Source organism: Pan paniscus, chromosome 5, assembly GCF_029289425.2.
Source record: "Pan paniscus chromosome 5, NHGRI_mPanPan1-v2.0_pri, whole genome shotgun sequence".
NCBI lineage: Eukaryota > Metazoa > Chordata > Mammalia > Primates > Hominidae > Pan > Pan paniscus.
In genome coordinates, this window is record NC_073254.2 from 106,631,957 (window position 1) to 107,208,672 (window position 576,716).

General features: G+C 38.6%; 3 protein-coding genes and 2 pseudogenes across 7 annotated transcripts; 2 read left to right on the forward strand and 3 right to left on the reverse strand.

The window, feature by feature from the left end:
* Positions 1-149,427: 149,427 nt before the first annotated feature.
* LOC129398107 (uncharacterized) lies at positions 149,428-384,271 on the reverse strand. The gene is made up of 6 exons (XM_063605096.1): positions 384,082-384,271; positions 383,663-383,877; positions 284,697-284,800; positions 231,651-231,779; positions 159,941-159,993; positions 149,428-150,994 (listed from the first exon to the last, which is right to left on the reverse strand). The coding sequence occupies exons 1-6, from the start codon at positions 384,269-384,271 to the stop codon at positions 150,837-150,839; spliced, it is 849 nt and encodes a 282-aa protein (XP_063461166.1). The 3' UTR covers positions 149,428-150,836.
* On the forward strand, positions 382,403-465,208 carry HTR1E (5-hydroxytryptamine receptor 1E). 2 transcript variants are annotated; one of them, XM_034962487.3, is made up of 2 exons: positions 382,403-384,086; positions 459,430-465,208. In XM_034962487.3, the coding sequence occupies exon 2, from the start codon at positions 459,615-459,617 to the stop codon at positions 460,710-460,712; it is 1,098 nt and encodes a 365-aa protein (XP_034818378.1). In that variant the 5' UTR covers positions 382,403-384,086; positions 459,430-459,614; the 3' UTR covers positions 460,713-465,208. The 2 variants fall into 2 exon arrangements, with proteins under 2 accessions (XP_034818378.1, XP_014200903.2); XM_014345417.4 differs by having other exon boundaries at positions 382,403-384,025.
* On the forward strand, positions 416,490-418,690 carry LOC103786833 (large ribosomal subunit protein uL30-like; annotated as a pseudogene).
* Positions 465,209-532,990: 67,782 nt separating the features above from the next.
* On the reverse strand, positions 532,991-545,665 carry CGA (glycoprotein hormones, alpha polypeptide). Of its 4 annotated transcripts, none has more exons than XM_003822848.5 (4): positions 545,145-545,665; positions 538,222-538,316; positions 536,359-536,543; positions 532,991-535,939 (listed from the first exon to the last, which is right to left on the reverse strand). In XM_003822848.5, exons 2-4 carry the CDS (start codon positions 538,307-538,309, stop codon positions 535,862-535,864), a joined length of 351 nt encoding a protein of 116 aa, XP_003822896.1. In that variant the 5' UTR covers positions 538,310-538,316; positions 545,145-545,665; the 3' UTR covers positions 532,991-535,861. The 4 variants fall into 4 exon arrangements, with proteins under 4 accessions (XP_003822896.1, XP_034818381.1, XP_063461479.1 ...); XM_034962490.3 differs by lacking the exon at positions 545,145-545,665 and adding an exon at positions 541,940-543,564; XM_063605409.1 differs by lacking the exon at positions 545,145-545,665 and adding an exon at positions 536,626-536,718 and having other exon boundaries at positions 538,222-538,534.
* Positions 545,666-572,080: 26,415 nt separating this feature from the next.
* On the reverse strand, positions 572,081-573,112 carry LOC100988495 (reticulocalbin-1-like; annotated as a pseudogene).
* Positions 573,113-576,716: the final 3,604 nt, after the last annotated feature.

The following is a 576,716-nucleotide window of genomic DNA, read 5'->3' on the forward strand; positions in this document are numbered from 1 at the left end:
GGAGGATATCTTGGTTGTTTCCCGTTTGGGTGATTATGAATAAAGTTTCTAAACATTCATGTAAATATTTTATAAATTTTATTTTTAGAGATGAAGTCTTGTCCAGGCTAAAATGCAGCAGCTATTCACAGGCACAATCATGGCGCACTACAGCATTGAACTCCTGGCCTCAAGCTCCCCGCCTGTCTTAGCCTCCAGAGTAGCTGGGACTACAGGTGTGTGACACCACCCCTGGCCCACGCATATCGTTTTTGCTTGTTGTTTGCTCTGTTTGTTTTGTATATGCTAGTTTTCAATTCACTTGGGTAAATACCCACAAGTGGGATTACTGGGTCTTATGTTAAGTGTATACAGTGTATTTTTAACTCTGTAAGAAATTGCTAAACCATCTTTCAAGGTGCTTGTACTATTTTGCACTTCCAATAGCAATGAATAAGAATTCTTCTAAAAACTTTATAGTTTTACTCTTTACATTTAAATCTCTGACTCATTTTTGCGTGAACTTTTGTATAAAGTGTTAGGTTTAAATTGTTTTGTTTCTTTTGTTTTGTTTTGTTTTGATATGAAGGACCAATTGTTCTGATATCATTTGTTGAAAATATTATCTTTTTCCACTAAGTTGCTTTCAAAACTTTTTAAAAGATCAAATATCCATATTTGCTTGGGTCTATATCTGGACTTTCTATTATATCCTATTGGTCTATGTGTGTCTACATTGACACAAATTCCATACTACCTTGACTATTGTAGCTTGATAATAAATCTTTGTTTGTTTGTTTGTTTGTTTTTGAGATGGAGTCTTGCACTGTTGCCCAGGCTGGAGTACAATGGCATGATCTCGGCTCACTGCAAGCTCTGCCTCCTGGGTTCACACCATTCTCCTGCCTCAGCCTCCCAAGTAGCTGGGGCTACAGGCGCCCGCCACCACGCCCGGCTAATTTTTTGTACTTTTAGTAGAGATGGGGTTTCATCATATTAGTCAGGATGGTCTCGATCTCCTGACCTCGTGATCCACCCACCTCGGCCTCGCAAGGTGCTGGGATTATAGGCGTGAGCCACTGCGCCTGGCCAAATCTTAAAATTCAGTAGAATGATTTATCTAACTTTGATCTTCTGTTTCAAAATTGTTTTAGCTATTCTAGTTCCTTAGCCCTCCTGCACACATTTTAGAATAATCCAAATTATTCTAGAAAAGTCCAAAAATTCTAATTGGTATTTTGATTGTTATTATGTTAAATCTAGATATCACCTTGGAAAAAACTGATGTTTTTAATAGATTGAGTCTTCCAGTCATGAACATGATATATCTCTTCGCTTATTTAGTTCGTTAATTCTGTCATCAGAGTTCTACACTTTGTAGCTTACAAATTCTAGTCCTGTACTTGTTTTGTTAGATCTATACCTAAGTATTTCATTTTTGGAGGAATGGTTGCAAATTGTATTTGAGGTTTTCAAAATTTTGATTTCCATTTGTTTATTGCTTATATAGAGAAATACAACTTTTTGTGTATATTGTCTTTGTATCGTGCAGCTCTGATAAGCTCACTTATTACTTTTAGAAGATTTTTTTTTGGTAGATTCTTTGGAATTTTCTATATAAACCATCATGTTATCTCTCAATGGGATAAATTTTATTTCTTCCTATATAATCTTCATTCCTTTTCTCTCTTCTTCTTTTTTTGTTTTCTTCCTTATTGCACTAGCCAAGACTTCCAGTACCAGTTGAATAGGAATTAAAGAGTCTACATCTTGCTTTGTGCCTAATCTCATGGGGAAACTTTCAGTCTCTCACCATTGAATGGGATGTTAACTGTAGGATGTTTTTTTAAGTCAGAATGAAGAATCTCCTTCTAGTACTATGATGAATTTCTTTTTAAAAATTATTCATCCTGGGCCAGGAGTGGTGGCTTGCACCTATAATCCCAACACTTTGGTAGGCCAAGGTGGGTGAATTGCTTGAGCCCAGGAGTTTGAGATCAGCCTAGGAAAATAGTGAAACCCTATCTCTACAAAAAATACGAAAATTAGCGGGGTGTGGTGGCACACAACTATAGTCCCAGCCACTTGGGGGGCTGAGGTGGGGGGAATTGCTTGAGCTTTGGAAGGCAAGGCTGTGGTGAGCTGTAATCACGTCACTGCACTCCAATCTAGGTGACAAAGCAAGATCTTGTTGCCAAAAAAAATAGAGTATAATCCAAGAGGGAGGAGGACCAGTTGAGGCTGGGTGTTTGAGATAAACCTAGGCAACATGGTGAGACCCCATCTCTATAAACATTTTAACCAATCAGCTAGGTATGGTGGCATGTACCTGTAGTCCTAGCAACCCTGGAGGCTGAGGCAGGAGAATCGCTTGAGCCCAGGACTTTGAAGTTATGGGGAGCTGTGATTGCGCCTTTGTACTCTAACCTGGGCAACAGAGAGAGTCCCTATCTCCAATTTGTTTTTTTGGGTTTTTTTTGACATTTATATTAGATTTTGTCTCCTTACCTTGTCAAGACATCTGGAAAGTGTTTGGGTCCCTGCTTCCTGTGCAGCAGCCTGAAAACTTTCCAGGTGCTAAGCTGGGGCATCATAAAGCTCACTTCGTTTGTTTCCTTTCTCCAAAGGATTACATATTTTGTTCTGTTTTCTAGTCTATTGAGACAGGAGGGTACATTCGATCCCTGATACCCCATCTTGGATGGAAATGGTGTAAGAGTTAAAGAAAGAGGAAAGAAACACAAGATACAGCTGACAGTGAAAGACAGGTTTTCTTTAGATAAAACCTGAGAGGTGCTTCTGGCCGATTTCGGTCAGGAACACTTTCTCTTACACACTAAGAGTATATATTGGTTTTAGGATGAGGGGGCTTATCACAAGCTTGGAATGTTTATATGTATGGAGAAGTTTATGGTGGGGTGGGAAACTCTCTGGAAGGAGAGGAGGTTATCTTGGGGCAGACATATTTCTGGCCCAGAGAGGGGTTATCTCGAGGCTAGCATGTCTCTGGTCAGGGAGGAGTTTGGAATGTTTCTGGTTGGAGGAGTTATTTGTGGTTTATGGTTATTCTGACCTTAGCCGTTAGGCTGATGCCCTTTGGATTTAGGTGGTTTTTATTAAGGTGAACTTTAGAATGAGTGGCTTGTCCAGGATGGCAATGCTCCTGCTCTGTCAGATGGTAGTCATTATCTTGTTTTAATTTTCAATTTGTTTCTAATAAGTTTGCATCTTTCCACTTTGTTAATATTTGTCATTTATCCTTTGTGAATTGTATATTATGAATAATATGCCCATTTATCTATAAAATATTTATCTTTTTGTATAAATTTTTATGACACATTATGAAAGGAAAAGCTTCTTAAAAATAAGAAAGGGGCCAGGCATGGTGGCTCATGCCTGTAATCCCAGCACTTTGGAGGCCGAGGCAGGCAGATCATGAGGTCAGGAGTTTGAGACCAGCCTGACCAACATGGTGAAACCCCATCTCTACTAAAAATACAAAAACATTAGCCAGGCATGCTGGCACATGCCTGTAGTCCCAGCTACTAGGGAGGCTGAGGCAGGAGAATCACTTGAACCTAGGAGGCGGAGGTTGCAGTGAGCCGAGATCACACTACTGCACTCCAGCCTGGGCGACACAGCAAAACTCCGTCTCAAGAAAAAAACAATAAAAGTATTAAAGGAGTCAGTATTCTCTCTTAAAACTTTTCTATTCCCTTACCACACTTTACCTACCTTCTTAGATGTCACTTTTAATATTTATTTGGTTTTCTCTCTTCATATTGGGAATGTTGTGCTGTTGATAAACATTTGTGTCTGCCTCTGCTCACTTCCTTGAAGGGACTGCCCCTTCCCCATTCATTGCCATTCTTATGAGTCTGTCAGACAAAGACCCTGACTCCCTCCTACAAAGTTGTGCATCTAGGCCACTTGAGCCAGTTAGAGACTTTTTCCCCTAGACATACACCTGTTATATTACTCAAGAAAACTCAATCAGAGTTCTTGCAGAATAGGTTTATGTATACCCTTTAAGAGTGAGGTTTTCTCTGTGTTTTGTTTTTTGTTTTTTGTTTTGATATTAGGACGAATGAGAATAATGGATCCTAAAGCTTCTAGGTTTTATCTTTTTATCTCCATAAAGAAAGTATACATGAGATTGAAAACAACATTGAGGAAAGCAGAGAAATGATAAAGAAAGAAACATAATTTTAAAGACATTATTTGAACCCTTGGCTATAACAATGCCTAAAACCCATCTTCTCATCAGTGAGGAATAAACTCTGATTTTTTTATCTCGCCCAAATTTCTATCTAAAGGGTCTGGGGAGTCATGTCCTACAAATCATAAATTCTCATTAGATGGGTTTTATTTAACGCTATGTATCATGACTTACTTTCCAACCTGACTGTGGCATAACATTGCAAGACAAGGAAGAAAATCCAAATATTTTACCCCAAAACATGTTTTTTTGCCATATCTTGAAATGGCCCTGCAAAGCTATCCTTTGTAGGGGAAAATTTCCATCTATAAAAAATTTCTATTATGTATCTAGATCTTTTTCTTCCAGGCCCTCCCAATCCTAAAGAGATTAACACAAAGTCTAGGACCTTTTAAAGGTCTGAATAGGAAGCATTTGTCCTCTTTTGTCCCTAAGGACAACAACTGTAAGACTTCAAAAGAAGCTTGGTCTCCATTTGCTTGGTAGATCTTCCCCCCATCCCTTTATTTTGAGCCTATGTGTGTCTCTGCAGGCGAGATGGGTTTCCTGAATACAGCAGACTGATGGGTCTTGACTCTTTATCCAATTTGCCAGTCTGTGTCTTTCAATTGGAGCATTTAGCCCATTTACATTTAAAGTTAATATTGTTGTGTGTGAATTTGATCCTGTCATTATGATGTTAGCTAGTTATTTTGCTCGTTAGTTGATGCAGTTTCTTCCTAGCATTGACAGTCTTTTCAATTTAGCATGTTTTTGCAGTGGCTGGTACTGGTTGTTCCTTTCCATGTTTAGTGCTTCCTTCAGGAGCTCTTTTAGGGCAGGCCTGGTGGTGACAAAATGTCTCAGCATTTGCTTGTCTGTAAAGGATTTTATTTCTCCTTCACTTATGAAGCTTAGTTTGGCTGGATATGAAATTTTGGGTTGAAAATTCTTTTCTTTAAGAATGTTGAATATTGGCCCCCAGTCTCTTCTGGCTTGTAGAGTTTCTGCCGAGAGATCGGCTGTTAGTCTGATGAGCTTCCCTTTGTGGGTAGCCCAACCTTTCTTTCTTGCTGCCCTTAACATTTTTTTCCTTCATTTCAACTTTGGTGAATCTGACAATTATATGTCTTGGAGTTGCCCTTCTTGAGGGGTATCTTTGTGGCATTCTCTGTTTTTCCTGAATCTGAATGTTGGCCTGGCTTGCTAGGTTGGGGAAGTTCTCCTGGACAATATCCTGCAGAGTGTTTTCCAACTTGGTTCCATTCTCCCCCTCACTTTCAGGTACACCAATCAGATGTAGATTTGGTCGTTTCACATAGTCCCATATCTCCTGGAGGCTTTGTTCATTTCTTTGTATTCCTTTTTCTCTAAACTTCCCTTCTCCCTTCATTTCATTCATTTGATCTTCAATCACTGATACCCTTTCTTCCAGTTGATCTAATCAGCTACTGAACCTTGTGCATTTGTCACGTAGTTCTCATGCCATGGTTTTCAGCTCCATCAGGTCATTTAAGGACTTCTCTACGTTGGTTATTCTAGTTAGCCATTCATCTAATCTTTTTTCAAGGTTTTTAACTTCCTTGCAATGGGTTCAAACTTCCTCCTTTAACTCGGAGAAGTTTGATCGTCTGAATTCTTCTTCTCTCAACTCGTCAAAGTCATTCTCCATTCAGCTTTGTTCTGTTGCTGGTGAGGAGCTGCATTTCTTTGGAGGAGGAAAGGTGCTCTGATTTTTAGAATTTTCAGTTTTTCTGCTCTGTTTTTTCCCCATCTTTGTAGTTTCATCTACCTTTGGTCTTTGATGATGGTGACATACAGATGGGGTTTTGGTATGGATGTCCTTTCTCTTTGTTAGTTTTCCTTCTAACAGTCAGGACCCTCAGCTGCAGGTCTGTTGGAGTTTGCTGGAGGTCCACTCCAGACCCTGTTTGCCTGGATATCAGACCTAAAACCATAAAAACCCTAGAAGAAAACCTAGGCAATACCATTCAGGACATAGGCATGGGCAAGGACTTCATGTCTAAAACAACAAAAGCAATGGCAACAAAAGCCAAAATTGACAAATGGGATCTAATTAAACTAAAGCGCTACTGCACAACAAAGGAAACTACCATCAGACTGAACAGGAAACCTACAGAATGGGAGAAGATTTCTGCAACCTACTAATCTGACAAAGGGCTAATATCCAGAATCTACAATGAACTCAAACAAATTTATAAGAAAAAAAACAACCCCATCAACAAGTGGGCGAAGGATATGAACAGACGCTTCTCAAAAGAAGACATTTATGCAGCCAATAGACACATGAAAAAATGCTCATGATCACTGGCCATCAGAGAAATGCAAATCAAAACCACAATGAGATACCATCTCACACCTGTTAGAATGGCGATCATAGAAAAGTCAGGAAACAATAGGTGCTGGAGAGGATGTGGAGAAATAGGAACGCTTTTGCACTGTTGGTGGGACTGTAAACTAGTTCAACCATTGTGGAAGACAGTGTGGCAATTCCTCAAGGATCTAGAACCAGAAATACCATTTGACCCAGCCATCCCATTACTGGGTTTATACCCAAATGATTGTAAATCATGCTGCTGTAAAGACACATGCACACGTATGTTTATTGTGGCACTATTCACAATAGCAAAGACTTGGAACCAACCCAAATGTCCATCAGTGATATACTGGATTAAGAAAATGTGGCACATATACACCATGGAATACTATGCAGCCATAAAAAATGATGAGTTCATGTCCTTTGTAGGGACATGGATGAAGCTGGAAACCATCATTCTCAGCAAACTATCGCAAGGACAAAAAACCAAACACCACATGTTCTCACTCATAGGTGGTAATTGAACAATGAGAACACTTGGACACAGGAAGAGGAACATCACACACCAGGGCCTGTTGTGGGGTTGGGGGAGGTGGGAGGCATAGCATTAGGAGGTATACCTAATGTAAATGACGAGCTAATGGGTACAGCACACCAACATGGCACATGTATACATATGTAACAAACGTGCACATTGTGCACATGTACCAAAAAAGAAACAAACAAACAAACCTTGGTCTCTACAATCTTTTATCTTAACTTGAACATTTCCTTTCTTTGATCCCAGGTCTTTAGATAAACTCAGTCAATTGTCAACCAGAAAATGTTTACATTTACCTATAGCCTGGAAGCTCTCCCCAGCACCGTACCCCCACTGGATTTTGAGTTGTCCCACCTTTCTTCACCAAACCAATGTATTTCTTAATTGTATTTGATTGAGGTCTCATGCCTCCCTAAAATGTATCAAACCAGGCTGTGCCCTGACCACCTTGGGCACATGTTCTCAGGACCAGGAGTAGATAGGGCGTCATTTCTAACTTACAGAATAGAATAAAAAACACAGTCAGATGGAATTTTTTTTTTTTTTTTTTTTTAGATGGAATCTCGCTCTGTCACCAGGCTGGAGTGCAGTGGCACCATTTCAGCTCACTGTAACCTCCGCCTCCCGAGTTCAACCGATTCTTCTGCCTCAGCCTCCCAAGTAGCTGGAAATACAGCCATGTGCCACCATGCCCAGCTAATTTTTGTATTTTTAGTAGAAACGGAGTTTCACCATGTTGGCCAGGATGGTCTCAATCTCTTGACCTCGAGATCTGCCCGCTTAGGCCTCCCAATCAAATGGATTTTTATATATGGTCTGTTGCTTTATTTAGTGACTTAGTTGTCACATATGTTAAAATCTGGAATGCCGTGTACATTATTTTAAAGAAAGAAAATTATTTTATTGATTTTGCCTGTGCTCACCAGTTCTCACCCAACAACCCTTTCAGTTTGCCGATGCTACATGTCTAGTCAATAATTCTGATTTCTGTTTGTTGAGAATCATTATCATGGCTTCTTAAATTTATACATTTTAAGATGCTTTTTAAAAATCAGCACTTCCATGCATGTTATTCCCAATATCAAGGGAGAAGGGCATATGTGCCTGTATTACTCAATCTATATAAACAAAATTCTTGTAAACATTTACAGCACATATACAACTGTCACACTGTTGGATTCAGTTAAAAAAAAGTGCTAGTATGACTTAATTCTTCATATTATTGATTTTTCTAGTTCTCAAATAGCCTAAGTTTATAAATAATGGGTCTTTTCTTTGCCTGAAATAAAAATAAGCCACGTCCAGTCACGGGAAGACCTGTAAGAGAAAAATCAGACCCCTGCCATTCTTGCTTTCTGTCCAATACATGCTTTTATGGCTTTTGTAACAGGAAGTCTTCTAGCCTCCTATATCTCTACATTGTCAAGTTTTCCCTTAAAGAAAAGATTTTTCTGATGACCTCTTTCTCCAAAAGGTGTCATATCAGATTTAAGAAAATTTTGGATAGAAGTAGGATTTTTTTCTCTTTAACATTGAGTTGTGTAAGCTCCCCACCACTCCAAAAAAGCATTCTACTCTGAGCTGGTTGCACAGATGGCAATCAACAGAGTGAAGAAAAACACACATCCACACGCACACACACACACTTAAATGTACTTCCTTTACTATTTAAATCATTTGAATTAAGAATAAAGCAGACTTCTAAAATCTGAGTTGTAAACCAGACTGGGGCACAAAAAATGATGAAAGATGGGATTTTGAGGTGACAGAGAAAATGAAAGAAACATGGATATGTGAAAGAGTAAGCACCTGGTTTATCATAGAGATTGATGGTATCTAGTTTGGAATCCTAATCTGGGCTGGCTTCACAGGTGTGTGACCTCTGTAGTCCCACAGAGCTTCATGCCCAGAGGGGTCCTGTGCTTTGTTTAATGCTCTGCTGTCACCATTTTGAAATTCTTAATAACCGTTGTACAAGGGGCCCTGTATTTTCTCATTGTACTGAGCCCTCCAATCATGTAGCTAGTCCTGATCCCACTCAATACTCCCTTGATTTCTTAGCTATCTTGTTTCTTGTTTCTCATTCCCCAATTCTCATTTTCTAGCACCAACAAAAGAGTAAAATTGTCTTTAGTAAAATTCTATTTGCAAATTAGATACTGTAGTAATTTCTACTTCATTGTTTTCTGCTTATATGTTCATTTAAAATAAATGGAAATCTACCTTTACTCTGAGTACAAAAGGACATGCCCTTGAAAGGTGTTATTCAAAACTTTTGATTCTGCTTTTAAGAAATGAGCTCTGAGGACATTGTTGAGACCCATGTGCACAAGGCATTGAGCTCAGCACTACGGTGATACAGAGAAGAACAAGTCTATCTGTTCTCAGAGGAGTTCACAAACTAGAGATGACGGTAGATCTGACACAAATAAGGGCGTGATTGAAATTTGGAGAGCTGAGAAAGGGGACTGGTGGGCAGATGGAGAAATAGTTACTGTAGGTTGAGTCTGGAAGGATCCAAAATCCACAGTGAGAACAGTGATATCACGGTTTCGGAGAGAGGTTTCCAAACTGTCTCAAAGATAAAGGAATAAGTATTCCTTTGCTACAAAATAAGCAACCTATTTCACAAGGCAAACTTTAAATACAGTAGATAATGCTTGAAAAATGCCTGGCCCAATGCCTCAGTATATGGTAGGTACTTGATAAAAAATATTTTTCTCATTAATTATCATCTTTATAAAAGTGACTGTTGCATCTTCATGAAATGAAAAAAGTACTGAGACCCCATAACTCTGACCAGGCCATCCTAGCATCCAGACCAGGCCATCCCAGCATCTAGACCAGCCATCCCAGCATCTAGACCAGGCCATCCCAGCATCTAGATACAACCTGGTATCTAGGTCATAGGCCTGGCCTATGACTAGGCCATCCCAGCATCTAGAGCAATGCTTAGCACTGATTAAATGCAACCAGTTCTGGGTTCAAATCCTTAGTTCTACCATTACCTTGGTGCATAATCTTGGACACCCTGTCATACCCCTCTAAAATTCTGGCATCTCATCTGACATATGAGATATCTAGATTAAATTATTCCTTAAGCTTGTTCTAACTCTAAACTTTAATTCTAATAAGGTAACTTTTTTCTTTTATTGGTATTAAATAATTGTTATTTAAAAAGATCAATCAACCCAGCTCTTCAGAGGTAACCGTTGTTATAAATTGCTAAGTCTATTAATTTTTTCTAAAATGTAAGTTGTAGAATTTCATATATGTCATGATCTCATTTCATAAAATTATGTATATCATTCTAAAACTATGTAATTTCACATACACACACTTTTACATAATTATATATATTATTATAAAATGGTATACAAACACACAGTTTTATGAAATGAGATCATGGTGTCTGTGTGTGTGTATATATATATGTATATCATATATATATGATACTGCAATTTACATTTATTTTCTTTATACATTTCCACATCTAATCTATTATTTTTAATGACTGCATAACATTCAATTATATGGTGCTTGCTCTCATGCACATATGCACTCTCTCTCTTTTTTTCTCTCTCTCTCTGTCTCTCAACCCCCATATAGATGGAAAATTAGGTTATTTCCAACTTATTGCTATTAGAATGCTGTAGTGAACATCTTCATACACACATTTTTGCATATATTGTTTTAGGTGGTGAAATTTCTAGATATTAAATTGGTTGGTAAAGTGCTTATAAACACTTAAAAAATTTACTAGATATTGTCACATTTTCCTCCATAAAGGTTGTATCCATTTGTATTCCCATCAACATGTAATTGACCAGAAGTCCGTTTCTCCACATCCTCAGGAACTTTCAGGAACTTAATGTATTGAAAGTACTTACTTTCCAATACATTAATTGAAAGTACTTACTTTCCAATACATTAATTGAAAGTACTTACTTTCAATACATTCATATTTTGATTATCTTGTTGTTTAAATTGGCAATTTTAGTTATTAGTGAAGTGGAATGGAAATTTTTGTATCTTTATTAGTTTTTTGTATTTCTTCTTTAGCAAACTTTTAATTTACATATTTGATCATTATTTTCCATTGGGATATATCCTTTTTCTTATTAGTTAGTACAACCTTAAAACTATGTTATGTTTTATGTATATTACAAATATTTTCTCTTGGTTTGTCACTTGTCTTTCAATTTTGTTTACAGTATCTTTTGCCATCAAAATAATTTCAATATGTTCACAGCCACATATGTTAAACATTTTGTATCTGGTTCTGAATTTTGTATATTGCTTAGGAAGGCCTTCCCCAACCCAGGATTATAAAAATATTTTGTATGTTGTTATTTATTACTTAATCATTTTGTTTTGACAATTATTCCACCTGGAATTTATTTGTCTGTATAATTTGAGCTTTAAATGTGACTTTATTTTTTTTCCAAATGAAGACCCAATCATATTCTAAATAACCGGATATTACACCTTGCTTTGTAACCTGAAAGTTACCAATGTCCCTGAGCTAGTCTGGGAAAATGCTCTTGAATGAATTTTCATACTTCATCTGTATTTCTAAAATGCAATAACATGCCATAAGGGATATTAACAAATTTTAGCAGTGGGCCTCTAACAACAAGAAAGAATTGTTCATAGTATGTTTCTGGTAGCAAATGGCCTGGCACAGTATCCATCACCCAGCTCAGGGTGGAGGTTGAGCTGATGAGAGAGACTCAGGGAGGTTTGCCTCTCCATATCTGAGATCTGAAACATCAACTAGCACAGGTTCCGCCTTCCCATTTTCTCCTGTCACCTCAAGCCCCTAAAAAGACCTGAATTTTTCTTGAGGGATTACCTACCTTTCTTTTTAATATCATTCTACAGTTTCTTCGTCTTCCTTTGGTCCTCACTCTTTGTTTTTCAGGTTGTTAGACAGAGTTTGCTTTTTCCTAAACTTGTTTTCAGATTGTGTTCCACCATACACTTGCCTCTGTGTCTTCCTTTTGGTTTGCATGTCTACATAGCTAAACATATATGTCATGACTCAGTTACTCCACAGAATCAGTGGGTACAACACACATGGGTAATTCACTACCCTGACATCTCCATATGTCAACAGTAGAAAACATATTTCTCTGGGGGTTCAGGACATGCATCTGGTTGGCATCATAGGACAGTGCTCTGTCTGCTTAAATGTTACCTATGCCAAAATTGTAATGGAACTTGTAATGGGACTTAGTTTTTGTGTTTATTTTCTTGAGTCTTCATTGATATAACACAGTAAGTAATATTTTTCCTATTCCCCTTAGTCATCTAACTCTGCATTTTTGTAAGCTTGATGGTCTTCTAAGTGAATTATTTATTATACATAGAGTCTATGGTAACATGATCTGAGGTAGAAGAACTGAGACTGAGACTCTAAAGGATTCCAGCTTTCTAGAGGAAAAGGTCAGTTTTTTCTTTTTCTCAATTTACAGTCATAATCTAACAAATGGCTGAAAAGCATGTATGAGACTAACTGAATGCTTCCTAAAGACCCAGGGAGATAATTATTTTACATCAAGTGACTTGCACTAACTGTCATTCACCAGGTACATTTCAGGAAGTTCTGTTTTTTGGTTTCAAGTAATTTTCTGTGATTGTCACAAGGAATCTACTTGTCAACATTTTGAACTGGAAGTGGGACAGATAAAAAAAAAAAGCAAATGGAAAACACCTGTCTTGGGCCTGTGTCATCATTACACAAGATTTAAATACTGCAGCCAGGCCCTCTGGTGTCCTCACACTGTCTCTGTGCTGTCCCTAGCAAGCACTATCCCCATTTCCAACTTCAACCTTTGTCCATCAGAAATATATCTAAATTGTACTGTTCTTCAGGGCCTTTCTGTCCTCCCTGATGTTTTTTCCAGTGTGATCTTCCATATGCTTTATTGTCTTTACATTTTGGAACTTATTTCTCTCCATCTGTCTAATTAAATAGCTAACAGTTATTGAGTACTAACTATGTGGCCAGCACTATCCTAATTTTAGCTTGTTTGATTTCCACAGTCACCCTAGAAAGTAGAAAATATTACTACCTAATTTTGTACATATAAAAAAATTGAGAAATAGAGAGGTTAGGATTCTAGCCTAGCATTCTAGTGCCAGTCTGGTGACAAAGTCAATGTTTTTTAACAACAATGCCATACTGTTTCTCTAAGAATTACCTCCTAAAAGTATTCACTTCTACTTTCCACCTTACCTTTGCAAGTCAAGATCTATAGGTTGATGATACATTGGAAGCATAGTATTTGAAATGCTGATAAGTACCACCAGGTGAGAAATGCTGTAATACGCCATGAGAATGCCAGTCATCATCAACTACAAAAAAATTTCCCTAGGAAATACTATAGAATCTCAGACACTGTATCAATTATGTTGTTTTTTTAAATAAAGATGGGATTCTGCAATAAGTAAAGAAATAATATTTTTAAATAAAATATCTATTATATTTTTATCACAGATTTAAATAAAAACCAAGTTCACTGTAGTAAGTCACCAACCCTTACACAGTGTTTGGTATGCACTAAGCATCCAATAAATATTTGTTAAATGAATGCCAAAAAACCGAGAAAGCAAATTTTTTTAAAAATGCAACCGTTTAGCCACAATTTAAATACTTTTTTCTCATTAGATTAAAAAGCAGGGACATTTTCTTCTTCTATTTCTTTGATTATGTCATTCCATCTACTGTCACTTAGGAATCCTATTTCTAAGACTTTTTGTTCTAGATCATGGAAGATTTTCTTCAACCTGTCGTCCATATTACTAGATCACGATTTACCAGATCAGCAATGAAATGTGTGAATTTAATAAATTTAATTTAATAATTTATTCAATCCAATAATTATTTTAAAATAGTGGTGTGCTTTTATGAATATAACAGTCTTTTGAATTTTGCAGGGAATAGGTTTTTTTAAAAGTTCACTTCTCGTACCTGACTTTTACCTTGTTTGTTCACCTCAGGGCTCATTTTTCACGCTACTGATTTCTCTTAAAGGTCTGGAGATCCTTGGTGATTAAATCATGTTGAATAAAGAACTATGTTCCTTAGTATGAATGGCTAGAAAGAGTTTTCTAAGACACTGGTAAATCCATCTTCTTAATGAGTCCTTCTTTTGACTAAGTAGGCTTGCTAAAGGCTTTGTGTGATTGGATAGAGCATTTTCATGGGCAGGTTTTCCTCAAGGCAAAATAATGAGTGACAGAAAGGCAGTATGGGGATCCTCACCACTGCCACAGTAGGAAGAATCTCACTCCAGAAGTGGAGTACTTACTTATTATTTTAGTCTTGGGTGGAGTTGCTTATTTCTTTTCATCCCCCCTCTCTTTTTCCCCTTTTATCTTTCTCCCTCTGTTTCAAAGTCTGGAATTAATCAGACACTGCTATGCTTTTTTTTTTCTCTTGCCCACAAAACTTCTGATGTCATATGCTATAATTTTCTCTACTCTGATTTCTCCATCAATCCAATGACAGCTGAAATGTATCAAAATGTCTAGTCCATTGATGGCAACTTCTTCTGTTTTAGTGTTATTATGGATTTATTCTTCCACCATTTTGATGGAGTTTTGGGAGAGAGAATGGCAGGTGGGCAAGCATGATCAACTCTTGTCCTCAAAGTGATATTTTAAACAGGAAGTCTAGGGTTCACTTAGAAGTGTCTATCATTTTGTGTTAAAGTAAATGGATTAAGTTCAAATATATCTTTTGTTCCCGCCAAGATGAGGACTTCCTCAAAATTCCACTTTCCCTCCATAGCCCAAAAATAAAGATTATCTTAACAAATGAAATCAATACCTTATGCATTTTCAACAACTATTTTAAGAATTGACATTCAAATATTGGAAGGCAAATTAAAAGTAATAAATATGATAAAAGTTTTCACATTACAATACTCTTACTCTTCTAATAGGCTTTATTTGGAATCTCTAGGTTTAAAATATAGTGGTACCTTCCAAAGAAAAGTCATATTTTCTACACAAACTGAAATGCAAAGAAAAACCTCTTTTCTGTGTGTCAATACAATCAGCACTGTTTATTAGGATATTAATAACTTCCGTATTAGGTCACCACACCTGAAATTTCTTGTATCTTGTTTCCCTGCACAAGAGGGAATGCTCACTCTTACAAAGTTTCTGTTACTTCATTAATTCCAATAATTAGCTTTGTGTATCATTTCTCCATTGAGAAAATGAATTAACCCTAGTCTTGTGAGTGAAGGACCCAATCTCCCTCAGAGTTTTGCATTTTTTTGTGTGTATGATTGCTTTCTCCCTTCCAAGTGTTTTAAATGCAGAATACCATGAAAGTCACAACTTCAATAAACCTGTGAAACAAGGAGAACAATGTAATAAATGTCAGCTATAGGCTCTGAAAGAAAGGATAAGTTTAGGCTAGATGGGAATGAGAATTACACAGAAGACTGCATCCTTGATGGAAGCTTCTATAGTTGATCACATCCAATAAAGCAGTGATAGTTATTTCCCACCACTGATGAAAGATCTTTGTGTAAGAGGGTAACAACCAGTAAAGGAAGAGGGAACTACTTGTTCCCTATCCATACTGGGCATTCACAGGAGCATCAGCAATGTGTGTGTGTGTGTTTGTGTGTGTGTGTGTGTGTGTGTGAGAGAGAGAGAGAGAGAGAGAGAAGTAGTTCAGCAGTCTCATCTTCCTGCCAAGGAAATTGGGCCAAGGGAAACCTATTCCTGGGATCTTAGTGAGTGACCAGGCAGAAGCTACTAAGCCAGGCCTTTGGTGACCTAGGCTGCAAATTAGAATATATCCCTAGTTCCAGTCCTTTTTATGAATTACCCTTATGAAAGGAACAATCTCTGCTGATGAAAGCAATCAAGATTTAGCAATTACTTCCTTACTAAAATGTTTCTTTTCCCCGATAACCACTGAAAACAATGAAAAAGCTCCAGAGACAGAGTTGTTACAGTAGAGAGAACAAATGCAAGTGAGCAAAGAAGACCTCTCTCCTATTCTATGGTGTTCATCCCAATGTACTGGGGTTTCAGAGTTAAACCATCATTTATAGAAAGAAGAAAACAGGATTTCCACTAAATCTAATCCAATGAGACTCATGACTCCAGGTGCCTTAAAATTTTTAGATTACAAAGGACGTATTTGTTAATAGCTTGAAACTTGAACTGGTAAATCCGTCATTATCTTCATGTGAAATAACAACAATGACAAAAACTAGGTCCATTTATAGAGGTCAAATACTTGTTAACAACTATGCTATGTTTGCAAACATTACTTCTTTTCATCTTTATTACCAATCCTATGAGAAAGCATTGTATCTACTTTTTTTTTTTTTTTTTTGAGACTGAGTCTCGCTCTGTCACCCAGGCTGGAGAGTGCACTGGTGTGATCTTGGCTTACTGCAACCTCCGCCTCCTGGGTTCAAGCAATTTTCCTGGCTCAGCCTCCTGAGTAGCTGGGATTACAGGCACCTGTCACCATGCATGGCCAATTTTTGTATTTTTAGTAGAGACAGGGTTTTGCCAAGTTGGCCAGGCTGGTCTCGAACTCCCAGCCTCAGGTGATCTGCCCACCTCGGCCTTCCAAAGTGCTGGGATTATAGATGTGAGCTACTGCACCCAACCTGCATCTACTTTTTAAAATGAAGACACTGAAACTAAAGGAGATTACATTGCCAAGGTAACCCAAGTCCACCTGACTCCATATTCATGAACATCTATCATCCTCTCATGAGTGAACACCACACAGAAAGGTTATTTATTCAAATATGCTATAGACTCAGACTTTTGGAACTTGAGGGGACCTTAGAGATGGCCCCATCCAACCTCTTCATTTTATAGACAAGGAAACGAAAGCTCAGGGTAGTGAGTGATTGACCAAGATGGTGGCAAGAGCTGAAGTGCACTCAGGAATACACAGCCCAGGAGAGTACCTTTTCCAGGATAAATGGTGCCAGCACTATTTATTGAATGAGGTGTATCAGCAAACATTTAACTGAGATGACCCTGAGTAAATTTACCAGGAACTTGAAGACATTTTTTATACATATATCTATATGTACACACACACACACACACACACACACACACACAAAACATATCATATATATGTTATTAATAGCTTTGGAGTACAAGCGATTTTTGCTTTCATGGATTAATTGTATGGTGTGAAGTCTGAAATTTTATTGCACCCATCACCTAAATAGTGTACATTGTATCCAATATGTAGTTTTTTTATCCCTCACTTCCCTCCCATCCTGACCCCCTCTGAATCTCCAATGTCCATTATACCATTCTGTATGCCTTGGTGTACCCACAGCTTAGCTCCCAATTATAGGTGAGAACATACAGTATTTGATTTTCCATTCCTTATTTACATCACTTAGAATAATTGCCTCCAGCTCCAACAAAGTTGCTGCAAAAGACATTATTGCAGTCTTTTTATGGCTTAGTAGTACTCCATGGTGAATATATATACCACATTTTATTTATCCACTCATTTGTTGACGGGCATTTAGCTTGGTTTCATATTTTTGCAAACGTAAATTGTGCTTCCATAAACATTTGTGTGCAGGTGTCTTTTTAATATAATTACTCATTTTCCTTTGGGTAGATACCCAGTAGTGGGATTGCTGGATAGAACGGTAGATCTACTTTTGGTTCTCTGAGAGAACCTGAAGTCCATACTGTTTTCCGTACAGGTTGTACTAATTTACATTCCCACCAGTAGTGTATAAGTGTTCCCTTTTCACCACATTCCTAACAACATCTGTTGTTTTTTGACTTTTTAATAATGATTATTCTGACTAGGGTAAGGTAGTATCTTATTGTGGTTTAATTTGCATTTCACTGGAGATTAGTAATTTTGAGCATTTTTTTCATAAGTTTGTTGGCCATTTGTATATCTTCTTTTGAGAATTGTCTATTCATATCATTTTCCCACTTTTTGATGGATTATTTTTCTTGCTAATTTGTTTGATTTTCTTATAGATTCTGGATATCAGGCTTTTGCCAAATGCATAATTTGCAAATATTTTCTCCCAATCTGTAGGTTGTTTGTTTACTGTGATGATTATTTCTTTTGTTGTACTGAAGATATTTTTAAATTAGGTCCCATTTATTTATTTTTGTTTTTGTTGCATTTGCATTTGGGGTCTTAGTCATAAATTCTTTGCCTGGACCAATGTCCAGAAGAATTTTTCCTATGTTTTATTCTAGAATTTTTATGGTTTCAGGTCTTATTTAAGTCTTTAGTCCATCTGGAGTTAATTTTTGTATATGGTGAGAAATAGGGATCCAGTTTCATTCTTTTATGTATGGCTATCCAGTTTTGCCCGCACTATTTATTGAATGAGGTGTCATTTCCCCAGCTTATGTTTTTGTACAATTTGTCAAAAATCAGTTGGTTGTGAGTATTTGGCTTCATTTCTAGATTCTCCATTCTGTTCCACTGATCTATCTCTCTATTTTTATACCAGTACTATGAGGCCTCTAGCTTTATGGTTTTTTTGTAGTTGTTGTTTATTTTGTTTTTGTTTTTGCTTTTTCCTTAGGACTGCTGTGACTATTTAGGCTCTTTTTTGGTTTCATATGAATTTTAGGACTGTGTTTTCTAATTCTGTAAAAAATGACTTTGGGATCATTGTCAGAATTGCATTTAATCTGTAGATTGCTTTGGGCAGTATGGTCATGTTAGTAATATTGATTCTTCCATTCATGAACGTGGGATATATTTCCATTTTTGTGTGTTATCTGTGATTTCTTTCAGCAGTGTTTTGTAATTCTTCTTGTAGCAGTCTTTCACCTCCTTGGTTAAGTATATTCTTAGGTATTTTATTTTATTTTGCAGCTATAGTAAAAAAGATTGATTTCTTGATTTGATTCTCAACTTGGTAGTTGCTGGTGTATAGCAGTGCTACTGATTTATATACATAGATACTGTAACCTGAGGCTTTACTGAATTCATTTATCAAATCTAGGAGTCTTCTGGAGGAGCTTTTAGGTTTTTCTAGGTACACAATGATATCATTGGCAAACAGAAATAGTTTGACTTCCTCTTCTACAATTTGAATTCCCTTTATTTCTTTGTCTTTCCCAATTGCTCTGGCTAGGACTTCCAGTGCTGTGATGAATAGAAATGGTGAAAGTGGGCATCCTTGTCTTGGTCCAGTTCTTGGAGGAATGCTCCCAAGTTTTCCTCATTCAGTATGATGTTGGCTGTAGGTTTGTCATATATGGCTTTTATTATTTTGAGGTATGTTTCTTCTATACCTAGTTTGTTGAGGGTTGTTATCGTAAAGGCATGCTAGATTTTGTTGAATTCCTTTTCTGCATCTATTGAGATGATTATGTGGTTTTTGTTTCTAATTCTGTTTATTAAGGGAATCATGTTTATTGATTTGCATATGTTGAACCATCCCTGAATCCCTAGGATGAAACCCACTTGGTCATGGTTAATTATCTTTTTGATGTGCTATTATATTAGGTTTTGCTAATATTTTGTTGAGAATTTTTGCATCTATGTTAGTCAAGGATATTGATCTGTAGTGGAGTTTTTTTTTGGTTTTTGGTATTTTGTTGTTGTTGTTGTTGTTACTTGCTTTCCTGGCTTTGATATCAGGGCAATACAAGTTTTATAGAATGAGTTAGGGAGGATCCTCTCTTTCTCAATCTTTTGGAATAGTTTCAGTACGAGCAGTGGCAATTCTTCTTTGAATGTCTGGTAGAATGTGGCTGTGAATTCATCTGGCCCTGAGCTTTTCTTTGTTGGCATGTTTTTATTACTAATTTAACCTCACTGCTTGTTATTGGCTTATTCAGGATTTCTATTTCTTCTTGATTTAAGCTAGGAGGTTGTATGTTTCCAGGAATTTATCTATTACCTCTAGATTTTCTAGGTTGTGTGCATAAAGGTATCCATAATACTCTCAAATGATCTTTTGTATTTCTATGGTGTTGGTTGTAATGCCTCCATTTTCATTTCTAAGTGAGCTTATTTGCATCTTTTCTTATCTTTTCTTGCTTAATCTAACTAATGATCTACCACTTTTGTTTATCTTTTCAAAGAACCTACTTTTTATTTCATTGATCTTCTGTAATTTCTCATTTCAATTTCATTTAGTTTTGCTCTGATCTTTGTTATTTATTTTCTTCGGCTAGCTTCAGGTTTGGTTTGTTCTTGTTTCTCTAATTCCTTGAGGAGTGATGTTAGACTGTCAATTTGTGACCTTTCAGACTCTTTCATGTAGGTATTTAACACTATAAACTTCCCTCTTAGCACTGCTTTTGCCATATCCCAGAGGTCTTGATAACTTGTGTCACTATTATCATTTGTTTTAAAGAATTTTTAAATTTCTATCTTGATTTCATTGTTAACCCCAAAATCATTCAGGAGCAGGTTGGAGAAATGATAGATTCTAGGACTGAGACAGAAAATATGCAAGATAATTCTGGAACATCTTGCAGTCCCAAAAGAAAAACGTGCTTTAAATAAATGAAAATAAATAAACAGACCTACTAGCATCACCAACAAAAAGATTCCATAATGGTGGGGAATATTTCAAAGCAACACGGAAACCAACTGAAAGATCTTCTAATATAAATAAATAACATGGCATTAGATTGTTACCCAAACATAAAATTAATATCCATGGGTCCGTACTGATATAAGTAAATGATTGATTAAATAAATAAAAGGGGAGAATTGCAGTGCTGAAAATTTTTGAATAATTTGTGCAGATACTCTGCCCTCAAGGAAGTGGAACATAACTCCTCACTCTTTTAAATGTGCTCTGTAGCTCATGACTTTCTTCTAAAGAGTCTAATATGTGTAGGGGCAGAGGAGAATAGTTTCACAGTGGAGAAACCTGACAAACAGTACCTCAGCCACCTGACCAAAGTTCACCTCCACAGTAAGAAGTCATATGGGTAAAATGTATCCTTAATTTGATGTGATAAGAATGGCACTAAACCTCTATGGTCTTCCTCTCAAAACTCATAACACCTGTCTAGTCATAAGAAAAATATCAGACAAATCCCAATTAAGGGAATTCTATAAAATAGAATCACTCTATAAAATATCTGACCAGTATTCCTCAAAAATGTGAGGGTTATCAAATGCAAGGGAAATCTGTGACACTGTCACAGCCAAGAGGAGCCTAAGGAGACATGATGATGAAACATAATATGGTATCCTGGATGGGATCCTGGAACAGAGAAAGAATATTAGATAAAACTAAGAAAATCTGAATAAAATATGGACTTTAGTTCACAATAATACATTCATTATGGTTCACTAATAGTGGCTCATTAGTCGTGACCAATGTACCATACTAGTAAAGATATTAATAAGAGGTGAAACTGGATATGGGGTATAGGGGAACTCTCTACTCTCAGGCAATTTTTATATAAATTTAAGTCTATTCTAAAATTTACAAAGAACCAAATTATTTTTTAGTTCTTTATATAATCCAACTAGTAGTAAATAGCTGTATCTCTCCCATTCCTAACCTAAAAACCAACAGGTCTTATTAAAATTCTTTTATACATTCCCTTTGATGTATTTTTTAAATGTTTTTTAATGTTTATAATTTTTTAAATGTTTAATCATAATATTCTCTTACATACTAATGTAGGAATTCTCTACTTAATGTTGGTAAGGACATTTTAATTTTAATTTCTTACTTCAAAAGTCATCCACAAAAAGGCAGTAAAAATGGGGAAAAAGATCTATCTTCATTCAAATGAATGTAATCTTAATATTTTACAAGTGGAGCTCAATTTGAAAGCAAACCTGCTTGTCTCTTTGCTGCTCAATTATCAGGCCAAATTCTTCCCTGCCCCCTTGGATAAGAATGAAAATGAACCCATGGCTCTTCTAGTCATTCTCAGAGAATTAGAAGTGTCTGATAACTTTAGGAAAGTGTAAAAACAACTAATAATTTCTCCACCTCAAAGTATTGAAAGCTCATCTTCATCCAAAGTTAAATTTTCTCCCTCTAGCAAACTCAAGCCAGCTGCAGGCAGGCATCTGTAGTGGTAAAGGGTAGGCATCGCTCCTTTCTATCTCTGCCTTGGCTTTTTCCCTCTTTCCTCTTCTTTCCATGTCTTCTGCCTCTAAGGGTCAGAGTAAAGATGACAGAAAATAAATGGTTAGGAAAGATATTACTGGATCAGTATTGTCTGGTGCAGCTACTCTCTGGTCCTGGCAAGCATCTAAAACCAACTCTTAATCCCAAAGGGAACTTTCAGGAATCCAATTTTTAGTTACATTTCTGAAGGTCTTTTATCTATTACCTCCTTGATCAAACAAATGTATCTTGACTCCAGTTGTTAATGTCTCTCCTAGGCACTGTCTACCCTGTGGTATCCTTCCAGCTCTTGCCACTAAGATCTCCTCACCTCATAGACAGCTGTCTTGAACTAGGTCTAAGAAAAGCTATCCTTGCCATCTCTCATTTATGGACTGCATCTGGCCCATGGAGACACTCAGACATCACAGCTCCAATAAACTCTGGCAGCTTATGCTGTGCCATTGCAATTCTGTCATTCATTTGCCCTGCTCTCAGTGCACCCTGCCAGAATCCCTCACCCTTCAGATGTCATAAGATATGAGTCAGACACCAGTCCCCTGGTTGCTCAAAGTGCAGAGAATGTGAGAGGGCCTGCTGACTGCCCTTTCCCTAGGCTTGCAGAGCGATAGGTCCTCCCTTCTCATACTTATTGGGAGGAGTGGGGGCAAAACTCAGACTCACAGCACACTTACAATTCCCTCCACAAATTCTCTCCTATCCGTTATGCATTTTTTAATTGCTCTTTCTAAGTTTTTTAAAGGCTGACGTGGGTGGTTAGCTAAAAGTTGAAAAGTATTGGCTTTTGACAACCACCTTGTTTGTGAGTCCTCCTAGTGATTATGTACATCATGTAGTAGTGTTTATCATTTGTCTTAGGGTCTGGATGAGAACAGAAACTCAAATAGTTCCTTTTTGTGCACACTTTTATATAAAGTAGACAAACATAACCACAAAGTACCAAGCACACCTGCCAAACCCTATGGAATCTGGAACATAATAAAAAAGTTAAGAACTAACATTCAGAGAGGGAATAGAATTTCCTAATTCTAAGTGGCACAATCCTAAAGAAGCCTAACCAATTGTCCTTTCATCAGAACAAGTTCTAAAGGTGTGAGTTATCCAAGAAGAAAGGTGAATGTCTACGGAGAGATCCAGATTTACGCAAAAGAAAACAGCAGAGGAAGAGAAACTGAAAAATGAATTAGACTATCAAACCATTTTAACTGTCCACAACCCAGCCTCCACATGAAGTCTTTTGTATTTTAATGAGCAACATAGAAGAAGCAACCCAAACACTAAAAATGATTATAATAATTATGTCTAACACTTACAGCATTTTTATTATGTGCCTGACATTTTTCTAATTGAATTTACATGTATTAACTCTATTAATCCTCACATCAATCCAATGATGTGGGCATTGTTGTCTCACACCTCCCTCCATTTGACAGCTGAGAAACTGAGTCACACAGATAGTCAGTTGCACAAGGTTATGCAACAAGCAATTGTTGGAGCTAAGATTTTAAATCAGGCAAGCAGTCCTGAAAACCATTCTTAATTAAGAGTTTCTGGTAGGCAGCCAAGATGGCCGAATAGGAACAGCTCCAGACTACAGCTCCCAGCATGAGCGACGCAGAAGACAGGTGATTTCTGCATTTCCATCTGAGGTACCAGGTTTATCTCATTAGGGAGTGCCAGACAGTGGGCGCAGGACAGTGGGTGCAGTGCATAGTGCGTGAGCCAAAGTAGGGCAAGGCATTGCCTCACTCTGGAAGTGCAAGGGATCAGGGAGTTCCCTTTTCTAGTCAAAGAAAGGGGTGACAGACAGCACCTGGAAAATCAGGTCACTCCCACCCTAATACTGTGCTTTTCCAATGGGCTTAAAAAATGGCTCACCAGGAGATTATATCCTGCACCTGACTCAGAGGGTCCTACACCCATGGAGTCTCGCTGATTGCTAGCACAGCAGTCTGAGATCAAACTGCAAGATGGCAGTGAGGCTGGGGGGAGGGGGACCCGCCATTGCCCAGGCTTGCTTACGTAAACAAAGCAGCCTGGAAGCTTGAACTGGGTGGAGCCCACCACAGCTAAACGAGTCCTGCCTGCCTCTGTAGCCTCCACCTCTGGGGGCAGGGCACAGACAAACAAAAAGACAGCAGTAACCTCTGCAGACTTAAATGTCCCTGTCTGAAAGCTTTGAAGAGAACAGTGGTTCTCCCAGCATGCAGCTGGAGATCTGAGAATGGGCAGACTGCCTCCTCAAGTGGGTCCCTGACCCCTGACCCCCAAGCAGCCTAACTGGGAGGCACCCCCCAGTAGGGGCAGACTGACACCTCACATGGCCGGGTACTCCTCTGAGACAAAACTTCCAGAGGAACGATCAGACAGCAGCATTCGCGGTTCACAAAAATCCGCTGTTCTGCAGCCATCACTGTGGATACCCAGGCAAACAGGGTCTGGAGTGGACCTCGAGCAAACTCCAACAGACCTGCAGCTGAGGATCCTGTCTGTTAGAAGGAAAACTAACAAACAGAAAGGACAACCACACCAAAAACCCATCTGTACATCACCATCATCAAAGACCAAATGAAGATAAAACCATAAAGATGGGGAAAAATCAGAACAGAAAAACTGGAAACTCTAAAAAGCAGAGCACATCTTCTCCAAAGGAATGCAGTTCTGCACCAGCAATGGAACAAAGCTGGGTGCAGAATGACTTTGACGAGTTGAGAGAAGAAGGCTTCAGACAATCAAACTACTCTGAGCTACAGGAGGAAATTCAAAGCACAGGCAAAGAAGTTAAAAACTTTGAAAAAAATTTAGATGAATGTATAACTAGAATAACCAATACAGAGAAGTGCTTAAAGGAGATGATGGAGCTCAAAGACAAGGCTTGAGAACTACATGAAGAATGCAGAAGCCTCAGGAGCTGATGTCATCAACTGGAAGAAAGGGTATCAGTGATGGAAGATGAAATGAAGTGAGAATGGAAGTTTAGAGAAGAAAGAATAAAAAGAAATGAACAAAGCCTCCAAGAAATATGGGACTATGTGAAAAGACCAAATCTACGTCTGATTGGTGTACCTGAAACTGACAGGGAGAATGGAACCAAGTTGGAAAACACTCTGCAAGATATTATCCAGGAGAACTTCCCCAATCTAGCAAGGCAGGCCAACATTCAGATTCAGGAAATACAGAGAATGCCACAAAGATACTCCTCAAGAAGAGCAACTCCAAGACACATAATTGTCAGATTCACCAAAGTTGAAATGAAGGAAAAAATGTTAAGGGCAGCCATAGAGAAAGGTCAGCTTACCCACAAAGGGAAGCCCATCAGACTAACAGCGGATCTCTCAGCAGAAACTCTACAAGCTAGAAGAGAGTGGGGGCCACTATTCAACATTCTTAAAGAAAAGAATTTTCAACCCAGAATTTCATATCCAGCCAAACTAAGCATCATAAGTGAAGGAGAAATAAAATACTCTACAGACAAGCAAATGCTGAGAGATTTTGTCACCACCAGGCCTGCCCTGAAAGAGATCCTGAAGGAAGGACTAAACATGGAAAGGAACAACCGGTACCAGCCACTGCAAAATCATGCCAAAATGTAAAGACCATCAAGGTTAGGAAGAAACTGCATCAATTAATGAGCAAAATAATCAGCTAACATCCTAACGGCAGGATCAAATTCACACATAACAATATTAACCTTAAATGTAAATGGACTAAATGTTCCAATTAAAAGACACAGATTCGCAAATTGGATAAAGAGTCAAGACCCATCAGTGTGCTGTATTCAGGAAACCCATCTCACATGCAGAGACACACATAGGCTCAAAAGGATGGAGGAAGATCTGCCAAGCAAATGGAAAACAAAAAAAGGCAGGGGTTGCAATCCTAGTCTCTGATAAAACAGACTTTAAGCAAACAAAGATCAAAAGAGACAAAGAAGGCCATTACATAATGGTAAAGGGATAAATTCAACAAGAAGAGCTAACTCTCCTAAATATCTATGCACCCAATACAGGAGCACCCACATTCATAAAGCAAGTCCAGAGTGACCTACAAAGAGATGTAGACTCCCACACAATAATAATGGGAGACTTTACCACCCCACTGTCAACATTAGACAGATCAACAAGGCAGAAAGTTAACAAGGATACCCAAGAATTGAACTCAGCTCTGCACCAAGCGGACCAAATAGACATCTACAGACCTCTCCACCCCAAATCAACAGAATATACATTCTTTTCAGCACCACACCACACCTATTCCAAAATTGACCACATACTTGGAAGTAAAGCTCTCCTCAGCAAATGTAAAAGAACAGAAATTACAACAAACTGTCTCTCAGACCACAGTGCAATCAAACTAGAATTCAGGATTAAGAAACTCACTCAAAACCACTCAACTACATGGAAACTGAACAACCTGCTCCTGAATGAATCCTGGGCACATAACGAAATGAAGGCAGAAATAAAGATGTTCTTTGAAACCAACGAGAACAAAAACACAATATACCAGAATCTCTGGGACACATTTAAAGCAGTATGTAGAGGGAAATTTATAGCACTAAATGCCCACAAGAGAAAGCAGGAAAGATCCAAAATTGACACCCTGACATCACAATTAAAAGAACTAGAAAAGCAAGAGCAAACACATTCAAAAGCTAGCAGAAGGCAAGAAATAACTAAAATCAGAGCAGAACTGAAGGAAATAGAGACACAAAAACCCCTTCAAAAAATTAATGAATCCAGGAGCTGGTTTTTTGAAAGGATCAACAAAATTGATAGACCGCTAGCAAGACTAATAAAGAAGAAAAGAGAGAAGAATCAAATAGACGCAATAAAAAATGATAAAGGGGATATCACCACCGATCCCACAGAAATACAAACTACCATCAGAGAACACGACAAACACCTCTACACAAATAAACTAGAAAATCTAGAAGAAATGGATAAATTCCTCGACACATACACCCTCCCAAGACTAAATCAGGAACAAGTTGAATCTCTGAATAGACCAATAACAGGCTCTGAAATTGTGGCAATAATCAATAGCTTACCAACCAAAAAGAGTCCAGGACCAGATGGATTCACAGCCGAATTCTACCAGAGGTACAAGGAGGAACTGGTACCATTCCTTCTGAAACTATTCCAATCAATAGAAAAAGAGGGAATCCTATGAGGCCAGCATCACCCTCATACCAAAGCCAGGCAGAGACACAACAAAAAAAGAGAATTTTAGACCAATATCCTTGGTGAACATTGATGCAAAAATCCTCAATAAAATACTGGCAAACTAAATCCAGCAGCACATCAAAAAGCTTATCCAACATGATCAAGTGGGCTTCATCCCTGGCATGCAAGGCTGGTTCAATATACGCAAATCAATAAATGTAATCCAGAATATAAACAGAACCAAAGACAAAAAACACATTATTATCTCAATAAATGCAGGAAAGGCCTTTGACAAAATTCAACAACCCTTCATACTAAAAACTCTCAATTAATTAGATATTGATGGGGTGTATCTCAAAATAATAAGAGCTATGTATGACAAACCCACAGCCAATATCATACTGAATGGGCAAAACCAGGAAGCATTCCCTTTGAAAACTGGCACAAGACAGGGATGCCCTCTCTCACCACTCCTATTCAACACAGTGTTGGAAGTTCTGGCCAGGGCAATCAGGCAGGAAAAGGAAATAAAGGGTATTCAATTAGGAAAAGAGGCAGTCAAATTGTCCCTGTTTGCAGATGACATGATTGCATATCTAGAAAACCCCATCGTCTCAGCCCAAAATCTCCTTAAGCTGATAAGCAACTTTAGCAAAGTCTCAGGATACAAAATCAATGTACAAAAATCACAAGCATTCTTATACACCAATAACAGACAAACAGAGAGCCAAATCATGAGTGAACTCCCATTCACAATTGTTTAAAAGATAATAAAATACCAAGGAATCCAACTTACAAGGGCAGTGAAGGACCTCTTCAAGAAGAACTACAAACCACTGCTCAATGAAATAGAAGAGGATACAAACAAATGGAAGAACATTCCATGCTCATGGATAGGAAGACTCAATATCGTGTAAATGGCCATACTGTCCAAGGTAATTTATAGATTCAATGCCATCCCCATCAAGCTACCAAGGACTTTCTTCACAGAATTGGAAAAAACTACTTTAAAGTTCATATGGAACCAAAAAAGAGCCCACATTACCAAGTCAATCCTAAGCCAAAAGAACAAAGCTGGAGGCATCACGCTGCCTGACTTCAAACTATACTACAAGGTTGCAGTAACCAAAACAGCATGGTACTGGTACCAAAACAGAGATATAGATCAATGGAACAGAACAGAGCCCTCAGAAATAATGCCACATATCTACAGCTATCTGATCTCTGACAAACCTGAGAAAAACAAGCAATGGGGAAAGGATTCCCTATTTAATAAATGGTGCTGGGAAAACTGGCTAGCCATATGTAGAAAGCTGAAACTGGAGCCCTTCCTTACACCTTATACAAAAATTAATTCAAGATGGATTAAAGACTTAAACTTTAGACCAAAAACCATAAAAACCCTAGAAGAACACCTAGGCATTACCATTCAGGACATAGGCATGGGCAAGGACTTCATGTCTAAAACACAGAAAGCAATGGCAACAAAAGCCAAAATTGACAAATGGGATCTAATTAAACTAAAGAGCTTCTGCACAGCAAAAGAAACTACCATCAGAGTGAACAGGCAACCTACAAAATGGGAGAAAATTTTCACAACCTACTCATCTGACAAAGGGCTAATATCCACAATCTACAACGAACTCAAACAAATTTACAAGAAAAAAATAAACAACCCCATCAAAAAGTGGGCAAAGAATATGAACAGACACTTCTCAAAAGAAGATATTTATACAGCCAAAAGACACATGAAAAAATGCTCACCATCACTGGCCATCAGAGAAATACAAATCAAAACCACAATGAGATAACATCTCACACCAGTTAGAATGGCAATCATTAAAAAGTCAGGAAACAACAGGTGCTGGAGAGGATGTGGAGAAATAGGAAGACTTTTACACTGTTGGTGAGACTGTAAACTAGTTCAACCATTGTGGAAGTCAGTGTGGTGATTCCTCAGGGATCTAGAACTAGAAATACCATTTGACCCAGCCATCCCATTACTGGGTATATACCCAAAGGACTATAAATCATGCTGCTATAAGACACATGCACACGTATGTTTATTGTGGCACTATTCACAATAGCAAAGACTTGGAACCAACCCAAATGTCCAACAATGATAGACTGGATTAAGTGAATGTGACACATATACACCATGGAATACTATGCAGCCATAAAAAATGATGAGTTCATGTCCTTTGTAGGGACATGGATGAAATTGGAAATCATCATTCTCAGTAAACTATCACAAGAACAAAAAACCAAACACTGCATATTCTCACTCATAGGTGGGAATTGAACAATGAGAACACAGGGACACAGGAAGGGGAACATCACACTCTGGGGACTGTTGTGGGGTGAGGGGAGGGGGGAAGGATAGCATTGGGAGATATACCTAATGCTAAATGACGAGTTAATGGGTGCAGCACACCAGCATGGCACATGTATACATATGTAACTAAACTGCACATTGTGCACATGTACCCTAAAACTTAAAGTTTAGTAATAATAAAATAAAAGAAAAAAGAAAAAAAAGACTTTGTAATGTTATGCTTCTTTGAAATTGGAATAACTTGATTTCATTTGCATTTTAATTTTTGTAGTCTGTATCATTAAAAAGTTAAGTAAACAAAATCTCCCAGTTTCAGGGAGTAGTTGTGGATGTTATGTCATAACTATGTACTCCTCAGAAGTCAAAGATGGGTAAATATAGCCTCTATTCTCACAGAGCTTAAGTGTTCAGTTGGGGAGCAGAAATGGATATTTCAAAAGGACAGATGAGGCCAGGCACAGTGGCCCTTCCCAGTATTCCCAGCACTTTGGGTTGTTGTTTTTTTGTTTGTTTGTTTGTTTGTTTGTTTATTATTATCTCAATAGGTTTTTGAGGAAGAGATGGTGTTTGGTTACATGAATATGTTCTTTAGTACTGATTTCTGAGATTTTGGTGCACCCATCACCCAAACGGTATACAATGTACCCTATTTGTAGGCTTTTATTCCTCACCCCAATCCCACCCTTTCTCCCAAGTCCCCAAAGTCCATTGTATCGTTCTTAAGCACTTGTATCCTCATAGCTTAGCTCTCTGTTATGAGTGAGACATACAATGTTTGCTTTTCCATTCCTGAGTTACTTCACTTAGAATAATGGTCTCTAATGCCATCCAGGTTGCTGCAAATGCCATTATTTCATTCCTTTTTGTGACTGAGTAGTATTCCATGGTATATATACCACAATTTTTTTCATTATACTTTAAGTTCTAGGATACATGTGCACAATGTGCAGGTTTGTTACATATGTATACATGGGCCATGTTGGTGTGCTGCACTCATTAACTCGTCATTTACATTTGGTATATCTCCTAATGCTATCCCTGCCCCCTTCCCCTTTCCTACTACAGGCCCCGGTGTGTGATGTTCCCCACCCTGTGTCCAAGTGTTCTCATTGTTCAATTCCCACCTATGAGAGAGAGCATGCGGTGTTTGGTTTTCTGTCCTTGCAATAGTTTGCTCAAAATGATGGTTTCCAGCTTCATCTATGTCCCTACAGAGGACATGAACTCATCATTTTTTATGGCTGCATAGTATTCCATGGTGTATATGTGCCACATTTTCTTAATCCAGTCTATCATTGTTGGACATTTGGGTTGGTTCCAAGTCTTTGCTATTGTGAATAGTGCTGCAATAAACATACATGTGCATGTGTCTTTATAGCAGCATGATTTATAGTCCTTTGGGTATATACCCAGAAATGGGATGGCTGGGTCAAATGGTATTTCTAGTTCTAGATCCCTGAGGAATCACCACACTGACTTCCACAATGATTGAACTAGTTTACAGTCCCACCAACAGTGTAAAAGTGTTCCTATTTCTCCACATCCTCTCCAGCACCTGTTGTTTCCTGACTTTTTAATGATTGCCATTCTAACTGGTGTGAGATGGTATCTCATTGTGGTTCTGATTTGCATTTCTCTGATGGCCAGTGATGATGAGCATTTTTTCATGTGTCTTTTGGCTGCATAAATGTCTTCTTTTGAGAAGTGTCTGTTCATATCCTTTGCGCACTTTTTAATGGGGTTGTTTGATTTTTTTCCTGTAAATTTATTTAAGTTCTTTGTAGATTCTGGATATTAGCCCTTTGTCAGATGGGTAGATTGTAAAAATTTTCTCCCATTTTGTAGGTTGCCTGTTCACCTCATGGTAGTTTCTTTTGCTGTGCAGAAGCTCTTCAGTTTAATGAGATCCCATTTGTCAATATTGGCTTTGTTGCCATTGCTTTTTGTGTTTTAGACATGAAGTCCTTGCCCATGCCTATGTCCTGAATGGTATTGCATTGGTTTTCTTCTAGGGTTTTTATGGTTTTAGGTCTAACGTTTAAGCCTTTAATCCATCTTGAATTAATTTTTGTATAAGGTGTGAGGAAGGGATCCAGTTTCAGCTTTCTACATACGGCTAGCCAGTTTTCCCAGCACCATTTATCAAATAGGGAATCATTTCCCCATTTCTTGTTTTTGTCAGGTTTGTCAAAGATCAGATGGTTGTAGATTTGTGGTATTATTTCTGAGGGCTCTGTTCTGTTCCATTGGTGTATATCTCTGTTTTGGTACCAGTACCATGCTGTTTTGGTTGCTGTAGCCTTGTAGTATAGTTGAAGTCAGGTAACGTGATGCCTCCAGCTTTGTTCTTTTGGTTTAGGATTGACTTGGCAATGTGGGCTCTTTTTTGGTTCCACATGAACTTTAAAGTAGTTTTTTCCAGTTTTGTGAAGAAAGTCATTTGTAGCTTGATGGAGAGGGATGGCATTGAATCTATAAATTACCTTGGACAGTATGGCCATTTTCATGATATTGATTCTTCCTACCCATGAGCATGGAATGTTCTTCCATTTGTTTGTATCCTCTTTTATTTCATTGGGCAGTGGTTTGTAGTTCTCCTTGAAGAGGTCCTACACATCCCTTGTAAGTTGGATTCCTAGGTATTTTATTATCTTTGAAGCAATTGTGAATGGGAATTCACTCATGATTTGGCTCTCTGTTTGTTTGTTATTGGTGTACCACAATTTCTTTATCCACTCTGATTGATGAGCATTAGGGCTTGTTCCATATTTTTGCAATTGCTCATTTCAGTGTTATAAAAATGAGTGTGCAAGTATCTTTTTCATATAATGAATTCTTTTCCTCTGGGTAGATACCCAGTAGTGGGATTGCCAGATCAAACGGTAGATCTACTTTCAGTTCTTTAAGAAATCTCCACGCTGTTTTCCATAGTGGTTGTATTAGTTTACATTCCCACCAGCAGTGCAAAAGTGTTCCCTTTCACTACATCCACACCAACATCTATTTTTTGTAATTTTTTTTATTATGACCATTCTTGCTAGAGTAAGGTGGCATTGCATTGTGGTGTCGATTTGCATTTTTGTGATCATTAGTGATGTTAAGCCTTTTTTTCATGTTTTTTGACCATTTGTATATCTTCTTTTGTGAATTGTCTATTCATGTCCTTAGCATACTTTTTGATGGGATTATATTTTTTTTGGCTGGCTGATTAGTTTGAGTTCCTTGTAGATTCTAGATATTAGTCATTTGTCAGATATATAGATTGTGAAGATTTTCTCCCACTCTATCTGTTGTCTGTTTACTCTCCTGATTATTTCTTTTGCTGTGCAGAAGCTTTTTAGTTTAATTAAGTCTTATCTATTTATCATTGTTTTGTTGCATTTGCTGTGCAGAAGCTTTTTAGTTTAGTTAAGTCCCATCTATTTATCTTTGTTTTTGTTGCATTTGCTTCTGGGTTCTTGGTCACAAAGTCTTTGCCTAAGCCGATGTCTAGAAGGATTTTTCCAATGTTATCTTCTATAATTTTTCAGGTCTTAGATTTAAGTCCTTGATCCATCTTGAGTTGATTTTTGTATAAAGTGAGAGATGAGGATCCAGTTATATTCTTCTACATGTGGCTTGCCAATTACCCCAGCACCATTTATTGAATAGGGTGTCCTTTCCCCACTTTATGTTTTTGTTGAATGTCACTTGGCTGTAAGTATTTGGGTTTATTTCTGGGTTCTGTATTCTGTTTCATTGGTCTATGTGCCTACTTTTATGCCAGTACCATGCTGTTGGGTGACTGTAGCCTTATAGTATAGTTTGAAGTCAGGTAATGTGATGCCTCCAGATTTGTTGTTTTTGCTTAGTCTTGCTTTGGCTATGCAGGCTCTTTTTTGGTTCCATATGAATTTTTAGGAATTTTTGTCTAGTCCTGTGAAGAATGATAGTGGTATTTTGGTGAGAATTGCATTGAATCTATAAAGTGCTTTTGGCAGTATGGTCATTTTCACAATATTGATTCTACCCATCCATGAGCATGAGATGTGTTTCTATTTGTTTGTGTCATCTATGACTTCTTTCAGCAGTATTTTATAGTTTTCCTTGTAGAGGTTTTTCACATCCTTGGTTAGGTTTATTCCTAAATATGTAATTTATTTTATGTTTATTTTATTTTATTAGCAGCTATTGTAAAAGGGGTTTACTTCTTGATTTGGTTCTCAGTTTGGTCACTGTTGTTGTATAGAAGAGATACTGATTTGTGTACATTAATTTTGTATCCTGAAATTTTGTTGAATTCATTTATCAGTTTTAGGAGTTTTTTGGATGAATCTTTAGGGTTTTCTAGGTATGCAATCAAATCATCAGCAAAGAGCAACAGTTTGACTTCTTCTTTACTGATTTAGATGCCCTTTATTTATTTCTCTTGTCTGATTGCTCTGGCTAGGATTTCTAGTACTCTGTTCAATAAAAGTGGCAAAAGTGGGCATCCTTGTCTTGTTCCAGTTCTCAGGGGGAATGCTTTCAACTTTTCTCCATTCAGTATTATGTTGGCTGTGGGTTTGTCATAAATGAGTTGTATTACCTTAAGGTATGTCCCTTCAGTGCTGATTTTGCCGAGGGTTTTAATCATAAATGGATGTTGGATTTTGTTAAATGCTCTTCTGCATCTATTGAGATAATCATGTGATTTTTAAAAAATTCTGTTTATGTGGTGTATCACACTTATTAACTTGAGTACTTTAAACTGTCCCTGCATCCCTGGTATGAAACCCACTTGATCATGGTGGATTATCTTTTTGATATGCTGCTGGATTCAATTTGCTAGTATTTTGTTGAGGACTTTTGCGTCTATGTTTATCAGGGATATTCGTCTATAGTTTTTGTTGTTGTTGTTATGTCTTTTCCTGGTTTGGGTATTATGGTGACATCGACTTCATAGAATGATTTAGGGAGGAGTCCCTCTTTCTCTATCTTTTGGAATAGTGTCAATAGGATTGGTACAAATTTTTCTTTGAATGTCTGATAAAATTAAACTGTGGCTCCATCTGGTTCTGGACTTTTTTTTTTGGCAATTTTAAAATTACAACTTCAATCTTGCTGTTTGTTATTAGTCTGTTCAGAGCTTCTATTTCTTCCTGGTTTAATCTAGGGGAGTTGCATGTTTTCAGGAATTTATCCATCTCCTCTAGATTTTCTAGTTTATGCATGTAAAGGTGTTCATAGTATCCTTGAATTATCTTTTGTATTTCTGTGATATCAGTTGTAATATCTCCTGTTTTGTTTTTAATTGAGCTTATTTGGATCTTTTCTCTTATCTTGGTTAATCTCACTAATGGTCTATCAATTTTATTTATCTTTTCAAAGAACCAACTTTATGTTTCATTCATGTCTTGTCTTATTTATTTATATATTTATTTATTATTGCTTTCAATTTCATTTAGTTCTGCTCTGATCTTTCTTATTTCTTTTCTTCTGTTGGGCGTGGGTTTCATTTGTTCTTGTTTTGCAGTTCCTTGAGATTTGACCTTAGATTGCTAATTTTGCTCTTTCATACTTTTTGATGTAGGCATTTAAGGCTATTAACTTTCCTCTTAGCACAGTCTTTGTGTATTCCAGGAGTTTTGATAGGTTGTGTCACTATTATCGTTCAATTCAAAGAATTATTTAATTGCCATCTTAATTTCATTGTTCACCCAACAATCATTCAGTAGCAGGTTATTTAATTTCCATGAATTTTCAGACTTTTTGATATACACATTTAAGGCTATGAACACTTTCCTCTTAACACAGTCTTTGCTGTATCCCAGAGGCTTTGATAGGTTGTGTCACTATTATCATTCAGTTCAAATAATTATTTAATTTCCATCTTAATTTCATTGTTCACCCAACAATCATTCAGGAGCAGGTTATTTAATTTCCACGTATTTTCATGGTTTTCAGGGTTCCTTTTGGAGTTGATTTCCAATTTTATTCCACCGTAGTCTGAGAGAGTACTTGAAATAATTTTCATTTTCTTAAATTTGAGATGTTTTGTGGCCTATCATATGGTCTATCTTGGAGACTGTTCCATGTGCTGATGAATAGAATGTACCTTCTGCAGGTATTAGGCAGAATATTATGTAAATATCCATTAAATCCATTTGTTCTAGAGTATAGTTTAAATCAATTGTGTCTTTGTTGACTTTCTGTCTTGATGACCTATCTAGTGCTGTCAGTGGAGTATTGAATTCCACCTCCCACTAGTATTGTGTTCTTGTCTATCTTATTTCTTAGGTCTATGTTATAAACAAAGTTTTGGTGCCACAAAAGAAGTAGCACTGGAATATAACATTTTCTTTTTAATCCTCAGCAAGGCAATGTAATTCTATAGAAGGGTGCTTGCTTACAGATGGAGCAATGGTGAGCGCACACCTGGACAAAGGAGGGGAAAGCATTCTTATCCTTGATGCACGTGGCCTCTGCTGCTGTGTCATTCCCCTATTGGCTAGGGTTAGACAGCACAGGCTAAACTAATTCCGCTTGGCTAACTTAAAGAGAATGACAGGGTGAGTGGTTTGGCAGGAAAAGTGGTTATGGCAGAGCAGGAAATCAGAATGAGTCAGGGTGGAGAATGAGCAGGTAATAGGAATGAGTCAGAGTGGAGCTGATAATCGGAATGAGTCAGGGTGGAGCAGGTAATCAGAAAAGGTTGCTTTACAAGGAAGTTAAGTTTAAAAGTAGAAGGTAAAGCATTGAACATGCTGACATATCGATTCTTTGAAGAGAAATCTAGAACTCATATCTAATATCTAGTAGTGATTATTTTATACATTTAGGAGCTCCAGTGTTAGGTGCATATTTTTTTAGGATTGTGACATTCTCCTGTTTGACAAGTTCTTTTATAATTATATAATGTCCCTCTTTGTCTTTTTTAACTACTGTTGTTTTAAAGTTTATTTTGTCTGATATAAGAATAGATACTCCTGCTTGTTCTTTGTGTCTATTAGCAAGGAATATCTTTCTCCACCCCTTTAGCTTAGGTTTATGTGAGTCCTTATGTGTTAGGTGAGTCTTTTGAAAACAGCAGATACTTCGTTGGTGAATTCTTGTCCATTCTGCTATTCTGTATGTTTTAACTGGAGCATTTAGGCCATTTATATTCAACGTTAGTATTCAGATGTGAGGTACTATTCTATTCATCTTGCTATTTGTTGCCTGAATACTTTGGTTTTTTAATTGTATTTTTGTTTTGTATGTACTGTATAATTTATGCTTTAAGGAGGTTCTATTTTGGTTTATTTCTAGGATTTGTTTCAAGATTTAGAGCTCCTTTTATCAGTTCTTGTAGTGCTGGCTTGGTAGTGGCAAATTCTCTCAGCATTTCATCTGAAAAAGACTGCATCTGCTGGGCACGGTGGCTCACACCTGTATTTCCAGCAATTTGGGAGGCCAACGTGGGTGGATCACTAGGTCAGGGGCTTTAGACCAACCTGACCAACATGGTGAAACCCCGTCTCCACTAAAAATACAAAAATTAGCTGGATGTGGTGGCATGTGCCTGTAGTCCCAGCTACTCAGGAGGCTGAGGTAGGAGAGTCGCTTGAACCCAGTAGGTGGAGGTTGCAGTGAGCTGAGATCACGCCACTGCACTCCAGCCTGGTGACAGAGTGAGACTCCATCTCAAAAAAAAAAAGAAAAAGACTGCATCCTTCCTTCATTTATGAAGCTTAGTTTTGCTGGATACAAAATTCTTGGCTGATAATTGTTTTGTTTAAGGATGTTAAAGATAGGAACCCACTTCCTTCTAGTTTGTAGCATTTTTGCTGAGAGATCTGCTGCTAATTTGATAGGTTTTCCTTTATTGGTTACCTGATTCTCTTAAGATTCTTTCCTTCCTCTTGACCTTAGATAACCTAATGACTATGTGCTTAGGTGATAATCTTTTCATGACAAATTTCCCAGGTGTTATTTGAGCTTTTTGTGTTTAGATGTCTGGATCTGTAGCAAGGGTTGGAGAGTTTTCCTCGATTATTCCCTCAAATAAGTTTTCTAAACTTTTAGATTTCTCTTCTTCCTCAGGAATGCTAATTATTGTTAGGTTTGATCATTTAACATAGTCCCAGACTTCTTGGAGGCTTTGTTCATTTTTTGAAATTCTTTTTTCTTTGTCTTTGTTGGATTAGGTTAATTCAAAAACCTTGTCTTTGAGCTCTGAAGTTTTTTCTTCTGCTTGTTTGATTCTATTGCTAAGACTTTCTAATGTATTTTGCATTTCTCTAAATATGTATTTTATTTCCAGAAGTTGTGATTATTTTTATTTATGTTATCTATTTCACCAAAGATTTTTCTTTTCATTCTTGTATAATTGTTTTTATTTCCTTAAGTTGGACTTCACTTTTCTCTGGTGCCTCCTTGATTAGCTTAATAATTAACCTTCTGAATTCTTTTACTTGAAATTCAGGGATTTCCTCTTGGTTTGGATACAGTGTTTGGGAGCTAGTGTAATCTTTTGTGGGTGTTAAAGAACCTTGTTTTGTCATATTACCACAATTATTTTTCTGGTTTCCTCTCATTTGGGTAGACAATGTCAGAGGAAAGACCTGGGGCTCAAGGTTGCTGTTCAGTTTTTTTGTTTGTTTGTTTGTTTGTTTTTGTCCCATGGGCACTCCCTTGATGCAGAGCTCTTCTCTTTCTCCTAGAGATGGGGCTTCCTGAGATCCAAACTGCAGTGATTGTTATTTCTTTTCTGGATCTAGCCACCCAGTGGAGCTACCAAGCTCTGAGCTGGTACTGGAGGGTATCTGCACAGAGTCCTATGATATGATCCGTCTTCAGGTCTGTCAACCATGGATAACAGCACCTGCTCCAGTGGAGGTGGCAGGGGAGTGAAATGGACTCTGTGAGTTTCCTTAGTTGTAGTTTTGTTTATTGCACTAGTTTTGTGTTGGTTGGCCTCCGCTGGGGAGTGGTGCTTTCAGGAAAGCATCAGCTGCAATAGTACAGAAAGGATCAGGTAGTGGGTGGAGCCCTAGAGCTCCCAAAAGATTATGTTCTTTGTCTTTCCTATTACGGCAGGTAGAGAAAGACCATCAGATAGGGGCAGGGCTAGGTGTGTCTGAGCTCAGACTCTTCTTGGGCGGGGCTTGCTGTGGCTGCTGTGCAGGATCAAGGTGTGGTTCCCAGGTCAATTGACTTATGTTCCCCAGAGAATTATGGCTGCCTCTGCTGTGTCATGCATGTTGCCAAGGAAGTGGGGGAAAACAGGCAGTTACAGGCCTTACCCAGCTCTCACGCAGCCCAGAAGGCCAGTCTCATTCCTACTGTGGCCTCCCAAGAGAACCAAGTTTATTTCTAGGCAGCAGATGTGCAGGGCTGAGAACTTGCCCCAGGCTACCAGCCTCCCAGCTGAGAAACCAAGCAGGGCTTTCAGGTTTTGTGCCTCCCCACCTGCTGTGCCTTCTGTGTTGTGTCTACCCTCCCAATTCACCCCTTCCCCAAGCTCTCTCCAGGAAACTTTGTGTTTGGTTGAAATTGTTACAAAGTTCAGCTAGGAGTTTCCTTCTCCCTGTGGTCTTTTCCCAGTTCCTCTGGTAGCCTTCCCCAAGCACCTGTGTGAGACAGTCAGAAGTGGCTTCCCTGGGGACTGAGAGAGCCCACAGGGCTCTTCCCACTGCTTCTCCTACCTCTGTATTTCACTTGGCTCTCTAAATTTGTCTAGGCTCTAGGTAAGTTTAAATCCCTCTCCCATGCTCTGGACCTTCATGTTACTCAGTAAGGGTGTGTGTTTGGGGACAGACAATCCCCCTTTCACACTTTCATACTTGGGGCACTCACAGTTTTTTTGGCTGTCTTCCAGGGCCTTCAGGAGCAATCCACTTCCTTTAAAGGGTGTATGTATTCTCTGGGCTTTCCTGGTATGTTTCTGCAATAGTTCTTAGAGCAAAAGTTCACTATGTGAGTATCCACATGCTGCTCTGTATATCCAAGTGGGAGCTTCAATTTAGTCCTGCCTCCCATCTGCCATTTTCCTCAAGTATCTAATCTCAGCACTTTGGAAGGCCAAGGTGGGTGGATCGCGTGAGCTCAGGATTTCAAGACTAACCTGCGCAACATGGCAAAACCCCATCTCTATTAAAAAAAAATACAAAAATTAGCTGGGTGTGGTGCTGTGCACCTGTAGTCCCAGCTACTTGGGAGTCTGAGGTAGGGGGATGGCTTGAGCTCAGGAGGTGGAGGTTCCAGTGAACTGAGATCACACCACTGCACTCTAGCCTGGGCAACAGAGCAATACTGTCTCGAAAAAATAAAATAAATAAATAAAGACAGATGTACCTTATCCTCATTATAGCACAAGATTTTATAAGTACCATAAGAAGAATCAACAGAGTGTTATAACAAGGTGAGATGAATACCTCTTGTTAGCTCAGTACTTATACATAGTAGGTACTTAATTGATATCCATTTCCTGAATAAATGAGTGAATGAAAGTTCAATGAACCACAGTCAGTTGGAGATATTTAAGAAAGGCATTAGGGAACTTAGTAAAAAAGGTTATTGATTGATAAGCACCTTACTATGTGGCAACTATATATATATATATATATATATACACATTATAAAGGAATATGTTTATATATATCTTTAATCTTCATAATGCTACAAGTAAGCCATATAATCTTCATTTTTAAGAGAATATTGAAATGCAGATTGCTCAATAACTCTTCCAACTTTACATGAGTTTTAAGGAAGCAGAAAAATTCACTCTGCATCTGTGCGATGCCAAATTTGTTTTTCTATTGTGCTTCCCTGTGGGTAGGTGTGAGATCATCTTAGGGAAAGGAAAGCAAGAGAAAAGCAAAAGAGCCAGTGAAGGGCTCAGCAGACTTGGGGGGCAGCTGAGGTTGAGCATGCATTGAGAACAGGGAGAGGGAGATGAGGTCAACAGGCAGGGGGTGCCTGAAAGGAGGTACACCACAGCAGCCATGCTGAGGGCGTGTCATGCTAGACTATGGGGAGCCACTGATAGGGTACGGACAGAAAGCAATGGGCAGCCAGAGGATGTCAGCAGAATAAGGTGAGGAGCAGATTGGAGAGAGGAGAAATAGGAGACACAGAGGCTACTCCAACAGTCTAGTTCTCATAATGAACACCAGTAATTTAAAAAGAGCATCTCAGTAATACGTAAGTTGTGCAATGACTAAAGACAAATAATTATAAAGATGTAGCTTTTAACGGAGACATCTCCAGTGCTAAATCAGAAGGTGCAGAATAATAAACACTTGCTGAGTTTCTAAGGCAGGTCTGCATGATTGTGCAAACATATCTTTAAGAATTATATGCCAGGCACAGTGGCTCACCCCTGTAATCCCAGCACTTTGGGAGGCCAAGGCGGGTGGAGCACAAGGTCAGGAGTTTGAGACCAGCCTGGCCAACATGGTGAAACCCCATCTCTACTAAAAATACAAAAATTAGCTGGGCATGATGGCACAAACCTATAATCCCAGCTACTTGGGAGGCTGAGGCAGCAGAATAGCTTGAACCCGGGAGGTGGAGGTTGTAGTGAGCTGAGATCACGCCACTGCACTCCAGCCTGGGACAGAGCGAGGTTCCATCTCAGAAAAAAAAAAAAAAGAAAGAATTATAGCCCTACTTTGCTATTAACAAATGGGAGGGAGAGAACACAATAATTACAACTTTCCATAATTATCTAGAAACAGTAACATGGCAGCAGCAATTTTCTCCTCATTCTTTTTTGTATATGGGTCAGCACGTAAGGTCCAACTGTTCAATAATGTGAAGGAAAAGATTGCAATTCTGATGGCAGCGGCCAAGAGATAGCCCTCTCACCCTTGATTATATACAGCACAGTTGGTCAACAAGGCTGTGTGTATTTTCTACCCAGCCAGAGAGTCTTGGGTCCTCAAGGACAGAGCCTGAACCCTGCATTTCCTTGTGTCCTCCGTAGAGCCAACACAGAGCAAGGGTGTAAAAAATACTCTTTAAAGGAGAAAATAAACCACACAGACAAAAAGAACTTACAATGAAAAGGACAGTATGACATTTTAGAGCCTGAGTAACATTTACATAAAAGGAGTCTAACTACCTTCTTGCCAGAAAAGTGCCCAAAGACTGTCACTTACATATGAGCAAGATAGTCAGAGTAAGAACATTTAATTGCTTTGACACGTGAGAGAAATGCAAACCACTTGAAACCCCTTTCTCAGAGGTGCACCTGGAGGATAGGATGGGTTAGGGAAGAGAATGGAGAAGACAGCAGAAAAGAGTAAGACTTATTTTCTTTATTTGCAGGTGCCCACATTGATTGAGGCAGAGAGAAACAGGCATTCTCAACCTCATTCCAGATGCACACACCTTTTTTTTTTTTTTTTGAGTTGGAGTCTTGCTCTGTCACCAGGCTGGAGTTCAGTGGCATGATCTCAGCTCACTGTAACCTCCGCCTCCCAGGTTCAAGCAATTCCCCTGCCTCAGGCTCCCAAGTAGCTGGGACTACAGGCATGTGCCACCATGCCTGGTTAATTTTTTAATCTTTAATTTTTATTTATTTATTTTTTTTAGTAGAGACGGGGCTTCACCATGTTGGCCAGGATGGTCTCGATCTCCTGACCTCGTGATCTGCCCGCCTCAGCCTCCCAAATAGGCACACACCTTTTAACCAGTTGTCTCTCATCAGAGCAAAGAAACATCCTTTACACAGGTGGGAATATATGATCCAGATTTTTATAAAGAGAGACTCATCACATAGATCTGGAGTTTTTCCAATGCCATATAAACTATTATAGTCCTTCTAAATATCCCTACATATCATCTGTATTTCAGTTGGACATTATCTTTCATAAATTTTGTTGCCAATAGGTAGATTTTCATATAAATTTACAGAAACATTTTCTGAAAGTAACTGATATCTTTGAATATTCATTCAATTTAGCAAATATTCTTGGAGTGCCTACTTTCTGCTAAGGCCTGTGCCAGGGGTTGAGAAACAAAAATATTTAAGACTCAGTCCCTACCTTCAAGTAACTCATAGCCCAATGCAGGGGACTAGCACACATTAAATAATTGTTCAGTAGTGTGGCAAACTCATACATTGTGATTTTCACAGATCAGGAGAAAAGCCTAATCTGATCTGGGTGAATTGAATGAGGGGAAGACAGGGACGTTTCCTACAGCTTGTGATACCTGAATAGATTTCTACAATGGCAAAATCCTAACAAAAAGAGGTAAATGAAAGGAAAGGATGAGAGTGGAATTGTATTACTAATAGAAAGAAGATCGTAAGAAAAGAATCGCATGGAGGTAAGAAACAGTATGGCATTTATGCCAAAATACAAATGTTTCAGGGTTTCTGGGACCATGACTCTTCAGCAGGAGGCAGAAGGAGCAGGAGTGAGAGTCAAACCACACACAGAAGGTCCTGTGAACCATGCTCAGGAGCTTGGCATTTATCCTATTAGGGATGGATGAGGAGTTAGTGAAGACTTTCAAACAGGTTAATGATATGATCAGATTTGTGTTTTAAATAAGCATCTCTGGGAGTTATCAGTGTGGGAAGTTTGAAGGGACAAGAATGAAAGCAGTGAGATTAGCCTGTAGGTAGCAGTTGAGGCTAAACCTAATAAGTAAAGGGATAGGCAAGAAGATATTAGAGAAAACTTGAAGAAGAGAAAGCAATATAAATTGGTGATTAAACTTGATATTTGAGTAAGGAAGAGGGAAAAGTCAAGACTTCAAGGGGGGTGCTAAAGCCAAGACTGTAAGAGGTAAAGGTAGGAAGGGAGCCGTAGAGTTCAACATCTGACATGTGTTTGGGGTACTTTTGGAACATCTGAGTGGAAATACCTAGCAGACATTTGGATAAATGAATGTGAAGCTTGAGGTAGCTTCTGGGCTGGAGGTATAATTTGGAAGTCAGTTAACTGCTTTTGTTTGTGACTCACTTAAAATATCCCACTGGCAGATGTTATGCAAATTCCATATCCTTAGTTGAAAAATGGCACAAGACTGTGGCTCAGGATGGCATTAATTGGTCTTTTAGGGCTTTGTGAGACTGTGACACTTTAAAATAACTTTTGAAAGAAACATCCATTGACAAAGTTAATAATGTACTCATGTACTCGTGGAGAGAAGAGAGCTAAGGAAGTCATTACTGTGGAACTGTCTCTGACTTAATGTCTGATGGGGCCAATAATGCCTTTACTGACTACTTTCATGGATGTTGATAGACTCAAGTGAGATAACACAATTTGAAAAAATAAAAAGGCTTTTGCTGTTTACAGACTTAAAAAATACCGAGAAATTTTATGTTATGCTTTGGCTTGGGCATCTTGCTAAATATTATATTAAAGAAACTGAAATGAGGAAAAGAATCAAATCTGTAGTAGCTTTATTTTTATGTATACAGAGACCCATCATTCATTAGATGGTGACTGTGTCCTTGGAGAATCTTCATTAAGTAATCAGTTACACTGAATCCAGAGCTCCAAATAGATCCTGGTTTTCATAACATCAGAGTGTTGAACTAATTTAATTATAAGAGCAAAATGCCAGGAGCCAAAAGGATTCAAAGGAGAGGAAAAATAATAATTAGATAAGCTGCCAGACATAAAATATGAACAACCATTATCACCAAGAATATGAAGAACATAATCCTACAAACAACAACAAAAAAACACCTCCCTGTGTTATTGGAAATCTGATAACATTGCTATTTATTGTTAAAGCCACATGAAATGAAGTTAGTATCCCTTGGCTCTACTCAATCTCATCATGACTTAATTTGCCACTCTACAAAATGTTCTCTATCAACTTCCATGGAGTTGAGTTTGTATTTGTTTACTTAGTTGGTACACTTGTTTAATACATCCAGTCATTAGTGTGCCCTCTACGTTTTCATGCATTTCTTTTGTGTTGGTTTCCATTTTAAATTACCCTTAGAGTGTCTTGCAAAAAGAATGTTGCAGAAGGTTCTCTTTTTTTGGAGTGAGGATGTCAGAGACATGATGCGGTCAAATAATAATGAGAAATACTGTTATGATGGTTAATGTTATGTGTCAGTTTGACTGGGTTAACAAATACCCAGATAGCCGGTAAAACATTTCTAAGTGTCTCTGTGAGGGTGTTTCCAGAAGAGATTAGCATTCAAATTAGTAGATTGGGTGAAAAAGAACCACCCTCACCAGCATGAGCAGGCACCGTCCAACCCATTGAAGACCCAGCTATAACAGCAGGTGAAGGAAGGGCAAATTCACTCTTTGCTCTTGAGCTGGAACATCCATCTTCTACTGCTCTCAGACATCAGAGATCCTGCTTCGTGAGCCTTTCAACTCTAGGACTTACACCATAGGGCCTTCCCAACCAGTCCCAGTTCTTAGGCCTTTAGCCTTGAGCTGAGAATGACACCATTTGCTTTTCCGGTTCTCTGGCCTTCAGAAAGACTGAATTACAGCACCAACTTTCCTGGTTCTCCAGCTTGCAAACTGCAGCATATTATGGGACTTCTCAGCCTCCATAACCCTAAGTCAATTCCCATAATCTCCTCATGTATAGCTATATATATCCTATTGGTTCTGTTTCTTTGGAGAACCCTGACTAATACAACTATGTTCTGCAACTTTTTCTGAGATTCAAAATGAACATTAGCATACTGAAGGCTCTAGAGAAATAAAAACTGCTTAACCTTTTACATCCAGCCTTAAGCTAATTTGATCACAGATTCTTTCTCCTGGAACAATGATTAAGAACCTGAGAAACCAGTGTCCAGTGGATCTACTCTGAGAAATAGCACCAGAGGTTGGAGGGAGGATGGAAGCCTCACAATATATATTAATAAATAGGAACTTGATAAACAGTTTAATATGATTCCATCTGTTCTAGCTTTTATATCCAGATAACAGAGGAATAATAGTCAGGAAACTTGAGTTTCAGCCCTGAATGTGTAGTTTTGAGCAAGTTATTTTACTTCTCTTTTCCTCCTCATGTCTAAGAGAGGGGTAATGTTATGACTATAATGAGTCAGTACGCATTCAAGTCCTTTGGAAAATAACATATGCTATTTATCAGGTGTTTACTCTGTGCCACCATTGTGCTAAACACTTTGAAACATCACCTTTTAAATTCTTATGACAACCCATGAAGCAGGTACCACTCTTCAAGTAAATTCACAAAATTTCAAGCTGAGGTTTAGAAAAGTTAAGTAACAAACTCAAAGTCAAACAGCTAAAAAAGGCACCAGGAGTTTAAACCCAGTCTGTTTTGCTCCAGAACACAAGCTCCTAGCCACTAATGATATTCAGCCTTAGCAACTCAGGTAAAAAGACAACAGAATTATTTAGATATCACACATATTTTGGTGTGAATTCCCTCCATGAGATAACTTATCCCAAAAGCTGTTTTACCTCACCAAGGGAGAAGAATGTAAAGTTTTGTCTTCCCAGCCTCACTCATGTCTGTTTTTCCCTGTGCCATGAGTGGACAGTGCCAAGTGGGAGGGGTGTGGGAGGGAGGCAATGGAGTTAGCAGTGCCGAGTGGGAGGGGTGGTGGAGGGTGCCAATGGAGTTAGCAGTGGCAAGTATGCTGCAGGCCTAAGTTGCTGCCACATCCCAAATTTACATTAGTAGCATGTCAATACTTCTTCTAAAATTTGTGAGAAAAATACATTGTTTAAAAGGCCTAATAAAATACAAGCATTTTATTACTGAGCGGAAAGTGTTTTTCATTATTCCAGGAACCTTAAAAGATTATTCAATCCATCTCATCTCTTAACGTCACAACAAAGCCATAGTTGTGAGGGCAGATGCCAAATGGAGGTTAGTTATAGCAGTAAGAGTGGAGTTACAAAGGATGAGGGTCATTATTTTTTCATTCATTCAAATAGTTTCTACCAAATGCCTACTATTTTAGATCTTAGGGATACTGCAGAAGAACTAAGTGATAGAGTTTATATTTCTTGATAGATTGGATTATTGTTTCTAACAATAGGATTATTTCACCTAATGAGAACCCTAGTTACCGTCATTTGACTCCTGTTAAAGAATTATACAGTCTTTGACTTAACAATGGTTTGAATTTATGATGGTGTGAAAGTGATGCACATTCAGTAGAAACATACTTCAAGTAGCCCTACAGCCATTCTGTTTTTCACTTTCAGTACAGTACTCACTAAATTACATGTGAGATTTAACAGTTTATTATAAAATAGGCTTTGAGTTAGATGACTTTGCCCAAATATAGGCTAATGTAAAAATGTTCTGATCATGTTTAAGGTTAAGCTAGGTTCAGCTATGATGTTTGGTAGATTAAGTGTATTAAATGCACTTTTGACTTAAAATATTTTCAACTTGCAATGGATTTATCAAGACATAAACCCATTGTAAGTCAAGGAGCATCTGTATATTCTATTTGACTCTTTGACTTTGCACTTGAGCACATGACATGCTTTGGCCAGTGGAACTTGAGAAGATGTGACTGTCACAACTGATCATAATTCTTAAATGAGATTTCCTGGTTTGGCTCTGTCACCCTTGTATTCCTCCCCTTTCCTGTATGAACAGTTTCTTCTAGTGAAGCAATGCTTTTTCTTCTTCAGTCCTGAAATGGAAGCAAGCCTAGCTGAGCCTAGCTGTACACAGTAGAACCAAGAAAAGCTGCAGCCTACCCACAGCCTTCACATGAAACAAGGAAAGACATGTTTGTTGCCACAAGCTACTGGAATATTGGCGTTGTTTTTGTGGCAGCAAAACTGTTTTACACACACACTATTTCAGGATACAATGACATATAAATAAAAAATATGTTGGGTATTAAAAGTTCTATTCCAAAAATTTAACCAGGAGAAAGTGAAAAGAATGACAGTTAGGGAATCAAATATGCCGTTTTATTAAGGTAGTAGGAGAGGGTTTCTCTGCCAGAGTTGCATGTGATCACAGACCTGAAGAAAGAGAGGCTAAGAAATGTGCAGATAATTGTCAGAAAAGCATTCTAGGCAGAGGGAACATCAAGGCAAAAGCTCTACGAGGTGAGGAATACAGGAGATGAGTATAAATTGAATACTTGTTGGATGCCAACGGGTATCCAATTGTGGATCATAGTATTGGCAGATGTGAAGTTGTGTGGGAATTCAGAATTGGGAGACATTATAGTATTGTAGGATTTTATTTCTGGACAGATCTTGGAGGTCATCATCTAATATATCATTGTGTAGAAAAAGAAACAAATCCACAGAAGTAAAGAGATTTTCTCAAAATGACAAGACCAGGCAGAGTTTGGATGAGAACCCACATTTCCTGGTTTAAAGTCTAAGAGCATGAGCGTGTAATGAAAACACATAGCTTGGCAATTGACTTATGAAGAGATACAACATTCAGGAATTGGGAGGAAAGAAGTGGTGCTCCTTATATTGTTATCTGAATTGATGAATACCAAATGTAAATTCTCCAAGGCAAAGCTGGATTGGACACCACTTGTTGTCACCACTGACCCAATCAGAGCTATTTCTGAAGTATCTGCACTTTTTAAATGATTGAACAGTTCCCAAATATTTGGTTAGCTAGATCCCTACCTCTGCCATCAAAATATATTTCTGGAGAATCAATATATCAACTTAAATAACAAAAGCACTAGAAAAATGTTGTTGATATAAAAGAAATCTTGCAAGGGAAAAGCCTTTTAAATATTATATAAAACCATAAATTACAAAAGAGGGACTGATAAACTTGATGTAGAAATTTTAAACTTCTGAATCAAAAGAAGTTATAGTAAAAGTAGTAAAAACTATGGAGAGGAACATTTGCAACTCATTTGACAGAAAAAAAAGCTGATTTCCTTAACTAAAGAAAACTTTAAATTAGGATTAAAAAATTAACAAATCAATAATAAAAGGGACAGGGATATGAACAGGTAATTCACAGGAAAAGAAATACAGGGCCCAAAAGCAGATGAAAAATGTTCATCCTCTCACATAATTGAACAACAAGAATGTCAAAACATAGAAATAGCAGTTTTTAATATTTCAATGGTAAAAATTTAAAGCATGAAGAAAGTCATTGCTGGTGAGAGTGTAGCTGCCCAGACATCTTCACATATTTTTTGTGGGAGGATCAAGTTGCAGAATCATTTTAAAGCAATCTTTGGCAACATCCACAAAAACATAAAATACACACTCTTGTGACTCAGCAACTGCACACATAAAAATATAAATTTGAATATTTGTTCTTTCAGCAAATATTTATTGAGTACCTACTATGTGCTAGGAGCTAGATTCTGTGCTAGGAGCTGGGCACAATTGAGCACAGAAGCAGGCTACATGCAAGGAAATTGTCAGGGCTTGTCTAATAATGGAATAGAACATAATTTGAGGTAGGAATTAGGAAAGCTGAACTATAGTTTTGGTTTGTGGCCAAATTAATGTTGTAATCTGGTAACTCTGTTTTTCTTTCATTTAAAACAAGAGGGTTTTAGTAGAATTTTATGACAAAAATCCCATCTCTCTGAGTTTTAAGGCAGAACCCATATTTAGTGAGAAAGGAAATGGATATTCCAGGTCTTGCTCCAACCCCAGACTTTTCAGAATCAAGGGGGGCACTGCTTAAAAATGGAGCACTCTGGGCTGAGCAGGGTGGCTCATGCCTGTAATCCCAGCACTTTGGGAGGCCCAAGTGGGCAGGTCACTTGAGTCCAGATGTTCAGGACCAGCCTGGCCAACGTGGTGAAACTCCGTCTCTACTAAAACTACAAAAATTAGTGGTGGTGTGCACCTGTGGTCCCAGCTACTTGGGCGGCTGAGGCAGAAGAATTGCTTGAACCCCAGAGGTGGAGGTTGCAGTGTGCTGTGATCACACCCCTGCACTCCAGCCTGAGCAACAGAGCAAGACTCTGTCTCAAAAAACAAAACAAAAACACTTTCTCAATCTTCTTAGAACATAACCCCAACTTGATGGCAAGTAATTTAAGACATTTATAGTAAAATAAACATAGATAAGTTATGTTAGAACATAACCCCAACTTGATGGCAAGTAATTTAAGACATTTATAGTAAAACAAACATAGATAAGTTATGAATAAGACAAAAATGACATCCATTTTTAAAATAATACTCTATAGAGAGAGAGAGAGAAAGGAGGAGGGGCAGAGAGAGAGAGAGAAAAACAGAAAATTTCTCTCGCTTTTGAGGCCTGTTTCATCCACCTTTGCAATTTCCAAAAATGAGTTAGGCCTCTCCTCTGGGGTGAGGGTATTTTGGTGGAATGTCCCAGAGAGCTGTTGTAATCACATTTTTGCTAGCTACTGGTCCTAGAGTTTTATGTCAGCTTTTTAAAGCCTTGTTTTTAAAGTTGATTCCAGCTAATTTTGCCCCTGAATTTTAGTTTCTTAAAAAGAGACTTACAGCATCTGTTCACAACATAACCTTTTTTACAAACAGTTCCCAGCCATGGAACAAAGTATATCTTGCCATTTGGCCAGCAGATGGTCACAGCGTTTAGGAATCAACGTTTTTCCACATCGGCTTGTTTCCTTCATCATTACAGTCCTGATATTCTTCTTGACAGGCAAAAAGCCCAGATTTTAGACCCTCATCACAGGCCAGGATCCTGCAAGTTCTGCAAGGGCTCCATGTGAGTGGTGGTTGTTCTTGTTTTTGTGTAGATTTTATTTATTTTTCTCTCCTTTTTTAATATGTATTTTCACCTTTCCTCTAAGGTGAAAATATGTATTCTTTTACATTTCTTCTTTCACTAAGCCACATCTCCAGTGATTCCTCCCTCCTAAGCAAAACTCACTCTCTCACTAAAAGTCGTCCTAACTTTTACCATAATTAGTTCTTTGGTTTTCTTTACAGGATAATAAATGTATTAAGAAGACACAGGCATGGAAGAATTACAGAGAGAGAGGATTTTTAGTTGCTAACTTTGCTCACCAAATTAAAAAAAAAAATCACCAGATAGTTTAAAGAAAAGACCCCAAATTACTAAAGTTTCTAAGTTTATAGTCTCTTCCTGGTAGAAAGCAGCTATTTTCTTATAGGAACATATATTAGTATTTTAAGTCAGAGGTATCATTCTATCAAGGAGTTAGTCATTTACAGAAAATGGCTCACTAGACAGAGTGATCTTGTTGGATTTTTGTTTGATTTTATTTTTGCAGGGGAGGGCAGAGTGGGAATTTCAGGATGCAAAGCATTTTCTTCTCCTTGAGTTGGGACATGATGTGCACATTATTTTACTAATAATAAAAGTAAGGTTCATGTCTTCATGTCAGTTTTTCTTTCACAGTCCCTCCTTTTGGTCATATTCCACCCTTAGAATATGGATTTAAACAAATATTTTGTTTTTTGTGTTGTCTTGTTTTGTTTGGACTCAATTTTATTAATTTGATGTTTTATTTGGCCAATTCCATTTACATAGTTGCAACAAGAGGTATTAATATACAAGGAACTTCTTATTGTATGTTTTACAAAACTAGAGCCATATGGTACCAAAACTGGAGGGTTAACCCCTGTGTGGGAGTTTGGTAAAGCCCCTAGGGTCATCCTTTTTATTACTTTCATGTGGCAGACAAATTTGCATGGTTCTCATCAACTCAATTTGCTTACTTCAAATCTGGGAGCCCCTGATTTCCAATTCTCTTCTATACAGATTCTGTGTGCACCTCCTAAAACTGTAGTGGTATCATTAACTTTGTAAATATCCCTGTGTCAGGAAATGACACTGTTGTCACCTGTAAAACTAAGACTGTAAGCAAAGTAGCAGGTTGCCAGCTGGGTTCTTTGAAGGAAATTGTGTGTACCATTACCACATAAAATGTTTATTATTTGTTCTTTAATAGTTGAGTTTCAAACCTAATCAAACGGAATTTGTCTTTAAACATGACATTTCTGGCAAGGTCATGTTGCAATTTTGAATTTACCTAAATTTTTGTACCTCTGCAAATAACTGCGTGGTTGTGAAAAGTAAAGGAATTCAGTAAAGGCACTTTAAAAATATTTAACCGTTATTCTGAATAATGTTGTATACAAGGGGAATTATCATATATTATTCTTTATATAATAATTTTACCTGATGCTTTATTGGCTTGAGAATACATATTATACATCTTTTTTCCCCGTAAATTTTGAGGAGTCAGTGGGAAGAAGATAGCATTTTAAAAGCATATTATTCCAGTTTGTACAAGTCTAGCCTGTTAAAGTAAGGTTAGTGATAAGTGAAAAAGAAAAAAAGAAGGGGGAGATTTTCTTATACAGTATGTCTAATTAAAAAAGATGGAATGTTAACTACAATTACATGAGGTTAATGCAGTTGTAGGTAACTAATCTTGTTTTGCTGGCCTGGAACTGAGCAGCTCATGTTCACAAAGTCTTCTACTTCTAGAATAGAAGTGTTCTGGAAATTCTGTCTGAGAGGCTTTTACTCGTGGTAACAATGCCAGGTTATTCTGGGATGCCTGCACCTTTGAATCCATACCCTTTTGGATCAATAGCCAGAAGTACCCGAAAGTCTTTTACTGAGCTGCTCTTGATGTTTCTTTCAGAAAACTCAGTTTCTGCCATGAGACTTGTAACTGGGGACTTGAGGCAAGTGTGAATGAAAGGAAAAGATGCCCTGTTATCAGTAAGGCAGAATGGCTTATTGTTAAGTTACTGCAATAACCATCAATATCAGAATGCAGGACAGTGAAATCCTCTACTGAGATATACGTAGTTATTTCTAGGGATTTAGTCACTAACTATCCTGAAAATAAAATGTATTGTAGAGAGTGAGGGCACTGTAAGTTTCTGGGGTTTTCTAATTTATCCCCCAAGAATGTGCTATGAGTGCAGGTTCTGACTGTCACCAACTGACAAGGGTATTTTAAACCTAGAGAAAAAAAGTCATTTAAAAAAATAATAATTTTTCTTGCTACTATTATTTTCACTTGTGTCTGTGTGAAGAGACCACCAAACAGCCTTTGGGTGAGCAACAAGGCTATTTATTTCACCTGGTGCAGGCGGGCTGAGTCTGAAAAGAGACAGCGAAGGGAGATAGGGGTGGGGCTGTTTTATAAGATTTGGGTAGGTAAAGGAAAATTACAGTCAAAGGGGGGTTGTTCTCTGGTGGGCAGGAGTGGGGGTCACAGGTGCTCAGTAGGGGAGCTTTTGAGCCAGGAGAAGGAATTTCACAAGACAATGTCATCAGTTAAGGTAGGAACGGCCATTTTCACTTCTTTTGTGGTGGAATGTCATCAGTTAAGGCAGGAACCGGCCATCTGGATGTGTGCGCGCAGGTCACAGGGGGATATGATGGCTTAGCTTGGGCTCAGAGGCCTGACATTCCTGTCTTCTTATATTAATAAGAAAAATAAAATAGTGGTAAAGTGTTGGGATGGTGAAAATTTTGGGGGGTGGTATGGAGAAATAATGGGCGATGTTTCTTGGGGCTGCTTTGAGGGGGATTAGGGGTGGCGTGGGAACCTACAGTGGGAGAGATTAAGCTGAAGGAAGATTTTCTGGTAAGGGGTGATATTGTGGGGTTGTTAGAAGAAACATTTCTCTTGTAGAATTATTGGTGGTGGCCTGGATACACTTTTGCATGAATTGAAAAACTAAATGGAATAAAAGAAGGAGAAAAACAGGTATTAAAGGACTAAGAATTGGGAGGACCTAGGACATCTAATTAAGAGAATGCCTAAGGAGGTTCAGCATAGCCTTGCCAGCAAAGATTATTTATTTACTTTAAGAGTTAAGAGTGGTGGTTCGGGGATAGCACCAGGAGAAATCAGCTGTGATGGCTTAGAGAAACAGTGTAAACCAGCAGTGTAAACAAGAGCAGGGCGTGTATGAGTAGTTGAGAACAGTGAATAGGAGGATGACTAGACAGAAGATAATAGGGATGACAAGTTTTTTGGGGCACAGTCTAAGTTGGTCTGGTGTCTGGAATGAGACTGGGGCCTAATAAAAAGGAGTGTCTATAGACGAGCTTAAATGGGCTGTACCTTGTAGCATTCTGAGGACAGGCCTGAATTCTCAGAAGGGCAAGTGGTAAAAGTATTGTCCAGTCATTTTTAAGTTGGTGGCTGAGCTTGGTGTGGTGTGTTTTTCAAAGACTATTAGTTCACTGAATACTAAGAGCCTGAGAAACTGCTTGGGTGATTTGACTAATAAAGGCCAGTCTGTTATAGGACTGTATAGATGTGGGAAGGCCAAACTGAGGAATTATGTCTGACAGAAGGGAAGAAATGACTGTGATGGCCTTCTTAGACCCTGTGGGAAAGGTCTCTACCAATCCAATGAAAGTGTCTACCTAGACGAAGAGGTATTTTAGTTTCCTGACTCAGGGCATGTTGAGTAAAGTCAATTTGCCAGTCCTGGGCAGGGGCAAATCCCCAAGTTTAATGCGTAGTGAAGGGAGGGGGCCTGAAGAATCCCTGAGAAGTAGTAGAATAGCAGATGGAACACTGAGAAGTTCTTTCCTTGAGGATAGATTTCCACGACAGAAAGGAAATGAGAGGTTCTAAGAGGCGGGCTAGTGGCTTGTACTATAGCATAGCCTGCCTTTGCTGGTGTGTGGCAATTAGGCCTGGTGGAACTGCCATCAATAAACCAAGTGTGATCGGGGTGAGGAACAGGAAAGAAGGAAATATGGGGAAATGGGGAGAATGTCAGGTGGATCAGAGAGATACAGTCATGAGGGTCAGGTGTGGTATCAGGAATAATGTGGGAGGCCGGATTGAAGTCCGGGCCAGGAATAATGGTAATTGTGGGAGATTCAACAAAGAGTGAGTACAGCTGAAGGAGCTGGAGAGCAGAAATTATATGTGTCAGGTGTGACACAGAAAATAGATTTTGGAAGTTATGAGAACTGTAGAGAGTGAGTTGAGCATAGTTTGTGATTTTAAGGGCCTCTAAAAGTATTAGGGCAGTGGCGGCCACCGCACACTGACTTGAGAGCTAGGCAAAACAGTAAGGTCAAGTTGTTTGGATAAAAAGGCTACAGGGCACAGTCCTGGTTCTTGTGTAAGAATTCCAATTGCACAGCCCTGCACTTTGGCTGTGGGTAATGAAAAGGGTTGGGATGAGTCAGGGAGAGCTAGGATGGTGGCAGTCTCTAAAGCTGTCTTCAAGGAATGGAAAGAGGATGGGGAAAGGATTTAGGATCTATGGGGTCAGCCGGGTTCCTTTTGTGAGTTTATATAATGGTTTTGTTAGGATGGCAAAACCAGGTATCTAAAGTCAAAAGTATCCAACCATGCCTAGGAAGGAAATAAGGAGTTGTTTTGTAGAAGGTGCTGGAGTTTGAGAGATCAGTTGGACATGCTCGGCAGGGAGAGCATATGTGTTTTTTATGAGAATTATGCTGAGATAGGTAACAGATGAGGAAGAAATTTGGGCTTGACTAAAGTAATGGGCACTGTCTGTGAAGCTTTGCAGCAGTACAGCCCAGGTAATTTGATGAGCCTGATGGGTGTCAGGGTCAGTCCAAGTGAAAGCAAAGAGAGGCTGGGATGAAGGGTGCAAAGGAATGGTAAAGAAAGCATGTTTGAGATCCAGAATAGAATAATGGGTTGTGGAGTGAGGTATTGAGGATAGGAGAGTATATGGGTTTGGCACCATGGGGTGGATAGGCAAAACAATTTGGTTGATAAGGCGCAGATCCTGAACTAACCTGTAAGACTTGTCTGGTTTTAGGACAGGTAAAATGGGGGAATTGTAAGGGGAGTTTATAGGCTTTAGAAGGCCATGCTGTAGCAGGTGAGTGATAACAGACTTTAATCCTTTTAAAGCATGCTGTGGGATGGGATATTGGCATTGAGCGGGGTAAGGGTGATTAGGTTTTAATGGCATGGTAAGGGGTGCATGATCGGTCGCTAAGGAGGGAGTAGAGGTGTCCTATACTTGTGGGTTAAGGTGGGGAGATACAAGGGGAGGATGTGAAAGAGGCTTTGAACTGGGGGAAAAGGCGGCAGTGAGGTGTGGCTATAGCCCAGGAATAGTCAGGGAAGCAGATAATTTAGTTAAAGTGTCTCAGCCTAATAAGGCAAATGGGTAGGTGGGGATAACTAAAAAGGAGTGCTTAAAAGAGTATTGTCTAATCTGGTACCAGAGTTGGGCAGTTTTAAGAGGTTTAGAAGCCTGGCTGTCAATACCCACAACAGTTATGGAGGCAAGGGAAACAGGTCCTTGAAAAGCAGGTAATGTGGAGTGGGTAGCCTCTGTATTGACTAAGAAGGGGATGGACTTACCCTCCACTGTGAGAGTTACCCAGAGCATCTGTGATGGTCCTGTAGGCTTCTGAGGCGATACGGCAGTGTCAGTCTTCAGCTGCCAAGCCGAGAAGATCTGGGAAGGAGTCAGTCAGAGAGCCTTGGGCCAGAGTTCCAGGCACTCTGGGAGTGGCTGCTGGGTGAGTTGGACAGTCCTATTTCCAGTGGGGTCCCGCACAGATGGGACATGGCTTAGGAGGAATCCCAGGCTGCAGGCATTCCTTGGCCTGGTGGCCAGATTTCTGGCACTTGTAGCAAGCTCCTGGTGTTCTGGAGGAATGCTTGGCCACTGTGGTTCAGGCTTTTGGAAGTTCTTGTGTGCTGGAGATGTGGCTGGGGTTTGTCTCACAGTGAAGGCAAGGAATTGCAACTTTTTTCTATTATTGTACACATTGAAGGCGAGGTTAATTAAGTCCTGTTGTGGGGTTTGAGGGCTGGAATTTAATTTTTGGAGTTTTATTTAATGTCGGGAGCAGATTGGGTAATAAAATGTATATTGAGAATAAGATGACCTTTTCTCCTTTTGAGGTTTTGGGGTCTAGCGCTGTAAAGCATCCCAGGGTTGCTGCCAAACAAGCCATGAACCGGGCTGGGTTTTTATACTTGACGAAAAAGAGCCTAAACGCTATCTGATTTGGGATAAAGAAAAAGGAGCATTAACCTTGACTGTGCCTTAACTCCAGCCACCTTTTTAAGAGGAAATTGCTGGGCAGGTGGGGGAGGGCTAGTCACAGAAGGAAACTGTAAGCCGGACCGGGTGTGAGGAGGGGAGGTGATAAAAGGATTATAGGGTGGAGGAGCAGAGGCTGAGGAAGAATTGGGACCTAGCTTGGCCTGGTGAGGAGGGGAGAGGTCAGATGGGTCTGTAGAAAAGGAAGATTAGAAAGACTCAGTGATGCTTGGGGGTGGGACTGAGGGGACAGGTGGGAGGGAAAAAAGGAAGATTTGGGATGAGTTGCATTGGGAACAGACTAGGGAGGGACTGATGTGTAAAAGAATGCCTGGACATCAGGCACCTCCAACCATTTGCCCATTTTACGACAAGAATTATTCAGATCTTGTAGGAAAAATTGAAAGTGCCATTTTCTGGCTATTTGGAACCACTGTTGAGTTTGTATTGGGGTCAAGCGGCATTGCAGAAGAAAATAAGGCATTTAGGTTTTAGGTCAGGTGTGAGTTGAAGAGGTTTTAGGTTTTTAAGAACACAGGCTAAGGGAGAAGAAGGGGGAATGGAGGGCAGAAGCTTGCCCATAGTGAACGAGGCAAGCCCACAGAAGAGAGAGAGTAGAGACATGGAGAGAAGGGGTGGGGGGTTCTTGCCCCCCAGAAAAGCAGAGAAAGGGTAGAGACACGGAGAGAAGGGACCGGGGGATTCTTGCCCCCCAGAAAAGTGGTACTTGCCACTAAGGGTGAAGGAGAAGGGGTTGGGGGTTCTTGCCCCCGAGAAAAGCAGTACTTGCTGCTAAGGGTGAAGGACCAAGGCAGGCGTACCCGTGTGGTCAGACACCTCTGAAATGTAGGTGAATAATCAGGCAGGCATCCCCATGTGATTAAACACCAAGGGAAGACTGTCTTCATGAGTACATGACTGGCGCCAGAGTTTTGGGTCCACGGATAAAATGCGTCTCCTTCATCTCTACCAGAAAAAGAAAGGAACTGAAATTAAGAGAAGGGAGAGATTGAAGTGTGGTGCCAAGATTGAAAGGAGAAAGAGGTTGAGGGATAGTGAGAGACATTGGAGAAGAGAGTAAAAAGAGGCTGCTTACCGGATTTAAAATTGGTGAGATGTTCCTTGGGCTGGTTGGTCTGAGGACCAGAGGTCGTAGGTGGATCTTTCTCATGGAACAAAGAGCAGGAGGACAGGGGATCGATCTCCCAACGGAGTTCCCCCAATCTGAGTCACAGCACCAAATTTCACTAACATCCATGTGAAGAGACCATCAAACAGGCTTTGTGTGAGCAACAAGGCTGTTTATTTCACCTGGGTGCAGGTGGGCTGAGTCTGAAAAGAGAGTCAGCAACGGGAGATGGGGGTGGGTCTGTTTTATAAGATTTGGATGGGTAAAGGAAAATTACACTCAAAGGGAGGTTGTTCTCTGGTGGGCAGGAGTGGGGGTCACAGGTGCTCAGTAGGGGAGCTTTTGAGCCAGGATGAGCCAGGAGAAGGAATTTCACAAGATAATGTCATCAGTTAAGGCAGGAACAGGCCATTTTCACTTTTGTGGTGGAATATCATCAGTTAAGGCAGGAACCGGCCATCTGGTTGTGTACATGCAGGTCACAGGGGATATGATGGCTTAGCTTGGGCTCAGAGGCCTGACAATTATATTTTCACAGCCTTTGTAAATATCCTTGGTTGTCTTTTATTCATCTGAAAACAATTTTGGTGGTAAGATGAATTTTTACAGGGGCAGATGCATATATGACCAGAATGATTTATACTACTTAAGAACATCCTGTATACTCAAAAATTAAGTTCTTACTTTAACATAATAAAAACTAAATTCCACTTTTACTTTCTATATTCCCCACATATGATTTTCTGTTAAAAAAAATTCATACATTTTTATCTATCAAGACTGAGTCAAATTTGTCAACATTTTAAAACCTTTATTTCTTTCAAACACATGCTTTAGAATTAGTATAAATGAAGGAAAATAAAGTATTATTTCCCCATAGACCTTCTAAACTTACTGTGCACTCTTGTTACTATCTTCTTTCTCATTCTGGCACAAGCAGACAATTTTATTTCAGGATAAAAGTATCCTTTACTTCTTGGTACCATTTAAGTGTATGTCTCTAAACAAGATAGCTTGGTTTAACTAATTTTGGAACTTACACAAATGCAGTTACACATATATACTCTCTTGTCTCTGGATCCTTTTACTAACATTATGTTTGTAAGATTCATGCATGTTTTTATACACGGCTGAAGTTCATTCATTTTTATTATAATCATTGTGTGATTATACCCAAATTTTCTCCATTCTATTATTGATGGACACTTAGGAAATTTTTAGTTTTTGGCATTTAGGAGCAATGTTCCTATAAACATTCTTGAAAAATGTATCCTAGTGCATATGTGCCCATGTTTCTCCAGTTTATGTAGAAGTGGAATTGCTGAGCCATAGATATGTGCATCTTCAACTTTACTAGGTCAGGCCAAACTGTTTTGCAAAGTGCTTTGCGATATTAAGCCCTGCTAGCAGTGTATGACAAGCATTGTAAGACTTCAATTTGAATTTTAAAAGGCAATTGTACTGGTTATAACTACTGTGATTAGTCCAGTTCTAGAGAGCAGCAGGGATGTGTGACACTTACCCCTAAGATTGCTCAGCCTTTGCTGGAAAACTCACACTCTTCCTTCCCTCTGCCTTAACTCCTCTGTAACCTTGAGACTTGCTCTCCTAATCCTACCTCCTCCTTCTCTTCACCCCTTTCCTTACCTCTTTCCCCCGAATGACTATTTCTACAATCTTCTCTTTGTTGAGCCTTCTTTTTCATTTCCTTTGCCCGACTTTATCCTTTTTAGCAGCTACTATTTGTTGTACTAATTATAGCCTTTGTTTTCTTCTAATTTCAAGAGGCAGGTAAATAGAACCCATTTCCTGTCTCAAAAATATCTCTGTCTTATACATTGTATCAATCATGTTCACTGTCATTCTAAGGAGAACTGCCTCTCCCAGTCCATTAGGCTACTGTTTATTTTGAATTATGTGACGTATGAGTCCTCCTCTAGTTCTAGATAATTAAACCAAGTGTGGTAATTGGCCCAGCCTGTCAATTCATGAATGGGCCAACAACCAGAACATGGCTCTGTAAAAACAATATGAACCAGGCTGGGTGTGGTGGCTCACACCTGTAATCCCAGCACTCTGGGAGGCCAAGGTGGGTGGATTACCTGAGGTCAGGATATTGTGACCAACCTGGCCACCATGGTGAAACCCCATCTCTACTAAAAAATACAAAAAATTGGCCAGGTGTGGTGGCTCATGCCTGTAATCCCAGCACTTTGGGAGGCCGAGGCGGGTGGATCACGAGGTCAGGAGGTCGAGACCATCCTGGCTAACACGGTGAAACCCCGTCTCTACTAAAAATACAAAAAAAAATTAGCCGGGCGTGGTAGCGGGTGCCTGTAGTCCCAGCTACTAGGGAGGCTGAGGCAGGAGAATGGCCTGAACCTGGGAGGCGGAGCTTGCAGTGAGCCAAGACAGTGCCACTGCAGTCCAGCCTGGGCGAAAGAGCGAGACTCCGTCTCAAAATAAAAATAAAAAATAAAAAATACAAAAAATTAGCTGGGCATGGTGGCAGGTGCCTGTAATTCCAGCTACTCAGGAGGCTGAGGCAGGAGAATCGCTTGAACCTGGCAGGCAGAGATTGCAGTGAGCCGAGATCGCACCACTGCACTCCAGCCTGGGTGACAGAGCCAGACTCCAAGTCAAAAATGATAATAATAATAAAAATATAAAAAAAAGATGAACCAGCCAATGCAAACATCAACTCAAAATGAATTAAAGACTTAAAACATTAGACCAGAAACTGTAAAACTACTAGAAGAAAACACGAGGGGAAAGCTCTGTGAATTGGTCTGGGCAATAATTTTTCTGGGTATGACCCCAAAAGCATAGGCAATAAAAGCAAAAACAGGCAAATGGAATTACATCAAAAGGATTTTGCATGGCAAAGGAAACAATCAGTGAGTAAGCAGACAACTTGTGGAATGGGAGAAAATATTTGCAAACCTACAACTGGTAAGTGGTTAATATTCAAAATATATAAGGAACTCAAACAATTAAATAGCAAGAAAACAAATGACTCAATTTAAAAATGGGCAAAGGACTTGAATAGGCATTTCTCAAAAGAGGACATACAAATGGCCAACAGATATATGAAAAAATGCTCAGCATCACCAATCATCAGGGAAATGAAAATAAAAACCACAGTGAGAAAACACCTCACACCTATTAGAATAGCTATTATAAAAGAAGATGAAAGATAAGTGCTGGTAAGGATGTGGAGAAAGGGGAACGTTTATATGCTGTTGGTGCTGTTGGAGGAAATGTAAATTAATACAGCCATTATGGAAAATGGTATAGAGGTTTCTCAAAAAATTAAAAATAGAAATACTGAGTATATATCCAAAGGAAATGAAATCATATGTCAAAAAGACATCTGTACCCCCATGTTTATCGCAGCAGTATTCACAATAGCCAAGATATGTAATAAACCTAAGTGCTCATCAATGAAAAGATGGATAGAGAAAATGTGGTATATATACTCACAATGGAATATTATTCAGACTTTAAAGAAGGAAATTCTCTCATTTGCTACAACATGGATGAATCTGGAGGATATTATGTTAAGTGAAATAAGACAGGCACAGAAAAACAAATACTGTATGATCTCACTTATATGTGAATGTAAAAAAAAGTCGAACTCATAGAAGCAGAGAGAAGAATGGTGGTTACAAGGGCCTGGAGGGGCTAGGTGAATGGGCAGATATTGGTCTAAGGATACAAATTTCAGTGAGATAGGAGGAATAACTTAAAGAGATGTATTTTACAACATGGTGACTATAGTTAATAATAATGTATTGTCTTTTTGAAAATTGTGAAGGATGTTTTTGCACCATCAAAAATGATAAGTATGTGAGGTAATTCATGTGTTAATTACCTTGATTTAGCTACTCCACAATGTATGTATATTTTAAAACATTATGTTTTACACAATAAATATACAAAATTTTAACTAGTCAATTAAAAAATAATTAGTTAATTTTTTAAAAGGTGAATTATGCCATGCCCGTGATTATATTCCTGGATGCCTGTGAGAAACGTCTCTTGATTTCTGCCCTGTCTATAGTTATCTGTTAAACATTTTAATTACTTGAGGCAAGGAAGAATTTCCTCTCTACGTTGCAAGCAGAGAACAGGTCTAGAAAAACTCTAAATTAGTTATACTTCTTCACAGGAGGGACCTTTAATCAATGTTTTCCCTCTGGAGGTCCCTGGCCTTCAATGGAGGCTGATCTTGAACTACACCCACACACAGGTCCCCCAGCTCTTAAAATTTACATTTGTCTTTTATCACAGAAAGGTTGTTATGTTCAGTTTCCTAAGATGATACCGGCTGTTAGGTTTTTACATTTTTATCCATAATGTTTATCAAGAGAAACTATTTTTACAGAAAACACTACTAAGAAGGATGTAGCACCGCATGTTCCCAAATGGGAGTATTTGTGTCTTCACACATGCTGGTGAAGGGCATCACTGAAGCCAAAGAATAAAAATAAAAAAGCAGATATAAGACATGGTAAAAATACAATCTTACAATATGTGTTCTTGAGGGAATAATAAGGATGGCTTATTTTAGACTAACATTAAACTAGACACTAAATAATGGCTTTAGATGTAAAACTCCATCCTTTCCCTGCTTTTATTGCAAAATAGATGTTCTCTATGATGGTTTACTAGGATCTTTTCCAAGTATCTTCATCTCAACTTTGCGTTTTCACTAGTAACCCTGATGTTACAAATTTATTAACCACTTAATTTAAGTAATTCTTATGGGTGAAAGCTCTTCAGGAAGAGATGAGATCAGCCAACAAAACAGTGTTATAGAATTACAGAAGTTACAAATGAGAAATGACCAAATGAGGAGACAGTATTGGAGAGTGAAACCGACTTACTTGGGGTTGCATGTCACATAGCTTCAGAGGAGCCAGGACCCAAACTTAGATATGTCTCCCCTTTCTCTAGTACCCTGCCCATTTGTTTATAACTTTTTCCAAAAAAATTATCAACTTTGCCAAATCTTTGTCCTGTCATTTTGAAGCACAAGGTATATAAGCTTTGTGGTGTGTTATCCTGACATCAGTGTCCTCTTGTGATTCAGTGCAAATATAACTCTAGGTCTTACCAGGGGCATGTGAGCTGATGAGAGAATAGGAAAGATTCAAATCTAAGATGGTGTTCAGACTTGGAGTGCAAGAGGCAGAGAAGCATGAATGGGAGAAAAAATGCCATCAGGGAAGATGAGGGTGTTGCAAACAAAATTTGGCCTACTTGCTAATTTTTCTTAGGCCTTCCATTGGCTAAAATGAAATCAGTCTGATTTTCACTATATGCTGATAGAAAAAGAAATAAAAAATAGATGGCATTATTTTGGAGGCACGTGAATTTTATAAGATGTGGATGATGAAATCAGGAGAGCCAAAATAACTTCTAAGTTTTGTTTTGCAGAAGATATAAAAGGAAATGGAAAAACACTGTTAATATAGAAGACCAAAAAGAGGATAAAGGAAAGCAGTTTGCTTTTATTGCAAGGAGAAGTTTTTCCCTAATTTTTAAAATGTTTATTTATATGAAAATAATAGAAATTGTGGCAATTTGGGAAGATGAGCAGGACGCTTACCTTGAATAAGAAAGGAAAGCTTCAATTCTCACATAGCTACACAAAGTAATCTTTTCAAAATGCAAATCTGACCGCATCTCTGTCATTCTCCATTGTTGTTAAAAGACCAAAATTCTTAACACACATACAAGGCTTTGCCTCACCTTGTCCCTGTGTACTTCTCTCCCCTCCTAATCATATTCCATCAATTTCCTCCATCCACTGAAGTTTGCCCCCAACCTGCTGGTCATCCTGGCCATCTTTCAAGCACTAGCCATCTTGGCCATCTTTCAATCTGTCAGTCACCATGTTCTTTCTTGCCCAAGGTCTTTTTAAGTGCTCTTTCCTCTGCCTTAATACTCCTCCTTCTACCTGAACTCCCACCTGCACCTACTCAGTTCTTACTCATCCACCATATCTCAGCCAATATGTCAATTTCTCAAAGACTTTTCTGATCCTCTTGGCCCAATTTAAATTGAGTCACATTCTTACAGGCCACGTATGTTTCTTTTATGCTAATTATGTATGTTTCTGTTATACCATTAATTGTATGGTCATATGTAGTGTGTGATTGTTTAAAGAGGTCTATTTCTCCCATCAAACTATGAGTTCTGGAAGGCAGTCCTCACTCTATTGCTCACCAATGTTGTCCTGAGTGGCCATCACAATGTCTGCTGCATATTTGTTGTGCTAATAAATACTTTTTCAATTAGTGTTAAATGTTATGGACTGTAGCAGGACAAGCCGCAGACAAAACCCCTCAGACATGGAGATAGTGAAGGGAATGGCTTTAATCAGCTGGAAGCATCAGCAGACTAGCCTCTTAAAATCCAAGCTTGTCGGGTGCACAATTTCTGTCCCTTTTAAGGGCTCACAACACTAAGGTTTTCACATGAAAGGGTCGTAATTGATTGAGCAAGCCAAGGGGTATGTGACAGGGGCTGCATGCACCGGTGGTCAGAGTGAAACAGGACAGACCGGGAAGTTTCACAATGTCTTTCCTTACAACGTCTGGAATCTATAGATAACATCAGTTGCTAGGTCAGGGGTCGAATTTTAACAGACTTAGGTCAGGCAGGCCCAGGCCTGGTTTCAGGTCTGGTTCCTTGGTTTTGGGTCTGTTCGTAGGCACCAGGCTACCTGCCTTTAGTTTTGCTTCTCTTTCTTTTTCTGAGTGTAGAACAATATAAAACAATATGAGAGGGTCTGTCTCTCTTCTCTCAGACCACTTAAAAATAATCTAATAAAGGGACATGTTAGAATCCGGAAGCCATCAGTCTCAGCAAACTAACAGGAACAGAAAACCAAGCACTGCATGTTCTCACTCATAAGTGGGAATTGAACAATGAGAACACATGGACACAGGGAGGGGAACATCACACACTGGGGTGGGGGGCTAGGGGAGGGATAGTATTAGGAGAAATACCGAATGTAGATGATGGGTTGATGGGTGCAGCAAACCACCATGGCACATGTATACCTATGTAACAAACCCGCACATTCTGCACATGTATCCCACAACTTAACATAAAAAAAAAAAACAGAACAAAACAAAATGGAACCAAAAAGATATAAGCTTTGAAATCTGTATTAGGAATGGGACATAAAGTGAGTCTTCAGTCTTTTAACCTGGTGTCATATAAATTATTCTAGAGGTGCAACCAATCAGGTGAGGTTTGAGGGATTTGTACTTGAAAAATCATAGGAGATACCTCTCTTGTGGAATTTAGTGTGAAGATTAAATGAATTAGTAAATTAAGTATAAAGATAAGTATTTAAGTTTAATAAGTAAATGAATTACTAAATATAGTACATACGAAATATATAAAATAGTACCTGGGCCCATAGTAAAAATTAAATATATTATTGTTCTCATTATTGTTTTTAAAATCCGAAGAAAATTTAATTGCCTATTTTGGTGCCTAGAGTCTCATGTAATGGGGCTGGGGGATGGGGTAGGAATACATTAAGACTTTTAAATAAACCATAAGAAAAGCCACCTCAAAGCCTAAATAGCTCAGGCCTAGGAGTCAGTCTTGTCTGAAGCCCATCACTAATGACCTATCACAAAGGCCTTTAACCCGTCTGAATCCTAGTCGCTTCAGGCTTGGCTTACCATTTTTGCTATGTGAGCTTCCTAAGTCACTTGTCTTTTCTGAGACTGACTTTCTTTGCTTAAAACAGCATTTGTTATTTTGTATCCTGCACAATTTTTGTCATTTCCTTGTGCCACTTATACCATTTAAAAATATTTTTTTCTTTAATTGGCTCACTTTTTATTTAAATAAATCTATGTAAAAAGGAAACTTTACATATTGCCATAAATGGAAAATTAATAACATAGTAGTTCCCCAAAATAGGAAGGGTGACAATAAAGTTTATAATAATACTTAAAAACAATGTAATAAACTTTGTCTGGATATTATTGCCTGACAAAAGTTCTAAGGCTTAAAGTCTGTTCTGTTTTTATGAAAATGGAGATGTGTTCTAAAGGTTTTATAGAAATATCAGCACCAAACTGAAATTTTCTCCTTACACAAAGTCCTGAAAGAGAATTGTAAATAAGATATCTCCTTTGTCACGTAGTTCCTCATTGAATGTCATGTAAGGTCGCCACCTAAAGTCATGCCAAGATCATCTGCAAGGCACACCTCACATTTGAATAACATGGATCTAAAAATTGGAGATCATGATAAAAATACGCAGCCCTGTGGGGTTTTTGAGAATAAAATGAGATGTAGTATTTGAAACTGCTGGCCAGGCGCGGTGGCTCACACCTGTAATCCCAGCACTTTGGGAGGCCGAGGCGGGCGGATCACGAGGTTAGAAGATCGAGACCATCCTGGCTAACACGGTGAAACCCCATCTCTACTAAAAATACAAAAAATGAGCAGGGCGCAGTGGCGTGTCCCTGTAGTCCCAGCTACTCCGGAGGCTGAGGCAGGAGAATGGTGTGAACCCGGGAGGCAGAGCTTACAGTGAGCCGAGATCGTGCGCCTGGGTGACAGAGCGAGGATTCGGTCTCAAAAAAAAAAAAAAAAAAAAAAAAAAACTGCTCTGTAAATTTTAAAAATCTATGTAGTCGTGCATATTTTTAAAATGAGATAGCATTTACGTGCTAATTTTGTTTTTTATGTTACAAGGGACAGAAACAACTTGGAAAAGCTTAAGAGAGATAGGTTTTTTTTTTAATGGAACAGTAATTACATTTTAGCACTATCTGTTCTGATACCTCCCTCTTTCTCTCTAGTGTGTGTGTGTGTGTTTGCACTTCTACTGCTGTCATATTCTCATCTTCAGTCTCCTCTAAGCAGCCAAGAGTTAAGTAGTAGTTTGATTAAGCATCACCTAATACGGAGTGCTCCTACCGGACAATTTTGGCTCAGTTCTTGCTCCCTGGGTTATTCCAACACAGTGAGGGTGACTGGGTTAATTTTCAGGCAAGTACATGGTTCTTTTCTTCAAAGGGGCATTAAAAAGCCGAGTTACTATAAGACATAGTGAGGTTTTGTGTCCTGCCCAGCACAGTAAGCCAAAGGGCTTTGGAAGTTAAAAGTACATATCCTTGTTATATAAACTGCTAGAAATCTGAATGAAAATCGTGGTAGGAGGCCAAGCAGCAGTGGAAACACTGATGAAAACCAGCAAATGAGTTGCTGAGGATCTGCACTTATACCGTAAAGGTGGATGGTCAGCTGTTGTTACTTCCTCCAACCTTGCCCTCCCTCTATGCAAGCCCATCTCCCACTCCCAATTCACACACAAATACACACACACACACACACACACACACACACACCCCTGTAGTATTGAAGAGACTACGTTTCTATTCCAAAGCAAACTCCAAAGTACTAGTCCCCAAAGATACATTTAAGTAGTTATTCAGTGGTTAATCTCCCCCTAAGATTTTCTTTAGTCTCTGACATAGACAGCTGAGATATCTAAAATAGTAGGTATCCTTGTCTGATCTCAGACAAGAGATAGGAGCTAAGGATCACATAAATGCTAAACGTCATACTCAGCCACATTTGTTCAAGATAGGGTGCACCCTGAGGACCTTGCCAGTAATACTTTTATTCTTAATGTACAGCAGGGCAGCTGGAAGTAAAGGGGAAAAAATTTCTTTGGTGGAGAGAAATGTTAAGAAGTCTGAGAACAGGATAAAACAAAATATCTCTGGAGATGGGATAAATGAAGGGCACACAAAGCCTATAATCTTTAAAAAAAGAAAAAAAGAAAGAAAGAAAAAGAAAAGACTGCTGTGACCTTCCAGAGACAAATGAGAAATCAGGGAAGTAGAGTAAGATATCAACTCAGGTGAAATGAGTCTGCAAAAGAAAGGGCAAAAAAGCCTCCACCTCTATTCAGATTGTTTCACACAGAATCAAGTGAAAGGATTTCTTACAAGTGTGGTGCTCAAGTTTTAACGTGTACCAGAATCATCTGGAGGTCTTTTAAATACACAGATTGCAAGGTCCTACACCGAGAGTTTCTGCTTCAGTTGGTCTTGGTTGGGGGGGGTGGGGGCAAAAAAATGTGCATTTTTAACAAGTTCCCAGATGTTGCTGGCACTGCAAGTTCAAGGGCCACACTTTGAGAACCATATTGCAGGAAAAGACTAGCACGGGGAGCAGGATGACTTAATTATGTGTATTATATAGACATATGAATAAGCACTGCCTCAAAACTCCTGAATGGGTCATCTATGGGACTCTGTATCAAATCTCCCTGTGTTTTATGGGGCTCACAGACACTATTTTAGTGTCACTCAATGACATCTAACAAACCTATTTCTCTCACTGTGAGACACGAATGAGATTACACATGTGAAAAATTCTTCATGAACACTTTGGAGTTAGCTGAACAAGATAAACTAAGGCCCAGAGAGAATAAATGATCCATCCAAAGTTAAATGGTGGGTAAACAAAAAACCAAGATCTAGTGCCAGATCATTGTCGATTAAAGCTTGTATTCATTTCATTAAGCTACTTTATTAGGAGAAAGCATAATTAATCTTAGCTTTAACTAAAAAAGAACTAGCATATACATGACCATAATGTGATGTAAACCTCTTTGCATCATGTATAATTATATCCAGCTAATTCCTCCAACCACTTATTATAAAGTATTAATAAAAACAAGATAATTTCAGTAATAAGTCAACCACATTGCATTAAACAAATGCAAAGTCCTTTCATTCACATACTTGCTTCATTCTCTTCTTCGCCTTCTTCTAATTGTTTCCTAACTAGAAAAAAAAAATTCACTAGATAATAACACAATTTGATAATTTTTAGTTCTTTGTCCACTGAGGGTCACTTTCTTTTTAGAGAAGGCAATTACAAGTTTGCTTTATAAGGAGCACTGTTTTACAATCAATTTTCAGGCTTAGTTTGTTGGTTTGCAGTTCACAGGATGCTGTCACATAGATCACGATTTCAGGTTGAGTGTGCCACAGGCTGAAAGCATCTGCCAGGAGTTGCCTCTTACTTTTCTACACCCAAACATCTGATGCTATTATATAGGGTTCAATAAAGTCTTGGAGCAAGAAGGGACCTTGGAGATCAGAAAAATTCAGAATCTCTCAATTTACAGGTAAGAAAACTGAAGCCCAAGATCGTTTAAGAGACTTAATTAAGGCAGAGCCAGGGATAGAGCATGGGTCTCCTAAATTCCAGCCCAGTGCTTTACCAAAGCGATTTGTCCTGATCATTAAATTAAAACAAACAAACAAACAAACAAAGAAAATTCTTTATTGAATACCTGTAAAATTTACAGGATGTCAGATTTTAAAGAGCTTTATAATCTAAAATATTTTATCTATTTAAAACTTTGCTTTTTCTATTTTAAATTGCATTTAAATGTATTTTATGGTGATTTTTTAAAATTTATAGATATATATGGGCTTCTTTAAAAGATGTTAATACAGGAATATACCTAATAAAAATTATTTCTGTATCTCTCCCATTTAAGTCAACCTACCATAGCAGAGATAACCACTCAACTGTTACATTTCCAACCAGAAGCTTTGTGATACGTTAACATATATGTGTATTTATGTGTGTGTTATCTTTAAAAGGGATTCATAGTTCTGTGATTTATGCATTTTACTTAACATTATCTCAAAGACTATATTAAATGTCAAGAATATGGCTACAATATTTGATATAGTGACATATAAGTATCCTTTTAGGGATACGCCATTTTTTAAAAAAACAATTTTCCTTCTGTGACCTTTTATATTGTATTATATTCTTTCTTTAAGAAACAATGTTGGAAGAAGTTCTAATACGGGTATTGTGGCATAAGCCCCTTATAGCTCATCTTTCCTACTGATAACAACTATGAACAATAAAATGCAGAAAAAAACAAACAACTACCTGAGGACTCTGAACTGTAAACAAAAGCTAGCAAATTGTGAAGGGGAGATAAACCTTGAAGAAGTGACCTACAGGGAGGTGACTTCCTCCTTGACTTTCTCCTTTCTCTAGTGGATTTGACTAGGCCTTATCAGGGAGTGAAGCAGCCTGCAGGATGCAGCTAAAAATATAATAGAAATCCTGCTGTCTCATCAGCAGACAGAGTTACCTTCGAAAGGAGCTCAGGAAGGTCAGACAGTGAAGTAGAAATCACAGAAGAAAGAAAGCTGAAGAATCCCTATTTAAGTGTGAGAACCCATACAAACCTCAGCCTAATCCTTAATCCACATGTGTAGGACCAACTCAAACCAGCAAAGTAAAGACTTGGGAAATTGAATTGAGAATTGAAATACTTGCATAAATCTTAACCTAACCCCTCAACCATGCCTGGATGAAACAGATCCAAACCAGTTAGCAAAGGCTTTAAAAACTGAAGTGAGAGTTGAAAGACTGCCCACAGAAAGCAAGACAGAATTTACACTCTGAACCTAATCATGTGTATTGCGTCCTAAAGAAAAGCATTAACTTTCAGCAGGTGATTGCAATGATACAGTTTCTACACAATTTAACATTCAAGATGCTGAGAAGGCAATTCAAAATCACACATGTGAATAACCAAGAAAATATTCTTTTTTTTTTTTTTTTTTTTTGAGACAGAGTCTTGTTCTGTCACCCAGGCTAGAGTGCAGTGGAGCTGTCTCCACTCCCGGGTGCAAGCTCCGCCTCCCGGGTTCCAGCAATTCTCCTGCCTAAGCCTCCTGAGTAGCTGGGACTACAGGCGCCCGCCAACACTCCCAGCTCATTTTTTGTATTTTTAGTAGAGATGGGGTTTCACTGTGTTAGCCAGGATGGTCTCGATCTCCTGACCTCGTAATCCGCCCGCCTCGACCTCCCAAAGTGCTGGGATTACAGGCTTGAGCCACCGCACCCAGCCGAAAATATTCTTAAGGGAAAATATAATTAACACATAACAATTCTTAAATGACCCAGATACTGGAATTAACAGACAAAACTTGAAAGCACCTATATAATTAAGCTCTGTGATGTAAAAGAAAGAAAATAATTGAAATGAATTCAAAGATGAGAAATTTCAGGTAAGCAATAGAAACTATTAAAAAATGAAATTTTAGAAGTAAAATACATAATATTTGAAACAAAAAATTCACTGGTTGAGCACCCCAAAAGTGTCAGTGAAGTTGAAAATAGTTCAATAGACTTTATTCCATTTAAGGAATACAGAGGAAAAAATATTAAAATAAAAAGAACAAGGTTTCCAACACTTGTCAAAAAATTCCAAGGGTTAGGCATACATGTAGTTGGTGTCTCAGAAAAAGAGGAAAAAAAAATTAGAGTCAAATATATATATAGTGCAAAAACTTCCCAAATTGATTAAATATGTAAATTTACAAATTCAAGAATTTCAATGAATACCAAACAGGTTACATTCAAAGAAAATCTGTCCTAGACACATAATCACAATCCAAAGCTAAGAAAGTCTTGAAAGCAGCTAGATAAAAAAGCAACATTGCACTCAGGAGAACAAGATCCATGTGGTAATGGATTTCTCATCAGAAACTATGAACACCAAAAAGCAATACCTTAAAATGCTTAAGGAAAGCGCTGTGACCAAGAATTTGACATCCATTAAATATTTTTCAGGAATGAAGGTAAAATAAAAACTTTTCAGATAAAGCCAACCTAATAGTATTTGTTGCCAGGCGATGTACAAGAAATTGGAAAGAAAGTACTTTAAGCTGAAGGGAAATGATACCAGAGGGAAAACTGGATCTTCAAGAATGAAGGAAGATCATCACATATGCTAACTATATGGATAAATATAAAAAGAACTTTAAGGTCTTTAAAATATGTATGACTGTTTAAAGCAAACATTGTAGATGACTCTGATGTGGTTTTTAATATCCATAGATGTAATGTGTATAACATTAAAACTAAAAAAAAAAAAGCAGTAAAGGGCCTGTATGATGGAAAGATTTCAAAGTTTTCAATGAAGTGTAGTATAATATCAACTCTATTCCTTCCAGAAAAATTATATATATATATATGGAGAGAGAGAGAGAGAGAGAGAGTAATATCTAGAGCAACCCCTGAAAAAGTAACAATACAACAAGTAAACCAATTGAAAAATGGAAATGGAATATTAACATTTTAAAATAATCCCCAAAAAGGCAGGAAAGTGGGAACAAAAAAACAAAAATCAGGGGAAACAAATAAAAAGCAAATAATGAATATGCAGATATGAATGCAACTGTCAATAATTATATTAAAGGTCAGTGTTCTAAATACCTCAGGAAAGAACAGATATTGGAAGAATAGGTTTTTAAAAATCAAAGCTAACTATATACCTAAAAGAGATATACTTTGAATATAAATACAGACTGTTGAAAGTATATGGACAAAAAAGATACTATATGCAAATAGCATAAAAAGAATAGAGTGGCTCTATTAATACCTGATAAAATAGACTATAAGAGAAAGTATTACTAATAATAGAGAGGAGCATATCCTAATGATAATGGCATCTATCAGGAAGACATAAAACTTCCAAATTTGTGTGAACCCAATGAAAGAATCTCAAAATACAGGAATAAAAAGAATTGAATATTGAAAAGTAGGCAATTTCAAAATTATAGTACAATACTTAAATACCTCTCTTTGCAATTTCCAAAACAACCAGATCAAATAAAAAATTTAGAAGAGACATAAATCTGAATAACACTGTCTACCACTCTGATCTACTTGACGTTTATAGAATACAACATCCAACGACTGCATAGTGAACATTTTTTTCAAGTGCAAATAGTACTATCATGAAGCTAGACTGTATTCTGGGCCAGAAAATAAGTTATCAATATGTTTTTTTAAATTTAACTATTTTGTGGTAAAAGAACATACTCTGTATTATTTCAATCAAAATAAAAATATTATCAAGTTAGAAATAGTAGAGAACATCAAACTGATACATTAATAACAAAACAATATCTAGGAAAATCCAAAATATCTGGAAAGAAAAAACACAGTTCTAAATAATTCAAGGATCAATGACAAAAATCACAAAAAATTGGAAAATATTTAGAAATAAATAATAACATAAACAACATACCAAATTTTGAAATCCAGCTAAAGCACTTATTAGATAAAAATTTGCAGCTTTAAATGCTTATATTAGAAAGGGAAAAAATAAAATGAACCCAAAGTTCTACCTTCAGAAGCTAAACATAAGAAAAATAAAGTAAATCAAAAGTAATTCAAAGAAATAAAATAAGAAAGATAAGAGAATAAATCAATTAAAGAAAAAGCAGACAATTGAGAAAATTAGTAAGATAAAATATAGTTCTTTGAAAACTTTTTTTAATTGAAAACCTCTAGCTACATTGGTTAAGAGAATAGAGAAAACACTAATCACCAACATCTGTTGGGAAATGAAAACTGTTAGGAATGAACTGTTAGGAATGAAAAACTGTTAGGAATGAACTTTTAGGAATGAAAAACTGTTAGAAATGAAAAGGGATGATCATCCCAGATCCTATACACATTACATAGATATAGGAGGATATTAAGAATAACTTTATTCCAACAAATTCAATAATTTAGGTAAAATGGAAATTTTTTTTTAAAATGCAAGTAATTAAAATTGACAAAAGAAAAAAAGAGAAAATCTGAGTTGCCCTGGAAAGCCGGGCACAGTGGCTTATGCCTGTATTCCCAGCACTTTGGGAGGCAGGGGCGGGTGGGTCATGAGGTCAGGAGTTCAAGACCAGCCTGGCCAAGATGGTGAAACACTGTCTCTACTAAAAATACAAAAATTAGCTGGGCATGATATGCGCACCTGTAGTCCCAGCTACTCGGGAGGCTGAGGCAGAAAATTGCTTGAACCTGGGAGGTGGAGGTTGCAGTGAGCCAAGATCATGCCACTGCACTCCAGCCTGGGCAACAGAGTAAGACTCTGTCTCAAAAAAGCAAAAAACAAACAAACAAAAACCTGTGGAGAACTTCAGGGACAGATGTTTTCACTAGTGTATTATATCAAACATTCAAGAAAAAAAATTACAACTATTTTACAGAAACATTCTTAGAAAACAGAGAATAGTGAACAACTGATTTTAAGAGAACAGCTTGACTCTATGCTAAAACCTGTCAAACATATTACAGAAAAAGCCATTTAACTATGTTTTATTTATTTATTTATTTATTTTTGTAGAGATGGTCTTGCTATGTTGCTCAGGCTGGAGTGCAGTGGTATGATCATAGCTCACTAAAGCTTCAAACTCCTGTACTCATGCAATCCTCCTGCCTCAGCCTCCTGAGTAGTTGGGAATACAGGCACATACCAGTACACCTGGCTATTTTTTTTTTTTTTCACTTTTTGTAGAGATGAGGTCTCACAATGTTGCCCAGGCTGGTCTCAAACTCCTGGTCTCAAGTGATCTTCCTACCCCAGCAGGTATGAGCCACTGTGCCCAGCATAACTAACTTTTAAAAACATTATTAAATCAAATCCAAAAACACACTAAAAAGGAAAGTACAATATGAGTAAGTAGAATTTATCCTAAAAATGTAAAAATGTATCATTTAAAAATCAATTTGTATACTTCACCATATTAATGGAATAAAGGAGAAAAATTATATACTCTTCTTAATAGTTGCAGAAAAATATTTGTTAAGTTTCAGTACTTACATTCATGACTTTTAAAACAGGAATCTAGGAGTAATAGAGAACAACTTCAATTTGAAGGACATCTATACAAACCTCCAGTCGCTGTTATACTGAATAGATATAAACAGATTTCCCTCAGAAAAAATCAATCCCTGCTAAAAATTAGAAATTAGAAAAGTTTTTACAGCAGCACACAAAAATTTAAACATCCCCTCCCACCACCACCACACACATACACACTGATAAGATAATGCTCCATGAAGGAAAATCAGCAGACACACAAATATGTTTAGAGTCTGAAAATCTTAGAATATTTGAACAATAATCTGAAAGAAAATATAGAATTGTGGTTTAAAAAAAAAGATCAAATGCTGTGAAGAAAGGCAATTTTGAACAAGAAACACTTAGAGTTAAAAATAATCTATCAGAAGATAGAGTAACAGATTAGACAAAGCTGAAGAGAAAATTAGTGAACTGAAAGATAAATCTGAAAAAATAATCCAAAGAACAGTACAGAGATAAAAAGATTAAAAATATACAATGGAAACAAGAAATATGAAGGATAGAATAAGAATATTCAACAGATAACTAACAGTTCAAGAAAAAGAAGGAATGCATAAGTGACAGTATTTGTAGATATAATTTTGATATTTTTCAGAATGGAAATCACAAATCCTTTCTACTTATTTATGACTATACACTGCCTTTTACTCCTAAATAATGTATTTGTGCTTTATTTCTTTTTTCTTGGTAACTATTATCCTGAGGCTAGTCTTTTTAATAACCTGTTCAAATAATCAGCTTTTGGGTTAATTAGAGAGTCAACAATATTTTTAATAAAATAATAGAAAATATCTTAGGCTTCATGGACCACAGTCTCTGTTGTATATTTCCCTTTGTTTGTGTTTTGTTTTCCTTTTATTTTTAGTTGATACGTACATGTATATTGGACACAGAGTGATGCTTTGATACATGTATACAATGTGTAATGATCAAGGGAATTAGCATATACATTACTGAAAACATTTATAATTTATTTGTGCTGGAAACACTAAAATCCTCACTTCTAATATTTGGCAAATATGCCATAAATTATTGCTATATATATTCATCTGACTATAGAACACTAAGACTTGTTTCTTCTATCTAGCTGTAATTTTGACTCCATTAACCAATCTCTCCCCATCCCTCCCTCCCCCTACCCTTCTTAACCTCTAATACAATTCTACTCTCTACTTTAATGAATTCAACATTTTTTAGCTCTCACATTTGAATTGAGAACATGCAGTATTTATCTTTTTGTGCCTGACTTATTTTACTTAACATAATGTTCTCCAGGCTCATCCATGTTGCTGCAGTGACAAAATTCCATTCTTTTTTATATGGCTGAATAGTATTCCAATGTGTATGCTTACTAAATTTTCATTATTTATCTGTTGATGAACTTTTATGTTGTTTCCATATCTTGACTTTGTGAAAAGTGCTGCAATAAACATGGGGACGCAGATATCTTTTCAACATACTAATATCATTTCCTTTGGATATATGCTTCAGTATATAAGAGTTCCCTTTTCTCCACATCCTCTCCAGCATTTGTTATTTTTCGTCTTTTTAATAATAGCCATTCTGACAGGTGTGAGATGATATCTCACTGTGGTTGTCAATTGGTTTTCCTGATGATGAGTGATGGTGAACTATTTTTAAATATTAATATTTGATGGCCACTTATATGTCTTCTTTTGAAATGTGTGTTCAGATACTTTAACCAGTTTTTAATCAGATTATTTAGGTATTTTCATTTTTCTGCTGTTGAGTTGAATTACTTATATATTCTGGATATTAGTACCTTGCCAGGTGAACAGTTTACAAGTATTATCTCTCATTCCACATGTTGGCTCTTCACTCTGTTGATTATTTCCTTTGCCATGTAGAAGCTGTTTGGTTTGATATAGTCTCGTTTGTCTATTTTTGGTTTTGTTGCCTGTGCTTTTGAAGTCTTACTCATAAAAGATTTGCCAAGAACAATGTCCTGAAGAATGCCCCCAATGTTTTCTTCTAATAGTTTTATAGTTTGGGGCCTCACATGTAAGTCTTTAATCCATGTTGAATTGTTTTATATGAGGTGAGAGACAGAAGCCTAGTTTTATTCTTCCGCATATGGATATGCAGTTTTCCCAGCACCATTTATTGAAGACACTGTTCTTTCCTTCATGTATGTCATCGACTCATTTTGTCAAATATTAGTAAATACATGGATTTATTTCTAGGTTCTCTATTCTATTCCTTTGGTCTGTGTTTGTCTTTATGTCAATACCAAGTGTTTTTGTTGTTCTTACTATGGCTTTGAAGTCAGGTAGTGTGATGTCTTCAGATTTGCTCTTTATGCTCAGTATTGCTTTGGATATTGGGGTCTTTGTGGTTCCATATCCAGTTTAGGACTATTTTGTTTTTATTTCTGTGAAGAATGTCATTTGTATTTTAATAGGGATTGCATTGAATCTGTAAACTCCTTTGGATAGTATGGTCATTTTCATAATATTAATTCTTCCAATATATAAGCATGGGGTGTCTTTCCATTGTGTGTGTGTATCCTCTACTATTTATTTTATTACTGTTGTGTAGTTCTCACTGAAGATATCCTTCATCTTCTTGGTTAAATTTATTTCTAGGTGTTTTCTTCTTTATTGTAGCTATTGTAAATACAATTTCTCTCTTGATTTTTTCAGCTTTCTTATTGATGTGTAGAAATGTTACTGATTTTGTAATCTGCAACTTTACTGAATTTATTTGTAAGTTCTAGGAATATTTTTGTGGAATTTTTTTACATATATAATATGTCACCGGCAAAGGGGAACAATTAGACTTCCTCCTCAAATTTGGAGGTCCTTTCTTTCTAATTGCTTTGCTGGGAGTTCCAGTACTATGTTGAATATGAATGGTGAAAGTGGGCATCCTTATATTGTTTCAGTTCTTAGTGGAAAAGCTTTCAGCTTTTCCCTGTTCTATATGATATTAGCTGTGAGTTTGGCATGTATAGTCTTTATTGTGTTGAGGTATGTTCCTTCTATACCAAATTTGTAGGGAGGTTTTATCATAAAGGAATGTTACATTTTATCATATGCTTTTCCCACACCTATTGATATGACCCTTTGGTTTTTGTTCTTCATTCTGTTAATGTGTTGTCCTTGCATCCCTGGAATAAATCACACTTGATTGTGGGGTATTATCTTTTTGATGTGCTGCTAGTATTTTGTTGAATATTTTTATGTCTATGTTCATCAGGGATGCTTTTTGTTGTTGCTGTGTCCTTGTCTGGTTCTGATAGCATAATGTTGACCTCATAGAGTGAGTTTGGAAATGCTCCCTCTGTAGTGGAAAGGTGGATTGCTGGGAGTCTCCAGCTTACTTCTTCTCTGCATCAAGGAGTCCCTCTTTGCTCCTAACTGATCCTGGCTGCCTGCTTCACTTTCCTCTCTATGCTACCATCTTGAGTTTCTGTGTCTCATAGCGTCTTTGTCACTTCCTTGCTGAATTCCTTTGTTCACTTTTAGATGCTTTATTTAATATGTAGTTATCTATTTGTTGTTTTGGTCCTTTATGGAAGAGGGAAGTGCTGGATGCCTCTAGTCAGCCATCTTGCTCTGTTTTGTTTTTCATTTAACATTTACAAACGTAAAAATCATTCTTCCCTCCTGGGCTATACAGATACAGAAGACAGATTCAATTTGGTCCATGGGTCATGGTTTTCTAACCTCTGGTTTTGTTGATGGTCTCTATTTTTCTTTGTTTTATATTTAATTAATTTTTGTTCTCTTTATTATTTCTATTTTCTAATATATACTCATTTGTTCATTTCCTTTCTCATTTTTGTTTGAAATCTGATTTTACCCTCATTCTTGAATGGTAATTTCACTAGATAATTATATGTTGAAAATTGTTTTACCTCAGTCCTTTAAAGAAATTATTCCATTTTCCTCTGACCTTTGCTGTTACCAGCCTGCTATTTCTCTGAGTATTTCTCCTTGTTAAGTAATTTGTATATGGATAGACTATTCATACTGGAAGAATTATAAGTATTCTTAAAATTTTTAATCCATATCATGTGGGTAGTTATGTTCCTTTTCCCATTTCTAATATTTATTATTCGTGTTTTATGTATATTTTTCCTTAACTAAGCCTTCCAGAATTTTATTTCTATTTCATTGATTTAAAAAAAAAAAAGCTTTTGCTTTCACGATTTGTCTCCTGTTTTGCCTCAATTTAATTTCTATTTTTTTAAATAAATATTTTCCCTTTTTAAAAAAATCTTAATTTTGTTAGGCTTTTTCCAGTTTCTGGAACTGAATTATTAGCATTTTTTTAAATTTTCTACTAAAAAATTTAGAGTCCCTCATCATCCACAAAGTCTTCAGTGTGTTTACTCTCTCATTTGTTCCTAAATTTTTTATGGTTATAATTTATAATCTTTTTCTTATTCAGTAAAGTTTTTATTTTAAAATAGCTTTAGATTTACAGAAAAGTTGCAAAGACAGCAGTTTCCATAACCCACACCATTTTCTCCTATTACTAGTATCTCAGTTTAGTGTGGTGTATTTGTCACAACTAATAAATATTGTTACACTATAATTACCTCAAGTTTGTACTTTACTCAGCTTTCCTTAGTTTTTACTTTATGTCCCTTTTCTGTTCCAGAATTACATTCAGGAAACCACATTATCTTTAGTCCTCATATCTCCTTAGGTTCCTCTAGACGGATAATTTCTCAAAGTTTCCTTGGTTTTTGATGATGTTGACATTGTTGAGGAGTTTTGCAGTGTGTCCTTCAGTTAGGATTTGTCTAATTTCTTATAATTAGACCAAGTTATGGATTTTGGGGATGGAGGCAACATAACAGTGAGGATATTTCAGAGGAACAGAGGAGCCAACTGAAACAGCTCCCAATGCTCAAAGCTGGAACAATTTGGGCAACAAAATGCATAATATAGTATTAAATTGTAACCCAAAATATAAAATAAATATCCACAAGTCCACACTAATACAAAGAAATTATTGACTGAATTAGTAAGCAAATGGGAAGAAGGGAGAATAGACAAATCTTCCATATGGAAGAATTCAAATAATTCATGCAGATACTCTCTCTTCAAGGAGGTGAAGCATAATTCCTTACTCCCTAACTGTAGGCTGCACATAGTGACTTCCTTCTAAAGAGTAAAGTATGAAAAGGGAAAATGAAAAAGTAACTGATATATTTGTTGCTACCTGTCTCAGTCCTTTTGGCCTACTATGACAAAATTTCTTAGACTGGGTAATTTATAAACAAAATTTATTGCTTATGGTTCTGGAGGCTGGGAAGTCCAAGGTCAAGCTGTCATCAGGTTCAATGTCTTATGAGGGCTTGCTCTCTGTTTCAAAGATAACGCCTTCTCACTGTGTCTTTTGAAGGATGAAAGGACTCCCTCAAACCTCTTTTGTAAGGGCACTGATCCCATTTATGAGGGCAGATCCCTCATGAAATAATCACCTCTCAAAGGCACAACCTCTTAATACCTTGGGGATTAGATTTTACCATATAAATATTGGAGGGGCATAAACATTCAGACCATAGCTCTGCCCATTCAGGTTCTACTGGTCTTAGGTGCTCTGGGTCACATAAATATGTGTCCTGCAATTTGTAGTTTTTCTTTCTCTTCAATTTTCCCTAAATTTGTAGTTTTTGAATTGTGTGTGTTTGTTTTTGTTTGTGTTTCTCTGTATGGTTTGCTAAAGAAGAAGAAGGATGATTCAGAGCTAAGGTGCTGCCATGATCCTACTGGAAGATGCTCCTGAAAATTATGATTGAGATGACAATTAATCATCTTCCCTTTAGGTCAGTTTGTGCTCTGTGTCAGGAGGAATAGTTAAGACACTCCCTCCTCCCACATATCTCTTCCCCTCATCAGTTTCAATAGAATCTTTTAGTAATAATAATAGTTTAAATACTTATTATTTAATAATAAATATAATAATATAATAAAATAAGTATTATAATTTCACCTTATAACTTGTCATTTTAGGGAAATTTATAATTTCTTAGTTCAATATGTAAAGAGTTGAATCCACCATTATTAATAAGTGATTTTAAAGTGTAAGCTCCAATATAAAAGCAGGATGGCCTTTTATTGTATTAATAGTTATGTAATCTTTTTTTAATTGTATTTAGTCAGGACATCCCTATTTTTCTTAACAAGTCTTTAAACAGCAGGAGCTAGTACAATATTCCAGAAAGTATATTGAAGGTGATTTTATATCATGTGTAACCATAAAAATCTAAGTTATATGACCTTAAGGAATACATGAACTACTTTATGACCAATTTTATTTTATTATCACTTCAGCTGTTACATTCTAAGCAGATATAGAAAAGGAAATGCCTGAATTGCACAAGGCTGCAAAATAACATTAGGAATTAGGTAGACTCTAGTGGAACATATAATTTGAAGGCCCAGGAAAAGAAGAAAGTGTTTTACAATGCTATGGGCTGGCTGCTTCTTTGTATAGTCACTATGAAGGGATTCACAAGAATATATTTGCCTGCCACACTGAGAAGAAAATTGATCAGAGGGTATTTAACCATAAAGTAGTAAAGAGGAATGGTTGTATTCATTTTTAGTGATTAAAATTGAACTTTCCTCTGCTTAATGTATTCTGTAAATTTTCAAAAAGCTTCAAAATAAACCTGGAAAAAATTAGTCATCACATAGCTTGTGATTAAATTTAATTCCTATCAAAAGACTGGCAGGTACTTCAAAATAACTGTAGTGATAGAATAATGACTGACTTTTTCCCATGAGACAAAACTAATTGATACTCCACTGAAACCTAAAGTATTCACATAGTATGATGTCAGTCTTATGCCTTCAAGTTTTCTCCAGAGTGTGACTTCAATTTTAGATAGCTGTTCTTTGATAATGCACTTTTTACAATGTTCTTTGCTTGGAGACAAGTGATACTTCCCTGCCATTGGATTCTTACACTTTACGTTCACATTTCTGAGTGGAATTAGCTGCCCCTGCCTGGTCTGTTTCTCTCTCCTGAGCCATCATGACTACCTTGGATTCTAGGAAGAAACACCTAGATTAATGCCACTTGGATTTTCTTTAAAATGAGTCAGACTCTGCCTTCATTGTCTGTGTACAAAGACCACTGGCATGTATCTGGAGCTTTTTGTTTCTTTGCAGGAACTACAGGGAAAATGAGGAATAGAGGAAGAAAGCTTAGAAGGGGTATTGTTTATCCCATCCCATTCTTCCACCAATACAAGCAATAAATACCCTTAGAAAACTTCAGAGGGACTGCATGCCTATCACAAAACAAGAAAGGAGGGAGAACATTTGAAAATAAAGGGTCTGTTTAATAAATGAAAATACAAAAAAAAAAGAGTAGAGAAGAGGACAACTACTAGAAAATAAAACTAACAGAGAATTTTAGTTGGGATGCAGCTACACGAGATAGATGAGAATGAAAATGGTGATCCGGAAGTCAAGGTAGGTTTATTTAAAATGTATTTACCAACTTCCCCTTGTTGCCATATTCTCACACATAAATTTGTCTTCTTGGATCCCTGTCTTCCATGAGAACCATCCTTAAGATCCAGATGGGAAGTGCCAGGTTTTCTGTAATGAAGGAGTGGGTCACACAGTTTAATTCAGATCATTAAAACCCAAGAATATTGCCCAGAAATAATTAGCCTCCTAGCCTCACCTATTCCTTACATTCATTTGCATCAGTTTCCCAATCTGGCTTGTTCTTTGATTCAGCTCTTTGTCTCTCTTGTTGATCAGTCTCCCTTCCTCTAGCAGCTGCTCTCCCAGCTATGGTTTTGGTTTATTGGGCACTGATTCCCAGCCAGAGAGCTACTTGCCTTCTTGATTTCAATATTTTGCTCTCTAAGGACAGCTTATTGAAAAGCCATCCTGTCTTCAGCTTGGCCTGTGAATTTTATCTGGACAACCCTTATCACCAATCCCTAGTAGAAGTCTTTTTATCAACACTTCATTCAGCTTAGCAATCACTTACCTGCCTAACCAGCCTATGCTTCTAGCTAAGGTTTCAGGAACTGAGTTGTTTTTTTTTTTGGTGAGGAGGGAGGTGTTGTTTTTGTTTTTGCTTTTTAGTGGATTCCCAAGTCCTTTGCCTTGCACTGTCTCCCTTCTGTCCCCTGCTCTGGCCTCCTTGCAGTGCTTCTGTTGTTCAGCCTTAATCCCCCTTTGCCCATCAGCTAATCAGAGATGCTAAAGACCTGGAGCTAAGAAAATTTTCACTTTTTCATCCAGAGAAGATGGGATAGTATGACTAGATGGAAACTATGTGGCTAGAATCCCAAATTAGAGGCCTGACTATCTTTTCCCATGGAAACATTATTAGAGGTGTTTTCATAAAATTACAAGTCACATATATTCTAGTAGCTTTTCATAAGTTATCATGGAGCACCCAAGCGATGAGTACAACATTATTTCTACTGGAAAATATGTTCCATGTTCCCAGAAACTGACTTACAGATGAACGTTTGGTAAATACTCTAGTCATAATTTGGGGACTTCAGAAAATACATAAACATAGTTTTGTAACCTATTAACTCTTGAATTAATCCACATTTATCATTAAAAAGTTCAATTAAGTTTTTCATTTGAAAGAAAAATCTAGTTGTTTCTGTTTCATCAAAATGAAGAACATAATTATTTATACAGTACCTGTTTAATAACATCCCTATCATTTATTCATTGCAAATTGCTCAGGTTGTATATCACCTTCCAAGGAGTTCTCATTGCTTAAGTAGATGCATGTTCTTTATTTCTGGCTTAATTTTTCTGTCTGCTTCATTTTTCTCTGTTCTAAACCTAGTTTTATCAAATCATCATAAGGATCTACACAAATATTTAAGGTTAAACAGAGGCCAAGTTTTAAAGTAGCCCTAAGCCAATTTTGTTTTTCAAAGTTTTTTGTTTTCTTAAAAGGGGATGAAAAGACTACAGAATCATTTATATATAAGAATAACTTGTAGTTTTGGAAATCATCACAAACTCATTTATTTTTATTGGGTCAAGTGTTGTGTAATTAATTGAAAGAAAAACTATATTTATAATGTAAATATACTCTGGGAAAATCAGCACCATGGACATCTGTTGTTTTTACCTGCCCAGCAGTCTTCCTTTTTTTGTTTGACAACAGCATCCTGCTTTTGTTTGTGGATGGAGCCATCCCTCCATCTGGCCCTGAGTGCTCACTGTCATAGTGTCTCATCTGTACCCTCTGACAAAGAAGAGGTCAACTGACCCAGATGGTCCCATCAGAGTATTCACGCCCCTCCTCACAGTGAGCCAAATTGGATAAAACAATGTTTTTCACAATATTTTCCCCTTGGTGCTAGGAAAGACAGAGGCTTCTTTCAATAAGATTTTAAACTACAAAAATAATAAAAGCCACAAATATTTTCCACTTTCTTCCAAAGCCACATTGAGGAAGATAACTGCAGTAGAAAAGATGAGGCCAAAATCTAAATAGAAGCAGAGCTGAGGAAAAAGAAAGGCAGAGGGGTAAAGAACACAGATGACATTGAACATTTGAATCTAGCTGGGCTTGAAGCCAGACCTGCCAAAGACTTTCTAGTGATTTGGACTAATAAATTCCCACCTTAAGCTCATGAGACTTCCATCTTAATCCTGTAACCCATTTGTGTCCTAATAGACCAGGGTATAAAGAAGAAAAGTGGGATGTCCATTTATTTCAGTGTCTTTTCTCCATTTGAATGTATACTCAACTGAGGAAATTAATCTTCCCCAATTAGCACTTCACAAGATCCCTAGATCCTTCTTCTTGTTCAAAAAGGAGAAAAGTGCATGACTAGAGGGCCTTAAGACACAACAGTGGACAGAGTGGGCACCTCTGTCACTTCCTCTTTCTGTGACTGTGGACAAGTTACTTATTTTTCTAGACCTCAGTTTCCTTGTGTTTACATAGGCATCATATTACCAAGTTCATACCCTGTAAGAATTAAACGGCATATTGAATGTAAAGTACAAGATATAAAATACATTAAATAAATAAAATATATTCAATAAATCTTAGCTGTTATTATAACAGATAGATACAAGGCAATGTGTTACATGATATCATCAAGGTGTGAGCAAAGCACTGGAACCACACAGAGCCCATTCTGTGTTCTTCCTCTCTTTGCATTGCTCCTCTAAGGCTTGTAAAGCCACTTTCCTCATCATAAATATATGGAGTTTCATGTGCACACTAATCGACTTAATCCAGAAATCTTGCCTTGAGGCATGCAAAAGCCTGTGATGGGAAAGCTTTAGCCCAGTGAACAGGTTGAATGCTTACTGACAAAGACATTAACTGAGTGATATTAAGGAGTTAGAAGCATCCCTGAGAAGCAGTTGTGTCTCAGTTAAAAGCTTTGAAAGTTGATAGATCTGAATTCCATCTCTGCCCTATGTTAACCATAGGATTTTGGACAACTTACATAAGGTCATCCAGCCTTACTTTCTGTATTTATGAATATGCATAATGATAATTATCTTAAAATCATTATGAGCCTAAATAAGATAATGCATACAAAATAGTTAGCATAGGCCCTGTCCAAGCCAGCCTGTTCATGGTGCTTATAGGGATAATGGTGTCCTGAGGTCACTGATTGGGTCACAGAAGGTAGAACACTATTAGCAAGGCAGTATTAAGTTAGTAGGCTGGATTGTAAAAGGATATTCAGGAAATGGTAGATCCCGAGGCACAGCCCATTGTCTGAGGGCTGCAGATAAGATTGAGGATATTCGGTCCTAGGTATCTGGGGAATTCTTTGACTACAGGGTAGCAGGACAAATTGTGAAAGACTTTGAAAAGAAAAGACTATATCAGTTGTTACCATGTCTAACTCCACTAGTGGGTTATTCCTGCTTTTCATTGTCTTTGAGCTATTATACAACTCTATAAGTTGTAGAAAACTGGTGATAATACAAACGATTCTTGTCCAGGAAAAATGTGTGCTGGTGGAATGCAATTGATTCTATCCCTTTGGATAGAGTCATTTGGCATGATTGTAAATTCATCTAAAAATTGCTTGCTTGTTCTCTATGTATGTATGGTTCTTGGAATTCTCCTTTGAACTGATTATAACATCATATTTGTTCCCTTACTGATTAATAGGTTAACTAAAATGTTTGACAGATGTTCACTCTGTATTCATATGAGAGTAATGACTTTATCTTTTTTTAATAAGAGATTTATCCTTACAATGGGGTTCTCTCAATAGCACAGGAAACATCAATTTTTTTTTTTCTGATTTTGCAGCTAAGCTCACTCCTACTGAGTAATCTCTTTAAATTTAAAGGGACGTTGCTAGTCTCTGATCTTGCTGCCTCATTGTAAGTATCTTCTGCCAGGAGCATCTGGAAGCTTCAGAAGGGAACTGAGTACTCAGGGATTCAAATCTTAGTCCCCTGCTGCTACCTCATCTCTATTAACACTCCCTAAGGGAAGGCCCTGCTAATAGAGACCCAGATTCATTTCCACATTAATTCTTGAAGATGGTCACCTTGGTTAAAGCTATAGCTAAACTATTTTGATTAAATCATTTTACAATTTAACAACCATATTTCATTCTGAAAAGCACTGTCATGGGCCTCCAGTAATTTTGAATAGCAAGCCACATCCTTATTCAAAATTATTTTTGATTGATAGACAATTAATAAATAAATCTTAGATGTGAATAAATGAGCTGTCATGCTGTCATAGGTTTTCAAAAGACTGATGTGGAATCTGAAACAGTTTCTATTAGTGAAAGATAACAGGTGAGGATGATCTCACAAAAAAAATTTTTTTATTTTATTTTATTTAAAAACTTGTTCAGGGGTAAAAATGCAGGTTTGTTACTTAGATAAACTTGTGTCATGGGGGTTTGTTGTACAGATTATATCATCACCCAGGTATTAAGCCTAGAACCCATTAGTTATTTTTCCTGATCCTCTCCTTCTCCCACCCTCCACCCTCTGAAAGGCCCCAGGGTGTGTTGTACCCCTATATGAGTCCATATGTTCTCATCATTTAGATCCCACTTATAAATGAAAACATGCAGTGTTTGGTTTCCTGTTTCTGTGTTAGTTTGCTAAAGATAATGGCCTCTGGCTCTATCTATAGCGCTGTAAACAGTATGATCTTGTTCTTTTTTATGACTGCATCATAGTATTCTATGCTGTATATATACCACACTTTCTTTATCCAGTCTATCATTGATGGGCAGTTAGGTTGTTTCCCTGTCTTTGCTATTGTGAATAGAGCTACAATGAACATACATGTGCATGTGTCTTTATAATAGAATGATTTATATTCTTATGGGTATACACCCAGTAATGGGATTGCTGGGTCATATGGTATTTCCAGTTCTAGATACTTGAGAAATCGCCACACTATCTTCCACAATGGCTGAACTAATTTACACTCCCAGCAGTGTAGAAGTGTTCCTTTTTCTAAACAGCCCTGCCAGCATCTGTGGTTTTTTGACTTTTTAGTAATAGCCATTCCGACTTGTGTGAGGTCATATCTCATTGTGGTTTTGATTTGCATTTCTCTTACGATCGGTGATGTTGAGATTCTTTTCATATGATTGTTGGCCATATGAATGTCTTCTTTTGAGAAGTCTATTTAAGTCCTTTGCCCACTTTTTTATAGGGTTGTTTTATTCTTATAAATTTAAGTTCCTTATAGATACTGAATATTAGACCTTTGTTGGATGCATACTTTGCAAAAATTTTCTCCCATTCTGTAGGTTGTCTGTTTACTCTGTTGATAGTTTCTACTATTGTGCAGAAGCTTTTCAGTTTAATTGGATCCCATTTGTCATCATTTAGCTCTTTGCTGGGAATCTGCTCCTCCATTCCCTAGTCATCTCAGATTTACCAGTACCTGGAGATATCACCAGTGAAGGCTAAGAAACAGCAAAGATAGCTGCCTGCCACTTCCTCTGGGACCTCCATCCCAAGGAGACACAGACCTGTTGCCAGCCTGAACTCACCTGTAGGAGGTGGCTGGTGACCCTGCATGGGAGGTCTTCTCCAGTCAGTAGGAATGAGATCAGGAACTCGCTTAAAAAAGTAGCTTGGCCACATTTATGTAGAGCAGCTGTGCTATGCTGAGGGTCCACTTTAGCCCCTGGTAACCTCGGACACTGAAGCCCGAAGGCTAGAATGGCTAAGTCACCCAAACAGCAAAGATGGAGGCCTTCCTGTCCACCTGGGAGCTCTATCCAGGGAGGCCTGAAACCTCTGTCAGCTGGAGACTGGTTATTGTAGTCGGAGACCCTGGTAGGAATGCTTCACCCAATGATGAGGAACAGGGTCAGGGACCCACTTTAAAAAGCAGTCTGGCCACATTTTCATGGGGCTGCTGTGCTGTTCTAGAGTACCACTTCCACCCTCTGTTGGCTTGCACTCTTCACAGCCCAAAGGCGGGAATTGTTAAGATGCCCAAACAGCAAAGATGGTGGTCTGCCCCTCCCTCTGGGATTTCTGTCCCAGCGAGTTTCCAAATTTCTGTAGGCCAGAGAAAACCAGTGGGAGTGGCTGTAGGCCCTGGTTGGAAGTTTCTACCCAGTGAAGAGGAACGGGTTCAGGAACCTGCTTAAAGAAAAGTGTGCCATGCTTTCATAGAGCAGCTGTGCTGTGCTGGGGTACTGCTTCCACCCCCAGTTAGCTTGAGCTCTCCAGAGCTTGGAGGCTGGAACAGCTAAGTCGCCCAAACAGCCAAGATAGTGGCTCACCCCTCCCTCTGGGAGCTCTGTCTCCAGGACTTTTCAAATCTCTGTTGGCCAGAGAACACCATGAGGGGTGGCTGGAGGCCTCAGATGGGAGGCCACACCCATTGAGGAGAAATGGAATCAGAGACCTGGTTAAAGAAGTAGCCTGGCTATGCTTTAATAGAGTACCTGTGCTGTGCTGGGGTATTGCTTCTGCCTCCAAAGGCTTGGGCTCTCCAAAGCCTTCAAGCAGGAACAGCTAGGTTACCCAAACAGCTAAGTTACCCAAACAGTCAAGCTGGCAGCCCACTCCTCCCTCTGGGAGCTCTGACCCCTGGACTTTATAAATCTCTGTTGGCCAGAGAATGCCTCCAGCAGGGGTGGCTGGAGGCCTTGGTTGAAAGGTCTGTCCCAGTGAGGAGGAACACATTGAGAACCTGCTTAAAGAAGCAGCCTGGCCACGTTTTGGTGGAGCAGCTGTATTGTGCTAGGAGATCCCTTCCACCCCTGGTTAAACACTCCAAAGCCTGCAAGCTGGAACAGGTAAGTTGCCCAAACAGCAAAGATGGTGGCCCACCCCTCCTGCCCAGGAGCTCCATCCCAGGGAGGCACAACACTACTACAAGTGACTGGCTGGAATGCCAAGCCAGTGGGTCTTATCCTGTGAGGCATCATGGAAATGGGGCCTGCAGACCATTGCTGTTCAGTTCCCTGGATTTAGCCTCCTTCCTAGGGGTAAATATGGGGGTCTAACTTCCCGCTTTGCTGGAGTTGCAGTTACTTTTGCCTGGACGCCCAGAAAGTCAGAGTATCTAAAGCTCCCAGGTCTCTATGTGTGCCTGAGAGGCTGCTCTGCTAACACCCCACGTAGCTCTGTGTGTCAGACTGAAGACTCTAGTGGAATGGGTTCACAAGGGGATCTTCTGACCTGAAGGTTGCAAAGATCTGTGGGAGAAGCGTGGTTTCCCAGGGTTACACATTCACTCACTGCTTGCCCAAGTTGGGGAGGTTCCCTTGGCTCTGTGTCACTCCCAGCTGGGCCATCACCCTGCCTTGCTTTTCTTGGTTCTCCATGGGTTGAGTTCTTTCCTTGATTAGTCCCAATGCAAATACCTGGATGTTTCTGTTGAAGGTGCTGAATTTCTTGCCCTTCTGTCCCTCTTCCTGAGAGCTACACATCTAAGCTGCTTCTAGTTGGCCATCTTGGCCACTCCCCACAAAATACTTTTTAAAAGCAAATAGAAACAAAAATAAAAAGTAATGTGTTATTGAGTTTATACTCCAATGTATACATTTCACAAGTAGTGTCCTATTAATAGTAAAAATACTGGTGAATCACCTTCTAAATCCATGAACAGTATTTTAAGAATCCTTAAACTTAATACACATTTGGAGTCAGCTATTGTCTGACTTAAGGAGGACTGCTTGCTCTACCACAAGAAATAGGCAACGGGATGCTGCCTCACACAGGAAAAGAAAGATTGACTCTGCCTGATATGGTTTGGCTCTGTACCCACACAAATCTCATGTCAATTTGTAATCCCCATGTGTCAGGGGAGGGGCCTGGTGGGAGGTGATTGGATCATGGGGGTAGTCTTCCTCCTTGCTGTTCTCATGATAGTGAATGAGTTCTCATGAGATCTGGTTGTTTAAAAGTGTGTGGCACTTCCCCCTTTGCTCTCTCTCTCTCCTGCTCTGCCATGTGAATATGTACTTGTTTCCCCTTCGCCCTTCTGCCATGATTGTAAGTTTCCTGAGGCTTCACAGCCATGCTTCCTGTGCAGCCTGAGGGACTGTGAATCAATTAAACCTCTTTTCTTCATAAATTACCCAGTCTCAGATAGTTCTTTATAGCAGTGTGAGAATGGACTAATATACAGCCTCTAAGTCTTTGGCCTGCTTTTTTCCTTGACAGGAAAACAAAAACAAACAAAAATTACTGAACAAGGCATTTAATGAGCACTGTACATTCTTACCCAATCTGATAGCAGGATTTTGTGTTTAGACCCCATCATATAGTCAAGCTAAGGTGAAGATAATCTAAGTTTGAGGAAGTCAACCAAATAGTTATGTCCTGATGGTCACGTGAGAGCCAGAGTTGAACTGAGGAGAGACCGTGGAATGTTTGAAACATCAGCAGCTAAGGAGACCATAAAGTAAAATTAGAGTCTTTTGCAATTTTTTCTAGTTTTGACTCATTGTCTTTGGGACATGAGGTCTACCTTTGTGTTTTATAGTTCACTTACATTTTCCTGGTAGCCCCAGGGCTGATTTCAGGCAATTCTAGTGATTAGCAATTTCTTTCTTTCACCTTTGACCTATCTTTCTCCTTCCTGTTAAATAATAGAAAATACAATCTACCTACTACTAGATGATGCTAAGTCTCCCTGCACATAAGTCTAATTTATTTCATTGGAAACAATTTCTTTTTCTGACAAGTGTTCTGGACTATGAAATAAGTTGCATATTATTATACTTGCTAAACTTCATGCTAATTTTTCTGCATCAGGACTTTTCCATAAATGGTCAAGTCCTGATAAAGTGGGGGTATTTTGGCTTATCTCTGCAAAATTTGCCTTACAATTTACTGGCAAGTGGCACCTCTACTACTCATTATCTTAATTTTAATACTGAAGACTCTATTTGTCCTCTATTTGTCTTATGCAGTTTTCAGTCCAGCTGAAATGCCCTCTGAAATTCAAACACTTCGCTATGCATTTTTATTAGAGTCATTTTGCAGGTTGAGGCTTTGAATTAGTTATGTCCAATGCTCTTTTTTCTTAGCACTGAGTCAGTTAATAAAACTGGTCAAGATTTTGACCTTTGCTATGGATCTTCATTCTCTGATTGAAACCATTTCCTATATTAGATATATCCATATTCAATTTTATGATAGAAACAAACTGCCAAATTGAATAGACTGTAAAAAAAAGATGAAACCAAAATAGTGGCTCATTGTGGGACTCTGTAGACAATAACCAGAACTAAACTTAATGAAGTAGATTAATTATCAAGAGAAAGAATAGACTACATTGTGGAAGATCATTCATTGTCCTCCTGGACATGCCATCACTGAGACTGAGATGAAGAGTCAGAGCACTTGAGAAAGGTGGGGATCTGGGGCAGGGATCTTCCTGTGAATGATGAGTGAAGAATGATGGATCAGACACATAAATGGTGAGTGAAGGAGGAAAGGTTTAATGAGTTTTTATTTCACCATTATTCTAGTCATTACAACTCCTCTCTAGACCTACCAAGAGGTCTGCTATGAATTGACAATGAGGGTGGAAGGAGTTTCCTAAAAGTGATGGGCTGGGGAGAAGACAGGCATACAGGAAAGGGAAAGCCCATGTGGCAGAACTCAAGGAAAGAGGTTTCAATCTGGGCTGAGAAGGTCTCTCCTACATAAGAAATGTATGTCAGTGGAGAGATCTAAAAATAATCTTAATTTTTATGACATACTATTTTGAATTATCCATTAGTGCCTTTCCAATAATAAAAGGCTGATTGCAAAATTCAAGATAGGGAGTTTTTAAAATATTTAAATGCACTGAATGGCAGGATTTATATAAATCTGGGTTCTTACATTGCAGAATATAACTTAAAAGACAACTTGTTGTTTAAAATGTGTGACTAAGTAAATACCGTATGTGAAGTTTTCTTTTTTAATCAAGTTACTTAACATGTTAGAATACTTTTTTGTTCTTCTTTTTAAACTCACCTTTTAATATAGCTGGGTCCTAGTAGATCTTGCAAACCATTAGACAGCTGACCTCACACTGTCTTGGAACAGGAGGAAGCACAGAGGTTTTGAGTGCTAACCTTTAACATTATTAGTCAGGGATGATTTGAGCAGAGACAAAGTGTTACATCTGAAATCCTGCTCACAATTCTGCTATGGGCAAGAATGAAGGTGACATGGGAAATGGTCTTGTGTCAGCCACACATTTTGAAGTTCTACTGACATACCCTATTAAAAAGGAAAAGGAGTTTATTTTTTAACACTGAAATTTGTCAGATTTTGCAGTATTTTTGATTGAAGACTTTAGCATCTAACAAAAACTATACTTTTCAATTACCTATGAGAAATGAAATGTAACAATTTCCCCCTGAAGAAGTGAATTTAACCAGACTTATGAACATTTTCCACACCTAAGTATCAGAGATGCAGGGATTGATTTTTTTTAAATAATAACTTTAATTTTTATTATGGTAGCCCCAGCTCTTATGTCTCAATTCTAAACAAGTTGCAGATCAATTCTTTTCTAACTGTAAATTGAAAGTTATCCTCTCTTTCCCTCCCCAAATTAATAACAAATATTAATAAGAAGTTAATTTTGGTTGGGCGCAATGGCTCATGCCTGTAATCCCAGAACTCTGGGGTGCCAAGGTGGGATGATCACTTGAGACCAGGAGTTTAAGAACAGTCTGAGCAAAATATAGAAACCCAGACTCTATAAAATATAAAAAATTAGTCAGACATGGTGGCACACACCTGTAGTCCCAGCTACCCAGAAGGCTAAGGCAGGAAGATCACCTGAGCCAGCGAGGCAGAGGCTGCAGTGAACCATGATCATACCACTGCATTCCAGCCTAGGTGACACAGCAAGACCCCATCTTAATGAGAAAATAAGTTAATTTCCTTAAATATTAATATACTTTTGATATTTTTGCCTCCAAATCTCATGTTGAGCTGTGATCCCCAAGGTTTGAGGTGAGGCCAAGTGGGTGTTTGGATCATGGGGGTAGATTCCTCATGAATGGCTTGGGGCCTTTCCCACAGCAATGAGTACACACAATATCTGGTTGTTCAAGAGTCTGTGACCTCCCTGCTCTCTCTCTTGCTCCCTGTCTCACCATGTGACACACCTGTTCCTCCTTCAACTTCCACCATGAGTAAAAGCTTCCTGAACACTCACCAGAAGCTGAGAAGATGGTGCCATGCTTGTACAGCCTGCAGAACCATGAGCCAATTAAACCCCTTTTCTTTATAAATTACCCAATCTAAGGTATTCCTTTATAGCAATGCAAAATGGACTAATACAAATTTCTTGTATGCAGGAATGTTATAGAAGAATCTTAAAATCATCTTTTTAGAAAAATTCCTTAAAGTACTTTACACAAATTATCAACTTTGATTTGTGAGTTGAAGGAAACTTTAGGTATTGGCTGTGTTCAATCTTTGTATCTTAACATGATAAAACCAAGATTCAGAAACAGAGTCAGAACACTAACCCTTTCTCTTGGCTTTTACACAAGTATTTCTTCAATTGTATTATGCCTCCCATGGAAATATTGCTCAATTGCATTCTAAGTTATAGGTTTTTGAGTTGTAGCAGTTTTATCACAATGTAGCTAGATGGATCATGGAAAGAGTAAATCTTTCAGCTTGCCTAGTACATGTGAATAGAAGTGATCATTGAAGCCCAAGAATAAAAGTGAGTATTAAAGATAGAAAGTAACTCTAGAAGGAAAAGCCTTGGACAGATCCTAGGGGGATACTTATATTAAGGGGCAGAAGAAACAAAAGAGCCTGTGAACGAGATAAGGAAGATGCCTTTAGAGCTTAGGAAAAGAACCAGTGACACAATGGAGGTTGGAAGTCAGATTGAAAAGTGGGGGCCATTAGAGAAGAGAAGAGAGAAAAGCAAGTATTGAAGATAATTTAGAAGAGAAAAGAAGGGGAGAAAGGGAAAGACGCAAGAGTAGCTCAAGTAGTAGCGTTAAGAAAACATTTAAAGATACAGGGAACTCGAATATTTGTGTATGTGTGAAAAATAGATGGCAAATGCAAAATAACAATAAAGAAAAGAGATTACTGATGACACGACGTCCTAGAGGAGGAAGCAGGAAATGCAATCAACACCCTGGAGTAGGAATCCTTTTCTCTCTGGGACAAGAAAGAAGGAGAAGAAGGAGGAGAGAGAAGATGGAATATGATGAGCTCTCACCAAAAAGCCTGGGTCTCAGTGTTCTGCTAGATAAGAACATCTGCCAAAAGGGAGAAGGGTAAGGGAGAATGGCAAACATTTGAAATAATCATCACCAGGTTTTTGAGAGCAGTTGTTCCTGCTTGAGTCAGACAGTGTAGAGTTGAGATTCACACATATTTGATCCATAGACCTAAGGAAGAGGGCAGAGGGAACTAAGGAGATAGATGTCTGCACAAATAAAGCCAAGGACAGGAGATGCAGACTGTGTTCCCAGAACTTTATACACAGAGTTATTGGAGTCAGAGTGTGCAAAATGATTTTGATAAAAGTATGTTGATCTGGGGACCCGTAAGAAGCGCCCTTCCTCTTTGTTAAACTCATTATTTCTTGTGGCAAAGAGGGCTATCTGTCCACCAGCAATCCGTTCACTGCTTCTACAGTACAGAGTGATTCCTGAGAAGTGGCTGCCCAACCAAGGATTACATTTCCCAGTTGCCTTTGTTTCTAGACAGAGAAACATGACTAGTCCTCACCTCTGTATACACTTGTGCACTCCTTCCTCCTCAAGGATATCATGTCATCAGTAATCTCTTTTCTTTGTTGTTATATTGCATTTGCAATCTATTTTTCACACATACACAAATATTTGAGTCCCCTGTATCTTTAAATGTTTTCTTAACACTGCTACTTGAGCTACTCTTGCGTCTTTCCCTTTCTCCTCTCCTTTTTTCCCCTTCTTTTCTCTTCAAACTTCTCTTCAATACTTGCATTTCTGTCTTCTCTTCTCTAACTGCCCCCACTTTGCAACCTGACTTCCAACCTCCATTGTGTCACTGGTAAACTCTAAAGGCATCTTCCTTATCTCTTTCACAGGCTCTTTTGTTTCTTCTGCCCCTTAATATAAGTATCCCCCTAGGATCTATCTAAGGCTTTTCCTTCTAGAGATACTTTCTATCTTTAATACTCACTTTTATCCTTGGGCTTCAGTGATCACTTCTATACACATGGACTAGACAAGCAGGAAGATCTGTGGAAGTGCAATGAAAGAAATGAGTGTAAGCAAGGAGAAAGATGACGAGATGCCTCCACTCCAGACACCATGCTCCCACTACCTAGGTGCTTTCTCACCATGTCTCCGTAAACCAGGGTCTTCCCAGTCAGAACATGTGTGCTGGGAAGGTGGAGGGATGACTTTTGAAGGCCAGAGTGGATGCAAATTAGGAACTGCTAAACCAAGAAACATTTTCTAGATTTAGATATTTTTAAACAACAGTCTGTCATAGAACCAAGCACTGAGTCATTTGACAATGTATTACAGTTTGATAAAAAGGTTAAGTTCTTAAAATATTGTCTGGAAGGAAAAAGAGCATGAGGTGCTTTTTAAAAAAATCTTGAATGTTTGAGGAGGTTGTGCCAAGTTAGCATTTGAATATATTTCTAAAATGCAGTCCTTAAACAAACTGTGTTAAATATACATCCTGAGACATCACCAGCCTTGGGTTGTTAAAATTCTTTACAGAACACAACCTCAGAGATGGCAAATATTTGTATGTGTCACCTGAAGTGTTTTAGCCCCATCTAATTTCCCTCTACTGAAAAAAATGTGTAGCTGGGGGACTTTACTAGTATACTTGGCAACAATAAACATAAATTTTGACTTTCTGTTAAATTAAAAGGGAAAATTTTGACCAGAATGATTTCAACTAGGTTGGGTGCCTGCTAAAGCAGAAGGAGACATGTTTCAATCTGAGAGATGCACCTGAAGTCTCCACCATGCAAAGAGGTTTTGGAGAGAAATAGAAACGTGCTGTGAGAATATGGAAACATTAGGAGCTTTCAAGCATTGGATCTTCATTTTAAAAGTCACATGAAAAGTCTCTTGTTTTTTTTCTCTGCACCCTAAGCTTCCTACAGATAAAGTTCTTTCTGTAGAGAAGAATTCCACATTGCCTCTGGAATCTTGCATGTGCATAAGTGCCTGTGTATGAACACAATGTGGCCTCAGGTTGCTTACCTTCCTCCTCTTACCTCGTACCCTTTTGTCCCGTATCCCCTTTTCCTGCCTCATTAAACTCACTCTTCCTTGTTGCAGAGAAAGCTAACTGTCCACCAACAATCTGTTCCCTGCTTTCACAGTACAAAGTGGTTTCTGATAAGTGGCTGCCCAAACCAGGATTATATTTCCCAGTTTCCCTTGTTTCTAGACTAGTCCTCACCCCCAGACTAGTGCTGTGTGTCATTTATGTTCAAGGAAATTAAGTTGTTATGCCAGATGAGGGGGTTTTCTTTCTCCATCTTGTTTTTCTCACTCATTAGCTGCATGTGAACCCTCTGAGGCCCTAGGTGATGGTACAGCCACAAGATGTGAGGAACACAGGACACTAAATTGCCATGTGGAAGAAAGCCACTAGCCAACAAAGAACATCCACACTGGGCATTTACATGAGTGAGAAACAAACTTGTATTGTGTTGCAGCACTGAATCTTTGAAACTTTTCTGTTATAACAGCATTACCTCAACTAATATACATTAGCAGCTCACTTCTCTTGCCTCTGTTAATGGGTGTTTCTTCTGCTAGGAATGCTATTGCCCTTTTTCTGTGTGCCAGATAATGTTTTGAGACACAAAGGTGAGCAAAATAGATGCCTATTTTCATGGAGTATGCAATATGATAAACTACAATTTATCCTTCAAGGGACAGCTTAATGCTACTTGCCTCTATAATTGTCCCTGATCCTCCCCTCTTCCTGTACCCCTTAAGCAAAGCTAAGTGTTCACTTATTTGTGTTCTTGTAGAAATCAGAACCAAGAATAAGTTGGTACAACTCCAGGTGATAATCTTGGCAAAAAATCATAGAGGAGACTAAGTCTAGAAACACGAACTTAAAATCATTTTGTTTGTACATTTCATCTTCCAGATTATGGGCTCCTACATGTCAGGGACTATGCCTTTTTGGTCTTTGTAATATAGTGCCAGGCTTGATAGAGGCTAAATAAGTGCAGAATTGAAAAGACCTACTTTTCACCCACTATTCTTTTTCCCAGCTCACTGTAACCTTGACCTGCTGGGCTCAAGTGATGCTCCCACCTTGGCCTCCCAAGTAGCTAGTACTACAGGTATACAGGTACACACCAGCATGCATGGCTAATTTTTCTTTCTTTCTTTTTTTTTTTTTTTTTTTTGGTAGAGACGGGGTTTCACCATGTTGTCCAGCCTGGTCTCAAACTCCCAGGCTCAAGCTATTTGCCTGCCTTGGCCTCCCAAAGCACTGGGATTACAAGCACGAGTCACCAAACCAGGCCAAGAAGGGTTTTATAAAGTGACATTCGTTTCTCTTTACTGGTTCTGAGGTACAAATATTGCTGTTACAAAAGCAGCAGGTTGAAATTGTGCTGAATGTAGTTCCATTGTTGGAATGCTGCTGAACACACAAACGTTCCGCCCTCTTACATTTCCCAAAGCATAATGACATTTTCCAAACTGGATATTAGTCAGAAACTCTTCATCAGATCCTAATAACGGTATTTTTTTCTGCTTTGCAAAGTTTTTTCTGTTTTCAGAAGATTTCCTCATGGTTACTATTCACAGACAATCACTTCTCAAGTCACCCAAAAAAAGATCAAGTAAAACTGTTGTTCCATAACAGATTTGTGTATTATCTCAAGATATAATCAGTTTCTAGACTCTCATAACCCCCTAGACATGAACAACAGGTATAGCAAAAGCATAGCAAAGGGGCTAGTGAGGACATGGGAGGGAGCTGAGAATAGGAAAACTGGGGTTAGGAAGAACCCAGGGGTTCTGGACTGAGCTGAGTCCAGAAGCAGTGAGCTTGGTTCCAAGCCAGTGGCAGTCTCCAAGGATCTGGTCTGACCGTTGGAACAGAATAGTTAGAACCTCCAGCTGATGGTGACACATGTAGCTCAATATTTAGACAACATGGTCCCAGGAGCACTGGCCATTGGTGTCAGGATGGACTAGAATGTCCAGCAGAACTGGAATCCAAACAAGAGCTGGGGACAATATTGCTGGTCCTGTGCCCTCACAGATCCCCACTCCCTGCCAGTATTTCTTATTCCTCTCCCGTGTTAACCCTGAATAGTAAGACTAGACTTCTACTTACCTCCCTGCTATGCAATTTTGTCCAGTATGACATGAAGAAATTTTCTTACCTTGTTTTCTTTTTTCCTTTTTATATGACCAAATATTTAGATTGGTAAGTTCTTTCTGCGTTTTCATAGTTGTTTTAAATCTGTCTTGCCATGATCTTCAACTGCTTTCTTTTTTCCTTCCACTTTGTGCTATGTTCTTTCTGCCTTTGGCATTGCAGCTTCACTACCATTGTCTCTATCACCATGATCAACAATAAGAAGAAAGAAAGAAAGAAAGAAAGAAAGAAAGAAAGAAAGAAAGAAAGAAAGAAAGAAAGAAAGAAAGAAAGAAAGAAAGAAAGAAAGAAAGAAAGAAAGAAAGAGAAAGACAGTGAGAGACAGAGAAAGAAGAAAGAAAGAAAGAGAAAGACAGTGAGAGACTGAAAGAAAGAAAAGAAAGAAAGAAAGGAAAGGAAAGAAAGAAAGAAAGTTGTCTATTTAAAGCCATTTTTCATCCTTCTTATAGAGGAAAACACTGGTTTTGGAACATTCTTTAATTTAAAAGGTTCTTGGTGGAGGAAGAGATTATTAAAATTACCAAGAGAACCTAACATTATTGAAGGAAAACAGAAGAGAAAAAAATGATCAGCAAGTAACTAAAGCAATAATGCAGCTACAATATACTGCATGCATACAAAGTTCTGGGCACTGTGCATTAGTACTCTTTCATTTGTTCATTCACTTATTCCAAAAACAGCTGAGTCCTAACTTTGTGCCAGCCACTGTAATCACCCATCTCCAGATCTGTTAGCTTTTTTCTCACATTCCGCCTTGACCTTAGCCAGCTCAGCAGTTCTATGAAGTTTTAGAAAAGTCAAGACCATTTGCTTTAAAAGAAAAAGGGAAAGGAAACATGGTTAATAACCTGCAGATATGGACCATTCACCTGACTGCCACCTGGGATTGCACGCTGTCCACCTCTCAGTCTCCATGCAGCTAAAACTGAGGGTAAGGCAGCCACTCTATTGCCAAAGGCAATGATGTGTTTACACTTAGTTCTGCAACATAGGATTAGTAAAACAATGAGTGCCCTGTTTATAAATAGATTTTTAACACCTCCCTGGCCTCACCGCATTTATGTAGGTTTTAAGGAAACAGAGGCTGAATGTACACAAATTCAGCAAGTTCTCTCCTTTATGGGAGCAGCAGTCATTATGTACCAAAGGAAGAATCAATAGAACTTAAGATTTAAAACACCATCCATTTACCTTGTGTTTAGACCTTGGCTTTATAAACAGTGTGTTTAAAAGAATGTTCCTGCCTTTCTTGCTGTGCTTGCCTCAACTCCTATTCTCTCCCCAGGTCACAGATTCTGTGAAAGGACCCCAGCCAGAATCTGGGGGTCTGCTTACGAAAAATGTGCCATAAAAATAAATCCCGGTAGCTTCTCCAGTATGTCATTTGACACTTCACCTTGCCTTTGGATGTCTTTTGACTTCCTGGCTCTGCCCTCCTGTCCAGTGCCATTGACGTTGTTAATCACTTCATCCTATCTGAAACCATTTCTGGTCTGCTTACTACCACCAGTATTGTTTTTTCCCCAGGCTTTTGTGGAGAATGCTTTTCCTCTGTTCTTTTCTCAGATGTTGCTGCTGTAGATTTCTGTCTTTGCCTGTTCCTCCCTCTCTCTCTGGAGGATCTCATTTATTCTCATAGTTTTAGTTTACTTTTATTCTTTGTGCTGATGTAAGGGAACTTCCTAGAGGAGAGCAACACGGGGGTATTGCACAGGAATTTGGAGTTTGCCAGGTAGAGTAGGATGGGGTGGGTTCCAGGCAATGGGAACATGTCAGCAGCATTGTGTGCAAAGACAGGGAAGCTTGAGATTGTCTCCTATCCCTGGTAGAAAGCATGTGCTTTCCTACTCAATTTTTCCAGCCCTAATAAAAAGAAACAAATAAATAAAGCTACATTGGTCTTAATCTCTTTGCTTACTAATTTTTATAAAGATAAAATTGAGTTAATATTGGCTTAGAGTTCTTATTTGTGCCAGTTATTGAGCCACATACATATGCACACACATACACACACACACACACACACAAACGCACTTTAAACACATTTTATTTCATTTTCAAAACAAAAACTAAGAAATGCTTCATAATATACATTCTATAGAACAGTAAGCTAAGATCAGAAAGGTACCATGGATTATCTAACGTCATGCAGGCCGAGAGTGACAGCCTGGATTCAATCTGAGGTTTAGACCTCAGAACCCAGACTCTGTGTTTGTTTCCCTGCACCAGGTAGCCTGCACATTAACACAAGGCCAGCTGAGGGGAAGCAATAATTTTTCAGGAAAAGAATATCAAAATAAGATTCCGAGGCAGTTTGAAGAAGTTAATGTGACCCTGAATTACCGTTAGTGACTCTTTTCTGGTGCTTTCTCTACTTTACATAATAGTAAGTGGCAAGTTTGGCTCAAAAGGGCAAAATTTGGGGTTCTTATCTCCATTTTCTGTGACCTAGGGGTATGTCAGTTCTAAATACTAGACCTGATGTTATAGAATATCTAATATCTGCCTTGAGCTTACACATAAATTATCTGATATAATTTCTGCCACTATGCTCTAAAGTTAGCAGAGTGGGCATTAATTTTGCTATTATCACCAGTTTACATATAGGGAACCTGGAGCCCAGGGATACTATGTGTTTTGCTCAAGTCACACAGTGCAGTCAACACATGGAAATGCCAGAACAGAACCCAGAGCAGGCTACCACCTGTCATAAAACAGGACAAATTAATGTCATTACTAAGAAGTCAAAATTTAGGCTTCCAGTTTGCTGGCAGGGCAGGGTAATTGTGAAAAAGGGAAAAAAGCATAGCAGCCTCTCTCTAGATCCTGAACATTCATAGTTGCTAATATGGTTTGGCTATGTCCCCACCAAAATCTCATCTGGAATTGTAGCTCCCACAATCCCCATGAGTCATAGGAAGGACCTAGTGGGAGGTAATTGAACCATGGAGGCAGGTTTTGTTTTTCCATGCTGTTCTCGTGAGAGTGAATAAGTGTCACAAGATCTGATGGCTTTGTAAAAGCACAGTTCCCCTGCACAGGCTCTCTTGCCTGCCACCATGAAAGATGTGACTGCTCTTCCTTTGCCTTCCTTCATGATTGTGAGGCCTCCCCAGCCACATGGAACTGTGAGTCCATTAAACATCTTTTTTTAAAATAATGTACCCAGTCTTGGGTATGTCTTTATTAGCAGCAGCATGAGAACAGACTAATACGGTTGGAGAGAACCTCAGTCCACATCACATGGAGTCAGCTTCTGTGACAACCAGACAACTGTGGGCATAGAGGCCAGGGTGAGATACACAACCTGTAACACCTCTTCAGGCACATGGGAGCCCACAGGCCTGTTGAGGGTACTGGCCCAGAACTGATGAGGATGAAACTTATAGTGTGTTTAAGAAAACTCTCTCCCACTAGGCTAGAGAATTGCACATGGATGTAAATCACTGTTTTAGGCTGGATGTGAGATGGGCTGGACATGCATATGTAACACCACTCTTACTTCCTCTCCCAGAGGAAACAAACAACTCAGATTTGTCTCTAAACATAAGAACTCCTTTCTCTGACTTCCAGTTACCTTTAATCAGAAGATGACAAGAATTATTTGCAATTTAAAAAGAGACTTTAGATATAAGGGCAGACATCAAGATTGCCTGTATTTTGTCTATATCCATGAATATAGAGAGTCAAATAGAAGTTTGTCAGAGATTCACAGAAAACCTTAAGTAGGAAATAAAATCCACCCCCTGGGAACCAGAATCATATTTGTGTGTGTGGGCATGGATGAATGTGTGAGAAACATGGAGTATTCTGACAGAATATATTTTTTAGTATAGATTGTCCATTGTTGCTTTGTTTATGGGTATGGGGCCCCTATGATATATCGCTTTTTTAAATTAAACTTTTTATTTTAACATAATTGTAGATTTGTATGCAGTTATAAGAAATAGTACAGAGAGCTCTGTTCTGTTCCATTGATCTATATCTCTGTTTCAGTACCAGTACCATGCTGTTTTGGTTACTGTAGCCTTGTAGTATAGTTTGAAGTCAGGTAGGGTGAGGCCTCCAGCTTTGTTCTTTTGGCTTAGGATTGACTTGGCAATGCAGGCTCTTTTTTGGTTCCATATGAACTTTAAAGTAGTTTTTTCCAATTCTGTGAAGAAAGTCGTTGGTAGCTTGATGGGGATGGCATTGAATCTGTAAATTACCTTGGGCAGTATGGCCATTTTCACGATATTGATTCTTCCTACCCATGAGCATGGAATGTTCTTCCATTTGTTTGTATCCTCTTTTATTTCCTTGAGCAGTCATTTCTAGTTCTCCTTGAAGAGGTCCTTCACATCCCTTGTAAGTTGGATTCCCAGGTATTTTATTCTCTTTGAAGCAATTGTGAATGGGAGTTCACTCATGATTTGGCTCTCTGTTTGTCTGTTACTGGTGTATAAGAATGCTTGTGATTTTTGTACACTGATTTTGTATCCTGAGACTTTGCTGAAGTTGCTTATCAGTTTAAGGAGATTTTGGGCTGAGACAATGGGGTTTTCTAGATATACAATCATGTCATCTGCAAACAGGGACAATTTGACTTCCTCTTTTCCTAATTGAATACCCTTTATTTCCTTCTCCTGCCTAATTGCTCTGGCCAGAACTTCCAACACTATGTTGAATAGGAGTGGTGAGAGAGGGCATCCCTGTGTTGTGCCAGTTTTCAAAGGGAATGCTTCCAGTTTTTGCCCATTCAGTATGATATTGGCTGTGGGTTTGTCATAGATAGCTCTTATTATTTTGAAATACATCCCGTCAATACCTAAAATATTCTCACTCATAGGTGGGAATTGAACAATGTGAACACATGGACACAGGAAGCGGAACATCACACTCTGGGGACTGTTGTGGGGTGGGGGGTGGGGGGAGGGGGGAGGGATAGCATTGGGAGATATACCTAATGCTAGATGATGAGTTAGTGGGTGCAGCGCACCAGCATGGCACATGTATACATATGTAACTAACCTGCACATTGTGCACATGTACCCTAAAACTTAAAGTATAATAATAATAAATAAATAAATAAAAAGAAAAAAGAAATAGTACAGAGAGATCCCAAGTATCCTTTATCCTGTTTCCCCCAGTGGTAACATCTTGCAAACTATAGCATAATAGTATAACCAGGATATTGCCTTTGAAACAGTCAAGATATAGAATGTTTCCATCAACACAATGATCCCTCATGTTGCCCTTTTGTAACCACATCTACTTCCCTCCCATCCTCATCCCCTTCTTAACCCTCAGCAACCACTAATCCGTTTTCCATCTCTAAAATTTTATCATTTTAAGAAGGTTATATAAATGGAATTATATAGTAAGTAACCATTTATAATTGGCTTTTCCCACTCAGCATAACTCTCTGAAATTCATCCAAGTTGTTGCATGGATCAACATTGATTGCTAAATAGTATTCCATGGGATGGATGTACCAAAGTTTGTTTAACCATATTGTTGAAGCATATCTGGGTTGTTTCTGGTGTTTGTCTATTACAAACAAACATTCATATACAGATAAGTGTTCATTTCTCTCAGAAAAATGCCAATAAGGACAATGTCAGGTCACATGGTAGTTGCATATTTAGTTTTTTAAGAAACAGCCAATCTGTTTTCCAGAGTACCCGTACCACTTTACATTTCCACCAGCAATGTATAAGACATGCAGTTCCTCCATGTTCTCACCAACATTTGGTATTATCACTACTTCTTATTTTAGCAAAGCTGACAGGTGTATAGTCATATCATATACTCATTAACATTTTCTCAATAGCTGTGGTTGTTGAATACCTTATTATGTGCTTATTTGCCATCTATATATACTCCCGGGAAATATACCTTCATGACTTCTGCCCATTTTCTAAATGAAATGCTTGCTTTTTTGCTGTTGAATCCTGAGAGCTCCTTATCTAGTCTAGATACTAGTCCTTTGTCAGATAATTTCAAAACATGTTCTCCTACACTGTAACTTGTCTTTTCATCCTCTTCACAATCTTTCACAGCACAAAAGTCTAATTTTTATAAAGGCCAGTTTGTCGACTTTTCCTTTTTTAAGCCATGTCAAATCTAAGAACTCTTTGGCCAGTCTTAGATCCTGCAGATTTATTTTTTTCAACGTTGTATAGTTTTACATTTTACATTGAAGTCCATGATTCATTTTGAGTTATTTATTGTATAAGTAACTTAATTCATGTGACTTCTTTTTTCTTTGGCTTATGGATGTTGAATTGCTTCCGTACTCCAGTACCATTTATTGAAAAGACTATCTTTTCTTCATGAAATTGCTTTAGCATCTTTGTCAGAAATCATTTGCATAATAATAATAATAGTAGTAGTAAAATGTCAGTTGAGCATATTTGTGTGGGTTTATTTCTAAGTTCTTTATTCTATTCTATTCTATTCTATTCTATTCTATTCTATTCTATTCTATTCTATTATCTATGTCTCTGTCTTTCCACAAATACCACACAGTCATGACTATAGTAGCTATAGAAAAAGTTGAAAATCAGGTAGACTTATTCTTCCTACTTTAATCTTTTGTTTTATAACTGTTATGAATTACTATTCTTTGTATTTTCATATAAATTGTATAATAATATTGTCAATATTTACCAAAAAACTTGCTGGGATGTAGATAGGAATTGTGTTAAATCTGTATATAAATTTGGGGTAAATTGACGTATTTTGAGTTATCCAATCAATGATCAAGGTAAAAATCTCCATTTATTTAAATCCTTTGTTATTTCTTTCATCAACATTGAGTAGTTTTCAGAATCAATCATAAATTACAAGGTTAAACTATGTTTAACATAGCCAACCACCTTCCCTGAAAAGATACACCTATGAGGTCTGGTACCCCAAGACCCTAGAGTTTACTTCCCAGTGGGCCCAGGAAAGGCCAGACCTTTCTTTGGCTAAAGTTAGTTATTTCCTAGACAGACACCAATGCTAAGATGGCAGAGATGTTAGAATTAACTGACAAAAATTTTAGTGCAATCATCATAAAAATAGTTAAATGAACCATTATGGACATGCTTAAAACAAATAAAGAAAATAGAAAATTTCAGCAAAGAAATAGAAGAAATTAAGAAGAATCATATGGAAATTTTAAAACCAAAGATTATAATAACTGCAATAAAAAGCCAATGGCTGAGTTAAACCGTAGAATGAAGGGGACAGAAAAAAGAATCCATAAACTGGAAATTAGAACAACAGAAATTACTCAAACTGAATATCACAGAGAAAATAGGCCAAAAAAGAAATAAACAGACTTTCAGGGACCTGTGGGGTTATAACAAAATATTTAACACTGTGTCATCAGAGTCATAGGAAGCAGAGAGAAAGAGGGCAGGCTGAAAAACACAGTCATAGTCAAATTCTGAAAACTAAACACACACAAAAATTCTGAAAGTATTGAAAGATAAATGATGTCTTTCCTATAGTAAAAAAGATAAATGACATCTTTCCTATAGTAAAAAAAAAAATCCAAATCTTTCCTATAGAAAAAAAATCCAAATAACAGCAGATTTTTTTCCAGAAATCATGAAGAACCAATAAATTTTGTGTGCTTAAAGACAAAAAAAACTTTATTTCTAATCCTAGCCCCATGAAAATACCCTTCAGGAATGAAGGAGAAACTAAGACCTCCTCAGAAGATTTTCATAAGTAGAGCTACCAGAAAAGAATGGTTACTGAGAATTCTCTAAACAGAGAAAAAAATTAGAAGAAAGAACCTTGAAACATGAGGATAGGAAAATGAACACAGTAAGTAAAAATAAGGATAAATAATACAATAGACTTTTTTTCTCCTCTTGAGATGTCCAAATTATGTTTGATTATTGAAACAAAAATTATAACATTGATGTGGTTTTAAATGTATGTTGAGGAAATACTATAAATGGGGGAGAACAAAGGAATATGAAGGGTGGTAAGGTTTCTACAATTTATTTTACCTGATTAAAATGAGTTAAGTAGACTGTCATAAGTTATGTATATATTATGTAATATCTATAGCAACTACTTTAAAAAGCTACATAAAGAAAACACAATAGAGAAATTCAAGTGGAATTCTAAAAATGTTCAAGAATACCACAGAAGGCAAATAAAATGAAACTAATAAACAGAATAGAGAAATCAGAAGATAGACTCACACCAATATGCCCAAATGATTAAGTGATTTTTGACAAAGGTACAAAAGCAATTCAGTGGAGAAAAGACAGCCTTTTCAACAAATAGTGCTGGCAATTGGACATCCAAGAGCAAGGAAAAAAAGAATCTGAACTGTATACAAAAATTAATACAAATAGATCATGGAGACTAAAATGGAAACATAAAAGCATACAACTTTTATTTAAAAACATAAGAGAAAATTTTAAAGATGTAGGGCTAGGCAAAGAGCTTTTAAACATCAAAAGCATGATCCATAAAAGAAAATGATGGATAAATAGGACTTTAGTGAAATTAAGCATCTTTGCTCACTAATGAAATGTTAAAAGGTTAAAAAGACAAGTTAGAATATGAGCAAAAATATTTGCAAAACATAATCTGACAAAAGACTAGTACCTAGAATATACAAAGAGTTTTCAAACATAAGTGGTAAAACAAACAAAAAACAAAAAAATCCAATTAGAAAATGGGCAAAAGACATAAAGAGACATTTTACTGAAGAAGATACACACAAGTATACAAAAAATATAATTAGAGACAAACTAATTCACAATCAGAATCACTACACATCTGTCAAAAATGCTAACAAATTTTTAAAGTGACAACACAGATAGATAACACACATCTTGTTGGTGGGAATGTAAAATGGTACCGCCACTCTATAAAACAGTTTGATAGTTCCTTAAAAGTTAAACATGTAATGAACATATCACCCAGCTTTGCCCTTCTGCACATTCATCCTAAAGAAACGAAGACTTATGGCTCATACAAAAGCCTGTACATGATCATTATAGCAGCTTTACTTGTAATAGTCCCAAACTGGAAAGAAACCAGATGTCTTTTAACAAGTGAATGGTTAAACAAACCATGGTACTCCATATAATGGAGTACCCCTCAGGAATAAACAGGGTTAAACAGCTGATACACACATCAACCTGGAGACATAATCTCCTGAGACACATACTGAATGAAAAAGCCAATCCCCAAGACCAAAATGTTGTGTACTGTGTACATAATATTTGTGAAATGACAAAATTTAGAAGTGAAAAACAGATTAGTACCCCGCATGGGCATGGATGGTGGTGGGGGATGAGAGGGAAGTGGGTATGACTATAAAATAGCAGTATGAGGGATTCTTGCTTTAATAGAAATGTTCTGTGTCTCATCAGTTTCAACATCAACACCCTGGTTGTAATAATTGTACTATACTCTTGTGAGATGCTATGATTAAGGGAAAATGAGTAAAGAATACACAAGATCTCTCTGTAGTTTTTTTCTTACAACTGCATATGAATCTATAATATTCTGAAAATTAAAAGGTTAATTTTAAAAATGTAATTGACTCATGAAAATGTAAAATTTTTGATAGACTAGATATTGGAGAATAAAAGGCAGAATTGGTTTACTTGGCAAAATTAGTATTTATGAGATCTTCACTGATAACTGAGCTTAGAGTCCTTTTTTGATACGCCAGAAACTCATATGACCATAAGTGAGATTTCAGTGAAACAAAACTTACAATAAGCTTTAAAAATTACATTTTAAATTTCTTGAAGTAGATTGGCAATGCTGCTCCCAACCAAAATCAATAGCTTCACCAAGAAAAGGTTTGTAACAGCTAAACTGCATTCACTTCTATGAACTTTGAAGTGTCGTGCCACCATCTCAAATTGAAAACAAAATGAAATAATTGAATCAATGGCGACATTACACAAGTACTTATACAACCTCACTTAGTAACAAATTATGCCAAGTACTTCTAAATATAGTATTTTATTCATAGTTAGCAGAATAATGCATTCTAAGAATGAAAATAAACGTTTAAACTTTGTTGACCACTTCAAGTGTTACTGGAAATATTAATATTGTTATTTTAAAGGTGTATTGGATAAAATAATAGTTATATTTATATTATTCACATACAAGTCTCAAGCATAAGAGAACAGGAAGTGTAATGATAGATACAAAGAAGTTACATAGAAATGATGAAATACTAGTACTAAATTAGAAATGTCTCTACAAACTCAAGCTTTTTGGAAAATACTGTATATATTTATTGGGTGAAATACAGCAATGATACCCATGGAACTCAACATGCTATGCACTCATAACACTTTAATTTTGGTTTCTAATACTAGTTTCTGCTAAAAAAAAAAAAGTGGGCTCTCTGGATAATTCAATGATACTCTGTCTGGAGTATCAGGGTACAAGATGAGTCTGGAATAACTTTTTGTTCCAGAAAGCAAAGGACTTTAAAAAATTAAATGTCCAACAATTATAGACTGGATTAAGAAAATGCGGCACATATACACCGTGGAGTACTATGCAGCCATAAAAAATGATGAGTTCATGTCCTTCATAGGGACATAGATGAAGCTGGAAACCATCATTCTCAGCAAACTATCGCAAGGACAAAAACCCAAACACTGCATGTTCTCACTCATAGGTGGGAATTGAACAATGAGAACACATGGACACAGGAAGGGGAACATCACACACCAGGGCCTGTTGTGGGGTTGGGGGAGGGGGGAGGGATAGCATTAGGAGATATACCTAATGTTAAATGAAGAGTTAATGGGTGCAGCACACCAACATGGCACATGTATACATATGTAACAAACCTGCACATTGTGCACACGTACCCTAAAACTTAAAGTATAATAAAAAATAAAAAATAAAAAATTAATGAGGTAATGTCAAAAGGACTCAGAAACAAGCCAAAGTTGTAACAATTTGAGCATCATACTGGGAAGAGTAAAATGCAATTAATTCACTTTATAACCCATGACTTCATAATGATAATCAAAAGTGAAAAAAGGTACAAATCACCTAAAATGTATTTTTCTCAAAATGTTTAACTTTAACCTTAAAATGTCTGTAGACTTGACCTCTGACAGGGGAAATGAGAACAACCTAAGTGACATTATTTATAAAGCAATCACACGAGTCCAAAAGTTGATATTTCATTCAAAAACAAAAACTAAAATCAGTATCTTGAAGAGAAAACTGCACTCCTATGTTCAAGGTAGCATTATTCCCAACAGCCAAGATATGGAAACAACCTAAGGGTCTGTTGACAGATGAATGGGTAAAGAAATGTGATTTATTTTAGATAGAATGTGTGTGTATTCATTTCATTCATATATAAAACAATATAATTCAGCCACAAAAAAAGAAAGAAATCTTGCCTTTGTGATGACATGGATTAATCTGGAAGGTATTATGGTTAAGTGACAGACGGCAAAAGATAAACACCGTATGATCTCACTTGGAATCTTAAAGTGTCAAATGCATGGCAACAGAGAGTATAATGGTGTTTGCTAGAGGTTGAGGTGTGAAGGAAATGGAGAGTTGTTGGTCAAAGAGTATGAACTTCCAGTTATAAGATGAATAAGTTCTGGAGATTTAATGTACAATGTGGTGACTATAGTTAATAATACTATACTGTATACTTGAAATTTTCTGAGAGTAGATCTTAAGTGTCCTCAGCACACACACACACATACACAAAGATAATATGTGAGACAATGGATATGTTAATTAACTTAATTGTATTAATCATTTCACAGTGCATAGGTATATATAATAATCACATTGTACAACTTAAATACATACAATTTTATTTGTCAATTACCTCAAGAAAATACTAGAAAAAAGAGATTCTACCAGATAAATGGCATGAAAAGAGTGAAAGCACAAAACATATTAGTAAACATTGAAAGAAATATAAGATACGTGAAAACGAGATACAAAGTGCAACACTGGATTGATCTGGATTTTAACAAATCAGCTTCAAGAGAAATTAAGAAAGAAAAATTGGAAAAATATGAATATGGAATGGGTATGAGTACTTATAAAAGACATTAATTTTATTCAATGTAATGCTGTTATTTTGGCCATGTAAAATGACAATCTTATTTTTTAGAGAAGCACACAAAAATAGTTAGGAATATAAATTTATACTGTTTGTAATTTGCTTTTTATTTTAATATTTATTTTTTATTGCATAGGTTTTTGGGGAACAGGTGGTGGTTGGTTACATGAATAAGTTCTTTAGTAGTACTTTCTAAGATTTTGGTGCACCCATCACCCAAGCAGGGTACACTGTACCCTATGTTTTGTCTTTTATCTCTCATCCCCTTCCTACCCTTTCCCCCAAGTCCCCAAAGCCCATTGTGTCATTCTTATGCCTTTACATCCTCATAGCTTAGCTCCCATTTATGAATGAGAACATACAATGTTTGGTTTTCCATTCCTGAGTTACTTCACTTAGAATAATCATCTCCAATTCCATCCAGGTTGCTGCAAATGCCATTATTTCATTCCTTTTTACAGCTGAGTAGTATTCTATGGTATATATTCCACAATTTTCTTATCCACTCATTGACTGATTGGCATTTGGGCTGCTTCCATATTTTTGTAATTCCAAATTGTGCTGCTATAAACAGGCTTGTGCAAGAATCTTTTTCACATAATGACTTCTTTTCCTCTGGGGAGATCCCCAGTAGTGAAATTGCTGGACCAAACGGTAGATCTACTTTTAATTCTTCAAGGAATCTCCACATTGTTTTCCATAGGGGTTGTACTAGTTTACATTCCCGCCAGCAGTATAAAAGTGTTCCCCTTTGACCACATTCACTCCAACAGCTCTTATTTTTTTATTTTTTGATTATGGCCATTCTTGCAGGAGTAAGGTGGTATCACATTGTGGTTTTGATTTGCATTTTCCTGATAATTGATGTTCAGCATTTTTTCATATGTTTGTTGGCCATTTGTGTATCTTCTCTAAAGAATTGTCTATTCATGCCCTTAGCCCACTTTTTGATGCGATTTTTTGCTTTTTTCTTGCTGATTTGTTTGAAGAGAAAACTGAGTTCCTTGTAGATTCTGGATATTAGTCCTTTGTTGGATGCATAGTTTGTGAAGATTTTGTTCCACTCTGTGAGTTCTGTTTACTCCGCTGATTTTTTTTTTTCTCTGTAAAAGCTTTTTAGTTTAATTAAGTCCTATTTATCTTAGTTTTTGTTTCATTTGCTTTTGCATTCTTGGTCATGAAGTCTTTGCCTAAGCCAATTTCAGAAAGGTTTTTCTAATGTTATCTTCTAGAACTTTTATTGTTTCAGGTCTTAGATTTAAGTCTTTGATCCATCTTGAGTTGATTTTCTAAGGTGAGAAATAAGGATCCAGTTTTATTCTTCTACATGTGGCTTGCTGATTATCACAGCACCATTTGTTGAATAGGGTGTCCTTTCCCCACTTTATGTTTTTGTATGCTTTGTCAAAGATCAGTTGGCTGTAAATATTTGGCTTTATTTCTGGGTTCTCCATTCTGTTCCATTGGCCTATATTCCAATTTTTATACCACCACCATGCTGTTTGGTTACTGTGGCCTTATGGTATAGTTTGAAGTCAGGTAATGTGATGCCTCCAGATTTGTTCTTTTTGCCTAGCCTTGCTTTGGCTATGTGGGTTCTTTATTGGTTCCATATGAATTTTAGAGTTGTTTTTTCTAGTTCTATGAAGAATGATCGTGATATTTTGATGGAAATTGCATTGAATTTGTAGATTCCTTTAGGCAGCATGGTCATTTTCACAATATTGATTCTATCCATCCATGAGCTTGGGTTGTGTTTCCATTTGTTTGCATGGACTATGATTTCTTTCAGCAGTGTTTTATAGTTTTCCTTGTAGAGGTCTTTCACCTCCTTGCTTACGTATATTCCTAAGTATTTTTTTTTTCTGCAGCTATTGTAAAAGAGGTTGAGTATTTATTTGATTCTCAGCTTGGTTGCTGTTGGTGTATAGCAGTGCTATCGATTTGTGTACATTAATTTTGTATCCTAAAACTTTATTGAAGAGGTCTTTCACCTCTTTGTTAGGTAGATACCTAAGAATTTTGTTTTCTGCAGCTATTGTAAAAAAGGTTGAGTTCTTGATTTGATTCTCAGCTTGGTCGCTTTTGGTGTATAGCAGTGCTACTGATTTGTGTACATTAATTTTGTATCCTGAAACTTTATTGAATTCATATATCAGTTCTAGGAGCTTTTTTGGATGAGTCTTTAAGGTTTTTTAGGTATGCAATCATATCATCAGTAAACAGCAACAGTTTGATTTCCTCTTTACCAATTTGGATGTCCTTTATTTCTCTCTCTTGCCTGATTGCTCTGTTTAGGACTTCCAGTACTATGTTGAATAGAAGTGGTAAAAGTGGGCATTCTTGTCTTGTTCCAGCTCTCATGGGGAATGTTTTCAACTTCCCCCATTCACTATAATATTAGCTGTGGGTTTGTCATATACGGCTTTTATTACCATAAAGCATGTCTCTTCTATGCCAGTTTGGCTGAGGGTTTTAATCATAAAGGATGCTAGATTTTGTCAAATACTTTTTCTGTGTCTATTGAGATGATCATCTGATTTTTGTTTTTAATTCTGTTAACTTGGTGTATTCGACTTACTGTTAAACTGTCCCTGCATCCCTGGTATGAAACCCACTTGATCATGGTGGATTACCTTTTTGATATGTTGTTGGAGTCAGTTAGCTAGTATTTTGTTGAGGAGGATTTTTACATGTATGTTCATCATGGATTTTGGTCTATAGTTTTCTTTTTTGTTATGTCCTTTCCTGGTTTAGGTATTAGGGTGATACTGGTTTTACAGAATGATTTAGAAAGGAGTCCCTCTGTCTCTATCTTTTAGAATAGTGTCAACAGGATTGGTACAAATTCTTCTTCAAATGTCTGATAGAATTAAGCTGTGAATCCACCTGGTCCTGGACTTTTTTCCTGGCATTTTTTTTACTACCATTTCAATCTTGCTGCTTTTTATTGGTCTGTTCAGAGTTTCTATTTCTTCCTGGTTTAATCTAGGAGGGTTGTATATTTCCAGGAATTTATGAATCGCCTCTAGGTTTTCTAGTTTGTGTGTGTAAAGGTGTTCATAACAGTCTTGAATAATCTTTGGTGTTTCTGTGGTGTCAGTTGTAATATCTTCTGTTTCATTTCCAATTGAACTTATTTGGATCCTCTCTATTCTTTTCTTGGTTAATCTTGCTAATGGTCTATCAATTTTATATATCTTTTCAAAGAACCAACTTTTTGTTTCATTTATCATTTGTATTTTTTTGTTTCACTTTCATTTAGTTCTGCTCTGATCTTTATTATTTCTTTTTCTTCTGCGGAGTTTGGGTTTGGTTTGTTCTTATTTCTCTAGTTCCTTTAGGCATGACCTTAGATTGTCTATTTGTGTTCTTTCCGACCTTTGATGTAGGCATTCAATGCTATGAGCTTTTCTCTTAGCACCATTTTGCTGTATCCCAGAGATTTTGATAGGTTGCATCATTATTATCATTCAGTTCAAAGAACTTTTTAATTTCCATCTTGATTTCATTATTGACCCAGTGATCATTCGGGAGCAGCTTATTTAATTTCTATGTATTTGCATGATTTTGTGATTCCTTTTGGAGTTGATTTCCAATTTTATTCCACTGTGGTCTGAGAGTACTTGATATGATTTCAAATATCTTAAATTTATTGAGCCTTGTTTTGTGGTTTATCATATGGTCTATCATGGAGAATGTTCAATGTGTACATACTGCAGTTGTTGGGTAGAATGTTCTGTAAATATATTTTAAGTCCATTTTTTCTAGAGTGTAGTTTAAGTCCATTATTTCTTTGTGGACTTTCTGTCTTGATGACCCGTCTAGTACTGTCAGTGGAATATTGAAGTCCCCCACTATTATTGTGTTGCTGTCTATCTGATTTCTTAGGTCTATTAGTAATTGTTTTATAAATTTGGAAGCTTCAGTGTTAGGTGCCTATATATTTAGGATGGTGATATTTTCCTATTGGACTAGTTCTTTTATCATTATATCATGTCCCTCTTTGTCTCTTTTAACTGCTGTTGCTTTAAAGTTTGTTTTGTCTGATGGAAGAATAGCTACTCCTTCTTGCTTTTGTGTCCTGTTGCATGGAGTATCTTTTTCCACCCCTTTACCGTAAGTTTATGTGCGTCCTTATGTGTTAGGTGAGTCTCTTGAAGGTGGCAGGTACTTGGTTGGTGATTAAGAGGTGAAGCCTGCTGGGCTTCCGGGTCAGGTGGGGACTTGGAGAACGTTTCTGTCTAGCTAAAGGATTGTAAACACACCAATCAGTGCCTTGTGTCTAGCTAAAGGTTTGTAAACACACCAATCAGCACTCTGTAAAAATGCACTAATCAGTGCTCTGTGTCTAGCTAAAGGTTTGTAAACGCACCAATCAGCACTCTGTAAAAATGGACCTATCAGCACTTTGTAAAATGGACCAATCAGGAGGATATGGGTGGGGCCAAATAAGGGAATAAAAGCTGGCCACCCAAGCCAGCAGTGGTAACCCACTTGAGTCCCCTTCCAAGCTGTGGAAGGTTTGTTCTCTTGCTCTTCACAATAAATCTTGCTGCTGCTCACTCTTTGGGTCCACACTACCTTTATGAGCTGTAACACTCACCGTAAAGGTCTGCAGCTTCACTCCTGAATTCAGCAAGACCACGAACCCACCAAGAGGAAGAAACAACTCCAGACGTGCCATCTTTAAGAGCTGTAACACTCACTGCAAAGGTCTGTGGCTTCACTCCTGAAGTCAGCGAGACCACACACCCACCAGGAGGAACAAACAACCCTGGACACGCCACCTTTAAGAGCTGTAACACTCACTGAGAAAGCCTGCAGCTTCATTCCTGAAGTCAGCAAGACCACAAACCCACCAGAAGGAAAAAACTCTGGACACATCTGAACATCTGAAGGAACAAACTCTGGACACTCCATCTTTAAGAACTGTAACACTCACTGTGAGCATCTGCAGCTTCATTCTTGAAGTCAGCAAGACCAAGAACCCACTGAAAGAAACCAATTCCAGACACAATTTCTTATTCTGCCATCCTGTATCTTTTAAGTGCAGCATTCAGGCCATTTACATTCAACGTTAGTATTGAGCTGTGAGGTACTATTCTATTCATCATGCTATTTGTTGCCTCAATACTTTGGTGGGTTTTTTTAAATTCTATCATTGTTTTACAGTTCCTGTGAAATGTATTCTTTAAGGAGGTTCTATTTCTGTGTATTTTAAGCCTTTATTTCAAGACTTAGAGCTCCTTTTATCAGTTCTTGTAGTGCTAGCTTGGTAGTGGCAAATTCTCTCAGCATTTGTTTGTCTGAAAAAGGCTGTATCTTTCCTTCCTTTATGATGCTGGTTTCATTAGATACAAAATTCTTGGCTAATAATGGTTTTGTTTAAGGAGGTTAAAAATAGGATCCCAATCCCTTTTAGCTTGTTAGGGTTTCTGCTGATAAATCTGCTGTTAATCTGCTAGGTTTTCTTTTATAGGTTGCCTGATGCTTTTTCCTCACAGCTCTTAAGATTCTTTCATTTATCTTGATTTTAGATAATCTGATGAATATGTGCCTAGGCAAAGATGTTTTTTGCAATGAATTTCCGAGGTGTTCTTTGAGCTTCTTGTATTTGAATGTCTAGATCTCTAGCAAGGCCAGGGAAGTTTTTCTCAATTATTCCCTCAAATATGTTTTCCAAACTTTCAGATTTCTCTTATTCCTCCAGAATACCAATTATTCTTAGGTTTTTTTTTATTATTATACTTTTAGTTTTAGGGTACATGTGCACATAGTGCTGGTTAGTTACATATGTATACATGTGCCATGCTGGTGCGCTGCACCCACTAACTCGTCATCTAGTATTAGGTATATCTCCCGATGCTATCCCTCCCCCCTTCCCCCACCCCACAACAGTCCCCAGAGTGTGATATTCCCCTTCCTGTGTCCATGTGATCTCATTGTTCAATTCCCACCTATGAGTGAGAATATGCGGTGTTTAGTTTTTTGTTCTTGCGATAGTTTACTGAGAATGATGATTTCCAATTTCATCCATGTCCCTACAAAGGACATGAACTCATCATTTCTTATGGCTGCATAGTATTCCATGGTGTATATGTGCCACATTTTCTTAATCCAGTCTATCACTGTTGGACATTTGGGTTGGTTCCAAGTCTTTGCTATTGTGAATAATGCCACAATAAACATACATGTGCATGTGTCTTTATAGCAGTATGATTTATAGTCCTTTGGGTATATACCCAGTAATGGGATGGCTGGGTCAAATGGTATTTCCAGCTCTAGGTCCCTGAGGAATCGCCACACTGACTTTCACAATGGCTGAACTAGTTTACAGTCCCACCAACAGTGTAAAAGTGTTCCTATTTCTCCACATCCTCTCCAGCACCTGTTGTTTCCTGACTTTTTAATGATTGCCATTCTAACTGGTGTGAGATGGTATCTCATTGTGGTTTTGATTTGCATTTCTCTGATGGCCAGTGATGATGAGCATTTTTTCATGTGTTTTTTGGCTGCATAAATGTCTTCTTTTGAGAAGTGTCTGTTCATGTCCTTTGCCCATATTTTGATGGGGTTGTTTGTTTTTTTCTTGTAAACTTGTTTGAGTTCATTGTAGATTCTGGATATTAGCCCTTTGTCAGATGAGTAGGTTGTGAAAATTTTCTCCCATTTTGTAGGTTGCCTGTTCACTCTGATGGTAGTTTCTTTTGCTGTGCGGAAGCTCTTTAGTTTAATGAGATCCCATTTGTCAATTTTGGCTTTTGTTGCCATTGCTTTTGGTGTTTTAGACATGAAGTCCTTGCCCATGCGTATGTCCTGAATGGTAATGCCTAGGTTTTCTTCTAGGGTTTTTATGGTTTTAGGTCTAACGTTTCAGTCTTTAATCCATCTTGAATTGATTTTTGTATAAGGTGTAAGGAAGGGATCCAGTTTCAGCTTTCTACATATGGCTAGCCAGTTTTCCCAGCACCATTTATTAAATAGGGAATCCTTTCCACATTGCTTGTTTTTCTCAGGTTTGTCAAACATCAGATAATTGTAGATATGTGGCGTTATTTCTGAGGGCTGTGTTCTGTTCCATTGATCTATATCTCTGTTTTGGTACCAGTACCATGCTGTTTTGGTTACTGTAGCCTTGTAGTATAGTTTTAAGTCAGGTAGCGTGATACCTCCAGCTTTGTTCTTTTGGCTTAGGATTGCCTTGGCGATGCAGGCTCTTTTTTGGTTCCATATGAACTTTAAAGTAGTTTTTTCCAATTCTGTGAAGAAAGGCATTGGTAGCTTGATGGGGATGGCATTGAATCTGTAAATTACCTTGGGCAGTATAGCCATTTTCACGATACTGATTCTTCCTACCCATGAGCGTGGAACGTTCTTCCATTTGTTTGTATCCTCTTTTATTTCCTTGAGCAGTGGTTTGTAGTTCTCCTTGAAGAGGTCCTTCACATCCCTTGTAAGTTGGATTCCTAGGTATTTTATTCTCTTTGAAGCAATTGTGAATGGGAGTTCACTCATGATTTGGCTCTCTGTTTGTCTGTTGTTGGTGTATAAGAATGCTTGTGATTTTTGTACATTGATTTTGTATCCTGAGATTTTGCTGAAGTTGCTTATCAGCTTAAGGAGATTTTGGGTTGGGACAATGGGGTTTTCTAGATATACAATCATGTTGTCTGCAAACAGGGACAATTTGACTTCCTCTTTTCCTAATTGAATACCCTTTATTTCCTTCTCCTGCCTGATTGCCCTGGCCAGAACTTCCAACACTATGTTGAATAGGAGTGTTCAGAGAGGGCATCCCTGTCTTGTGCCAGTTTTCAAAGGCAATGCTTCCAGTTTTTGCCCATTCAGTGTGATATTGGCTAGGGGTTTTTCATAGATAGCTCTTATTATTTTGAAATATGTCCCATCAATACCTAATTTATTGAGAGTTTTTAGCATGAAGCATTGTTGAATTTTGTCAAAGGCTTTTTCTGCATCTATTGAGATAATCATGTGGTTTTTGTTTTGGTTCTGTTTATATGCTGGATTACATTTATTGATTTGCGTATATTGAACCAGCCTTGCATTCCAGGGATGAAGCCCACTTGATCATGGTGGATAAGCTTTTTGATGTGCTGCTGGATTCATTTTGCCTGTATTTTATTGAGGATTTTTGCATCAATGTTCATCAAGGATATTCATCTAAAATTCTCTTTTTTGGTTGTGTCTCTGCCTGGCTTTGGTATCAGAATGATGCTGGCCTCATAAAATGAGTTAGGGAGGATTCCCTCTTTTTCTATTGATTGGAATAGTTTCAGAATGAATGGTACCAGTTCCTCCTTGTACCTCTGGTAGAATTCGGCTGCGAATCCATCTGGTCCTGGACTCTTTTTTGTTGGTAAGCTATTGACTATTGCCACAATTTCAGATCCTGTTATTGGTGTATTCAGAGATTCAACTTCTTCCTGGTTTAGTCTTGGGAGAGTGTATGTGTCGAGGAATTTATCCATTTTTTCTAGATTTTCTAGTTTATTTGCGTAGAGGTGTTTGTAGTATTCTCTGATGGTAGTTTGTATTTCTGTGGGATTGGTGGTGATATCCCCTTTATCATTTTTTATTGAGTCTATTTGATTCTTCTCTTTTTTTCTTTATTAGTCTCGCTAGTGGTCTATCAATTTTGTTGATCCTTTCAAAAAACCAGCTCCTGGATTCATTAATTTTTTGAAGGGTTTTTTGTGTCTCTATTTCCTTCAGTTCTGCTCTGATTTTAGTTATTTCTTGCCTTCTGCTAGCTTTTGAATGTGTTTGCTCTTGCTTTTCTAGTTCTTTTAATTGTGATGTTAGGGTGTCCATCTTGGATCTTTCCTGCTTTCTGTTGTGGGCATTTAGTGCTATAAATTTCCCTCTACACACTGCTTTGAATGTGTCCCAGAGATTCTGGTACGTTGTGTCTTTCTTCTCATTGGTTTCAAAGAACATATTTATTTCTGCCTTCATTTCGTGGTGTACCCAGTAGTCATTCAGGAGCAGGTTGTTCAGTTTCCATGTAGTCAAGCGGTTTTGAGTGAGATTCTTAATCCTGAGTTCTAGTTTGATTGCACTGTGGTCTGAGAGATAGTTTGTTATAATTTCTGTTCTTTTACATTTGCTGAGGAGAGCTTTACTTCCAAGTATGTGGTCAGTTTTGGAACAGGTGTGGTGTGGTGCTGAAAAAAATGTATATTCTGTTGATTTGGGGTAGAGAGTTCTGTAGATGTCTATTAGGTCTGCTTGGTGCAGAGCTGAGTTCAATTCCTGGGTATCCTTGTTGACTCTGTCTCGTTGATCTGTCTAATGTTGACATTGAGGTGTTAAAGTCTCCCATTATTAATGTGTGGGAATCTAAGTCTCTTTGTAGGTCACTCAGGACTTGCTTTATGAATCTTGGTGCTCCTGTATTGGGTGCATATATATTTAGGATAGTTAGCTCTTCTTGATGAATTGATCCCTTTACCATTATGTAATGGCCTTCTTTGTCTCTTTGGATCTTTGTTGCTTTAAACTCTGTTTTATCAGAGACTAGGATTGCAACCCCTGCCTTTTTTTGTTTTCCATTGGCTTGGTAGATCTTCCTCCATCCTTTCATTTTGAGCCTATGTGTGTCTCTGCAGGTGAGATGGGTTTCCTGAATACAGCACACTGATGGGTCTTGAGTCTTTATCCAATTTGCCAGTCTGTGTCTTTTAATTGGAGCATTTAGTCCATTTACATTTAAAGTTAATAGTGTTATGTGTGAATTTGATCCTGTCATTATGATGTTAGCTGGTTATTTTGCTCGTTAGTTGATGCAGTTTCTTCCTAGTCTCGATGGTCTTTACATTTTGGCATGATTTTGCAGCGGCTGGTACCGGTTGTTCCTTTCCATGTTTAGTGCTTCCTTCAGGAGCTCTTGTAAGGCAGGCCTGGTGGTGACAAAATCTCTCAGCATTTGCTTGTCTGTAAAGTATCTTATTTCTCCTTCACTTATGAAGCTTAGTTTGGCTGGATATGAAATTCTGGGTTGAAAATTCTTTTCTTCAAGAATGTTGAATATTGGCCCCCACTCTCTTCGGGCTTGTAGGGTTTCTGCCGAGAGATCTGCTGTTAGTCTGATGGGCTTCCCTTTGAGGGTAACCCGACCTTTCTCTCTGGCTGCCCTTAACATTTTTTCCTTCATTTCAACTTTGGTGAATCTGACAATTATGTGTCTTGGAGTTGCTGTTCTTGAGGAGTATCTGTGGTGTTCTCTGTATTTCCTGAATCTGAATGTTGGCCTGCCTTGCTAGATTGGGGAAGTTCTCCTGGATAATATCCTGCAGAGTGTTTTCCAACTTGGTTCCATTCTCCCCATCACTTTCAGGTACACCAATCAGATGTAGATTTGGTCTTTTCACATAGTCCCATATTTTTTGGAGGCTTAGCTCATTTCTTTTTATTCTTTTTTCTCTAAACTTCCCTTCTCACTTCATTTCATTCATTTCATCTTCCATTGCTGATACCCTTTCTTCCAGTTGATTGCATCAGCTCCTGAGGCTTCTGCATTCTTCACGTAGTTCTTGAGGCTTGGTTTTCAGCTCCATCAGCTCCTTTAAGCACTTCTCTGTATTGGTTATTCTAGTTATACATTCTTCTAAATATTTTTCAAAGTTTTCAACTTCTTTGCCTTTGGTTTGAATGTCCTCCCGTAGCTCAGAGTAATTTGATCATCTGAAGCCTTCTTCTCTCAGCTCGTCAAAGTCATTCTCCATCCAGCTTTGTTCAGTTGCTGGTGAGGAACTGCGTTCCTTTGGAGGAGGAGAGGTGCTCTGCTTTTTAGAGTTTCCAGTTTTTCTGTTTTGTTTTTTCCCCATCTTTGTGGTTTTATCTACTTTTGGTCTTTGATGATGGTGATGTACAGATGGGTTTTTGGTGTGGATGTCCTTTCTGTTTGTTAGTTTTCCTTCTAACAGAGAGGACCCTCAGCTGCCGTTCTGTTGGAGTACCTTGCCATGTGAGGTGTCAGTGTGCCCCTGCTGGGGGATGCCTCCCAGTTAGGCTGCTTAGGGGTCAGGGTCAGAGACCCACTTGAGGAGGCAGTCTGCCCGTTCTCAGATCTCCAGCTGTGTGCTGGGAGAACCACTGCTCTCTTCAAGGCTGTCAGACAGCGACATTTAAGTCTGCAGAGGTTACTGCTGTCTTTTTGTTTGTCTGTGCCCTGCCCCCAGAGGTGGAGCCTACAGAGGCAGGCAGGCCTCCTTGAGCTGTGGTGGGCTCCACCCAGTTCGAGCATCCAGGCTGCTTTGTTTACCTAATCAAGCCTGGGCAATGGCGGGCGCCCCTCCCCCAGCCTCGCTGCCACCTTGCAGTTTGATCTCAGACTGCTGTGCTAGCAATCAGCGAGACTCCGTGGGCATAGGACCCTCCGAGCCAGGTGCGGGATATAATCTTGTGGTGCGCCATTTTTAAAGCCCGTCGGAAAAGTGCAGTATTCGGGTGGGAGTGACCCGATTTTCCAGGTGCCATCCGTCACCCCTTTCTTTGACTCAGAAAGGGAACTCCCTGACCCCTTGTACTTCCCAAGTGAGGCAATGCCTCGCCCTGCTTTGGCTCGCACATGGTGCGCGCACCCACTGACCTGCGCCCACTGTCTGGCACTCCCTAGTGAGATGAACCCGGTACCTCAGATGGAAATGCAGAAATCAGCTGTCTTCTGCATCGCTCATGCTGGGAGCTGTAGACAGGAGCTGTTCCTATTCGGCCATCTTGGCTCCTCCCCCTATTCTTAGGTTTTGTTGTTTAACATAATCCCAAAATTTTGAGGCTTTGCTCATTTTTTTTAAATTTTTTAATTGTTTCTCTTTGTCAGCATTAATTCAAAAGCTTGTCTTCTAGCTCTGAAGTTCTTTCTTCTACTTGTTTGATTCTATTGCTAAGACTTTCCAGTGTATTTTGCATTTCTCTAAGTGTGTCCTTCATTTTTAGAAGTTGTGATTGTTTTTTATTTATGATATCTATTTCTCTGGAGATTTTTCCATCTGTATTCTGTGTCTTCTTTTTTTTTAATTTCTTTAAGTTGTTATTTGTCTTTCTCTGGTGCCTCCTTGAGTAGCTTAATAATCAACCTTTTGCATTCTTTTTCTGGCAATTCAGAGAATTCTTCTTGGTTTGGATCTATTACTGGTGAGCTACTGTGATTTTGGGGGAGTGGTAAAGAGTCATGTTTTGTCATATTGTGTCTGGAATTGGTTCTTTCTGGTGGGTTCTTTGTCTCACCGACTTCAAGAATGAAGCCACAGACCCTTGCAATGAGTGTTACAGTTCTTAAAGATGTTGTATCCAGAGTTTATTCCTTCAGATGTTCAGATTTGTCCAGAGTTTCTTTCTTCTCGTGGGTTCATGGTCTTGCTGACTTTAGGAGTGAAGCTGCAGACCTTTGCAGTGAGTGTTACAGCTCTTAAAGATGGCACATCCAGAGTTGTTTATTCCTCCCGGTGGGTTCATGGTCTCACTGACTTCAGGAGTGGAGCCACAGACCTTCGCAGTGAGTGTTACAGCTCTTAAAGTTGGCGCATCTGGAGTTGTTTGTTCCTCTTGGTGGGTTTGTGGTCTTGGTGACTTCAGGAGTGAAGCTGCAGACCTTTGCGGTGAGTGTTACAGGTCATAAAGGTAGTGTGGACCCAAAGAGTGAGCAGCAGCAAGATTTATTGCAAAGAGCAAGAGAACAAACCTTCCACAGCTTGGAAGGGGACCCAAGTGGGTTGCCGCTGCTGGCTTGGGTGGCCAGCTTTTATTCCCTTATTTGGCCCTCCCCACATCCTGCTGATTGGTCCATTTTACAAAGTGCTGATTGGTCCGTTTTTACATAGTGCTAGTTGGTGCATTTACAAACCTTTAGCTAGACACAGAGTGCTGATTGGTGCGTTTTTACAGCATGCTGATTGGTGCGTTTACAAACCTTTAGCTGGACACAGAGCACTGATTGGTGTGTATACAATCCTTTAGCTAGACAGAAACGTTCTCCAAGTCCCCACCTCACCCAGAAGCCCAGCCAGCTTCATCTCTTAATCTCCCCTCTAAACAGGACACCCCAAATGCTGTTGGGAATTGGGCGATGACCACTCTAGCTACTTCCTGCTGGATAGAGGCAAAGAAAGGGCCCTGCAGTTGTAGTGTCCTCAAGAGGGGAACTCTTTAGGCCAGTGAAAGGGCCAGCTGGTTAGTCCAGAGGTCCTCAGTAGAAGTTGTTAGTTGAGCTCATTTGGGTTTCCATTTGTAAGACCATCTGTAGCTTGACGGCCTTGATCCTAGAGGAAACAAATTTGACAAGGAGGTTAAAAATGGCCTGAAGGTAAGTAATAACAAAATGGCTGCCACGGGACCTAGAAAGGGAAGAAGTCATGTTGCCCAACTCTAGATGTTGGTATAAGAGTTTGAAAGTCATTGTCTGATTTCAGAAGCCTTTTCCTGTAAACACCAGGCAGCATCTCATACTATCCCTGACTGGTTAGTGTAAAAACAACACTTTCCCCTAAGAAGGTGCAGAGTCCTCCTTTCTCAGCAGTGAGGAGGTCTAGGCCTCAGTGGTTTTGGAGAGTCGCTGCTGCCAAAGAGTCTATTTGGGATTGTAGAGTAAGGATAGCTTTCGTTATTTCTTGCAAACTGTCTGAGAAATACTTTGAGTGTGTGTGGTAGTAGGATAATGAAGTAGATAAACTGGCTATTCCAGTTCCTGTAGCAGTAGCCATTCTTAACCCTATAAGTAGGGGTATTCGTTGTATGGCTCTGCACTGACAGACTTGGGCTTTGAGGGGTACTGATAGGGTCTGATTTCCTGGGGGCAATGTTAATGTTGGGACTTAGAAAGACTAAGGTGCAGGTGCCTGTCCAGTTAGTGGGAAGGCAGATATACATCGATGATCCAAATAAGAAGAATATACTTATCTGGGTAGACAGAACTGGTTGTTTTTGTTAAAAAGATGTGTGAGTTTGTTGTTTTCATTTTCCCATACTCCTAGAGTACTTGCAAAGGTAGCTCCAGTGAATGGCTGGAAAGGGGTGCTGGGAGCAAACTGAGTGGCTACCTATGTTCTATTTTCCTATTGGAGAAAAAACCATTTCATACCTACTAGGAACCATTCGAGAGTGTGATTGAAAGAGGGGATGAGAAGGCATTCACTAGTGGTGGGGGCGCTTCTGTAGGAGGTCCGGGGTGAATGGTCATACAGGGAGTATGTTTGCCATTACAAAACCTGGACTGTTTGTTAAGCAGGGAGGAGTTGATGATTTTGGGGGGCCCTGAGAAGCAGACAAGCCATCTGAATGGAATTGTTTGGATGACTCGGAAGTTACTATGATCAGTTGGGACTTGAAGTTGTAGGGTGATATTACACTGATGGGGTAGTAGGTGCCCCAGGGGCAGGCCTGATAATAGGTTGTGTTGGATGCATAAAGGGGTTTGGAAAATTAGGATGGTATTCATAGTTATAGGGCCATGTATGGGCTTTTCATTGCTTGTGTAATAGGTGAGGTTGGAAATGTAAGAACATAAAAGTTGGAATGCACGTCCTGTTAGGGTATTCTTGGTCCTATCAGAGATGGGGAAGTCAGCTAATGATTGCATATTTAGAAGTCAGAAAGGGTCTTTTCCTTCATAATGAGGGTGGTAGGTTAAGTTGGTAAAAACCCAATTTTTTTGCGGGAATGGGAGTGGCAACATAAGCAGAAGTTGATAGAGAGATACAAAGCCAAAAGTAATTTGCCAGGGAAGGATTGGACTGGTTTAACAGAGAGTGGGTTAAGTTGAGAGTCTTGTAGAGGTAATTAGGAGCTAGTGGAAGGGGAGGGGTGATTGTATGAGATATCCAAGGAAGCAGCAGGGATAGATAGGCAAAGAGTAAATAGGAAGGTAAAGAGGGTGCTCTGGAAGATGAGATCATCTTATCCAGTCTGAGTTAAAGGTAGAAGTAAATCGCTGTCAGAAGGAAGGAATATAGAAAGAAGGTTGATGTGATTTGGATTCTCATCCCAGCAGGAGCTACTTACTGTATATAGTCCTATTGCAAAGGGTATGGTTAGTATGCTACTTAACAATATGATGAAATAGTAAAAGAATTCCATTAAAGGGGCAAGGAGAGGTGTTAAAGATAAAGATTATATAGGTTTTCACTTATCTTTTTTAATGAGGAAGGAGTTTTTCTTCAGGATCAGTGGTAGGAGCCTTTTTAGTCTGGGATTTTTCCTTCTGAAATAGGAGATGCAAGTCCTCCAACAGTTCACAGGTGTATCGAGGCTGGTCTAGCTGATCTTGGGACTCCTGAGCTGACAGTCCCACAGGTTCCTCAGGGGGTGTCCAAAATTTAACTCGGATGTGGTAAATCCAAGATTCCACTCCTGCCACCTTAACTGCAGTGGGAGTAGAGAGGATTACCGAGTATGGTCCTTCCCACAAAGAGTCCATAGATGGGGAGGTAGAAGGGAGAGATTTGACCAACACTAGATCTCCTGGTTGAAACAACTCTGTTCCCTTTTCTCTATGACATCCTTCAGGTAGGTTTTTAAGGTTTTGTTGATATTTTGCCAAAGAAGTTATATCTTTGACCAAGTTGGCCATTTCCTGATCAAGTAGGAGGTCATTTGTGAGAAAAGGTCGTTCATACAGCATTTCATATGGACTGGGCCCTATTTTGTGAGGAGAATTTCAGATTCTTAATAAGGCCATAGGCAAGAGAGTAGGCCATGGGAGATGAGTTTCTTGTGTTAGTTTCCTTAGGTGCCTCTTGAGTGTTTCATTTGCCTTCTTGACATTCCCTGAGGATTGTGGCCTCCAGGCGCAGTGAAGATGATATTGTATCCCTAATGCCCTGGAAATTCCCTGAGTTATTGTGGCTTTAAAAGCTGGACCATTGTCACTCTATAAGCTTTGGAGAAGCCCAAATCTAGGAATTATTTCATGAATTAGGACTTAGTCAGTTCCTGAGCCTTCTCTGTCTTGCAGGGGAAAGCTTCTATCCAATTTGCAAAGGTACAAACAAAGACCAACAAATATTGAAATCCCTTTGACTTAGGCATAGGTCCTCTCCAGGATAGTGACCTATTCTTTGTTCCCCCAAAGGGGCCTTATGATGGACCAAGCGATTATTCCTTTGGCACACCTCACAGGCTTTGACTACCTGTCAGATGGTCTGGAGGACATTTGGCCCTGTAAATAGGGATTTGGCCATATGATGAGTGTTTTCAATACCCATATGAAAAGTTTGGTAGAGGGTTTTAAGTATTTTCCACTGGCTGGTTTTGGCTATAAGTACCTTTCCTTCTTCTGTCCTTAACCACCCCAAGGGGAGAAAACTATGCCCCTGTGAAACTCCCTATTCTGTTTCAGTCAGGGAATACTGGGGCTTAATCTCTTGGAGGGGGTTGTTCCATACCAACAGTCCTTCTGCAGGTATTTCTAATGGGAGATTCTGCCTGGCAGCAATTTCGGCCTCAGCATCTGCCTGACAGATTCCTTCTGCATTTTCTCCTTCACCTTTCTGATGGCTTTGTCAGGGTAAGACTGCCACCTCCTTGGGTTTTTGCACTGTGTGCAATAACTCCATAATTTCCTGTGGTATCTAATGGGGGTTACCCCAGAGGTTAGGAACTCCCTTTCTTTCCATATTGCAGCATGGCATGTAGGATTAGATAAGCCTATTGCTATCTGTATACACATTTATTCTTTTTCCCTTTCCCATTTAATCTTTTTCTCTTTCACAGTTCTAAGGCTCGGGTAAGTGCCCCTAGTTCTGCTAACTGGGCACTGGTCCCTGGGGGAAGAGGCTTACTTTCACGTACGGTTACATCACTAACTATGGCATAACCTGCCCTTCATATCCAATTCTCCACAAATGAACTTCCATTGGTATATAAGTTAAGGTCTGGATTAGCTAAGGGGACTTCTAAAAGATCATCTCAGGCAGTATAAGTCTGGACTATAATTTGTTGGCAGTCATGCTCGATTGATTCCCCATCCTCTGAAAGAAAAGTGGCAGGGTGGATGGCCATGCATGTATGTATTTAAGCAACAGTCTCTCAAGGAGTAGTGCCTGGTATCTAAGTAGGTGGTTGTCTGATAGCCATAAACTTCCTTTGGCACCTAATATGCCATTTACATCATGAGTAGTCCAGACAGTGAGATCCTTTCCTTGTATTATTTTGATAGCCTCTGACACTAAGAAGGCCACAACCAAAACTACCCTTAAACAGTGAGGCCAGCCTTTTGCTACTACATCATTTTCCTTATTTAGGTATGCCACTGGTTGTGGGGTTGTCCCATGAGTCTGGGTAAGGACTCCAAGAGCTATCCCTGCTCTCTCTGTAATGTATAAAGAGAAGTTTTGTCCTGTTGGGAGGCTTAAAGCTGGAGCCTGTACTAGGGCCTGCTTTAAGGTTTTGAAGGCTGTTCCCAACCCTGGTTCCCATTCTACTAGATGAGTATTTGCCCTCTGGGTCTCCTTGATTAGAGTATAGAGGGGCCTGCCTATCGCACTGTATCCAGGGATCCATAGTCGGCAAAAGCCGGTGATTCCAAGGAATGCCCGCAACTGTTTTAATGTCTTAGGGTGAGGATAAGCCAGGATAGGCTGTATTCATTCCTTGCTGAGGGCCCTGGTCCCTCTGGCTAAGATTAGGCCTAGATATTTGACCTGCTGTAGGCAAAGCTGGGCCTTCAACTTAGACACCTTGTACTCTTGATTAGCTATAAAGTTCAAGAGATCCAGAGTAGCCTGCTGGCATGAGGCTTCCAAACTGGTAGCCAAAAGTAAATCATCCACATACTGAAGGACCAGAGTACCTGGACTTGAGAAGTGGCCTAGATCTTGGGCCAGTGCCTGACCAAACAGATGAGGGCTATCCCTAAACCCTTGGGGCAAGACCATCCATGTAAGTTGGGACATGTGGTCTGTGGGATCCTCAAAGGCAAAGAGAAACTGGGAGTCAGAGTGCAGGGGGATATAGAAGAAGGCATCCTTGAGGCCCAGAACAGTGAACCATTCTGCTTCCTCTGGTATTTGAGAGAGCAGGGTATAGGGGTTGGGTACAACTAGATATAGAGGAATTACTGCCTCATTGATGAGTCTAAGATCCTGCACTAGTCTCCACTGACCGCTCGGTTTTGGACTCCTAGAATTGGGGTGTTGCAGGGACTCCTGCATTTCCTTACTAAGCTTTGAGCTTTTAAATGTTTAACAATATCTTGTAATCCTTTATGAGCTTCAGGCCTTAAGGGATATTGCCTTTGATAAGGAAAAGTGGTGGGATCTTTTAGCGTGATTTGGACTGGCTGGGCAGTTTTTTCCCTTCCAAATTGTCCTTCCAATGCCCAGACTTCAGTGTTGATTCCCTCAAGTAGGGGACAACAAATGGGTAACTTGTTCCCCATATTCGTGTAAATAATAGCTCCACCTTTGGCTAATATATCCCTCCCTAATAAGGGTGTGGGACTTTCAGGCATAACAAGAAAGGCATGTGAAAAGAGCAAAGTCTCCCAATTACAACTGAGGAGGTGGGAGAAATACCTGGTTACAGGCTGTCCCAGCATTCCTCGGATGGTAACGGACCTTGATGACAGTCGTCCAGGACAGGAGATTAACACTGAGAAGGCTGCACCAGTGTCCAGGAGGAAGTCAATTTCCTGGCCCTCAATGGTTAAGCATAGCCAGGGCTCAGTGAGGGTGATGACATGAGCTGGCGCTTGCCCTGGACACCCTCAGTCCTGTTGTTGGATCATCTCATTGGGGGCTTCCAGCCCAGAGAACCATTGAACTCTGGGGCAGTGTGCCTTCCAGTGATTGCCTTGGTATAGCAGACATGGACAAGTGGGCAGCTTGTTTCTCATTGGACAATCTTTTTTAAAGTGTCCTTGTAAATCACACTGATAACAAGCCCTACCAGGTGATTGGCCTGCTCCATTTTCTGTCCTCTCTGAACTACCCAGGTTTGTTTGTCTGAGGCCATGACTAAGGCTGCAGCCTTTCTCTGATCTTGCTTTTCATTTTGGGCCTGTTCCTCTTGGTCCCTATTATAGAATACTGAGGTTGCCAGGTTTAATAATGCCTCCAGATTTTGTTCAGGGCCCAGGGCTCACTTTTGGGGCTTTCTCCTGATATCTGTGGCTGATTGGGTAATAAACTTATCTTTTAGGATCAACTGACCCTCTAGTGAGTCAGGTGACAGGAGAGTATATTTTCTTAAGGCCTCCCGTACCTGCTCGAGGAAGGCAGAAGTATTTTCTTCCTTTCCCTGAGTTATGGTGGACATCATTGAATAATTCATGGGCTTTTCCTAATTATCCTTAGTCCTTCTAGAACACAGGTCAACAGATGTTTATGACTCTAGTCCCCATGATCTGAGTCAAGGTCCCAGTGGGGATCCATACTGGTGATGGCTTGCTGATCGTTAGGGAATTTGTCCCTTTCTTCAGCTGTCATTCTATCATTTACTTGACTAAGATACCAGGTATCTCCAAACTCTCAGGCTGCAGCTAAAGCCACATTCTTCTCATTAAAGGTCAGGGTTTGATCTAACAATAGCATGACATCTCTCCAAGTGAGATTGAAGGTTTGCCCTAGACCCTGTAGAACATCTATGTACCTATCAGGATCATCTGAAAACTTCCCCAGGTCTGCCTTGATCTGCTTTAAATCAGAGAGGGAGAAGGGGTCATGTACCTGGGTTGGGCCAAATTCCCCTCCCCCTACAGCTTGAAGGGGACATAAAAGATAGCCTGTGGGTTTTTGTGGTCCTTTGGAGATTTCTTTGCTTGTTTCCTTCTGGGCAGGGGAGATTAGAGGAGGCTTATCATTAATAGGAAGGAGAGCTATAGGGAGGCTAGGATATGGGGGTAAGCTGAGAGGTCCTCCTGTGGGATGTAAATTGTAAGCTTTGCATAGTTGTGGATTCTCCCTCAATGAAAAGAAAGCTTGGACTTAAGGTATTTCACTCCATTTGCCTTCCCCCTTACAGAAAAGGTGAAGCTGCAGGATAGTATTGTAATTTATACTTCTCTCAGGTGGCCATTTTTCCCCATCAGAGAGAGAATATTGGGCCAAGCCATAGCGCAGAAAAAAATGAACTGCCTCTTTTTCAGGGTTTGCAGGTCAAATTGGTTGCAGTGGCTTAGGATGCATTTCAAGGGTGAGTCTGTTGATGCCTGAGTGTTTCCTATCTGAAAGATAAAACTGCCCACAGTTTTGGTTTGTTTGTTTCTCCCCCTGCCCAAGAACCTGTAATGGTCCCTGGACCCTGCTGGTCAGAATAGTTGTGCTCACTGATGCAGCAGCAGAAACACCTCTTGCCCAAGAACCCACAACAGTCCCTGGGCCCTACTGATCAGAATAGTTGCGCTTATCAATGCAGCAGCAGAAAAACTAATTTTGCTCCTAGACCACAAGGAGGACCGAGGAATGTCAGATTAGTAGCCCTTATTGATGCATTCTCAAATACCTGTTAGAGTCCTAAGCATTGTCCTGTTAGCACTGGGACTTTACCACTGTCCTATAAAGATGTTATGCCCCAAAAATGAAGTGGAGGACCATACTCTGAGGGAGGGAAGGGATCTCCAGAGTTGGAAGAGTGATGCCTTTTGTCCTCACTTATGTGGAGGATATCATTTCTGAGGCTCTCCATATCCTAGTTTCAGGAATAGCTTTTGTTAGTCCTGCTTGTCTGAGGAGGGATCCTAAAATTCCAGATAGTCCCCCACCCCAATGGGGCTTTGGGCAAAAATTATGTCTTTCTGATTGGTGAGCCCAGGTGCCTAAAGAAGGTAACAGAGTCCTGAAGTTTATACTAGAAATCATTCTTACAGGATAAACTAGAAAAGCACCAGAGACAGGGAGTGGTTTTTAGAAGCAGGACTAGCCTCGGAGAAGAGAGGCGAGAGGAAGTTTGTCTGACAGGCATTAGAACCCAGGAGGCAAGGGTCAGGATAGATAGGATAGATGGGCAAGTCTCGCTTGGGCAACCTGATTTTGAGAGTTCCACTCATGGCTGCAGGATCAACCAACTTGTTGTCGGGACCCCAGAGCTGAATGGCTTTCCTCTCTGTCAATGCTTGGTTCACCCAGAAGTACAGGAAAACTGGAAGCTGGTTCCAGGCAAACCAACACTCCTAACTCTGTAAAGTCGGGGGTTGTTAGAGAGCCCTTTCCCAGGAAGCCTGACACCCAACGGCCGCACTAGTCACTTTACACTGGCCAACAGGTTCCTGGTATTTAGCCCCCGAATTCTAAGGAAAAATAGGACAGAATAGCAAGCAAAAGGGGTCCGATGGTACTCACCACTTGGTGATTGTCCCATCTGGGTTGCCAAAATGTGTCCAGAATTGGTTCCTTCTGGTGGGTTCTTGGTCTTGCTGACTTCAAGAATGAAGCCTCAGACCCTCACAGTGAGTATTACAGTTCTTAAAGATGGTGTGTCCAGAGTTCCTTCCTTCAAATGTTCAGATGTCTCCAGAGTTTCTTGCTCCTAGTGGGTTCATGGTCTCACTGACTTCTGGAGTGAGGCCGCAGACCTTTGCAGTGAGTGTTACAGCTCTTAAAGGTAGCGCATCCAGAGTTTTTCATTCCTCCCAATGGGTTTGTGATCTCACTGACTTCAGGAGTGAAGCTGCAGACCTTCACAGTGAGTGTTACAGCTCATAAAGGTAGTGAGGACCTAAAGAGTGAGCAGCAGCAAGATTTATTGTGAAGAGCAAAAGAACAAAGCTTCCACAGCATGGAAGGGGACCCGAGAGGGTTGCTGCTGCTGGCTCAGGTGGCCAGCTTTTATTCCCTTATTAGGCCCCACCCACATCCTGCTGATTGGTCCATTTTACAGAGCACTGATTGGTCCATTTTACAGAGTGCTGATTGGTGCATTTACAAATCTTTAGCTAGACACAGAGTGCTGATTGGTGCATTTTTACAGAGTGCTGATTGGTGTGTTTACAAACTTTTAGCTAGACACAGAGTGCCAACTGGTGTGTTTACAATCCTTTAGCTAGACAGAAAAGTTCTCCAAGTCTCCACCCAACCCAGAAGCCCAGCTGGCTTCATCTCTATATTACCAAAATTGTTTTTCTGGTTTCTTCTCATTTGGGTAGACTATGTCAGAGGGAAGATTTGGGGCTCAAGGGCTGTTGTTCAGATTCTTTTATCCCATAGGGTGCTCCTTTGATGTAGTGCTCTTCACCTTCCCCTAGGTATGGGGCTTCCTGAGAGATAGACTGCAGTGATTGATATTTCTGTTCTGGGTCTAGCCACCCAGTGGAGTTACCAGGCTCCAGGATGGTACTGGGGAGTGTCTTCAGAGAGTCCTGTGATATGATCCATCTTCAGGTCTCTCAGCCATGAATACCAGCACCTGCTCTGATGGAGGTAGCAGGGGAGTGGACTCTGTGAGGGTCTTTGGTTGTAGTTTTGTTTAGTGCACTGGTTTTTTGTTGGTTGGCCTCTAGCCAGTAGGTGGCACTTTCAAAAGAACATCAGCTGTGGTAGTATAGGGAGGATACAAGCTTATCCTAGGGTTGCCTGGATAAGTATTTGGGTTTCTCAAGGAGTGAGCAGGAATGTAGAACTCCCAAGAGATATGTCCTTTGTCTTTAGCTACCAAGGTGGGTAGAGAAAGACTATCGGGTGAGGCAGGGTTAAGCATGTCTGAGCTCAGATTCTCCCTGGGCGAGGCTTGCTGCAGCTGCTGTGGGAGATGGGGGTGTGATTCTCAGGCTGATGGAGTTATGTTCTTTATTTCTGTTCTTTATAAATTATCCAGTCTGTGTTATTTTGTTATCATGGCACAAATGAACTCAGATCAGAGGCATCATACCGGTCACCAGGGAAGTGGGGGAAAGCCAGCAGTGACAGGTCTCACCCAGCTCCCAGGTAGCCTGAAAGGCCAGTCTCACTCCCACCATGTCCCCGCAACAGCACCAAGTTTATTTCCAGGCAGTAGATGAGCAGGGCTGAGAACTTGCCCCAGGCTACAAGCCTCACCACTGAGAAAGCAAGCAGGGCTTTCAGAGTTTGTGCCTCCCCACCTGCTGTGGTTTCTGTGCCAATATCTGCACTCTCTGTTCGCTCCTCCCCCAGATTCTGTCCAGGATACTTAGCATGTGGTGGAAATTGTTACCAAGTTCAGCTGTAAGTTCCATTCTCCCTGTGGTCTTTCCCTGGTTCCACTGGCAGCCTTCCCCACAGACCCCTGCAAAACAAAGTTAGGAATGGCTTTCCTGAGGACAGAAGAGTGCTCACAGGGCTCTTCCTGCCGCTTCCTCTATCTCTATATTTTGGTCAGCTCTCTAAAGTTGTCTCAGCTCCACATAAGCTCAGATTCTTCTCCCATGATCTGGGCTTTCAGTTTCCCCAGTGAGGATGTGTGTTTGGAGGCAACGGTTTCCCCTCTCACACTTCAGGCACTCAGTTTTTTGGCTGTCTCACTGAAAAGCAAGCTGCTTCCCTTCAAAGGGTCTCTGTGTTCTTTTGGCTTTCCTGGTATGTTCTTCCATAGTTCTTGGAGCAAAAGTTCATGATGTGGGCCTCCACATACTCCTCTGTGTGTCTGAGTGGAAGCTGCAAGTTAGCTCTGCCTCCTATCCACCTTTTTTTTGTAATTTGCTTTTAAATATTCAGTTTAGACAATGTGATTTATGTGTTTATCAGTTGGTTTTAACTTGCATCATAGAGGTGTTTAGTTGCCCCAGTTAGACATATTCTCTGAGAATGTTACTGACAAGTCTATTCACCCAAAAGATGGGTTCTTTTCTGTTCTTTGCCACAACGCTGATAAGCAAAACTGAAAGTGAGTGTCAAGCAGTACAGGCTTTTATTTGATGACCATAGAATTGAGAAGTGGGAGTGTGGCTCACAAATCAACCATTCAACTTGTAAGAGCTTGGAAGCCACAGATATAGGGCATATTTAAGAAAAGAATTGGGCATTGAAAGCAAGGGGAGGAATATTCATATCTTTTCTTGGAATGAATGGAGAACTTCTCAGAACTGGTGTGCCACCTTCCTTTTTGTCCCTTTATGGTTTCTTCCAATCATTGTCATGGTGATTGTTAACTGTCATGGCACTGCTGAGAGTGTCATTTAACATGGAAATTAGATTATAATTAATTTTGAAGTTCTTCAAAGGTCAAATGAGCTGCCATCTTGGATTCCCCCATGAGCTTCAGCTGGTTTAATTATGAGGGGTATCTTCTGATGGCAGGCCTCCTGTTTCTTAAAGATAAGCAGAGAAGCAGAGTTAAGGCAGGGCAGAAATTCAGCTAAGTCATGAAGGCATTACACTGGGTAACAAAGGGAGGTCAGCTAACATATATTGAAAAGGCCACATACCAGAGGCAGCTACTTCAAGTATTTTATCTAATTTTTAAAACTCTGATTAAAAATATGTTTTGTCAATTAGTACAATAGATGTTAGCCATTTTTTATTATATTGATGAAATTAGTGCTGTTAAGATCTGTTGTTTGACTAAAATTACTGTAAAGAAATGTCCTGCCTTTATATGAATATGATATGAATAGCAAATTCAATAATCTGAATCCTAGGGCCTTATGCTTGGCCCCAAAATAATAGTGGACTAGAAAGTTAATTGTTCTAATTTAATGTTCCATTAATTCATGCTTGATGGACAATGCTTCTCTGAAACTCAGATTCAACACGTTACAATCTTACATTGATCCAGAATTATCCCCAATCAATTTTCATTTCTTAACTACAGATACAGTTCATGTCTCTTGAAATAAAATTGATGTTTTAAAATTTGTCATCTGTTATGCTAAAGTTTGTTTCAAATAATAGAGATTTTCATCATATGAAGCAAAATATTTTATGGGAAGTGAATAACTGGGTGATTAATTATTTTGTAATCATTTCTTTTCTTTAGATCTGTGTTCCTTTGTTCTGTATGTCTCAGCTGATTTGAATTTATCTGCTTAGAAATTATTTTGTGAAATTTAATATTTTGCACAGAAAATTCTTTCATTAAGTTACTTTTATTTCTCACTATTCAAAAACAAATATTATAAACTCACATGAAATGACTGTTTCTATTTGATGGCTTTCTTTATACAGACTTTTAGTGAAATGAAAAATTAGCTTAATAATGGCTTAACACTTATTAATGATAATATAATTATATCAGACTTATCATGACAATTGTTTTCTTCTATGCCTAGATGGAAAGATGATTCAATTAGGCATAAAACTGCTGCCTCCTAATTGGAATTATTTGTGTCTAAAGATTTAAAAATTAATGGGAACATCAAGTTGATGCAATTCAATCCAGGGAATTAGTTTCTATCATACCTTTAATAAACTTTGGATATGCAGGGTGCTATGGTTTGAATATTTGTGTCTTTTTCAAAATTTATGTTGAAACTTCATCTCTAATGTAAAAGTATTAAGAGGTGGGGCCTTCAGAAGATGATTAGGCCATAAGGGCTCCACCCTCATGGATGGGATTAGTGCCTCATGAAAGGACTGTAGGGAAATAACTAGGCTCTTTTTATCCTTCCACTTTCTACCATGAGAGGATGCAGCAAGAAGGGTCTCACCAGACACAGAATGCCAGTGCCTTGACCTTGAACTTGTCAGCCTTTAGAACTGTGAGAAATAAATTTCTGTTTTTTATAAATTACCCAGTCTGTGTTATGTTGTTATTACAGCACAAATGTTGTTATTACAGCACAAATGAACTGAGATCAGTGGCTTTAAGCCTTTTGAAGTATGCAGGTCCCTTTGATAAATTACAGTAGTCCCACTTATCGATGGTCTCATTTCACTTACCCGTTGTGAACCATGGTCCAAAAATATTTTATAGAAAATTCTGGAAATAATTTATAAGTTTTAAATTGCATGTTATTCTGAATAGCATGATAAAATCTTGTGCTGTTCTGACTCATTCTGCCTAGGACATGAATTATCTCTTTGTCTAGCATGTCCACTCTGCACATGCTACCTACCCATTAGTCACTTTACAGCCATCTCAGTTATCAGATCGACTACTGTGATATCACAGTGCTTGTGTTCAAGTCACTCTTATTTTACTTAATAATGGCTCCAAAGCACAAGGGTAATGATGCTGGCATATTGTTATAATTGTCTTATTTTATTAGTTGTTAATCTCTTACTGTGCTTAATGTGTAAATTAAACTTTATCATAAGTATGTATGTCTAGGAAAAAATATGGTATATATAGGGTTCAGTACTATCTGTGGTTTTAGGCATCCACTGGGGGTCTTGAAACATATCCCCTGTGGATAAGGGGGATAAAAACTACCAGCACTCTTCAGAGAAAACATGCATACATACACTCAAAACTTAGCAGCCAAAATAAAGAGACTCTCAGACTGTCTAAAGCTTATCCACATAACTGGGAAAAAGAAGTCATACAGCAGAAGCATATAGAAAAACAACAAAATTTAAAGACACAATGCAACTGCTCCTTTTGTCCAAGATTGTATGAATGCCAATAATAATAATACCCTAGAAATACAAGCATGTGCATTTCCTTTTTTTTTCCTTCTGTTAATGAGTTTAATGGAGATTAATAGAAACTTACTGGTATAAATACCTGATAAGACCATCTGCCTTCATCTCTTTATTTTACAAGTGAGGAAAATGAGACCTAGAAGATAAGTGATTTCTCCAAGATGGCATCATTAGCTAAATGGCAAAGATAGATCTCAAGATTCATAGGCCAGAGCTCATAGGCCATGCTTTCTGCTCATGAAAAAGACCAGATTCTCAGCCACCTGAGTCTTGCAATGGCTCCTCTCCAATGTTAGTGCTTGTGAGTATAGGATCACAAAGTTGTAAGGGTTAGAAACAATTGATGTTTCTCTTTTGATATTTACTCTTTTACATCCTTCTTGGAAATATCTTACTCAAGAGTTACATATTTGGGGGCTAAGGTTAGTAGCATCAAAATGTAGCTGGCCAGTATATAAATTAGCACCAAAATAGAACAGCTAGATCCTCTAGCAATGCAGAGAAGGTAACTGCTTGCTGGACGAGGCTGGCAAGCTGGTTCTGAGAGACTGCATTTGTTGGTATATATAAACTTGATGAATTTACTATGATTCAGGCATAGTGCATGGAGCTTTAGGTTAATAGGTTTGTAAGGGGAATCTGTCAGCATTCCTAATGTAATACTGTCCCTCAGGGGCTGCCACACATTAACCAAGTTCTCTGAGATCAAAGCATAGAACCAGAAAGCCAATTTGTTAAATTACAATGAGAAATATGCTGTCACAGAGTCTGCCCTCAGGGCAGATCTACAGAGGAGACCAAATCCTAATCAGAAAGTTGCTTCTGAACCTGGAGTCCAAATAAAGTGTGTTATATGAACTTAAGGCAGCAGACTAATGCAGTCCAAATTATCCGCCTCACCGTAGGGATGATGTTTCCTATGGAAACCAGAATACTTAAATTTCATTCTCTCTCTAGGGGCTTTATAATTTAAGGCTAAAGTTTTTATTCTCTTACTTTAGGTGAATTCCAAGTAAGTCCGGGGACTTCTCTTTGACCTTAAAATTGAGCAAGAAGGTTTTGGGCATAATATGCCCAAAGTAAGCCCTGTCTGTGTACAGCCTTGTCTGTGGAGGGAAGGAATCTCCTGAACCCAGTACCTGGAGTGCTTATTCCACAGGTTCTCATGACAACCTTGCCCTCACTTTCACCCAGCCCAGGGGTGAGGGGCTGAAGATCAAAACTAACTAGTTCAAGTGAGACTCAATTTGATTACTACATACCAAGAAGGTTGAGATTTTTCAATTTACTATATGACTGATCATTGAGTCAATCACTTTACCTTACAGATGATGAAATGGAGACCCGGAGATATTAAATGACTTATCCAAAGGCATACAGCTTGTCAGGAGTGAAGTAGGACTAAAACCTAGGATCTGTTCTACCCATAGATGTAGGCAAATACCTCAGGTGGTCTCCACTCTTTGGAGTGCCTTCTTCAAAATGTTTGAAGTCTCCTCTAGTGCCTGGGACTGATCAATTATGCCCCCCAGAAAGGGTATATAACCCTGGACTGGCAACCACCTGGGCTCCATCATTCTTTCTCTTTTCCAAGACTCTAACCTATACATGGGGTTAGGCAGAAGCCCTGAGGAGCTCTGGGACTTGAGACTGTGGTGTTGTAAGGGGCCCACATTAGGTTCCAGTGGGGAAGTCTGTTAAGAGATTGCTCTCATTGGCCAGCATGCTTCTTCTTTTGTAGGATAATGGGAAAGCAAGCAGATAGAATGATATTGGCATAAGGATTTGTGTAACTTTCACTCACACTGGACACAGAATGAGTTCAGGTCTTTGGCCCATAAAAAGTCCACTACTAACCCTGAGATTGAGCCACATGTGTGGACCCATGTGTTGGCTATTGCTTGTTCATGTTCCAACAGCAGTGCTACCTCTTGTCTACAGTACCTGAGGGTGGCAAGAGGCAGCAGGCATTCTTTATACGCTGTACCTACTGCCACCTGAGGCAATCACCCAATTCCCTCTACAGACTTGAGGTAGGGGTCAGTCAATTCTTGGGAGCAACTCCTCCTATCTTCCCTGAGGGCTTAAACACCATTGCTCTGCAAATCCTACTGACCTTTCTGATTGATGTCAGCTCCCCTGTCAGAGCCATACAATAAAACAACTAAAAGAGGTTTAATTAAGATCTAGACTCTTAAAACATAATTCCCCAACAGTACGGGTTTCAATAAAAAAAAACTCAGTCGTCATATCAGAACAAAGAAGACTTCAAATTAAATTTAAAAAGACAACCAATAGATGCCAACATTGTGATAAAGAGATGTTAAAATTATCTGACAAAGACTTTACAGTAGCCATGATAAAAGTGCTTCAAGGAGCAATTATAAACACAAATGAAACAATGTTTTTAAAAATAGAAAGCTTACACAAGGATACAGAAAGTCTTAGTAAAGAAAGAAGACACCAAGAAGAGTCAAATGGAAATCTTAGCATTTAAAGTACAATAACTAAAATTTAAAATGCAGTGAATGCAGCAGATGGGCTCAATGGCAGATACCCTTTGAAGAGTACAGAGAAGAATACTAATGAATTAGAAATTAGAACAACAGAGTTATTCAATTCGAACTACAGAGAAAAATAGACTGAAAAAAGGAACATAGCGTTAGGCATCTAAGATAGCCTTAGGCATATAACAAAAGATATAATATTTGTGATTCTAGAGACCCATAACAAGAGAAGAAAGAGGAGGGAACTACAAAAATATTGGAAAAAATAATTGCTAAATTTTAGAAAATTTGACAACAAATACAGACCTACAAATTCAAGAAGCTGAGGAAATATCAATAGGTTAAACAAATAAATCACTTTCAAAAACTATCATAATTAAACTGCTGAAAACTGAAGACAAAAAAAATATTGAAAGTAACCAGAGGAAAACAACACCTTAACTATACAAAAAGGGCAATTTGAGCATCAAATAGATTTCTTACCAAAAACTATGAAAGCTACAGGACAGTCCTCAGATGGCCTTGACTAACCCAGCCTTCCTTTTCTTGCCCATGGTTCTCAGAATAACTGTAGAATGCACTGAGAATGCAACATTTTGAGATAGGAAAGGAATGCCTGAAATATTCTGGGCCTTGCTCCCTCCCCCAACCACCCCAGAGGAGGATGTCCCATAACACTTTAGCCCAGTGATTCCCATGACAGAAACATACCTGTTTATTTTCTTTCTTAGTTTTTCGGAGCAAATGTTAACAGTATTGTATTTTCAATATCAGTGCCTAGATTTTCATTGCTAGTATATAGAAATGCTATTAATATTTGCATATTGATCTCTATCCTACAGCCTTGCTGAACCTATCTATTAATTCTAGGAAGTTTTGTCTAGATTCCTTGAGATTGTCTTTCTTTCTTTTCCCCCCGTTTACATTTTCTTTTTTTTTTTATTATACTTTAAGTTTTAGGGTACATGTACACAATGTGCAGGTTAGTTACATATGTACACATGTGCCATGTTGGTGTGCTGCACCCATTAACTCGTCCTTTAACATTAGGTATGTCTCCTAATGCTATCCCTCCCCCCTCCCCCCTCCCCCAACCCCATGACAGGCCCCGGTGTGTGATGTTCCCCTTCCTGTGTCCATGTGTTCTCATTGTTCAATTCCCATCTATGAGTGAGAACATGTGGTGTTTGGTTTTTTGTCCTTGTGATAGTTTGCTAAGAATGATGGTTTCCAGCTTCATCTATGTCCCTACAAAGGACATGAACTCATCATATTTTATGGCTGCATAGTATTCCATGGTGTATATGTGCCATATTTTCTTAATCCTGTCTATCATTGTTGGACATTTGGCTTGGTTCCAAGTCTTTGCTATTGTAAATAGTGCCACAATAAAAATACATGTGCATGCGTCTTTATAGCAGCATGATTTATAATCCTTTGGGTATATACCCAGTAACGGGATGGCTGGGTCAAATGGCATTTCTAGGTCTAGATCCTTGAGGAATCACCACACTGACTTCCACAATGGTTGAACTAGTTTACAGTCCCACCAGCAGTGTAAAAGTGTTCCCATTTTCCACATCCTCTCCAGCACCTGTTGTTTCCTGACTTTTTAATGATTGCCATTCTAACTGGTGTGAGATGGTATTTCATTGTGGTTTTGATTTCCATTTCTCTGATGGCCAGTGATGATGAGCATTTTTTCATGTGTTTTTTGGCTGCATAAATGTCTTCTTTTGAGTAGTGTCTGTTCATATCCTTTGCCCACTTTTTGATGGGGTTGTTTGTTTATTTCGTGTAAATTTGTTTGGGTTCATTGTAGATTCTGGATATTAGCCCTTTGTCAGATGACCAGATTGCAAAAATTTTCTCCCATTCTGTAGGTTGCCTGTTCACTCTGATGGTAGACTCTTTCACTGTGCAGAAGCTGTTTAGTTTAATTAGATCCCATTTGTCAATTTTGTCTTTTGTTGCCATTGCTTTTGGTGTTTTAGACATGAAGTCCTTGCCCATGCCTATGTTTTCTTCTAGGGTTTTTATGGTTTTAGGTATAACATTTAAGTCTTTAATCCATCTTGAATGAATATTTGTATAAGGCGTAAGGAAGGAATCCAATTTCAGCTCTCTACATATGGCTAGCCAGTTTTCCCAGCACCATTTATTAAATAGGGAATCCTTTCCCCGTTGCTTGTTTTTCTCAGGTTTGTCAAAGATCAGATGGTGGTAGATATGCAGCATTATTTCTGAGGGCTCTGCTCTGTTCCATTGGTCTATATCGCTGTTTTGGTACCAGTACCATACTGTTTTGGTTACTGTACCTTGTAGTATAGTTTGAAGTCAGGTAGCGTGATGCCTCCAGCTTTGTTCTTTTGGCTTAGGATTGACTTGGTGATGTGGGCTCTTTTTTGGTTCCATATGAACTTGGAAGTAGTTTTTTCCAATTCTGTGAAGAAAGGCATTGGTAGCTTGATGGGGATTGCATTGAATCTATAAATTACCTTGGGCAGTATGGCCATTTTCACAATATTGATTCTTCCTACCCATGAGCATGGAATGTTCTTCCATTTGTTTGTATCCTTTTTTATTTCCTTGAGCAGTGGTTTGCAGTTCTCCTTGAAGAGGTCCTTCACATCCCTTGTAAGTTGGATTCCTAGGTATTTTATTCTCTTTGAAGCAATTGTGAATGGGAGTTCACTCAGGATTTGGCTCTCTGTTTGTTTGTTATTGGTGTATAAGAATGCTTGTGATTTTTGTATATTGATTTTGTATCCTGCGACTTTGCTGAAGTTGCTTATCAGCTTAAGGAGATTTTGGGCAGAGATGATGGGGTTTTCTAGATATACAATCGTGTCATCTGCAAACAAGGACAATTTGACTTTTTTTCCTAATTGAATACCCTTTATTTCCTTCTCCTGCCTGATTGCCCTGGCCAAAACTTCCAACACTATGTTGAATAGGAGTAGTGAGAGAGGGCATCCCTGTCTTGTGCCAGTTTTCAAAGGGAATGTTTCCAGTTTTTGCCCATTCAGTATGATATTGGCTGTGGGTTTGTCATAGATAGCTCTTATTATTTTGAGATACATCCCATCAATACCTAATTTATTGAGAGTTTTTAGCATGAAGCATTGTTGAATTTTGTCAAAGGCCTTTTCTGCATCTATTGAGATAATCATATGGTTTTTGTCATTGGTTCTGTTTATATGCTGGATTACATTTATTGATTTGCGTATGTTGAACCAGCCTTGCATTCCAGGGATGAAGCCCACTTGATCATGGTGGATAAGCTTTTTGATGTGCTGCTGGATTCGGTTTGCCAGTATCTCATTGAGGATTTTTGCATCAATATTCATCAGGGATATGGGTCTAAAATTATCTTTTTTTGTGTCTCTGCCAGTCTTTGGTATCAGGATGATGCCAGCCTCATAAAATGAGTTAGGGAGGATTCCCTCTTTTTCTATTGATTGGAATAGTTTCAGAAGGAATGGTACCAGCTCCTCCTTGTACCTCTGGTAGAATTCAGCTGTGAATCCATCTGGTCCTGGACTTTTTTTGGTTGGTAAGCTATTAATTATTGCCTCAATTTCAAAGCCTGTTATTGGTCTATTCAGAGATTCAACTTCTTCCTGGTTTAGTCTTGGGAGGGTGTATGTTTTGAGGAATTTATCCATTTCTTCTAGACTTTCTGGTTTATTTGCATAGAGGTGTTTGCACTGTTCTCTGATGGTAGTTTGTATTTCTGTGGGATCGGTGGTGATATCCCCTTTATCATTTTTTATTCCATCTATTTGATTCTTCTCTCTTTTCTTCTTTATTTGTCGTGCTAGTGGTCTATCAATTTTGTTGATCTTTTCAAAAAAACACCTCCTGGATTCACTGATTTTGAAGGGTTTTTTGTGTCTCTATTTCCTTCAGTTCTGCTCTGATCTTAGTTATTTCTTGCCTTCTGCTAGCTTTTGAATGTGTTTGCTCTTGCTTTTCTAGTTCTTTTAATTGTGATGTTAGGGTGTCAATTTTAGATCTTGCCTGCTTTCTCTCGTGGGCATTTAGTGCTATAAATTTCCCTCCACACACTGCTTTGAATGTGTCCCAGAGATTCTGGTATGTTGTATCTTTGTTCTCATTGGTTTCAAAGAACATCTTTATTTCTGCCTTCATTTTGTAATGTACACAGTAGTCATTCAGGAGCAGGTTGTTCAGTTTCCATGTAGTTGAGTGGTTTTGAGTGAGTTTCTTAATCCTGAGTTCTAGTTTGATTGCACTGTGATCTGAGAGACAGTTTGTTATAATTTCTATTCTTTTACATTTCCTGGGGAGTGCTTTACTCCCAACTATGTGGTCAATTTTCGAATAAGTGCAATTTGGTGCTGAGAAGAATGTAAATTCTGTTGATTTGGGGTGCAGAGTTCTCTAGATGTCTATTAGGTCTGCTTGGTGCAGAGCTGAGTTCAATTCCTGGATATCCTTGCTAACTTTCTGTCTCGTTGATTTGTCTAATGTTGACAGTGGGGTGTTAAACTCTCCCATTATTATTGTGTGGGAGTCTAAGTCTCTTTGTAAGTGTCTAAGGACTTGCTTTATGAATCTGGGTGCTCCTGTATTGGGTGCATATATATTACAGATAGTTAGCTCTTCTTGTTGAATTGATCCCTTTACCATTATGTAATGGCCTCCTTTGTGTCTTTTGATCTTTGTTGGTTTAAAGTCTGTTTTATCAGAGACTAGGATTGCAACTCCTGCCTTTTTTTGTTTTCCATTTGCTTGACAGATCTTCCTCCATCCCTTTATTTTGAGCCTATGTGTGTCTCTGCACATGAGATGGGTTTCCTGAATACAGCACACTGATGGATCTTGACTCTTTATCCAATTTGCCAGTCTGCATATTTTAATTGGAGCATTTAGCCCATTTACATTTAAGGTTAATATTGTTATGTGTGAATTTGATCCTGTCATTATGATGTTAGCTAGTTATTTTGCTCATTAGTTGATGCAGTTTCTTCCTAGCCTTGATGGTCTTTACAATTTGGCATGTTTTTGCAGTGGCTGGTACTGGTTGTTCCTTTCCATGTTTAGTGCTTCTTTCAGGAGCTCTTCTAGGGCAGGCCTGGTGGTGACAAAATCTCTCAGCATTTGCTTGTCTCTAAAGAATTTTATTTCTCCTTCACTTATCAAGCTTAGTTTGGCTGGATATGAAATTCTGGGTTGAAAATTCTTCTCTTTAAGAATGTTGAATATTGGCCCCCACTCTCTTCTGGCTTGTACATTTTCTGCTGAGAGACCAGCAGTTAATCTGATGGGCTTCCCTTTGTGGGCAACCCAAGCTTTCTCTCTGGCTGCCCTTAACATTTTTTCTTTCATTTCAACTTTGGTGAATCTGACAATTATGTGTCTTGGAGTTGCTCTTCTCAAGGAGTATCTTTGTGGCGTTCTCTGTATTTCCTGAATTTGAATGTTGGCCTGCCTTGCTAGATTGGGGAAGTTCTCCTGGATAATATCCTGCAGCATGTTTTCCAACTTGGTTCCTTTCTCCCCGTCACTTTCAGGTACACCAATCAGATGTAGATTTGGTCTTTTCACGTAGTCCCATATTTCTTGGAGGTTTTGTTTCTTTTTATTCTTTTTTCTCTAAACTTTTCTTCTCACTTCATTTCATTCATTTCATCTTCCATCACTGATACCCTTTCTTCCAGTTGATCATATCAGCTACTGAGGCTTGTGCATTCATCACATAGTTCTTGTGCCTTGGTTTTCAGCTCTATCAGGTCCTTTAAGGACTTCTCTGCATTGGTTATTCTAGTTAGCCATTAGTCTAATATTTTTTCATGGTTTTTAACTTCTTTGCCATGGGTTCGAACTTCCTTCTTTAGCTCAGAGTAGTTTGTCTGAAGCCTTCTTCCCTCAACTCATCAAAGTCATTCTCCATCCAGCTTTGTTCCATTGCTGGTGAGGAGCTGTGTTCCTTTGGAGGAGGAGAGGTGCCCTGATTTTTAGAGTTTCCAGTTTTTTTGCTCTGCTTTTTCCCCATCTTTGTGGTTTTATCTACCTTTGGTCTTTGATGATATTGACGTACAGATGGGGTTTTTGGTGTGGATGTCCTTCCTCTTTGATAGTTTTGCTTCTAACAGTCAGGACCCTCAGCTGCAGGTCTGTTGAAGTTTGCTGGAGGTCCACTCCAGACCCTGTTTGCCTGGGTATCAGCAGCGGATGCTGCAGAACAGCGGATATTGGTAAGCAGCAAATGTTGCTGCCTGATTATTCCCCTGGAAGTTTTGTCTCAGTGGAGTACCCAGCCGTGTGAGTTGTCAGTCTGCCCCTACTTGGGGGTGCCTCCCAGTTAGGGTACTCGGGGGTCAGGGATCCACTTAAGGAGACAGTCTGTCCATTCTCAGATCTCCAGCTATGTGCTGGGAGAACCACTACTCTCTTCAAAGCTGTCAGACAGGGACATTTAAGTCTGCAGAGGTTTCTGCTGCCTTTTGTTTGGCTATGCCCTGCCCCCAGAGGTAGAGTCTACAGAGGCAGGCAGGCCTCTTTGAGCTGTGGTGGGCTTCACCCAGTTTGAGCCTCACAGGCTTCTTTGTTTACCTACTCAAGCCTTGGCAATGGCGGGCACCCCTCCCCCAGCCTCGCTGCCACCGTGCAGTTTGATCTCAGACTGCTGTGCTAGCAATGAACAAGGCTCCATGGGTGTAGGACCCTCTGAGCTAGACACGGGATATAATCTCCTGTTGTGCAGTTTGCTAAGACCATTGGAAAAGTGCAGTATTAGGGTGGGAGTGACCTAATTTTCCAGGTGCCATCTGTCACCCCTTTCTTTGATTAGGAAAGGGAATTCCCTTACCGCTTGTGCTTCCCAGGTGAGGTGATGCCTCGCCCTGCTTTGGCTCATGCTCAGTGCGCTGCACCCACTGTCCTACACCCACTTTCTGACACACCCCAGTGAGATGAATCTGGTACCTCAGTTGGTAATGCAGAAATCACCCATCTTCTTTGTTGCTCACGCTGGGAGCTGTAGACTGGAGCTGTTCCTATTTAGCCATCTTGACCCCACCCCGAGATTTTCTATAGAAAAAAAATTTCATCTATAAGTAGAGATACTTTTATTTATTTCTTTCTTTAGTAAAAGTAACAAAATTAGAGAAATGGAGAACAAATTTCTGGTTGCCAGCATTAAGGAGGGAAGCAGATGTGGCTATAAAAAGGTGATATCAAGAATCTGATTGTTATGGAACTATGTTACATCTTTAATGTATCAATGTCAATATCCGGGTGGAGATATGGTGCTATGTTTTTGTAAGATGTTACTATTGAGGAAAATTTAGTATGCAGCATATCTCTTTACTATTTCTTTCAACCACATGTGGATCTATAATTATCTCAAAATAAAAATTTTAATTAAAAATGTCAATGAAATTTGTTCATTTAATTGAATCCAATCTAATAAAAGAAATACTATTTAGCCATTTTCCTAAGGCCACAACACATGACACTTGCACATTTATGCCAATATCATGAAATGTATGTTACACTGCATTTCTGATCAATTTATATCACCTGAGGAAAATCATTGTATCTCATATAGGCATATATGTTTAAAACTCTAACTTCATATACCCAGAGCCTAGGAGTTATAAATACGTTACATAATGGCTTAAAAATAAATTGATTAGACTCTATGTCTTCTTTCTATTTCTGTTCCTGATTTTTACCTTTATATCTTTGGAAACTCTGAGTATGTTTGCTGTAAGCAGAGACTTCTGATATATGCTCAACTTGACAAAATGCATAATAGTAGAAGATGGAATGCCTAGGAAAATAAATAACATGGGAATTTATTCCCATGTTCCCACTCTAGAAAAGTTGTACTGACAACAATAAAGAATAATATTGCTTTCAGTAAATTGATGATATTCAGAAATTTTATTAATAATATAAAGTTTTAACCTAGAAATATTGAAATTAAAGTTCTCATCCCTGGTCCTCATAATTTAAACCCACTCATGATTTTTTTTAAACCCACAAAATAAGAAATAAAATGTTTAGGGTAGGGTGGCTAGTTTTCATTATACATCCAAATCTAAACACTCTTCCTTTTATACTTTGTCTTTTAAAACTATAAAGTACAACGTACTAATTTAACTTTGAGACAGAGTATAAATCTGAGATGAGAAAACAAATTAAAAAATCTTCAATGGTATTTCATTAATTCATTCAATATTTAATGGGCATGAACTATGTTATAATAGGTAGTTAAGATATATTCATAAACAGGACAGACTGTTTTCATGGGATTTATATTCCAGTGGTAATCAATCTAGATCATGTCCTTTGCAAGAACACGGACAGAGCTGTAGGCCACTATCCTTAGCAAACTAACACAGGAACAGAAAACCAAATACCACATGTTCTCACTCATAAGTGGGAGCGAAATAATGGGAATACATGGACACATAGAAGAGAAGAACATACCCTGAGGCCTTTCAGAGCATGGAGGGTGGGAGAAGGAAGACCATCAGGAAAAATAACTAAGGGATGCTAGGCTTAATACCTGGGTGACAAAACAATCTGTACGACAAACCCCCATGACACAAGCTTACCTATGTAACAAACCTGAACATGTACCCCTGAACTTAAAAGTTAAATTTAAGAAATAATTCTAGAGTAATTACTTCTATTATATATATGTACCCATTTTATATTATTAATATTTCTATTAGCATAGGAAGGTTGAGTTACTGTTGCTTTGAAAGCCATAATTTCTCTAAATCTTTTCTATCCATCGTTCACAATTGCTCAAAACTTTTCATCAACAGGTGAATGAATAAACAAATTGTGATATGTTTATATTATGGACAATTATCCCACAACAAAAAGAAAATGAACTGTTGATATAGGCAACATGGATGACTCTCAAAAACATTATGCTGCGCAAAAGATGCCAGACACAAAAGAATACAAACTATATAACTCCATTATATGAAACTCTAGAAAAGATAAATCCACTCTGTGGTGACAAAAACTAGATCAGTGATTGTTTGGGGCTAAGGCCAAGGGAAATTGACAGGGAAGATAAGTTTGGAAAATGTTCTACATTTGTATCTTAATTGTTTTGTGGATTATACAAGTGTACAAATTTTGCATAATTTATTAAAATGTACATTTAAAATGAGTGCATTTTATCATGTGTAAATTATTCTTCAATAAAGTATTTAAAAATCAACATAATTTATGTTATAGGCTCAAAGAGAAATTAATAAAAAATTATTAGAATTAACAGAATAAAAGAGAAAATCATATAATCATCAAATTAGATGCAGAAAAAGCATTTGACAAAACTCACTCATTTAAGAAAAGAAACTATTAGCCAAGAGAAATAGAAGCCTAAAAAATAAACCAAAGCCAACAAAATCCCCTTCAATAAATGTTAAAATGTTGAAAGCTCATCTCCTGAGATTTAGTATGAGATAATGTCTATTATCACCACTTCTTTTCAGTATTGTACTGGAAGTCCTAGCCAGTGCAATGAGGTCAGAAAAAAATGAAATAATAAGGATTATAAAAGAAGAAATAAAACTGTTATTACTCACACATGACATTATGCTTATAGTGAAAATTCAAAGGAATCTATGGATAAACAAAATTTAGCAATATCTTTAGATAAATATATAAAAATCAATTGCATGCCTGAATGTTTAGAATGAATGTTTGGAAATGAGATTTTTTTAAATATATTTTTTACAAGTATCAAAAAAGTAAATACTTAGGTTTAAATCTAATTAAGAATGTGTAAGATATCTACATAGGAAACTAAAAATATATTACTAAACAAAATTAAACACCTAAATAAAAGGAGTGATATATCATGTTCATGAACTGGAAGATTCACTGTTGTAAAAAATTAATTCCTCCAAATGGATCTATAGTAATAGTAAAATGTAAATCAGAATCCAAGCAGATTTTGTGGGGTTTTTTTGTTTTAGAAATTTGACAAGTTGATTCTAAAATAAGATACAATTCCAAAGGACCAAGAATAACCAAAGTATCTTGAGATATGTTGGAAGACTTATACTATCAGATATCAATATTTATAACAAAATGACAGCAATTACAGCCAAGTGACATTTGTGTATGAATAGATAAGTAAAGAAATATTACAAAACAGACTCAAGAAACAAATCTATGCATATATGGTCACTTGGTAACAACATTGCCAGTGCATTGCAATGGTTAAGAAGGAAGACTTTTCCAATAAGTAGCACTGGATCAATTGATTAACCATATGAAAAAACTGGTTATGCAGTACTTCCTCATACTATACACAAAAAAATTAATTACAGATGGATTATATACTTAAATGTTAAAGCAATAAATTTCTAGATGTTAATATAAGATATTGTGTTGATATCCTATATTATGGACCTATATGACCTATCTGACTTGGGTTGGTAAAGATTTCTTAAACACAAGAATCACTGAGTTTAAACAAAAAGATTAATTCATTGATTGCATTAATATCAAGAAATTATGTTTGTGTCATTGGCAGCATCATTAAAACACATTATTAGTGGAATGAAAAGCAAATTACAGCATAAGATATTTCCAATTCTTATATTTAAAAATCATTACATATTTTAGAAACTCCTATAAATCAGTAAAAATAAAAACAAAAAAACAATTCAGTAAATATAAAAACAGTAAAAATAAAAATAATACACCCTTCACAGAAAACATTATCCAAAAGTAATAAATGCATATGAAAGTGCTAGTGTTCATTAGTCATCAGAAAAATATAAATCAAAATACTGGTACTAATCAGGTACCAGTACACAAGCTTCACATGCTAAAGTGAAAATATTTGGTAGTACCAAGAGCTGACAAAACATGAAACTATCATATATTACTGGTGGAGGTATAAATCGATGTAACTTATTTGGGGAAATGGTACTAAAGCTGAACTTATGTTCATCCTAGAATTCAGTAATTCCAAATGTATGTATATACCCAACAGAAATGAGTACATATGTATACCAAAAGAACAAACAAAAATATCAATAACAGAATTATTCTTTGTAGGCAGAACCTGGGGAGGAAAGGATGACATTTTAAACTTATGGAATGTGCCTAAAGAACTATACATAGCTTTAAATTCTTATATTACAAAGAAGAGAGGTTGAAAATTTTAAGTCTTCAACTCAAAAAAAAAAAAAGACAAAAATCAAAACACAACAAAGGTAATTCTAAGAAGGAGAAAGAAATACAAATGAGAAAATAATATAATAAAAACAATAATATAATAGAAAAGATTAATAAAGTCAAAAGTGGTTCTTTGAAAAGCATTTAAATGGAAAAAGCTCTGGCAAGACTGGTTAAGAAAGAAAAGACATGGTACAAAGAAACGCTGTTTGGAATCTTTTTAAAAATAGTAAATATAAATGACATGATAAAAATCCTATGAACAACTCCATACTAATACATTTGGAAACAAATACAAAGTGAACAATTGTTAGATAAATTATCAAAACTGTCTTTTAATGGCAGTATTATACTTAAAGGCCCAGGAGTTATTAACAGGATGACTGTGTACCTCCTGGTTGACACCTGTTTTCCCAGCATAATTATCGCATTTTCTTTCACTCTTAATTGCTCCCGTTTGCCAATAATTTATGTGGTTGCCTATAAATAAGGGAATATTGGGGATTTAGTGGGAGTTCATGTAGAAGGAGGCCCTGACTATCATCCCTACATAGGCTGCTGTCCACAATTATAAATAAGTTGAATGTGATGAGATACATGTTGGAAAAAAAACGAGTACGTGTTTGCCTCTGTCTTGGCACACTGATAGCATCACCTGGCTTCATACCCATAAGGAGCTTTATAAAGAACGGTGGTGCTGACAGAGAAGGGATTCTCAAGTTCCTCAGAGCTTCTTGGTCCTCAATCATTTGCTCCAATTCTCTAAAGCTGCTCTGCCTATACAATTTTATCAGCTTGCAGGAGAGTCAGACTAAGATAAGGTTTGCTCCAACTACTGAATATTTCTTCTAGAAACTCACCATACCCTATGCACCCCCATCCTTAAGGCTAATTTTAACCATTTGCTTGTTTACAGTTATGGTGGATCCTTGACCATTTGAGTGGAACTGATTGACAGAATTGCCACTGTAACAAGAAATTTTAAAATACACTGTTTGCCTGTGATCATCTTTATATTTATGCTACTTTCATATTTTGCACTAAAATTTAATGTTAGCCCTTTTATAAGGATAGGCTGGAATATACTTTGGTAATAAACAACACCCAAAATATCAGTGTTTAACAAAGGTACATTTCTTTTTCATACTACATGTCTACAGTAGGTCAGAAGTGTACTGTTCATCTTTAGCACTCGAAAACCCAGGCTGACAGAGTAGCCATCATCTCAGACCTACTGGTTGCTCATTATAGAACTGACATAGGTCATTGTCAGTCAGAACTCACTGGCCAGAAATAGTTAAAAGGGTCCACCCCAAAATGACACCACGCTCACCCACACCGCTCTGTCTTCAATTTTTATGGTCTTTGGAGCCTATAAGGACTTTGTAGAAAGTATCATTCTGCTTTAAAATAGTTTTTTGAAAATGTTTTTTAATTTTATTTTAAGTTACAGTGTATATGTGCAGAATGGGCAGGTTTGTTGCATAGTTAAACTTGTGCCATGGTGGTTTCCTGCATCTATCAACCCATCACCTAAGTATTAAGCCCAGCATGTATTCATTATTTTGCCTGGTGCTCTCCCTCTCCCAGCCTCCCCAACAGGCTCTAGCATGTGCTGTTTTTCTCCCTGTGTTCATATGTTCTCATTGTTCATCTCCCGCTTATAAGTGAGAACATGCAGTGTTTGGTTTTCTGTTCCTGTGTTAGTTTGCTGAGGACAATGACTTCCTGCTCCAACCATGTTGCTGCAAAGGATATGATCTCGTTCCTTTTTATGGCTACATAGTATTCCATGGTGTTTATGTACCACATTTTCTTTATACAGTCTATCATTGATGGGCATTTGGGTTGATTCCATGTCTTTGCTATTGTGAATCGTGCTGCAGTGAACATATGCTTGCATGTATCTTTGTAACAAAAATGATTTATATATTTTTAAGATATGCCCAGTAATGAAATTGCTGGATCAAATGGTGTTTCTGCCTCTAGGTCTTTGAGGAATTGCCACACTGTCTTCCACAATGGGTGAGCTAATTTACATTCCCCCCAACAGTGTAAAAGTGTTCCTATTTCTTCATAGCCTTGCAGCATCTGTTGTTTCTTGACTTTTTAATAATTGCCATTCTGACTGGCATGAGATGGTATTTCATTGTGGTTTTGATTTGCATTTTTCGAGTGATCAGTGATGTTGAGCTTTCTTTCATATGTTTGTTGCCACATAAATGGCTTCTTTTGAGAAGTGTCTATTCATGTCCTTTACTCATTTTAATGGGATTGTTTGTTTTTTTTCTTGTAACTTTAATTTCCTTGTAAACACTGGATATTAGACATTTGTCAGATGGATAGATTGCAAAAATTTTCTCCCTTTCTCTAGGTTGTCTGTTCTCTCTGATGATAGTTTCTTTTGCCATGCAGAAACTCTTTAGTTTAATTAGGTCACATTTGTCAATTTTCGCTTTTGTTACAATTGTTTTTAACATTTTCATCATGAAATTTTTGTCCATGCCTATGTCCTGAATGGTACTGCTTAGATTTTCTTCTAGGGTTTTTATTGTTTGGGGCTTTACATTGAAGTCTTTAATCCATCTTGAATTAACTTTTCTATAAGCTATAAGGAAGGGGCCCAGGTTCAATTTTCTGCATATGGCTAGCCAGTTCTCCCAGCACCATTTATTACATAGCAAATCCTTTCCCCATTGCTTGTTTTTGTCAGGTTTGTCAAAATCAGATGGTTGTAGATATATGGTCTTATTTCTGAGTTCTCTATTCTGTTCCATTGGTTTATGTGTCTGTTTTTGTACCAGGACCATGCTGTTTTTCTTACTGTATACAGTATAGTTTGAAGTTGGGTAGCATGATGCCTTTGGCTTTATTCTTTTTGCTTAGGATTGTCATGGCTATATGAGCTCTTTTTTGATTTCATATGAATTTTAAAATTGTTTCGTGTAATTCTGTGAAGAATGTCAATGGTAGTTTAGTGGGAATAGCATTGGTTCTATAAATTACTTTAGGAAGTATGGTCATTTTCACAATATTGATTCTTTTTATCAGTGAGCATGGAATGTTTTTCTATTTGTTTGTGTCTTCTCTGGTTCTTTTGAGCGGTGGTTCATAATTCTCCTTGAAGAGGTCTTTCACTTTCCTTGTTAGCTGTATTCTTAGATATTTTATTCTGTTTGTAGCAATTGTGAATGGGATTTCATTCATGATTTGGCTCTCTGCTTGTCTGTTGTTGGTGAGTAGGGATGCTTGGAATTTTTGCATGTTGATTTTGTATTCTGAGACTTTGCTGAAGTTGTTTATCAGCTTAAGAAGCTTTTGGGCTGAGACGATGGTGTTTTCTAGATATAGGATCATGTCATCTGCAAACAAAGACAATTTGACTTACTCTCTTCCTATTTGAATACTTTTTATTTCTTTCTCTTTTCTGATTGCCATAGCCAGAACTTCCAGTACTATGTCGAATAAGAATGAAGAGAGAGGTCATCCTGGTGCCTGTATTCAAGAGGAATGCTTCCAGCTTTTGCCCACTCAGTATGATGTTGGCTGTGGGTTTGTCATATAAGACTCTTATTTTTTTTTTTTTGAGATATGTTCCTTCAATGCCTAAAACTGTTTATCGACAGTTTTTAACATCAAGGGATGTTGAATTTTATTGAAGGCCTTTTCTTCATCTATTGAGATAATCATGTGGTTTTTGTCTTTAGTTCTGATTATGTGATGAATTACATTTATTGATTTGTGTATGTTGAACCAGACTTGCATGCCAGGGCTGAAGCCAACTTGATCATGGTGGATAAGTTTTTTGATGTGCTGCTGGAATCAGTTTGCCAGTATTTTATTGAGGATTTTTGCATCAGTGTTCATCAGGGATATTGGCCTGAAGTTTTTTGTTGTTGTTGTTGTATCTCTACCAGGTTTTGGTAAGAGGATGACACTGGCCTCATCAAATTAATTAGGGAGAAGTCCCTCCTTTCCAACTGTTTGGAATAGTTTCAGTGAAATGGCACCAGCTCCACTTTGTACCTCTGGCAGAATTCAGCTGTAAATCCATCTGGTCCTGGGCTTTTTTTTGTTTGGTAGGCTATTCCTGTGTCCAGGAACTTATCCATTTCTTCTAGATTTTCTGTTTATTTGCATAGAAGTGTTCATAATATTCTCTGATGGTTATTTGTATTTTTGTGGGGCCAGTGATGTTATCCCCTTTATAATTTTTTATTGTGTCTATTTTATTTTTCTCTCTTTTCTTGTCAGTCTAGCTAGAGGTCTATTTATTAATTTTTTCAAAAAAAAAAACAGCTTCTGGATTCATTGATTTTTTTTGCAGGGCTTTTCATGTCTCTATCTTCTTCAGTTCCATTCTGATCTTGGTTATTTCTTGCCTACTGCTAGCTTTGGGGTTTGTTTGCTCTTGGCCGTCTAAGTTCTTTTAGTTGTGATGTTAGGATGTTGATTTGAGATCTTTCTTGCTTTTTGATGTGGGCATTTTAGTGCTATAAATTTCCCGCTTAACACTGCTTTAGTTGCATCCCAGAGATTCTGGTACATCATTTGTTCTCATTAGTTTCAAAAAAACTTCTTGTTTTCTGCCTTAATTTCATTACTTATCCAGGAGTCATTCAGGAGCAGGTTGTTCAATTTCCATGTAGTTGTGTGATTTTGAGTGAGTTTCTTAATCTTGAGTTCTAATTGGATTGCACTGTAGTCTGAGAGACTGTTATGATTTCAGTTCTTTTTGCATTTGCTCAGGATTGTTTTACTTTCAACCGTGTGATTGATTTTGGAGTAAGTCCCATGTGGCACCAAGAAGAATGTATATTCTGTTGCTTTTGGGTGGAGAGTTCTGTAGATATCTATCAGTTTCATTTGATCCAGAGCTGAGTTCAGGTCCTCAATATCTTTGATAATTTTATGTCTTGATGATCGGTCTAGTATTGACAGTGGGGTGTTAAAGTCTCTCACTTTTATTGTGTGGGAGGCTAGCCTCTTTGTAGATCTCTAAGAACTTGCTTTATGAATCTGGGTGCTCCTGTATTGGGTGCATGTATATTTAGGATAGTTAGCTCTTCTTGTTGAATTGAACACTTTACCATTATGTAATTCCCTTCTTTGTCTTTTTTGATCTTTGTTGGTTTAAAATCTGTTTTGTCAGAAACTAGGATTGCTACCCCCTGTGTTTTCTGCTTTCCATTTGCTTGGTAAATTTTCCTCCATCCCTTTGTGTCTTTGCACGTGAGATGGATCTCTTGAATACAGCACACCATTGGGTCTTGATTCTATCCAGCTTGCCATTCTGTGTCTTTTAATTGGGGCATTTATCCCTTTTACAATTAAGGTTAATATTGTTAAGTGTAAATTTGATCCCATCATCATAATACTAGCTTGTTATTTTGTAGACACGTTATTGTAGTTGCTTCATAGTGTCAGTGGTCTTTGTACTTCAGTATGTTTTTGTAGTGGCTGGTAATAGTTTTTCCTTTCTGTATTTAATACTTCCTTCAGGAGCTCTTGCAAGACAGACCTGTTGGTAATGAATTCCCTCAGCATTTGCTTGTCTGAAAAGGATTTTATTTCTCTTTCACTTATGAAGTTTAGTTTGGCCAGATACAAAATTCTCGGTTATAAATTCTTTCCTTTAAGATTGCTGAATATTGGTCCCCATTCTCTTCTGGCTTGTAGGGTTACCACTGAGAGGTCCACTGTTAGTCTGATGGGCTTCCCTTTGTATTAGGTCAGTGCAAAATAACTGCAGTTTTTGCTATTTAAAAGTAATGTCATTACTTTAAAATGGCAAATTTTAAAATGTCGCTACTTTTAAATGGGAAAAAATGCAGTTTCTTTTGCACCAACCTAATAGATGACCTGGCTTTTCTCTCTGGCTGCACTTAACATTTTTTATTTCATTTTTACCTTGGAGAATCTGATGATTATGTGTCTTGGGTTGATCTTCTCATGGAGTATCTTACTGAGTTTCTCTGGATTTCCTGAATTTGAATGTTGGCCTGTCTTGCTAGGTTGGGGAAGTCCTCCTGGAAGATATCCTGAAGTATGTTTTCCAACCTGGTTTCATTCTCCCCATCTCTTTCAGGTACCTCAATCAGTCGTAGGTTTGGTCTTTTTACATGATCCCATAGCTTTTCGAGTTTTTTTCTTTCTTTTTCATTCTTTTTTCTCTAATCTTGTCTGCCTGTCTTATTTCAGCAAGATAGTCTTCAAGCTCTGAAATTCTTTTCTCCACTTAGTATATTGATACTTGTGATGGCATTTTGAAGTTCTCATGTTGTGTTTTTCAGCTCCACCAGGTCATTTATGTTCCTCTCTAAACTGGTTATTCTGGTTAACACCTTCTGTAATGTTTTGTCATGGTTATTAGCTTCTTTGTATTACATTAGAACATACCCCTTTAGATCAGCCAAGTTCATTATTACCCACCTTCTGAAGCCTTCTTCTGTGATCAATTCATCCATCTCAGCCTCAACCCAGTTCTGTGCCCTTGCTGCAGATGTGTTGCTATCATTTGGAGGAGAAGAGGCAGTCTGGCTGATTGAGTTTTCAGTGTTTTTGCATTGAATCTTTCTCATCTTTGTGGATTTATCTACCTTTGATCTTTGACACTGCTGACCTTTGGATGCAGTTTTTGTAGGCTCTTTTTTGTTGATGTTGTTGTTGTTGCTTTCTGTTTGTTTGTTTCTTTTTCTGTTAACAGTCAGGCCCCTCTTCTGTAGGGCTGCTGCAGTTTGCTGGGGTCCACTCCAGACCCTATTCCCCTGGGTCCCACCCCCCCAACCTGTAGGTGTCACCAGTGGAGCCTGAAGAACAGCAAAAATAGCTGCCTGCTCTTTCCTCTGGGAGCTCCATCCCAGAGGGGCACTGACCTGATTCCCACCAAAATGCTCCTGTATATGGTGTCTGGCATACCCTGTTGTGAGGTCTTACCCAGTGAGGAGGCACAGGATCAGTGATCCACTTAAAAAATCAGTCTGGCTGCCCCCTGGTGGAGCAGGTGCGCTGCACTGTGGGGAATACCCCTCATCTTGGCTGCCCGGACTCTTCAAAGCCAGCAGGCAGGAAAGACTAAGTCCATTGAACTGCGGAGACTGCAGCCACCCCTCTTCCCAGGAGCTCCATCCCAGGGAGATCAGAGTTCTGTCCCTAAACCCCTGGCTGGAGTGCTGAAATTCCTATACGGAGGTCCCACGTGGTGAGGAGGGATGGATCCAGGTCCCACCTAAAGAAGCAGTCTGGCCACAATCTGCACAGCTGCTGTGCTGCGCTGTGGGGAATTCCTACTGATCCAAATCACCCAGTCTCCGGGGGCAGGGGACAATGGCTGACCGAAGCAACAGTGATGGCAGTCCCCATTCCTCTCAGAACTCCATCATCTTGGGCAGTCTCCAGCCTGCTGCTGCTGGTCACAACCGGAGCAGCCACCAAGAGTCTGCACAGCTCTGTAACTGGGACCCAAGGCCCTGGTGACAGGGACTTATGAGGGGATCTCTTGATCCACAGATTGCACAGATCCACGGAAAAAGTGTGTGGTTTCCCGGGTGGGGTAGCAAAATTACTCACCACCTCACTTGGCTGGGGTGGAAGGGCCCCTTGCCCCGTGTGGCTCCTGGATGGGCCGTTGCTCCACCCTGCTTTTCCTTGCTCTCCATGGGTCATGCCAACTGCCTAGTCTGTCCCAGTGAGGGAACCTGGATGCCTCAGTTGAAGGTGAAGGATTCATTCACCGTTTTCATTCTACTTGGTGGGAGCTGCCAATCACAGTTGCCTCTAATTGACCTTCTCGGCCCTATTTCCCTTCTTTTAAAAATTAACTTAAATTTTGTTTTATTGTGATAAGAACATTTGACACAAAATCTACCCTCTTAATAAATTGAGTGTACCATACATTGGTGTTGACTTTAGGTACAATGTTGTACAGTAGATCTCTAGAGCTTATTCATCTTGCTTGACTGAAACTTTAAATTTTGTAATTTATGTAAATTTATTAAATTGTGTGCTATACATTCTTTGTATCAGTTAAATGTATAATAAATTTATGCAGGGAGATATGCACATCAGGACCTGGAGTAGAGTAAGAAAAGCAAGGCACCTAAGGCACAAAATTCAGGAGGCACTCACACTGAGGTTCCTCACACTAGTCCCTGCCCTGTGTACTTTCAGTCTCCCACCCCACTTTAAGGCTGCTTGTTAAATATTTACCAACACACCATCACCTTCAAATAAATACTACTTTCATTTGTTACATGAACATAGACCATGTCATGAAAGTGTCATTAAAAATTTCCCTGGCTTGTAATTGAATATTAGCTTGTCCTGTTTTTCATCCAATTCTGCACTATGAAGTCTTTTACTAAATACAATATGAGATTCTTGATCACGGTGAATTTCAGACTGGGCATCTGTCTAAATAGAAGGATCCAGTATGTCTACTCAAATGGGGAGACAAAAACAACTTTGAAAAAATGAGGGACATGAGAAAGTCCAGCAGATTCTGAAACAAAGTCCCCAGAGATAAGAAAAAGTAGAACTCAGAGAGATTGTAGCAGGCTGGACAAAAGATATATATCGTAAGAGAATACTGTGAATCCAGTTCAAAAAGAAAACAAAAGCTTTAAGCAGGAAAAGTAGAAATGCTACTATTGATTCATTGAGAGAATGAAATGAAGGAACATCTGAGCCCTCAAAAATTAAAGCAAAAAAAATCTCATTGAGGAATAGTGATCTTTCTCATTGAAGGAGGGTACAAATGTAGTTCCCATTCTTTGTCCATTTGCAACTAATTCATTTGCCTAGCACTTACTTTCTTACTATCATCATTTATGTTACGGTTGATCACTGTTCTTAACCAAACCTTCTTCTATGTAAATATTCATATGCAGTGTGCTTCTTGGCATTATTTACATTTTGATAAGTCAAGAAAAAGTTTTGGATCTTAATATTAATTGTGAATATACTTGAACTTATTTTTCACCTACATTCACCTCTTGCAATAAATACCTCTCAGCCTAGACTCTCCTTCAAACACCAATCGAGAGAAAAACCACATTATGATTAGACATGCTTTCATGGGTGCTCTTTCGATCATAAAAATCCAAAATTAAAGGGTAGGTTATTAATTGAATTTCTATGTTTTGTTTTTAGCTACAAAATGACAAATGCATAGTTACGAAAATCATGTTTGAAGAAATTCTGACAAATGCATAGTTATGAAAATCACATTTGAAGAAATTATTTTCATTTTTTCTATTTTAGGACAAGAGTAAAGGTTACTGCTACAGGAACTGTCATCAGTAGTACTTTCTCACATCTCCCTTGCTCTTGCTTTGTCAAATGGGATTGAGTGTAGAAAAGCTATTTTGCAACAAATGGGGAGTTGGTTGTTCAGTTGCATTCTTCTTTGCCCTGGTGGCTACTTACCATCTGGCAGGTACTCCCGTTGGTGTTGGCCAGGCTCATCTTCCTCAGAGTGGCTGGAAATGTACAACCTGTTACTCAGTGACTGCCAGTAAATAAGGAACTTCTCTAATTTCCCATTCTGCTTTGGTTGCCAAATGAATACATTACTTTAATATCTAAAAGCCTTTACCAGCTGCTGGGTTCTGTTATTTCCCATTGTGATTACCTGAACTTCCCAGCTCCCATATTGTTCTGCCATTTTCACAGTGGGGTCCCCAGAGACACTGCACAAAAATCTCAGAACTATTGCCTCTGAAACTTTATGAAGCCAAAGCAGTCCAATTTTCCATAGTCCACAAACTACAACATCCTGGCAAACTGGCCTCTCATCCAAAGGTTTTTCTTCCCAGTAAGTTTGTAACACTCCCTAATGCTCTTCTTGTTGATTTTTAATTTGACAAATAACACTGTATGTATTTATCATGTACAACATGATGTTTCAAGGTATATGTGCATCCTGGAATGCTTAACTCTTGCTAATTAACAAATACATTACCTCACACAGTTACCATTTTTGCGGTGAGAACATTCAACATTCACTCTCTTTGCCTTTTTCAAGAATACAATTTATCATCATTAACTTTGGTTACCCTGCTGTACAGTAGATATCTTGAATGTATTCCTCCTATCTACCTGTAATTATGTATACTTGGACTAACCCCCCTCCTCACCACCAGCCTCTCATAACCCACTACTGTACTCTCTACTTCTATGAGATTGACTTTTTTAGATTCCACTCATGAATGAGATCATGCAGTGTTTATCTTTCTGTGCCTGGCTTATTTCACTTAATATAATGTCATTTAGATACATCCATCTTGTCACAAATGACAGAATTTCATTTTTTAATGGCTGAATATGGTATTCATTGTGTATATGCCACATTTTCTTAATCCATTCATCCACTGATGGACATTTAGGTTGATTTCATATCTTGGCTTTTGTAAACAAAGCTGCAATAAACATGGCAGTGCAGATAACTCTTTGACATACTGATTGCACATCTTTTGCATATATACCCATTAGTGGAATTGCTGGATCATATGGTAGTTCTATTTTTAGTTTTGTGAGGAACCTCGATACTGTTTTCCTTAATGGCTATACTAATCTAATGCTTCTGTTTTCTTTACTTCACAATTCAGGTCTTTGGATAAGGATATTCTTCAATTTACACAGATGATTAGTTACATAAGGTGTGGAAATCAGGTTTTTTAAAATTGACATATATGTTGACTCTACTAGGGACAGTTATTGTGTAAAAGAACATTGTTAGAATTCTTTGATAAGCCAATTCTTTTGCGTATCAAATGACCACACCTAATTTACATATGTGAAAAACAAAATGCTCATGTATCACATGTGCTTAAATACTAAGTACACCATAAAAGATGTTTACATTACAACGTCTCATTTCACAGCATAGTCACTATTAATTTCTATTGTTTGGAAGTCCTTTTGCTTATTTTCTTTTTACTTGTTTTTGAAGTAAGACATCAATAAACCACAGGCATAGATTTCTTTTTCCAGAAATATCAGTGATGAACAGCAGCGTTAATATGTGGGGAATGTGCTACAAGAGTGGTATCCATCCTGATTGGTCAGTGCTAATCAAATTTAATGACTCTATCAATCATTAGATTTTTTGCTATCATCCCTTCTCATCAAAAAAGTTGCTTTCAAATAAGAAATGGAGGACGTGAGTATCTTAAATTAATCACCTAATAAATTATTCCCCAAACTGAGGCCCAAGAAATACTAGCCCTTTAAAATTTCCCATCAGTTTACCCATACATTTTGGGCATACTATTCCTTCTTACTAACCACCACATACATACAGGACTATTATTACTTATATTAATATTGAGATTATTGAATCTAATTTTACAATATAGATTTCCTTCAGAGTATTAAATAGTCTTTAAAAACAAATGGTATGATATGACATATATGTCAATTATAAACACCCTAAGATTATAAAATTATTTAAATTTTTTCTTGGAAGTATATTTCTGTCCTTTTTTTAAAGGGAGACAGCATTCATAATGAGAAAAAAAAAGTCTCTTTTCAACACTATTATTACATTGCCAATTACTTTTTTAAAGGATGGGGATTATCTGATCAAGCAAGTATAATAAATTTTGCCATCTATAGTCTTTTGAAAATTGCCTGCACATATCAGGGCCTTTAGGACTCTAAGACAATTTGCAACAAATTGACAGATTTAAACTAAATTGAGTATTTTCTAAATGAATATATTCATGGACATTTTTTCTGGGGTGTGACTAATAAAACCTTGAGAAATATAGAACAAATACTGGCTACCCTGAGATCATTTGGTAATTCACCAAAAATGATTGACTATTAAAATCTAGCATTAAAAATATCAATTTTTGGTGTAAATTGAAGAGTACAAGTACAGCTTTTTTTAACATGGTATATTGCATAGAGGTGAAGTCTAGGCTTTTAGTGTAACCATCAGTGGAATAATGTACACTGTAACCACTAAATAATGCCTCATCCCTCACCCCCTCCCATCTACCCATCCTTTTGAGTCTCCAGTGTCTATTATTTCACAATCTATGTCCATGGGTGCACATTATTTGCTCTCACTTATAAGTGAGAACATGTGGTATTTGACTTTCCTTTTCTAAGTTGTTTCTCAAATGTTTTATATAGTGTCCAAACATTTGCAACATTATTAAATAATAGAATTTCAACACAGAAAGTGTGCTTTTATTTTCTGTATGTTATAGACCCCACTGCATGATATGGAAGAAATGTTGCTGGCACTTTTAGTAATTCTTATATGATAGTCCTGGCCTAGGGACTCAGGAACACATTCAGTCTGCTCCAGTCTACCTCTAGCAACGAGAATGAATGAGACACTGCAGACCTGACTCTCTCAGGAAAAAGTGAAGAGGCCAGTGTGGCTGGAACAGAGAGACTGAGGCAAGTCATAGGCAAAGAGGTCGGGGGAGAACTGAGGGCAGGTGAGACCTGAAGAGCCTGTGGGCCATGGGGAAGACTTTGGCTTTTACTCTGAGTGAGATGGGGGGACATTGGAGGGTTTTTAGCAGACAAGTATTCTGATGTAACTTACATTTTTAAAGGATCATACTCTCTGCAGTGATGAAAGTAAATTATAGAGGGCTGGGAAGACAAGCAGAAAGACCTTTTGGGACAAGAACCATAATCCAGGCAAGATATCACAACAGCCTGAGTATGGGCAGTAATATGAATAGGGTGAGATGGTGTGAGGGTGAGATAAAAAGACAAGTCATGGATAACTCCAAGGCCTGAGAAACTCGAAGATGAAGTTGCCATCAACTGAGATGGGAAAATTGTGGGTGGAACACACAATTGAGGCAGATAGATTAGGAGTTCAGTTTTGAACATATAAAGTCTGAGATGTCTCTTAGACATGGAAGTGGATATGTGAGTAGGAAGTTGGATATAGTATATATCTGGAGCTTAGCAGAGAAGAGGCTAAAAATTCATTTTCATTTCTGTTCTAATTCTCTTCTCAAAACTAACCAAAAAAACTCAGAAAATTGGCACATTTCTGATACAATAACTGAGTAAGATGGCAAATTCTGCTAGAATCCATGAAGATAGATTCTGATTCTGGATTCTAACTAAAAACATACCCCAGAACATTATTTGACTTGATTTTTATTTGATTCTCTCACCTTGACATTATGGGCAGTGAGTTAAATTTTTCTAGATGGTAATGGCTTTCTGCCCATAAAAACCACTTATTCATTCTTTCTGATACAAACATTTACTCAGCTCCCACAATATGTGAGGCACCTATTATTCCCCATAGTTCATTATCTTTCTTGAATAGCAAAACTAGCCCAAGGGTCAGGGGTAAAGCTGAATTTGAAAGGAAATAGCTTGCCCCAAAATGTTGAAAGGACAGCCTGATAAACTCTTGATTTTAAGAGAGCTAACACTGAGAACATCTGATGTGAGAACAAAATTTTGGAAAATACAAGTACAGCAAACAGAAGCATTGTCTGGGGCTATGGGGCTTTCTACTGCCCAGAAGGATGATTGAAGAAATAATTTACTTGAAAAGTATTATGGTAGTTAGCATAGTCTGCTATGGTTCAGGAAAAGTGAAAATCTTTCCCACATATTCAGGGATTAGTTTTCGTTTTGTTTTGTTTTGTTTTTAATGGAGACAGCGAAAAGTGAAATCAAAAAACTAATCTAAAAGAATTATATCCCAACATTTTAAAATTTGCTTTTTACTTTAAATTTTACATGACACAGTATTAAAAGGGTAAAATTTCCTTGGAGAATGCAGTAGATAGATACTATGAAAAGTGCATTAAAATAGAAATTTAATTCAACAAATGTGTATTTAGTGTTTCCATGTACAAATACAGGTTGAAACTATGAAGAGTAATGAGAAACAGTCTCTCTCTGGAATTCATGTCATGAGAGGGTAGAGAAATTTACATATGCACATAAATGGCACTAATACTAGGCAGACTATCCTAACTACAATAATAGATGGCATGTGAGCACAAAGAAGAAAGAGATTAATTATGGGAGTGGGATGACTAAGCTTCTTAGAGGAGGATGGACTTAGGTTTAAAAAACTTACTAATGATGAGAATCAGAAACCAGGGTGGAGATGAATTTCCAGACAGAGAGATTTTGAGCTGGATCTAGAGATAGGAATGCAAGTCATTTATGGAACAATTAATGGCCATTACAGAAAGTGTGATAATGAGTAAGAAGGAGATGAGAAAGGTTCAGGAATAGTGAAAATTACTAATTACAGATGGACACAGCTAGTGCACAATTTTCAGGCTGCATGCTATCTTAGGGATAGACTTGTGGCTTTTGGAATTATTCTTAGTAGCTTTATTAAGGTATAATTGGCATAAAATAAATTGCACATATGTAAAGTGTATGATATGTTAAGATTTGACATATGTTTGCACCTACAAGACCATCACCACAATTAAGGTAGTGAACATATCCTTCACCCCCCAAAATTTTCTCACGTGCCTTCATAATTCTTCCCTCTCTCTCCTCCTCCTAATCCCCAGGCAACCAATGTTTTATATAATTTCAACTTTTATTTCAGATTGAAGGGATGGATGTGCAGGTTTGTTGCCTGGGCATATTGTGTGATGCTGATGTTTGGGGTATGGATGATCCTGTCATACTGAGCATAGTACCCAACACTTAGTTCTTCGACCCTGGCTCCCTGCCTTCCCTCGCTTGTCTAATAGTCCTGGTGTTTATTGTTGCCATATTTATGTCCATGAGTATCCAATGTTTGGCTCCCACTTATAAGTGAGAACAGGTAGTATTTGGTTTTCTGTTTCTGTGTTAATTCACCTAGGATAATGGCCTCCAGCTGCATCTATGTTGTTCCAAAGGACATGATTTTGTTCTTTTTTATGGCTGCATAATATAATGATCTGCTTTCTGTCACCATAAATTAGTTTACATTTCCTAGAATTCTACATAAATGGAATGCTAAACTATGTTCTCTTTGTTGTCTGAGTCTGCTCACTCAACAAAAATGTTTTGAGAGTCAGCCATGTTGTAGTGTGTTTCAATAGTGCATTGCTTTTTATTGCTAGGTACAATTGCTTCGTGTAGATATAGTAGTTTGTTTCTATTCACCAACTGACAGACTTGCAGATTGTTTCCAGTTTGGGACTATTTCACATAAAGCTGCCAGGAACATTCATGTGCAACTGTTTTTTTTTTTTTTTTTAACTTTAAGTTCTGGGATACATGTGTAGAACATGTAGGTTTGTTACATAGGTGTGCGTGTGCCATGGTGGTTTGCTGCACCTATTGACACGTCCTCCACATTCTCTTACCTCATGTACAAGTCTTTGTGTAGACATGAACTCTCACTTGTCTTGAGTAAATACCTAGGCATGGAATGGTGGGATCACAGTTGTACCATTTTACATTCCCACCAGTGCTGTGTGAGAGTTCCAATTCCTCCACACCTTGCCAAATTCAGTATGTATGATCAGTCCTTTTAGAAATTTATTCTCTCTCTCCACACAGTCACATACAAATAGCCCTTCTGTAGTGATGAGATAAATGTAATAGACAATGTTTTTAATAAATTAAAATATAGCAGAATATCCATTCATATTCAGAAAAATAGAGATAAATACCAGGGAAAATAGTCAAGAGTTAAGGGGATTAAATTTTAGAAAGTGGGCTGAGAAATGATAAGAAAAGGGCAGGATACAGTAGTAGGTATTTATTACATTTTTAAGAATATTTAACATTTTAAGACATTCCATGGGTTACTTTAAAAGAAAACAAAGATACTTTTAAATGAATAAACCAAAGAAGCCTGAGAGTTCTTTTCAAAAGAGCATGTAAGGGCCTCATTACCTATGTTTAATTTAGATTTATTTAATACAACATAAAATCCTTATTAATTGCTTTGTATTTTGAAAATACACTTTGGAATAATTATCACAATTAATGTATTTTGTAGCCATTAAACCAGATGAAGAATTGTTGTGGGTGACCTACTGATGATAGAGTGTTCAAGAATCTCTAAGTATGGAGGTTCCCCAAAAAGGTAAAAATAGAACTACCATATGAACCAGCAATCTCACTACTGGTTTTATATCCAAAGGAAAGAAAATGACTATGTTAAAGAAATAACTGAACTTCCATATTTATTGCAGCACTATTCACAATATCCAAAATATGGAACCAACCTAAGTATCTGTCAACAGATGAGTGGATATTTTTTACTGTGTATACACACAATGGAATGCTATTCGGCCATTTAAAAACAACAGAATGCTGCCATTCTCAGCATCATTTAGAGCAACATGGATGAGCCTCGAGGATTATGTTAAGTGAAATAAGCAGACACAAAAAGTTAAATGCTGCATGTTCTTACTCATATGTAAAGTTGATCTCATAGAAGAAGAGAGTAGAATAGTGGTTACTAGAGGCTGGGAATGGTAAGAGGGAAAGGGGTATAGGGAGAGGTGGGTTAACAAACACAAAGTTACAACTAGACAAAAAGAACAAGTTCTAGTGTTCTGTAGCACTGTGGGGTGACTATAGTTAACAATAATTTATTGTATAACTCCAAATAGCTAGAAGAGAGGATTCTGAATGTTCCCAACATGAAATGATAAAGTTTGAGATTATGGATATGCCAATTAACCTGATTTGATAATCACACATTGTATACATTTATTAAACTATCACTCTGTACCCCATAAACATATACAATTATGTGTCCATTAAAAATAATTTTTAAAAATAAATTTAAAAGAGCAAAAAAGAATCACTGTTTATCCTAAGCAGAGTTCACACTTAAAATAATATATAAACATTATGAAAACAAATACTCTTTATAGTCATCAGCCACACTTCATTAAATGTTTAGTTTGGGCAAGGTACTTGAATAGATTAAGTTTAAATAACTGGCAAATGTTAGAATCATTTACAAGTAAGAACACACTACATTAATTCATGTGCATTGAATGATGTGGAGTCTAGTTATTGCCCTGATTACCAAATGAATAAAACCTTGAGAGGCAGGGTGAAATAAAGTACATGGCCTTTGGCTACAAAGAGCCTGGGTTTGTATCTTGACATCGCCATTTATGAGCTATGTGATATGAGTATAAGGTAACATTATAAAACTTCAGTTTCTTCATCTTTAAAAATAGCATTAAAATGATACTACTTCTTAAGATTGTTTTGAGGAGTATATGATATAAATTCTAAGTACAGTGCCAGGTACAAAAGTGCTCAATAAAGTTAAGCTATTATTATTACCTGGGTATTCATTACCATTACCATAAAAAGCTCTAAGAACTAAAAATTAAGTATTATATGAAATTTTAATTTTGAAAAATACTTTGATTTTATTAATATCTCAGGACAATTAAAGCAGTTAATTATTAAAATCCAAAAAGAATTCAAATTATTTTACAATAAAGAGATGTAGAAACCAACTTACAGTTGCCATATTTGTTAACTAGCATATAATGGCCACACTAAGTTTCTTTTGATCACTATTGTTATCTTTACAAATGAATTACAAGGCACATTCTCAAGTTAAAGCAGTGACTTAAACCTGGGAGGCGGAGGTTAGAGTGAGCCAAGATTGCACCACTGCATTCCAGCCTCCTTGACAGAGTGAAACCGTCTCAAAAAAAAAAAAAAAAAAAGTTAAAGCAGTGGAGCTAATATTTGTTCCAAAAAGATTTTTGAGTCATGGCTTAGAAATGTAAACTCCTAATACATTCTGTGAGCCAGCAGGTACACACAACACTGGTCTTTCTACTGATTTATCTTTGAATTAACTAACTTTTATGTCATCTCCATTTCACTGTTAAGCCTATCCAAGTAATTTTTATTCTGAAAGTATATATTTCAGTTTTGGAATTTTTATTTGGTTCTTTCTTAAAACTTTTCTCTGCTGAAAATCTCTATTTCTTCAAACATTTCAAGCATATGTTCCATTATGTCATTGAGGATGGTTATAATAGCCACTTTAAAATCCTTGTTTGTTATTTTCAATATCAGAGTCAGTTTCCATTGATTATCATCTTTTGAGAATGGGTCACAGTTTTTTTTTTTTTTTTTTTTTTTTTTGGTCTTTGTCAAGAACTTTCAAATTGCAGCCTGACATGAGTATTAAATTGTAGAGGTTCTGAATTCTGTTATAGTCCTATGATGAGTGTTTTTTTTTTTTGAAGTTCAATTAACTTGGCCGAATGAAAACTGTAAATTCTGTCACTTAAGAAGGAGCTCAAACCTTAATTCAATTTTTTAATCCTTAAATGAGCTGTCTGCAGTTTACCATGCACATGTGTAATTCAGGGGTTAGCCAGAGATTTGGGTAGAGTTTATACACAGAATTTGTGCTTCCTTTCTCTGCTTCTCTCCTTTCTGCAATTCTACGCTCACTTTCAAATGGCTTTGGTTGTCCTGAAATTCATCTTCTGGGCAACAGGACTGCAAGTTTTCTATAAGTTTCATTCATCTCATGCAGCACTGGCTGGAGTCTGCCCCCAATCTAAAATTCATAAAATACAGGAAACTCTCATTGTATCATTAACTTTGCTCATATGCTAACTTCCCTCGAAAATCTGTCTTCGTTTCATCTCCAGTGCCTTCATGTAGTTGATCTTTGTATTTTTTCCAGAGTTTACAGTTGTTTTCTATGGGACGGTCAGTCTGGTAGGAGCTTAGTTGACCATACAGACTACTGATTATACTTTAGTATAATTCTACTTGATGGCCCTTCACAGGACTTCAGTAGGATTTGTGATAAAGTATGCAAGGATATCTGAACCACATTCAACTTCTCCAAGAGGAAAGAACTCTAATCCAATGGGGTCAAATTTCGGAACACTGATTGGACTGTGTTTACTAGTGAGCAGGTCATTATGTGTTCAAAAGCCACCCTGTCTATTTAAACTGAGTTAATGCCAAACTCCCCAAATAGAAAACCCAATCCACTTTGCTGTCACTCTTTTCTCCTTTTCTCAGGAGCACTTAGGTACTTTCATTGTTTCATATTCAAGTACATAGTTGGACCTAGACCTGAGATTTAGGTTTAAGTGAAGAAAAAGACTCAGATTTAAGTGATGTAACCTGTCCAGGAAACCTAAAAACACTACATAAGGGTTTGGGAAATAAGCATCTTTGATAATTTTTAAAGTAGCTTCCTTTTATAATTTTCCTTTGAGAAATTCATAGGAAAAAGAGGTATTCAGACAGCAGAATTGGACATCCTAGGTCCCCAGCCAAAAGGCTATTAAGCCCTCAAAAACTTCTCATTAAGGCTCTAAGTAGTGAGATTCAGATGGCATGACAAAAAGTGAGGGGTATGGGGTAAGGAATGAAGAAGAACATAGTAGAGAAAATTCTGTTGGAGACTGGTCTCAAATGTCATATAAACTAAACAAAATTTTTTAAATCCTTAGATCTTATGTAATCAAATTATACCCAAGATCTCACAATAAATTGCAGAGAAGGTGCTAGAATCCAAATGTGCTCACTCCAGCCCAGTAAGTTTTCTACAATACCACACAACTACAAGCTTTCTGTAAGTCTAGACTCCCCATGTCAAAAAAATGTGTTGCTGGAAGGATTATAAGCCTCATTACTTGTATTATTCCATTCTCATACTGCTATTAAGAAATATCAAAGACTGGGTAGTTTATAGAGAAAAGAGGCTTCATTGATTCACAGTTTCTAATGGCTGGGGAGGCCTCAGGAAACTTACAATCATGGCAGAAGGCACCTCTTCAAAGGGCAGCAGGAGAGAGAATGAGTGCCAAAAGAAGGGAGAAGCTGCTTATAAAACTATCAGATCTCATGAGAACTAACTTACTATCACGAGAATAGCATGGGGGAAACTGCTCCCATGATTCAATTATCTCCACCTGGTCCCACCCTCGACACATAGGCATTATTACAATTCAAGGTGAGATTTAGGTGGGAACACAGAGCTAAACCGTATCATTCCACCCCTGGTCACTCCCAAATCTCACGTCCTCATATTTCAAAACACAGTCATTCCCTCTCAACAGTCCCCCAAAGTCTTAACTCATTCCAGCATTAACCCAAAAGTCCAAGTCCAAAGTCTCATCTAAGACAAGGCAAGTTCCTTCCACTATGAGCCTGTAAAATCAAAAGCAAGTTAGTTACTTCCTAGATACAATGGGGGTACAGGTATTGGGTAAATATACCCATTCCAAATGGGAGAAATTGGCCAAAACAAAGGGGCTACAGGCCCCATGCAAGTAGGAAATCCAACAGGGCAGTCATTAAATCTTAGAGTTCCAAAATGATATCCTTTGACTCCATGTCTCACATCCAGGTAACATTGATGCAAGAGGTGGCTTCCCATGGTCTTGAGCAGCTCTACCTCTGTGGCTTTGCAGGGTACAGCCTCCCTCACAGGTGCTTTCACAGGCTGGTGCTGAGTGTCTGTGGCTTCTCCAGGCACATGGTGAACGCTGTTAGTGAATCTACCATTCTGGGACCTGGAGGACAGTGGTCCTTTCCTCAAAGCTCCACTAGGCAGTGCCCCAGCAGGGACTCTGTGTGGGGACTCAAACCTCACATTTCCCTGCACTCTGCCCTATCAGATGTTTGCCATGAAGGCTCCACCCCTGCATTAAATTTCTGCCTGGACATCCATGCATTTCCATACATCCTCTGACATCTAGGTGGAGGTTCCTAAAGCTCAGTTTTTGGCTTCTGTACACCCACAGGCCCAACACGATATGTAAGCCACCAAGGCTTGGGGCTCACACCCTCTGAAGCAATGGTCTGAGCTGTATGCTGGCCCCTTTTAGCCACAGCTGGGATGCAGGGCACCAAGTCCTGAGACTGCACAAAGCAGCAAGGTGCTGGGCCCAGCCCAGGAAACCATTTCTTCCTCCTACGCCTCTGGGCCAGTGATGGTAGGGGCTGCCATGAAGACCTCCGACATGCCCCAGAGACATTTTCCCCACTGCCTTGGCAATTAACATTTGGCTCCTTGTTACTTATGCAAATTTCTGCAGCTGGCTTGAATTTCTCCTCACAAAATGGGTTTTTCTTTACTATCACATCATCAGGGTGCAAATTTTCCAAATTTTTATGCTCTGCTTCCCTTTTAAACACAACTTCCAATTCCACATAGTCTCTTTGTCAATGCATAAAATTGAATGCTTTTAAGAGGACCCAAGCCACATCTGAAAAGCTTTGCTGCTTAGAAATTTCTCCCATCAGATACCCTAAATCATCTCTTTCAAGTTCAAAGTTTCATAGATCTTTAGGGCAGGGGAAAAATGCCACCAGTCTCTCTGCTAAAGCATAACAAAAGTCACCTTTTTTCCAGTTCCCAACAAGTTTCTCATCTCCATCTGAGACCACCTCATCCTGCACTTCATGGTCCATATCACTATCAGCATTTTGGTCAAAACCATTCAACAAGTCTCTAGGAAATTCCAAACTTTCCCACATCTTCCTGTCTCTTCTGAGCCCTCTAAACTCTTCCAACCTTTGCCTGTTACCCAGTTCCAAAGTCGCTTCCATATTTTTGGATATCTGAATAGCAGCATCCCACTCTCTGCTATACCAATTTACTGTATTAGTCCATTCTCATGCTGCTATAAAGAAATACCTGAGACTGGGTAATTTATAAAGAAAAGACATTTAATTGACTCACAGTCCTGCATAATTGATGAGGCCTCAGGAAACTTACAATCATGGAGGTAGGCACCTCTTCACAGGGCAGCAGGAGCAAGGATGAGTACTGAGTGAAGGGGGAAGCCCCTTGTAACGCCATCGGCTCTTGTGAGCACTAACTCAGTCTCATGGGAACTTAAGCATGGGGGAATCCACCCCCATAATTCAATTACCTCCACCTGGTCCCACTCTTGACGCATGGAGATTACTACAATTCAAGGTGAGATCTGGGTGGGAACAAAAAGGCAAACTATATCATTACTAAACTTCGGTTCCCCACTGGAAAATCTCTGAAGTACTGCAGGGTAAAGAATATCATGGCATCTGTAGAAGCAGACAATGACTGGTAAGACATGATTGGACCAGAAAAAGTATTATCCCTCACTATCACTTTCCTGGACATAAAGAGGCCCCTTTATGTAATAAAATTCTCCCCAGTTGCATACACTGTGGCTTGTTTGCCTTTGGTACCTCACACTATCTCAGGGACATGAATTACATTGCACTGCATTGTATTATTGTATGCAGCAGAAAATGTGCTTTGTTCACATTTCCAGAAAATATGCTATATATGTCAAGGTGAGAAAGTGCGTGCCAATATGGTTAAAAATATCTTCTAGATGAATCAGCGCTTAATTTTTTTTAATAACATGAATGCAAAACAGATTTTAAAAGAAAAGTTCACCTATCCCAGGCCAAGATACTAAACAAGTGCTCAAAAAAATGCATTTCCTTCAAAGTGCTAAGGCCACATTTGTTGCCAGAAATGTCTCCTTCTGCCCTCCTTTCTCTTATTATTATTTTATTCTACCAATTTAAAAAAGAAAATTATCCTGTGCTACTCCCACCCTGCCACCCCAACAAAGGAATTAATTCAGAATTACTTACAGCCCATAATTTTAATAGTGAGATCTTTTTGGTGGACTTTTGTTCCATTAGAACCTTTCCCAATATAATTCTGAGATATTTCTTGCAATAAATAAGTTCCTTATACAGTTTCATAGCTTAAAAATCTTACTGAGATATAACTTATACTGTTTGATTAATATTTCAGCCTTTGTTAATATATTTCCCTATTCACCACAGCTTCATATGCTCCCATTATAACAGATGAATTATGTTTTAGTGCATATTTTCTTCTCTACTAAAAATATTACAAATAGATGTGAATATTTTATGATAAATGTTTTCCCCTTCGGCCTTGAACTTTTTACAAGTAAAAAATAATAATAATCGGAGCCAGGCATGGTGGCTTACGCCTATAATCCCAGCATTTTGGGAGGCCAAGGCAGGAGGATCGCTTGAGCCTGGAAGTTCAATACCAGCCTGGGCAACACAGAGAGATTCTGTGTCTACAATAAACAAATATTAGCCTGGCATTGTGGCACTCTGGTTGGGGGTGGGGGAACGGGGGCCCTGAGAGGGGAGGATCACTTGAGCCTAGGAAGTTGAGGCTGCAGTGAGCAGTGATGGGGCCACTGCACTCCAGCCTGGGTGACAGAGCCAAACTCTGTCTCAAGAAAAAAAAAAAAAAAAAGGAAAAAGAAAAAAAATCACTACCTAATCATATAAATGACATCTTATAATACATGTTCTGTGCAAACTATTAGGACTTAATAAAATGAATATTGTATCTTTCTCATTATCTGAAAATAGGTCGGCTTTTATTGCCAACTTATAATACTATAAACCCATATTAAAACTTGGCTGATTGTTACAGAGTAATAAAGTTATTTTGTAACTATCTAAGCCTGGAAATACTGAAAAGCTATTCAACCACCTGGATTTATTTAAGAGCAAATAGTTCTATACATGTTTCACAAGTTACTACACTTCCCCTTAAAAATGCTAAGTGGATTTTTCCCCTTAAAAATGCTAAGTGGAGCAAACCAAACACAAAAACCAATTGCTCCAAGATCTGTTTGTCAAAAGCAGCTCTCTAGGGGCCACCACACTACCTTCGACTTTTGACTTACTCATGTTCTCTGATGCTACCAGCCCCACATCTAGAACCCTCTGTGTAAGGAAACATGCATGCTGTTCAGCCCACAGTTGGGAGTTACACAAAGTATGTTGTGACCCAGAAGTGTTCAGAACAACTTCTTAAATCCTGTAAATCTTTTAGTTCCCATTTATAAACCCACATTTTTCTCTTAGAAATGACCACATTTTATACATTTGTTACCATAAATAATCCACTTATGTAAAACTGCAGTGATTTTTTTAAGTGTCTTAGTCTCTCCTTCTCCCACATCCAATTCATCTAAGTATTTATTTTCCACCCTCTCTTCTTGTACTCAGCAAAACAAGCCACCAAGCTGTAGCTCTTTGACTCTGAACCTATGCCTAATATGTCATTTATTTATAACTAGCAAAACCTTATAAAGAAAGCCAGTGTGTCACAATAAGTGAGGTAATTATTTCTTTATGCCAGTTGGCTTTTCAATCAGCTGTGGTGTCTTTGTTTATTAAGGATGTAATCATCCACTATTTACACAGAAATGCAAAGTCATATTAAGTGCAAAGTGTAGAAGTCTTAAGTGGGTTTTGAGAATGGCAGCATGTGGTAATTGTTGAAGCTGGATGGTGAGTTCATGGTGGCTCATTACAATATTCTAATTGTATGTTTGAAAATTTCCACACTGAAATTCAGATTTTCAATTTTCAATTTTCAATTTTCAAATTTTCAAAAAATAGAGGGTTCTTTGAGTAAGATAGTCACTCTAAACTCTACCATTTCAGTGGGACCTACAGAAAACACTCTTTAAAGCACACATTTTAGGGTTGCTAAACTGTATGCAGATTAACCTCCTATATCCAGGTATCTATGATCTGGAACTCTGTAGAAAGTGGAAATATCAAAAAATAAATAGAACCAAGATTCCTTTTCTAGCCATACTGACTGGTGTGGACAGAGCCCTCATGCCCCCATGGGTGTACTCTTCGCCCTTGATTTAACATTAAGCTGCTGCAGAGATGACGTACACCTTAGCCCCTTTACTGCACTCTGTTTTGTCATCAACTTTGATCCTCCCAGACTTATCACCAAAAATGTCACTGCCACTTAAAAAGACTTGAATCTACTTTATTTAATTATGGAGATCCCGATCCCCAATCCTCTGGTCCGGACTCATCATAACCTAAGAATTCCAGATTTACGAAGAAAACATACTAAGATTTCTAGAATTAAAATGTTACATTTGATCAATTTCTGAATAGCAAATCATGAACCTTTAAAGATAATCATTCATTCTTTTAAAGACCTGCAGAAAAAGATTCTTTGGTATTTAATGCCAGGGTTTTATTAATTGAACATTTTTTTACTAACAGGAAATTCTCTCTCCCTTATTCCTTAGGAATAAATTCTTCTTATTAGGATTTAGACTTACAGGTCCCTAACTTGATCATTTTCATGGGGAATTATTTACTCAATTATTTAACTGAGTACTGAAAACATGCCATGCATTCTTTTAAGCACTGGGGATATGATGATAAATAAAACAAACAAAGAGTTATAAAGGAGCTTATATTTAACAAGAGAAACAGGCAATTAAAACAAATAAGTCGTGTGCCAGATGCTAAGTGTTCTGGAGTTAAATAAAGCGGTGAAAGAGAGCCACTAGGGAAGGAATTGGTGATAAAGTGTGGCCCAGAGGTACCTCATTGATAAGGTGATATGCAAATCCATACAGCCATGACATGAGAAGTGTATAATAAAAGTACCTGAAGGAAGAGACGAGTGTCACAGACAAAAGGAACAGCAAAGCCCCTAAAGCAGCAACATACTTGGTGGTTTAAGGAACAGCAGGAGGTAAGTAGAACTAGGTAATGGGGTGCAGGTCATGGAGGCCTTGGGGGCCACTAAAGAAAATTAACTTTTATCCTGAGTCAAATGGGAAGCCATCGCAGAGCTTCAAGCAGAGGAGTGATACGAGATGACTTATCTTTTACAAGGATCCTCTGGCTACTGTCTTAATAGACTGTAAAGGAGCAAGGTTAGAAGCAGAGAGACCAGTAAAGAGGCTAACAATGCACAACGCAGGCAAGAGATCAAGGCAACCTGGCCCTGGGTAATAGTGGTGAAATCAGTGAGTGGTGATTACATTCCAGACATATTTTTAAGATAGATTGTCTATGGGGTATGAGAAATGTCAAGAATGACTCCCAGGTTTTTTTATCTGAAAATCTGGAAGAAAATAATTGGCATTTGCTGAGAAAGAAAATATCGTGGGAGGGCTCAGCAGCATTTAGACCATTTTCTAAGGCCTGAGTCTGTTGCTACCTCACTCCTTTTCTCCCAAATTACAAAAGTTGCATAAAGCTTATGTGTTTGAGAGCCACAAGATGATGAGGGCTTATTACTACTGCCTCAACAAACACAGGAATGAGTTTCTGAGGGCACCTTCTTCCCATTCTGCATTCCATCCCCTCCCAGAACCCAGAAACAAAACGTGAGTTTGGAAAATTGGCTTTCACTCTGAAAAATTATGGACTTAAAATTTTAATCATATTTAAAATATTCGGGACTCTTTCTCCCATGTCAAGTAAACACAGGTCTTTTCATGTCTTCCTCCCCTTTTAGTTTGCCATTCCCAGTGCTCTTTCTGAGGTGTGCCCTTTGGAGAAAACAGAAAGAAGCTCTTGTTTCAGGTATGAGTTCATGTAAGTGACCATGTGGGTGGCAGCACCTTTCCTGAGTTGGCTCTCCTTTTGTTTTTTAGGCACAGATTCTTGAAGGTAGTTACCCATTTCTGGCTCAAAAGCCAGAAATTCCCACCTACAGACTCTTCTATCATAGGTTTGACTCCCTCCAAGAAATGGAGAGCCAGAGAAGCAAATCAGTTTTTAAACAGAGATCATAAATAATAAACCAGCATATCCATCAGTCATCACTACATTGCTATTTTTCTTCAAAAAAAAAAAAGTCCAGTGATTCTTACCTCTAAAGTACTGGTTTTTCAATCTTTATTCCCAGCATGTGTTTTTCTCACTTGCCTTCCTACAAGTTGAAAGATGTTTCCTCATCCTGCCTGGACCATGCTCTGCCCCACACAGCTGGGATGGGGCATGGGCCCACCTGGGGATACAGCCGTCACTTCACTTGATCATGAACTGTGCTTCTCCAGCAAGGAATTATTTCTTGAGTAAGTACTAAACTGTTTTCAAAGGGTCACTCTGTGGAAAGTATCATGCTAGATACTGTATAGAACAAGAAGTTCAAGAAAGCTTACTCTCTTGAAGACATGAAAAACCTCACGAACTTTTCTTAAGACATACTAATCAGTTTAAGTCAGAAAATATGTAATGCTATCAAAGGTAAAAGGCAAGGTCTGGGAGCAGAGCAGCTGCAAACTGTCTACCACTGTATCAATAAGAGGAAAGAATTCCTCACAGGAAACCTCACCCTGAGGCTCAGATGAATCTGGTGCAGGCACTCCCTGAGTTCAGAGTGGTGGCAGGATCTAAGGGGCTCAGGAGCCTGTCACACAGAGAGGAGGGGATGACCACTGAGGAGCTCAGCAAGAATGAGATTCCAGAAGATTTCAGGTTGGTAGCTTAGGGGGGAAATCTGCATCAAATCCCAGGTGTAGTGGCAGGAAGGAAAGCAATATCACGTTAGGGACAGGACAAGAAGAGAAACCTGGGCTGAGCCCCTAAACATTACAGAAGGCAGGCAGAAATCATGCCTGGCAGGATAACTGCTTCCTCTGTGATTTCTCCCTGGATTCCCCTCCCACAGTTTCCCAGCCCCCACATAGAGTTAACATCCTCCTTCATACCACCAGGTACTTTATACACTTAATAGACACGCCCATGTTGTACATATATTTATGAGCCCAGCATTGAGCAATTCCTCACATGTAATGAACATTCCACCAGTACTTACTGAAGTGAGCTGAGAGTCGGGGACTAGAACAGAATTAAGATAGCCCCTATAGTCTCCTCTTGATGTGAAGATAAGCCAGCAGACAATTGTATTCATTTTCTGTGGTTGCTGTAACAAGATAACACAACTTTTTGGCTTAAAACAATGCACATTTATTCTCTTAAGATTTGGCGGCCAGAAATCTAAAATCAGTTTCACTGGGCCAAAATCGAGGTTCTGGAAGGACTAGCACTTCCTCCAGAGGTTCTTGGGAAGAATTTGTTCCTTGCCTCCTCTGACTTCTGGTGGCTGCTAGTATTCCTTGGCTTGTGGCTGCATCATTCCAGTCTCTGCCTCTGCCACATTGCCTTCTCATATTCTGCATATATGTGTACTATCTTCTTGACTCTATCTTATAAAAACTCTAGTGATTTCACTTAAGATTTCCTGGATAATCTACAGTAATCTCCCTATCTGCAGACCCTTAAGTTAATCACAACTGGAAGACCTTTTTGCCATATAAGGTAACATTCAGTTTCAAGGGATTGGGACATGGATGTTTTTTGGGAGGCCATTATCTAGCCTACTATAAAGAGCTTGGTCACCTACAAAGGCAGAGGAATGAAGTTAAAAGAATACAGGAAAGAGAGACACTTCTCTGATAAGCCCTTTTTGTATAGTTTTGACCTTCAGGACAATGTTAATATTTTTTATATTTAAAATTTAAATCAACAGGCCAGGCATTGTGGCTCACGCCTGTAATCCGAGCACTTTGGGAGGCCAAAGCAGGTGGATCACAAGGTCAACAGATTGAAACCATCCTGGCCAACATGGTAAAACCGCATCTCTACTAAAAATACAAAAATTAGCTGGGAATGCTGGCATGCCTATAGTCCAAGCTACTCAGGAGGCTGAGGCAGGAGAATCGCTTGAACCCAGGAGTTGGAGGTTGCAGTGAGCCAACATCATGCCACTGCACTCCAGCCTGGAGACAGATTGAGACTCTGTCAAAAAAAAAAACAAATCAACAAGAATGGGAAAGGGTAAAAAAAACCTAAAACTGAAAGCAAACTGAAAGAGATGTTAATATTTCAAATGAATAACAATCACACCTAAAGGGATTAAGAGAAAATACTAAAAAGTAATTTATGATTGCAGTATTTTACCATATACTCTCAGTCTTGGGAGGAATAGGATGGGAGAAGAAGGAACCACAAACAAATTCTGAACTATTTTTGTAGGTTTGTTTTTTGTAGTAGTATGGAGTAAGCAATTCTGAAACTACCTGAGATGCATTATAGAAATGAACAAGAGAATAAATATATTGATGTGCTTGAGAGCCAAGGTTCTCACTGTGAAGAAGGGCTATAAGAATATCAGAAAAAGCAAAAAAGAATCCTGAGGGGAGGAATTGAAATTAGCAGCACTGGTATAAATCTATGATTTCTAAAATTTGCATATGTATGTGTATATGCCTATATATGTGTACATGCATGCTGGTGTATATATGTATGTATGTGCATGTATTTAGGCGTGTGTATGTATATGTGTATATATAAGCATATATTATTTAAATTTGTCCACTAGAAACTAGAAGCAAAGACACCCCAGTAGCAATGAGCACACCTAGCACCCAGATCTTGATTTTAACACCATTCTCCACTACAAAAACACCAGGGCTTCTCAGAGAAATGGCTGACTCCAGAACTTGGTCAATGTGGGTTATGAGAACAACCTGGAATATCTTATTCCAAAACGTAAGGAAGTAGTCAAAAAATGGTAGTACATGTCCTAAGACATGGGAGTCAACCCTCTGTGGCTCCCACTGGTCATATTTGTGATAACTTGAGCACTAAAATTATTAAGGATAGTAATGAATTGTAAACCTTTGAAAAAAATTAAAATCCATAACCCATTTACCTAGTAAACAGAAAAGGATATACAGACAACTGGGAAAGAGGAGTGAGTTCTTGCTTACGTAAAATGCCAAGTGCAGACTGGAAAATGTAGAAGGAGTGCTTGGAGGTAGCAAATGATGAGTTTGCAAACATCACATTAAAGTTGGTGCTGGCAAGCATCATCAATGGACACTAAATCTAAGGGTTATTTTTAAATTAAATTCGGATGTTCTTAAAGTGTCTTCCCAGGTTGCTTGTTAATTACAAAGAAAAAAATGGTGTCTATAAAATAGAGAATTGGACAATGTTTTGACTGGGTTTAAAATTAACCTCACCAATATGAGGCTGATGGGCATCACCCACCTCAGCTCAGGATGTAATGCCCTGAATATGATACCACATCACTTATGCTGTTTTCCAGCCAAGAATGCATAATCTGAATACAATCACAAGAAATCTTCAGACAAGCCCAAAATGAGAAACATTTTATTTTATAAAATACTATATTATTCAAAAATGTCGATGTCATAAAAGACAAGGGCTGTTTTGGTTTAAACTGTATGATATCGCTTATGTGTGGAATCTAAAAAGATTGAACTCAGAAGTAGAAAGTAGAACAGTGGTTACCAGAGGCTGGGAGGTAAGAGAAATGGAGACATGTTGGTCAAAGGATATAAACTTTGCTATAAGATGAACAAGTTCTGAGGATCTATGTGCAGCATAGGTAGTGATAGATGTGTTAATTAATTTGATTTTGGTTATCACTACACAATGTAGATGTAAAAGAAAAGAAATAATCACATCATATGCCTTGAATATATTCAGTATCTTGTCAATTAAATATTTTTAAATAACAACGTACCTGATTACACATACACACACAAAGAGCCTAACAGAAAACATGATAACTAACTCAATGCAATAAATGATCCTAAGCTGAATTCTGTACCAGGAGAAAAGTGCTAGAAAGACATTATTAGATCAAATGATAAACTTGAAATGTGGATGATAGGTTATGTAAGAGTATTGCATTAATGGTGAATTTCCTCAAGTTAGCAGCTATACTGTTTTTATGAAAAACAATATCTTTATTCTTAAACATAACATGGAAATACTTAGAGTAAAAGAACCATGAAGGATGTAACTTACTCTTAAATGGTTAAGAAAAAATTATTATGTGTGTGTGTGTATGTACACACACAGACAAATACACACACACACACACACGCACATAATAGGAGGGTAGTGAAAGACAGTGAGAGTACTCAAAGCACATGAAGTAAAATGTTAGCAATAGTTGAGTCCGGGTAAATGATCAGGTATTCTTTGTACTAGTCTTATTCTTGTAACATTTCTATGAGTGTAAAATTATTTCCAAATACAAGGTTTTTAAAAATAGCATTGTTCACTGTCACTCTTAGACTGTTAGAAAATGCAGCAAAAAATACTGAGCCAAAAAGAAAGCGCTATGAAATGAAAATAGTACTGTGAAGAACTCTTCAAAGAAGGCATCACTTCAGATAGATTTATACTGGCTCTAAACCCCCAACTTCCCAATTACTTCATCATAAAAATCTGCACACCAAACAGCAGCACCTCAGAATCTTCACGTTTCTCTTTCTTTTAAATTCAAGCATGAATGACTCATTATTGGGTGAGCCTACATACAGAAATCCTTCACAATACCGGGTAATTGTAACAGATATATTAAAGGTATAGGTAACAGATATGTTAAAGATAACCAAAAAATTCTAGCAAAAACTTTTTCTAAAGAACCGTAACTCCAATTACAACACAGCAGTAGCAGCTGAAGAGTGATGACAAATAAAATCCCTGAATAATAAAGGCCGAGGTAGGCTCTAAAAGAATTGCTAATTGTTTGAGCCAAAGAATACACAAATTTTACAAAGAACTGTACATTTGATCAATTGTCCAGTTTATCAATTGGGATGTTCAATATTAACTTTGTGTTTATTTGGGGTTTTTTTTCTTGCCTCAGATTTATTCATATAAATAGCATGGAAGGACAGAAGCTCCATCCAGACGGTAGCCCAGTGATCACATCTGTCCTTCTGTCCTCATGTTGGCAGAGAGGCTTTATGGGGGCCTGGACACCTTTGGGAGCCTGAGCTGGAACTGCAGCTGCAGCTGAAGCTAAAGGCACAGCCTGGGCCTTGGTTTGATCCTTGGCCTTGGCCTCTGGCCAGTAGATCCACTTAGCAATGTAAACACAAATATACTCCCAAGCTTGGGAAGGGCAGTGTAGGCAAGTCCATCAAGCTTCAGACTGATGCCCTTTGACATCTTGGGCTTAACCTCCTTGAGCTTTATGAGGGCCCTGACAGCCTTGGCATGTGCAGTGATGGCCTTGCATTGTTGGCCTACATCTTCTCCAGGCTCTTCTTGTTGTGCTTCCTGACAAAGTGCATGTTACGCCCCATTAAGAGATTCATATCTTTGTAATTGTGGTTTCTTGACACCATTTCTGTGCCATTTTCAGGACTGGAAGTGTGCAGTCTTCTTGGACCTGGTCATGTCTGCAGGGTAACCTGCGGCTCTCAAAGTGCCTGGGACAGGAAGAACTCTATATTAACTTCGAGCATGAAATTTGTCATCAGAGGTTGGGTTCTCTGAAAGCAGATGCATAAACAGGATTAGGCAAAAGATGTGTATCAGGGATGAGATATATATCACACCACCTGTGAAAGGAAGGAGAAGAGGGAGATTGGCAGAAGGAGAGCCAAATTGCAAGCCTGACAAAGCCTTGACTAGCCTAGCAGGGAGCTCTGAATCAACAATTGCTCATCAAAGTTGTCCTGCAACATGCATCCAAATTCAACATGCCTTTGTATCCCTGCCTTGCTAGTAACTTCTTGTAAGATGCCCTGGAAATACCTGACCTGAGGGGAGGTGGCTGTCTGGAGTAGAGGCAGACCTTGAAAGAGCTGCCAGCTTATACCTTATACAAAAATTAATTCAAGATGGATTAAAGACTTAAATGTTAGACCTAGAACTATAAAAACCCTAGGAGAAAACCTAGGCAATACCATTCAGCACATAGGCATGGGCAAGGACTTCATGTCTAAAACACCAAAAGCAATGGCAACAAAAGCCCAAATTGACAAATGGGATCTAATTACACGAAACAGCTTCTACACAGCAAAAGAAATTACCGGCATAGTGAACAGGCAACTTACAGATGGGAGAAAATTTTTTCAATCTACCCATCTGACAAAGGGCTAATATCCAGAATCTACAAAGAACTTAAACAAATTTACAAGAAAAAAGCAAACAACCCCATCAAAATTGGGCGAAGGATACGAACAGACATTTCTCAAAAGAAGACACTTATGCAGCCAACAGACACATGAAAAAATGCTCATCATCACTGGCCATCAGAGAAATGCAAGTAAAAACCACAATGAGGTATCATCTCACACCAGTTAGAATGGCGATCATTAAAAAGTCAGGAAACAACAAGTGCTGGAGAAGATGTGGAGAACTAGGAATGCTTTTGCACTGTTGGTGGGAGTGTAAACGAGTTCAACCATTGTGGAAGACTGTGTGGTGATTCCTCAAGGATCTAGAACTAGAAATACCATTTGACCCAGCAATCCTATTACTGGGTGTATAACCAAAGGATTATAAATCATGCTGCTATAAAGACACATGTACATGTATGTTTATTGTGGCACTATTCACAATAGCAAAGACTTGGAACCAACCCAAATGTCCATCAATGATAGGCTAGATTAAGAAAATGTGGGGCACGGGTCTGGCTGCCAAGATGGCCAAATAGGAACAGCTCCGGTCTACAGCTCCCAGCGTGAGCGACGCAGAAGACGGGTGATCTCTGCATTTCCATCTGAGGTACCGGATTCATCTCACTAGGTAGTGCCAGACAGTGGGCACAGGACAGTGGGTGCAGTGCACCATGCACGACCCGAAGCAGGGTGAGGCATTGCCTCACTCAGGAAGTGCAAGGGGTCAGGGAGTTCCCTTTCCTAGTCAAAGAAAGGGGTGACAGATGGCACCTGGAAAATCGGGTCACTCCCACCCTAATACTGTGCGTTTCCAATGGGCTTAAAAAACGGCACACCAGGAGATTATATCCTGCACATGGCTCAGAGGGTCCTACGCCCACGGAGTCTCGCTGATTGCTAGCACAGCAGTCTGAGATCAAACTGCAAGGCAGCAGCAAGGCTGGGGGAGGGGCACCCACAATTGCCCAGGCTTGCTTAGGTAAACAAAGCAGCCAGGAAACTCGAACTGGGTGGAGCCCACCACAGCTCAAGGAGGCCTGCATGCCTCTGTAGACTCCACCTCTGGGGGCAAGGCACAGACAAACAAAAAGACAGCAGTAACCTCTGCAGACTTAAATGTCCCTGTCTGACAGCTTTGAAGAGAGCAGTGGTTTTTCCCAGCATGCAGCTGGAGATCTGAGAATGGGCAGACTGCCTCCTCAAGTGGGTCCCTGACCCCTGATCCCTGAGCAGCCTGACTGTGAGGCACCCCCCAGTAGAGGCAGACTGACACCTCACACGGCCGGATACTCCTCTGAGACAAAACTTCCAGAGAAACGATCAGACAGCAGCATTCGCGGTTCACAAAAATCCGCTGTTCTGCAGCCACCACTGCTGACACCCAGGCAAACAGGGTATGGAGGGAACCTCTAGCAAACTCCAACAGACCCGCAGCTGAGGGTCCTGTCTGTTAGAAAGAAAACTAACAAACAGAAAGGACATCCACACCAAAAACCCATCTGTACATCACCATCATCAAAGACCAAAAGTAGATAAAACCACAAAGATGGGGAAAAAACTGAGCAGAAAAACTGGAAAATCTAAAAAGCAGAGCGCATCTCCTCCTCCAAAGGAATATGGTTCCTCAACACCAACGGAACAAAGCTGGACAGAGAATGACATTGACGAGTTGAGACAAGAAGGCTTCAGACGATCAAACTACTCTGAGCTACAGGAGGAAATTCAAACCAAAGGCAAAGAAGTTGAAAACTTTGAAAAAAATGTAGATGAATGCATAACTAGAATAACTAAGACAGAGAAGTGCTTAAAGGAGCTGATGGAGATGAAAGTCAAGGCTCAAGAACTATGTGAAGAATGCAGAAGCCTCAGGAGCTGATGGGATCAACTGGAAGAAAGGGTATCAGTGATGGAAGATGAAATGAATGAAATGAAGTGAGAAGGGAAGTTTAGAGAAAAAAGAATAAAAAGAAATGAACAAAGCCTCCAAGAAATATGGGACTATGTGAAAAGACAAATCTACGTCTGATTGGTGTACCTGAAAGTGACGGAGAGAATGGAACCAAGTTGGAAAACACTCTGCAGGATATGCCCATCAGACAAACAGCGGATGTCTCGGCAGAAACTCTACAAGCCAGAAGAGAGGGGGGGCCAATATTCAACATTCTTAAAGAAAAGAATTTTCAACCGAGAATTTCATATCCAGCCAAACTAAGCTTCATAACTGAAAGAGAAATAAAATACTTTACAGACAAGGAAATGCTGAGAGATTTTGTCACCACCAGGCCTGCCCTAAAAGAGCTCCTGAAGGAAGCACTAAACATGGAAAGGAACATCCGGTACCAGCCACTGCAAAATCATGCCAAATTGTAAAGACCGTCAAGGCTAGGAAGAAACTGCATCAACTAATGAGCAAAATACCCAGCTAACATCATAATGACAGGATCAAATTCACACATAACATATTAACTTTAAATGTAAATGGACTAAATTCTCCAATTAAAAGACACAGACTGGCAAATTGGATAAAGAGTCAAGGCCCATCAGTGTGCTGTATTCGGGAAAACCATCTCATGTGCAGAGACACACATAGGCTCGAAATAAAAGGATGGAGGAAGATCTGCCAAGCAAATAGAAAACAAAAAAAGGCAGCGGTTGCAGTCCTAGTCTTTGATAAGACAGATTTTAAACCAACAAAGATCAAAAGAGACAAAGAAGGCCATTACATAATGGTAAAGGGATCAATTCAACAAGAAGAGCTAACTATCCTAAACATATATGCACCCAATACAGGAGCACCCACATTCATAAAGCAAGTCCTGAGTGACCTACAAAGAGACTTAGACTCCCACACAATAATAATGGGAGACTTTAACACCCCACTGTCAACATTAGACAGATCAACGAGACAGAAAGTTAACAAGGATACCCAGGAATTGAACTCAGCTCTACACCAAGCAGACCTAATAGACATCTACAGAACTCTCCACCCCAAATCAACAGAATATACATTTTTTTCAGCACCGCACCACACCACACCTATTCCAAAATTGACCACATACTTGGAAGTAAAGCTCTCCTCAGCAAATGTAAAAGAACAGAAATTATAACAAACTGTCTCTCAGACCACAGTGCAATCAAACTAGAACTCATGATTAAGAAACTCACTCAAAACCACTCAACTACATGGAAACTGAACAACCTGCTCCTGAATAACTACTGGGTACACCACGAAATGAAGGCAGAAGTAAATATGTTCTTTGAAACCAATGAGGAGAAAGACACAACATACCAGAATCTCTAGGACACATTCAAAGCAGTGTGTAGAGGGAAATTTATAGCATGAAATTCCCACAAGAGAAAGCAGGAAAGATCAAAAATTAACACCCTAACATCACAATTAAAAGAACTAGAAAAACAAGAGCAAACACATTCAAAAGCTAGCAGAAGGCAAGAAATAACTAAAATCAGAGCAGAACTGAAGGAAATACAGACACAAAAAACCCTTCAAAAAATTAATGAATCCAAGAGCTGGTTTTTTGAAAGGATCAACAAAATTGATAGACTGCTAGCGAGACTAATAAAGAAAAAAAGAGAGAAGAATCAAATAGACTCAATAAAAAATGATAAAGGGGATATCACCACCAATCCCACAGAAATACAAACTACCATCAGAGAATACTACAAACACCTCTACTCAAATAAACTAGAAAATCTAGAGGAAATGGATAAATTCCTCAACACATACACCTTCCCAAGACTAAACCAGGAACAAGTTGAATCTCTGAATAGACCAATAACAGGCTCTGAAATTGTGGCAATAATCAATAGCTTATCAACCAAAAAGAGTCCAGGACCAGATTGATTCACAGCCGAATTCTACCAGACGTACAAGGAGGAACTGGTACCATTCCTTCTGAAACTATTCCAATCAATAGAAAAAGAGGGAATCCTCCCTAACTCATATTATGAGGTCAACATCATCCTGATACCAAAGCCTGGCAGAGACACAACCAAAAAAGAGAATTTTAGACCAATATCCTTGATGAACATTGATGCAAAAATCCTCAATAAAATACTGGCAAACTGAATCCAGCAGCACATCAAAAAGCTTATCCACCACGATCAAGTGGGTTTCATCCCTGGGATGCAAGGCTGGTTCAATATACGCAAATCAATAAATATAATCCAGCATATAAACAGAACCAAAGACAAAAACCACATGATTATCTCAATAGATGCAGAAAAGGCCTTTGACAAAACTCAACGACCCTTCATGCTAAAAACTCTCAATAAATTAGGTATTGATGGGATGTATCTCAAAATAATAAGAGCTATGTATGACAAACCCACAGCCAATATCATACTGAATGGGCAAAAAGTGGAAGCATTCCCTTTGAAGACTGGCACAAGACAGGGATGCCCTCTCTCAGCACTCCTATTCAACATAGTGTTGGAAGTTCTGGCCAGGGCAATTAGGCAGGAGAAGGAAATAAAGGATATTCAATTAGGAAAAGAGGAAGTCAAATTGTCCCTGTTTGCAGATGACATGATTGTATATCTAGAAAACCCCATTGTCTCAGCCCAAAATCTCCTTAAGCTGATAAGAAACTTCAGCAAAGTCTCAGGACACGAAATCAATGTACAAAAATCACAAGCATTCTTATACACCAATAACAGACAAACAGAGAGCCAAATCATGAGTGAACTCCCATTCACAATTGCTTCAAAGAGAATAAAATACCTAGGAATCCAACTTACAAGGGACGGGAAGGACCTCTTCAAGGAGAACTACCAACCACTGCTCAATGAAATAAAAGAGGATACAAAGAAATGGAAGAACATTCCATACTCATGGGTAGAAAGAATCAATATCGTGAAAATGGCCATACTGCCCAAGGTAATTTATAGATTCAATGCCATCCCCATCAAGCTACCAATGACTTTCTTCACAGAATTGGAAAAAACTACTTTAAAGTTCATATGGAACCCAAAAAGAGCCCACATTGCCAAGTCAATCCTAAGCCAAAAGAACAAAGCCAGAGGCATCACACTACCTGACTTCAAACTATACTACAAGGCTACAGTAACCAAAACAGCATGGTACTGGTACCAAAACAGAGATACAGATCAATGGAACAGAACAGAGCCCTCAGAAATAACGCCACATATCTACAACTATCTGATCTTTGACAAACCTGAGAAAAACAACCAATGGGGAAAGGATTCCCTATACAATAAATGGTGCTGGGAAAACTGGCTAGCCATATGTAGAAAGCTGAAACTGTATTCCTTCCTTACACCTTATTCAAAAATTAATTCAAGGTGGATTAAAGACTTAAACGTTAGACCTAAAACCATAAAAACCCTAGAAGAAAACCTAGGCATTACCATTCAGGACATACGCATGGGCAAGGACTTCATGTCTAAAACACCAAAAGCAATGGCAACAAAAGCCAAAATTGACAAGTGGTATCTAATTAAACTAAAGAGCTTCTGCACAGCAAAAGAAACTACCATCAGAGTGAACAGGCAACCTACAAAATGGGAGAAAATTTTCGCAACCTACTCATCTGACAAAGGGCTCATATCCAGAATCTACAAGGAACTCAAACAAATTTACAAGAAAAAAACAAACAACCCCATCAAAATGTGGGCAAAGGACATGAACAGACACTTCTCAAAAGAAGACATTTATGCAGCCAAAAAACACATGAAAAAATGCTCATCATCACTGGCCATCAGAGAAATGCAAATCAAAACCACAATGAGATACCATCTCACACCAGTTAGAATGGCAATCATTAAAAAGTCAGGAAACAACAGGTGCTTGAGAGGATGTGGAGAAATAGGAACACTTTTACACTGTTAGTCGGACTGTAAACTAGTTCAACCATTGTGGAAGTCAGTGTGGCGATTCCTCAGGGATCTAGAACTAGAAATACCATTTGACCCAGCCATCCCATTACTGGGTATATACTCAAAGGACTACAATTCATGCTGCTATAAAGACACATGCACACGTATGTTTATTGTGGCACTATTCACAATAGCAAAGACTTGGAACCAACCCAAATGTCCAACAATGATAAACTGGATTAAGAATATGTGGCACATATGCACCATGGAATACTATGCAGCCATAAGAAATGATGAGTTCCTGTCCTTTGTAGGGACATGGATGAAACTGGAAATCATCATCCTCAGTAAACTATCACAAGTACAAAGAACCAAACACCCCATGTTCTCACTCATAGTTGGGAATTGAACATTGAGAACACATGGACACAGGAAGGGAAACATCACACTCTGGGGACTGTTGTGGGGTGGGGGGAGGGGGGAGGAATAGCATTAGGAGATATACCTAATGCTATATGACAAGTTAATGGGTGAAGCACACCAGCATGGCACATGTATACATATGTAACCTGCACATTGTGCACATGTACCCTAAAACTTAAAGTATAATAATAAAATTAAAAATAAAGAAAAATGTGGCACATATACATCATGGAATACTATGCAGCCATAAAAAAGGATGAGTTCATGTCCTTTGTAGGGACATGGATGAAGCTGGAAACCATCATTCTCAGCAAACTATCACAAGGACAGAAAACCAAACACCGCATCTTCTCACTCATAGGTGGGAATTGAAAAATGAGAACACTTGGACACAGGAAGAGGAACATCATACACCAGGGCCTGTTGTGGGGTGGGGGAGTGGGGAGGGATAGCATTAGGAGAGATACCTAATATAAATGACTAGTTAATGGGTGCAGCACACCATCATGGCACATGTATACATATGTAACAAACCTGCACGTTGTGCACATGTACCCTAGAACTTAAAGTATGATTAAAAAAAAAAAAAGAAAAAGAAAAAGGTTGAGGTTTGAGGTTAGGCTCAGTTTTATAGAAAATGACCTCTTTCTCTCTGTCTCTCTCTCTCTCATTAACTAAAGTCCGTGGTTTACTTAGATTTCCTTGGGTTTTACCTAATGTCCTTTTCCTGTTCCAGGACCCATTGGATATCACATGACATTTAGTCATCATGTCTCTTTGGACTCCTCTTTGCTGTGACAGTTTCTCAGGATACCCTTGTTTTTGATGACCTTGACAATTTTCAGGAGTGCTGGTCAGATATTTTGTAGGATGCCCACTATTGGAATGTGCCTGATGTTTTTCTTATGGTAAGCCTGGGGTTATGGTTTGTTGGTAGGAAGACCTTGGAGGTTAGGTGCCATTCTTGTCACATCATGTCAAGGTTACATCCTATCAATATGACTTACAGGTGTGTATGTTGACCTTGATCACCTAGCTGAGGTAGTGCGTGTCAGGTCTCTTCACTGTAAAGTTACTCCTTTCCCCCCTTTACATACTGTACCCTTTGGAAGAAAGTCACTATGCACAGCCCACACTGAAGGAGTGGGGGTTTACGCTCCTTCTCCTTGAGGAGGGATTATCTCCATAAACTATTTGAAATTCTCCTGTATGAGAGACTATTTATCTTTTTTATTTTTAATGTTTTCTTAAAACTTACTTAAAAAAATTAAATTACAAGATACAATATAGAAAAGTGCATATCTCAGCTGGGCCCAGTGACTCACACCTGTAATCCCAGCACTTTGGGAAGCTGAAGTGGGAGGATCACTTGAGCGAGGCCAGGAGTTCAAGACCAGCCTGGCCAACATAGCGAAACCTCATCTCTACCAAAAATACAAAAAAAATTAGTTGGACATGGTGGCACACACCTGAAATTCCAGCTACCTGGTAGCTCAGCCATGACAATTGCTTGAATCTGGGAGGTGAAGGTTGCAGTGAGCCAAGATCGCACCACTGCACTCCAGCCTGGGTGACAGGGTGAGATTCTATCTCAAAAATAAATAAATAAATAAATAGAAAAGAAAGGAAAAAAAGAGCAGCCATCAGGAGGCTGTCTGCTGACCACATTTCCTATAGCTGGGGAGCAAGTCCCTCCTTGAAAGGTGATCTTGGTGGCACTTAGCTATGTCTACCACAGTTTACACTTTATCTCACTTGGGTTCCATATGTATTCAGAATTTAGATGGACCTCCAGAATTTTGCTCCTCAAGAATTTTGATGGAAGTCTCTTCTTGGGAGAATTTTAGAAGCAGGACTAACCACAGATCTCACTAGTCTAACCGGTCTCAGGGCCGCAACTCTCTCCTTCACTATCCATTCTAGATTCCTTTTAGCTTCAAGAGCACCTCTGTTGGCCATGATGGCTTACTACCTGGTGTGACCCAGACCTTGAGAGGTAACCCTTATCTACTTACTCCAGATTTGCTTATTAAATATTCAGTCACGATTAGCAAAAGAGTGACAAGAGGCACCTAAATTGGACCACCTAGATTCTATACATATTCCTCCACATCCCTTTTTCTTCCCTAATAATCAGTCTTAATTACCTTCACCAAGAGAGTGACTTCTCATCTTGCCTGCTAGTCCCTGGACACATGAAACCCAAAGTGCCCTGGCAAGAGCCAAAGCATAGAATTCAATGAGACTCTTGCTGGGTTCCCTGGCAAAAGTGTTCCGTTGTTAGAAACCAAGACTTTTATCCCTGCAAAGCCCAGAGGTGTAGGAATGAGAAGCATAAAGACCTCCAATGAATCAATGGGAGTGATAGTTAAGTGCAACCACTACTGCTTACATTTCTTGGTCCTAGTCTTGAAACCCAGTACTATATCAAGATCTGATTCTGTGCCTATACTGCAAATTCGATGCTGCCCCTCTGATATGACACTTCAACTGTGCCTTCAGCAAGTGTTTCAATGCCCCTTCAGAAGTAGCAACTTATGGGTGTTATGGCATGGGATATTACCAGAGGATCCTGTGGTCATAGGCCCACTCTTACATTTTCTTTGCTCTAGAGAGGGACCCCTGGTCTAAGTGATCAAATACTGCATAAACCCTTGGATAGGTGTTGGCTGAAGTCCTGCAAGCAGAAATGACAAATCCATTTCTGGGTGTATTAAGGTTCTTTGGAAGGACAGATCAATAAGATATATGTACATATAAAAGGGAGCTTATTAGGGAGAAATGGCTCACACGAGTGAAGTCCCAATATAGGCCATCAGCAAGCTGAAGAAAGAGAATGGGGTAGTGGCTCTTCCAAATTCTAAAAGCCTCAAAACCAAGGAAGACAGTGGTGCAGCCATCGGTCTGTAGCCAAAGGCTCAAGAGTCCCAGGGAAGCTGCTGGTGTAAGTCTCAGAGTCCAAAGGCTGAAGAAGCTGGAGTCTGATATCCAAGGGCAGGAGGAGAGGAAGTGTCCAGCATGGGAAGAAAGAGAGAGCCAAAAAGCCTCAGCAAGCAAGCTTATCCCCCACATCTTCTGCCTGCTTTGTTCCAGCCACATTGGCAACCGACTGGATGATGCCCACCCACAGTGACAATGGCTCTCCTCTCCCAGTCCACCAACTCAGTGTCAATCATCTCCTCTGGCAACACTCTCACAGACACACCAAGAAACAATACTTTATCAGCCATATAGGCATCCCTCAATCCAGTCAAATTGACACCTAATATTAACCATCACATCAGGATAGGTATATATTCCCAAAAGCAAATCACTGGCCCTTCCAGGATAAAAGGGGCCTTGTGTAGTCAATTTGCCATCAAGGGGCTGATTGATCTTGTGAATGGTGCCATCTAAGGGTCCCAGCATTAGTCTCTGTTTCTGGTTGGACAGTAAGAGGCAGAAGTATCTAGATCAGTGTTAGAAGAATAAGCCTATGCTGTTAGGCTGGAACACAACCTCCATCCCTGCTACCATTGCCACATTTTTCACTTGCCCATTGTGACAACACTGGGTAGCTGATGATGGAAGCTGGCTGACATCCTCTGTCTAAGACATTTTGTATCCTTGTCAGACTAGTGCTTCTTTCATGGTGGATGTTCTCTCTTAGATAACATGTGATACAAAGATCTTTAATACTTCATATCTACTCCCATATGTACATCTACATTTTTCAAACCAAACTTCCTTGTCCTCGATCTTTTAATGTTTTCATTTCCAGCCAAGCCAATTGCCAGTGACCATGAGTCCATATATGCTCAAATCCAAGCCACTTCTCTTTCCACAAATACTGGGTGACCAGGTACACCATCAGAAGTTCTACCCATTGGGTGAAACTTTCCTTCACCATTGTCTTTTGAACCCACCTCGGATTGGGCTTTAGTATAGCTGCTCTCCACTTTCAGCTTGACTTCATATACCGTGATGACGCATCCCGTAAAGCAAGTTCAGACTTCCCTTCTCCTTTAGGTGTTTGATTGGAAGACCAAATACAGCTCTAAACGTCAACTGAAGAAAGGTGCTGGTGCAACAACGGTGGATGCTGTGGGAGCCTGAGCTACCTGCCCATACAGCTTGATTATGCCTATTGATCCCATCTGCAGCACTTTCATCTTGTAAAGGATCATTGCTGTACTCACACAGCCTTATGACTTGTGTGCATCTCCCAAGACCCAGCTCTTTAGTCAGTGGGCTCTGGATATGAAAACTGGCTCAGGTCTGGAAATTGGATATGAGATTGTGACTTTTTACTACGGCAAGCATCTATTATTTCTCCTCACACAGACCAACATCCTTGTTGATTGCCCATCTAGAGACACTGTAAACTGTTAAGCATCTCCATAATTCTCTGAAAGTCAGACCTCCTTGGCTTACAGTCCACCTTGCCAGTTGTTATGGTAATTGTAAACCTCTTTTTCTGGCAGCTAAATGTTGCCACCTGCTCTTTATTGTGTTAGAATTTTGTCATCCCCACTTGTATCAGCGTGCTAAGTTCTGTAACATCTTCTACTGTCAGCCTGGCCTGTAGAGGACAACTGCCACTGAAAGTTTTAGTGATATTAGTGTCCCCTCACCCGCATACTTTCACGGCCTTGGTAAATGGTGTGCCCTCTGGGTCTTGTGGAACATAACCGTCTTGTGGGTCTTCTGGCCACATGGTATCCACTCTAGCATATCCAAAACCTGAAACCTTTTAATTTCTTCCTCTACTATCTCCTATACGATTCTGGCATTTCAACTTTGTTTAGTGTAAGCTATGATTTTTTTCTGTGCTTCTAGAACCCATCCTGATCATGATTTTCATCATTTCTTGAGCTCCTTGCCAAAATGTGAAATTCTGTAACTTGGTAGAATGTTTCCTTCTCTGATCTTATGTTCTAGTCTCCTTGATTAAGCACCCTCAGGACCCAATCTCACACATATATGCATGGCTCCTGCCAGAACATGCTGGCTAGATCTTTATCTCCTCTGGGGTATACTCCCTTTACTCTCTTGTTAGGCCCAGCATCGCCCTCACTGAAATATGCTGGAAATGTACCCTAGTTATAGGTGTAGTGGACAGGAGGGGAGAAGGGAGCAGATCCTGTGAGGAGCATTTGTTCTTTTCTGAGAGTTTTCATTTTTTTTCCAGCATGTCATTGTGTTGGTTTTTAACATGGAGGTATGGAACACTTCTGAAGGTTCAGAGGATTTAAGGAGTCTGGAAAATCAAAAATCAAAATATTTGGGAGCATCCACTCATTGTTCTTACCTTCCATGTAGAAGTATCTGGTTTTCCCCATGAGTTCTAACCTTTGCTTAACAATCTGCCTTTGGTGGAGGTTAATCATTTTGAAGTTCAGCCACTATAAATTCTAGTCTCTATCCTTAGCTTTCCTCAATCTCTTTTTCAGAAAATAACAGTGTCTTATTTATAAAACCAAAGCTTGCCTCTGGAGTTTATATCTGGCTTTTAGTTGTATGCTGCTTACCCTCATTTATTTGTTATAAATAAGAAATAAGTTCCACTTATCAAAACCATTGAGTTCAATTATCTTTATTAGAGCTACTATTTATCCTGTATGTCACTGTTTAGAAAAAAACACAAACCCTGTTTTTTCTCTGCTCTAACACCAACACAACAATCAACGCAGAAGACTTCTATGACCAAATAGGTGGGGGTTTTTCCCCACTGACTGGGGATACCAGTTGGGTATCCTCCAATTCAATTCTGACACTGTCTACCTGGAGATAGCATCAGATTCCACAGGTTGAGACCTCAGTCCCCTATTGCCCTGCCACTTCAGATACAAGTTGCAAGTCTGAACCTCTGGAACTTCTGACCAACCAGCTTTAAGTTGGGCTTTCCACCACTCACTCTTTGGGTTCAATTAATTTGCTGGAGTGGCTCACAAAACTTAGGGGAACACTTATGTTTACTGGTTTATTATAAAGGATATTGCAAAGAATAGATGAAGAGATGCATAGAGTGAGGTATGGGGGAAGGGGCCAGAGCTTCTATGCTCTCCCTGCTTACAACACTCTCCAGGAACATCCATGTGTCCAGGTATGCAGAAGCTCCCAAAGCCTGTCCTTTGTGCCTTCTATGGAGACTTCATTGGTTTTCCATGATTGAACCATTTACAGCTGTGTAGAAATGTAACTGGACAAAAAGGATATGACCTAATCCCAGCAAGGCCTTTTTGGCCTCTTTGTGCAGCTTTCTTTCCTCTAGAGTGTGAGGGTCTTATGATCCACAATTAGATTAGGGTCCTGAGATTCTGTTTCCTGAGGCCTGCTTCTTAGGCCTAAAGCACTCCAATATTATAACAGAACACTGTAACAAGGACTATGGGAGATATGAGCCAGGAACCATAGACAAAAATGTGTGTGTGTGTGTGTGTGTGTGTGTGTGTGTCTGTCTGTCACAAACACATAAAATATAATAATACCAGCTACTATTCCCTTCCACTGATACAATTCACTAGAAATGCACTACCAACTTACCAACAGTGATATGGTTCTTATTTTTGGCTGGGCTATAACGATCCAGCTCCAAACCCCCATCTTATTATCTGATTTGTGGTACCACTCCTGTTATCAACTGACATAGGGTGGATTGTATAAAATGAAGTTGGAGTGTAAGATGTTAATGAAGTGATCAGCACCTGGCAAAGGAGAGGGGAGGGAGCAGGACTGAACACAGGAAGAAGTTAAACTATAATGCAGGCCTGACAAACCCTCAGCCAACCTAGTGGTCACCTCTGGAGTGAGAATGACTCAGAGGTATTGGGTCACACTGGATGGACCTGTACTGAGCTCACTCATCAGATGGGGGGCTGCCCTAGAAAGGCAAGACCTTGGGAAAGTGGCTCTCTGCAGCTGACATGAGGCCAACCCTAAAGAAGCTGCCAGTTGTGGGTTGTCTGCAAACCATATTCCCCTCAGCTAGGTAGCAAGTACCTCTCTGATGTGAGATCTTGGTTTCATAGCTCCATGTCTCGCACATTTCTTGAGTCATTTTCTAGAACAGTGGTAAAGATGAGTGGTATAGTATGGATGTTTGTCCCCCAAACCACGTGTTAAAATTTCATTTCCAGTGTTGGAGGCGGGCCTAATGAGAGGTGTTTGGGTCACAAGTGAGATCCCTTATGAATAGATCAATGCCTTCCCTGGGAAGGGAGGTAACTGAGTTCTTCCTGTATGAGCTCCCAGGAAAGCTGATTGCTAAAAGGGGCCTGATGCCTCACTCCCCACTCTCTCACTTTCTCTGTCTCACCATGTGACCTCTACACTCCAGGGCCCCTTCGCACTTTCTACCATTAGCAGAAACAGCCTGAAGCCCTCACCAGAAGCAGACGCTGCACCATGCTTCTTGTACCTGCAGAACCATGAGCCAAATAAACCACCTTCTTTTCTTTAAAAATTATTTGACTTCAGGTATTCCTTTATAGTAACACAAAAATGGGCTAAGAAAATGAACCATGCTTACTACAATTCCTCAGCATCCATGCTAATCCACAACCCCTTCCCTCCCCCGGCTCCTTCATTCCAATGTGAAGTCTCTAGAAACTAGGTATTTCACTGCATCTGGCAAAGCAATGCACAGTTTTAAGGTACAGGGCACTATAGTACAAGCTACAAGAGAGAAAACCAGTTTCTGCCTGGTTTATACTGGTCAAGATAGTATAAGCAAGGGTTGAATCAAAACTGCCCTAACCCTATTAATAATATACTAGTAATATAAACAACATATTAATAACATGAAACTTGTCTATTAATTTACTTAAGGACCCATTTCAATATCACTGGGAGTGGTTTCTTACTGTTATGAACTTCTCTAATATTCACTCTTTTACCTTACAGCACTCTTGGCTACCTCAAACTTTAATTATTTGCACATATTTTCTCTATACTACTAATATACACTATCTTCATATTAGTCTCTTTCTTGAGCCCATCACCCAGTTTATTAGGCCCTGGAGAAATATTTTTCAATGTCTCCATTGCATAATATAGCAGTCTTCAACATTCTCCTGAAGGATATGAAAAATGATGCTCACAGGAAAAACATGCACTCATAGATATGTTCATATTTTAGAAAAAAACTATTTTTTCAGACAAGTAAAGAACTGAGATAAGCTATTGGGGAACATCAGTAACAATGGCTGCATGTGGGCTGCAACATAAAGAAGACAAGTGCCATTTATAAGCAGTTCCCAATATTTTGAGTGGCACTTTCTGAGGTCCAGAATCACACAACCAATTTTCTACTGATATCTCCACCCATCAGTAACAAAAGCTTACCTTCAACCCCAAAGCTGCTTCCTGTGTCTTCTACTTCAGCAAATGGCACTGTCGTGCATACAACTTCTCAACCAAACACTTGGACCACTCCCCATCTCATACACCATTCATTTCTACTTAACCCCCAAGTCCTAATGATTTTTCCACTTAATATCTCTTGAACATATCCACTTCTTTTTATCCCTTAATCTCTTCCATTTCTCACTTACAGTTTCCCAGCTCATCTCACTGGATTTATTCTTGGTCTCTCCAAACTGTTCTCCACATAGAAGCCAGAGTAATCATTTAAAATTTGAAATTGATTTAGATCATTTTCCACTCAAAGCCCTTCTGTGGTTTCCCATTTCCCTGAGGATAAAGCCCTGAATCATTAAGATGTTCCATTTCATACCACAGCTTTCCTGGCTCTTTTCACCGCAGCCTTTCCCTACTGTGTTTTCAGTTCCTTGAACATGCCTTTCTTTCTCGTGTCAGGACATTCAAACATGCCGTTTCCAGTGTTTCCCCATTCCTAGCTCAGACAGTTCCTATTTGTCCTTCAGATTTCAACTTAAAACATTTGTTTCAGAAGGAGGCAGTCTGTAATGGTGACTCTCCATTTCTTTTCTCTCCTCCCCAATGCTTCTCTCTTCTTTCCTGCCCCGATCTGGGCTCCAGAAAGCTAAGACAAACCTCCTGCCTCACTTAGCCTGCCTCACCCTCTGGTTCTGTCTGGAATGGCTGATGGCAAATACTTGAGGGAGAACAGAGCAAGAAGAGACAGAGGTCAGGATATTTCTTCCCTCGCTCCCTCCCTGCCTTACCTAGCCTGCCTCACCCTCTGGTTCTGTCTGGAGTGGCTGATGGCAAATACTTGAGGGAGAACAGAGCAAGAAGAGACGGAGGTCAGGATATTTCTTCCCTCGCTCCCTCCCTGCCTTACCTTGTGCTTCTGGGAGTGGCTGTGTTCCTCTTCTCAATGGCTCCAGTTCTCACCAGATGAGGTATATAAAGGCCTCCCCATGACAATTAGTCCCTAAATGATTCAACGTCCACAGCTGGTTCCCTTAACTCTGTTGAGAATTCTGTAGATTGCCTCATCACTTGAATGGAATTCTGCTGGGACCCTGACTGATATGCTATTACTGGTTCATTGTTTTATGCTCCCTAAACACTTTATTTTCTCTGAGACAGTACTCTCCAACCATGGACCAAAGAACTTCTTCAAAGTCAATCTTTCACACTTGATTACAAGCCCCATGTAGACAGCATGTATTTGTCTTCTTGCCTTTGTATCTCCAGCACTTAGTGCAGTGCACTAAGCATGACTAAGTCCAGCACTTGGTGCTGGACATATAACTGCACATATAAACTGTTCAAATGAAATATATGTGAATAAACTATAAATAATAAAGCACTTATATTATTTATGTACTTTTTAATGCTCAAATTAATTCCTTATATTCTTCCTGTTCAACTTCTTGCTTTTTATTGTAAGTTGCCACCCTGGGTTGGTGAGAGCTAAGCTGAATAGATCACCAAAGGAGCACATGGAATGGAGGCCAGACTCAGATACTTGTCCTGTCTACAAAGCTGCAAAATGTTCTCAGACAAATCCCAGTAAGCTCCCAAAGCTTTGCAAGATACCTATTTTTTAAGAAAATTGAATTTTCAGGGAAGATAGGAATTATCTTTTGAAAAAATGGCTGGTAATATTTTATTTTATTGATTAAATTCCAAAAAAGAAAACTAGACTTAAGGATTGTGCATAACTAGCCTCAGGGGAAAAGAATACCAACCCACAACAAAAATATATTTCTCAAACTTAGAGGTAGAAAACACTGAGGCATCAGTATTCCAGAAGCTCACTGCTTAGGCACGTGGAGCTCTGTGCCAGAACCATCCTTCCGTAGTTCATATTGACACTTCCACGTCTACAGAAATTCACGTTTAGAAAGGCAGTCTTTAATACTATAAGGTATAGTAGACTTTGATTTGATTTCTTTTTTTTAAAGTTGTTGTCAGATTTCTTTAGAAAAATAGAGACAGACTATGGGGATCATTAGAATTAGACATGCTAAGATACAATAAATGCTCCTTCACAAGTGGTAGCCTGGGAGTCATTCATATACACTCATATTGTTGGATCTTTCCTGAGCTGAACAAGAAAGAGAGGAGACTGGCCAGAAGCATGCAGGTATGCCAATCTCTTCCTGCTCTCATGGTCTGCTTGCCCACCCTTTCATTTTTATAAACACTGCTAAGCTTCCCCTGCTCTCCTTGGTCCCTCCTGTCTCCTTGGTCCCATCTATCTGCACTCATCCTCCAGGAAACCCACACCGTTCATCTCACATGCACTGTTGCTTGTGTTTGATGAAACCACACTCGCATTCTACCTAGAATAGTTAAGATTCTTGGGCATCCTCAGGCCACATATCATCTCCATGAGACTTCAGCAAATGTTCCTGCACAACCTCTCTTATTGCTAAAAATTATGGTATCAAGTGACCAGAGCTGCGAGAAATCTATTAGAACTAGGTCAATGCCTCCATTTTACAGACAGGAAAGGTAGAACCACAGGAGCAAAAGGCCTTGCTTATCCCTCTCAGTTGAAAAATGATATGCAGAAATGCTTAGTTCCTCAGCTTCCCAGCAAGTCAGAGTCTCCAAGCAGGAGAATATGTCATTCTGCAACTGGTAGCTTCCACTGTGGACAGAGGCTATGACTGCCACATTTTTAGCATAATTCATAACATCATTTCATGGATCCAGTGGATGAAGTTTACTTTCTGCATTTTTTAATCTCTCTCTATCCTTCTCTACCTCTCTTCCTACCATTCCCCTTCCTTCTTCTCTTTCTCTTTCTCTTCTTTCTTTAACAGGTCTTTCTTTAAAAGTAAAACAGATTCATTGAAAATAATTTGGAAAATATAAAAACATACAAAAAATAAGTTATCCATAATCTCACCATCTGGAGAGAACAGTTGTTGTATTTTCTTCTAATAATTTCCTGTATACACTTGGATTTATATACACATAGTCCTAACTTGGATACAGACTAAGCTCCCTGGACTCTGTGGGCCCTAGATACCAATAAAGGTATCCTGAAATAAAGGAAACTGATAGAACTCATTGTAAAGTTTATATAAGACAACTTCAGGGCCTCCCAGTCATAAATGCTGAGATTGACTATGCAAATAGAGAGAATAAACGTAAAATTTTGTACATAATCAGTAGTGAGACCTCGTTTGTACTCATACACTAGTGAAGGCCAGAGAAACTCAGCCCCCACACGTTATAAATGGATATCATACTCTACAGTTTTGTATCCTGCATCTTTAACATCATGGTGTTTCACATCTTTAAAATAATTTGAAAACATACAGCAGCTTTTCAGTGATGACATTTGACATGAACAATCACACAGAGCCTAGAATGGCCACAGAACAGAGTTCCAGGCTTTCACACACATTCAGGCCTCTGAGTGAGGGCTCCAAAGTGATGCACAGGTTCTTTCTCTTCCCAAATGAAATTGAACTAGAAACACTGGAAAGTGTTTTCCATTTATAAGCAAAGATTGATTTCTAATGGAGCTTAGGAGGATCACACAGTTATTACTCTGCACGCTCAATGCTTTCACGGGGTTTATATCAATATTTCCTGACAGGATTTCATGATGCATTTTAGTATTTATGATGTTATTGTTTTAAATTTTTCTGCCCTGCATGCTACAGAATGTGCCTGGTGTTATTAAATAAAATACTACCTTGGCACCTGAATTTTTTTTAAATGGCTGGTTTTTAAAAATGCTTATCTAAATTATCTTCATTGTTTCCTCACTCAAGTTTCTTATTGTCAACTATTCATATGGCATGTTCATAAATTGTGTCTATTTTAAACCCTATTCAGAAGACGATGGAATAAAGAGCTAACTAAAAACAGAAAATGAAAACAAGAAGTGTGAATGCAAAGGTCACATTTATGCATTTATGTTCCATTCAATGACTGTGATACTGCTTAAGCTCAACACACTCACATCCACACTGCACTGCAATGTGCTCTCCATACTCCACTGGAAAGTCTCCCAGTTTTTTCTAACTAACCCTATTCCTGACCACCTTAGGGCCTTGGCAGGTGCTACAGCCACCAGCTGGACTCCTCCTCTCTGCCTCAACTTGCAGAGATAACTTGTTCTCGGGATCCTTCAGGCCCAGCACTAGCCTTTCTCTCTGAAGGACAGCTTTCTTAAAAAGCTGGATCAAATCCTCCAATTACACTCTCTCAGGGTTCACTGGATGTCTCCTTCACAGCACATATCACAAACAAGTTAAATAATGACTTGTGTAATTAGTCACCTGATGCTTCTCTCCCTTGCCAGATTATAAACTCAGTGGGGGCAGGGATTCCTCTTTCTTGCTCGGTGGATCCCTAGTGCCTGAGGCAGTGCCTTTTACAGAGGAATATTTAATAACTCTTTGTTGAATGAAATAGTGAATAAATAAAAATATGTCCACAACTAAGCCTTAGTGTCTAGAGTTCCTGTGTCAACCATGTGAATTAGCCACAGGAATGAACACTGCTGAGCCCACTGAATGTCCCCTTTGGTAATCTTTGCTGCTGGCTTAATGTCAAAATTTGGTTTTGTGAATGTTATTGAATTTTTGAGAGGTGTTAGAGACTAGACCTTAGAAAGAACCCATTAAAAAGTTTATGACTCCCACTTCTAAGTGAGAACATGTGGTATTTGGTTTTCTGTTCCTGTGTTAATTTGCTTAGGATTATGGCCTCCAGCTACATTCATGTTGCTGCAAAGGACATGATTTTATTCTCTTTTAAGGAAGCCAGGCATCACTAACTTCCTGTACCAAAGCTCAAAGATCATCTGAAGCCAAAGCCAGGCTATGTTGCTGGCAAGTACACATGGTTATAGGGATGGTAGAACACAGTACTAGACTGAGTATTTGAAATCAGATTAAAAGACTCATATCTATGCAACCACTGGCCCTACCTGGTATTTTATGATTCAGGTGTCCTCAGTGAGGTTTTGTCTGCCCCGTTTTGCCCTAAATTCTGCTTTCCCACTTAGATCATTTCTTAGGCATACCCTTTGCTGAGTCTAGAGTGCCCACTCTTCCCCCAAAGGCACAGCTACTCATGAGCTGGTACAGCACATGTAGGAAGAGAACATTGGCACAGGATATCATCCAAATTGAAGTGAGGGAAGAACATCCTGGGATGGGATCAGATGAGTTCCTTCAAAGAATGGTGTCACTGAAAGAACTTGAGGACGCTGAGGACATAGAGGACTTGGGAAAAATCCATGCATCAGAGAAGGAGAAGAAGCCAATGAAGAAGATTCTGAAGGTGCCAGCAGCTAAGATGGGAATGCACCAGTTTTTGGCAATAACCTGACAATCAGACAGAAGATGAAGAGTAATTGATGATAAGACCAAACTGGTCATAGTACAGAAGTAAAAAGAGAAGGTGGTGGCAGTAGAGTAAGCTGTGGTCTTTGAAAGACAGTTGCAATTCAGATATGTGTGAAACATTGGAGAATGTCAAATTTGAAACAAATTCTTCTCTTCAGTCAAAAAACCTTGCCCCACAAACTTAAGGAGCAAAACTCTTTGAGCTTTCTAGATACTTGCCTGAAACTACTACTTTGTAATTGCTACATTGGTAAAAGCTTACCCTAGTAGCAATTGCTTACCTAGCAATTGCTAGGGTAAGCTTCGCCAAATTCATTCAGGAACAGAACTCTTCGGGTTCCATCAAGAAAGAAGTGCTGGGACTCCGGTGTGTTAGGCAGCAGTCTAATGAAGTTTTCCCAAGAGTCTTCTCCCTGGTTAGTCAATCAAACACTAATCTAGATGGAATTAAGGATGCTAATCAGCTGACCTTAAAATAAAGAGGTTATTCTGGATTCTCTGGGTAGGCCTAATGTAATTACATGAGCTCTTAAAAGCCAAAAATGAAGGCAAAAGAGACCATCATAGAGATGAGGCAGGAAGGAAGGTAAGAGAAACTCAAAGCCTAGCAATGACTTGACCCAATTTTGCTAGCTTTGAAGATAGAGGTGGAGGTAACAAGACAAGGAATACATGAAGGCGACCTCTAACAGCTGAGAACAACTTCTGGCCAACAGCTATTGAGGAATCAGGAACCTCTTGGTCTACAACCACAAGGACCCAAATTCAGTCAACAACCTGAGTGAGCTTAGGCCAGATTCATCCCTGAGGCTTGAAAGGAATGCAGGCCTGCCTACACCTTAATTTCAGCCTTGTAAAACCAGGAGCTGAGAAATTATCCAAGCCAATTTAGACCTCTCTGACCTACAGAAATGTGAGATAATTAATTTATATTGTTTTTAAGCCACTAAGCTTGCAGTAATTTGTTATGGCAACAATAAAAAACTAAAACATCAGGTTTCCTACACTAACACAAAATTAAGTTTGGGGATTTTTTAAATCTTGTGATTATTAAAGAAATATATTTTATAGAAAATTTAGAAAAGATAAAAATGTGAGCATCAGATTCTTCACAGCAATGATTAGTTGAAATCCACACCTTTGTGGAATTAAGTTTAAATTAATCAGCCTTTGTCTATATATCCCCAAGTTCTAGCTGATAGGGAATAGACAGAGGAGCTAAATAGGAAAAAAAAAATAGCAGTTTTATCTCATAACTCCTAAAGCACAGAGGTCCTTAGTAAATTTCTATTCTAAGGTTTACCCTATAAAACAAAGACAAATGGAGGCCTATTAGCTCCCTCCTAGAACCCACGCCTTGGGCATCTCATATCCCTGAAGTGGTCACCCAATCATGGAAGGATAAGTCCAGAATGAAAAGTCCCCTTCCTTTGAAGAAGTTGTTCAAGGAGGTTGGCCAAATGGAGTATAAGAGGCTAAAAGTCACTGTGTTTGAGCACAAGGAAGACAAACAAAAAGGCAGAGGGGGAATGTGAGGAGGGAGAAAGAGAGAGAGACCTCTCCCACCTTGCCTTTTTGATGCATGTGATGGTTAATTTTTGTGTCAACTTGGCTTAGACCACTAGTCCAGATGTTTTTATGTTGTTTTTTTAGATGAGGTTAACATCTAAATCAGTAGACTTTGAGTAAAGCAGATTACCCTCCATAATGTATGCAGGCTTCATTCAGTCAGGTGAAGGCCTTAATAGAAAAAGTCTGACAACCCCAGGAGAAGGAGGAATTCTGCCAGAAGACTGCCTTGGGCTTCAACATCTCAACTCTTCCCTGGGTCTCCAGCCAGCCTGCCTACCCTGCAGATTTTGAACTTGCCAACCTCCATAATCATATAAGCCAATTCCTTAAAATCTCTCTCTCAATATTATGTATCTATATCTATGTATACATACACATATGTATACCCACACATATATTAATCAGGATTCTCTAGAGAAACAGAACATATGAGATACACACACGCACACATATATATATACGAATACAATACAGTAACTCTGCCTCTTTTAAAAACACAGCCCAGTGGATGCTGAGAAAGACAAAGATAGAGAAAGCAAATGTGGCAATATATTAACAGTTGTTAAATCTAGTCAAAAGATCTAAACATTTTTTCTTAGGTTTGATTTTTTCACAATAAAAAAGAATTTATGGGAAAAGGAAGAATTAAATATAGCAACATATAAAAATGAATCCTTACTGATCATGGTCTGGCCTCTGACATACCCTCCCTCAGGTGACTACATAGTAGAGAGATGCCTGCTTTCTCCAGAGAAGAACAACCATGTCTCTGATATGCGGAGAGAGCCAGCCCTCCCTCAGCCGTACATATCCTATTCATTTCAAGATTCATATCCAACAAAAGTTCTGCATAAACAAGGGTCTGCCTAACCCAGGAGTCTGCCTTCCCTTCTCTGAGAACCACCCTTGACATCTACTCTTATAGAAGGGGGATAAAGAACAGCCACTGGCACCTGAGCTTGTGCTTTGGGGTCTCATGCCTCATCCCACACTCACCAACCAGACAGTCAACCCAAATTCAAAGAATCTTTTCTAAACATATTCAATACTGAAAAATCCAGCGTTTTTCTGTATCTACACATGAATTCTTTTGAAGTATTTTAGCCAAGATGCAATGGATTCAGTCATTTATTTGGAACTGAGAAACTAAATAAAAGAACTTCACAGTGACATTGCCACTATCTGATATCAAAAGACTAAAACTTGTTACAGCAAACAATTTTGCCTTCTTGGTCCCATATAACGAGATAAGTAGTTTGCCTTAATAGTTTTCAGTGCACTTGGGTGGGCCTATTAAAAATACGGTTTTATAGCATCAATTTGCAAAAACATAAGAGGTGGCAAAGGAAAGAATAAAATAATATCTTCATTTTCTTTTGTCATTCTTAGATCCTTTAGTAGATTATAAGCTCCATGAAAGCAAGACACTTTCCTTTTCCCTAAGCCCTGGACCAGAGAAGGTACTCAAAAAATATTTGCTTACGCACTAACCTAGTCTCTGGAAGTGATCTTCTAGAGGAATTCTTGACATGTGTATGCAAGGAGATGTGTAAAGAATGTTTATTTCACTATTATTTTTAATTGTAAACACCTGGAATCAATGTCTTTTAGAAGAATGACTGCCAAAACCAACCTATTTATGTGAGAAATAGATATATAAAAGCTGACTGGTATTTAATAGGAAATCATTTATTATTAACATTTCATTTATAGTCATACTGGATATTTATTATTGATTTAAATTGCACATATGATTCAGGTATGGTTAAGGTCAGTATTTCTGCTTCGTGCTGAAATATTCTCAATTGTTTTGGCTAAATTATACTGTCCAATATGCTGTATTTATATCCATGATGGTATATTGAACATTCAAGGGTTACAAAGTAAAAAATCCAAATATTGAAAAAAAACATGATTATTCTGCCCATCTGTCAAAGTTCAGCTTAGATTTCACCCAGCGCAAGGAGTTTCCCCAGATCTAGTATTTTACTTATCAGAGCTTAGCTGGTATTAGAGTCATTGGGATATGCACCTGCTTTCCCAACTAGATTATAAGACAACACATAAAATGAAGACCTAGCATGCAGCTGAGCACAGTGCCTGGCACAGGACAAATAGGCATTTAGTGAACATGTGCTGCTTCCTTCCTCCTAGAGGACAGCGGTGTCTAACTTATCTTTGCAGGCTTCCCACAACCCTAGCAGTGTCATGTATATGCTCAGAAAACACTTGATAAAGTGGATTGTATTTGATTCCAAATTATCAAGTCCTAAATGAACTTAAGGTCATGAGATTATGCTTTAGATCTCAGAACACAGACGCTTTTTGATAAATCATTTTTAATAGGGCCTAAAAATGTCATGTGTAATTAGGTACTTGATCCATTGTAATAATGGCCATCAGATGACAATGGCGATAGAAAATCATATCTGTTTTATCTGAATTCAGAGATGCAGCACATATCTGTTTATCATACACCCTTCACCTTCCCAAAACATGATTACTTGATTCATAAGAATTATAGACACTTTTATGTCGCTTCACAGATTCAAACCAGCATACATAATTTCCTCTTAATTTCATACATATCAAATTCCAGATTGCTTTTATTTGCAACAAAAAAAAAATGTTTTCCACTCTTAATTGCATATTGAGATGAGGGAAAATCCTGCTGCTTTCAACTAAAATGTAATTTGTTTCTAAATTCAAATTTTACTTTTTCTAGACTGTTTCTGTTAGATTTTGTTTTGCTCTCTACTTCTGTGAGGATGACACTTCACTATGTCTTTCTGCCTCAGAAGCCCATTACCATAGCATACTCTTCTCTGAACTTCCAGCCAGCCCCACTTATGATAGAGCGGCCTTGATGTGTACGCAGTCATTGCTTTCTATGTCCTCCAGGCTCTCCAGGAATAACAAGGCATCACCTCTTTTGTTCTTCTTCTCTCTCTTGACATCAGAGTGTTCACCAAGATCACACCATTCTTTATCCCCAGTCCCGGTTTCTCTCCAGCTCATCCTCCTTCTTTATCTACACCACCACTTTGTAGGTTTCCAATCCTTAGTCACTTCACACAAAAACTATTATAACAGTGTCTAAAGCAGCGATTTTATGACACATAAACTTCAATGACTCCTCAATGCCACAATAAAATCCGAATACAGCCTGATGTATTTATCTCTACTTAAATTCTACTAGAACTTGGGATAAACCTGTTTTTGTTCTACTAATCACTTCAAACTTTAGTTTTTCTTTCTTAGAAACATGCCTTTTGTTTTGTACACTCAGCTCGAATTTCTTCTCTCCTAAAGTTTTCTCATAGGTAGGTATGGTGGCATGTGTGTGTAGTCCTAGCTATTCAGGAGGCTGAGGTGAGAGATCAGTTGAGCCCAGGAGTTTGAGGCTGCAGCGAGCTATTATGGCACCACTGTACTCCAGCCTGGGTGACAAAGACTTTGCCTCTTTTAAAAAATTAGTTTTTTCGTATGTATCTTATTTCTCCATCTGGAGTGTAAGTGCTGAGTCTGAGGGGTAGCAGGGAATCTGACACTTAAATTCCCCTTTATCTTATATACACTTACATGGTGTTCAATACCAAGCAGACACCAAACAAATCATTGTTGGTTTTTTTTTTTAATTATTCCTTTTATTGCCATTAAATATGCTGGTTTCAGGATCTAAAATATTCTCCATGTTTGATTGGGTTTGAAAAAGTAATACAAGAAAAAATAAGAAGTGAATCCCCCTTATGTATTGTCTGTTACTTTTCAGTCAAATAATTTTGCTTGGATTGTGAATGCCAGTGTGAAAGCAGACCCCAACACTGCATCACAAATGCCTCATTATCCACTCCACAGAAGCACAACATGCTGACGCAGTCTTATTCATCAGAGGTATTTCCTGAAGAAGGAAACAAATCACCATCATTTACGTGCCCATGCCTTTTATATTGAAACATATGGAATGCAGGCCTTTGCACGTTTTCAGGAATTTACCACAATAGGTGATGCCCAAGTCAATGGTTTTATTGTTATAAAACAGATGAGATGGCTGTTCCCAAACAAAGCTGAGAACACATGACCAAAACTGTCCCCTGCTCATTACAGTCCCTTTGAAAAATTTACCATCACAATTATCCATTTGTGTTTCATCCCTCTCAGTGAGGATACTAGCTTGGACTTTAGCTCTGCTAACTACATCAAGCTAATGTTCTCATTAGCCTCCCAAAATTATCACCCACCACCATGAGAGAAGAACAGTATGTCAAGAACAGTGGAAGGAATACACAATCCAACCTGTGGTCCAAAGGGGAAAAAAATGAAGGACAAGCAACTGAAGCTTTATATTTATTTGTTTGCTTGCTTTGAATTTATAGAAGGGCATTATGGAACTATTTTAACAACCACATCTTCTTGATGTTCAAAGTGGCAATGAGTCCTGGACTCTTTAGGGAGAGGTAGAAGACAAGACTCATGCTCAGGCTTCTGCTGGCTTTCGGGGGCCTCACTGTTCTTAAATGCCTGCCTTAAAGTTTTGAGACTTTTTCCTACTGTATAACACATAAGATAGAATCCATGATTTTTTTTTTTTACTTCCTAACTCCTGAGCGCCATAAAAAAATCATAACTGGAAATAAATAAATTTTGTTAGATAAAGGCATCATTCTGTAAGAGAAGGCTGTTTACCTGTTTTGCCCATTCTAAGTTATAGAATCTTGTCCATAGTAACAGGTAGCATCCAAATTTCTGTAAGCAATAATTCCCAAAAGTTTCTGATTTATGAGGCTTTTGACAAGGATAGAAGAATTTATTGAAAATGACTTGATTGATTCTAGTGATCAGAATACAAGTGTTTATAATATTGTACTTTTTTCATCTTATTTCATGTCATTTCAAAATATTTTTAAATGATTAAGCCTACATTCTTGAATGGAAAATGTATCCAGGTTACAATACCTACGTTTTCACACTAACTCAATGGGATGTATCTAGGATTCTGATACTTTTTTTCCTCCTCACCAATAATCTGGGGATGAGTTCGAAAAAATGTTTAGCCACAATACCTACAGTTTTACACCAACTCAATGCGATATGTCTGGGATTCTGATACTCTTCTTTGTTTCCTCTTCATCAATGATCTGGGGATGAGCTCTAAACAATGTTTAGAACACAAGGTCTGCCCTCAAATGAGTCTTCTTTACTGTGTTCCTCACCGTCTGAGCTGGGAGCTCATGCATTTCTGATCATGTAGAATCCTTGCTCTTTTTTTATTAACTCCAACAGTGGTTTTGTAATGTTGTTTCTCTGTCTCTTTAAAAGCACATTCTGTTTCTGAGTCTCCTTGGCAGCTGCTTTCCCTTTGTGGAATCAGTTTTTCATTGCATTGACAGTGGAACAGAAAATATAAAGCCTGTTTGATGAGTGAAGTCTCTAGCTTAAAGTCAAACTGAAAAGCAGATTCCCACTTGCATAATGCTTTATACTTCTGTATAATACCATTAAACATCCCTAGGCAACACTAGCTTAGAACTTTGCTTCATGGCTGATATGGTTTGGCTGTGTCCCAACCCAAATCTCATCTTGAATTGTAGCTCCCATAATCCCCACGTGTCATGGTAGGGGGCCCAATGGGAGATACTTCAATCATAGGGTGATTACCCTCATGCTGTTCTTGTGATAGTGAGTGAGTTCTCTCAACATCTAATAGTTTTATAAGGGGGTTCCAGCTTCATTTGGCATTCATTCTCTCTCCTGCCACCCTGTAAAGAAGTGCCCTCACCATGACTGTGAGTTTCCTGAGGCCTCTCCAGCCATGGAGAACTGTGAGTCAATTAAACCTCTTTTCTTTATAAATTATGCAGTCTCAGATATTTCTTTATAGCAGCATGAGAACAGACAGATACAGTAAATTGGTAGTGGCAGTGGGGCGCTGCTCTAAGGTTACCCAAAAAGGTGGAAGTAACTTTGGAACTGGGTAAAAAGCAAAGGTTGCAACAATTTGGAGGGCTCAGAAGGCAGGGAAATGTGGGAAAGTTTGGAACTTCCCAGAGACTTGGAGGGCTCAGAAGACAGGAAGATGTGGGAAAGTTTGGAATTTCCCAGAGACTTGTTGAATGACTTTGACCAAAATGCTGATAGTGATATGGACAATAAAGTCCAAGCTGAGATGGTCTCAGATGGAGATGAGAAATTTTTGAGGAACTGGAGTAACAGTCACTCTTGCTGTGCAAAGAGATAGATGGCATTTTGCCCTTGTCCTAGAGATCTGTGGAACTTTGAACTTGAGAAAGATGATTTAGGGTATCTGGCAGAAGAAATTTCTAAGCACCAAAGCATTCAAGAGAAAGCCAAGCATAAAAGTTTGGAAAATTTGCAGACTGATGATGTGATAGAAAAGAAAACCCCATTTTCTGGGAAGAAATTCAAGCCTGCTGCAGAATTTTGCATAAGTAATGAGGAGCCAAATGTTAATCACCAAGACAATGGGGAAAATGTCTCCAGAGCATATCAAAGACTTTCATGGAAGCTCCTCCCATCATAGGGCTGGAGGCCTAGGAGAGAAAACGGTTTCCTAGGTGTATTAGTCTGTTCTCACACTGCTAATAAAGACATACTCAAGACTGGGTAATTTATAAAGAAAAATAAGCCTAATGGACTCACAGTTCCACAGGGATGGGAGGCCTCACAATGATGGCAGAAGGCAAAGGAGGAACAAAGTCACATCTCACATGGCAGCAGGCAAGAAAGCTTGTGCAGGGGAATGAAACCTTGTGCAGGGGAACTCCCAGCTATAAAACCATCAGATCTCATGAGATTTATTCACTACCATGAGAACAGAATGGGGAAAACCCCTCCCATGATTCAATTATCTTCACCTGGCCCCACCCTTAACACATGGGGATTATTACAATTCAAGGTGACATTTAGATGGGGACACAGCCAAACCATATCACTGGGCCAGGTACAAGGCCCCCCACATGCTGTGTGCAGCCTCAGGACTTGGTGCCCTGCATCTTGGCTGCTCCAGCCATGGCTAAAAGGGGCCAAGGTACAGCTCAGGCCATGGCTTCAGAAGGTGCAAGCCCCAAGCCTGGTAGCTTCCACGTGGTGTAGAGCCTGTGGGTGCACAGAAGTCAAGAATTGAGGTTTGAGAACCTCTGCCTAGATTTCAGTGGGTGTATGGAAACACCTGGATATCCAGGCAGAAGTTTGCTACAGGGGTGGAGCCCTCATGGAGAACTTCTGCTAGGGCACTGTGGAAGGGAAATGTAGGGTCAGAGCCCCCACACAGAGTCCCCACTGGGGCACTGACTAGTGGAGCTGTGAGAAGAGAACCACCATCCTCCAGACCCCAGAATGGTAGATCCACCAACAGCTTGCACCATGCACCTGGAAAGGCCACAGGCGGTCAATGCCAGCCCATGAAGAAGCCAGGCAAGGGGCTGTACCTTTCAAAGCCACAGGTTTGGAGCTGCTCAAGGCTGTGGGAGCCCACCTCTTGCATCAGCATGACCTGGATATTAGACAGGGAGTAAAATAAAATCATTTTGAAACTTTAAGATTTAATGACTGCCCTACTGGCTTTCATACTTGCATGGGACCTATAGCCCCTTCATTTTGGCCAACTTCTCCCATTTGGAATGGGTCTATTTAACAAGTGCCAGTACCCCCATTGTATCTAGGAAGTAACTAACTTGCTTTTGATTTTACAGGCTCATAGGTGAAAGGGACTTGCCTTGTCTCAGATGAGACTTTGGACTTGGACTTTTGAGTTAATGCTGGAATGAGTTAAGATTTTGTGAGACTGTTAAAAGTGCATGATTGCGTTTTGAAATGTGAGGACATGAGATTTGGGAGGGGCCAGGGGGAGAATGATGTGGTTTGGCTGTGTCCCTACCCAAAGCTCATCTTGAATTGGAGTTCCCATAATTCCCACATGTCATGGGAGGGACCCGGTGAGGGGTAATTGAATCATGGGGGCGGTTAACCTCATGTTGTTCTTGTGATAGTGAGTGAGTTCTCATAAGATCTGAAGGTTTTATAAGGGGCTTCTCCCTTCGCTTGGCACTCATTCTTTCTCCTGCCACCCTGTGAAGAGGTGCCTTCTGCCATGATTGTAAGTGTCCTGAGGCCTCTGCAGCTGTGCAGAACTGTGAGTCAATTCAACCTACTTCCTTTTTAAATTACCCATTCTCAGGTATTCATAGCTGCATGAGAACAAACTAATACAATGACCAATATCCTCTAGTTTTGTTTTTTTTTTTTTTTTTTTGAGATGGAGTCTCGCTCTGTCGCCCAGGCTGGAGTGCAGTGGTGCAATCTCGGCTCACTGCAAGCTCCGCCTCCCGGGTTCACGCCATTCTCCTGCCTCAGCCTCCCGAGTAGCTGGGACTACAGGCGCCCGCTACCACACCCGGCTAATTTTTTGTATTTTTAGTAGAGATGGAGTTTCACCGTGTTAGCCAGGATGGTCTCGATCTCCTGACCTCGTGATCCGCCCGCCTCGGCCTCCCAAAGTGCTGGGATTACAGGCGTGAGCCACCGCGCCCGGCCTATCCTCTAGTTTATACATAAAACATATTCAGGACACAAAGAGAACTTTTATTGTAAAAAAAAAAAAAAAAAGAAAACCAGTTTTTATTATTAGATACTATATATTCAGCACTTGACCTTCTTTGAAGCTGAATCATTTTATTAATAATATATTAATATACATTTATTACTTAGTACAATTTGAAATAAAACTAACTCAATTATAAAATTATAAAAACAAACAGTTCAATTTAAGTTTTAATGGATATTGTAATAGAAAACTAGAAAATTCAGTTCAGGTTGAGAGATCAATGTGGAAATAAATTGCAAAGAGTCCATAATTACGTGGAAGTTTAAACTTGCATAGAGTTATCAAAGGACTGGGCCAACTGAAAAAGGAATTCAATAAGGCTGCACATCAAAGGACATTCTTCCACAGAGAAGAGTGCCCAATTCTACCAACACAGCAGGTCATCAATGGACAGGATATACCCTGCAACATCATTGCTGTAATGTTTAAGTAATAAGATATTGGGTCATTTATCAAAGAATGGTGTTGGTACTAAAGATTAGCAAAACTTTTATACTGAAAAAAAGGCATGGACATTGAACCCAAAGGTGGTTTGCTGCCACTACAATCACAGCTGCGTGTCATATCTCTGACCTGCCAATGGTTACCTATCTAATTAACTCATCTATGGTTATGAAAAACAAACTATAGAAACATTAAGGTGACTATGGGTAGATATGTTTCCCTAGGGGCAAAACTTTGATTGACAAATTTGTTAAAAACATAATTCTTTGTCTTTGGAAGAAATTTTTAAACACTCTTCACTGAGATGTTAAATTGCAAAGATATCAGCTATTTTATTAGGCAATTTCTCAAATTATTCTAATTATCCAAACCTCCCTAATGTCCTTTGATGTTCTTTCTAGTGAAATACTAAATTTACACTGCACTCAGAGGTGCAAAGAAAATGTAACTTCTTTCTCTATATAATCTTTCTCTCTATTAATCTTCCTTACATATGTCTACACAATGGATAATACAAAGAAACATTAATTTAAGCCCTATTCAGTGCAACAATTTAAACAATTCCTTTAGCTAAATGCTTTGTCACTAAGTAATATGGTTCATCTCTCAGATTCTCCTCCCTTCTGCTCTGCAAAAGTGGAGAGTAGGTGAAAGAAAAATAATAGGAAATATAAGAGAGGCCAGTTGATGAAGGGGCCTATATGACATGCTAAGAAATTTGGACGATGTTCTATGGACAATAGGAAGTCGTTTTAGCAGTTTTAAAGTTTGAGTTGGGCACTGCTAGTTAGCCAACTCAACATCAATTCCCACCCTCTTTCCTCCTTGCCCACCTCCAACAAAGGAGGCTGAAAAAATGAGACATTCACTTACTAACAGACCTTACAGCTAAGAGTGCTTTTTGACCCAATTCTGGCCAATGAACTATAAGGGGTGATAAAAGAAAAACTTCAGCCAAATTAAATTTAAAGGAGTTTAATTGAGCAATGAACGAGCAGCCTTCTGAGCCAAAGTAGGCTCAGAGACTCCAGCACAGCCACGTGGCAGAAGATTTATGGACAGAAAAAGGAAAGCAATGTATAGAAAATGGAGGTGATGTACAGAAATAGCTGGATTGGTTACAGCTTGGCATTTGCATTATACGAACATTGTTTGAACAGTTGGCTACATTTGCTTGGCCAAAACTCAGTGATTGGCACAAATGTAGTCTACGATCTGTTTACACCTCCACTTGTTATCATTCACAATGTACAGAAAAACCTTCAGGCTGAACTTAAATATGCTAAGGAGGCAGCTTTAGGCTAAACTTGATTTAACAGGGGAAATCTGTTGGGAACCCCCTCTTGAAAGCTTTGTCTCCCTAGAAAAAAGAACAGAATTTAACAAGGCTTTTAGGTATGAAGTCTTTGAAGTAAGACATGCTACATGGCATTGTAGCTGCTGCCATCTTGCTACCATGAAGCACCAAGCGTGAGGGCAAAAATCCAACAATGAAGCAGAAGTAAAGAAACAGCCACTTCTTTATGGTATCACAGAAACACTGTACCAGCTCTGGACTGATATCTCCAGACAAATTATGTTTTATTACTTAAATCACAACTAGTTGAGTTTCCTTTTATTTGCAGGTGAGCACAGCATTCAAAATTGATACAGTATTATGTATATTACTCTGACCAGCGTGGGGTTTTGAAAAGGGACAAGACTAGAGTTACAGAAATTATTTAGGGAGTTGTTGCAATAATTCAAGCAAAAGATGGAATGGGACCTGAAAACAGAAGGGAAATACATAAACACGCAGAAGAAAAAAAAATCATTTAACTTTGCTGTAGGAATGGTGTGGGACAGGCAATTAGGTTTTGGTTTGGATTACTGGGCCACAGGATATAAAAGTAGCAGATTTGAGTGTGAATATGAATTTCATTGTGAGAAATGTCACGTCTGAAGTACCTGCGCAACATCCTGTTTAAATATCTAGTGGGCAAACAAACCTGTAAGTAAGTAAAAACATTTCTATCTAGAGATATCGATTTGGGACTCATTAAGGTCACAGCTAAACCTGCTAAAGTGGAAGAGGTCATCAAGAGAGTGAGGAACTAGAGGAGCCACAGACAAAAGCCTAAAGAACGTCAAGATTTAAGAAGGCAAAAGTAGAATGAGGAGCAAGCAAAGACTGAGAAGAAATACTGAGAGAGGTATAAAAAAAATAAATAATAAGCACCAGGTCTAAGCAGCCAGAACATCTGAACCAGTTTATCCTGGCTGAGCCTTAGCCTTACATGTAAAATTGTCAAAAGTTAAAACTGCCAGAAAAAAATATGAAACTAAACCAAAATTGAATTTACTGGTTAAAGTATTGATTTATTTAAAAGTTTAAAACCTATTCTAGTGGCTGTTACCATGACTATAGAAGAGGCAGACATTTTCTAAGAGTAGGGGATTTTTTTTTTTAATTCTCAAAGTTAAATGTTACAATGATTAAATGAGATAAAGACTGACATGTGTCCACTGGATTTAGCAATTTAAGCTCAGGAGTAATTTTAATGAAGTAGATGAAGAACTAAAATACTACAATTTTACGCTAAACTAGTCATGCTTAGAGTCTTCTCCTAGATCAGGAAGCAAAGGAAAAAGCTGTCTCAAGGAAGTTATAAAGGGGAGTGGGAAAGTAAAACTAGCATTTATTGGTAGGCTACCACATGCTAGAAGTTGTGCTAGGCACCTGCCATATGCTATCTCATTTAACTCTCGTAACTATGCCTTAAGCATTGCTCAGGAGCAATAGTAGTATTCTGGGGCTCAGGACATTGAACAACATTTCCAAAGATATACAGCTAGTGATTGGCAGGAAAAGAGCTGGAGACCAGGCTTGTGTGACTTCAAAGCCCAGGCTTAGGCCATTGCACCACATTGCTACTAAAGAAGAGATGAGGTGAGCTATGAGAAGCACCTCCTCTATCTCCTCCAGTCTTCCCCTTCTCCTCCTAAACTACTCCCCCAAACCCCCTGTAAGACAGTGACCAGGAATGTAGATGCAACTGGAAACTCTGAGAGTACAGACCCTGTGAAATATGCCCAAATAAAGCCATGGCATTGCTCACAAATGAAGCATGACAGAAGAGCAGGTATTTCTATTCACTCATAATAAATTTTTAAAATATTCAATTTTCCAAATGTTTTATGTAGGTGGCTATTAAAACTGTGCAACACTTGGCCAAGTGTCAAGCAAGTTGTCTTCTTGACTGACAGCTATTCAAGCATTATTACTTTAAATTACAAAATGACGCTTTCCATATGAGAAATCTACAGCTCATGAAGCAATGTTAACAATCTTAAGGTTGAAGTGAGTCTCAAAGTAAACAAAATGCATATTGGTAATTTGGTAATAGCTTCTTATTATTATTTATACATCTTAATCCATCCTGGGTTGTACCGCTTTCTTTCTGTGGTACATAGAAACATATGACTCTTGAGCTTCTCCAAGAACTTTTAGTCTTTGGGGATGCTGCTTTTAAAAAAACTAAAGAGTAAATTTGATGAGAATCTATGACATGGCATGATGGTTCTAAATCCATGCTATTTTAGACTGCTGTACAGTGTGACCTGTCACAGAAGAAAAACACTAAAACTGAGTTAGCTATCTCCCTGAAGTACCTACATGGGGAATTCTTACATTCCCTCAGAAAACATCTCCACTGGTTATGTCATTTACTGAACCATTATCTCCTGACTGTGTCTTGGGGTGATGGTAAGGCATTCAGCTACATCCTGGAATAATCTATCTTCTCATCAATAATGACAGCTTTAAGTAGAAATGATAATCTAAATTTTATAACAGCATGCGAGAAATTCTTCCTTTGTGTATTTGTTTTTCCTTTTTTCCTTTTTTTTTTTTTTTTTTTTTTTTTTGAGACGGAGTCTCACTCTTCTTGCCTGGTCTGGAGTGCAATGGCATGATCTCGGCATACTGCAACCTCCACCTCCTGGGCTCAAGCGATTCTCCTGTCACTGCAACCTCCACCTCCTGGGTTCAAGAGATTTTCCTGCCTCAGCCTCACAAGTAGCTGGGATTACAGGTGCTTGTCACCACGCCTGGCTAATTTTTTGTATTTTTAGTAGAGACAGGGTTTCACCATGCTGGCCAGGCTGGTCTTGAACTCCTGACCTCAGGTGATCCACCCACCTCGGCCTCCCAAAGTGCTGGGATTACAGGCGTGAGCCATCGTGCGTGGTCCCTTTGTGTTTCTTATCATGCAATGCTGCTGCCTACAAAATGGTGTGAAATATACAAGCTGTTTTGTTATACAAAGAAATTCACTAAAACGAATTTCAATCTTCATGCCGTTTCACTTTGATGATGCACTTAAAGCATGTTAGGAACAGACTGGACGAAACCCAAATATGAACAGCTGTAATTAATTCAATAGAGATTATTCACTGAAATGTTCAATCTTCATTATTAGAAACCACGACTCAATCCCACCAAATTCTGTTCATGAATTAGCTAAGAATTTTCCCACTTAAATTAATACTGCCATCGTTCAAAGCATGTCCTATGGGCTGTAATCCTTCTACAGCTGAGTAGCTCCAGATGGGCCCCTATCAGGCCCCCCAGAATGATTAATTCTACCCATGGTATGGAGAATAAAGCTTTTTTAAAAAATCATTAAAAGCAAGTCCCAGCATCCAAAAGCACCACACTTCTTTGCAAGGAGAGCAAACAGCTTGCTGCCACCTAGACACTAACCCAAGGAAAAGATCTCTTGCCATATGAGATAGGCAGCCTGATACCGGCTGATGGTAACAGATGGATGTACAGGAATAATTCGGCAGAATGAGAGTCACTCTGGGACAGCCAAGGGAAGGGTCTCCAGGACTGTCAACAGGAGAAGACAGACAGTGGAGTGGGGAAGGATGTGATGGGGAAAAGTGGTTTCTAAAAACAGATGGGTGTACGTCAGGATGATTATTGATTAGCAAGGCAACTTTCAAAAGTGAAGAGAGTATTCTCTCTTTGAGTGTATCTAAAGAAATTCTAGCAGGAGATGTGGAAGGGGTGAAATCATGCCAAGGCAGCACATTATTAAACGGGCCTTGCCCCAAAGGTTCATTGGATTCCCCTTCATGGAATCCAAAGTTTCAATAAAGCTTTTTGTTCCTCTGAGTGGAGAAGGCAACAAATCAAAACTTCATGCTTCTTGTGGATATCTCCACCAGTGAAAGGAAGTAGTATGTCTGAGATCCACAAGTACTTGAAGATAACTCAAATGGGTACAATGCAATCTGTCCCTAAGAAATTTTCCCTGGTTGCCCTTTTTAAAAATCAGAGCCCTAGAGGGGAAAGAATTTGCTATTCAATACGCCATGGAGAGGATTGTAGGTAAATGTCATATATCTAATAAGAGAAAAGGCTTCTAACATCTCAGGAGGTTATAATGGGCAGCAATTGACATGGAACCCCAGGCTGAAGGCTAGTTGGAGGTTTTAAAACTTTAGCTGGGGAAGCAATTTCCCCTTAGGGAAGGAAGCCTGGAGGCTTATTGTTTTATTTTCAAATATTATATTTAACAAATGCTGCCACGCAATCAGATAAGTTCAAAGTCAAAAGAAAACAAAAACAAAACTCAGTGAGCTCCTCAAAAGATTAAATAGGGTTAGAAGTCCACTGAGCCACAGACTACAAGGGCAATCAAGCCAAAACTACTGCTTTGATTTTTCTTGTATAACCCTCACATCTCTGACCCATGTAATATTTTAAGGCCTGAATAACTTAAGATTCACTGTTACCTGATTCTAAATAAGGCTGTTCTTATTGTGTGTCTTTGGTTCTTATTTTGCTACTTTTCAGAAAAATGTGTCTTTCCATAGTTGTTTTTAGGAGGACTGCTATAGATAGAATCAAAGATGAATAGCTGTACCTCATATCTATGCCAAGATTGAGACTGAAAACAGGAAATTTTGGTGTTATTGTGTTTGTATTACTCACTCATCTGCTTCATCCCTCATGTTTCCAACATAAAATGGAATCATTTGTGAAACTTGAAAATTCCTCTCAAAGTCTTCTATGAAACCACTATCAACGTATAAAGCAGAACTATAAAGCAACAGCCAACAAATTACATAAAAGAGGTTTTCCTCTCTCTTGAATGTTTGACATTATGGTCTCTTGGCCAGTCATTAGCCCCCAAGGATGGGTCAGTGATCTTTTAGCTCTGCTTTAGTTAAACCTTCACGTGTTCCTTAGTCATCCCTGAAAAATATTAGAAGACAGCAGTCTCCCTTACTCATGGTTTCATTTTCTGTGATTTCAGTTACCTGCAGCCAACCACAGTCCAAAAATATTACAAGGATGATGCTGGCCTCATAGAATGAGTTAAGGAGGAATCCCTCCTATTCAATTCAATTTTTTGGAATAGTTTCAGTAGAAATGGCACCAGCTTCTCTTTGTACCTCTAGTAGAATTCACTTATGAATCTATCTGGTCTTGGGCTTTTTTTTGTTTTTCTTTTTTTTTTTTGGTTGGAAAAAATCTGTGACCTGGACAAAAGTAGTTATAATAGAATAAAGGAAACAGAGGCTCAATTAGAGTAGAAAAGGGGAAAAAAGGGAAGTAGAAATAACAAATATTTATGTTATAGGAAATTATGCTGGAATGTGGAGCAGAAAAAACAGATCATAACTGGAAAAGCAATATATGGGAGGATATTTTAAAGATAGGATAACCTGAAATTATGGTGGGCTATTTATTCCTGCCTTAATTTCAGAACTTGTCATTGGTCTAGAATGAGAAATGCAAATCTACTAAAGTCGAATGATTCCCAAAACAAACTATCAACTAATAGAAGTGGGTTCTGATTTCCCATTTTCAGTACCCAATCCACTTTGAGGCACTAGCGCAGAGATTTCCTCAGAATTTTGAGATCCCTGGGATCTGTACCCATCTCCCACCATCCACATCTGGCCCAAGATATCCACTGGGCCTTCAGCAATTTCTTTGAGTAAACTTCAAGGGTTAGCAAAGGACCAAAAAGAAAGGGTGAAGGAGGGAGCTTCATACTGTCACCCACAGTATCCCAGTTATCGCTGAAATATAGAGGTAACTCTCAGTAGGCTGAAGTACAGCAGCACTCAAGTACAGATCCATGGGGCTGGCTTCCAGATCATCTGGCACAGACAGTACCGGCTCAGGCTTACACACCTGAGGAGGCAACTGGAAATGCAGCGAGCAGCAAGGAGGCTTACAAGAATGCTGTTAGGTAAACAATGAAATTAAGGCAGATATTTAAAAATTCTTTGAGATAAGTGAAAACACAGACACAGCATACCAAAATATCTTCGGTACAGCAAAAGCAGTGTTAAGAGAGAAGTTTATAGTGCTAAACACCTACCTCAAAAAGTTAGGAAGATCTCAAATTCACAATCTAACATCACACCTAGAGTAACTAGGAAAAAAAGTACAAACTAACCCCAAAGCTGGCAGAAGAAAAGAAATAAATAAAATCAAAGCAGAACTGAATGAAACTGAGACCCAAAAGTCCATATAAAAAATCAATGAAACTGGCCGAGCGTGGTGGCTCACACATGTAATCCCAGCACTTTGGGAGGCCGAGGCACGCCGATCACCAGGTCAGGATATCGAGACCATCCTGGCTAACACGGAAACCCCATCTCTACTAAAAATACAAAAATTTAGCCAGGCATGGTGGCATGCACCTGTAGTCCCAGCTACTCAGGAGGCTGAGGAAGGAGAATGGCATGAACCCGGGAGGCGGAGCTTGCAGTGAGCCAAGATCATGCCACTGCACTCCAGCCTGGGCAACAGAGCGAGACTCCATCTCAAAAAAAAAAGGCAATGAACCCAAAAACTTGTTCTTTGAAAAAATGAACAAGATTAATAGACTGCTAGCTAGGTTAACAAAGGATAAACAGAAGATTCAAATAAGCACAATCAGAAACAACAAAGGTGACATTACAACCAATCCCACAGAAGTACAAAAGATCTTCAGAGACTATTATAAACACCTCTACTGACACAAAGTAGAAAATCTAGAGGACATGCACAAATTCCTGGAAACATAAAATTTCTCAAGATTGAATCAGGAAGAAATTGAAACACTGAACAGATCAGTATTAAGTTCTGAAATTGAAGCAATAACAAAAAACCTACCAATCAAAAAGTGTCCCTGACCAGATGGATTCACAGCCAAATTCTACAAGATGTACAAAGAAGAGCTGGTACCAATTCTACTAAAACTATTCCAAAAAAACAAAGAGAAGGGTCTCCTTCCCAACTCATTCTACAAAGCCAACATCAGCCTGATACCAAAACATGGCAAAGACACAATGAAAACAGAAAACTAAAGGCCAACATACCTGATGAACATAGGCACAAAAATCCTCAACCAAATACTGCAAACCAAATCCAACAAGATATCAGTTAATTTGCCATGATAAAGTAAGCATCATTCCTGGGATACGAGGTTGGTTCAACAAACACAAAAGAATAAACACAATTCACCACATAAACAGAATCGAAAATAAAAACCATATTATCATCTCAATGGATGCAGAAAAAGCTTCCAATAAAATCCATCTTCCCTTCATGATAAAAACATCCTAGAAACAAGGCATCAGTGGAAAATACCTCAGTATAATAAGAGCCATTTATGACAAACCCATAGCCAATATCATACTGAGTGGGCAAAAGCAGGAAGCATTCCCCTTGAGAACTGGAACGAAACAAGGGTGCCAACTCTCAGCACTCCTACTCAACACAGTACTGGAAGTGCTAGCCAGAGCAATCAAGCAAGAGAAAGAAATAAAAGTATCCAAATAGGAAATAAAGTCAAACTATCTCTCTTCATGAATGATATAATCCTATATCAAAAAAACCTAAAGTTTATCAGTTCTGAAAAAAATCTGAAACTGATAAACAACTTCAGTAAAGTTTCAGTATACAAAATCAATGTACAAAAATTAGTGGCATTTCTATACATCAATAGTATTCAAGCTGAGAGCCAAATCAAGAATGCAATCCCATTCATAATAGCCACAATAAGAATAAAATAACTAGAAATACAGCTAACCAAGGAGGTGAAAAAATCTCTAAAAGGAAAATTACAAAACACTGCTAAAAGAAATCATAGGTGATGCAAACAAATGGAAAAATATTCCGTGCTCATTAGTTGGAAGAATCAATATTGTTAAAATGGTTATTTAATAGGGCCCAAAGAAATCTACAGATTCAATGCTATTCCTACCAAATTACAAGTATCATTTTTCACAGAACTAGAAAAAACTATTCTAATATTTATACGAAACAAAAAAAGAGCCTGAATACCAAAGCAATCCTAAGCAAAGGAACACAGCTGGAGGCATCACATTACCTGTTTCAAACTCTACAATAAGGCTACTTTAACCAAAATAGCATGGTACTTGTATAAAAACAGACACAACAGACCAATGGAACAGAATACAGAACCCGGAAATGAAGCCACACACACACCTATAGCCATTTGATCTTTGACAAAATCAACAACAATAAGCAATAGGGAGAGGGCTCTCTCTTCCATAAATGATCCTTGGATAGCTGACTAGACAGATGCAAAAGAATAAAAATTGATCTCTACCTTTCACCACAAACAAAAATTAACTCAAGTTGAATTAAAGATTTAAATGTAAAACCTCAAACTATAAAGGAAAATCTAGGAAACTTAAGGAAGACCGAGGAAACACCGTTCTGGAAATCAGCCCTGAGAAACACCATTCTGAACGTCGGCCCTGAGAAAGAATTTATAAGTAAGTCTTCAAAAGCAATTGCAATAAAAACAAATATTGACAAGTAGGATCAAATTAAACTAAAGAGTTTCTGCACAACAAAAGAAGCTATCAACAGAGGAAACAGACAACCTACATAATGGGAGAAAATATTCACAAACTACACATCTGACAATAGTCTAATAGCCAGAATCTATAAGTAATTTAAACAATTCCACAAGCAAAAATCAAATAACCCCATTAAAAATTGGGCAGAAAATATGACAGATAATTTCTCAAAAGAAGACATGCAAATGGCAATAGATACATGAAAAAAGATGCTCCACATCACTAATCATCAGATAAATGTAAATAAAAACCACAATGCAATACCATCTAATACCAGTCAGAATGACAATTATTAAAAAGTCAAAAAACTACAGATGGTGGCAAGGCACAGATGCAGGCTGGGCACGGTAGCTCACGCCTGTAATTCCAGCACTTTGGGAGGCCGAGACGGGTGGATCACCTGAGGTCAGGAGTTCGAGACCAGCCTGGCCAACATGGTGAAACTCCAGCTCTACTAAAAATACAAAAATTTGCCAGTTGGGGTGAAAGGCACCTGTAATCCCAGCTACTTGGGAGGCTGAGGCAGGAAAAATCCCTTGAACCCCGGAGGTGGAGGTTGCAGTGAGCCGAGATCGAGCCATTGCACTCCAGCCTGGGCAACAAGAGTGAAACTCTGTCTCAAAAAATAAATAAATAAATAAAATAAAAATACAAAAATTAGCCGGGCTTGGTGGCACACGCCTGTAATCCCAGCTACTCTGGCGGCTCAGGCAGGAGAATAGCTTGAACCTGGGAAGCGGAGGTTGCAGTGAGCAGAGATCGCGCCACTGCACTCCAACGTGAGACAGAGCGAGACTCTGTCAAAAGAAAAGAAAAAAAAAGAGAAGAGAAGAGAAGAAAAAAGAAAAGAAAAGAAGGAAGGAAAGAAAATTGTTGATTTTTGTTTTCTTAAGAGGGTGGCTATCTCACTAATTAAGATTCAGGTCCCCCTTATTTGAGACGGTTGCTACAGTGTGTGGCTTCATATTCTTTGATAATTGATAGTTTGGAAAAGATTTCATCTGTTTTGCAGCTTACCATCAGTAAAGTCATACAAATTTATTAAGAATGCTATCAAATTTGGGTAAATTTCCATTAAGGTTTTTGTCTGTAGTGGCGCTGGTGATCTGTATGTGTGTATTTGTGTGTGCTTTTCATATAGAAGTGCTAATACTTGAAAGAATTTCCAGCAGACTAGCTTCTGGTTCTATATATTTCAAACTTTATTTCTCTTCCACTCTCAACATAAATTCAAAGCTAGATACTACAGGACATCATCATACAACTTCTAACCCTGCCCCTTGTAACTCAGCACAAGGAGTAGTGGGCATATGGCTACCTCAGGACAGCTAGCCATAGCTAATCTATAGTCAGAAATGACTGCAAGCTATGTATATCTCACTAATCCCAAGTGAAATCAAATTCTCCATTCCTGGATCCCAGAATGCCTGCAGCCACTTCACATCAACTAAGCCAAGAGGAAGTGTGACAGAGGCTAAGTATATATAAATGGAAGGAGATAACAGTGTTAACTAATTAAGGCTGAAATGACTACTATTGCAAATTTTACAAAATCATGTGACCATGTGAACACATCCTGAGGCCACTCCCATTCCTTGAAAAGGGCCCTGCAAAGAAGGGCCCTAAAGATAAACTTAATTTGCTTCATGTTAAGTCCATCTCTGAATACTTTTGTTTAACTGAACTTAAGCAGTAAAATGAAAAATAATCAAAGGTCAGGTGACTTCTAGCTTTCTTTTCTCAGCATTCAGTGAGTGATATTTAAAGAATACAGCTTATTAGAACATACGGTCCTTGACAAGGTGATCAGTATGTATACCCACTTGAAACAACTACAGGATAACTCTTGATTGATTACTATTTACTGTGGCAATTTGAAGACCTGGAAATAATAAATGTGTGGGGTGTCCTAAAATGTTTCCTTCAGGGAAACATCCTGAAGGAGATACAATTTGAGCCTACCCTGTAAGACACAAATGCAATCAACCACCGAGGGCTTGGGTCTGAGGATGGGGTTCTGTCTTGGAATATGAACATTTGCAGCCCTGGAAGAAGAAGGGCCAATGAGGAGGGATCTATCAAATATGTCAAAATGCCTAAGAATATCTCTCATTGTACTCTAGACTAGGAGTTACTATATCTGACTCTTTTTCAAAAGAACAATGTCTCCATTTAATAGTAGTCTGCTGACTGAGCAGCAGAAATTTGCAACCCACATTCATTTCTATTATATAAGTTTTTAGTGTAATAGATTTCTTTGTGTCAACATAAAAAAAGTAAAGCTGTGATGGGCTGTAAGCCAGACTGTGGAAAAAGCCCCATTACATTGAATTGGGTGTTATCATGGTATTTGATAAACTGATGAGTCTATCTGAAGGGTTCATCACACTTGGAAGCTAACACTTTTTCCATAACTTTTTATTCTTCCATTTTGGAACACTCTCATCCCTTTCATCACTTGGCTGGTATCAAGCAGATTGTCAAAATTATTGTTTACAATATTCATATCTTCAGAGCTGTCTTTATAGATTTTTTTCCTAAAAGGATTTTGAAATACTATCAGTGAATAGAGTAAAAAAAATCAAACAACCATCTCCCAAATTTCTAATACTTTAGTTCTAATTCAATCTTCATCTCAATCACTACATATGGTCCCCCATGACTTATTTAAAGAATGCAATAAAAGAAACATAAGCAAATAAGGTGAAAGGATTCATGTTTACCATTTGAATATTTATCTTTTGAAAACAGCAGAGTTGTAACAATCTCTAGTGAATTTCTTCAGTCATGTCTTGACAAGCATTTGTTGCCTGTGACCAGAATCAATATGGTTTATAGCATAAACTCCTTTTTTCTCTCTCTCTTTTTTCTAGGATTACTATTTAAAGCTAAATAAACTTAAAGTAATCATAAAAAGCTAAACATATATTTTAATGCTAGAGCTGCTTGGAATCTATTAAAAGGTATTAAAGGAAAAGCACACCAGAGAAAGAAAAGTTGAGAAAAGAAAGCACTCTGGTTAAATGAGTACAAAAGCCAATTATTTCCATGTTAATTACCTTTCAGGAAGAACTACTGAATTTATATGATAGAACTATTGTCATTAAATATCTGGCTTGCACAAATATTGGAGGGACATAGAAAAATAAGAGCAATTTAATTAACAGGTAAATTGGGCCAACAAGAAATTTACTTTTATGTTCATTTGCATTTAACTAAAGTAAATTAACAAAAGGAAATGGTCAGCTTCAAAAAAATCTGAATTGTTGCATGCTCTTTTTTTTAAGAACAAGTCTTTATTTAGTCTGAAACAAAACATAATAAACCTTCTGACTATAACTTAGGGCCTAGTTTGTTTTTCTTTCTTTCTTCTTTCTAAAAACTATCCAACTTACTTTCCCCCAAGCATACAAAGAAGGTTCTAGAATTTTTTAGAATTTCGTCCTACCATGTACCTGATACCCACAGATAATCCCAGTCAAAACTGTGAAATTAGAAGGCAGTACTACTATTAATAATTAGACCAGAGAAACCAGTAATTGGGAACAATATGATCTAATTGAGTTAGACACAGCTAACATAGCCTCCCAGCTAAACCTCCTGATGTGAAATTATCCTCCAACAACCCCTCAAGCCCCATCACCACACACACACACACACACACACACACACACACACACACACACACACACTATCCCTCCAGCTTCTCTTGAGGGGCAAGTCTAAGACTTTGGTCCTGTCCTGTGACCCTAGCTGATTGGACACCAAAGCTGGAGGAAACCAATCAATCCTAAAGGCTAGGCTGAGCCAATCAGACAGCTCCCTTCTTAATTTTGTACAGAGACTACCAGAGGATGATGTATACTGAATAGGAAGGTTATGTGTTGAGTTAGTGCTGGAGTCAGTACCACATACCAGCCAAAATTATAAGAGAACAAAACAGAAAAAGTCAGTCTAGTGAGTAGATGAGTACCATTCAGCCTGTGAAAAACCCAGCTTTGCAATTCAAACCTCTATCTGGTTTCAGTTATAATTAATATTTGTTCCTCAATACAAAAGTAAGCATGTTTGTACCATATGATCCAGAAATCAGGCTCCCTGATATTTACCCAAATGAATTAAAAACTTATGTTCACACAAAAACCTACACATGAATGTTTATAGCAGCTTTATTCATAATTGCCAAAACTTGAAATCAACCAAGATTTAGTTCAGTAAAATGGTTAAATAAACTGTGGTACATCCAGACGTGGAATATTATTCAGTGCTAAAAAGATGAGCTATCAAGTCATGAAAAGACTTGGAGGAACTTTAAATGCATATCACTAAGGGAAATAAGCCAATCTGAAAAGACTGCCTACTTTATGATTCTACCTATATGATATCTTGGAAAAGGCAAAAATATAGAGACAGTAAAAAGATCAGTGGTTGCTGGGGGGCACAGTGGGGGAGATGAATAGGTGGAGCACAGAGGATTTTAGGGAAGTGAAACTACTCTGTATGATACACAATGGTAGCTACATATCATTTCACATTTTTCAAAATCAAAATATGAGCAATACCAGAATGAGCCCTAATATAAACCTTAATATGGATTTTGGGTTATAATAATGTGTCAATGTAGGTTCATCACTTGCAACAAATGTACCAATGTGGTAGGGATATTGGTAGAGAGGGAGGCTGCATGTGCATGAAAACAGAGTATATGGGAACCCTCTCTACTGTCTGCTCAATTTTGCTGTAAACCAATATTTCTCTAAAAATAGTTTTTTAATTTTTTAAAAAGTAAAAGAAAAGCATAGAAAAAGATCTAGAATGTACACATTTGTGGTAAGAGGGGTTATCTCTAAATGATGGATGCTTTCATTTCTTTCTTCTTTTTATTTGGCAATATTTCCCAACATTTTTTATTTTGTTTTTTAAGAAAAAAAATTTCCTCAAATATTGTGAAATTTTTTAAAAATTATATCTTTGGCCTGGCACGGTGGCTCATGCCTGTAATCCCAGCACTTTGGGAGGCCGAGGCGGGTGAATCATGAGGTCAGGAGTTCAAGACCAGCCTGGCCAAGATGGTGAAACCCCATATCTACTAAAAAAAATACAAAACTTAGGCAGGCATGGTGAGGCACTCCTGTAATCACAGCTACTCGGGAGGCTGAGGCAGGAGAGTCACTTGAACCCAGAAGGCGGAGGTTGCAATGAGCCGAGATTGTGCCACTGCACTCCAGCCTGGGTGACAGAGCGAGACTCTGTCTCAAGAAAAATACATATATATGTGTGTGTGTATATATATATATGTGTGTGTGTGTGTATATATATATATATACATATTTATGCACATACTCAAGTGGCCAAGTTAGAGAATAAATAGAAGTTATTTAAAGGATGAAATTTCACATTATGTCTTAACTGGTGTTTCTGACTGAAACATAAAGTATGACAATACTTTTTATCTTCTTCCAATAAAGCCAGTCTCATTCACATTGATCAGTACATGACTAAAATGGACTGCTAAGTATTTACATTTTATTAACAGCAAAATCCTTTAAGTAAAAAAGTTCTAATATTACCCTTATACATTAATTTCTCTTTTTTTAATTGAGGAAAAATACTAGTAAACCAGGAATATAACTTAAATATTTTGAAAATTGATTTTAGGCCATTATTGAACAAAATACTCAATGATGTCTTTGAAATGAGGATGATAATATAATTAGATGGCTAAAATAGAACACTGTTTCATGGTTGAGAGCATGGGGTCTGTTGTCATACTGTCTAGGTTGTAACCTTAGCTTCATAGTTCTTCAGCAAGTGACCCTGAGCAGGTTTCTTTGTTTTTAAACTTTAATTTTTTTCAATTAAAGGAAACAATAATATAACACCATCTTTATAAGGTTGTTTTATCATACTAAATAATGTATTCAAAGCAATTATTTAAGTAACTTGCACTTGGTAAGCAATTTACTATCATTAGTGTATAAAGTAATAAACTGATGTCAAACTACTAGCAAGTCCCAAGAGTTGTGTTCTAGAACTATGTTCTATTCTATATTATTTTATTTGTGTTGTGGATGGCATGATAAAGATCACTAAATACCTTTTGAACACAAACATAGAATATACTTAATCCAATGGCTGGCTGAATAAATATTCAAAGGGGTTTTCTTTTTCAAAATACTTGGATGATATCTAGAAGTGCAGGAATAAAATTTAAGCAAAAATAATTGCAAAATCATAAACTTTAATTCAAAAAATTCAAGACACAAATGGAGGCCAGAAAAAAAAAATCCTTAATTCAAATAAAAGTTAGGAGTTTTAGTTACCCAGAGGTGCACATGCACCACAGTGCGAGTCTGGTTACCCTGACCTACTTTGTTAAATTTCAGAGATCAGAGGACCATAAAATATTAAAGTAAAAGAGAGTGCCCATATTGATTAGATAATCTGACAAAGACTTTTTATTAAAAGTAAATGTTTGCTCTATAAAGGGCAATACTTATAAGAAGGCAGCAAGAACTCCATCAACCATTGTGAAATATTTTAAAGGAAAAGGATGTTGATATGTTCTGTTAATCCAGAAAGTAAAACTAGAACCACTGTATATAATTTAAACAAAGCAGGTGTCAAATCAATATAAGGTTCAATTTAAGGAGGAAGAGTTAATATTGCCTGACTGTGGGTCAGTTCAGGTGAGAGAGTAGTGGACCAGCGCAGAGAAAAGATGTCCATCATGGGGTAGAGTACTTTGTGGAAAAGAACTCTGACCTGAGGTAGAAATTTGGACAGAATGACCTCTAGCTGTTGTTACACCTCTAGGACTCTGAGGTTCTAAGATTCAGCTATCTGCTCAGTTAACTTTACTCAATTTGCCTATTGAGAAGGGTTTTTCAAATGTATGATACTAAAAGAAATATTTAAAGGCAGAAAAGACAACTTAAAATTAGCTAAAATGTAAAGAAAGACTTTTAAAAAAAATAATTAGGAACAGATGAAAATATCTACCATCTACCCTAACTAAAAAAAAAGAAAAGAAAATCTATTGTTATAGATTTTAAAAGAGATAGTAACTATTACTTTTAACATCAAAAGTCCTTCTGCATGTTGCTCAAATATATTGCCAAGTGTAATTCCATATGCCTAGGCTTCTCCATCTAAAATGGACAAATTTCCTGCAATGCCTTCCTTTGAGTGACAGAGCATTTTTGTTTATGCCTCTTTTTACAACTTGTCTTCATTCATTATTTTGTTTAAGAGTTAGGTTCGTCAGTCTCTTTTTTGTACAACATCATTGGGAAGCATAAGTCTTTCTCCCTCTCCTACTTAAAACACTGCAAAGGCTCCCCATTGCAGTTAAAGTCATTCAAATTCCTTTTTAAGACAGGCAACTCTACAAAACTTGGCTCCTGTGTACCTCTCCCACTGCCATTCACTCTGCTCCGGCTCTTGCTCACAGGGCTCCAGTGACACTGGTTCCATCCTGTGGGTGCCATTCCCTAAGCCTGATGGTTTTTCCCCTGACTCTTCCCCTGGACAGCTGCTGCTTCTCATTCTGTAGTTTTCAGGTTCCGTGCCACTTTAGAGTGATTTCTCCTAAAAGAAGCATAAAAAACCAGCCCACCCCAAATCCTGACTTGTTATTTTTCTCACCTCTTGTTTGTTCATTTGCTCTCTGCAAAACTCTTATCCCAATTGGTAGTTATCTCATTTATTAATTTGCATATATTTTATCTATCTTCCCTACTGGAATCTAAGCTCTAAATGGAAAAAAATAAAATAAAAAAACATTGCCTCTCTTGCATTGAGAACAGTGCCTGGTACATGATATGAGCTCAATAATTATTTGTCTGACAATTGGAAGTAATAGCCAAACAGTCAAATACGACACTTACCAATCTAGTGCATTTCCTCTGGCTAAGCCAAGTCCCCACTCTCTGTCACCCAGATTATTGCTGTTTCCTCTTAATTTCATTCTCCCATCTCCCCCGTCTTCTGCCATCAGTCCATTCTCTGCACTATAGCTAGAGGAATTAAAAAAAAAAACAAATTGAGTTTGTGACCAGCCTGACCAACATGGAGAAACCCCATCTCTACTAAAAATACAAAATTAGCCAGGTGTGGTGGTGCATGCCCGTAATCCCAGCTACTGGGGAGGCTGAGACAGGAGAATCACTTGAACCTGGGAGGCGGAGGTTGAGGTTGCAGTGAGCCAAGATCGTGCCATTGCACTCCAGCCTGGGCAAAAAGAGCTAAACTCCATCCCAAAAAAAAAAAAAAACAAATTGAATAATTTATATTTATATCTTTTGTTTAATGGTACTTAAGAGCTTCCCATGCTATTAAGACAATAATACTACTTATAATAGAAAACCTTGATTGAGCAGTTACTATGTGCCGTGCACTTGTATTAATTCGTAGAGTCCCCATTAAAAAAATCCTTTTTGAGTTACTTATTATTATTATTATTTTGAGACAGAGTCTTGCTCTGTCACCAGGCTGGAGTGCAGTGGCACAATCTTGACTCACTGCAACCTCTGCCTCCTAGGTTCAAGCAGTTATCCTGTCTCAGCCTCCCAAGTAGCTGGGATTACAGGCACATGCCACCATGTCCAGCTAATTTTTGCATTTTTAGTAGAGACAGGGTTTCACCATGTTGGCCAGTATGGTCTTGATCTCTTGACCTTGTGATCCGCCCACCTCAGCCTCCCAAAGTGCTCGGATTACAGGTGTGAGCCACCGCACCTGGCCAAGTTACATATTATTATCCCTATCTTGTAGATAGGGAAACAGAGGCACAGGAAAACTAAAGTCCATGACATGTCTCACAACCACCTCCATGATCTGGCCCATTCCTGTATCTACAACCTCACTTTATACAAGTTTCTAGCTGATACTTAACATGCAAAAATACCAGATGTTTTAACCAGAAGCACGGTAGGAATGGACTTCTTCTCACTCATCAAACCAGACTGAGATAGTCCTTCACCATCAAAAGGCTCTATACATCTTCATGTGCTTTTCCCCAGACTTTCTAAGCTGCCTCATAATCCTCCCTATGGAGACCTAAAGGCTGTCTATCTTTTAGAATCCTGCAGCAATCACTCCTCTATGATTTCATACCACATAATCATAACCCAAAGACTTCCATTAAATATCTATTAATTTTATTATTGATAGTAGCCATTTGATAAATCCATTGTCTCTTATTAGTTATCTGTTTGGCTCCTTAAATTATTTACCTTTTCATGTATATTGACTCATCTCCCAGCAACAATATAAGGGCCTTGAGAGCAGGGATCATGTCTTGTTTTGCTCTTCTTTCTTTTCTTGCATAGCCCCTTGCATATTGTCTTGTATATATGTCTTAGAGATGCCTAATAGGTATCTATTTTTTGATTTGTCAGTTGGTCTTCTTTTCACTTTATGTGATCATTGTCAGTAGAGAGTTAGGAAATATCTGGCATTGAGCTTCCAAATATTTAGCTATCCAGTATGAATCATGGTATTTCCAGCTCATACCTAAAAGAACTAGTATTCTACTAATTATAGAGTACAGCTGAGAAACTTTTTGCAGACTTTTTTACTTGGAATAATCTACATACTGTCATCCGGGAAGGTAGAAAAACACTCAGCACAGCTTCCAAAAGCTGTGTTTGCTGGTGTTTGACACATCATCCACATACTTGTCCACTATGCTTCTGTTAACACAGCTTTGCAGAATATGTTTCTATGGTAATTTTAAGCTTATATAACACCAGCTCCTCATATTCTTCATGAACATTTCTTATATTTGTGAAAATTACACATATTTCAACTTCAAAAGTGATTCCATTTATTGCGTGGACATTAAGACAATAATTATGAAATAAAACTGTGTAACAACATGAAAATATTTCATAATGTTAAGAGGGGAAAAAAGCATTAATTCAAGTCTGTGTTGAGATCAGAGCTATGGAACATGTGGAAGGTGCTCTTGGTGACTTACCCACAGCCATCCTTCTTCCTAACTTCCATATTTCATATTCTCTGCAGGTACCTACCCTTCTCCACAGGCCATGTGTTTTAGCCTGTTCAGGCTATTATAACAAAATACCATAGACTGGGTGACTTATAAACAAAAAAAATATATATTTCTTACAGTTCTGGAGGCTAAGTCCAAGATTAAGGCACCAGCAGATTTGGTTTCTGGTAAAAAACCATTGCCTGATTCAGAGATAGCCATCTTCTTACTCTAACCTCAATGACAGAAGAGGTCCCTCTCAGGCCTCTTTTATACGGGCACTAATGCCATTCATGAGGGCTCCACCTCCATGACCTAATCACCTCCTAAAGGTTGTACCCTCCTAATACTATCCCTTAGGGGTTAGGATTTCAACATATGAATTTTAGGAGGGACATAAATATTCAGACCATCTCACCATATGTTCAGGGAGGTCTGGGCCCAGGTCATTCCCAGCCCAAGGGGTGGATCAACATTAGTCTAAACCAGAGGCTCTTAATGCAGAAGATTTTGAGGTACCAGTACTCAGTTCCCTACCTATTCTCTTCCCACCTCAGCCTCCCTCAAAAATGGACAGTTCTGGGATAAGACTCTGGTGTCTGGTGTGCTTAAACCTCCTTGAGTGATTCTAATGTACAGCTAGGATTTAGAATTACTGGTCTGAGCCAGTGGTTCTCAAACTTCAGCCAGCCAAGAATTACCTAGAGGACTTGTTAAAACACTGGGCCCCACTCCCAGAGTTTTTGATTTAGGAAGTCTAGAGTAGGCCTGGAAATTTCATCCTAGCAAGTCCCCAGATGATTCCAATGAAGTCCATCTAAGATTTTTCTTTGAAATCTTAGCTCTTAAAACTAAGCTCCTCTGTAGAAACCTGGTTTTTTTTTGTACCATTTGGAACTGTGGTAATTTTGCTACCAGACCACAGATGGCACTAACAGAAAGAAAAGACTGGAGTCAAGGGCTTCTCAGACAAGGGCAAAAGTAATCTGAAGGAACTCTGTACCTGCCCTACCTAGGTACATATAAGTTAAAGTACATCTCCTATTTTTTAAGTCATTAGATGAAGATTTTGTTATTTCCTGCCAAAAACATCCTACCTGATGTCTTCCTAAGATAGAAACAGCTTCAAATGATGAAACGGTTTCAAATGATGAAAGTATGAATATTTTTCTTTTTCTCAATATGCTTTTAATCTGATAAGTATTACAAAATAATGTTCTTGAATAAATCTCTACTATAAAATGGGAGAGAAAGAACGTGACTATTTTACCTATTTATTCAATTTACATAATAATTCATCACTTTTTCTTTGTGATGTGTTTTTTCCAAAATATTTTCTATTGAATACCTCATTTAGAGGCAAGATACCAAATTTGAGACCCTTCTTATCCATTTTTAGAGCTAAATGACTATAGAAATGCCTTAATATCAAGAAGTGCATAGCAGTTTACTGCATTAAAACTCAAGTGGAGGAGTAAGAACTTCTAAGTTATAATTATTGAACCTCCTCCTGACTTTGCCTTGACTCTACCGAGTAAGTTATCCTCGCATGTCCCAACCCCCACCTCATCCATTTATTGATGCAAATATCTAAATGCCCTTCCCTTATCCTGTAATCCTACTTCCACCACCATCTTTGTTATATGGCATAGAAAGCTGTTGTAGAAATCATGCAAGTCAGTAACCCTAGCTCCCATTCCCATTCTCACTGGTGTGCCTCCACTCTAGATGCTGGAAAAGCTAAACACTTGCTTTCCCAGTCTCCACTGCAACTAGGAATGGTCAGGTAACACAGTCCTGGCTAACATAACACAAACAAAAGTCTTCTATAGAGCTTCTAGGAAACTTTCTTTTCTTGATACAAAAAGCCCACAAAGTGTCTCAAACTAAGTAACTTATATGCAAAAGGTAGGGAAATGGGGAGGTGAAATTTGCACAATATTTTAAGTTATGTAGGAAAAACAATGCTGCTAAGTAGAAATAAGTTTGATTAAAACAATTCAGTAAAATCAAAGAATCAATTAGTACAATTAATTAAAAGATAGAAGTAAAATATGCTGACAAAGTGTGCCATGGTCCAGTTACTGCCAGGAAGATTGGTGATATATTAACCATTCAGAAGCCAATTTCTTCATTTTTGAATAGACATCACCCAAAATTTAACTGGCTTATATCTTACAGCAATATAGGAGCAAATGAAATCACTGAGATTATTAAAGGTATATTTTGCAATCAGTTTGCCTTGAAAAGTTCACCAAGAAATTCTATATTTAAAGCTGGATATTTCATAGATGCTTACTGCATTATTTTTATGGTTGAACTGGCTTTTTCTAACACTCACTCCAGAAAATTTCTAGGCTAAAGTTATTACAGTTAGGCTCCAAGAAATAGAACTTTCTTGCTTGCATCATTAATTTTTCACTGTGGTTGAGCAAAGCAAAATATTATCTTCTGCATGTGAATTACCTAGGTTCACTTCTATTAGGAAATCAGATTGTCATTAGGGTCCTTAAATCTGAAAAGAGAATGTCAGTCCTATTTTCCAGCTCACCTGTCTATTAAGGAATAAGATTCTGAATTTAGGCAACAATGGATTGTCTGCACTCCAGGAACTTGTAATCATAGCCTCATGCCCATGTCCTCCAAGTTACTGTCAAAATTCCATTGACAGAAGCACTATTTAAGGATTTTCTAAACTTTGAATAAGTGGCCCATAAATTGTAAACTTCAGTTTGTCCTACATTAAGTTGAAACTGTGAGAGCTATGCAGCTTGACCACATTGTCTGATCCCTGTAAAACTGCTCTTACTGAATTAACTGTGCTTAATAATTATGTTAGCAATGCACATTGAGGGATGCAAAAAGAAACAATTCTGGGATATTCATTGTTGTCTCAGCATGAGGACATTACTGATGATTCATTAAATGTCACAGAATGGTCTTTATGAAAACACAGCAAACATTCTCATAGGAATAAACATTGAGAATAATTGTCCTTATTTTGAGTTTTAATCATATTCACAGCAAATTATGTATTTTTATGTTTATTTCTCCAGATTGGCTGCTAGAAGATTCAAAGGTAAACCTGTGGTCCAAGTGCAGCAAGTGGGGAAGGCCTCAGCATGCATTTTGTGTGCTAACCTCATCCCTGGTTTCATCTTATTTCTCTAATTCTATTTCTCTCTTTTCTGATTAACTCATTTTTTAGTTCGTTTCATTGTTTTATTTTGCATATTTGTAAGTTGTCGCATAACCTTTTGAAGTAAAAGGCAGTGCAAAATTGCTAACACCCACGTTTAGAGTATCCAGAGGTTTGTCTGTGAGAAATCTACATGCCTATGAACACACACCAAAGCCAGCCTTGTTTTGAAGACGGAAAAATGAACCAATGACCCATCTAAATGTATTAACTTATTACCTGGGCAAAGACACACACACATACACTCCAGCACAAAATTAAAACTGTATTTAAAGATCAGAACTCAACAGATCAAGAATTTAGGGCAGCTACCCAAATAAAGGGATTTACAGCTCGAGCAAAAGACAAAACTCTGGCAAGAAAATGAGGCATCAGTGTGCAAATCAAAGCAAAGAGTCTAGGCAGTAAATGGGATCAAATAACACATCAAACTAACATATTTTCCCCAGTCAATAGCTCATGATTTATTTTAAGCAAAGACTAGTCCTCAAGGGTAGAGGTAAGAGTAATCATCTGAATGGAATAAAGGTAAAAGGCTGGGGAAAAAAGAGATAGCAATAAATTCCTGTGAGTAATCCACCTAGAAGAGCAAACGTGACCTGGTTTTATAGGCACAGACTTAAAGATAATGGAGTTTCTTGCTGTAGAAGGATATTCATAGCAAATTCTTTTATTTCCTCAGAGGTTTTCCCTCTTATTTTTCTGTCCATAAATGTAGCCTATCATCTAGGATCAAAGTATTTCCTTTCCTGGAGAAACACTGACAAAATATTAATTGCCAATTGTTCTTTTGACATTCTTGCTGCAGATCACCATCCCATTTGCCTCATGTCATTCTGCCTACGAGAAGCAAAAGAGGCTGAGAGTTAAAAGTGACTAAGAAGTGGGCAGAGGTCCACATCTGTGACCAGGAGGCTGTGTTTAAAGTTTCAGCTTTTTCTGCAGGTCAAGTTCAAATGGAGTGATAAGAAAGAAAAAGTTTGCTTTAGCGTCTCAGCTCCCCCAAAGAGATAATAATTATCCCTTTGAGGAGAGCATGTGTAACTAAAGAGGTTTAGTCAGAACAGACAACTTGGTTCTGATAGTCTTCTAAGGAAGAGGCAAGGCTATGATACAGTGCATGTAAGCTCAGTGTTAAAAATGTTATACAATGGAAAATCCAGACCAGTTGCTCAAAGCAGAATCACTACCATATATATGATTTATGTAATCACAACTTTATAGGCATTAGTGTATTTGCCTGCTGCTAATATACCCCAAAAGATACATCTTGAGGTATTCTCAAGACAACACCTATTTATTTTAGTTTGGAAGAAGGACAGGAGGTTTTAGTTTGGAAGAAGGAAGCAGACCTCATGAGAACCCCCAGGTATGCCCAATATTATTGTATTTTTTCTGTCAAAAGAAGCCACATTATGCTGAGATCTTTGGAGTTGTGTTTTATCTTATATTTTGAGCACACAAGAGTTTCCAAATCAATCTTGCAAGGTAGCTTTTTAAATTGAAAAAATTCTTGGATACAGCATTTTATGTACATCAATGAAGGGAATCCTTGATGGGTGCTATAAAATCTTCACATGATGTTAAAAATCAATGTATCCAAAAATTAATGTAATTTAGGCTGTTGCTACTTGGCATTTGCTAGTAAACACAAGGCAAATTCACTTAAATCTCTTCTGTTTGAATTATCGCCCTTTATTATATCAAGTAGAAGTGGCCAAGAATGGCTTACTACTACCAATAGGATGGATTCTTAATATGCCTGGACCTTTTGCCTGTAACTACTGGCTGAATAGCACAGTATGTTGTTCTTTCCCTAAGTTATCTGGAGAGCCCATTTACACTGTTCTGCTGTTATACCTCATTGTATAAAATGGGGAGCTTTTACTACCAGTATTACTTTACCTAAAGACACTGTGTCTTTTTCTCTTGTGAGAATTACTCCTGTCCCTATCCCCAGAATATTAGATTTTGTTCATTGTTTTTAGCATAGCATTTAGTATACTCTGTGTTTATTTTCTGCATCACTGAGTTGTATTTCTAAGCTTTTGCCTTGCTAATTAGGGACTGAAAAATACTAGCGAAAGAATGGCTACAGATTATCTTTTAATAGTTAAGACTATATCATATTTATTAATACTTCCAACACATGTACTGTCTAAATCCAACTGACAAATTCCAAACAGTAGACCTAGAATTCTCAGTATCGAATGAGCTATAAAACCATATAATGACATGCACAACTCTATTTGGAAATAAATGGTTAGACTGAAGAATTCAACTCGAGTTAATCATTTGTGTAGTCACAGTAACCTTTGTAGTTTTTCATAAGGATTATTTGCTATGTCATTGGACAGCCCTAATTTAGCGTCAGGCAAGAGTATTTGAGGAGAATGGTATGAGGACCAGAGCTACAAGATGATGTATATTTTCATTATTGTTCTCTTCCTATGATGATATTATGTCAAAGTATGTTTTAAACTAATCCATGTCCTTGTTTAAACTCTACACAAACTTAACTCATAGAGACAAAGCATTCTAAGTAGAAGCATTATTTCATCCTTTTTAGCTTTGTATTCATAATAACTTTATTGAATTGATTCTCTACCATGACCCAAGAATATAGTGTATCTTTATAATAAGAAACGGTGACTCACCATCACCCCACCTTGCTCCTCTTTATCTATTATAATCTACTAGCTTTCCATGGCTGGGTTAAACTCCTAGCCTTGGTTCCTGAAATCCAGAACCATAATCAATACATACATAATTAATAATCCAGAATTAACCTCATACCATATGGTAGGTAGTAACTATGGTGCCTGTGAACAAGCTTCATAATTACAAGAAATTAGTCCCTCCAGTTTTATTCTTGCCTCTAGATCCAGTTCAAAACAACATCAAGAACAGAACTCAAAGCAGTAAATGCAAAGCATAGCTGCCTTTGCAGTTAAGTTCCAGTTTGCTGCACCTGTTGAAAAATACAATAAAAAGAGCAAAATCATTTCACCATCCAGTTGGGGTAGAGGTTTAAAACTAGAAGATGAAGACTGTGCCCAAAGCATCAAAAGTGCCAAGTAAAGACCAAGACAAGGGATTGCAAAACACACACTCAACTCAGAGATAAATGAAGCATGGGAAGTGTGGGCAGGACAGGTGAGAGGTCCATGAGACAGGACATGAGAAAAAAGATGAGATAACCTGAACTGTAAGCTACCAAGCAGGCCACTGGTTTAAAGGAGGGAATACAGTGTAAAGAAAGGCAAGCTGGGTCACTATGACTAGGGCAAGCAAATCTCTGAACTTCAGGAATTCAGAGACAGTAAGGCAACAGCTTCATGAACCGATAGAAAGAATAAGCCGGCTCCAGAAACAAGGAGAGATCATCTTCATCATCGTTTACCCTTTTCTTACAGGCTGTTGAGCATAAGTAAGCTGACAGGTGGAAGCAGCAACTGGAGTTAAAGAGAGCACAGGATTCCATAGCCTTGGGTATGTCCATGTAGGGGAGAAAAAGATTTCTTTCCTCACTCCTCTCTAGGTTCATGTCTGAGACTCTATTACAAAAGACAGATTAACAAGAGACAAAAAAGACAAATTCATTTAATATAAATTTTACAAGACATGGGGACCTTCAAAAGTGAAGACTCAATGAAACAGTGAGACCTGTGTATTTTTATGTACAGTCATGCAGAATTATGATTGGAAGACAAAAGGTTATGATATAATGATAATAAACTTGAGCAAGATCTGTTTATTCAGATTCTTCTTGGCATCTCTGCATCTTCAAAGACATTCCTTTCCTCTGAATAAAGGGTAGACTCACCTAGAATGAAGGTCTTCTTCAGAGGAAGGTCAGAAAATTCTTTTATGTCCTACTTCAGGGAAGAAGGCAGGAGAAGTCAAAAGTGACCTTCCTGTTTCTGCAGTTTCCTCAAATGCCAAGGTGCCATATTTTAAAGTAACATGTCCCAGACCCCATTATCTATGCTATAGCTATCTGAAAGAGAACAGCCAAAATTATAGGGGGCCGTCAGATGTTTCATTGGTTGCACTGTTCATACTACAGAAGCCTACTATCCAGTATAACAAGACTTGATCAAGTTGGTTGGTTAACTGAGAAAGATAGATTGTTAAATCAAGCAAGCATTAAAAGTCGATATGTAATGACACACAGCGTACATTTCATTTTTACTGAAACCACATAGGAGCGCAATCATTCACTAAGATTTTGGTTTAGAATCAAAACTTCTCATTAGCATTCAGATTCACTGGTTGAAATTCTGCATTGTCTATTTATAATTGGATAATACATCATCTATGACGTCAAGTTTTAATGTCTGTAAGTGAACTTACAGGCATTTGCAATACCCCCTGAGTGAAGAATTCTTCCAGATTTTTATTACTGCTCCTGCCTCAACCTTTATAACAGTTTTGTCTACACCTAATTCTACAGTAATAATTTGGCAGCTTACTTTATGTAGATTTGATGCCTATTTGGGGGAAGTGGGGAGGCAGCTTACATTTTGTCTAGCTTTTTTACACAAAAAATTCAATAACAATCCTCTCCTGCATTCTTTTCATAGAATATGTAATATTTACTTAAATTATGAAAGTATAAGGTTAGAGTTAGGGTACAACTAACATAAACAAGTTTGAGACCAAGCACAATTTATTCTTGGTTAGCATACAACTCAATGGAGAGCACAATTAATCTGGCAAGTTAATTTGGTGGCAGTTGGTTACGAGACTCTAATTTCACAATGTAATTTTTACATTCAAATATGGTTTTTACCTGCTAAATTTGACAATGATAGCTTCGTAAAACCATAGGAAGATATAAACTGCTTCTAAATTAAAAGAAGTTTGTTCTTCCTGGAAAATTATTTCTGGCATTTACTGGATTGTATGTCCCCAATATTAACAAATGCCAAGAACAGGTTTAAGTTGATAGAAAGGCCAGGCACAAACATCACATACTAGGTTGACTTATCTCAAGGATAGAGAAGCAAGTCAGTAAAGAGCTGCATTAGTGTTATCAGCAACATTTTCCTGGCCAGAAGGAGCTGTAACCACATAGAAACCCAGTTCTCACTACCTTAGCATGAATTGAGTGAGGCTCCGCTGCTCTTCTCCAAATTAAGCCACAGATTTGAATTTTATATACATACTTATATACATATGGGTGGAGCAGTTCTTCTAACAGACTAGTCTAGACACGAGCTTGGGACAACCTCATCTGAGCCAAGTACAACTCGTCAAAATAAAATATTACAAAAAGTCAGGTACAGAATAAACATATGAAGACATAGACACAGTTTTCATTTATCATCCCTGCCCTCCCTTGCTTAACACAGCCAGGATTAGTACTTTACAGTACTAATGATATCTTCTTGACATAGAGCTGCTGAAAAGAGAGCAGAGAACTGTTAGACAGCTGTCTCTGAAGGTCATGCTAATGAGTTCTTACACCAGTCCCTGGTCTTGTGCACAGGTGTTAGGTGAAAAAATGTTTCATAGTCAAAATGTGGAAAACACTTGGTTCAATAAGTTAAACAGGGTTCTTTACTGCAATATTTTAATATTAGTTGTTTATCAGGAGGAGGCTATAAATACCAGTGTTTCCTAAACTAATTTCAACTCAAATCAATTTTTTTTCAGCATGCATTACCCAAGATCAAAATTCTACAGCACACCATTTGGGAAATGCTTCTACAGCTTGTACTCTGTGCTTCATGTGTGTGTTTGGCTCCTAACTCTAAGGGCAGAACTTCTTTAGCTTATATTTGAGTTTCACATTTTATCTTAATGTGGAACTTTTAGACCTATGTCCAAATACCTGCACCATTTTGAGAACTGAAAGAAAATTTAAAAAGTCAAATGTTCTCTTTGCCCTTCAGTTTTCTATAAGGTAGTTAGGAACACATACACATGCAGCAGCCAAACTGTAATTTGTGGTAGTAATAGAAGAAACAGAACCTATGAGTTTTTGGGTATCTCTTGTGTCTCATATGCTATGCTAGCTTCCTTATATATATGATCTAAGTCCCCAAACACGAGTAGATATTATTCCGATTTTCATATGGGAAAACTGAAACTCAGAAGTGTTAAATACTGTGCCCAAAGTCACACAACTAGTTAGTGGCAGAGATGTAATTTAGTGGTTCTAATAAGATGCTTGGAATTTTGAATTTTCAACAAATTCCTTGGATTATTCTTCTCATCAGAAAATTTGGGAGCCCGTCAGTGGTCCTTATTGCTCAAAGCGTGGTCCAGCAACCCACAGCATCAGCATCACCTGGGAGCTTCTCAGACTTGCAGCATCTCAGGCTCCCTATAACTACGAAAGCAGAAGCTGCATGTTAATAGATATTCAGGTGATTCTTACCCACCTTAAAGTACAGCACTCACTGTGCTTCTCCAACTTTAAGGAATGAATCAGATGAATCACCTGGGATCTTTGTAAAATGCGGATTATGATTCCATAGGTCTGTGGCCTGAAACGGGCTCAAGATCCAGCAATTTTCAGCAAGCTCCCGGGTGATTCAGATTGCTTGTCTGTGGACTGTCACACTTTGAAGAGCAAGGGTCTAAACTAAGTTCTGTGTGAGGATTAATACTATTAAACAGACATTTTATAGTATTTAATTTATACATTTGATACTATATATGTATAATATACATTTATATGTATAATACTGTACATTTAATACTATAATAGTATTTAATTTATTATTTAATATTTATTATTTAATATTTATTAATACTATACATTAAATATACTATAATGTTTAATACTATTAATAGACATTTATAAATACTATTAAATGATGACCGGATGGTGCCTACATTAACAAGGAAAGGCCTAAAGCTTAAACAAGCTGGATTAGTCACCTCAGTATTTTAAGGTCTGAATACTTTTTGTTAACTTTAGTCCTATCCCTACCCCCATCACCATCACCAGGGTAACTTTCCTTTCTATTTCTCCTTCTGGTAACAAAGCTTCTCACCATGAAGCATAGCACTGAAAAGGGCCCTCTTTAGTCATAGCAGTGTTCCCATACTACATAATTTGTCCAAAGTATCCATTCATCTATTGCCATCAAGCCATCATTATTATAGTGGGTGTAACACTAATTTGGTAAGCGAGAGATGGTGTGATTACTTCCACAGCAGTTACTCCATCATTTCTGAACTTTCAAGTCACTCAACTTTCATATTAAAAATAGGTTTGGTCTGACAAATCTTTTTTAAAAGCCTCCATTTGAGGCACTTTCAGCTGCCGAAAAAACTTGTCCTTTCTATGACCTATCTTTAATGCTGGCCAGTTTTAACAAATGGCTTTACAGCTTTTGTTAAAGAAAGTTTTGTCTATATAATGTGATGCCGTACCATTATCAAATAATAAGAAGTCAACTATAAGTAATCTAGAATCTTCATTACCAAGTGATTTGTTCAGAAGCCAGTTGTCATTTTAGTTATTAATTGGAAGTACCCAAATTAAAATAATAATGTTATAGATAAATGAAAAACAAAAGTAACAGAAGTGGTATTTCTCAGTGCATAAATTTGGGGATTTGAAGAAGATAAGGACATTTATGTTGAAAAACATTCCATGTTGAATAAAAATAAGATAACAAAGCATATATAAATATAGCCTGTACTGCATATGAAAATAAGCCCAGTAAAGAATTGTAGCCTTGAGGCATTTCTTTTTTTTTCTTATTTAGTTTTAATTTTTGTGGGTACCTAGTAGGTATATATATTTATGGGGTACATAAGATATTTTGATACACACATGCAATGTGTAATAATCACATCACTATAAATAGGGTCTCTATCCCCTCAAGCATTTTATCTTTTATGTTACAAACAATCCAATTATACTTTTCAGTTATTTTTAAATGTAAAGTTAAATTATTTTTGACTGTAGTAACCCTGTTGTGCTATCAAATACAAGGTCTTATTCTTTCTAGCTATTTTTTTGTACCCACTTACGATCTCCACTTTTCCCCCCAACACCCCGACTATCCTTCCCAGCCTCTGGTAACCATCCTTCTACTCTCCATCTCTATGAGGTCATTTGTTTTATTTTTAGCTGCCACAAATAAGTGAGAACATGCAAAGTTTTTCTTTCTGCGCCTGGCTTATTTCACTTAACATAATGACCTCTAATTCCATCTGTGTTGTTGCAAATGACCAGATCTAATTCTTTCCGTGGCTAAATAATACTCCATTGTGTATATGTACAACATTTTCTTTATCCATTCATCTGTTGATAGACACTTAGGTTGCTTCCAAATCTTGGCTATTTTGTATAGTGCTGCAATAAACATGGGAGTGTGGCATATCTTTCTGATATACTGATTTCTTTTCTTTTGGGTAATGTATCTAGGAGTGGGATTGCTAGATCACATTGTTGCTCTAGTTTTAGGTTTTCGAGAAGCCTAGAAACTATTCTCCATAGTGGTTGTACTAATTTACATTTCCACCAACAGTGTACAAGGATTCACTTTTCTCCCGATCTTCACCAGCATTTGTTATCGCCTGTCCTTTGGATAAAAGCCATTTTAACTGAGGTGAAGTGAGGTGATATCTTATTGTAGTTTTGATATGCATTTCTCTAATGATCAATGGTGTTAATTGAGCACCTTTTCATATACTTGTTAGTCATTTGTATGTCTTCCATTGAGAAATGTCTATTCAGATCTTTTGCCCACTTTGTAACTGGATTATTTGATTTTTTCCTATAGAGTTGTTTGAGCTCCTTATATATTCTGATTCTTAATCCCTTGTCAAATGGGTAGTTTGCAAATATTTTATCCCATGCTGTGGATTGTATCTTCACTTCGTTGTTTGTTTCCTTTGCTGTGCAGAAGCTCTTTAACTTCATGTGATCCCATGTGTCCAAATTGCTTTGATTTCCTGTGTTTGTGGAGTATTACTCAATAAATCTTTGCCCAGTCCAATGTCCTGGAGAGTTTCCCTAATGTTTTCTTGTAGTGGTTTCATTGTTTGAGGTTTTAGATGTAAGGATTTAAACCATTTTGATTGATGTTTGTATATGGTGAGAGACAGGGGTCTAGTTTCATTCTTCTGCATATGGATATCCAGTTTTACCAGCAACATTTATTGAAGAGACTTGTCCTTTCTTGGCAATTTAGTGAATAATGAGTATACTGTAACTGTATGGATGTATTTCTGGGCTCTCTGTTCTATTCCATTGGTTGATGTGTCCGTGTTTATGACAGTGCCATGCCATTTTGGTTACTATATCTCTGGAGTGTAATTTGAAGTCAGGTAATGGGATTCCTCCAGTTTTGTCCTTTTTACTTACGATAGCTTTGGCTATTCTGGGTCTTTTGTGGTTTCATATAAATTTTGAGGCTGCTTTCTAGTTTTGTGAAGAATGTCTTTGGTATTTTGATATGGATTTTATTAAATCTGTAGATTGCTCTCAGTAGAATGGACATTTTAACAATAAAGACTCTTCCAACCCATGAACATCGAATATCTTTCCATTTTTTTGTCCTCTTTAATTTCCTGCATCAATGTTTTATAGATGTCATTGTAGAGATTTCTCATTTCCTCGGTTAATATGTAGGCATTTAATTTTAATTGTAGCTATTGTAAATGGGATTACTTTCTTGACTTCTTTTTCTGATTGTTTGTTGTTCGCACGTAGAAATGCTACTGATTTTTGTCTGTTGATTTCATATGCTGTAACTTTACTGAATCTGTATATCAGTTCTAATTGTTTTTTGGTGGAGTCTTTAGGTTTTTTCAAATATAAGACCTATCATCTGCAAACAAGAATAAGTTAACTTATTCCTTTCCAATTTGGGTGCCCTTTATTTCTTTCTCTTGTATGATTGCTTAAGCTAGGACTTCCAGTACTATGAAAAATTACAGTGGTGAAAGTCAGCATCCTTGCCGTGTTCCAGATCTTAGAGGAAAGGCTTTCAGTTTTTTCTCATTCAGTATGATACTAGCTGTGGATCTCTCATATATGACTTTTATTATGTTGAGGTATGCTCCTTCAATACTAAGTTTTTTGAGGTTTTTATCCTGAAGGGACGTTGAATTTTATCAAATGTTTTCCCAGCATCGATGGAAATGATTATATTTTTTGTCCTTCATTCTGTTGATATAATGCATCACATGGATTGATTTGTATATGCTGAAGCATCTTTGAATTCCTAGGATAGATCCCACTTAGTCATGACAAATGATATTTTAATATGTTGTTGAACTCTATTTTCCAGTATTTAGCTTAGAATTTTTGCATCAGTATTAATCAGTGATATTGGCCTGTAGTTTTCTTTTTCTTTTTTTTTTTTTTTTGATGTGCCATTGTCTCATTTTGATATCAGGGTAATATTGACCTCATATAATAAGTTTGGAAGAATTCACTCCTCCTCTATTTTTTGGAACAGTTTGAGTAGAAATGATATTAGTTCCTTGGTGTTTGGTTGGATTCATCAGTGAAGCCATTGGGTCCTGTATTAATATGTTTTCATACTGCCTTAAAGAACTTCTCAAGACTGAGTAATTTATAAAGGAAAGAGGTTTACATGACTCACAGTTCAGCATTCCTGGAGAAGCCTCAGGAAATTTACAATCATGGCAGAAGGCAAAGGGGAAGCAAGGCACCTCCTTCACAGGCAGAAGGAAGGAGAAGTGCCAAGTGAAAGGGGAAGAGCCCCTCACAAAACCATCAGATTTCATGAGAACTTACTCACTATCACAAGAACAGCATGTGGGAAACCACTACCATGATTCAGTTGCCTCCACCTGGTTGCTCCCTTGACATGTGGGGATTATGGGGATTATACAATTCAAGATGAGATTTGGGTGGGACACAAGCCTAACCATATCATTCCACCCTGGCTCCTACCAAATGTCATATGCCTTTCACATTTGAAAACCAATCATGCCTTCCAAAAAGTCTCCAAAGTCTTAATCATTTCAGCATTAACCCAAAAGTCCAAGTCCAAAGTCCCATCTGAGACAAGACAAGTCCCTTCTCCCTGTGAGCCTATAAAATCAAAAGCAAGTTAGTTACTTCTTAGATACAGTGGGGGTACAGGAATTGGGTAAATATACCTGTTCCAAATGGGAGAAATTGACCAAAACAAAGGGGCTACAGGCCCCATGCAAGTCCAAAATTGAGTGGGCAGTCAATTCTTAAAGCTCCAAAATGATTTACTTTGACTTCATGTCTCACATCCAGGTCACACTGATGCAAGAGGTTGGCTCTGACAGCCTTGGGCAGCTCTGCCTCTGTGGCTTCACAGGATATATACCCCCTCCTGGCTGCTTTCACAGGGTGGCAATGTTTGTGGCTTTTCCAGGTGCACAGTGTGAGCTGTCAGTGGTTCTACTATTCTAGGGCCTGGAGAATGGTGGCCCTCTTCTCACAGCTCCACTAGGCAGTGCCCAAGTGGTGACTCTGTGTGGGGACTCCAACCTCACATTTTCCTTCTGCACTGCCCTAGAAGAGGTTCTCCATGAAAGCACCACTCCTGCAGCAAACTTCTGCCTGGACACCCAGGCATTTCCATACATCCTCTAAAATCTAAGCAGAGGTTCCCAAATCTCAACTCTGGACATCTGTGCACCTGAAGGCCCAACACCATGTGTAAGTTTCCAAGGCCTGGGGCTTGCACTCTCTGAAGCAACAGCCTGAGCTGCATGTGGCCACAGCTGGTATGCAGGGCACCAAGTCCCAAGACTGCAGAAAGCCACAAGGCCCTGAGCTGAGCCCAGGAAACCAATTGTTCTCCTAGGCCTCTGGGGCTGTGATTGGAAGGGCTGCCAGGAAGACCTCTGACATGCCTTGGAGACATTTTCCCACTTGTCTTGGTCGTTAACATTTGGCTCCTTGTTACTTGTGCAAATTTCTGCAGCTGGCTTGAACTTCTCCTCAGAAAATATGTTTTTCTTTACTGTCACATCATCAGGCTGCAAATTTTCCAAACTTTAATGCTCTGCTTCCCTTTTAAACATAAGTTCCAATTCCAAATAATCTCTTTGTGAATGCATAAAACTGAATGCTTTTAAAAGCACCCAAGTGACATCTTTGCTTTGTTGCTTAGAAATTTCCTCCACTAGATATGCTAAATCATCTCTCTCGAGTTCAAAGCTCCAAAGATCTCTAGGGCAGGGACAAAATGCCACTAGTCTCTTTGTGAAAGCATAGCAAGAATCACCTTTATTCCAGTTCTCAACAAGTTCCTCATCTCCATTTGAGACCACCTCAGCCTGGACTTCATTGTCCATATCATTATTGGCATTTTGGTCAAAGCCACTCAACAAGTCTCTAGGAAGTTCCAAACTTTCCCACATCTTCCTATCTTCTTCTGAGCCCTCCAAACTGTTCCAACCTCTGCCTGTTACCCTGTTCCAAAGTATCTTCCACATTTTCGGGTATCTTTATAGCAGCACCCCACTTTCTGTAGTACAAATTCAGGGTATTTGTTTATTTTCATACTGTTATAAAGAACTGCACGAGACTAGGTAATTCATAAAGGAAATAGTTTTAATTGACTCATAGCTCAGCATGGCTGGGGAAACCTCAGGAAACTTACAATCACAGTGGAGGGTGAAAGGGAAGCAAGGAACCTTCTTCACAAGGCAGCAGAAAGGAAAAGTGCTGAGTCAAGGGGGAAGAGCCCCTTATAAAACCATCAGACATTGTGAGAACTCACTCACTATCATGAGAACAGCATGGGGAAAACCACCCCCACAATTCAATTGCCTCCACCTGGTCTCTCCCTTGACAAGTGGGGATTATGAGAATTATGAGGATTACAATTCAAGGTGAGATTTGGGTGGGGACACAAAGCCTAACCATATCAGGTCCTGAGCTTTTCTTTACTGGGAGGCTTTTTATTACCACTTCGATCTCATTACTTGTTATTTGTCTGCTCTGATGTCAGATTTCTTACTTGTCCAATCTTAGAAGGTTGTATGTGTCTGGGAATTTTTCTATTTCTTCTAGATTTTTCAATTTACTGGCATATAGTTGCTCATATTAGCCACTAATGTTTCTTTGAATTTCAGCAGTATCAGTTCTAATGTTTCCTTTTTCATCTCTGATTTTATTTAGGTCTTGTCTCGTTTCTTTTAGTTAAGTCTGGCTAACAATTTGTTAATTTTGTTTATCTTTTCAAAAAATGAACTTTTTTGTTCCATAGATCTTTTGTATTGTTTCTTCTTTCCATTTCATTTATTTTTTCTCTAATCTTTATTAATCCTTTTCTTCTACTAATTTTGGGTTCAGCTAGCTCTTGTTTTTCTAGTTCTTTAAGATGCATCATTAGATTGTTCATTTGAAATTTTTCTTCTTTTTTGGTGTACTCATTCATAGCTATACTCTTCCCTCTTAGTACTTCTTTTGCTGTACCCCATAGGTTTTAGTATGTTGTGTTTTCCTTATCATTTGTTCAAGAAATTTTTCAAAATTTTTCTTAATTTCTTTATTAATCCACTCATCATTCAGGTGCATATTGTTGAATTTGGGTGTGTTTGTATAGTTTCCAAAATTCCTCTTGTTATTGATTTCTAGTTTTATTCCACTGTGGTCAGAAAAGAGGCTAGATTTTTTTTTTATTTTTTTGAATATTTTCAGCCTTGTTTTGTAACTTAACATATGGTGTATTTTTTAGAATAATCCATGCTGAGGAAAAAGTGTGCCTTCTGCAGCCACTGGATGAAATGTTCCCTGAATATCTATTAGATCCATTTTGTCTGTAGTATAGATAAAGTAGGATATTCTTTGTTAATTTTCTGTCCAGAAGATCTGTCCAATGTTGAAAGGGGGTGTGAAAGTCTAGACCTATTATTGTATTGAGGTTTGTCTCTCTCCTTAGCTCTAATAATCCTTGCTTTATAGCCCTGGGTGCTTTAGTGTTGAGTGTATATATATACACATATATATTTACAACTGCCACATCTCCTTGCTGAATTGACCCCTTTATCATTACATAATGGCCTTCTTTGTCTCTTCTTCACATTTTGTCTTGAAATCTATTTTGTCTTATAAAACTACTCCAGGTTTTTATTTATTTTATGTATGTATGTATGTATGTATTTATTTATTTATTTATTTATTTATTTATTTTGAGACAGGGTCTCACTGTCACCTAGCCTGGAGTCCAGTGGGGTCAACATGGCTCACTGCAACTTCAAACTCCTGGACTCATGTAATCCTCCTGCCTCAGCCCCTGAAGTAGCTGGGACTACAGGCATATGCCATCACACCCAGTTAATTTTTGTATTTTTTTGTAGAGATGGGGGTTTCACTATGTTGCCCAGGCCAGTCTTGTATTCCTGAGCTCAAGTGATCCACCTGTCTCAGGCTCCCAAAGTGTCTTGCTTTTTGGGTTTCCATTGGCAAGTAATAACTTTTTCCAGCCACTTATTTTCAGTCTATTTGTGTCTTTACAGGTGAAGTGTTTCTTGTAGGCAACAGGTCATTGGATCTTTACTATTATGAATTCAACCACTCTATGTCTATTTATTGGAAAATTTAGTCCATTTACATTCAATGTTATTACTGATAAGTAAGAACTGACTCCTGCCATTGTGTTATTTGCTTTCTGGTTATATTACAGTTTTCTCTTCTTTCTTTTCTTCCTTCCAGTCTTCCTTTTAGTGAAAATTATTTTCTCTGGTAATATGTTTAGTTTCTTTTTATTTTCTGTTGTATCTATTCTATGTTTTTTCATTTTAGGTTACCTTGAGGCTTGCAAATGAATACTATCTTATAACCCAGTATTTCAAACTGCTAACAACATCTGCATATATAAACAAGTGAACAAAGAAGCTAACTAAAAGAAAACTAGTAAAAACTATATATCTTAACTTTGTTCCCACACTTTTTAACTTTCTGTTGTTTCTATTTATCTTACTGGTCTGTTTCAGTCTTGAAAATTTGTTGTACCTTTTGTTGACTGGTTCATTTGTTAGTCTTTCTACTTAAGATTAGAATAGTTTATACACCAAAGATACAGCGTTATAATATTCTGTGTTGTTTTGTGTATTCACTATTATGAGTGAGTTTCGTACCTTCAGGTGATTATTGAGTGAGTTTTGTATTTTCAGGTGATTATTGATTGCTCATTAATATATTTTTCTTTCTGATTTAAGTACTCCCTTTAGCATTTATTATAGGAAAAATCTGGTGTTGATGAAAGCCCTCAGCTTTTGTTTTCCTGGAAAAGCCTCTATTTCTTCTTCATGCTTGATGAATATCTTTGCCAGATATACAATTCTAGAATAAAGGTTTTTTTCTTCTTAGCTTTAAATATGTCATGCCACTCTCTCCTAACCTGTAAATTTTCCACTGAAAAGTCTGCTGCCATACATATTGAAGCATCATTGTATGTTGTTTCTTTTCTCCTGCTGCTTTTAGAATCCTTTCCTTTTCATTGACCTTTGGGAGTTTGATTATTAAATGCCTTCAGGTAGTCTTCTTTGGGTTAAATCTGCTTGGTATTCTATAGCCTTGTACTTGGATGTTGATATCTTTCTATAAGTTTGGAACATTCTCTGATATTATCTTTTGAGTAAACTTTCTACCCTGATCTCTTTCTCTACCTCCTCTTTAAAGCCAATAACTCTTAGATTTGCTTTTTTGAGGCTATTGTCTACATCTTGTAGGCATAATTCATTCTTTTTTATTTTTTTTCTTTTCAGTCTTCTCTGACTTTGTCTTTTTCAAATAGCGTGTCTTTGAGCTCACTAATCCTTTCTTCTGCTTGATCAATTCTGCTATTGAATGACTCTGATGCAGTCTTCAGTATGTCAATTGCACTTTTTAACTCCAGAGTTTCTGCTTGATTCTTTTTAACTATTTCAATATCATTTTAACTTTATCTGGTAGAATTATGAATTCCTTCTCTGTGTTATCTTAAATTTCTTTGAGTTTCCTCAAAACAGCTTTTTTAAATTTCTTTGTCTGAAAGGTTACATATCTCTGTATCTCCAGGATTGGTCCCTGGTGACTTATTTAGTTCAATTGGTGATATCATGTTTTCCTGACTGGTTTTGATACTTGTGGATGTTTGTTGGTGTCTGGGCATTGAAAAGTTAGATACTTATTGTAGCGTTCACAGCCTGTGCTTGTTGGTACCCATCCTTCTTGGGAAGGCTTTTCATATATTCAAATGGACTTGGGTGTTGTTATCAAAGCCATATCTGCATTAGGGAACACCCCAAGCCCAGTAATGTTATGGTTCTTTCAGACTCATAGAGGTACCCCTTTGGTGGTCTTGGATGAGATCTGGAAGAAATCTCTGGATTACCAGGCAGTGATTCTCGTTCTCTTCCCTTACTTTCTCTCAAACAAATGGAGTCTTTCTTTCTCTATGCTAAGCCTCTGGAGCTGGGGGTGAGTAACATAAGCACCCCTGTGCCCACCACCACTGAGACTGTGCTGGGTCAGACCTGAAGCCACTACAGCACTGGGCCTCAACCAATGCCCACTATAACCACTAACTGGCTACCATCTATGTTCACTCAAGGCCCTAGAGCTCTATAATCAGCAGGCAGAAAAACTAAACAGGCTTGTGTCTTTCCCTTGAGGGTGGCAAGTTCACCCAAGGACCTGGGCAGGCTCACAGATGCCATCTAGGAGCCAGGGACTGGAGTCAAAAACCTTAGAAATCTATCTGGTATTCTATTGTACTGCAAATGAGCTGGCACCTATACCACAATACAAAGTCCTTCCCACTCTTCCTTTGCCTTCCCATACAAGGAGCCTCTCCCTATGGCTGCCACCACCATCATCCCATGGGGGCTTCTGCCAGGCCACCACAAGTGTTCATTTACAGGCCAAGGGCTCTTCAGTCAGCTTGCAGTGAATGCTGCCAGGCCTGGAACTCACCACTCACGTGAGTAGGATCCCCTCTGCCCCTGGGAAGGTCCAGAAATGCTGTTTAAGAGCCAATGCCTGGAAACAAGAGTCCCCAGAAGCCCACTTGATGATCTACCCCACTATAGCTGAGCTTGTACCTAAGGTGCAAGACAAGGTCTCCTTTACTCTTCCCCCTACTTTTTCTCAAATAGAAGGAGTCTCTTACCATAGCCACCACAGCTGGAAATAGGCTGGGTCTGACCTGAAGCCAACACATCTCAGAGTCTCACCCAAGATCCATGGCATACTATGAGGGAATCAATGCTGGGTATTCAGGACCCATGGACCCTTTCGTCAGCAGGTGATGAGGCCTGCCTGGACTGGGTATTTCTCTTCTAGGCAACAGGTTCCCTTTTGGCCCAGTGTGTGTCTAGAAATGTCATCCAGGAGCTAGGGCATGTAATGTCAACCAGGAGTTAGGACCTAAAACAGCTCACTTGGTGCCCTGTCCTACTGTGGCTGAGCTGGTATCCAAGAAACAAGACAAACTTATCTTTACTTTTCCCCCTTCTCTCCTTAAGCAGAAGGATGGGGGTCTCTTTTAGAGCCACAAGCTGTGCTGCCTGGGGTTAGGGGAGGAGTGACCACAGGCACTCCCTTAGCCACCCTGGCTGGGGTCTCATTAGTTTGCATGATGCCCACAAGTCCACTGGCTCTGATCCCCACTCAGCAGTAGGATTTGCCTAGGACTTGCAGTCCTTGTGGCCTAGCCTGCCTTTCAAATTTATTTGGAGTCCCAGAAAACTTTAGCCCATGGTAGTGAGTCTTGCCAGAATTCAAGTTCTAGCCACTGGGATGGGCAATTGCCCTCTGGCTAGGGCTCATCTAAACGCTCCTTCCATGGGTAGGCATCGGCTGAGTTCAGCCCAGTTTTGCTTTCTGATGTGACAAGACAGCACTGAGTTCAATACAAAATCTCACAGTTGCTGAACTCTCCTTCTTCCAAGTGCACAGATTCTCTCTCTGTGCCATGTGGCTGCTTCCAGGAGATGGGAGGCAGCATTAGTGATTCAAGGCTGTATTTCTTTTCATCTTCGGTGCCTCTTTCAGTGATATGAAGTTAAAATCAGGTATTGTGAGTGCTCCCCTGATTTTTAGTTCTTATGAAGGTGCTTTTTTTGTAGACAATTTTTAAATTTGGTGTTTCTTTGGGGGTACAATCAGTGAAGACTTCTATTTGGCCATTTTGCTCCTAGTCATCTGAGCTCTCCCTTTCATTTTTGGATAGACAATTATTGTAACATCAAACACTTCATCTGAGATATAAATTTTTTGGTGGGGTGATAACACACCTATGCACTGGAACAACAGATATGCATTACTTGGTGCAAAATTTGCTGAGTAAAATCCCAAAACTAGTATAAACACAGACATATAGAACAATGGAACAGAATAGAGACTCCAAATGTAAATACACACATTTACACACAACTCATTTTTTTTAATTTAATTTAATAGTTTTATACATTAAGTTCTGGGATACATGTGCAGAACGTGCAGGTTTGTTACATAGGTATACAAGTGATGTGGTGGTTTGCCACACCCCTCAACCCATCATCTATATTAGTTATTTCTCCTAATACTATCCCTCCCCTAGTCCCCCACCCTGACAGGCCCTGGTGTGTGAAGATCTCCTCCCTGTTTCTATGTGTTCTCTTTGTTCAACTCCCACTTATAAGTGAGAACATGCAAGTGTTCGGTTTTCTGTTCCTGTGTTAGTTTGCTGAGGATGATGGTTTCCAGCTTCATCCATGTCCCTGCAAAGGACATGAACTCATCCTTTTTTATGGCTGCATAGTATTCCATGGTGTATATGTGCCACATTTTTTTAATCCAGTCTATCATTGATGGGCATTTGGTTTGGTTCCATGTCTTTGCTATTGTGAATAGTGCCACAATAAACATACATGTGTATGTGTCTTTATAGTGGAATGATTTATAATCCTTTGGGTATATACCCAGTAATGGGATTTCTGGGTCAAATGGTAGTTCTGGATGTAGCTCCTTGAGGAATCCCCACACTGTCTTCCACAATGGTTGAAATAATTTACACTCCCACCAACAGTGTAAAAGTGTTCCTATTCCTCTACATCCTCTCCAGCATCTGCTGTTTCCTGATTTTTAATGATCGCCATTCTAAATGACATGAGATGGTATCTCATTGTCGTTTTGGTTTGCATTTCTCTAATGACCAGTGATGATGAACATTTTTTCATATGTTTGTTGGCTGCATAAATGTCTTTTTTGATAAGTGTCTCTTCATATCCTTTGCCCACTTTTTGATGGGGTTGTTTTTTTCTTGTAAATTTGTTTAAGTTCTTTGTAGATTCTGGATATTAGCCCTTTGTCAGATGGATAGATGACAAAAATTTTCTCCCATTCTGTAGGCTGCCTGTTCACTCTGATGATAGTTCCATTTGCTGTGCAGAAGCTCTTTAGTTTAATTAGATCCCATTTGTCAATTTTGGCTTTTGTTGACATTGCTTTTGGTGTTTTAGTCATGAAGTCGTTTCTCATCCCTATGTCCTGCATGGTATTGCCTAGGTTTTCTTCTAGGGTTTTTATGGTTTTAGGTTTTATGTTTAAGTCTTTAATCCATCTTCAATTAACTTTTGTGTGTAAGTGTGTTTTTGGTTTTTTGTTTTTGTTTTTGTTTTTTTTTGAGACGGAGTCTCACTCTGTCACCCAGGCTGGAGTGCAGTGGTGTGATCTTGGCTCACTGCAACCTCTGCCTCCTGAATTCCAGTGATTTTCCTGCCTCAGTGTCCTAAGTAGCTGGCACTACAGGAGTATGTCACCACACCTGGCTAATTTCTTGTATTTTAGTAGAGAAGGGGTTTCACCATATTAGCCAATATGGTCTCAATCTCCTGACCTAGTGACCTGCCTGCCTTGGCCTCCCAAAGTGCTGGGATTACAGGTATGAGCCACGATGCCCAGCCATTAATTTTTGCATATGGTGTAAGGAAGGGGTCCAGTTTCAGTGTTCTGCATATGGCTAGCCAGTTTTCCCAACCCATTTATTAAATAGGGAATCCTTTCCCCATTGCTTGTTTTTGTCAGGTTTGTGAAAGATCAGATTCTTGTACATGTGTGGGGTTATTTCTGAGGCCTCTGTTCTGTTCCATTGGTCTATATATCTGTTTTGGTACCAGTAACATGCTGTTTTGGTTACTGTAGCCTTGTAGTATAGTTTGAAATCATGTAGCATGATGTCTCCAGCTTTGCTGTTTTTGTGTAGGATTGTCTTGGCTATGTAGGCTCTTTTTTTGTTCCATATGAAATTTAAACTAGTTTTTTCTATTTCCTAATTCTGTGAAGAAATTCAGTGGTATCTTGATGTGGATAGCATTGAATCTACAAATTACTTTGGGCAGTATGGCCATTTTCATAACACTGATTCTTCCTATCCATGAGCACAGAATGTTCTTCCATTTGTTTGTGTCCTCTCTTATTTCCTTGAGCAGTAGTTTGTAGTTCTCCTTGAAGAGGTCCTTCACATCCCTTGTAAGTTGCATTCCTAGATATTTTATTCTTTTTGTAGCAATTGTGAATGGGAGTTTACTCATGATTTGGATCTCTATTATTGGTGTATAGGAATACTTGTGATTTTTACACACTGATTTTGTATCCTGAGAATTTGCTGAAGTTGCTTATCAGCTTAAGGAAATTTGGGGCTCAGATGTTCGGGTTTTCTAAACATACAATCATGTCATCTGCAAACAGAGACAATTTGACTTCCTCTCATCCTATTTGAATACCCTTTATTTCTTTCTCTTGCCTGATTACCCTGGCCAGAACATCCAATACTATGTTGAATAGGAGTGGTGAGAGAGGGCGTCCTTGTCTTGTGCCAGTTTTCAAAGAGAATGCTTCCAGCTTTTGCCCATTCAGTATGACATTGGCTATGGATTTGTCATAAATAGCTCTTATTATTTTGAGATATGTTCCATCAATACCGAGTTTATTGAGAGTTTTTAGCATGAAGGGGTGTTGAATTTTATCCAAGGCCTTTTCTGCATCTTTTGAGATAATTTTTGGCATTGCTTCTGTTTATGTGATGGATTACATTTATCGATTTGTGTATGTTGAAGCAGCCTTGCATCCCAAGAATGAAGTTGACTTGATCGTGGTGGATAAGCTTTTTGGTGTGCTGCTGGATTCTGTTTGCCAGTATTTTATTGAGGATTTTTGCATTGATGTTCAGCAGAGATATTGGCCTTAAATTTTCTTTCTTTCTTGTGTCTCTGCCATATTTTGCTATAAAGATGATGCTGGCCTCATAAAATGAGTAGGGAGGAGTCCCTCTTTTCCTATCATTTGAAATAGTTTCAGAAGGAATGGTACCAGCTCCTCTTTGTACCTCTGGTAGAATTAAGCTGTGAATCTGTCTGATCCTGGGCTTTTTTTGGTTTGTAGGCTATTAATTACTGCCTCAATTTGAGATCTTGTTATTGGTCTATTCAGGGATTTAACTTCTTCCTGGTTTAGCCTTGGGAGGATTATGTGTCTACGAATTTATCCATTTTTTTTTTAAGATTTTCTAGTTTATTTGCATAGAAGTATTTATAGTATTCTCTGGTGGCAGTTTCTGTTTCTGTGGGATCAGTGGTGATATTACCTTTATCATTCTTTGTTGCATCTATTTGATTCTTCTCTCTTTTATTCTTTATTAGTCTGGCTAGCAGTCTATCTATTTTGTTAATCTTTTCAAAAAACCGGCTCCTGGATTCATTGATTTTTTTTAACGGTTTTTCGAGTCTCTATCTCCTTCAGTTCTGCTCTGGTCTTAGTTATTTCTTGTCTTCTGCTAGCTTTTGAATTTGTTTGCTTTTGCTTCTCTAGTTCTTTTAATTGTGATGTTAGGGTGTTGATTTTAGATCTTTCCCACTTTCTCCTGTGGGCTTTTAGTGCTATAAATTTTCCTCTAAACACTGCTTTAGCTTTGTCCCAGAGATTGTGGTATGTTGTGTCTTTGTTCTCATTGGTTTCAAAGAACTTATTTATTTCTGCCTTAATTTCGTTATTTACCCAGTAGTCATTCAGGAGCAGGTTGTTCAGTTTCCATGTAGTTGTGCAGTTTTGAGTGACTTTCTTAAATCTGAGTTCTAATTTGACTGCACTGTGGTCTGAGAGACAGTTTGTTATGATTTCCATTCTTTTGCATTTGCTGAGGAGTGTTTTACTTCCAATTATGTGGTCCATTTTAGAATAAGTGCAATGTGGTGTTGAGAAGAATGTATATTCTGTTGATTTGGGGTGGAGAGTTCTGTTGATGTCTATTAGGTCCACTTGGTTCAGAGCTGAGTTCAAGTCCTGAATATCCTTATTAATATTTGGTCCCATTGACCTGTCCAATGTTAACAGTGGGGTGTTTAAGTCTCCCACTTTTATTGTGTGGAAGTCTAAGTCTCTTTGTAGGTCACTAAGAACTTGCTTTGTGAATCTGTGTTACTATATTGGGTGCATATATATTTAGGATAGTTAGCTCTTCTTATTACATTGATCCCTTTACCATTATGTAATGCCTTTCTTTGTCTTTTTTGATCTTTGTTAAAGTTGGTTTAATGTTGGTTTGTTTTATCAGAGACAAGGATTGCAACCCCTGCTTTTTTTTTGCTTTCCATTTGCTTGGTAAATCTTCCTCCATCCCTTTATTTTGAGCCTATGTGTGTTTTGCATATGAGATGGGTCTCCTGAATACAGCACATCAATGGGTCTTGACTCTTTATCCAATTTACCAGTCTATGTCTTTTAACTGGGGCATTTAGCTGGTTTACATTTAAGGTTAATATTATTATGTGTGAATTTGATCCTGTCATTACGATGCTAGCTGGTTATTTTGCCTTTTAGTTGACACAGTTTCTTCATAGTGTCGATAGTCTTTACAATTTGGTATGTTTTTGCAGTGGCTGGTACCAGTTGTTCCTTTCCATATTTAGTGCTTCTTTCAGGAGCTCTTTTAAGACAGGCCTGGTGGTGACAAAATCTCTCAGCATTTGCTTGTCTGTAAAGGATTTTATTTCTCCTTTGCTTATGAAGCTTAGTTTGACTGGATATGAAATTCTGGGTTGAAAATTATTTTTGTTACAATTGTTGAATATTGGCCACCACTCTATTCTGGCTTGTAGGGTTTCTGCAGAGACATCTGTTGTTACTTTAATGGGCTTCTCTTTATGGGTAACCCAACCTTTCTCTCTAGCTGCCCTTATCAATTTTTTCCTTCTTTTCAACCTTAGTGAATCTGACAATTATGTGTCTTGGGGTTGCTCTTCTCCAGGAGTATCTTCATGGTGTTCATTGTATTCCCTGAATTTGAATTTTGGCCTGTCTTGCTAGGTTGTGGAATTTCTCCTGGATAATATCCTGAAGAGTGTTTTCCTAGTTGGTTCCATTCTCCCCATCACTTTCAGGTACATCAATCAAATGTAGATTTGGTCTTTTCATATAGTCCCATGTTTCCTGGAGGCTTTGTTCATTCCTTTTCATTCTTTTTTCTCTAGTCTTGTCTTCATGCTTTATTTCATTAAGTTAATCTTCAATCTCTGATATCCTTTCTTCCACCTGATTTATTCAGCTGTTGATACTTGTGCATGCTTCACGAAGTTCTTGTGCTGTGTTTTTCAGCTCCATCAGGACATTTACGTTCTTCTCTACACTGATTATTCCAGTTAGCAATTCCTCTAATCTTTTTTCAAGGTTCTTAGCTTCCTTGCATTGGCTTAGAACATGCTCCTTTAGCTCAGAGGAGTTTGTTATTACCCACCTTCTGAAGCCTACTTCTGAAAATTCATCAAACCAATTCTCTGTCCAGTTTTGTTCCCTTGCTGGCAAGGAGTTTTGATCCTTTGGAGGAGAAGAAGTGTTCTGGTTTTTGGAATTTTCAGCCTTTTTGCACTGGTTTTTCCTCATCTTCATGGATTTATCTACCTTTGATCTTTGATGTTGGTGACCTTCAGATGGGTTTCTGTGTGCACATATTTTTTGTTGATGTTGATTCTATGGCTTTCTGTTTGTTAGTTTTCCTTCTCACAGTCAGGACCCTCTACTGCAGGTCTGCTGGAGTTTGCTGGAGGACCACTCCAGATCCTGTTGCCGGGTATCACCGGCGGAGGCTGCAGAACAGCAAAGATTGTTGCCTGTTCCTTCCTCTGGAAGCTTTGTTCCAGAGGGGCACCCACCTAATGCCAGCTGGAGCTCTCCTGTATGAGGTATCTATTGACCCCTGCTGAGAGGTGTCTCCTCATCAGGAGCCAGGGGGGTCAGGGACCCCCTTAAGGAAGCAGTCTGTCCCTCAGCAGAGCTCAAGTACTGTGCTGGGAGATCTGCTGCTCTCTTCAGACCTGGCAGGCAGGAATGTTTAAGTCTGCTGAAGCTGCACCCATAGCCGCCCCTTCCCCTAGGTGCTCTGTCCCAGGGAGATGAGAGTTTTATCTATAAGCACCTGACTGGGGCTGCCTTTCTTTCAGAGATGCCCTACCCAGAGAGGAGAAATCTAGAGAGGCACTCTGGCTACAGCGGCTTTACCAAGCTGTGGTGGGCTCCTCTTAGTTCAAACTTCCTGGTGGCTTTGTTTACACTGTGAGGGGAAAACTGCCTACTCAAGCCTCAGTAATGGCAGACACCCCTCCCCCCACCAAGCTCAAGCATCCCAGGTTGACTTCAGACTGCTGTGCTGGCAGTGAGAATTTCAAGCCAGTGTATCTTAGCTTGCTGGGCTCCATGGGGTGGGATCCACTGAGCTAGACAACTTGGCTCCCTGGCTTCATCCCCCTTTCCAGGGGAGTGAATGGTTCTGTCTCACTGACATTACAGGTGCCACTGGGGGAAAAATAACCTCCTGCAGCTAACTCAGAGTCTGCCCAAATGGCTGCCCAGTTTTGTGGTTGAAACCCTGGGCCCTGGTGGCATAGGCACCCAAGGGAATCTCCCGGTCTGCAGGTTGCAAAGACCATGGGAAAAGCATAGTGTCTGGGCTGGAGAGCACCATTCCTCACAGCACAGTCCCTCACATCTTCCCTTGGCTGAAGGAGGGAGTTCCCCAACCCCTTGCACTTCCCAGGTGAGGTGACACCCCACCCTGGTTTGGCTCACCCTCCTTGGGTTGCACCCACTCTCTAACCTGTCCCAGTGAGATTAGCCAGGTACCTCAGTTGGGAATGCAGAAACCACCCGCCTTCTGCCTTGATCTCGCTGGGAGCTGCAGACTGGAGCTGTTCCTATTCGGCCATCCTGCCAGCCACTCCAACTCATATTTTTAACAAAGGTGCCAAGAACGTACAATGAGGAAACGACAGTGTCTTTAATAAATGGTGTTGGGAAAACTGGATAACTAGATGAAGAAAATTAAACTATACTCCTATCTCCCATCATATACAAAAATCAAATTGAAATGGGTTAAGAACTTACATCTAAGACCTGAAGCCATGAAAGTACTAGCAAAACACATCAGGGAAATGCTGCAGGACATTGGTCTGAGCAAATATTTTTGTTCAATCTCAAAAGCACAGGTAACCAAAGCAAAAATAGACAAATAGGATTACTTCAAAGATTCTGCACAGCAAAGGAAACAATCAACAAAATTAAGAGACAGCTCGCCAAATGGGAGAAAATATTTGCAAACTACACATATGACAAAGGATTAATAAGCAAAATATATAAGGAGCTTAAATATCTCAATAGCAAAAAACAAATTATCCAATTTAAAAATGGGCAAAAGGTTTGAATAGACATTTCTCACTAGAAGATATACAAATGGCCACCAGGTATATGAAAAAATGCTCAACATCACTAACCATCAGAATGATGCAAATCAAAAGTACAATGAGATATGATCTCAATGAATGGCTTTTATCAAAAAGACAGGCAGTAATGGATGCTTTCAAGGATGTGGAGAAAGGGGAACCTTCATGCACTGTTGGCAGGAGTGTAAGTTAGTATAGCTACTATAGAGAACAGTATTGAGGTTCCTCAAAAAACTAAAAATAGTACTACCATATGATCCAGCAATCCCACTGCTGGGTATATATCCAAAGTAAAGGAAATCAATATATTGAAAAGACACCTGAAATCTTATGTTTATTGCAGCACTATTTATAAAAGCCAACATATGGAATCAACCTAGGTGTCCATCAAAAGATCAATGGATAAAGAAAATGTGGTATATATATACAGTGGAATATTATCCAGCCATTAAAAAATGTAATCTTATCATTTGCAGCAACATGATGGAATTGGAGGTCATTATGTTAAGTGAAATAAGCCAAACACAAGAAGACAAATATCACATATTCTCACTTCTATGTGGGAGCTAAAAACAAAAAGTAGATCTCGTGAAGATAGAGAGTAGGCTGGTGGTTACCAGAGGCCAAGAAGGGTAGTGGAGAGGGGATATTGGGTAGAAATGTACAGTTGGATAGAAGAAATAAAACCTAGGGTTAGATAGATCTGTAGGGTAACTATAGTTTATAATAATCTATTTTATAATTCAAAATAGCTACAAGAAAAGAATTTGAATGGTTCTGTCATAAAGAAAAGACCAATATTTAAGGTTATGAATATCCCAAGTATACTGATTTGATCTTTACAAATTGTATGAATGTATTAAATCATCTCATATTCCCTGAAAATATGTATATCTATTATGCATCAATTTAAGTAAACAATAATATGCATAAAAAATTTAAAACTTAGAGTTGAAATTTCAATACAAAATTATTGAATCAAGTGAAATATCACAACTCTTCTCTTAAACTTGTTGCATTTAAACATCTGGTTGGCCGGGCGCGGTGGCTCATGCCTGTAATCCCAGCACTTTGTGTGGCCGACGCGGGCAGATCATGAGGTCAGGAGATCGAGACCATCCTGGCTAACACGGTGAAACCCCGTCTCTACTAAAAATACAAAAAAAAAAAAAATTAGCCGGGCGCCGTGGCGGGCGCCTATAGTCCCAGCTACTTGGGAGGCTGAGGCAGGAAAACTGGCGTGAACCCGGGAGGCGGAGCTTGCAGTGAGCCAAGATAGCGCCACTGCACTCCAGCCTGGGCGAAAGAGCGAGACTCTGTCTCAAAAAAAAAAAAAAAAAAAAAAAAAAATACATCTGGTAATCGTGAGTCTGTTGTTACTACTTTTAAGTATTTCAGTCCTAAAACACTAGGTGAGCTTTTTTCCATAGATTCTCTATTTAAATGAACATTTTAGTGGTGGTATGCACAAATCATTAAGAAAGTCAAAAATAATTGATGTTTATATAAGGATCCTGTATTAATTTGCTAGGGCTGCCATAACAAACATATTATCAACAACAGAAATGTATTTTCTCACTCTTCTGGAGGCTAAAAGTCCAAGATCAAGGTGCTGGCAGGATTGCCATCTCATGATACCTCTCTCTTCGGTTTGCAGATGGCTGCCTTCTTACCATGTCCTTATAGGACTTTTTCTCTGTGTGTGCACATCCCTGGTATCTGTTTCTCTTCCTATAAGACTCCCAGTCTGATGGGATTATGGTCCCACTTTTATGACCTTATTTAACTTTAATTACCTTTATAAAGTTCATATCTCCAAATACAGTTACATTGGGGGTTAAGGCTTCAAGATATTAATTTTAAGGAAATACATTTTGGTTCATAATATATCCATTTCCAGTATTACCTGTTGGGTGCATTTATGGGATCCAACATCAATAAACATTTACCATCAACTTCATCATCATCATCAACATAACCATCAAGTATTTTGAAAATACCTAGAAAATCACTTAAAAATCACTTAAAAATTCCATTTGTATGTGGCTATTACAGTTTATGAAGGACCATTAGGTACATCTTCTCATTCAATTCTCACAACTATTCTAACATTAAAAAGTCAAGATTATTATCCTAATCTTAAAGGTGCAAAAGAGACACAGAAAGGCCTCCTCAAGCTGCAGAAAATTCCCTCGCTGCAACTGCAGAGAACAAGAGCCTTGGAGGTTATCTGTCATGGAGAGGAAGTTCCATAAATTGAAGCAGGTCAATAGTCACCATCTAAGCCAATAAATAAAAAATCCACCCCCAGGACTTTCCAGATAGATACCAAAGCTTGGTGGTTACCAAGGTCAGGAATCCATATGCTGACCCAATTTCCATTCCCTTGTTTATGAATCTCCCTTCCCCTTTCTCCATTTGATTTGGAAGTAAATGGAAGAAGAATTGAAGCAGACCAGACAAGAAGGGAAATAGTCACTTATTCACAATTTTACACCTGAAACCTAAATTTGCCGTGATTTTTCATTGGAATTTGATTGCTACAAATTTCAAAGATATGCTGCCTTTTAAAATCTAAATAGGATTTCACTGAATAGAATACAAGGAAATTCAAGTGACTAAAATTCTTTCACATCATTATTAGAGTATAATTCTATTTAGAGAGATTTGTGATAATAAACTGCTACTTGATACAGAAGTTCTAAGGATTGGAGAGATATAGTTGCACAGAGCTGTGAATAGAATCATTTTCCAAAAAGTGACATTCATAACAATTCCAGCTGGGGAGAATAAATGGTACATTCATGCATCTACATGGTCATCACCATCATGATGTTTAAAAAAGAAAAAGCTGTGGTGTTTGACTGCTATACATGCATTTATGCTAAGTGTCTCTTCTTTTACAGTATCTGCTAAATCAGTGGTTCTCAATTGGACAGGTAACAGAAGCTGATCAGTGAGAAAAGCCAAAAGAAGGAGATTTCATTTAGCTGGGGAAATTTTTAAACTACAACACCCACTCTCCATATGTGCCAGAATCAGAAGCAACAGAAGAGGAAAAGCATCTGTAATTTGATAGAGCTTTCTAGAGGATTCCACTATCCTCCAACTATTTTTATTCTTAACTCGCTGTTTTGAGTAATGGAGGACTACTACTTTTCTGACAGGTCAGAGGAGGAAAACACCCATTTTATAATTGAGGATTTTAGACCCAGAAAAAAATATTGAGATCACAGTACCCAGTTTCCTCATTTTATAGTTTAAGGCCCCACATTGCACTAGTTTTTATAGTTTAAGTATAGTTGCACAATTAAAACAGCTTTTTATAATCCTTTGTGTATATAGCCAGTAATGGGATTGCTGGGTCTGTTTACAACAGCAAAGACTTCGAACCAACCCAAATATCTATCAATGATAGACTGGATAAAGAAAATGTGGCACATATATACCATGAAATACTATGCAGCCATAAAAAGGGATGAGTTTATGCCTTTTGTAGAACATGGATGAGGCTGGAAACCATCATTCTCAGCAAACTAACACAGGAGCAGAAAATCAAACACCACACGTTCTCACTCATAAGTGGGAGTCAAACAATGAGAACACATGGACACAGAGAGGGGATCATCACACACCAGGACCTGTCAGCAGTAGGGGACTAGGGGAGGTACAGCATTAGGAGAAATACCTAATGTAGATGACAGGTTGATGGGTGCAGCAAACCACCATGGCACGTGTACACTTATGTAACGAACCTGCACATTCTGCACATGTATCCCCGAACTTAAAGTACAATAAATAAATTTAAAAAAAGAATTTTTATCACTTAAAAAGAGAGCTTTTTTCCATAGCAAACTAATCTACAATAGAAATTTGAATCCATGAATGTTTATTTACTGCATCCTTTGGCAAAAAATTACTGAGCAATTGGATATATTATTTCTAATTCTGACATCTACTCTGTACTCTGTGAGATAAATATTTTCCCTATTTTACAAATTGGGTTGAAATTTTCCCAAGATCTCCTAAGTAGTATTGGTGGGGTTGGGATTTGAACTTAGGCCATGTAACTCCGGAGCCTGCACTCTTAGCCAATATGCTTCTCTAGTTGCTGCTTGCCATGTACCTGGTTCTCTGTTATATTCTGCAAATATAATAATGGGAAAAATATCCTACTTTCATGAAGCTAGCATAAATTAAAAATATACCAATTATTAAGTATATACTTTCACATTTTGATAAGTACCACAAATAAAAAACACAAGATATTATAAGAGGGAACATCTTAATTTGTGAGGTCAGAAAAGAGAAGTGATACCTAAACTGAGGTTAAGAAGGGGCCATACACGTGAAAAGAATTTAAGGCATAGGAAATAACATATGCCAAGGCCCTGAGATGGAGGAGTTTAGCCTCCTCAAGAAACTGAAAGGCTGATATGAGTAGGATGTGGGTAGTATTCAGGAGAGTAATGCCAGAAAAGATGAAAAGGCAGGCAAGGAAGGAAAAACCATGCAGAACTTTGTAATCCTTGTTAAAGGGTCTGAATTTCTCTCTAGATAGGTGATGCCAATGTCTGGGGAGGAGGTGGGGCACATTTCCTGCCTCCTTGATGTGTAGGCCACTTGAATATTGCAACTAGTTTTTCTCCTGCTTATTGCCATCTACTAGGGTCTTTGTCATCCCCCTTTTTCTATGTATGGTCTTCCTTTCCATCTAGACTCTATCATCATTCATAATAGCTTCAACACTTACAAGATTATCCACTAGTGATTCTAATTTATTTTGCACCATTCCACCACAGTCACCCACACTATGGTTATATCCTATTCCTTATGTTTTATCACTGGAAATTGCTCCACCTTCAAAAATCTCAATTTCAAACATTACAGTTTTCAGTCACCACTTCCAAATCCTCTAGAACACTTGCTTAATACCCCCACTGCCAAAATTCTTGAACCTGATCAAACCCTCTGTCCCGTGGACTCCACCATTTTCTCACCATCAGCACATCTTCTTTTCTCCGCACTAAATGTAACAGTAGAAAATAAAAGCCCTGGTTGATGCCAATATTTAAGGTGGTCAACCAAACAGCTGAACATTGATGAAAGACATCACACAGGTAAATTAACTAACTTTGTATAACATTCATAACCACAAAGCCCACTGGACCTTTAAAACACTTGCAATCTGACAATATTTCCCCACGGTTTTTGCTACATTGTGAGGTGACTATTTTACATCTTTTTCTCACTTTTCTATTTGTAATGATTTGTCTCATTTAGATTTCACTTTATGTATATGGAGTAAATAAAAGCCATTAAACAAGAGCTCTCTCATCTTCATGTCGCCAAATCTGTAAACCTTCCTGCACTAGCACCCACTTCTGCTCCTTCCCTCTTCTTAAAAGGGAGAATGTGTCTTTCCTTCTATCAGAGTTCAAACCTTGTTTTTATGAAGGCCATCTCTTTTGCCTTCTGAAGGGCTTCACTCTGGCACTATCCCCTCTGTTTCATATCATAAATATTCCATTTCTAGTGTTTGTTCTTAAGAGAAAAAAACACAAACCTCCATTGGCCCCACATTGCACTTGCACTTCATTTCCCTTCTTCTACTTCTCTTTTTAGTAGAACCTCCCAGTATTGTCCACTTCTTCAGCCCTGTTCACTCCTCTCTGAAGTTCTACCTTCTGGTTCTATAAGCCCGCTGCTGGAGTCTGTCAAAGTCATTGACACCACCTTGTTGCCAAATATAATCATCAATTATCTGTTCTTATATTAGTCCTCCTCTCAGTAGCATCTGATATAATTAACCACTGCTGACCTGAAATGCCTGTCTCCTTTGATTCTACAACAACATACCCCCTGATTTTCCTCTTACCTGATTGAGCTCCTCGTCAATCCTCTTTCCAGGTCCTCCTTCTCCATCTGATCTCTGATTCTTCCTCTTCTACATGTCTTACTCTAAATGTAATGGTTCTCCACTGCTTTGTCCAGGGTTTCCTTATCTTTTCTCTCTCTCTTTCTACTCTCTCCCAGGGTGAATTAAATAGCATTCATGTACTGATGACTTACAATTTTACATGTCTGGCCTCAACCTATCCTCTGACCTTTTGACCTGTATATTAATGTCCCACTTGATATCTATCAAAGAGAAATGAAGTAAGACAGATTTTATTCAGATTACTGCAGTAAAGAAGAGAGAATTGAGTGCAAACTGATCTGAACTCCACCAAAACAGAAGTCAGGAGGCTTTTTAAATACTGGGATATGCTTTCTTAAGGGGTTGGAGGTCAGGAGTAGGAGGTGGTGAGGGGTTGGTGAATGTGATTAGGATATCTGAGTTTGCACATTGGTGAGTATAGGAGGAGAAACAAACTCTTCTTATCTATAGGACAGAAGGAAGTATTGCAAATTAAAGCAAGATGTCCATCAAACTTAGGCTCTTTCCCTTCCACATGAACTGAGAGTCAGGAAAACTACCTCCCTAGATGTTTATATTTCCAAGAGATGGCTCTCAGGCTCTTAAGGAGAGCCTGAGATATAAACATTTATGGGTGAAAGAAGATTTACTTATCAAAGGGGCAGATAAAGGATCGACAATGGCAAGTTTTCTAAACTGCTCCAAGAAAAGGGAGACTAGGAGCCTATGGTCAGATTTTGGCTGAAACAAATGATAAATTATTTTGGCAGTATTGAGCTTTCTCAAGAAGACTGGGGTTATCCTAGGGACACGGTCTTGGGCTGATAGAAGCCACTAGAGTTTGGTCAAGCCTTTTAGTGCAGGAAGTTGGACTAAATCATTCACACCAAGAATTTTGCAGCTGTCACCTGTTTACTTGATAGTTGATAGGCATCTCAGAACTAATCTGATCAGAATGCACCCCTTAATTGCTTCCCAGATATGACCCTATCCTAGTTTGCCCTACATTGTTGTATCTGTTGCCTCATATTTACAGCATATCTTTTCTTATCCCCACCCACAGCCCAGCAATCAATTAGCAAATTTGGGCCCTAATTGGTCTAGTTATTCTCTCCCTGTCTACTGCTGTCACTCTGATTCAAGACACCATCATTTATCCTCTAGGACTCTGGTCTGATATACATATATCCAGTGGAAATCACTGTTCCTTAGGTCAAATGTCCATCCCAGGTGTGGCTGGGCAGTATCTACAGGGGTCTGTGATGGGCAGGCACAGTGACTTATATTTCTAAGGTAAAAGCTAGTTCATTTAGGTTCTAGGGCATGAACTGTAATTTCCCAATCTGTGACATCTCCCCTTCCTCTTACAGTTTCCCTGGGCAATATCTATTCTTTGGTCCTTCTTTCATGCAATACTTTAAAATGTAAATATAAAAGACAATGTTGTTTATCACAGTTTTTAATAGGAACTAAAACCCCACACAAAAATATAGATATGTGAACAAGTAAAATTCAGGTATCAACCAGTAAGGGGAACTCCAAGAGGCAGTTTCAGGGTGCACATTCCAACAGGCCCTTGTGTACTCACCAGGCCTACAAAGAGCCCTACTGTGTATAAGACCTCAAAGGGATAAAGATGTTCATGTACCTAGAATAAGCCTTAGTGACCCATATGCTAGCACTGCTAAGCATCACTCAAAGACTCTATCTGTGATAATTCAGCATTGCCTTCCAAGTATGGTCTGACTTCCTCTTCTATGACCCTGGAATCTGTTTTTGCAATTGCCAGTGATGATGAATAAGTGCATAGTCTACAGTGCATGTTTAAGGCATGCTTTAAAAAGCACATCATTATTTCAAAAATTTTAAAGATTCCTAAAAGAGCATCCTGTGTGAGTAAATCCCCATAACACCTTGATTGTTAAATGATAATAAAGCTAATCACATAATCTTTGCATTTATGAATTCTAATTTCTCAGTGAATAACACTTCATCAAAATAGCTTCTGACAATTGGCTCAGTTGGAAGAATTCATCTAAACACTTAAGACAAAAAAAACAGCTTTTCATTGTGTTGACGGGGTTTTGAGCCTTAGTCAAAATAATTGAGATAGTACAGATAAAAAAAAACAAAACAAAAGGAAAGACAAATTGGAAATTGTGTTTGATTAAAATGTAAATTTCTTATTGTAGTGATGTTCTTATTTATGGTAACACATTGTAGCACTTCAGTTTGGCAGCATTTGTTGACCTATCTCTGTTCAGCAGCTAAAACTTAACACAATAGATGCAAAATTGCTTCTTTAATTTACATTTTCAAAAGAAATAATCTAGGTCACTTTTATGTTACTTGCATGTAAAATCAACTCCTTTAACAGAAAGCAGGCATCTTTGAAAATATTGCCAATTTTCTAACTCAGAGTATGAAGATTATAAAAGTAAGAACTCTGCATGATTTTTAAGCTAATAGCTAGTTCTTACTTCTTGAGACACTTATTTTCCAACTTATGGATCTACCAGATTTTCAGTTGCTTTTCTAACTTGTTTTCTACTGCCCTTGGGTGATTTCACAGTTTATTGGTAGCTAATTCATAGTAAACGAAGGCATTGAGGTAGAAGGCAAACTCAGTCAAATTCCTGAGTTTTCCAGTAATAATTTCATTGGAATTAATAGCTGATAGGTGGTTTGTTCATTTACATGTACCCAATTTCCTCCATATCTGCATTGATCCTTGGCAAAAATAACTGAGAAATGATTATAGTCAAGAAGAGCTTGCTCTTACGACGTTAATACACATTCACCATATAAGCCAGCAATCTTCCTCCTAGACATTTAACCAAGAGAAATCCAGGCATATTTCTACAAAAAAAACCTGTATATAAATAGTTACATCAGCTTTAGTTATTACCACTAAAAACCAAAAAAAAAAAAACTGTCCATCAACTGGTGAATGGATAAGTCAGTAGCATCTGTATGATTCAATTTAAATGACATTTTGGAAGAGACAAAACTGGACGAAAACAGATCAGTGGTTACCAAGGACTGTGAGCCTGGAAGGAGGATAACTGCAAAAGGCCATGCGGAACCCTTTGGTGGTGATGGAAAAGCTCTGTACTTTGACTTCAGTGGTGGTTACAGAACACAGCAAACATTTGTCAAAGTTCATTAGAACTCTATACACGACAGGGTGAACTCTACTCTACATAGATTATATCTGAGTAAACTTGCTTTCTTTTAAAAAGTACAGAACATTGTTTTTGATCTTAGGGAGCTTACGGATGGTAAAGAAGGCAAGATCAGAGAAAAATATGATTCACAATAACTGAATATGTATATATATGTGTGTGTGTATGTGTGTATATATACATATATTCAAAGTAGAAGATCTTACGAGACATGTGCTGTTATAACATCCCCTTGTGTGATTTCTCTTGGGTTTAATTATGAGGCAAATGGAATGTAAAATTACCATGTATGAAGTCATATTTTCTGAGGCTTTGCTAATTGTAGCACTTCAACACTCAATTACTTTTGAAGCGTGTGAGAATGAAAAAGATTGAGTTTTCTAATTGTGGTTGGTGAAATCTAATCAAATTCTCAGGAGTGAAAATAGATTTTTACATCAGTGAGACTTGCCTTGTGGAAAGAAAGGGTAATCTTTTCTAGGGTTAATCTTGTGGCTGTAAATGATGTTACTTTATCACAGTTATGCAGTTGTCTTATCACTTATCACGGACCTTCAGTGAAATCACTGGCAAAAAGACCCAAAATTAGTATTTTGGATGGATGACTTCCAACTTTTAACTGGGTTATAGCAGATGCTCCATACTGAGCTATGCATTCAATTATATAGGTTTTTCTTTCATTTCCACAAAGTCTCCTGGAACCCTGGTGCATGCTGTCTTGATTCACCATCACATAGCAGTGTAGATCAGTAATCTCCATTTCTCCAAATGCATTTCAATACTTCTCTCTCCATTCCCATCTCTCTGGGCCCTAACTGATAATTGAACTCAGAATTGCAGCTCTCAAGGTGCTTGCAAAGGGATATAATCTGAGTTATTCCCAAGCAATACCTTCCCCAAAATCGGGCAAAGAAGATAATCTATGAAAATTGCCTTAGTGCAGCATGTTCCAAACCCTTTAAATAGACTCACACTGGGAGGTACATTTTGCATCATGACCCTGTACATACAATGGAAGTAAATATTAACATATTTCTCAAAACACTCTGATTTTTCAAACTATTCTTGTTTATTATATTTTTTTAAGTTGGTTGCAACGCTCTGAAATAATTTTACCCACTAACAGATGCAAACTGTAGTTTGAAGATCACTGCCATAAAAGATATAAAGTTTAGCATTCATCTAAATATTATCTAATCTAAATAATAGTTCACTAGGGGGCATTTCACCTTGGCCACTTTAAAAGTACCCCTCTAACCCCCGACCCCCATGGGTCTGAATTGCTTTTACTGAGTTGTACTTTGGCTTGATGCTATAAGGCAATATGAGAATAATTCCTATGTTAATTGCTGATAATGCTATTGAGAACTTTGTTCACTGCACTACACAGTCTCCTCTCTCTAAGGACCAAGTGTAGAAATCTTTCTGTTGTCCCTGTAAGGAATAATGGTGATTAACCTAGGATACCAGATTATTTCTCCTTATGAAAAAACCTAGTGTTTCCTTACTCACATTGCCAGTTAGAAGCCCTAGTTTTGCATCCACTGCCTACCTCTAACAAGTACTTGGGGTTTTATAGCTACAATTTGAGGATTTAATCTCACTCCTAATTTAGTTTTACTGTCCTTTATTTTTTCCTTTGTGTCACATGTCTTGCTGGTCTAACATTCATTCTAACTTGTTTTCTTTTTAATATCTTTGTGTGTCACTTTAAATCTTTGTGAAACAAAAGAGAAAAAGATAAAGAGGAAAGAGCAAAGGAAGAGAGAGAGAATAGTCTCCATGTATAGCAAGAAGACTCAAGGTTTTTAGGTCTTTATTCCTTACATTTTCAAACTAAAATTATATGAAGGTACAAATTCAGAACACTTTGTCCTACCTGTATCAGAAACAATAATTATAAGAGAAACCATTTTGTTGATATCTTAAAGTTAATATTAAATAATTTTACAGCTTTACTGAAGCTATTTCATATGCAATATAAACAATGCCTGGACCAGTAAGGAACAACTTCAGGCAAAATCTGTAATTGTATATGATTTGCCATAATGCCAAAGAGTGCAGTATTTTCTTCATGGCCAAGAAAAGTGTTGAAACACTATTTGGTGCCTAAACTGAAAAGAGAGTTTCTTCTGAAAGAAGCAAATAACAGGCATTTACCAGTGGCCAAGGTGACTGTGGCTTCAAATACATTTCTAAGTAACGAAATGTCAGGATATTAGAAGACAGATAAAATCAACCATGAAAATGTGTGTTTGGCTCTATTTTTAAAAAAACCTTCTTGACGTAGTTCAAAATGAAGGAAATTATTTGGTGACACCAACATTGAAGTAAAATTAATTTTTTGATGATGTTTTGGAAAATCACATCAAAGTTAGACTTTTTAAAGTAACACTCAAGCTGAAAAGTTGACTTATTAAGTCTATATTGATTGAGTAGGTCAAATATTAATATCCATCCCACTATTTTTGAGCAGATTTTATGCTCTTACTATACTGTGTTTGTTAATTTCAGGATACTAGTACATAAGTAATCAATGGCAACACCATTTTCTTTAATAGCCTGTCTCTAAGAGCTAAATGAACTATTCTGATGCTACTTTGACTTTACTGTTTCCCCTTCCTACCCTCGATCCAGTTTTTCATCACAACTACATGGTTATATCAAACAGTGACAAAAAGCAGACAGCAGGAACAAAAATAATCATATGGAGCAGTTTAAAAACAAAGATATTTGTACATATTTGGCAAATAGGTACCTTTTCATTAGGTAAACAGTAGTAGGAAAAGAGACTGATAAAAGGACTGTAATTATGACGTACAATATCAGATTCATTATTTGAATACTTTATCTCCATGTATAAGGAATAGTCTATGTATGACTAGGTTTTAGTTATGCCAAGAAATTAAGTAATAACGTGACGGTTAATAAATAACTTTGTTGAAGAAAGATCTAGTGAAAAGGGATTGCTTCCACCATCCTATAGCACTCTCTTTTTGGAATCATGCCTCTGTGCTCCCCTGGTTTACCTCCCAGATCTTCCAGTCTTCTTTGATTGTCACCCTTCAGTCTCTATTGGCTTTGGACCTCCCTCACTTCCTCAATCCAACCTCTAACTGGGAGTCTGTCAGCACTAAGTTTTGGCCCACTTCTACTTATAATACACACTCTCCCTGGATCATCCTAGCTATCACTGGAGCTTTACACACCATCTACTTGTATCCCAAATGTACATTCTAGTTGCAACCATTCCTATGCACTCTATCATAATCATTCATTCCGTTAATATTTATTCAATTATTGGGTGTCCACAATATACTAGGTATTATCTTGGGTACTGGAGATATAATGGAGAATTGACAAAGTCCTTGCCTTCATGGGGCTTATTTTTAAGTGGGCAATCAGATCATAAACAAAATAAACTAAAATATTCATATATGTTGGAAGCATTCATTGCTGGGGGAAAAAATTAAGCAGGATATGGGGAGAGAGTGTTGAAGTTGAAGGTAGAAGCCATTCTAGTTGAGTGATCAGGGAGGAATTTCTGAGGAAGTAATATTTGATCAGAGACCTGCATGGAGTAAACCATAAGGGCCAAGCAAAGATCATGGAAAGAGGCTATCTAGCACAAGGAACAGTGAGCTCAAATGTTCTGGAACACGAATAGCATGGTGAGTTTCCATGATGAGTAAGAAGACAAATGTACCTGAAGCAGAGTGAATGAGGGAAAGAAAGCAGGCAGATGGAATCTGAGAGCAGAGGCCAAAACAAGACTTGTCAGCCATTATAAGAACTTTAGATTTTATTCTAACCAGGATACAAAACCAATAGAGGGTTTGAGCAAGTGAATGGTGTGTTTTGAACTAGTTGCCAACTTGCTATCTCTACTTGAATGTCTCACAGGTATTTCCAACTTAACATGCTCCACACAGAACTTTTAATCTTCCCTCACCAAAAACAAAATATAATCATCCTACTCCTTCTTCAGTTTTCCCCCATTTTAGCAAATGATACCAAGAACTATCCAATTTTTCAAGCCAGAAGCTTGCAAAGTCATTCTGAATTCATCTATCTCCTTTAGCTCTGATAGTCATTCCATGCTAGGAAAAAAAAAAGAAAAAGCCTATACTTTTTATCTTCAAAACAGATGACTCTTCTACTTGCTTCTCTGTGCATCTCACAGAGAATGTCACCAACCTAGTCCAAGCTGTGATCATCCCTAACTCATGTTTCTAAATCACATCACAGGGGACAGATCTTTTATAATTTTGACTTTCTATCAATAGCTTTCCCATGCTTAAAGGAAAAGCCATCCTCTTTGCCGTGATCTACAAGGCCCTGCATGATTAGTTCCAGGGCCAGTCTTTTGCTGTTTCACACTACTCTTTCCAACCTTCCTGTGCTCCAGCCACACTGACCTTTATCATTTCCTCGTACACATCTTTCTGACCTTAGGGCATTTGGCTTACTACTCTAAATCACTCTCTCACGGCTGGCTGTTTCTTATTCCTTCCATCTTAACTGACATGTCTCCTCCTCAGGGAGGAGTTCCCTGTCCACCCAATCCAGAGTTGTACTTCCCTATTATTCTCTATCACAACATCCTGTCTTTTTACTTTATGTCACTTCTCATACTTCATGAGAGCAGAGACCATGTCTGTCTCATCCACCATTGTGTACACAGTCTCAGAATCATGCCTGGTGCATAGTAGGTACTTAATAAATATTGAATGAAGGATAAGTTAGTATTGATGTCTCCCTGTGTCATGAAAAAATGTTAGCAAACATCCAAGATCACATATCTTTTTTAAAAAATGAACATTTTTCTAAAACAACAGCTGGAAAAAACAAAATTAAAGAATTAAATCTTATTACCTATTTTACTTTTATGTAAACTCGGTTACATATTTCCAAGGAGGAAAAAAAAGATTCTAAGAAATAATTAAAAGTAGAACTAAAATAGCAGCAATTTTTTGAAAACCACACATTTCATGCATCAAATATTTTTTGAATGAAAGGGATAACATTTGAGTCTCTTCTGTGTCCTAGATACCATCCTAGACATATTCTCTATCTCGTAACACTCATCCTCACAACCATCCTGTATCTTAGAAACCATTCTGCCTAATTAATAGATGAGAAAACTGAAGCTCAGAATTGTCCAGTGACCTGCCTAAGATTATACGACCAATTAGGACAGAAGCAGAATTCAAATTCAGCTGCCAATTATGTTGCAGATACCATCTGAAAAAATTCTATTTTTTCTAATCATAATATTTTAAAAATCAATAAATGCCAATGCCATTTAACCAAAACTTAAAACATTGAATGAGAAAATGTTTTACTCTGACCTACAGCATGAAAAGAAAAAGTAAAATAAACTCTTTGGGCAAGCACAGTGCAGAACCCATAACAGGTCAATGGCTGTTTATCATTTCAAAGATTTCTCAAATTTTGGTTATGGGTTTCTCTGTCCTAGGGTAAACATTCTTTTCATTAAACCTGTAATTTTATTTTTTCCTTGTATGAATTCCCTTGCTTATTAGTTTCTTTAATAGTAACGTTCAGTGTTTTAATGACAGTTAGTACCTATTAGCATTTTTTGTAAGATTTTTTTCAATGGCAAATATACCACCTATATCTTTATAAGTTAGTCTTCCAGTAGCCATTGAATGTATGATAGAAATAATCTATTATTTTCCTGAAGCTGAGTTTCTATTTCCTATTCTTTTTCAGTGAGCTCAAATATGCATATAAAGTATACATATCTGACTGCCCAAGAAGGGTGCATCTTCCTGGCATTTCATTATTCTGAGGAAAAGATGTCATCAATAACCCATTATGAATTAAGAATTCCATCTTTTTCTAATCTCCTCAAAGTTCCTGAAACATGGTGGCACTTAAATATTATTTGTTGAATGAATGAATAAATGTATAAATGACTGACAGAATGCACATGAGCAGATGGAAGACATACGTGGATTTTTACTTTAAATATCAAACTCTCCTTTTCAGCCAGAGGCTATCGACTTTTTTAGAAAGTTGTTCCTTTTTTAAATTCTTAATATTTTATCATTTAATGCTTAAACCAATTTTTATCTTATAGCTTCATATCCACTATAAAAACACTTCTTATTTATTATACAAAAAAAGAAAATATGTGTAAGAGACAGAACATAGAAATCATCAGTAATGCCCTTCTTCTCCCACACATAGCCAAATAATCTACAAATTAAAAAATAGCACTCAGTACTAAAAAATAGTATTCAGCATTTAAAAAGAATGACAAATTATTTCTTATCTAAAAATACAATATTAAACATACAACAAACAATTAAAATGCTCCTTTTATTTTCCAATTTGGTATTTGTTAATCCCTTATTGGCAATAATATCTGCTGTGTTCTATTTATAACTTACTATGCATAATATACTGATATACTGAGATAGGTTTTTTGCAGACATGGCACTGTGTGCTCTTCATAAGGACCTTTAAAGGAAGTACCATTCTCAACCATTTTTAAAAATGAGGAAACAAAGGCTTAGGAAGGTTAAACAAAGGCTTAGAAAAGTTAAACAATATAGAAGTAATTCAATTCTGACATGAGGTACAGCTGGGATTCTAGCTTAGGCTAGTCAGACTCTAAAATCTACACTATTTCCCCACAGTACTTGGCTATCTATATTAAGTAGAACTACATGATATTGCCAATATTCAACGATTTTAGACATTAAAATGGAAATTGCATCTTATTCTATTTGACATAAATATAATTCCTTTCCATTATTACTCTAGAATCAAGGCCCATGACTTGCACAGGCATCAAAATGTCAGGTTAAAAGCAGGTCTGAGAGGATGGGGGGTTCAAATCCTGGCTTCCCTGGTGACTAGCTGTGAGACCCTGAGCAAATCATCTTCACTACAGGGTTATTTTTCTGTTGAAAAAAATAGCATTGCCCTTCCCTGCATACTTCATAGGAATTCACTAAGAGAAAAATAGAATATATAAAACTGTAAAGGATACAAAACTTAAAGTGATTATTATAAACAAACCTTCTAAATAAGGAAACCAACAAGCCACATTCCTAAGTTACAAATGTGAAAGAGGAGAATTAGAAACCAGTGTATAAGGCCCTAAAGAGCCCTCTACAGTGCTGTTTGCTCAGTTTTTGATAAGAGTGTCAAGGCCAAAGCCAATCCTTCAGAACTCTGTGGCTAGTGATTCTGATAGCAAGGATCAATAGCCTAAATGTCAACCAGATGATTCAAAGTGCTTACACAAAAATTTGGCTTTATATGCAAAACCTCATCCCCATTCCCGGAAAGAGCTCAAAGCTGTGTAAGAAATTGTTATTGGTATACTATGTAAAAGCCCTAATTGAGATTTCAAGAAGCTCCCAGCATTCTGGGCATCCTACATAAATCCAAAGAGAAAGAAATATTATTTCCACTGGCAAAATATCAAATCCCAAGAACATGTGCCTAACCTGGAACAGGCTTCTTTAACAAGGACTTAGAAGAACTCTGAGCTGCCCTTGAGGATTCATCTTTTCTTTTCTTTTCTTTTTTCTAAACAAGGTCTTACTCTGTCGCCCAGGCTGGAGTGCAGTGGCGTGATCTCGGCTCACTGCAACCTCCATCTCCCAGGTTCAAAAGATTCTCCTGCCTCAGCCTTCCTAGTAGCTGGGATTACAGGGACCTGCCACCATGCCTGGCTAACTTTTATATTTTTAATAGAGATGGGGTTTCACCATGTTGACCAGGCTGGTCTTGAACTCCTGACCTCAGGTGATCCACCCACCTCAGCCTCCCAAAGTGCTGAGATTACAGGCTTGAGCTACCACACCCGGCCCTCTTTTCTATGCTTTCTGGAAATGGCAGTTATACAGCATGAGAGACTCTTTCCCTTCTCTGAAAATATTTTTCCAGTGTGATTTATACTCAAGAAGATTTTTCTTCCTTCCAGGCCTTTTGGAATGTAAGATAACATGAGTTATCATATTTTCTAAACAATAAAGCCCGATACAAATGGAAGGAATCTTTATGATCACTTCCTGAGTTAGACATAGAAGCCACAGTTCTCTCTGTACCCTTCATCCAAGCAAGAATTTAAAGGAGAACTCAACACATAAGTTATATAAAGATTTATATTTTTTATTTCTGCTGCAATAGAAGAAGATGCCTTCACACTTTGGGAGGCCGAGGCGGGCGGATCACGAGGTCAGGAGATCGAGACCATCCTGGCTAACACGGTGAAACCCCGTCTCTACTAAAAATACAAAAAATTAGCCGGGCGTGGTAGCGGGCGCCTGTAGTCCCAGCTACTCGGGAGGCTGAGGCAGGAGAATGGCGTGAACCCGGGAGGCGGAGCTTGCAGTGAGCCGAGATCGCGCCACTGCACTCCAGCCTGGGCGACAGAGCGAGACTCCGTCTCAAAAAAAAAAAAAAAAAAAAAAAAAGAAGAAGATGCCTTCAACTATTAGGTTTATATAACTAAAGAATTTGTATAGCACATTGATCCAATTTTAAATCTGGTTTGAGGTTGGCATATGAGCTTCTCTCGTTAAATAAGGTAAGCATCAAAGCTCCTGCATATTTTTTTAAATTCCTAACTTGAGTCCATTTTCTCTACATGATTATTCAGAATATTTTCCACTCTATTAACATCTGTTTTATGCTTGCCTTCACTACCCTTACCAATGACCTCGCCTCCTACAGTTTCTTCTATGGTAATATCTCCCCTCCCCTACCTGTCTTCTCCTCATCTCTCCTTCTCAGAAGAGAGTGGGAATTTCTTCTTTTCCAAAGTGGACTCTTCCACTGGGGGTTCCATTTATTTCTATATACCCTCTCTTCCTTTTCTCCTTTATCTTCACACATTCCCTTCCCATCAGATGGAAGTCTTCCTTATCCCTAAGAAAACAAAATAAATTAGAAGCAAACAAAAAAGCAAAATAAAAAATGTACCTCCATTTTATTCCCCCTTTGAGTTAACGTTCCATGTTACATATTCCTTGACATCAAGCCCTTAAAAGAGTTATGTACACTCATTTCCTGAACTTCTTAGCCACGTGCTGTTAACCCTGTAATATGATTCCTATTTACCTCTTTCATTAATCTTCTAAAAGTCTTGTCTCAGAGATCTTTAATGCACTCCTAATTACTATCTAATTAATTTTCTTAATCGACAACCTACAGGACCTCTTGGCAGCCTAACATTGTTGATCACATCCTCCTAGATATTATCCTTATGGTTAACTCTTTGAACTATCTTAACGCTAATTCTTCCTTGACATTCTGACTCTTTTTAAAGTTTTTCCTTTCCATTTCCTCACCCCCTAGTTACTGATTTTTCTTACAGTTGCATTTTTAGATTATGTGTATTTTCTCATTATACATAATCACACGGATTTGTACTTTAATTATCCTATTTGTACTGATCATTTCAAAATCTTTAGTTTGTCTTGGCTTCTCTCCTAAGCTCCAGATCCAAATTTCCATCTGTTTTGGACATGGTGACACATATACCACATATACCACTCCTCAGACTCAACACATGTGATTAAGACATTGGGTTCACTAGCAGACAGAAGACACCTCAAAATCTGACCCTACTTTTTTATAAGCTGTATTACTTTAAAGAGGAATTAACTTCTCTGAGCCATATTTTCTCATCTATAAGTTTGTATTTACAGATGAGAATGTGTATTTATAGATGAGAATTTGTACTTACAGATGAGAATATATGGCTTGGAGAAGTTAATTCCTCTTTAAAGTAATACAGCTCATATATTATATCTATATATTATAGACAATAAAAAGGTTATGAGGATTAAATGAGATAATACATATAAAATGCTTAGTATAATGCTAAAGTCATACTCAGTGTTTAACAGATAAACTGCCACTATTATTATTATTATTATTATTATCATCACCATCATTTTCTAGTTTGAATTTATTACAGCCCAGCTGCCTCTCCTCCTCTATTCTTCTCTCCCTGAATAGTGCAACACTCTCCCAATCATACTTTCTATAATTCTCAGAGCCTCTAGAATTCTCTAGAATCTCTATCTCTTCCCTTTTCCTCTAACAAACCCTTATCTAATCAGTCAGTACATTGTGTCAATTATTTCTCTACACTGCCTCTCATACCCACGGCTTCCTATTTATTCCAACAGAAATCGTGCAGTCCCTATTTCAGTCCTTCACCCCTGCTGCCTTGCATTATTGCAATTGACTCCTAACTGGTCTTCCTAAACCCACCGCCAATCTAACCCACTATTACTGTCTAAACAGCAAGTGCTCTTGTTCCTCCATAATCAGACCCAAGTTCTCCTTTATCCTCCCCACCTCCTGAGCCCTCCTGTACCCACCTGAGTGTCTCTTTTCCTTCCTGGGCTTCCTGCCTTATGTTTTTGTTTACACCATTCTCCTAACCTGCAAACTCCTTTCAAATCTGACTGTGGAAATGCACATGCATTTACTAGCCCACCTCCTCCACGAAGCCTTCTCCAAAGTGCTTGTGAGACACAGCAGAGACTTCCCTCTCAGTGGCCTGCAGGCCTCCCAAGCATGGAAATACGGGGAAATATTGAGCTCTTTCAAGAGAAATTGCAGGTACCTAGCTAGCCTTGAGAAGTTAAGCAACTTGATAAGCATGAAGGTAAAATAGTAACCTAAAACAATAGCCAAGGAAGCTAGAATCACAAGATGTTTGGTTCCCCAATAGAGACTAAAGATAACATCTTCACATATGTCTCTGAGTTTTTTTTTCAGGAACCCAGATCCCCAACAAACAACTCGTCCCCACAGTAGACCTCAGATAAAAGGGAACTGGGGACTGAACTCTGACCATCATTCTTTGTTCTCAGTTTCTTCCTGAGGAGCCTGAAGAAAGTCACATTCATGAACCAGAGCTAACATTCTTTTCTGCTGACCCCAAATTTTCAAGCAAAGCTTCTCTTCATTAACCAATGGCAAATCAGAAAATCTTTGAATATACCTATGACCTGTAAGCCCTCACTTCAAGATATCCCACGCTTTTAGGCCAAAACCAATGTGTAACCTCCTTATATTGATTTATGATTTTGCCTATAATTCCTCCTTTCCTGAAATTTACCCTTGCCTTTAAAAACCCTTACCTGCAAGCCATGGAGAGGAGTGGGGTCAGGATTTAAACACCAGCTGCCTGAACCTCTTTGCTTGGAGCCCTGCAAATAAACACCTTCCTTTCTACCGCTGCAAACCTCGGTATGGACATTTGGTCTTACTGTGCCAGGCAAGCAGACCCTGGTTCAGTTCTATAACACTCATAGCTAATATTACCTGAAAATAAATCAAAACCCTAAGATGTAATGACAGTATGATCTCAATTTATATGTGTACTTGTATATGATATGTAAACATACTGAATAGAAATAGGGCAAAATGTGAACAGTGGTCCTTTACAGGTACGATAATCTGGAGACGTGCTATGAATCGGAGAAATTCTTATTTTGTTTTGTATTTTCTAAATTATTCAAAAGAGCTAATATTTCTATGTACTAAAATCTTTATATGTATTAACTCATTTAATTTTAATCAAACCCGCTGATGTATTTGCATTATTGTCCTATTATTGAGGTATATGGGGATGAAGCAACATGCCCAGAGCCATGCATCTATCAAGAGTAGTCTGGCTCCAGACCTGTGCTCTTAAGCACTCCACTGAATTGTACTAAGGGTTTTAATAATTGGAAAAAAAATATTTTTAATTACCTTTTCTTCTGTCTCTGACCTCCACCTACTCCTAACCCTGACACCACCAAGTTCCAAATTTTCCTTCCATTTCCTTCCTAGAGACCAATCTCAGCTAGGTGTTAAGAAGAAAAGCTATCTGATTAAGAAAATTTGCATGAATTGTTAATTAGTAATTGCCATCCTAAATCCTAATTGCATCTTAAAAAGGGTGCTTGTTAACATAAGTGAATCCCTAATTAGTGGAATTTCTGTTGCTATGACTAAGCAATTACGTCTACTACTGACAGTGTGTGGAGGGGAGGAAAGTATCTTGGAAAAGAGGATTTTCTTCTTACTCCTTAAAGTTTAAGGCTGCCTCATGTACAAGGTCTCCCTCAGTCTCTCAAATTCATCCATCTTCCCACACAAGTTTGGTTTAAAGCACCAATAAGCCCTACCCTTAGGCCTATGTAAAAGCCTATCATTCTGATGCTGCAGAAGCCACCAAGAACCAGGCTAAGAACCAAAGGTCACCGTTTGTGACACAGGAGTCTTCATAGGAAATGAAGACCCAAAGAAACACTTAAACCCATATGTTTTTTTATAGTAGGTTTGATGAAGAGCGTATAGTTGCAGAGAACTATAATAGGGCAAAGAACATGAGGTAAGTGTAATAAACAGGAGGAAATTTAGCAAGGTCTGTTTGTTCAGATTCCTCACTGTATCCCTTCATCTTCCAAGATAAAGATGCTGTTTTCTTCCAGGTATAGGGTGGGCATCTCTCACATGAGGGTCTTATGACCTGCTTTAGAGGAAAATGGAAGAGGAAAGTCAGAGAGCTCTTCCTTCTTCTGTAAATCCCTTCGGCTTAAAATAATTCATATGCCCAGGTGCTATATTTTTATAACTGGCAAAAGAGTCTGGCTGCTCACTGCTTGTAGAAAGAAGCCAAAATAATAACAAGATGTGATAGAAAGAAAGCAAAACTTTATTTTGCTAGCAAGAGGAAGAGTAGGCAAAAAAAAATTCACCTTTAACTTGGGGAAGGAATGCAGGAGTTTTTAAAGAGAGGGTTTGGGGTGCAGAAGAGGCAGGGGTTGGGGGAGCGAGGAGGTCCCAGGTGGCATGATTTGCTCTGACGGCTCATCTTGAATGATTGTCCCCATCTGGTGAAGGGGCCCATCTGATGAAGGGGCCAACACCACCATGGGCCCAACCAGGTTACAAATTAATCTCAATTAATCTTACCTTGGATCTCTAGCTGGGAGTGTGTTCTGGCCTTGAAGTAATCTTTTGTTGGAGAGAGAATTCCAGAATATCTGGTCTGTATCAGGATCCAATCCCTGAAGATTCTAAGGAAAAATATGACCAGATAAGTGAGAATGGTGTATGCTTAATAAACATCTACATAAATAAATGCATATAAGGTATGGGAGCATAAAGTGCCAAAGGGAAGGGAGTGGAGAAAAGAAAACATTTTGAGGCTGTAAAACACATTTGTACTTTATCTCAGAGCTACGTCTTGAAACTGGGGGGAAAGGAGGAAAGGGGGAAAAAATTTAAAATATGATTTGAGGCTAAGCTGCTAAACTGCTCAGCTACATTTTGGGGTAGCATCTCCTGAACCCCACTGTGATGTCAACACACATAATCAAGAGGGAAATGCAATGAAAAAAATCATATTCCTTCTTCCTTCTGCCAGTTTGGAAGAGAGCTTTGTTGTATATATCCAGGAAATTTGACACAAAGGCAAGAACTTTGCTCTAATAGTCAGGCTTCTGCAGGGCAGCACCAAATCTCAGTGGGAAGAGACGGATGGCTGGGTGGTGGCAAAGCTGAAAGGGAATCTCAGTCATTCTAAGATTTTACATATCCAGTGGAGTCCCAAAGGTGGGAGGGGAGAAAATCTAGAAGCAAGTATAACCCACAGACTTGCATACCACCCCTCCCCACCCCCAAGAAAAAGGAACACCACAACAGGGGGAGCAGATGAAGTGAAGAGGTTGGACAAGCTGAAGTCACCCAGAAATTCTGAATATCTAATGCACATTTTCTCCTGGCTTAATGTGTGACATTCATATTATCCAATAGCTTTCTGTTATTTAAAACTTTTAAGGAAGTTCATACTGAGAACAGCTATGGCAGAGATACTTGCTGCTCATCAGGCATTCTTTGCTTCCCTACATTTCCCACCCCCTTGCAGTTAGGTGGAGCCACACGACTAGCTCTGGATGAGATGTTACAAGCAGAAGTGCTTTTGTCACTGCAGGAGGAGGCACTTAAAAACCAGCATGTGATTCTTGGCTCTCCTCTCCTAACATATAGACTGAGGAATCTACACATTCCAGATGGTCAGCTACAACATGGCAGAGCCTCCATTACCCTGGGCCCCTGTAAGACCGTGCAGAGAAGAGTCGCTTCCCCCAGTCTCCCATCCCCACATAGCTCTGACTGCCCACACTGATATGCAGAATGGACAAAAGAGTTTTGCATAAACTTACGTTGTGTTAAGCCATTGCAATTTGGGGGCTGTTTATCACTACTGCCATGGCCTATCTAATCTTGACTGATACAGTGGTTGCTTGTGGAAACTGGCATAGATGGTCTACACATACAAAGTATGCACAAATAAACACACACACACACACACAACATACACACGTATATCTCACAGAAAAAAAAGTTGACTGTTGACTGGAAATTTCACCAGGGAGAACCCCTTAATGAAAAGTTGCAGGTTTAAAGAGAAGACAGCCATAAAACAGCAGTTCAGAAAACACGTGCTGGACAATATGGGTTCAGATGTCAATTCTTTCACATACTAGCTAAATGACGTTGGGCGTGTTGCTTAACATCTCTGGGTCTCAGTTTCCTCAACTGTAAAATGAGTACAAGAATAGCACCTACCTCAGAGATTTGTTTGGGGGGGGGGCACAGAGTAAGCACTCAATAAATGCTATATATAACTAATCATGTTAAAGATAATAAGAAAGGCTGAATAATAAATGCATTCCTTTAACATCTCTCTCTTAAAAAAATGGAGGTAAGGCTGAAGATTTTTTCAATAACTGATAATTATTATGATTTATCATTTATGCATCTTTTTCTTTGTTACGGCTTACATTTCCAAACTCAGAATCAACTCTCTGCTTCAAAAAAATCTAACATGACTATAGTCAATAACTTTATTATACATTTTGAAATAACTTAGAGTGTAATTGGATTGTTTGTAACTCTATGGCTAAATGCTTGAGGGGCTGGATACCCCATTCTCCATAATGTGCTTATTTCACATTACATGCCTATATTAAAACATCTCAGGCATCATATAAATATATACACCTACTATGTACCCACAAAATTAAAAAAATTTTTAAATACTTTTAAAAATCTAACGGGACCACATTTTTGGATTACAAATATTTTAGCAGCTCTTATCTTTTCTTTTATAAAAGAAGTATATCTTTTCAGAAAAAATAAGAACAAGTGATAGTGATTTGCTATGCCACTTAATGATTATTTCCAGAAAAGATTACAGCATGTAAAAGATTGCAATAAGAAGAAAGAAAGAGTGCAGTTTCAAATAAAGGTTTGACTCTGAAATGGGGGTACCAAACATTCATAAAAGTCAGTTCTCTGACTTAATGTCACACCTCATACCTCATATTTATCAAAACCTTCAGCACTGATAAAGCAATCAAAATGAAAAGAATGCAACAGTGGTCCCAAAGTTGTGTCTTATCTAGGTGTTACCCTGAACATTATTTCAACTCTTCTTACCTTTGTGACTCTGTTTCCACATTGGAATGAGAGTGAAATGATTTTGCTTCTACCATTGTAGAAAGCTGAGAAATTGAATCAAGACTATGTTTCCTGACGAAACTCTAACTGTAAAATGACGTTGATTGATCTTTAGGCACCAATTAAGGTGGGTATCACCTCAAAGGCACTTGGCATTCCCTGTATCCAAAATGTCTCTCCTACTGGTAACCTCCTCTTACACCATCGTAACTCACTCCTCTCCAAAGACTATTATTTTCCTCGTTAATCCCCACTTATGCCCAGAAATAACTCATCATCCTTCCCACCATGCCCTCTCTAGAGCTGTACAGACTTCCAGTATCATCCTGTCATTACAGAACATCACAGAAATTGTTGTCCACATAGTTGAATACATAGACAAAGGATTAGACCGTATATACATGATGCTAATTCATTTTGCCTATACAGCTATTTCAACACAACAGCCAGGGTCTTTTGTTTTAAGGAATTTTGTTTGAGTTCTGTTCTCTCATTAAATAGTGAGGTCCTAGAGGACAGACAGCAATTTTGTGCCATTTACCCTTGCAAGCCCTCACATTATCTAAAAAAAAGCTTTATTTGCTGAAATTAAATCATCAAGGCAGGCATAACAACTAAGTTACTCATTCAGTAACAAGTGAAGTTAGGTCCTCATTGTGTCACGTGATTCAAATATTTATTACTGATATAACCAGTATACTTATCATTAATTAGCCCAGTTCATCATTGCACTGTGATTCTGAGGCTAAGCACAGAGGTGTTCAATTAAGCCCAATAGATCATCAAAGTATCATCAAAACTGCAATAATCATTCTGGAGAGCCAGTTTTCTGTACTACTGTACTGCTGATCTATGGATTGTGTTAAAACTGTAAATTTCCAAATTCCCATTAAAATCCTAGTTTTCATAATTGAAGTGTCAGCATCAATTTCTTAGCATCAACATTTCCACAAACCCAAAAACTTGATATCTATCTCTTTAGAAACCTAAAATATTAAAATCCCCCACAATTTTTATATGATTTATGCCCCCTCTATCATATATAATAATTCTGCCCCTTGCACACACACACTGAGATACTTTGTGAAATACTGAGAAGTCACCTATGATTTGCCCTCTGTATAATCTGATATGAAAGTAATGAACAAGCAGCAATCTGGTTCTGTCTCCAGAGATTCTAAAATAATATCCAAACACCATTCACTCACAGAAACGTAATGTGCTCAGAGTTTTCTTTTTCTTTTGTTTCTTTCATGTCCTCTCAGTATTAAATGAGGAGAGACAACCCCACAAAGCCTGATTTAACCTCCCATGATACAGCTGAGTAAAGCTGCTCATTAGACTCAAAAAACAGAATATTATCACCACTAATCAGCCACAAGACCTTGGGTAACTCCTATCACATCACTGAGCCTCAGTTTCTCACCTGTAAAATCAACTGAATACCTTCCTTCTTTACTACACAAAGGGTTTTTTTGAAGTAGACAATATTTTTGAAACATACCTCAAAAAATAAATGGCATTAAGTGTGCAGAGAGGCAAAAAGTATACCAAATTTTTTTATTCATTAGAAGTTTAAAATTTCTTTTTTTTTTCTTTTTTTTATTATTATTATACTTTAAGTTTTAGGGTACATGTGCACAATGTGCAGGTTAGTTACATATGTATACATGTGCCACACTGGTGTGCTGCACCCATTAACTCATCATTTAGCATTAGGTATATCTCCTAATGCTATCCCTCCCCCCTCCCCCCACCGGACAACAGGCCCCAGAGTGTGATGTTCCCCTTCCTGTGTCCATATGTTCTCATTGTTCAATTCCCATCTATGAGTGAGAACATGCGGTGTTTGGTTTTTTGTCCTTGCAATAGTTTACTGAGAATGATGATTTCCAATTTCATCCACGTCCCTACAAAGGACATGAACTCATCATTTTTTATGGCTGCATAGTATTCCATGGTGTATATGTGCCACATTTTCTTAATCCAGTCTATCATTGTTGGACATTTGGGTTGGTTCCAAGTCTTCGCTATTGTGAATAGTGCCACAATAAACATACGTGTGCATGTGTCTTTATAGCAGCATGATTTATAGTCCTTTGGGTATATACCCAGTTATGGGATGGCTGGGTCAAATGGTATTTCTAGTTCTAGATCCCTGAGGTATCGCCACACTGACTTCCACAATGGTTGAACGAGTTTCCAGTCCCACCAACAGTGTAAAAGTGTTCCTATTTCTCCACATCCTCTCCAGCACCTGTTGTTTCCTGACTTTTTAATGATTGCCATTCTAACTGGTGTGAGATGGTATCTCATTGTGGTTTTGATTTGCATTTCTCTGATGGCCAGTGATGGTGGGCATTTTTTCATGTGTTTTTTGGCTGCATAAGTGTCTGTTCATATCCTTTGCCCACTTTTTGATGGGGTTCTTTGTTTTTTTCTTGTAAATTTGTTGGAGTTCATTGTAGATTCTGGATATTAGCCCTTTGTCAGATGAGTAGGTTGCGAAAATTTTCTCCCATTTTGTAGGTTGCCTGTTCACTCTGATGGTAGTTTCTTTTGCTGTGCAGAAGCTCTTTAGTTTAATTAGATCCCATTTGTCAATTTTGGCTTTTGTTGCCATTGCTTTTGGAGTTTTAGACATGAAGTCCTTGCCTATGCCTATGTCCCTAATGGTAATGCCTAGGTTTTCTTCTAGGGTTTTTATGGTTTTAGGTCTAATGTTTAAGTCTTTAATCCATCTTGAATTAATTTTTGTATAAGGTGTAAGGAAGGGATCCAGTTTCAGCTTTCTACATATGGTTAGCCAGTTTTCCCAGCACCATTTATTAAATAGGGAATTCTTTCCCCATTGCTTGTTTTTCTCAGGTTTGTCAAAGATCAGATAGTTGTAGATATGTGGCGTTATTTCTGAGGGCTCTGTTCTGTTCCATTGATCTATATCTCTGTTTTGGTACCAGTACCACGCTGTTTTGGTTACTGTAGCCTTGTAGTATAGTTTGAAGTCAGGTAGCGTGATGCCTTCAGCTTTGTTCTTTTGGCTTAGGATTGACTTGGCGATGCAGGCTCTGTTTTGGTTCCACATGAACTTGAAAGTAGTTTTTTCCAATTCTGTGAAGAAAGTCATTGGTAGCTTGATGGGGATGGCATTTAATCTATAAATTACCTTGGGCAGTATGGCCATTTACACGATATTGATTCTTCCTACTCATGAGCATGGAATGTTCTTCCATTTGTTTGTATCCTCTTTTATTTCATTGAGCAGTGGTTTGTAGTTCTCCTTGAAGAGGTCCTTCACATCCCTTGTAAGTTGGATTCCTAAGTATTTTACTATCTTTGAAGCAATCGTTTATGGGAGTTCACTCGTGATTTGGCTCTCTGTTTGTCTGTTATTGGTGTATAAGAATGCTTGTGATTTTTGTACATTGATTTTGTATCCTGAGACTTTGCTGAAGTTGCTTATTGGCTTAAGGAGATTTTGGGCTGAGACAATGGGGTTTTCTAGATATACAATCATGTCGTCTGCAAACAGGGACAATTTGACTTCCTCTTTTCCTAATTGAATACCCTTTATTTCCTTCTCCTGCCTAATTGCCCAGGCCAGAACTTCCAACACTATGTTGAATAGGAGTGGTGAGAGAGGGCATCCCTGTCTTGTGCCAGTTTTCAAAGGGAATGCTTCCAGTTTTTGCCCATTCAGTATGATATTGGCTGTGGGTTTGTCATACATAGGTCTTATTATTTTGAGATACATCCCATCAATACCTAATTTATTGAGAGTTTTTAGCATGAAGGTTGTTGAATTTTGTCAAAGGCCTTTTCTGCATCTATTGAGATAATCATGTGGTTTTTGTCTTTGGTTCTGTTTATATGCTGGATTACATTTATTGATTTGTGTATATTGAACCAGCCTTGCATCCCAGGGATGAAGCCCACTTGATCATGGTGGATAAGCTTTTTGATGTGCTGCCGGATTTGGTTTGCCAGTATTTTATTAAGGATTTTTGCATCAATGTTCATCAAGGATATTGGTCTAAAATTCTCTTTTTTGGTTGTGTCTGTGCCCGGCTTTGGTATCAGGATGATGCTGGCCTCATAAAATGAGTTAGGGAGGATTCCCTCTTTTTCTATTGATTGGAATAGTTTCAGAAGGAATGGTACCAGTTCCTCCTTGTACCTCTGGTAGAATTCGGCTGTGAATCCATCTGGTCCTGGACTCTTTTTTGTTGGTAAGCTATTGATTATTGCCACAATTTCAGAGCCTGTTATTGGTCTAATCAGAGATTCAACTTCTTCCTGGTTTAGTCTTGGGAGACTATATGTGTCGAGGAATTTATCCATTTCCTCTAGATTTTCTAGTTTATTTGAGTAGAGGTGTTTGTAGTATTCTCTGATGGTAGTTTGTATTTCTGTGGGATTGGTGGTGATATCCCCTTTATCATTTTTTATTGAGTCTATTTGATTCTTCTCTCTTTTTTTCTTTATTAGTCTCGCTAGCAGTCTATCAATCTTGTTGATCCTTTCAAAAAACCAGCTCTTGGATTCATTAATTTTTTTAAGGGTTTTTTGTGTCTCTATTTCCTTCAGTTCTGCTCTGATTTTAGTTATTTCTTGCCTTCTGCTAGCTTTTGAATGTGTTTGCTCTTGCTTTTCTAATTCTTTTAATTGTGATGTTAGGGTGTCAATTTTGGAACTTTCCTGATTTCTCTTGTGGGCATTTAGTGCTATAAATTTCCCTCTACACACTGCTTTGAATGTGTCCCAGAGATTCTGGTATGTTGTGTCTTTGTTCTTGTTGGTTTCAAAGAACATGTTTATTTCTGCCTTCATTTCGTTATGTACCCAGTAGTTATTCAGGAGCAGGTTGTTCAGTTTCCATGTAGTTGAGTGGTTTTGAGTGAGTTTCTTAATCCTGAGTTCTAGTTTGATTGCACTGTGGTCTGAGAGACAGTTTGTTATAATTTCTGGTCTTTTACATTTGCTGAGGAGAGCTTTACTTCCAACTATGTGGTCAATTTTGGAATAGGTGTGGTGCTGAAAAAAATGTATATTCTGTTGATTTGGGGTGGAGAGTTCTGTAGATGTCTATTAGGTCTGCTTGGTGCAGAGCTGAGTTCAATTCCTGGGTATCCTTATTAACTTTCTGTCTCGTTGATCTGTCTGAAGTTTAGAATTTCTAAGTGGTGTAAACAACAATGTCTAAGATTGCTGTATTAATGAATGAATTACTCTATGAGAAGCAGGATAGCACAATATGAGCCTAGAGTAGATAAATTGTCTTCGATAATTGCTTAAAGGCCAGGGTGAGTCAGGGATGGGAGGATTGTTGACAATTAAATTTCAAAGCAGAGAGGAGATCTTGAGCTATGATTTTAAACAGAGGAGTGTGGTTTGGTAATGAATGATTGTCTCATACTTAGAGAAGATACTGGCTTTTTTTAAGCCAAGAACCACATGGTTCAGTCTCAGCAGTATAATGAGAAAATATAGTGCAACAGTAAAATGTCATTTTAAAATTAACTCAAGTTCTTTATATACATTTCTTGAACACTGTGAAGGGTATGTGTAGACCAAAGCAAAACTTTGTTAAAACTCTTTCTTCCTTTCTGTTTACCCCCCGCTTCTGACACTACCCTCACATACCATAACAGTCCTTGATTTAAACACTCTGGAGAACATTTTTTATTCATCTGGGAATCACCTACCCTGGCTAGATATCACCATAAGAATATCACTCCTCCCTCCTGTCATGAAGCTGGAGGTCCAAGCACCTGCATGCACAGCCCCCATGCTGCCACCACCAATACCACCCTCCTGCAAGTATCACTGGTCTTCAACTCCTAATAATTTGTTATGATAATTGTGATAAACATCTCCCTTGCTCTCTCCATTTCTGCAAGAGTGGGAAAAGGTTGTAGGCACTTTTATCCCATCATATTTATTTAAGGTTAGATTTAGTATAGTGGGTTTGAAGTTCTAAATATAGGGGGGAATGGAAAGGCAGAGAAAGCTAGCTTGACATTCAATGGGAAAATGTGAGCAAGCAGCCAAGGCAGGGTTGATACAAACCCAGGAGCCATGATGAAGACAGAGACCAGGGGCTCTCTAGTTTATCTGGCCACAAATGTTTGAATGGGAAGGTTACTGAAAAGTAGCCAAACCCAATATCAGACTTCAAAATTAGGAATGAAAAAGAAATGTGTATGTGAGTTATGTTTCCTACGTCTCTTGAGCATGGGTCTTAAGAGCTTCTTCAGGAGTTCCAGCAGGGCAACCACAGACATTCAAATGTTTTTAAACAAAGTATTGTGCTTCTCTCTCTCTCTCTCTGTTTGTGTGTGTGTGTCTGTTTGTGTGTCTGTTTGTGTGTCTGTGTATGTAAGACTTACAAAACATTTACCATTTGCCAGGCATTATTCTTAGTACTGCAACACTATGAGAGAGTACTAGTAAGATCCCCTTTTTTCAGATGACAAAACTGAGCCACTGAAAAATTAAGTAACTGACCCAAGTGGTACAGCTGGAGGGCTCAAGCACAGGCAATCTGGCTCCAGTACCTAAGCATTTAGACACTACATTATCCTGGCTCCTAATCAATGGCACTGTCTTGGGAAGGATGCAGGTAGCGCAGAAACATACTTAAGGAGTAGAAAGATGAGGAGATATTCAGTCTTGTTACAAAAGCCAAAGGAGTAGTAATTTCAAGGAGGAAATTACAAAATATGTCAATGTGCAGAAAGTCAAGTCAAAAAAGGCCTGGAAAAGTGTCTGTTGGATTTGACAGTCAAAGAGTAACTGTTGGCCTGTGCCGGTCCAGTTTACATGGAATAGAAGGAAATAAGCTAGAGTGTCCACAGTGCTGGAGTGTGGAGAGGTTTTACTCAGATGGGAAGAAACAGAGGAAGGAGAAATGCATTCCCTCAAGATGGACAGTTGTAATGAGACAGAATTTCTTCCCTTCTTTTTCTTCTCTTCTCCATTCTTAACACACTTCTAAAGAAGGAAAGACAGAATAAAATAATGGTGCAGATCATAATGAGGCTTTTATGGTGTGGACATGGGTACATGGAAGGCTTAAGAAAAATGCTCTGTTTGTAAGACTTTTCATTAAGGATAGACTGAAGATCGGCCTGTATCTGTATCAGAGAAGAGACTGTGAAAGTTGATCATACAAATGGGGTCATTCTTGTCCTATACAACTAAAACAGAGTTGAGATGCCAGGGGCCAGGCCGCAGGGAAGCACTCAGGGCACAGAACATTGCTCCAAGAATGTATTTCTCCACAAGCCTGGCTGCTGAAACTGCCTGCTGCAACCTCAAATCAGTTTTGTCTAATGGCTACTGAAACAACTGCTACAACTCTAAGACTAGTTTTACCCACAGCTGTCACTCACCAGTCAGAGCTTGCTAGCCCCCAAAACTTTATTCGTGTTCATGAACTTTCTTACAAAACAATACATAACATTCTCTTTTTTATAAAACCTCCAACCTTCTATTTGTTCTTCAGACATACCAAAGACAACCTGGTCTGTGTGTATGTATGCCCCAAATTGCAATTCTGTCTTCCCAAATAAAATGTTTTACATTTAGAGATTTGTCTCTATATTTTCTTTGACTTCAACAAGATGGAAGAGGGGAGGGAGGAATGAGCCTACTACACAGAGATGGTATACCACAAAAACCAGGAGGGAGAACAGGGCCTGAACTTCCTAGGTAATACAACCAGATTTTGACCCATGCACTGATCAAATCTTTCATTAACTGCTGAGATGAGGTAAACAACCATTAGCAGGCTGCAGTAGAAGCTCAGTTTAACCTCCAGGAATCAGTTTCCACAAACTAAAAAACATAAGAGATTTAATCATCTCTGAAACCATCTGCATTTTTTAAATTCTATGACCTTATGAGTATTATCCTGAGAATGGCCATGGTCAAAGATATCTGAATTACTCCATAACTGTAACTCCCCTTCACCTACATTGGTTTCCATAGTTACAGGGATATAAAATAAAGTCACTGTTGAAGCCAAGGCAGGACTGACACTAAACTTGTCAAAGGAGAGAAAACATCAAGTTCAACATCTGTGGCATTCTTTCTAGCTCATCCTGACACATTTTGGCAGAAAACTTGAACTGCCACAGTTCAATTATTCAGAATGTCAGCCTATAAAAATCCAAACCTAAAAGTTTTATTAAAGCCATGATCTGCTACAAATAATAATAGAAACTTCATTTTAAAAAACTTTATTTGCTGCCTAGTTCATTTAATGGTGTGACATAAGAAAAGCATTGTATATTGCAGGACTTCTGACACTGACACTTAAAATGTCTGTTAAAAAAAACACAACAACTTGCCTCAGACACAGGCCATGTGGTTCACCAAAAGTTGCCAGGAATTAGAGAAAATAATCAAAGGAGGGAAGAGAAGTTTTTGTTCACTGTTTTTACAGGAGCACTAAGAATATTTGAATGCCAATGATGGAAAAAAAATGGAAAGAACCTCTTCTACTCACTGTTGAAATGACCTTTCTAAATTTCAGGGCATTAAAATAAATAAGATATATGCTACATAGCACAGGAAAATGTTTAAAGCAAAAGTTCACTTTTTGTGCCTTCATATTACTTTGAAAAATGCCAGGGAAGAGCCGTAAGCAAAGTGATAAATGCCTACTAGGTTTGATTAACTAGATTTTTTTTTTTTTTTTTTTGAGATGGACTTTTGCTCTGTCGCCCAGGCTGGAGCACAGTGGTGCCATATAAGCTCACTGCAGCCTCCACCTCCTGGGTTCAAGCAATTCTTGTGCCTCAACCTCCCATGTAGCTGGGATTACAGGCATGTGCCACCACGCCCAGCTAATTTTTGTATTTTTAGTAGAGACAGGGTTTCACCATGTTGGCCAGGCTGTTCTTGAGCTCCTGACCTCAGGTGATCCACCCACTTCGGCCTCCCAAAGTGCTGGGATTGCAGCCATGAGCCACTGTGCCCAGCCTAGATTTTTACACATAAAAAAATATGTGTCAAATTTGAATATATAGTAATTAGTTAGTTCCTGAGCTGATATGCTAACTCAGTGCATTAGAGCCTGGTATTTCTAAATTTAACACTAAAAGCTCAAACTGCCATCTTGTAAATATGTGCCACTCACTACCAGAGAAAGTGTCACTCACTATCACAGAAAGAGAGAAGGCGAGCTAGACAGGGCAATACAATCCAGTGCGATTACTTCCCACAGCAATTCAGCAGGCATTCTTTGCGACTACTCAGACACAATCATGATCTCTTTATTTAAAGAGCAGAACATGGTAGTATTTTAAATAGCATGGCCCCATAACCAATCTGTGAAGGTCCCTTATTGATTATAATTCTAAATCCAAGCTCTTGGAGATCAGTTATCCAGGTTAGAAAAGTTTGTTGACACCAAGGAAAATATCTTCATTTTGATATCTCTAAAATTCCACTTTTGTTGAAATTTCTCCATAGGCATATATAATTATTGGCCTGTTCCAAAAGCATCTTGAAGTGCCAACTTCAGAATATCTTTCTAGGTTCAGTCTTACAATATTAGTCATCCATTTCTTATGGCATCTATGTAGACTGCCTACCTCCATATAGTCTTGGGAATGTTGATGTGTTCATGAATATAAAATACGTACCTCTCCCAACCACTCACCATACTTATAACAGTAAGTTTCCTTATGTGTGTGACATAACACACCTCAAATCAGTTCATAATTAATAACCACACTACAAATTAGATCACCACACTTTAGGCTAAGTTAAAATGGCAGGTTGTGATATGACTCTCCTGAGTCTCTCTCTCATAGGAATATGACAGTGGGTCATCTTATAGGTGGACAAGTGAGCTCAGTTCTATTTTCAGCTTCAGTAGCATAAAACAGAAATTTATTTTAAGAATGACATTAACTGTGTACATGTGATATTATTATTGTACCATTATTATTGGGGAATATCCACAGCACTCATTAACTGGTGGATCTCATTCCATATTTTTGTTCATTAAAGGTCCTCTTGTACTAATTTTTTAATTCAAATTCAACCTGTTATAGTGAGGTTCTCCAAGAATGCCAGGGATTTGTCTAATTATATAAATGCATACTGAGATTGCACAGAATGTCCTCCAGCCCCGTAGAAGAATATAATAAGATATATAAGCACATTTAATGAAAGTCTGACCAGTAAAAAAAGGTTATCAAGTTAATAATAGCCAGATTCAGGAAAAAAAAAAGGTACTTTTTATCTAACACTGTTCAAGACAGACACAAGCAACCCCATCACCAGTGAGATTTTCTCCACTGGGGTCTGGTAATATGTTATTATACTTCCTCAGCATTTAGTAGAAGCATCTCAGTAAGCCATTCTGTTGTTATTACCAAGAACACATCTGGGTTATCTGAGTAATATGAGAAGAAAGAAGTTAGTCTATTCTAACAAAGCACCTCAAAGCAACACAAAAATATAGTAGCTTGAATGAAATAGAGGTCTCTTACTCTCTCCCCACACAGTCTAGATGTAAATAATCTTGGCTTGGCACAGCCAACTCTACTGTCCCCTACACATGCCTCTCAAAGTTGCTCCAATTCTCACCATTCCCCAGTGAGTGACAGGAAAACAAAAAGTTGAGTAGGACAGTTTTATCTTCAAAATTTTGCTACAGAAGAGTTGACTTTTGTAACCCAGTGAATCCCCAAATTTAACCTGCAGGTTATAGGCAGAGGGACTTTCCTTTAGCAGATCTGTATTTCTTTCCATCTCTGCTTCCAAACCTAACTTGGCTGCCTTCACCTCTCTTTTGCAAAAAGCAACGATAAAGAGTTTATAAACATCAAACTTTTGAGTTTTTCCATGCAGTTACGCTAGACCAACAGACTCAGTGAGCATGTGCTCTGCTTTCCAAGTTATTGTAGACAAAATTGTATCAAATATTTTTCAACAGTTTAAGTCAACATCACCAGAGTCTACAATATTTATTGCTTTGCAACCCACTACCAGACTGCTAAGCATAGTTCTGGTTATTGTTATGGGTATGACCCCACTTCCGGGTACCATTTTCTGTATTAATTAGATGCTATAATTTTGGAAAACCCCAAAACACAGTGACATATGTATGCATACATATATATATAAGATAACCTAGAAATTACACGCATTTCTGCTCAAATTCAATTGGATTAAACTTATTTGCATGGCTACACCTAGAAACAAGTATGTTCTTAGGTGGTGACCACCTGCTCTGCTAAAACCGGCCAGAGAGGGATTATATTATTCAAAAGGAAAAGGAGAATGGTTAATGAAGAGCAATAAGTAGTCTCTGTCAGATAGGGATTTCAGAATCCTCGCCTACTGTTATTCCATTGTTCTGGTTCTTTGTGTAAGCAGGTCTCTTAAGAGTCTGAAAAGCAGGGCATACAATATGAAATAACAAATCCAAACCCTAAGACTCGCCTTTGATGAGTTTACATAGATCACGGCCCTTGCACATCTCCAATTTAGCTTCCTCACCATAACATTTCAAATCTAATAAGGAGGAGGAAAGAAGGAAGCCTGCTAGCATATAAATATATTGCCTCCATTTTAGAATGTTTGTACTTAAAGAGTTCCTGCATTATCTTTTCTTCATGTTGAATTTCTTAGAATTCTGTGTCACTCAGCACCCATTAGCCACAGCACAGTTTCCAGATGGATCTAGGCCTTGCCAACCTTTTTAGCTCAGAATACTATCCTCCCCAAGTTCCACAAACACCAAAGCTGATGATTCACAGGAATGTGGCTTAATCATAATACAGCCACACAAATATGCTATACAGCATTCTACGTTAAAATGGAAGACAAGCCCCCCCACTGATTATAGTACACTGCCCATTAAGCCAGTACTGAGCCATTTAATCTTTTTGAAGGCTACTTCAACCCATTCTATTTCCAGAACCATAATCCACACTCATCTTCTCACCAGTAATAAGCTCACTTCTCAAGTATCATGATACCAGGAAGTGTGTATCTTGCATAAGGGACTCATAAAAGGTCTATCACCCATTATTAATTAAGTATAATGCTATTATGCATCAGGCATATGTGAAATTAATAGCAGTGAGACTGTCATCAAGGGACAATAACCTCTGGTTCAACTAAGCAAATCTTGCTCCTAGACCTGCAACAGAATGGTGACTATTCTCTTGTAGGAAATGATGACTTAATCAAGATGTTCTCAAGACTCAATCTGAGTGGTTCTACCTACAACAGAATTGTCCCCCCAATGACAGCTTCATTGGCCTTCCCTCAAACTCTCATAAGTGCATTTCCAATTCTCATCAGTAGGTCCCTTGTGAACTATAAATCTAGGGGAATAGTGAGGTGTTCTTGGCAGTTATTTTTAAAAATTCACAAACGGCAGTCACCCCAACACTAATTAAAGGAATATGATTTATCTTGACTTCTTATTTTCTTTAATTAACCCCTGTTTAGGAGGAGAAAACACACACACCCTGTGCACCAGAACACCGAATACTGTCAACAAAATTCTTTGTATCATATGGATGATACAAATAGTTATGGTATGATATCTATATCATATGGGTTGATAAATATATAACACTCTCCATCTACACCCACAAGAAATATTCTCAACCAGTCAGTAACCTTTCTCATGAATGCCAGAAGTAGCCCCAGAATCATTCTTTATGCAAAACTCCAGGCAATTGTCATCAATTAGAGCTGCTCCTCAGAACAAAACCTATCTAACACTCTTACAATTTAACACACACAAATACACACCCACTGAGGTCCCAGGTCACACAGCAAATAAGTGGTACATCTGAGACTAATGTCCAGGACTCTTATTTCCTGAGACTGACGCTTTCTTCCACAAGGTATCGTGATGGCTATTTAGTAAATTAACAATATTTGCAACAGCTTTGAAAGCCTTCATTTGCCAAAGAGAAAATTATTGAAAGAAAAAGGAAAATCAATTCGTAGCTCCCTGGATAACATTTTAGAAGATCTGTACTTCAAAAATAACTGCTAAAAACCCTTCTAAATGTTAAGAAGTTAAAAAAAATAGTTCCCTGAATAACCTTTTTAAAGATCTGTACTTCAAAAATAATTGCTAAAAACCCTTCTAAATGTTAAGAAGTTAAGAAAAATTGCTATTAATTAAATGTTCAATTAATGTTTATTATGAATATCGTATTGTAATTAGGCAAGTTTGTGACACAGTAGAGTGTATGCATGTGTGCTTCATACACCTTATAGTACATTCATGCTCCCTTATATAATCAAAGTTTGTGGAATTCAATGCCAATTTTATAGACCTTTTATAGTGGGCATAATGAGCAATGGTCTGATAAATCAGGAGAAATAGATGGAATCTACCCTTATCTTAGAGTATGGGCTAGTCAGTAACCTCTCTGCACCTCAGTTTTCTCATTGTTCAGTTGAAGGTGTCTCTATGGTCCCTGTGGTATGGAAAAACTTTCCTCTAAACCATGTTTTTCCTCTATTCTCACACCACAACAATCAACACAGAAGACTTTTGTGACCAAATGTATGGGTGGTTTCCCCCATACACCAAACAGCAGATAGCAGCTGGGAGTCCTCCAATTCAGTTCAGACACTATCTACCTGGAGATAGTGTCAGATCCCCCAAGTTGAAGGCTCCATCTCCAAGACTGCCCCTCTCCACACACACACACTGGTCCCAAGTCCCGGCCTGTGGAACTCTGACCAACTAGCTTTAAGCTGGGGTTACCATAACACCCTCTTCAGGCTTGATTAATTTGCGAAGCAGCTCACAGAACTCAGGGAAATACCTACATACATTTGTAGGTTTATTATAAAGAATATTGTAAAGGATACAGATGAAGAGACACATAGGACGAGGTATGGGGGAAGGGGCACAGAGCATCCATGCCCTCCCTGGGTGCATCACCCTCCAGGAAGCTCCACGGGTTCCACTATCTGAAAGCTCAATGAAACCTGTCCTCTTGCATTTTTATGGAAGTCTCATGACATCACCATTCCTTCTCCCAGGTTTAGTGTGGGACCCACTCCTGGGAGAGTCTTAAGACCCACAGTCGGAAAGAGGGGGGAACGTCAGAGTGGAAAGAAGGCAGAGGAAGTTCAGAGGCCTGCCCCTGAGGCCTGACATACCCAACATTATAACGCAAAAGACTGCAACAGGGATATGGGTGTTACGGGCCAGGAACTGGGGATGAAAATCAATGTATATCATAACACCGCAGTCCCCTAAAGTACTCAAGAGCTCTATCATTCAAAGCATAATTTTGTTGTTTTAAACATATTATGGAATATTAAACTTGCTTTATAATGTACATAAAATGTCAACTTATTTGACACCACAATTTTAAAAAATTATACACTTCCTTATATGTTTTTAAGTTGACATCTAAATTTATCTCAAACGTAATAGTTACAAAAGATGCAATTTCTAGTATATTGCATATCAGATATAAGATCTAAATATATTCATATACTTGAAGTTGCAGATTTAGCCCATTCAACTTATGAAACATGTCTGCTGTATGTTTATGAGACATATTTCTGAAACAATTTGTGAAACATCTGCTGTATAAAACCTCACTGGAAAAGCCAGTTCTCGTGGTCAAGCATATTAGTCAAATCAGATTTATTGCCATACAAAGCCAAACTTACATTTTTCAATTCAAAAAAAAGTCAGTATGTACTCCATAACACGCATTCTACTTCTGAATTCTAATTCTAATTTACATAAACAGAGACAAGGTTAGCTAGAGCCTTTCCATGATTTTGTTACCTAAATAAAATCAGGCATTTCTCATATACACATGTATCTTTTTTATATAATTTTATTATATATACTCAATGCATATAATTTCATTGCAATTGCTTATGTAAATATGTTTTTAACCAAAGGCTCTTATTCAGGAGCTTTACATATTCAAACACTCCTCTTTTTAGCCCCTAACTTTTTTATACCCTGGGAAATGCATCATAAGATTCAGGATGGATGAGAGGTGCACATTTTTTTTTTTTGTAAAGTAGGAGGTGACCATTGTGAAAAGAGTGGTAGGAATGGAGAAATACTGACTGCAGGAGTGGTTTTCAGATAGATCAGCTTAAGGAAGAGACACAATGGAAGCTGAGCATCTTCAGAATGATTTCCTTAAAGCTGTCCAAGCCATATACCCCTGGAAAGTCTTCAAATATCCCCAAGGGTATGCAAACTCTGTTTAAAGATATCTGAACTGGGATTCCTTTATGACTGACAAAAATGTACAGCAAATTCTTATGTCCCTTATTATTGGAAAAAAATGAGACAGAAAATTCAAGAAAGCATTTACTTCTCCAGGCTCTTTTATCCTCAAGTCCTCAGGACAAAATTGCTTGCCATAACCACAAATAAAAACAGCAAAGAGGCTTCATAATAGAAGCCACTCCTACTGGCAGTGGCTTCCCAGTTTGCTTGTGATAAGGTTTATGAGGTTGAGTCTGTGCTTTTCATAAAAGAATGCCATGGCTGATTAGCAATATCTGGCAGGATGTGGAAATGACAGCCTAAGTGCTACATCAGTCCTCCCACCCTGTCAGCATAACCTAACAAAACAATTTTATTTGAATTTTATTCAGTTTCCTATTTAACCTTTGGTTCCTGCAATTCTGAGCATAGGTACATTCCAAAGAATACATGTTTTTAAAGTGGGTATGCACAGGTTTTTACTTTATCATATACATAATATACGTAATAGCATATGTAAATTTTCCCCAAATAAGAAGAAAATGCATTTATTAATCAATTGAGAAGACAATATTTATCCACTTATTTATTACTAGTCTTGGAAGAGCATGAATATGCTTTATTCACTAATTAGAAACTGCATTAGCTTTAGTATTCCGGGAAAATAAAGTGCAAGGGGATAATCAATGAAGAGATGCCTGAACTGATTAACAGGGACTATGTCATGAAGGACCTTGTGAGCCACAGGACTGATTATTTAAGCAATAGATGTTATCAAAGAGTTTTAATCTGCTCACATCATCAGATTTATACTGTGGAAGGCTCCCTCTGGTGGCAGTGTAGGGAATAGATCAACTAAAGGCAGTAAGACAATAAAAGCTTTGGAGAGGCTTGAGGTATTCTAGATGAAAGATAATATTGAGGAAAAATAGTAGTAATTGTAGCAGGAATAACGAAAAGTGGAAAGACTTAAGACTGTAACAGCATCTCCTAGACTTCATAATCTGTTGGAGGTAGGCAGTAGAATGGATGGTGATGTCACTAACTTGGAGAATTAAAAATAGAACAGGCTTGGAATAAAAGACAAGGAGTTCAGATTTGGACATATGGAATTAGAAATACTTGTCTATAGCTGAGAGCAGAGGTCAAAGTCAGAACTAAAAACAGAGGATGATCTGTGGCATAGAGACGATAATTGAAGCTGTGGGAGTCAGTGTGGTGAAAGTGGGGCACATGTGTGGTGTGGGGTAAAAAGGAGGGCTAACTGAGGAACACCAACATCACAGGGATGTTCAGAAAGATGCCTTGCAAAGGAGACAGTGGGGTAACTAGACAGTCAACAAAAAACTAGAGCAGGGTGGGTCACAAACAGCAAGGGAAGCAAAGTCTTCAAAAAGAGAGTAATCACAGTATAAAATGTTGATGACTGGAAAGTTAAAAAGGACAAGGATATGTGGACTGGAAGCATGCCCAGGTTCATGTTGTTGCAAATGGAAGAGTATGTGTTAGTGAGAGGTTTTTCCCTGCCTTGGTAACTTAAGAGAGGGTGCAACGGGTTGAGAAGCAATGAGAGGTGAAAGAGGAAAAATTTGGATATGAAGAGGCAAAGAGAACTGCATTAGTTAGGGAGGAATACAGGGCTCAAGGAGAGGTTTTTTATATACATAATGAACTGATTAACAATACTACAGTCAAGCAAATTAACATATTCATCTCCTCTCATAGTTAACCATTTTTAGTGTGTGTGATAAGAACACCTAAAATCTACTCTGTTTGCAAATTTCTAGTATGCAATACGGTATTATTAACTATAGTCCTCATGCTGCCCATTTGATTTCTAGATTTCTTCATCCTACATTAATTACATCCTTGTGCCTTTTGACAAGTATCTCTCCATTTCCCCCACCTCCCCACCTTCAGTAATCACCATTCTACTTTCTGCTTCTATGGAGAGTAGAAGTGAGTTTTTTTAGACCCCACATATAAGTGAGATCATGTGGTATTTGTCTCCCTGTATCTTTCTTGTTTCACTTAGCATAATGTCTTCCAAGTTCATCTATGTTATTGCAAATGGCAGAATCAAGGAAGATTTGTTGTTGTTGTTGTTTTACATATGAAGAATTTGGAAGACTTTCTAAAGGTGGCAACAGCAAGATGGTAGAATAGGAAGTCTATGGCTCCACTTTCACTACCCAGCCAACAGAAGGATCCACTAGCAACTATCCACAGGCCAGAACATCTTTTCAAAAATCCTACTACTTAGACACAACTCACATAGTCCCCCAAACTGAATGAAAACCAAATTAAAACGATAAGAAGAACAGTCTCACTTTGACTGCACTGCTCCTCTCCCTCCCCCAAGTTGCCACAATGCCAGATGGAGAGGAACTCCTTGACCCAAATTTTCTACTGGGGGAAAAAAGAACTGGAGACAGTTATCCAGCTACCCTAACAATCTCATATAATTCCCAGGAAGGCTACTCCAGTCTCACTTCATGAGGAACACTGTGGGTAGGTAATAGCACAGCTAGACTGCCCAGGATCAGGTAAAAACAAAGGAAGGAAGCAGAGGTCACAATGACCAGCATACAGATCTTGGTGGTATCTCTGCATTTCTGCCAGCCATGGAACCAGATGGAAGACACAAATCAACATGAAGCTGACCTCATGGTCTTCAGAAGCACAGTAGGAAGTTCAACCTAGCTTGATTCCCCAGAGGGTTAGTCTTCATGCCCAGTCTCAGAGCCCACCCCAGTGACCCCACTGAGGCAGGGAGACCCCCAACTCCACCCATTGCAGATAAGCACAGTGGCTAGGCCTGCATGACTGGAGAAGTCAAGCAGCAGTTCCACTCAGCCCAAAAGCCCACTCAACCATCCTGCCAAGGCATGGAAACTCCTACCTCAGCACATTTTGGAGAAGCACAGGGGCCAGACCTACTTGATCCAGGAAGTCAAACAGCCACTCAACTCAGCCAAAAGCTTGTCACACAGCTCCACTGGGACAAGGAGGGAATCCTCAATCATGCATTTCAAAGAGTGTGGCCTCTGGTTCTGTCTATCCCAAGCAGTAACTACACCTAACCTCAGTGCCCAGCCTGGAGCCCTGCCCAACTGCAGATCCCAAATAGCAGAATTATCCAGCCAGGGAATACATCTTATTATCAGCCTGACCAGAAGCTTTGCAGTCCCTAGCCAGCAGCTTCTCCTTATACCAGTGCCCAACCAGTGATATTGCTGGGCAGTGGAACCTAGCCAGGAGCCCCAGCTAAAAACAGAATTAAGGCAGCAGCCCAGCCAACTAGAGAGCCCACAAAAAGCTCTGCCTGCCTAGGGTCATTAGCAGCTGGCCCTTTCAGAATCACAGTTAGACTAAACAGTGAAGGTCTATCCCTGCCAAAGAACACCTGTAAAGGCCAGCAGAGGAGGCTGTCTCCTCAAATATACAGAAAACAATGCAAGGACACAAAAATTACAAAGAATCAGGAAATCATAACACTCTCAAAATAAACTAATAAAGCTCCAATAATGAACCCTAAAGATATACAGATCTATCAAATGACTGAAAAGAATTCAGAATAATCATCTTAAAGATGTTCAGTGAACTAAAAGAATACACATTAAAAATTAAATAAAATTTGGAAAACAATACATGAACAAAGTGAGAAGTTTGATAAAGAAATAGACACAATTTCAAAAATAGAAATTCTAGAGATAAAGGTTACAGGCATGACTTAGAGATACTGTGGGTTCAGTTATAGACCACCACAATTTTATCATGAGGCACAGTAATCCAGTCACATCTTCAGGCTCTACTTACATTTCTGGTTCTCGCTATTTCTACCACATTGGCAATTGCTTCTTCCACTGAAGTCTTGGACCCCTCAAAGTCATCCATGAGGGTTGAAATAAACTTCTTTCAAACTTCTATTAATGTTGTTATTTGTAACTCCTCTCATGAAACACAAATATTCTTAATGGCATCTAGAATGGTGAATCCTTTCCAGAAGGTTTTTAATTTACTTTGCCCATATATCTCAGAGAAATTACTATTTTTGGCAGCTATAGCCTTACAAAATGCCTTTCTTAAATAACAGGACTTGAAAGTTGAAATTACTCCTTGATCTATTGACTGCAGAATGGATGTTGTGCTAGCAAGCATGAAAACACTAATTTCCTTGTACATCTTCATCAGCACTCTCAGGTGACTGGGTGCACGGTCTATAAGCAGAAGTATTTTTAAAGAAATTGTGTTTTCTGAGCAATGGGTCTCAATTGTGAGTTATAAATATTCAGTAAATCATACTGTAAACAGATGTGCTACCATCCAGACTTTGTGTTTCTATTGATACAGACCAGGCAGAGTCCATTTAGCATAATTAAGGGCCCTAGGATTCTCAAAATGGTAAATGAGCTTTGGCTTAAACTTAAACTGACCAATTGCATTCACTCCTAAGGAGATAGTCAGTCTGTCCTTTGAAATTTTGAAGCTAGACTTTGACTTCTCCTCTCTAGCTGTGAAAGTTCTACATGGCATATTTTTCCAACATAAAGCTGTTTTTGTCTTCATTGAAAATCTCTTGTTTAATGTGGCCGTCTTCATCAATGATCTTTGCTAAATCTAGATAACTTGCTGCAGCTTCTACATCAGCATTTGCTGCTTCACCTTGCACTTTTATGCTATGAAGATTACTTCTTTCCTTTAACCTCATGAACCAAGTTTTGCTAGCTTCCAACATTTTTCTGCAGCTTCCTTACCTCTCTCAGCCTTCATAGAATTGAAGAAAATGAAGGCCTTGTTCTGGCAAGGCTTTGGCTTAAAGGAATGTTGTGGCTGACTTGATCTTCTGTCAAAACCGGTAAAATTTTTTCCATAGCAGCTATATGGCTGTTTCACTTTGTTATTCATGTGTTCACTGGAGTAACACTTTTAATTTCCTTCTACAACTTTCCTTTTGCATTCACAAATTTGGCAAAAGGAATCTAGCTTTCAGCCTATCTGAGCTTTTGAAATATGTTCCTCACTAAGCTTAACCATTTTTAGCTTTTGATTTTCAAGGAGAGATGTGTGACTCTTCCTTTCACTTGAACACTTAGAAGTCATTGTCGGGTTACTAATTGACCTAATTTCAATATTGTTGTGTTTCAGGGGATAGGAAAACTTCAGGAAAGAGAGAGAGATGAGAGAATGGCCAGTTGGTGGAGCAGTTAGAACACACCCAATATTTACTGATAACATTTACTGTCTTATATGGGTGTAGTTTGTGGCTCCCCAAACAATTATGATAGTGACATCAAAAATAACTGACCACAGGTCACCATAACAGATATAATAATAATAATAAATTGAAATATTGCAAGAATTACCAAATTTTGACACAGAGACATAAAATGAGCAAATGCCATTGAAAAAAAATAGCAGCAATAAATTTGCCCAATGCAGGGTACCAAAAACTTTCAATTTGTTAAAAATGCAATATCTGAAAAAAAAGCAAAATGCAATAGAATGAGGTAATCTTATGCAATGACTGAACTTATAAAAATGCAGTAAAAATGCATCAACAGAAGACTCAACCAAGCAGAGGAAAGAATTAGTGAGCTCAAAGACAGGACATTTAAAATTATCCAGTCAGAGGGGAATAAAAGACAAAGGAATGAAGAAATCCTATGGGAATTATGGAACTCCATTAAGAGACCAAACCCTTGAATAACAAGAGTTGCAGAAGAAGGAAAATAGGGAAAGGTAGAATTTGGCTGTGAATCCATCTGGTCCTGGACTCTTTTTTGTTGGTAAGCTATTGATTATTGCCACAATTTCAGAGCCTGTTATTGGTCTATTCAGAGATTCAACTTCTTCCTGGTTTAGTCTTGGGAGAGTGTATGTGTCGAGGAATTTATCCATTTCTTCTAGATTTTCTAGTTTATTTGCATAGAGGTGTTTGTAGTATTCTCTGATGGTAGTTTGTATTTCTCTGGGATTGGTGGTGATATCCCCTTTATCATTTTTTATTGCATCTATTTGATTCTTCTCTCTTTTATTCCTTATTAGTCTTGCTAGCAGTCTATCAATTTTGTTGGTCCTTTCAAAAAACCAGCTCCTGGATTCATTAATTTTTGAAGGGTTTTTTTTTCTATTTCCTTCAGTTCTGCTCTGATTTTAGTTATTTCTTGCCTTCTGCTAGCTTTTGAATGTGTTTGCTCTTGCTTTTCTAGCTCTTTTAATTGTGATGTTAGGGTGTCAATTTTGGAAGTTTCCTGCTTTCTCTTGTGGGCATTTAGTGCTATAAATTTCCCTGTACACGCTGCTTTGAATGTGTCCCAGAGATTCTGGTATGTTGTGTCTTTGTTCTCGTTGGTTTCAAAGAACATCTTTAATTCTGCCTTCATTTCGTTATGTACCCAGTAGTCATTCAGGAGCAGGTTGTTCATTTTTCACATAGTTGAGCGGTTTTGAGTGAGTTTCTTAATCCTGAGTTCTAGTTTGATTGCACTGTGGTCTGAGACACAGTTTGTTATAATTTCTGTTCTTTTACATTTGCTGAGGAGAGCTTTACTTCCAACTATGTGGTCAATTTTGGAATAGGTGTGGTGTGGTGCTGAAAAAAAAAAGTAAGGAGGAACTGGTACCATTCCTTCTGAAACTATTCCAATCAATAGAAAAACAGGCAATCCTCCCTAACACATTTTATGAGGCCAGCATCATCCTGATACCAAAGCCGGGCAGAGACACAACAAAAAAAGAGAATTTTAGACCAATATCCTTGATGAACATTGATGCAAAAATCCTCAATAAAATACGGCAAACCAAATCCAGCAGCACATCAAAAAGCTTATCCACCATGATCAAGTGGGCTTCATCCCTGGGATGCAAGGTTGGTTCAATATATGCAAATCAATAAATGTAATCCAGCATATAAACAGAACCAAAGACAAAAACCACATGATTAACTCAATAGATGCAGAAAAGGTCTTTGACAAAATTCAACAACCCTTCATGCTAAAAACTCTCAATAAATTAGGTATTCATGGGACGTATCTCAAAATAATAAGACCTATGTATGACAAACCTACAGCCAATATCATACTGAATGGGCAAAAACTGGAAGCATTCCCTTTGAAAACTGGCACAAGACAGGGATGCCCTCTCTCAGCACTCCTATTCAACATAGTGTTGGAAGTTCTGGCCAGGGCAATTAGGCAGGAGAAGGAAATAAAGGGTATCCAATTAGGAAAAGAGGAAGTCTAATTGTCCCTGTTTGCAGATGACATGATTGTATATCTAGAAAACCCCATCATCTCAGCCCAAAATCTCCTTAAGCTGATAAGCAACTTCAGCAAAGTCTCAGGATACAAAATGAATGTGCAAAAATCACAAGCATTCTTATACACCAATAACAGACAAACAGAGAGCCAAATCATGAGTGAACTCCCATTCACAATTGCTTCAAAGATAATAAAATACCTGGGAATACAACTTACAAGGGATGTGAAGGACCTCTTCAAAGAGAACTACAAACCACTGCTCAATGAAATAAAAGAGGATACAAACAAATGGAAGAACAGTCCATGCTCATGGGTAGGAAGAATCAATATCGTGTAAATGGCCATACTGCCCAAGGTAATTTATAGATTCAATGCCATCCCCATCAAGCTACCAATGACTTTCTTCACAGAATTGGAAAAAACTACTTTAAAGTTCACATGGAACCAAAAAAGAGCCCGCATCACCAAGTCAATCCTAAGCCAAAAGAACAAAGCTGGAGGCATCACGCTACCTGACTTCAAACTATACTACAAGGCTACAGTAACCAAATCAGCATGGCACTGGTACCAAAACAGAGATACAGATCAATGGAACAGAATGGAGCCCTCAGAAAAAACACCACATACCTACAACTATCTGATCTTTGACAAACCTGAGAAAAACAAGCAATGGGAAAGGATTCCCTATTTAATAAATGGTGCTGGGAAAACTGGCTAGCCATATGTAGAAAGCTGAAACTGGATCCCTTCCTTACACCTTATACAAAAATTAATTCAAGATGGATTAAAGACTTAAACATTAGACCTAAAACCATAAAAACACTAGAAGAAAACCTAGGCATTACCATTCAGGACATAGGCATGGGCAAGGACTTCATGTCTAAAACACCAAACGCTATGGCAACAAAAGACAAAATTGACAAATGGGATCTCATTAAACTAAAGAGCTTCTGCACAGCAAAAGAAACTACCATCAGAGTGAACAGGCAACCTACAAAATGGGAGAAAATTTTTGCAACCTACTCATCTGACAAAGGGCTAATATCCAGAATCTATAATGAACTCAAACAAATTTACAAGAAAAAAACAAACAACCCCATCAAAAAGTGGGCAAGGGATATGAACAGACACTTCTCAAAAGAAGACATTTATGCAGCCAAAAGACACATGAAAAAATGCTCATCATCACTGGCCATCAGAGAAATGCAAATCAAAACCACAATGAGATACCATCTCACACCAGTTAGAATGGCAATCATTAAAAAGTCAGGAAACAGCAGGTGCTGGAGAGGATGTGGAGAAATAGGAACACTTTTACACTGTTGGTGGGACTGTAAACTAGTTCAACCATTGTGGAAGTCAGTGTGGCGATTCCTCAGGGATCTAGAACTAGAAATACCATTTGACCCAGTCATCCCATTACTGGGTATATACCCAAAGGACTATAAATCATGCTGCTATAAAAACACATATACACGTATGTTTATTGCGGCTGTATTCACAATAGCAAAGACTTGGAACCAACCCAAATGTCCAACAATGATAGACTGGATTAAGAAAATGTGGCACATATACACCATGGAATACTATGCAGCCATAAAAAGTGATGAGTTCATGTCCTTTGTAGGGACATGGATGAAATTGGAAATCATCATTCTCAGTAAACTATTGCAAGGACAAAAAACCAAACACTGCATGTTCTCACTCATAGATGGGAATTGAACAATGAGAACACATGGACACAGGAAGGGGAACATCACACTCTGGGGACTGTTGTGGGGTGAGGGGAGTGGGGAGGGATAGCATTAGGAGATATACCTAATGCTAAATGATGAGTTAATGGGTGCAGCACACCAGCATGGTGCATGTATACATATGTAACTAACCTGCACATTGTGCACATGTACCCTAAAACTTAAAGTATAATAATAATTAAAAAAAGAAAAATAGGGAAAGGGAACCAGAAATCATATTTTTAAAAATAATGGCTGAAAACTTCCCTAATCTGGAAAAAGGTGTCAACATCCACATACTGGAGGTGTTGAAGTAATTCAACCCAAAGAGAAATTCAGCAATACACATAATAATCAAAGAAATCAAAAATCAAAGACAAAGACAAAATGTTGAGAGCAGCAAAAGATAAGAAACATATCACATGAAAAGGAGTCCCAATATGACTATCAGCAGAATTCTCAGCAAAAAACCCTCAGGCCAAGAAAGAGTGGGATGACATAGTCAAAATGGCAGAGGCAAAAACACTACCTACCAATAATACCCAGGAAATCCATCTTTCAGAAATCAGGAAGAAATAAAAATTTTCCTAAACAAAAATCTAAGGGAGTTCATCACCACTAGACCTGCCTGACATAAATTGGTAAAGGGAGTTCCTTAAGCTGAAACAAAAAAGGCTACTAATTAACATCATAAAACATACAAAAGAACAAAAGTCAATGGTATAAGTAAAACAGAGTAATATTCATAATAGTCTAGGACACTAATGATGGTGTGTAAAGCAATTTTATTCCTAGCATGGGGGTTAAAATAAAAGCTGTTGATAATAACTATAATTAAAACAAATTGTTAAGGTGTACACTTTACAAAACTGATGTAAATATTGGCATCGAAAACATAAAATGGGAATGCATAGGGAGTAAAAGTGTAAAGTTGCATATAATCAAAGTAAAGTTGTTATCAGCTTGAAATAGCCTGCTATAAGATGTTCTATGTTAGCCTCAGGATAACAAAGCAAACATCTGCAGTAGAAGCACAAAGTACAAATAGAAGGAATTCAAAACATATCACTACAGAAAACCATCAAACCACAAAGGAAAACAGCAAGAAAGAAAGACAAGAACTAATGATTAACAAAACACTCAGTAAACAATTAACCAAGTGGCATTATTAAATTCTCTGCTATCAATAATTACCCTGAATGTAAATGGATTAAATTCTCCAATAAAAAGACATAACATGACTATATATTAATAGACCAAAAAAAAAAAAACAAGGCCCAATTATAGGCTGTCTATAAGAGACTGGCCTCACTTTTAAGGACACACATAGACTAACAGTAAAAAGATGGAAAAAGATATTTCACACAAATAGAAACAAAAAGAGAGCAGAGGTAGCTATATAATCATCCTTTATATCTGCAAGGGGTTGGTTCCAGGAACACTATGAATGCCAAAATTCACAAATGCTCAAGTCCCTTATATAAAATGCCATAGCATTTGCATATAACCTATGTGCATCCTTCTGCATACTTTAAATCATTTCTAGATTATACATAATACCCAATACAATGTAAATGCTACATAGGTAACTTTTATACTGTGTTGGTTTTTTATTTTTATTATGTTTTATTCTTGTATTATTTTTATTGTATTTTTAAATATTTTTGATTTGCAATTAGCAAAATCTATAATGCAAAACCCATGCCTACAGAGGGCCAACTGTACTTATGTAAGACAAAATAGGCTTTAGGGCTTTGTATAGTCTGAGCTGACTACGGGTAGAAGGGATCCCAAAGCACACCACAGCACAGCTGCTCTACCAAAATATGGCCAGACTGCTTCCTTAAGCAGGTTCCCAATCCCATTCCTCCTCACTTGGTGGGAACTCCCAAGTGGGCTTTCAGCCACCCCTGTTGGTGTTCTCTGGCCAAGAGAGATTTGTAATTTCCCTCAAACAGAGCACCCAGAGGGAGGGGTGGGACACCATCTTTGCTGTTTGAGTGACAGCCATTCCATCTTTCGGGCTTCAGGGTGTCTGAGGTGACTGGGGACTGAAGCAGACCCCTAACACAACACAGCTTCCCTACTGAAACATGGCAAGAGTGCTTTTTTAAGCAGGTCTCCAATCCTATTCCTCCTCATTGGGCAGGGCTTCCCAACTGGGGTCTCCAGCCACTTCCTAGGGTGCCTTTGGGCTGGCAACAGGCCCATATCTCCCTAGGACAAAGCTTCCAGATGGAGGAACAGGTTTCCACCTTTGCTGTTTTGCAGCATTCACTGGTGAAACCTCCAGGTACTGAAATATCTGAGGCAACTAGGGACCAGAGTGCACCCCAAGCATACTGCAGCAGCCCTATGGAAAAGTGGCAAGACAGTTACACGGGTGTCCATTCCTATATCTTCTCACCAGGCAGGTCCTCCAGGCCTGGGCCTCCAGCCACCCCCCACCAGAGTTATTGAGCTGGTAGCAACTCTAGGGGCAACTGAAAGCCTCTCTGCCACTGCCTCTGCCTTGCCACCCTCAGACTAACAATGGAACAAAGACCCTAAGTGTTTTATTCACACCTCCAACAAACTGCAGTCAACCCAAGAAGAGGAGAATAGTCCATCTCCCATGGGTCTCACACACCCCCCACTGCTCATCACAAGACAGGGAACCTCTGGCTTGGGCCCACAGCATAGACCCTCCATCCTGGGCTGATTGCACTGGGCAAATGCTGACCTGCGTCTCTCTGGCATAGAGGCCCCAGGAGACAAGCAACTGACCCTCAGCCACAACTAGTACTAAGATCCCTTCCTCTGCTGCCTCCAAGTTGGGGGGAAAAAAACACTGAGATTTCCCCAGAGCTGCAGTGAACAGCCCAGGAGTGCCATATCATGATCTACAGCCAGCACTCAAGGGGAGAGGATCCCACACTTTCAGAGTATTGAGCAGGAACATGGCTGCCACTGTGAGGAAACATAGGGGAGCAACACAACCGAACAAAAGTCTACCAACTGACAAATAAGCCTAAGTACTACCTGCTGGATCACACTCTAAAGCTTCAAAATGAAAAATACCTCCCTAATATACCCCCTCTGAAACCAGAGATAAGAAGGCAGCTTCAAAGAAAAACCCTGCACAAAGCCTTGGCCTGGTGAAAACATCCAGAAAAGAAGTCTATTGACTGTACTCAATCTACACTGCAGTTAAAGGAACAGCCACATGCAGAGATGAGGAAGAATCAACACAAGAACTCTGGTAACTCTAATGGCCAGAGTGTCTGATGTCCTCCAAACAACCACACCAGTTCTCCAACAAGAGCTCTCAACCAGGCCAAACTGGCTGGGATGACAGAGATAGAATTCAGAACCAATGGATAGGAAGAAAGATTATCAAGATTCAGAGAATGGCAAAACACAATCCAGGGAAAATAGGAATCACAATAAAGTAGGAGCTGAAAGACAAAACAGCCACTACAAAAAAAAGAACCTAATGGGTCTGACAGAGCTGAATAACACAGTACAAGAGTTTCACAATGCAATCACAAGTATTAACAGCAGAATAAACCAAGCTGAGGAAAAAAAATCTCAGAACTTGAAGACCTGTTCTCTAAGGCAGTCAGACAAAAATAAAGAAAAAAGAATAAAAAGGAATAAACAAAGCCTCTGCAAAGTATGGGATTATGTGATGAGGCCAAATCTATGAATCATTGGCATTCCTGAAAGGGAGGAGGAAAAAGCAAACAACTTGGAAAACATATTTCAGGATATAATCCATGAAAACTTCCTCAACCTTGCTAGAGAAGCTAATGATCAAATTCAGGAAATACAGAGAATTCCTACAAGATTCTACACAAAAAGACCACCCCAAAGACATATAATCATCAAATTTTCTACCATCAAAATGTCAAAATAAATGCTAAATGCAGCTAGAGAGAAAGGGCAGGTTACCTACAAAGGGAATCCCACTAGGCTAACAGCAAGCCTCTCAGGTGATACCCTGAAAGCCAAAAGAGATTGGAGACCTCTATTCAACCATCATAGGGAAAAAAATCTTCAATCAAGAGTTTCATATTTGGCCAAACTAGGCTTCCTAAGTGAAGAAGAAATACAATCCTTTTCAGATTAGCAAATGTTGAGGGAATTCATTACCACCAGACCTGCCTTACAAGAGCTCTTCAAAGGAGCGTTAAATGCAGAAAGGAAAGACTGCTACCTTCTAATACAAAAACACACTTAAACACACAGAGCAGTGTCATTGTGAAGCAATTACAAAAACATGCTAACATAATAACCAGCTAACAGCAAAATGACATAATCAAATCCACACATATCAATATTAATATTCAATGTAAATGGGCTAAATGCCTCACTTAAAAGGCACAAAGTGGAAAGCTGGATGAAAATGCAAGACCCAGTGATATGCTGTCTTCAAGAGACACATCTCACAAGTAATGACAATCCTAGGCTCAAAATAAAGGGATGGAGGAAAATCTACCAAGCAAATGGAAAACAGAAAAAAGCAGGGTTTGCAATCCTAATTTCAGATAAAACAGATTTCAAAACAACAAAGAAAAAAAAAAGACAAAGTAGGGCATTACATAATGGTAAAGGGTTCAATTCAACAGAAGACCTAACTATCCTAAATACATATGCACCCATCACAGAAGCACCCAGATTCATAAAGCAAGTTCTTAGAGACCTACAAAGAGATATAGACTCCCACACAATAATGGTGGGAGACTTCAAAATGCCACTGATAGTATTAGACAGATCTTCAAGGCAGAAAATTAACAAAGATATTCAAGACCTAAACTCATCACTGGACATGGATCTGATGGACCTTTACAGAATTCTCCACCAAAAAACAACAAACTATACATTCTGCTCATTGTCACAGGGCACGTACTCTAAAATCAACCACATAATTGGACCTAAAACAATCCTCAACTTATGTAAAAGAACCAAAATCTTATGAACACACTCTTGGACTAGAGCTCAATAAAAACAGAAGTCAAGACTAGGAAAATCATGCAAAACCATGCAATGACATGGAAATTAAACATGCTCCATAATGACTTTAAGGGTACATAATGAAATTACAGCAGAAATAGAGAAGTTATTTGAAAATAATAAGAAAAAAGATCCATAACAGAATCTCTGGGACACACCTAAGGCAATGTTAAGAGGTAAATCCATAGCACTAAATCCCTACATCAAAAAGTTAGAAAGATCTCAAATTAATGACCTAACTTCACACCTGAAGGAATTAGAGAAGCAAGGACAAATCAACCCAAAGCAAGCAGAAGACAAGAAATAACAAAAAATCAGAGCTGAACTGAAGGAAATCAAGACATGAAAAACTATTCAAAAGATCAAGGAACTAGGAGTTGGTTTTCTGAAAAAAATTAATAAAATAGGCCACTAGCTACACTAATAATGAAGAAAAGAGAAAAGACTCAAATAAAAACAATTAGAAATGATGAAGAGAATGTTACTACTGACATCACAGAAATAAAAACAACCATCAGAAGCTACTACAAACCCCTCAATGCACAGAAACTAGAAAACCAAGAAGAGATGAATAAACTTGTGGACATATACAACCTCCCAAGACTGAGCCAGGAAGAAAATGAATCCCTTCACAGACCAATAATGAGCTCCAAAAGTGAATTAGTAGTAAGTAACCTATCAACCAAAAAAAGTCTGGAACCTGATGAATTCACAGACAAATTCTACCAGATGTACAAAGAACAGCTGGTACCATTCCTACTAAAACTATTCAAAAAAACTGAGGAGGGACTCCTCCCCAACTCATTCAATGAAGCCAAGATCATCTTGATACCAAAACTTGGCAGAGACACAACTAAAAAAGAAAACTTCAGGCCAATATCTGTGATGAACATCCACACAAAAATCATCAACAAAATACTTACAAAACAAAATCACTAACACATCAAAAAGCTAATCCACCATGATCGAGTAGCCTTCATCCTCACGATGCAAGTTTGGTTCAGCATACAAAAATTAATAAATGTGATTCATCACATAAACAGAACTAAAGACAAAAACCACGTGATTATCTCAATAAATGCAGAAAAGGCTTTTAATAAAATTCAACATCCCTTCATGTTAAAAATTCTCAATAAACTAGGTATTGAAGGAACATACTTCAAAATGATGAGAGCTATCTCTGACAAACCCACAGCCAACATTTTACTGAATGGGTAAAAGCTGGAAGCATATCCATTAAAAAACCAGCACAAGACAAGGATGCACTATGTCATCATTCCTATTCAACATAATATCAGAAGTCCCAGCCAGGGCAGTTAGGCAAGAGAAAGAAATAAAGTGCATCCAAATAGGAAGAGAGAAAGTTAAACTACCTCTGTTTGCAGATGACATGATTTTATTTCTAGAAAACCCCACAGTCTCAGCCCAAAAGTTCCTCCAGCTGATAAACACGTCAGCAAAGTTCCAGGATACAAAATCAATGTACAAAAATCATTAGCATTACTATACACCAACAACAGCCAAACCTAGAGCCAAATCAGAAAGGCTATTTTATACACAATTGCTGCAAAAAGAATAAAATAACTAGAAATACAGCTAACCATGGAGGTGAAAGAGCTCTGCAATGAGAATTACAAAACACTCCTCAAAGAAATTAGAAAGACACAAACAAATGGAAACACCTCCCATATTCATGAATAGCAAGAAACAATATCATTAAAATGGCTATATTACCCAAAGCAATTTACAAATTCAATGCTGTTTCTATCAAACTACCAATGACATTCTTCACAGAACTAGAAAAAAACTATTCTAAAATTTATATGAAACCAAAAAAACAAAAGAGCCTCAATAGGCAAGGCAATACCAGGCAAAAAGAACAAAGCTGGAAGCCTCATGTTATTCAACTTCAAACTATACTGCAAGACTACAGTAACCAAAACAGCATGGTTCTGATACAAAAACAAGCACATAGACCAATGGAAGATAATAGAGAACCCAGAAATAAGACTATATATCTACAATCATCTGATCTTTGACAAACCTGACAAAAACTAGTAATTGACAGAATCACTATTCAATAAATGGTGTTGCGATAACTGGATAGCCATATGCAGAAGATTGAAGCTGGACCCCTTCCTTACACCATATACAAAAATTAACTCAGGATGGATTAAAGTCTTAAATTTAAAACCCAAAACTATGAAAACCCTGGAAGATAACTTAGGCAATACTATTCTGGATATAGAAATGGGCAAAAATTTCATGACAGAGACACCAAAAGCAATCATAACAAAAGCAAATATTGACAAATGGAATCTAATTAGATTTAAGAGCTTCTGCACAGCCAAAAAAACTATCAACAGGGTCAACAGACAACCTACAGAATGGGAAAAAATATTAGGAAACTATCCATCTCACAAAGATCTAATATCCAGCATTTGTCAGAAACTTAAAGAAATTTAAACATGAAAAAACAACCCCATTAAAACGTGAGCAAAGGGCACATGCACAAGGGCTGGAGCCAAGATGACTGAATAGGAAAACCTCTGCTTTACAGCTCCCAGCGTGAGCGACGCAGAAGAAGAGTGATTTCTGCATTTCCATCAGAGTTACCAGGTTCACCTCACTAGGGAATGCCAGACAGTGGGCGCAGGACAGTGGGTGTAGTGCACAGTGCGTGAGCTGAACCAGGGTGAGGCATTGCGTCACTCAGGAAGTGCAAGGGGTCAGGGAGTTCCCTTTCCGAGTCAAAGAAAGGGGTGACAGACGGAAAATCGGGTCACTCCCACCCCAATACTGCGCTTTTCCCACAGGCTTAAAAAACCGCGCACGACGAGATTATATCCCACACCTGGCTTGGAGGGTCCTACGCCCATGGAGTCTTGCTGATTGCTAGCACAGCAGTCTGAGATCAAACTGCAAGGCAGCAGTGAGGCTGAGGGAGGGGTGTCCACAATTGCCCAGGCTTGCTTAGGTAAACAAAGCAGCTGGGAAGCTCCAACTGGGTGGAGCCCACCACAGCTGAAGCAGGCCTGCCTGCCTCGGTAGGCTCCACCTCTGGGGGCAGGGCATAGAGAAACAAAAAGACAGCAGTAACCTCTGAAGAATTAAATGTCCCTGTCTGACAGCTTTGAAGAGAGCAGTGGTTCTCCCAGCATGCAGCTGGAGATCTGAGAACACGCAGACTGCCTCCTCAAGTGGGTTGCTGACCCCTGACCCCCGAGCAGCCTAACTGGGAGGCACCCCCCAGTAGGGGCAGACTGACACTTCAGAAGGCCGGGTAATCCTCTGAGACAAAATTTCCAGAGGAACAATCAGACAGCAGCATTCGTGGTTCACAAAAATCTGCTGTTCTGCAGCCACCGCTGCTGGTAGCCAGGCAAACAGGGTCTGGAGTGGATCTTTAGCAAATTCCAACAGACCTGCAGCTGAGGGTCCTGTCTGTTAGAAGGAAAACTAACAAACAGAAAGGAAATCCACACCAAAAACCATCTGTACATCACCATCATCAAAGACCAAAGTAGACAAAACCACAAAGATGGGGAAAAAACGGAACAGAAAAACTGGAAACTCTAAAAAGCAGAGCGCCTCTCCTCCTCCAAAGGAACACAGCTCCTCACCAGCAACAGAACAAACCTGGATGGAGAATGACTTTGACGAGTTGAGAGAAGAAGGCTTCAGATGATCAAACTACTCCGAGCTACAGGAGGAAATTCAAACCAAAGGCAAAGAAGTTGAAAACTTTGAAAAAAATTTAGAGGAATGTATAACTAGAATAACCAATACAGAGAAGTGCTTAAAGGAGCTGTTGGAGATGAAAGCCAAGGCACAAGAACTACGTGAAGAATGCAGAAGCCTCAGGAGCCGATGCGATCAACTGGAAGAAAAGGTATCAGTGATGAAAGACGAAATGAATGAAATGAAGCAAGAAGGGAAGTTTAGAGAAAAAAGAATAAAAAGAAATGAACAAACCTCCAAGAAATATGGGACTATTTGAAAAGACTAAATCTAAGTCTGATTGGTGTACCTGAAAGTGACGGGGAGAATTGAAACAACTTGGAAAACCCTCTGCAGGATATTATCAAGGAGAACTTCCCCAATCTAGCAAGGCAGGCCAACATTCAGATTCAGGAAATACAGAGAACGCCACAAAGATACTCCTCGAGAAGAGCAACTCCAAGACACATAATTGTCAGATTTACCAAAGTTGAAATGAAGGAAAAAATGTTAAGGGCAGCCAGAGAGAAAGGTTGGGTTACCCACAAAGGGAAGCCCATCAGACTAACAGCGGATCTCTTGGCAGAAACTCTACAAGCCAGAAGAGAGTGGGGGCCAATATTCAACATTCTTAAAGAAAAGGATTTTCAACCCAGAATTTCATATCCAGCCAAACTAAGCTTCATAAGTGAAGGAGAAATAAAATACTTTACAGACAAGCAAATGCTGAGAGATTTTGTCACCACCAGGCCTGCCCTAAAAGAGCTCCTGAAGGAAGCGCTAAACATGGAAAGGAACAACCGGTACCAGCCGCTGCAAAATCATGCCAAATTGTAAAGACCATTGAGGCTAGGAAGAAACTGCATCAACTAACCAGCAAAATAACCAGCTAGCATCATCATGACAGGATCAAATTCACACATAACAATATTAACTTTAAATGTAAATGGAATAAATATTCCAATTAAAAGGCACAGACTGGCAAACTGGATAAAGAGTCAAGACCCATCAGTGTGCTGTATTCAGGAAACCCATCTCACGTGCGGAGACACATATAGGCTCAAAATAAAAGGATGGAGGAAGATCTATCAAGCAAATGGAAAACAAAAAAAGGCAGGGGTTGCAATCCTAGTCTCTGATAAAACAGACTTTAAACCAACAAAGATCAAAAGAGACAAAGAAGGCCATTACATAATGGTAAAGGGATCAATTCAACAAGGAGAGCTAACTATCCTGAATATATATGCACCCAATACAGGAGCACCCAGATTCATAAAGCAAGTCCTGAGTGACCTACAAAGAGACTTAGACTCCCACACATTAATAATGGGAGACTTTAACACCCCACTGTCAACATTAGATAGATCAACGAGACAGAAAGTTAACAAGGATACCCAAGAATTAAACTCAGCTCTGCACCAAGTGGACCTAATAGACATCTACAGAACTCTCCACCTCAAATCAACAGAATATACATTTTTTTCAGCACCATACCACATGTATTCCAAAACTGACGACATAGTTGGAAGTAAAGCTCTCCTCAGTAAATGTAAAAGATCAGAAATTATAACAAACTGTCTCTTAGACCACAGTGCAATCAAACTAGAACTCAGGATTAAGAAACTCATTCAAACCTGCTCAACTACATCGAAACTGAACAACCTGCTCCTGAATGACTACTGGGTACATAACGAAATGAAGGCAGAAATAAACATGTTCTTTGAAACCAATGAGAACAAAGACACAACATACCAGAATCTCTGGGACGCATTCAAAGCAGTGTGTAGAGGGAAATTTATAGCACTGAATGCCCATAAGAGAAAGCAGGAAAGATCGAAAATTGACACCCTAACATCACAATTAAAAGAACTAGAAAAGCAAGAGCAAACACATTCAAAAGCTAGCAGAAGGCAAGAAATAACTAAAATCAGAGCAGAACTGAAGGAAATAGACACACGAAAAACCCTTTAAAAATTAATGAATCCAGGAGCTGGTTTTTTGAAAGGATCAACAAAATTGACAGACCACTAGCAAGACTAATAAAGAAGTAAACTATCACAAGAACAAAAAACCAAGCACCGCATATTCTCACTCATAGGTAGGAATTGAACAATGAGAACACATGGACACAGGAAGGGGAACATCACGCTTTGGGGACTGTTGTGGGGTGGGGGGAGGGGGGAGGGATAGCTTTAGGAGATATACCTAATGCTAAATGACGAGTTAATGGGTGCAGCACATCAGCATGGCACATGTATACATATGTAACTAACCTGCACATTGTGCACATGTACCCTAAAACTTAAAGAATAATAATAATAAAATAAAATAAATTTAAAAAAAGAAAAAACATCTGGCAAATCGTAAACAAGCAGCAAATAACTATTTCCATTATTATTAGTAGTAATATTATTAGATAAATATATTGTTCAACTGAAGATTGCTAATTAGTGAGTAATGTAGCAATTACCAAACAAGGAAACAAATTTTAAGCCATTGATTTAAATTCTAGAACAATTAAAAGTTTCAGCTTAATTTCAAATGTATATTATTAGAAGTATTTAAATAAACTAAATTGTGTTGGTATGGAGTGATAAAAAAAAAAGAGAAAAGAGAGAAGAATCAAATAGATGCAATAAAAAATGATAAAGGGGATATCAACACCGATCCCACAGAAATACAAACTACCATCAGAGAATACTACAAACACCTCTACACAAATAAACTAGAAAATCTAGAAGAAATGGATAAATTCCTCGACACATACACCTCCCAAGACTAAACCAGGAAGAAGTTGAATCTCTGAATACACCAATAACAGGCTCTGAAATTGTGGCAATAATCAATAGCTTACCAACAAAAAAGAGTCCAGGACCAGATGGATTCACAGCCGAATTCTACCAGAGGTACAAGGAGGAACTGGTACTATTCCTTCTGAAACTATTCCAATCAATAGAAAAAGAGGGAATCCTCTCTAACTCATTTTATGAGGTCAGCATCATCCTGATACCAAAGCCGGGCAGAGACACAATCAAAAAAGAGAATTTTAGACCAATATCCTTGATGAACATTGATGCAAAAATCCTCAATAAAATACTGGCAAACTGAATCCAGCAGCACATCAAAAAGCTTATCCACCATGATCAAGTGGGCTTCATCCCTGGGATGCAAGGTTGGTTCAATATACACAAATCAATAAATGTAATCCAGCATATTAACAGAACCAAAGACAAAAACCACATGATTATCTCAATAGATGCAGAAAAGCCTTTGACAAAATTCAACAATGCTTCATGCTAAAAACTCTCAATAAATTAGGTATTGATGGAACATATCTCAAAATAATAAGAGCTATCTATGACAAACCCACAGCCAATATCATACTGAATGGGCAAAAACTGGAAGCATTCCCTTTGAATACTGGCACAAGACAGGGATGCTCTCTCTCACCACTCCTATTCAACATAGTGTTGGAAGTTCTGGCCAGGGCAATTAGGCAGCAGAAGGAAATAAAGGGTATTCAATTAGGAAAAGAGGAAGTCAAATTGTCCCTGTTTGCAGACGACATGACTGTATATCTAGAAAACCCCATTGTCTCAGCCCAAAATCTCCTTAAGCTGATAAGCAACTTCAGCAAAGTCTCAGGATACAAAATCAATGTGCAAAAATCACAAGCATTCTTATACACCAATAACAGACAAACAGAGAGCCAAATCATGAGTGAATTCCCATTCACAATTGCTTCAAAGATAATAAAATACCTGGGAATACAACTTACAAGGGACGTGAAGGACCTCTTCAAGGAGAACTAGAAACCACTGCTCAATGAAATAAAAGAGGATACAAACAAATGGAAGAACAGTCCATGCTCATGGGTAGGAAGAATCAATACTGTGAAAATGGCCATACTGCCCAAGGTAATTTATAGATTCAATGCCATCCGCATCAAGCTGCCAATGACTTTCTTCACAGAATTGGAAAAATCTACTTTAAAGTTCACATGGAACCAAAAAAGAGCCCGCATCACCAAGTCAATCCTAAGCCAAAAGAACAAAGCCGGAGGCATCACGCTACCTGACTTCAAACTATACTACAAGGCTACAGTAACCAAAACAGCATGGTACTGGTACCAAAACAGAGATATAGATCAATGGAACAGAATGGAGCCCTCAGAAATAACGCCACATATCTACAACTATCTGATCTTTGACAAACCTGAGAAAAACAACCAATGGGGAAAGGATTCCCTATTTAATAAATGGTGCTGGGAAAACTGGCTAGCCATATGTAGAATGCTGAAACTGGAGCCCTTCCTTACACCTTATACAAAAATTAATTCAAGATGGAATAAAGACTTAAACATTAGACCTAAAACCATAAAAACCCTAGAAGAAAACCTAGGCATTACCATTCAGGACATAGGCATGGGCAAGGACTCCATGTCTAAAACACCAAAAGCAATGGCAACAAAAGACAAAATTGACAAATGGGATCTAATTAAACTAAAGAGCTTCTGCACAGCAAAAGAAACTACCATCAGAGTGAACAGGCAACCTACAAAATGGGAGAAAATTTTCGCAGCCTACTCATCTGACAAAAGGCTAATAGCCAGAATCCATAATGAACTCAAACAAATTTACAAGAAAAAAACAAACAACCCCATCAAAAAGTGGGTGAAGGATATGAACAGACACTTCTCAAAAGAAGACATTTATGCAGCCAAAAAACACATGAAAAAATGCTCACCATCACTGGCCATCAGAGAAATGCAAATCAAAACCACAATGAGATACCATCTCACACCAGTTAGAATGGCAATCATTAAAAAGTCAGGAAACAACAGGTGCTGGAGAGGATGTGGAGAAATAGGAACACTTTTACACTGTTGGTGGGACTGTAAACTAGTTCAACCATTGTGGAAGTCAGTGTGGCGATACCTCAGGGATCTAGAACTAGAAATACCATTTGACCCAGCCATCCCATTACTGGGTATATACCCAAAGGACTATAAATCATGCTGCTATGAAGACACATGCACACGTATGTTTATTGTGGCACTATTCACAATAGCAAAGACTTGGAACCAACCCAAATGTCCAACAATGATAGACTGGATTAAGAAAATGTGGCACATATACACCATGGAATACTATGCAGCCATAAAAAATGATGAGTTCATATCCTTTGTAGGGACATGGATGAAATTGGAAATCATCATTCTCAGTAAACTATTGCAAGGACAAAAAACCAAACACTGCATGTTCTCACTCATAGATGGGAATTGAACAATGAGAACACATGGACACAGGAAGGGGAACATCACATTCTGGGGACTGTTGTGGGGTGTGGGCATGGGGGAGGGATAGCATTAGGAGATATACCTAAGGCTAAATGATGAGTTAATGGGTGCAGCACACCAGCATGGCGCATGTATACATATGTAACTAACCTGCACATTATGCACATGTACCCTAAAACTTAAAGTATAATAATAATAAAATAAAATAAAATAAATAAGAATGAGATCATGTCTTTTGTGGGAACACAGATGGAGCTGGAGGCTATTATTCTCAGCAAACTAATGCAGGAACAGAAAACCAAATACTGCATGCTCTTCTTATAAGTGGGGTTAAATGATAAGAATTTAGGAACACAAAGAAGGAAACAACAGACAAAAGGGTCTGTTTGCTGGGAAAGGTTGGGAAGAGGGAGAGGAGCAGAAAGGACAACCACTGGGTACTGGGATTAATACCTGGATGATGAAATAATATGCACAGCAAACCCCCATGACATGTGTTTACCTATGTAACAAACATTCACATGTACCCCCAAATCTAAAATAAAAATGAAAAAAAACTAGAACATACACCTTAAGTCAAAGACTATAAAAAGAGATAAAGAAAGACACTATATAATGATAAAGGGGTCAATTCCTCCAAAGCATACAACAATTATAAATATATATGCAGCCAATATCAGAGCACCTAAATGTATAAAACAAATATTAAAGAACCTAAAGGGAGAGATAGATTGCAATACAATATTTGTATGGGAATTTAATACCTCACTTTCAACAATGGACAAATCATCCAGGCAGAAAATTAATAGCAAAACATTGGACTTGAACAACACTTTATACCAAATGAACCTAACAGACACACATAGAACATTCCATCTAACAAGAGAATGTACATTCTCCTCAGTGAACAAGGAATTCTCCAGAGTAGATCACATGTTAGAATAAAAAATGATCCTTAGCAAATTTAAGAAGATTGAAATCATATCAAGTATCTTTTCAGATTACAATGGTATAAAACCAGGAATCCATAATAGGAGAAACTTCACAAAATTCACAAATATAGGAAATTAAAAAACATGTTCCTGCAAAATCAATGATCCAATGAAGAAATTGAAAGGGAAATCAAAACTATCCTGAGAAAAGCAAAAATGGAAACCCAACATACCAGAACTTATGGGATATAGCAAAAGCAGTTCTAAGAGAAAAGCTTATAACAATAAATGCCTACATGAAAAAGAAAAAAATATCTAAAATAAACAACTTGATGTTACTCCTCAAGGAGCTAGGAAAAGAAGGACAAACTAAGCCCAGGGTTAACAGAAAGAAGAAAACAGTAATAGAGCAGAAATAACTAATATAGAGACAAGAAATCAGTACAAAAGATCAACAAAACTGAAAGTTGGATTTTTGAAAAGAAAAGCAAAATCAACAAACCTTTAGCTAGACCAAGAAAAAAGAGAGAAGACTCAAATAAAATCACAAATGAAAACAGAAACATTACAATGGATACCACAGAAATACAAAAGATTATAAAAGCCTACTATTAAAAATTATATGCCAACAAATTAGATAACATGGAAATAATAAATTCTTTTTTTATTATACTTCAAGTGCTGGGATACATGTGCAGAATATGAACATTTGTTACATAGGTATACATGTGCCATGGTGGTTTGCTGCACCCATCAACCCATCATCTAGGTTTTAAGCCCTGCATGCATTAGATGTTTATCTAATGCTCTCCCCCCCTTGCTCCCCATACCCCAACAGGCCCTGGCATGTGATGTTTCCCTCCCTGTGTTCATGTATTCCATGGGTCAGCTCCCACTTATAAGTGAGAACATGTGGTGTTTGCTTTTCTGTTTCTGTGTTAGTTTGCTGAGAATGATGGCTTCCAGCTTTATCCACGTCCCTGCAAAGGACATTAACTCATCTGATTTATGGCTGCATAGTATTCCATGTTGTATATGTGCCACATTTTCTGTATCCAATCTGTTGTTGATGGGCATTTGGGTTGGTTCCAAGTCCTTGCTACTGTGAACAGTCCTGGAATAAACATATGTGTGCATGTGTCTTTATACTAGAATGATTTATAATCCTTTGGGTATATACCCAGTAATGGGATTGCTGGGTCAAATGGTATTTCTGGTTCTAGATCCTTGAGGAATCACCACACTGTCTTCCACAATGGTTGAAATAATTTATACTCCCACCAACAGTGCAAAAGCATTCCTATTTCTCCACATTCTCTCCAACATCTGTTGTTTCCTGACTTTTTAACAATCTCCATTCTAACTGGCATGAAATGGTATCTCATTGTGGTTTTGATTTGTATTTCTCTAATGACAAGTGATAATGAGCTTTTTTTCAAATGTTTGTTGGCCACATAAATGTCTTCTTTTGAGAAGTGTCTGTTCATATCCTTTGCCCACTTTTTCATGGGGTTGGTTTTTTTCTTATAAATTTGTTAAGTTCCTTGTAGATTCTGGATATTAGACCTTTGTCAGATGAATAGATTGCAAAAATTTTCTCCCATTTTGTAGGTTGCCTGTTCATTCTGATGATAGTTTATTTTGCTGTGCAGAAGCTCTTTAATTAGATCCCATTTGTCAATTATGGGGGGTTTTGCAATTAGTTTTGGTGTTTTAGTCATGAAGTCTTTGCCCATGCTTAGGTCCTGACTGGTACTGCCTAGGTTTTCTTCTAGGGTTTTTAGGGGTTTAGGTTTTATGTTTAAGTATTTAATGGGTTAAATACTTGAGTTAATTTTTGTATAAGGAGTAAGGAAGGGGTCCAGTTTCCATTTTCTGCATATGGCTAGCCAGTTTTCCCAACACCATTTATTAAATAGGGAATCCTTTCCCCATTGCTTGTTTTTGTCAGGTTTGTCAAAGATCAGATGGTTGTAGATGTGAAGGGTTATTTCTGAGGCCTCTGTTCTGTTCCATTCATCAATATATCTGTTTTGGTACCAGTACCATGCTGTTTGGGTTACTGTAGTCTTGTAGCATAGTTTGAAGTCAAGTACTATGATGTCTCCGGGTTTGCTCTTTTTGCTTAGGATTGTCTTGGCTATATGAACTCTTTTTTGGTTCCATATGAAATTTAAAGTACCTTTTTTCTAGCTCTGTAAAGAAAGTCAATGGTAGCTTGATGGGAATAGCATTGAATCTATAAATTACTTGGGCAGTATGGCCATTTTCATGATACTGATTCTTCCTATCCATGAGCATGGAATGTGTTTCCATTTGTTTGTGTCCTCTCTTATTTCCTTGAGCAGGTTTGTAGTTCTCCTTGAAGAGGTTCTGCACATCCCTTGTTAAGTTGGATTCCTGGGTATTTTATTTTCTTTGTAGCAATTGTGAATGGTAGTTCATTCATGATTTGGCTCTCTTTTTTACTATTATTGGTGTGCAGGAATGCTTGTGGTTTTTGCACATTGATTTTGTATCCAGACTTTGCTGAAGTTGCTTATCAGCTTAAGGAGTTTTGGGGCTGAGACACTGGAGTTTTCTAAATGTACAATCATGTCATCTGCAAACAGAGACAATTTGACTGCCTCTCTTCCTATTTGAATACCCTTTACTTCTTTCTCTTGCCAGATTGTCCTTGCTGCACTTCCAATACTATGTTGAATAAGAGTGGTGAGAAAGGGCATCCTTGTTTTGTGATGGTTTTCAAAGGGAATGTTTCCAGCATTTGTCCATTCAGTATGATATTGACTATGGGTTTGTCATAAATAGCTCTTATTATTTTGAGATATGTTCCATCAGTACCTAGTTTGTTGAGTGTTTTTAGGATGAAAGGGTGTTAAATTTTATCAAAGAATTTTTATGCATCTATTGAGATAACCATGTGGTTTTTGTCATTAGTTCAGTTTATGTGATGAATTACATCTATCGATTTGCAAATGTTGAACCAGCCTTGCATCCCAGGGATGAAGCCAACTTGATCGTGGTGGATCATCTTTTGATGTGCTGCTAGATTGGGTTTGCCAGTATTTTACTGAGGATTTTCACATCAATGTTCATCAGGGATATTGAACTGAAATTTTGTTTTTTGCTGTGTCTCTGTCAGGTTTGGGTATCAGGATGATGCTGGCCTCATAAAATGAGGTAGGGAGGAGTCCCTCTTTTTCTATTGTTTGGAATAGTTTCAGGAAGAATGGTACCAGCTCTTCTTTGTACATCTAGTGGAATTCAGCTGTGAATTTGTCTGGTCCTGGGCTTTTTTTGGTTGGTAGGCTTTTAATTATTGCATCAATTTCAGAACTTGTTACTGGTCTATTCAGGGATTCAACTTCTTCCTGGTTTAGTCTTGGTAAGGTGTATGTGTCCAGGAATTTATCCATTTGTTCTAGCTTTTCTAGTTTATTTGTGTAGAAGTGTTTATAGTATTCTCTGATGCTAGTTTTATTTATATGGGATCAGTGGTGAATCCCCTTTATCATTTTTTATTGTATCTATTTGATTCTTCTCTCTTTTCATCTTTATTAGTCTGGCTAGCAGTCTATCTATTTTGTTAATCTTTTTGAAAAACCAGCTCATGGATTTATTGATTTTTTGAAGGGTTTTTCATGTTTCTCTCCTTCAGTTCTGCTCTGATCTTAGTTATTTCTTGTCTTCTGCTAGCTTTTGAATTTGTTTGCTCTTGCTTCTCTAGTTCTTTTACTTTTGATGCTAGGGTGTCAATTTTAGATCATTCCTGCTTTCCAATGTGGGCATTTAGTGCTATAAATTTCCCTCTTAACACTGCTTTAGCTGTGTCCCAGAGATTCCAATATGTTCTGTCTTTTTTCTCAATGGTTTCAAAGAACTTATTTATTTCTGCCTTAATTTTGTTATTTAGCCAGTAGTCATTCAGGAGCAGGTTGTTCAGTTTCCAAGTAGATATGCAGCTTTGAGTGAGTTTCTTAATCCTGAGTTCTAATTTGATTGCACTGTCGTGTGAGAGACTGTTTGTTACGATTTCCATTTTTTGCATTTGCTGAGGAGTGTTTTACTTCCAATTATGTGGTCAATTTTAGAATAAGTGTGATGTGGTGCTGAGAAGAATGAATATTCTATTAATTTTGGGTGGAAAGTTCTGTAGATGTCCATTAGGTCTGCTTGGTCCAGAGCTGAGCTCAAGTCCTCAATATCCTTGTTAATTTTCTGTTTTGTTGATTTGTCTAATATTGACAGTGGGGTGTTAAAGTCTCCCACTATTATTGTGTGGGAGTCTAAGTCTCTTTGTAAGTCTCTAAGAACTTGTTTTATGAATCTGGGTGCTCCTGTATTAGGTGCATATATATTTAGGATAGTTAGCTCTTCTTGTTGAATTGAGCCCTTTACCATTATGTAATGCCATTCTTTATCTTTTTAAATTTTTGTTGGTTTAAAGTTGGTTTGTTTTATCAGAGACTAGGATTGCAACCCCTGCTCTTTTTTGCTTTTCATTTGCTTGGTAAATATTCCTCTATTCCTTTATTTTGAGACTATATGTGTCTTTGCATGTGAGATGGGTCTGCTGAATACAGCACACAGATAGGTCTTGACTCTTTATCCGATTTGCCAGTCTGTGTCTTTTAATTGGGGCATTTAGCCCTTTTTCATTCAAGGTTAATATTGTTATGTGTGAATTTGATCATGTCATCCTGATTCTAGCTGGTTATTTTTCACATTAGTTGATGCAGTTTCTTCATAGTGTCATTGGTCTTTATATTTTGGTATGTTTTTGTGGTGGCTGATACCAGTTTTTCCTTTCCATATTTAGTGCTTCCTTCAGGAGCTCTTGTAAGGCAGGCCTGGTGGTGACAAAATCCCTCAGCATTTGCTTGTCTTGGAAGTATTTTATTTCTTCTTCACTAATGAAGCTTAGTTTGGCTGGATATGAAATTCTGGGTTGAAAATTATTTTATTTAAGAATGTCAAATATTGGCCCTCACTCTCTTCTGACTTGTAAGGTTTCTGCAGAGAGATCCACTATTAGTCTAGTGGCCTTCCCTTTGTAGGTAACTTGACCCTTCTCTCTGGCTGTCCTTAAGTTTTTCTTTTGTTTCAAACTTGGAGAATATGACAATTATGTGTCTTGGGGTTGCTCTTCTTGAGGAGTATCTCAGTGGTGTTCTCTGTATTTCCTGAATTTGCATTCATTTTGCTTTGGATTGCTTTGGTTATTCAGGCTCTTTTTTGGCTCTAAGTGAATTTTAGAACAGCTTTTTGCTAGTTCTGTGAAAAATAACATTGGTAGTTTTATAGGAATGGCATTGAATCTGTAGATTGCTTTGAGCAGTATGGCCATTTCAACGATATTGAATTTTCCAATCCATGAGCATGGAATATTTTTCCATTTGTTTTTGTCATTCATGATGTCTTTTAGCCATGTTTTGTAGTTCTTCTTACAGAGACCTTTCACCTCCTTGGTTAGACGTCTTCCTAAGTATTTTATTTTTTGTGTGACTATTATAAATGAGATTGCATTCTTGATTTGGCTCTCAGCTTGAATGTTATTGGTGTATAGAAAGGTCACTGATCTTTGTACATTGATTTCATATCCTGAAACTTCATTGAAGCCATTTATCAGTTCCAGGAGCTTTTTGGCAGTCATTAGGGTTTTCTAAATAGAGAATCATGTTGTACACAAAAAGAGATAGCTTGACTTCTTCTTTTCCTATTTGGATGCCTTTTATTTCTTTCTCTTGCCTAATTGCTCTGGCTAGGACTTTTTGGTGGTGGTGTTGTTGTTGTTTGTTTTCGTTTTTGTTTCTGTTTTGAGACAGGGTCTCATTTTGTCATCCAGGCTGGAGTGCAGTGGTACGATCACGCCTTACTGCGGCCTCAACCTCAAGTGATCCTCCCACCAAATCTTGAGTACAGGCATATGCCAACATACAGAGCTAATTTTTTAAAAAATTTTGTAGAGATAGGGTCTCCCTATGTTGCCCAGGCTGGTCTTGAATTCCTGGGCTCAAGAAATTTTCCCTTCTGGGCCTCCCAAAGCACTGGAATTACAGACATGAACCACCATGTCCAGTCTATTTCTGTCATACATCTAATTTAGCCATGCAGTTAGCCCATTTAACTTTTGTCTCTTTAAGATAATACTTAAATTTTCACTCAGTGTGTTTCAAGTATATGTCCTTATTTTACATGTGCTATTATCTATAAGTATAATTGATAATTAAAGAATTTCTACATAATTATTCTAGTGCAACTGAGATATATATATCTTCAAATTTCAAAAATATCCAGTTACGTTATTTCACTGGAAAATGTAACATATTCTTTAAAGCTGTGGGCTACTTGGTACGCTAAACACTGCTCCAAAGTATAGTGTCAGTTCAAATTCAGAAGTGAGTATTTTTTAAGTTTATATTTATATGCCTCTAAACTGTCTAATGATAATTCAGGTCATGCTTTTTCATTGGTTGGCATTAAAAATCTATTATTTTATCTCTATTGAACTTAATTAAATGCTAGTTTGCTCAAAGTACCATAACCAGTAATAAATTAAATATATTCCTGGCAAGTCTATTCAAAAAGAATATATCTCTCATTCCCATTAAATGACACTCATATTATAATTATAATTCCAAAGGTAAAGAGGGACATTTTCTAAATATATTTTGATGATCAATTTTTTTATATTCACATATCACATCTCCAGCACAAATACCTAATTAGAAATTTTCCTTATCTTAATCTTTGATAATCATCACTTTTCTCACAAAGTAAAAATATACAACTACAGTCTTTAGCCATCATGATAGTTTATTGTGATTAGAGCCCTTGTCACCAAGTAACCCTGCCTATAGTTAGAATAATTCTTCACTTACAGACTTATTTTCAGGCCACCCAACTAGCTATGTGGACATATAATGACATGTATCGACCACATAAGACATTAAATTTTAAGAAAAGAACACAAAAATGCTCAAGAATCATTACACTACAAGGAAAACAGCATTATGTACTAGAAAAAACACAGAACTAAAGCAAATAAATACTCTCAGGTAATATCATTGTTGTCATAGTAAGCGTGTAGGAGGCACAGAACTTCACAGAGGATGAATAAAGATGCTGAGCTTGTGTGTCTCATGGCTTCCTAGAGAAGTCATCCTATCCAGAGTTTCATAGGCTGTATAGGGAATTGCTACATAGATGAGGGGGCATTGTGAGCCTGTGCTGGGCTCAGAGGCCAGACACATCATGGTGGTCTTGGGAAACCACAAGTAGTCTGGTACTGTTGCTTCCAAAAGTGTGAAAGCCTGGGGGAGGTAAACAGGGGCCAGACCACACATGGCCTCACAGATCATGCTAAGAAGCTTGAATTTAATTATGTGGGTAAGGGGAATTACTAAAAGGTTTTCACAAAGGAGGCCAGTCAGGAGCTCTTTGTTTAGTCCAGGTAAGAAACGACAGAATTTTATCAAATGACACCAGCAAAACAAATGGAAAGATGGAATTCATACAGGTATAGGGTATAAAATGGACAGATCTTGGTGTCTGGTTAGAAGTTCAACCTGAGGTGTGGCAGGAAAGGGAGAGACAAGCAGAGCATGAGTCCCAGGTAGAACCTGACTCAGGTAAGAACCCAGTCCAACCTCTGCCATGCATTGTGCACCTCAGTGTCCCCACCTCTCAGAGAAGGAGTGAGACAAGATTATCTCTAAGGTCCCTTCCAATACAAACATGTTGTAATCCTACCTTACGAATCTAGCCTTTCTGTAGCACAGAGAGAGGACCAGCTCCAGTGTTAGGCAGAAGGCTGGAGGGACAAATATCACTCAAAAAAAAAAAAAAAAAAGCTCAGGCTTGCCATTAAAGGCACTGAATGCAAATAGACACAAATTATTAAACATCTTTAAATGTGGACCTATTTGATAAGTGTGAGGTCTTATCATCTAACCATCTCATGTCTGAAAGGAAATAAGATTGTAAGTTCTTTAAGAAAGACATCAATTTCTTGTGGTATTCATTATCTAATACACTGTGCCTGCTTCACCCTAAAAAAAAAAAAAATCAAATGTGATTGCTTGATTATAATGTTCCGGGCATTTGGAATATTGTTCTACATTGGAAACGAATTTTACTTATATCATCATCTGAGAGACCATGTAGTAATACATAACATATTCAAATTGCCTGCCATACAGACTGCAAAAGCCTGAGTTTTCTCTCTCCCTCTACAAAAGGCAAACAACAAATCCTCAAGGGTCTTGTAAATGTTACAGGAAGTTTGTAAGCTAAGTAGATTTTTGCAATGCTAACGATTTTTCTTTCTTGCCGAGACTCATTTACTTACTCAAAATAGCAACATTCCTTTTCCTTATATATATTTCATTTTCCTTCTCCAAAGCCAGAGTTTAAGTACACAATTCTGAAAATTGTCAATCAGCCTGATTCTCCCTGTGGCTAAGCTACTCCATAATTATAAGCTAGACATCCTCTTAGGTCACTAGGGTCTCAAATCTGTGAATATTTATAAAATAGTCTCCCCAGTGAGCAAATAAATGTTAATGCTTCTACCAAACGTGATTAACAAAAAAACTTATTCTCATGAAGAAGTGCATAATTGTAATAAGATCAGAAATTAACTCAAACTCCAATAACAATTAACTTAGAATTGTTTTTAGTGTAGGAAATATTATTGCAAGCTTTAATCTGTGAGTTATAGTGTTTCTAAGACAAAAACCTCAAAAAGCATTAACACGCGGTTCTCAAAGGTTTCTGCCAGAACTCCATTTATGCATACAACTAATTCACTTATCCTACCACATGTATTCATTCAAAACACATGTTGAATTCCTTTTATAAGCAAAGAACCCAGTATACAGAAGTAAATACCACTGGCATGGTCCCTAGCCTCATAGAAATTAAAGTCACCAAGTCGCCTCCTGGCAGAGACAGATAGTCAACAAGAAGTATTATAAATATTGTTTCTCCCCAAGGCTGAGCCCCAGCCTCACTCCCAGCAGCTTCCGCCTGCTGAGTTGAAGGTACCCATGTTGTCTGAGCAGCTATTCAACTTTTTATTACACTGATGGAGGTATTGGGCAAGGTAGTAGAAAGAAAAAGAAAAGCCAGAAAATCTAGAAATGTTAATGATATTTAGAGTAGAAATAACAGAGCTACTTCTGGGAGGAAAAGAGCTGCTACTATAAGACAGGAAACAGCTCTATATACTCTGTGTTTTGACCAATGTTGCTGACCACGATGGAAAAACAAGGACTACTGAATTTATCCCCCTGCCATGAACAACTAGAAAAATGGAAAAAACATGAAACAATGGCTTTGTGTTTTCTCAAGAGCAGGCAGTCAAAATTTTGGGGTTTTTTTGAATAAAATGCCAGATTTCCTCGAATGTGAGCTTTAATGGTTGGCCTTGTTTGTGTTATAGTTGGACAGCTACTAGCCATCAGAGATTTAGAGCCAAAGTGCAGTACTCACCTTGCCTCAGACAAAATATTCACTGCATATTTGTGCAAAAGGAACACCTTTACTCTGGCAGAAGGAATATTGCAATTACAGGGTACAGAGATACAAAGTGGCCATTCTTAGACATTTACACAGAGCCAGAGAGAAATAATGAATACTACTCTAAGAATTCTTGATGGGTTCACTAAACTGAAGAAGCTGAAGAAATGAAGCCTTCTAGCAACTCAGCTTCCATGGATATCATATTTCTTAAGAAATTAGGATCTCTGGATGAAGAAGGTGATCAATGGCAGACAAGTTGGGACTACTTCAAGGCCTTTGGTGCATTTCAACATCTGAGATCAGACTGCTGAAGATTCAGCTGCCACCATGAGTCAATTGGGTAAGCACACATAGGAAAAAGAATGCTACTTGAAATTTGGGAAAGGTAGGTAAGTTTCCTAGCAGGCATTGGGACTGAGAAAACAAGAGGCTGAGTCATCTTTAGAGCATGCCACAGAAATGATGCCCACGTGAATGACAAACATAAGAGAGAAATGCTGCTCTCTAAGCAGGAGGGACTGGGCTGTACTAGGTATTATGCATGTCGTCAAAATGCTCAGGATCTCTGTATCTGTGGCAGACAACTTCACAGTTCCACAAAGAGTATACAGCAAAGTAGAGAACACCTGGGATTCACAGTCTGATCTCATAAACCTGAGCCTAAGTGACCTAAATCAAAGGTCACGACCTGGTTGTACTTGACAGGTAGAATATTTTATTTGATCTGCACAATGTTTTAGAAATCGGAACATTTCTCACAGAAATCTATACTGTTGCATTATCTGAAAAGATTAGAAAAACTAGAACACTAAATAATGGCAGCCAGACTTTTCTAAATGGAGCATGGACCCACCAGTCCCCTCAGTCTCTCTCTTCTCTATGCTGGTTCATCCAATATGGCAGACATTACTTCTCTGCTTCTTCCTTGGAAATAGCTGGCTTTCTTTAAGGCAGCAATGATGCCAGCATCCAGAAAAATACTTACTTTGGAAAACATCCTTTTGCAGCAAATGGTGGCCATGTGACAATGTTCTGGCCAGTAAAACATCAGGAAGTTATAGGAAGGCCTTACTTTTCCTTCTTAAAAGATGTGCCGTGTGTGTGTGTGTGTGTGTGTGTGTATGTGTGTGTGTGTGTGTGTGTGTGTGTGCAAAGTGGCAGATGGAGGCATTGCAAGCATACTTTTCCCACTTGGAAGGACAAAGTAGCATGTAGAGATTCACACTGTGAACTGTTTTTTTCAAGAAGCAATGCAGGAACTAAACAGGAAAACCAAAGGAATCCACAGATCCTTTGAAGGAAACGATAGGCTACAGCCTATACTGTAATTCAAGTGAAGGATTGTGAGTCCCTAGAGTGTGAAAGGGGGAGAGACTGCCTCCAGACTATACACCCCTATGGGGGAGCCTGAAAGTCCAAGCCATGGGGGAAGACCTTAACCCTGTAGAGCACAGAAACTGACTTAAGGAGAGTCCTGGAATATAAAAGTAAGAGAACCAGTGGGAAGAACCTTGAGGGTACTCTCAATCTCCAGCACAGACCAAGGGAAGCCATTCCTAATTGGTCATCATAGGAGACCCTTCAGAAGTCAGCCAAATATTTCAGGTAGTGGTCACAGGTTGAAAGAAGCCCCCACCTGGGTTTCATGATATAACCTCAGGTGGGGACAAACTCCTTTGGCCAGGGACAGGGTGGGGGCTGGGGGAAGAGGGGACACAAGTGAAAAGTGGACTGCAGCTGTGAGTGCAGAAGCTGGGCACCAGTCTTTGCAGGTGGATTGGGAAGTATGTGGCCTGAAATCTGTGGTTGCTGTCTTTACAGGGAGAGGTTTTGACCTGGGGCAGTTGCGAGTTCTGTGTGTAGGCTGCCTAGAACGTAGCTCACTGCTGCCAGTGGAACACTGAAGGAGATGATCTGCCTTGCCAAGTGTATGGGATCCGTGTGGGGCTGACTGCCACCTGCTACTCCCCACTCTCTGTGTTAGCTTGTCTGTGCAAGAGAGGCAGCAACACTCCCCTCTAGAACATCAACCCAGTGGCCTGAGAACCACCCCTATCCCCCAAAACCCACAGAGGCTGCTGCTTGCCCTGCACATGGAGACTCAGAAAGCAAACCCACCTGACCCAGCCCCTACCTGGCTTTGCCCTGCCACCCACCCTTGTAGCTTAACACAAAGGACAGAAACTTTTGGGAGCTCTATGGCCTTACCCACTGCCTGAAGAAATAAAGTACCCACCCAGGGCAACGCAGGCAAGCAAAAATCCCACTGCTACTACCCCAGCTGGTGCTCTTTAGCAAGTGCCACCTACTGGCTGGATGACAACCAACAAAGACCATTATAGCATCTCCTAGTAGAATAACACTGTGCCCAGGAAGGAGAAAACAGCTGCATGACCTCAGCTATCACCACTGCCTGTACCACTTGGACTAACCAGGAGGTCCTGAGTCTGTCCACATGACCAGTTCATTACTACTATAACCAGCACTTGAGAAAGCCAACACACTAAGATTATCAATGAGACTTGAGGAGAAGTCACATCAGTGGATCCCTTGCAACACCAACCTGGAGTGTGGCAACTTCACTGGGTGGCTAGATCCAGAGGAGCAACAACACTCACAGTAGTCTGGCTCCCAGGGACTCCCACTCCTATGGAAGGGGGAGTACACCACATCATGAAAACACCCTGTAGGACAAAAGAATCTACAGAGCAGGCCTTCAGCACCAGTTCTTTCTGCTTGTGGGAAGTTTCAGCAGAAGCACAATTGTAGTGCTGTGTTCAGCAGGGAAACTTTGCAGCTCTAATCCAACAGTCAGACAGCCCTAGCACACATGAAGGGACTTGGAGAAGTGGATGTCTTTCCTCCCTGGTGCGCAACCACAAGCACAGTTGGGGCTTCTATCACAGGAGCTTAGTGTGGGTGCAACTATAGACAGCCTTTCTGGAACATATCAGGGTGACGGCATACCTACAGGAGGAGCATCCTCCAGGTTCAGGCTTGCACGAGAAATAGAGTCACAATTGCTCTCTACCTGAAACATCAACATTCCTACAGACAAAAAGAGGTGCCTGTCTGATATGAATAGCCAGAGCACTGGGACAGGAGTGTGCCTGAGAGGCAGAGAGCTTTCTTGCTGACCTGGTCTTATCAGGGGGAAGGGTTGGATCCAACTCAGTTCCACTGCCAGATCAGCAGGAAAGCTATCTACCTCTCAGGCACAAATGGGTTTAACAGATGTTTACAGAAAATTCTACCTAACACCTGCAGAATATACATGCTCATCAGCATATGGAACATTCTCCAAGATAGACCATATGATAGACCACAAAACAAATCTCAATAAATTTTTAAAAATTGAAGTCATATCAAGTATTTTCTCAGACCACAGCAGAATAAAATTAAAAATCAACTCCAAAAGTAACCCTTAGAACTATACAAATAACCTGCTCCTGAATTATTTTGGGGTTAACAATGAAATCAAGATGGACATTTAAAAATTCTTTGAATTAATAATAATGATGACACAAGTTATCAAAACCTCTGGGATACAGCAAAAAGCAGTGCTAAGATGAAAGTTTATAGTGCTAAATGCCTACCTCAAAAAGTCAAGTCTGAAAGAGCACAAGGTGACAACTCCTAAAAGAGCTCCTGAAGGAAGCACTAAACATGGAAAGGAACAACTGGTACCAGCCACTGCAAAATCATGCCAAAACGTAAAGACCATCGAGACTAGGAAGAAACTGCATCAACTAATGAGCAAAATAACCAGCTAACATCATCATGACAGGATCAAATTCACACATAACAATATTAACTTTAAATGTAAATGGACTAAATGCTCCAATTAAAAGACACAGACTGGCAAATTGGATAAAGAGTCAAGACCCATCAGTGTGCTGTATTCAGGAAACCCATCTCACATGCAGAGACACACATAGGCTCAAAATAAAATGATGGAGGAAGATCTACCAAGCAAATGGAAAAGAAATAAGGCAGGGGTTGCAATCCTAGTCTCTGATAAAACAGACTTTAAACCAACAAAGATCAAAAGAGACAAAGAAGGCCATTACATAATGGTAAAGGGATCAATTCCACAACAAGAGCTAACTATCCTAAATATATATGCACCCAATAGAGGAGCAACAAGATTCATAAAGCAAGTCCTGAGTGACCTACAAAGAGACTTAGACTCCCACACATTAATAATGGGAGACTTTAACACCCCACTGTCAACATTAGACAGATCAACGAGACAGAAAGTCAACAAGGACACCCAGGAATTGAACTCAGCTCTGCACCAAGCGGACCTAATAGACATCTACAGAACTCTCCACCCCAAATCAACAGAATATACATTTTTTTCAGCACCACACCACACCTATTCCAAAATTGACCACATACATGGACACTCTTATAGACATGCAAAATGCTCTGGAAAGTCTCAGCAATAGAATTGAACAAGCGGAAGAAAGAAATTCAGAGCTCTAAGACAAGGTCTTTGAATTAACCCAATCCAACACAGACAAAGAAAAAAGAATAAGAAAATATGAACAAAGCTTCCAAGAAGTCTGGGATTATGTTAAACAACCAAACCTAAGAATAATTGGTGTTCCTGAGGAAGAAGAGAAATCTAAAAGTCTGGGAAACATATTTGGGGAAATACTCAAGGAAAACTTCCCCAGCTTTGCTAGAGACCTAGACACTGAAATACAGGAAACACAAAGAACACCTGGGAAGTTCACCGCAAAAAGATCATCACCTAGGCACATTATTGTCAGGTTATCTAAAGTTAAGACAAAGGAAATCATCTTAAGAGCTTTGAGACAAAAGCACCAGGTAACCTAAAGAAGAAAACCTATCAGATTAACAGCAGATTTCTCAGCAGAAATCCTATGAGCTAGAAGGGATTGGGGCCCTATCTTCAGCCTCCTCAAACAAAAGAATTTTGTATCCAGCAAAACTAAGCTTCATATATGAGGGAAAGATACAGTCTTTTTCAGACAAACAAATGCTGAGAGAATTCACCACTACCAAGCCACCAGTATGAAAACTGCTAAAAGTAGCTCTAAATCTTGAAACAAATACTGAAAACACATCAAAACAGAACCTCTTTAAAGTATAAATCGTACAGGACCTATAAAACAAAAATACAAGTTAAAAAACAAAAACAAAAAATCAAGGTACACAGGCAACAAATAGCACAATGAATGGAATGTTGTTACCTCACATCTCAATACTAACATTGAATGTGAATGGCCTAAATGATCCACTTAAAAGATACAGAATTGCAGAATGGAAAAGAATTCACCCACCAACTATCTGCTGCCTACAAGTGACTCACCTAACACATAAGGACTCACAGAAACTTAAGGTAAAGGGATGGAAAAAGACATTTTATGCAAATGGATACCAAAAGTAAGCAGGAGTGGCTCTTATATCAGACAAAACAAAATTTAAAGCAACAGCAGTTAAAAAGGCAAAGAGGGACACTATATAATAATAAAAGGCCTTGTACAACAGGAAAATACCACAATCCTAAACATATATGCACCTAACACTAGAGGTCCCAAATTTATAAAACAATACTAATAGATCTAAGAAATCAGACAGCAACACAATAATAGTGGCAGATTTCAACACTCCACTGACAGCACTGAACAGGTCATCAGGACAGAAAGTCAACAAAAAAAAACAATGGATTTAAACTATGTCTGGGAACAAATGGACTTAACAGATATATACAGAACATTCCATCCAACAACTGCAGAACACACATTCTATTCAACAGCACGTGGAACTTTCTCCAAGACAGACCATATGATAGGCCACAAAACAAGCCTCAATAAATTTAAGAAAATTGAAATTATGGCAAGCACTCTCTCAGACCACAGTGGAATAAAACTGGAAATCAACTCCAAAAGGAGTCTTCAAAACCATGCAAATATGTGGAAATTAAATAACCTGCTCCTGAATGATCACTGGGTCAAAAATCAAATCAAGATGGAAATTTAAAAAATTCTTCAAACTGAATGACAATAGTGACACAACCTATCAAAACCTCTGGGACACAGCAAAGGTGGTACTAAGAGCAAAGTTCATATCCCTAAATGCCTACATCAAAAAGTCTGAAAGAGTGCAAACAATCTAAGGTCACACCTCAAGGAACTAGAGAAATAAGAACAAACCAAACCCAAACCCAGCAGAAGAAAGGAAATAACCAAGACCAGAGCAGATCCAAATGAAATTGAAACAAAAAAAAATGCCAAAAGATAAATGAAACAAAAAGCTGGTTCTTTGACAAGATAAATAAAATTGATAAAATTATGAAGATTAACCAAGAAAAGAAAAGACAAAATCCAAATAAGCTCAATAAGAAACAAAGTGGGAGATATTACAACTGACACCACAGAAACACAAAAGATCATTCACGGCTACTAAACATCTTTATGCATAAAAACTAGAAAATCTAGAAGAGATGGATAAATTCCTGAAAAAAAATACAACTCTCCTAGCTTAAATCAGGAAGAATTAGATACCCTGAACAGACCAATAACAAGCAGCGAGATTGAAATGGTAATTTTAAAATTACGAACATAAAAAGTCCAGGACCAGATAGATTCACAGCAGAATTCTACCAGATGTTCAAAGAATTGGTACCAATCCTTTTGACACTATTCCACAAGATAGAGAAAGAGGGATCCCTCCCTAATTCATTCTATGAAGCCAGCATCACCCTAATACCAAAACCAGGAAAGGACATAACCAAAAAAGAAAACTACAGACCAAAATCCCTGATAAACATAGATGCTAAAATCCTTAACAAAATACTAGCTAACCGAATCCAACAACATATCAAAAAGATAATCCGCCATGATCAAGTGGGTTTCGTACCAGGGATGCAGGGATGGTTTAACATATGCAAGTCAATAAATGTGATACGCCACGTAAACAGAACTTTTTAAAAATCACATGATCATCTCAATAAATACAGAAAAAGCATTCAACAAAATCCAGCATCCCTTATGATTAAAACTCTCAGCAAAATCGGCATACAAGAAACACCTCAACATAATAAAAGCCATCTATGACAAACCCACAGCCAACATTATACTGAATGGGGAAAAGTTGAAAGCATTTCCTCTGATACCTGGAACAAGATAAGGATGCCTACTCTCACCACTCCTCTTCAACCTAGTACTAGAAGCCCTAGCCAGAGCAATCAGACAACAGAAAGAAATAAAGGGCATCCAGAGCTGCCCCCTTCTGCGCGGTCACACTGAGCCAGCACCTGGGCCTGGAAACAGGCCACAGCCCCCCAGCTTTGCCCACCACCTCCCTACCATGGACACCCGCAAAGTGAACGAGCTTTGGGCCTTTGTGAAAATGTGTAAGCAGGATCCGAGTGTTCTGCACACCGAGGAAATGCACTTCCTGAGGGAGTGGGTGGAGAGCATGGGAGGTAAAGTACCACCTGCTACTCAGAAAGCTAAATCAGAAGAAAATACCAAGGAAGAAAAACCTGACAGTAAGAAGGTGGAGGAAGACTTAAAGGCAGACGAACCATCAAGTGAGGAAAGTGATCTAGAAACTGATAAAGAAGGTGTGATTGAACCAGACACTGATGCTCCTCAAGAAATGGGAGATGGGCGCTAGGCTCCGGACTCCGCGGCGCAGACTGCACCTCGCAGTCTCCCCAGGTCCGCGCAGCAGCCGCGCTTCAGCCAGAATACTGGGATCTTCAGTGGCAGGAGGAGTAATCAGAAGATGGAGATGAATTTTAACACTGTTTTGGAAGAGATTCTTATTAAAAGGTCACAGCAGAAAAAGAAGACATCGCCCTTAAACTACAAAGAGAGACTTTTTGTACTTACAAAGCCCATGCTAACCTACTATGAGGGTCGAGCAGAGCAATTTTTAGTGATATCAAAAAGTCGAGTTTTGAAGATGGCCGAATAGGAACAGCTCTGGTCTACAGCTCCCAGCGTGAGCGACGCAGAAGAAGGGTGATTTCTGCATTTCCATCTGAGGTTCCGGGTTCATCTCACTAGGGAGTGCCAGACAGTGGGTGCAGTTCAGTGGGTGCGGGCACCGTGCGTAAGCCGAAGCAGGGCGAGGCATTGCCTCACTCGGGAACTGCAAGGGGTCAGGGAGTTCCCTTTCCGAGTCAAAGAAAGGGGTGACGGACGCACCTGGAAAATCGGGTCACTCCCACCCGAATACTGCGCTTTTCCGACCGGCTTAAAAAACGGCGCACCACGAGATTATATCCGGCACCTGGCTCAGAGGGTCCTACGCCCACGGAGTCTGGCTGATTGCTAGCACAGCAGTCTGAGATCAAACTGCAAGGCGGCAGCGAGGCTGGGGGAGGGGCGCCCACAATAGCCCAGGCTTGCTTAGGTAAACAAAGCAGCTGGGAAGCTCTAACTGGGTGGAGCCCACCACAGCTCAAGGAGGCCTGCTTGCCTCTGTAGGCTCCACCTCTGGGGGCAGGGCGCAGACAAACAAAAAGACAGCAGTAACCTCTGCAGACTTAAATGTCCCTGTCTGACAGCTTTGAAGAGAGCAGTGGTTCTCCCAGCACGCAGCTGGAGATCTGAGAACGGGCAGACTGCCTCCTCAAGTGGGTCTCTGACCCCTGACCCCCGAGCAGCCTAACTGGGAGGCACCCCCCAGCAGGGGCACACTGACCCTTCACACGGCAGGGTATTCCAACAGACCTGCAGCTGACAGTCCTGTCTGTTAGAAGGAAAACTAACTAACGGAAAGGACATCCACACCAAAAACCCATCTGTACATCACCATCATCAAAGACCAAAAGTAGATAAAACCACAAAGATGGGGAAAAAACAGAACAGAAAAACTGGAAACTCTAAAAAGCAGAGCACCTCTCCTCCTCTAAAAGAATGCAGTTCCTCACCAGCAACACAACAAAGCTGGATGGAGAATGACTTTGACGAGCTGAGAGAAGAAGGCTTCAGACGATCAAATTACTCTGAGCTACGGGAGGACATTCAGACCAAAGGCAAAGAAGTTGAAAACTTTGAAAAAAATTTAGAAGAATATATAACTAGAATAACCAATACAGAGAAGTGCTTAAAGGAGCTCATGGAGCTGAAAACCAAGGCTCGACAACTATGTGAAGAATGCAGAAGCCTCAGGAGCCCATGCCATCAACTGGAGGAAACGGTATCAGCAACGGAAGATGAAATGAATGAAATGAAGCGAGAAGGGAAGTTTAGGGAAAAAAGAATAAAAAGAAATGAGCAAAGCCTCCAAGAAATATGGGACTATGTGAAAAGACCAAATCTACGTCTGATTGGTGTACCTGAAAGTGATGGGGAGAATGGAACCAAGATGGAAAACACTCTGCAGGATATTATCCAGGAGAACTTCACCAATCTAGCAAGGCAGGCCAACGTTCAGATTCAGGAAATACAGAGAACGTCACAAAGATACTCCTCAAGAAGAGCAACTCCAAGACACATAATTGTCAGATTTACCAAAGTTGAAATGAAGGAAAAAATGTTAAGGGCAGCCAGAGAGAAAGGTCGGGTTACCCTCAAAGGGAAGCCCATCAGACTAACAGCGGATCTCTCGGCAGAAACCCTACAAGCCAGAAGAGAGTGGGGGCGAATATTCAACATTCTTAAAGAAAAGAATTTTCAACCCAGAATTTCATATCCAGCCAAACTAAGCTTCATAAGTGAAGGAGAAATAAAATACTTTACAGACAAGCAAATGCTGAGAGATTTTGTCACCACCAGGCCTGCCCTAAAAGAGCTCCTGAAGGAAGTGCTAAACATGTAAAGGAACAACCGGTACCAGCCACTGCAAAATCATGCCAAAATGTAAAGACCATCGAGACAAGGAAGAAACTGCATCAACTAACGAGCAAAATAACCAGCTAACATCATACTGACAGGATCAGATTCACACATAACAATATTAACTTTAAATGTAAATGGACTAAATGCTCCAGGTAAAAGACACAGACTGGCAAATTGGATAAAGAGTCAAGACCCATCAGTGTGCTGTATTCAGGAAACCCATCTCACATGCAGAGACACACATAGGCTCAAAATAAAAGGATGGAGGAAGATCTACCAAGCAAATGGAAAACAAAAAAAGGCAGGGGTTGCAATCCTAGTCTCTGATAAAACAGACTTTAAACCAGCAAAGATCAAAAGAGACAAAGAAGGGCATTACATAATGGTAAAGGGATCAATTCAACAACAAGCGCTAACTATCCTAAATATATATGCACCCAATACAGGAGCACCCAGATTCATAAAGCAAGTCCTGAGTGACCTACAAAGAGACTTAGACTCCCACACATTAATAATGGGAGACTTTAACACCCCACTGTCAACATTAGACAGATCAACGAGACAGAAAGTCAACAAGGATACCCAGGAATTGAACTCAGCTCTCCACCAAGTGGACCTAATAGACATCTACAGAACTCTCCACCCCAAATCAACAGAATATACATTTTTTTCAGCACCACACCACACCTATTCCAAAATTGACCACATACTTGGAATTAAAGCACTCCTCAGCAAATGTAAAAGAACAGAGATTATAACAAACTATCTCTCAGACCACAGTGCAATCAAACTAGAACTCAGGATTAAGAATCTCACTCAAAACCACTCAACTACATGGAAAGTGAACAATCTGCTCCTGAATGACTACTGGGTACATAACGAAATGAAGGCAGAAATAAAGATGTTCTTTGAAACCAACGAGAACAAAGACACAACATACCAGAATCTCTGGGACATATTCAAAGCAGTGTGTAGAGGAAAATTTATAGCACTAAATGCCCACAAGAGAAAGCAGGAAAGATCCAAAATTGACACCCTAACATCACAATTAAGAGAACTAGAAAAGCAAGAGCAAACACATTCAAAAGCTAGCAGAAGGCAAGAAATAACTAAAATCAGAGCAGAACTGAAGGAAATAGAGACACAAAAAACCCCTCAAAAAATTAATGAATCCATGAGCTGGTTTTTTGAAAGGATCAACAAAATTGATAGACCACTAGCAAGACTAATAAAGAAAAAAAGAGAAGAATCAAATAGACACAATAAAAAATGATAAAGGGGATATCACCACCGATCCCACAGTAATACAAACTACCATCAGAGAATACTACAAACACCTCTACGCAAATAAACTGGAAAATCTAGCAGAAATGGATAAATTCCTTGACACGTATGTGTCTCTCCCAAGACTAAACCAGGAAGAAGTTGAATCTTTGAATAGACCAATAACAGGATCTGAAATTGTGGCAATAATCAATAGTTTACCAACCAAAAACGGTCCAGGACCAGATGGATTCACAGCCGAATTCTGCCAGAGGTACAAGGAGGAACTGGTACCATTTCTTCTGAAACTATTCCAATCAATAGAAAAAGAGGGAATCCTCCCTAACTCATTTTACGAGGTCAGCATCATCCTGATATCAAAGCCGGGCAGAGACACAACCAAAAAAGAGAATTTTAGACCAATATCCTTGATGAACATTGATGCAAAAATCCTCAATAAAATACTGGCAAACTGAATCCAGCAGCACATCAAAAAGCTTATCCACCACGATCAAGTGGGCTTCATCCCTGGGATGCAAGGCTGGTTCAATATACACAAATCAATTAATGTAATCCAGCATATAAACAGAACCAAAGACAAAAAAACACATGATTATCTCAATAGATGCAGAAAAAGCCTTTGACAAAATTCAACAATGCTTCATGCTAAAAACTCTCAATAAATTAGGTATTGATGGGACATATTTCAAAGTAATAAGAGCTATCTATGACAAACCCACAGCCAACATCATACTGAATGGGCAAAAACTGGAAGCATTCCCTTTGAAAACTGGCACAAGACAGGGGTGCCCTCTCTCAGCACTCCTATTCAACATAGTGTTGGAAGTTCTGGCCAGGGCAATTAGGCAGCAGAAGGAAATAAAGGGTATTCAATTAGGAAAAGAGGAAGTCAAATTGTCCCTGTTTGCAGATGACATGATTGTATATCTAGAAAACCCCATTGTCTCAGCCCAAAATCTCCTTAAGCTGATAAGCAACTTCAGCAAAGTCTCAGGATACAAAATCAAGTACAAAAATCACAAGCATTCTTATACACCAATAACAGACAAACAGAGAGCCAAATCATGAGTGAACTCCCATTCACAATTGCTTCAAAGAGAATAAAATACCTAAGAATCCAACTTACAAGGGATGTGAAGGACCCCTTCAAGGAGAACTACAAACCACTGCTCAAGGAAATAAAAGAGGATACAAACAAATGGAAGAACATTCCATGCTCATGGGTAGGAAGAATCAATATCATGAAAATGGCCATACAGCCCAAGGTAATTTACAGATTCAATGCCATCCCCATCAAGCTACCAATGCCTTTCTTCACAGAATTGGAAAAAACTACTTTAAAGTTCATATGGAACCAAAAAAGAGCCCGCATTGCCAAGTCAATCCTAAGCCAAAAGAACAAAGCTGGAGGCATCACACTACCTGACTTCAAACTATACTACAAGGCTACAGTAACCAAAACAGCATGGTACTGGTACCAAAACAGAGATATAGATCAATGGAACAGAACAGAGCCCTCAGAAATAATGCCGCTTATCTACAACTATCTGATCTTTGACAAACCTGAGAAAAACAACCAATGGGGAAAGGATTCCCTATTTAATAAATGGTGCTGGGAAAACTGGCTAGCCATATGTAGAAAGCTGAAACTGGATCCCTTCCTTACACCTTATACAAAAATCAATTCAAGATGGATTAAAGACTTAAACATTAGACCTAAAACCATAAAAACCCTAGAAGAAAACCTAGGCATTACCATTCAGGACATAGGCATGGGCAAGGACTTCATGTCTAAAACACCAAAAGCAATGGCAACAAAAGACAAAATTGACAAATGGGATCTAATTAAACTAAAGAGCTTCTGCACAGCAAAAGAAACTACCATCAGAGTGAACAGGCAACCTACAAAATGGGAGAAAATTTTCGCAACCTATTCATCTGACAAAGGGCTAATATCCAGAATCTACAATGAACTCAAACAGATTTACAAGAAAAAAACAAACAACCCCATCAAAAGGTGGGCAAAGGACATGAACAGACACTTTTCAAAAGAAGACATTTATGCAGCTAAAAGACACATGAAAAAATGCTCATCATCACTGGCCATCAGAGAAATGCAAATCAAAACCACAATGAGATACCATCTCACACCAGTTAGAATGGCAATCATTAAAATGTCAGGAAACAACAGGTGCTGGAGAGGCTGTGGAGAAATAGGAACACTTTTACACTGTTGGTGGGACTGTAAACTAGTTCAACCATTGTGGAAGTCAGTGTGGTGATTCCTCAGGGATCTAGAACTAGAAATACCATTTGACCCAGCCATCCCATTACTGGGTATATACCCAAAGAACTCTAAATCATGCTGCTATAAAGACACATGCACTCGTATGTTTATTGTGGCATTATTCACAATAGCAAAGACTTGGAACCAACCCAAATGCCCAACAATGATAGACTGGGTTAAGAAAATGTGGCACATATACAGCATGGAATACTATGCAGCCATAAAAAATGATGAGTTCATGTCCTTTGTAGGGACATGGATGAAATTGGAAAGCATCATTCTCAGTAAACTATCGCAAGAACAAAAAACCAAACACCGCATATTCTCTCTCATAGGTGGGAATTGAACAATGAGATCACATGGACACAGGAAGGGGAATATCACACTCTGGGGACTGTTGTTGGGTTGGGGGAGGGGGGAGGGATAGCATTGGGAGATATACCTAATGCTAGATGACGAGTTAGTGGGTGCAGCGCACCAGCATGGCACATGTATACATATGTAACTAACCTGCACAATGTCACATGTACCCTAAAACTTAAAGTATAATAAAAAAAAAAAACAGAACTTTACCATTGTTATGATAGCGTAGGAATCACAATGAAGAATTCTGATGTGAGAAATTTGTTTATGACAATCTGTATTACACATTATATCATGTATCACTATTTTATTTAATTAAAATTTATTTAAGAAAAAGATAGTAATATCTAGGACCATATAGAAAACTAACAGATTTCTTTATATGGTCCTTAGCACATGAAGCTAGTAAAAACGAAATTATTTGTAATGGGTATATGTAGTCACTCATTTATTCTTATTAGCTATATAATAGTACATATATACATACATACATACTATTCTCTAATAACAATGTAGAAGACAGTCTGTATATATAATGTATATAGCATAATGTATATAGTATGATATAGAAATATATTTGAGTGTATTAGAATGATTGTGTAAGTACACAAAATATCTCACTAAATGAGAATAATTGAGTCAGCCTTCTTTATCATAGATTTGAATAATATATCTTAAAGAAATTTCAAATGAATTAATTAGAACTACCTGAATTATGACAAAGATCATATTGTAAGACCCAGAAGTTGCACAAATCATTGCTGCTCTCATCCTGTTGTCCAGAATATAGTTGCCCTGCCACAGCTATCTGCAAGAGAGTCTGTGAAATATGTGAAATGTTATATCTAACTGAGCAGCCATGTGCCCAACTAAGACTCAAGAGGTCTATTATTAAAATATTATTAAAAGTAAGAGAGGGGGACCAGGTAGAGTGGACCCTCCATCTCTGACATATCTAGTCAATATATTAGACAGATGTCAAATGAATAAGGCAAATAACATTTACTGCAGAAAATTAGATACTGAGCATATACAGCATCTGTCATATAAATTCATAAATGATTATTAATTGAAAGTTTTTTTGTCCTTAATCTACTGTTATTTCAAGAAAGTTAGAGATTTTGTCCTGTAACACTGTTTATCTATATCTGGAAAATACCCAAATTTGGTTGCTAAGTTACCGGTTGATTTTACAGTTGAAACCTAATTGAATTAAGTAATCTTTAATAATAGAAGAGAAACTGCATAAGTAAATTTAAAGGACCCTAAGTTAATTCCAATTAATGATTGTACATAGTTCTAAACAAACCAGTTAATTATACAGTACATAAGAACTAAAAATTAATAAAAGAATAAATATAAATCAGCATTTTTCCTGAATACATTTTATTTCCTTTTTCTGCTCATTCTCATAAACGTAGTCATCTTTTTTGACAAACCTCATATTAAGATCTATGTGTAACAAGTATGGATTCATCACCATTTTCATGTTGAATAACAACTAAAAAAGAAATAGAAAACATAATAGAATTAGAAGATCAGATATGTAGACTCCCAGTGATCAGAAAGCAGAGAAATGTCCTTCCTAGCCTTATGTTTTCCAGTTACTCAACAAACATCTGGCCGGGCATGGTGGCTCACACCTGTAGTCCCAGCACTTTGGGAGGCTGAGGCTGGCAGATCACTTGAGGTCAGGATTCTGAGACCCGTAGGAGGCTGGGACTACAGATGTGCACCACCACACCTGGCCAATTTTTGTATTTTTGTATAGATGAGTTTTTACTACAGCTCACCAGCACTCTCAGGCACAGTGCCATCCTCATATACTTCTGGAGAGGAGAAGGGGTCACTGTTCCCACATTTAATTCCTTCAGCTTTTTCCTACACCCATGTTTTTCCTCCACATTCCTAGGAGATACAATCATTTCACCATGAAAGAGTTTCCTTATTACTGTGTCTAAGATGGATGCAAATCAGTGGTTTTTAAAATTAAAATATAATTTGAAATGATTTGAATATACAATATATTGATATTTGCCATTTTTGCAGTGATATGATCGTGGAAAAGACATTTATTAAACAAGCTCAAAAAGTAAGTTGTAATCTCAGAAACAAGATAATAATAGGTGTTCAGTGTCTGTCAAGGAATTAGCATTAAATCAATCACATATATGACTAAATGCCTATAATTAAGGGACAGGGCTGATGCAAGATATTGCCCGCCCCATTTTCTTTCTGCATTGCGTGATTGAGCTTCTCAGGCCAGCCTTTTCTTTATTAATGTTTACTAATAGAATTCCAGCACTTTGCCTTGAAACTATAGGTCATTTGAATTCCTAATAAAAATAATTCAAATGATAATAAGAAAATAACATTTCCTCTCCACTACAGTTGCAGAAAAGCAGATTTAGTTTTGTGACATAAAATTTAACATAGAAACGTAATTACTAACAAATAAATCTTGTAAAACACTTAGGCTTCAAAGATAATTGCTATGCCCTGTAAAAGTAACTTCTAGCAACTAAACAATCTATCGTAATTGATTGCCTTAAAAAGTTGTTTTCCTAGTTAATATTTGTACAAACTCTTCCCTATTTGCCCAGGACCTTTCTAGTTTTAGCACTGAAAGTCCCACAACCCAGGAAAACCCTTACTCCTAGATAAGCTCAAAGGGTTGGTTACCCTGACACCATTATGTTCTAGAAGGTACAAATGCATGTGAATTTTCTTTGTAAAGTCAGAACAGAATTATTGCTACTTAGCTCTTTTCCCTTAAGCAGGAAGGTAGTAAAACCTACAACTGCAATATTCCTTGCTTAAACAAAGAGATTAAGGATCTGTGCCTCACTTAAATTAACAATGCAAACAACTGTAAACTACAAATTTTCATAATAATTTTAAATAAGTCAAAGTGCCCTGAGTCCCATAAAATAGACATACATTTTTGGTTTGTTAAGTACTCAAAATAAAAAGAAACATGTTAAATAGTTCTAACATGTAATAAAATAGATTTATGATTAATTTCAAACTGACAACAATAGTTTTGGTGTTCTCTTAAAACTTAGAGAGGCTTTGAGTAGAATGGTTTAATGAGCTCAGCACTATTTAAAAACTGCCCTAACTAGAATGAACCTTGCAGTGCTGGATTAGAATTAGTGATATCAGTATGAACTCATTTTTAGCTTAATATAAAAACAGATGGATAGACATAATAACAATTATAAATATGTGTACATACATCTATATAGATACGAGGGTTAGTGCCTATGTGTGTTACCTAGCTCTGTCCTCAGAGAAGGCCTAGAAGCAAAGACAACCTAGTAGCAATTAGCACACCCAATGACTGATCTTGGACATAGGAGCCAACATGAAAGAGTTTCCAATGGCCACAGCTGAAAAAAGTTGAACAACATAATAAATAACATAACATAGAATTACAACTCAAAATATAATATATGTATAAGATTCCACTAAATTTGTAATAAAGAAAAAAATAAGGGCAATAAAAACAAGAAATAAAGAAAGGTAATAAGAGACAAGAAAGTGGATATTGGCAAAAAATATATTTCAGAATACATTTGGAAGAAGGAAAGGAGTTGGAAGGTTCTGGAAACTGATTAATCAAAATGGAGAAAAACATGAACAAAACTGCTTACAGAGGGACAATTTTCCTCATCAAATCTTGTGAATGCTCAGCCAGATTCAAAGTAAGGTAGAGTTGAGGCACAGGGCTGGAGCAGGGGCTTTGGTTAAAAGTTCATATGTGAAACATTTGTGTTCCCCCTTACCTTCTACACGCTAGGTATAAAATCCTGGGAGCCAGGTGTCCATTCTCAAGAGGGCACCTTCTCAAGGGAAATTGAGAGGCTCAAGAGAAAAGATGCTCTCTGAGACCATAGATTAAATCTTCGGAGGTAGTCAATATATGGCATCTATGAAACAAGGATGGAATGTTGATTCTTTCAGCTAAAAGCAGAAGCAAAAAAACAATTGGAAGAGGCAAATTATCAGAGAAATAATACTAGAGAAATTCTCAGAGATAGAAAAGTCACTAGACTGAAAATTCCCACTGAGTCTCCAAAATACTGATTTAAAAAAACTGAGTTAAAAAGAAAGACCTGAGGCACATTATTAGAAATTTTATAATGTATATAATGCCAGATTTGAATACAACAAATGAGAAAATATAGGTTACTTGACAAAGAATGAGAATGACCTGGGGTTTCCCATTAGTAACACTGGATGTTGCTAGAGGACAGGCAAGCAGAACCTTCAGAAATATGAGAGAAAATTATTTTCAGCAATTAATCTTCTAGTCTGCAAAATTATCAGTCAAATGTAAGATAAAATAAATATATATTTGTAAATGTACAAATTTAAATAAATTCTGCTTAGGTTAATTTAAGAATTTCTAAACAACATACTTCAAGAAAATAATAGAGCTAACCATAAAGAGAAAAGTAAGGAAACTTGAAATGGTTCAATCTAACAAAATGGCTAAGGGAAGTCCCCATATGCAGCTGAACAACAGATCTAGAGAACAATCAGGCCAACAGTCAAGAGCAAAAGAAAACAGGCCTTCAGGGAAAAAAGGAGAGGAAGTGAAATAAGTTTTCATACAAAATGTAGAAAATTTAGAAAAATGTAAAGGTACATGGATGGAAATTGGACAAAACAAGAAGGAACACTTAGAAACATTAGGAAAATTTTTAAACTATATAATAAATGAATGTATTTAAGAAAATATTGATTTTTGATAACTTAAAGTAGATGTATCTTGAAGTAGCTATATCTATACCTACTTTAAGTGACATATATACATATATGTATATATACATTTGTGTGTGTATATATATCTACATATATACATATATGTACACATATATGTATATATATGTGGAAGGCTATGGGAGGGGAGGGAGGTGTCCCTAAACAGATAAATCTTTACCAGTGAAAACAGGAAGTCAATAAGTCATCTCTCTCAATTTGAAAAATAAGAATATAATAGCATAAGCATATCATTGTAAATAAGAACATAACCACTGAAAATAAAGCAAATAAAAGAGTTAAAAATTATTGCTTCTTCATGGAGGTGGCAATGGATAGTGGATTGCTGCCTTTACATGTTCTATCACTAAGTAATGTTTTTAATATGTATATTTTTATGTTAAATTTTTATATTTAAAAGTAAAATATTAAAGACCTTACATTTTAAAAGTCAGAGAAATAATACCAGAAAAGTACTCAAAATAAGGGGTAGAAGTGTTTAGCACATGGCCCAATTATATTATTTTGAATTATTAAAGATTAAAGAAAAGATTCAGAGATAGAAAGAACCTTGTGTTAATTCCAGTTTATTTTCTTGCCTGTATTTTCTTTCTTTTTATTTTACTCAATAGATATTTTTCTTGAGCATCTAACAGTGCCAGGTACCATTCAAGGAACTGGGGGATATTAGTAGCTGAAAATCAAAATTATTGCTCCACAGAGCTCATTCCTAGCTGGGGGAACAGATAATTTAACAATAAAACATAGCGGATATTAAGACATGATCAATTCTTAGGGAAAAAAGAGCAGCAGTTAAACATAGTCGTTTCACAGAAAATTCTGAGTGAATTAAGCATTTTTAATAGTTTCCTGCTTTCTGTCAACCTGCTAATATTTCCTAAATCTTAGATTACAGCTATTTTTCAAAGGTACTTAAAAGTTGAAAGCATAAGCCAATAATCAACCACATACCCTTCACCTAAATTAATCAATTCTTAACAATTTGCTACATTGGCTTCCTCTTATTCTCAGAAAGATAGATAGCAGATAGATAGAAAGACAGACTATTTTATAGATTGATAGATGATAGACCAATAGATAAATAGATGACCATGTTACAGTATTTAACTTTTTACTCAGCTGCTTCAAGATAAATTATAAGCATCATTACTTTACCTCTACTTCACCGTGCATCTCCTAAAAATAAGAGTATTTTCTCAAAAACTACAGGCCAATGTCCCCAGTAAACATTGACACAAAAATCCTCAACAAAATACTGGCAAACAGAATTTAACAGCACATCAAAAAATTAATTCACCACAATCAAGTAGACTGTTTACCTGGGATACAAGGTTAGTTCAACATATGCAAGCCAATCAATTAGACACAAACAAATGGAAAAATATTCCATGCTCATGGACTAGAAAAATCAATAGCATTAAAATGGTCATACAGCCCAAAGCAATCTACAGATTCAATGCTATTTCTATCAAACTGCCAACATCATTTTTCACAGAACTAGGAAAACTTAATATAAAATCAAAATAAAGCATGAATAGACAAAGCAATTCAAAGCAAAAAGAATAAAGCTGGAGACATCACATTAACTGACTTCAAACTATGCTATAAGTCTACAGTAACCAAAACAGCATGGTACTGGTAGAAAAGCAGGCATATAGATCAATGAAACAGAATAAAGAATCCAGAAATAAAACCACATACCTACAGCCATCTGACCTTCAAGAAAGTCAACAAAAATAATAGCTATTCAACAAATGGTGCTGGGATAGCTGGTTAGCCATATGCAGAAGAAAAAAAAACTAGACCCCATCCTTTCACCATATACAAAAATTAACTCAAGATGAATTAAAGCTCTAAATGTAAGACCTCAAACTATAAGAATTCTAGAAAAAAAGCTTTGAAAACACCATCTGGACATTATCCTTGGAAAATAATTTATGAGTAAGTCCTCAAAAGCAATTACAACAAAAACAAAAATTGACAAGTGGGACCTAATTCAATTAAACGGTTTCTGCACAGCAAAAGAAACTACCAACAGAATAAGTAGACGACCTACAGAATGGGAGAAAATATTAGCAAACTATGCATCCAACAAAGGTCTAATATCCAGAATCTATAAGGAACTTAAACTGAATGAGCAAAAAAAAAAAAACAGAAAAAGGCCTGGCGCAGTGGCTCACGCCTGTAATCCCAGCACTTTGGGAGGCCAAGGCAGGCGGATCACGAGGTCAGGAGATCGAGACCATCCTGGCTAACACGGTGAAACCCCGTCTCTACTAAAAATACAAAAAAAAAAAAAAAAAATTAGCCGGGCGTGGTGGTGGGCGCCTGTAGTCCCAGCTACTCAGGAGGCTGAGGCAGGAGAATGGCGTGAACCCAGGAGGCGGAGCTTGCAGTGAGCCAAGATCGCACCACTGCACTCCAGCCTGGGCAACAGAGCGAGACTCCATCTCAAAAAAAACAAACAGGAAAAAAAATTTAAAAACGGGCAAAAGACATGAACAGGTGCTTCTCAAAAGAAGACATGCAAGTGGGCAACAAACGTACAAAAAGATGTTCCACATCACTAATCATCAGATAAATGCAAATCAAAACCACAGTGAGATACTATCTCACACTAGACAGAATGGCTATTATTAAAAAGTCAACAAATAACAGATGTTGGTGAGGTTGCAGAGAAAAGGGGATGCTTGTACATTGCTGGTGGGACTGTAAATTAGTTCACCCATTGTGGAAATCAGTTGGGCAATTTCTCATAGAAATCAAAGCTGAATTACCACTCAACCTAGCAATCTCATTAGTGGGTCTATAGCCACAGGAAAATAAGTCATTCTACTGTAAAGACACATGCACATGTATGTTCATTATAGCACTATCCGCAATAGCAAAGACATAGAATCAACCTAAATGTCCATCAGTGGTAGGCTGGATAAAGAAAATTTGGTACATATGCCACATGGAATACTGCACAGCTGTAAAAAAGAATGAAATCATGTCTTTTGCAGCAACATTAGAGCTGGAGGCCATTATCCTAAGTAAAGTAACATAGGAACACAAAACCAAATACCACGTGTCCTCACTTATAAGTAGGAGCTAAATATTGTGTACATGTGGGAGGAAGGGAACCGCAGACACCAGAGTCTGCCTTAGGGTGAAGGGAGGGAGGAGAGTGAGGATCGAAAACCTACCTATCAGGTGCTATGCTTATTACCTGGGTGGTGAAATAATCTGTACACAAAACCACCATAACACATAATTTACCTATATAACAAATCTGCATGTGTACCCCTGAACCTAAAAAAAAAAAAACTGTTTTTTTAAAAAAGTTTAAAAAAAAACAGTTGCTAGCAAGGCTGTGAAGAAAAGGGAATATTTATACACTGTCAGTGGGGACGTAAATTAGTTCCACCACAGAGGAAAGCAGTTTGGAGATTTCTCAAAGAACTTAGAACTGCCATTTTACCCAGAAATCCCATTACTAAGTATATATCCAAAAAAAAGTAAATCATTCTACCAAAAGGACATATGCATTCACATGTTCATCATAGCACTATGCACAATAGCAAATAAATGGAATCAACCCAGGTACCCATTGGTGGTGGAATGAATAAAGAAAATGTACATACACACCATGGAATACTATGAAGCCATAAAAAAAGAATGAAATTGTGTCCTTGCAGGAACATGAATGCAGCTGAGGGCCTTTATGTTAAGCAAATTTACACAAGAACAGAAAACTGAAACCACAGGTTGTCACCTATAAGTGGGAGCTAAACATAAAGATCAACATAGTAGTCATGGACATAAATATGGCAACAATAGAAATTGGGACTATTAGAATGGGGAGGTGGTGAGAGGGGCAAGGATTGAAAAACTATTGTGCACTATGCTCAGTACCTGAGCAATGGGATCATTCATACCCCAAACCTCAACATCATGCAATATACCCAAATAATAATACTACACATGTACCCCCTGAATCTAAAATAAAAGTTGAAAAGAAAAAGCATCACAGCTAGGCAGAGGCAAACAAGCTCAAAAGCTGGTGACCTTTATAATGGAATAGCACAATACTGGGTCAATACTGCCTCTGCTTTTTGGAAGAATGTCCATGTACTACGAATAGAGGCTCTAGTGTCAGGGAAAATAGCATATTAGTAATGGTCAATTTCTTGGCTCTTTCTTGTCACTTTTAGCAAAATCTGTGAGGGAGAAATAAACTTAATAATTATCAAGTCTGCAAACTGAAATTAAAGAGAACACAGCTTTAAATCTGTTCTCTGCCTGTGGGCTGCAATCAAAGTTGAAAGAGAGAACCATTTTGAAGCCTCCAAATTACAACAGCAACCATTGTTTTCATACTTTGGACAAAAGCAGTAATAAGAGGTGTCTGTAAAACGACCAGATCGAGATTATGACTTCCCACTGGAACCATTATTTCAAGTGTCCTCAAGAGATCAGCCTTGAAGCTGAATTAAACCATTGGAGAGAACATCAAATCCAAAACTTTTTTAAAAATGAGACTTTTCAGGCTTTAGAATTATGTATCTACAGAAAAGCCAGAGTACTACCATCGTTTTTGAAATGCATATAAAGCTACTGCAGCAGCCCAAGACTACAACCTTGAAAAATGTCCCTGCCCCCTTGACTTCTATCTTAGAGAGAAAAAACCAGCTGCTCACTAGCACTCAATAGTCTACCCTAAAGCAGTTATATCAGAAGTGCTGAAAGGGAGGAAATCTGTTGTTGGTTTTCTTTCTCCTTAGGAGGTCTAGCTGCTGTTGGCTAGACTAATGACAAGTTAATTCAATCAGAAGCATTCTTCTGGGTTACCCTTCTGACCAACATAATGTTACCTCATAACCTTTAATACTTTCTGAGTCAAAATATTTTAATGCTGGTCTTTGATACTTGTCAAGGGAAGAAAAAAATGTAAAATACGTCTATGTCTTTTCAAATAAATTACTTAGGTTAGATAATCACAAAGCTAGAATTCAGAGATAGCTCTTACATACCTCATGAAGGAGGTGAAGCTTGAGGGATAGGTAGAACTTAAATTAACTGAAGATTATTTCAAGCAGTATAAACAGCATACACAAAAGGCTGTGAGAAGTCCTGTGGCCTGTGCATAGAAAGCTGGACTGGTTTCACTGAAGCTTCAGGCATAAATGAAGGGACATGTTGGGTAGGGACTTGAGTACAAAGTAAAAACATTCTAACTTTGTCCTATAAGTAACAAGCGTTCTTAGAGAACAATGGGTGATGTTTGAAAACACTGTTTTAGTAAGAGTTATATAGCAATGCCCCAAACTAAACCAGGGAGTCAGCCAGGACTCAAAAAACAGCACAAGTTCAACTAAGGAGAGTGAATAAGCAAAATGCGGTAAGTTGATGACTAAACTAGCAAGCCCCTTTAGTACTCACCAGCAGTCAGGGATAGCAGGGGTAAAACGGAGTCAACTCTGCTTGTTTGGAAAAACTCTTCTATTTGTATTTCTACAGAATTAGACTAATACCAATTTGAAGACTTAGGTCGCATATGATGGATTATCCTTGCCACTTGAGAACTTTTTAAACCTTGCCTTTTTCCTTTCCCTAATTGTTTCATGGTAGATCATGAATGCATCCAGGAGCAACAAGAGTCAGATCTGTGACTCATCCATCGAGATTAAAATCTGCCCAAATACATAATTAAGTGACTATGAATGTGTTGAAAATGCCAAAATAAACACAGACAGAGGCTCTTCTAAGCTTCCTAAGCAACTTTGAATTTTTTTCATCAATTTGTATAATATACTCTCCGCAAGCTTTAATAGAGACAGGACACCAAACATTGTCTCTACTCATTCTCATTTATGTCCATCAGATTGCGTTACCTTGCTTGGTAATGTACTAGAATTTCCTCTGAATTTTAGACAAGGTGATCGTGAAATGTGGTACAGTCTCAGGTGGTTTAGTAAACAACCTTCCACATCAGTGCAGTTATCTCAGCCTTTAAACCATCAGCTCTGGATTACAAATTTGATCTGCCAGTTTATGAACTTGAGTCAAAGACAAAGAACATTATGCCTTGCTTTGAAAGGGGATTAGAAGCAAAAATGAACTCAAGTGTTAAAAAAAGTACTAAAAAATAATGAAACAAAAAATATATTATCAGTACCTCTCTAAGCAACAGGATATACTAACATGAATACAACAGCAATGTTACTATTTGCTAGGATTTCTCTCTCTCTCTCTCTCTCTCTCTCTCTCTCTCTCATTCTCTCTGTTTATCTCTTACCTTTCTTTTCTTTGGTACACTATATCCTTTTAAACTATGTTTGCCCAAAGGCAAAGATAGTTTTTGCTGGTATTTTTCTACCTCTGAAGAGAAGACAAGGGTGAGTGTCATTTGAAGATGGACAGTATCTTATTTGTTCTGTTGGAACTCCTGCACACTTCAGAGACTTGGTAAAAGCTTAAAAATAAGGAGGAAACCTTTCAGTGGTACCATCAAGATCAATGTCCAAGGTTATACTAAGAACAAGAATTTTAACTCCACAATTCCTGCATTTGTATTCTCATAGATATAGAAAAACCCTTCTAAACTCAGGCACTTAACCAACCTGGTCCTAGCTTATAAAGAAGATGATAATTCTGATTATCGTTTTTCCTCCTTTTTCCTACTCCTAAAAAAAAAAAGCATAGCCCTAAAGCAGAAATTAACTGGACATTTTCTTTTTTAGCTTAAAGATTTATTTGACTAATAACGTTGTCTAAATTATGGGACCGTTTTCTTAGCAGGTTACCATGCTGTGTTAACAAGGAGACAAAGACGATTGTCTGGTGCAGAACCCTAGGAGCTCTTCCTGGGTTGCCAAGTGTTATTGATTGAATTGTGTCCCCTACAAAGATATGTTAAAGTCACAGTGCCTAGCGCCTGTGAGTGTGATCTCATTCAGAAATAAGTTATTTGCTCATGTAATCAAATTAAGATGAGGTCATTAGAGTGGTCCCTAATCCAATATGACTAGTGATCCTACAAGATGAGAAAAATGCCGTGTGAAGACAGAGATACATAGGGAGAATGTCATGTGACAACAGAGGCAGAGATTGGAATGACACAGCTGCAAATCAAAGAATGTCAAGGATTGTTGGCCACCCTACAAGCTAGGAAAAGGCAAGGAAGCTTCTGCCCAAAGTCTCGGAGGAAGCATCATATGAAAATGCCTTGATTTGAACTTCTGGCCTTCAGAACTGTGAGAGAATGAATTTCTGTTGTTTTAAGCCACCCATTGTGTTGCTTTGTTATAGCACCCTGGGAAACTAATACAGTCAGCAATGAGCTAGTTGAAACCAATAGCTTTCCCTTTTTCCAGTCAGAGGAACTGTACCAGAACTTGACTTCTCATGGGACAGATACCCCCAATAGTCTCTAGGTTCTGGGCAGCTGACAATTCCCAACATGCCTTAAACAGCCATTTTTCTCCTATTTTGCCAGGCATCTCATACTCTGTCCCCATTAAAACGTAGAGCAATGGGAAGTAGAGATCCCCTGCAGAAGCACAGGCCAAGCACAGAATACTAGAAAAATAAGAGGAGTGTCAAAACTGCTGACTTGCCACTCATTAGTGCCACCTGCACCGAGTGACACACTGGAACTTGCCCCACGCCCTTTGCAGCACATATAATGCACTCAATAAAATCTGACATTCCATTTACATATTAAATGACATTTGGAGTATGCATAGAGCTCGTATTCTAGAGTCATGATGCCTGGCTTTGAAAGCTGTCTCCTGCACTTACTAGCAATATGACCTTGAGCAATGTATTACCCTTTTTGGCCTTGGTTTCCTTATCATAAAATGAAGTTAACAAAAGATAACAAGAATTTCCTCTGGGTGTCCTTGGAAAAGTTAAATGAAAAAAAAATCCATGTGAAGTGGTGCACACACTTAGAATACAAGTTCTATATAAGTTGCTTTGGTTGGTACTTCTTTTGCCTGCTGTAAGCCTAAAGTAACAGAAAATTTATTTCTCATGACTGACGAAGCATTACCAGTCTCCTAGAGTGCCAGGCCTCTATCTTCTTACAACTATCACACTGACAAATTTCACTGGCTCATCATTTCCTCTTTCATGAAGTCATTCTTGGGTTTCACGTCCTTAAATACAGCTATGATTCCTGTTTCGATTATTACTTTCCCTAAATCAATAAGCAAAACAACTACTTAAATTTTTGTACTTAAGAACAGATCTGTCTGAAGGCCTCCAGGCCCTATCAGATGCATACAAATGGTGATTGATGAATGTCAGGTATGACCATCACAGTCATTCTGTTGCTTTCTTACTGAACTGAGAACAACTAGCCACCATATCCCAAGAGAGTTTTAAATTGTCTTTAAGTTTTTTCAGATGCATAATTTGCACTCATCTAGCCATCAAAATGTCTATAATGTAGCAAAAGCTAATGTTTGAACAAGAAAATATTGTGATATTAAATTCATTTTGATCCCTCACTTATTGAGAATAACCACTCTCACAGCATTGAGTTATTTGCAGAGAAAAGCATTGCACATAACAGCCTAAACCTTTCTTTCTATCTCATTATTAAGATGCAAAATGCCCCCCTCCACACACACACACACACACACACACACACACAAAAATATAAGGGAGTTTTTTTTTAATACAAATGCAAGAATTCCAACATCAATCATGAAAGCCTTTGGGATCCATTTTTAGGTCACAACATATAGTTAAATTTTAGTCAATATTTTAAACCAAGCATAACATAATAAGTCATTATAAAATCCATTTCAACAAATCATGCTTTCTTTACATAATTAACTTAAAGAATTAAGTGGTGACTCACTAGCTAAAAGAAAACAAGTCACAACTTGTCCTTATAATGTAAACCTATGTTACGCATTTAATAGCGAAAGAGAGTGGAGGTCTCATTCAATAACCTAACTAAATACATACATGCATAATAAACAACAAATAAAGCAAAAGAAGTCCAGAAGAACAGTCCTTTACTTTTGTGTTCCCACTCGAGGTCCCAGGGAGTATTTGGGAGGCATGCCTCCAAATTACTCAACTTCTCCATTGGAAGCTTCTCCATAGACCTGGTAGGAAGAGGGAGCTTTCAGTTTAGAGCCTCTAAGCCACTTCAAATAGCCAACTTCTTCTCCTCAGTAAGACAACCCATCTGTTTTTGAACTTCTCATTCTTTTCCTCTCCTTTAAATCTCAAAGTCCATTTACCCCCTTTTGCTTACCAACTGTATCAGGTCAAGCCTATTTATACTCTTCTTAGTTTTCAAAGCAGTTTTGCCCATCTCTTTTCTCTTCTGCATCTCCAGATATGAGAGAGGTGGGGTGGGATAGGGTGGGAAGAGCTCCATTTAGGGTCTGGCCCAGACTGGGTTATCTATGAGATAAGATGAACCTTCAAACTGTTCAAGCAGACCTTCTCTTGACATATCCCGTTTATAATTATGCTTCAAAACAAAAGGAAGCCTCTGTCTCTTTTTTTAGCACCTTTTAAATTGCTTTTAAAAGGCCTCCTTAGTTACCCATAATGTGGTATATTTTAAGCTCCTGAAATTGGGTGAGGCACGAGAAGGAGGAACCCAACCCTATGACATGTATATTACGGTTATTATTAAAAAGAAATTCATAAAATAATCTTTAATTATATGCTAATTTTAAAACATTTTACTTGAATTACAAAATGACAACTTTAATTACTAAACAAATTATAAAAGTATATAGGTCTGTGAAACTGTCCAAGAGTCAAAAGGCAGTCGATCTACTCCATTATTCTAGACTACTAGGACTTCTCTGATATGTCCTGCTCAACAATTGATTGTATCACTTTGACACTTTTTAAAGACCACTGATTCTTGATGTCATTAATTTTTAAATTTTCCCTTTGAAAACTTTAAAACAATACTAAGAAAAGAACAAAGTAATGAAGAAAACAGTAATGAAAAAAAGCTAGAAAACACTCTATGTGTATGTGTATGTGTGTGTCTTATTGTTATTGTTGTCGACAATCTCATTTGTTGACAGCAAGATTGGCTTTGGAGACCACCGTTATAGACTGAATTGTGCATGCCCCCCACCCCAAAATTCATATGGTGAAGCCCTAAGCTCCATGTGTCTATATTGGAGATAAGGCCTTTAAGGAGGTGACTAAGGTTAAATGAGGCCATAAAAGTGGATCCCTGTTCCAATAAAACTAGCATCCTTATAACAGAGGAAGAGATACCAGTGAGCTCACTCTCTGCCATGTGAGGACACAGTGAAATGGCAGCTATCTAAAAGCTAGGATGAGAAGCCCTCACCAGAAACTAAAGCCTGCTGGAACCTTAATCTTGGACTTCCCAGCCTCCAGAATTGTGAGAAAATAAATTTCTTTTGTTGAAGCCACTCATTCAATGATATTTTGCTATGGCAGCCTGAGCACATTAACACAACCACTGAATGTTTGACAGAGTAAAGGAAGGGCTGCATAATATGAACGGTTTGAGAAAACCTGTCCTAAGACAAAATCACCATTTTGAAAACACATTGCATGTGAGTCTTCAGCAATCTTTTGATTTTCTTTTTAACAGATTAAGGAATTATTTGGGTGAGCTTCAAAAAATACAAATTCCTGGGCCACAGTCTCAGGAATTTTGATTCAGTAAGTTTAGGGTGGGCTCTGATTCTGTTTTGTCTCATTTCATTGTTTCATATTCCCCAGATGATTCTGATGCCTAGCCAGGTTTAGAAACCACTGCTCCAGGGTATCCAGAAATAATAGAGGGTAGTAAATGAAATCCCCTCCTCAAGTGTTTTCTCCTCCTCCTCCCAAAGCTGCCTGTTCCCTATCCACCCTTTTTCTTACCAGTAAAACAAATTTAAAGTAGTCAGGCTGTTGAATTGAAATCAGTGTGTGGAAATTTTCTGTTGAAGAACAAGAAACTCCCCCCAACCACCCTCCAGTCAATCAGGTGATATGCACGAGAGCAAGACAAAACCCTTGGTAAGTCACTGCATTCATTCTCAACAGGTCTGTTATAGATCTTCAGGTATTTGTATTCAAACTTTCTTTCTGGATTAATCTATTTACTTGTTTTTTACCTTCACATTTGAAACCCATAGTTTTCATGAGTAACCCAAGTCTCTGAATAGGGCTTTCCTTCGTAAGAAAAGAATATGGGAAGGTCACAGCAATCCCATTACTGGGTATATACCCAAAGGATTATAAATCATTCTACTATAAAGACACATGTACGTGTATGTTTATTGCAGCACTATTTACAATAGCAAAGACTTGGAACCAACCCAAATGCCCATCAATGATAGACTGGATAAAGAAAATGTGGCCATAGAATACTATGTAGCCATAAAAAAGAATAAGATCATGTCCTTTGCAGGGACATGGATGAAGCTGTAAGCCATCATCCTCAGCAAACTAACACAGGAACAGAAAACCAAACACTGCACGTTCTCACTCATAATTGAGAGTTGAACAATGAGAACACATGGACACAGGCAGGGGAACATCACACACTGGGGCCTGTCGGGGGTGGGGGCAAGGAGGGGAGAGCATTAGGACAAATACCTAATCCATGCAGGGCTTAGAACCTAGATGATGGGTTGATGGGTGCAGCAAACCACCATGGCACATGTATACCTATGTAACAAACCTGTGCATTCTGCATGTGTATCCTGGAACTTAAAGTATAATTTTTAAAAAATATTTTTAAAATGGAATATGGGAAGGTCAAAACCAAGCCTTGAATTTATGTCTCTGGAGCCTGGGATGTCAAGCAATCGGCTGAAGCTGGGGTGTATGTGGAGCCTGGAGTTTGGGGAGAGGCAGCTCTGCAGCCTTTGTTCCCTACCAGCAATCTCTCCCAATCCTGGGTGGTGTACACACCTCCCTCCATATGCAACACAGCCCTGAGGCTTAAACCATATCCCAAGGCTGGGACCATTTCAGCTATAACACCAGGGACCCTTCTTCACAAGGTGAGGAGAGAGGAAGGAGTCATTAATTCAAAGAGAAAGGTAAAATACTGCAGGATTCCACAAATAGCACTGCAATTATGATCACTGAAGGTCCTAGAGCTAAAATTTTGAGAGAAGCTCTCATGGGAAACTCACTTGATCCATTTTCCTTCCAGAGACTCACTTGAGGAAGTACTTGTTGATAATAGTTTTCAAAAGCTGAAACAGCTAAATTTAAAAACCTCTTTTTTTTTTTTCAATGCCAAGCCTTTTTGGAAAGATTGTGGCCAATTCCCCCTGTACAGACACAGAATCTATGTGGAATTCTCATACTGGCCCAGTCACCTGTGAATCCAAGGATTTGTTGCAACAGAAGAAAGTTTGGGCCCTGTCACACATGCATTTTTTGCACACCAAGCTCAGAAAAAGCAAGTATATGTCTTTCATGCTTCTTCCCATTTCACTGCCCTCCCCTCAATACAGGCTCATTCCTTTTCTCTCTCCCAGGATCCTAAATATTCCCATTATATTTGGTATAAATCTTTGTACAAGGTTTTGCATAAATCTTTAAGAAGCAACCTAATGACAAAAGTACTAACTTTGGAGACAGCAGAACTGGATTCTAATCCAGGCGCTATCAATGACCAGGCATGTGACTCTGGACCATGCTTTTCTTAGTCCATATCTGTTCATAAAGAAGTACACTGTACATTAACCCTCATCTGTACATAAAAAAGCTCTCATCCTTCATCTGTACATAAAGAAGTACATTGTACACTAATGTCTATGGTGTCTAATTTCTCTAAAATTTTCTGGGATCTGATGAATAAATTTAGAAATTTCATTCAGGGAGGGAGCCAAGATGGCTGAATAGGAAGAGCTCCAGTCTACAGCTCCCAGCGTGAGCGACGCAGAAGATGGGTGATTTCTGCATTTCCATCTGAGGTACTGGGTTCATCTCACTAGGGAGTGCCAGACAGTGGGCGCAGAACAGTGGGTGCAGCGCACCGTACACAAGCCAAAGCAGGGCAAGGCATTGCCTCACTCGGGAACTGCAAGGGGTCAGGGAGTTCCCTTTCCTAGTCAAAGAAAGGGGTGACACACGGCACCTGGAAAATTGGGCCACTCCCACCCCAATACTGCGCTTTTCTGACGGGCTTAAAAAACGGCGCACCAGGAGATTATATCCCGCACATGGCTCGGAGGGTCCTACGCCCATGGAGTCTCACTGACTGCTAGCAGAGCAGTCTGAGATCAAACTGCAAGGCGGCAGCCAGGCTGGGGGAGAGGCGCCCGCCATTGCCCAGGCTTGCTTAGGTTAACAAAGCAGCTGGGAAGCTCCAACTGGGTGGAGCCCACCACAGCTCAAGGAGGCCTGCTTGCCTCTGTAGGCTCCACCTCTGGGGGCAGGGCACAGACAAACAAAAAGACAGCAGTAACCTCTGCAGACTTAAATGTCCCTGTCTAACAGCTTTGAAGAGAGCAGTGGTTCTCCCAGCACGCAGCTGGAGATCTGAGAACGGGCAGACTGCCTCCTCAAGTGGGTCCCTGACCCCTGACCCCGGAGCAGCCTAACTGGGAGGCACCCCCCAGTAGGGGCAGACTGACACCTCACACCGCCGGGTACTCCTCTGAGACAAATATTCCAGAGGAACGATCAGACAGCAGCATTCGTGGTTCACAAAAATCCGCTGTTCTGCAGCCACTGCTGCTGGTACTCAAGCAAACAGGGTCTGCAGTGGACCTCTAGCAAACTCCAACAGACCTGCAGCTGAGGGTCCTGTCTGTTAGAAGGAAAACAAACAAACACAAAGGACATCCACACCAAGAACCCATCTGTACATCACCATCATCAAAGACCAAAAGTAGATAAAACCACAAAGATGAGGAAAAAACAGAACAGAAAAACTGGAAACTCTAAAAAGCAGAGCGCCTCTCCTCCTCCAAAGGAACGCAGCTCCTCACCAGCAACGGAACAAAGCTGGACGGAGAATGACTTTGACGAGTTGAGAGAAGAAGGCTTCAGAAGATCAAACTACTCCGAGCTACAGGAGGAAATTCAAACCAAAGGCAAAGAAGTTGAAAACTTTGAAAAAAATTTAGAGGAATGTATAACTAGAATAACCAATACAGAGAAGTGCTTAAAGGAGCTGATGGAGCTGAAAGCCAAGGCTCAAGAGCTACGTGAAGAATGCAGAAGACTCAGGAGCCGATGCAATCAACTGTAAGAAAGGGTATCAGTGATGAAAGATGAAATGAATGAAATGAAGCAAGAAGGGAAGTTTAGAGAAAAAAGAATGAAAAGAAACAAACAAAGCCTCCAAGAAATATGGGACTATGTGAAAACACCAAATCTAAGTCTGATTGGTGTACATGAAAGTGACGGGGAGAATGGAACCAAGTTGGAAAACACTCTGCAGGATATTATCCAGGAGAACTTCCCCAATCTAGCAAGGCAGGCCAACATTCAGATTCAGGAAATACAGAGAACACCACAAAGATACTCCTCAAGAAGAGCAACTCCAAGACACATAATTGTCAGATTCACCAAAGTTGAAATGAAGGAAAAAATGTTAAGGGCAGCCAGAGAGAAAGGTCGGGTTACCCTCAAAGGGAAGCACATCAGACTAACAGCGGATCTCTTGGCAGAAACTCTACAAGCCAGAAGAGAGTGGGGGTCAATATTCAACGTTCTTAAAGAAAAGAATTTTCAACCCAGAATTTCATATCCAGCCAAATTAAGCTTCATAAGTGAAGGAGAAATAACATACTTTACAGACAAGCAAATGCTGAGAGATTTTGTCACCACCAGGCCTGCCCTAAAAGAGCTCCTGAAGGAAGCACTAAACATGGAAAGGAAAAACCGGTACCAGCCACTGCAAAATCATGTCAAATTGTAAAGACCATCAAGGCTAGGAAGAAACTGCATCAACTAATGAGCAAAATAACCAGCTAACATCATAATGACAGGATCAAATTCACACATAACAATATTAACTTTAATGTAAGTGGACTAAACACTCCAATTAAAAGACACAGACTGGCAAATTGGATAAAGAGTCAAGACCCATCAATGTGCTGTATTCAGGAAACCCATCTTATGTGCAGAGACAAACATAGGCTCAAAATAAAAGGATGGAGGAAGATCTACCAAGCAAATGGAAAACAAAAAAGGCAGGGGTTGCAATCCTAGTCTCTGATAAAACAGACTTTAAACCAACAAAGATCAAAAGAGACAAAGAAGGCCATTACATAATGGTAAAGGGATCAATTCACCAAGAAGAGCTAACTATCCTGAATATATACGCACCCAATACAGGAGCACCCAGATTCATTAAGCAAGTCCTGAGTGACCTACAAAGAGACTTAGACTCCCACACATTAATAATGGGAGACTTCAACACCCCACTGTCAACATTAGACAGATCAACGAGACAGAAAGTTAACAAGGATATCTAAGAATTGAACTCAGCTCTGCACCAAGCGGACCTAATAGACATCTACAGAACTCTCCACCCCAAATCAACAGAATATACATTTTTTCAGCACCATACCACACCTATTCCAAAACTGACCACATAGTTTGAAGTAAAGCTCTTCTCAGCAAATGTAAAAGATCAGAAATTATAACAAACTGTCTCTCAGACCACAGTGCAATCAAACTAGACCTCAGGATTAAGAAACTCACTCAAAACCACTCAACTACGTGGAAACTGAACAACCTGCTCCTGAATAACTACTGGCTACATAACGAAATGAAGGCAGAAATAAAGATGTTCTTTGAAACCAAAGAGAACAAAGACACAACATACCAGAATCTCTGGGACACATTCAAAGCAGTGTGTAGAGGGAAATTTATAGCACTAAATGCCCACAAGAGAAAGCAGGAGACATCCAAAATTGACACCCTAACATCACAATTAAAAGAACTAGAAAAGCAAGAGCAAACACATTCAAAAGCTAGCAGAAGGCAAGAAATAACTAAAATCAGAGCAGAACTGAAGGAAATAGAGACACAAAAAACCCTTCAAAAAATTAATGAATCCAGGAGCTGGTTTTTTGAAAGGATCAACAAAATTGACAGACCGCTAGCAACACTAATAAAGAAGAAAAGAGAAAAGAAGCAAATAGACACAATAAAAAATGATACAGGGGATATCACCACTGATCCCACAGAAATACAAACTACCATCAGAGAATACTACAAACACCTCTACACAAATAAACTAGAAAATCTAGAAGAAATGGATAAATTCCTGGACACATACACCCTCCCAAGACTAAACCAGGAAGAAGTTGAATCTCTGAATACACCAATAACAGGCTCCGAAATTGTGTCAATAATCAATAGCTTACCAACAAAAAAGAGTCCAGGACCAGATGGATTCACAGCCGAATTCTACCAGAGGTACAAGGAGGAACTGGTACCATTCCTTCTGAAACTATTCCAATCAATAGAAAAAGAGGGAATCCTCCCTAACTCATTTTATGAGGCCAGCATCATCCTGATACCAAAGCTGGGCAGAGGCACAACCAAAAAAGAGAATTTTAGACCAATATCCTTGATGAACATTGATGCAAAAATCCTCAATAAAATACTGGCAAACCAAATCCAGCAGCACATCAAAAAGCTTATCCGCCATGATCAAGTGGGCTTCATCCCTGGGATGCAAGGCTGGTTCAATATACGCAAATCAATAAATGGAATCCAGCATATAAACAGAACCAAAGACAAAAACCACATGATTATCTCAATAGATGCAGAAAAGGCCTTTGACAAAATTCAACAACCCTTCATGCTAAAAACTCTCAATAAATTAGGTATTGATGGGACATATCTCAAAATAATAAGAGCTATCTATGACAAACCCACAGCCAATATCATACTGAATGGGCAAAAACTGGAAGCATTCCCTTTGAAAACTGGCACAAGACAGGGATGCCCTCTCTCACCACTCCTATTCAACATAGTGTTGGAAGTTCTGGCCAGGGCAATTAGGCAGGAGAAGGAAATAAAGGGTATTCAATTAGGAAAAGAGGAAGTCAAATTGTCCCTGTTTGCAGATGACATGATTGTATATCTAGAAAACCCTATTGTCTCAGCCCAAAATCTCAAGCTGATAAGCAACTTCAGCAAAGTCTCAGGATACAAAATCAATGTACAAAAATCACAAGCATTCTTATACACCAATAACAGACAAACAGAGAGCCAAATCATGAGTGAACTCCCATTCACAATTGCTTCAAAGAGAATAAAATACCTAGGAATCCAACTTACAAGGGACATGAAGGACCTCTTCAAGGAGAACTACAAACCACTGCTCAATGAAATAAAAGAGGATACAAACAAATGGAAGAACATTCCATGCTCATGGGTAGGAAGAATCAATATCATGAAAATGGCCATACTGCCCAAGGTAATTTATAGATTCAATGCCATCCCCATCAAGCTACCAATGACTTTCTTCACAGAATTGGAAAAAACTACTTTCAAGTTCATATGGAACCAAAAAAGAGCCCACATCACCAAGTCAATCCTAAGCCAAAAGAACAAAGCTGGAGGCATCACACTACCTGACTTCAAACTATACTACAAGGCTACAATAACCAAAACAGCATGGTACTGGTACCAAAACAGAGATATAGATCAATGGAACAGAACAGAGCCCTCAGAAATAATGCCGCATACCTACAACTATCTGATCTTTGACAAACCTGAGAAAAACAACCAATGGGGAAAGGATTCCCTATTTAATAAATGGTGCTGGGAAAACTGGCTAGCCATATGTAGAAAGCTGAAACTGGATCCCTTCCTTACACCTTATAAACAATTAATTCAAAATGGATTAAAGACTTAAACGTTAGACCTAAAACCATAAAAATCCTAGAAGAAAACCTAGGCATTACCATTCAGGACATAGGCATGGGCAAGGACTTCATGTCTAAAACACCAAAAGCAATGGCAACAAAAGACAAAATTGACAAATGGGATCTAATTAAACTAAAGAGCTTCTGCACAGCAAAAGAACCTACCATCAGAGTGAACAGGCAACCTACAGAATGGGAGAAAATTTTCGCAACCTACTCATCTGACAAAGGGCTAATATCCAGAATCTACAATGAACTCAAACAAATTTACAAGAAAAAAACAAACAACCCCATCAAAAAGTGGGTGAAGGATATGAACAGATACTTCTCAAAAGAAGACATTTATGCAGCCAAAAAACACATGAAAAAATGCTCACCATCACTGGCCATCAGAGAAATGCAAATCAAAACCACAATGAGATACCATCTCACACCAGTTAGAATGGCAATCATTAAAAAGTCAGGAAACAACAGGTGCTGGAGAGGATGTGGAGAAATAGGAACACTTTTACACTGTTGGTGGGACTGTAAACTAGTTCAAACTTTGTGGAAGTCAGTGTGGCGATTCCTCAGGGATCTAGACCTAGAAATACCATTTGACCCAGCCATCCCATTACTGGGTATATACCCAAAGGACTATAAATCATGCTGCTATAAGGACACATGCACATATATGTTTATTGCGGCACTATTCACAATAGCAAAGACTTGGAACCAACCCAAATGTCCAACAATGGTAGACTGGATTAAGAAAATGTGGCACATATACACCATGGAATACTATGCAGCCATAAAAAATGATGAGTTCATGTCCTTTGTAGGGACATGGATGAAATTGGAAAGCATCATTCTCAGTAAACTATCGCAAGAACAAAAAACCAAACACCGCATATTCTTACTCATAGGTGGGAATTGAACAATGAGAACACATGGACACAGGAGGGGGAACATCACACTCTGGGGACTGTTGTGGGGTAGAGGGAGTGGGGAGGGATAGCTTTAGGAGATATACCTAATGCTACATGACGAGTTAATGGGTGCAGCACACCAGCATGGCACATGTATACATATGTAACTAACCTGCACATTGTGCACATGTACCCTAAAACTTAAAGTATAATAATAATAAAAATAAATAAATAAATAAAATAAAAATAAAAAAATAAAATAAATTAAAAATAAATAAATTTCATTTACTTATGTATGAAGAGAAAAAGAAAATAAAACCACTTAAAAGGGCTTGAACATGTCATCTTCTAACTTCTCTAGGCCTCGATGCTGGTTCCAGATTGCCTGGTTTCAAACCCCAGTTTGCCTCATACTGGCTGCAGATTTGGGAAAGTTACTTAACCTCTTCATAACAGCCTACCAGTATAAAAGATGATGACAATAATAGCCTTTTCCCCACAAGGATGATGCAGGGACTAAATGAGCCAATACATAAAACATGTTTATAGCAGTGCTGCAAATAGAAAGAGTTCAATAAATGCCTGGCTCTATTATCATCCTATTGTCATAACGTGAGAATAACAACCTGTCTTCACTTCTTCCCATGGTTCGTGAGGATCAACTAATATAATGAATGTCAAAGTGATATGTAAATTACAAAGTACTATTTAAAGGGAAAGAATTATACAAATGTTCACAAGCAGATGAATGATTTTTAAAAGTATGACATATCCATAAATGGAAAACATTTTGGCAATTGAAAAAAAGGAACTACTGATACATGGTTCATATGTATGAATCCAAAGACATTTCACTGAGTAAAAGAAGCTAGACGCAAAGACTGAATATTTATATGAAATGCCTAGAAAAGGCAAATTTATAAAACAGAAAACAGGTGGGGCGCGGTGGCTCACACCTATAATCCCAGCACTATGGGAAGCCAAGACGGGCGGATCACCTGAGGTCGGGAGTCTGAGACCAGCCTGACCAACACAGAGAAACCCCATCTCTACTAAAAACACAAAATTAGCCGAGCGTGGTGGTACATGCCTGTAATCCCAGCTACTCGGGAGGCTGAGACGGGAGAATCGCTTGAACCCGGGAGGCAGAGGTTGTGGTGAGCTGAGATCGCGCCATTACACTCCAGCCTGGGCAACAAGAGCAAAACTCTGTCTCAAAATAAACAAACAAACAAACAAACAAACAAATAAATAAATAAAACATACCAGTGGTTGCCTAGGATGGCTTTGGGAGTAGAGATTCACCAAAAATGGGCATGAGGAAACTTTTTAGAGTGATAGAGACATTCTACAACTAGACTGTGGTGATGGCTGCACAATTCTAGAAACGTACTAAAATCATTGAATTGTACATGCACAATGAGTGAATTTTATGTTATATAAATTCTCCCTCAATAAATTATTAAAATAAATAATAAATAACTATAAAGTAACAGTGTTATCATCACCTGATATGTTATTTCATAAACAGTATATTTTTAGAAAATGATTTGGAATTGCCAGATTTTATGAAGATAGGGAAAGTGCTTTGAAAATTCTAAGTTTCTATACAAACTAACAATATTATTAATAAAAACAAATAATAAACCCATTTTAAAGAACTCTGTGATTTGTCTACCCCACATGTACTCACCCTGCCAAATACTCCCAGGTCAGGAAGCTGCTCCTTTACTGACCCTGAGTTCTTCCTTCCTCCCACGTGCAGTCCACTCACTCCCATAACCCAGCTTTCCCTGGAGCTCTATTAGCCCATCCTGGAACACACTGCAATGGGATGGAAAAGAACAGGCCTTAGTACAGACACAGGTTCAAGCCTCAGCTAAGCCACATTCTACCTGTGTGACATCAGGCGAAGTATTTACACCTGCACTCCTCCTTTCCTCTGTCTGTAAAATGGAAATGATAATGTCCATCTCCTAAACTTGTTTTGATTGTGATGATTAAATATAACATATGTAAAGTACCTAGTATTTGCTCAACATGTTTTTTTCTCCTGTAGGAAAAAAAAACTCTACCATGTTTTGTTAATTCTTCAATATTTATTGTGTACCAAATGTGTTGGGGAAGTTTAAAAGAAACAAAGGTTTAAATAATTCTCCAGCAAAAGCCAAGTCTGACAGATAGCAGATGTTTTTCTGGGGCTTTGGTAAGAAAGTGCACTGCACATGGTCATTACAGCTGCTAAATGACAAGGCCTAAAGAGCCAGGCCAGTGGGAGCAGTGTCTTGGCAATACCGAAGTCTCCTTTTTCATACAAGAGGGAAAACTTCCAAGGCCAAGAAAAAGAGTGGAGCATCTTTTTCCCTCATACAGGTCAGTTAGAAAAAGCCACAAGGGATTAAAGATCAAAGGAACATTTTTCTTTCTCTGAGTTGTGAATAGCTTTGGGTGAGTAATAAATTGAAAAGATTTAAGGGCAAACAAGGCCCAAAAAGAAAAATTAAAAATATGTTAAAGAACAACAAAACTCAGAGAGATGAATAAAAGAATATCCTGGGGATAAGCATGCTGATATGCAGCTTGAGGAGCTAGACCACAAAATGCACATAAAGGCCAATTCCTAGGGACCCCCTCCGCCAAAAAAAGTTATCTCTAGCTCCAGCTACTGACCAGATACTATGCTGGGTGGCCTGCAGCATCCTCAAATTTAACAGGTTCAAAATTTAACTCTAGTACTTCTTCTATCTAGTTGTCTAAATCAGAAATTATACTTAACCTTTTTCATGATCTCTGCTACCATTACTTTAATGCAGCTCTCCATTACTTCATGAATAAAAGAATGAACAAAAGAATAACTAAAGAATAATACTTGAAAGCCCATTTTTTGGCAGGTGGTTAATTTTATTTTTTAATCAACAAATAATACTTGTACATATTTATGGGGTACATAATGATGTTTTGATACAAACAATGCATAGTGGTCATATCAGGGCAATTAGTATATCCATCATCTCAAACATTTATCATTTCTTTGTGGTTGGAAATATTCAGTATCCTCTTTCTAGCTATTTAAAATGATATAATATATTATTGTTACCTCTACTCAAAGGCCAATTTTTTAAAAAATGATTTTAAAATATGGTTGGAAAATGCTCATTCAATAAGTATTTATTGAGCACCTCCTGTATACCAAGCACACTGCCAAACAGTAAAGTGTATAATATAGTGCAGCCTATTGTAGCATATGAATGGAGGGAAAAGTTAGAGGTGACAATGAATAGGTATTTTAGGGCTGAAAGTAATCAGAGAAGAGAAATCTCCAGAATAAGAATCAAGAAAAGGGAAGTGATGTGGCTAGCAGAAGAGAAACAGCATTTTCTACTTTGCCATCCTAGAGAGACAAGGGAAACAAATACAAGCTACACTGGAGCTTTGGAGGAAGAACTTGAGACTAGTATAAAATAACAAAGTATTCTTGTGTGTTTTGCCTTGAGATTATGATGAATGTGATTAAAATTCTATAATTCTGGATGCTAAAGGAGAAAGAATTACTGATCCAAATGTCCTTAAATACCAAGCCTAGTGCTTAAAAGTTCTTCCTTATCAAAATATTGGAGAATATATACCCAAATGTTTCTCTATTGTCGTCCTGAATTATTTACATTTAACTATTTCACCCTTTGGATTTTGTTGTAATTTACATATGATGTGAGGATTTTGAATTGTTTTCTTTTTTGTTAATTTCTTTTTTTATTATTGAAGTTCTGGGGTACATGTGTACAACGTGCAGGTTTGTTACATAGGTATACATGTGCCATGGTGGTTTGCTGCACCCATCAACCCGTCATCTACGTTAGGTATTTCTCCTAATGCTATCCCTCCCCTAGCCCCCCATCCCCCAACAAACCCCAGTGTGTGATGTTCCCCTCCCTGTGTCCATGTGTTCTCATATTCAACTCCCACTCATGAGTGAGAACATGCAGTGTTTGGTCTTCTCTTCCTGTGTTAGTTTGCTGAGAATGATGGGTTCCAGCTTCATCCATGTCCCTGCAAAGGACATGAACTCATCCTTTTTTATGGCTGCATAGTATTCCATGGTGTATATGTGCCACATTTTCTTTATCCAGTCTATCATTGATGAGCATTTGGGTTGGTTCCAAGTCTTTGCTATTGTGAACAGTGCCACACAATTTATTATTCTTTTCACTGCTTTGTGTTACCTTACTATCCTGGGTTAAGTTTGTCTATATTCAAGACCTCTCTTTGTGCTATCTTTTCTATTCTTTTTAGATGTCTTTTTATGGTAATTTTTTTTTTTTTTTTTTGAGATGGAGTCCCGCTCTGTCACCCAGGCTGGGGTGCAGTGGTGCAATCTCGGCTCACCACAACCTCTGCCTTCCAGGTTCAAGTGATTCTCATGCCTCAGCCTCCCAAGTGGCTGAGACTATAGGTACACACCACCATGCCTGGCTCATTTTTGTATTTTTTTTTCTTTTAATAGAGATGGGGTTTCACCATGTTGGCCAGGCTGCTCTCAAACTCCTGACCTCAAGTGATCTGCCTACCTCAGCCTCCCAAAGTGCTGGGATTGCAGGCATGAGCCACCAAGTCCAGCCAGTATTCCCTTTTAAAAATTACTTTATTCTTATAATAGATTATACTACTTCACCTAAGATAATTGTCCTCCAGTTAATTCCTTTTTCAAAGTTTTCTTTACATTTCTACTACATTTATAATGTCAGATAAACATTAGAACCTTCTGTCCAATTCTCTCCACTAAAAAAAAAGGAAGAAGAATGCTTCAGTCTTCTTATCCAGGCACTTACCTCCATTTACTCAAGTTTGCTTTTTACTCATTATTAGTATTGGCTGGGTCTGCTGAATTTTTGACATTAGAGGTTCTAGGTATAAGCAGCAATACCTAAATTAAACTCAAAGTAAGAAAAGTCAGGAAAGGCAATTGAAACATAATGGTACAAGAGATAGAAGTACCAGCAGAGGTGCATTCTAGAAGCCAAAGGTAGAGAGAGTTTAAGAAAGACTTGTGGTAAGCAATGCTAAAACTGATGAAGGGGACAATAACTGAAAATCAACCTCTGAATTTGGGAGTTATTATACAAAGTCACTGATGATTTTCCCAAGAAAAATTTGGTAGCATGACTAAGTCAGAAGCTATATTCAGTTTATTGAGGAATGAGTGAGAGGTAAGGAAGAAGAAATGTTGACCAAGAATTCTTTTTCTTTTCATGACATTAAATGGTAATGGTAAATAGAGGCAAAGATAATATAGATGAGAGAGAGATTCAAGGAAAAGCGGGGAGTAGAGAGGGGTACAGGGAATATTTAGGCTAGAAAAGCTCTATATGCAGGCTGGAAGAAAAGAGCCAGAAACCAGAGGCACAGACATTAAAAATAATCTGAGAAATGAATCTACTTCTTACACAGTAAATAAAAAGGAAAAGATCATAGTAATAGCTAACACCCATTACTTACTGTGTGCCAGCCACTGTGCCATGAACTTTAATGCACTGTCTCACGTGAGAAACCCTCGTACAAGACTTATCATCCCCATTCTAGAGATGTTGCAAACTGAGACAAATGTACAATAAGTTGGCCTAAGGTCACTCTGCTGTAAGTAGTGGAGCTGGTATCTGAACCCTGAAGTTTCACTCTAGAGTCAGAATGCTTGATGAACAGCCTACATATTGTCAAGCAGAACGGTGAAAGCAGGGCGCTGCCCTAACATCGACGAATCACCTCCCAAATCACCAAAGGCCACCTATGAACACATAACAAGGACTGCCAGCTTTGACTAGGACTCAAGAGTGGCAGAAACAAAGGAGTTCTCCATTACGAGAATGCCTATGCATGAATAGATGTATCACTTTCAAAAGCAGCCACCCCTGTCCTTCACACCAGTTACCAAACCTTGATCTGCACACTGCTTGTTTTTTGTGTCTTCATGGTTTCCACTTGTAAGTTATTTATTTAATAATACAGGAACTTGGGTACAAAAAAACAGAAAGAGTGAATAAGACCTACTATTTGATAGAACAACAGGGTTACTATAGTCAATAATACTTAATTGCACATTTTAAAATAAAGAGTATAATTTAATTGTTTGTAATTCAAAGGATAAATGCTTGAGGGGATGGATACCCCATTCTCCATGATTTGCTTATTTCACATGGCATGCTTGTAGTACTCATGTACTCCAAAAATATATATACCTCCTATACACCCACAAAAATGAAAAATTCATAAAACTGAAAAATAAAAAAGAACACAGGGGCAAAGGGACATAATTGTTTAGCCCACATGGTCATAACACAGGGCTTCTGGCCTGTCCATTTGAGAAAAGGGTTAGGCTGGTGAGTCCCCAGATGCACATGCATGGCACATAGTGATAGCTCCCTGGAGCAAAGAGAAGCATGCACTGGAGGGCAGGAAGACAGAAAAATTAGCCCTACACCAAGAGGGCCTACTCAGACTCTACACATCTTTCCAAAGCCCCAATTCCTCCGTAGAGGCTTCTCTGCTCCTTCAGCTCTTTCATGTAGTCATTCATGTAAATGCCTTCTCTACCTTGGGTTTTTAGTTCCTTTAGAGAAGGGACCAAGTCCTATATCTCTTTCAAACTTCCAGGTTGGAGGTGTTCAAGAAATAGTTATTGAAAATGTATCAACTATTTCTACTCATGAGTAAGTGAGTTGCTTCTCATGATTACTTTTGATGAAAAAAAATGTGTTGATCATGAACCACTGTCAAGACCACTAGAGCTTGAGGTTTTATTCTACCAAGTCTGCCTTAATTATTTCCTCCTGGGAACAAATATTAGCACATGCCAACAAGGAGTACGAGCCAGTTTTCGGCCAGAGAGTAGAGCTTTTTCTCACTGCAAGGCCACCTTGCCAACTGTTCCCTGAACAGTTTAGATCTAGATGATGTATTCTAATCAATTAAGCTATATTCTAGTTGATTAAGCTAATCAACCTAAATTCATTATTTTGCTCCCTGTATCGTGAGGTTGGTGAACACAGTTAGCCAATAGTATCAACAAATAAAACATTTTATAGTGAAAATGCCTTCATTCAAAAGCATTGCTGGAGATTGTTGTCAATTTAATAATTTATTCATAAAATATTGTGACTCCCAGGCCCATCTTTACAGAAGCCCTCCCTGGAATCCTTCCTAGTGGAGGAAACCTGCTTTTTATTCAGTTGACATCTGGCTTAGCCATATGATTTGGGTTAGCCAATGGAATGTAAGCATAAGTGATTTATCTTATAATTCAGCTGAAGCTTTAAGAACCATTGTTATGTTCCCCCGTTACTCTTCCCTCTACCATAAAAATGGCCTGGCTTCATCAGTCTGGATCCCCAAATGGAGCTGCAGACAATCCACAGCTAATACTTTTATTAGCAAGCCACTAACTTCTACCATAGCAAGCCACTGAGATTTGGGGGTTATGCTTGGTTACTACAGCATAACTTCCTGAAAGCTGACAAATGTTGAAACTTACCTATAAACATTTCATTCTCTCCCTCTAGCCTCTGTCACACCACAGACATAAAATGCAATTTGAAGCTCAGTCTTTGAAATCAACAGTAAAATGAGAGAACCATGTCACAGGGTTGTTGAAATTGTTTAGTGGAATAGTGTATGGAGAGCACCTAGGATGGTGTGAGCTCAGAAATGTGAGCTCCCTCGCCACCATAATGCCTTCCCTTCACGTTTCATTCCCACTTCCGTGGTGGAGGTAGGAAATGACAAACAATGTCAACCAGAATCTTGATTCTTCTCTGTAATCGTGTGATGAACAAGTTATAAACAGCTCCTGCCTCACAAAACTTGTAGTCTTACTTCTAGCAGAAAAATGTACCATGTGCATGCTTGCTTCCTCATCTATTAATGTGAAGTTCCAGCATCCAAGTGAAAAATTAACAAATGTAATTAGGATTGTCTTGGAGATAGAGGGAATCCATTGTTCATGATTTTTCCCTCTCCCAACCACTATCAACCACCCCACTGTCTATACACATCACCACTGCCAGTACCACTTCCAGAAATTACTCCCTGGTCCTAAAACCTGGATTAGCTTGCCCTCCTCTGTGCTCCCATAACATCCTGTACTTACCCCTTCTCCAAACTGTTACTCTGGAATGGATCTACTAGTTTGGGAATTAGTCTTCCCACTGAGAGAATAAACTGTTCCTTCATTATTTTAGTCCTAGAAGTTGCCTCATGCCTCAAACGTGGTAGATATTTACCAACATTTTTTGAATTAATGAATGAGTGGATTTGATAAGTTAATTTCTTCATAATGACTTTTGAGTTCCCGCTGCAAGTTGATGACTTTTTTATGCCAGATGCCCAGGGCTCCAGGCAATCCTTATAGTTTTTCTAACTGACAAGGAATTCTCTATTATGAAATGGGGATGTGATTTACATATACCTGCAATCTTAAAGCACTCATAGAGGCCACTGGAAACTCAAATGGGTAATACAAATTGAATTAGCAGCTCTTGATTAAGAGAGCATTGATTTTATTAAAGCTGGTGGAATATATGCCAGAAGTTAATTAATAGCTTGAAAATAATCAGACACTTCATAAAGCTGAACATCTGCCAAAAAGCGGGTATTCTGAGGTATGTTCAGGAAAGTTTCCAAGTGTATAATATTTGTTTCCATAGTTCCTTATGTTGTAATAACCAAAAAATAGGTAAATCAATTTTAAATAAAGCAATTTAACAAACTCATATTTCCTTTATATTTTGGAGGAACTCCAAACTTGCAAGAGTAGAACAATGTCCTTACTTACTCTCTTGGGATATCTAAAATATCTTCAGTCCTATAAGATTCTTTTTTAAAATGAGGAATGATTCTTGTTCTGCTTATTTTTACATAACACCTTTATCATCAAACAAACTTCAAGATGTGTCATCTTTAGTAGGAAAACATATTTCCACCTCATCCTCCTGTTAGACTTCAGTCTACTTAAGCCTATTCTCAGTTTAATGGGATTAACAGAAGCAAATCACAATTTAAGACTATAGTTTACCAACCTTCCTTTCTCTTGTTCAGTGAAATTCCCTTGATAATCCATCAGTCAACCCCTGCTGGCCTTGAGAGGCGCTCCAGAAGGCAGGAGAAGGGCACACAGGCTCGCTTTTTGAACTGAAGAAGGGTTTCATTTGGTTTAGAATTGTCAAACTTCAAAAAATAAATAAATAACTTAAAGTGTTTTTCAAATCAGCCATAACGCTACAAACCAGAAAGAAAAATGTGAGGCAGGTGTTTGGGGCAGCTACCCAAGTTGCCTACATGGTTTCCAAGGTCCTTTCAACTCTAAGGTTTGTGTATCAGGCTGTCTACAGATCATACTGTTTCCATAAGATTGTCTAGTTCATTTTATGGCTAGTTTGAACAATCTGATTTTCTTTTTTACAATGGCAGGGGCTCAATCCATGTTAGGCTTCAATGTTGAGTCACCCAAGTTCTCCACAGAGAATAACCAACCAGCCGTAAGGAAGCTTCTTTTAGCAATGCCAGGATTCTGCAAAGTCCCTCCCAGCTTAACTTTTCTGACCTTGCGGCAGCAGAACAACAAAAAGAACAGCCCCTGGCACCCTCAGAAGAGCACAAAGCCCTCTGACAACCTGAGATGGCGCCCAGGTAGACTTCCCTCAAAAAAAAAAAAAATGGCAAGGCTGCTTCAGCAGGTCTTTCAGCCCCAACCACTCCACCCTCCGTCTCCTTTTCTTCACTGCTTTCCCCACCTCTCTTCCCCCCTTCCACTTTGACCCACCCCAATTTTCGTCCACTTCTCCCTCACCCCTTCCTTGTAATCTCTCTCCTTGAGGCATCCTGTGGATGTTGACTATAATCTCCCCTGGAGGAGGGCTAAGAAATGCACCTCCAGAGGGTCTGTTTGCCGTTGGAACCGCGTAGAGAAAGCGTGCAAACCCGTCAACTGCTCCCGCCGTTCCTCTCCCTCCTCAACCCAGGCTCGCTACAGAAGAGGGGAGTAGGGTCTGCCCCCTTGTTGTATCTATTTTCCCCTTCTCCGCCAGGGCTGTGGCCGGCAAGGGGCTCAGGAGGTGAGTCCCTCGCCCACACCTCCAACCCCGCTGGCCCGGTTTATAACATGGACAGCCCTGCCCTCTAGTGTCTGCAACCGGGAGCCCTAAGGCGCCATCAGCTCCAGAATTTCTCTTTTATAACCTAAGCAAGACCTGGAGTACCTCGGAGCTGCGACCTCCAGTTCACAATACCACCTGCCTCACACCCGGGCTCATCTTTTCATCCCACACCCACCACCCCCCTCTCCGTTCACGGTGTCCCGGGAGGCTGCGACCTGCGTAGATGATTTAGCAGACTGCCCCTACCCATGCTCCTGCTCCTGCTCCTCCTCCTCCTCCTCTTCCCCGCTCTCTCCCTCTCGCCTCCTCTTCCAGTCCAGGCGCCCAGACTCGGCGAAGCGCAGCGCCTGCCACCAGCGGTGCCTCGGGCTGCCCGGCGCGCCGCGCTCCCAGGTTCTGTCTCGCCGCACCCCGGCGGGCACTGGCGCGGGCAAGGACGCTGGCGGGGAGAACGCCCTGGGCTCAACGTACTCCAGAATCGAATGTTGAGAGAAGCAGTGCTCTGATCCAGCTCAGGAGAAAAAGGAGCTGGTTCCGAGTGAGACTTCTAGAGCCAGCTGGACGTGCCGGTTTGCCCAGTGCGGCGCGGCTGCACGCACCGTCCGCAAGGTGAGGGGCGCACACCTTCCGGGACGACCTTGGCTTCCCTTCTTACCCCCACCCACTCCAGGTACTCCAGCTCTGGCTTGGGGATGTTTGCCAGCTTTGAGGCGCAAAGGCGGCGGGAGTTGGGATGCGGGGTGTCGGAGGGAGACTGAGGGTCGCCCGGGCACCGTGCCTGCACCCTGGATTATAGTACAGAGAGCATTTCTTGTTCAAACAATTCCTCAAATGTGTGAACCTGAGAATCAACATTGTGTATAACTGTGGTTTGAGCATTTCATCCTGCTTCCTTGCAAAAGGATTAGAGGCAGCTTAAAGATTAAATAGGTATGGAACGGGTGCTGGGGGTGGGGGCCAGGGAAAACTTGAGTAGAAATCACAGGGAGGTGGTGTGCTCCAGGGACCCCGGAAGAACTGTGTGATTTCAAAGCCAGCTGATTAAAAAACCTTTGATTAGAAAGGACTGCACTGTTGCTCCAGCCCTCAGAAAATAATACTGTGCTCAGTCCTGATAAACAAAATACCCAGGTGTGGAGGTAATGAGGCAGGCTCATTTTTTTTTAAATACAAAATAAATCTTGGAAGTAAGAGTTGAGATGAGAAGTTTGGTCTTAAGCCATCTCCACCCAATACTGCAAGGTGAGAGGCTGACCCCCTACCTAACGAAAAGGAAAGGAAATTGAGTCTAAAGGGAAGTGATTCCAGCTCCTATCACAGGATCATAGTGGTTTTGCATCTATATATATATTTCTGCCTGTGCCTAGTTTTGGAAGAAAGGACTTTGTATTCAACCCAACGCTGCTTGTCCTTGAGTTAGAAGGATAAGGCAGATGGTGTCAGCATCCCAAGGTGTTTCTTCCTAACCTTTCTTATTGTCCTTCCTTGCCTCCTGCACCAAATCTCTTGGGGAGGGAGCAGCCCAGGAGGAAATAATAGATCGTCAAATGGGTTGGGGGAGCAGTGTTTTTTCCAAAATAATTTAGGCTCATTTTATCATTCTTATGTTTTCCCTCAAAGCTCTAAGCAGTACATCGTCCTAAGCTGAATTTAACATTGCTCCAGAATATATATTTATCATAGTTGTACATTCAGACACAATATGCATAACCTTAAACAGCCAGGATGCACTTGTGAATCAGGGGCTTCCCTTACTTAATCCTGCGCAAGAGAGGCAAAGCAGGCACGTGGGTCTGATTCCCTGTGCGGTCTCCTTCATGAGGAGCATATGTGAAATACCTTTGAAATACAGAGAAGATTGAGACAGCTTTTCTCTTTCTGGTACAGTTGCTTTCCTGCTGAATTAAATGAGATGACCCTGTCTTCAACAAATAAATGAATGGAGGCATTTGAGGCCCATTTAACAAATGCACAAAATATGCCTGCCTCTGTTTTTCCTCCCTTCAGAGCTTTAGCCTCCAGCCCACGGAGTTGTGATGATGAAGCCGACCTCCTAAGTGGGACTCAGCTCAGTTTCTGTATCATATTTAAAACAGAGTATGTTGCTTATTTCTAAAATTGCATAGCACCTCACCACTAACTATTTTGCTGCATAGAGGTATTTCATCACTAAGAGAGCTATATAGAGAAACTCACTCAAATCCTGATTCATCATTGTTGATAGAACTTAACTATTGTGTCATCATCACCTGACATGGGCTGCAGAAGCTCCAAGGATTGCTATAGATCTCAATTGAGACTTCTAGTAACAGAGCTAGAAAGGAGCCTTTTAAAGTGTAGCCATGACTCTGGTCATTAGGTATATGCATGTTCAAATATTCCTTTAGGTGCTTGTTTTCGCTTTCATAACAATTTCCAGGGATGAAAACTTAGCAGATTATTTTTATAATGAAGAGTATTCAAATTAACAATGTGTATCCACCAGCTAACAAGTTTTAAATTCCACAGAAATCAACATCACAAACATAGTAAGATCAAGTTTTCATTCTTTCCTCTTCTGCCATAATGACTTCATTCAAGGCCTAGTCCCAGACCAAGTGCATGGAAACAATGGCTCATGTCTCTCAACATTTGCCCAAGGGAATGGTGCCTACCTTGCAACTCAGCGTGATGTCACCTTTATTAGCCATTCTGGTGTCTATACAAAATATTTGCTCCCCATTTCTTCTTATCGATGCCTGGTCAGCAACAATCATGTAAATAAGTTTCCATTCTTTTGAGGAAGATAACAAAGTCAGGGTTTTTCAGAAGTGGTGCCTAGGAAGAGACAAAATCCAGGACACACCTCTAGTTCAGGTAACACTGCAATACATTTCAATTTCCTGCTGCGTGATGGGGTTATTATTGAAGAGGGAAGTAAGGTATATCATTCACAGCACATTGTCCCCACCTGGCTCAAGCACCGCCCATTCCCCAGGTGGGCTCAATATGCTACCCCCACCACCACCAAGATACCAAGGCTGCAAATGAAAAGTAGATCTCAGCCAGGCATGATGGGTCACACCTGTAATTCCAACACTTTAGGAGGCCAAGGCAGGAGGATCACATGAGCCCATGAGTTTGAGACCAGCCTGAGCAAAATAATGAGAACTCATCTCTACAAAAAAATTTAAAATGAGCCAAGTATAGTGGTGTGTACCTGTAGTCCCAGCTACTTGGGAGGTTGAAGTGAGAGGATCGCTTGAGCCCAGAAAGCCAAAGTTGCAGTGAGCCAAGTTCGTGCCACGGCACTACAGCCTAGGTGACAGAGCAAGGCCTTATCTCAAAAAAAGAAAAGAAAAGAAAGAAAAAGAAAGTAGGTCTCTTTGCAGAAAGCCTTAGGCCCTGAACTTTTGTGTCATCTTCTCATTACTCAAGTCTAATTCCCTACATCTCACTTTTACACACAGATCATTTTTTTCATGTTTGTTTTGATTGCCCACCCTAGAATTCTATTTCTACACTACCCTTTAAAAGTGAAAGATCAAATCTAACACTCTAATGTGGGAAAGCATTCCCTCTATTTCTACAAGCTTATTTACACAAAAAAAATAAGCTTGAGACTTATCAAAAGCTGAATTTCTACCAAATAGGAACTTACTTTTTATGCCGTAAATTATCAAGGCCATCTCAAGGCAGAGGTGAGTTTAGCATCTCATGCTTTATGCTCCTTTCTTCTGCACCTACCAGATTTTTATTATGTGTGAAATTATATGAACATAAACCCCAGGGAAACATTGAAGATGAGTGTGCCGTCATAAGTGACAAGGGGACAGATGAACAGGGAAGAGAAATGGGGCAGCAGCACTTTAGAGTGACTTACTTCTCTCTTGTTTTCTCCTCCCTGAATCATTTTCTAGAACCAGTATTGTGGCCCCTAAAATTTGGGGCTTAGGTCAGTCAACTTACCAAAGTTCATCTTCCTGGTGATGAAAGGACTTTCATCAAAATCCCAGCTACTTTTTATTCGTTCCCACATTTTGTGGATTAAGAAACTGAGAACCAGAATTTATAGAGATCACTCAATCAATTGGCATATTCCCGGATCACAACAAATTGATAAAATTCTTGAGAACCCTCTTTCTAATACAGATTGACTATAATTTTGTCTTTCATTTTTAGTTCTCTTATTTTGTCTCATGCACTGTGGATTATCTGGTTTACTGCAGTCCTTACCTGAATAGATGTCAGTGTTTTGATCCCATTGTTGTATTCCCCTAAAACACGTCAAATGAAAAACTGGACACTTTAATAGGTTTATTGTTAGCACTCTCTCATGCTGATCAATTCTCAACACATGCAGTTGTAGGATTAGGAAGACAAAATCCTTTAGAAGAAGCTATGAAACCTAATCCTTCTGCATCTGGATCATTTTAAACTACAAGTTGTAAGAGGAATGAGCATCTCTGGATTCTAGTTATCAGTGCAGACCAGATGGAAGGTCTTTGTGAAATCTGGTATGAGAAGGAAAGCATTTTATAGCAAGAAGAAAATATTTTGAGAAATAGCTACCAGCAGCAGCAGCTAGCAGTTCTAAAACTCTCAGATCCTCCTAATGACCCCATTAGGGAGGGAGGAAGGGAGCAAGGGAGGAAGGAATGAAGGAAGGAAAGAAGAAAGGAAGGAAGGAAGGAAGGGAAGGAGGGAAGGAGGGAAGTGTTATAAATATTGGTCAGGGAAAAGTTTTATTATTAATGACAGATTAAATAATTAGCTACTAGGAAAATTCAAGGGGATACATAAAAATGCCATTAGAAAGAATAAGAGAACTCAGTAAGGTGGCTAGCTACAATAGCTTGCCTGGTTAGCGACAATATAATCATAGGGATTTATATTACGCTTGTACACTGTTGGGCAGAAAACATGCCTGAGAGGTATAAAAGATGCTGTTAGCATCCAAGAAAAATGGGAAAGGAAAGCCCACCTCATCTGAGGAAGATGGAGGAAGAAGAACCTACAGAAAAGGATTCCACATTCCAAACTCATCCCTCTGAATTCAGTAATATTTATCCTTACATGATTTCTGACAGTGTAGTTTGTCATTGTAATTAATTCTTTCCTGTAAGTAAACAAGAATTGTATACTTACTTAAGTACCTTACATTTTAAACTTTATTACATAGTCCTAATTTTAATGTTGAACTCTGCCCTAGTCAAGGAAGTATTTGTTACCTAACACAAGAATTTGATATACAGTCATCCATAAACACTATCCTACCATATAGTTCATCATAATTTAAGTTAACATTCAAAGAAAGAAGCATGATTTCCTCTTTTATTATGCTTTCATTTGAGCCATTTTAACTTTCTTACCATTCTTTCCTTCTGAACCTAATTCAATTCCTTACACAATGCTCTAAAAAATCAAGGATTAAATATGTAACTTAATTTATAATTAGCAAATACATCATTTACAAGATGCATTCATATTGGCAAGCATATTTTATTTCATAGATTGTAAACTGGTAAAACAATGTAATCTCCTCACCCTCTCTGCAATACAGTAAGCCTGTTTCTAAGACCATCAAGGTTTTACTTTATGTCCGAGGCATTGGAGAACCAGACTGTACTGACCCCAGGGTTTGGTGACTTACATATAAATGAAGCATCTTACCAAGAAGGGATGAAAAATGACTTTAGAGGAAGCAAAAGTCTCAAAGCTCACAAGACTTGATTACTTTCAGCTTGGTGACAGAGGCAACGCTCTTGTGATGCAGATGGAGTAATTTCTCCAGCACAAAAGATGTCCAGCCGGGTCCCATTGGCTTTGAGATAATCTCTCACATTGCATTAAGTGTACTGAGTACCCTTTCTCAGACTTATGTACCATTAGCATGCATTTAATTAACAGTTAATGATTACATAGTATTGTTACTATTACCACATATTCCTGTTATATTAAAATACGTGAAATTTGTAGCTATGTTTTGCCTGTTTAGTAAAATGAGTCTGAATCTAAGGGTGAGAGGGTCTACACACAGCCAAGAGGATGGGGTATTAACCCAGGCCTGTGTGAAGATATTTGCATCTCATGGAATGCTCTCCAGAGAACAAATTGACCTACCCTGTGCATGTCAGCTAAGCTCCCGCCAGCTTCCTCAGGGCTTGCTGAATGTACAGTGAGTGCCACAGTGCCAGCGTGGCAGTGAAGCACAGGCCCAACTCTACGGACCTGGGGTCAGAAGGCCTGGGTTAATATCCCATTCTCTTGGCTGTATGAGCTGCATGGTCTGTCATCATTACAATGGGGACAATAATACATGCCCTGTCTACCTCAGCCTCCTTTCAGGGAAGTTTCTCAAAACAGAATATGCTATTGTGATTCATTGTCACCTGTGATGTCAAACTGCACCTTGTGTTATACTCCTAGGGGGTAACACAGCATGGGGCTCAAGCCCAAGCTCTCGAGTCCAGAAAGCCAGGTTCATATCCCAGCTCTGCCATTCATTAACTGCTTTCACATCTCTAAACCTCAGTTTCCTCATTTGTTGGGGCTCACATAACAGTACTATGTCATAGGGCTATTATGAGGAGTAAATATGTGTATTCATTATTGCTAAATAATAAATTACCCCAAAACCTAATGGCTTAAAGCAACAGATTTTGATTATCTCTATTATCATAGTTCTATGGGTTGGGAATCTGGGTATGGCTTAGCTAGGTCCTCTGGCTCAGGTCTGTCACTCACAGGCTGCAAAGTTTCAGCCGAGACAGCAGACATCTCAAGGCTCAACTGGGGAAAGATAACGCTTCCAAGCTCGCTCACGTGGCTGTTGACAAGCCTCAGGTCCCAGCTGGCTGCTGGCTGGAGACGTTCTTTTGCTACCACATGGACCTCTCTATAGGGCTACTAACAAAACAGAGTGCTTCATGCAGATGTTGCAGCTTGCTGTCCTTGGAGCAAGGGCTAAGATTGAAAGATAGCAAAATAGAAGCCAAGGTCTTTTTGTAACCTGATATCAGAAGTGATATCCCATGGCTTCTGCTGTGTTCCTCATTAGAGACAAGTCACTAGTTTCAGCCTAATTCAAGGGGAAGGGATTACACAGTGGGAGGAATACCTACAGGAACCAAATCATTGAGAGCCACCTGAGATACTGCCTGCCACAGTATAAGACATCAGAAGCTGTTTGATAAAGACTCAATTCAGTATCACCTCATGGTTTTATCTCATAGTAATGTTCTCAGACTGAAATTAGATAATCTGTCAAAGAATTTGTAAAATATAAAGCTCTATACAATATCAAGATTTTATTAGTTTTATTAATGCTGAGAATCCAGTTCCACTTTATAGATGGTGATATAAGAACAGCAAATCAATGATTAAGAGATGCGAATTTTACACCTTGCTGTGTGTGTGACCTTGGAAAAGCCATTTATTTGTTTCATACCTTAGTTCTCTCATGAAAGTGATGATAATAACAGACTTACCAGGATAAAATAAGATAATAGCCATGCAGCACATTGACAATATTTTGGTCACCCACAAACCACATATATGACAGTGGTCCCACAAATTATAATGGAGCTGAAAAATTCCTACAGCCTAGTGACATCATCGCTATTGCAATGTTGTTGTAGCACAATGTATCGCTCATGTGCTTGTGATGAGGCTGGTGTAAGCAAACCTGTGCTGCCAGTTGTATAAAAGTATAGCACATACAATTATGTATAGTATATAATACTTGCTAATGATAATAAACAACTGTTACTGGTTTATACATTTACTGTACTATACTTTTTATCATTATTTTGGGGTGTGTTCCTACTTAATTAAAAAAAAAAATGTGAAAAGAAGTTTAACTGTAAAACAGCCTCAGGCAGGTCCTTCAGAAGGTATCCCAGAAAACAGCATTGTTATTACAGGAGATGACAGCTCCATGCATGTTATTGCCCCGAAGGACCTTCCAACGGGACAGGATGTGTAAATAGATACAGTGATACTGATAATCCTGAGCCTGTGTAGGCTGAGGCTAATGTGTCTGTATCTTAGTTTTGTTTGTTTGTTTGTTTGAGATGGAGTCTCAGTCGCCCAGGCTGGAGTGCAGCAGCACAATCTCGACTCATTGCAACCTCCGCCTCCCAGGTTCAAGCGATTCTCCCACCTCAGCTTCCTAGTAGCTGGGATTACAGGCACTCACCACCATGCCCAGCTAATTTTTTGAATTTTTAGTAGAGACGGGATTTCACCATATTGGCCATGCTGGTCTTGAACCCCCGACCTCAAATGATTCGCCCGCCTCAGCCTCCCAAAGTGCTGGGATTACAGGCGTGAGTATCTTCGTTTTTAACAAAAAAGTTTGAAAAGGAAAGAAAAAATTTAAAGTTTTAAAAATAGAAAAAAGTTTATAAAATAATGTTATAAATAATGAGAATATTTTTGTATAGCTATACAATGTGTTTTAAGCTAAGTGCTATTACAAAAAGAGTCAAAAAGATTTTTTTAATTTAAAAGTTTGGGGGTTTTTTTGTTTTTTGTTTTTGTTTTTTTGAGATGACGTTTCTTTCTTGCCTCCCAGACTGGAGTGCAGTGGCATGGCGATCCCAGTTCACTGCAACATCCGCCTCCCCAGTTTCAAGCAATTCTCCTGCCTCAGCCTCCCAAGTAACTGGGATTACAGGCATGTGCCACCATGCCCAGCTAAATTTTGTATTTTTAGTAGAGATGGGGATTCACTATGTTGGCCAGGCTGGTCTCAATCTCCTGACCTCAGGTGGTTTACCTGCCTCGGCCTCCCAAAGTGCTGGGATTACAGGCATGAGCCACCACATCCGGCCTAATTAAAAAGTTTATAAAGTAAAAAAGTTATAGTAAGATAAGGTTAACTTATTATTGGAGAGAGAAAAAATGGTTTTTACAAATTAGGTATAGCTTAAGTGTACAGTGTTTTTAAAGTCTACAGTAGTGTACAGTAATGTACTAGGCCTTCATATTCGCTCAACACTGACTCACTGACTCACCCAGAGCAGCTTCTAATCCTGCAAACTCCATTCATGATAAGTTCCCTACACAAGTATCCCATTTTTTATCTTTATACCATATTTTCACTGTACCCTTTCTACGTTTAGATACACAAATACTATTGTGTTACATTTGCCTACAGTATTCAATACAGTAACATGCTGTCTGGCTTTGTAGCCTAGAAGCAATAGGCTATGCCACATAGCCTAGGTGTGCAGTAGGCTACACCATCTAGGTTTGTGGAAGTACACATCTTGATGTTCACACAATGATGAAATGGCCTAACAATGCATTTCTCAGAATGTATGATGCATGGCTATATATAAAATTATGCTGAAATCTAAAAAAATGAGATGATGGTCATAATGACAATGATGAAGATGGCTATATGTTTCAGCTTCTACTCCATGGTCCTTTGAGGACAACTGAAGTAACTAGATATGATTTTTGTCAGTTATGTTTTAAGTGTATGTATCAAATCCAGCTACCCCAAGTTTTACAATAACTTTATATGGTTTAATCTTATCTTGCTGAACACATTAGATATGCTGCCCTGAAAAGTGGCTTGCAAACAGAATTTTTAGAAACTGAACCATAATTAAAATGCACAGAGGCCGGGCACGGTGGCTCACACCTGTAATCCCAGTACTTTGGGAAGCCGAGACAGGCGGATCACCTGAGGTCAGGAGTTTGAGACCAGCCTGACCAACATGAAGAAACCCTGTCTCTACTAAAAATACAAAATTAGCCATGCATGGTGGCACATGCCTGTAATCCCAGCTACTCAGGAAGCTGAGGCAGGAGAATCGCTTGAACCCAGGAGGCGGAGGTTGTGGTGAGCCGAGATCACGCCATTGCACTCCAGCCTGGGCAACAAGAGCGAAACTCTGTCTCAAAAAAAAAAATGCACAGAGAAGGTTTCCATGTATCTAGTGGAATTGTACAATGCTTATGTGATCTTGTGATATCATTAATATTTTGTAATATAAATAATTATCCTCATCTTATTATTTTAATTTTCTGGCATTGTAGCAAGTGCCCTTGAATTGGGCACACCTGTATAAATATTTATAGTTACTTAAGAACTCACAAAACAACCTTTTGAAGTAGGCAAATAAAACCAACTCTTGGTTATCTCAAAGAGTTCTTTTTGTTTGATTCTTGTGTTATCTACATTTCTTCTCTCACTGTAAATTGGCATAAATTTGGCAGATACAAAACAAGTAAAGTTCAAACTCCTCCACTCAACCACTTTAAGGGATTTTTTTTCCTGCTTGTAAGTATATCACATGTTCATTGTAGAAAATTTGGAAATGCAGAAAAGTATAAAAAATGTAGTTAAAGTTACTCTTATTGCCACCACCAAGAGGCAGCCACTATTGATACTTTGATGAATTTCTGCCTTAGTGCTTTCCCTCTCTATAGGGAGAAAAGAGTAGTTTCTTTTTCAGTGAAATCAGGAGTATGTTATATACTTTTCTTGTGTTCTGCTTTCTCTAATTAACATTATTTTTTAAATGATATTTCCATTTATTGATTCAACAACATAAATTAGTAAATATTGACTATATCCAAAGTGGAATTTGGATGAACTGTAAGAAATATAGTTAATAATTGAATTCAGATTTTTTAAATCAATTCCAACAATTGTGAAGTAGTTTCTTTTCCTTTTTTTAAAAAATTTTACTTTAAGTTTGGTGATACATGTGCAGAACGTGCAGGTTTGTTACATAGGTGTACATGTGCCACGGTGGTTCACTGCACCTATCAACCCGTCATCTAGGTTTTCAGCCCTGCATGCGTTAGGTATTTGTCCTAATGCTCACCCTCCCTTTACCCTCCACCCCGCGACAGGCCCCAGTGTGTGATGTTCCCCTCCTTGTGTTCATGTGTTCTCATTGTTCAACTCCCACTTATGAGTGAGAACACGTGGTGTTTGGTTTTCTGTTCCTGTGTTAGTTTGCCAAGAATGATGGCTTCCAGCTTCATCCATGTCCCTGCAAAGGACATGAACTCATTCTTTTTTATGGCTGCAAACATTATCTATTTAATAAGTTTCACATATAATTATTACTTGAAAACATCATTTCTAATAAGTATATAATATTGTTGTATGGATATACTATATCTTATTTAACCAGTCATTACTATTGGACTTTTAGGTGGTTGTCAGTTTTTATACTGTAAAATTATAGCATGAAAAGAAAATTTTTACATAAGTCTTTGTCATTCATTATTCTAGTTATCTTAGTAAAAGTAGCAAAGGAGTCCTTGAAGTCACTAGGGGGAAATGAGGTTTGGTAATCCAAGTATAAATATATACACCACAGTCTTCTCTTCCCTCTTCCCTACCACTTCCTCTCACCTCCCACTGGCAGAAATTTGCAGGCTTTTAATGCTGGAAATTGCTGAAGTAACAATCTAATTGGGGTGGCCATCTGTCGTTTTTGGCCCATATGGTTCAGGTCACACTGAATGCACCCTTGGCTCCAAGAGTGACATGGGACCCAGGCCCATCCAAACATCTTGTTCTTCAGGGCACTGTGACTGGTTCAGGGATAGGCCGTGATCCAAGCAGACCAATTGGAATCAATGAGGCTCAGTTGAGAGGTGTTCAGGTGCCATCACCTACATTGGATTTGGAGATTTAAGGATACATGCCAGGAACTGCAGGGACCCAACATAAGGGGAGTGCCTCCTGAGGATAAAACTTTACATGGAGGAAGGAAGAGCCAAGAGATGGAGAAAGATTATTGGGTATATTATTTAAGTTTCTGGATCCACCTGTGCCTGATCTACACTTGACACTGAAGTTTCATGAGCAAGTAAAGTCTCCTTCTCACTTATGCCAATTTAAGAAGATTTCTGTCATTTGTCTTTTAAAAGGTCTTTAATAATCCAGAGATTTTTACCCTCTCAATTGATGAAAATGAGTTGTAGTTAAGACAGATTCTGGAACTGAATCCTAGTTCCATCACTGACGGTGTAACGAGGGAAGGTTATATGACCTTTCCCCAGTCAGCTTCCCTACCTATAAAATGAAAATAATGCTAATACTTATCACCTCAGAGAGGTTTTTGCAGGGTTAAGTAAGTTAATATGTGAAAAAGTGCTTAAAACAGTATCTGGTATATTTTAATTACTACGTAAGTGTGTCCCTGCTGCTGCTGCTGCTGCTGCTGTTGTTATTTTGAAGGCAGAAAGAAAATGCAGGAGAGTAAATGACCTATTTCACTCATGCAGAGATTTAGCAGCCAAGCTAAAATTCAAATTTAGGTCTTCTCTTTTCTCTGCTTGTTGTTCTTTCTCAAGAACTAAGCCTATCGTCATCTTTATGATATATTTGAGTATTAAGCTTTCAGAAGTTTCCATCCACATATTTGAACATTTCTATCAAAAGTTTTTGAGGTAGACCAGGAGGCCAGAAAATAGATTTGAGTTACTAGCAATAACCAGATGCTACTGTAGGATTATAGGTTATCATAACTTGTAACTAAAAATTATGATTTTTATTATAATAAGTTTAATTACATTTATTTAATTTTAATTAAAATTAAAATACATTTTATTATTATAATTTCTACTTTAACAAGTAACTATACCTTTCACTGTGTTTTATTTAGCACCTTTCACAGTGTTGTTGTCTTTTTTAATATACCTTCCTATTAAACCAGTTGCTCTTTGCAGAATGCTTGAATCATTTGGCTCTTGGTTAGTAGGCTCCCGTTACCTAACCAAGCACTGAGTGAATGTATTTACTGGGGAGGCAGCTGGTCTCTCCCAAATGTAAATCAGATTTCATCATGTCTGGCTTGGAGAGAACGTGGCATATGGCAAATGAAGACACAGCTGCATAGTGAAATTTTCCATCACAAATTAGTCTAATACCTGAATGCAGAGTGAATAAAACATTTTCTAAACAAGAATATTATGTTCAAATTCATAATCATTGTTAAATATTAAGAGTCAGGTTATTTCCCTTGAATTATACAAAATTTCACTATTCTTGAAAAAGTACCTGTTATCTTATATTTAATGTCATACTATTCACATCCAGGCTGCCTTTCAACTTCTATTATTTAAAAATATTTTCAGATATCTACATTGCCTGTTATTAAAATGCAAACTGTTCTTTGAGTAGAGAACCTTTGTGTAAGGCCTTACAAAGTTCTGATAGAGATGAAGTGCACGGAAGGAATGACAGTGTGGTGGGAAGGTCCATGGCCTTAGGGGAATGGGTGGGAGCCTAAGCTTTGGAGCAGTTAGGTTGGAATTCAGACAAAGCCCTGCCACTTCTAGGCTGCAAAGGTATTGAACAGGGTACTTAACTACCCTCTGCCTCAGTTTCCTTATCTGTGATAAGAATAATATCATGTAATGATAATACAAACATCATAGGATTGTCAGAATCAAGATGAGAAAATGTATGCAATATTCTTAGCATAGTACCTGCCACATAATAAGCACTGAAAAATAATAAGACCTGCTTCATCACTGGCTCTAAAGTTGTGTCCAATTGGTTTCATAACCCTAAAAAGGCTATCAAATCTTCCTGGGCCTCAGTTTTGTCATTAGATGAGTAAATTGGACCAAATTCTATAAAAAGTGCCTTTGGGGGTTAAAATGCTACGACAATGCCCATACACATTGGGGTAAACCAAAAATCTATAACAGGGGCAAACCTGGGAAGATTTTTTCAAATCTGTTTTTCTACACTGAAATTGAGCTGCATCCATTCTCCAAAGGTGATCATCTTCTCTAATAATAAAAAGCAAGGTTTGTCTATTTTTAACTTTTTATTGATCCAGTGCTCAGATTTTTCAGCACCATTTGGGGAGGAGTGTTCAATGGCTCATTGCAGAACCTTCCTTGTCATGATGATTTTGATAATATTATTGACATTCTTTCAGATTCCATAGTGAGTCTTTGTCATGATCAAAGGGCTCATGATGCTGATAACACAAACAAAAGTAAGCAGTTCAAGAATTAATTTGGTTAATGAGGATCACTAATACGGATAATTTCTTCCTAACTGTTTTGGCGGGATGCATTATTTGGTTGAGTGTATTATCTTGTCTACACTGATCAAGCTAGCTTGAAACTCTTCTTATCAGCCTTTAACTACGTACTTTACCAACACAGCCTTTGAAATATTTGTTTTCTTTTCATGAAGAGCTTTCAAATTTTTTGCCTAGATTCCAAAGTAAGAAATCAATTTAAATGGCATAACTTTCAAACTAGACTTCTGAAAGACTTTATGCATCATCAGTAAATCTAAATTGATATTTTTCTTTAAAAGATGCAACTTTTCTATTTCCTATGTAAATAACTGTGACTCTATTGATTTATAAACTCCAAGAACAATTACCACTAGGGAAAAAGACAGGATAAAGGAGCATTTGTTGTCAAGCAGATATAATATTTTGAACTGATGATAATGTTTCCCTTACAAAACATGCTTGTATTAACTGATATTTATACTCATTTTTGAAAACTGAATTACAGATTTATGAAGGATATATTCAAAACTTAATTCACTAAAAGAAAAAAAAGATATGTCTATTGAAATATCCCCTAAGAAGCAGAAAAATATTTTTGTTCTAGTAGTATAAATAGAATAATGCAAATAAGAATGTCACCTGAATTTTAAGTAACACACAGTATATTTGGACCCCAGATTGACAATTGGCAACAGTACCAGAAAATAAACTAGAAGCTAGATGCAGCCAGGCCTTGGCAAATATCTTTTTATACTGTTGTTAAGAAACTCATAATAACTGCTTCCTCACTGATGTGAACTTTCCTTAGTTGACACTCTCTTGATTACAAGTACATGATGCCTACTTTAAATTATCCTTAATCGTGAAGGGAATTGGTTAGAAGATGCCAGGATATTTGGTGAAACTCAAGAGCTAGAGTTAGCTACTAGGAAATTATCAGGAATCTAGAACCTTATTTTTCTCTTCCCTTTTTTCTCTCCAAGACTGGCTTTGAATATTTCTACACACATGTGGCTAAATGTGGGTGTCCCATAGCGCCTTAGTTTCGATTTCGAGATTCAAACAACTCACAGAGAAAACCAACAAGCATCTCTCACTCATAGTTCAAATTCCTAGAAAAAAAGGGAGTTTGGCCCAGCTATAGTTAGCTGTCTATCCCTAGCCCATCAACAATGGTGCAAACATAGATGCTGGGAATCTAGTCTTAGCAGGAGGGGAACAGTATGCAGAAAAAGGGGGATCTGCATTGTACAGACACCCCAAAAAAGTTGTCTTTTCTTCCTTTTGGCTTACACATACACACACACAGACATACACACAGACACACACACACACACCCCTACCATTCTTCCCATTTATTAAAAGGTCTCCCTGCCATATATGACTTAACCGTCTTACACTGAACTACACTCTCATTCACCCCCTTCCTAAAGGGGATAATCCAATCAATCATATCTAGCAACTGAATCCTAAAATGTCATCAATGGGCCCCTCTTCTCAAAGTGAATGATCCCCAGAATAGTCCATCTTTTCTGTAGATTAGGCTTCATTTTGTTCAGAAAAATAGCTTTCTCTTTTTATTCTGCAACATAATGATTGAATGGTAAAATTAGAAAGTTATCAGTAAAACCACAAACATTCCCACTCAAAAAATGATTACAAGAAGCAAAAATCTTCACAGCAACATCATACATTGGTTACCAGACCAGAGAATATATTGCATCCTGCAAGACAAGGATTGCAAGAAAGGTAAAGAGTAGGATAAATAGGTTTTATGGGCTTCCATTATTGTTGGGATGGGTTCCCTCCTAAATCAAGTACTTCACTACAATATAATGCAAATAAAGTGAACCTCTCTGCATGCTGCCTTGACTGACTCAGCCAACCAGTTTCATATTCTTTACATAGCTTTGTTAACTGTAGCTCTCTCTATTGATGCAATTTCTCTCTTAGTCAAGATCCTTTTGGTTGTGAGTAAAAACATACACAGATACAAAACCACAGACTTTACGTTAGCTTAAGGAAAAAATATGTTGGGAGGAGTTTACTGGAAGGGTTCCAGGATACATTAATTCATAACAAATGACCCCAAAACTTAATGGCATAAAATGGCACTCTTTATTTAAGTCAATTTTGGAGATTATCTGGGTAGTTTTCTCTTTATTTAAGTCAATTTTGGAGATTGTCTGGGTAGTTTTCTCTGCTGAGATTTTTCCTGCCTCTGCATGAGCTGGCAGGTCAGTTACAAGCCAGATGATCTACTGTGTTCTCACATTTCTAAGGGTCGGCAGGCTGTCAGCTAGTGCAAAGGAATCAGTGGTTAGAAGGGACTAGGCCATGTGGCTGTCAACATCCGGGATGCTACACTAAGCATCTTCACAGGGTTCCTAAAAGTACAGTGAAGAAAGCAGCAAAGTCCTTGAGACTCAAACTCAAAACTCACATGATTCCATTTCTGTCACATTCTATTAGTCAAAATAATTCATAAGGTCAGCCCAGACTCAAGGAACAGAAAACAGATTGTATTAGTCCGTTCTCACATTGCTATAAAGAACTACCTGAGACTGGGTAATATATAAAGAAAAGATGCTTGATTGACTCACAGTTCCATAGTCTGTACAGAAAGATTGGCTGGGGAGTCCTCAGGAAACTTACAATTATAGCAGAAGCAAAGGGGAAACAGGCACATCTTACATGGCTGGAGAAAAAGCAAGAAAGTGAAGGGGGAGGTGCTGCACACTTAAACAACCAGATCTCGTGAGAACTCACTCACTACCATGAGAACAGCAGAGGGAAATCCACCCCCACGATTCAATTACCTCCAACAAAGCCCCTCCTCCAACATTGGGAATTACAATTCAATATGAGATTTGGGTGGGGACACAAATACAAGCCATATCATAGATTCACCTCTTGATGGCAGGAGCTGTAGTAGGGACATTTTTGCAGTCTACAACAAGGGATATTATGAAGAAGTCAAAGATAATTTGTATAGCCAGACACCACAAGGGGCTAGAACTGTGAACTGTAAAGCTGGCAGAGCCTGAGATATTTCCATTTTTATTCAGGCTGGCTGTCTGCCTCTCATCATATGGCCTCTTACTCTGCTTCTCTCACTAAGACATCTTACTTTATTCAATTACTTTATTCAACTTACTTTATTCATGGTATGTATATAAGACCCTAGAGGCCTGCCCCACAAATCCCCAGTGTGCATGTCTTCAGTTCAAGTGATCTGCTCAGACAGCTGAATAGTATCTCTTAGCACCAATTTCAATTCTCAAAACAGAGGATTTGATTGTCCCAGATTTGGGGCAGTGATTCATCCCAATTCATCCACTATTTCTGGATGGGGAGCCACAGAATAGATACGTGGTTACTGTGAGGCCCCTCTGCAGAAGAGAGTGGTGTGGGACCCTTCTCAGAGGATGAGAGACTCAGGAGATGCTTTCTATCACAGAATGTAATGGCAAAGCCCGTATGCCCTGAAAAATTCAACTCTCCAAATGAAGTCAGTATTCTGTTACCAAGTCAGTGCCAGGAAAATGCAAGAAAAATTGAAAACAAGCTTGTCATTTTCTTCTATTTTTTTCTGAGTCTGAAGTGCCCGTAGATACTCTTAATTCTTCTAGAAAGCTTGAAAGCAATATTTAATGGAAGTCAAATTTGGTCTGCAGCAGATTTCTTTCTCATTTGATTTTCTCCCTCTTATCTTGGAAACAACCTCTAATGAGAGAAATATTCCAGAGCACCTTCTCAAGATGTATCTGGGAAAGGAACCCATTGTACACCAGAGCAAATCGACCCTCTGCTCCCTGACAATATGCTTGGTTTTCAACAGCTTCCCTGATCCCAGTTCTTATGACTTTACCACACTTTTCTACACTTCCCAGAGGTTCAGCAAGGCTTCCATCTCCCTGCCGGTCTTGTCAGGGCAATCTCTTCACTGGCACCACTGCTTATTTTCTACAGAACCACTGAAAGCAGACATGGTTCCCATGCAGATTATCTTCCCATTTGCACTTACCAATCATGTGAACTCAGGCAGGTCCACCTCCCTGTCAGCTTGTCTCCTGCAAAATTTAGACTTCATGTATTTTCTCTCACTGCTATTCTGTATGTTTGTTATCAGATCAAATGAGACGTCTGCATGCGGTAGCACCTTAAAAACGTTAGAATGCTCTGTACGTGTAGAGAAATGGAACTTCTCTCACAGATACTTGATAGTGAGATAAAGTGGCACGGGTCATTTCATGTCCAGTGTCATCATACAGATGTAAAATCCCACCTTGGAAATGTAGGTGACCACATGTAGAATTTTACCTCTACCTGCTCATGAGACCCTGTGCAGAGGACTCAGCTAAGTCATGCTCAGACTTCTGATACACAGAAGCTGTGAGATAATAAATTTATGTTGTTTAAAGCTGCTAAATTTGTGGTAATTTGTTACACAGCAATAGACAACTAATACAGTGTTCAATCTCAAATGTAAAATAACATTTTACATAACAGAATGCTATGTGTAGGCTTGAGTGAGTGAGAGAGAGAGTGTGTGTGTGTGTATGTATGTGTGTTCCAAAGGAAACGTATTTTAAAATGAAATACATTTTAACATATGGTTTTCAAAATGCTGAGAAACTGATGATAAATTTACACTTGTTGCTGCAACATCTCAATATTGTAAACCAAAAATAAAATTCTAAGACCCCCCCAACCAATTGACTGAAACACCCTCTCAGTCAAGGGCATTCCAAAGTAAACCTGAAAAACTAGTTCAGGCCATAATGGGAATGGGGGATTAGACACACCTCATTATACCCTTCTCTCTTTGGAATCGGGGCACAATGGACCACCATTAACACTACAACAGAGATCTCAAGACTGACCAAAGAGATTCTTTGTGGCAATAAGGTATATCACAAAATCATAGATAGCAGGCCCTAAAAGAAATAGAAAGTATTTTACCCTGAAATATATTTCTTTGATGTATTTTAAAATGGCCCTGCAAAGCTGTCTCTTGTGGGAGAAATCTACATTCTATAAAGAATCCTCTTCCCTTTCCAGGTCTTTTTCTGATCCCAGAAAGACTAACTAAAAGTCTGGAACCTTTAAAAGTCTGATAAGAAATATTTACCATCTAATCTCTCTGAAGCCTGCTACTTGGAGGATTCATCTGCATAATAAGAACCCTGGTCTCCACAACCCCTTATCTTCATTCAGACATTCCTTTCTATATTGATTCCAGTTCTTTAGATAATAACTTAACACTTTCAACCAATTGCCAATCAGAAAATCTTTAAATCCACCTATAACTGGAAGCTGCCCTGCCACCATCACTGCTTTGAGTTGTTCTGCCTTTCTGGACCAAACCAATGTACACCTTATATGTATCAATTGATGTCTGCTTGTAACTTCTGACCCCCTAAAATGTATAAGACCAAGCTGTAACCCAACCATCTGGGTACATGTTCTCAGACCCTCCTGAAGCTGTGTCATTGGCATGCCCTTATTCTTGACAAAATAAACTTCTAAATTGATTGAGAAAAAAATTTAAAAAAATAAAAACATGATTTTCTTGGTCAGAGCTGGGATACTACTTGCTTGCCATATGATCTTGCACACATTATTTATGGAGTTTTTTATGTTTCACTTTCTGTTTTTTAAATAAGAACAACTTCACCAACTTCAGAGTCTTATGAGAATAAAAGGTATGTGAATATGCTTAGCATACTACTTGGCCATGCTAGAAGACTATAAGGTTAGGTTTTGTTTATTTGTTTGTTTGCTCCTTTCTTGGTGTTCACTGGGTTCAATGGCTAAGTTCTATTACATGTTAACCTTGTCGTTTAGTATAGAAAACAATGTGAGATTTAGCATGATTATTGAAACAGCAAATCTTCAGAAATCCAACAAGCCTATGGCACTCAAACAGCTTAGTAAAACCTACCCAACAAAATTTAAGAAGTCTTGGAAGCAGATGGTTTGGGGCATCTAGGCTCCAGCCCAGGGGCATTTTTGCTGGCATTTGTGAGACTTTTCAAAAACAATAAGCAGTCAACATTGTTCAAGGCTCATTTTTTCCCTGCCTTCTGAGGTGACTACTTGAGCAACATCTTTCAGATAATTCTAATCTAAGAAGAATTTTTTATTTTAACCTTTTAAAAAGCCAATAAAATAAGACATCTATTTTTTCTCCAAATAGCTATGTACAATAACCTCTATTTATTAGGACATTTGAAAGTTTCTTACCATATATTCTGGCCAAGGCCATCTTTTTTTTATGAAACATTGTTAGAATTAAATCCCAGAATTTCAGATGAGCTTTCCCTTACACTGTCATATTTCACCTTACCTCTTAACTTTTAAGGGACTGTCCATGAATACCTGAGCCCCAACATCTCAGTCACTTGGCACTGGAGAAAAATCATAGTGCCACCCACCTATCTTCTGAATCAATGTATCTGAATGTTTAATATTTTCCATTTGTTTTACAATTTCTTACAAAATAAATTATTTTCCCATTGAGGAAAAGAAAGATTTTTATGCATTTGCATGAAAAGGTTTCAAAGATATTGTTAAATGGAAAAAAAGGGCACAGTAAAGTAAAAAATAGCTTGCATATCGAGATCTCATGTGCATGGAAATGCATGGGCAAAAGCCTACAGGAGCACAATGGTGGATGCTGGTAACCTATGGAAGTTGAGTGGAGTGTGAGCAGAGAGGGGGCCTGTCACCTTTAGTCATATATACTTCCATAATAGTAAAATTTTTTAAACTCAGGCTATATCCCCACACTATTTAATTTTTTAAAATGTTTTTAACTGGGAGTGGGCAGGAGGCATGCATTCCTTGACCAATAGAGGCTTTTTTTTTTTTTTTTTTTGAGACAGAGTCTCGCTCTGTCGCCCAGGCTGGAGTGCAGTGGCGCGATCTCGGCTCACTGCCAGCTCCGCCTCCTGGGTTGACACCATTCTCCTGCCTCAGCCTCCCAAGTAACTGGGACTACAGGTGCCCACCACCATGCCCAGCTAATTTTTTGTATTTTTAGTAGAGACGAGGTTTCACTGTGTTAGCCAGGATGGTCTCAATATCCTGACCTCGTGATCTGCCCACCTTGGCCTCAATAGAGGCATTTTTAATTTACGAGCCCATGGGAGAAGCCCATGTGCCTATACTCAAATGCCAGCTCCTCACAATGACCCCAAACATTCTGTCTAAAGTGCCCTCTCATCTTCCAGTCTGTTCCTGTTTCTGTTTTTTCCCTCATGATACTTGCTACAATCCAAAATTAATAAGTATCTGTTGGCCTCTGTTTTCTCCCAGCTAGAATACAGGCATTATGAGGGCAGGAGTCTCATCAATCTTGTTCAGTTTTCATCTCCAGTGTCTAGAGGAGAATCGAGCATTGAGTAGATGCTCAACAAATATTTGAATAAATATAAGAATGAATGAGACAAATGCCCTTGTGCCATTATTGTCTGCTATAAAACTCTGAAGGAGCAGGGGCTGCAAGCAAAAATGGCAGTGGGCCCAAGTTTTACATCTGCTTCCAAAGTACTCTTTCTTATTTGTTAGAGAAGACATTTGTTTCAAGAGATCTAAGAGAAAATTTGCCTGGTGGAAGATCCTAGCAGCCCCAGACTCTGAACAGGAAGTGTCTACCAACCAGATATTGGCCCAGCTCCCACACAGCATAAGACAATGTATTAATCAGGGCTCTCCAGAGAAACAGAACAAATTGCACGTGTGTGTGTGTGTGTGTGTGTGTGTGTGTGTGTGTGTGTACAGAAAGAGAGAGACTGATGTTAAGAAATTGGCTCACACAGTTGTGGAGCCTGGCAAGTTCAAAATCTGCAGGGTAGGCTGGTAGGCTGGAGACCCAGGGAAGAGCTGATATTGCAACTCAAGTCTGAAGATGGTCTAGAGGCAGAATTCCCTCTTCCTTGGGGAAACTCAGTCTTTTTTCTCTTGAGGCCTTCAACTGATTGGATGAGGCCTACCACATTGTGGAGGATAATCTGCTTTACCTGAAGTCTACTTTGAATTTAAATGTTAATCTCATCTTAAAAAAGGAAGAAGAAAAAACACTCAGCTGAGCACTGTGATTCACACCTGTAATTGCAGCACTCTGGGAGGCCAAGGCAGGTGGATCACCTGAGCTCAGAGTTCGAGACCAGCCTGGGCAACATGATGAAACCCTGTCTCTACAAAAAAAAAATGCAAACGTTATCCAGGCGCCATGGCACCTGTATGTAATCCCCAGCTATTCAGGAGGCAGAGGCATGAGAAATGCTTGAATCCAGATGGTCAAGGCTACAGTGAGTGGAGATCCTGCCACTGCACTCCAGCGACTAGTGTTTTGACTAATCTGGGTACCATTGCCTAGCCAGGTTGAAACACAAAATTCATCATCATGGGCAGGATGACAGAACCTCAGCTGAAGCCTTAGCTGTGTAGGTAACACAGAGAGTATCCTGTGGTGAAAAAATTAGAAACAGACATTGTGTGAGAAAGAAGGGGCAAGTTTTGTGTAACATCCTGACAAATTTTGAATCTCTGTTAATCCTCTTTTATGCAAGTATCAGAAGATCACTTCATGTTCAGCCATAGGAGCCCTTTCCTCACAGCCCCATATCAGCCAAGCGCATATAGATAAAGCTGCAGGCAAAGATAAGGCGTCTCTGAATCCCCAGCTGTGTCTGTAGGGACACTCTTCCTTAGTGCCACTATATTCTTCATACTAGTAAGGAAGTCAGCCAATTCTACTCAATGTACAAGTAAGTACATTGAAATGCAGACTATCTAAATAAGCAAACTGAAGAGGCACACTGGGAAAGTTATCCAGATAATTCAGGATAAAATTCAGCAGGTGTCTTGGTCTGTTTTGTGCTGCTTTAACAGAATAGTGAAGACTGGATGATTTATAAAGAATAGAAATGTATGTCCCACAGTTCTAGAAGCTGGGTAACCAAGATCAAGGTGCCAGCATGTAGTGACTAGTGAGGGCCTTCTTGCTGCACCATCCCAAGGCAAAAAGTGGAAGGACAGAAGGGGGATGCATGATGTGTCCTCACTTGGTGGAAGTGCAGAAAAGAGCAAACCCACCCCCATAACCCTTTTTATACTGACATTAATCCATTCATAAAGGCAGACCCCTCCTGACCTAAACACCTCTCCAAGGCCCTACCACCCAACACTGTTGCATTGGGGATTAAATTTCCAACATATGAATTTTTGGGACACATTCAAACCAGGCAAGTTTGAAAAGCTTATATTTGGGGTTTACATTATTCCAGCTGGTGAACTTCACCAGTTAGACTCCATTTATGACACAACTCAGGTGAATGTTCTGTTATCCCGGTTGTTCAATCAAGATCCATTGAGCTGTAGTGGGTGGCGGAAGTGAATCAGGAGCAACCACTTCAGGAAAGTGAGGTTAAATGAAAGAAAGGCTGAGCTAGGCACGGAGAACCTGAATTCTAGATTTTAACACCTCTCTTGATCATTTGGGACAAGTCACTTAACCCTAAGCCTCAGTTTCCTCTCTGATTCTCCTTTAGCCCTATAGTTTCATGGGATGTCTAACCTCAGACACTCTGCTGGCCATGTGGCCTCAGATCCCTCTCCTAATGCCTAATATGTGTTAGCACCCTTGTGCTTTCAAATATCTGCTACTACTGCTGGTTTTATTTCTACCACTTAAAGAATGGAAAACCCATATTTTAAAAAAATCGATTTCCCCCACAATAGTGTGTCTGAATACAGATTCTGAATTGCTTTACACATATACTGTATGTTTATCTAATTATAAGTAGAAAATAATATTGTGCCAGTGATAAAAATGAAGCTAGGAACTATCAAGAGAGCCTGGTCCTATTTCCAAATACCATTATATGCTTTAGTATTTTGGTTTCAAATCAGCTTCCAATATTTGGGGAGTCAGTTTTTCTTTTTTGATATTTTTTCTGCTCAGCTGATTCAGAAAATCTCTTGTTGCTATGGAAGTCAAATGGGATTTTTCATCTGTTTTAAAATCATCTCCTCATGCCTTTACAATTAAAAGTCATAGCTAATTATAATGCTTACCTACTGAATGTGGATCCCATATTAAACAAAAGAAAATATATGTTCATAATGTCAGGTTCGTAAGAAAAAGAATTTTTTTAATTTAATTATTTTACCAGACTTTAAGTCTTTCCCATTCTTACACATCCCATTTGAGTGACACTAAAATGTATAAAATCAATTATATGAGTTTAATTTGCCCAAGCTTGGTATAAAATTTTATTATTCCCTTCCTGAGTATCTGGTTATTCTAATTAATTTTCTCCTCCTTATCAGCGGATTTAATGATTCACTTCCATGCCCCTCTTTTGCCAAGTGCGTCAGCATGTATTGTTAGCCAGAGGTGTCTCCATGGCTATTAAGAAGCTCTGACTCGGTGAAGAAACAGAAGCGGTGTGCTGAGCAGGAGAAAAGGGATGAGGTCATGCCTTTGAGCACCGACTATAACCTTTATGTTGCTCTTGGTTTTTGTAATGCACACATATGCACATGCAAATATACGTGTGCACACAAAAATGCATGCCTAGCTATATGAATTCTCATGTCAGAAATGAGTGGCGAGTGAAGATCAGAACAGATTTCACATTTTTAACCTAGTCTAAATTCAGCTCCTTTGCAGAACTTCATCTGAGTAATCTCTTTTAAATCTGAGCCCTCCAGTTACTCCAGATTTTCTTAGCACTTAGTTACTTACGTGCATGCCTCTGCTGTCATAGCAAAGTCACAGGCTGACATCCACAGCAGGGAAGATAAGTAACAAATGCATGAACCTGTGGCACAATATCAAGCACTGGGTGTACAGGCTCATGACTGGCATTGAGGAACATGGTAAAAAAGGAAGGGAAATAAAGCAAGTAAGATTTTTGTTTGAACATTAAGGAGAATTTTTTGGTTAGGTACAGTGGAACAGTTTATAAAATGTGGTAGTATGATCCCCAATCCTGGAGCAAATAAAGAAGAAAATAAAAAAACATTTTCCTGGAGTTGCTTGGGTCAGAAATGTCAGAGATGCAGTGCAAATCATCTTATCAGCTATTTGAGAATGGTCAGATGTAGACATGAAGAGATTAACATAATTATTCATTCTATAAATACAGTCATACACCACATAATAATGTTTTGGTCAACAACAGACCACATATACGATGGTGGTCCCATAAGATGGAGCTGGAAAATTCCTATTACCTAGTGCCATCCTAACATCATGGGACAATGCATTACTCATGTGTTTGTGGTGATTTGGTGTAAACTTACTGGGCTGCCAGTCATATGAAAGCATATCACAGGCTGGGTGCTGTGGCTCACACCTGTAGTCCCAACACTTCGGGAGGCTGAGGTGGGCAGATCACTTGAGGCCAGGAGTCTGAGACCAACCTGCCCAACATGGTGAAATCCTGTCCCTACTAAAAATACAAAAGTTAGCCGGGTATAGTGGTGCATGCCTATAGTCCCAGCTTCTCAGGAGGCTGAGGTGGGAGAATCACTTGAACCTGGAAGGCAGAGATTGCAGTGAACCAAGATCGTGCCACTGCACTCCAGCCTGGGTGACAGAGCGAGACCCTGTCTCCAAAAATAAGATAAAAAATAAAATAAAAATAAAAGCATTCCACATACAATTATGTATAGTACATAATACGTGATCTCTGTTACTGGTTTATGTATTTACTACACTATACTTTTATTGTTATTTTAGTGTGCTCCTTCTACTCATTAAAAAAATGTTAACTGGCAAACAGCGTTAGGCAGGTCCTTCGAGAGGTATTCCAGAAGAAGGCATTACTATTATAGGAGATGACAGCACCATGCATGTTACTGCCCCAAAGACCTTCCTGTGGGACAAGATGTGGAGGTAGAAGACAGTGATATTGATCATTCTGACCTTGTGTAGTCCAAGGCTAATGTGTATATTTTTGTCTTAATTTTTAACAGAAAAATTTAAAAAAAAACAAAAAAATTTACATAGGAAAAAGCTTATAAAATAAGGATATAAAAAAAGAAAATATTTTTGTACAGCTGTACAATGTACACCACTGCACCTGGCTAACTTTTGTATTTTTAGTAGGGACAGGATTTCACCATGTTGGTGTTTTTTTATCAAGAAGTTAAAAAAATTTAAATACTTATAAAGTAAAAATGTTACAATAAGCTAAGTTTAATTTATAATTGAAGAAAAGAAAATATTGTTTATAAATTTAATGTAGCCTTAGTGTACAGTGTTTAGAAAGTCTACAGTAGTGTACAGTAATGTTCTAGGCCTTCATACTCACCCACCACTCACTCGCTGACTCACCCAGAGTAACTTTCAGTCCCACAAGCTCCATTCATGGTAAATGCCCTATACAGATGTACCATTTTTTTATCTTGCATACTGTATTTTTACTGTACTTTTTTATGTTTAAATACACAAATATCATTGTGTTACAATTGCCTACATTATTTGGTACAGTAACATGCTATACAGGTTTGTAGCATAGGAGCAATAGGCTATATCACATGGTCTGGGTGTGTAGTAGGCTATACCATCTAGATCTGTAAGTACACTGTGATGTTCACGCAGGGACAAAATTGCCTAACGACACATTTCTTAGAATATGTCCCTGATGTTAAGCAATGCAGGACTAATTAAGCACCTATTATATGCCCAACTCTCTGTTAGGCCCTGGAGACACAATAAACAGACTCTATTTTCAAAGCCCCCATGGTCTTAGGGGTAGGACAAACAGACAAGCAAAAATTACTCTACAGTTCAGGACATAATTCTAGAAAACCCTAGAAGAGAAGTTGCACTGGGTGCTATGGAGAAGAAGAGAGGCACCTTCCCTGGAGCAACGGTATGCTAGGGAAGTCTTCCTGACAATATCCAGTCCTCTAGTTTGAAAAACAAAATCATCATGTGACTGTGAAGAAAGCTCATATAGCCATTTGCATGACTGAAAAAATATGCATTGGAATCGTATCTGGGGGCATGGGGCAGATTGCACTACTAACACATAAGACAAATCAGGAATATTTACAATTATCCTTAAAAATCCTACATATTGCTCATAAAGTACTAAGTGCATGAATATGTGCATAGTTTTACGTTATGGCTATATTTAGTAAGTAATATATACGCCTAAATATGCCATCCATGCAATAAATGTAAGAATCACACTCTGTGGCAAGATGCTCTCAGTGTGAGACACAAGGAAAATGTGATAGCAGGTGATATACTCATTTAGTGATATAGCAGAACTGTCTGCAGTACTTAAATTCTTTCTCTCTTTCTCTGCCTTTATATTTTCTTTCAAGCATGGGTAGTTACATTTGTCTAAGTTAAACCTCTCTTTATAACAGTAAAGTTGTAAATTTTGTCTAAGCTGTAAACTTCTCCTTACAACAGAAATAAGTTACAGTTTGAACAAAGTTTTTGAAAAATTTTTAAATCATCTTAAAATAATGATCCACAGTACTGAAGAACTCAATGAAAGAGTAATTACAAATTGCTAATGTTTATTAATTCTTAAGGTTCCTTATATTTTAATGCCTTGCAATAATGAATTATTTAAATCATAGGAATTATAACTTGCACATAAAATTATAGTCAATAATTTTAAATTAATAAATGAAACAACATAGTACTAGTAAAAGAAAGAAAAAGGAACATATTTAGAGATATATTCTTCAAATTTATTGAACTTCATTCACCCACAGATTTTGTTGTTCGAGCTGTTGCTTCAGAACCAAATCTGCTCAACGAATATCACCTTCTGCCTCGTTTCCCCCATCTTTATAGGTCAAATTCCCTATCACTGCCTCCACTCCATGCCATATGTGGGCTTCCAGACCAAATCTGACTTGAGGGACTCAGCATCCCGGGGCTTTCCACCTCCTTCACTGAAGCCACCTGAGGAGCTCCTCCGTCCGTCCTGGGTGTGCTCACTGCTCCTTTGACAGAGCAAGCCATTGACTTGAAGCAGTTCTCAGAGTCTCACCATCTCTGCAGGAGTGTTCCTACCTGATAATGAGGCTCTCACTCCTGGCATGGAATCTATCCCACTCCCCTGACTTTCTATGAGTTCCAGTTCAGAGGTTCTCAATGATTCTCAACTGAGAACACTAGAACTTCTTAGTACAGTGGTTCTCAAATTTGGTTTCACATTTTATTCATCTGGGAAGTTCTGTATTTTTTTTTAATACCGGTGCCTAGCCATCACCCATATAAAATCTGATTTAATCTTTCTGGAATAGGTTTGAGTCATCAACAGTTTGTAGAAGTTTCCCAGGTGGTTCTAATGTGCAGTCAGGGCTGAAGACCACTATCTTTGCAGGCTTCTTGCAGGCCTCACCTTCCCAGTCAATGCCAAGAGCCAAACCAGTCCTTCCAGGGGTCTACATACACACACACAGACACACACACCAAACTTGCTATAAGTAAATAGCTCAAGGAATGATAGCAAATAGATGGTCTTCCTTATTCTAAGTGAAGTAACTCAGGAATGTAAAACCAAACACTGTACATCCTCACTCATAAGTGGAAGCTAAGCTATGAGGATGCAAAGGCATAAGAATGATACAATGGACTCTGGGGACTCGGGGGAAAGGGTAGGAGGGGGCTGACGGATAAAAGACTGCAAATTGGTTATAGTGTATACTTCTCAGGTGATGGATGCACCAAAATGTCAGAAATCACTACTAAAGAACTTATTCATGTAACCAAACACCACCTGTTCCCCCAAAAACCTATGGAAATAAAAAATAAATAGGAATTCTCTAACACCCACAAAAAAAAAAATAGATGGTCTTCCCCTGTATCTAAGTTGTTCTAGTTGATCCAGTCTTTCTTGGAGGGTGGTATAAAATGAAAGGATGGGTGGTTTCAAATTTTTCAGACTCTGAAAAAAAAATGAATACAGGATCTGGGTGGGAAATAATATTACCAAGAAGGGGGAAGAAGGAAAACAGCTGAAAATAAAAGTCAGGTTAAGTGATTGAGTCCAAGGTAAAATGTTATAACATAAGAAGAAAGAGAAAAGTAAGAAGGAAATAATTGAGATATTTTAGGAAAGTTAATGTTATTTAAATGAACAGACTTACAAATAAGGAAACTCTCCATCCAGTTATTAGCATCATCCAATGACTGAGGCCCTGTGGATAATGCAAAGTATACAGGTCCTGAGCTAAAGTGGACAGATGGAATCTCATCTCTACCTCTTTCCAGCTCTGGAATCTTGGGCAATTGCGGGAGACTTTCCAAGATTCCCACAGCAAGATCTTTTCTCACACATTATCTTCTTACAATATGAGATTGAATCTCCTCCTGTTTTGAGGTAGGATCTGTCCTTCCCATCCCTTGAGTCTAGGAGGTAAGTACAGGGGTGTGTAAGACGGTGTGGGAGCTGAGAAGGAACTTGCTGACATGTGTTTGTTGGAGACTGATTCAGAAAAGAGGTGATGCTCAGTCTGAGTATGGAATGCTGAGATGGAGTTTGCCAGGCAGAGAAAATGTATTTCAAGTAAGGATAACCAACATATCTGAAGGCTTGAAGATACAAATGTGCGTTTTCATTACACCAGGGCTTCTGAAACTCAGCTGCATGGACATATTCTTAAAAGATTTAAAGAATTTTTATTATTTTAAAGGGTTAATATTTTATTCAAGTTTATTGAACAGATATAATTCTTCATAACCAGAGACAATACAAGGCACATAAAATGCACATATTTTCTAGAGAAACATAGAGCTTCTGAATTGGAGGGGACCTCGGGATCTTTTATCTCAGCCCCCATGTACCCATGTGCCATGGCTGAGTGATGTAGAAACCAGACACATAGCTAAAGAGCAAGTGCAATTAAAGGTTAAAATTAGATTATTATTCCTTTTGATGCCCTTCCCCCATGGCATATCACAAAACATAAAAGCAAAGGCAAGGGAAAAAAACAGCAACTGGGAAGACTATACCCTCTAGCCAACCTACCACAATTATAATGTGGTATGTGAAAGAAGAAAAGACATTTCAAAAGGGCACCATTATTAATGCCACCAAGAGGGGATTGGAAAGTTGCAGTTTAAATCATTGATTTTGTGCCAGTTCTCTTGTTTATATAAATATCAATTCTCACTGTGAATTATTGCACCTTTATTTAGTTAGGAATACATTTTAAAAATGCCTTGCTAAAAGGTGTGATTCAATGGAGAGAAAGTATTATCAAGTGGTGCAATGATCCATAAATAGCTATTATTATTATTATTTAACATTCGTTAAACACCCACAGTGAGCTAAGCACTGTACCAAACTTTGGGAGGATGTGTTTCTTACTCTGACAAGGACAGATTAAATACACAGAAGAGAGGAAAGCTTAGGATCAGGGAAATTTATTTTTCTACTCCAACATTTCCATGTCAAATTTCCACTTGTCAAATTAACAAAATTCAAGATATTATAATAGTATTAATAATAGTTATTTCTTGTGTTCAGTGTTTTTTACATTACGAAGTGTTTTATAAACCTATCTCATTATATAACTTGGCATATAGTCTCTGGAAGATGTGAGAATAAGAGAGGTAATTTTATTTCAAGAGAAGCATCAGCTGATTTGTTGGAGCATGAAAGGGCAGTCATACTGAAGGAGAGGGGAGAGTTTTTTTGGATAGGTAGTATATGCAAAAAAGAATTGTTCCTCTCACCTGGCTTTCAGCTATCAGTTTCCCTCCCTGAAAGCAGTCACTGTAATCACGTTTTTGCATATCAATCCAGAGATAATAAATGAGTATACTAACATACAGTTTACACATGTGGTATCACACTATGTTCACTGTTCTGCACCCTATTTTTTCTTACATTTTGGAGATTATTTCATGCTACATTATTATTTTTAATGGTTGCATCCTATTCCATATATAAGTGTACCACAATTTATTTAACTGGTCTGTTATTAAAGCATATTTATAGAAATTTTGTCAATTTTTGTTTCTGAAAAATTCTGCTATTACAAACAATAATTAAATAAGTAGCTTTGTAGAAACACCTCTGCAAGTGTATATGTAAGATAATTTCCTATAAGTGGAATTGCTGAGCCAAAGTGTATGTGCCTTGGTAATTTGGTAGTTGCTGCTAAATTCCCTCTGGAAAATGTATACTGGCTGCAATTCCTAGCAGCAATGTATGAGTGCCTGTTTCCCCACACTGTCACCAACACAATGTGTTATCAAAATTTGAGATATTTCATAATCTGATGAGTGAATAGCAGAATCTCATGGTAGTTTCATTTGCATTCCTTCTAAGTATAAGATTGCTTAAGCATTAGTTCATAGTTTAACAAAAACATTAGTGGTTCCTTTTCTGTGAACTCTATATTTTCAGTTCTTTTATAGGTGGGTGTTCTTTTTTGAATTGGTTTTTGGCAACTCCTTTAATATTGATGAAATTAGTCCTTAGTACATAATCTGAATTGCAAATATTTTTCCTAGTGTGGCATTCGTTTTCATTAATGGTATTTTTACGTTACAGAATTATCTAGTTTTAATAACTTAGTGTATTAATCAATCTTTTGTGGCCTCTAAGTTTTGTTTCATATTCATAAACATCTCTATTAACACAAGATTATTTTTTAAAAAGAAACTTCCTAGTTTTCACTTATGATTTTTTATGTAAATTGTTAATAACTTTGGTATTTATTTTATTATGAGGTAGGGATCTAACTTTATTTTTTTAATAGATGACTATTAAGTGGTCCCAACTCTATTCATGAATAATTCAACTTTCTTCCATGAGTTTGAAATACTTCTGTCATATACTAAATTCCCTTGTAGGGGAAGTGCTTTGTAAATGCCATCATTATTCAGTTTAGAAATGCAGACATTCCCCTAGGTTAATTCACTAGAGTTGATGGTTGATAATAACCTACTGAATCCAAGCAGATGTGTGGGGCAAGAAACACAGAAAAAGCAATATGCAGGAAGCAGGAGGGGTGCCTAGTTGGAATTAAGAGAGCAAATAGGAACAGAGGAAAAATAAGATTAAAATGTCAGAGAAAAAGTAGGGACAACTCCAAAACAAATACTTTAATGATATAAAAGGTAATGAGAGGACACCTACTCCAACTGCCCTCCTGATAAAGTTCAAGCTGCATCACATGAACTCCAGGACTTTTCTGGTCTGGTCTCTACCTACCTCTCTAGCCCAGTGTAGATTTCTCACTAATTATCTTTCAGGTTTCAGCTTGAACATTATTTTCCGCCATGTACTTCCAAGACTTGGCAAAGAATGAAACAAGTGTTCCTTTTTTGGTCCCTGCAGCATTCTGTGCATTGTATTGTCTGGTCTCTTTCACCTCTGTTGTGGACATTTTTCTTCACTCCCAGCTTTTAGTCATCTCTGTCAGTTACTAAGTTTCTCTCTGGATGACTTCTTCTCTTACACTAAGCCCACGTGCTTCTGATGGCACTGACTTGACCCCATCCCTGAGGTCCCACATGTGACCTAGGCAAAGCTGCTTGATACGAGTCACTCTCCACACCCCAGCCACACCCCAGTGAGTGGTTCAGGGATTGGCATGTGCCCAAGGAGAGCTAATGTGACACAGTGAAACTTGGCCTGGGGAGCCTGAATGAAAACTCAAACCAGAAGTCATCTTACAACAACAGGAGTCTACAGAGTGGACCAAAAATGAAGTAGAACCAAGAAATGGAGGGACAGGGAAAACCATCTGAAGCCCTGGATCAAACTGGAAACCAATCTCATCCCTGGATTATTTCATTACTAATAAATTCCTTGGTTTTCTTCACATTGTTTTAAGCTCAATTTTCTGTCACTTCTAGAAAATGACTGCAACTTCTTAACAGCTCCTGAAGGTTGTTTCTTAAGGGAAGAAACTGTGTCTTAATGCTATTGTATTCCCAGGGCTCCATTCCTGGAGCACAGCAGCATTCAATAAATATACAGGGAAGAAAAAGGAATAAATAATACGACAAAGTTCTTTTAAATCCTAAAGTAACAACTGCTTCCAGGTATGGATATTCTACTTATGGAAGATCACTGAGTTGACTGATGGCAGAATCTGGATTCAAATCTAGGCTGACCCGGGCCCAAATCCTTGGTTTGCTCACCTGTAAAATGGCAACGCTTTGTGGTTTGATATTAAAATGGTGATGATACCCTCTTTTATTGCCGGAACCAAGGAGTGTGCCAAAGAGAAGAAGATTCCTGCTTTGCCAAAAACCCTCAAGAAAAAGCAAAGAAGTTTTGCAGAGCTGAAGATCAAGCACCTGAGAAAGAAGTTTGCCCAAAAGGTGCTTGTAAAGGCAAGGAGAAAGCTTATCTGTGAAAAACTGAAGCACTATCACAAGAAATATACACAGATGGACAGAATGGAGATTCGAATGGCCAGAAAGGCAAGAAAAGCTGGCAACCTCTGTATACCTGCAGAATCCAAACTGGCATTTGTCATCAGGATCAGAAGTTCCAATGGTGTGCACACAAAGGTGTTCTGAAAGGTATTATTGCAGCTTCTTCACCTTTGTCGGATCTTCAGTGGAACCTTTGTGAAGCTCAACAAGCCTTCAGTTAACATACTGAGGCTTGTACAGCCACATATTGCATGAGGGTACCCAAACCTGAAGTCAGTAAATGAACTAATCTACAACAGTGGTTATGGCAAAGTCAATAAATTAATCGCCTTGACAGATAACACTTTGCTCAATCTCTTGGCAAATATGGCATCATCTGCTTGGAGGATCTGATTCATGAGATCTATACTGTTGGAAAACACTTCAAAGAAGCAAATAACTTCCTGTGGCCCTCCAAATTATCCTCTCCATGAGGAGGAATGAAGAAAAGACCACTCATTTTGTAGAAGGTGGAGATGCTGGCAACAGAGAAGACCAGATCAACAGGCCTATTATGGGAATGAACTAATAAGGTGTCTACCATGATTATTTTTGTAATCTAATCCATTAGTAAACAGTAACTGTTTTCAAATTGAAAAAAGTAAAATGATAATAATATAACAGCACATATCAAATACTTATTCTCTGTTAGAACTGATTATTTCACACCTTTTCTCCTGTAGCCTCACTGTTCTTCAGAAACTTTATGGATTATAAAAACCATGAACTCTCTAAACTCTAAAAGAAAGGCATCATGGATATGAGCAATTACTCTGATTTCCGCAAATAAAATTGTTTCATTTAGCTTCCAATTGCCTCTGCTAATGAGAGAACGTAAAATTGTGGATAATCAAAAGTCATTGATATGTGTTTGGAGACCTTGTTGTATGATGAGTTCAGCAGTAAATTTTCCTTGCTAATTTCATTTTGCCTCCAGTGGCAAAAAAAAAAAAAAAATGAGTTTGGATTGTCTGAGCATATGTTAATGGGTGATGAAAAAGATAATTATTGTGCTGGACATGAACAGAAATCATTTTATTTTTTAATTTTATTTTATTTTAGATTCAGAGGGGATGTGCAGGTTTTGACATGGGAATATTGCATGATGCTGAGATTTAGACTCTAGAGATCCCATCGCCCAAGTAGCGAACACAGGTAGTCTTTTGGAATCCCCAGTGTCTATTATTTCCATCTTTGTATCCATGTATACCCAATGTTTAGCTCCCACTTATAAGTAAGAACATACAGTATCTGGTTTTCTAGAAACCATTTTTAAATGTCCTTAAAATTTACTTAGTGTAAGCTACAAGGCAGATAACCCACAAGCAGATAATTGAGGGGTGAATGTCAACCGAATATAAGAAAATTTTTGTTCTATTGCATTATTATGATTTTAAACAGAGCATTATAATTTTTTATTTTGCAATAATTAAAAGCAATCTTACCTACTTTAGTTGGTGGAATTTTCATTAAGTGTAAAATTTTATATCACTTGAATATTCTCATGTTTCAATTGCCATCTTAAAATAGCACAAATAATGGCTGAAACATTATTCATTCTATTCATAAGTTAATGCTGCTTAAATTCTGTCAGTAAAATGTATTAAAAATTCTTTATGCATTTTTTCATCCCTTACATTCTTAGCTATGCAGGGGTTAAATGTCATGCAGAATACTTCAAGGTATTGTTTGGGTATTTTCAGGGGGAAAAAAAGGTTACCTAAACTGAGTGAAGTAACCAACTTTTACAAGGCTCTTCTCATCTCATTACAACTGGTGGTTGTACACATTGAAATATTGTTGTATGGGGCAGTTTTCCAAGTTGTATGAAAAGCCTTGAAATATTTAGCATTTTACTCTATTACAATTTGAGAAATTATATTAAAAAATAAAGAAACAAAACGATATATGTCATTGCAGCACTATTTATTACGGGTGGAAAAATTCTAAATTTCTAATAATAATGGCATATCTGTGACTTTAAAAATAATATTTCAAAGATTATTTCATAGCCAAACAAGCTAATTATAATATAATTGTTTTTAAGTCTTAAAAACGGCAGGGAATTATCCCAGATATCTATATGAGTGTGTATGCGAGTTGGGGGAACACTGGAAGAAAATCTGCCAGTGATTACTGGGGTTATGGCATATAGATGATTTTTACTTCTCATTTTCAACCTGCTAAATCATAATGAGTTTCTGTAATAAATCTGTATAACTTTTATCAGAATAAATTCTGTTTTCATAACTAGATCCTAGTTCCCAGAGCAGGCAGATTAGGTAAACAGCCCTCTTTACAAGATGGTTTCTAAAAAGAGGCTTGAACACAGAAGCACGTTCTACCACTGCTGTTTCTAGTTAGCTAGTTCTTTATTACAGTTGTATTTCACAGCTTAGTCTATAATATAGAAATTCTCTAGCAAGGTTGGATACCTTCTTACTATTTAGTAGGAGGATTTACTTTCCTGGGGGGTAAAAACTGTATCTTCATTCTACCTTCCACCTTCTCCTTTTAAATCCTTGGCTTTTAACTCCACTGTAGGTTCTATGCTCCTTGTCTGGAAGCTGGAAGACCTATTAGGAGGCTGTTGCAATAGTCTGAGCAAGAAATAATGAGCCAGAACAAAGGCAGTGGCTGTGTGTGTGTGTGTGTGTGTGTCTGTGTGTCTGTGTGTGTAGCTGAGTGGGAAATTCAGTAAGTCTGAGGCTGACAGGGAATGCAGGAGAGGGGATCTCTCCCCACTGCTGTGCTGATTACAGCTATACCCCGCTTCATAACCTTGCAGCCACCAACTCTCATAAAATCTACCAATCAGGCCTAAAAGAGATAGAGCACTGTAACCACAAATGTCCTGGCCATCAGCATAGAGACTTTCCAAAAGACCCGCCCCAAATACATATGTTCTGTAGGGTCTTAGCTCACCCTAACTTAACCTTTGCCTCATTTTAATAGTAAAAATCACAGCCCAGGAAGGAGATTTAAGATGCTAATGAGACATAGGACATATAAAGAAGCATGACAAGAGACCGCACAGGTGCAGCCAACAGACCACTGCAAACATGCAATAATGTTACCTGGAAGAGAGCTTAGAAAGAATACAAGTTCAAGCTAACCCACTTTCAGGCAGCCAACAGCAGATCTCTTTCTGCTGTAGTTTCCCTTTCTGCTCCAGGTGAAAGCCGCAATAAACTGCCTTGCTGAAGCCCATCTTAGACTCTCCATCAGTTTCTATTTTCTGAGGGTAGAGAACCGACTGGCCAGTCACAAGTCCACACGGCCCATGTGTATTCTCTGCCTAGAATAAGTCTCCTTCACCTCTGGTTGACCAGATCCTTCTATCCTTCAAGTTCCCATTCAAACATCTCCTTCTCCATAAAACCCTTCTATACCCACAGCTGGAAGTAATTTTCCCTCCTTTGATTTTTATGTTTTTACCTTTTTCATGTATGTATATATTTTTTTATTTTGAAACAATCAAAATTGCAATACAGAGAACTTTTTTAAACCACTTGAGAGTAAATTGCCAGCCTAATGCTCCATCACAGCTGAATACTTTTGTGTGTATTTCCTGCAAAGAAATGAGACATTCTTTACATAACTACAGTACAAACTTCAAAATCAGAAAATTAATATTGAAATATTAATGCCATCTGTTCCTCAGTCCAGTAATGTTCTTTATAGCAAAAGGATCCTGTTCAGAATCAAGTGTTGCATTTAATTATCATCTCTTTAATCTCATTCAATCTGGAATGGGGTCTCAGTCTTAAATTTCGTGACCTTGACAATTTAGAAAATACAGACTAACAGAGTACTCATCAATTTGGGTTTTCTAGTGTCTCCTCATGACTAGATCCAGTTTATGCACCTTCAGTAGAAATATCACAGAAGTGATGATTTGTTCTTATTAAATGGTGCATGATTGCAATTTGTTCTATTATTAGTTATGCTCACTTTGATTGCTTGATTAAGATGATTTCTTCCAGTCTTCTCAACTTTGAAGTTATTCTTTTCCCCTGTGTAATTAATGATATTTTGTAGAGATATATTTTGAAACTTTTAACTTATTCATTCACTTATCTTTTGTCAGTATGGACTCACTGTTTATTTTATTCTATAAGCTCTAATCCATTACTATCATTATTTATTTTGAACCTGAAATTGACAAGATTTGGCCAGCGGAAACCCCTTCAAAGTGGTTCCTGTGTACTTTGATACATCCTCACCATTCTTTGAGCATTTCTTTGCTTTATGTTACAAGATGTTCCAAGATCATTCGCATTTTCTCTTCCCCCAACCTGGACTCATCCATAGTTCTACAAGGACTCCTGGTTCCCTGAAGAATGGTATTTAGAAACCGAGGTCTGAGTCCTAGGAGTTTTTATTGCATTTGGGGTGGTACTGCTCCGAAGACTGCTCAGTGGACAGAGCTTAAAATCATGGGAATGTATGTAAGTGCACACATGTATAAATCCACACGTTTACATCAATAGTTATTATCTACCTGTAGATACTGAAAATCATGAGTTCACACTCAAAGGTTCCAACTCCATTGAGTTTATTCCAGCTTTCTCCCTTTCCATATATGCAATTCCTATTTCCAATAGTGAAAAACCTGGCTCCCATTATCCTTAACATAGTTACTTACTTAAACACTTCCATATATGTCTCCCATCTTTGGAACTATCAACTTCTCACATAAATATCCTCCTTATTCCACTCAGGTCATGATTGCACATGGACATCCTCTCCTGTATGTTCAGTCTCTGAAACCCATGTTCAAGTCACTCTCCCCTACCGCTCCATCTATATATTCTCCTAAGCCTGTGCATTCCCTGAAAATTCCATGCCAGGCCACCCACCCCCTGTGATATCCTTGTCACCCTGCTTGGGCTCTGTTACCCACTTTGGACTATCCTATATGTGTACCCTCCTCACTCTACCAGGATGCCCGTACATGGACATCCTCTCACTCTGATTACAAATAATAAAATGTTTTACTTAAAGAAAAAAGAGATACTGGTAGGATTTTTAGTCTAGGAACATCCTAATACCTTAAGGTCCTTGGCCAAACCTTAATTTATTAGCATACGTGAAACACACTCATGGAAAAGTGATTCCTTTCCTTCTTTTCTGCCTGTGAGACCAGACCAGTCATCAACATAATCATTGTTTAAGGGGAAAAGTGTATTAGTTTTTTTATTAAATCTCACTTTCTCTCTTTCTCTCTCTCTCTGAGACACACACACACACACACACACACACACTCTCTCTCTCTCTCTCTCTCTCCCATTCCTTTACCATGAAAGCTTATTTCACTGTTGCTCAATCCTCTGTGGATCAAAATCGGCAAAGGATACTAAAAGTACAATATTTTTCATGGAAAACACCGCCTATTGTATTCTGTTGCTGGAAAGATTCTTCCACAAGGCTGATGACAGAAACAAAGGAAATACAAGGAAGAGGTTATGGAAAACAGGAGGGAGAGGGATGAGTAAATAAGAAAAAGAAAAGGTGGGAATGAGGAAAGTAGCAAGAAGGGAAATGGAAAGAGGTGATCTGGGAGAGAAAAACCACAGGTGGGATGCTAAATGGGAGAAATGTGAAAAGAAAGTAGTGGGAGTGGCATTCAGGAGAGTCTGACTTAGCCACCAAATCCCATGGCAAAGAGTGCCAACGTTATTATCAGCCCCAAAGCAGTGCTACTGTCAAAATAAAAAATAAAGTTACCTACTCCAAAATCACTGACATGTCTAAGCAAGTAATGGAGAAACTGTTAGTTCATACACTTTTTGAGAACCAAACTTCTGAATTTTTGTCTACATACTTGCTTCCTGACATCTTTAAAGAATTGCTGTTTGGAGCATCAGTTTTGGACACCACACATCAACATCTCCAAGATGGTGAAAGAGTTCTTGGTTGATCAAAACTTTGTTGAAGAAAAATATTGATATGTGTATAAATGGAACGCCTGCACCATTAGCATCACATCTGATTTTGCTGCTTTTATAAAGAAAGAAACTACACATTTCATCACGTCAATGTGTCTGACTCAATCCCCTACCAACGATCCAGAAAAATGTCTTGTCTAATGCTAGGATCTTGTCAAATCCAGGTTATGAAATCATTACCTTTTTATCAATCATTACCTTTGAATTCAAAAACATACTTTAATATGAAGTTATTCTCTTCGTATTCTTCATTATAGACCTAAGTTTGCTGGATTTCCAAAAAGTAGTTTTTGAAACACAATAAAACTTAAGGGAAAATTTTGCTCCTTTTACAGAAAAAGAATATCCATTCTTAGAACAATTTTAAGATGCTCTATTAACTACCTTTATTGTGACACTTTTTAATAGTGTATGAAAACCTCGGTATGGTGCCAATTTCTTTTTTTCCCTCTTAACTTTTATTATAGGTGTGGGGTATACATCTGCAGGTTTGTTACATGGGTATGTTACACTCAGGGAGTAAGCTTAGTACCCAATAGGTAGTTTTTCAGCCCATGCCCCCTCCCCCCTCTCCCTCCTCTGGTAGTTCACAGTGTCTGTTGTTCCCACGTTTGTGTCTGTGGGTACTCAGTGTTTAGCTTCCACTTATAAGTGAGAACATGTGGATTTGGTTTTATGTTCCTGCATTAATTTGCTTAGGATTATGGCCCCCAGCTCCATCCATGTTGCTACAAAGGACATTATTTCATTCTTTTTATGGTTGCATAGTATTCCCTGTATATGTAACACATTTTCTTTACCCAATCCACAATTGATGGGCACCTAAGGATGATTCCATGTCTTTGTTATTGTGAATAGTGAGGAAATGAACATATGAGTGCATGCATCTTTTTGGTATAATGATCTATTTTCCTTTGGTTTTATACCTAATAATGGGATTGCTGGGTCTAATGGTAGCTCTAAGTTCTCTGAGAAATCTCCAAACTGCCTTCCACAGTGGCTGAACTAATTTACATTCCCACCAACAGTGTGTTAAGTGTTCCCTCTTCTCCACAGCCTCACCAGCATATGTTGTTTTTTGACTTTTTAATATAATAGCCATTCTGAATGAATGGCTGAAATGGTGTCTCAGAATGGTGAGATGGTACCATATTGTGATTATCATTTCGATTTGCATTTCTCTGATGATTAGTGATGTGGAGCATTTTTTCCTATGTTTGTTGGCTGCTTGTATCACTCCCTTTAAGAAGCGTCTGTTAATATCCTTTGCCCATTTTTTAATGGGGTTATTTGTTTTTTGCTTCTTGATTTGCTTAAATTCCTTTATCAGATGCATAATTTACAAATATTTTTTCCCATTCTGTAGGTTGACTGTTTACTCTGTTGATAGTGTCTTTTACTCACAGAACAATTTGATGAAGATTTATTCCATGATTAGTTTAATTAGCAGATCTTTTTTGCTGAAGTAAATCATTCTACATGCTTCCTACAGATGTTATTATAGACACTACTGAAAATATCAGTAGGGCACATTAGTTACTTTCCCAACATTCATTTCACTTTATTCCTTCCTAATGAAATCCTGATTTTAGTTTGTACATTATTTCCCCCACTCACCAAATGACTGAGGAAAACAAATCTCATTGCCAAATTGTCCCTCCTTAGTTGAAACCAGTCAGCACATGACACTGTTCTGGCTACTGTTATAGGTAGAGGAGAAATTACATGGCCTGCATTGGTCCAATCATAGTTAGGGGAAGAACTCTCTTTTACAATGTTAAGAAAATACGTTACATCAGATTCTCCTGGTAGGTGACTTGTAACCATAGGAGAACCAGTCTGAATTCCAGGCTGTCTAATGGAGCAGAAATATGGAAAGAATTTATGTCTTGATAACATTATGGATCACTGAGTCACCACCCTGACCAAAGCTGACTCTACTTCTGGACTCTCTGTTATGTGAGATAATAAATTTCTTTACTGTATAATTTGTCATTGACTTGGGCTTTTGTACTTGCAGCCAGAAATATCCTAATTGATCAAATCAAGTCCAACCTCCTGTCTGAAAACTGAAATTGCAAGCAGACATGCATGCCAACTTTGAGGTGCTGGTGAAAGTGTTTCTGCAGGTTAGGCCTTCACAGCTTCCCTGCAGAAAGAAATCTGAAAATAACTGAAAACACTGAATAGTTCCCATGCAGGTTTCTTCTGCTCAGATAATTTTAAAGCTTAAACATGACCTCATAATCCTTTCCTTCCTGGCATAGAGAGAATTGGTAATGCCAGCTTTGCAAGGTAACCTCATTGATTTGAAGAAAAAGGAAATGATGCTACACAAATTAAACCCAAGAGAGTCTTGGAGAATTCTGATGTTCTTTGACAGCAATGTACCTTTGAGTCATGGGTTTTAGTACCAGCTGCCATCAAAATAAAAATGTAAAAATCAATTGAGTGTCCAAGATAATTTTCACATTGCTATGTCAGTCTCTTTTTCAAGTTTAACATCAGATGGCTTAATTTGTACAGAGTTAATGTTTACTCTTAGGATTTTATTTTGACTTTTTTGCACAGTTTAGATTCATCTTGATTATTTCCTGAAAATCACCACTAAATTTACATGGCTTTTCCTATGAAGAAAATATTCTTTGAACAAAATCAACTTCCAGTTCAATAGGAGAAACCATAATCATATGCAAATTTGTTATGTATGTGTATATACTTTTCTGAAAAGGGGAATTATATTTTCATCTGATTCACAAAGGAGTCCATGACTCAAAAACTATTTCTGAAGGCCAAATAGTAACTATAGATGGTCAGAGAAATTACCGTGAAAGAGGAAAAGAGAAGAAATGAAGTAAGACGTATTTTTTAAGTTTTGGCCTGGTTGAGAGGACAGATATAAGGTGACTGCCTCTTGGATATGGCAAAGTGGTGGTATATATATTTGAGTCTATTACAGTATAGTTGGGAAACATAACAAGTAAATAAGAAGTCCCTGGAGACTTTAAGACATGTAATGACAATATATTGCTGTGTGGGTACAAATTAGGTGCATGCCTGGATCAATCAAAGTACTTGTAGGAAACTTAAGACACAATCCAAAAAAAAGGTAATTGAAGAGATTTTAATGAAAGTACTATTTACAAAAGAGTAAAAGATGGGATTAAGGGAAGCCACAGGGATGGTGAAAGAGCCTAGGATTGACAACAGGAGAAGCCATTACCGCTTCTATGCCGAAGCTAGCCTATTGAGAGTCATGGTGGTAGAAGGATACCTGACAGGAGCTATGATCATAGGTGGAAGGTTACAGAAACGGTCCACCTGCAGCACCACAGGAAAGGAGCCCCAGAAATAAATACCCCATTCTCACTCTCTCCCCATCATCTGACCTCCTGCCAAAGCCTCTCACTGACCAAATCCAAACAAGAGCTGAGGGGGTGGAAGCTGGATTATCTTATCTGACAAGATCAGTCCTTTAGTATCAAAACAGGGTCGGCCAGGCGCGGTGGCTCACCCCTGTAATCCCAGCACTTTGGGAGGCCGAGGCGGGCGGATCATGAGGTCATGAGATGGAGACCATCCTGGCTAACAGGGTGAAACCCTGTCTCTACTAAAAATAGAAAAAAATAGCCGGGCATGGTGGCGGGCGCCTGTAGTCCCAGCTACTCGGGAGGCTGAGGCAGGAGAATGGTGGAGCTTGCAGTGAGCCAAGATCGAGAGCTTGCAGTGAGCCAAGTGACCCGGGAGGTGGAGCTTGCAGTGAGCCAAGATCGAGCCACTGCACTCCAGCCTGGGCAACAGAGTGAGACTCTGTCTCAAAAAAAAAAAAAAAGAAAAAAAGAGAAGAATCAAAACAGGGTCATGGATGAAGAGGGACGTGACAAGGCAAATGGGCACCACCCAACTCAGACACGGCCCATATAACAGTACAGGAGGGACTCTCAATAAGAAATAGAGATATTTAGTTCCACAGTAGCTCTGATACACATGTTTGGCAAAGATGTGTATTTCAGAATCCTTTCCGTTTAGTTAAAGCTAGTTTTTAGTCATCATACTCTATGTTGACAACTTTACGGATATAAACAAATACTTATTTTATAATCATTAAGTTTCTGATAGTAAAGCTAATTTTTCCCCTCAGGCAAAAATATTCTTCTAGTTTCATAGCTTTGGCAGTACTTTATTCCTCTTAAAGAGTAAAGTGTTTATGTAAACTGGAAACAATTGTTTTGATTCCATCTCCAAATTATACTAATTCCTATGAGATTCACAGTTCCCTTTTGAGTTGTTATGAACCTAAACTGTGTCCAGGAGTATGTGTGGGTGGGTGTGTATAATGTACTGAACCGATCAATTGACAGTCCGTGTGTACATGCACCTGGAAGGCCACCGCTAGCTCATCATGTCTGTGTCTTTTCAGGGATGGATTGCATAGGTTGTCTGGTGCAGTGGAAAGAGTTCTGAAGACACTGGTCATGATCTGTCTTTTCACTAAGCAGCTGTAGGTCTTTTGGCAAGTCCCTCACCCCTCCAACTACTCTTCAAAGGAGTAATGGGTTGAGGCAACAGAGGCTCAGATATCCACCGACTTTAAGTTCTGTGGTTCCCATGCCTGTGCCTGATCAGCATAGCTAATGGGAACATCCACTTTGCTGCTTACTGACTGCTCTGGTTTGAAAAGAGCTTTGTTTTAAACTTATATAGAGAGTGCTAACTACTCTACTTTAAATTAAATAGTAGATAAGGAAAGCAACAGATGACATTAAAATACAACAAATCCTCAGTGACTTTCTGTGGGTCTAAGAGTTACAGCCTCACATGAACCTTAGGATTTCCATGAATTGCATAAATTATGCTTACCATTTCGCAGGTAAATATTTACATGTCCAAGTAATGACTCCACAAAGCTGTGAGAAAGGAAGAAGATAATTCTTGCCCTAGAATAGATCTGTACATTGTAATTCAGCTCCACTGGAGAAACTCTATTTACTATCATCTTCAATGTCCTGGAATGGAGGAAGGAGCTATGGAGCCACTGCTGAGGCCAAGGTATTCCATGCCAGCAGTCACATGGGTATTTGTACAACATTCTTGCATCATACAAATAAATAATTAGCTACGTATTTAATACCTACTGCACACTGTGTATTACATATATTGTTTAATTCTCATAACTGTCCTTTGATATTATCTCCAATTTACTGGTCTCAAAGAAATCAAGTAAATTAACCAAAGACACTACCTAGGAAGGGAAAGAGTCAGGATTTCAACCTAAGATTCTAAAGCTGATGCCTCTATCCTTGTTACCCTAGTGTCTCCAGCAACTCTGGCCAGACATATTCACTATCTCTCAAACACTTCCATTGGTTTTTCACAGAAAATGAAGCTGTTCACTTAACTTTGATTTCTCCCTTGAGTGATGTATCTGAACCCTTAGCCCTCCACATGTGCCTCTAGCAATATCTACTATTCCCTGGAGAATAAGAACCAGGTGGGCTGGGCCTGGCCTCAATTGCCAGTATTCTCCAGCTCCATAGCAGGGCAAGCAACACATCAATGTGACCTGTCTTTAGGCACTAGAAGTTCTATCTCTTGTCTTTCTTCTTAATTATAGACCATATTTTCCTGTAGGTATCTACCTCCTCTTCCCTTCCACCATAATTACCCAATTATCTAAACACCCTACTCCCTACTTCAACTGTCTCTAGAGAACATTCACCTTCTAAATGTGCTTTAGATAATTTTATACCTTTACTGGGCTTTGAGAATTTTTTTAAGGGGAGGCACTGCCCTAACCCACTCTCCTTTTGTCTTAGGTTGGGTTTCTTGGAAATAGATTCTAAGATGGAGAATTGTGTGCAGAATTTTGGTTGTGATGTGCTCTCAGGCGATACACCTGCAAGGAAGTGACAGAAGAATGCCTGAGGAGGAGTGAGAATCCAGGAATGGGTCAGCCCTGAAGAGGGGTCTGGGGCAGGCACTGTGGTGTGCACTGTACCTGCTCAGATTGGTGGGCCTGACTTGTGTCTTCAGCTTAATTACCTATTCCTCTTCCAGACAAAAGATCTTTAAGGTCCTAAACACCAGTCTGGAATCTGACTATGCAAAAATGAAAAGATCCTGAGCTCCCTCTCCAGGGGAACTAAGTGAAACAAAGAACGATTATAAAGTAGGAAAGTTCTAAAAATAGTAAGATGAGACTGGGTAATTTGAATGAAAGCCAGTCAAGTCTATGTGGAATATAGCATCTTACTGATTCATTATCAGCCCATATAATTTAATTACATTCTACTTACCATGCAATTTTCACATCCTAAACCATCCAGCATGAAGTCTATGTTATCTGATTAAAGAAAGAGGAAAGGGAGAGAAGGGAGTGAGAGAAAAAGAGAGCTCCTGAAGCCATGCAAAAGAGGAGCTTCCTTAAGGATGGCAGAATGCATTGCAAATTCAGAAACATATTTAACATATAAAAGAAATAATGTAAATTTATCTCTTGTTTTCTATAAATAAGCCAGGTTTGATTATCTTAAGCTATTAATACAAATATTCTTCTCTTTGTCTTTCTTAACTTGAGCCATTTACAATTTGTAACACAGAGAATCATTTTTCAGATCTAACTTAACATGTAACTCTTCATTGTTTCAACTGAAATTAGCAAATCCCAGAAAGAAAATTCTTCCCTAAGAAATCATTTCTTCAAAGTGATTATTTAAGAGTTGCTAAGTTAGAAACATACATATCACTATCACTATCTTCTGATCATGGTATCACTATCTTCTGATCAAAATTTAAAGATATTCATTTGAAGAACATTTATACCTCAAGTTCTAGGAAAAGGAGGTTTCAGTGACTGAAAGATGTTGAGGAAAATGTGAAGCTCTTAATTAAAATTATTGAGTCACGTGAATATACTGAATAAAATGGTGGTTCCCAGAAGCTGGGACAAGTAATGAGAAAGGGGAGATGACGAGGGGTTGGTTAATGGGTACAAAAATACAGTTAGTAGAAATAACTTCTAGAGCTTGATACCACAATAGGGTGACTATAGTTAACAATTTTTATTGTATGTTTCAAAATAGCTAGAAGAGAAGATTTGGAATGTTTCCAACACAAAGAAATTATAAATGTTGAAGGTGATGGATATCCCAATCACCCAGATTTGATCATTATACATCATATGCATGTATCAAAACATCACATGTACCCCATAAATATGTACAACTTATTCAGATCTTTTTTCTATTTATAACTGATTGAATAAACCTATTCATTTTACTAAACAATTAGTTTTCAAAAATAACCAATATATAAAACTGAAGAAAGTCAAAGATCATATCCTGAATTACAAAAATAATATTTTAAAATATATATACTCCTAGAATTATTTGACTTTCACTTAACTAATACTCTTTGTGATCAATCCCCCTGATTAAATTCAAATTTATGTTAACCTATATTTACATTTATTTTTGGAGGTACTCTAGAAAAGTTTTCCAAACTGCATCCTACTTGCTGTGGCCTTTGGTTTGATGGCTTTCACTTTTGAGTTCAAACCTCATTTCCCAAATACATTCTACAACTAGGCATATTTATTTAGAACTCAAAAGGCCACCATCTTCAGACTTAAGAAACAAAAGCAGCAGTGGTTTCATTATATTTCATATATTTCATTATATTTTACCTGTGTGTAAAATATAATACTGTCTTCTTGGGTGAAAGGTCATATAATTCTACTCTCATGTGGATGTTTTCCACAAAATGAATACATAGATTTAAACTGGTCAATCCACATTCTTTCAATTGACCTCTCTTAAAAACCAAAGCACAGCCATTTGAGCTTCAGTGCTTAGAGCAACTCTTTCTGGCCTGTGTAAGGAATTTACCCATGACTTGGGTTTTAATACTGTACTCTAACCAGCAGCAAGAGAGAGCCACCAACAAGAAAAAACAGGGATGCTGATTTTAAGAACTTAATTACAAGAATTTATCAGTTAGAATAACCCTAAGTACTGTAACAAATAAACCCTGAAATGTCAGAGGCTTGACAGAGCAGAAGGTTATTTCTTACTCAGATAATGGCCCAACTCTGGAACTCCTAATTGGGAGGTAGCTTTTCTCTACATGGTGATTTGGGACACAGACTCCTTGCCTCTTGTGGTCCCACCATTCAGGGTCTCATAATCTTCTGCATTTTGCCGGTGGAAGAAGAAAGCATGGAGGAACATCCTGTTTCTTAAAAACTGTGGCCCAGAGGTAACACACATCACTTTTGCTCACATTTCATTGATGTGAAATAATCATAAAATCAAACTAAGATGCAAGGTGGTGGGAGGGGGAGTGTGTAGAAAATATACTTAAACCTAAACTATGGGACAGGGAGCACAAGTTTTGGTGTACAACTATTCATCACAACCACAAACACCATCGAGCAAGAATTTATCAACACCTATTTTATTCTGGATGCTGTGGTAATAATCAAAGACAGCATAGGCCAAGTGACAATAAAGAACTATAATGTATTCACGCTGTCATTCAGCAAATGCTTACTAAACATCTACCGGCTGGCACTTGCTGGGCCGTAAACTAAGGAAATGAAGATGGTGCTCTCAATCCCATATAGGAGACAGGCCTGAGCAGTGCTGGGTTACCTCAAAGCAAATCAAGTATATTTTTAGGATTCCAATGTAGGAGCGCCAAAACTAGAGACAGAAAAAAAAAGAAAGTTTTTGAAACAATTTGATCCCTGATGTGTCCTTAAATAGCATTAAAATGTTCATCAAAATAAAGGGAAGAACTTTGTAGGATTTCTTTATACTTATGATTAACATTTTTTAATTATGTGTATAGGGAACATCAAAATATTTTTATAATATCCTAGCCCTTTAAGGTATCAACTTGGTCCAGATAATTAATTAAGTGTAAGGAATGTCCCAAAAGACCTCACAAATGGGATGGAATTTGAGTGCCTTAGAAAAAAAAGCAAGGCTCAGATAAGCAGAAGATATGAGGGAAGGTGTTCCAAATCAAAGGAACTAGGATAGCACTAGTCAGCAGAGACAGCATCAGGACAACCATTATGGCTGTGAAAGATAAATTAACTGGGTGATGGGTCCTCTTAACAGCCCAGCTTCACTCAGATCTGCCTTCCCTGTTGAATGTGAGCACCTCAAAGGCAAGGACCATGGCCATCCTTTAGCCTCAATTACCAGTATCTACCCAGGTTTGGAGAACTGAATAAAATTCAAGGTGTGCATCAACTTGCTTCTTTTAAACGCTGCAGGATACATTGCAACAAGGTGAAATTTTTAAAGCATATCTTGACCCTGGAAACCATATGTTGTCAGGTCAAGATGGGAGGCATGCAGTGCTCTTATCTGTCTCATATTTGAATGCTTCTGACTTTTATCACAGATTAAATTTACTGGAATTCATTTATTTCTATACATTTCTCCTTCTGTCGTCCCCTCTTACTTTGTGTAGTAAATATGAGATATTTTTCTCCACAGACTCTTCACCTCAGAAAACTGTCATTATCTATTCTGTCAGTCCTAAACATCTGGAGAATTGGCAAAACTATTAGTTCAAAATTTATGATGGCATTCTTCACATTTTACAGAACAAATTCTGGTAATGTTTACTATTTCCAATATCTGGAGGACTGTTATTTACTATATATGCTTTTTTTCACAGGAGAAAAGTTTATATCACTACCTTGCTGTGCTTCTTAGAAACATTTTTAAAGTATTATATAGGGTCACAATTCTATCAGTGTTTTTGTAAGAGCTTGAATTCATACTCATGGTGTTTGAAAGAATTTGTTTTTCTCTAGGCAGAGCTAAGATTGAAATTAGATTTCACGAAGATGACAGTTTTCAAGACATTTGAAGGCAGTCTTTTTAAATTCTAGGAAAATAAAATATCTTAGTTCTGACATTCAGATATCAATGTAGGCTAGTTGCTAGTGAGTGAGCACTAATCAGTCGTAACTTTCTTCTGCTGAATCTGAACACCACCTCCAAATACTCAGCCCAGCACTCCATCAGTAAGCACCCATGAGTTGAAGTTTATATGAGGTGAGACTATTCACATTTCCCATTATATCTGAAGTACCTCACTTGTAGCAGTTAAGAAAAATAAATATAATCCTATAATATTTACAGAGATATTAGTACCCTATCAAATTCTGCTTAGTGCTACTAATCCCCATAGACCCTTTCAACACTTTGTTAAGAAATAGTGAAATTTGATTAACCGTATTCTAGAAGGGATTGTAGTTAATGAGAGCTTAGCAACTAAGAAAGTTCACGGGGGGTAAGAAGAAACATAGCAAAGTCCCCTTGGCCTCTTTCATAACCATACTATTGAGGAAGGAAAAAGAAAAGGAGGCAAAAATTGACAAAGTAAATATTGGTAACTTGGAAGTCAGAAAATATGTTTATACAAAGGGAAAGCAAAACACATTTACTGTTGAGGCAAGACAACCAAATACAAAGTAAATAAACACATATAGAACAAATATGGCAAATATATAGAATGCATGCTCCCCAACCCCTTTCCACAGCCATGGCAAATACCAATTATCAATTCACAGCAATTCTCATGCTGAGCCCATGTGCAATCTTAGCCCAACACAGTGTCAGTATAACCACTGAAACATGAGATGAGATAAGGCTTAGTTGTCATTCCCAGTCTTGCATCTGTTGCTAAAGCTTTCTTAGGTTTTTTACTATACTGTATATAAAAAGCTAGGGCTCTCCAAGGCACACAAGTCTTAAAACTTGCCACAAGTTAGCAGTGAGGCAGATAAGCTGATCTCATCCAACCTCCCTTCAATAGCAAAGGAAAAAGAAAACTAACTTATATTTCTCTAATGCTCCGTAATGTATAAGGAGCTTTATCAGCACTACCCAACAGAATTTTGAGCAATAATAGAAACATATATATATACATATATGTTCAATCCAATATGGCAGCCACTAATCACATGTGCCTATTGAGCATTTGAAAATTAGCACTAGTATAACTGAGGAACTGATTTTTACTATAATTAAGTTTAACTGGCCATGTGTCTTAGTCATTTTGTGCTGCTACAACAAAATAGCAAGATGGGTAATTTATAAAGAACAGAAATTTATTTTCTCATAGTTCTGGAGCCTGAGAATTCCAAAATCAAGACATTAGCAGGTTTGGTTGTCTGGTGAGAGCTACATCCTCCACAGGGTAAGAATACAGTGTCCTCACATGGCAGAAGGCAGAGAGGCAAGCTCACCAAATGTGTGAAACCTTTTATAAGGGTCTTAATCTCATTCATGAAGGAGGAGCCTTCACGGCCCTATCACCTCGTAAAGGCTCCACCTTTTAGTACTAACACATTGGCAACACCTGACTTTCGGAGAGGACATAGTTAAACCATAGCACTATATATGGCTGCTATATTGAATAGCACAGGTATCCATATTATCTAATTTGATCTTCACAATAACTTTGTCAAGTAGGTCATCTCCATTAAAAAGAGAAGGTAAAGAGACACAGAAATATTGACTTGCCAACATTACAAAGCTAGAGAGTGACCAAATGTATACTTGAATCTCATTCTTTCAGAATCTAAGTTATCAGACCCTTCTTTGGTACCACATCAAACTTGAGGTAGGTATGGATCAAAAGAAGACCATGCCCTGAAACTAGTGGTTCTATGCAGCCCACTATGAGTTTACCACGGGAAGTACACTGCAAAGAACTAACTCTGAAAATCTGAGATTTTACCCTATTTGTAAGCTAACAAATTAGCATGCCAATTTCATGAAAGCCAGCAGAACACAGAAGACTCCTGGATCACAGTGAAAGGACTTTATTACTCACAGTAATAGCAGTAGACAGGGTATGAACATTTTCTTACAGCAACTTCCCAAGCCCGAATTCCCACAGAATGATGGATGCAGAGGGCCGGATGACTCTTGTGCATGCAGTGGGTTGCATTACAGTTTGCAAACTTACCTTCGAAAACCTAAATCATTTATAGTAGGCAGAAAGCATGCCTACTCCTTATTCCAAAGCGGAGTATTATCTTTATCATAATAAACAGTAAGCATGACTCCCTTTCTCTATATCTGTCCTCCAAGGATGCTGTCTATACAAGCATCCTTGAAATGATAACCTGAAATGAAGGAAGTCCCAAAACATGCATAAATGTGAGAAACCACACACCACTTCTTCTCCTGTTTGGTGAAAAACTATTTTCTCCTGTTTTTTCACCAAAGAGTAGAAAATAAGCCAAGAAAAGAGAAAGATGACTAAATATCAACATAAGAGCCAAGTTGAGGTGTAAGTGTGTATGTTTGATAGAAAGACTACGTGTTCAAAGTTAAAACCAGGAATTAATGTTAAGCCAGGAAATTAAAGTGAAAGTAAATTTGGGAAATAATAGTGCCATATAAGTGTGATGAATCACTGACATTTTTATTGGGCATTAACAACATGTTTTTAAATATAATTTCCCCCAAACTAGAGGCTACTTCTTTCTTGGAACTGAATGATAAATACATGCACATACCCCTTACCCAAGGCAGCCATCTGTTCTAAGGGATCCTCCAGGTTACTGTCCCTACCCCGACACCACACTGCCTCCCAGATGTCCTTCTCCCTGAAGCCAGCCCCAGATCTTCTCTCCCCAAGCAGCTCTCCTTTTTGCCTGTCTTCCTGAGTACCGGTCCCCAAATCACCAAATTCTACCTTGAACATATTGAATGAAAGTGTGCAGTGCCTTATGCCCTGATGATAAGTGGTCTTGGAAGATGTTTTCTGCACCAACTTAAGAAGCTATCACAAAATCATGAGAAAAAAATGATGAGCTATTTATACTTTGCAGACATAGGTGGTTGTTGGAAGAAAAGAGTGCCTTAGGAATCAAATAACTGGTATTGGAGGATTCCTGTGACTTTGTAAAATTCAATTAAATATCCAGGGGAAAATAATAGACAACATTGTCACCTGAGGATACATTATTGGTCCTGGTTGAAAAAGCAGTAGTTTCTAACCAGTTCCTTCCTAACCTATTTGCCATTAATTTCTGGAAGTTACAAACTGTAATAACAATTACCATAACACTGACTGTAGCATAAAAACCATAGGATGTTAGCCCCAAAAGATGGCCAGAAATAATGAGGTCCTAATTTTACAGATAGGGAAACAGAGACCTGAAGCAAGGAGTGTCTTTTTCAGAGTCACACAACCAATCATTATTGTATCTAAGACACATTTGCAGGAGGATTCTGTTCTTCACTCCTCCATTTTTATACAACATACTATCTCTTGCTTTTCAACCTACAGTAAGTTGAGCCAAAAAAAAAAAAAGATACATACAAACCTCCCTCTTGAACATGCCCTTTGAGGTGGCTGGAACAGTATCAAGTGGTCTGAGATAGCAATGCACTAGGTGGACGCTTAGATAGATGGCACTAAGTAGAAGCCTAGTAGGAAGCCTCAGCCCTGCAGGCAGCTTCCATGTGTATTCCCTTGGGTCTGCCACAAAAGCATGCTGCACTACAAAAGATTCAAAAGGCAAATGTGTGCACAGCACAAGAGGGAGCCCAGTTCTTCTCTGAGGAGTTTCCTACTTCAGTGGTGTTATTAAGCTGGGTCAAAAGAAAGTCATTTCATTTTTTTAAAATATGCTAATACAACCTCAAGCACCAGCTAGCTTAAATGATAGGCATTTCATAAAGTTCATTTTTATTATTCTCAGCTGAAAAGTAAATAACACCCTACAGGTGTCCTTCATATAAAAATGATGTATTTGCCTTCAATAGAGACTCTGTATTGACTAAAACCTTATCTGTATTTCACAAGACAGATCATTTTTCCCCATCACCTTTCAAAGAGGTGTTGTTGCCAGTCTATACAGGACAAACGAAAACAGTCTAATAAAAGAAATGGTTCAGCAGGAACTAACTGAAAGAGTTCCCAGAGACCAAAACTGGAACAACTTGAGCAATAAAATAAATAACCTAGTATTGGATTATAACCCAAAGAATAAAATAAATAGCCATGAGTTCATACTTATATAAATAAACATAAATAGGCATCAATAGTGTATTTATAAAATAATTTCCCCAGAACTAAAGGCTACTGCCCCCTTGGGACTGAATCATAAATATATGCACAGTAAATATCAATATAAATAAATGACTGAACAAATAAAGTAGGGGAGAAGAGATAAATCTTCCTTTCAGAATTCCATATAATGTATGTTCATATTCTCCCTCTCCAAAAGGCAGAGCTTAATTCCTCAGTTTTGGAGGTAGACTAGACTTAGTGATTCACTTCTTAAAAAATAGAGCAGGGAAAGGGAAAAATAGTAACTTTATAGTGGAGAATCATGGCAAATGCTACCTTAACCAAATGATGACAGTTAACACCACCAGTAATGTCAGGTGAATATCATGTTCTCTAATATGATCTAATGAGAAGGGCTTGACTTCTGAGATACTCTTCACCAAAACTTATAACCCCAGTCTAAACATGAGGGAAAACATCAGATAAACTGAGATCGGGGGGACATTTGTTTCTACAGAATACCTGGCCAGTATTCCTTAAGACAGTCAGTCATGAGAAACAAGCAAAGATTAGAAAGTCACAGACCAGAAGAGACTGGGGAGATAAGAAAAATTAAATACAATGTGGTGTCCTGAATTGGAACAGAAAGGAGACATTAATGCAAAAACTATTAAATCCAAATAAAGTCTGAAGTTTAGTTAATAGTAACGAGCCAATGTCTTTTTCTTAATTTTGATAAATGTACCATGGTAATACAAGAAGTTAACAATGGGTAAAACTGAATGAGGGGTATATATGAACTCTCTGTACTATCTTTACAGCTCTTCTATAAATATAAAATTCTACCAAAATAAAAAGTTTATTTCTTAAAATAGATGGTGCAAATGTATCTTATTGCATGCTCTTCCCTGGAGCATGGTAGAGTTTTATAGTGAATGCATTGCCAAATCCAAGGAAGACAGAAGACTTGAGAAAACTAAATACTTTCAGCAGCCAGGGGTGGAGTGGTGACAACAGGCTGTAGAATAAAAGGAAAAGTGATGTTTGTTCAGTGAAGAACAAACTAAGTCTTATTTGTGTAGTGGTCTCAGAAGCAGAATATGTTCTAAACAAAAAATTAAGGAAGGTAAAAGCTCAAACCAACAAGTAAACCAGATTTCACAGAAACACAAATGTGTAGCAGCTGTCCAATAATGATTATGTGTAATAGTAGAATAGACTCCAGTTGCAAACATATGTTTTATACAAACTCTTCAAATTGGAGAAATTTCTCTAAATTTTCCTTGTAAGTTGTGCAGGATATTACATCTGACTTTCATATTATCATCTCAAAAGTTGTGAAACCATTTTGCCAATCACTTGCATCACCTTTCTGCCACCCTGCCCTCTAAATTACTTCCTTTTCCCACTCAGGCCATCCTCTACTTTCAATTCCAAAGGTTTCATTTCCTACCCAAACTGTCCCCCTCTACCCATCCCACTTACAACCCTTAGTCTCATTAGAAAAATCTCAACCACCCGCTTGCCTTTAACACCTTTTTCTGGATTTGCCTTCTAAACAATAATCCCTTCAAAATGATTTTGTGAATGAATGCAACTGATTTAAGGGGTAAAGAGAAATGTATCTGCTTTCTACAAAAGCTTTATGTAGATAGGGAAAATTACTTGTATAACTTGCCCTTTTTCTCCTCATCTTTCTATAGAAACATAGAGTTGTGTTTCCAAAAATTCCAAGGAAGGCCTGGGCATAGCTTGTAATACATGTGGTATGGAGGTTATTAAAAACAGTTTTTCAATTCAAGTTCTCAAGCCTACTATGAATGTTTACCAAAGAACGATGTGAACTGGACTGACAAATGCATTATACTTTGGTCAATATATATTAGGTTCACATTTTGTTTTATCACCTTGATGGCTGAAGAATAAATTTAAAAGGGATGGACTAAACATTCAAAGACGCAAACACAAGTAAATACTTCAGAGTTCAATATGTAGATAACAAATCCATCAGCATATAAACATGTTCAGCAAACAACAGACTGAACAAATGTTTATTGAGTATCTCTTAGGTGTCAGGCAACGTGCAAGCACTTTGGCAAATGCTGTCCCATTTAATTCTCTCTATAAATGTGTAAGGTAGGTATAATTATCCTCATTTTTCAAATTGTAAAACCAAGCTTCCAAAGATTAAGTAACTTACCCAAGGAGAATTGATGTGTTACTTAAGTAATATTAGTTCCAAAATATCAGTGGCTTAACACAATAAAATATTGAAATGTTTCTCACTCATATCACCATTCAATGCAAGTCAGTGGTGGGTGTGGCTAAGAATATTCTATCCCACTCGTCCATTCAGGGACCCAAAATACTTTCATCCCATGTCTCTGCCCTCCCCTAGGTCCCCAGAGACCTCTCCATCCAATAGCTAGATGGAGATTAAGAGCACATTAAAGGTTTTTTTGTGCAAGACCTGGAAGTAGCACATACCACTTATGCTCAAAGTCCATTCTCCAAAAGAAGAACCAGAAAAGGAACAGCCAAGCAAGAAGAAAACTTTCAGACAATGGGTAAAACTGGGTGACAGTATATAAGAACTCTCTGGACTATCTTTATACTTTTCTATAAATATAAAATTTTACCAAAATAAAGTTTATTTTAAAAAAAAGATGGTATAAATGTATCTCATTGCAAGCTCCTGCCTGGAGAATGGTGGGGTTTTATAACCAATGCATTGTGAAATCCAAGGAGGACAGTTAAAGAAACCTTGGGAAAACTAAATGCCTTCAGCAGCCAGGTGTGGAGTGGTGACAACAGGCTGCAGAATGAGAGGAAAAACGATGTTTGCTCTTCACAGAGCAAGTGAACTATTATTCGTGTAGGAGTCTGAGAAGCAGAATATGTTCTAAATTTTACTAACTGTAGCCACTATATTTCTACCAAGCACTACCCAAAAAAAAAAAAAAAAAAAAAAAAAAAGTGACTCTATCTCCTCCCCTGCCAGAAAAGGCCAAATTTGCTTTCCTTCTACCACTGCATGGCAGCAATCATCCAGCACTCCTCTTCTCTCCCTGGAGCAACGTCAGAGGAAGACTGCTACAACAGAAGATTCAAAGAAGATTCAGAGTCTCATAATATAATACCCAAAATGTCCAGGTTGTAATAAAAAGTCAGTCATCATATCAAAGACCAGGAAAATTTAACTTAAATGAGAAAAAAAAAAATCTGCAGACGAAAAGGATTTTTGAAGCCCATAGCAAAAACATCTCAGTGAAGAATTATGAGCACACTTGAAACAAATAAAATAATAGAAAGTCTTGTCAAAGAAATAGAAGACATAAAGAAGAACCAAGTTGACATTTTACAATGGAAAAAAATACAATAACTGAAATTAAAGAGCTCAGTGTATGGACTCAAGAGCAGCATGGAAAACAGAGGAAAAGATCGGTGAACTTAAAGATAGAAAAATGGAAATTACCTAATCTAATGACAGAAATAAAATAAACAGAAGAAAATCAACAGAGTATTGGGGACTTGTGAGATGTAACAGAAGATCTAACATCCATGTCAGTGGAGTCTCATAAGGGAGAAAGAAGACGGGGCTGAAAAAGTATTTTTAAAATAATGGCTAAAAATGTCCCATTTTGGCAAAAGATAGAGAAAAAGATTCAAAGAGTTGAGCAAACCACAAATATAATAAGTCAAAAAAATCACACCAGACATATCACAGTTAAATTTCTGAAAATTAAAGACAAACAAAAAATCTTGCAGCTGTGAAAGAGAAATGACACCATACCTATCAGGAGAAAAAAAAAATTGAATGACTAGGTTTTTCAGCAGAAACCATGGAGACCAGAAAATCCTGGCACAACATTTTTCAAGTGCTCACAGAAAAGAACTGTCAACCCAGAATTCTACATGCAAAGAAAATATCCTTCACTAATGAAGGATTCAATACAGTCTTAGGTGAAGGGAAACTAAGGGAATTTGCCTGAAGATCTACACTAAAAGAATAGCTAAAGAAAGTTCTCTAGACAGAAATGATAAGGAGAAATCTTAGACCATCAGGAAAAAAGGAAAAAAACAGAAAGAGCGAAAATATGAATCAATGAAATATGCTTTCATTTTCCTCTTGTTTTCTAAATTATGTTTGATAGTTAAAGCAAAATTGTAACAGTCTGATGTGGTTCTCAGTGGATGTAGAGGAAATATTTAAGATAATTTTATTATAAATGGAAAGAGGGTAAAATTATATAAAGGAAGTAAGGTTTCTCTACTGCACTTGAACTGGAAACTGGTAACAAACACCAACAGATGGGATAAGTTGTGTATATATCATATAATATCTAGAGCAACTACTAAAAGAGCTCTACAAAGAGGTAAATCCAAAAAACACTAAAAGTAAATTATGATGAATTCCCTTTAAAATGTCCCCAAGTAACCCACAGGAGCTGAGAGAAATAAACAGAAAAACATAAACAGTGAAAACAAATGAAAACCAAAAAATAAAATGGCATACTTAAGGATTAACATATCAATAATTACATTGAATTTTAAAAGGTCTACATACCAACCCGGAGCCGTGGCTCACACCTATAATCCCAGCACTTTGGGAGGCCGAGGCAGGAGGATCACTTGAGCTCAAGACTTTGAGACCAGTCTGGGCAACATAGCAAGACCTCATCTCTATAATATAATAAATAAATAAATAAATAAAGGTCTACATACGAATGAAAGACAAAGATTGGAAGAGTGGATTAAGAAAACATGACCCGGCCAGACACAGTGGCTCAAGCCTGTAATCCCAGCACTTTGGGAGGTCGAGGTGGGCAGATCACCTGAGGTCAGGAGTTCAAGACCAGCCTGGCCAATATGGTGAAACCCCATCTTTACTAAAAATACAAAAATTAGCCAGGCGTGGTGACAGGCACCTGTAATCCCAGCTACTCGGAAGGCTGAGGCAGAAGAAATGCTTGAACCTGGGAGGCGGAGGTTGCAGTGAGCCAAGATCATACCACTGCACTCCAGCCTGGGTGACAGAGTGAGACTCCATCTCAAAAAAAAAAGAAAAGAAAAAAAAAAAGAAAACATGACCCAACTATATGCTGTCTGCAAAAAACTGTAAATGTAACTAGGTAGGTTGAAAGTAAAAGAGTAGAAAAAGATATGCCATGAAAAGATTAATCAAAGGCAGTAGGAGTGTCTATATTAATATCAGATAAAATGGACTTCAGAGTAAAGAAAATTACCACAGAAAGAGAATGACATTACATAATGATAAAAAGCTCACTCCACCAAGAAGACATAGCAATTCTAAATGTTCATAAACAAAATAGCACCTGCAAAATACGTGAAACAAAATTTAACAGAACTGGAAAGAGAAACTGGCAAATCTACAACTAGAACTGGAGACTTCCATACCCCACTCAAAAACTGACAGAACAAAATGACAGAAAATCAACAGGAGTATAAAGGAAACCAAAAATACCATCAACCAACAAGATCTAATCAATATTTATAAAACACTTCAAACAACAACAGCAGAATAATCATTCTTTTCAAGGCCCCATGATAAACCTTATCTTGGACCATAAAATAGACCTCAGAAAACTCAAAAGAACTAAATTAACACAAAGTATGTCCTCTGACCACAATGGAACCCAACTAGAAATCAACAACAGAAGTATAACAGGAAAATCTCTAAACAGAAACTAAACAACACACTTCTAAATAATTAATATGCCAAAGAAGCAACTCAGGAGAAATCTTTAAATACTTTAAATTTTTATAGAGAAAATCAGTGAAAGGTTGTTTTTTTTAAAAGATCAATAAAATTGACAAACCTTATAACTGACATAGAAAAATAAAAGATTATGTTATTTTGTTATCAAATTATTGATATCAGTAATATCAGTAAAATGTTATCAAATTATTGATATCAGTAATGAATCAGGGAATATCATTACAGGCCTGCAAATATGAAAGAGATAAGAGAATACTAAGGACAATTCTGTACATGTAAATATAACAACTTAAATGAAATTGATCAATACCTCAAAAAGCTTGAATTATTACAATTCACCCAAACAGTTTAAATAGGCCTATAACTACTAAGAAAATTGTATTAATAATCTTAAAACTCCTGAAAAAGTAATCTCCAGGCCTAGATTGTTTCTCTAGAGAATTCTATCAAAAGATTAAAGAATTAACACCAATTACACAATCTCTTGCAGAAAATAGAAAAGGAACACTTTCCAACTCATTTTATGAAGCCGGTATACCAAGCAAAGACAGTAAAAAAAAAGTTACAGATCAATATCCTCCATGAATATAGACACACAAGTCCTTAACAAAATATTATCAAAAGAATTCAGCAATATATAAAAAGAATTATACAGCACAAACAAGCAAGATTTATTCTAGAAATGCAAGGCTGTATAATCCACCAGATTAACAAGCTATAGAAGAAAAATCACATGATGATATCAATCAACACAGAAAAATTATTTGACAAATTTTAACATTCATTCATTATAAAAAAGATTCTCATAAAAGTAGTAGTAGAGGAATACTTCCTTAACTTGATAAAGAACATTTACATGAAACCTAAAGTTAACATGATTCTTAATAGAGAATAACTAAATGCTTTCTCTCTAAGATAGGGAATAAGATAAAAATGTCTGCTCTTACTACTAATATTCAACATAGTACTGGTAGATCTAACCGCTAAAATAAGACGAGAATAAAAAAGAAAAGACATACATATGAGAAAGAAGAAATAAAAATGTTCCTATTTCAAATGACATAATCATTTATGAAGAAAATTTCAAATAATCTACCAAAAAACTCATATCTAATAAGTTAGTTCAGCAAGGTAGCATAATACAAGATCAATACCCAAAATAAAAGATATTTTTATATCCTAAAAATATATATGTGAAAACCGAAATTTCAAACACAATGCCATTTGCAATTATTCTAAAATAAAATAAAATACTTAAGTGTAAATCTAACATAACATATGCAGGACTTGTATGCTAAAAATTACAAAATGCTAATGAAATGAATCAAAAAAGGCTTGGACAAATAGAAAATAAGTTAAAAGATGGTAGACTTAAACCAAAGCATACCAATAATTACACTAAGTGTAAATAATGTAAACATCCCAATTAACAAGCAGAGGATGTCAGACTGGATAAAAATGCGAGATTCAATTACAGGCTATCTATAAGAAACCTACTTAATATAAAGATATAGATAGGTTAGAAATAAAAGGATTAAAAAAGGCATGTCATGCAAACATTAATCAAAAGAAAGTTGGAATGGCTATATTAATATTATACAAACTAAACATCAGAACAGAGAATATTATCAGGGATAAATGGAGATTTACATAATGTTATAAGAACTATTCATCAAAAAAAATCTTAAATGTGTATGTATATATCTAATGACAGAACTTCAAAATACATGACTCAAAAATTGACAGAACTAAAGGGAGAAATTGACATACCCACAATTATAGTTGGAGATTTTAACACAATTTCCTCAATAATTGACAGAACAAGCTGACAAAACACTGATAGATGTATATAAGATTTGAACAAAACTATCAAGCAAATTATCTTATAGAACGTTGTGTGGAACAATCACAGAATACACATTATTTTGAAACATAAGCATAATATCACCAAGATAGACTACAAGCTGAGCCATAAAATAAGTCTCAGCAAACTTCAAAAGATTAAAATCATGCAGAATATATTCTATGAGCCTGAGTACAATAGAACTAAAAATAAGTTTTGAAAGAATCTATAAAATCTCTAAAAATTTTAAGTTAATAAATGCCCTCCTAAATATTGTGTAAGTCAAATAAGGAATCATGAAATTAGAAAATATTTCTTACTAACAATGAAAATACAACATACTGAAATTTGTAGGATATAGCTAAAATAATGCTTAGAGCAAATGGATAATTCTAGGTGCTTATATTGTTACTGACAAAATGTTTTAAACTAATTATCTTAGCTTTTACATTAAGAGACCAGGAAAAGGGTGGTGAATTAAACCAAAGTAAGTAAAAGGAAGGAAATAATAAATATAAAGACTGAAAGGAATAAAATAATAGGTAATAATAGAAGAAATTAAGTCATTCGAAAGCTGGTTCTTTAAAAAGATCAATAAAATTGAAAAATTATTACTTAGACTGATCAAGAAAAAAGAGGAAAAAACTGAAATTACCAAGATTAAGAATGAAAGAAGGAATATTACTATAGATAGTATAGGCTAAAAGGATATGAAAGGAATATTGTTTTGGGGGGGTTGTTTTTTTGTTTTGTTTTCACTTATTTGTTTATTTTCAAACAGAGTCTCGCCCTGTCACCCAGGCGGGAGTGCAGTAGCGTGATCTCAGCTCACTACAACCTCTGCCTCTTGGGTTCAAACGATTCTCATGCCTCAGCCTCCCGAGTAGCTGGGATTACAGGAACAGGCAACAACGCCAGGCTAATTTTTTTTATTTTTAAGTAGAAACGGGGATTCGCCATGTTGGTCAGGCTAGTCTCCAATTCCTGGCTTCAAGTGATCTGCCCACCTTGGCCTCCCAAAGTGCTGGTATTACAGGCATGAGCCACCATGCCGGGCCAGTTTTGGGGTTTTTTTGTTTTGTTTTTCAAAAATAGGTTTTAAGATATACCAAATAAACTATACAGATATCCTCTAACAATACAAAAAAATTAAAAATGAGGTTAAAGTATATAGCAAAAGCCAAATATGACAATACACATGAATAATTTATAAAACAAGGCTTTCAATCCTAAATAACTAAAATGGGGAGACCTCACTGAGGGCTAACATACATAAAATGAGGACTAATAGCAAGGAACAATCCTAAACATTTTCCCATGTGACTGACTAAGCCACAAAAAGCACCTTAGAAAAACTATTAGAGTAATTTTTTTCTACTCAGTTACCACCATCTTTTCCTTTTCACCTTTTCCCTGATTTTCTCTACCAATGGTTTTTCTTTGGTTTGATCAGTTGAACCCAAAAGATTTGGAACCTAAAATGAGTATCAATTCTTATTGGAATAGCGCTTGGGAAATGCAATCCTAGAAAAGGCAAATTTTTACCTGAGGTAGCTTGAGAAAGTTCAGCATCCATTCTCAGTGTGAGAGCATCTCCCATGTTAATCACTAGGTTAATAGCTGTGCTTGGCTAGATTACATGGCCCTGCATGATACTGGAGTGCTCCCTGGTGAGGTGCTACTATCTACACAAACACCTGCCCATTAAGCCTTCAATAAATACAAAGCACCATTTTAAACCATTTCACTAGAATAAATTTTTAAAATATATCATTTCTTCTGGCCTAACTTGCTTCTTCAGATGGGCTGGGGTGCTGCTCATGACATGGAAGACATAACAGCTAATGTGTGGATATTTCAAGCTCTTTAGACTTCAGCACTTCCCACTTATCAAGCCTCAGCACTTTTTTGCAGCAATAATGGTATTTTCCATTAACATTCCCTCTGTCGTGGGACCAACACCCCCAGGAACTAGAATGATGTAACTGGCTTTTTTCCTGACTCCTTAAAATTCCACATCTCCAACCAACTTGAGTTTGCCAGTTATGGGACCTTGACCTCTCTTTTTTCCCAGATCAATGACTGCTGAAAAAGGGGTCAATTCAGCTAGAAGATAAAACAATTGTAATATAAAATTATTTTTAAAAAGAACTTCCAAAACCTAGAGTAATAAATCAATATTCAAGTACAAGAAGACGATTAAACACCAAGCAGGTTTAACCCAAATAAGACCACCTCAAAACATTTAATAATCAAACTCCCAAAGGATAAAGATTTTTGAAAGGACTCTAAAAGCAGGAAGAGAAAAGAAACAACAAACAATGGAGCTCCAATATCTCCAGCAGCAGACTTTTCAGTGGAAACCTTAGAGGCCAGGAGAGAGTGGCATGACATATGTAAAATGCTGAAAGAAAATAACTTTTATCCTAAAATAGTATATCTAGCAAAAATATCCTTCAAACATGAAAGAGAAATAAAGACTTTCTCAGACAAACAATAGCTGAGGGATTTCATCAACACCAGACCTGTCCTGCAAGAAATGCAAAGGAAGTTCTTCAATCTGAAAGGGGAACATTAATGAGCAATAATAAATCATCTGAATGTACAAAACGCACTGGAAATAGTACACAAACAAACACAATATTATAACACTATAATTGTGGTGTGTAAACTATTCATATCTTGAGTAGAAAGATTAAGAGATAATCTATCAGAAATAATAACTACAACAACTTTGCAAAACAGACAGTTAATAAGCTATGAATAGAAACAACAAAAAGTTTAAAAGGGGGGATAAAGCTAACGTGTAGCATTTTTATTAGTTTTCTCTTTGCTTATTAGTTTATTATTTATGAAATTAGTCTGTTTTAAGTTATCATCAGCTTAAAATAATGGGCTGTAAGGGATTATTTGCCAGCCTCATGGTAACCAAAAATCAAAAAATATATAACAAAGACACAAAAAAGAAAACACATAAAATTAAAACATACCACCTGAGGAAATCACGTTTGCCAAAAGGAAGACAGAAAGAAAAGAAGGAAGGAAAAGAAGACCAGAAAGCAACCCAAAACAAATCAAAAAATGGCAAGAGTAAGTCCTTACTTACAGATAGTAACACTAAATGTAAATGGACTAAACTCTCTACTCAAAAGACATAGAGTAGGTGAACGGATTTAAAAAACAAGACCCAACAATCTGGTGCCTACAAGAAACACACTTTGTTACTGAAACACTGGCTTCTGTCTAGGTCCTGCTGCTTGCCACACAGAAAGTCAATCACTGAGACCATGAGTATTGCCAAGGAAGAAGATTTTAATTGGGTGCTGCAGCCAAGGAGATGAGAGCTCAGTCTCAAATCCATCTCTCTGACTGACTGAAACTAGGGGTTTATATAGCAAGGAAGAAATGTAACAATGTGTAAGAAAGCAAGAATTAGAGAGGGGCAAGGAAGCAATCATGACAAATGAAGCATCTGACATCTTATTGTCTGGATGTAGTGATCTGGTGAGTTTCAGTTCTTTAATACTTTTTGTGAGAGGCCTGAAGGTCATTTCCTGAGGAAGGAACTCAGACAAAAATAAATACAAGTTTCAAGCTTTAAGACCAGAAGGATCAATTTTTATGTTTATCAAAAAAGAACTATCTATGAGACTATTGGGTCAGTTTCAACTTCATCTATAAGGACGCATACACACTGACAATAAAGGGATGGAAAAAGATATTCAATGCCAATGGAAACCAAAAAAGATGAGGAGTCACTATAGTTATATCAGACAAAATAGATTTCAAAATAGAAACTTTAAGAAGAGACAAAGAAGGTCATTATATAATGATTAAAGGGGTCAATTCAGCAAGAGGATATAACAATTGTAAATATATATGCACCCAACACTGGAGTGTGTTCGGAATTTATTCCTTCTGGTAGGTTCTTGGTCTCCCTGACTTCAGGAATGAAGCCATGGACCTTCACAGTGAGTGTTACAGTTCTTAAAGATGGTGTGTCCGGAGTTTGTTACTTCAGATGTTCAGATGTGTCTGGAGTTTCTTACTTCTGGTGGGTTCGTGGTCTTGCTGACTTCACGAGCGAAGCCATGGACTTGGTGGCGAGTGTTACAGCTCTTAATGGTGGTGTGGACCCAAAGAGTGAGCAACAGCAAGGTTTATTGTGAAGAGCGAAAGAACAAAGTGTCCACAGTATGGAAGGGGACCTGAGGAGGTTGCCACTGCTGGCTCGGGTGGCCAGCTTTTATTCCCTTATTTGTCCGCACCCACATCCTGGTGACTGGTACATTTTACAGAGCGCTGATTGGTCCATTTTACAGGGTGCTGATTGGTGTGTTTACAGTCCTTTAGCTAGACACATAGTGCTGACTGGTGCGTTTTTACAGAGTGCTGATAGTGCTAATTGGTGTGTTTACAATCCTTTAGCTAGACACAGAGTGCTGATTGGTGTGTTTATAATCCTCTAGCTAGGCAGAAAAGTTCTCCAAGTACCCACCTGACCCAGAAGCCCAGCTGGCTTCACCTCTCAGGAGCACACAGATATATAAAACAAATATTATTACAGCTAAGGAGAGAGATAGACCTCAATACAGTAATAGCTGGAGACTTCAACACCCCACTTTCAGCATTGGACAGATCATCCAGACAGAAAATCAACAAAGAAACATCAGATTTAATCTGCACTATAGACCAAATGGACCTAATAGATATTTACAGCACATTTCCTCCAACGGCTGCAGAATATGTATTCTTCTCTTCAGCACATGGATCATTCTCAAGGATAGACCATATGTTAGACAACAAAAAAGCCTTAAAACATTCAAAAAAATTGAAATGATATCAAATATCTTCTCTGGCTAAAATGGAATAAAACCACAAATCAATAACAAAAGGAATTCTAAAGACCATACAAACACATGGAAATTAAACATGTTTCTGAATGACCAGTGGGCCAATGAAGGGCCTAAGAAGGAAATTGAGGCCAGGCACAGTGGCTCAAGCCTGTAATTCCAGCACTTTGGGAGGCCAAGGCTGGTGGATCACCTGAGGTCAGGAGTTCAAGACCAGACTGGCCAACATGGCAAAACCCCATCTCTACTTAAAAATAAAAAAATTAGCTGGGCATGGTAGCATGCACCTGTAGCCCCAGCTACTTGAGAGGCTAAGGCAGGAGAATTGCTTGAACCTGGGATGCAGAGGTTGCAGTGAGCTGAGATTGCGCCATTGCACTCCAGCCTGGGCAACAGAGAGAGACTCCATCTCAAAAAAAAAAAAGAAAAAAGAAAGAAATTGAAAAGTTTCTTGAACAAATGAAAATGGAAACACAACGTATCAAAACCTATGGGATACAGCAAAAGGTTACAGGAATAAGTGCCTACAAGAAAAAAGTAGAAAAACCTCAAATAAACAACCTAATAATATGTCTTATACAACTAGAAAAGCAAAAGCAAACCAAACTCAAAATTATTAGAAAAAAAAGGAAATAATAAAGATCAGAGCAGAAATAAGTGAAATTGAAACAAAAAATACAAAAAAACAAAGAAACAAAAAAGATTAACAAAATAGACAAACTATTAGTCAAACTAAGAAAAGGGAGAGAAGATCCAAATAACATCAGAGATGAAAAAGGAGACATTACAACTGATGTCAGAGAAATTCAAAAGATCGTTAGAGGCTACTGTGTGCAATTATATGCCAATAAACTGGAAAACCTAGAAGAAATTGATAAATCCCTAACCACATACAACCTACCAAGATTGAACCAAGCATAAATCCAAAACCTGATCAGACTAATAACAAGTAATGAGATAAAACCTGTAATAAAAATTCTCCCAGCAAAGGAAAATCCAGGATGTGATGACTTCACTGCTCGATTTTACCAAACATTTAAAGAAGAACTAATACCAATTCTAGTTAAACTATACCAAAATATAGAGGAGGAGGAAATACTTCCACATTTATTCTGTGAAGCCAGTATAACCCCCCAGACAAAGATATCAAAAATAGAAGACTACAGACCAATATCCCTAATGAACATTGATGGAAAAGTCCTCAGCAAAATACTGGCAAGCCACATTCAAGAACACAATAAAGATTACTCATCATGACTAAGTGGGATTTATCCCTGGGATGCTAGAATGGCTCAACATTATGCAAATCAATGAATAGGGTACATTATGTCAACAGAATAAAGGACAAAAACCATATGGTCACTTCAGTTGATGCTGAAAAGCATTTGATAAAATTCAACATCCCTTCATGATTGATAACCCTAAAAAAAATGGGTATAGAAGTACATACCTCAACACAATAAAAGCCACATGACAGACCCAGAGCTAGTATCATAATGAGTGGGGAAAAACTGAAAGTCTTTCCTCTAAGATCTTGAACCCAACAAGGATACCCACTTTCACCAATGTTATTTAACATAGTACTGGAAGTCCTAGCTAGAGCAGTCAGACAAAAGAAAGAAAGAAAGGGCACTCAAATCAGAAAAGAAGTCACATTATCCTTGTTTATAGATAATATGATCTTATATTTGGAATAACCTGAATACTGCACCAAAAAACTATTAGAACTGATACACAAATACAATCAAGTCAAGGATACAAAATCAACAAATAAAAATCAGTAGCATTTCTATATGCCATCAGTGAACAATCAGAAAAAGACATTAAGAAAGTAATTCTATTAACAATTGCTACAAATAAAATAAAATACCTAGGAATAAACTTAACCAAAGAAATAAAAGATCTCTACAGTGAAAACTATAAAACATGATGCAAGACATTGAAGAGGACACAAAAAAGTGAAAAGATATTCCATGTTTATGGATTGGAAGAATAAATATTGTTAAAATATCCATACTACACAAAGCAATCTATAGCTATAAGGCAATCCCTATCAAAATACCAATGACATTGTGCACAGAAATGGAAAAAATAATCTTAAAATTTACATGGAACCACAAAAGACCTAGAGTAGTCAAAGCCATTCTGAGCAATAAGAACAAAACTGGACGAATAACATTACTTGACTTCAAGTTATATTACAGAACTATAGTAACCAAAACAGCATGGTGCTGGCATAAAAACAGACACGTAGACCAATGAAACAAAATAGAAAACCCAGAAATAAATCCGTACGTCTACCATGAACTTATTTTTGACAAAGGTGCTGAGAACATACATGAGGAAAGAACAATATCTTCAATAAATGCTGCTGGGAGAACTGGCAGCATTCCATATGCAGAAGAATGAAATAGACCCCTATGTATCACCATATACAAAAGTCAAATGAAAGTGGATTAAAGACTTAAATCTAAGACCTCAAACTATGAAACTACAACAAGAAAACATTGGGGAAACTCTCCAAGACATTAGTCTGGACAAAGATTTCTTGAGAAATACTCCACAAGCACAGGCAACCAAAAGTGAACAAATTGGATCTTGTCACATTAAAAAGCTTCTTCACAGCAAAGGAAACAATCAACAAAGTGAAGAGATAACACACAGAATGGGTGAAAATATTTGCAAACTACTCATCTGACAATAGAATAATAACCAGAATATATAAGGAGCTCAAACAACTCTATTGGAAAAAAATCTAATAATCTGATTTTAAAACAGGCAAAAGATTTGAATACATATTTCTCAAAAGAAGACATAAAAATGGTATATGAAAAGGTCTTCAACATCACTGATCATCAGATAAGTGCAAATCAAAACTACAATGAGATATCATCTTACCCAAGTTAAAATGGCATTTATCCAAAAGATAGGCAATAACAAATGCTGGTGAAGAATTGGAGAAAATGGAATCCTTGTACACTGTTGGTGGGAATGTAAGTTAGTACAACCACTATGGAGAACAGTTTGGAGGTTCCTCAGAAAACTGAAAATAGAACTATTATATGATTCAGCAATCCCTCTGCTAAGTATATACTCAAAGGAAAGAAAATCAATATATTGAAGAGACATCTGCACTCCCATGTTTATTGCAGCACAATTATAGCTAAGATTTGGAAGCAACCTAAGTGTTCATCAACAAATGAATTGATAAGGAAAATGTGGTAGCAAAGAGATACCATCTCACACCAGTCAGAACAGTGATTATTAAAAAGTCAAGAAACAGCAGATGCTGGCGAGGATGTGGAGAAATAGGAATGCTTTTACACTGTTAGTGGGAATGTAACATTGTGGAATATGGTGTGGCAATTCCTCAAAGATCAAGAAGCAGAAATACCATTTGACCCAGCAATCCCATTACTGGGTATATACCCAAAGCAATCTAAATTATCCTATTATAAAGATACATGCATGTGTATGTTCACTGCAGCACTATTCACAACAGCAAAAACATGAAATCAACCCAAATCCCCATCAATGATACACTGGTAAAGAAAACATGGTACATATAACCATGGAATACTATGCAGCCATAAAAAAGGAATGAGATCATGTCCTTTGCAGGGACATGGATGGAGCTGGAAGCCATTATCCTCAGCAAATGAACCCAGGAACAGAAAACCAAACACCACATGCTCTCACTTATAAGTGGTAGCTGAACAATAGAACACATGGACACAGGGAGAGTAACAACACACACTGGGGCCTGCGGGGGGAGTGGAAGGAGGCAGGAAGAGCATTAGAAAAAAATAGCTAATGCATGCGGAGCTTAATAACTAGGCGATGGCTTGATAGGTGCAGCAAATCACCATGGCACACGTTTACCTATGTAACAAACCTGCACATCCTGCACATGTACCCTGGAACTTAAAATAAAAATAAAAATTAAAAGAAAATGTAGTGCATATGTACAATCAAGTACCGTTCAACCATAAAAAAGAATGAGATCCTGTCATTTTCAACAACATGAATGGAACTGGAGATCATTATGTTAAGTGAAATAAGCCAGGCACAGAAAGACAAACTTCACACAGTCTCACTTATTTGTAGGAGCTAAAATTTAAAACAATGAATTCATGGAGGTAGAGAGTAGAATGATGGCTACCAGAGGCTGGGAAGGGTAGTTGCAGGGGGTGGAGAGAATGGGGATGGTTAATGGGTACAAAAGTATAGTTAGATAGAAAAAATAAGATCTTGCATTTGATATCACAACAGGGTGACTATAGTCAACAATAATTTATTCTAAATTTTAAAATAACAGAGTACAATTGGACTTTTTGTAACACAAAGAAAGAATAAATGCTGAGGTATTAAATACTCCATTACCTTGATGTGATGATTACTTGTTGTATGCCTGTATCAAAATATCTCATATACCCCCTAAATATATACATCTACTATGTACCCACAAAAAATTTAAAAATTTTTAAAAATTAAACTCTTCTGGCTGGGCATGGTGGCTCACACTTGTTATCCCAGCACTGTGGGAGGCCGAGGTGGTGGATCACTTGAGCTCAAGAGTTCAAAACCAGCCTGGGCAACACGGTGAAACCCTGTCTCTATAATAAATACAAAAATTAGCCAAAGGGGTGGCACATGTCTGTGGTCCCAGCTGCTCAAAAGGCTGAGGCAGAAGGATCGCTTGACACTGGAAGGCGGAGGTTGCAGTGAGCCAAGATCATGCCACTACACTCCAGCCTGTGTGAAAGAGTGAGATTCTGTCTCAAAAAAAAAGTTAAACTCTTCTACTTGTCAAAAAGCAACATTAAAAAATACAAAGGCAAACCACAGAATGGAAGAAATGTTCACAAAACATTGTGACAACAAAAGACTTGTATCCAGAGTATATAAACATCTCCTAAAACTCTATGCACTGTTTTGAGATTATAAAATGGTAATGTTTTCTTGTTATTATGAATATAATAACCTTGTAATAATCACATGTCATATTCCAATCACAATTTAAATAAATAAAAAAATAAAAAGAGAATAAAGAATCCCACGCTGCAGTATCTCCTCTACATCCTCCCACTGCTTCTACTGAAGATCTAATTGGGAAACAGAGTATCCACCCTTCCTTTTCCCTGGAAAGGCAAAGAAAAGTATTTCCAAAGACTGAGAAAGTAAATTTAACAAACAGAAAGATAAAATTACTAATATGAGGGCAAGTTGACATTCCTGAAATAATAAAAAAAAGAAGAAATTGGTACATGGTACATATTGCAGACTTCTTTAAATAATTGGAAGTAATTTGGGCAAAATGAGAACAATCGAAGAAGAGACGAAAGTATTTATGGTGAATTAACAATTATTGAAAACCAATAGATTAGCTAAATTGGTGAAATTAAAAATGAACTGACCATGCCATGTACATCAATGTCCAAAAGCAGCCATTCTCTGTGGGGAAAGGTGAGTGTTGGCTCTTCCTAGAGACAAGAGGTCCTTCATAATTAGGTTCACAGGCACTAATTTTAGAGTATAAAATGCAGCTTGCTGATTAACACATGAAACAGAATTCCAGGCTGAATTATTATTTACATTTAAGAGCACCTTTTTAAACCTCTTAAATTAAAATAAATGTATAGTTTATTAAAATATTATAAGATGATCACCCCTGCAAACCACTACCCAGATCAAGAAGTATAACTTGACAAAACACAGAAGCTGTGTCTCAATCACAATCGTGTCTCCTCCTCTAAAAATAACCATTCTCCTTATGTTTAAGCTTCCTTGAAAGTTACATCACTCAAATACATACCCCTGATAATGATAGTTTTGGTTTGCTTGTTTTTATTTTTATGTGTCTTTTGAGTCCCTTTTAGTCTATACGCCACACTTCTTATCGCCCTTCTTGTCTGTAATTTATTTAAGAAATTGGGTGATTTAACCCATGAATTTTTTTACAGTTTGGATTCCAATGATTGCATAATCATAAGGTAGTTTAACATGTTTCTTGATTCTCTGTGGTTTCTTTAAAGTAGTTATTGGTCTAAGATGCTTAAACTTTTAATACATTGACTTTAGACAGCTTCAACTCCATTTGCAATAGCTACTATGTGACCTCTGAATTTTTGGTAGGCAAGAGGTAAAGCAATTGCAGCCCAGAACATCATGTGGAGCCAGGAAATGCTGCTAGGAGAGAGGGTGGCTAAGCTGACAGAGTTGAGGGCAGTTTTCCTGGATCAGTTTAGAGGCCACGTGCAAAACAGAAACCTTGCAGCAGGAGGGAATGACTTATCAAAGGGAAGTGGTATCTGGAAGTGTCTAGGAATGGACAGAAGTCAGTACTTAACACAGGTTGACTGGGAAAATGCTGGGAAGTAAATAGAGAAAGGCAAGTATACCCTGGGTTCCTTCAAAGCAGTTCAGGAAAATATTCTCTAAATGATGGTGATTACATGCAACGTAAATGAGTTGATCAGGAATGCTCCAGGTCCACCAGCATGTTAAACTTTTAATGGTTGAGACGTTATATAATATTTTCTGGTAATTCAAAGTCTTAGCAAAACTTTGTGGTAAGGACATTGGTCCCATATTTCAGATAACTCTAAGAATGCTAGGAAAGGGGAATATGTCAACAAGAAATGTTACATGTATGGCTGGATGCTATTTTCTATTTTTTCCCTTTCCCTCAGTCAAGCATGTGGCCTGGTTTATGCTTCCTTACCTCACAGATATTTCAGAAAGCGGAAGTATCAGACAGTAATCCCTATTTATGTTCTCAAAAGCCAAGCCCATAGGAGATTTATTAATAAAAGATTTGTAAATAAGTAAAAAAGGAAAAGAGAGCTTTTAATAGGTGGCTAAAAGGGTTAGAAAAAAAAGTGAAGGAAGAAAGGAATTTCTCCAATGGTCTACATACCTTTCCCCCGCAAAATGGAGGAACAGAAAAGATCCTGGGGGTGTAAGACTTGGGCCAGAAGTTCTGGAAGTGCCTTGGAGAGTCTATAATATTTTAAAGAGGGATACATGCATGGTGTGGCTAGGGACTTAGGGGCTAGGCATGGGGTTCCCAACCTTAGGACATTTCCTAAGCGTGTTACGGAAGCAGTCTGGATCTGAAAGAACTGTAGGAGTGGGGGACAGTAAATATCTTACCAGGGACTTTCTCTGTGCATGCAACATCTGAAACCCCTCTCCCCAACCAAACCTCAATGCCTTGGCCCTGAATAATCCTCCAGAGACTTGGGGGTGTGGTTGGGGTTAGAGAAAGTCTCAAGCATGAGAAGTGAGAAGCTTAGAAGCAGCAATTAGGTTGACACATGTTCTCACTTATAACCGGGAGCTAAATATTGAATAACACATGAACACAAAGAAGGGAGCAATAGATACCAGAGCCTACATGAGGGTAGAGGGTGAGTGGAGGGTGAGATTTGAAAAACTACCTTTTGGGTACTATGCTTATTACCTAGGTGGTGAAATAAGCTGTACACCAAACCCTGCAACACACAGTTTACCCATGAAACAAATCTGCACTTGTACCCTCAAAACCTAAAATAAAAGTTGGAAAGAAAAAAAAGAAAGAACAAAATTAAGTTGACTTATTTTTAATAGGCTTTTATTACACATCAGAGTTTGTGGGATGAAATCTGTCTCCATTACCCAATGCAAAAATCACTGGGAAAATTAGTATAACAAATGACCGCAAACACTTACATAGTACTTACTACGTATTAGGTGTTGTTCTCAGCTTCTACGTGTATTAACACATTTGATCTTCACACTACTTACTTTAGAGAAAGATGTCATTATTCCTGATTTAAAGAGGAGGAAATTGAAGCAGGCTAACATTAAAGAACATGCTTAGGATTACACTGCAGCTGACAAGTAGCAGAGTCAGCATTCAGAGTCCATGTGGGTAGTCACCACTCCAAGCTTCCTCTCCAAAACCGCTGACTCAGGCACACTTTTTAGGTTAAAGTAAATCAGGACTTATGAAGTGAAATGTCAGTTTTCTAATACAGGAACCAGATCCAAAATATAAAACCCTCTTTAAGATCATTTTTAAGATGAGCAGGTGCCAGCTGACTCCTCCTTCTTGATAATGCTTAGGTGCTTTGGAAACTCTTCCTGGATGAGAAAGAGATTCTTGTCCCTCTTCATCTGCTGCAAAGGACAAAGCCCCAGAAGAATAATATGCCAAAGTCGGCCTTAACATCTATCATCCCTATAACCTCATCTCCCTGGTGCTCTGACCTTCACTGGGATGGTATAAAGCAGAGGCTCTAGAGTATCCCTGGAAATGAGGAGCAGCGTACACTAACCAGTTTGGTTTAGAGTAATTCTCTCCTATTTGTAATTTTTATGAAAAACAATTTAAATATGGCCTTGGACTCATGATATTTTTTATGTCACAATAAAGTGGAAATTTAAAGTTACAAATCCCCAAAAAGGTCCTCCATCAACTCCTCATAGGATGTATCCATTTTTAGCTCTGATTATTGCAGTTAACTTTCCAAAGTGCTGGGATTACAGGTGTGAGCCACCATGCCAGCATATTTACTGTGAAAGTTTAAAATCTGATTTGAAAGCTGCTTATTATAAGCAATATAATTTTTTCTTTAACGGCCCCAGAATGTTTAATGTTACATAATATGAATATATATTTTCAAATGTAAAAAAAGCCTTTTTATATATAAACATGTATAAAAGAATAAATATAAATAAGAAATTAATTGGGGTGGCAAAGTACATTTAAAATTTTGTGATGTTTTTGTCAAAAACGATTTGAACAAATTTATAGGAAAAAAACAAACAACCCCATCAAAAAGTGGGCGAAGGATATGAACAGCCACTTCTCAAAAGAAAACATTTATGCAACCAACAAACATATGAAAAAAAGCTCATCATCACTGTCATTAGAGAAATGCAAATCAAAACCACAATGAGATACCATTTCACGCCAGTTAGAATGGTGATCATTAAAAAGCCATCATTCTGAGCAAACTATCGCAAGGACAGAAAACCAGACACCACATGTTCTCACTCATAGGTGGGAAATGAACAATGAGAACACTTGGACACAGGGCAGGGAACATCACACACCCGGGCCTGTCGTGGGGTCGGGGGACGGGGGAGTGATAGCATTAGGAGAAATACCTAATGTAAATGACGAGTTAAAGGATGCAGCAAACCAACACGGCACATGTATACATATGTAACAAACCTGCACGTTGTGCACCTGTACCCTAGAACTTAAAGTATAATAATAATAATAATAATAATAAGTCAGGAAGCAACAGATGCTGGAAAGGATGTGAAGAAATAGGAATGCTTTTACACTGTTGGTGGGAGTGTAAATTAGATCAACCATTGTGGAAGACAGTATGGCGATTCCTCAAGGTTCCAGAACCAGAAATAACATTTGACTCAGCAATCCTATTACTGGGTATATACCCAAAGGATTTTAAATTTTTCTACTCAAAAGACACATGGACGTGTATGTTTATTGCAGCACTATTCACAATAGCAAAGACTTGGAACCAACCCAAATTCCCATCAGTGATAGACTGGATAAAGAAAATGTGGCACATATACATCATGGAATACTATGTAGCCATAAAAAAGGATGAGTTCATGTACTTTGCAGGGACATGGATGAGTTGGAAACCATATTCTCAACAAACTAACACAGGAACAGAAAACCAAACACCACATGTTCTCACTCACGAGTGGGAGTTGAACAATGAGAACACATGGGCACAGGGCCGGGAACATGACACACCAGGGCCTGTTGGGGGGTGGAGGGCTAGGGGAGGGATGGCATTAGGAGAAGTACCTAATGTAGATGATTGGTTGTTGGGTGCAGCAAACCACCATGGCATGTGTATACCTATGTAGCAAACCTGCAAGTTCTGCACATGTATCCCAGAACTTAAAGTATAATTTTAAAAAAAACAGTTTGAAAACTTCCCTGAAGTAAAAAAAGTATCCTTTGAGGAACAATGTAACGATGAGCTCAAGTTCCACAGGAAAGAGAAAATTAAAATTTATAAAGAATTTATAAATATCAAACTATTTTCATGTTTTCCAGGAAAAGTGTGGCTTTCTCATTCATTAACCAATAGCATAATATTTTCCAGGAACCTTCACTCAGAAGAAATGCTGTGGCCCTTCCCTTTACCAACAGAAAATGGAACACAAGAGACCACATAGCTGAACAAATTATAGCCTCCTTAAAAGTAAGACACCTTCGAGGCTACATAGTTTTCAGCCAAAGGAAAATAACCAACAGCTTCTCCACAGTGTAGACTGAAACAAGGGAAACATGAACATCACAAACTGTACCACAGAGGCCAGCATGGCTATAAGACCCAAGACCATCACTGAGAAGATGCTCATTTGCATGACTTTGGTGGTCATCACCACCCTCACCACGTTGCTGAACTTGGCTGTGATCATGGCTATTGGCACCACCAAGAAGCTCCACCAGCCTGCCAACTACCTAATCTGTTCTCTGGCCGTGACGGACCTCCTGGTGGCAGTGCTCGTCATGCCCCTGAGCATCATCTACATTGTCATGGATCGCTGGAAGCTTGGGTACTTCCTCTGTGAGGTGTGGCTGAGTGTGGACATGACCTGCTGCACCTGCTCCATCCTCCACCTCTGTGTCATTGCCCTGGACAGGTACTGGGCCATCACCAATGCTATTGAATACGCCAGGAAGAGGACGGTCAAGAGGGCCGCGCTGATGATCCTCACCGTCTGGACCATCTCCATTTTCATCTCCATGCCCCCTCTGTTCTGGAGAAGCCACCGCCGCCTAAGCCCTCCCCCTAGTCAGTGCACCATCCAGCACGACCATGTTATCTACACCATTTACTCCACGCTGGGTGCGTTTTATATCCCCTTGACTTTGATACTGATTCTCTATTACCGGATTTACCACGCGGCCAAGAGCCTTTACCAGAAAAGGGGATCAAGTCGGCACTTAAGCAACAGAAGCACAGATAGCCAGAATTCTTTTGCAAGTTGTAAACTTACACAGACTTTCTGTGTGTCTGACTTCTCCACCTCAGACCCTACCACAGAGTTTGAAAAGTTCCATGCCTCCATCAGGATCCCCACCTTCGACAATGATCTAGATCACCCAGGAGAACGTCAGCAGATCTCTAGCACCAGGGAACGGAAGGCAGCACGCATCCTGGGGCTGATTCTCGGTGCATTCATTTTATCCTGGCTGCCATTTTTCATCAAAGAGTTGATTGTGGGTCTGAGCATCTACACCGTGTCCTCGGAAGTGGCCGACTTTCTGACGTGGCTCGGTTATGTGAATTCTCTGATCAACCCTCTGCTCTATACGAGTTTTAATGAAGACTTTAAGCTGGCTTTTAAAAAGCTCATTAGATGCCGAGAGCATACTTAGACTGTAAAAAGCTAAAAGGCACGACTTTTTCCAGAGCCTCATGAGTGGATGGGGGTAAGGGGTGCAACTTATTAATTCTTGAACATACTTGGTTCAGGAGAGTTTGTAAGTATGTGTGGTCTTGTTTCCTTGTTTGTTTGTTTTGTTCTGTTTTGTTTGAGGATTGTTATTTGGCGTGCTGTTTTCTACCTCTGGTCTTATCTGTAATACATAATTTCAAATAAACATTATCATACAAAAACAGAAATTTTGTAGAAGTAATAATAAGATGAAATACTAAATACCTTTTATGGGTTTTTTTTTTTTTTAGCCATTTCAGTTACCCTGCAATTAAAGAATGCCAAAAATATCTTTATTTGCAGAATTTCTTATTACTTATAAATTAAATACCTGATAATGCCCTCCATGGCATTAAATCTGAGATTATGGCTCTATCTGCGTACATATTCCAGTGGGAATTGCATGACTACGTAAAGAATTAAAAGAAAGTGATGTGCTGTCATCTACTGCTTGCAGACCTGAGCTAAAGTCGTTTGCTGTAGCACTGTGACTACATAGCCTATTCATTTCAGGTAAAAATAGTACAGCTGGCTTGTCCTTTTTAGTTCATGATTAAATAAACTTCCTCTTTTTCTAAAATGGAAATACCTGGAATAAATGCACTGGCACTTTTCTATGTCTTTTACTATGAATATAAAACATAAAGCAAATAACAAGTCATCTAAATCTACTTTGGTCAGTGTGTTGCAATATTACCTGACAGACACATTGGGCCTCCTCCAATTCTAAAATCTATCCCAGCTAAGCCACCCATATACACTTTCACTGTAGCAGGACAAAGGTGGGAGTACATGTCAAATTTGGGAAACTTTTTAAGAAGCTTAATGAGGTGCAGTGATCAAATGACAGAATATATTATCTGAAGAACTTCATTGGAGACTATTACTCATTAAATCACCAGTTGCAGCCGGGCGTGGTGGCTCACGCCTGTAATCTCAGCACTTCGGGAGGCCAAGGCAGGTGCATCACCTGAGGTCAGGAGTTCGAGACCAAGCTGGCCAACATGGTGAAGCCCCATTTCTGCTAAAAATGCAAAAATTAGCCAGGCATGGTGGCACGTGCCTGTAATCCCAGCTACTCAGGAGGCTGAAGCAGGAGAATGACTTGAACCTGGGAGGCAGAGGTTGCACTGAGAAGAGATCATGCCACTGCACTCCAGCCTAGGCAACAGAATGAGACCCTGTCTCAAAAAAAAAAAAAAAAAAAAATTACCAGTTGTGCTCTTGGGGAAAAAAAGTAAAAGTTGAAAAACTGTGTTTACACCAAAGGCCACTCATCAGGATATGAGAATGAAATTGCGTCTCCCAGAATCCCTGTGGCTTCTGTGCCAGACTGTACCCTGGGGCCAGGAGGCTGCAGGTGGGACCTGAGGCCCTGGGTGTGGCCTGAGAAGGAGTGATTGCTCTAGTCACATGGAGGAGTACACCATTACAAAATCAAGAGTGATGGCAGGAGGACTGAAAGTTTGTACATTCTTGCATACTCCTAAGCAGGTGACCGTTCTCAACCTCTGCTCCTAGTCTGTCATCCACAGCCTCTCCCCATCTCTTCACTCTTCTTTGTAGGGAGAAGACATTGATTTGCCTCCTTTCCACCTCCGTGTTTTTAGTCCTTCAATCTATCCCCTCTCAACGTTTCTAGAATCTTGCTTCTTACACCCAACCTCCCTCTGCAACTTCCTTTCTCCCTCCCCATCCCAACACTTTTCCTCCTCATTCCTCTTTAATCTCACCTATTACTTTGCTCAAGTCCCTTGGACACAAAAATCAACTTCCTCTGGCCCTACTTCCCCATCAAGCTCCTACTTCATCTCTCCCTTAACTCCCTTACCTGGGTTTCTCCAATCATTAATCCACTCATTCTGCCTCCACTTTTCACCTTCCACTGACTTTTCTATCCTTTTCCATCTGAGTATGCCCTAGTTCTCCCCAAACTTATCTCCCAAAGGTCATTGGAGACTTGCCCATAGTCCTTCTCTGCATCTCTACCTGTCATTTTCTCATGAGTTACAACAGCTAACCATCCCTTTCATGTTTAAGCCCATACCTTCCAGGATATTTTGCTCTCCTGGTTCTCCAACTAACTCCTCATCTATTCTTTGTCTCCTTTCCTTCCTCCTGAGGTTTTGTCCTCAGCAATCACCTCCTATATCTCCATATTCCATCCCAACTTCGGCCATTTCAACAATTAGTTTCATGCCTGTGGCTCCTAAATTTGTGACTTTAGTCCTGATCTTTCTCTTTCTCAAACTGCAGACCCATGAGTTACATCTGGTGAGCCTCTCCCTATGAATATTTCTTTAGTACCTCAAACACAGCCTTTCTATACTGAACTTAAGATAATTTTCCCACACTCAAGCCTTCTCCTCTTTCTACCTTCTCAGTCTCAGATAACAGAATTACCATGCTTTTTATCATTCCTATTAGATGAATGTAATTCTCTCTCTTTGCCTCAGGTCTCCAACATCCAGATAGTCCTGAAGTCTTGTCCATTTACCTCACAGAAACATGTGTTTATGCCACTTGCTCTCCAATAAGTTGGTCCTCTCCCCTAGATCAAATGTTATTTGATCCACCTGCCTCTGGATTCTCCCACCTGCAACTCGGCCCCCACACATCTCCCAGTGTGAGTTTCTCACTGAGGCATCTCCAGACTAGCAGCATTAGCAGCACCTGAGAATTTGTTAGAAATGCAAAGTCAAGGGCCCCATTCAAGACCTACTGAATCAAAAACTAAGAGTGGAGCCCATTAATCTCTGTTTAAGAAGCCATCCATGAGATTCTGATACAAGCTAAAGTTTGAGTCACTATTTTAGAGCATACAGTAGATTTTTAATTGCATTGTTCAAAATCCTTTACTCTTTCCCTATCAATATAAAATAAATTAATAGTCCATAGTATAGCATTCAAGGCCTCTTACTTTGTGGCCCCAAACTATCTTTGCAGAGTTATATCTCACCACTTCTTTTCACCTACTTCATGCTCCAGAAAAATGTGAGTATTACCTGTGCTTTCTAAACTCCCCTAACGTTTGATCCCATTGCTTTAGAAACCTGGCCTCCATGGCTTCACATCTTTCTTCCACCAAATCTTCATATGCAGCTCAAATGCAGTCTCTTCTAAAAAGTCTTCCTGAGATACTTCTTCCTTCCCTGTCCCTATGGAAGTCCTCTCTCCCAGCTCTATGCTCCCATATAACTTCACTTGTATCTCTAATACTATATGCATCCTATCTTCTAGTGCATTTGTTTGTGTATTTGTGCTGTCTTCCCTAGTAGATTGTGAGCTCCTTGAGGGCAGGGACTGTGTCTGTTTCCTCTCTGTATCTCTAGGGACTCATACCATGTTTTACACACAGTCGGCACTCAATGTCTGTTAATGTGAATGGAATTAAGTCCCTGGAGGAGAAAATATAAATGTGTCATCTCTTCTCAGTGAGAAAACAAAACTTCCAAAGTCCATGATGCAATACTGACCTTTTTTTTTTTCCAAATCTTACCCTGACATTCCAGGTTTGTTTCGAAAAATTCTGGGAAAAACTTATATATGGAAAGAAAATAAATTTCTCATTGAATATAAGTGAATATTCTTTATTAATTAGGATTCCAGATAAGCTGTTCTCAAAAGAGGGAAAGGAAAAAGGAGAGATTCGATACAAGGGGACAAAGAATAATCTCTGCCACAAGGGGATATTGGTTTCTGTATGAGCAACTCAAATATTACTGGGAAAGTCACATGGCTGCCCAGCTAAGGGTGATCTGTGTACAAGGATGTTGGCATCTAAATTACAGGTGATTTTACCAAGATTGTGCCTATGCTCAAAATTCAGTATTTATTATGACTACAATATCTAGAAAGTATATGAGCCACTCACACTGCTTTCGCATCATCCTCCAGATGTTATCTTTGACAATTCTTGGCAATTATAAGAGTTTTAAAGTTTTAAGAGTCTAAGTAAATAAAAAGCAAAAAGCAGATACATAATAATTTTTACTTGCTTATTTTCATTAACTCATTTCCTAATCACTAGGTAAATCCTAATTAAATACATTTATCTCACAGCTGCCTCTGCCCTTAGCAAAGAAGTTGCATATATTTCCTGGTATAAACCAAACCTGTTGAAAAATAATCTATTGTTTGCTTTGCTTATTGAGCCAATAGTGCCAGCTGCCACTGACTACTATTGTCCCCTTTAAACTAAAACTTGAATGAAGTAATAGTACCTTTTAATAAGATCAGTGTTTCTCATGCAAACATTAGTATGCTAAAAGTAAACCCTAGGGATGGCATTTTGATTGCCTCCATTAGAAATTAGGACTTCTTAGCTTTCTATTCTTGGTGAAAGAATTCTTGAATATAAGTCACTCCCTGGTAGAGCTGATAGGTCCTTTAGTTACAACAGGTGGCAGTAAGAACCCCCATCAGCATTGCTACCATGGTCTGCTTTGGGTAACACTACAGGCCTCCTATACTTTCGGACTTCAGTTTTCAAACTCTGATAATTATGTATGAGGTAAGTTCCTAAACAAGTTCCAGCAATTGCACTGGCTTCTAGCACAACGCATTTTAGCTTCAACCATCACACTGGTCTTGGTCTACTAATGTGTGTGTGTTGTCTTCGCTTAGTTTTTAAGGTCTTCTACACACAACTTTTAACTCCATTATGCACAGCATTTGCAAAAGCAGTGATAGCATTCAAAAAATTAGTGAAAAGAAGCATATGACTATGACAAGAATACAAATAAAGATAATTTTTTAAGTAAAAGTGCTGAGAAAATGACAACCATCGTATATGAGAATGGGATCAAATCTTGCTCAGTTTTCAAGGACTGCCACACATAACAGGTAAAGACCTCTGTGCCTAAGTATGGACTATAATTAAGGAGAAAAGAAGGAAAAGTGGTTAGAGATATAAAAGTGTCTGAGCACCACACAGTAGTTTTAAAGGGAGTTTGGGAATGTGTGTAGATATATCAGTTGTCTCCATAGAGAATAGTAATGGCATTTTCGTGGTAGCATTCAGTAAGTCTAAACCCTGCAGTAGATAAATCAGTCCCACTCAATAAAGGATTGTCCCACCCAAAATACCAATATCACCACCTGCTGAGAAATTCAGGAGTATCAGCATCAATATGGGATGCTCAGAAGTCTAAGGTTAATTTAGAAGTTGACTAGGAGTTGTTTGAGAACTTAAAGGTGAAGCATGGTGAACGTTGCTTACAAAATTTCATTAAGAGCAATGAAAGGTTTCAAAGTTTCAAAGCCATTTTGAATTTACTCAACATTAAAGTGAGGGTCAAGCCAGCAAATGAAAACACCACAATGATTAAAGAGTTTCCCATGACACTGACAGAAGTAACTAAGAAAGGGGCCCAATAAAATGCCTATCAGCAAAGAGGAGTGTGTGCATGGTATTAATGCTTCAGAGGATTGACTCACATCCTTATCTGATGGAAAACCTTACAAAGACTATAAGTATAGTCTCTCCTAAGCCACCTCAGATTTAGAATTAAAAAGAATTGATGGACAACCTTCAGACCTCAACTAGTTTATACATTGGAGAGCTTCTCTTAAATTGGAGAGAAAGCAAGAATGTTATCCACTTCACATGTCCTCAACTAATGGTGTTGAGGTGGAATCTCAGGCACTGGTCCATAAGAGAAGGAGACATTTCAAATGGTAGGAAGGAGAAACTGGATATTCTTGGGACCCTAAAATTATCCAAGGACATTCAACCCTAAAATTATGCAAGGACATAGGGAATAACTTTAGGGTTTCAATAATATCCAATGTACCCGTAGAGGGATCCTCTAGGACCACACCCTAGAGAATATACAGTGGTTTTCAGCCTTACCACAAAAATGGTTTTAAATTATTTTCTTCAGAATAAATAGGGATCACTCTGAGGGGAAATTCCTTCAGTAAAGTCATCTTTTGGCTGCCTGGAAGCACCTAGCACAGAGCATGGTGGCATATAATTTATATAATATATCTACTGGATGAACTTAATTGGAACGGATACACTGATTATAGATTTCAAGAAGTTTAGAAGGAGGCTAGGCTCAGTGGCTCATGCCTATAATCCCAGCACTTTGGGAGGCCAAGGCGGGCAGATCACCTGAAGACAAGAGTTCAAGACCAGCTTGGCCAACATGGGGAAACCTCATCTCTACTAAAAATACAAAAATTAGCCAGTTGTGGTGATGCACACCTGTAATCCCAACTATGCGGGAGGCTGAGGCAGGAGAACCACTTGAACCTGAGAGTCAGAGGTTGCAGTGATCTGAGACTGCACCACTGCACTCTAGTCTGGGTGAAGGAGTGAGACTCTGCCAAAGAAAAAAAAAGGGAAGGAAGGAAGGAAGGCAGAGAGGGAGGGAGGGGAGGGAAGGGGAGGGGAGGGGGGAGGAAGGAAGGAAGGAAGAAAGGAAGTGGGGGAGGGAGGGGGACGGAGGAAGGAAGGAAGGAAGGAAGTGGGGGAGGGAGGGGGAGGGAGGAAGGAAGGAAGAAAGGAAGGAAGGAAGTGGAGGAGAGAGGGGGAGGGAGGAAGGAAGGAAGGAAATAAATAAATTTAGGAGAACTATGTAATGGGAAAGGAGGGCACCTTCTCATATGGAAGTGGAATTGTCAAATACCTACAATTTTTTAAAGGAAAGGGAGTATCCAGGACAATGATAATGATACGAAAGAAACAGCAAAGGGAGGGGCTGAGAGATGGCATCAGCAGAATTTTAGGTAATCAAAACACACTGAGCACCTGCTGTAAGTTTAAGTACATTGTGAAACTTTTTAATTGAAAAAGAAAAATAGGAATAAAAGCAATAATATGAAGCAAGAGAGAACACAGCAATGGAAAGAGCAGAGGTTAGAAGATTAATAATATCAATTGTCGTTTGTTGTTAAAAATGTTAATTTAGCCTATGCTATGACTTTAGCATCATACTAGGCACTGGGATCTCTGTAAGGAGAAAAAAAAAAGTGGGAGTGGGGCAGCAGATGATCCAAGTGGAAAACCATGAGACCCAGATCTTAAGAACAGATTTGTAGAAAGCTGATTATATTTATTTTCTGTATAAAATGGTATTTTAGAGAGAATTATAAGGGGGTGGGAGGGAAAGGAGGCATAGGAGAACATTTTGCACATACGAATCTTGGGGAAAATGAAAATGATACTGGAAACTCTGGAGAATAGAGAAGGGATGGTTGTTCAAAGAAAATATATAAAGAATATCTATAAGCAGGAATACATATTCCTGTATTTTTAAATACAAGAAATAAGGTCATATGGGCTATCATATTTTTCCAACTTGTCTAGTATCCAACAATCATACATCAAATAAAGACTCAAGAAAGCTAATATATGAAGACATCCAAAAGAAAGATGTTGGAAACAGATTACTGAGAAAAATTTAGACTTGTATGCAGTCTAATAATAAGCAGACCAGTAACCTCAAGTGTTTCCAGTTCATAAACACTCAATAAGAGATTGGCAAATGAATAAATCAGTTGCTCAGTTAAGAAATCAAGCCTGAGCTGGAAGTTGGATAACAAAGGAGAACAATTTGGCAATCTAGCAAAAGTATTTAGGTAAGTTAGTAAGAAAGATGCTAATAAAATATGCATTCAGAGGTATGAATTAGTCATATGAAAAAGCTGAGGCTGCAAGCTGAACATTTAGCCATGCTTTCTTCTTGTACTTTGGAGGGTGGGAGAAGTGTTTTATAGAGAACAATAATAATACTCAAAATGTAAATTGTTTTGACAAATACTATAAAAATGTTGAGGCAGCATGCAGGTTTTTACCTGATAGCTTTACCTGATTACTTCTCATTTATCACTTTTTTACTAATAAAAACTAAGACCTGACTTCCCATTCGAATCACACACACACACACACACAGAACCAAAAACAGTGTCCTCCACCTCAGTAAGGAAAGCAAAGATCAGTTTGATACAGGCAAGTGTCATCGGCTAAATGGTTAGGAGAGTGCAATTAGGAATGTAATATCGAAGCATAATATCAGATGTACTACATACATATTATTCTATGTATGATTGCTGGATGCTATACAAACTGTAATAGGAGAAAATGAGATATCAGCCTCAATAATCATGCTGAAGATAAATCATAATCAGAGTCTCCAAAATGTTTTCTATATTGAAAAGATCTTGCCATAGAATGCCTGCCCTGACCACAAACTTCTTCTAAATGGATGATCAGGTACAGCTTCCATGAGAAAAGCAACCTTAGGTGGTTTCTTAAGCACAAAGCACCATGTAGCACTATGTGACACCTCCTGCCCCCACCCTTATTCTCTGCCTGCAGATGATTTTTTCGGGGGAGTTGAGCACCTGGCCCAAGGATGGCCATGTTCTATGACTTGGTCTGATACAAAAGGCTTCCCCCAAACACAAGGTGATTCGTTGAGATGGTGACATTCTTATTCTCTCAAGAATTTGAACTAAAAATATACAAAGGACATACCACTGTCAATGGATCAGAAGGAGAAAGATAAGCAAACAGAGGCTGAATAAAACCCCAGCTTACTCACATTCAATGCACAGGACAAGAATGAACTCAGTTAATTCCTGCTGCTGAGAAACTAACAATTTCACTTAACCCCTAGAGATGCCTCTTCCAACACCAAACAGCCTTCCAGGTCCCAAACTATTCCCAGATCCTTAAGGTTTAGCTGTAAGAGTAGTCCAGAGATTCCTTTTACTCTTATTGCAACAGTTACCATTACAATAAACCAGAACAATAAGTGCAACTGGGCCAGATTCAAGTCATGATTTTCATTTCTATTGACCTTTCCATTATGGAAATGTACAGAGTTTCCGTTACTCCCTGATACACTTCACTTCCCTCCATGAAATTAAATTCCTCCATTTACTTTTTACTACCTGTATTTCAATTCTATTTATTATTGTTTGTTGTTGCTGCTTTCCTTTTTTTGTTATTTTTGCTTTGGTTCCTAGGATGAAGTGATGTAAGGAACAACCGACTTTTCTTAAGTTTTGGCCTTGAGAGTGAGAAAGAGCAGTGAAGGAAGGATGGGAGGGGTAGTGGGCCGAGAGATGAAAGTACTTACAGGATCTGAACAAGGTTTGTGGACCAGGCTTCACCAGCCCCATTAGCATCCTCTGGGTTTTTCAAGGGATTTGGAGAGCACAGCCATGATATTAACCACCACCATGTGCTCAGCCAGGCTTAGCCCAGTCACAGCCATCCTAGGGGACAGAATCACCTCCTCTTATCTTATAAATAGATGTTATATGCTATAGATCTACATGTTACAGATCTGAATATACTCCAGCAAATAAAGTGGACATATTTCTAGTTAGGGAAGTCTTTTCTGAAAAGAAATAACCAAGAAAAATTCCTAAAATCCAGTGCGGGGAGGAGAGGATTCAGTCTACTAGAGAATAATTTGAAGATAAAGTTCAATCAACAAACATTTGTTAACTCTGTGTGTAAAGCTTTGCAACACATTGTGTTGTCAATAGGCACAGCCCCAGCCCTTAAGGAACATATGGTCTATTGGAAGAGAAAGCCGAGTAAATAAGTGATTGCAATAGAGTGTGACACATTTTATAATAGAGATATGTACAATGCATTATGTGAGCACAGAAGCCTAAATAAAAATTTCTGTGAGACATAGGAAAAAGGAGCCTGGAATAATCACATTTTAAGCTGGAACATGATATGAGTTTGCTAGGCTGACAATTTATTCAGATAAACAGCATGAACAAAGGCATGTAGATGCTGAGATATAAATGGTGTTCAGGGAATGAAAAGTGGCCTGTGGTGGCCAGAGTATGGGGTAAAAAGAGGAATGGCAGGAGAAGAGGCTGGCAGGGAGGAGTGTCCATGAAGGGCCTCAAATGCCTTGCTAAGGACAATAGATTTATCCTGCAGACAGCAGAAAGTCACCCAAGGTTTTCTAACCAAAGGAGAACAAGATGAGGCCTGCAGTTTTGAAAGCATTCTTGAATGAAAGACAGAAGATGGAAGAATGAAGACCAGGTAAACAGGTGTTGGAAAAGCCAATGAGAAATAAGGGGGAGTCTCTATTAAAGAAGAAGAAGAAAGTGAGGGGAGGGGGAAGGTGGGGAGATGCTAGAGAAATTTCAGAAATAAAATTGAAGGATGAAAGACAAGTAGATTTAACTAGAAGATAAACTCTTTAAATTGAAAGAGAGCAAAGTTTCAGATTGCAAAAAGGACCATGTAGTAATTTCAGAAGCAGAACATAAATCTCACAATTTGATAATATAGTAGAACAGAGCAAGTCACTATTGCCAAATGGATGAATTCTTTTTCTACTTTGCAGATTCTCCATCCTTGCTTAATCATAGTCAACTGGGCAGAAAATCTTTCTGTGAAATAACAATATAATCAGAGGTGTTAATTACATACCTCATTTTCTCCATGTTAGCACTACTCTTTCATTGAGTCTTTCTAAACACATTGGTTACTTAACAACATGGTTAAGCAAACATCCCTCACACCAGCAGATATCCATTCATGTATCATTCGACAAGCATTTACTGAGCACCTACTATGTGCCAGGAATTATGCTAGGTCCTAGATATCTAGTGGTGAACTAGACAATCGAGATTCCTTCCCTGACTGAGATTTCACTGTAATGAAAGTGAGAAGCAATTTAAGTAGCATTTTCAATACAGTGTGTTAAAGTGCACTAAAGGGAAGTATTTCCTTTATGGTCTAGAGCAGTACCTGAGAGAGTGCATTTCTAAAAATCCCCAAGTAATGTTGATGTTTCTAGTCTAGGGACCACATGTTGAATGGCATAGATTCCCATAACCCAGTGTTAGTCATTGTCACTCAAGTCACTTGAAGAGAAATTGGCAGGAGAATGAAATCTGCATTTCCTGCATATCATGATTTCAGCAGTAGCAATTAAGAACAGAGAAAGAATGAACAAGCAAATACAGGCATACTTGCAGGACTCTGATGGAACTACAGCAGAAAATCCAACTGACCTTTGAGCAAGTTGGTTCAGAAAGACAATGGAGATGAGTGTCCACACTTGGGACCTCAAGCAGACGTGTAGAACCAGAGCCATGAAGGTAGAAAACAAGGTCCAGGAGAGAATTCTCATTGCATCACTCATTTTGCCCACAGCCCAGTGCAGAGGGATTAGCATTTAATACCTGACCCAAAATTAAGTTATAATAATACTGTTTAAATAATTTGCTATGTGCATTTATGCTTCAAATTAAATATTTTATAAATGTCTTTCATCCTATGGGTTCATATATTTTCAACTAATTATTTTGTTGTCCTAATAAAGTTTCTGGATCTTAAACATCCTTTTCAGGCAAGATTAAAGAGAGTACCTGAGCTAGGAGAATTTAGCTGACTGGGATCCTGAGACCATCTACCTTGTCTTTCAAAGCAATTAAAAGGCCAAGAGAAGCAGAAAGGAAATGGGAAAGAGAGGAATCTGCTTCTGTTTATTTAGTTAGCCTCTGTCACACCTGAATTATAGGATACTGCAAATCCAGAGTCCTAACAGCTGCAATAGCAAGACACAAAAACATAAAACAAGCAATAAAGAAACATCAATAAAAGACCCTTTCCCAACAAAATGTTCTTTACTTTGCATTTAATACAATATAATCTAAAATGTGTGCTTAAATTTCAGGATGTGGGTATATACCATTAACACAAGATATTTAAATGTGCACCTAAGTCAGCATCTGAAAAATGGCTCACCTAGCTTCCAGAGTTCCACCTGACTATATTCTGTGAGCTTTACACCTTGTTGCCCTTCAGGAAGCTAGAATTTTCAGGCCTGTGTGTCCTGATAAAAGCCTCAATACAGAGGGTCATCCCAGGTGAGGAGGCACATCACACCTCCTCATTTTGAGGATGGGGCCTACACTATCAAGAAAAGCCAGGAATCATAGTTTTGCTTTTCTTGGCTCTTGTTATATTGACTATCAAAAACTACCTTACAGGGTATTTCTGAAGTTCAACCCTTAACACTGTTATACTCTTTGGGCCTTTCCTACGCTTGTTCTTGCTTGCATTCAGCCAGGACTGGATGCCAGTAAAGGAATTAAATAAGTGAAATTTGTTTTCTGTGCTCTTTACTCTTCTGATAACCATCAGACACCAGGGTCCTCCTGTTGCTCCCAGCTGCCCACAGACCTCTGTAGCACCCACCCTGGACCAATAGCCCATGCTCAGAAAACATTTTCTTCCTTTGGAAACAGCTCCGACAACAGCTTAGGAAATTTCCCCCCATCCCCATTTCATATGGCTCCAAGGAGGCTTTCCATCACAGAATGCCACTCCCAGCAAGGAGTGGGCACGTGACCAAGGTCTGGTCAATCCGGGTCCTTTCCTGGGATTATGGATGGTGCCTAAGAATTATTAAAATGGGAGCCCAGAGCTGCCAGTGGCCATATTCTCTATTTGAAGGCACCAAAGCTAATGAGACCAACACAGAGACAGAAGATAAAACCAGAGTTGGAGATACAGAGGAAGCCATAGCATTTTTGCTAATGAGAAATCAGAACAGTTAATTCCACCACTAACTCTTATGATTCTTGAAAATATATGCAATAATAATCATAGTTTACTAGGTTACTTCTCTCAAGTAATATATTTGAAATTAACTTGAGACAATCTGATAGACTGAAAAGAATACTGAATATGCTGTAAGACAACCTATGTTTAAATTTCAATTCCAAAATTATTAGCTGAATGGTATCAGGAAAGTTTCTTCGTCTATAAAATATGGGTAAAAATACTTCCCAGATTGTTGTGAGAGTTAAATTATATAATACTCGAAAAGTGCTTTCGTTAACTATAAAGCCAGAGAGCAAAATAGAAAGACAGAGAAAGAAATTGAAGGGGATGGGAATTAAAGTCAGAAAATCTTTAAAATTGCCTAAGATAATGCAATGATATTAAAAGGATTCTAATTTGATAAATAATGCTAAGAAGTCAGACATTTGATGTCTATCCGGAAACTGCCCAGCACTTTTAATCCAAGTTCTGATTTGATCTCAGAGCCCTCCAGTGTTTGATACACAATGCACCTAAATCCTCCTGTTTCAGTGCTGTTCCCAGAAAAACAAATAAAAAATTATTGTCATATTATGCTGAAACTAGACCTTGGAGAGCGTATATTCAATTCCCACATTTATGAGATGAGGAAGGGGCTATATATACAAACAGTATTTCAGAAGCCGAAATCATACTATTTATTTTGAAATTTCACCCTTTATATTTTTCCTGAGTGTCAAAATTCAGCAATTACCATTTTGATATAAATAAGATCCACTCTTATTTAAAATGTATAATTAAGGTGTATCTATACTGATTGGGACCAAATTATCACTCAGTAATGTAAACATGATGCTTTAAATATACATTTACATCTTGGAATTATTTTAGAACAGATGCTTTGGCAATTAAAATGCAAGTATTTTTTAATCAAAGTTTGTACTTATGACAATTCCTTGATGCCCCCTACTGGCCATAACATTATCATCCAGTGTACATATGAATTATTTCTGCATGACCTTCTAATCTACTTCATAATATACCTGAACACTGGGAAGGCTGACTTGGGGAATAAAATAAGTAAATAAAGGGCTACATAAAATACAAAAATGCATCAAAAACATTAAGCCAATAATATAAACCCAAAACAAATCATTACTGGGTAAATTTTCAAATCATTACTGGGTAAACCAGTTTCACTTAATATTTAATTTACAAAACATAATAATCATGAAGTGAATTTTGTTCTTATTTTTAAATTTTCCGATTGCATCAGACTCTATAAGAATGGTCTATTGAGAAGTGCAGGCAACATAAAAATATGAGTAAATGCCCTAACCAGTCAGATAACTTTAAGACCCAAGTGAACTTAACTAAAATACATTCCTAGTTCCCATACAATTTTATACACACACGTACTCATGCACACACACTGAACACCCTGCATGGCATAAATATCATACTTTTGACCCAAAGAAAAATCATGACCCCTACAATAAACCAAATTATGGTTAGCCTAATGCTATAACCAATTAAATCCCTGATAGCCCTCCATGACCAACTCCCACCACCACCAACACATCATCTCTGGAGCCCCTGGGTTTCCCAGCCTCTCATAGACAAGTTTATCAAAACATTCCCCATATGAAGACCCACCAGGCCCTACTTCCCAAACAACCACTTTTGAGACCCACCATCTACTCACGTTGAACACCCTAAAGGGCGTTCCTGAGCCATCTTTGCTGCCAGTCAGATCTGAGACCTTATGCTCCCTGTATCACACCTCTTCCTGTCCCCAAGGACCCTGGCTGCTAGTCCCAGAGTTCTCTTTTGATTTCTGCACCCCCCACCCTTTTTCTACCTGTCCCTCACATCCCAGCCCAATGGCTGTATTCATTTCTAGGGCTACCATAACAAAATGCCATGGTCTGGTGGCTTAAATGATGGAAATGTATTTTCTCACAATCCTGGAGGCCAGAAGTTCAAGATCAGGATGTCAGCAGGTTTGGTTTCTCCCAAGGCCTCTCTCCTTGGCTTACAGATGGCTTCTGTCTCACTGCATCTTCATATGGTCTTTCCTCTGTGCACGCACAACTCTGGTGTCTCCCTGTGTGTCCAAATTTCCTCTTCCTGTAGGGACACCAGTCAGATCAGATAGGGCCCACCCTACCAGCCTCATTTAACTTAATCACCTCTTTAAGGACCTTTTCTCCAAATTCAGTCACTTTCTGAGGTGTGAGGCCTTATGGTTTTAACACACGAATTTGGAGATGCGGGGGCCACAATGTAGCTCATAATACCAATAGACACCTAATAACAGGCCTCATGGTGTAGAACCTCGTGTCCATGTGGTAAGTGTGGAGCCCCTTCCCCACTGCCCTGCCCATAGATTGAGTGCCTCCTATCTGGGATGAAAGCTGAGGTTGGTTGGTTGGTTGGTTGGTTGATTGGTCGGTCGGTCGGTCGGTCGGTTGGTTGGTTTTAGAGACAGGAGTCTCGGTCTGTCACCCATGCTGGAGTGCAGTGGCATGATCATAGCTTACTGTAGTCTCAAACACCTGGACTCAGGTGATCCTCCCACCTCAGCCCCCTGAGTAGCTGGGACTACAGGCACACGCCACCTCGCCTGGCTAATTTTTTTTTTCTAGAGACAGGGTTTCACTATATTGCTCAGACTGGTCCAAATTCCTGGCATCAAACGATCCTCCCATCTTAGGCTCCCAAGGTGCTAGAATTACAGGCATGAGCCACCACGCCTGGCTGAAAGCTGACGTTCTGATTGTTGCTTGGCTCTATTCAAAGTTTCTCCTTCCCCGAATGCAGAATCTTTTCAGCCTGGAAAATGTCCCCACAGTTAATGTAGACCATTAAATATATCCATTCCTCTGGTCTACTGGATGTGTCTCAGGCTGAATCACAGGTTCATCTACCTCACCTACACCATGTTGACAAAATATTACCACTAATTATAATAACGGTGTTAAAACCTTTATTGAGTTCTAACCACGTCCCAGACACTTTGACAAGCACTTCTCATGCATAATCGTCACTATAATCCTGTAGATTTGATGCATAATAGATGATCAATAATTATATGAAGAAATTAATGAATGAATGCTATCACTGTGCTTATTTTATAGTTGAGGATATATAGACTCATAGAAACTAAGTAGCTTGCTCATGGTCCTGTAGCCAGTAAATGGCAGAGCTGGTTCTCTTCACCATGCCTCATGCACTGCCATGCCTTGTGCACATCCCCAGAGTTGCAGCAGCCAAGCCATCTAGTGCCTTGTCTCCTTAGGACGCAATCTTGAATATTAGCTCATGCTTCAAAGATACGGGACAAGTAAAAATTGTTCTATGACATTCAAAATCAAAACTCAAGTGCTAGACAGGCACACTTACATAGACAGGGTAAGAGATATATTTAAGATTGAAAGCGTTTTATTGCTTTGGCAGTTTTAAAACATAGCTCTAAACTATATGATACTACTCCCATCTTGAGGTGAGAGCTATGTCTCTTTTCTTTGAATCTAGATGAGTTTATGATTGACTAGACCAATAAAATAAAACAAAATTATACTTTGACATCTGAGGCTAGGTCAGAAAAGACCATCAATTTTCCATCTGGTCTTCGAATGCTTGCTCTGGAAGAAGCCACCACCATGTAAGTTGACCTACCCTGAGACCACTATCCTGGAGAGCGCAGGTGTAAATGCTCTGATTGACAGTTCCAAGTGAGTTCCCAGCTGACAGCCAGCATCTACTTCCATGGGAATAAGCCATCTTGTAAGCCAAAGTGAGCCTTCGGAGGACTGCAGACCTAACTGACATCTGATAGCAAATGTGTGAGGCATCCTAAGCAAAAACTGCCTACCCAAACTCTTCTTGATTGCTAACAATTTTGTGGGCAAATAAATGGTGGTTGTGAGCCAGTACATTTTGGAGTAATTTCTTATGCAGCAATAGTAATCAGAGTATTCCCCCACCAAATATTTATTTTTCTTGTTACCCTAAGCTCCTGAACAGTATCCTAAACACTGGAGAACCCTAACAATCATATCCAACTGTGCTTTGGATGTTTGTTAGATAAGTTTCCAACAAAGGCACATAGAAAACAAAAAATTCATGAAACTGAAACAGAAGTACATAGACACATTTCTGAAAATTTAGGTTGATTGATTTTTACTTTTTAAAAAGCAATAAATAAAATATTGTTGTTTGGAATGAACACACAGAAAGCATAAATGGACTCAGGGCAAATGCACTCCAGAAAAACATGGAAGAGAGCCCTTATCCTCAGACCATTCTCATTTTTCAGACTACATGGATGATTTAAAGATGTCTTGATCGGCTGTCTCTGTATTTCCCTGATGCCAAATTCTGCTGTGGAGAATTCTCCTGAGGTACCTAGTCCCCTACACTTTAAATAGAGTACCCACCCAGGTATCCCAAAGCTCCTGTCCCTACTAGGGTGCTACCCACAAGGAGGACACAAGACTCTAACACTCATGAAAACAATCATCTCTATACCCTCCGTCTCAGGAAATTCAATGCCTAAAGGTTAGAATGCATGCCACTTCTCCTCAAGGCAAAAGTCTCCACCCCTCATCCAGAAAAATCTGTCCTCATTGACTTGAAAGTCCTCAGCCTTTGAAACTTAAAACCTCTCTCAGATTGTGCTTTCCAGGTATTAGTGGGAAATTTCTTCATTAATCTCTGGCCCAAACAGACAGATGCATATACACAACCCACAATTGTTATTGTTTACCTTTTCCTGATAGTATAGAAATTCCGAAGTTTAAAAATACAACTAGTCACCAGTAACAGTGAGCACACTCAGTGCTCAGATCTTGGTTCCTAACACCATCCTCCAATAAAAGGAACTGGGGTGCCTTTAAGAAATGGCTGGTTCTACGGCTGGGGCAGGGAATATATAAAAAGAGTCTGAAACATCTTGTAGTTCCAGAAAACAAAATGTGCCAAAAAACACAATGATAGGTGTATGTCGATGGGATACTGGAGCTGCCAATGGCCAAACCTAGACCAGTTTAAGCAACAAAGAAAATAACATAGTATTGGATTATAGCCAAAGTATAAAATAACTATCATGAGTCCATAATTATATAAATAAATGATTAAATAAATAAATGGGATAAATAGAAAAATCTCCCATCAAGTTCTCCAAATAATGTAGATACTGCCCCTTCAAGAAGGCTCCCACTTCTTTAGTGTGGGCTATGAAAAATGACTTTCTTCCAAAAAGTACAATGCAGAAAGGGAGGAAATTTTGGCTTCTGTTGCCATTGCTTTTGGTGTTTTAGACATGAAGTCCTTGCCCATGCCTATGTCCTGAATGGTATTGCCTATGTTTTCTTCTAGGGTTTTTATGGTTTTAGGTCTAACATTTAAGTCTTTAAACCATCTTGAACTAAATTTTGTATAAAGTGTAAGGAAGGCATCCAGTTTCAGCTTTCTACCTATGGCTAGCCAGTTTTCCCAGCACCATTTATTAAATAGGGAATCCTTTCTCCATTTCTTGTTTTTGTCAGGTTTGTCAAAGATCAGATGGTTATAGATGTGTGGTATTATTTCTCAGGGCTCTGTTCTGTTCCATTGTTTTGGTACCAGTACAATGCTGTTTTGGTACCAGTACAATGCTGTTTTGGTTACTGTAGCCTTGTAGCATAGTTTGAAGTCAGGTAGCATGATGCCTCCAACTTTGTTCTTTTGGCTTAGGATTGTCTTGGCAATGCTGGCTCTTTTTTGGTTTCATATGAACTTTAGAGTAGTTTTTTCCAATTCTGTGAAGAAAGTCATTGGTAGCTTGATGGGGATGGCATTGAATCTATAAATTACCTTGGGCAGTATGGCCATGATCATGATATTGATTCTTCCTATCAATGAGCATGGAATGTTCTTCCATTTGTTTGTATCCTCTTTTATTTCATTGAGCAGTGGTTTGTAGTTATCCTTGAAGAGATACTTCACGTCCCTCGTAAGTTGGATTCCTAGGTATTTTATTCTCTTTGAAGCAATTGCAAATGGGAGTTCACTCATAATTTGGCTCTCTGTTTGTCTGTTATTGGTGTATAAGAATGCTTGTGATTTTGGCACATTGATTTTGTATCCTGAGACTTTGCTGAAGTTGCTTATCAGCTTAAGGAGATTTTGGGCTGAGACGATGGCGTTTTCTAAATATACAATCTTGTCATCTGCAAACAGGGACAATTTGACTTCCTCTTTTCCTAATTGAATTCCCTTTATTTCTTTCTCCTGCCTGATTGCCCTGGCCAGAACTTCCAACACTATGTTGAATAGGAGTGGTGAGAGAGGGCATCCCTGTCTTGTGCCAGTTTTCAAAGGAAATGCTTCCAGTTTTTGCCCATTCAGTATGATATTGGCTGTGGGTTTGTCATAAATAGCTCTTATTATTTATTGAGGGTTTTTAGCATGAAAGGATGTTGAATTTTGTCAAAGGCCTTTTCTGTATCTATTGAGATAATCATGTGGCTTTTGTCATTGGTTCTGTTTATATGCTGGATTATGTTTATTGATTTGCGTATGTTGAACCAGCCTTGCATCCCAGGGATGAAGCCCACTTGATCATGGTGGATAAGCTTTTTGATGTGCTGCTGGATTCGGTTTGGCAGTATCTTATTAAGGATTTTTGCATCGATGTTCATCAGCAATATTGGTCTAAAATTCTCTTTTTTTGTTGTGTCTCTGCCAGACTTTGGTATCAGGATGATGCTGGCCTCATAAAATGAGTTAGGGAGGAATCCTTCTTTTTCTATTGATTGGAATAGTTTCAGAAGGAATGGTACCAGCTCCTCCTTGTACCTCTGGCAGAATTCGGCTGTGAATCCATCTGCTCCTGGACTTTTTTTGGTTGGTAGGCTATTAATTATTGCCTCAATTTCAGAGCCTGTTATTGGTCTATTCAGGGATTCAACTTCTTACTGGTTTAGTCTTGGGAGGGTGTATGTGTTGAGGAATTTATCCATTTCTTCTAGATATTCTAGTTTATTTGTGTAGTGGTGTTTATAGTATTCTCTGATGGTAGTTTGTATTTCCGTGGGATTGGTGGTGATATCCCCTTTATCATTTTTTATTGCATCTATTTGATTCTTCTCTCTTTTCTTTATTCGTCTTGGTAGCAGTCTATCAATTTTGCTGATCTTTTCAAAAAACCAGCTTCTGGATTAATTGATTTTTTGAAGGGTTTCTTGTGTCTCTGTCTCCTTCAGTTCTGCTATGATCTTAGTTATTTCTTGCCTTCTGGTAGCTTTTGAATGTATTTGCTCTTGCTTCTCTAGTTCTTTTAATTGTGATGTTAGGGTGTCAATTTTAGATCTTTCCTGCTTTCTCTTGTGGGCATTTAGTGCTATAAATTTCCCTCTACACACTGCTTTGAATGTGTCCCAGAGATTCTGGTATGTTGTGTCTTTGTTCTTGTTGGTTTCAAAGAACATCTTTATTTCTGCCTTCATTTCGTTATGTACCCAGTAGTCATTCAGGAGCAGGTCGTTCAGTTTCCACATAGTTGAGTGGCTTTGAGTGAGTTTCTTAATCCTGAGTTCCAGTTTGAATGCACTGTGGTCTGAGAGACAGTTTGTTATAATTTCTGTTCTTTTACATTTGCTGAGGAGTGCTTTACTTCCAACTATGTGGTCAATTTTGGAATAAGTGTGATGTGGTGCTGAGAAGAATGTATATTCTGTTGATTTGGGATGGAGAGTTCTGTAGATGTCTATTAGGTCTGCTTGGTGCAGAGCTGAGTTCAATTCCTGGATATCCTTGTTAACTTTCTGTCTTATTGATCTGTCTAATGTTGACAGTGGGGTGTTAAAGTCTCCCATTATTATTGTGTGGGAGGTTAAGTCTCCTTGTAGATCTCTAATGACTTGCTTTATGAATCTGGGTGCTCCTGTGTTGGGTGCATATATGTTTAAGATAGTTAGCTCTTCTTGTTGAATTGATTCCTTTACCATTTTATGTAATGGCTTTGTCTCTTTTGATCTTTGTTGTTTTAAAGTCTGTTTTATCAGAGACTAGGATTGCAACCCCTGCCTTTTTTTGTTTTCCATTTGCTTGGTAGATCTTCCTCCATCCCTTTATTTTGAGCCTATGTGTGTGTCTGCATGTGAGATGGGTCTCCTGAATATAGCACACTGATGGGTCTTGACTCTTTAACCAATTTGCCAGTCTGTGTCTTTTAATTGGAGCATTTAGCCCATTTACATTTAAAGTTAATATTGTTATGTGTGAATTTGATCCTGTCATTATGATGTTAGCTGATTATTTTGCCCATTAGTTGATGCAGTTTCTTCCTAGCCTTGATGGTCTTTACAATTTGGCATGTTTTTGCAGTGGCTGGTACTAGTTGTTCCTTTCCATGTTTAGTGCTTCCTTCAGGAGCTCTTGTAGAGCAGGCCTGGTGGTGACAAATCTCTCAGCATTTGTTTGTCTATAAAGGATTTTATTTCTACTTCACTTATGAAGCTTAGTTTGGCGGATATGAAATACTGGGTTGAAAATTCTTTTCTTTAAGAATGTTAAATATTGGCCGCCACTCTCTTCTGGCCTGTAGAGTTTCTGCCGAGAGATCAGGTGTTAGTCTGATGGGCTTCCCTTTGTGGGTAACCCAATCTTTCTCTCTGGCTGCCCTTAACATTTTTCTTCATTTCAACTTTAGTGAATCTGACAATTATATGTTTTGGAGTTGCTCTTCTTGAGGAGTATCGTTGTGGCGTTCTCTGTATTTCCTGAATTTGAATATTGGCCTGCCTTGCTAGGTTGGGAAAGTTCTCCTGGATAATATCCTGCAGAGTGTTTTCCAACTTGGTTCCATTCTCCCCGTCACTTTCAGTTACACCAATCAGACGTAGATTTGGTCTTTTCACATAGTTCCATATTTCTTGGAGGCTTTGTTTGTTTCTTTTTACTCTTTTTTCTCTAAACTTCTCTTCTCGCTTCATTTCATTCATTTGATCTTCAATCACTGATACCCTTTCTTCCAGTTGGTCGAATCGGCTACTGAAGCTTATGCATTTGTCATGTAGTTCTCGTGCCATGGTTTTCAGCTCCATCAGGTCATTTAAGGACTTCTCTACACTGGTTATTCTAGTTAGCCATTCGTCTAATCTTTTTTCAATGTTGTTAGCTTCTTTGCATTGGGTTCGAACTTCCTCCTTTAGCTCGGAGTAGTTTGATCATCTGAAGCCTTCTTCTCTCAACTTATCAAAGTCATTCTCCATCCAGCTTTGTTCCATTGCTGGTGAGGAGCTGTGTTCCTTTGGAGAGGGATAGGTGCTCTGATTTTTAGAATTTTCAGCTTTTCTGCTCTGTTTTTTCCCCATCTTTGTGGTTTTATCTACCTTTGGTCTTTGATGATGGTGACGTACAGATGGGGTTTTGGTGTGGATGTCCTTTCTGTTTGTTAGTTTTCCTTCTAAAAGTCAGGACTCTCAGCTGCAGGTCTGTTGGAGTTTGCTGGAGGTCCACTCCAGATCCTGTTTGCCTGGATATCAGCAGCAGAGGCTGCAGAACAGCGAATATTGCTGAACAGCAAATGTTGCTGCCTGATCGTTCCTCTGGAAGCTTCGTCTCAGAGGGGTACCTAGCCATGTGAGGTGTCAGTCTGCCCCTACTGGGAGGTGCCTCCCAGTTAAGGTACTCAGGGGTCAGGAACCCACTTGAGGAGGCAGTCTGTCCATTCTCAGATCTCAAACACCCTGCTGGGAGAACCACTACTCTCTTCAAAGCTGTCAGACAGGGACATTTAAGTCTGCAGAGGTTTCTGCTACCTTTTGTTCAGCTATGCCCTGCCCCAGAGGTGGAGTCTTCAAAGGTATGCAGGCCTCCTTGAGCTGCAGTGGGCTCCACCCAGTTCAAGCTTCCCGGTTGCTTTGTTTACCTACTTAAGCCTCAGCAATGGCGGGCACCCCTCCCTCAGCCTCACTGCAGCCTTGCAGTTCGATCTCAGACTGCTGGGCTAGCAATGAGCGAGGCTCCATGGGCGTGGGACCCCCCGAGTCAGGCATGGGACAAAATCTCCTGGTGTGCCATTTGCTAAGACCATTGGAAAAGGGCAGTATTAGGGTGGGAGCGACCCAATTTTCCAGTTGCCATCTGTCACTGCTTCCCTTGGCTAGGAAAGGGAATTCCCTGACCCCTTGCGCTTCCCGGGTGAGGCGATGCCTCGCCCTGCTTCGGGTCATGCTCAATGGGCTGCACCCACTGTCCTGCCCCCACTGTCCAATGAGCCCTAGTGAGATGAACCGGGTACCTCAGTTGGAAATGCAGAAATCATCTGTCTTCTGCATCGCTCATGCTGGGAGCTGTAGACTGGAGCTGTTCCTATTTGGCCATCTTGGAACTGCCCCCCAAATGCTGTGCTATTGATGTGAACACTTTGCTAAGTTATACTCTCTAATATGTTTCCTGTAGATTGTCGTTTCATATGCATACCCTATAAAGAGCTCATATAATAAAATAGATGCCTAAGATAGCATTCAGTGTGTTTATTATCTGTGCTTCACTGTCTGCAGTATCTCACATTGCAATGCTCACAATTATAAAACATATTTTCCTGTTATGCTTTTCTACCTTGATTGTAAGTTATTGATGACATATTTACATTTCATTTTTATTAATTCTATGAGATTTCTTTCCTCTTCACAATTCCAATTATTCTTCTTACAATTGAATATTAAATAGGACATTTCCTAATCTAATCTAGTTTCAGCAGAAACTAACAGATAACGGGTATCTCTACATTTTAGAGAGGCACCAAATACAGGACTGGCTAAAAAGCATCTGAAAAGGCCTACCTTTTATATAGAAATTCTTAAAATGAAAAGCTGCCTGGAATGGCTTTAGGAGCCAGGAGATAAACCTGGGATGTGAGAAAGCTGCACTTGCACCCATCAGATGTTTCCAAAGGCCTGGGGTGAGTATGGCAGCAGGTAGTCAGGCTTGAGTGACCTCTAAGGGCCCTTACCCCAGAGGACTCCCTGAAGAGATACAGTGAGCCCAGCAGAAAGAGACTGCATAGTGTAGACTAGAAGGGACATCAGAAGGCTTTGGTAAGGGAAACGAAGCTGGTGTTCCTTAAAAGTCCATAAAATGCTCCATGAGAGAAAGAAACAGCATTTGGGCATGAGCCACACAGAGAGCACCAATTCCAGATTACAAGCCTACCAGCCAATGCAGAATTGCTTCTGCTAGCCATGACCAGAACTGATGTTGAAACTACAGCAACTATCCTACTAAAAGATATTTTTAACCTGAAAAAAAAATCTTAATGGGTTCTGTTTGAATTGATAGATTTTTTTCTATGACAACAAGGTTAGAAACAGGTAGCATTTTGGAAGAAAGGGAGGGAGGAAGGAAGGGAATATTATTGTTATTATTGCACATCCTGTGGCAAAAAATAGTGTCTGGCAGACCAGCTTTAATTTTAGAGTCACATTAATTGATGTTTAAGAGAATGCAAAACCTAAAAGAGTCCTAGAAAACCTAAGTCAAAATCATATTGATTCTGCCTGGAAACCAACTATTATATAAATACACATTGCAACACAGGATTATTCAGGAGAAAGAGCTTGTTGGCATAGCATTAAATAATGCTCAGCAACCAAATGACAATCTACTCACTACACAAATACATGTGTCAGTCCCTGCTATTGTGAAGAGTTTGGTCACTCACAAACTTCAATTAGAGTTCATGAATCGATGCTCTGTATTAAGAAACACAACTACTCTTATCAGCACAACAGTGTAGATTTCTTTAGGAAATTGTCTCCCAAATTTCTCATCCATGACCACAATTTATAATAGTCCTTGCCAAAGTATTGCCAAGAAACTCTTCCCTAAAAATTGAGAACGGCATGTACACCATGATGACAAAAGTCAAGATCTGAGACCTCACACTTTGAAAAGTAATGTTATTATAAATTTTAAAGTTATTATTAAAATTTTATCAGAAATTCTGAAGTAATTTTCTTAGCAATTTTATTAGAAAACCCTAGATACTTCCCATGCGTAGAACTGAGTTATAGACAACAAGGCAAATTAGGCAGCTCTAAGCCACAGCCCAAATGACCTAACGTCTTTCATTTTGAAGGTTACTGTCTGAATGAGTCTGCTCAGGTTGCCATTGCAAAATACCACAGACAGCCTGGATTAAACTACAGAAATTTATTTTCTCATAGTTCTGGAGGCTAGAAGTTCAAGATCAAGGTAGTGGCAAATTCTGTTTCTGGTGAGGTCTCTCTTTCTGGCTTGTAGACAGCCACCTCCCAAGTCCTCACACAACCTTTCCTTTGTGTTGGGTGGAGGGGGAGGGAGCTTTCTGGTGTCTCCTTCCCTTCTTATAAGGACATCCCTCCTATTAGATTAGAGCCTCATGCTTATAACCTCATTTAACCTTAATTACCTCCCTAAAATCCCCATCTCCTAAATGCAGTCACATTGGGGCTTAGGGCTTTGACATATGATTTGAAAGGATCATATTTTAGTCCATAATACTAACTTTTATAGAATAACAGAACCCTGATTAGTGTAAGAATGGCCAGAATAAAAATACAGAGTTTAATTCTCTTCTCTAGCTCTAAGTTCTTCTAAGTTCTCTGAGTTCTAAGACACCTTTCTTCAAAATAATGTATCATTTATTCAGATGCCATTAATTTGATATTGGTGTTATCCCAAATGGAGAATCTGAAACTTCCATCTGTACCATATACCCAAAAGGAATAATTGCAAGCATTACCATGAGTGCAGCAGAATTCGAGTACCAAAAGGAAATAAATTTTGGCTAGGTATGGTGGCTCATGTCTACAGAGATTACAATCCCAGCACTTTTGGAGGCTGAGGTGGTCGGATTACCTGAGGTCAGGAGTTCAAGACCAACCTGGCCAACATGGTGAAACCTCATCTCTACTAAAAATACAAACAAAAAAAATTAGCCGAGCATGGTGGCAGGCACCTGTAATCCCAGCTACTCAGGAGGCTGAGGCAGGAGAATCGCTTGAATCCAGGAGGCGGGGATTGCAGTGAGCCGAGATTGCACGATTGCACTACAGCCTGGGCAACAAGAGCGAGACTCTGTCTCAAAAAGAAAGAAAGAAAAGAAAGAAAGAGAGAAAGAAAGAAAGAGAGAGAGAGAGAGAAAGAAAGAGAGAAAGAGAGAAAGAGAAAGAAAGAAAAATAAATCAGCTGCCACCACTGGTATATAAGTAATGAGCTGGTTTCCAATTATTCTGATCTGGCCATAAGAGCAGGTTGGCAGGCTCTTCCTTCAGGCACCATTCATCCTTAACCAAATAACTAAAAAAATAGTGTTCAGTCCTCAAATCTTAAAAAAAATAAAATTCTTTTTTAACATTTCTGGGTCCCTGATGTGCACAAGTCAAACCCAAGTCTCTTTATAGAAATAAAGAGTAGAACAGAGGCTACTAGAGGTTGGGAAGGGTAGGGGGTAGGGAGGGATAAGAAAAGATTTGTTAAAGGATACAAAATGACAGCTAGATAGGACCAATAAGTTTTAGTTTTCTGTAGCACTGTAGGATAACTTAACAATAATGTGTTGTGTATGTTCTAAGATCTAGAAGAGAGGATATTGAATGTTTCTAACACAAAGACTGATAAATGTTTGAAATGGATATGCTAATTATCTTGATTTCATCATTATACATTGTATCAAAATGTCACCATGTACCCCATAAATATATACAATTGTTACATGTCAATAAAAATAAATAAATAAATGTTTTTAAAAAAAAAAGATCTTCATTTGGATAGCCAAGGCCCTCCTTAATCCATCTTTATTTAAGAACTTGGCACCGGTTCCCATTACTCCCAAGTATGACCCCCTGGTCACTCTTCTTTTGGCTCTGGGCATCCCATGAAAGTTTGATTCCTGGATTGCTCCTTTTGTTCTTGGTACCTCAGGACCTTGCACTTTGGAATGAATTTTAACAAAGCAGAATCTAGAAATTAGAGACTCTTCTGTGCTTAAGACTCTATCTATGATTTAGAGTCTCAATTCCTTAGTGACTTCCATTTCAAGAGTTCCCACTTCCTGTTTTACCTCATGTCCCACCTCCTTGAAGAACTCCTATTTCTTAGCCATTTTTGTGGAATTAACTCTTCTTTCATTTCAAGATCCATACTACCCACTCTAGCTATGCAGTACAGCTCTTATTTCTAGTACTTTTTCATAAGCAGGTCTTAAAATGAAGTATAAATTCCTACAACGGAGGCACTATTGACTTTTAAACATCAAAAGAGCTCAACACTTTGTGGAATCATAATTCAATAAATATTTTTCTCATCAAAGTGACTTGAATTCAATTCAAATCAACCTTCCCAAATAATGTTCTCCTTCAAATCAACCTTCTCAAATAATATTAATTACTGAAGCTGGTCTGCATCTGGAAAATTATTTAAGCTTGACATCACAGTCAATTCTGGAACAACAAGTACGTGACAGTGATAGCAACAGGAGGCAGAGAAATTTTAGGCAGACAGGGGCAGGTCCCTGACAAAACCCCACCTTCAAACCAAAAAGCCTAAAACCCACAGCCCAAAGTGAGAACTTCTATGCCTGTTTTCTTGCTCAAATGTTGCCTTTTCCTAAAGTACTCATGGCCCACCCTGCCGCCTATCCTGTGCCTATAAAGACCCCAGACTCAGTCAGAGAGAAGGGGTGAAGCAGCTGGACATTGGAAAGAAGTGATTTGACTTCAGAGGAATGGCTTGACAGCTTGACTTTGGAGAAGAGTCTGGCTGGAGACAGCCAGACTTGAGAGGAAGGTTACCTGCCCATCCCATCCCCTTTCCAGCTCCCTTTCCCATTGAGAGCCACTTTCAGCATTCAATAAAATCCTCCACATTTACCATCCTTCAACTCGTTTGTGTGACCTCATTTTTCCTGGACAGTAGACAAGAACCCAGGAGCCATGACTGTGGATACCCAAAAAAAAAAAAGAGGTTGTCACACTGGCCCTTTACCCTAACTAGTGGAGGACAACCGCCCCATGTGACAAGGCAAAGGGCCCACTGAGCTGTTAACACTTAAGCCGTCCATGAATGGCAGAGCTGAAACAGCACTGTAACATGCCCTCTGGGGCTTCAGAGATCACAGGCACCCCCACCTGGATGCTGCCATGGGGCCTGCACAGAGTTTGCACCTGCTGCCACCCAAAAGTGGTTGGCTGGTTCCCACACTCTCTCACTACAGTTCCTGCACTCATTTGCTCACACACTCCCTCCCACTAGGAGTAGACAGGGGCGGGCTGAGTAAATGAGGCATCCCTGTCCTGAGTCCCACAAAGGGGTCAAGAAAATATCCTGCATCTATCACAAGAAAGAAACATAAAAGGAGTCTGAAAATTAGCAATTTCCTTAAAAGACATAGAAAGAATCACTAAGCAGTAGTCTAAGAGAGAGTCCTTAGGAAAGTTTTAACATAAGACAGAAAGTTCTTACTTGAAATATTAAGTACGAAAACAATTTGACTTTAGTTTATATACAGTGGTGCTAATTATTTAGACAAGAACAAAATTAGGTGATTTTCTTAAAACTAAATATTATTGTATCTTGAATTTTCTGAAATACCAAAGCTAAGCTTTAGTAGAACAGACTGAGTAGGATAGGGAGGTGGGGTGATCGTATTTTTTTTTACAGATGAATCCTATCACTTCTGTCCTCACTCTAATATTAGGCAGTGATGAAAAATTGCCTCTTTCAGCTCTGTGAATCAACAGTTCTCAACCTTTTAGAATGCAGTATCTTATTCCAACTTGCCTTTACAACTACCATTCCACTAAAAGTCATCCATGATATAATTACATACATATTAACACATATTAGCTAAAAATACATAATTTTACTAAAACTATAGACACATAAGGATTGGGTGGATTTCACTGAATTTTCTAAGGTAACCATGTTAGAACCTAAGCAAAGGTTCTCAGGACTTTCTAATGTGGACCATAGAAACTTTAAGCACAGAGGGCTCACGATTCCCTCTGAAATCCATAAAGCCTGATAATCCAAATAGCATTACCAAAAGTCTTTATATAAAGTGTTAATTTTAGCTGAACATACCTGTTATTTGCCACTAAGCTTATCTTTGAAACATCTCTAATATTTAAAAAAACAGTAACATCTTTTGGGTTGTGTCACAATTATACGACCAGGATTCCCCCACTTAATTCAATAGTTGGTCTTAATAAACCATATGCAGTAAGCTGAAAAAATAGTCACACATGCTTCCTCTCCCTGTATCCATCATCCTCCTCGTCATGTAAGCTTCAATGCCTTCAAACTTGACTCTCAGCTTGGTCATGTGACATATTTTAACCGATGGGATGCTAGCAAACACGATGCAGGCAGAGACTTCAGAAGTACTTCTGTATTGGGACGTCCCTTCTTGCTATTGTTAGGACCCCTGCCACCAGCACTACTATGTGAAGAAGCCCAACTAGCCTAAGGGATATGAAAGACATGTGGTCAGCCCTGCCACCCAAACTTAGAGCTAACCAACCCCTGGAAGCAGAGCTGACAGGTGCCAGCTGAAACCAGAAGAATCACCCAGCATGCATCTCAGTCCAAACTGCTGATGTAAAGAATTGTGAGCTAAATAAATGGCTGTTGTTTAAAACTACTACATTTTGGGGTAGTTTCTTATTCAATAAAAGCTAAATGACATGCCTTGTGAATCCAAATAATAGCCTATCATTCCCCTAGTCCCTTGACTTTAATTCCTAGGATCCCTTGTTTAAATTGGTCATTTATAGAGCTTACATTTTTTCTAAGTACAGGAGGATTATGGGACGGCAATCCGGAAATCAATTCCAAAATTTAAGAGATTGTCTCATAAAATGGGAGCATGGGAATGTAATTAGTTTTCACCAGCTGGGTTTTACTAGTTTTCTGCTGTCCTAGCTCTATAATGTATTTCAAATGGCTGCAATACAGGCACCAAAGTCCAGCATCTCTTACTTCCAAAGTTACTTGAAATCTAGTGAAACAATGAAAGATTTCCAAACAGAACAAGAAGTTTTCTTTGGTTTTTTAAATACACCAAACATGCAGCATGCTATAGCCACAAAAAGAGTATTCAAATCTCAATCCATCTCAACAGAAATATGTTGGACAGTTATTTGGGTTAATCATGAACTCAAGTCCCCAAATATCTCTAGTTCTTGCATAAGAGATTCCAAAATTGAACCAAGGAGGAACCATAAAACTAAGTGTAACACATGCAAAATAAATCATTCATTTATGTCATTGATGAAAATTATATTTTAATGCTATTACAGTATAATTATTATGGCATTTATTTTTTGTCTCCTATCAAACAATATAATATTTTTGAATTTTGCATATTTGGTCAGTTTTGCTTAGCTTTAAGGACATTTAAATACATTTCTCCAAAAATTTCAAACAGGTGAAATCCACCTTTATATCAAAACTTATACTGAAATATTTTTCTCATCAGCCAATGAGGATGCAAAAACTGACAACCTAAGTAGAGAATAATCTCAAACAAATAATGCTAGAGAAAATCCTTGTAGCATTTTCAGAATTAAATCTTTTGCCATTTTTATGCTTGGAGGAAACTGAAAGATAAAAGAGCTTTGGTAGTCTCAGTGGAGTCTTAGGTAAGATACTGGACATCTTCTCTGAAGAATGCATTTCCACCAGAGCTTCAGAAACTGCTCGTGTAATGCCAAAATGATCTCAAGTAAGAAAAGCCACCTTTAAAATGCACATGTCTGGTAGACAGGCCGGTTAGATGTGGTAGATTTCTGACTATAAGCCAGCTATTTATTTGGATTTTGTGAAACCTAGAAGTTTCATAAAATAACAACAGAATTCACATTCTCAAAATGAACAGACCAGACTAGAAGACCCTTAACTTTGTAGCTGTAACTCATATTTAGCTAGTTTATTTGGTCCATAAAGAGAAACCAGGAACAGTTGACTGGCACCACAAATAAACCCATGCAATATATTAGATCTGACCCCTAGAGATATTTTCCTATGTGCCCTTAGTTACTAAGCTTTGACACTCTTAATCAATGGAACCATATGTCATCTGGGTTTTTTGTGTATGAAAAGTACCCAGGAACAAACAGGAGAAACAATGTTGTTTCTAGGAGCAAGTGAGAGATTATTGATCATGATACATAAGAGTTCACTCAGCTGCTTTTCTGTAGATGAGTGAGTGGGAGAAAAGTAAAACAGGTTGGTGAAACAGAGCTCACATAAAGAAGTGGATATCCTCCACTCTTTTGGCATACCCAGCTTATGACTATAAATTTGTGCCACAGAGCTTTCCACCCCGCAACCATACAAAACCATCTGTACTCACCTGGTAACTGCTCAGAATAACTTAATTCTCCTGGTTTTAAAGCTAATGTAATGTGAAACACAAAAAGAAAACAGGGACTTGAAAGAAATTGCAGTGAGGCGGAATTTTTGCCAATCCTGGACTTGGCGTTCTAGCAAGCTTATTCTAATGAGACAAAAATCCTATCTACAGAACATTTTCCAGGATAATTTTTAATATGCCATTATTTCTAATAATCATAGCTTATAACTTCATTAACTAAAGAAACCTAAATTTTATCTGCTCATGGAGGGAGGCGATTGGACCATTGGGGCAGTTTCCCCAGTGCTGTTCTCATGATAGTGAGTTTTCATGAGATCTGATGATTTTATAAGTGTTTGGAAGTTTCTCCTTTGCACTTTCTGTCTCCTGTTGCCATGTGAAGAAGGTGCCTGCTTCCCTTTCTGCCATGATTGCAAGTTTCCTGAGACCCACCTAGCCATGCAGAACTGTGAGTCAATTAAATCTCTTTCCTTTATGAATTACTCAGTCTCAGGGAAGTTCTTTATAACAATGTGAAAATGGACTAATACAGAATTGCATTAAATTCATTTATTAGTTTTGTGAGAATTGACATTTTATAATATTGTCCTTCAATTCAATAGGAAAATATTAATTTCCATTTGTTTGCATCTTATTTAACTCCCTAATCTCTAACCTCTGCCAATAAAATAAAACCTTTAAAATATTTTTAAAGGTTTTTCCTTTCTCTCCCCCTCCTCTATGACATCCCCAACTCTAGGTGATATCTTGAAAAAAATGAATTTTTCTAAAATATTAAAGTATTTTTTAATTTTTAGAGCATTATCAGCACTTACCTTACCAAAATCATTTAGTCACTTACCAAACATTTACTGAGAGTCTACCACATGCTCTGCATAGTTTGAGGCATGAGGGAAAAATCTCTGCTTTTATAGAGCTTATGTTCTAGTATGGGGAGACAGATGCTAGACAAAATGAATGAGTAAATTACATACTATGTTAGAAAGTGATAAATGGAATAGAGAAAACCAAAGCATAGAAATAGGATGGAATGCTACAGCCTTGAGCATTGACTGAAGTGTGCATTAAAATGTTAAATAGCGTAATCTTGGAAGGCCTGAAGGAGAATGTAGTGTTAGAGAAAAGACTTGAAAGAGATAATGGAGAGAGCCATATAGATGGCTAACGAAGAGCAATCCAGGCAGAGGAACAACAAGTAAGAAGGCACTCAGGTGGGATCATGCCCAACCTACTCAGAAACAAGAAGAAGTGTGAAGTGTGATTGACATGGAATAGAGAGGCAGCATCAGGGGATGTCAGAACAGTTAGAATAGTGAGAGATGAGGTTTTAGGGATTATGGGAATCAGATCAAATAGGGCCTTGCTGCATAATATAAGGATTTCAACTTCACTCTAAGGGAAATGGGGAAGCCATTGGACAGTTCTTAGAAAGAGAACCATGATCTGACTTAATGTTTAACAGAATGATCAGTCTGATTGCTGTGTTAAGAGTACAGTGTAGGGAGACAAGATGAGTTAGGAAGCTATTGCAATAATCTAGACAAGAGATAATAGTCATATGGTCCAGGGGACTAGTGGTGAAAAGTGGTCAATAAAGAACATATTTTTCAAGACAGTAGAGCCAATGAGGTTTAGTGAGGGATTAGATGTGGGGTGTGTGAAGAAAAAAGAGGTCAAGAATAACCCTAAGGATTTTTGCCTGAGCAACTAGAAGGACTGAATTCCATTAACTGAAACAGAGAAAACCATGACAGGAACAAGATCAGAGAGGGGGCAGTTTGATTTTAGACTTCTACTAGACTTACAAATAGCTATGCTGAGATGATGTTTGGTTATATACCTGATTGGTATTGAGAAGGGAGGTCCAGACAAGAGAGATAAATTTAGGTGTTGTTAGAATATGATTGATATTTGGAAGTATATAACTGTGTAAAATTGTCAATGAAGTGAGTAAAAATAACAAAGATTTTACCCTGGGAAATACGAAACTTAAAAGATTGGGAAGACAAGAGCAGCCAGCAAAACAAAATGGAGAAAAAGCGGCTAGTGGGGTTCCGGAAGCCAAATGAAGAAAGTGTTTCCAGGATGAAGGAATGATCAGCTCTGCCAAATGCTGCTGATAAGATGATGAAAACTTAGAATTGACCAGGGGATTAGCAACATAAAGGTCACTGGTGACCTCAACAAGAGAAGCTTTGGTGATGTGAATGGTACAAGAGAAGGTTTAAAACTATAAATAGCCCAGACTTGTGGGCAGCATCTGAAAAAGGAAGTGATATGTTTATTAAAGTTGGACCTATATTTACACTTGCATTATTAACTATAATTTTAGTTCTTTGTATCCATTTTTAAATGGTCAATTAGCAAGTAATAAAATACATCTTCATCTCATATTAAACACTCATTTTTTCTCACTAGGTGGTTATTGTATAAGTAGTTACGAATTTCATATTCTAACACTTTCTAGCAACCTCATTGAATTAACATGCTAACAGAATGTCAGGAGCCAGGAAGGCCCATGGTCTTCCTTAAACTAATAAACAATTATATTTTACAATGGTACCTCCAAGCTCTCAACTGATAACTGTGCCAAATGGTAAAGTGAAAAAACACAAATTCTAGTCCAGAGCCCTATCTCCAACTTAAATAATGTTTGCAAGTTTCTAGTTAGGCAGTGAGACAGAAAAAATGTGTCATGTATGACAGACAGCACTAACATATAATATTTTTATCAAAGAACTATCAGCCCCTTAAAACCCAGTTTTCAAAATTGATCTACATATAAAAAAGAGCAGTAGCAGGGAAATAATACAATCCAAATATTCCAGGTTTGGTAGAAAGTGTCTTCATGTCAGATTGCATACTAGATAGAGATCAAACACAAAAGAAGAAGAAGCAGAAGAAAATATTGTAAGAGATAATGTTTATAGTTTCACTCTAGTGGGTTTTGTGAATAAAGATACAATTGAGAATTCCCTTGAAAAGTTTCATGCCTCAAGCCATTATGAAAGGTATACAATACTTTTTTTCAAAAAGTGGAATTAAACTAAATTTCTCAAAGTTGCACCCATCTTGCCTCATGCATAGTTCCTTGATTACAGATTTAACCCCAAAATTCAGGTAAACATTCTCACCCACATAGTTTAAAAAGCACATCAGGGCCAGGTGCAGTGGCTCACACCTGCAATCCCAGCACTTTAGGAGGCCAAGACAAGCAGGATTACTTGAGGCCAGGAGTTTGAGATCAGCCTGGACAACATAGTGAGACCCCATCTCTAAAAAAAAAATTTAAAAATTAGCTGGGCATTGTGGTGCATGCCTTAGTCCTAACTACTCAGGAGGCTGAGGCAGAAGGATCTTTTAAGCCCAGGAGTTTGAGGTTAGTGAGCTATGATCATACCTCTGCACTGCAGCCTGGGTGACAGAGTAAGACTCTATCTCCAAAATAAAAAATTGCAAAATAAAATCTAACATGCAACACATTAGCTAGAAACTCACATACTAAATGGAATGTGATGAGAGAAAATTCTAATGACGAAGGTGCAGAATACAATCAAGGTGCTACTTTAATCCTTAAGGAAACGGAGTGTGATAAATGAGGGTAAAAAGAAGTTTATCGTTTATAAAGCTGTGAATTATTTGTTGTAAACCAAATAATTAAAAACATACACTACTGTTATACAGGCATTGAATGTCCTTGAATCTTCGGAGAATGATTATTTGACATTAAAAACAACAAGAGAAACTACTGATATGTTATTCTGCTCAGTTTTTCAGCTAACAGACAGATATTGTTAAAAAATCTCTCAAACGCTCATAATAATAATAATAAGTTTAACACACACATACAATATACCCACTCTGAAAGTATGGAAAGATTATAAAATGTCAATAAATGGCTTTTATTTTTCCTTTTCTACTTATCTTTATTCTTAATTTTTCTACAATGAAACTGAATTACTTGTATAATTTTTGAGAGTTAAGTTTGTTGAAATATTTATGCATAGAAGAAGAACAGTTGCTAGCCAAACTTGTGGTACCTGAACTAAAAAAATTAATTAAAAAGTACTTCACCCAATCTTCATGTTATATATGAAAAAACTGAGGTGGAGAAAGATTATGTCATTTTTGCTAATAATGGGCTGAATGCATATATTATGTAACTCAGTAGTTCTCGATCCTGGCTCATTTAAAGGATAAAAACAAAAACAGACCTGACTGGACCCTATCCCAGAATTAGAATTGAATTAGAATTGGGGTTACTATTTACCAGAAGCTCCAAGTTCCCCACACTGTCGCCAAAGAATCTAAGAAAAATGGGGAGAGGGGACATCATTACATCAAAATAAATATGATGGCAACTTTAACAAACATCTCTGTGAGAATTTCCATTTCCTAAACATACGTATCCATTAAATGTGTGATCCAGCTCATTCCAAAACAAAGTTTGGCAATAGGGATGCTGTATCTATCTCTTATACTAAGGTTGTAATTGCTGCTTCTTTGCATCTTTTAGATAAATTTAGGTTTCAGACTCTGCAAAGGATTATAAGAGTAATATTTATTGAATGCTTACTAGGTGCCATGCATTGTTCTACATGTGTTACTCACTTAATTATCTCAATCCAATATAGTAAAACAGAATAATGTGCTCCATCTCACAGGCTAATGAGAAAAGGGAAAATATAAGTGTAATAAATAAATGATTAAATTTATAACAAGGTAAGTTACGTGGTATCTCAGTGGCACTGTTAAATGAAGGGTTCAGAGTGTTTGAATAGAGAATAAAAGTGGTAGAATTTAAGTATCATAAAGCACATTGAACATGCTGACAAAAACAACAACATTGTGACAGTCAGAATCATATTCACTCTGCTAGCCAACATACTGCTTATATACACCAGCTGAAATAGATCATTAGGATAAATGTGACACCTATTACCTACCTGTTTTTTGGTTGAAAGAAACTTTTTAAGCTGGGCGTGGTGGCTCATGCTTGTAATCTCAGCACTTTGGGAGGCTGAGGAGGGTGGATTGCTTGAGCCCAAAAGTTCGAGACCAGCCTGGGCAAAATGGTGAGACCCCCGTCTCTACCAAAACTACAAAAAAATTAGCCAGGCATGGTAGCATGCACCTGCAGTCTCAGCTACTAGGGAGGCTGAGGTGGGAGGATGGCTTGAGCCCAGGAGGCAGAGGTTGCAACGAACCAAAATCATGCCACTGCATCCCAGTCTAGGAGACAGAGAAACGTTTTAAATCTTCAATATTGAAATATACCTTTATAAGTCCATTTAATAGATTACTGGTTTAATAGAAATTTATTTTTAAAGGCAAGATAATATCAATAATAATAAGGACTCAGATGATGGTCCACTATGTTCAAGATCAAAAGAATCAGATCTTCAAATGACATATAAAGCCCAAACATTTTTTATATTTTTGTATTAAATTCAGTATTATAAATTTTTAGCAAAATATTATGTCACATTAGTCTTAACCTTGGTTTTATAGATGTAAATATTTAAATATTATAAATAATGTAGGCCAATACAAAGGGCCCTAGAAATTTGCCCTTAAAAGAAGTCCATATTTTACTCCAGTCTGAGAAACACTGGATAATGTCTAGAATGTTTTCCAGCTGTACATTTTTATGTCTCTGATCTTTTTTTCATCACCATGTGCCCCATTGCCAGCCAGGCATCTTTCACAAGCATATGAATGGTGATCATAGGCAAAAAATGAGAATGCTGTTCAATCACGGAAAAGCTGTCATCACAACTGAGATGCTAACACAGAGCAATTGATGCTGAGACACTCAGGTCATTTTCAGATAGAAAAGACAGCATGCATATATTGTGTGAAATCTAATTCATCTACTTCATGCACAATGTATTATCCTAAAAGAACTATTTTATAAATAAAAATGAACAAAGTGAGTTTTCCTAAAATGGACTGAATGGAAAGTTAATGAATGCTATCTGTTCATGATACCAGGCTGCTTATCAAAGACCCACCATTGGAAAGAAATGTCCAGATCTATCTTATCAAAAATTTTCAGTAAGCCCAAGAAAAGTGGCAGGCAGCCTTCTGGCCTTGCGGGACATGATTGTTCATGCTGGTTCTATTTTCTTGGTATTTCAAGCTATTTTCATAGCTAGCAGTCAGTCTTAATGTAATTCACATTTCCAATGCTTCTAGCCTTGATCTCTTTGTAGGTCTTTGAAGACAGTTGGAATTTTTACTCTGAGATATCAGAATATTGCATATGTTTCAATATATAACTATCTTTTGAGTTTTTTAATTTATGATTCCTATTAATGCCAATACATTTATCAAGGTTTTACCAGTTTAAAAAAACTTGCATCAATTCTTCTGTTTAGGTGAAGTGAAAACATTGTGCAGAGAAAACTGCAGTTACTACCAACTGCAAGCTGGGGTGAATCAGCGTGTTTACAACTTCTAAATTTTTTAAACCAAAAGAAACGACAGAACAAAAGTTTTGTGAACTTCTGGGGTTGGGTTTGTCAGTCTGGCTGTATGCTGAGGGTAAGAAGCACTAAACACAAAAACAAAATGAAAAGGAACTATTTTAGTTTTAGTTTCCTCTTCAGCAAAATGGGGTTTTCTATTTCCTCCACAGGGATTTTCAGAGAATTATAATGCATGGCATAGATGAAACACCTGCCACAAACTAAGCACTCAATGTAAGTTTTTCTCTATTTTCCTTTTTTTCTTTTAGTTTTTTCTTCTTTTTCTGAGACAGGGTCTCACTCTGTCACCCAGGCTGAAGTGTAGTGGCACAGTTATAGCTCACTGCAGCCTTGACCCCCTAGATTCAAGTGATTCTCCCAGCTCAGCCTCCCAAGTAGCTGGGACTATAGGCACTCACCATCACGCCCAGCTAATTTTTTTTTTTTTTGTAGAGGCAGTCTCACTATGTTGCCCTCACTGGTCTTGAACTCCTGGTCTCAAGCAATCCTCCCACCTTGGCATCCCAAAGTGCTAGGATTACAGGCATGACCCACTGCACCCAGCCTATTTTTCAATACTGTTGTTACCATAATAATTATTACACTTATTATTAACCCAGTACCTGGCTCTGAGTAGTTTTCAAATAAAATTTAACTCCCATACCCTTGTACTCAGGGTATAGGAATCATCCTTTTGAATTTTAGCACATGGCACTCAGTAGATTCTAAAGCGAGGTAGGGCATTTCCAACCCTCCCTGAACCCCCTACTGCTGCCCCTGGCCCACTCAGTGCAAGTTAGACTCATACTGTCCAGAAACAGTGGTTCCCCTTAAAGTCCTTGAAGACTTTGTCTCTTCCCCTCTGCCCATTCTCCTCCCTGCATAATGATTAATACAATTAACATTTGCATTACCTTTTACAACTATAAAAGTGTATTCACCTACATCATTGCATTTGATTCTTATAATATCTTCACTATTTTTATCTCCAGTTCATGGATGAGAAAACTAAGGCTCAAAGAAATTAATGACTTAATAACAATAATAACAATAGTAGGTAACATTTATTTTATACTCACTTTGCTCCAGGGACTGTTCTAAGTACTTTACATACATTATTACACATTTAATCCTCAAAACAAGTCTAGTAGTGTGGTTCTCAAGATGTTGCATCCTGCCCTCTCACAGAGACAGCCTGTGAAATCCTTGGTATGATGAATACGATGATTTTCTTATTGAAGTAATTTTAAAAAGAGAGAATAACCTTGTTTCATAAATGAACACTGCCCTAGCCCCTTCCCCTGGTCCCTGTCTCATCTCCTCAAAATTCAATAACTGAAGAATTAACATCTGGCACAGTAAGAGACCTCTGGGAGACACCCCTGATGGGCTGGTGTCTGTGCCCTTGCCATGTTCAATATGTTTTCTACTAACTCTGACTAAAAAGACTCACTGAATAGGCCCCAGACTGATGTTCACTAGTGTCCTTTACTTAAAATGTGTCTTTTGGGTTTATCTCAGCAAAATTTAACTTATATGTGGTTTACATGCAGTGTGTTTGTATTTGCCCAACCTCCTTGGGATTGCATCAGGAACATACTAGGTGGCTATAAATGGCAGAACCCAGCAGTCCATGTTTGGCACCTTTACTTTTGGCGGAGTACCATACTGTCTTCCTCAGTCATCATGGCCATCTAGAAGAGAATCAATACTCAAATCCTAACCCTGTCCTCCTCCCAATATCCCAGGGGTTTCCAAACCTGGCTCATTAAATATATAATTGCCCAAACCCTACTCCACTAGGGGAAGAAATTAAGACTACCTAAATTTGGAATCCCAGAAATGTATCTTCAAGTATCATGATGACAGGGTGACATAGAAAACAAAGAGGCATTTAAACTCCCTAAGCCCAAGCACAACAGCTTCTAAAACCCGGGCAAAACAATTAGTTCTGCCTCTAGTTAGACTGAATGTAAAAGAGAAATGTCTTAGTCTGTTTTGTGCCGCTGCAACATAATACCACAGACTGGGTAATTTATAATAAACAGAAATGTATTGGCTTATGGTTCTGGAGTCTGGGAAGTCCAAGGTCAAGGAGCTGCATCTGGCAAGGGTGTTCTTGCTGTGTCATCCATTGCAGAAGGGCAAAAAAGGACAAGACTGAGAAAGAGAAAACGGGGCCAAACTCATCTTTTTATAAGGATCCCACTCCTATAATAATAAACCCACTTCCACAAAAATGGCATTATCCCCTCCAGAGCCCTCATGGCCTAATCACCTCCCATTAGGCTCCACCTCCCAACACTGCTGCATAGGAAATTAAGTTTCCAATACTTGCTTTTGGGGAGACACATTCAAACCATAGGAAGGGATGATTATACTTTTTGGTTAGAAATTCTGCCACATAATGTTTTAGAAACATTTGCAGAATGAGAAACATTCTAAATGATTTATGGGGCAAAGTTGTCATCTCATCAAGCACACATTCCTGTCTCAGAGTTTTTGTTTTTACTGTTCTCTCTACATGGAATATTTTTCTCCATACAGATGTTCATTTTCTTCATGTCTTTTCTCAAACATCATATTGCCAGTCCCTGTGTAAAACACAAATCTATTCCTATACCCTCCCGTGACCCTCTCTCCTGCTTGTTTTTCTCCATAGCCCTCATCTCCATCTGCCACAGTATATATTTACTTGTTTTTCACAAAATGAATATACAAATTATATAAATAAATTATATATCATATATATGCAATAAATTATATATAATAAATATATAATATAATTAGTATGTATTATATATATACTAAATATATAACTAACATACATGCTAACTAAAATATAAGGTATAATAGGGCAGGAAATTTGTATGCTTTGTTCATTGCTGAAATCCCAGTCCCTAGAAAAGTGTCTGGTACACAGTATGTATCAGTAAATATATGTTAAATATTCTCTATTGAACAAGAAAACACCAGTAGAGAAACTAGCTTTGTTTATGACAACTCTAGAATTCAGACACAAAAATTCAGAAGATGAGAATGAATCTTGCATGTGGAGCAAGAAGGAAAGATGAGTGGCACCCTGGATATGCACTGGGAATCTAAAGGTGAATTCATGTTGAGAAATTTGGTCTGAGACAAGTGCTGATACAGGGAAGGAATGAGCATGCTCAGAAACGGGAAATGAAGTCAGCAGAAGCAACAGGTCCCATTGAGAAGTTCTCTCAATGGATGTAGTTTCTTATGATGCTCTGTGTGCAAGGAGAAGGAAGAATTGAGGTAAAGTCCTTAAAAAGCAAAGAGAAATAGAGAAAAAAACAGGAAGCCAAAGATCTTTCTCTGTAGTCTAGGTTATCACTTACAAACTTCTATTGCTGACTGATTAAGAAAGGAAAGGAATTGTTTTTTCTTTTTTTTTTTTTTTTTTAGATAGATTCTTGCTCTTGTTGAACAGGCTGTAGTGCAGCGGCTCACTGCAACCTCCACTTTCCGGGTTCAAGCGATTCTCCTGCCTCATCCTCCCCAGGGGCTGGGATTACAGGCACCAGCGAGTACACCCAGCTAATTTTTGTATTTTTAGTAGAGACAGGGTTTCACCATGTTAGCCAGTCTGGTCTCAAACTCCTGACCTCAGGTGATCCACCTGCCTTGACCTCCCAAAGTGCTGGGATTACAGGCATGAGCCACCATGCCCAGCCAGGAAATTTTTTCTTTTTTAAGAGACGGAGTCTCGCTCTTTCGCCCAGGCAGGACTGCAGTGGCGCTATCTCGGCTCACTGCAAGCTCTGCATCCCGGGTTCATGCCATTCTCCTGCCTCAGCCTCCTGAGTCGCTGGGACTACAGGCGCCCGCCACTGCGCCCGGCTAATTTTTTGTATTTTTAGTAGAGACGGGGTTTCACCATGTTAGCCAAGATGGTCTCGATCTCCTGACCTCATGATCCACCTGCCTCGGCCTCCCAAAATGCTGGGATTATAGGCGTGAGCCAGCACGCCCGGCCCCAGCCAGGAATTTTTATATAAAAGGATCGGGGGTAGTTCAAAGTATCATAGGAGGGCTGGAGAATCAGGTTCCAAGTTAAGTGTTCAGAAATAACACCCTAAACTTCTCTAACAAAGAGGCAGGATTTGGAAAATACTAGAACCATGTCTCCAAAAGCCAATGGGAATATGCATTTTTTAACACAGACCCAGGATGTATTTTTTGACCCAGAAGGTCAAGACTTGGTTAATCTTCACTAACAAGGATGGTTGTTCAGGTAGCTAATCATGCCTGAGTACAGCACAGGAAGCCTGGTTTAGGGACTGAGCTACTGGACAGGAATCATGGCTGCTAATTGGTAAGGGAAAGCAGGGAAAGTGGAAAACAGAAAGGAATGACTGACATGGGTCACAGGGCCTGTAGTCCTACATGAGGCTTGTATTGTCTTAAATTAGATTCAAAACTCACAAGAACCCCTGCTGCTTAAAAGAGAAGGGAAGGAAAAGACACAGGAACAGGAGGAGTTCCTGCGTCTCTTACCAGGAGGTAAGGAGGCTATGTTTTCCATGGGATTGGTCCCAAAAGGGTCCCGACCAGAATGTTTCCAGGCATGCCAGCATCCTCCTTCCTATCACACAGCAGAGGGGCTGATGGGTTCAGGCCATAATTACAAGTTTCCAGAAGGGACTAAGAATGGATACTAGAACTGAAAACGGCAATTCAGAACAGAATAATATATCACATACTCCAAACATAGCTAAGAATGAGGAAATAAACAAAACTGACTGAAAAGCCAATATAGATCATCTGTTACAGTCTACTACAGTTTATGTACTTGCTCGGAGAAGAAACTCAGGTTCTTTGCTGTGTCCACTTAGCTTTTTTATGTGAAACTCTACCTAGTGTAAAACCTACATTCCAAGACCTCAACAGGTTAGAAGCAGGAGAAAGGCCAACACAAAACTTCACAAGGAATAGCAGACAGCAGTTTGATATCATGGGATGAAACAGACCATCAAAAATTGAAAGCCTAGTACACACTGAATAGCTTCTGTGACATCATTAAATCTGAATAAATTATTATGAAAGAATTTCTCTATTTACTCACTCATTTATATATTTATGAATAATTATTCAACATCTAGGATGTGTAAGGAAGTAGACTGGTTGTTGAGATACAACTGTGAATAAGACAAAGTTCCTGTTCATAAGAAAGGCTTAATCTAAATGAGGTTACAGATTATTTTAATACAATACACTTGGTTACTATAGAATGATAGAGTAAGACAGAGAATGCTATAGTGCCACAGAGAAAGGGAATAAAACCCACTAGAGGAAGCTCAGGAGAGGCTTTTAGAGAAACTAGGATCCACACCAGAGCCTGAGGGATAATTAGGAATTAGCAGGTGGGGAGGGAGGAGGCGGGGGAGGCCGGGGAGGTGGGGGGAGGGGGGAGGCTGGAGGAGGCAGAGGGGAGGTGGGGGGAGGGGGAGGCGGGGAGGTGGGGGGAGGGGGAGGCGGGGAGGTGGGGGGAGGGGGAGGCGGGGAGGTGGGGGGAGGGGGAGGTGGGGAGGCAGGGGGGAGGTGGGGAGGCGGGGGGAGGTGGGGAGGCAGGGGGAGGGGCAGGCAGGGGGAGGGGGAGGCAGGGTGAGAGGGAGGTGGGGGAGGTGGGGGGAGGGGGAGGCGGGGGAGGGGGAGGGGAGGCAGGGGGAGGTGGGGGAGGCGGGGAGGAGGGAGGCTGGGGGGAGGCAGGGAGGCGGGGAGGAGGGGAGGTGGGGGGAGGGGAGGCGGGGGAGGCTCGAGCATGGGGGAGCTGCAGGTCCTGAGCCCTGCCCCATGAGAAGGCAGCTGAGGCCCCGCGAGAATTCGAGCACACCCTCCACAGCTGCTGGTCTGGGTGCTAAGCCCCTCACTGCCCAGGGCTGGCCACGGTGGCCGGCCGCTCGGAGTGCAGGGCGCACCAATCCCATGCCCACCCAGAACTGGCGCTGGACCACGAGCACTGTGCGCAGCCCCGGTTGCTGCCCATGCCTCTCCCTCCACACCTCCCTGCAAGCAGAGGGAGCCGGCTCCGGCCTCGGCCAGCCCCAAGAGGGGCTCCCACAGTGCAGTGGTGGGCTGGAGGGCTGCTCAAGCACAGCCAGAGTGGGCGCTGAGGCCAAGGAGGCGCCGAGAGCCAGCAAGGGCTGCGAGGGCTGCCAGCACGCTGTCACCTCTCAATAGCACAAGAGGCTACGTTTTCCATTCCAACCAAAAGTTGCTTTCAGTGAAGAAAGAAGGCAATGGTGTTCTAAGAAACGTCACTGATCAAGAATATCTATGATATCCTTTCTGAAAACAATGACTTAGAGAAAAAGCGGGGCAGGGGAGGAGTAACTCATAATTCTTTCTTATTTCAATTCTTCCTTAACTCATCACTAAATAAAAGGTAGGAGTGTTGGTAGAACATGCATGTGTTAAAAACTGGAAAAAGGCTGGGCGCAGTGGCTCACATCTGTAATCCCAGCACTTTGGGAGGCCGAGGTGGGCAGATCACCTGAGGTCAGGAGTTCAGGACCAGCCTGGCCAACACGACGAAACCCCGTCTCTACTAAAACTATAAAAATTAGCCAGGCATGGTGGCACGCACTTGTAGTCCCAGCTACTTGGGAGGCTGAGGCAGGAGAATTGCTTGAACCCAGGAGGCAGAGAATGCAGTGAGCCGAGATCTGACCTGTGCACTCCAGCCTGGGTGTCAGAGCGAGACTCTGTCTCGAAAAAAAAATAAATATCTGGAGAAAAAAACCAGTTGAGGCAGTTGAGGTAGTTGCATGAAGCGTTTCCACTCCGTTGAAGAGAACCAAAGACATATACATACATGTACGAGCTACAAAATACAAATTGGGTAATTTCAGTGATTCAAAATAGGAGATAAGTGTTCTTATATTTAAAAACAATATGAAGATGAATTGTAAAATTCATGAAAAGAATTAAATTTTTAATTTTTCTATACTTAGAATAACATTAAGTAGCAAATAAAAACCACTGGAGAGAGAGACTACTTAAGAAAGGAAAAGGCTTTATATTTTTTCCCTGCTGTTTGGAAAGGGGGCCCTGCATTTTTATTTTGTACTGAGTCCTGCAGATTATGTAGCTGGCCTTGTGATGGCATAAGTTAGCTAGTGTGACATGGAAGTTCAGAATTAGAGGAAGCTACTATGTATTGTATCTGTGGAAGGTGAGAAGGAGGAGGGAGAGACTGGAGGCAGGAAAGACCATCTGGCAATGTGGTTGCATGGGGAGAAGAGGGGCTTTGTATATCATTGAGAAAATATCAATTTTCAGGATCAAATTATGGAGAAAAACTAATGAGATTCTAGAAGAGTTAAATTCCTGCCAAAAGCCACTCCTGATGCTACAACTTCATGCTAGAACATTAGACCACACCCAAGGATAAAGGGGATTGTGGAAGAAAAACAACCCAACCGATTTGCATTATAGAAAGATTACTTCATGTAGAGAACAGATTGAAGCATGAGAACTATTGGGATCCTGGTAAACAGGCTTTCCAGTAAACCCCAAAACAAAGCAAAACTTCTAATTTGTAGCATTTGCTGATTTCAGGTGTGAATACCAACGCCAATGGCCAATTTCAAGCTACTAATGGTAATGACCAGCTGGCAAAATTCCTGAGTATTTAACAACGGCTCTCCTCAATCTGTAGGAGCCAGCTCCTGCTTCCCACTGCAATAAATGATTACATAGTTGATCATATCCTTGTATGAAAAATAGGGAGGCCCAGCACGGTGGCTCACACCTGTAATCCCAGCACTTTGGGAGGCTAAGGTCGGCGGATCACTTGAGCCCAGGAGTTTGAGATCAGCCTGGGCAACATGATTCAACCTCATTTCTCAAAAAGGTTAGTGGGTAGCTGGGACTGAGGCAAGAGGATCACTTGAGCTGAGGAGTTCAAGGTTGCAGTGAGCCATTGATTGTGCCACTGCACTCCAGCCTGGGGCAACAGAGTAAGACTCTGTCTCAAAAAAAAAAGGAAGATATATTTTATAATTTATACATATTTCCATGAAAATAAATATTTCTTAGATAGTTAATTCTCTCAAATCTGAACACTTTTGTTATTTATGCTGATTTATTCCTCCATGTTTTCAAGAGGAAACACACAGTGGAGAAAAATATTTTAAGAGCTAATGACTGAGAAGTTTATTTTGGGTTTTCTGCAGGCTTTTTTTTTTTTTTTGAGACAGGGTCTTGCTCTGTTGCCCAGGCTGGAGTGCAGTGGTGCAATCCTGGCTCACTGCAGCCTCAACCTCCCAGGCTCAAGCCATCCTCCCACTGCAGCTTTCCTGCGTAGCAGAACTATAGGCATGCATCACCATACTGGCTAATTTTTTTTAATTTTTTATAGAGACAGGATCTCACTATGTTACCCAGCCTGGTCTCAAAGTCCTGGATTCAAGTGATCCTCCCATCTCGGCCTCTCAAAGTGGTAGGATTACAGGCATGAGCCACTACACCTGACGTGAGAAATTTTCAGAACTGATGGAATGCAACAACCTTTAGACTTAAGAAACCAACAAATCCCAAGAATTAAAAAAAAAAAAACCCTACACCAGACATACCATACTGAAACTACAAAGCTTAAAAGCAGCCTAAGGAAAGCAGCAAGATGGAAAGCTGACCTCAACTTTGGAACAATGGAAGCCAAAACCCAGTGAAATGATATCTTTAAATGTGTGGAGGGAAAATGACTACTGACCTCTAATTCTATATCCCATTGAAAGGAAGGACAGAAGGAAAGAAGGAAGGGAGGGAGAGAGGGAGGGAGGGAGGGAGGGAGGGAGGGGAGTATATTAGTCCGTTTTCGTACTACTGTAAAGAACTGCCTGAGACTGGGTAATTTATAAAGGAAAGAGGTTTAATTGACTCACAGTTTCGCATGGCTGGGGAGGCCTCAGGAAACTTACAATCATGATGGAAGGCAAAGGGGAAGCAAGGCACCATCTTCACAAGGTGGCAGGAAGGAGAATGAACGCGAGAAGAACAACCAAACACTTATAAAACCATCAGATCTCGTGACTCACTTACTATCATGATAACAGCACGGGGAAACTGTCCCCATGATTCAATTACCTCGACCTGGTCTCTCCCTTGGCATGTGGGGATTATGAGGATTACAATTCAAGATGAGACTTTGGGTGGGAACACAGCCAAACCATATCATCGAGTGAAAAGGGAGATGGAGGGCAGAAGGAGGAAAAGACTTTCAGAAATAAGAGCAAAATAAGACATTTTACACAAACAAAGAGAAACAACTACTGACAGATCCTTATTTTTAAAAATTCAAAAGAGTATACTGTATTTTGAAGGAAACCTACCTCAGATGGAAGACCTAAGATGCAAAATAAATAAGCCTTCAGCCCACTGAGATTTTTCAAGGCCATCCCCAATGCAGCTGCTATTTTCAGCTTGCACCCACTTAAAAGCCCACCAACAAATTAAATGGAGAAAAGGTAGAGACCACCATCCCTGCATTATTTATTTAACAGTGGCACCAATTCCTGGAGCTTGATAAGGTTTTTGTCTTCCTATCTTGGCCACTGGTTGGGGTGGGACAGGGAAGCAGTTTTAGACCCACCTTAGATCCAAAGGTGTGGCAGTGGGAGGCTGTCAATCAGCCATGCTTCTCAAAGCTAATTCTCCTGAAGAACATCTGAGTGCAGCACCTCCATGGCCACCACAGAGAAGAAAGGGCATGTGTGTTCTGAGAGGTATGTACAGGAATATTTATAGTGCAATGTTTGTAATAACCCCAAACTGGAAACAAACTCAGATGTCCATCAACAGGATGGCAAATAAATGCATAGTGGCATCATCATACAATGGAGTGCTATCGGGCAATGAATGAACTACAGTATGGTGCATACGTGTGGATGAATCTAAAACAAACAATGTTGGGGCCAGAAAAAGTAAGTACAGGAGAATACTGTATAGTTCCATTGATTAAGTTCAAATATAGGCAAAATTAAATTATACATCCTTAATGATATGTACACAGGTGGTGAAACCATAAAGAAAAGCAAACCATTAACACAAATATAAGAATAATCGTTACTTCTGGGAAGAAGAAAAGGGAATCACAGAAGGCTTCTAAGAAACTGATAACATTCAGCAGAAATATCTTTAACAAGTGGCTTCATACAAGGTGTTCATTTAATATTGTTCTTTGGACCATATATAGTGTCTCATAGACCTTTTCTGTATATGATGTCTTTTACAATAAAATGTTTAATATGACTGTTTAATTAGACACATAAAAAGCATTTGATTTTTTTAAAATACCTTTAGCAAGCTAGATATAGAAGAAATCTTCATTCAAATGACGGCTACTAAATAGAAACCTACAGCAAGCATCACACCTAAGAGCAGAACATGAAAAGCATCCCTACTAGGGTCAGGAGAAGAGAAAGGATGCACTGTTGTTACTAGTCTTCATCCTAAATGGTAGGCATATATTTCTAATGGATTTGAATACATTTAACTCACTAATGAGTAGTTGGTACTTACTCCATTTATCATACTGACATAAGGAAGACTGACAGTCTCATCACAATGTAACTTTGTCATAGTCCCAGAAACAATTATACATATGCAGTCCTGACTTGCGTTAATAATGAATTAATTAATCCCAGCACTTTGGAAGGCCAAGGCAGGCCAACATGGTGAAACCTCACCTCTACCAAAAAATACAAAAATTAGCCGGGCGGGGTGACAAGCACCTGTAATTTCAACTACTTGGGAGGCTGAGGCAGGAGAATCACTTTAATCCGGGAGACCAAGGTTGCAGTGAGCCGAGATCACGCCACTGACCTCCAGCCTTGGCAACAGAGCAAGACTCCATCTCAAAAATAACAATAATAATGAATTAATTAATTATTCCAACAATACTAATTGTTTCCAGCTAAACTTGTGTGGAATTGTAATTCTATTTCTCTCCTTCTTTTGATCATGGGTCATCTTTCAGAGAGTCACGCCTCCAGAAGATGGAACAATGAGGCAATCTGGTCTAATGAAAAGTCTGTAGACCTTGAAGTCAATCAGGTGTATGTTCAAATTTAGCTCCATCACTTCCAAGCTGGGTGTGACCTTGAGTGTATCAATTAATCTCTCCAGTCTTCTATTTGACATCGTACAAAATGAGGATAATAATGCATACTCTGCAGAAATGTGAGTCCTTGAAATACTACATGTCAAGGACCTAGCTCAAAGCCTGGGTATAAAAGATGATCAAAAATGGTCATAGTTGGCCAGGCGTGGTGGCTCACGCCTGTTATCCCATGACTTTGGGAGGCCAAGGTGGGCAGATCACCTGAGGTCAGGAGTTTAAGACCAGTCTGGCCAACATGGCGAAACTAAAAAATACAAAAATTAGCCGGGCGTGGTGGCAGGCGCCTGTAATCCCAGCTACTCGGGAGGCTGAGGCAGGGAGAATTGCTTGAACCTGGGAGGCAGAGGTTGCAGTGAAGCAAGATCACACCACTGTACTCCAGCCTGACTCCATCTCCAAAAAAAAAAAAAAAAATGGTCATAGTTGTGATTATTTTATTAACTTCACAGTAGCCAGCTAAACTCCTGAAACCAACCCCCAAAATGTTGATTAACAGTTGACAGAGAATGCTGGTGTGCTGCCATGGCACTTGTTAGCCCTGTCTTATTCAAATGTTTATCAATCGCTTGAAACATAGCCTAAATGATTATTAAATTTCTAGATGATATAACGATAGACCAAATGACTAAAACACTGTGGTCCCCAACAACACTGGGACCAAAACCAACAGGATGAAATTTGATGTGAGTAAAAGGAAGGACCTGTGTTGGATTTCCCTGACATTGCACTTGGCACAGGACAAGCAATGATAGCATCTAAAGGACTCTCTTGTTTGTGAGTTTGGTGTGAGCTAACAGTGTGTGAGCGTCTATAACACATGCGAATTTAGTTTGCCTGACAAGGTTAGCAGTACCCTGAATTTAAAAACAGAGAAGAATTACGTGGCCAGCCCCAGTTACAATAAGCAGACAAGGCAGCTCTCTCCTCAGTAGAGCAGCATCACACATCTCAGAGACCCCTATGGAGTGGTGGTGGGAACATGCGGACTTGAATTAGATTGCTATCAATCCACTTTTAAACTACTAACATGTCTGTTTCTAACAGCCTCAGGGAATAGGCATTACAAACCATCACAAAAACTCATTTTTTTTTTAAAACACATGGCAGCAACCATAATAATAAAACTGCACAAAAGAACCAAAGCAAGAAAAAGCAAGAAGGAAGAAAAGGTCAGCATTACAGTGATGTTGACTGGATTGCAATGACCTGGTCATATTCTTGCTTTTGAAACACCAGGTTCTCTAGGTCATTTAAAAGGAAACTAATTAATTGCTTCTGATATTTTCTTTCACCTCCAAATCATGTCTCTTTTTTTTTTTTTTTTAAGGTTTTTGGCTACACATTGCCACTGGGTGGAGCTCAAAGTCCACAAAAGCACCTTGGAACCAGCAAGTAAATAAAAAGCAGCCAGCCACGGACTCATTTTCAGACACATAACATTTAAAATATTTTTTTTCTCTTGTATTGATACGTGAAGAAGCACAAACACTGAATGAAAGGAAGTGGCCATCTTTTAGAAAGAAAGAAAGCATCTCTGCAACTGAAAAAAAAAAAAAACAGCCAGCTCGGAAAGAGATTGCGGAAGTGGTTTTCAGAGATCAATAATATGCAATCTCCTTTAGCTGAGAGTGAGATTGGAGGCTTACAATCATAACGAATTGAAGTTCTTGCATAGAGAATTTGTTTTGCTGTATTTTTTTGTCACCTTTTTTTAATTGCACAGAGGCACTTGCAGCTTGGCAGCTTTATTTTGCATAGGTACACTGTGTGAATGTGTGTATATTATGAGTATAGGTTAAATGCATTCCTGTAAGAAGGCCCAGAGGCTGCCTGTGGGGCCCAGACAGTCCATCTGCTCCAGCAACCATCCCCTTGGGAAAATAAAACGTGAAATGCCACTAAGACAACCGATTATTATGCTGTTTTAGATTAGGCAACTTGTGCTTTCCCCTTTTGTCAAATCCCTGAAAGGAAGAGTTGCAAACCAGAAGAGAAAATAATAATGAGCTTTTCATTACCTCCAGCGCATGAGCTGAAAGTTTCTTTGACAAAGAGAGGAGGGAAATCGGATGTGTCTCAACTGGCTCCAGTTATATTAGCATTTTTCTTTTGTAGCTACACTAGCATTTTTCCAATTTCCAGTTTTCTTTTCTTGGGCTAATAGTACATGTTTAACAAAATTTAATTGAGTTATAACGAAATAGCTAACACTAAAGCAGTACTTATTATATGTGAATGCTGAGTATTTTACATCTTCACCCCTTTTAATACAACAGCCCTTTGAGGGAGAGGGGGGAATTATTATCATCTCCATTTTGCAGGCATGGAAAAAAAGCCTCAGCAAAGTTAAGTAACTTGTGCAATGATACGCAGCTAGGAAATGGCAATACCTACCTCAGATGCCTTTCTGCACCGAAACTCATTCTCTTCCTTTCCCATCAGCATATTTCACTGAAGTCTCAGGATGTCCTAGTTAAAAACAAACTCAGTCAGAGAGAAGATATGCTGGTTATGACCTACCTTGCTCCCGCCCCATTACCCCCTAGGTCCCACCCAGCAGCATTGTGATCTGAGGAAAAAGGAAGGCAATGCTCTAGCTTCCCAAGGGGAGGTTTCACCCGAAATAGGCTTAGCATCCCCTCTCCTCCCAGCAGAGAAGCTCAGCAAAAAGTCTGGATTCTACTATCGCTCTCCAGTTCCATCCCTTGGCAGTCACTTAAGAGCACCTCTGGCAGTCACTTAAGAGCATCCCCAAATCTTACCACCTGTGAGAGCTTGGGCAGGTGACTTAAACTCCCTTGTGTTTTTAAACCTGTGAAATACAAATAATAATACCTTCCTCACAGGTTTCTATGGGAATTAAATAAGTTAAAGTATAGAATGCTTTTTATAGTGCCCGGCACTCTCTACAAGCTAACACGTTGACCATTCCCATTATCACTGATGCGATATCGTCAGCTTTGCACCCCACCCTTTTTTTCTTTTACAACATAATGGATTTATATTTAATATAGTATTTCTCATCAGGAGGATGTTACTCAGTTGATATAAAGTGCTTTTTTAACGTTAAATCTTTTCCATGTCAATGTCTATAGTGTTTTTTTACATTAAATCTTTCCTGCATTTCAGTATTAGATACACTGAATACATTTTTCTAAATGTTTTTTCCCCAGAGATAAAAGTTTCCCTTTTTGGCTATTTGATATCTAAATACAATATTAACTTGGAAGATAACAAAACAAAAATCAAATCAAAATATGGAGAAAAGACTCCTCAATGATTCAAGAAGCAGTGATTATAACTGAATACTGGTGATTTTCTAGGATTCTGGGCAAGAACTTTCTTCTTCCTATTTCACGTGCTTTGAGAATTCTAAAACTATGAAATATTACTTATGTAAATTTCAGCCATCTTACTTCCTTGACCTCCTTTCTAACCAGCAAATACAAATTATAGGCTGCATTTTTCTGTGCATTATTTGTTGTAAAGAAACTCTTGAGGGGAGGAGCCAAGATGGCCGAATAGGAACAGCTCCGGTCTACAGCTCCCAGCGTGACCGACGCAGAAGACGGGTGATTTCTGCATTTCCATCTGAGGTACCGGGTTCATCTCACTAGGGAGTGCCAGACAGTGGGCACAGGCCAGTGGGTGCGCGCACGGTGCGTGAGCCGAAGCAGGGCGAGGCATTGCCTCACCTGGGAAGCGCAAGGGGTCAGGGAGTTCCCTTTCCGAGTCAAAGAAAGGGGTGATGGACGCACCTGGAAAATCGGGTCACTCCCACCCGAATATTGCGCTTTTCAGACCGGCTTAAAAAACGGCGCACCACGAGACTATATCCCACACCTGGCTCGGAGGGTCCTACGCGCACGGAATCTCGCTGACTGCTAGCACAGCAGTCTGAGATCAAACTGCAAGGCGGCAGCGAGGCTGGGGAAGGGGCGCCCGCCATTGCCCAGGCTTGATTAGGTAAACAAAGCAGCCGGGAAGCTCGAACTGGGTGGACCCCACCACAGCTCAAGGAGGCCTGCCTGCCTCTGTAGGCTCCACCTCTGGGGGCAGGGCACAGACAAATAAAAAGACAGCAGTAACCTCTGCAGACTTAAATGTCCCTGTCTGACAGCTTTGAAGGGAGCAGTGGTTCTCCCAGCACGCAGCTGGAGATCTGAGAACCGGCAGACTGCCTCCTCAAGTGGGTCTCTGACCCCTGACCCCCGAGCAGCCTAACTGGGAGGCACCCCCCAGCAGGGGCACACTGACACCTCACACGGCAGGGTATTCCAACAGACCTGCAGCTAAGGGTCCTGTCTGTTAGAAGGAAAACTAACAAACAGAAAGGACATCCACACCAAAAACCCATCTGTAAATCACCATCATCAAAGACCAAAAGTAGATAAAACCACAAAGATGGGGAAAAAACAGAACAGAAAAACTGGAAACTCTAAAAATCAGAGCGCCTCTCCTCCTCCAAAGGAACGCAGCTCCTCACCAGCAACAGAACAAAGCTGAATGGAGAATGACTTTGACTAGCTGAGAGAAGAAGCCTTCAGACGATCAAATTACTCTGAGCTACGGGAGGACATTCAAACCAAAGGCAAAGAAGTTGAAAACTGAAAAAAATTTAGAAGAATGTATAACTAGAATAACCAATACTGAGAAGTGCTTAAAGGAGCTGATGGAGCTGAAAACCAAGGCTCGAGAACTACGTGAAGAATGCGGAAGCCTCAGGAGCCGATGCGATCAACTGGAAGAAAGGGTATCAACAATGGAAGATGAAATGAATGAAATGAAGCGAGAAGGGGAGTTTAGAGAAAAAAGAATAAAAAGAAATGAGCAAAGCCTCCAAGAAATATGGGACTATGTGAAAAGACCAAATCTACGTCTGATTGGTGTACCTGAAAGTGATGGGGAGAATGGAACCAAGCTGGAAAACACTCTGCAGGATATTATCCAGGAGAACTTCCCCAATCTAGCAAGGCAGGCCAACGTTCAGATTCAGGAAATACAGAGAACGCCACAAAGATACTCCTCGAGAAGAGCAACTCCAAGGCACATAATTGTCAGATTCACCAAAGTTGAAATGAAGGAAAAAATGTTAAGGGCAGCCAGAGAGAAAGGTCGGGTTACCGACAAAGGGAAGCCCATCAGACTAACAGCGGATCTCTTGGCAGAAACCCTACAAGCCAGAAGAGAGTGGGGGCCAATATTCAACATTCTTAAAGAAAAGAATTTTCAACCCAGAATTCCATATCCAGCCAAATTAAGCTTCATAAGTGAAGGAGAAATAAAATACTTCACAGACAAGCAAATGCTGAGAGATTTTGTCACCACCAGGCTTGCCCTAAAAGAGCTCCTGAAGGAAGCACTAAACATGGAAAGGAACAACTGGTACCAGCCGCTGCAAAATCATGCCAAAATGTAAAGACCATCGAGACTAGGAAGAAACTGCATCAACTAACGAGCAAAATCACCAGCTAACATCATAATGACAGGATCAAATTCACACATAACAATATTAACTTTAAATGTAAATGGACTAAATTCTCCAATTAAAAGACACAGACTGGCAAATTGGATAAAGATTCAAGACCCATCAGTGTGCTGTATTCAGGAAACCCATCTCACATGCAGAGACACACATAGGCTCAAAATAAAAGGATGGAGGAAGATCTACCAAGCAAATGGAAAACAAAAAAAGGCAGGGGTTGCAATCCTAGTCTCTGATAAAACAGACTTTAAACCAACAAAGATCCAAAGAGACAAAGAAGGCCATTACATAATGGTAAAGGCATCAATTCAACAAGAAGAGCTAACTATACTAAATATATATGCACCCAATACAGGAGCACCCAGATTCATAAAGCAAGTCCTGAGTGACCTACAAAGAGACTTAGACTCCCACACAATAATAATGGGAGACTTTAACACCCCACTGTCAACATTAGACAGATCAACATGACAGAAAGTCAACAAGGATACCCAGGAATTGAACTCAGCTCTGCACCAAGCGGACCTAATAGACATCTACAGAACTCTCCACCCCAAATCAACAGAATATACATTTTTTTCAGCACCACACCACACCTATTCCAAAATTGACCACATACTTGGAAGTAAAGCTCTCCTCAGCAAATGTAAAAGAACAGAAATTATAACAAACTATCTCTCAGACCACAGTGCAATCAAACTAGAACTCAGGATTAAGAATCTCACTCAAAGCCGCTCAACTACATGGAAACTGAACAACCTGCTCCTGAATGACTACTGGGTACATAATGAAATGAAGGCAGAAATAAAGATGTTCTTTGAAACCAACGAGAACAAAGACACAACATACCAGAATCTCTGGGACACATTCAAAGCAGTGTGTAGAGGGAAATTTATAGCACTAAATGCCCACAAGAGAAAGCAGGAAAGATCCAAAATTGACACCCTAACATCACAATTAAAAGAACTAGAAAAGCAAGAGCAAACACATTCAAAAGCTAGCAGAAGGCAAGAAATAACTAAAATCAGAGCAGAACTCAAGGAAATAGAGACACAAAAAACCCTTCAAAAAATCAATGAATCCAGGAGCTGGTTTTTTGAAAGGATCAACAAAATTGATAGACCACTAGCAAGACTAATAAAGAAAAAGAGAAGAATCAAATAGACACAATAAAAAATGGTAAAGGGGATATCACCACCGATCCCACAGAAATACAAACTACCATCAGAGAATACTACAAACACCTCTATGCAAATAAACTAGAAAATCTAGAAGAAATGGATAAATTCCTGGACACATACACTCTCCCAAGACTAAACCAGGAAGAAGTTGAATCTCTTAATAGACCAATAACAGGAGCTGAAATTGTGACAATAATCAATAGCTTACCAACCAAAAAGAGTCCAGGACCAGATGGATTCACAGCCGAATTCTACCAGAGGTACAAGGAGGAACTGGTACCATTCCTTCTGAAACTATTCCAATCAATAGAAAAAGAGGGAATCCTCCCTAACTCATTTTATGAGGCCAGCATCATTCTGATACCAAAGCCGGGCAGAGACACAACCAAAAAAGAGAATTTTAGACCAATATCCTTGATGAACATTGATGCAAAAATCCTCAATAAAATACTGGCAAACCGAATCCAGCAGCACATCAAAAAGCTTATCCACCATGGTCAAGTGGGCTTCATCCCTGGGATGCAAGGCTGGTTCAATATACGCAAATCAATAAATGTAATCCAGCATATAAACAGAGCCAAAGACAAAAACCACATGATTATCTCAATAGATGCAGAAAAAGCCTTTGACAAAATTCAACAACCCTTCATGCTAAAAACTCTCAATAAATTAGGTATTGATGAGACGTATTTCAAAATAGTAAGAGCTATCTATGACAAACCCACAGCCAATATCATACTGAATGGGCAAAAACTGGAAGCATTCCCTTTGAAAACTGGCACAAGACAGGGATGCCCTCTCTCACCACTCCTATTCAACATAGTGTTGGAAGTTCTGGCCAGGGCAATTAGGCAGGAGAAGGAAATAAAGGGTATTCAATTAGGAAAAGAGGAAGTCAAATTGTCCCTGTTTGCAGATGACATGATTGTATATCTGGAAAACCCCATTGTCTCAGCCCAAAGTCTCCTTAAGCTGATAAGCAACTTCAGCAAAGTCTCAGGATACAAAATCAATGTACAAAAATCACAAGCATTCTTATACACCAACAACAGACAAACAGAGAGCCAAATCATGAGTGAACTCCCATTCACAATTGCTTCAAAGAGAATAAAATACCTAGGAATCCAACTTACAAGGGACGGGAAGGACCTCTTCAAGGAGAACTACAAACCACTGCTCAAGGAAATAAAAGAGGATACAAACAAATGGAAGAACATTCCATGCTCATGGGTAGGAAGAATCAATATCGTGAAAATGGCCATACTGCCCAAGGTAATTTACGGATTCAATGCCATCCCCATCAAGCTACCAATGACTTTCTTCACAGAATTTGAAAAAACTACTTTAAAGTTCATATGGAACCAAAAAAGAGCCCTCATCGCCAAGTCAATCCTAAGCCAAAAGAACAAAGCTGGAGGCATCACACTACCTGACTTCAAACTATACTACAAGGCTACAGTAACCAAAACAGCATGGTACTGGTACCAAAACAGAGATATAGATCAATGGAACAGAACAGAACCCTCAGAAATAACGCCGCATACCTACAACTGTCTGATCTTTGACAAACCTGAGAAAAACAAGAAATGGGGAAAGGATTCCCTATTTAATAAATGGTGCTGGGAAAACTGGCTAGCCATATGTAGAAAGCTGAAACTGGATCCCTTCCTTACACCTTATACAAAAATCAATTCAAGATGGATTAAAGATTTAAACGTTAGACCTAAAACCATAAAAACCCTAGAAGAAAACATAGGCATTACCATTCAGGACATAGGCATGGGCAAGGACTTCATGTCCAAAACACCAAAAGCAATGGCAACAAAAGCCAAAATTGACAAATGGGATCTAATTAAACTAAAGAGCTTCTGCACAGCAAAAGAAACTACCATCAGAGTGAACAGACAACCTACAAAATGGGAGAAAATTTTCGCAACCTACTCATCTGACAAAGGGCTAATATCCAGAATCTACAATGAACTCAAACAAATTTACAAGAAAAAAACAAACAACCCCATCAAAAAGTGGGCGAAGGACATGAACAGACACTTCTCAAAAGAAGACATTTATGCAGCCAAAAAACACATGAAAATATGCTCATCATCACTGGCCATCAGAGAAATGCAAATCAAAACCACTATGGGATACCATCTCACACCAGTTAGAATGGCAATCATTAAAAAGTCAGGAAACAACAGGTGCTGGAGAGGATGTGGAGAAATAGGAACACTTTTACACTGTTGGTGGGACTGTAAACTAGTTCAACCATTGTGGAAGTCAGTGTGGCGATTCCTCAGGGATCTAGAACTAGAAATACCATTTGACCCAGCCATCCCATTACTGGGTATATACCCAAATGACTATAAATCATGCTGCTATAAAGACACATGCACACGTATGTTTATTGCAGCATTATTCACAATAGCAAAGACTTGGAACCACCCCAAATGTCCAACAATGATAGATTGGATTAAGAAAATGTGGCACATATACACCATGGAATACTATGCAGCCATAAAAAATGATGAGTTCATGTCCTTTGTAGGGACATGGATGAAATTGGAAATCATCATTCTCAGTAAACTATCGCAAGAACAAAAAACCAAACACCACATATTCTCACTCATAGGTGGGAATTGAACAATGAGATCACATGGACACAGGAAGGGGAATATCACACTCTGGGGACTGTGGTGGGGTGGGGGGAGGGGGGAGGGATAGCATTGGGAGATATACCTAATGCTAGATGACGAGTTAGTGGGTGCAGTGCACCAGCATGGCACATGTATACATATGTAAACTAACGTGCACAATGTGCACATGTACCCTAAAACTTAAAGTATAATAAAAAAAAAAAAGAAACTCTTTTTTTGTTGTTCCCATTTCATGGAAACAATGAAAAATGTAAAACTCCCCTATTTACTGATTCCTGGAAACTTTCACCAAAGCTCAGGTTTAGCCTCAATGGCACAAAGCCTTTCAGGGTGAGGCTTGATTCAGTAGGCCCTTCAAAGTCACATCTGTCCATTTCTCTTTCGTGCATATACCCCCAAGCAAGCAAGAATGTCTGTAACGCTGAGAACCACACCTAACAAGAGAGCGATTGCATCACCGGCTTCTACTGCTTCACCCAGGCAGCACCAAAATAGTGACATGAGGACTAAGGCAACTGTGCTGAAATTCAGATCATGATGTTGGAATCTTGAGGGCTGAAGGTTCCAAAGAAATGGTATATATAGAATTCTATCTGACTTGAAATTTTTCCTTCCTGGAGCTCCAGGTGCTGAGACTAAGAGGTTCCATGTGACACTGCCTTCCAGGAGGCAGCCATTACAGAAACCCACTTTGCACCCCCTTTTGTAATCACAACCTTCTTATCTCCCCCCTTCTCCACACATGACCACTGTCTGCCATGAAAGTATCCTCACCTCTATGTCCTTTCCATCCAATGAACCTTGCTCCTGGCAACAGACTACTGCTACTTAAGCGCCACTAGGATTATGATACTCTCCATGCTTAAAAAAAATAATGAGGCTGGAGTGGTGCCTCATGCCTGTAATACCAGCACTTTGGGAGGCCGAGGTGGGTGGATCACCAGAGGTCAGGAGGTCAAGACCAGCATAGCCAAAATGGCAAAACCCTGTCTCTACTAAAAACACACAAAAAAATTAGCCAGGCATGGTGGTGGGCTCCTGTAATCCCAGCTACTTGGGAGGCTGAGGCAAGGAGAATCGCTTGAACCAGGGAGGCAGAGGTTGCAATGAGTGGGGATCACATCACTGTACTCCAGCCTGGGCGACAGAGCGAGACTCTGTCTTAAATAAATAAACAAATAAATAAATAAATTGTGGCTAGATGCTGAAAATATCTAAAAGCTAAAAGTTCTAGATCATTAGTACAATATCCAGTGCTTTCCACAGTCTGCTCCCAAGCTATCTTTTTTGTGTGTGTGTAAATTATTTTATTTCTTCCATGATGATTTAGAGGGACTATCTTCAAACCAGTACAAATATTTCATAAATAATACCTAGCCAATTTCTAACCAATTGAGTAATTTGTTGCCACCTCACATCTTTCAGCAAGAAATATATTCAATTTGAATAGTAAAGACATTACACAATGAATAAGGACAGAATTAAAATTTGCTTTAAATATTTCTTTGGGAAAGGGGACATCACACTTCTACTCAATGAAGAGAAACATTTTTACAGTCCAGAGGTCTTTAATTTTTCTTAACCCCTATTATGCCATGAATCCAAAGGGAACAGCTTCCAGCAGCTCAGGCTCCTTCCCATTGGTTCTCACAAAGTGTGCTTCTCTGGGTGGAGCAAGCTGACACTTCGGTTGAACCCAGGTGCCTTTCTCTTTGGCTTCCTTCTTTTTCTGATCATTTTCCTCCACGCGTTTCAGGAAGCTATTTCAGTTCTTAGAGTGCTTAATGTGCTCAATATGCACATTAATTCTCTTGGCAAGAATCTTGCCCTTAACTTGTGTGTTTACAGCAATGCTAACAGCATGCTGGGGAACACTGTAGACTCTTCCAGCTTTGGGAACCCTTGTGGGGCATTTCTCCCAACCTATCTTTCCAGGCTTTTCACCGACTTCTCCCAGGTCTTGCTTTATTCCAATCTTCCTGCATATCCATTCCATGCCCTCGTACATACCATTCCACTTGTCTGTATGCTCACCTCCATCTGTCAAAAGTTGACATATCACTTCACACCTAGGTCAAATTCTCCTTTCCCTCAGCCTGAAGTCACTATTTTGAGTAGGAATCGCCACAGCTTTCTTTTTTGACCACTCATTTATTTATCTGTACATATTCACTCATTTTGTTATTCTACCCTTGTTTTTATGTCCTTTTCCTCAGGTAGATCATAAGCAGATTGAAGGCAGGGATTGTTGAAAGGTGTATATTAATTTCTGTTGCTAAAGGTCCTGGACTGGCATAAAGGCTCTGAAAGGATTATTCACCAGAGCAAAGCTGGAGAGAACTCCTCCCCCAGCCTAGCAGGTCTTTGTAACTGTAGTCCTGAGGGTGTGGAAGCTTAAGCAGTTTCTAAGAAGATAAGTGTGAGATACTCAGTCCTTCCGGACTTCCTGAGGTCGTAAAGTATCGTTGGAGTTGCCAAAAGGAGAAAGTAGAAGCCAGACTGGCACCAAGCACCACCAGGTCAATTTTTCCTTCAGGCTCTGGTCAACAAAACATCCCAACAACCTCTTTTTTTGTTTATTTTTGTCTTTCTAGACAGGGTCTCACTTTGTCACCCAGGCTTGAGTGCAGTGGTGTGAACATGGGTCATTGCAGCCTCAACCTCCTGGGCTCAAGCAATCCTCCCACCTCAGCCCCGACAGTAGCTGGAACTATAGGTGTACACCACCAGCCCAGCTAATTTTTGTATTTTTTGTATAAATAGGGTTTTTCCCTGTTGCCCAGGCTGGTCTCGAACTCCTAGGCTCAAGCAATCCAGGTACCTCAACCTCCCAAAGTGCTGGGATTACAGGTGCGAGCCACCATGCCCTCCTCACTCCAGCCACTTCTAAGGATATAACGGAGACTGCTATTACCAAGAAATATTAACAATGATCAAGAAAGGACATACAGCACATTTGTAAAATAGTTTTAACATTTCTGAATAAATAGCTATTCTCTAATTAAGCATCAAAGAACTCTGGCCAAAAAGTCTGTGAAATAAATTGTATACTTGCTCCCATCCATGCCTCTCCCCACAAGTTTGACTTTGATCTTCCAAACACAGATCATTTTGAAGAAAACATAGCAAGGGAGCCCCTGTCTTGGGATGTTTTTTGATACTTCTTAATGCCTGCACTGGTCAAGTCTGGGCAGGCTATACTGCAATCTCAGTGGCTCAATAGAACAGAGGTTAATTTTTCACTCACACTACGTGTCCATTGCAGGTGGGGAGCCCTGCTGCATGTAGTCCCTTGGGGACCCAGGTTCATGGAGGCGCTATTAGCTGAACATCCTCAGTACCTATGGGAGGCAAAGAGAACTCATACCAGCCCAGAAGTGACAAGTCACTTTCACTCACAGCTCATTGGCCAAAAGTGGTCACACAGTTCTACCTATCTGTAAGAAGGGAAATGTACATGAACCTCTTGGTGAGAGCATTCCTGAATTTATCCAAAACGTCTTAGACACACTGCCCTGCGTTTCTCCTCTAATGGATACTGGCATCTATTGCTTCTATGAAAGGTGTAGGAAACTCAATAATGTACTTATATTTAAGTCAACACATGGAGAGAATAGATAGTCCAAGCAAATGACTTCAGTATGTTTAATTCCTGGATCAGGAAATTAAATTCTTTCAGAGCCACATTAACATCTATCACTCTGATTTAAAACTGTCATCTAGGCTTTCTTTGATACTTCTGATTAATGGAATGTTATGGCATAAGACTAAGTAGAACACCCTCTCTTTATTTTGAGTAAAGAATACACAGACAATAAACACTTGAATTTGTTTGGCCAAGAGAAAGATTAAAGACAACATTTTCATTGTGCTGTAGCTTCATGGAGTTGTTTTTTGTGCTGGTGATGATTTTTATTGCCTTTGTCCTATAGAAAAGATTGTACACTGATAAGAACCCCATAACGAGCTTCCCTCACATAAAAATGTGAAGTGACACAACAAATAAATCTATCAGGAAATTCCTCTAATTGAAGTAAAGGCAAAACTCCAGGGACTAAAGACAATAATCATCGTTGCTTCTTTTTGCTGATGCTTAGTTCAAGATGTTTATTCAAGAGAGTTAAAGGGAAAAGAAATGCAAAATACAGGATTTTCAGGCAGTGCTTCAAAATTAAGACCTTAGGGAAAGCAATTTCAAAAGCAAAAATAGATGCCACCAGTCCCCATTCTTATTTGAGATCTTATGCCAAATTAAATAGGGCTTTGATAATCATCTGGCACAGCAGTTCTCAATCAGTGACGCACATTAGAAACAACTGTGGAGTTTTAAAGTATACATAAACTTGGGCTCAAGCACTGGGATTCTAATTCACTGGGTCTAAGGTTCAGCACAACATCTGTCATGTTTAAAGTCTTGGATAAGTATATGATTTTTTTTTAATTAGGAAGCACATATCTAAAGGTAAGACCTCTCTGTTCCCTAAAGGAACAAGAAATCCTGCCTTCTATTCTCCGGTTGAATTTGGAATCACTAATGTAGCCTCCATTTATCCATATGGGAAAAATGAGTCAGGCCACCAAGTTCCCACCACCACAGAAAGAGTCACTATCAGAGCTGAAATGGCATCAAGGATTTTCTTTTTCTTTCTTTTCCTTTTTTTTTTTTTTTTTTTTTTGAGACAGTCTCACTCGCTCTGTAGCCCATGCTGGAGTGTAATCACAGTTCACTCCATCCTCCGCCTCCCTCCTCAGCCTCCTGAGTAGCTGAGACTACAGGCACAAGCCACCATTCCTGGATAACTTTTGTACCTTTTTTTGTAGATGGGGTTTCATCATGTTGCCCAGACTGGTCTTGAACTCCTGGGCTCAAGTGATCCAGCTGCCTTGGCCTCCCAAAGTGGGATTTTCTTAACCAGTAATTGGTCCCCATTATTTGCAGCCAAGTATAATTATAATCATTAAATCCTGCTTATCAAAGTTACTTTTAGAACTATTTATGGTCATTATCTGGCTATGAACAGACTGTCAGTGTGTTCCTGGACCAAACTGAGGGTCGGGCTGCTATTTTTCGCAGCCCAATAACAAGATGCTGATGAACTGGGGAGGAAGAGAGTTTTTATTTCTGTGACCGATTACAGGGAGAAGGCCTGGAAATTATCATCAGACCAACTCAAAATTACAAAGTTTTCCAGAGCTGATATACCTTCTAAGCTATATGTCTACATGTAAGTATGCATTCATCTAAAGACATACGTGATTAACTTCTTGTAATCTATAACTAAGGTCTGAGTCCTGAAGACCTTTCTCTGGAGCCTCAGTAAATTTACTTAATCTAAATGGGTCCAGGTGCTGGGGTGATTACCCTTATCTTGCCTCCTGCTAAATCACAGAGGTTTGAGGAGTTCCTTCAGATCCCCAATAAACTTGTTTGTGGAGGCCTGGGGAGTTTCTTCAGACCCACAATAAAACTTGTTTAACCCTAAATGGGTCCTAGTAAGAATTCCTTCATTATTTGGTCATGCTTTAAGGCCCAGGAAAGGCCTACGCAAAACTCTTCATGGGCGTTTGTTACATCCCAGCCTTTGTATAAGCGCGCTGGCTTTTAATATTTAATTTAACCACTCAGTCAGTGCTGAAACAGCTGTTAGTGAGGCCTGGCCTGCCACAAGTGTGAGGCAGTAGAACAGTGGCATTTCCTTTCTCTTTGTAGATGGGATAAAAGCTATGTGAAAATCCTATGTAATGTACCTCTGCCTGCTCTCACACATTCAAGCCACACCAGCTGGCTTTTTCTCACTCACCATGTCAAGTGGCCTCTAGATGGGTTGGGCCTAAACAGACAGGAACATGGCCCCTGGCATGGAGCAGGCACTGGGGTGGGGACCCAGCTGGGGCCTGGGAGCAGTCCAATCTGGCTGGAAGAACATGTCCTCTACTCAGGGGAGGCTGGTCAGCATTAGGGAAGTCCACCATGGAGTAACAATGAATGGAGTCACATGGTCACCAAGAATTCAGAGGCAGTTGAAATCTGGAAATCCACCAAGAGCTAGACTTTCTTCATCTGGAAAGGCATTGAATTAGGCCCTATGCCTGCTTCTGAGTCTTCTTGAAACTAAGTAAAAGGGCAAAAAGCTGATTTGCACAAGATTCATTTTCTACTCTAATAAGCATAGAAAATTATGTTAGATAAATGTTTAATGAGACTGAAAGTCAAGGAAGAATATGTCACAGGGGACTTTGATTAAGGAACATATAAGTAGCTTAATTGACTTTCTTTACTGATTTTTAAAAAATAAAAAAAGGGCCGGGTGCAGTGACTCACGCCTGTAATCCCAGCACTTTGGGAGTCGAAGGTGGGGGGGTCAAGAAATGGAGACCATCCTGGCCAAAATGGTGAAACCCCGTCTCCACTAAAAATACAAAAATTAGCTGGGCGTGGTGGCACGGGCCTGCAGTCCCAGCTACTCGGGAGGCTGAGCCAGGAGAATCACTTGAACCCAGGAGGCAGAGGTTGCAGTGAGCCAAGATCACGCCACTGCACTCCAGCCTGGCGACAGAGTGAGACTCCATTTCAAAAAAAATAATAGTAACAGAGATAATTATTTTACTAACCTCCTTACATAGATTGACAGCAAAACTTTCCTTAGAGTGGCACACCAGCCCCTTTGTCAAAGATGTCAAAGATGTCAAAGATGTCAAAGATGGGTCTCACATCTTGATTTAGCCATGACTCCCACAGTTCCCAGCCCACAGCACTGAACCCCTGTGCAGAGTCCTAGACTACTTCCTCCCTCACTCCATGCCTCTGAGCTGTTCCATCTCACTGGAATGTCCTTGGTTCTCCTTTTCATACTTGTGAAATCATGTGAACAGGTCAAAGCCCAGCGTAGACATTTCCACTTCCATAAAGTGGTCCCTGTCCCAACCTCCTACTGCAGGGAGAGCTGATTCCCCCATCTCTGCACTTTATACCTGTACACCTCAGGGCTTTCTCATGGGCAGCCAAGATTGAGAATCATTGTCTTAGAACTAGCATCTATCAAGCCGGGGATGGTGGCTCACACCTATAATCCCAGCACTTTGGGAGTCCAAGGTGGGTGGATCGCTTCAAGTTCAGGGGCTCAAGATCAGCTTGGACAACATGGCAAAACACCTCTCTACAAAAAATGCAATTAGCCAAGCATGGTAGGTCTCGGCTATTCAGGAGGCTGAAGTAGGAGGACGGCTTGAGCCTGGGAGGTTGAGGTTGCAGTGAGCTGAGATTGTACTACTACACTCTAGCCTGGGTGACAGAGTGAGACCCTATTAAAAAAAAAAAAAATTTAAAAACCTAGTATCTATCAAATACTTATTTGAAACAACATGAACAATATGATCACTTTGATCTGTACATTTATCCTTCTGTATGTATATAAGCATTAAAATGTCTGATTATGGGCCAGGCGCAGTGGCTCACCCCTGCAATCCCAGTACTTTGGGAGGCCGAGGCAGGCGGATCACATGAGGCCAGGAGTTCCAGTCCAGCCTAGCCAAGGTGGCAAAACCCTGTCTCTACTAAAAGTACAAAAAATTATCAGGGCGTGGTGGCATGTGCCTATTGTCCCACTACTTGGGAGGCTGAGGCAGGAGAAATGCTTGAACCCAGAGGGCTGAGGTTGCAATGAGCTGAGATCGTACCACTGCACTCCAGCCTGGGCAACAGAGCACTCTGTAGTCAAAAAAAAAAAAGAAGAAGCCTGATTATGATTATTGTTTCTGAGTGATGGCATTATGGGTAATTTTTTATACTGAATTTTGTACTTTTCTGTATTACCAGAATTTTTTAATGAGAATGTTTTAATGAAATGAATGGTCATTTTAAAAGAAGCCTTCTCTGTCTTATCCAAAAATGTCTACCCATCCTACCCCATTACTCTCTATTTTTATGTGCTATTGGGTTTTTTATATAGCCCTTGCCACAATTTTTAGTTATATATTTATCTATTCATTTGTTTGCTTGTTTATTTTCTGTCTTTGCCTCTTGACTATAAACTCATGAAGGGGAGGACTATATTATTTTATTCACCAACGTATATCCAATACCTACCACAGTGCCTGGCACAGAACAGATACTCCAAAATATTTGCTGCTTAATGAATAGGTGGACAAATTAATATGTGGTATAATAGGAGGAAGTTCAACAAACATTGGGGAAAAAAGGAGAGAGTGAATAATTCTGTTAGAAGAAATCCAAGAAGGCATCACAAAGAAGGAGACACATGGACTGAGTCTTGAACAGTTAATAGATTTCCCCATGCAGTGAAGAGGGAGAGCTTTGTAGGCAATGAGAACACCCAGTCCAGAGGTGCAGGAGATATGAAGGCATACACATGTTTATGAGACAAAAGTTGGGTGTGGCCAGAAGGTAGACAGAGTGATATGTGTACATGAGGCTGCAGAGATAGGTTGGAGCCAATTGCGTAGAGCCTTGTGATTTGGCAAACAAATGAATCAGTAATGTTCATAAAAGGACTCAATACAGCAGAGTAAGGAATTCAGAAATCAGATTAAAAGGATTTTTATTACGTTTTTATTTTGAAGTAATTTTAGGCTTGCAGAAAAGTAGCAAAAATAGAGAGATCAAATATACGCTTCACTCATTTTCCCTAATGATAATATCTTGCATAACCAAAGTACAATTATCAAAACCAAGAGATATACTGGTACAATACTATTAACTAAAATATAGATTTTAGGCCAGGCACAGTGGCTCACGCCTATAATCCCAGCACTTTGGGAGGCCAAGGCGAGCAGATCACTTGAGGTCAGGAGTTTGAGACGAGCCTGGCCCCCATGGTGAAATATGGTCTGTACTGAAAATACAAAAAATTAGCTGGGCTTGGTGGCATGCACCTGTAATTCCACCTGCTTGGGAGGCTGAGGTGGGAGCACCGCTTGAACCCGGGAGGTGGAGGTTGCAGTGAGCCGAGATCAGGTCACCGCACTGTAGCCTGGGTGACAGAATGAGACCCTGTCTTGAAAAATAAGTAAATAAAAATAAATAAATAATACAGATTTTATGTAAATTTCGTCAGTTTGCCACTAACATTCTTTTTCTGTTCTGGGATCCAATCCAAGAATTTCACTTTGCATTACTTGTCATGTCTCCTTAGTCCCCTCTCATCTGTGATAGCAACTGATCTTACCCTGTCTTTAATGAAACTTGACATTTTTTAAGAGTACCGGCCAGTTACATTGTAGATTTTTCCTCAAATTGTTTGTCTGATGCTTTTTCATAATTAGATAGAGTGCATGCATTTTCAGCCCTTCTCAGAGCATGATTCCGGGGGGGGTCTTATGATGTTGGTATCCAGCATTATTGCTGGTGATGTTAACCTTAGTCGCTGTGTTAGCCAGCTTTCCCCACTGTAACGTTGTAATTTTTCTCTTTGTAATGAATATTTATCTTAGAGTAGATGCTTTTTTTTTTTGAGACAGGGTCTCACTTTGTCACCCAGGCTGGAGTGCAGTGGCACAATCTCAGCTCACTGCAGCCTCAACCTCTGGGGGGTCAAGCAATCCTCCTGCCTTAGCCCCCACAAGTAGCTGGACTACAGGGGCCTGCCACCACGCCCAGCTAATGTTTTTGTACTTTTTAAAGAGACAGGGTTTTGCCGTGTTGCCCAGGCTGATCTCAAACTCCTGAGCTCAAGTGATCTGCCCACCTCAGCCTTTCAAAGTGCTATGATTACAGGCGTGAGCCAGTGCACCCAGCCTTAAAAATAAATGTGATTATATATACTTAAGGCATACAACATAATGTTATGGGATACATATAGATAGTAAAATGGTTACTATGTAAGCGCATATAAATATTTTTATGTTCACTAATGTGAAACAATAAAGAAAGCAAGCCAAATGAAGATAATGTTAATGGCATTTCACACATCTTAAATTAGTAATAACAGGTTACTATATAATTAATTCCATTTCCATCCTTTGCTTGCTAAACGTTTTTCAGGATCTCCCTTTCCTGAATATTCATTAGATGCTTTACTGTGTGCCTTGCTTTATTGCAGATGGCAACCAAACACAAAGAAGTTTTCTGGGTTTTTTTATTTTTGTTTTGCTGGAGTTTTTTTGTATATCTATATGTAGTCCCCTAGCCAACTGTTTTTAAATCTTTTATGTCCTAGCACAGAGAAAAAAGTAGGATGAACTAGAAGGTGTTTGTGGATGTCCATATGGGGCTTGGTTAAAAAAAATACAGTTGTGAGAAAAATACAGGGTAACAAATTTGAATGAAACCCAGATAAAATATTTTCAGATATTTCAATTTGAAATTTGAGCTTACGTATTTAACCTAAATGTTTTTCCTTTCCTTGCATTGACAAATGTATTATTGAAATTCTTATAATAATCTGAAGGAATTTTGGAATTTAGCTTTAGCTTATCAAATATTTCTTGCCAAGTGCACAAGTATTACAGCTGCCACCCCACAGGTAGTTGGATGTCACTAAAAGGGCACATCAGGAGCAAATGAACAGAAAGATCCCATAAGCATGAAGACAAATGTGCCCAGTCAGCTGGACCCATTCTGCCTAGCATCACTCCCAGCCTCACCCACTGACTCTTCCAGAAGCTCCATGGACCACTTGTCCACAAGGGGCAGCAGTGAGTTCTGCAGCGGACTGAAGAAATCCATAGCTGGCACTGAGGGAGGGCTTCTCTTTGGCCACGCTCAGTTTCACAGCGCTGTGGCCAGCACTTGTGTCTTCAGCTTCAGGAATAACAGAGCCTACCCCAGAGCTCTCAGAGCCCACCCTGCCCATGTAAACAGTGAATGCATCTCTGATGTTATCACTGTCTTCCATATCAGAGTGTGTCGCACAGAAACATAGTCACTAGAATAACTGTGGTGGTAACCATAATTTAATTTAGATGGTAAATTATCTCCCTAAAACCCAAGGTTAAGACTTTAGTTCCTCCAACCATAATTTCAACCCAAGCGCCTGCCAGCAACCCTTTATACACACAGCCTGTCCCACTTCCTCCATCTTCACAAAGATGTGGTACATTTCTAGGTTACGCCCGGGTTTTCTTTCTTCCTCTTCCTTTATCCCTCTGAAGCATCTTGGGCAAACCATTGCTTCTGCCCCGGAGTTCATCTCCATTTCCTAGGCCTAGTCCTAATGCTGGCCTTGTCCAGTTATCCTCAACATGAGTTGCAACTGGGAAAAAGGTATACAGAAGTAAATTTGCACGTACTGAAATTCTACTTGCTGTCAACTTAACTAAGAATCAATTACTGTTCAGAGACAATTTACAGCTAAATAAGTGACTATAATTCAAACACACTTTCTGATCAATAGCATTTGGAGAAAATTGATACAGTTTTAGTGCTTTTACTTTACTATTCTACTTTCTGCTAACATCCCATTAACGGAAATGGTTTTTAAACAATAGAATGTCTTTGTTGAACACTCTCTTACAAATTTTCGATAATGTGCCCAGCTTCTGGCTGCTTCTTCAGAGACTCCTCTCCTGACCCTCCTTCCCTCCTTTTTCCCAAAGCCTCAGCTTTCAAGTCCTAGAGATGAGTGAGCCCTGGGAGTCACATTCAATAGAAAAGTATATACTTTTCAGAGCATATGCTTTTCTGGAGTTCGGAAGGGAAATTCATTTTTAAAATCCAATAGTTATTTTCTTTTTCTGTCTCTCATTTTGAAGTTTGATGCAATAATTAACTTCTGTCTTTGTTCTGAGGGAACTCAGATCCAGCTTCAGTTCCTTGTGAAAACAGCGTTTAAAATTTGCAGTTCCTCATGCTACCCAGTTTTGAATAGAAGAATATGGATATCCTAGTCGTCTTCCACAACACAGAAATCTCTTCATGTTTCTCCTCCTGAGGGATAGGATAGCTTTGAGATATGAATTAAGTTTCGAAAGAAAATAACTGAAGAAGTCGTTGAGTAAAGGAAGAAGAGCTATAAGGGTGAAGCTGAAGCCCGAGCTTCCAGACAAAGCATTAGTAGACAATTCACCGACCAAATATCAGATCTTTTAATAGAATGGCTTTTCAACCTGGGCAAATCTCAAGGAGAGTTTTCTGTTAGTGTCCATGGGGAAATAGTTCTTTGTAGATAAAGTGAAAACGTCATAGATTTGGAAGGAAGTTGGAATTAGAAAGAAGCAGCTCAGAAATGGAGATGCTAACTTTTCCTATACACATTCTTTGTTCCTATACAACCAAAGCTTTGTACTTCTGTTTATCCAATTGTCAAATGAAGATGGTGCCACATGTTCCAACTCTCAGTCTGGAAGGGGCTAAGTGAAAAACATGGATGCATTAGACATGGGAAGTTCTGAGAAAGTAGAAGAGCTGTATTAATGTCAGGCAGTTTGATGTTGTTTAACTTTTTGTCAAGTAAGTCAACCTCTCTGGTCTTATTGACGTTTGTGGTCCTAGCCAATTTCCTCATGTCAGCTTCATGGTCATTTGCATGTGTATTTTTTGGTTTTACCTTCCTGTCCTTTGCCAGATTCTGGATGTCCCTTCTACTTTTTCCATACATAATAAAACCAAACAAAACTGTATTTGGACCAATATTTTATCCAGGATCCCCCACCCCAAGCAGTATTAGGGTAAAAATACATCAACATTTGGAATCTTAGATGTCAAGATTCTCACCAATTTAGGCCATTATTTTTCAAAATGCAACAATGGTCATATTACTATGATGAGATTATAGATAGAGCTGCCATGTAAGATTGCACAGTTTGTGTACTGCACAAAGGTGCCCAGCCAGGAAGTGAGGGCTAACAACTATCCAGACCCCACTCCACCTCTGCCTGAGGGAAAAGATGTTTTTCTGCACCTTTTGATTGTGAAGCCATTTACTCAAGGTGCTGTGCCTGCCCAGAGAAAGCATCCTTTTCCAATTTGTACAATAGTTGCATACAGCCTAGAGATCTGGATTATTTAGATTTTGACAGAGGGGAAGAGGGGTGGGCATGAGTGGGTGGACATGAGTAGAGTAATGGTCTATTCTTTCTGCTTGACTCCAGCTCTGCCACCTCTGAGGCTACTGACTCTCCAACAGCCTTTCCGGCTTCTCTCTCTTCCCATCACACATTTTTCCTCTCCACACTTTTTATGCAGCTTCATTCTTCTTTCTCCTCCCTTCCTAGTATCTTTCTTTCCCTCTCATCATTTCCTGCCCTTTCCTCTCACTCCCAGGAGATGGACCGATGGCCAAGTGCCATCGCTGTTATATTGACCTCCTTCTTGAGTCCTAGTCACCAATAATATCACTATAATCACTTTGGAGTTTCTTCTCATCGTCAAATCTTGACACAATTACAAAGTAGTAGAAGTCTTGCATCTTTGCTTTATCCTTTTCAATACTCTGCCAGGCACCCCCCTTTCCCAGCCAACAAGGGTCCAGAACTCCCAGTGTGGACAGAACTGATGGTCTGTTAAACTTGTGTAATGTCTGTTAAACTGTTTATGGCCAACCACATTGCATCTCCTGGGAGTGTTGTCATTTAAAAAGCAGGTGCTTGGGATACCATGTTTTAGCCATAAGGAAGGAATCTTACAGGGGAGAATTCAGAGCAGCTTTCTAGCTGAGGTGAATGATGGACAATTTTTTTGATAGAAGCACCCCCTCAAACCTGTGCTTACTCTGCCTTAGGATTTCTTTCAGGTATTTTCACAGATGATCTTGAGACAAAATTGCCAGCCTCCACACCTGCATCTCTTCCTCCTTGCTGCTTATATAGCTGAGATTATAATCTCTTCTCTAGAGAGCTCATATCAGAGCTTTCAAATTGACTGTCCCGAAAGTCATGACAACTATTTTCTCAGCCAGACTCATCCAGAAGCTTGGAAGTCCAGCAACTACCCTTCCTTTAATGTTAACAGAACTCCTCAAACTCCTCTATTTAAGTACTCCTAATGCAAGAGTGAAACTGGAGGTTTGGGAGAGCTCAGAAGAGCAGGATCCGAAAGGCCCCACCCTCAGCATGAAGTTTCTTTTTAAGTCACTGTTTTTCTTCCTATTTTTGTCAATTTTGCATTCTATTCTATAATACATCCATTTTTGTTTTGAAGTAAAAATTACATTTCCCCAAGTCTTCAAGCAAAATTGATCCTGCAGAAAGGTGCTTGTTTATTCTGCGGCTTCTGGAACCCTCAGGCCCTCCAGCTTGAGAAACTAGAAGCCTAGTTAAAATCCATATTTCTTTGCATGTTATACAAGGACCTTCTTGACAGGTGCATATTTATCTCTACAGTTCCAGTCCTCCAACCAGCTTCCTGCAGTCCAAGCACACTGAACTCCTTGAAATTCTGTGACCATCTTAGTGTTTCTTATTTCAGAAAAATTGCTTATGCTGTTTCCTCAAACTAGAATGTACTGTCCCCCATCTCTCTGCCTATCTTCTAGACCCATCTGAAGGATCATATTGCCCTGTGAAGCTCTCTATGACAAGCCCCAACAGGCTGAATAAGCTATCCCTCCCTTTATGCCACCAAAGTTCGCTCTTCTCCCATAGTGTACATGTCTCTTGATTGTAATTTGTTGCTTATGCTGCCCTTCTGCACTAGACTGTAAATTGCTTCAGGGCAGGGTCTGTGTCTTATTCATCTTGGCCATCGCTGGACCAGCACCATGCCTGGCAAATGGTAAAACAGGAGGTAAGTTTGGCTATGACATTTCACCCTAGTGCTCACCAGGGTTGACCTGGTTGAGCTGAATGGACACGGGGATGTCCCTGTCCTCTCTCTTTACTCCTCGAGTGTCCCTTCCATTCTTTCTGTCAAATAGGGTGGTCCCAGATGAACAAAGACATTCTAGCCAAGGAGTTTCAGAAACTTTCCATCACTGACGAGCCCTCCAAACAAGCTCTCCAGACCCAACACTTAGTAGGTTCTCAGTCAATATCTGCTAAATATTTTAATGAACCAATGATCACCACAATTGTTTCTCTGATTAAGCAGTATTATATTTTCTTAGTCTTATCTTTCAGAGATTCCTGATGTCTAAATCCCAGCGATCTAACAAAATATCAACATTTACTATACATTCAATGAAAGTATAATAAGTAAATAAAGAAATGCACTAATATCTTCATGTGTCCTTTCATGTTTCTTAAAATGTACATGCACAAACAGGGCATGGTGGCTCAAGCCTATAATCCCAGCACTTTGGGAGGCTGAGGTGGGGGATCACTTGAGGCCAGGAGTTTGAGACCAGCCTGGCCAACAGGGCAAAACTCCCATCTCTACTAAAAAAAAAAAAAAAAAAAAAAAGCCAGCCTCCGTGGCTCACAACTGTAATCCCAGCACTTTGGGAGGCTGAGGCGGGCGGATCATTTGAGGTCAGGAGTTCGATACCAGCCTGGCCAACATGGTGAAACCCCGTCTCTACTGAAAATACAAAAATTAGCCGGGCACAGTGGCATGTGCCTGTAATCCCAGGTATTTGAGAGGCTGAGACAGGAGAATCACTTGAACCTGGGAGGCAGAGGTTGCAGTGAGCCAAGATCTCACCACTGCACTCCAGCCTGGAGACAGAGCAAGACTCTGTCTCAAAAAAAAAAAAAAAAAAAAAAAAGTACATGCACTTCCTATTTTAACTTACTACCCTAACACCTGATATGTTTACCAGCCTGCTAAGGAACAAAGAACTGGCTTGCCACTCAGAAATAAAATTTCGACAAATGGGTGATGATCAAAATTTCTTTCTGAAAACCTTACCGGTTACCAGTGTGATTATCTTTTTTAAATTACAGGCTCTATTAGGAGTAGAACTTTTTTGAGTAGCTATGATCTCCACCATGGCTAATATAATTTAATATTTATAATACCATTGTCCTCAAGGTAAGGACCACCTCTCAGTATAAATGCTCAACAGATGTGGTGTTGAAGCATGGCACTACTCTTAGGCATTTTTCATTTGTTTGTTTTTTTGAGACTGAGTCTCGCTCTCTATCGCCCAGGCTGGAGTGCGGTAGCACGATCTCAGCTCACTGCAACCTCCACCTCCCAGGTTCAAGTGATTCTCCTGCCTCAGCCTCCTGAGTAGCTGGGATTACAGGCGCCCACCACCATGCCTGGCAATTTTTGTATTTTTAGTAGAGATGGGGTTTCACCATGTTGGCCAGGCTGGTCTCGAACTCTTGACCTCAAGTGATCTGCCCGCCTTGGCCTCCCAAAGTGCTGGGATTACAGGTGTGAGCCACCATGCCCGGCCATCTTAAACATTTTAAAAAACAAAGTGAATATGCCAGGCATCTGACCTAGACCATAGTTCTGAGCCAGATCTGAATGTGAAGAACAAAATCTGATGCCTCTGGTATTTCAGAGTAATGCCCAGTTTCAATTGGTGCAATGATGCCCTTTCCTTGGCCTCTATTCAGTTATAGCCTGGCTGCCAGGGACTAATAAAATGAGCGTTTTTCAGCCAGGCATAAAGCAAGTAAATAGAAACTTCAGTCTGGGAATAATTTTGTCTTTCCCAAATCCTAGAGAAGTGTTCTCTCTTTTCTTTTTCTTTTGTTTGTTTGTTTGTTTTTTATTGTCCCCTTCTAACAGTAAAAAGTTTCTGATCAAATGTTCCCAATATATGGATAATTATTGATTTATAAATTGTATACATGTATTACCATACTAAGGTATCTGTGCTTTTATAAAATCCATCAAAATGGAAACTTAAAAAGTTATATAAAAATTAATATAAATAGAAGTTCTCATATTTTCTTCTCTTGCCCTAATAAATGTCTTATAAGTAGCCCACTGGCTGAAAGGACTCACACGCTGCTAGGTGTGGTAACAGCAAGGCTCTCCAATGTCAGGTCACCAAACACATTTGGCCCCAACTCACCCAATGGCCCACTCTCTTCCATTAATGCTGTCAAAGCAACTGGCTTTACTTTGAAGAAAAATGATAATTCAGTGATTGAATGATGATTTAAAAGGTTTTATTTGCAGTGGAACAAGCTAAATGCTGTATTCATTCCAAATGAAAAGAACTAGACTGCTGATTGTACTGTAGGATAAGGAGGAAGGCAGTAAAGCTGCAGTATATCCTTGAAGCGTGTCAAAGTGGTATGGTAAGGAAAAGGAGAGTTTTATCTCGCAAAGCCATAAACACTAAACAACTTAATTTTCCATTCCAGAAAATCAGCAGTCATCAAGACAGCACTTGGTGAAACATTTAAGATTTGTGATAATAACAAGTACTGCAGTGGCACGCCGTGTGGTTCTCCACTTTGAAACCCCCCATTACTGTGACCTAAAGGGGAAGGAAAAAAAACATATTATAGATTAGATGATAGATAGATAGATAGATAGAGACAAAATTGAAGAATATTACATAAAATTGTCTGCATTCTGCTGAAATAAGTAGATGCATACTACATTTGCACAGTCTCCTTTTTAGGAAATATTGTTAGCACAAGTAAGCTGTACTTTCTCCCAACCTGCCCCTTGTCACCTCTACCCCTATTCTCCTCATTCTGAATAAATCCAGTCTATACCCACAAGACAATTGACTCTTTTAATTAATGGGTAGAAATGTATTCCCCACCTGTACAAATGCTCGACAGAGGCTGGGTCATTAGACACCTTTGGCATTAAATTCCATGGGTGGGCTCTATGAACATTTCTCTGATTGGGCTGTTAGAAAGCTTCTGGGGATCTTGAGGTTCTTACCCTGTTATATGATTTAGCTACACAGCAAGTGGACTCTGAGGTGACGTTCTTTACGACCAACATCGTCTTCTTGGACCTTAGTGGAGTGGGATATGCTCTAGAGAAGCAGCAGCCCATGCACTGAAGTATTGGGGCACCCGGCTGGGAGAAGAATGGGTTTTCCTGTAGCGTGCATTCTGGGCAATCTATCAGGGGAAAAAAAAGGCAGAGTAAAATATCCAAAAAAGACTCAAAAAGAATCTATGAGGCCAGCACAGTAGCTAACACCTGTAATCCTAGCACTTTGGGAGGCCTTAGTGGGTGGATTGCTTGAGCTCAGGAGTTTGAGAGCAGCCTGGGCAACATGGTGAAACCCTGTCTCTACAAAAAATACAACAACAACAAAAATTAGCCAGACGTGATGGTGCACACCTGTAGTCCCAGCTGCTTGAGGGTCTGGGGCAGAAGAATCGCTTGAAGCTGGGAGGTCGAGGCTACAGTGAGCCGAGATCATGCCACTGCACTCCAGCCTGGGTGACAAAGTGAGACCCTGACTCAAAAAAATAAGAAAAAATGTGGTGGCTCATGCCTGTAATCCGAGCACTTTGGGAGGCTGAGGCAGGTGGATCACCAGAGGTTAGGAATTTGAGACCAGCCTGGCCAACATGGTGAAACCCCATCTCTACTAAAAATACAAAAATTTCGCTGGGCATGGTGGCAGGTGCCTGTAATACCAGCTACTCAGAAGGCTGAGGCAGAAGAATCACTAGAACCCGGAAGGCGGAGGTTGCAGTAAGCTGAGATCACGCGATTGCACTCCAGCCTGGGTGATAGAACGAGACTCTGTCTCAAAAGAAAAGGCAAGGCAAGACAAGGCAAGGCAACAAAGAAAAGAAACTGTGAATGCTTCCTTATTATGGGATAGTGAATATTATTTTTCCATCAAAAATGAAAGGAAACTAAGTAAGTGCTTTTTGGTTATATGTTAATCTTCATCTATAATATCTATTTAATATTTATACTGATTAATGTTCATGGGAAATAAAACTTAAAAACAAACATTTTTTACAGATATGCATAGAAAATCTCAGTTGTAGTCTCTCTTCAAGCATGGATTCTCTATCCCAATGCTAACAGTATGCCTAGAGGAAACACAAAACTTGACAGATGAAAACATCATGTTCATCTGAAAAGAGAATTTTGCACAGAGGAAAAATATTTTTCCCTTTAGAATCTGCTATTGTTTTTCCCACAGTAACTCCAAATATTGACAGAGAGAAATATGTCAGAATTAAGAAAGCTTGGTGAGCGTAGAGAGCCTGATATTAGATCAGGCGCCTGCACTTGGGACCTGGATTAAAATATTACCACTTACATAGAGAAAAACCATAACCAATAGTAGCTCACAATTTCAAAGCAGAAGGAATTATATCAGCTACTATATGAGATTTTTCAGACAATACAGCAAAACAAATTTACTGTATAAAATGGTTTTGTTTTTCTCACTTGTTAACTGATGTGAAAATTCATCTACAAAGGCAATGTTAAAATCTCAAATCTGCCGGGAGAAATGTAAAAAATAACTGAGCTAACTGAATAAGGAGCATTTTCTTCTTGTAAGACTCAAGAATAAAAAGGAATCTATTTCCGATGAAAATGTATAGGCTGCTGCATAAATGGTTGTGTAAGATATCATTTTCACTGCACATTTTCTGAACCTAATTTAATTTTATGTTCACAATCTACAAGTGCCTAGATATGAATCCAGCAGCAAAGACTTATTACTTTTGAAAAGGTGGTAGAAATGTAATTAATGGAGTTATTGATGTACATCTAGAAATGTGTGTTGTCCTTATTACTTGAACCACAAATTTGGTCACGCACCCTGCACATCAGGAGAGGAATGGAGAACATGCAGAAACACCGACAATGTGACCAGAAAGATAACTGCATATTTTCTGTAGCAATCCATGGTGCTCCTGCAGACAGACATGGCAAAAACAAAAAACAAAAAAAAAAAAACAGTTAATCTAAAATTGGCTTACCAGTCATAACAACAACCAGTAGTTTCAACATTACTATTAATAATAGTCATCAGTGTCTTGACCTCCCTGCTTTTAGCTCCCAACATATACTAAAACCATGTAATTTTTTTTAAAAAAAGTTCTCCTTAGGAAAGAGATAGATAACTGAATCTTCCCATTTCTCACATTAACTGTAGAAATTGGTTTAATAATAATTACAAAAAATTCTTTTTAAATTTTTTTAAAATTTAAATTTTAAATTATCTGTCATCCTGTTAAGAAGCCTCAATGTCCTTATTTGTAAAACATGGAACTTAAACTAGATAATACCTAAGAAAATATATATAAACTTATATATGAGATATAAAATATACAATCATTTGATGGAGGATAAACACAAAGCATTCAACATTATCAGCCATTAAGGAAATGCAAATTAAAACTACAATGACATATTACATATCTATCAGAATGGCTAAAATAAAAAATAACACCAAATACTGGCATGGATGCAGAGAATCCAGATAACTCAGGCATTGCTGGTCTAGTGGGAATACAAAATGGTACAGCCACTCTGGGAAATACTTTGGCAGTTTCTGATAAAACTAAACATGTACTTACCATATGCCCCAACAGTTGCACTTTTGGGCATTTATCTCAGAGAAATGAAGACTATGTTCACACGAAACTTATATATAAATATTCATAGAAACTTTATTTAGAGTAGCCAAAAAATTGGAAACATTTCAAATGTCCATCAGCAGGTGAATGGTCATACAAATGATGGTATAGCCATACCATGGAATACTGTCCAGCAACAAAAAAATGAACACACTATTGATACACACAGCAGCTTGAATGGATCTCAAGAGAATTATGCTGAATGCAGGCTGAATACTATATGATTCCATTTATATAACACTGTGGAAATAACAAAATTATAGAGATAGAGAATAGATTAATGGTTTCAAAGAGTTAGCACTGGGAAAGAAGTGTATGAGGGTGAGTGTGGCTCTAAAGGGATAGCACAAGGGAGCCGTGGTGATGGGACAGCTGCATGTTGATAGGGATGTTAGTCACACTAATCTACACATGGGATAAAACTGCATAACAGAGCACTAGTATTATGTGTGTGTGTGTGTCTTAAATCTGAATAAGCTGTATAGGCGGCAGCAATGTCCGTTCTCTAGTATTCACCTTGTACTATAGTTATACAAGATAATTTTCAATGAGGGAACAAGCTGAAGGATATACAGGACTTCTCTGTACATTTTTTGCAACTTCCTCTAAATCTGCAATTATTCAAAATAAAAGTTTTTTTTAAAAAATTCAGAATGAGGTTTAAAGGTACATATGAGTCAAAACTTATGGTTATTTTTCATGTAGACTGACATAATAGGGCTGAGTTTCTGCTAGATGTTTATATTAACCCATAATACTTCTTAGGAATAATTTGTCAGACAGCAGAACTAAGTTTATAACACATGTTGAGTATATCTATTCTGAACATCTGAAATCTGAAATGGCCCATAATCTGAAACATTTTGAGCACCAACATGATTACACAAGTGGAAATTTCCACATATAAGTACTTAACAGAAACTTTGTTTATGCACAAAATATTTAAAATAGTATATAAAATTACCTTCAGGCTATGTGTATATGAAACAAATGCATTTTATGTTTAGACATGGGTCTCATCCCCAAGATATCTCACTATGTGTATGCAAATATTCCAATATCCAAAAAAAATTAAAATCTAAAACACATTTCATCCTCAGCATTTCAGATAAAGGATACTCAACCTGTATAGAAATTCAGATTGTGTAAGTATGAAGGCTAAAACAAACATATGTCATTATTTCTACCTAATATATATATTTATATGTAAGTAATTTTGAGTTCTATTTATCTTCACACATAATTAACACTGAATAAATATTGTTCTAAGTCAGTGGTTCTCAAAGTGTGATCTGGGAACCCCAAAGATTTTCAGTGGCTCTGTGGGGTTAAAATGATTTTCATAGTAATACTAAAATGTTGTTTGTCTTTTTTTCCTCTTCATCCTCTTGGGTGTTCAGAGAAATTTTCTAGAGGCTACATGACATGTAATTTTACAACAGATTGAATGAAAAAGCACATGAGAATTTAGCTATGTTCTGTTAGGCCAGACGATGAAGAGTTTTGCAAAAGGGTAAAACAATGCCACTCATCACTAATTTTTTCTTGAAAATTGTCATTTTTAAAAAATAAATATATGTTATATGTGTTAACATATGATGGATTTTTCTAAATGAATATTTTTAAACTTTAGCATAATCACTAAGCCATTAAATATTAATGGATATAAACTCATGAATAGAAGCTCTTTGGGCTCTTCAATAATTTTTTTTTTTTTTTTTCTTGAGATTGAGTCTCCCTCTATTGCCCAGGATGGAATGCAGTCATGCAGTCTTGGCTCACTGCAACCTCCACCTCCTGGGTTCAAGCAATTCTCCTGCCTCAGCCTCCCGAATAGCTGGGACTACAGGCACACGCCACCACGCTTGGCTAATTTTTTTTTTTTTTTTTTTTTTTTTTGTATTTTTAGTAGAGACGGGGTTTCAGCATATTGGCCAGGCTGGTCTCAAACTCCTGACCTCGTGATCCACCTGCCTCGGCCTCCCAAAGTGCTGGGATTACAGGCGTGAGCCACCACGACCAGCCTGGGCTCTTCAATAATTTTTAAGAGTGTAAACAGGTTCTGAGATCAGTAAGTTTGAGAATACACAAAGCCATAAGGAAATGTTCAGAATTAAAACTAGTTTCCTTTTTAAACTAGTATCATTTTTGTGCCTTAATATTGCAGCTCATATATTATGAAAATTCAGCCATTATGCAGTGAACAACTATATCAGAATTAATTCAGAGAGAAACATTTATAATAAGATTGCAGAATGTGAAAGCATGAAGTCAATGCGCATTTTAGAATTGCCTTTATAATAAAGTGAAAAGAAGATTGAAAAAGTGAAACAAAAATCACTATTGCTGTAGCAGAAACTATTACCTTTCTTTGCCTTTATTTTGAAAAGAGATGACATTAACCAAGTAAAAACAGAATAGCCTTCAAATTCTAGGTGATTTTGAAAGCATTTTAATGAATATTTTTATCATCCTAATCACCCTCAGGTTTTTCTGTTTTAAAATTCAAAAGAAAATATTAAGAATCAGGGGGAGAAATTAAATTATGCTAGGATTTATGCTATTTTGCAAAAATATGCTCAATCTAAAGTCAGATTTACTAATCTCAGCTTCTTTTGGTATTTCACATGAGTATTTTCCGAACTTCAAAGGCCCTGTACACACAACCTCAGACTAACCTGCAATACACACCAACATACCCTTATATCCCATCACCCACCACATCAAGATAATACGTGTCCAAGAAAACATGAGTTTTCTCAACTTGGCCTTCTTTCTCTCCCTTTTCAGTTCATCTACTTCAGAGTCTTTTAAGGAGCTGTTCAACAGCCAGATTCACTGTGAAGTTTTCACCCAACCCCAAAGACAAAATAAATATCTTTCTCCACTGCACTCACCTATCACTTGGCTTATAATTCTTAGATGATGCCCCACAGTCTAACCAGTTACGTACACGTCTATCTCTTCATCCACAAAGAAAGCGTCTTTCTTTTTATTTAAATTAGAAATGGGGTCTCGAGAGGTGGAAGCTGCAGTGAGCCAAGATTGCGCCACTGCACTCTACCCTGGGCAACAGAGAGACTCCGTCTCAAAAAAAAAAAAAAAAGAAAGAAAGAAAGAAAAGAAAAGAAGTGGGCATCTCACTATGTTGTCTAGGCATCTTACTTTAAAAGGATTTTTTTTTTTTTGGTAATTAAAAACAGAGCAGAGGAGCTGCAAAGTGAAGCCCTTGTTCATTGCCCCTGTGTTTACTGCTATGGCAGATTGTACTTTCCAAAAATGGCCACAAAAATACCCCTCAGCCTACATTTATTTGCAGTGTGACCTTGTCACTCCCACATCAAACAGTGGTATGTCTATATTTGTATTTTTATCTTTGTACCCCATTTCATCTACATAGGCCCTTGACTGCTTAGATCAGGAATATAGCAGTAGTGACACTGGGCAAGTAGTAGGTATATCCCTTAACTGACCTGGCAGTTCCTGCTTCCCATCTCTTAGAAGCTGAGGTGGGAGGATCACTGGAGCCTGAGTGGATGAGGCTGCAGTGAACTGGGATCGAGCCACTGTACTCCAGCCTGGGAGACAGTGAGAAACCCTATCTTGGAAAAAAAAAAAAAGAGAGAGAGAGAGAGAAAGAAAGAAAAAGAAAAGAGGAGAGTAGAGGAGAGGGGAAGAAGGGAGAGGAGGGGGAAAGAAAGAAAGAGAGAGAGAAAAGAAAAGAGAGCAAGTTCAGGTATTTTAAACTTATCAAGCTATAAGGACTGTCTGCAGTGGGGAACAGCAGGGGAACAGGGAAAGGGGAAAAAGCATTAGCTTTCTTTCTTTTTTTTTTTTTTTTTTTTTTTTTTTTTGAGACATGGTCTCAATCTGTGGATCAGACTGGAGTGTAGTGCCACAATCACGGCTCATTACAGTCTCAACTTCCCAAGCTCAGGTGATCCTCCCATCTTAGCCTCCCGGGTAACTGGGACAACAGGAGTGTGCCAGCAAGCCCGGCTAATTTGGGAGTGGTTTTTTGTGTTTGTTTTTTTGTTTTGTTTTGTTTGTAGAGATAGGGTTTCTCTATGTTGCCCAGGCTGATCTTCAACTCCTGGGCTCAAGTGATATCCCCGGCTCTGCCTCCCAAAGTGCTAGAATTTCAGGCGTGAGCCCCCGTGCCCAGTCAGCATTGGCTTTCACATACATTCACTTGCTTTATTTTCTTTACACCTGTGTCATATATTAGAAAACTACACATTAGAGAATTTAAAAGATTTGCCAAAGTTGCTCAGAAAGTGATCTGATGCTAAGATGGTGTCCTTCCACTTGTACTACCCCTATAGCCTAGAAGTATACCATTAATCCATGTCCTCCTTTATAACTTGGAGTCACACATGGATCATGCTGTTTCAGTTATCTTGTCTAATTTGATTTCTAACATTGTTATTGATTCTACCCCTAAGTGCCCCACCTTAAACCACAGAGTGTTAAAGATGCTGGATCATTTCTACAATGTTATCTCTAAGCCTGGTGAACCAAGAAATTGCTAGACTACTTTGTGCAACATTACAATGGCACTGCTGTAACATTATATGCCAAATCCAGAATGTGCAAAGATCAGAAGTTGATAGCAAACTACTCTAGGATTCACAACCTGTAAAAATGAAGTTTGGTGCTATGAACCACGCTGTTCTCAAAAGAAATGTAAGTTCACTCCTGTAAATTTTCTCTTTGAGAAAGTAGATTACTTTGATGTGCTTTTAAGCAAGACGTACATTACCTTCTAAGTTAGCCATTTCTGTTACCCAGCTCTTACTTTGAGTTTTCATGTAAATTTGGGTCTCACATTAAAAAGAAATGTACACTGCAACTGAAAATCTGCTCTGGAACATAATTAATTGCTTTTCTAACATTTTTCTCACACACTACCCTTTTCAGCAGGAAATGGTAAGGAATATGACTCACTTAAAATTTCAATGACTCTTACTGCAAAAAAAATAATAAACTTAAGAAAACCAAAGTTGAAATTAACATGAAAAACCACGAACCTTTTATAAATGATGACCACTCTTGTCTTTTTTAAATAATTCAAGAATATAGAAATGTATTACATGCAATTTGGTTGACCAATATTATGAATAATTGAATTGGTATTAAGTCAAGTAATTATTTAAAAGATATTTTCAGAAACTTTAAAAGATTCCTTTTCTAAAGCAAAATATCTGACTTTTGACTGGGAAAAAGATTGAAGAGCTTAAGAAACAAAATATCTACAGAGATGAAAGGGAGCTTCTGCATTCCTAAGGGATCCATATAGTGTCAGCCCATAGTTCTTCACACGTGCCCATAGCCTATTCTTCAACGCTAATAAGGAGGGACAAAAAAAGGTCTTTTATTTTCTAGTGTCTATTTCCCAATCAGCCACCAATTAATGCTAATGCTAAGATAACCAAGGTTAGCTGCAAAAAAGTTTCCAGAAACTCATTGGAACTAATCAATTAGACTTGGGCAAGTGACTTATCATTGCAAATTCATGAATAATAGCTAGAGAAATACTACCAACTTTGATTTTTGTAGCATTTTATTAAAGAAGAAAAATGAAAACAATGACGTTCAAGAAATTCCATGCTACTATTCAAGTCTGCATGAGAACATCTATTCAAAAGATAATCAGAAGCTATAGTCATTCAGCTGAACAAGTGAACCACTTTATCATGGGCCAGCTTGAAGATATAGTTATACATCACTTAAAAATGGATAATAAAACAATATCATAATGTCTACTTGCCCTCTGTCTGGCTCCTGGAAGCCACTCAAAAGAATGTCTTTCCAATGACATACAATAATTCTTGAGGAAAATTTTTAGATCCTGACAGGCACTCAAGCATCTCAGCAGGAGACATTGGGTTTCTGGCTTCTGTTAGATAACATCTTACCCTATGATCACAGCCAAATTTTACAGACTTCCTTCTAATTCAATCATAAGTGCTGAAAAGAGAATGAGTAAAAGCCTGTCTCTGTTCTTATTAAGGTATACGCAGAGACTTTGGAATCTTCCTCGTATTCTCAAATATTTTACTCCTCAATTAAAATCCCCCAAAATTATTTCATTCATATTACCTTTCTCTGGGCTTTTTGCAGGATGTGTTCAGGGCGGTTGACTGTGGATCCGAAGAGGGATTTTAGCTTCGTCCTGTGAGTTCTCAGTAACTGCAGTTAATGAAGTCCTCACCTGCTTTTATACCGGCAGAGTGTTTCCACCTGCATCTAAGCCCTGGGATCAACAGGAAATTCCATCCAATGATGGAAGGGTACTTGGTGTAATTACCATGACGTCAATTTTTACCATGACGTCAATTTGATCTTATCTTGTTTCAACCCTTAGGTCATTTTTGTTTGGAGCCATTTTTAGGTGATGGTGACGACAAGGTCAGCCTATGAAAAGAGAGTACACTGTCACTTTGTACGTAATTTTATTGAGCCATACACATAACATCCTGAAAGCTGACACTTTCCTATAAACAAGAGACATTTAATTAGCTAAGTACCTGATATTTACCTAAACAAGAGCTATAGATTTCAGAAAATAGATATAGAGCATTTCCAGGCTTATACCACTATTTAATTAGGAAACAGAAAAATAAAACACACGCCTATTTAGACTTTTCTAAAATTAATTTGCATCTGAATTTAATAAAGATGCATGAGAAAGGTATGAGGCAATTCTAAGAAGGATTGAATGGTTCTCAATATATGTGCCTGGTTTTTGGGTTTTTTTTTTTTTCTCATTTCACTTTTGTAAAGCTCAGTTTCTGCCTGAACAGAAAATATGTATGTCATGGCTTGCCAGGTGTGGGACACTTAGCTCCAAGGTTCCCAACCCAGTGTCACCCTAAAACCTGCACAGCTCTTCAGACTACTGTGGCTTCTTTTTTGCACACAGAGATTATGACCCTTCAAAAGTTCCTATCTTTATCTACTCTGCTCAGTGCCACTTCCGTAAGGAACTGGCTTAGATACAGACTACCAAGGACCTCTTCAACAAAGAGTTTAGAAGATCTATGTGATGCAAAAAGCAATTCTTGTTTAACATAAAGAAACTTGCCACAGAACGCAAAGTTGTTTTGTGATTTATTTTCTGTGATAAACAAATTTGTTTAGGTTCTTACACCTTTTCAGATTTCCGTTGTTTCCTTCCAGTATGCATCCCAACCATTCACCTTTTCTTAGTGATGCTCCTTTTTGGGGGACGAGCGGGGGAGACGGAATCTCGCTCTGTCGCCCAAGCTGGAGTGCAGTGGCACAATCTCACTGCAGTCTATACCTCCCGGGTTCAAGCACTTCTCCTGCCTCAGCCTCCGAGTAGCTGGGACTACAGGTGTGCGCCATAATGCCTGGCTAATTTTTGTATTTTTGGTAGAGACAGGAGTTTCACCATGTTGGCCAGGCTGGTTTAACCCCTGACCTCAAGTGATCCACCCACCTCGGCTTCCAAAAGTGCTGGGATCACAGGCATGAGCCACCGTGCCGGGCCTTCCTAGTGATGATTGATGCCACCATTATTCAAGAATTTCTACATTTAAATATCAACCAACTGGCAGTATATTTTCAATGTAGCAGACTTATTTTGAAAATCTTTCCATCTAGGCATTTCACTCTTCTTTGTTCTATTCTTTCTCTTTTATTTGTGCCTTCTTTACATCCTTTTATTTCTTTTTTATCTGAATGATTACATAGAAACAATGTTTCTAGGATGCTCTTATTAAATTATTTTTGTTTGGTTTATGATTTCATAGTGGATTTTATTTCTATTTCACATTTCTATATAAGAATTATGAATATTAGGGAATTCTTATGAAAATGTTTATTGTGTTTTTAAAGTTTACATACTGTTCTTTAATTTTTTTAGTGATGTGGCTACATAAATAATACAAAAGTCAGTGCCTTTAACACCTGACTTATCTTCCCCATTTCCTCAATTATTCTACTCAGAAGCAATGTTTCCAGTTTCTTACTTATGTTTCTGCAGACACTCTATGTATATACAAACAAATTATATTTAAGTCTCCATCCCTGTTGAAATTCTCCTTAAAATAACAAACAGAATACAAAAATTAGAGGAACCCCTGCCTTTGTGCTTAGAGAATCTCTGTTAGTATGGTATAAATTATACTTCTCTGTACTTTCTACAACAAACATATATTACTTTTACGATTGGGGAAAGTACTGTTAACAAAAACATGTTTCTAAGTTTCACTATTTCATGTGGCTGCTTCCATTTATTATTGACAGTTTTATCCCATATCTGATAGTTCTATTTTCGATTTTCTTTACTCTGGGTAAGAGCAGGTTTGGTGGGTGAAGGATAAAAATACCACTCCTCAGTCATTGACAGTTACCTCCCAGCTGCTAAAGTTTGAAGCATCTGTCACCAAAAAGATAGGCTGGCTGAAGAACTGGGATGACACAGGGCAACTCGCCACCTTTACTAGGCAAAGTCCTGAGAGCCCTATAGAGTATACAGGTCAGGAACTTCTTTGCAAAGCAGTATGACACAGTTAAGTATGTACGCACTATGTTAAATGCATGAGTTTTTTTCCTAATGAAGTTTTGCATTTACACGCTGAATTTTTTAAAATAACCATCTTTGTAAATGTTTCATATGCTTACTTGATTGTTTTATTCAACATAATTTGAACTTTCTAATAGCAAAACATGATTATCACAAACATTATGCTGTAATCAGAACAGCTCAGGTATGTAAAATCCTTGCATTTCCAAGTGGCTTTTTCTTTGGTAGTTTTAACGATACATTACACAATTTTAAATTTTCAAGTAGTAGAAAAGTATATACAATGAAAAATAAGTCTTCCTCTTACTCCAAAATCCTTAATTCCATTCCCAAAGGTATTTATTTTTAAAAATTTCTTAATGTTTCCAGAAATTTACTATGTATATACATACATTTTCTGGGGTTTTGCTGTATACAAATAGAAACACAAGATACACATTGTTCAGTGCCTTGCCTTCTTTCTGTTTTTAAAAACATAACAATGTATCTTGGTGGTTTCTTTCATATCCAAATGTGTGGATCTAACCCATACTTTTGAATATTGCAAGATATAAAGGACCATGAATTATTTAACCAGCATTCTATTAATGACCATTTGCATCATTTCCAGTTTTTAAATGTTATAAACAATATTATAATTATCATCTTGCTCTGGTTACATATATAATTATAGTTCTAGAATAAGTTTTTAGAAGTGGAATTTTTGGATCAAAGAATATGAGTATTTTAAACTTGAGTAGAAGTTGCTCAGGTACTCACTCTTCTCCACCCCTCCTCAAAGTTAATGCTATGAAATATGTTAATTTTTGTTGAACTAACAGATGAAAAGCAATATTTTATTTTTATTTGCATGTAAATAATTTTGAGCAGGACTGAACATAATTTCATAAGTTGTGGTCATTTAGAATTTTTTTTCTGTGAACTGCCTGTTCAAAAATCTTTCTCAAGTTCTTAATTCTGTCTTTAATTTTAAGTTTGACTTTTGACTCTTTTATGGCAGTTTTACAGTTGTTTTTATGTGGTCAAATTTATGTATCTTTTACTTTTAGACTTGCAGAGTTTATGTAATGCCAAGATTCTAAAAAGAAGTGCCCATATTTTATTCTAGACTGTATACTGTGTTATTTATTTTAGGTTTAGCCCTTTAATTCATCTGTAATTTATTTTGGAAATGAAGTAGAAATCTATCTTCTTTTTAAACCTAAATGACAAGCCAGGTGTTGTAATAACATGTATGAAATAATCAACTTTTCTTTCTCCACTAATTTGAAATTCTACTTACTTCCTAAATATTTTGAGGTCCATTTTTGGGTTCTCTACTGTTGTGACCTATATTAATAAAAATATTCAATCAATGATAATTAAATATTTTAAATTTGTTTAGATTATTATTAGATATAATTATCGAGTGTCTCTTTACCAATGTATCAACGAAAGTGCATTATCAAAGAGAAATTAGACATAAATCATATCACTAACTTGCTAACAGTCTGTTTACTATAAATTAGAAGCATTGGGATTTTCCCTCACCATTCTCTTTGACTTGTCATGAGGCTCCTAACACCCTAATTTTCTAATCTTCACTTGACTCCTTAATGCTGCATGGCTGTGTTTCTTGAAGTATATCTCATGTTTTCTCTAAAATCAGAACCACTAGGGTGTGGATTAAAAATACAGGTTCGTGGGTCCCATCCTATCCTGGTCCTGCTGGACCAAAATCTCTCTCAGTTGAGCCCAGAAATTTGCATTTCATCAGTCAAAGCTTGAGAACCGTGACTGCATAGCGTTGTTTTATTAAGCAATACAGGAATGTAAGTAAGGAGCAATATGGTTTGTTTTCATCTTCAACTGTCCCTGTAGCACAACTAAATCAAAAATGGTAAAGTTATTTGTTCAGTTCTGTGAGCCTCCCCTCTGTACAAACAGCTGAAACATCCTGCTATTAAGAATCTATGAGAAACAGCTCGAAGACCCAAAACAACTATCTCCTGGTCACAAACACCAAAACAGGCAGCAGAAAATTTCTTGATTGAGATGAGGTTTTTAATCAACAACAACAGATAAGGTGACTGACAGTCAGAAAGAATCACCTGAGATGTGATATCTAACACAGTGGCAGCAACAAAATCCCCCTGCAACTGATGGACAAGAAGCAAACTGACTTGACACATGTAAAGCAGCCAAGAATATTCTCTACTATTTCAGTCAAAACAGTGTGGTCTAATCAATAATGCAAACATCCTGTTTCTCAAGCTAACAACCTCTGTCACTGGAACCCTCAGAGAGATAAAGAAACTGCTGGTACAATTATAGCTAATCTTTCTCTAGTCTGAAATGTCAATAGACTAGGCAAATAATGCTGCCAAGAAAGGGAGAAAAACCTCACAGGTGAAAACTAATTTTTTTAACATTTTTCCATTTCTTTTTGCTTTGCACATATCTCCTCCCACTTCCATTTCAGAAAGCTTTCAGTAATCAACTATGAAAGGATTCATGAGAGAAACAGGTTTTGTACAAGAAGGAAAGAGAAGCAATTGTATTGATAGAATTGTTCAGTTATACGCATATTGCAGGATGGGGAGGTGAAAGAGTAAATGATGAAGTAACTTCCTACCCTAATTTTGCAGGGGAAGTCTTATGAGATACTATATTTTGCATGGGTTTGCCTAAAGATCTTCATCCTTAAAAAGCTGGCCTATTTTGCCATGAGAGGTAAGGGTACTACATTCAGAAACTCTGGGTATTCTCTCTGAGTATCTGTATAAATGGCCATGTGGAGCTTTACAGATAGTGGAAGAACTTGGTGGCAGAGAGTCAAAACCACTTTTATTAAGGGAAGGAGATTTCCTTTGGATGATGCTTTCGATGTTGTTAAAAGAAAACTTCAGACAAATCAAATTTAATGGAGTTTAATTGAGCAAAAAGAAGCAATGATTCATGAATCGGTCAGCCTCCAGAATCACAGCAGATTCAGAGAGACTCCAGGGGTGCCTCATGGTCAGAACAAATTTATAGACAAAAAAAGTAAAGTGACATCTAGGAATCAGAAGTGAGGTACAGAAATAGCTGGATGGCTTGCAGGCTGGCGTTTGCCTTATTTGAACACAGTTTGAACACTCAACAGTCTATGAGTGGTTGAAGTATGGCCGCTGGGAATGGCCAAGACTCACTTTTTGTTACAGGTGCATACTCCCAAGTTAGGTTTTCTATTTTGTCTATTAAGCTAAGTTACGGTTAGTCCACAAAGATTCAAACATAGAAGTATGCAGTCCTTCTCAGGCTCTATTTAGTTCACTTTAACAGTGTGGATAACAGGAGTCCCATGGTTCCTTCTAGGAGTGGGCAGTAGTGCCACTTGCCCTCGTCTAAAATCTTGGCTGCTATTCGATGGAAAATACATTTAAGGGGAGAGTGAAACCTAATCACAAACATTATCTCAACACCCCTTCTCCACTCATACCACCTCTATCCCTGGGCTCTGGCTGAAATGGAGTGTGGGGGAATTTTGTCCATCCTCAGCCTCTAAATACAGCCCAGGCCTCAGTGGGACTGCAGCAAGTCCCAGTCATTGTTCAGACACTGGGAAGCTCTCTGTCACCAAGTTAACTCCCTATTTCTCCAGCATTTTTAGATGCATTATGAATGAGCCATTAGCCAGCAGTCCTTCTACTATGGTTTGGATATGGTTTGTTTGGCCCTACCAAATCTTATGTTGAAATTCAATCCCCAATGCTGGAGGTGGGGCCTAATGGGAGGTGTTTGGATCATGCGGGTGGATCCCTCATGACTAGCTTGGTACCATCCTCATGGTAATGAATGAGTTCTTGCTCTATTATGCAAGTTCCCATGAAAGTTCTTCCCAGAGCTGGTTGTTAAAAAGAACCTGGTACCTCCCTCCCCTTTCTCTGCCTCCTTTTTTTCCGGGTGACTTCTGCACAATGTCTCCCCTCTCTTCTGACATGAATGGAAACAACCTGAAGCTTTCACCAAAAGCAGATGCAGCCACCATGCTTCTTGTACAGTCTGCAGAACTGTGAACCAAATAAACTTCTTTTCTTTATAAATTATCCAGCCTCTGGTATTCCTTTATAACAACACAAAGAGACAAATGGGCTAAGACACTTTCTCCATACCCGTACATTCCCCGCACTCACATCTCCAGGATAAATGTACTTTCTGAGAGTTGGGGGCCAAATGGGAGTAGGGAATAAAGGTTTCCCACTTTGTCTTTCTTTATGCCTGATCAGTTTCAAAGGCCACCATGCCATATCAGGCATTTAAATCCATTCTCCCTGGGAGTGGTTTTAACTTGGGTCATTCTTTGAAATGCTAAGGCTGGATTCCAGAAGAAAAAAAAGAAAAAAGAGGAGAAAGAGTGGGCGTTAAATAATTTGTATATACCTGAAAATTGCCAAAGGAATAGAATACCATAAAACATAGAATGAGAGTTGCCAATAAAGAGATGGAGAGAAACCATATGGAGACTGATTCCTAGATTTTAGAGAATTGAGACAACATTATCATTATTTAACTATATGACCCCTTCTCCCTAACCCAAAAATATTGTATTTCTATTATGAATTTTGTTTTGAGAATTGTTTATATTCTTTGAGATAATTAGAGACATTCCGGATGCAGAAATTGGGTAGAAAGCTCTGGCCTAAAGCACAAAACAAGCAAAACTTATCCTCTCTCATGGCTTCACATGAAATCTCTATTCCAGACCTGACATCTCCCTTGAGCTTCATGCCAGTGTCTTCATTCAGTGTATTAACTATCTGTTGCTATGCAACCAATTACTCCAAATGTAGCAGCTTAAATCAACAAGCTTTTATTGTCTCACATAGATTCTGAGGGTCAGAAATCTGGGAGCCCCTTATCTGGGTGGTTCTGAATCAAGGTCACTCAAAAGGTGTCATATGGGGCTGACATGCCAAGCTGTCATATGAGGCTACAGTTATCTAAAAGCTCAACTGGGGCTGGAGAATGCACTTCTAAACTCATTCACATGGTTGCTGACAAGCTGCAGTTCCTCACTGGTTATTGGCCACAGACTTCAGTTCCTCATCACATGGGCCTCTCCATAGGGCTGCTAACAACACATTATCTGACTTCCTCTAGAGCAATAAACGAGAGGGAGAGAGTAGATGCCCAAAACAGTCACTACTGGCAAGGATACAGCGTAACTGGAACTCTCATACATTATTGGTGGGAATGCAAATTGTACAATCGCTTCGGAAAACAGTTTGGCAGGTCCTTTTTTTTTTTTGGAGACGGGATCTCACTCTGTTGCCCAGAGCTGGAGTGCAGCGGCACAATCTCTGCTCACTGCAACCTCTGCCTCCCAGGCTCAAGTAATCCTCCCACCTCTGCCTCCCAAGCCGCAGGGACTACAGGCATGTGCCACCATGCCTGGCTAGATTTTTTTTTTTTTTTTTTTTTGTATTTTTTGTAGAAACGGGGTTTCGCCATGTTGCCCAGGCTGGTCTGGAACTCCTGAGCTCAGGCGATCCGCCTGCCTCGGCCTCCCAAAGTGCTGGGATTACAGGCATGGGCCACTGAACCTGGCCTGACGGTTTCTTATAAAGTAAATATACACGTACATAAACATAAATTTATGTTATGATCTGGCAATCTCCCTCCTAGGTAATTATCCAAGAGAAATTAAAATATATGTTCACACAAAGACTTGCACATGAACGTTTATAGTAATTCTATGCATAATAACCAAAAACTGAAAATACATTTGACCCTTGGATAACATAAGGGTTAGGGGTGCTGACCCCTGCACAGTCGAAAATATTTTTAATGTGAAATATTTTTAACTCCCCAAACCCTTAACTACTAATAGCTTACACTTGACTTAAAGCCTTACCTATAACATAAACAGTTGATGAACAGATATTTTGTATGTTACATGCATTACATACTTTATTCTTACAATAAAGCAAACTAGAGAGAAGAAGATGTTATTAAGAAAATAATAAGAGAAAATATATTTACTATTCATTAAATGGCAGTGCATCATCATTAAAGGTCTTCATCTTTATTATCTTCGTATTGAGTAGGTTGGGAAAGAGGGGAAAGAGGAAGGGTTGGTCTTGCTATCTCAGGGTGACAGGGGTGGAATAAAACTCATGTTTAAGTGGACTCATGCAGTTCAAATCTGTGTTTTTCAAGGGCCAAATGTAATTCAATTGTTCTTCAACTAGTGAAAGTGGATATAAAGCATAGCACATTGGTACAAAGGAATGCTATTCAGCAATAAAAAGAAATAGACTACTGATATGTTCATCACCATGGATGAATCTCAAAATAATTACACTGTGAACGAAGCTAAACACAAAAAGCTAACAGTATGATTCCATTTATATGGCATTCTGGAAGAGGCAAACCTATAGAAAGAGATCAATTAGTGGTTTTGGAATAGGGTGAGAAGATTGACTACAAAGGTGCACAAAGGAAGTTTTCTATACCTTGAGTAAGTGGCAGTTACATGCTTGTATATTTTTGTTGATACTCAAAACCTATGTCTGTGTCTAGAAATGTTAGATTTTACTGTATGTAGATTATGTATCAGTAGGCCTGACTTTAAAAAAATAAAAATGAAGACGAGAGGGTATTCTAATTAGTGGTAACAGCAAGATAAAAAGGCATGCAAGTATGAGAGTGTGGTTTTCACAAGAGACTGCAAGCAGTTCAATATTAGAAGGGCATAACGTTCAAAGCGAGAAGTGGCAAGCCATGGAGTCCTGAACTTTTCACTTGCATCTATAGCCTCCACCTTAAACTCATCACATCCAAAACTAAAGCCTGCATCCCTGTCTCCCGCAACAGTACCATCGTGGTTGTTGATGTCATTTTCCTAGTCACCAAAACTCTAAAGCTTGAAGACCTTCTTGACTGCTCCCCTTACCTGTCCACCAAATCCATGATGCTCTCTTGTAATGCCATGGTTTTTGTGGTTTTGATGGTAGCAGCAGTAGATGATGATGATAATAGTGGTTTTCTACTTCTCTTTTATGTCATTCCTTCTTACTTTATTGTTCTCATATGGTTTAAACTTTTATTTTTTTCTTATCAGGATTGGCATGACACCCCTCTCACTGGTCTTAGTGCCTCTGGTCACTCTCCTTTCTTGCCAAGATGAGTGTTCTGAAAATGTCAACCTCATCCCATTGTGTTCTAATCAAAAATCAACTTTAGGTCCTTATCAATAAAAAGACTTCCTCTGCTGATCCTAATCTACTTTCTAAGTTTATTCCTCAATATACTCAGGTTAACAAACTGCTTCAGAGACAACCAGCTTGATTTATTCATCCCCCTGTGTGCATTTCCTTCAGGACATGTCATATAGACCTGTCTGAGGTACCCTTTCTTTTCCTCTCCACATATTTAAATCTCCCTCTTATACCATGACCCAGGAAAGTTCTGCCCCCGCACTCTGATTTCTCACCCCAGTAAGATTGTTTGAGTCATACTCTCCTCCTTCTCCAAACTTTATAGTATCTATTCTACCTATTTGGGTTATTGATGGTTACATTGATAATGGTAGCTTGCATTTCTAGAGCCCTTGAAAGATTTGAAAGCACTCTACTATTCATCATCTGGTTTGAGGCCTTCTCAACAAACCTATGAGACTACTCCTATACTGCAGATAAGGCTCTACAGTGGATGGGGATTTGCTTAAGATCACACAGATAAGTAGTAAGTTTTCAATACATTTTTAAAATAAGGGCATGAAGACAGAGCCAGAAAACTGATTTAGAAATCAAGAGGAAAAGGAAGGACTCTTTTTAATGAGGAAATAAAACTAAAGTCAGAAAAAGACTACTTAAAGTCAGAATTTGACCAGGATTACATTCATACAGACCACACTGTCTGCTTTGCCTTTGTGATACTGGTAGGAGACATGAAAGGGAAGAATTTATTCTATACAATTCAAAAAATACATTTTTTTTAAAAGCTTAAAATTAGGAAACTATACCTTCAGCTACCACTTATTTCTGTTTTCACAACTATTGGAGCTGACTGTGTGGGTGAGTTAGCTGCTGCATAAAAAGTGGAATTAAAATTAAAAAGCTCTTATGTATATTTTTATAGAACAGAAATAATTAAAATTAACTGTAACTCAAAATCCAGTTAGTAGAGTTGGCATTTAAATTGGCTGTTTAATTAGCAAAATTCTATATGATTAAAGTAGTCACTTGAAAATGTCTTTCAAAAGTAAAGCATTTTAATAAGCTCTAGTTCTTAGATGACCTACATAAGTTGATCTTTGTGTTCCCCTCTGGAATTGACTAGTTCTGCAGTTTGAGTTAACGAGTTCCTGGATTAGTACTTTAGAAGGAAGCTAATCAGAATAAAAGCAGAAAGTGAATCTTATTTGACAATAAAATGTGCTAGGCATCAAAAGACTGATGGATATCTTCAGTGTATAAAGGAATATAAGAGAGAAATCTTTTTCTTCATGTTAAAGTCTTACAGCCCTATCTTACATTCTATCTGAGTTATTGGTTGGATGACTATTTTTGAGGCTGTTGATGAATCAGAGAATTCCTGAAGTTGTGCTCTTGACCTATACATTTTTTAAGCAAAGGACACATTTTTCAAAACCCCTTACACACAACCTTAGGAAGATCTTTAGTAGAGGATATCTAGTTCAATCTCTCTTTTCCATTTAGAGCTAGACCAAAACCACAACCAGCAGATAAGAATTCAAGCAGTTTTTCAAATTCCCCATGACAGAAGCTAGCCAGATATTTACCAAATACGAAGTGTATTTGCTAAATACACTAGCAAAATACACTAGTTCCTCTTCCTGTGCACCTAGATAAACTACATTTTACATCTCCCTTACACCTGGAAGTGGGACCATATGATCAGTTCTTGTGAATGGAATGTGAGAAGGGAAGTGCCATTGCCCCATCAAGGCATTTTAAAGGAATGTGCCTTCCCCACCTGCTCTCCCTTTTCCCCTGCATGCCAGCATGACTTTGAGGTGCCATGTTGAAGATGGCATAGCCACAGGATGGAAGGAGGCCTATCTTTAAAGGACTATGCATATGAGAACCTCCTACACACTATGATACACAGCCCCACACCTCCCCACCTGCCCTCCACCACTCACTGCATTGATCTTCAAATTGAGTAAGAAATCAGGTGCTATTATCATAAGCCGCTTCATTTGGAGGATTGTTTACTATAGCATTGAATGTTGTTTTACCTGCTAACTCTACATTCCCCAAAAAGAAATTCCTACATGACTATCTACCATGCAATGTCTAAACAATATTGCCTCTTTGTCCTTTTCTTCTAGTTGTATATGCTACAGCCTAGTGGATTTTGATCTTTTTGGGGCCAAGAGCTCTATTAAACCTAGGAAAAATCTAGGTTTTTAGATTTTTCTCCTCTCCCCAGGAAAATAAGCAAACATACATGTGTTCAAAACTTAGCCTAGAATTTCAAGATGTTTTCAGAGCCTCAAAAAGATCATTATAACCCAGGCTAAGAACCCTGCTACTAGCAATTAGTTTACTATGAATGCAGAAGAACCCTAAGTAAGTAATAAGTGTATATTACTTCCAAGCTTTCCAATTTTACTCATCTTTTCTTTTATGTACAGCTTCCCAGTCATATCTATGTCTTTGATCTTTGAATTTTAAAAACACAGAAAATTTAGGGCTTCAATATTGATTTTTCTCTCCCAAAGCAAAGATGTCAGTGTAACAGTCTCAATGCCAACCATCAATTCCGTGACCATACCTTTTGATTTCTGTATCAACTGTGAGCAGTCTCTGCCTCAAAATGATTAGCGATGCAATGGTCAATATTCTATGCCAGGCACTTCGCAATTACTTTTGGAAATGGAATCTTCACTTTCTAGCATAACCCTTAAGATTTTTTCAATTTTGCCCTTAAAATTCTCTCTAACCTCATCTCTCATCTGGCCCCAACGTAAACTTTTTGTTCCAATGATATCACACTGTTCATAGTGCACTGAATCTACCATATTCTCTCATGACTCTGTGACCTTGCCTGGAATGTTCTTTCTCTTGTCTGTCCAAGAACTCTTATTAACCTCTAAGATTCAGCTTAAGCATCAACTTTCTGATGCATACCTGGCCTGCTCACTCCTTCTAAGTGAAGTGACTCCATAAATGCTCCTGCTGTATTTCCCATGCCCTTGCCATAGTCCTCATCACACACTGCTGGAATCTACTGCTCTGCCTCTCATTGGACTGTTAGCTCCTTTGGAGTAAATAATTTTTTTTGTTTCTTGTTTTTGTTCTCATGTTTTGTTTTGTTTTGTTTTGTTTTTTGAGATGGAGTCTCACTCTGTCGCCCATGCTGTAGTGCAACAGCACGAACTTGGCTCACTGCAACCTCGCCTCCCTGGTTCAAGCGATTCTCCTGCCTTTGGCCTCCTGAATAGCTGAGATTACAGGTGCAGGCTACCATGCCCAGCTAATCTTTGTGTTTTCAGTAAAGATGGGGTTTCGCCATGTTGGCCAGGCTGGTCTCAAACTCCTGACCTCAAATGATCCACCTGCCTCGGCCTTCCAAAATGCTGGAATTACAGGGGTGAGCCACCGCACCCAGCCTCATCGCATATTCTTTATCTAGCGTAATACATAACACAGATTGAAGCATGTCATGTTCTCAAGGAATTCATCTTCAAGGCAGGTAGTTAAGCATACATGAAGAAAAACAACCAAATACAACATATCATGGTTTCATATCATATCATGGCACCAAGGGAAGAATGCTTAAAGGATTATGGGAACACACAGGATAGAGCAATTAAGTTCTGAAAAAGTGGAAGGTGATAGAGAAGAAAGGGGGTAAAGGAGACACTCAGAGAAGACTTCACAGGAGAGGGAACTTCTGAGTTGGACCTTGAGAAATGAGTTGGAGTTTGCTAGAGAGAAGTGAGAAAGGGGATCTTCCTTCATAGTTCAAAGCTACCTGGAGATTTTGTTATTCTTATGCAATTCAGCCAGTCCAGCCTAAATTGTAGAAATTGAAAGTTTAACCCTAAGTTCAGGTGAAACTGAAAAAAAAAATGGGTGAAATAGGTTTCTTAAAAATCAAACTGCCATGGAAACTGCTTTACCCAAAATTTTGGTCCACAGTCTTTATTAGATTATCTATTGGGGCAAATAAAGTTTAGTCATGTGAATAGGTCCCAATTTTGTCAGAAATATAATTGAGATCCAACAGTCTTTTATAAACCAGTGAGTCTGTACTGCTACCTCATGACTAGAATTCTACAATGAAAGTTATCAGATTCTTATGTGTGTATATGTGTTTAGGTGTGTTTACACATATGTCCATATGTTATGTTATATGTTGTATCTACATGGTAAAAATCTGGCATAGTCAACCAGAAATCCCTTAAGGAATTCTATTCGGATTGGCTTAGATAAGTAAGCACTCATATAAGTAATAATTAACCCTAATGCTTTTTAGTTCATGTGACTTAAGTAAATCTTCAATAAATAAGCTGGTTTTAAAATTATTAGTAAAATAAAAATAGAAATGTCTTCAAAATTGTCAGCATACATTTTTGGTGGATTTACAGGTCACATTGTTTTACATTTGTCACCAACAGACGTTTTAAGGTGTTAGGGCTTGACACAAAAATTGTGAAACTATAAACCCAGCTGAAAACAGAATGATCTCTGTTTATGAGATTTTTTGATGAGTAAGACCACTTTGATTTTGTTGGTCATGTAGTTTGGCTCTGTGTCCCCACCCAAATCTCATCTTGTAGCTCCCATAATTCCCAGGTGTTGTGGGAGGGACCTGGCAGGAGATAATTGAATCATGAGGGCGAGTCTTTCCCATGCTGTTCTCATGATGATGAATAAGTCTCATGAGATCCGATGGTTTTAAAAATGGGAGTTTCCCTGCACAAGCTATCTTCTCTGGTCTGCTGCCATGGGAGACGTGCCTTTCACCTTCTGTTATGATTGTGAGGCCTCCTCCACCACGTGAACTGTGAGTCCAGTAAACCTCTTTCTTTTGTAAATTGCCCAGTCTCAGGTATGTCTATCAGCAGTGTGAAAATGGACTAATACAGTTGGTTTAATGAAAAAAGCTGTATCTTCTGAGTTATCAGCAAAGTATCCATATATTTTATTTTAAGTTTCTTACTTAGATGAACACTTAATATTCAAGACTATAAAAATGGTTAATGGACCAGGCATGGTGGTGCACACCTGTAATCTCAGCACTGAGAGGCCAAGGCAGGTGGGGTGCTTGAGCCCAGGAGTTTGAGACCAGCCTGGGTAACATGGTGAAACCTTGTCTCTACAAAAAATACAAAAATCAGCCGGACATGGTGATGCATGCATGCCTGTAGTCCCAGCTACCCAGGAGGCTGAGGTGGGAGGATCACTTGAGCCCAGAAGGCGGGGGTTGCAGTGAGCCTTGATCATACCACTGCACTCCAGCCTGGGCAACAGAGTGAGACACTGTGTCAAAAAAAAAAAATGTTTAACAGGGAAGAAGCTTGAAATGATGACTAGCTTTGTCTAATATCTCAGTTTTCATAAGTAATCTAGGAAAACTGTTAAAAAATAAATATGTTAGGTAAATGTAACCGGAATAAGCATCAAAAATAGTCAGGCATGATGGTGTATGCCTGTAGTCTCAGCTACTCAGGAGAACTTTTATGTAATTTGAAATCTTAAAATTATGTTAAATTAAGAAATAGATAGTCACTAAATGTCTGGGTCATTTCCAAATAAGATTTTTAAAAACTGAAACAAATTGCTGAACATGAATAAGTTTATTCTTAGCTTCTTCAACTTTATTGAAGATTAAATATATTTGGGTATATTATACCTAAAAAATTATGTTATGGGGAGAGAGATATTTCTAAAAATTATAAGATAATTCTTATCTCAAAAATACTGATGTGACAGTTCAAAATTGGTTGCTAACAATTAAAGTCACTAAGTTAAAATTCTATTTAATGTATAGAGTTCTGTATATAAAGTGTGCCCAAAAAGTAAAATGCATTTTAATAAGAAAAATTATAAGAAAGGCATATAATATGTTCTTTATTGAGGGAAAAAAGAATAATTTTGTCTAATTCACAGGCTATTTAAATAGTCTCCTACATCCAAACTCTGGATATAGGAAATAAATAGAAACAAGATAGAAAGAAGTCAATAAGTAGGAGAGAGATGTGAAGAAAGTTGTGGATATGAAGATGTATTTTTGGTAATAAAAGTTAAAAAGAAGAGAGAATCATTTTGTACAAGGAAGATTTTTGTGTAGTAAATGTTTGTCCTAAAATAAAATGACTGGTCATCTAAGAAAGAGGAAGTGTAGAACAAAGCAGAAAATCCAAGCATGTCATCAGTCATCTGAGTAAGTCATAATAAGGTTCATGCAGGGGGAATTTATTTATTTATTTATTTATTTATTTATTTATTTATTTATTTATTTATTTTTGACCCAGAGTCTTGCTCTGTCACCAGGCTGGAGTGCAGCAGTGTGATCTTGGCTCACTAATCTCTGCCTCCCAGGTTCAAGAGATTCCCATGCCTCAGCCTCCCAAGTAGCTGGGACAACAGGCACGCACCACCATGCCCGGCTAATTTTTTGTACTTTAGTAGAGACAGGATTTCCCCATGTTGGACAGGATGGTTTCAATCTCCTGACCTGGTGATCCACCCACCTCAGCCTCCCAAAGTGCTGGGATTACAGGCGTGAGCCACTGCGCCCTATTTTTTAAATTTGTGTGTAATCTAGTTGGCTATAATTAATTAGAAAGGAATTATTTAGAAGTCTTTTTGTAGATTGAGCTTTGATGGTAACCATACACTAATAGAAAACAAAAAATTTAGTCGCCCTATGTTAGAACAACAAGGTTTCCTCCAAGTATTGATTTGCTCTTAGTAAAATTAAAAGAGGTTTTGATTAATTCTGAAATCTGTTTAACAGGCATCTTCTAAACTATAGACAGTTTCTATTTCTGCCAGATTTCTTTCTGAGATGTTTTAATTTCTCTAGTTTCGGTTGAAAATACTGTCTTTGTTATTTGGAATGCTTATTTTATTTACTAAGGTAAAAAAAATTTGGAAGCATCTCAGATTTATATCTCAGAAGTTCAACTTTTCCTGTACCTTGCCGCATGTGATTTGCAGGTCATACATCATACCTTTAGTTTTTTTTCCCCTTCAATAGGTATCTTGTTTTGCTTGGCTGAGGTGATAACTATCTCCTTCAACTTTTTTGTTAACTCTCATTATCTTCTTTTTTTTTTCCTCTGGTTCTTATTCTGCTGTTATAGCCTGACACTAAAATGCTTACCCTGAAGTCCTGGAAAAGCAATATTTTCCTCCAGTATAACTTGATTCTGCACTCTTGGCTTTTCTTGATGTGTTTGAATTGTTCCATATAAGTAGGAAACTTCCTATGTTGTTACTCTATTTGCCTCCTTAAGGTATTAGTTTTTTGTTTACATTACTCTATAATGTAGGGTACACACATAATTCTAGACACATTCTTCCTGTGTCTGATTAAAGTCAAGTACACTTTTCATCAGGTTTGATTTCCAGGTCATCTAAGTGGGCTTCCCATATGTAGAAGCAATCACACCACGAGAGGTTTTTCTTTACCTTTTTGGTAAGTGGCCTAAAAAAAAAAAAAAACAAATATTTTAAGTTTTATGAAGATATTTTCCTGTATTGTCTTTGTCTTTATTCGGTTTTTTTGTTTTTTATGTTTTTGAGACAGAGTCTCATTCTTTCACCCAGGCTGCAGTGCAGTGGCATGATTATGGCTCACTGCAGCCTTGATCTCCTGGGCTCAAGTGATTCTCCCACCTCAGCCTCCTAAATAACTGGGACTACAGGCACACACCACCACACCAGGCTGTTTTCTTTTGTTTGTTTGTTTTTGTTTTTGCTTTGTTTTGTTTTCAGAGATGAGGTCTCACTATGTTGACCAGGCTGGTCTCTAACTCCAGAGCTCAAGCAATCCTCCTGCTTTGGCCTTCCAGATTATAGGTATAAGCCACCATGCCCAGCTAAGGTTTGTGATTTCTTAGGAAAACTGAACTTTAAACGGGGAAGGTTTTCATAGCCATGCAACTTTCTGTATTACTTTTGAATTCTTTTGGTTATTACTCCAGTTAAATGAATAAGTATTATTTTACAGTGACCTGTGACTGTTTTGATCAAGTGTTGTGAACATTTTGACATCTCTGGCAGGGTTCCCCAGGATCAAAATCCTAAATTAAGTGATTTTGGCCTGTAATTAACTTTGGAATTTTCCAGTTGAGTCCCTGGAAAGCATCAAAGAATGTATCTCTCATTTGTAGAGATAGTAAATGATTAGGCTTATTTGGTAAATTGAATGGGAGGCATCGTCAAATGATAAGTGATACTAGATCTTCTTTCGTTTATATTTATGGTTATGTTTCAAAAATGATGTAAATTCAGGCTGGGCACAGTGGCTCACGCCTGTAATCCCAGCACTTTGGGAGGCCAAGGCGGGCAGATCACCTGAGGTGAGGAGTTTGAGACCAGCCTGGCCAACGTGGTGAAGCCCCATCTCTAGTAAAAAATACAAAAGTGGCCGGGCGCAGTGGCTCACGCCTGTAATCCCAGCACTTTGGGAGGCCGAGGCGGGCGGATCACGAGGTCAGGAGATCGAGACCATCCTGGCTAACACGGTGAAACCCCGTCTCTACTAAAAATACAAAAAATTAGCCGGGCGTGGTAGCGGGCGCCTGTAGTCCCAGCTACTCGGGAGGCTGAGGCAGGAGAATGGCGTGAACCCGGGAGGCGGAGCTTGCAGTGAGCCGAGATCGCGCCACTGCACTCCAGCCTGGGCGACAGAGCGAGACTCCGTCTCAAAAAAAAAAAAAAAAAATACAAAAGTTAGCCAGGCGTGGTGTCGTGCCTGTAATCCCAGCTACCCGGGAGGCTGAGGCAGGAGAATCACTTGAACCCGGGAGGCAGAGGTTACAGTGAGCCGAGATCCCGCCATTGTACTCCAGCCTGGGTGACAGAGTGAGACTCTGTCTCAAAAAAAAAAAATTATGCAAATTCATAAGAATCTAATATGTTATCAGTAATAATTTGGTTATGTTAAATCTTTTTAAAAGTTTTATTTGTATGGATATGTTATTAATTTGAGTATTCTAAAGATTATACGAAATTTATAAAAGTCTGATGTTCCTGATGTGACTGTCAGTCATGATACTGGTTATCATCTTAAAATGCTGCATGTAATTGGAATATCTAAATTTCCTCATTATACGGAACTTTTATGAAATTTTAACAGTGGATATTCTAAATATTTGTCATCCATGGTTATTGTTTTGAATTATTCTCTAAAAGCATTTGCAACCAATGATAGTCCAAACTTGCTTTTTATGGAAAAGACTCTAGCAAGTACTCTTGAGCACAGATTTCTGATAACTTTAAAATCATTGGACTGAAAACATATTTCCAGAACTCTAATAAAGAGATTGATGGGTTCATAAAACTGCTAATCAAGATCAAGCGAAACAAAAAATTAATTACGTAAAATTAATTAATTAACTGATCAAAATAATGTTTTTATGACTTTTATTTAAAACACTTTTGGTTCTTCACTTAAATATTTTGTTTTCAAGCTTTTTTTCATAAGCTAGCTATCTATAGTTTACAATAATTTGGTGAAGTAGACTTTTGTGAACAAAGATGTAAGCACTTGCTTTCTCTCCCATCTAATTACTCCAAAATTCAGAAACTATTCATAAGTATTCTTATTTTTTATCATATGATTGTTTCCATAAGTTCAATTAAAAAAAAGAACTGTCCTCTCCTTATAAGCAGGATACAATTGGAAACATTGGTTTTACTACCAAGGCTTTGGCTAAAATGTCATATTTAAGAAGGTGCATAAAACATCTGGCTTCCAGAGTTCACAATTTTACAGTAGTTAAGATTATCACTTCATGGAAGTCCAAATAATCTTAAGACTGTAAGTAAAATCTAAAGTCTGCTTTGGTTTGGCTTCCTAGCATCAAGAAGTTTTTAAGTCTAAAACCCCTATATGATCAATGTAGAGAGAAAAAGGTATGTTTCTAAAGAAAAACTATAATAAACCTGTTATTAGATTGTAGCTCTGTGCATTGTTTTCAGGTTCTTTTCGTCTACCTGTAGACTTGAGTAGATCCTGAATTCTCCTCATTTCCTTCAATATTAGGCTACAACTTTCCAACTAAAAACAAACACACAAAACGTTTCTTTTCCTAAATCCCTATAAGCTGAAACTAGATGAATTTCAGAAAACAAGCCTCATGTCTGATCAATGGGCCACACCAAAGTTCAACAAATCACCCAAAGTTATGATCAGACACATTCAAACTGCAAAGCCAGAGAAGCTGACATTTTCATACTATAGACAGATTTCCCCCAAGATGTTGGAATAAAACTTTATATCACAATGAGAGTCTTATCCCACTTAATGCCTACCTTTTTACTTGGCAGGATAATAGCGTAATTGAAATTTTACAATCAATACCTTCTGCTAGTAACTTAACAGAAACTATTCTAAGAATTTTAACCAATTCATTGGTTAAATAAGAAAATGTCTGTGCTATTGCCAATACTACAGGCTGTACCTGGAAAAATTTCTCTGGAAAAGTTGAGACCCATGTACACAAAATAAGAAAACAGGCCACATGGTTACAACAGGTCTCACTTAATTCTCTACGGTAATTTGATGTATTCAATTCGTTATCTTTAAGCCTAGGTTCATGGCTCAAAATCATTATGCAAACTACAGCTGTCATATTACTATTAATTTTACTTTGTATGTTCCCTTTTTAAACTTTGTGTCTGTTACTTGTTAAATTTTTGCAGAAGTACAACTCCTAACAAAAAAAGAAGGCCCAGCACTTTGAGATGATAACAAAATGCTACAGAAAAGACAAAATTAAACTTAATAATGGATTCCTGGTAGACTTAACCTGAGAGCCACTCCCTTCAAACCTTCTTTATTGCTAAAACGTGGCTAAAAGGGTTTTGACACTGACTCCTAGTCACCAATCACTCCCCACAACCAGGACAGGTTTATCCCAGCACCAAGGGACATTAAGACCTACCTACAGGATGATTGATCAGTGAGTGATGCTTTTGGACAAAGATCTTGACCGAAAGGAGGAAATGTGAAAGTTATCAGAATCAAAATGAAGTCACTAATGTTTAAACAAACAAAAAGCCTGACAAATAGAGCCATGAAGAGAGGTTTTCATGCTTTTATATCTGATAATAACAAAAGCTATCACAAAAGACTCTGCAAAAACTACCTCTTTGCATAAAGACCATCACAACCATACACAAAAAAAGGCTTCTGCAAGGACATCTGCCCAGCAACTGCTTGCTCAACCTCAGACTGGTGTCACCCTTGTCATTGATCCTTCTAGCTAAGTATAATTATTTCAAAACAATGATGTAATCCCCCTCATTTTTTTACTTTAAAAACCTTTGTCTTCCTTTACATCCTTGAATATGCACGTAATTTACTATGGCATGCATATTCCCATTACAATGCTCTATCCCCACATAAATATCTTTTTCTCTTAGAGAGCCTCTTTTTGTGTGTTATTTAGATTGACACATCCAAGGAAATTTGTTAAACCCAAGGAGGAGAAGCATGGGAACCTCAGTTTATACAAAGTTGGTTAGGAGTGTACATGATAACCTCTTGCTTGTAATTGGCATCTGAAGTGTGGGCTGAGCTCTTAGCCTGTGAGATCTCCAGATAGATAGTGTCAGAATTGAATTGAATCATAGGACACCCAGCTGGTGTCTCTTGGATATGTTGCGGGGGAAACCCCTCACACATCTGGTCACATAAGTGTTCTGGGTTGAGTGTGACAGTATAGCAGAAAGAAAAAAAGAAAGCTTGTTTTTCCTTCAGATAGACTAAGCAGTTAGTATGTATCATGTTGATATAATTGTGTCTCATAACTACCCTGAAAGATAGAAAATATTATCCTCATTTTACAAAGGTTTAAACCCAAGCTCAGACTTTTCCCCTCCCAGAATGCTCTCTGACTGGGTATCAGCATTGTTCTCACATGTAGTATACTCACTTTAAAAGCACAACCTAAATGAATTAAAGAATAGCGCAACATTTTCTGACCTAGAATTGGTATGCCTTAAGCATTGCTTTAAATGCATGCTACCTTGTTTACCTTTATTAACTTTACACACATAAACCTGTGAGTTTAGATCCCAGAAATGCTTTATTCCCATTTTGTAAAGGGGAATTTTTTAACCCACTAGCTTATTATATCTTTCTTCCAATGTGTATTCTAGCTCCATGTTTTTTAAACTAATGCTAGGATTCTCAAACCAAGGTTCACCATGAGGATCGGGCATTCTTTAGATAAAGCTATTTCCTTATTAACATTATTAACCTCTCTTATTATCTTGTGGAGAAATCTATTACAAAAACTGCATTAGTTGGAATAGACTGGGTTATATGGTAGTAACAAATTAATCCTGAATTCTCAGTGTCTTAACATAGTAAAGCTTTTGTTTGTTTGTTTGTTTGTTTTGTTTTGCTTTGTTTGAGACTAGGTCTTGCTCTGTAGCCCAGGCTGGAATATGGTGGCAAGATCACAGTTCACTGTGGCCTCAAACTCCCAGGCTCAAGCAATCCTCTCACCTCAGCCTCCTGAGTAGCTAGGACTACAGCATTTTCCACTATGCCCAGCTAACTTTTTTATTTTTTGTAGAGGCAGAATCTCACTATGTTGGCCAGGCTGGTCTCGAACTCCCAGACTCAAGCAGTCCTTCTACCTCAGCTTCCCAAAGTGCTGAGATTGCAGGCATGAGCCACCACACCTGGCCAATAGTGAAAATTTATTTCTTGCTCATTATACATGTCTATTACAGGTCAGCAAAAGTCCCTGCTCCACGTAGTCACTCAGAGACCTAAGTTGGCCAATGCCCACCAACTTGTAGATGCCCCATAGGGAATACACAACTTCCTCAATCAGGAGAAAAAAGAGACTAGAAAATTATACATAGACTTTTTACTACCTCTGCCTGAAGATCAATTTTGCTTTCATTTTATTGACCAAAGCTAGTCATATGAGCTCACTAACTACAAGGGGGCTGGAAAATGCAGGAGGATCAAATGAAACAATTGATAAGTGTTACTGGCTCTGTTACAAATCATATAATAATTTTCTAGGCTTTCATTTATCTTCTACTCCTTTGACTTAGAGGACAAAATGAATTATTGGTCACAGTGAATAAACTCACTTTAAAATTTTGTTTTGTTTTGCTTTTGATGCCCATTTAGAATCTGTATATATTTGCATTTGCTTAAGCATTATTCTGGAGGTGGGGAAGTGGTTTCTTCATGTATCAGCTAACAATTTCCATTGAGGCAAAATAGGAATCTGTAATATTCACTCTTTTACATTACCTTTATTATTTGACACTATGATTTAGATATATGACCCTACTCTGAAAATAAGGAAGATATTCTTTTATATGTAGATGACGTGCCTCTATTTCAAGTACTCCAAGATTGGCTTTAAGAGAGAATCAACCTTCCTATCCCATTACTTCCCAAAAAAGAGCTAGAGACCAAGTACTCTAGAATTAAACTCATTATTTTTGTTCACTATTACCCAACAGTAAACTGGTTCATAATTTACAACTCCATAAGTCCATTATCAGTATTTTACACTTTAACTTAATATGTTCACCAGGAAATTATATTTCTTAAAGTTATACACTCTGTGGTTCCTTTTCTGAAATAGTTTTATGGCTAAGGCCAATGTTCAATTATAGTTGCTCAAAGTTTTTCCAAGGTAAAATAATTGTGGACATGATTAGAGTGAAGGAATTTGACCTTCTGAGATCTCATTTATCTGTGTTTTAGAGCTCATCACATATTACTTTTGGAGAAGAATCTTGCCCTCTGCAAAGGTGTTGCCACAGGCATCTCTGTGCAGAGGTGAGGTGGCTGCCTTGTTAGGATTCTGAACTGTGCTCCCAGTCATTCCTAACTAATACCTGAGTGGCCTACTAAATGACTAATGACTAGGTAGCATATACAGCATGTTTATGTTGGACAAAGGGATGATTCACATCCCGAGCAGGACAGAGTGCGATGGCAGGAGATTTCACCACACTGCTCAGAACAGCCTACAATTTAAAATGCATGAATTATTTCTGAAATTTTCCATTGGATATTTTCAAATCATGATTGACTGTAGTAAATTAAATCATGGAAAATGAAATCGTGGGTAAGAAGGGACTACTGTACTCACAGTTATGGCCTGAACTTAACAAGAGAATGAAGGGCCTCTCACTATGTTCTGTGCTCCAAACTTGCTCTTAGCTTTATGTTACTTTCTTTCTTTTTTTTTCTTTTTTCTTTTTTTACTTTAAGTTCTGGGATACATGTGCAGAATGTGCAGGTTTGTTACATAAGTATACATGTGCCATGGTGGTTTGCTACACCTATCAACCCTTCATCTAGGTTTTAAGCCCTGCATGCATTAGGTATTTCTCCTAACGCTCTCCCCGCCCTTTCCCCCAACCCCCTAACAGGCTCTGGTGTATGATGTTCTCCTCCCTGTGTCCATGTGTTCTCATTGTTCAACTCCCACTTATGAGTGAGAACATGTGGTGTTTGGTTTTCTGTTCCTGTGTTAGTTTGCTGAAAATGATGGCTTCTAGCTTCACCCATGTCCCTGCAAAGGACATGAACTCATCCTTTTTTATGGCTGCATAATAGTCCATGGTGTATATATGCCATATTTTCTTTATCCAGTCTATCACTGATGGCATTTGGGCTGGTTCCAAGTCTTTGTTATTGTGAACAGTGCTGCAATAAACATACATGTGCATGTGTCTTTATAGTAGAATGATTTATGATCCTTTGGGTATATACCCAGTAACGGGATTGCTGGGTCAAACGGTATTTCCGGCTCTAGATCCTTGAGGGATCATCACACTGTCTTCCACAATTGTTGAACCAATTTACATTCCCACCAACAGTGTAAAAGCGTTCCTAAACCCTGATGTTCCATTTACTCTGGTTCCCTCATTTTATTTTGCTTTATTATTTGTAGCTTTTTAAGCTGTTAAAACCTTTTTGGAACCACACAAGGTATCAACTGACCTTTCAAAGTTTACTAATAGAAGGCCAGATGTGGTGGCTTATGTCCGTAATGACAGCACTCTGGGAGGCTGAGGCGGGCAGGTTGATTGAGGCCAAGAGTTCGAGACCAGCCTGGCCAACGTGGTGAAATGTCCTCTCTACTAAAAATACAAAAATTAGCCGGGCTGGTGGTGCACATCTGTAGTCCCAGCTACTCAGGAGGATGAGACAGGAGAATCGCTTGGACTTGGGAGGCGGAGGTTGCAGCGAGCCGAGATGGCACCACTGCACTCCAGCCTGGGTGAGACTATCTCAAAAACAAGCAAACAAACAAACAAAAAGTTCACTAATAAGAAGGCATACATTAGTTATAGAAAACTTGACCTAGTATATGCCTGTTCTTTCTTCCTATCTCCCCTCACCTTTCACAGTTGCATTTTCAATTACAAAAGAAAGACATGTCTTTCATGCATTCCAAAACTGACTGTATTGAATCGCCTTGAGAATGAAAATTCTAGAGTGAAAACATAGGGAGAATTCAAAATATCTGTGTTGATGAAGCCATCCTTTTTTTTCTTTTTCTTCAACTTTTAAGTTCCAGGGTACGTGTACAGGATGTACGTGTGCTTACTGTTACACAGGTAAGCAAGTGCCATGGTGGTTTGCTTCACAAATCATCCCATCACCTGGGTATTAAGCCCAGCATCCACTATCTATTCTTCCTGATGCTCTTCCTCCCCCCCACCAACCCCCTCCCCACAGGCCCAGTGTGCGTTGTTCCCCCGCATGTGTCCATGTATTCTCATCATTCAGCTCCCTCTTGTAAGTGAGAACATGCTGTGTTTGGTTCTCTGTTCCTGTGTTAGTTTGCTGAGGATAATGGGATGAAGACATCTTTAATGAGGACAACATAAACCCACAGTAGGTCTTAGCATTTTTCTCTGTCTTAAACCTATTTCTCTTTTTTTTTTTTTTAAATCCTTAGGGGGATCCTTTATTTCATTCACCTCCTCCTTACAAGGTGGAATTTTAATAAGTACAGGTTGTGTCTGCCAATTCAGTCCATGACTCAGAATATCACCTTGTCCTCATTCCATAGCATAAGTTGTTCTCGGGTGAGAGGCCCAAGGGTCGTGGATTCACTGGACTAGATGGGACATGATCCAGAACTTTACTACATTTGGCTTCCCAAGGATCCCACCACCTCCTTCTAATCAGTGATCATCGAGGAAACGCATTGTATTCCTATTCACTATCTCAAAGATCAGGCCTACCTCACTGGCATATCAAGAAAGTTTTCTCAAGTATATTTAGTGTTTATAATTTTCCTATAGTTCTTCAAATATATGACATTCATCTTTTTCCCTACCTCTAAATTCCTTTCTTTTTCACATTATCTTTCTTGATTGCTTTTTAGTAGAAAAACAAAGACATGGATTTATTGTGCATATTAGCAGGTCCATCCTGGAAAATGCATGGAGGTTTCATACACATCACTTACAGTGACAGCTCAGAGTATAAAGTCGAGAAGGAAGAATCTGAAATATTAGACTTATTCTGAAATAAGCTTACCTAGGATGATACCACTTTTGATCAGAATTTCCACTTTCCAACTAGTTAACAGTGGCAAATATATAAAATCTGGTAGTTAAAATACATAGCAGTCACTTCATATTACTGCCTCCCCCAACCCACCCAACTTCTGAAGAACAGAGCTTTTTCAAGTTTTGTTCCCCTTTAAGTTTTAATTTAAAAAAAAATTAATAAAAAGGGTTTTTTTGTTTTTCGTTTGTTTGTTTTTTGAGACAGAGTCTCGTTGTGTCGCCCAGGCTGGAGTGCAATGGCGCAATCTCCGATCACTGCAACCTCCAACTCCCAGGTTCAGGTGATTCTCCTGCCTTAGCCTCCCAAGTAGCTGGGACTACAGGTGCCCGCCACCACGCCTGGCTATTTTTTTTTTTTTTTTGTATTTTTTTAGTAGAGACAGGGTTTCACTATGTTGGCCAGGCTGGTCTTGAACTCCTAACCTCGTGATCTGCCCGTCTCGGCCTTCCAAACTGCTGGGATTACAGGCTCGAGCCAGAACGCCCAGCTGAGAAAAAAAACTTTTAAAAAGTCATGCTGTACCAATATATCCCCAGAGAGAACTGCAATTTACCAAGGTTTTCATGTGTTTTGAGAGAAATGTTACTGAAAGAATAGTAATGTCCATTTTCCAGCAAATACTGAGTGAAAAACAATTTTTATACCCCAATCTGAGGTATAAACTTGCTTTTTTAGGAACACAACTGCTGTAAATTAGACAATTGTAGCAACCATCCAAGACAATAACAACGCCTATGACAGTCTGGCATATTCTGGTGAGTGTCTATCAAAGCTCATCATGATTTTTTGTGGGATCTTCCCCATAATTGGTAGCTTGGCTTCCAACAAACATGTTCCAGTTCTCCAATATTTCCTCTTTAGCCTCTGATTCTTGTTTTTGTCTGACTCATATATACTAGATGCCTGGCCTCACCCTGTGCATGATCATAATCTTGAGAGAGGATCCAGTGGCCAATCTCGTCTTTGTCCAACTTCCGGTCCTTGTTCAGATCCCGGCATTCGTTAAATTGCTCCCGTTCTGATAAAACCCAGTCTGGCTCAGAGCCATTCTCCTCATGGGAAAACATAACCACAATATATTCATCCTGATCCACAAACCCATCACCGTTCTTGTCGTTGTCCTCCAGGGTTTCCAAAACCACAATTTCCTTCATATGCTCAAACTCTTCGGTATGCAGAAAGGCAGTGAACTCCTCCCGAGTGGCTGTCAGGGCGCCATCGAGGTCTGCAGCTTTGAATCTTCTCTCGTCACGCGGCAGCATCTTTTTAAAGGTGTAATGATCTGAAGAATCATGAAACTCCGCGGGGTTTCCTAGGTCATAGGTGGCTTGTTTGTATTCTTCCTAGTAAATTTTATCATCCTTGTCCCTATCGTAATCCCGCCAGACTTTGGCGACATCATCGAAGATGTATCTTTTCTGCACCCGTTTGATCCAGGTTTTCAGCTCCTCAGTAGTGCCAAAGCCATCTCCATCATTGTTGATTCGATCAACAATCTTCCCCAGCCTCTCCTTGCTCTTGTCCGGGGTGAGCTGGTCGAAGGTCTTAGAGTCCTCCTTGCCCAGGAAGGCCTCATGGCGGTACCGGAAGCCCCGGTTGACCTCTGGGAGCCGCTCGCCCAGCTCCGAGTCAGGCCGCACCACGCGCTCCTTGAGCACGGTGGGCTTGGCCCGCAGCGCCCGCAGGCCAGCACCAGCGCCAGCAGCAGCTCCAGGACGAGCCCCAGGACTAGCCCCAGGCAGCGGCTGCGGCCACCGCGCGCCATCGTCCAGAGGAGAGGGCGTCCGGGAGGGAGGCGCCGAGTGAGCAACAACAGCGGTAGCTCGGGAATGGGGTCTCGCAGCGCGGCGGCGGCGGCGGCGGCAGCGGCGGCGGCGGGCCTGGGGCCGGCGCGGAGGAAGGGACCCGCCAGTCCCTCCGCCAGGGCCCGCCCCGCGCCGGAACAGAGGTGTGCGCCCCCCGGGCCTCGGGCTGGGAAGCTACGGGCAGCCAATCTATTTCTATTCATAGTGAACCATAGATGTATGATTGAGTGGGGCCGCAAAAATCATGGCAATTTTGCTCAACAACCTCATCTCTTCCAACTTCTACACATAATCACAAAATGCATTACCCTAAACAATAGATTCTTCTCGGAAGAAAAGAGACTCAGACAAGTGACAGTCCGTTATTTCATTCTGTAACAAACTCCTGCCAAAGCTTCATGACTTAACTAAATATTTATCTTGGTCTTAAAATTAGGAAGGAAGATTTTAATTATTGGGATGTATATTAACTCATATATTTCATTCAAAAATGAAGTCTTTTTTTTTATTCTGATGGAAAGTAAGCGTGAATCTCCGCACAGTGACTCATGCCTGTAATCCCAGCACTTTGGGAGGCTGAGGAAGAAGGATTGCTTCAGTCCAGGAGTTCAAGACCAGCCTAGGCAACATAGTGAGACTCCATTTCTAAAATAAATAAATAAATAAATAAATAAATGCCTGTAGTCCCGGTTACTCAGAAGGCTGAGATGGGAGGATCGCTTGAGCCTGAGAGATTAAGGCTGCAGTGAGTTGTAATCGCACCACTTCATTCCAGCCTGGGCAACAGAGTGATACCCATTCTCAAAAAAAAAAAAAAAAAGGAAAGTATGATTTGGCTCATTGGTTTGACAAAGCGACTGGTTTGGCCAATTATTTTACACGTTGGATGTTTTCCATAGATTGAATGAACTAACCCTGAAGCTCCAAGAATTTTACCAAAAATAAGTAAATCACATATCAGGTGAAATATTATACTTGCAAAGGTGAACTAACAACTTTTAGATTTTCCTAGCATTTTCTGTGTATATTGAGATGCCTCTGAGTGAAAGAGTAAGAGGAACTAATAATCATCTGATAACTCTTAGTGAAGCCTCTTTGGGAGACTTCCCAGAAATGAAATTACTCTAATGACTGAGCAACAAATCTATTTGCAAGTTAGGTAGTTTCTAATTCCATGATTTCAACATAATTGAAGGAGCACCTAATTGTGTTGTCAATGAGATAATTTAAAATAAAAATGCGGCCTGGCACAGTGGCTGACGCCTATAATCCCAACACTCCGGGAGGCCGAGGTGGACGGATTGCTTGAGCCCAGGAGTTTGAGACCAGCTTAAGCAACATGGTGAAACTCTATCTCTACAAAAAAATATATAAAAATTAGCCAGGCATGGTGGCATTTGCCTTTAGTCCCAGCTACTCAGGAAGCTGAGGTTGGAGGATCGCTTGAGCCTGACAGGTTGAGACTGCAGTGAGCCGTGACTGTGCCATTGCACCCCAGCCTGAGTAACAGAGTGAGACCCTGTCTCAATAAATAAATAAATAAATAAATAAATAAATAAATAAATAAATAAATAAAAACAAAAAACTAAAAATTAAATAATAAAATAAAAATACAATTTTTTAGCACATAACTTGAACGAAGTTTTAAAAATTGAATAATACTGCCACAATAAAACCTTCTATTCCCCTTAGTTACTTATGGGAGTAAAGATTTCTCAGATTGTACATCATTAAAATTAAAAAATAGAATCGATACTGAAAATCCCATCTTCTTCTAGTGAGAAGTAATCATAAGTAATAGTAATCCACAGACAGACTTAAAATGTGGGTAGTAAGAGTCGCCACATCATAGTGTTGCTGTGAAGAGTAAGTAAACTAAAAGGAAAAGGATTTAGACAACGCCTGGCACATAATAAATATCAATATATGTTAACTACTTCTATTATTATTCCTATTATCATTATTACCACTGCAGGTGGCATAGAGGTGACAATGATGTAACTAACAGCTATCTCCACATGCATTTCCAAAATGGTTTGTATTAATAATTAGTTACCAAATCATAACATATATACATTGTTTTGGTATATTGGTACTGAAAATCATTTTAAAACCTCAATCTAGAAAAGCATTTTTAGCATAGAGCCCTACAATCACAGAAAATAAAAGTGTCTTAGGTTCGGTTTTTATACATATTTTTGTGGCAGAGAAGTATAAAATGATTTATTAAAGATTTCTAAGCATTAAAATACATTACTTTAGGGTAAAATTATACTTTAGGGAAATATAATTGAAATGAGTTCAAGAAAAAAGCTGACGATGTGCATTTCTATGTTAAAGAAGAGTTTACTTATGTATTTTTTAATGGTTTATGATAAATATTAAATTGGTACAGCTTTTGGATTTCATGTGATATATTTAACAGAGTGATATAACCATTTTACTTTAGAATGTCAGAATAGGCAGGAAATTATACACTTTGCAACTACTTAAGCCTACGTTGGAAAATTTTCTTAAAAATGTTATTGACCGGGCACACGTATTTTGAAAATATTAAGAACACTTCCCTGGAGCTCCGTCTTTGATTTTCCACTCAACTGTACAACCACCCGAGTTGTAGAGTTTACTCACACTCATTGTTCAATTAGCCTCTTTGTAATCAACTCTAACTGTTGAAGGAGTCTCTGAACAGGCATCTCCGCATGTGAGCTTTCATTTAGTTTATATTCCCAAGTATCTATGGAACATCTCCAGTTATTGTTTTACTAACAACCTCAAGCATGACTCGTTGAAACCAAACTTATTTCTCTTCCAAACTCTTACCCTGTATTTGTTAGTACATTTTTTAATGACAAAGGACCCAATACAAATGAAGTTTGTTAAATGGAATCTATTGGCTCACACAACTAAAACCTTGAGTGAGAGAGAGAGTTTGGACATGACTGGATTCAAGACTCAAGTCTTATTTTCGAAGTTTGGCCTCTCTCCACACCCTGACTTTTTCTTCTGTTGTGGTGGTAGCAGGCACAGTGTCCATGTGATAGCAAGTGGCTGCCACAACTCCAGATTTAACAGTCTCTGAGCTCTAAACTCAGCAGGCAAGAATATCAACCTCCATCTTAGAAACTTCATTTCATCAAAAGGGGCCAGGCGCAGTGGCTCATGCCTGTAATCCTAGCACTTTGGGAGGCCAAGGCGGGTGGATCACTTGAGACCAGGAGTTCAAGACCAGGCTGGCCAACATGGTGAAACCCCGTCTCTACTAAAAATACAAACATTAGCCAAGCGTGGTGCACGCGCCTGTAATCCCAGCTACTTGGGAGGCTGAGGTGGGAGAATCACTGGAACCTGGGAGGTGGATGTTGCAGTGAGCCAAGATGGTGCCACTGCACTCCAGCCTGGGCAACAGAGCGAGACTCCATCTCAAAAAAAAAAAAAATCCACTAGGCATTCTCACTTCCACTGCAACCTAGTTCTACAATGACTCTTCCTCTAGTTGGTCCCCACACTTATTTTGTCACTGGAATATGATGGTTGTTAACAGTGAAGACAGAAGAAGCTATC

What these genes read in the sequence shown, in the direction of transcription:
- LOC129398107 (XM_063605096.1), bottom strand. Translation starts at nt 384,271, where the DNA reads ATGTTGATTCTCAGGTTCACACATTTGAGGAATTGTTTGAACAAGAAA. An exon ending in AGAGGAAATGCACTAGATTG is followed by an intron (nt 159,994 to 231,650) that starts GTAAGTGTCGTA and finishes GTACATTTCCAG; the next exon opens with CCACTCTGAGGAAGATGAGC. An exon ending in ACGGGAGTACCTGCCAGATG is followed by an intron (nt 150,995 to 159,940) that starts GTAAGTAGCCAC and finishes CCTTATTTATAG; the next exon opens with GCAACCACATAAATTATTGG.
- HTR1E (XM_034962487.3), top strand. Translation starts at nt 459,615, where the DNA reads ATGAACATCACAAACTGTACCACAGAGGCCAGCATGGCTATAAGACCC.
- CGA (XM_063605409.1), bottom strand. Translation starts at nt 538,330, where the DNA reads ATGTCTGTCTGCAGGAGCACCATGGATTGCTACAGAAAATATGCAGTT. An exon ending in CCAAAGTGCTAGGATTACAG is followed by an intron (nt 536,544 to 536,625) that starts GTGTTAGCTACT and finishes TTCCCCTGATAG; the next exon opens with ATTGCCCAGAATGCACGCTA. An exon ending in TAGCTAAATCATATAACAGG is followed by an intron (nt 535,940 to 536,358) that starts GTAAGAACCTCA and finishes CTTCCCCTTTAG; the next exon opens with GTCACAGTAATGGGGGGTTT.